Source organism: Chlorocebus sabaeus, chromosome 22, assembly GCF_047675955.1.
Source record: "Chlorocebus sabaeus isolate Y175 chromosome 22, mChlSab1.0.hap1, whole genome shotgun sequence".
NCBI lineage: Eukaryota > Metazoa > Chordata > Mammalia > Primates > Cercopithecidae > Chlorocebus > Chlorocebus sabaeus.
Window position 1 is genome coordinate 54,288,852 of NC_132925.1, and position 447,935 is coordinate 54,736,786.

At 46.4% G+C, this 447,935-nt stretch overlaps 15 protein-coding genes, 2 long non-coding RNA genes, 6 other non-coding genes and 6 pseudogenes across 63 annotated transcripts; 11 read left to right on the forward strand and 18 right to left on the reverse strand.

Moving 5' to 3' along the window:
• Positions 1-1,044: 1,044 nt before the first annotated feature.
• On the reverse strand, positions 1,045-79,532 carry IRAK2 (interleukin 1 receptor associated kinase 2). 2 transcript variants are annotated; one of them, XM_038003571.2, is made up of 13 exons: positions 79,371-79,532; positions 69,077-69,259; positions 44,932-45,078; positions 35,317-35,420; positions 31,934-32,128; positions 31,787-31,851; positions 27,993-28,107; positions 25,287-25,396; positions 22,256-22,451; positions 18,482-18,544; positions 10,694-10,894; positions 6,322-6,613; positions 1,045-2,754 (listed from the first exon to the last, which is right to left on the reverse strand). In XM_038003571.2, exons 1-13 carry the CDS (start codon positions 79,462-79,464, stop codon positions 2,642-2,644), a joined length of 1,878 nt encoding a protein of 625 aa, XP_037859499.1. In that variant the 5' UTR covers positions 79,465-79,532; the 3' UTR covers positions 1,045-2,641. The 2 variants fall into 2 exon arrangements, with proteins under 2 accessions (XP_037859499.1, XP_037859500.1); XM_038003572.2 differs by lacking the exon at positions 44,932-45,078.
• LOC119625997 (U6 spliceosomal RNA) lies at positions 27,722-27,829 on the reverse strand. Its single transcript, XR_005242209.1, has one exon. It is a non-coding gene; the product is annotated as a U6 spliceosomal RNA (small nuclear RNA).
• A 12,564-nt stretch (positions 79,533-92,096) lies between the features above and the next one.
• LOC140709750 (putative uncharacterized protein encoded by LINC00596) lies at positions 92,097-95,904 on the reverse strand (annotated as a pseudogene).
• VHL (von Hippel-Lindau tumor suppressor) lies at positions 93,491-102,566 on the reverse strand. Of its 4 annotated transcripts, XM_073009857.1 has the most exons (4): positions 102,112-102,303; positions 100,362-100,495; positions 99,670-99,792; positions 93,491-96,477 (listed from the first exon to the last, which is right to left on the reverse strand). In XM_073009857.1, the coding sequence occupies exons 1-4, from the start codon at positions 102,189-102,191 to the stop codon at positions 96,299-96,301; spliced, it is 516 nt and encodes a 171-aa protein (XP_072865958.1). In that variant the 5' UTR covers positions 102,192-102,303; the 3' UTR covers positions 93,491-96,298. The 4 variants fall into 4 exon arrangements, with proteins under 4 accessions (XP_072865958.1, XP_007983401.2, XP_007983402.2 ...); XM_007985210.3 differs by lacking the exon at positions 100,362-100,495 and having other exon boundaries at positions 102,112-102,555; XM_073009855.1 differs by lacking the exons at positions 93,491-96,477; positions 100,362-100,495 and adding an exon at positions 98,582-99,274 and having other exon boundaries at positions 102,112-102,566.
• Positions 100,508-102,011, reverse strand: LOC140709798 (zinc finger protein ENSP00000375192-like; annotated as a pseudogene).
• A 523-nt stretch (positions 102,567-103,089) lies between the features above and the next one.
• Positions 103,090-103,191, reverse strand: LOC119626090 (small nucleolar RNA U13). Its single transcript, XR_005242279.1, has one exon. It is a non-coding gene; the product is annotated as a small nucleolar RNA U13 (small nucleolar RNA).
• Positions 103,192-110,392: 7,201 nt separating this feature from the next.
• On the reverse strand, positions 110,393-110,495 carry LOC119626086 (small nucleolar RNA U13). Its single transcript, XR_005242276.1, has one exon. It is a non-coding gene; the product is annotated as a small nucleolar RNA U13 (small nucleolar RNA).
• Positions 110,496-116,917: 6,422 nt separating this feature from the next.
• Positions 116,918-129,545, reverse strand: BRK1 (BRICK1 subunit of SCAR/WAVE actin nucleating complex). The gene is made up of 3 exons (XM_007985209.3): positions 129,428-129,545; positions 118,368-118,450; positions 116,918-117,818 (listed from the first exon to the last, which is right to left on the reverse strand). Exons 1-3 carry the CDS (start codon positions 129,543-129,545, stop codon positions 117,792-117,794), a joined length of 228 nt encoding a protein of 75 aa, XP_007983400.1. The 3' UTR covers positions 116,918-117,791.
• A 25-nt stretch (positions 129,546-129,570) lies between these two features.
• LOC119625864 (small ribosomal subunit protein eS10-like) lies at positions 129,571-133,422 on the forward strand. Of its 2 annotated transcripts, none has more exons than XM_073009858.1 (2): positions 129,571-129,655; positions 132,808-133,422. In XM_073009858.1, exon 2 carries the CDS (start codon positions 132,837-132,839, stop codon positions 133,332-133,334), a length of 498 nt encoding a protein of 165 aa, XP_072865959.1. In that variant the 5' UTR covers positions 129,571-129,655; positions 132,808-132,836; the 3' UTR covers positions 133,335-133,422. The 2 variants fall into 2 exon arrangements, with proteins under 2 accessions (XP_072865959.1, XP_037859501.1); XM_038003573.2 differs by having other exon boundaries at positions 129,630-129,751.
• Positions 133,423-137,945: 4,523 nt separating this feature from the next.
• Positions 137,946-142,847, forward strand: FANCD2OS (FANCD2 opposite strand). Its single transcript, XM_038003575.2, has 2 exons — positions 137,946-138,185; positions 142,001-142,847. The coding sequence occupies exons 1-2, from the start codon at positions 138,170-138,172 to the stop codon at positions 142,540-142,542; spliced, it is 558 nt and encodes a 185-aa protein (XP_037859503.2). The 5' UTR covers positions 137,946-138,169; the 3' UTR covers positions 142,543-142,847.
• Positions 142,848-145,141: 2,294 nt separating this feature from the next.
• On the reverse strand, positions 145,142-218,830 carry FANCD2 (FA complementation group D2). 9 transcript variants are annotated; one of them, XM_038003588.2, is made up of 44 exons: positions 218,724-218,830; positions 216,464-216,560; positions 211,276-211,416; positions 209,705-209,772; positions 209,461-209,564; positions 209,014-209,074; positions 207,609-207,661; positions 204,313-204,391; positions 203,812-203,936; positions 202,004-202,091; positions 201,038-201,142; positions 200,547-200,647; positions 199,772-199,880; positions 199,502-199,537; positions 194,664-194,807; positions 193,345-193,479; positions 191,587-191,718; positions 188,486-188,596; positions 181,734-181,843; positions 179,930-179,990; positions 178,549-178,668; positions 178,044-178,117; positions 177,592-177,738; positions 176,670-176,770; positions 176,194-176,309; positions 174,846-174,954; positions 171,168-171,278; positions 170,793-170,902; positions 169,474-169,617; positions 165,941-166,057; positions 164,462-164,590; positions 164,226-164,344; positions 160,060-160,170; positions 158,695-158,825; positions 157,454-157,547; positions 157,047-157,169; positions 155,617-155,710; positions 154,292-154,363; positions 153,222-153,260; positions 151,863-151,937; positions 150,953-151,027; positions 149,427-149,573; positions 148,157-148,252; positions 145,142-145,882 (listed from the first exon to the last, which is right to left on the reverse strand). In XM_038003588.2, exons 2-44 carry the CDS (start codon positions 216,546-216,548, stop codon positions 145,808-145,810), a joined length of 4,377 nt encoding a protein of 1,458 aa, XP_037859516.1. In that variant the 5' UTR covers positions 216,549-216,560; positions 218,724-218,830; the 3' UTR covers positions 145,142-145,807. The 9 variants fall into 9 exon arrangements, with proteins under 9 accessions (XP_037859516.1, XP_037859514.1, XP_037859518.1 ...); XM_038003586.2 differs by having other exon boundaries at positions 203,785-203,936; XM_038003590.2 differs by having other exon boundaries at positions 218,572-218,761.
• Positions 184,399-184,802, forward strand: LOC103227993 (cytochrome c-like; annotated as a pseudogene).
• Positions 205,997-206,099, reverse strand: LOC119626013 (U6 spliceosomal RNA). Its single transcript, XR_005242221.1, has one exon. It is a non-coding gene; the product is annotated as a U6 spliceosomal RNA (small nuclear RNA).
• LOC103227994 (uncharacterized) lies at positions 218,829-238,622 on the forward strand. 4 transcript variants are annotated; one of them, XR_012090586.1, is made up of 5 exons: positions 218,893-218,999; positions 219,084-219,156; positions 220,016-220,138; positions 231,440-231,557; positions 231,768-238,622. It is a non-coding gene; the product is annotated as an uncharacterized lncRNA (long non-coding RNA). The 4 variants fall into 4 exon arrangements; XR_012090585.1 differs by lacking the exon at positions 220,016-220,138 and having other exon boundaries at positions 231,768-231,955; positions 238,061-238,622; XR_012090584.1 differs by lacking the exon at positions 220,016-220,138 and having other exon boundaries at positions 218,829-218,999; positions 238,061-238,622.
• Positions 238,623-251,251: 12,629 nt separating this feature from the next.
• On the forward strand, positions 251,252-252,784 carry LOC103227995 (uncharacterized). Its single transcript, XM_038003593.2, is given in 4 exon segments — positions 251,252-251,748; positions 252,506-252,532; positions 252,534-252,581; positions 252,583-252,784. Coding segments are annotated over 4 exon segments (621 nt in total). The 5' UTR covers positions 251,252-251,404.
• Positions 252,785-257,407: 4,623 nt separating this feature from the next.
• On the reverse strand, positions 257,408-259,249 carry LOC140709751 (uncharacterized). Its single transcript, XM_073009597.1, has 2 exons — positions 258,644-259,249; positions 257,408-258,446 (listed from the first exon to the last, which is right to left on the reverse strand). The coding sequence occupies exons 1-2, from the start codon at positions 258,992-258,994 to the stop codon at positions 258,189-258,191; spliced, it is 609 nt and encodes a 202-aa protein (XP_072865698.1). The 5' UTR covers positions 258,995-259,249; the 3' UTR covers positions 257,408-258,188.
• A 414-nt stretch (positions 259,250-259,663) lies between these two features.
• LOC119625721 (cytochrome c-like) lies at positions 259,664-261,029 on the forward strand (annotated as a pseudogene).
• An 8,676-nt stretch (positions 261,030-269,705) lies between these two features.
• LOC103227997 (uncharacterized) lies at positions 269,706-286,642 on the reverse strand. 5 transcript variants are annotated; one of them, XR_005242058.2, is made up of 5 exons: positions 280,525-280,809; positions 275,394-275,493; positions 274,904-275,004; positions 274,433-274,533; positions 269,706-274,197 (listed from the first exon to the last, which is right to left on the reverse strand). It is a non-coding gene; the product is annotated as an uncharacterized lncRNA (long non-coding RNA). The 5 variants fall into 5 exon arrangements; XR_012090589.1 differs by lacking the exons at positions 269,706-274,197; positions 274,433-274,533 and adding exons at positions 274,540-274,706; positions 286,275-286,642 and having other exon boundaries at positions 280,525-280,581; XR_012090588.1 differs by lacking the exons at positions 269,706-274,197; positions 274,433-274,533 and adding exons at positions 274,540-274,706; positions 283,117-283,362 and having other exon boundaries at positions 280,525-280,581.
• On the reverse strand, positions 276,863-276,966 carry LOC119625990 (U6 spliceosomal RNA). The gene has a single exon (XR_005242203.1). It is a non-coding gene; the product is annotated as a U6 spliceosomal RNA (small nuclear RNA).
• A 33-nt stretch (positions 286,643-286,675) lies between the features above and the next one.
• EMC3 (ER membrane protein complex subunit 3) lies at positions 286,676-312,162 on the forward strand. Its single transcript, XM_007985202.3, has 8 exons — positions 286,676-287,025; positions 296,833-296,890; positions 297,241-297,334; positions 301,024-301,128; positions 301,803-301,884; positions 304,872-304,951; positions 305,732-305,814; positions 311,925-312,162. Exons 1-8 carry the CDS (start codon positions 286,871-286,873, stop codon positions 312,051-312,053), a joined length of 786 nt encoding a protein of 261 aa, XP_007983393.1. The 5' UTR covers positions 286,676-286,870; the 3' UTR covers positions 312,054-312,162.
• Positions 312,163-324,691: 12,529 nt separating this feature from the next.
• PRRT3 (proline rich transmembrane protein 3) lies at positions 324,692-332,959 on the forward strand. Of its 5 annotated transcripts, none has more exons than XM_007985197.3 (5): positions 324,694-324,873; positions 328,294-328,845; positions 329,086-329,368; positions 329,572-329,727; positions 330,502-332,522. In XM_007985197.3, exons 2-5 carry the CDS (start codon positions 328,351-328,353, stop codon positions 332,274-332,276), a joined length of 2,709 nt encoding a protein of 902 aa, XP_007983388.3. In that variant the 5' UTR covers positions 324,694-324,873; positions 328,294-328,350; the 3' UTR covers positions 332,277-332,522. The 5 variants fall into 5 exon arrangements, with proteins under 5 accessions (XP_007983386.3, XP_007983388.3, XP_007983389.3 ...); XM_007985198.3 differs by having other exon boundaries at positions 329,089-329,368; XM_007985193.3 differs by having other exon boundaries at positions 324,697-324,873; positions 328,294-329,368; positions 330,502-332,959.
• A 493-nt stretch (positions 332,960-333,452) lies between these two features.
• CRELD1 (cysteine rich with EGF like domains 1) lies at positions 333,453-343,080 on the reverse strand. Of its 2 annotated transcripts, none has more exons than XM_007985192.2 (11): positions 343,013-343,080; positions 342,253-342,445; positions 341,948-342,030; positions 339,296-339,406; positions 338,861-338,952; positions 337,419-337,595; positions 337,239-337,334; positions 335,585-335,668; positions 335,314-335,409; positions 334,980-335,114; positions 333,453-334,131 (listed from the first exon to the last, which is right to left on the reverse strand). In XM_007985192.2, the coding sequence occupies exons 2-11, from the start codon at positions 342,424-342,426 to the stop codon at positions 333,917-333,919; spliced, it is 1,263 nt and encodes a 420-aa protein (XP_007983383.1). In that variant the 5' UTR covers positions 342,427-342,445; positions 343,013-343,080; the 3' UTR covers positions 333,453-333,916. The 2 variants fall into 2 exon arrangements, with proteins under 2 accessions (XP_007983383.1, XP_007983382.2); XM_007985191.3 differs by having other exon boundaries at positions 342,945-343,046.
• A 167-nt stretch (positions 343,081-343,247) lies between these two features.
• IL17RC (interleukin 17 receptor C) lies at positions 343,248-359,053 on the reverse strand. 8 transcript variants are annotated; one of them, XM_007985173.3, is made up of 19 exons: positions 358,695-359,053; positions 358,381-358,402; positions 358,038-358,190; positions 357,712-357,786; positions 357,512-357,621; positions 355,531-355,642; positions 355,164-355,208; positions 352,461-352,600; positions 352,190-352,249; positions 348,506-348,560; positions 348,234-348,415; positions 348,090-348,140; positions 347,147-347,192; positions 346,895-347,016; positions 346,586-346,645; positions 345,816-345,864; positions 344,150-344,245; positions 343,995-344,033; positions 343,248-343,900 (listed from the first exon to the last, which is right to left on the reverse strand). In XM_007985173.3, the coding sequence occupies exons 1-19, from the start codon at positions 358,797-358,799 to the stop codon at positions 343,272-343,274; spliced, it is 2,151 nt and encodes a 716-aa protein (XP_007983364.2). In that variant the 5' UTR covers positions 358,800-359,053; the 3' UTR covers positions 343,248-343,271. The 8 variants fall into 8 exon arrangements, with proteins under 8 accessions (XP_007983364.2, XP_007983363.2, XP_007983367.2 ...); XM_007985172.3 differs by having other exon boundaries at positions 347,147-347,195; XM_007985176.3 differs by lacking the exon at positions 355,164-355,208 and having other exon boundaries at positions 347,147-347,195.
• Positions 356,967-357,069, forward strand: LOC119625987 (U6 spliceosomal RNA). Its single transcript, XR_005242200.2, has one exon. It is a non-coding gene; the product is annotated as a U6 spliceosomal RNA (small nuclear RNA).
• A 669-nt stretch (positions 359,054-359,722) lies between the features above and the next one.
• Positions 359,723-375,500, reverse strand: IL17RE (interleukin 17 receptor E). 5 transcript variants are annotated; one of them, XM_073009868.1, is made up of 17 exons: positions 373,365-375,500; positions 372,990-373,164; positions 372,643-372,658; positions 371,899-372,018; positions 369,578-369,675; positions 369,176-369,335; positions 368,945-369,084; positions 367,743-367,811; positions 366,768-366,834; positions 365,022-365,197; positions 364,888-364,935; positions 364,763-364,808; positions 364,466-364,620; positions 362,076-362,144; positions 361,501-361,552; positions 361,323-361,421; positions 359,723-360,865 (listed from the first exon to the last, which is right to left on the reverse strand). In XM_073009868.1, the coding sequence occupies exons 1-17, from the start codon at positions 373,439-373,441 to the stop codon at positions 360,315-360,317; spliced, it is 2,118 nt and encodes a 705-aa protein (XP_072865969.1). In that variant the 5' UTR covers positions 373,442-375,500; the 3' UTR covers positions 359,723-360,314. The 5 variants fall into 5 exon arrangements, with proteins under 5 accessions (XP_072865969.1, XP_072865968.1, XP_072865966.1 ...); XM_073009865.1 differs by lacking the exons at positions 369,578-369,675; positions 372,643-372,658 and having other exon boundaries at positions 359,963-360,865; positions 373,874-375,500; XM_073009864.1 differs by lacking the exons at positions 369,578-369,675; positions 372,643-372,658 and having other exon boundaries at positions 359,963-360,865; positions 372,990-373,188; positions 373,874-375,500.
• A 7,397-nt stretch (positions 375,501-382,897) lies between these two features.
• On the reverse strand, positions 382,898-386,162 carry JAGN1 (jagunal homolog 1). Its single transcript, XM_007985165.3, has 2 exons — positions 385,925-386,162; positions 382,898-383,832 (listed from the first exon to the last, which is right to left on the reverse strand). Exons 1-2 carry the CDS (start codon positions 386,011-386,013, stop codon positions 383,370-383,372), a joined length of 552 nt encoding a protein of 183 aa, XP_007983356.3. The 5' UTR covers positions 386,014-386,162; the 3' UTR covers positions 382,898-383,369.
• A 100-nt stretch (positions 386,163-386,262) lies between these two features.
• On the forward strand, positions 386,263-408,298 carry CIDEC (cell death inducing DFFA like effector c). 5 transcript variants are annotated; one of them, XM_007985170.3, is made up of 6 exons: positions 386,263-386,458; positions 398,663-398,740; positions 399,950-400,103; positions 404,666-404,824; positions 404,910-405,097; positions 407,739-408,298. In XM_007985170.3, exons 2-6 carry the CDS (start codon positions 398,688-398,690, stop codon positions 407,899-407,901), a joined length of 717 nt encoding a protein of 238 aa, XP_007983361.3. In that variant the 5' UTR covers positions 386,263-386,458; positions 398,663-398,687; the 3' UTR covers positions 407,902-408,298. The 5 variants fall into 5 exon arrangements, with proteins under 5 accessions (XP_007983361.3, XP_007983358.3, XP_007983360.3 ...); XM_007985167.3 differs by lacking the exon at positions 386,263-386,458 and adding an exon at positions 396,921-396,950; XM_007985169.3 differs by lacking the exon at positions 386,263-386,458 and adding an exon at positions 398,287-398,398.
• A 6,853-nt stretch (positions 408,299-415,151) lies between these two features.
• On the forward strand, positions 415,152-415,251 carry LOC119626023 (U6 spliceosomal RNA; annotated as a pseudogene).
• A 2,874-nt stretch (positions 415,252-418,125) lies between these two features.
• On the reverse strand, positions 418,126-418,280 carry LOC119625956 (U4 spliceosomal RNA; annotated as a pseudogene).
• Positions 418,281-447,935: the final 29,655 nt, after the last annotated feature.

The window sequence follows — 447,935 nt, forward strand, 5'->3', positions numbered from 1 at the left end:
TGTTTTCCAAAGTACTCACCATTTTCAATTCCCACCAACAGTGTGTGTGGCTCCAGTTTCTCCACATCACGGCCAACACTTGTTTTTGTCTTTTTTATTATAGCTATCCTAGTGAATGTGAAGTGGCATCTCATAGAGGTTTTGATTTGCATTTCCCTGATGACTAATTAAGTTGAGCATCACCTCTGTTTTCCATCACCTCTGGAAGGATACTCCAACCTAGTGACAGTGGTTGCCTTTGGGAAGAAGAAACTGGAGACTAAGATCCCATTGAGAAAAAGCCTGCCTTCTCACCATGGAAACTTTGTACTGTTTGGGTTTTTAAATCCTCTATTAACCTAAAAAAAAAAAAAAAATTCAGGGCTTCTCTATGGGGGATCCACGAAAAGACATCATGGTGCCTGTGAAGGTCTGGAATTCAAGTACTCAGAATGCATATGTATGTATGTCTGTATGTAGCAGAGGTCTAGAGCTTTCATCCAAGTCCCAAGGGGATTCACTGACGTCTCCAAAAGTACATAAAATCATACTCTAGAAATATATCTGGATAACCAGGAACCTATTGGTGTCAGCCCTCTGTTGCTCAAACAGCCCTGGAAACACCCTGCTTATAATTGTAAGGTGTTTGCAACAGGCCAGGTCCCATTTGTGGCACAAAATGCACGTTCACCTTGAATCCTCACAGATACCAGAGCTGAAGACAGGGCTGCCTGTATAGATCACTGTCCATCGGGACTGGGATCCAGCTCAGCTACATCACACATCAAGCCAAAGCTCTCCTTACTGGGGAGCTGCTAAATGCTTTCACCAGGCAGGACCCACCTGACAACAGCCCTACGCGATGGGTACTTTTTCTTTTTCCCATTGTACAGATGAGGAAACAAGAGCCTCAGAGTAACTCCCTAACTGGGCCCAAGGTCATGCAGCTATTAACAATCAACAGTAAGAGCCAGGATCCTAGCTCTTGGCTACCCCATTCTCAAGGATGCAGAGTGCCTTCTCTAAAAAAATTCTTCCAGACACAAACTAATTACAAGTTGTCTGTTGACTTTACAAACATATTTTTATTATATAAAAAGAAATTACTATAGAGTCACTTTAAATAGGACATTTCTCCCAGTGAATTTAAAATAGCATCTGTTTCACAAAAATATTTGCAACATGCCTTTTCAGATATATACTCACTGAATAATCATTAGGTACATGGCAGAAATACACATTTAATACCTTTTTTATTTTATAAAACAAGACAAGTGCATTTTCCAAGCGCTTCTATAGCCACTGTCTCATCTGTTCCTCCCAATAGCCCAGGGATGAAGAACAAGCAGGTGTTATCTTACTTACAAAGAAACTGAGGTCCCAAAAATTAAATTGACTTAATTAGCAGCAGAATCAGACATGAAATACATTCTCCTGATTCTTCATCATCCAGCCATAAATAACACATATTCTCAGCCAGGCATGGTAGCTCAAGCCTGTAATCCCAACACTTTGATAGGCCAAGGTGGGCGGATCACAAGGTCAGTAGTTCGAGACCAGCCAATATGGCCAATATGGTGAAACCCCGTCTCTACTAAAAATACAAAAATTAGCCAGGCGTAGTGGCAAGTGCCTATAGTCCCATCTACTCGGGAGGCTGAGGCAGGAGAATTGCTTGAACCTGAGAGGCAGAGGTTGCAGTGAGCTGAGATCGTGCCACTGCACTCCAGCCTGGGTGACAGAGTGACCCAGGTGACAGTATTTTTTAACGGAGCTTTTATTTTGAGAATATGTGGGGTTTGTTTTGTTTCGTTTTGTTTTTACAAATTCTCGTATTCTCAAAATAAAAGCTCCATTAAAAAATACTAACATTAGTGGGATGGGAAGATAAAGGTGCCAGGCAGTGAATGAATAAATATGTGAGTTGCAAGATTTCTAATACAGGCAGTGGAAAGCCTGCAGACCTCTTTGCCAGGTGTCTGACATTTGTAGAACCTGAGACCCAGAGAGGTGAGTCAAGAACTCCACTGAGACACAAGTTGAAAGTCTTTCAGGCCAGGCACAGTGGCTCCCAACTGTAATTCCAGCACTTTGGGAGTCTGAGGTGGGAGGATTGCTTGAGCCCAGGACTTCAAGACCAGCCTGGACAACATAGCAAGACCCCATCTTTACAAAAAAATAAAAATAAAAACTAAAAAAGTCTTTCAGAGCATGTAAGCTTGCAGGCTGTCAGCAAATATGATCCAGAGATCTTAGCTCTGGAAAATGCTATGGCATTGCAGAACTGCCAGTGGTAGGGGGACAAGAGCTGCTGAGGTAATGGAATCTGCTGGGGTGGTTATTATCACACACTCCCCAGAACCACAAAATCAACCACATCCTGGGCCCATGTACAGGGTTTCTGCTTCAGTCTCCTCTGATCCCCTGCTCTGACTAACAAAGCCCAGAAAGGAAGAGATTTCATGGATTTTTGTGTCTCTGAAAGCTGAGGGCCCTTCTCTCCCAACTCATTCCAGTGAAATGAAGTTTCCCTCCCACCCATGACAGCTGATGTTTTGTTGTGTGTTTCCTGGTAGATCTTGGATTCTGCCTCAGACCTTTTTCTTGATCTGATGCTCATCGTTCCAACTGAGGACAAGGGTCCTCAGCTGTGTTCCAGTCATCAGGGGCCAAAGAGCTCAATGCTGTCCAGTTTCTCCTCTTTGTAGAGCAGAATATTCTCCATCAGTTTCCTTTTGGCCTCATTGATCTCAATTTGCCACGAAGTCTCTATAGCTGATGTTCAACAGAAAGCAAACAAGAGCAACTTGAATGAAAATTACCATTATTTTAATTCTTAGATTCACTTAACTCAGATTTCTGAATCAGGTCCTGAGTGTAATGAGCATTTCTTTTCTTTTTTCTCTTTTTTCTTTCTTTTTTTTTTTTTTTAATTGAGACAGGGTCTCACTCTGTTGCCCAGGCTGGAGTGCAATGGCACCATTTCAGCTCAAGACAACCTTGACCTCACAGGTTCAGGTGATCCTCCTACCTCAGCCTCCTGAGAAGCAGGGACTACAAGTGTACACAACCACACCTGGCTACTTTTTTTTTTTTTTTTTTTGAGATGGAGTCTCACTCTGTTGCCCAGGCTGGGCAACACACACAGTTAATTTTTTTGTATTTTAGTAGAGAAGGGGTTTCATCATGTTGCCCAGAGTGGTCTTGAACTCCTGAGCTCAGGCAATCCACCCGCCTTGGCCTCCCAGTGCTAGGATTACAAACAGGCATGAGCCACCACGCCCGGCCTGTGAGCCACGGCAAACGACCTATTTATTTATTATTTTTTGAGATGGAGTCTCACTCTGTTGCCCAGGCTGGAGTGCCGTGGCTCGATCTCGGCTCACCGCCACCTCTGCCTCCTGGGTTCAAGCAATTCTCCTGACTTAGCTTCCTGAGTACCTGGGATTACAGGTGCCCACCACCACACCCAGCTAATTTTTTGTATTTTTAGTAGAGATGGGGTTTCAGTGTCTTAGCCAGGATGGTCTCGATCTCCTGACCTTGTGATCCACCCACCTCAGCCTCCCAAAGTGTTGGAATTACAGGTGTGAGCCACTAGGCCTGGCCTTTTTTTTTTTTTTTTTTCTGTATTTTTAGTAGAGACAGGGTTTCATGACATTGGCCAGGCTAGTCTCGAACTCCTGACCTCAGGTGATCCACCCGCCTCGGCCTCCCAAAGTGCTGGGATTACAGGTGTGAGTCACCATGCCTGGCTGGCCACACCTGGCTAATTTTTGCATCTTTTGTAGAGGTAGGTTTTCACCATGTTGCCCCGGCTGATCTTTAAATTCCTGGGCGCAAGCAATCTGCCCACCTCGTCCTCCCAAATTACTAGGATTACAGGCATGAGCCACTGTACCCGGCTGTAATGAGCATTTTCATCTCCTCTGCCTTTGCAGGAAGCCCAGCAACCTACCCTGACCTTACAGAAAGGAGAGGGTTTCCCTGCTCCTCTTTATGATGCTGAGGGGTGGGAGGGTGGAGTGAAAAAAAATGCTCACATCCTGTCTTTCTTCTTCCTCTCCCTCCCCATGGCAGGAGGAGTAAAAGGAGAAACAGGAGTGGTCAGAGCGTGGGACGTTCATTGAACCATGTTTACTAAGGGACAGGGACACTGCTTTGAAAGGGCCTTCCTGGCCAGGCGCGGTGGCTCACGCCTATAATCCTAGCACTTTGGGAGGCCGAGGTGGGCAGATCAACTGAGGTCGGGAGTTCGAGACTAGCTTGACCAACATGGAGAAACCTCGTCTCTACTAAAAATACAAAAGTAAGCCAGGTGTGGTGGCGCATGCCTGTAATCCCAGCTACTCAGGAGGCTGAGGTAGGAGAATCGCTTGAATGTGGGAGGTGGAGGTTGCAGTGAGCCGAGATCATGCCATTGCACTCCAGCCCGGGCAACAAGAGCGAAACTCCATCTCAAAAAAAAAAAAAAAAAAAATGGCGGGGGGGGGGCCTTCCTAATTTTTTATTTCAGAAAGAAACTTGGTATCCTTGGACCTGAGTGGCAGGAATGAAAGGTATCTTTTTTTTTTTTTTTTTCCCCGAGACAGAGTCTTCCTCTGTCACCCAGGCTGGAGTGCAGTGGTGCGATCTCGGTTCACTGCAACCTCCACCTCCCGAGTTCAAGCAATTCTCCTGCCTTAGCCTCCCAAGTAGCTGGGACTATAGGTGCCTGCCACCACGCCCAGCTAATTTTTGTATTTTTAGTAGAGAGACGGGGTTTCACCATATTGGCCAGATTGGTCTCGAAATCCTGACCCCGTGATCTGCCTGCCTCGGCCTTCCAAAGTGCTGGGATTACAGGTGTGAGCCACCACGCCCAGCCAGAAGGTATCTTCTTTTTTTCTTTTTTTTTTTTTTTGAGATGGAGTCTCACTCTGTCACTCAGGGCTGGAGTGCAATGGCACGATCTCGGCTCACTGCAACCTCCCCCTCCCAGGTTCAAGTGATTCTCGTGCCTCAGCCTCCCAAGTAGCTGGGACTACAGGCACACACCACCATGCCTAGCTAATTTTTGTATTTTTAGTAGAGACAGGGTTTCACCAAGTTGGCCAAGCTGGTCTTGAACTCCTGACCTCAGGTGATCCGCCCACCCCAGCCTCCCGAAGTGCTGGGATTACAGGCGTGAGCCACCGCACCCAGCCTGGAAGATATCTTTAGAAGTGACTGGTGAGGATGGTGTTTATGTTGAGAGGAGAGGCAGACAGGAAGAGACCAAATGGGGCCTTGAGGACTTTAAATGAGGGATGACATGCATTGTGTTTTTTGTTTTGTTTTGTTTTTTCTTTTTTTGAGACGGAGTCTCGTTCTGTCGCCCAGGCTGAAGTGCAGTGGCACAATCTGGGCTCACTGCAACCTCTGCCTCCCGGGTTCAAGCAATTCTCTTGCCTCAGCCTCCCAAATAGCTGGGATTACAGGCACGTGCCACCATGCCCAGCTAACTTTTTTGTATTTTTAGTAGAGACAGGGTTTCGCCATGTTGGCCAGGCTGGTCTCGATCTCCTGACCTCAGGTGATCCACCCACCTTGGCTTCCAAAAGTGCTGGGATTACAGGTGTGAGCCACCTCACCTGGCCCGCGTTGTGTTTTTTTGTTTGTTTGTTTTTTTTTTTTTTTTTTTTTTTTTGAGACGGAGTCTTGCTCTGTCGCCCGGGCTGGAGTGCAGTGGCCGGATCTCAGCTCACTGCAAGCTCCGCCTCCCGGGTTTACGCCATTCTCCTGCCTCAGCCTCCCGAGTAGCGGGGACTACAGGCGCCCGCCACTTCGCCCGGCTAGTTTTTTGTGTTTTTAGTAGAGACGGGGTTTCACCGTGTTAGCCAGGATGGTCTCGATCTCCTGACCTCGTGATCCGCCCATCTCGGCCTCCCAAAGTGCTGGGATTACAGGCTTGAGCCACCGCGCCCGGCGCGTTGTGTTTTTAAAAGCTACTCTGGCTGGCTCCTGGAGAAGGACCTGGTGAGGGAGGGGCCAGGGTGGATGGAGGAGGACTCAGGGAAGCCATGCAGTCCCCTGAGGACTGGAGCTCAGACAAAGGGAGAATGCAGAGAAGTAAATAAAGGTGAGAGAGATTTAGGAGGCAAATGGACAGGACTGGGTGATTAACTGGACACAGTCCAGGTCAGGGAGAGGGAGGTGTCAAGGATGCCTCCCAGGTTTCTCTGTGAAAAACTGGCTGGTTGGTGAATGGCTGAATAACCAAATGAAGGAGTGAATGAGGGCAACAGAAAGAAAAAATGATGGGCTGAAGTTGGGGACACACACATGAGCATCTATATGCACTCTGACCTCCGGCCAGCTTACCATCCTTGGGAGGCTCCGGGCCAATGCAGGCCTCAGAGGAGGAGTCAGCCTCCCTTCCCATGATGACCCGCAGCCTTCCTTCGCCATTCTCTGTGGGGAGAAGTGAGGTGGCAGGGCCCGCCCAGGGTGCCACACTCGCGGAGGAGGAGGCATCAAGGTTGGAATTGTCAACGTCGTCTGTTTCCTCTGGGGTGTTGGAAGAAGAGCCTGTACCCTCAGAAAGCCCACTCCAAGGGAGCAACGTCTCCCAACCTCGGAGCCGCTCTTCCACAGCAGCCACAGAGCCACGCACCTTTGGGAGAAGAGGGAGAAAGGAGCTCATCAGGAATTCTCTCAGAAATAAAAATGCTAACATCTGGCCTCCCAGCAGAGAGGGGGCGGGGAGCAGACTGAAGAACCTAATGCTGGTTGCTTTGTCTGAAAAAACCACACCCTTCCTTTGAAAAGACCTGCACTTGCCCACCCACCACCCTGCCATAGATGAGACAGCAGGACCCAGCATGGGCCGATCATAGTACCGCACTCCTCTGGCCATAGGGATTAGTCTAGATTTGGGCCTGTGATCCAAGGCGGACAACCAGAATCCTTCCCTGAAACTTTTCCACCTAGAGCTTATTGGGGAAAGACCTCCAGCCTTTCCTTTCTCGCAGTAGAACCAGACGCCCCGCCACACCCAGAAAACCCATTTACAGTAGGGGAAAATGAAAGCTCAACACAGAGTAAAGCAGAGGCAAGCAACGGAGAGAGAGCCACAGACACAGAGACACAATGGCTGTACCTTTGGTGTTTGACATCCTGGGTCTAACTTCCCTGAAACCAGAGCAATGCCTGTCCTCTCTGCTGTCTGGTTAAATGAGACACTAAGTTCATTCATTCACTAATTCACTCCTTCATATTCTTCCCCTCTCCCTATGTCTGTATGTGTGCACATGCACGTGTGTGTGTGTGTGTGTAAGAGGTTAAGTTCCTAACGCTTTCTTTTTTTTTTTTTTTTTTTTGAGACGGAGTCTTGCTCTGTAGCCCGGGCTGGACTGCAGTGGCCGGATCTCAGCTCACTGCAAGCTCCGCCTCCCGGGTTTACGCCATTCTCCTGCCTCAGCCTCCGGAGTAGCTGGGACTACAGGCGCCCGCCACCTCGCCCGGCTAGTTTTTTGTATTTTTAGTAGAGACGGGGTTTCACCGTGTTAGCCAGGATGGTCTCGATCTCCTGACCTCGTGATCCGCCCGTCTCGGCCTCCCAAAGTGCTGGGATTACAGGCTTGAGCCACCGCGCCCGGCCCCTAACGCTTTCAATAAAAAAAAGCACAAATAATATAGATGTTGCCCTGGAAGGTTTTTCTGGTTAGGGAGGTTAGGAAAATTGGAGAGAAGCAACGAAGGAATGTTTCTTCTTCACACACATACACAGAGCACACACACAGATACACACACATACATACCCTTATACCCATAATAATAATGACACATCTCATCTCCTCAGTGCCTTGCAAAAAATTCAGTATACTAATGTATCCATTTCATACACAAAGCATGAGTTTTTATAGATAAAAAATTAAAAGATCGGAAAAGTTAAGTTCCCTGCCTAAAGCCACCCAGCCAATCCAGTAAATGGCACAGGTGACCACCAAACCCAGGCTTGCTTATCTTTGAGTCCCTGACCCAGCTGTTCTCTCATCTTCCTAGCTTGGTTGTGATGTACTGCAAAGGCCATCTTCTACCTCTTCTTACACCGAAAGCACCCTATCCCCTTTATTTTACATGGCAAACATCTCATCCTTCAAGGCCCAGGTCACATGTTACTTCTTGAGATAAATCTTCACAGTAGATGCCCAATAAATATTTGCCAATCTAAAGACCGCATTTCCTTGTAGCTAGGTGTGGCCATGTGACTAGGTTCTGCTCTCCATTATGTGAGAAAAAGTGATACATTTCCAGGTTATATCTTTAAAAGAAAGGGAGTGTGTCCACCTTTTCCTTTTAACCCTCTTTCAGTGGCTGGAATGCAGGTGTGATGGCCTGAGCAACAGCAGCCATCTTAAATCCTGAAATGGAAGCCACATGGTAAGGATAGCAGACAAAAAATATAGAAGGAGCCTGGGTCCCCAATACCGTGGCACTGCCACATTAGCACTGGACTGTATAAATTCAAACTGTTACACTAAAGAGAATAAACGTCTATCTCATTTTCACCACTGCATTTTGCAGTCTCCTTGTTATAGCAGTTTCACCTGCACATTAAGTGACACATTGAACAAAATAATGGAATGAATAAAAGGATGAAAGTCTTACTGAAATAATAATTGGTTGAAGGAGACAGAACTTTTTAGAATATAAATCTGATTATGTTCTACCTCTGCTTAAAACCCTAGTGAGGCTGGGCACAGTGGCTCACATCCGTAATCCCAGCACTTTGGGAGGCCGAGGCAGGTGAATCACCTGAGGTCAGGAGTTCAAGACCAGCTTAGCCAATATAGTGAAACCCCGTCTCCACTAAAAATACAAAAATTAGCTGGGTATGGTGGCACACACCTGCAATCTCAGCTACTCAGGAGGCTGAGGCAGGAGAATTGCTTGAACCTGGGAAGTGGAGGTTGCAGTGAGCCGAGATTGCACCACTGCACTCCAGCCTGGGCGAAAGAGTGAGATTCTGTCAAAAAACAACAACAAAAAAAAAACCTTAGCGGCTCTGCAAAAATCCTTACTGTGCCTACAAAGCCCTCTATCATTGGACAACTCCTTCCTCGACACACCCAACACAAGCCACTGTGCCCCATGTGTTGTGTTCTAGCCCTTCGGACCTTCTTCCAAGCCCTTGAACATGCTGAGCTCTCTCTCGGCTCAAGCCACTTGCAGGGTGTTCCTTCTGCCTGGATTGCTCTTCATGTGCTTAAACACCCCTTCCTCAGGAAGGTCAACAGGGTGGGGTCCTCATCATACACTGTCCTGGTGCTCACCACACAGACAATTACTATACAATGTCCATGAGTTCCAGAAGAGTGAACCTGGGTCTGCCTTGTTCCCAAACAGATGTGTCCCCTGGCCCTAGTGTACAACTACGGAATAAATGACTGAACATCGTGGCACATGGACACTGGGGGGACATCTGTGCTAGCAAAGGCTGAGAACAAAGACTGAAGCCTCCAGCTCCTGACACATGACAGTGCAAGACGATGGACACAGGGCTGAACTGGGAGTCCAGAGAGCTCTGACAGAAACAAATTCTCTGGCCTCATCTTCTCCTCTCTGGCCCTTGCCCTTCTGTAAAATGGGAGGCTTGGGCTACAGCAGTGGTTTTTGAAGATTTTTTTCAGCTACCAAACCCTTTCCAGAGAACCCAATATAGTAACTGAGAGAAGTCAAAGTGGGTGTCTGGTCCGAGTCACAGTTGGGGGCCTGCACCTCCCCCAACCCCTCTTGCTGCCAACAGCAATTCCTGAGATATTCTCAAGGAGCCCCTCTGTGCCCAACACCACTTGAAAATCACTCTGCTAGATGATTTCTAAGGTTCCTCGTGGCCAGTGGAGATTTTGTCCTTAGAAAGACCAAGCAAGCAATGGCCGGACGCGGTGGCTCATGCCTGTAATTCAAGATACTCGGGAGGCTGAGGCAAGAGAATCACTTGAACCCGGGAGGCAGAGGTTGGAGATAGCGCCACTGCATTCCAGCCTGGGCGACAAAGGGAGACTCTGTCTCAAAAAAAAAAAAAAAAAAAAAAAAAAAAAAAAAAAAAGGCCAAGCAGTAGTCTCTCGATTACCTTTTACCATGGAAGCCACGGCTACTTCTCATGTCCAGAAAAACGTCTTACACGGTGTAGTGGCTGCCTTCTAGGACATCCGCCTAGTGCATGGGCTGAGCACGCTCCCTTTCTTTGGGACCTGGCCCTGACACCATACAGGGATGGAGCCCTGGGCAGCCAGGTTTGCAGGCTGGACTGCCCCGCCATGCCTAATTGGCCAAGCGGTAGGCACCTGACCCAAGTTCAGCCAATCAGGTCCTCCCTCTGCGGTGGGCCTCAGGGTGGAGGCTCATTCACTGCCTTAAAACCTGCGGGCAGATCCATTCCCTCCAGGGAGCACGGAGGAAAGGAGAAGGGGTCTATAGAGAAGGGGGAATAAAGCCGATTCGCAGAGAGTGCATCAAGTTCGTTAACATCCCTGGATTTGGTCCTGCACCCTGAGGCCCTGCAATACCCCTGTCCTCAGGCTCCGCACTATCCATCCCTACCTACACAGCCCCTTGGCTGATGCGAGCTCCAGGAGGTCTGCGGCTTGCCATAACCCTGGTTTGTGCATCAGGCCTCTGTGAAGGGGCCATCCCCGATGAGGTGGACCCACACGCCCAGGCAGTGAGGTTGCTGCGGGCGAGGCTCACCTCCTGCAGGCTGATGTTACGCTTCCGCAGGCACAGGCAGGCGGCCGTGGCCAGGGCATTGGCGCAGTCCTCCGGAAGCCTCCCTGCACCCTTCTCCAGGTACTTCTGGCAGATCTCCTTTGCCACCACGTTCTCCACGCCCGTCTTCCTGGAGCAGAGCGAGGCGGTGCTGCTTGGAATTTCACTGAGGAGTAAATCCTTCTGTGGGAAGTAGTGTAGAAACGCCCTTGTGTGAGCTGCAGGGCTGCGACAGCCAACGCATGCGCCCCAGTCACCTCTAGAGCTGCAAAAAATGCTCAAAACCAACAGGACATCGTAAGAATAAATGCAAAGATTCCAGAAAGAAGTAAAACACCCAAGAAATGGAGAAGGACTCGATTTCCTACATGCACAAGACACTCCGTAGTGAACTCATGCCACAAACGCGGGGCCTTAATTTTTCTAGGCCTCGGTTGGTTCATCAGGAAAATGGGAATAACAAAAATACCTACACCAGGGCCGGGCGCCGTAGCTCACGCCTGTAATCCTAGCACTTTGGGAGGCAGAGGCGGGTGGATCACTTGAGGTCAGGAGTTCAAGACCAGCCTGGCCAACATGGCATAAACCCGTCTCTACTAAAAATATAAAAATTAGCTGGGCTTGGCCGGGCGCGGTGGCTCACGCTTGTAATCCCAGCACTTTGGGAGGCCGAGGTGGGCGGATCACGAGGTCAGGAGATTGAGACCATCCTGGCTAACACGGTGAAACCCCGTCTCTACTAAAAATACAAAAAATTAGCCGGGCGTGGTTGCGGGCACCTGTAGTCCCAGCTACTCGGGAGGCTGAGGCAGGAGAACAGCGTGCACCCGGGAGGCAGAGCTTGCAGTGAGCTGAGATCACGCTACTGCACTCCAGCCCGGGCGACAGAGCGAGACTCTGTCTCAAAAAAAAAAAAAAAAATTTCAAATGTAGGATTCTAACCTATGTATACATAACAGGAGAACCACAAAGAAAATATGTCTATACTTTTTATACATTTTGTATTTACATATATTTTATATTTTGTACCACATAAAATACAGGAATCTGAACTATGCATACAATAGTACACATGCTATATAATTTTATACAAATATGTAAGATTTATTTAATATAAATTATATGTTGTATATTTCATGAGTAATATGGTCTATATGATTAGCATATATAAATGTTACAAATATAGTATACTAAATATTGTAAAAACATGTATTGTACGCCAGGCATGGTGCCTCAGGCCTGTAATCCCAGTGCTTTGGGAGGCTGAGGAGGGCAGATCACTCAAGGTCAGGAGTTCGGGACCAGCCTGGTTGACATGGTAAAACCTCGTCTTTACTAAAAATACAAAAAATTAGCCAGGCATGGGGGCACACACCTGTAGTCCCAGCTACTCGAGAGGCTGAGGCAGGAGAATTGCTTGAACCAGGGAGGGAGAGGCTGCAGTGAGCTGAGATCACACCACTGCACTCCAGCCTGGGCGACAGAGTAGACTCCGTCTCAAAAAAAATAAATAATAAATAAATAAAAATAGAAATAGGCCGGGCACAGTGATATGATCATAGCTCACTACAGTCTCAACCTCCTCAGTTCAATCGATCCTCCAACCTCGGCCTCCCAAGCAGCCAGGACTATAGGCGCATGCCATTGTACTTGGCTAATTTTTTAATTTTTTGTAGAGATGGGGTCTCATTACGTTGCCCAGGCTGATCTTGAACTCCTGGGCTCAAGCAGTCCTCCTGCCTTGGCATCTCAAAGTGCTCAGATTATAGGTGTGAGCCACTGCACCCAGCCTAAATGTTTATTTTTTTAAAAGTGTGCTAGTGTTTAAAGCTGATAATCAAGAACAGCAGAAGTGTATTATTTTCTTTTTTTCTAGAGGCAGGGTCTCACAATTTGCCCCAACTGGAAACCTGCCATCATTGCTATGTATCCTGATGCAAAGACTATGATGATAATCAAAGTACAGAAGACACCTGGTGTTTAAACAGTGGTTGGGGGACTGAGAACACGCGATGAAAGGATGTCGAGGGAACTTCACCATGGAGGAGTCTGCAGCTCCACCTGAAACCACTGATCAATCTTAGCACTAACCTGAACACACTTACTGGTCTTAGCACTAAAAGTAGGACAACAGGCTACGCGTCCCGTGTAGTGAAGAACTGGGAGGCTCACAGCGCCTCCAGAAAGTTTTCTTGACGAAGGCAATGACCATGACTAAACAAGTCACAAGTGCTAAGTGCGAAATACAGGAAATATGAGGAATAGAGAAACAAGGGAAGGAGAGACCACAGGATGTAATCAGCAAAACCCAGAATGTGAGACAGTCTGTCTATATAGGGCAAATGACCTACTCTATGCAAAAATGCAACGACATCCAAAATGAAAAAGGGCATTGCGGGAGAGGTTGCGAGAGAATAAGAGTCTTAAAAAACATAACCATGCCCAGGCATGGTGGTTCATGCCTATAATCTCAGCACTTTTGGGAGGCTAAGGCAGGTGAACGCTGGAGCCCAGGAGTTCAAAACCAGCCTGGGCAACAAAGTGACATGCCATCTCCATATAAAAATGAAAAAAAAATAAAGAAACATATAGTAATATATGGACATTTTTGGGAGTCTAGTATCAAACAAACCACCTTTAAAAGCAACTTTTGGCTCGACACGGTGGCTCACGCCTATAATCCCAAGACTTTGGGAGGTCAAGGCAGGAGGATCACTTGGAATCAGGAGTTCGAGACCAGCCTGGGCAACGTGGCAAAACCCCATTTCTATTAAAAATACAAAAATTATCTGGGCCATGGTGGCACACACCTGTGATCCCAGCTACATGGGAAGCTGAGGCAGGAGAATTGCTTGAACCTGGGAGACAGAGGTTGCAGTAAGCCAAGAGCACACCACTGTACTCCAGCCTGGGCCACAGAGGGAGACTCCACTTCAAAAAAAAAAAATTAAAATTAAACATAAGTGGTTAAAATTTGGGGGCAAAAGTTTACCTTTCCTTTCATTTCTAGTCTCCAAAGGTAACCCCTGCTAATAGTTTGGATTATATTACTTTCTGCTATACAGCTGTAATTATTTTGGTTATATATTTACTTATATAATAATTATAACAGTAACCTAAGAGCTATTAAAATAATAGCAATATCAGCATGGGCAACATAACAAGACCCCATCTCTACAAATAAAAAATTAAAAATTGGCCGGGCGCAGTGGCTCACGCCTGTAATCCCAGCACTTTGGGAGGCCGAGGCGGGCGGATCACAAGGTCAGGAGATCGAGACCATGGTGAAACCCCGTCTCTACTAAAAAAATAGAAAAAAATTAGCCGGGTGCAGTGGCGGGCGCCTGTAGTCCCAGCTACTCCGGAGGCTGAGGTAGGAGAATGGCGTGAACCCGGGAGGCGGAACTTGCAGTGAGCCGAGATTGCGCCACTGCACTCCAGCCTGGGCGACAGAGCGAGACTCTGTCTCAAAAAAAATAAAAAATAAAAAAAATAAAAAAAATAAATTAAAAATTAGCTGGGCGTGAGGGCACATGCCTGTGGTCTCAGTTACTTGGGAGGCCGCCGAGGCAAATGGATCACTTGAGGTCAGGAGTTCAAGACCAGCCTGGTCAACATGGTGAAACCCTGTCTCTACTGAAAATACAAAAATTAGCTGGGCGTGTTGGTCCACACCTGTAATCCCAGCTACTTGGGAGGCTGTTGCAGGAGAATCAATTGAAGGCAGGAGGCAGAGGCTGCAGTGAGCCGAGATTACACCACTGTACTCCGGCCTGGGTGACAGAGTGAGACTGTCTCAAAATAAAGATAAATAAAATAAAAATTAGCTAGGAGTGGTGGCATGTGCCTGTAGTCCCAATTACTGGGGAGGCTAAAGCGGGGGATCACTTGAGGCCATGGGTTCAAGGTTATAGTGAGCCATGATTGCACCACTACACTCTAGCCTAGGTGGCAGAGACCCTATCTCAAATAATAATGATAATAATAATAGTTAACATATATTGTTTATTATGTTCTAGTTACTGTTTTAGGCATCTCACATATTATTTAACCTTCAATAACCCTGTCAGATGCCGGGCACAGTGGCTCATGCCTATAATCCCAGCTACTCGGGAGGCTAAGGTGAGAGGATCACTTGAGCCCAGGAGTCCGAGGTGGCAGCGAGCTATGATCATGCCACTGCACTTCTCCAGCCTTCTTGACAAAGGAAGACCCCATCTCCAAAAATGATAACAAACAAACAAACATACCTTGTCAGGAGAGTACTACTATTATCCTCAATTTATAGAGAAGAAAATATGTGATACAATGTTTTCATTCATTCATCCATCTATTTTTAGCAAAAATGTGATCATATTATATACTATTCTGAATTTGCTTTTTTCACTTGGAGATATGTCCCTGTCAGAACATATGTCTTTTTCAATTTACTTTTTTATTTTTTTGAGACAGAGTCTTACTCTATTGCCCAGGTTAGAGTGCTGTGGTGCAATCTCGACTCACTGCACTCCACCTCCCATGTTCAAGCGATTCTCCTGCTTCAGCCTCCTGAGTAGCTGGGACTACAGCCACTCGCCACCCACCCAGCTAATTTTGTATTTTTAGTAGAGACGGGATTTCACCATGTTGCCCAGGCTGGTCTTGAACTCCTGAGCTCAAGTGATCCACCCACCTCAGCCTCCCAAAGTGCCAGGATTACAGCCGTGAGCCACCATGCCCAGCCTCTTTTTCATTTTTTAAAATAAGAATGTTTCTGTTGGCTTTATTCAGAATTGCCAAAACCTGGAAATAACCCAAATGTCCAGCAACTGGTAAATGGATAAACAGTCATCTATCCATACAATGGAATACTCTTCAGCAATGAAAAGGAATGAATTACTGACACATCAACAACATGGATGAATCTAAGCACCACGCTACATGAAGGGGGACAGAAACAAATGGGTGCATCCTCCGTGGGCCCATTGATATGACCCTCTAAAGAAGATAGACCTATGTGGACAGAAATTAGATGAGTAGTTGCCAGGTCCTGGAAGTGGCAGGAATTTTCTAGGGTGACAAAAATATTTCATATCTTGATTGTGGTGGTGGTTAAATGACTGTATACGTTTGTCAAAACTCATACAGGCTGGGCGCCATGGCTCACACCTGTAATCCTCACACTTTGAGAGGCCAAGATGGGAAGATCGCTTGAGCCTAGGCATTCGAGGCTGCAGTGAGCTACAATCATGCCACTGCACTCCAGCCTGAGTGACAGGGCAAGATCCCTCCCTATCTCTAAATCAAATTAATTAAAATTGGTCAGGCGCAGTGGCTCACTCCTGTAATTCCAACACTTTGGGAGGCCAAGGTGGGCAGATCACCTGAGTTATGTCAGGAGTTTGAGACCAGCCTGGCCAACATGGCAAAACCCCATCTCTACCAAAACAATACAAAAATTAGCCAGGTATGGTGACACGCACCAGTAGTCCCAGCTACTTAGGAGGCTGAGGCAGGGGAATCTCTTGACCCAGTGGAGTGGAGGTTGCAGTGAGCCAAGATCATGCCACTGCACTCCAGCCTGGGCAACAGAGCGAGACTCTGTCTCGGAAAAAAAAGTGCCACTACAAATATCCTTGTTCATCTGTCTCTCCTCACATGTGTGCATGTTTCTCTAGGCACAAATGGAATTGCCGCGTCAGAGGATACCCATATTTTCAATTTTGGTGGAAACCACCAAATGCCCTCAGGAAACACTGTGGCAACTAACACTTTCCCAAGCCTGGGGGAGGCCTGCTTCCTCCTACCCTGGGCCACGGGAAGTCAGCAAGCTTTCCTCCCAGGCTCAAATCTTGATTAACCATCGGATTGTACCTACCACAACAGAACACGATAAGAGACCATACGAGAGTCTAGAATAAGAAACTACATTTTAAAAAATGGTTATTTTCCACATTTTTAGAAATCATTAGCAAAAAAATAATTCTAGACAACTTCATGTCAGTGCCTCAAAAGCCTCCTTCTACTGTGATACTTGTCCTGGGAGCCCCAGAGGACTGCTGGGAAATGCATCTCAAGAAAATAAGAAACTGCCCCCAAACAGCCCCAAACCACATCTGAGCTGCCTAGACAGATCTCTCTGCAGCATATGGGGTTGACTGGCCAAAAGGGGTGGAACCCACAGAGTTCAGCAAAGGAACATGTCGTGACTTTCTGCATGTAGTGGGGAGGCCTTCAGCCTCCCTACCCCAGAGCCCAGGGGATGCTTCTGTGGCCCAGTCACCAGGAAAAAAAAAAAAAAAAAATCTGTCTGTTTCAATGGCCTCAATATCCAGTAGGAAAAGGTGCCCCCTCTCAAACTGATGAGGAAGACTAGAGCTTGCATGAGATTTGAAACTCTGCACAAGCCATGGGTTCAATTAAACCCCAGTTCCACCACTGGTCTCACTGAGGGGTGTGAGACAAGTCACTTCAGCTTGCCCTCAGTTTTCTCAGCTATAAATGGGAATGATAATACTGAATTCATATGGTTGGACTGTCACAAGAAACAAGCTGGAGGCAGATGTGGTTAAGAACTCAGGATCTCGGGGCAGGGAGATCTGACTCAGAATTCCAGCTCTGACACTTGGTAACTCCAACCAAGATCCTAGGCCAACCTCAGAGCCAGCTTCCCTCATCTGCAGATGAACATAATGACTCTATCATGGAAAAGTTGAGATGATTTAGGTAGATAATGTATGGAAAGTATTTAACACAAAGTCAGGCTAGGTTGTTATATTTTTACTCTCTTTTGAGACAGGGTCTCACTCTGTCACCCAGGCTGGAGTGCAGTGGCACAATCTCGGCTCACTGCAACCTCCATCTCCTGGGTTCAAGCGATTCTCCTGCCTCAGCCTCCCAAGTAGCTGGGATTACAGGTATGCGCCACTACACTCAGCTAATTTTTGTATTTTTAGTAGAGACGGGGTTTCGCCATGTTGCCCAGGCTCGTCTCGAACTCCTGGCCTCAAGTGATCCGCCTGCCTTGGCCTCCTCCAAAGTGCTAGGATTAGAGGTGTGAACTACCACACCTAGTCAGGTTGTTATATTTTTTTAAATGACTCTGTATATCAGATCTTTGGCCTACAAAATGGAAATTGTTTTTATTAAAGAAACTTATTTAAAAGGGCAGAAATTAACTTTTATCAATTTGAGGAAAATCCCTAACGAATTGCATGATATGTAGAGAAGAAGTGTGCTTTCTGTAAACATTCCAAATTCTTTTTTTTTTTTTTTTTTTGAGATGAAATCTTGCTCTGTCACCCAGGCTGGAGCACAGTGGCACAATCTCGGCTCACTGCAACCTCTGCCTCCCAGGTTCAAGTGATTCTCCTGCCTCAGTCTACCAAGTAGCTAGGATTACAGGTGCATGCCACCACGCCTGGATAATGTTGCGGGGTTTTCGTACTTTTTTTTTTTTTTTTTTTTTTAATAGAGACGGGATTTCATCATTTGGGCCAGGCTGGTCTTGAACTCCTGATCTCAAGTGATCCACCCACATCGGCCTCCCAAAGGCTGGGATCACAGGCATGAGCCACGATGCCAAGCCCCACATGCTATTATCATGAAAAAGCAATGGTTGGCTGGTAGGTGGGGATGGGAGGTTAAAGCTGCTTTGTGGAGATGCAAATGCAAGCTTGGACTGGGCCTCATTAGCATGTGTAAAATTAGCTAGAGTTGAGATCGTTGCCCTCTCTACAGAGCTGTGAGTCCCAAATATACCACCCAGCCAGATGTGACAAGTTCCCTTACCAGGTAAACCGGGCTTCGGTTGTTATCCATTGCAGGGATGCCCGTGAGGACCTCAGCCAACACCTGGAGAGAACAGAACGTGAGTTAGCATGGTTCAGACACTTGTACAAACAGTAGATTCTGTCTTCTCAGTTGTAAAGTCTGAGCTCGAGGCACAGCTCTGCCATTGCCAACAGACACACCTGCCCAAAATCTGGAACATGGGAATATCACTAAACACCTCCTCCCCCAATTAAAGATGCCACCAAGCTGCCAGTGGAAGGTTGTAATTAATTGATAGCCAGGCAGAGAAGATGGTTTTCAAAAATTCATGTGTATGTGTGTTTATGTGTATTACCATAAGATATATAGGTATAGATAGATATAGATAGATACACACCCGTATATACACACTATTTTTTAAAGATTGTTTCTTCTTTTTTTTTTTTTTTTTGAGACGGAGTCTTGCTCTGTCGCCCAGGCTGGAGTGCAGTGACTGGATCTCGGCTCACTGCAAGCTCCGCCTCCCGGGTTTACGCCATTCTCCTGCCTCAGCCTCCCAAGTAGCTGGGACTACAGGCGCCCGCCACCTCACCTGGCTCGTTTTTTGTATTTTTTAGTAGAGACGGGGTTTCACCGGGTTAGCCAGGATGGTCTCGATCTCCTGACCTTGTGATCTGCCCGTCTCGGCCTCCCAAAGTGCTGGGATTACAGGCTTGAGCCACCGCGCCCGGCCCAAGATTGTTTCATTTAAAAATCCTACAGCTGGCCAGATGCGTCGGCTCACGCCTGTAATCCCAGCACTTTGGGAGGCCGAGGCAGGTGGATCACGAGGTCAGGAAATCGAGACCATCCTGGTTAACATGGTGAAACCCCATCTCTACTAAAAATACAAAAAATTAGCCGGGCATGATGGTGGGCGCCTGTAGTCCCAGCTACTCGGGAGGCTGAGGCAGGAGAACAGCATGCACCCAGGAGGCAGAGCTTGCAGTGAGCTAAGATCACACCACTGCACTCCAGCCTGGGCAACAGTGCAAGACTCCGTCTCAAAAAGAAAAGAAAAGAAAAGAAAAGAAAATCCTTCAGCTATGGCAAGCAGGCATTGCTGTGTGCATCTCAGGAAAGGAAGAAGTCTGCATGCAGGCAGGTATCTATTCCAGACAAATCTTGCAGTATCCATAGCATGTTTCACTCACAGGCCTTTCCTAATATTATTCATTAGTGCAGCCACTCGCACAAGGAGCACAGCCCTGTATACATGTAAGTCACCAGAAAATTGGCAAACCATGATATATGTCTTCATAAACAGGAAACCTGCTTTGAACAGGGTTTCTCAGTAGAGACAATGCCATGATGGTTAAGGGCTCTACAGTCAGGCCTGAGTTCAAATTCTGACTCTGTTCCTTACATGCTCAGGTGATCTTTAGGCAAGTAACTAAAACCTAGGCCTCAGTGTCCTCATCTGTTAAATGGGGACTAGCAGTTGTGAATATTAAAGGCGTGAATACCACACACTTAGTGTGGAATCTCTCTCCCACAGCATCTCTCGAAGCAAGTCAGAATAGGGTCACATTTATAGCCAAGAATCCCTCCAAGCCTGGAGGAAAAAGGATAAAGGTTTGAAATCACCCAGGATTAATAACAGACTGGCAGTGACCAGAAGAGGACAGCAGAGGGCATCACTGCTGCAAGTGGGACAGGAGCCAATTGAAAAGGGACTCCTGACAGGTCCCTGCCAGGAAGGGACGGAACAAGGGGAAATGAATAAACAAAGATTTCCTGTGCCCCTTTCACAGGGCAGGCTCTGAGCCAAGTCCTTTACAGAGGTCACTGAGCACTCACCAAAAAACACTGAGCAATGCACTGTGCTGCCCACAGGAGAAGTCAAAGTTCAAAATCATTTCAGTCAACCAGAGGCAGGGCTGAGCAAAAGGGTGGCAGGAGACAGGGGGCATTCATTCAATGAATGAATGGACGGATGGGTGGTAGATGAATGGATGGATGGGTGAATGTGTGGGTAGGTGGATAAATGGGTGGATGGATGGGTGGGTGGGTGGGTAGGAGGGAGGGTGGGTACCTGGGTGGACAGGTGGGTAGGTGGATGGGTGAGTGGGTGCAAGGGTGGGTGCGTGGGTGGATGGGTGGGAGGGTGAATGGATGGATGAGGAAGTCACCTGTGACACTAACACACCGGTTAGAGGGTCAAGAGTAAACAGATATCAGAAGGAGGGTGTAAAGGTGGGAATAACAATAACCACAGTCATCATAATATTCTTGGTAGGTGCAGGGTGCAAGGTACCATGCTCACCTGCTTACATATATTATCCCATTTGTCTCCATGTATATCGTTAGCCCCATCTTACAGAAAGCATAACTGAGGCCCAGAGACAGAGGTGCTGGGTGTAGGTCACACAGCTGAAAGTAACTGAGCTGGGCCTAGGGGTTCCATCCCCCGGGTCTTTTCTTTAGACAGAGTCTTGCTCTTTCGCCCAGCCTGGAGTACAATAGTATGATCTCGGCTCACTGCAACCTCGGCCTCCCAACGTACTGAGATTTCAGGCGTATGCCACCACTCCCTGCCCATCCACCTGGTTCTTAAAGGAGCAGGAGCCTGGACTAGCCCTGCTGAGCTTCACTGAACAACTCGCAGTGGGCCTGAGGGAGGCAGAGGAACCTGCTGGGAGACACAGGGGTACAGAATCTGGGGTTCTTGCTGAGGGCAGAGGTGACTCAGGGCCACGGTTCTAGTGGCAGAGGTAGACAGGAGACTGTGGTCAGAGAGAGGAAGTACAGAGTTCAAGGCTAGAGAAGAAGAGAGGGTGAGGCCCACGGGGCAGCTGTATGCACTTGGCTGAAGCCAACCTGACTGTCACTCTTCTCAGCAGCATTTCCCAGACTGGGTTCCATGGAACACTGACGAGGACAGATACTCTGAGAAAACAAGGTTCCACAGTCAAATGAGCTTGGGAAACACTGCATACCCCTCTCTGGTGAATTCACAAGTCCCAGATTAAAGGCTCATTACCATCCTACCAGCTTGAATTAATCTTGTGGTAAAGAAACCTGCTTGGCTTTGCCTAATGCAATATTTCCAAGCCCAAGGCATAAACCCTTTTAACCCACCAATCCTAGAGATCCAAAGGAATTGGAGTTCTACAGAAATATACTCTGTAGACTGCTACACGCAGACCATGAGCTCCTGAGGGGAGGGCTGTGTTTTCGTTACATTCATATTCCTAGTGCCTGGCACAACACAATGGCAGACAAGGATGGTGGTGGTGGCAGGATGGGATGCTGCTGGGTGGGTCAACGGTCGCTGAATGGACGGGCAGCTAAAGGGTGGATGGATGATCGGACAGCGATGAACAAATAAGGACAAATAGACAATCGGATGGACAGGTGGATGGCTGATGGGAATTAGGGAAGTCAGGAGAGGATATCCGGACCTACTACAACCTGGATAGTCATGAGTGGTTTTCCTTCAAGGGCTGGCAAATTTCTTCTGTAACAGGCCACACAGTAAATATGTGAGCTTTTGTGGGGCATGTTCAGTCTCTATCACATATTATTTGGTTTAAAAATACAATCCTTTATAAATGTAGAACTACTGTTAACTCACAGACCACACAAAATAGGCCACAGGCCAGAGTCGCCTGTGGGCAACGGTTTGACAGCCCGTGCTGAACTTTGATGGAACCCGTCTGTGTGCCTCTACCATATCCTGTGATTACAAAGGAGCCGTGGGAAGGACAAATCAGGGCGGGCCCCAGTCTAAGCAGAGAAGGACGCTCTTACTATTCCGCAGCTGAAGATGTCCACTCGCTTCGTCAGCTGCCCCACCCGGATGAAATCCTCTGGCAGATACGCAACTGACGCCTGGAACAGGTGAGTCTTCATCACGGTGTATTTTGACCTTTTGTTGACAGGACACAGGTGAGCCATTGGGTGAGCAAGCTTGGGGGTGAGATTTTGGTCCAGCAAGACATTAGAGCTGTGGAAATGAAAGGGGAGAGAACCTTCTCATTTTGAGCTGGATAACAACAGGTTGCCATGGAGACCCTTTGGGGAGACAATATAGTGGCAGAGCAACATCAGCTCCTGCAAGTTGAGGTCTCTAAAGACCCTCAGCATGGAGCTTCTGAGGCAGCCCTGACTGGGGAAGAGAGGACATCAGGAGCATACTCCCTCCAGCAAATGGAGATGGAGTTCAGAATTAGTCTTGCTGCCCCAGGAATGTGGCCAAAGAAGTGCAGCCTCCCTAATTCCCACAGATGCCAACCCTGATCAGCCTCAGTTTGCCAAGCCTATAGGCTGTGCAGACTCGGTCTCTTCCACAACTGTTCCAACCCCCAGCTCTGGCATGGCTGACTCAGGTCTAAGTGGCCAGCATCCTTTGTGACTAAACCTACCCAGATCATATTTTAAAAAAAAAAAAAAAAAAAAAAACACTCTTAGCCAGGCACAGTGGCTCACACCTGTAATCCCAGCACTTTGGGAGGCAAAGATGGGCAGATCACCTGAGGTCAGGAGTTCAAGACCAGCCTGGCCAACATGCTGAAACTCCATCTCTACCAAAAATACAAAAATTAGCCAGGTGTGGTGGTGGGCGCCTGTAGTCCCAGCTACTCAGGAGGCTGAGGCAGGAGAATTGCTTGAACCCAGGAGGCAGAGGTGCACTCCAGCCTGGGCAACAGAGTGACACACTGTCTCAAAAAAAAAAAGAAAAAAAATCATTTGACACAGTCATCTAACCCACAGGAGCAAACACTGAGAACATACTCCAAAATGGGAAAAAGCTAAGCCACATGTGTACCGATATTTAGTGCAGGCCAGGTGCAGTGACTCGTGCCTGTAATCCCAATATTTCGTGAGGCCGAGACAGGAGGATCGCCTGAGCCCAGGAGTTTGAGATTAGTGTGGGCAGCATGGCAAGACCTCATCTCTACTAAAACAAACAAATTTAGCTGGGCATGGCGGTGCATGCCTGTAGTCCCAGCTACTTGGGAGGCTGAGATGGGAAGCTGCGGTGAGCAGAGATTGCACCACTGTACTCCAGCCTGGGCAAAAGAGCAAGACCCTGTCTCAAAAAAAAATTTTCTTTTGGCCAGGTGCGGTGGCTCATGCCTGTAATCCCAGCACTTTGGGAGGCCAAGGTGGGCGGATCACGAGGTCAGGAGATCGAGACCATCCTGGCTAACACGGTGAAACCCCATCTCTACTAAAAATACAAAAACTTAGCCGGGAGTGGTGGCAGGTGCCTGTTGTCCCAGCTACGTGGGAGGCTGAGGCAGGAGAAAGGTATGAACCTGGGAAGCGGAGCTTGCAGTGAGCAGAGATTGCGCCACTGCACTCCACAACAGAGTGAGACTCTGTCTCAAAAAAAAAAAAAAAAATTTTTTTTTTTTTTGTATTTTTAGTAGAGACAGTGTTTCACCATGTTAGCCAGGATGGTCTCCATCTCCTGACCTCGTGATCTGCCTGCCTCAGCCACCCAAAGTGCTGGGATTACAGGCACGAGCCACTGCACCCAGCCAAAAAAAAAAAAAAAGTTTTTATCATGTGTGTGCAAGGAGTGGTTAAGTAAATTATGGGCAAATTCCTTCAGGGGAAGATTAACAAGACACTAAAAAACATGATGGTATACAATGTAGCAAAATGTTTACTATATTTAAATGAAGGGGTAAAAAACAGGATGTGAATTGGTACCCAGGTGCAACCTACAGACTAAGGATTTGTGTGGGCAGGAACTGAAAAAAGAAACAAAACCTAGAGGCCAGCTGATGAGTCATGGGGTAGGTCAGTGGTCACCTCTCTCACCCTTTCATTTCCTTGACTGCTATTACAATTATTGTTGCAATTAAATAAAAATTGGGGCAGAGGGCTGGGGGTGGTGGCTTACACCTGTAATCCCAGCACTTTGGGAGACCAAGGCGGGTAGATCACCTCAAGTCAGGAGTTCGAGACCAGCCTGGCCAATATGGTGAAAGCCTATCTACTAAAAATACAAAAATTAGCTCGCTGTGGTGGCGAGCACCTGTAATCCCAGCTACTCAGGAGGCTAAGGCAGGAGAATCGCTTGAACCAGGGAGGTAGAGGTTGCAGTGAGCTGAGATTACACCACTGCACTCCAGACTGGGTGACAAGAGTGAAACTCCGTCTCAAAAAACAAAAAAAAAAATGGGGGAGAGAAAAGAGGAAAGGACTTCCACAAGTCAAATGGAAAGAGAACTTTGGAGAAATATGAGTTCTGTGTCTCTGAAGCCAGTTCTGCCAGATTTTCAGGTATCTTCGGAATCCCTCCCTATCCTAACCGTCCCTAGATGGGGACCTCTCCCTCTCGTGTGCATGGCACTGAGATGCAGGGGTGCAGGCCTAAGCTGCAGGAGCCTTCCAGACAAGATGCTAACACCAACAGCTACACAAGGAAGGAACAGGTCTCAGAGAAGACACTGAATGAGGAGCTCGAAATCCCAGGGGGTTGGCAGACATGGCCCAAAGTTCAAGGATGGGGTCCAGGCCAGCTGCTGAGTGGACGGTGAGATGCAGCAAGGTGTGGAGGGCTTGTTGGAAAAACAGCAGCTCCAAAAGACAAATGTAACAGGTAGGGAATTCATGCTGAGAGCAATTAGACTCAGAGCACAGCCCGGAAACACTGTTTTTTGAGGGCATAACAGAGAAAAAGACATCCAGGGGAGGGCAGAGGAGAGGAGGTGGGAAGAGAAAAACAAAGAGGACAGGAGTGAGTGGCAGTGAGGTGAGCCAGGAATAGGTGCCAGTTCTACCCTTGCAGCCCAGGCCCCAGCAAGGTCCAGCCCACCTCTCTCACCTCTTGACGTTGCTGTGGATGATCTCCAGACCATGCAGGTACTCGACGGCACAGAGCAGCCCTGAGCAGATGCTGACACGCTGGGGCCAGGGGAGGAGGTCGGAGCCACCCTAAGAGAAAGAAAAACAGGAGGACAAACAGTCACAATGTACCTTTCTAAGTCTTGATGGTGGCCGGGCGCAGGGGCTCACACCTGTAATCCCAGCACTTTGGGAGGCCGAGGCAGGCGGATCACGAGGTCAGGAGATCGAGACCATCCTGGCTAACAGTAAAACCCCATCTCTACTAAAAATACAAAAAATTATCTGGGCATGGTGGCGGGTGCCTGTAGTCCGAACTACTTGGGAGGCTGAGGCAGGAGAATGACGTGAGTCCAGGAGGCGGAGCTTGCAGTGAGCCGAGATTGTGCCACTGTACTCCAGCCTGGCAACAAAGCGAGACTCTGTCTCAAAAAAAAAAAAAAAAAAAGTCCTTTTGGCAGGGTCCCTGGCTCCTGACCCTCCTCCTGCCCTTCATGTCCTCTGCCAGAAGGCTCAGCATGATACTGTGAGTTTTTCATTGTTTTTGTTTGTTTGTTTGTTTGCTTGTTTTGAGACAGGGTGTTGCTCTGTCACCCAGACTGGAATGCAGCATCATAGCTCACTGTAGCCTTAAAATACCAGGTTCAAGTGACTCTCCCGCCTCAGACTCCCAAGTAGCTGGGATCACAGGCACGTGCCACCACTCCCAGCTAATTTTTGTATTTTTCGTGAATACAGGAAATGTGGCCATGTTGGCCACGCTGGTCTCGAATTCCTGGGTTCAAATGATCCACCCACCTCGCTCTCCCAAAGTGCTGAGATTACAGGCATGAGCCATGTGCCTCACCCTATACTATGGGTTTTGACATCAGACAGATCTAGAGGTAACTCCCAGTTCAGACATGCACTAGCTATGTAATTTTGGAAAAAGACACTTAATGTCTCTGAGCTTCAGTTTCCTTGGGTATAAAATGGAAATGTTAATCCCTATGTTTTAGGGTTGCTGTAAGGATTCAAGGAAATATATGGTATGCCCCTAGCATAGCACCTGCCACACAGTAGGTGCTCAATCAGCGGTTATTTTCATCATGTCTATTATAGTGGCTGCTCTGGAATTTCTCTCTGAAAGAGGCTGGTTGGGAGAAGAGCTAGGGAGCTTGTATGTGAGAGTCAAGCACCTGGGCCTTACGCTGATTTTATCTGTATTAGGGGAAACTTCACCAGAGCTAACTCTCATTTGCTCCCACTGTTGTTCTAAGACTGACTCTCCCAGGCTAAATCATCACTTTTTTTTTTTTTTTTTTTTTTTTTTTTTGAGACAGAGTCTCACTTTGTCACCCAGGCTGGAGTGCAGTGGCACAATCTCAGCTCATTGCATCCTCTGCCTCCCGGGTTCAAGTGATTCTCCTGTCTCAGCCTCCTGAGTAGCTGGTACCACAGGCACATGCCACTATGCCTGACTAATTCTTATATTTTTAGTAGAGACAGGGTTTCACCATATTGGTCAGGCTGGTCTCAAACTTCTGACCTCAAGTGATCCACCTGCCTCAGCTTCCCAAAATGCTGGGATTACAAGAGTGAGCCACTGTGCCCAGCCTCATCACTTATTTTTGAAGCCCTGGAGTAGGACCCACATCCACTAAGAACTGGCATGGACAACCCCTGCTAATTTCTTCTAAAAAACTCTGAAACTTAGAGCCAGACGAACCCAATGTGAGCTCTGGCCTGACACTTGTCTCTTATGTTCCTTTGGGCAACTCACTTTGTCTCTATGTGTCAGAGATTCCTCTTTTGAAAAATGGGAGAAGAAAGTGCTTTGGCTGTGGCACGGCCTGGAGGAGATGACCTGTGTAAAACCCTTATCAAAGCAACCTGCACACAGTGAGTGCCCAGAAAAGCTAATGATCATTAGTATGCCATGAATAACTGCTTTGTCTGGTCTCTGCCATGGGAAGCAATAATTCTGTTATGGAATAACTCTTTCCCCTCTATTTGAGGATACGATAAGCAGAGGCCTGTTTTAAAACACTGTAATTTTTATTAAGGATTACCTTCACATGATGTAATACTCTAATAGTAAGTTTGCTTCTTATTCTGGGCCCCAATCACCTAGTTCTCCTGCCTAGCAGTAGCCAGTGAACCAGCTTCTTGTGTATCTTTCCAGAGATATTCCATAAACACACAAGCAAATAGGTATATATTAGAAGAACATTTTATAACAAAAATTCACCTCTACTTTTCCATACTCTTTACCTCTTAATTCTTTTTCTTGTCCTACTGCATTGGCTAACACCTCCAGAACCACAATGAACGAAGTTCGTTCTGAGATACTTTTGTCATGCTCTTGATTTGAATGAAATGCCTCTCATCAAATTTTTTTATAGATTTTTTCCTGAAGATGTTTAATCAGATCTTTTTGTGCTTTTCTTTTTCTTTTTCATATCTTGTCATCCTCATTCAGGAGCCATGCTGATCTTCTCTGTATCGTTCCAATTTTGGTACCCGTGCTGCCAAAGTGAGCACTTAACCAGATTTTATGTATCCTGGCCCCACTTCTCTCCTTGAAGTCTCCCTGGTCTCACCTAGATGGCCCCTCTCCCCTCTGAATTTCTGTAAGTCCTTAACCCTTGACCCCACGGCTGGGTGCAGCCTGGTCCCATTCTCTGACCATGACCCAGTCCCTTACCTGACCCTGCAGTCTGTCCTGTAGGGAACCATTTGCCATGTAGGGGTAGATGAAGCTGTGAAACTGTCTTGCAGCACAGAAGCCCAGCACAGGTAAGACATTGGGGTGGCAGCATCTGGAATCGGGCATCAGTGCAGGGGTGAGGAGTCAGACGGAAAGAATGATCTACTTCCTCATGTCCCACCCCTCTTCTGCCCTCTCCTCCTCCAATGCCACCAGTAACCTCCCAGGTTACTGGTGCCACATGCTCTGACCCCTAAGGGCCTGGCCCGAGTGGAAAGATGAAAACTGCTTGCCTTCAAGGAGTATGGCAGTCCTCACCCTGCTTTACTGCTCTGCAGCACATGACACCTCAACTGCCCCATCTCCAGAAACAGAGACTGAGAGGTTAAGGGACTTGCCCAAGGTCAGAAACTAGCAAGCAGTAAAGCCAGGACCAGATCCCACATCTGCCTGACTCTAGGACTGGGGTTCTTTCCTGAAATCCTCTTCTGCTGGTTCTCAGTCACCATTCCCTCCTGACTCTCCTCCTACGTCTCTCACCACCCTGTCCTGGCCCTTTTCACTAAGACCCCCCTCCTTTGCCTTCCTCTTTCTGCCAGCTGGACTCCTTATCTTGTTTAGCATGTTGCTCCTCCAAGAACCTCCCATTGCTATAGGGAACATTCCCAAATCTCTTATCGCCAGCCCCATCCTAAACTCCAGACCTGAATGTCAGCTTGCATCCTGATGCTCAGGTCAACATCATCCTAGCCTCAATAAGTCCCAAACCTGTTTCTTCACCCATATTTATTATCCCAGAAAGGCACATCACCACCCACCCAGTTTCCTAGAAACCTTCTTATCTCCTATATCAAATCAGTCACCATTCACTGCCACAAATAACTTTTAAAATGTCCCTTCATTCCCCTCTCCTCTGCCTTGGGTCACTTGGATTGGGTTAGGCTCTGATTCAACCTCCCCAAGACTATTGTAAACGGCCTCCTGCCGTATCTCTCCACCCTTCTCTGCTTCCCGCAAGCCAACCTATTACTCGCTTTTGCATACTCATTAGAGTTATTTACATGTCTCCCCACTGAACCATAAACTTCCCCAAGGCAGGGGCTCTGTATGCTTCTGGCCTACACTCCCTAGAGCCTAGAAAAGGGCTTGACTACTCACATTTTCTAAATCAATGAATGAAGGAGTGACTGCCGACTCCGTGAAAGCACTAAGCCAAATTGGAAAGGGAATCATACTTCTAGTTTTTATTAGATGTGTGTGTGTGTATCTATGTGTGTGTGTGTATGTACACATGTGAGTATTCATATACATGTATGTATAGAGAAAGGATTAAAGAAAATATATCGAAATACGGGCCCGGCACAATGGCCCACATCTAAAATCCCAACACTTCAGAGGCCAAAGCAGGAGGATCACTTGAGCCAGGGAGTTCAAAACCAGCCTGGGCAACATAGTGAGATCCTGTCTCTACAAAAAAAGTTTTAACAATTAAAAAAGGAAATATATCAAAATATTAAAACAGTAGTGCTTATCTATAGGTGCTGTGAAAAATAGTTTCTGTTTTCTTATTTATAATTTTCTTTATGTTTAAATTTTTACTGTTTAAATAATTAATTAATTAAAAAAAAATTTTTTTTTTGAGACAGAGTCTCACTCTGTTGCCCAGGCTGGAGTGCAGTGGTACAATCTGGGCTCACTGCAACTTCCACTTCCTGGGCTCAAGTGATTCTCATTCCTCAGCCTCCTGAGTAGCTGGGACTACAGGTGCATGCCTACACGCCAGGCTGATGTTTGTATGATAGACATGAGGTTTTGCCATGTTGGCCAGGCTGGTCTCAAACTGACCTCAACTGATCTGCCCACCTCGGCCTCCCAAAGTGCTGGCATTACAGGTGTGAGCCACCATGCCCGGCCTTTATTTATTTTTGAGACAGAGACTCACTTTGTTGCCCAGGCTGGAATGTAGTGTCGTAATCTCGGCTCACTGCGAACTCTGCCTCCTGGGCTCAAGTGATCCTCCCACCTTAGCCTCCCGAGTAGCTGGGACTGCAGGCATGCACCACCACACCCAGCTAATTCTTGTATTTTTTGTAGAGATGGGGTTTTGCCATGTTGCCCAGGCTGATCTCGAACTCCTGGGCTTAAGTGACCCACTCACCTCAGCCTCCCAAAGTGCTGGGATTATAGGTGTGAGCCACCATGCCCAGCCAAAAAAATGTTTTTATATATATATTTTTTTCAGTTGAGACAGGGTATAGCTATGTTGCCCAAGCTGGTCTCAAACTCCTTGGCTCAAGCAATCCTCTTGCCTCGGCATCAAAGTTCTGGGATTACAGGTATGAACCACCATACCTGGTCAATTTTCTTTATTTTTTTTTTTTAATTTTATTTATTTATTTATTTTTTGAGATGGAGTTTCGCTTTTGTTGGCCAGGCTGGAGTGCAATGGTGTGATCTTGGCTCACCGCAACCTCCGCCTTCCAGGTCCAGGTTCAAGCGATTCTCCTGCCTCGGCCTCCCTAGTAGCTGGGATTACAGACGCCCGCCACCACGCCCGGCTAATTTTGTACTTTTAGTAGAGACGGGGTTTCTCCATGTTGGTCAGGCTGGTCTCGAACTCCTGACCTCAGGTGATCCGCCTGCCTCAGCCTCCCAAAGTGCTGTGATTACAGGCATGAGCCACCGCGCCCGGCTAATTTTCTTTATTTTTTAACATTGGTTCCAGAATGAACAGATACTCAATTTTCTTTATTTCTTAAAATACCCTACAATATAAGGCACAAGTGTTTCAGATGAAAAATAATTTTTTTAAAAAAAAGCACACACATGGCCGGGCACAGTGGCTCACACCTACAATCCCAGCATTTTGGGAGGTCGAGGCAGGAGGATCACTTGAGCTCACCAGCCTGGTCAACATAGCAAGACCCCATCTCTACAAAAAAAAAAAAAAAAAAGAAAAAGAAAAAAATGAACTGGGTGCACACCTATAGTCCCAGCTTCTCAGAGGCTGAGGTGGGAGGATCACAAGACCAGGAGTTGAAAGCTGCAGTGATCTACGATCATTCCAAGGCCATTCTAGCCTAGGCAATAGAGCAAGACCCTATCTCTTAAAAAAGAAAAATAAAGCCTGGCACGGTGGCTCACACTTGTAATCCCAGCACTTTAGGAGACTAGAGTGGAAAGATCACTTGAGGTCAGGAGTTTGAGACCATCCTGGCCAACATGGCGAAACCCCGTCTCTACTAAAAATACAAAAATTAGCCGGGCGTGGTGGTGCACGCCTATAATCCCAGCTACTTGGGAGGTTAAGGCTCGAGAGTCACCTGAACCTGGTAGCAGAGGTTGCAGTGAGCCGAGATCACACTACTGCACTCCAGCCTGGGAGACAGAGAAAGACTCTGTCTCAAAAAAAAAAAAAAAAAAAGAAAGAAAGAAAAAAAAGGAGAGAAGCAGATTTATTCCCATGTGGAAGGAAGGAGTTGGAGTAAGCCAAGGTTCCTTTATAATTCTAATCTAGACATAGAATTGCTACACAGGAGAAGAATGGACTCTGGAGCCAAACCAGGTAGATCCAAATCCTGGCTCTGCCGCTCATTAGCTGTGTGACCTTGGATGAGACATTTAACCCCTCTGTGCCTCAATTTACCCATCTGTAAAATAATGTGATAATAGCAGCTACATTTATAGGGTTCTTGTAAGGACTAAATGACATGCCTGGCACACAGGAAGCACTATATAAAGGTTAGCCATCATCATTATTAAACACAGGATTTTCCAAAGGGGAGGCTTACCTAAGACAAATCTGCAGCTCTGCCTGGAAGAATCTTTCAATTGATCCTGGACTTGAACAGGCTGTCTGCGGAGAAAGAAATCAGAGCGTGAAGATCCCGCCCCACCCCTGCAGCCTCCACCCCAACTAGAAACCAAGAAGCACTCACCTCTCTGAGCTTCTTGAAGACGAATGGCGTCCCGTGCCTGTGCCCTCTGTAGACATCAGCAAAGGTCCCCTGGCTGATTTTGTGGTTTTGATTGAAGTCATCAGTTGCCTGGACCACATCTGCCTCACTCCAGAAAAGGCTGTCTCCAGCCAAGCTCAAAAGTTTTTCCTGCTTAGGAATGGAGGTGCTATAGTCCTGGACACCCAGAGAGAAAAGATGGAGATTACTATGGAATCTCGTTTCCTCTGCTACCTCAAGGGACCTTGGAACAACAGAGCTGAAGGGGTGGAGGGGATCATCTTATCCAACGGAAACTGTAAAAAGGACATGCAGAGACCCAAGCTCAAATCCCAGCTCCATCTGTATCTTGCTCTGTGACCTTGGGTGAGCTACTTAACCTCTCTGAGCCTCAATTTTTTCCATCAGCAAAAATGAAGGTAACAATAGTACCCTGAAGAGTAATTTTGAAGACTAAGATGTGAGTATTCCTGGCACATGGTTGATGTTTCCTTTAATTCAGTTTACAAAAGTGAGCACTGAGGAAATAAAACAGCTGAAGTGAGGTCACACAGCTGGTCAGCGGCCGAGCTCAGCACCCTTGGTCCAATACACAGCATGGATAATGGGGTTCCAGACTCCTGGGAAGTGGGATACAGGTTCCTATAACCAAACCAGGGGTGTCCAATTTTTGGTTTGCCTAGACCATGCTGGAAGAAGAATTGTCTTGGGCCACACATAAAATATACTAATACTAATGATAGCTGATGAGCTTTTAAAAAAATTTGCAAAAAAACCTCATAATGTTTTAAGAAACTTTACGAATTTGTGTTGGGCCACATTCAAAGCCATCCTGGGCTGTACACAACCCATGGGCAAGCAAGACAAGCCTGCTCTAAACAGAATTCCAGAGACTGCATGTGTACATAAGCCTATAAAGAGAAGTTCTGCTTCCCTTTTTAATAACTTCTCTCTTTAAAACAGATGTACGGAAATTTAAAAAAAAATTTTTTTTTGAGACAGAGTCTTGCACTGTCGCTCAGGCTGGAGTGCAGTGGTGCAATCTCGGCTCACTGCAAGCTCTGCCTCCGGGGTTCAAGCCATTCTCCTGCTTCAGCCTCCCGAGTAGCTGGGACTACAGGTGCCCGCCACCTCGCCCGGCTAATTTTTTCTATTTTTTCTAGTAGAGATGGGGTTTCACCATGTTAGCCAGGATGGTCTCCATCTCCTGACCTCGTGATCCGCCCGACTCCACCTCCCAAAGTGCTGGGATTACAGGCACGAGCCACCGTGCCCGGCCTAAATTTAAATTTTTTAAAGTTGCATATGCTCTTAACAGTTTTTGAAAATTAGTATCCATAACCCCATTATCCATTTAACTGCTATTAAAGTTGGTGTATTTCCGGCCTATTAGATATATTAGGATTTATTTAACAAAACTGGTATCATGCCACACACATAGTTTTGATTTCTTTTTGAGACAGGATCTCACTTTGACACCAAGGCTGGAGTGCAGTGACATGATGTCAGCTCACCGCAGCCTCAACTTCCCAGGCTCAAGGAATCCTTTCATCTCAGCGCCCCCAGGACTACAGGTGTGTGCCACCATGCCTGGCTAATTTTTTAACTTTTTGTAGAGTCCAGGCACAGTGGTTCACGCTTGTAATCTCGCCATTGTGGGAGGCAAAGGCAGGCGGATCATCTGAGTTCAAGACCAGCCTGGGCAACATGGTGAAACCCTGTTCTCTATTAAAAATACAAGAATTAGCCAGGCGTGGTGGCACACACCTATAATCCCAGATACTCGGGAGGCTGAAGCAGGAGAATCACTTAAACTGGGGAACCAGAGGTTTCAGTGAGCCGAGACAGCCTGGGCAACAGAGGGAGACTGTCTCAAAATAACTTTTTGGCCGGGCACGGTGGCTCATGCCTGTAATCCCAGCACTTTGGGATGCTGAGGTGGGCGAATCACATGAGGCCAGGAGTTCAAGATCAGCCTGGCCAACATGGCAAAACCCTGTCTCCACTAAAAATACAAAAAAATTAGCCAAACATGCTGGCATGTGCATGTAATCCCAGCTACTCGGGAGGCTGAGGCAGGAGAATAGCTTGAACCTGGGAGGCAGAGGTTGCAGTGACCAAGATCATGCCACTGCAGTCCAGCTTGGGTGACAAAGCAAGACTCCTCAAAAAAAAAAAAAAAAACTTTTTTGTAGAAACAGGATCTCACACTGTTGCCCAGGTTGGTCTCAAACTCCTGGGTTCAAGTGATCCTCCCATCCCAACCTCCCAAACCTTCCAAAGTGTTGGTATTATCCTTCACAGAAGACTGATCTATTTATTAATTTAGAGATGGGGCCTCCCTATGTTGCCTAGGCTGGTCTCCAACTCCTTGGCTCAAGCGATCCTCCCACCTCAGCCTCCCGAGTAGCCAGGACTACAGGCATGTGACACCACACCTGGGACGTGGAAGAGCTTCATTAACCACACTCATGCAAAGCTGGCTTCTCCCCCAGGCACTGGATGCAAAGGGTCTCAGACTCACAACACTTTTAGGAGCCATCAAAACATTTTAATTTATTTTAAAATCAGAAGAAAATAAATGAACTTTTAGAGTCAAAGAAATGTCCTCATTTTTAATCCAGCTTGGATTTTATTTATCTTCATACCAATATGGTCATAATTTTTTTTTTTTTTTTTTTGAGACAAGGTCTCACTCTGTCACCCAGGGTGGAGTGTGGTGGGAGGATCATGGCTCACTGCAACTTCTGCCTCCTGGGCTGAAGCCATCCTCGCGCCTCAGCCTCCCAAGTAGCTGGGACCACAGATCAAAAATAAAATAAAATAATGGCTAGGTGTGGTGGCTCACATCTGTAATCCAAGCACTTTGGGAGGCTGAGGTGGGTGGATCACTTGAGGTCAGGAGTTCGAGACCAGCCTGGCCAACATGGTGAGACCCCTTCTCTACTAAAAATACAAAAAATTAAAATATAAAAAATTAGCTGAGCGTGGTGACATGCACCTGTAATCCCAGCTACTTGGGAGGCTGAGGCAGGAGAATCACTTGAACCTGGGAAGTGGAGGTTGCAGTGACCCGAGATTGTGCCACTGCACTCCAGCCTGGGCGGCACAGTGAGACTCCATCTCAAAAATAATAATAAATTAAAAAACAAGAAGTGTACTCACTGAAGTGCCCTCCCTCCCTCTCCCCACTATTATTGACCTCCTCTACTTACAGTCTTAGAAGCTTGGGGTAATTTGATGGCAGTTTCCCTTCTCCTCCCCACCCTTAAATTGGTCTTAAGGGGTAGAGAAATTGCATTTTAGAGAGGGAACTACATGCTGGGAGACATGGCTTGGGGGCTGCAGCCGAGGGGTGGATTTACCTTTGAATCAGAAGAAGTGGGGAGGTTGGTTCTCAAGGAATGAGGGGCATCTTCTTCAGGAGGCTGGAGAAAGGCCTGTTGGTGGGCTCTGGCTGGAGAGGACCCTGGAAAGGAGGGATTTCGGGTCAGGATGCAGTCTGGGGGAGGAAAACAGGAGGGATCCTGGTCTAGTCCTCCAACCATGCCAGTCTCCTGTTCACTCCCCAAACGCTTGTTGCTGCCACTTCCTGACACCCACCATGTGCCGGCCAACACACTCCTCAAGCATCACCTCAGGATAAGCTTCTGACTCCCCTATGACCTGGGGCCTATTTATCATCCCAGTTGACAAGTGGAGACACAAAGGCACCGGAGGTAGATGCAGTGCTCAGGACCACCCAGCCAGTAGACGGTAGAGCCAAAATTCAGACGGAAATCCGTTTGACTTCTAGGCCCTGCACTATCTCACCTCCTACTCAAAGAGCAGAAAAAGACACGGAGGTGAACTAGCTACCGAGCCTGGCTTCCAGAAACCTCCACCGTGGCAGGGATGCAATAACCGTCCTCCGAGGATACATCCCACGGGAAAGCGAGGTCAGAGGGAGGAGACACCATAACAGGCTGGGAGATGAGGAGGATTCACAGAGGAAGGGGCACCTGACCTGGGCTTGAAAGATGGAGAAACGTTTTCAATAAGCAGATATGGGGCAGTGGAACCAGCCCATGCAGAGGTGGGGCAGTAGAAGGGCCCGGGGCTGTAGTAAGTTAACATCTAGGTACACAAATTAGGAAACATCATGCCAGGCACTGTTCTAAATACTTCACGTCTGTAATCCCAGCACTTTGGGAGGCTGAGGCAGGAGGATTTCTTTAGCCCAGGAGTTTGAGATCAGTTTGGGCAACATGACAAGATCCTGTTTCTACAAAAGATTTTTTTTTCTTTTTTTTTTTTTTTGAGACGGAGTCTTGCCCTGTCACCCAGGCTGGAGTGCAGTGGTGCGATCTCGGCTCACTGCAAGCTCCGCCTCCCGGGTTCATGCCATTCTCCTGCCTCAGCCTCCCGAGTAGCTGGGACTACAGGTGCCCGCCACCATGCCTGGTTAATTTTTTGTATTTTTAGTGGAGACAGGGTTTCACTGTGTTAGCCAGGATGGTCTCAATCTCCTGACCTCGTGATCCACCCGTCTCGGCCTCCCAAAGTGCTGGGATTACAGGCGTGAGCCACTGCACCTGGCCCTACAAAAAAATTTTTTTAAATAGCCAGGTATGGTGGTGTATACCTGTGGCCCCTGCTACTTGGGAGGCTGAGGATCACTTGCGCCCAAGAGGTCAAGGCTATAGTGAGCCATGATCACACCACTGCACTCCAGTCTAGGAGACAGAATGAGACCCTGTCTCAAAAAAAAAATCCTTTCAGTGCATTAACTCATCTAATCCTCATGCCAGTCAGGAGATAAGGTACCACTGCACCATTTTCATTGCCTCTTTGCAGATGGTGAAATGAGGCATGGAGAGGTTAAGTAACTTTTCCAAGTGCACACAGTCAGTGGTTCCAGCGTCTATGCTCTTTTTTTTTTTTTTTTTTAACAGAATCTCACTCTGTTGCCCAGGCTGGAGTGCAGTAGCACTCTCTCAGCTCACTGCAACCTCCACCTCCTGGGTTCAAGCGATTCTCCTGCCTCAGCCTCCCAAGTAGCTGGGACTACAGGCATGTGCCATGATGCCAGCTAATTTTTGTATTTTTATTAGAGACAGGGTTTCACCATGTTGGCCAGGCTGGTCTTGATCCACTTGCCTCGGCCTCTCAAGTGATCCACTTGCCTCGGCCTCTCAGAGTGCTGGGATTATAGGTGTGAGCCACCACGTTCGGCTGCGCCTGTGCCCTTAATCCCTTAGTGAGTGAACAAGATTCACAAGACAGAAAGTTTGACAAGTAGTTTAGGGTCACTTAAACATGAGGTTAAAGAGGGTGAAATTTCTTCACTAGGCCCCATGTGAAGATTAATCTGAAGACTAATGAGGCCATCTGGTCGGGGGGTCTCCTGGGTGAGCAGAGGCACAGACTGTGGGTGAGGTGAGCCATGGTGGCTGGTCCACACAGAAGCAGGACTCGGCCAGAGGCCAGAGGCTTCAAACATCATCATCTGGAAATATCCAGGAAGCCCCATGGCAAGGACAGCTTCTGAGTAACTGGGGACCTGACCCTTCCAAAGGAACCTGGGCTTGACTCCAAGATTACTGGATAAATCTACCTGCTTCAGGTATTTGTGGCTTACAACATCAGGAAAGGAGTGATTCATCTGGAACTTTGGCTATTAAAAAATGTATTTTGGGCTGGGCACGGTGGCTCAGGCTTGTAATCCCAGCACTTTGGGAGGCTGAGGCAGGTGGATAACCTGAGGTTAGGAGTTCAAGACCAGCCTGGCCAACATGGTGAAACCCCATCTCTACAAAAATACAAAAATTAGCCTGGCATGATGGCAGGTGCCTGTAATCCCAGCTACTTGGGAGGCTGAGGCAGGAGAATTGCTTGAACCAGGGAGGCAGAGGTTGCCGTGAGCTGAGATGTGCCATTGCACTCCAGCCCGGGCGACAGAGCGAGACTCCGTCTCAAAAAAAAAAAAAAAATTATTTTGGCTGGCACAGTGGCTCACACCTGTAATCCCAGTGCTTGGGAAGGCTGAGGCAGATGGATCACCTGAGGTCAGGAGTTCGAGACCAGTCTGGCCAACATGGTGAAACCCTGTCTCTACTAAAAATACAAAAATTAGCGGGGAATGGTGGCACATGCCTGTAGTCCCAGCTACTTGGGAGGCTGAGGCACAAGAATCGCTTAAACCTGGGAGGTGGAGGTTGCAGTGAGCTGAGATCATACCACTGCACTCCAGCCTGGGCAACAGAGCGAGACTCAGTCTCAAAAAACAAAAAAACAAAAATTTATTTCACGAGACTGAAAATAGAATCAGCCTGGCTAAACAATTAACCCACACAGATAGCTGATAAAATGAAATCACCTGAGAAAAGGTCTGGAGCCTGTCAAGGGGCTGCCCTCAGCCTCATTCCTGGGATCTTTGCTCTGCTGCTGTGCGAGTCTAGCAGCCAGGAGAATGCGAGCTGGAGATCCCCAGCTGCTGGGAGCTTGGCTGTCTGCGGGCCTGGCTGTGGCTGGCTCCAGTCAATCCCTGCATCTGCATCCCGACCATGCTTCCCAGGGGCTGTTCCCCAGGCACTGTGTGCAGAGGGTACACTAGGCAGACAGGACTGTGATGGCCAACGGACACCCTGGAGAGTCTGCCTTAGACCGAAGGCAGGATGGCAAGTGCCCACACAGCCTTCCTCGGAAATGGCACACTGTGGTCCCACGGCTCTCCCAGCCTTGCCCGGCTCCCTCTCCATTTTCTTGCAACTATTTGTCCTAATGAAACCCTATCTTGTTGATGAAATCCTATCCTGTCTTGGTGTCTGCCTCTCACCAAGGACCTGGACTAATGCAGGCCTCTGCTGGCCAGCACAGGGCCCCTGTCTTGCAGAAAGGCTGCTCTGTGATGGCCACCTCCACCCTTGCCCTGCCTTCTCTTGGCCTCAGCTCAGTACCCTTGGCCCGCATCTCTCAGACTGCAGTTATGTTCATCCAGTCTCCAAGTTTTTGGCCAAGTCTGTGCCACCTCACTATGAGTCACTTGACGGTTTTCTTTCAACCAACTTTAACTCCAGCGTTATATATTCAGCCTTGTGTTAAACAGTAATATCCATGACGTCCCTAGTTCTTCTACACATGATCCATATTTGTGCTAATACCCAGGTTCTGTGCACCACTGCGGGTGTGGGCCCCACACTCTGGGAACCACTGCTCCAGACTAACTTGAATTCCATCCTGCTGCCATGCCTGGTCACAGGGCAGGGCTCTCACTGCACAGAGGGTCCTTCTGTGCCCAGTGAGTCTGAAGTCAGACCTTGCCTCACACAAGTCATGAGTTTCCTATCTGACTTAATGCCTGGGGTTTGCTCAGGAGGCTCCCCCAGGCCTCTCAGTTTGGGGGAATCCCTGAGGCCTGCTCCTGCAACATATGAGGGCTACTAATTGGGTTTATTTATCCCTGTGGTCTTGGGGAAAATGAATGGACTCTGGTCTGGAAAATCAGACAGGACCCAGCAGCCATTACTCTTCATCTCTCCCTACCCAGCCCCCCACCAGTCATTACTCTCCATCTCTCCCTACCCAGCCGTCCCCTCCTCTGGGATCTAATCTGATGGGCTCCTCATGCCTGGGGTAGTTATCTGTGGTAGGTTAAACTCACAACCACAATCTTTGAAGGCCCCCATTGTATGTCCAAGGGCAGAGAGAGGAGAATGAGAAGGAATTCTCCTGCCATCAAGGATATGAAAATCTCCCTGGATTCAATACAAAGTAATCAGAAGTTGGCCACGGGTGGATCATTACTGAAGCCAGCTGATGGGGACGTGGAGGGTCATTATGCTCTTGGCTTTTGTATGTTTGTAATTTTTTCATATAAAAATGTTTTAAAATAATGGCTAAGGGAGGGGAGGGAGATGGGGCAGGAGAGTAGATGAACAAGATGGGATACTTGTTGGGTGATGGCGATGGATGGGGCTTGGGGGATTCTACATAATCTTGTTTCCAAGAGTGAGGCACAGCTCATCTGAGGCCAGATCAAGCGCCAGGACTTAGCTAAAAAACAAACCATTTCCTATGGAAATCCTTCCAGAAGCTTTCTTTTTCTTGCTTTTCTTTTTTTTTCTATTTTGTTTGTTTTTGGTTTTGAGACGGAGTCTCTCTCTGTCACCCAGACTGGAGTGCAATGGCATGATCTCGGCTCACTGCAACCTCCGCTTCCCGGGTTCAAGCGATTCTCCTACCTCAGCCTCCCGAGTAGCTGGGATTACAAGCGCCTGAGACCATGCCCAGCTAATTTTTATATTTTTAGTAGAGATGGGGTTTCGCCATGTTGGCCATGCTGGTCTCAAACTCCTGACCTCAGGTGATCCGCCTGCCTTGGCCTTTTTGTTGCTTTTCTACTGAGGCTAATATGCCTGCTTTCTCAAGCAAAAGGCACCACCTCTGGTCCTGCCGAGCTGTGTCGCTGCAGGTCCAAGAAGCGGCACTGTATCTGACATAGGGTCATCTACGTCCTGCCCTGATGCTGGCAGCGGGTCTACCCCCAGCTGCCCCATCTCCTTTATTAGACAGATTCGGCTCAAGCGCTGGCTCCAGCACTACTCAAGATCTGACCTCAGATGAACTGTGCCTCACTTCTCTGAGCTTTCTCAAATGTAAAAAGAGCAATCATGGTCTGCTCCTTGTCCAGGTAAAAAGAGCTGATGTTTATAAAGCACAAAGGTCAGGCTGTGACACATGCAGTACTTGGTATTTTACCAAGGCTGGTGAAACTATGTGTAGAGTTAGTAAACAGACTCTGACTGATAGCCCAGTGGCCTCTCCTACAGCTAAGGCTTTGTGACGGTTATTTCAGCTGCTCAAAACCCTTTTATCTGAATTCTAGCTTCGAGACTCCTTTGCTGAGGTGCTCATAGCCTGTCCGTGGCTCCTCTGCTCATATATTTTCCTCCTCGGCCAGGCACATTGGCTAATGCCTGTAATCCCAGCACTTTGGGAGGCCGAGGCAGGTGGTCAAGAGATCAAGACCATCCTGGTCAACATGGTGAAACCTCGTCTCTACTAAAAATACAAAAAATTAGCTGGGCGTGGTGGCACACAGCTGTAGTGCCAGCTACTCAGGAGGCTGAGGCAGAAGGACCACTTGAACCCAGGAGGCAGAGGTTGCAGTGAGCGGAGACTGCGCCACTGCACTCCGGCCTGGCGACAGAGTGAAACTCGGTCTCAAAAAACAAAACAAACATATTTTCCTCCTCCATGTCTCTTCCCACTTCCTTCCCACCTACTGCAAGGGGGAGCCAGGGTATCACAGGGGTCAAGATGTGGGCTCAGTATCCGTCACTCCTACCAAAATCCTTCAAGATAATTGATCAGTTTGAACTTTGGGGCTCAGTGGAACCTTGGGGTTTTCCCAAAAGACACGCTTTGGGTGATTTAATGACATGAATGATTTCTTATTTTCAATTTAGGCAAAGATAGACAATCAACTTCCTGTTTCTGCCTGCAGATTGTAGTTATCATCTTGACCTGTCTGGGCACATTTGCTCCAAGTGCCATCAAGAAAGCAGATAGGGGCTAGGTGCAGTGGCTCACGCCTGTAATCCCAGCACTTTGGGAGGCCAAGGCGGGCGGATTGCTTGAGCCCACGAGTTCAAGACCAGCCTGTGCAACACAGCGAAACCCCATCTTTACAAAAAATACAAAAATTAGACATGGTGGTGCAGGCCTATAGTCCCAGCTACTCAGGAGGCTGAGGCAGGAGGATCACTTGAACCCGGGAGGCAAAGGTTGCAGTGAGCCGAGATTGTGCCACTGTACTCTAGCCTGGGTGACAGAGACTTCATACCCCCGCCAAAAAAAGAAAGAAAGTAAATAGGGCCCTGTGCAGTGGCTCATGCCTGTAATCCCAACACTTTGGGAGGCCAAGGTAGGAGAATCACTTGATCCCAGGAGTTCGAGACCAGCCCGGGCAACATAATGAGACCCTGTCTTTACAAAAATAAAAAATTAGCCAGCTGTGGTGATGTACGTCTGTAGTCCCAGCTACTTGAGAGGCTGAGGTGGGAGGATTGCTTCAGCCAGGGAGGTTGAGGCTGCGGTGAGCTATGACTGTGCCACTGTGATCTAGCCTGGGCAACAAAGCAAGGCCTATTTCGAAAAAAAAAAAAAAAGGAAAGAAAGTAAACAGCAAAGGCTGACAGAGACATGTGATATTTATTTTATTTTTATTTTTATTTTTATTTTGAGACACAGTCTCACTCTGTTGCCCAGGCTGGAGTGCAATGGCATGATCTCAGCTCACTGCAACCTCCGCCTCCTGGGTTTGAGCGATTCTCCTGCCTCAGCCTCCCAAGTAGGTGGGACTACAGGCGCGTGCCACCACGTCCAGCTAATTTTTTGTATTTTTAATAGAGATGGGGTTTCACCATGTTAGCCAGGATGGTCTTGATCTCCTGACCTTGTGATCCACCCGCCTCGGCCTCCCAAAGTGCTGGGATTACAGGCGTGAGCCACTGCGCCCAGCTGGCCTTGACGTTGATCTTTACAGTAACCTAGATAAGGAATATCAGAAGGAACTGCTATGCCTATTACCTCCTCCATCCTGACCAGCACGCCCCTACAATTTCCCTATTTTGTTATAATTTTCCCTTTGGTCAGGACCATTTCCCCTTATCTTTCATTGCTGATCAAAGATCTGCACTTAAATATATATATATATATTTAGCTACAGGAAATAATCCAGACTCCTTGGCCTAGAATTAACTTTCTAGATTCAACCTATCTAGAGTGTCTGGAATGTTCATAATATCAGATAACATTTAATGAGCACCTCCATGGTGCAACACTCAGGTGCAGGATTTCTTACAACAACATGATGCAATAGGGTCTATTATTCTCCCCATTTTACAGATGAGTAAACTGAGGTACAAAGGCTAAGTAATTCTTCTACAAAACAGCAGCACTGGGATTCAAATATGAGTCTGTCTAATACAAAACCCACAAAACAGGTTCCTTTCAGCTGATGCTGCCCCTGGCTTCAGGAACGGCACCAGTGAACTGAGATTACGTGGATTTAGGGTCTCTGGCTCATCACTCGGGAGGCCGTAGGAGACAGGAAGTGAGGCAAGACTCCAGAGGCGAGGCGGTGAGAATGGAGATTGGGCTGAGCAGCAGCTCCCCTAGGGAGGTCATCTGCTGGCTGAGACATTCTGTCATTTGGAAACTTTTCCTGAGCCCTTACCTGGGCGCAGGTGACGGAGACAAATCTGAAGTGGTCTGAAAGGCTTTGGGATAGCAGTGAGTGCGATGGTTAGGGATGTGCGTGTTCAAATCACACAGCTCAGACATTACTTCCTATTTGTGTGACCTTAAGCAAACTGCTCTCCCTCTCTGGGTTTCAGCAGACCTGTTACTGATGGAGGGGAGGAAAGTGGTGGGCAGGAAGCACCCCTCAATTCCCCACTGCATGGCTGCAAGGGCTGGGGCCTATGGAGATTGGACAGAGAAATGGTCAGACATCCGGCCCAGAGCTTGCAGGCAGGGCCAACCTGTGCTGGGGACTCGGGAGACCACGGGTGAAACACACGCACCCGGCAGTACATGACCTCAGCCAGGTTGATTAACCTCTCTGAGCTTTAGTTTTCTCATCCATAACATGGGCATAATCACAATACCTAATTCATAGTTAGTTGAAGATTAAATGAGTCAATATCTTTGAAGTACAGTACTTGGAATGGTGTCTGGCACTAGAAAGCCTCCAATTACTGAGTTATTTATTTTCTGCTCACAAAAATGGTAATAGATATTTTATATGTTTTGTTACCTGATTTTTTTCCACTTTTCTACCTCCCTATATTGTGAGTATGCTTTCATGTACATATGCATGTCTACATCATTGTTTTGTGGTGGTTTTTTTTTGTTTTTTTTTTGTTTTTTTTTTTTGAGGCAGAGTCTTGCTCTGTACCCCAGGCTGGAGTGCAGTGGCGCGATCTCGGCTCACTGCAAGCTCCGCCTCCTGGGTTCACGCCATTCTCCTGCCTCAGCCTCCCGAGTAGCTGGGACTACAGGCGCCGCCACCACGCCTGGCTAATTTTCTTGTATTTTTAGTAGAGACGGGGTTTCACCGTGTTAGCCAGGATGGTCTCGATCTCCCGACCTCGTGATCCGCCCGTCTCGGCCTCCCAAAGCGCTGGGATTACAGGCTTGAGCCACCGCGCCCGGCCTGGTGTTTTTTTTTTTTTGAGACAGAGTCTCACTCTGTCGCCCAGGCTGGAGTACAGTGGCGCGATCTCGGCTCACTGCAAGCTCTGCCTCCCGGGTTCACGCCATTCTCCTGCCTCAGCCTCCCGAGTAGCTGGGACTACAGGCGCCCGCCACCACGTCCGGCTAATTTTTTGTATTTTTAGTAGAGATGGGTTTTCACTGTGTTAGCCAGGATGGTCTCGATCTCCTGACCTCGTGATCCACCCGCCTCGGCCTCCCGAAGTGCTGGGATTACAGGCGTGAGCCACCGCGCCCAGCCATGTCTACGTCATTGTTGACAGTACTTTATTGTGATTGTCTGACATTAATTTTATCATCCCCCATTGTTGTTGCCAGATTTTTGCTTTCTTTAGGAACAGTCTCGCTCTGTCACCCAGGCTAGAGTGCAGTGGTGTGATCATAGCTCACCACAGCCTTGCACTCCTGGGCTCAAGCAGTCCCCCTACCTCAGCCTCCTGAATAGCTGGGACTACCAGGTGCATGCCACCATGCCTGGATAATTTTTTTAAAATTTTTTGGAGAGACAAGGTCTCACCAGGTTGCCTAGGCTAGTCTCAAACTCCCAGGCTCAAGCCATCCTCCCTCCTCAGCCTCACAAAGAGCTGGGATTATAGGCATGAGCCACCATGCCCAGCCTCAATGTTTTGCTCTTATATGCTAAGCTGAATGTCCTTATAGATATATCTTCATTTCCTTAAATAAATGTGCTTTAAGTAAAAAAGTTAAATTTAAAATACCTGGGCCTGGAAAGGTAGCCATCCTCACAGGCTGCCCCTCTTCCTGTTCATCCTCAGTCTTTCTTTCAGAAGCTGCCAAAGGCCTTTCTGGCTTCACACAGTCAGGGAAGGCTGGAATGGGACACCTGATTTCAGGAACTGGTTTCCCTGAAAACAAGGTGGAAAGAAAGTTATTACTATTCCATGAAGTGGGGTAGCCATTGAGAGACTGGGTCTGAAGTCAGAGGCCTGGGTTCTGATTCCGGCTCTGCCACAAATGCACGGTATTGCCGGGCAGGAGGGGCTTTCCCTTTCTGGCCTCGGCCTCCCCATCTGTAAAATGCTGTGGGCCACGCACGGTGGCTTACACCTGTAATCCCAGCACTTTGGGAGGCCGAGGTGGGTGGGACTGCCTGAAGTCAGGAGTTCGAGACCAGCGTGGCCAACATGGTGAAACCCCACCTCTACTAAAAATACAAAAATTAGTCAGGCATGGTGGCACACGCCTGTAGTCTCAGCTACTTGGGAGGCTGAGGCAGGAGAATCGCTTGAACCGGGGAGGCGGAGATTGCTGTGAGCTGAGATTGCACCACTATACTCCAGCCTGGGTGACAGAGTAAGACTCTGTCTCAAAAAAAAAAAAAAAAAAAAAAAAGAGCAATGGCTGAACATGGCAGTCCCGGCGAGGGTGGAGCTCTGATGTGCTGAGTCACACACACCTGCTTCTACCCAACCAGCTGTGTGACCTCCAACAAGTTACCTTCCTCCTCTTGGTCTCCCTTCCCTCACATGTAAAACGGAGGTGATAATGGCGTCCATTTGCCTCCCACTGGGGTGTCATGAGGGAAGGGAGATAGAGATGGGGATGGGCGCTATAGACTGCACATTTCCCTGAACATGTGAGTGTGTCAAAGACACCATCCCTCTAAGTTCCCACTCCATCCCCTATGGATCAAAGTTCTGGCTGTCCTACAACCTCCCTTCCACGCGGTGGAGACACACGCATCCTTCCCACTCGATGGATAGGAATCCTAAAAAACAGCAGTTATGGCCACTGAATACGGGCTGCACCGGGCCCAAGCCCAGCTGCACAGACATGAATCCTCACAACATCTCTGCCTTTCATCCCTGTTCAGAGATGAGGAAACTGAGGCCTGAGCAGGTTAAATTTACATTTACTTGTTAAGATCACATGCCAAAGGCAGGCAGGACTGGCCGAAGAACTCCCCTGCCTTCTCGAGGGTAATCGTTTCCTCTTTACATCAACTTGGGAAACCCCAAAGGTGCTTCGAGGGTGTGTCAACCTCAGCTTCCAGCCTGCTTCTCAGAGCTGCTCTGTGGAACAGCTTCCTCTCCCCTCCTCCACTGGGCCCTGATCTTATCCCTTCCGGCTGGGCCCTGCCGCCAGCTCAGCCAGCCTCCACACCCTTGCCAGGCTGCCTCTTACCAAAGTACACATCTGGCCTCGTCACTTCCCTGCTTGAAGCCTTTATGGGGCTCCCCATTGCCTAGATAATGTCCACACTCCTTAGCCTGAATCTTTCTGTCTCCCCATTGCCTCCCAGATAAAACCCGGTTCTATAGCTCTGCATTCAAGGCCCTCATTCTCTGGTGGTTTGGGATAGACTCATGTTTGAGAGCGACAAAAACTGGGGCACTGAAGTCCCAGGGAAGGCTGCTGACTCACTTGACGTCACACAGAGCATGACATAAAGCATGACACAGGGTTGTCACAACAGATGTCCCAGGTAGGGCTGGGACAAAACATCTCCCGCAACATTTCTTTGAACTGGTGAACTGTGCCTCTCTAAACAAACCAGTTGTTACCCTGGGACCTCGCTTGTCAAATCCATGCTTTTGAACTAAAACAATAAGACCTAAATTTGCATAGCACCACACTGGTATGGCACCATGCAGATTTAATTTTCACAACAATCTCTGGTAGTTCATAGGTTTATCTGCATTTTATTTTTGAGCATATTGAGGCTCAAATAAGTGAAACGACTTGTGTCAAGTAAAACAGCCAACAACAGTGAAACCAGTCCCAGGCTCACTGCAAGCTCCGCCTCCTGGGTTCATGCCATTCTCCTGCCTCAGCCTCCCGAGTAGCTGGGACTACAGGCGCCCACCACCACCACACCTAGCTAATTTTTTGTATTTTTAGTAGAGACAGGGTTTCACCGTGTTAGCCAGGATGGTCTCGACCCCCTGACCTCATGATCCGCCCACCTCGGCCTCCCAAAGTGCTGGGATTACAGGCGTGAGCCACCACGCCTGGTGTGATTTTATATTGTGGAGTTTTTTCCTTGTGATTTATTCGTATCATAGAATTTTTCAACAAAATGATTATGCATTATTTACACAGTAAAGTATACTTCTTTTTAAAAAATCAGTTAGCAAGCTAGCTAAAATAATGATAGAACTGAATCTTCCAAGCTAGTGTGAGTAGCATTTGCCCTGGAGACCCCTCTGGCTCCAGTGAGCAGATGATGAATCAGCCCTTCATGAGATTCACATCTGCCTCACTTCTGTTTTTTACCAACGAATATCCACATCGTGTATTGATACGTTCACTTCAAGCACCCCTCCCCACAACCCTGGAGATCTCAAGTCAGGAAGCTGAGGCTCAGTGGGGAACAAGACCTGCCTGAGGGAGACAGGAAGGCAAGCAGCACTGAGGCAGGAAGGCAGGGTCTCCTCCCAGAGCCACGGACAGAAGGGCACCCAGAGGGCACGAACTTCTCTCCCGACCTGGGCTCCACAGGCACTTTGGTGGTTCCATAGGCCATGCCCCGCCCCCATCCCGACGGCCATCAGGGCAAGGCCTTTGTGGCTGAAACTCGAAGTCTGGAAGCCAGTTTCTCTCCAACAAGGGCCTTGCTGGCAGGAATCACAGGATCACCGTCTGCCTTATGGCATCCCACAGGCCCAGGAGGAGAATAAACAGTGCCTAGGCCAGGCACGGTGGCTCACGCCTATAATCCCAGCATTTTGGGAGGCCAAGGCGGGCAGATCACCTGTGTGCCAACATGGCGAAACCCCGTCTCTACTAAAAATACAAAAATTAGCCAGGCGTGGTGGTGCACACCTGTAGTCCCAGCTACTCAAGAGGCTGAAACAGGAGAATTGCTTGAACCCGGGAGGCAGAGGCCGCAGTGAGCTAAGATTGCACCACTGCACTCCAGCCTAGGCAACAGAGCGAGACTCTGTCTCAAACAACAACAAAAACCAGTCCCTTGTACAGAATGACAATGAACAATGCTGGCGAGAGTGCTGATTAAAGCACGGGTCTGGAACAGAGCTGTCGCTCGCAGGGTGCACAGAAATGAAAGCTCTGCCTGTGTCCCCTAGGAAGGCCACCCCCCACCACTCTCAGTCCCCATCTTTCCTAGCCTCCCCTCTCTGGCAGGGAAACACTGCCTCTCTCCCTCCACCCTCCCTCCTCAAACCGCCTCAGGCGGGGCCTGTGTTCCTGGAAAGGCTTGTCATCCTTGTGACACCTGTGTCAAAAGCGCAGCAGTGGCTCCCCTGGCTCAGGGCTGGCTAGGCTCACTGAAATCACTTCCCAACAGTGACCTCCTGCAGAGGCCAGGCCCACAACAGTATAAAATCCGCCCTAAAGGTCTCACCTACACCCAGCACCACCCATGACCCCAGCAAATGAGGCACCTTCTCCTTGTCTGAGGCCTGCCTGGCTGAGCCTCATTGTTCTCATCCGTAAAATGGGGATGAGGGCGATACTCACAGCCTTACTTAACTTCAGTGTCCTGTTCCTTTTTTTTTTTTTTTTTTTTTTTTTGAGACAGGATCTTGCTCTGTCACCCAGGCTGGATGGAGTGCAGTGGTGTGATCACAGCTCACTGCAGCCTCAAACTCCTGAGCTCAAGCTATCCTCCTCACTTAGCCTCCCATGCAGCTGGGATTACAGGCAACATCACGCCCAGCTAATTTTTAATTTTTTGTAGAGACAGCATCTCACTATGTTGCCCAGCCTGGTCTCAAACACCTAGGCCCCAGTGATCCTCCCACCTTGTCCTCCCAAAGTGCTGGGATTACAGGCATGAGCCACTGCTCCCAGCCCAGTGTCCTATTCAGGATAATGTTTTGTTCAGCACAGATTCTTTGCCTCTCTGTCAAAACACACTTGGCAGGAACATCAAGGCCACCAACCCATTTGTGGCCGACCTCTGTGGGCTCCACCCATGGGGAAGATAAAAAATGTCATTATGTTTTCATCCTAAAGAGAGTACAGCTTTTCTCTTTCTTTTTCTTGTTCTTTCTGCAGTGACATGCGGTGGCCCCACCTGGCACCACAGGGCACTCGGAAGTGAGCAGGGGTGAGAAATAGATGGGGAGGGGCAGTGTCGGCAGGGCTACCTGTGGCCAGACCTGTCAGCACATCTGGGGCTGACATCCACCCTCCCACACAAGAGGCACCAGGCCACACCCAGCCACGGATGTAAGCCACGGATGTCAGTCAACAGAGCCCCACGTCAGCCCCAACAAGAAGTTTTGGTTTCCTGTGAAACCCCCATCTTCGCAAGCTTTGAGTTCTTAGGTGTCTTTAAAATGCAAGCAATAAATGGTGCGTATAAACGTGAACCGCCCTCATCTCCACCCTGGAGCTACCGGTGTGGTCTGAGCTGGGTGGGCGGGCAGGTCCATGCATGCCTGTTCACTGTCCAAACCTGAAGGTGGAGAAAATAGCCTCTGTCCTCATCCCTCCAAACCTGCTCCCTGCTAGCTAGACAGACGCAACGCCCACTTGTTCAGGCTGGCACACCAGAGAGCTAGTGAAATAAAAATAGAACACCAAAGGCAGGATGAGGCAAAGGAGGCCAAATGCCCACAAGAAAGGGCTGTGACGGACTTTAACTCTCACGCTGAGCTTCCTGTCTGCTAAGGTGAAGGCTCAGGAGTGAGCTGCTCATGGACTTCCTATCACAGATAGACAGGGGCAGCCTCAGGCTTCCAAGACAGCACTCTTTCCTCCCAGGATTAAATTCTCAAGAGAATTCCACACATAAAGTTGATTCTGCGGGATTGTGAGATCCAAAAATACAGACTGTGATCAAAGAGAAGAACTGGGATCACGAGATTAAGTGTGGGGAAGCGTCGGCTCTGGCTTGAACCAGAACCAGGCTCTACAGTTCCAGCTTCACACCCAGGCACAGACCTCCTAACCCTCTGAGCTTCATGCACCTCTCCTGTGAAGTCAGAATAATAACCCCACACCTCCCAGGGCCGTCCCAGGGCTCCATGATGACAAATGTGAAGTGGCTGACCCAGAGCAGGGGCCCGAAACGCTGTGCAAACAGCCACCCTCCTTCAGTTCTGCCAGAAAGGTGCAGATAGAAAAGAACCTCTGATTCCCAACTCAGGCCTCCGAAGGAAGCATTTGGAGTGGAAGGCTGTTTTTAACATTTTAAACACTAATGGAAACCGATTCTAGGTGGGCAGCGATTTGGTGCACAGTCCCGAGAGGCACAGTGGCCGTGAGGGCAAAGTAACACAGGAACCCAGTGGCAGGGGAGGTGGGGGCCTGCGCCCACACCATTGGCAGCCAGCCTCAGTCACACACTGGAGGCAGGCAGCCCAGCGTTCTCCCTGCTGGGACCCCCAGGGATGGGAAGGGGATGCAGGTGACGGAAGGAACAGCTAATCTACAGCTTAGGTGGTCACAGGCACCAGGAGGTTGACATGGTGGTTCTCAGAGTCTGGATTTTTTTGTTTTTGTTTTTGAGGCAGAGTCTTGCTCTGTAGGGGCCCAGGCTAGAGTGCACTGGTGCAACCACAGCTCACTACAGCCTCTACCTCCCAGGTTCAAGCAATCCTCCCACCTCAGCCTCCCAAGTAGCTGAGACTACAGGAGGACGACACCACGCCTGGCTAATTTTGTTTTTGTTTTTGTTTTTTTTGGTAGAGACAGGGTTTGCCATATTGCCCAAGCTGGTCTCAAACTCCTGGGCTCAAGCAATCTACCTGCCTTGGCCTCCCAAAGTTCTGGGATTACAGGTGTGAGCCACTGCACCCAGCCTGGAATCTGGATATCTTTGACAGCTGCCTTGTTGAGGCTGAGAACCCACAGTGATGAGGGCTGAGTCCCAGATACAGGGAGGAAATGGGGGAGGGGCAGAAGCGCTTCTCTGTGCCCCTGTCATGGTTCACCAGAGCTGGCTGCCAGGCACGATTTCTTTTTCTCTCTGATTTGTTTTTGGAATGCCTGTGCTCTCCCTAATGAGCATGAATCACTGAGGCCATGGAAGGCAAATGAACTCCCAGCAGTCTGCAGCGTGTCCTGCAGTCGGCCTCAGCAGCAGGGGGACCCTCCTAAGCCTTGGCTTCCTCATCTGACAAATGAGATGTGGAAGCGGACCCCCGTCCCCGAGACTTGCCATGAGGATAAAAACATTAACACCCAGCAGATCTAAGCTACCATCATTTGCTACAGTCTCGCTCTGTTGCCCAGGCTGGAGTACAGTGGCACGATCTCTGCTCACTGCAACTTCTGCCCCCTGGGTTCAAGTGACTGTCCTACCTCACCCTCCCGAGTAGCTGGGATTAGAGGCACACACCATCACGCCCGGCTAATTTTTGTATTTTTAGGAGAGACAGGGTTTTGCCATATTGGCCAGGCTGGTCTTGAACTCCTGACCATCCGCCTTGGCCTCCTACTACTCCGGTGATCCATCCGCCTTGGCCTCCTACTACTTGTATTTTTTTTTTTTTTTTGAGACGGAGTCCCGCTCTGTCGCCCAGGCTGGAGTGCAGTGGCGCAATCTCAGCTCACTGCAAGTTCCGCCTCCCGGGTTCACGCCATTCTCCTGCCTCAGCCTCCCGAGTAGCTGGGACTACAGGCGCCCGCCACTGCGCCCGGCTAATTTTTTCTATTTTTAGTAGAGACGGGGTTTCACCATGGTCTCGATCTCCTGACCTTGTGATCCGCCCGCCTCGGCCTCCCAAAGTGCTGGGATTACAGGCGTGAGCCACCGCGCCCGGCTACTACTGGTATTATAATGACCATCTCTAACTCTAGGTCAGGCTTTTTTTCCTAAGTTCTTTCCCATATCCGTGGCCTATTTAATTCAGATTAATTAAATAGATAACAGCTCTGGGGGATAATTGCTACCAAGTATAAGGTAATTGTCTTATATCTGAAGAAAGCAAAGCCTAGAATGCAGATTTATTTATTATGTGCTTGTTTATGCCCCACTTCCCTCGGGAGGAAGGATTAAAGGATGTTTATGGGTGCTGGGCCTTTGGCTGATGGCGCCTGGGCCGTCACACTAGCTGCGTGAGAACATTTCACATAGTGGCAAATCCAGGAGCTGTTGGAGCAGAGGGGACTCAGAGCTGGCAACAAGGTCTTTCCTGGGTGAGCACACTCGGGAAATCCCCCGGACCCTTCACGCCCGTCAAACTAAATAGTAATTTGTCCTTAAGCTGACTCATGTGGCCAGAATAGATCCCTTCCAGAACAAACAAAAGTGATTCAGCTGTAACTAAAGCACCCTCGTGCCAGCTGGCCCTATCAGAGACAAATACAGCTTTCTGTGCCCTCTCTTTTCCTTTCCCTCCTAATCCCTGGGTTTGGCCCTCCAGGACACACACACACACACACACACACACACACACACACACACACACACACACAAACTCCCAACTCAAGCTAGACCTGAAATGAGGCAAACCTGAGAGCACAGCCTGCCTTCCTAATTGTGCAATCCCTGGTTCCCCAGTGAACTTGTACTCCACCTGCTGCTGAAATGACTCTTTCTCATTCATTCATTCATTCATTATGTTAGGGAATGGGGAATCCTTTATCAAAACTGCCATAATACTGACATTAAGCTAGTTAAATAAAAGACATCTAATTATAAACTAGGAGGAGCTCTACACTGAAGACAAACTCGAGGGAGGGGTGCCTGATGGACCTACTTCCATAGGCTGGCCAGGAAAAGCTGCCATGAGGAGGGGCCACGTATGCAGACACCCAGAAGATGAAAAGGACCAGCATGGAAGGATGCAGGGAAGCGGGGAGGGACAATGTTCCGAGGAGAGGGAACACACGTGCAAAGGTCTTTAGGGAGCAAACAGTTGGCATATTCCCCCAAGCGAAGGATGACCCTAGTGGCTGAGGGGAATGACTGAGGGGGAAAGTGGTAGAGGTGAGGTCAAAGAGCTGGGCAAAGGTAGACCATGCAGGTCCCTGTAGGCCACAGTTAGGCAGAACCTTACCGTAAGCACCCTGGAACTGAGGTAACCTGTAGCTGAGAGAGTACTTACCAAATAACCATCTGCTCCCTCTCATACTCCTGCCTCCTTAGCAGTTAGGCTGGGTGACATGCCTGGTTCTAGCCAGTGGATTTTTCTTTTTTTTTTTTTTTTTTGAGATGGAGTCTCACTCTGTCGCCCAGGCTGGAGTGCAGTGGCGCGATCTCGGCTCACTGCAAGCTCCACCTCCTGGGTTCAAGCGATTCTCCTGCCTCAGCCTTCTGAGTAGCTGGGACTACAGGCACCCGCCACCACGCCCAGCTAATTTTTTTGTATTTTTAGTAGAGACAGGGTTTCACCGTTTTAGCCAGGATGATCTCGATCTCCTGACCTCATGATCCGCCCACTTCAGCCTCCCAAAGTGCTGGGATTACAGGCATGAGCCACCGCGCCCGGTCTAGCCAGTGGATTTTAAGTGGAGATGCTATCCATCACTTCCTGGACAAAGCACTTAACAGCTAGTGAGCCTCTTCCATCCCTCTCTTCCCCAGCCACAGTGACTTTGGAAGCCATGTGTTCTAGATGACATAGCTGGCTACAAGAATGCAGGAGACCGCATGACCCATACTGGACTTCAGGTGAGTGAGAAATCAGTATTTGTTGCGTTGAGCAACTAGATTTCAAGGTTCATCTGATACTGCAGCAAAACCGAGGCTATTGTGGCTAATGCATCATCTGAGTATGTGTCCAAAACTTGCAACCGGAGGAGCCTAGTTGTAAGAGCTAAGCATCTAGCAGGAGTTCAATAAAGGATGGTTCACTTCACCCTGGCTCTTACCCTTCCTCTCTAAAACCCTGGGGACTGGCTTAGAGGTATTCCACACTCTGTTCATTCTAACACCACTCTCAAGAGACCAACAGTGATTAAAGTCTTGCTTTTTTCCAATGGAATAACGAATGCATGGAAGGAAAAGGTCAAGTGACCTGTCCTCAGCAATTAACTTTAAGAAAACCTCTAGCCGGGCGTGGTGGCATGCGCCTGTGGTCCCAACTACTTGGGAGGCTGAGGCAGGAGAATCGCTTGAGTCCAGTAGGCAGAGGTTGCAGTGAGCCAAGCTCATGCCACTGCACTCCAGCCTGGGCAACAGAGTGAGACTCTGTCTCAAAAAAAAAAAAAGGCAGGAAGGAAAGAAAGAAGGAAGGAGGGAGGGAGGGAGGGAGGGAGGGAAGGAAGGAAGGAAGGAAGGAAGGAAGGAAGGGAGGGAGGGAGGGAAGGAGGGAGGGAAGGAAGGGAGAAGGGAAGGAAAAAAGAAAACCTCACCATCTCGTATGCTTTGAACCTTCCCAGTCTACAAAAAAAGTAGATAGGGCAATGTCTTTACCCATTTTCCAGATGGGGAAAGTGAGACTTGATGCAATCTAGTAACCTACCCAACAAGGGGGTAAGGTCAGGCAGACCTGAATTCCCATGTTGGCCTCATCACTACGGGCTATGTGGCCTTGGGAAATTACTTAATCTCTGAGCCTCAGTTTCCTTTTCTATAAAATAGGGATAATAAGAGTTGTGAGAAAATATGCTTACCTGGCACATATCAGGTGCTAAATACAAGCTACTACTAGAACCCAGGTACTCTGACCCCTGGCCTATGGTTTTGGCCCACAACAGTGTCACCTCCAGTAGCATGTCACAGTGGGCCAGGGTCTAGATGTAGGCATGTTCTGTTGTGCCCTAGCAGCTGGAAAGGGGCGGAGGCGGGGCACCCTTCCAAGAGAGCAGGCACACAAGCCCTGTCTGGACCTGGCACAGCCCTGCCCCTTCGGGAGAGGAAGGGTTTATTCTCTTCTGTTCCATTTCACATAGCAGCCCCAAATTTTCCACTCAATGAGAGCCCAGCTCCAGGAAGGAAATGACTCTGGCTGAGATGCCAAACCCAAAGTTAGAAACTGTCAGAGTTGCACAACCAAGAAGAAACTGCATGAAAATTGTGAAACTGAAGACTTCCAGGAAGATAGTAGCAACAGATGGGAAGAGAAAACCTTGGTCACCTCCCGAATCCCTTCAAACTCCTCAAGTGTCTTCCTATCCTACTCAGTTGACACCTGGAACCTCACAGGCCTGGCCTCCCAGTCCATATGGTGGCCAAAACAAGGGGATACTCCCAGGTGGAAGCCCTCCAACGTCTTCCCTTCACTCCTGGGTGAAAGCAAACTCTTGGCGGTGGCCTGCATGGCGCTATGTGGCCTGACCCTACCCTGTCCCCAGCCTCAGCCCACCCCCAGGCCTTTGCACATGCTGCTCCCCCTGGCTAGATATGTCTGTGGGGTCCTTCACTTCTTGGTCCACTATTCCTTTTGAAGGAGGCTCAAGTTTCACTGCCTCAGGGAAACTTCCCTTGATGAGATCAGATCCTCTCATCTTGTACTCTCCTACCTGCCCTCCCCACCCGACCTACATTTATCCTTTCAGCACTCATACTGCAGTGGGTGACATGCATCTGTGTGTTAGCTCCTATGTGTTAGCTCCTTACAATTCATCTCCCACTGGACTATAAACTCCTTGAGGCCTGGGACCTTGGCTATGTTTTCATGGTTGCCTCCCCAATATCTAGCACACAGAAGGCGCTCAGTAAATGTATTTTTAGGCCAGGCGTGGTGGCTCATGCCTGTAATCCCAGCACTTTGGGAGGCCAAGGCGGGTGGATCACTGAGGTCAGGGATTCAAGACGAGTGTGGCCAACACGGCAAAACCCCGTCTCTACTAAAAATACAAAAATTAGGCCGGGTGCAGTGGCTCACGCCTGTAATCCCAGCACTTTGGGAGGCCAAGGCAGGGGGATCACCTGAGGTCGGGAGTTTCAGACCAGCCTGACCAACATGAAGAAACCCGTCTCTACTAAAAATACAAAATAAGCTGGGTGTGGTGGCGCATGCTTGTAATCCCAGCTACTCGGGAGGCTGAGGCAGGAGAATCGCTTGAACCCGGGAGGCGGAGGTTGTGGTGAGCAGAGATTGCGCCATTGCACTTCAGCCTGGGCAACAAGAGTGAAACTCCATCTCAAAAATAAATAAATAAGAATACAAAAATTAGCCAGGCGTGGTGGTGCATGCCTGTAATCCCAGCTACTCAGAGGCTAAAGCACAAGGATCACTTGAACTTGGGAGGCAGAGGTTGCAGTAAGCCAAGATTGAGTCACTGCACTCCAGCCTGGGTGACAGAGTAAGACTCCATCTCAAGAAAAGCCAAAAAATGTATTTTTAGTTCCTTATTTACTCTCTTGTCCAGCTCCTGCATATCTAAATCCCTGTGGCAGGGCCAAGTGCACCCGGTTTCCAGCCTCCACCCTCAGAGTCAGAGCCATCTGCTCCCTACCATCTACAGGCTCAGCCCCTAACCCAGCCTTTGGAGACACTTAATCAGCTCTAGAGCTCAGCATTGATTATAGTGGATTCTCCTCTCTCTGGGAGCCATAGCCGGGATACTCACCTCTGCCTAAATTCCTGCTCTTAAGGCCCTAAGATGCCAGCATATACGGTCTGGAGCCCAGCCCATTGTCCCCTCCTAAGCCTGGTCATCTGGAAAAATCCCTCTCTGGAGTAGGACTCTCGTCGTTAAGCCCTAGGGTGATGGTGGACCCTAGCCCCAGAAACAGACCCTTTTCGTGCTAGATGCTGGTCTGAACATACAAGTACTGCCCCTGACCCCCTAGGTTCTTCATCATGGGGCTTCCCTGAGATGCCCAGCACCCTCAGCATGGTCACCATTTCCCCAGAGCAGTGACTCACAAAGTATATTGATCTCATGTGCATATTAGTAAGTATCAAATGAAAAGGAATACTATGGTCAAATAGGAATGGGAAACAATAGCCTAAATAAGTTTCTTTGCTGCAGGACTTATCAGAGCCTTCACAGTTGGTGTGCATTGTAAATCTCCAAAGGTGGAGGCAGTGATAAGTATGTGGGGTTTCCCGAGTTTAGTTATTCATGAACCCCTTTGTTTGCAGCAGGGTATCTTGCTGGACCAGTCTGCTGAGGCACATGGTGTGGGAAATGCTACCCTAGATCATCACCTGCCACAGCAGATGCCCTATGCATGTAGTACTCTCCCCATCACAATGAGGAAGCTTTCAACTAGGACACAAAGGCAGTATTCCCCCTTCCTGTCTGACCCAGAGAGTGAATCTTCATCCAAGACCCAGTTCTTCCCTGGAGGCTCAGAGGTCCCAAAATTCACAGAGGACTATTTTTCAACTAGTCTTTGCCAGAAGATGGGAGGTGAAAGTGGAGAGGAGAGGACAAGAAAGGGCTTCATCTTACAAAATGGGGCATCAGGAGACACTGCCTATAGCTTATGGAAGAAATGTAAGTATATTTGTTAACACTGCAAAGCCAACCTATAGAGGCACTGAAAATAGTGGTAACAGGTGGAGTTGCCCTAATCTGAAAACCTGAAATCCAAAATGCTCCAACATCCAAAACTTTTTGAGCAACAACATGACACTCAAAAGAAATGCTCATTGGAGCACTTCAGATATTGGATTTTTGATTAGGGATGCTCAGCCACTAAGGAGATAATGCAAAAATTCCAAAATCTGAAAAAAAAAATTAGCTGGGCATGGTGATTTGCACCTATAGTCCTAACTACCTGGGAGGCTGAAGCAAGAGGACTGTTTGAGCCCAGGAGTTCAAGACAGCAGTGAGCTATGATTGCACCACTGCATTCCAGCCTGGGCAACAAAGCAAGACTCTGTCTCTATTAAAAAAAAAAAAAAAAAGAAAGAAAGAAAGAAAGAATGAAAACAAAGGCCCAGCCTGTAGCTAACAATCCAAGTCAACAAGAATCCCCATTTTGGGGGATCTCAAGATCCCCCTGCCTCAGCAGCAGGGAAGACCATGGTACTAAGCTTTCTAATCATCTGATCTCTGCTCCACCTTTCTCAGTTCTACTATTGACCCTCAGAAGAGGTTTTCTGCCAAATACAGAGAGCTCAAAGGCAAAAGTCAAATTAAGAGTCCTGCCTTCCCATCCAACTTACTGTTTCAGGTGGCTTCAAGGGAAGCTCCAGGTACGCACATTACACTGGGGGGTGAGGTGGGGAGGCTAAGCACAGAAGCCAAGAAGTAACAGACCAAACACTTCAGGGCTAAGAATTAAGATGTGTCTAGGCTGGATCTTTGGCTGCGATTACCACAGCAGAACTGATTTTCTTCTGCCATGAGAGCAGAAGCTTCTTGGTTTTTGACAGAACTGTGGTGCCAAAGAAACCACAGCTGAATCTGATAAAAGCTGGAGATTATTTGATTCCTACAGCTCCACTCAAGTCCCAGACCCACACCAGCAGGAGGTGGTTTGTGAAAACCAAAGAGCCCTAAATAAAAGCACATTCTTTCCAGTTCCGTTTCACATAAGGCCACAGAGAATAATGAACATGGAAGCTCCACTTCCCCTGCCTCCAAACATAGCCAGAAATCACGGAGGACCAGCTATCAGAGCAGTGGTTCTTTTTGTTGTTGTTGAGACAGAGTCTTGCTCTGTCACCCAGGCTGAAGTGCAGTGGTGCAATCTCGGCTCATTGCAATCTCTGCCTCCCAGCAACCTCTGCCTCCTGGTTCAAGAGATTCTCTTGCCTCAGCCTCCCGAGTAGCTGGGATTATAGGCACGCACCACCACGCCTAGCTAATTTTTGTATTTCCATTTTTATTTATTTATTTTTGAGTGTCACTCTGTCGCCCAGGTTGGAGTGCAGTGACACAATCTCAGCTCACTGCAACCTCTGCCTCCCAGGTTCAAGCAATTCTCCTGCGTCAGCCTCCCAAGTAGTTGAGATTACAGGCGTGAGCCACCACGCCTGGCCTAATTTTTGTATTTTTAGTAGAGACGATGTTTCACCATGTTGGTCAGGCTGGTCTTGAACTCCTGACCTCAAGTGATCCACCCACCTCGGCCTCCCAAAGTGCTGGGATTACAGGTGTGAACCACTACGCCTGGCCAGAGCATTGGTTCTTAGACCTCAGGGTGCATCAGAATCACCTAGGGAACTTAGGCCAGACTGCTGGGCCTCACCCCTAGAGTTTCTGAATCAGCAGATGAGGTGGGGCCCAATAATTTGCACTTCTAACAAGTTCCCCGGTGATACTGATGCTTACGATGCTTTGAGAATCACAGATCACTGAGAACCAAGGGCTGCCAAATAGGCCAAGCAAAGAACTTACTCCTTTAACAGGGAATGGAGTTTTGGCCAGGCACAGTGGCTCACGCCTGTAATCCCAGCACTTTGGCAGCCGAGGTGGGTGGATCACGAGGTCAGGAGATCAAGACCATCCTGGCTAACATGGTGAAACCCCGTCTCTACTGAAGATACAAAAAAAAAAATTATCCAGGCATGGTTGTGGGTGCCTGTCATCCCAGCTACTCAGGAGGCTAAGGCAGGAGAATGACGTGAACCCAGGAGGCAGAGCTTGCAGTAAGCCGAGATCACGCCACTGCACTCTGGCCTGGGTGACAGAGCGAGACTCTGTCTCAAAAAAAAAAAAAAAAAAAAACAGGGAATGGAGTTTTACAATTGCTCCTCTGCCAGATTTGTTGACTGCTATAGACAAGTAACTACCTTGTGTTTCTCATCTCAAGTGGTAGTTTTTATTGTGGCTTCCTGTTCAAATTCCACCACTGAATTTGGGTGTGCTAGGGGAAGGGGATATAGACAGCTTCTCTTTGGTTGAGAGGCCCTGGGTCACTGGGCCATTAGAGAAGGCTACATATCACCCACACATACCAGACTTGCCCTAAAAGAAATGACTGATTAGGCCCCCAGGCCTGTCTCCCTTGTGGAAAGCAGATGTTTCATGCATGTCAAGACAGGTGTATATGGATATGTGGGTGGTCAAAATGGACTGTGGCAGAAACTGATAATTGTCCCTCCAATACTGATTTCCTCCTCTTCTAGAGTACTAGAAGCTTTAGTTGCACATATAACCTTCCAACTAAAGATTACATTTCCCAGCCTCCCTTGCAAGCCAGTGTGGTTCTGTGACCAAGTTCTGGCCAATAGCTTATGAGAGAAAGTAGGTGAGCAACTTCCCTCGTCATGTCCTTAAAAGAAGTGGAGTGTGCCCACCCTTTTCCTCTTTTTCTCTTCTTGCTGGCTGCCGTGTGCATATGGAGGCACAGAGGGGCCATCTCACATGTGAGAGGCCTTGTGTCCACGTTAGCAGAACAATAAAGAAGAAAGAGCCTGGGCCACAACACCACGGAGCTGCCACATGAGCCTGGGGCAGCCTGGCAGGCACAGGAAAGAGAAATGAACGCCTGTCTTTCAGCCACTGTTGTCTGCACTTGTTTAACAGTAGTTGTTGCAGGAAGTCAGGGACCCCGAATGGAGGGACCGGCTGAAGCCTCGGCAGAAGAACATAAATTGTGAATATTTCATGGACATTTGTTAGTTTCCCAAATTAATACTTTTATAATTTCTTACGCCTGTCTTTACTGCAATCTCTGAACATAAATTGTGAAGATTTCATGGACACTTATCACTTCCCCAATCAATACTTCTGATTTCCTATGCCTGTCTTTAATCTCTTTAATCCCATCATCTTCATAAGCTGAGGAAGATATATGTCACCTCAGGACCCTGTGATGATTGTGTTAACTGCACAAATTGTTTGTAGAGCATGTGTGCTTGAACAATATGAAATCTGGGCACCTTGAAAAAAGAACAGGATAATAGCAGTCTTCAGGGAACAAGGGAGATAACCTTAAACTCTGACAGCCGGTGAGCTGGGTGGAACAGAGCCACATTTCTCTTCTTTCAAAAGCAAATAGGAGAAATATCGCTGAATTATTTTTCTCAGCAAGGAACATCCCCGAGAAGGAGAATGGCCCCTGAGGGTAGGCCTCTGAAATGGCCCCTTTGGGGGCGGCGTCTTTTACGGTCAAAGCCAAAGGGATAAAATAAGTCCCGGTCTCCTGTAGTGCTCCCACACTTATTAGGACGAGGAAATTCCCACCTCATAAATTTTGGTCAGACAGGTTGTCTGCTCTCAAACCCTGTCTCCTGATAAGATGTTATTAATGACAGTGCATGCCCGAAACTTCATTAGCAATTTTAATTTCACCCCATCCTGTGGTCCTGTGATCTCGCCCTGCCTCCATTTGCTTTGTGATATTTTATTACCTTGTGGAGCATGTGATCTCTGTGACCCACACCCTATTCGTGCACTCCCTCCCCTTTTGAAAATCGCTAATAAAAACTTGCTGGTTTTACGGCTCAGGGAGCATCGCGGAACCTGCCAACATGTGATGTCTCCCCCAGACACCCAGCTTTAAAATTTCTCTCTTTTGTACTCTTTCCCTTTATTTCTCAGACCAGCCGATGCTTAGGGAAATAGAAAAGAACTCACGTTGAATATTGGGGGTGGGGATTTCCCCCAATAAGTAGTGAACCTGGAAGGCTAATGGAGGAGACCAAGACATGGATGGCTAAAAGAGGAAAAAGGGGCTGACTCTGGCCAGCAGATTTGCTAGGGCAAGGAATGGGTAGCTGCTTTCTGTTCTAAGCCTTCTGTACTGATCCATTATATTACTTCTTCTTTTTTTTTTTTTTTGAGATGGAGTCTCGCTCTGTCACCCAGGCTGGAGAGCAGTGGTGCGATCTCAGCTCACTGTGAGCTCCGCCTCCCAGGTTCACGTCATTCTCCTGCCTCAGCCTCCTGAGTAGCTGGGACTACAGGCGCCCACCACCACGCCTGGCTAATTCTTTGTTTGTTTGTTTGTTTGTTTGTTTGTTTGTTTTAGTAGAGGCAGGGTTTCACTGTGTTAGCCAGGATGGTCTCAATCTCCTGACGTTGTGATCCGCCCACCTCAGCCTCCCAAAGTGCTGGGATTACAGGTGTGAGCCACTGTGCCTGGCCCGTTCTACATCTGAGAATATTCAGTGTTTGACAAATTAAATAACTATGGCCTTGGCAACTAAGTCTGAGGAAAATCAAGGAACAGAGACCCACGGAGCCAGCCCTCTACCCATTCAGACCAGGCAGCCTCCACAGTTCACAATTTCAAGAGACTGTGCATGGATATGGCCCCCAGTGGGCCCCAATTGTACCACTGAGTTCAAGCAGGGCCTTCAAAAGGCTACAGTCACATCCAGGCACATCCCCTGGAGAGGTAAGTCCCTCAGGAAGCCATTTCATGTCCAAGACTTTTGGTATGTGGGGTTTTCAAGTACTGTTTTCTTGAAATTTATTATTAACACCCTTTAAGAGGTGGTGGGCATCCAGCCAGGCGTGGTGGCTCATGGCTGTAATCCCAGCACTTTGGGAGGTCGAGGTGGGCAAATCACCTGAGGTCAGGAGTTTGAGACCAGCCTGCCCAACATGGAGAAACCCCATCTCTACTAAAAATACAAAACTAGCTGGGCATGATGGCACATGCCTGTAATCCCAGCTACTCAGGAGGCTGAGGCAGGAAAATCACCTGAATCCAGGAGACAGAGGTTGCACTTAGCCAAGATCATGCCATTGCACTCCAGCCTGGGTAATAAGAGTGCAATTCCACCTCAAAAAAAAAAAAAACAAAAACAACAACAACAACAAAAAAAAAACACTTAGGCCAGGCATGGTGGAGCTTGCTTGTAACCCCAGCTACTTGGGAGGCTGAGGCAAGAGAATCTCTTGAACCTGGGAGGTGGAGGTTGCAGTGAGCTGAGATCGCACCATTGCACTCCAGCCTGGGTGACAGAGAAAGACTCCGTCTGAAGTAAGTAAGTAAGTAAATAAATAAATAAATATAAAGTGGTGGGCAGAGGTCAGGTTTTCAAACTGCCAGAGACAGTGAGCAAGTTCATAACCAATCCTAAGCAAGTGAGTGCAAAAGTATGTTTAACTCATGTTAAACATTAAACAATTAGGGAAGGGAAGAGACTCTGACCAGGTAGAATAAGAAATTTAAAATGCTTCTCTATATTCACCTCCAAAAAGTGACAAGGATTTACAGCACTTTTTTTCCTAATGAAAAAAAAAAAAAAAGATACAGAAAGGGGAAGTGCCTTGCCTGATAATTCAAACCAATAGTAAAATATGACCAGACGCCCGTAACAGAAGAACAGCAGGGGTTTTGTGGATGTGGAAACCAGCCTTAATCTCCCTTCCTCAGGCAATTTTGATCAGCAGGGCTAGAAGAAAGATGAGGTCTGGGGAACAAGAAAGGAGGGTAGAGGCGGTGAGAACAGGAGAGCACAGATCTTTAGTAAAGTTTTAAGCAGAACAGAGGTCAACGGGCAAGAGCATCACTAGTGTTTCCTGGATGCCCAAGCACTGCGCTCAGAGGCAACTGATGCAGCTGAAGTCCCTTGTGGAAGCTAAGCAGGGCGGCCGGGCACAGTAGCGCACACCTGTAATCCTAGCACTTTGGGTGGCCAAGGCAGGCAGATCACCTGAGGTCAGGAGTTCAAGACCAGCCTGGCCAACATGGTGAAACCCCATCTCTACTAAAAATACAAAAATTAGCTGAGCCTGGTGGCAGGCGCCTGTAATCCCAGCTACTCAGGAGGCTGAAGCAGGAGAATCGCTTGAACCCGGGAGGCAGAGGTTGCAGTGAGCTGAGATCACACCACTACACTCCAACCTGGGCAACAGAGTGGGACTCCATCTCAGAAAAAAGAAGCTAAGCAGGATGGCTCTGGATCCAGGCTGCCTGGGTGTGACCTTCACCCCTTGGCCATTCTTGGCCAGGTTCCTTGGGTGGAGAAGGGGCTCCTTTGAGCAGACCCTCGGGGGCTGCCAGCACCTCAAAAGTGTTCAGTGTTCCCCTAAAAAGGCATCACACTCAGATGACAGTATCTCTGGAAATTTCACACTCTATTGTTTTTTGGCGTCACATTGCTAAGAATCTGTGTGAGATTAGTCAACAGGTTTTGACATCAATGGTGAGTGTCCAACAAAAGGCTGTGTCTCAAAGCCCTGGTGCTTCTCTGCTTTCAGGCATCGGGACTCCCCTGCAACCTCTCAGCCTGAGCTGCGGGAGCAATATCGGGGTCTGGTGTCAGCCCCACCCCATCATCCCCCTCTCCAACGTAGACTTAGCTGGAACTCCGGCCCCTGCTCCTGACCACACTTGAGCTGGATGACAAGGGGGTCAAGAGGTCTGGGGCCCAGGGAAAGGAAGGGACTTGTCCAGAGCCACACAATCAAGGCTGAGCCTGAACTGAAACTCAGGCCTGCCGCCCACCACTGCACTGTGAAACCACCTGGCCTCTCTGGTGGGCCAGAATGAGGATCTGGCCTTCGGGGTGTCAACCTAAATAACAAACAAGGAGAGGCTCTCTACAAGAAAATGATGCAGCTGGGCGCGGTGGCTTACGCCTGTAATCCCAGCACTTTGGGAGGCTGAGGCCAGCGGATCACCTCAGGTCAGGAGTTCGATTCCAGCCTGGCCAATATGGTGAAACCTTGTCTCTACTAAAAATACAAAAATTAGCCAGGTGTGGTGGCAGGCGCCTGTAGTCCCAGCTACTCGGGAGGCTGAGGGAAGAGAATTGCTTGAACTCAGGAGGCAGAGGTTGCAGCGAGCCAAGATCTCGCCACTGCCCTCCAGCCTGGGTGACAAAGCAAGACTCCATCTCAAAAAAAAAAAAAAAAAAAAAAAAAAAAGAAAGAAAAAGAAAAAAAAGAAAATGATACTCAGGAATAGGGCATCGAAATGAGAGTACATATGCTATAGTAAACTAAGGGCGTATCCAGGGAGGTTTTTCAAAGGAAAAGTGAAGAGGATTACGTAACTGTTTTGAGATAACTATCCTTGAATAGCAAGAGTGATTACAGTCTCCAGGGTCGGACAGGCATTTGCTGGGCAGATGTCCTCGCAGGGGTATTTTTTGTGTGTGGTTATGACAGTATTTATGCAAGGTTGTGGTTTTGGTAGAGTCTTCCGTGACAGTTACTGTTGTCGGGCCTTTATGCATGACAGTTCTCCCTTCATGGCCTTCCCTAGCTCTATTTGTCAGGGTTATTTATTTTTGAAATGGAGTCTCGCTTTGTCACCCAGGCTGGAGTGCAGTGGTGCAATCTCCGCTCACTGCAACCTCTGCCTCCCAGGTTCAAGCAATTCTCCTGCCTCAGCCTCTTGAGTAGCTGGGATTACAGGCACTCAGCTAATTTTTTTGTATTTTTAGTAGAAACAGGGTTTCACCATGTTGGTCTGGCTGGTTTCAAACTCCTAACCTCAGGTGATCCACCCATCTCGGCCTCCCAAAGTGTTGGGATTACAGGTGTGAGCCACCACGTGCAGCCAAGGGTTATTTTATTATTATTATTTTTAAATACAAAATCACTCCATGTCGATTCTGACAACTTTCGCAGGGGGAATGTAAGGAACGGCAGCGGCTCAGGAGCACCGGGCAGGATTTCAGGTGGGCAGGGTTTCAGGTGGGTTCCAGGAGTGGGGAGGCTGTGGCCTGGGCAGCCGACCCTCTCCACTCTGAGGGGGAAGGTGGGCTTAGGGAGGTGGCCAGCAGGGGTGGAGACAGAAGTCCAGGGGATGGGGAGGACCGTGACTCAAGAGGAGCCACCACTATGCTGCTGGGGCACACAGTGGAGTCAGGGTCCGGCCTGTGCAGAAGCAGGCCCAGCCACGGTCCTGTGCTGGAACATCACTGCCATTGGGAGCCAGATCACCCCATTCCCTACCCCAGACAGGAAGGCCTGGAAAATCGCTTGGCAGCTGAAGGGAGGAGATGCTCTCGCTGCCCCACTGGCCTCCCTGTGCCTGGTGTGGTCTGCTCCATGATGCCCCCAAAAGCCCAGCCTGGGCTGTAGCTCTAGATCTCTCCACCTGCAGGTCCACCACACCATCCTCTGCTCTCCTGGTTTACCTCAGAGGGTGGTGCTCTCTAGGCCCCCACCCTCAGGCCCTTGCTCCCAGTCCCTCTTCCTGGAAGCCCTCAGTGATTCCAGAAGACCTGATGGACAGGCAGGTGCTGAATCTGGTCTGCTGGTCCAGCCAGGTGGTTCCCAGCTCAGGAACCCTGACAGGACAGCTCCTCCCCGGGTGTCTGGGGCTCCCACCACTGGCTCCTCAGGGCGCTTGCACACGCTGGCCCCTCTCTCCTGGGCTCTTACCAATGTGTCACATGGCTGTCTTCTTCCTATTCCTCCAGGTTCACATCCTCGCACTGGCCTTCCTTCACCCCCTGTCCTAGGATGCTCCCCTGTCTGGTCACTGTATCCTGCCTGCCCATTTCTTACTTGTTTTCCTGTGCATTAACTGTCTCCTCACAAGACTGTGCCCTCGTGAGGGCAGAGGACCTGTCGCTTTGCCTGTGCTGTATTCTAGAACCTAGGACAGCACCAGGCAGGTGCTCAGTTAAGTACCTGCAGAAGAGTAGCTCCCAGCCCTACACTGAGGGGGTCTCTTTGGGGATGTGAGGAGGGGTGGGGGTAACCAGAACCCCCATTCCCACTACCTTCTGCTGAGTACCAGCTGAACATCAGGCACTTGACATTCTGCTCTTCACCTTCACAGCCACCCTTCAGGGTAGGGAGGTATTACCAGCTAAATATGTCCCCATCACAGATGATCCTCTTTTCTGAGGAGGGTAATTTGTTAATACCAAATATCAATCAACACTTAGAATGCAAAAATCTTCAACCCAGACATTCCAATATTATAACAGAAAGCCGTCCTATGGCTACACTTACATGTGTGCAAAACAGGCTCTATACGTCTAGGACAGTATATCATGACACTACACAGAACAGAAAAATGGCCGGACATGGTGGCTCACACCTGTAATCCCAGCACTTTGGGAGGCCAAGGTGGGCAGATCCCCTGAGGTTGGGAGTTCAAGACAAGCCTGGTCAACATAATGAAACCCTGTCTCTACTAAAAATACAAAAAGTTGACTGGGCGTGGTGGCTCACACCTACAATCCCAGCACTTTGGGAGGCCAAGGCAGGTGGATCCTTTGCAGTCAGGAGTTTGAGACCAGCTTGGCCAACATAGTGAAACCTTGTTTCTACTAAAAATACAAAAATGAGCCAGGCATGGTAGTGGGTGCCTGTGGTCCCAGCTACTCAGGAAGCTGAGGCAGGAGACTCACTTGAACTTGGGAGGCAGAGGCTGCAGTGAGTCAAGATCTCATCACTGCACTCCAGCCTGGGCAACAGAGCAAGACTCCATATCAAAAAAAAAAAACAAAAAAAAAGAAAATTAGCTGGGTGTGGTAGTGGGCACCTGTAATCCCAGCTACTTGGGAGGCTGAGGCAGGAGAATTTCTTAAACATAGGAGGTGGAGGTTATGTGGTGAGCTGAGATTGTGCCACTGCTCTCCAGCCTGGGTGACAGAGCGAAACTTCATCTCAAAAAAAAAAAAAAAAAAAAAAAAAAAAGAACCAAAAAATGCTAGAAGGAACATAAACATATCTCAATAGGGGCAAGCTAAACAAATCACAGAACATCTGTCAAAAGAATACAATGTAGCAATTAGAAAGAATGTGTCGGCCAGGAGCAGTGGCTCATGCCTTTAATCCCAGCACTTTGGGAGGCTGAGGCGGGCGGATCAGGAGGTCAGGAGATCAAGATCATCCTGGCTAACACGGTGAAACCCTGTCTCTACTAAAAATACAAAAAATTAGCCAGGCATGGTGGTGGGCGCCTGTAGTCCCAGCTACTCAGGAGGCTGAGGCAGGAGAATGACGTGAACGCGGGAGGAGGAGTTTGCAATGAGCCGAGATTGCGCCACCGCACTCCAGCCTGGGTGACAGAGCGAGACTCCATCTCAAAAAAAAAAAAAAGAAAAAGAAAGAATGTGTCAATATGAAACAGTCCCCAAGGTCTATTCTAGGTGAAAAAAAAATTCACACCAGTACATGATGTGCTACTATCTAGATCAAAAGGGGGTTGCAGGCAAGGTAATGTGGCTCGTGCCTACAATCCCAGCACGTTGGGAGGCCAAGGCAGGAGGATCACTTGAGACCAGGAGTTCAAGACCAGCCTCGATCTCTACAAAAAAATGAAAAATTAGTCAGACATGGTGGCATGTGCCTATAGTCCAAAGTACTCAGGAAGTTGAGGCAGGAGGATCACTTGAGCCCAGGACATCAAGACTGCAGTGAGCTTTGATCACACTACTGCTCTCCAGCCTGGGCAACAGAGCAAGACCCTGTCTCAAAAAAAAAAAAGCTTTTTAGAGAGGGATTGCAGATGCATAATGCCCTTGCCCATGCAGAGAAAATTTCTAGTAAGACAAGCCAGAAATTTTTACCAAAGTCATCACTTCTTGGGATGTAAAGTGGGCAAAGGATGACAATGTGAATCATTTTTACTAAATGCTTTTTTGAATTTTTGTTATAGCTATTGGGTTTTTTTAAATTAATTAATGTATTTATTTTTGGAACAGATAGCCCAAATTTAAAAGGTACGAAAGAATTTACAGGAAAGTCTCCCTCCAACACTGTGTTCTCTGGCTGCCCAGTTCCTCTCCCCACAGGTAACCACTGTTACCAGTTTCTTTTCTTTTCTTTTGAAGACAGAGTCTCACTCTGTCACCCAGGCTGGAGTGCAGTGGTGCAATCCTGGCTCCCTGCAACCTCCACCTCCCAGGTTCAAGTGATTCTCCTGCCTCAGCCTCCCGAGTAGCTGGGATTACAGGCACAGGCCAGCAAGCCCAGCTAATTTTGTATTTTTAGTAGAGACAGGTTTTCACCATGTTAGCCAGGCCAGTCTCGAATACTGATCTCAGGTGATCCACCCGCCTCGGCCTCCCAAAGTGCTGGGATTACAGGCGTGAACCACCATGCCTGGCCTGTTACCAGTTTCATATGTGCATGATAAACTCACTCATTAAATTAGTTTTTTAATTAAAAGAGGAAAAAAGTATTAAGGCCAGAGAGTGCAACTCACACGGATGGAAACTGCTCAGGGGCATGATGGGCCCCACCCAAGGAGGGCCCTGAGTTACTCACAGTTCAGGATGATCTGGGCAGCCCGGTAGAGCTCCAGGTGGCACAGGAGGTCCACAAGTTGCTGGACGGTGGCCTGCCGCATGCCCCACCACCACAGCAGCTCCCGCGTGATGCTCACGCCCTGCACCCGCTCCATGGACTTGATCTTCCGCAGCTGGGTCAGGTCTGTGATCACGTAGGAGGCTGGAAGGCAGGGAGAGGACTCTGCTTAGAGTCAGAGAGGCAGTCCCTCCAGGAGAGGTCCCCACGCTAGCCACTAGCTGGGCTTTTCCAGGACATCCTCCCCAACCACCCCGTCCACACTGGAAACACCACCATTAGCTGAGGTCCACAGGCGGCCCAAGTTACAACGCTGACTCTGCTGGACACCCAAGGGGTCCGGTACACAAGACTTAAGAGAAAGAGGACGGGACAGGAGGGTCGAAGCTGCTGCTATGCCTGGGGCAGTCACTGCGCCCGTGGGAGCCTCAGTGGGTACCAGCTCTACCTGCCTCCCCTTCTATAATGGAAGGTCCATGTAGGCAGGGAGCTCTACCTGTTTGGTTCATGGTTACTTCCCCAGAACTGAGAATAGTGCCTGGCTCAAAGTGGAGGCAGGGCCAGGATGAGGGTGAGTCAGGTGAGGCACCTAGGGAAGGAAAATGCAGGAGGCACTCATCTTCAAGTGGCACCGCAGGACCCTGAGTGTCAGCGCCTCCTTCCATTTTGCCCCGGGCATCTCATTCCTCTCAGCTAAGTCCCAGTCCTGGTCAGGGGAACTCAACAAGTGTATAAGGCCGGGTGCAGCAGCTCACACCTGCAGTTCCAAACTTTAGGAGGCCAAGGAGGGATTGCTGGAGCTCAGGAGTTCAAAACCAGTCTGGGCAACATAGCAAGACCTGTCTCTACAAAAAATAAACAAAGTAGCCAGGCATGGTGGCATGCATCTGTAGTCCTAGCTGCTCAGGAGGCTGAGATGGGAGGATCACTTGAACCCAGGAGTTGGAGGCTGCAGCAAGCCATGATGATGTCACTGCACTCCAGCCTGGGCAACAGAGGAAGACCTTGTCTCCAAAAACAACAAAAAAAATATGCTAAGTGAATGACTGAATGAAAACACACACACATATCACATTGTCTTCAGAGGACTGTTAAAAGGATCAAGAGAGCCATGGATACAAAAATACTTTGCCTATTCTGAAGTATGGGACAAAACTTGCAGGGAACTACCACTGGTAACAATAAAAATAATGTATTCTTTCTTTTGGTGTTTTACCATAAAATTGATGGTTGTTCACCAAAAAAAAAAAACATGGACAATATGGGGGAGAAGTTACACAGCACCTCACCACCCTCCTAAGGCCACTAGGGTACTCCTCCTTTCCAAAAATCACCCCCTCTACATAGATGTGTCTTTGGATGTAGTTGTTGCCACACTGCAGGTAAGATTTTGTATCTTTTCTTAAGAGATGGGGTCTCACTATGTTGACCAGGCTGGTCTTGCACTCCTCACCTCAAGCAATCTTCCCACCTCAGCCTCTTAAAGTGCTGGGATTGCAGGTGTGAGCCACCGCGCCTCACCTGAGATTCTGCATCCTGGTCTTATTTATTAACATTATACCACAGGGACCAGGCACAGTGGCTCATGCCTGTAATCCTAGCACTTTGGGAGGCCAAGGCGGGTGGATCACCTGAGGTCAGGAGTTCGATACCGGCCTGGCCAACATGATAAAACCCCGTCTCTACTAAAAATACAAAAATTAGCCAGGCGTGGTGACACACGCCTGTAATCCCAGCTACTTGGGAAACTGAGGCAGGAGAATCGCTTGAACCCAGGAGGTGGAGATTGCAGTGAGCTGAGATCGTGCTACTGCATTCCAGCCTGGGTGACAGAGTGAGATTCTTTCTCAAAAATATAAAAAATAAATAAGAATTAAAAATTATTATTTTTTTTGAGACAGGGCATCACTCTGTTGCCCAGGTGGCATGAGTGCAGTGGTGCAAACATGGACCACCACAGCCTTGGCCTCCCAGGCTCAAGCAATTGTCCCACCTCAGCCTCCCCAGCAGCTAGGACTACAGACACACCACCATGCCTGGCTAATTTTTTTTTTTTTTTTTTTTTTTGGATACAGGCATGAGCCACTGCACATGGCCCATTAATGGATTTTTATGACCAGTATTCCACTGAGTTTACTGAAGTGAGAAAGGCATTTTTTAAAACTAGGAATAATCGGCCAGGTGCAGTGAGTCATGCCTGTAATCCCAGCACTTTGGGAGGCTGAGATGGGCGGATCACCTAAGTTCAAGAGTTCGAGACCAGCCTGGCCAACATGGTGAACTCCCATCTCCACTAAACATACAGAAATTAGCCAAGTGTGGTGGTGCCCACTTGTAGTCCCAGCTACTCGGGAGGCTGAGGCAGGAGAATCACTTGAACCCGGGAGGCAGAGGTTGCAGTGAGCCGAGATAGTGCCACTGCACTCCAGCCAGGGTGACAGAGCGAGACTCTATCTCAAAAAAATAAAGCAAAACAAACAAACAAAAAGAAAATATAAACATAGGTGGGCCAAGTAGAAGAAGGAAAGGCAAGAGATAAAGCCCAGGACCACATAACAAAGACCCTCAAGCGAATGCCCAGCTTTGGAGTTTGGACTTGATCCTAAGAGTTACAAGGAACCATAGAAGATTTCAGAGTCAGTGAGTGCTGCGATCAGATTGCACAATCCCCAACCCTTTGAACAAAATGGGCTGGTGACAGCCTCCTGCACACAGAAAGTCTCCAGGAGAAGTGCCCCGTTAGGATGGAAAGTTCCTAAATTGCTATATTAGTCACTGGAAACCCCAGGCCAGATTCCTAGTCAGTGGGAAGTGATGTCAGCTGGGTCAGGGGCTGCTTCTAGCAATACAGAGAAGAGAACAGATGGAAAAGGAAGGACCATCTCCCCGCATGAAGCATTGGGCATCCACACACACTCCCATCTTGGGAGGCAGCATGACGTAATGAGAAAACAGAAGCCCAGGGCCACCCCTGGTGGGTGGTGGCAGCAGGAACTCAGCCACAGCCTGATTCTCCATAGGCTGAACTTTCCTTACTCGTGATAGTAATACAAGAGAAACAGGAATTAAACTCTAAGGTGCCTTCCAGCTTAGACATTTTTGTTCCATGACAGTGCCATATCTTAAGGTGTTGACCAATCAGCATTTAACCAGACCCTTTATTTATTTTATTTAGCTTTTTCCAGACAGAGTCTTGCTCTGTTGCCCAGGCTGGAGTGCAGTAGCATGATCTCAGTTCACTGCAGCCTATGCCTCCCAGGTTCAAGCAATTCTCCTGCCTCAGCCTCCCAAGTAGCTGGGGCTACAGGGCATGTGCCACCACTCTCGGCTAATTTTTTGGTATTTTCACCATCTTGGCCAGGCTGGTCTCAAACTCCTGAGCTCAAGTGATCCGCCCTCCTCAGCCTCCCAAAGTGCTGGGATCACAGGCATGAGCCACCGTATCCAGTTTCAACCAGACCCTTTAGAGTCAGGATATGATAGAGATCTTGGGGGGATGAGTCACTACCAAGGCCTTCTGCTAAGTGCGAAGTTTTTTTCTCAACACGGACCGGTAATACCTGGTCATAGTAGAACATTTGAGAAATAAGAAAATGAAAGTCCCCATGACCATCCCACTTGGAGGACTCCAAGGACACCACCAGTTGTATTTTGGTGTCTAATCTTCCAGACTTTTTCTACAGATATGAAAACATGTGTGAAAGTCAGCAGGACAGTAGTGGTGGTTCAGAGGCCAGATATTGGGATTCGGGGCCTGGGTTCAAATCCAGTCTCTGTTGCTTACTTGCTGTGTGTTTGGGGAAGGTGTTCATCTCTCCCTGAGCCTCACTTTCCCCATCTGTCAAACAAGGATAACAGCAGCACCTGCCTCAGAGACTGTTGCAAGGATTAGACGAGTTATATGTACAGAAGCACTCAGAACAGTGCTTGACACAAAATAAACATGATATAAGTATTAGCCGTAAGTGTTAAACTATCTACACTCTATGAAAACCTGTTCTGTGGCCAGATGCGGTGGCTCATGCCTGTAATCTCAGCACTTTGGGAGGCTGAGGCAAGCAGATCACTTGAGGCCAGGAGTTTGAGACTAGTCTGGCCGATATGACGAAACCCCGTCTCTACATTTTTTTTTTTTTTTTTTTTTTTTTTTTTTTTTTGAGACAGTTTCGCTCTGTTGCCCAGGCTGGAGTACAGTGGCGCAATCTTGGCTCACCACAACCTCTGCCTCCCAGGTTTAAGTGATTCTCCTGCCTCAGCCTCCCGAGCAGCTGGGATTACAGGCAAGTACCATCCCTGTAATTTCTTTTTTTTTTTTTTGACCAAGTCTCGCTCTGTCGCCCAGGATGGAGTGCAGTGGCGTGATCTCCACTCACTGCAAGCTCTGCCTCCTGGGTTCACACCATTCTCTTGCCTCAGCCTCCCAAGTAGCTGGGACTACAGGCGCCCGCCACCACACCCAGCTAATTTTTTGTATTTTTAGTAGAGACAGGGTTTCACCGTGTTAGCCAGGGTGGTCTCAATCTCCTGACCTCGTGATCCACCCGCCTCAGCCTCCCAAAGTGCTAGGATTACAGGTATGAGCCACGGCACCTGGCCAATTTTTGTATTTTTAGTAGAGACAGAGTTTCACCATGTTGGTCAGGCTGGTTTCGAACTCCTGACCTCGTGATCCGGCCACCTTGGCCTCCCAAAGTGCTGGGATTATAGCCGTGAGCCACTGCACCCAGCCCATCTCTACTAAAAATGCAAAAATTAGCAGAGCATGGTGGCATGCACCTGTAGTCCTAGCTACTCTGGAGGCTGAGGCAGGAGAATCAGTTGAACCCAGGGGGTGGGGTTTGCAATAAGCCAAGATCATGTCATTGGACTCCAGCCTGGGCAACAGAGCGAGACTCTGTCTCAAAAAAAAAAAAAAAAAAAAAGGCTGGGCACAGTGGCTTACACCTGTAATCCAAGCACTTTGGGAGGCCAAGGTGGGTGGATCACGAGGCTGGTCTCAAATTCTTGGCTTCAAGAAATTTTCCCAACTTGGCCTCCCAAAGTGTTGAAATTAGAGGTGTAAGCCATTGCACTTGGCCTGAAAATGTTTTTATCCCTGATGGTTAACAGCACTGGGACTATCACTCTTGAGTGCCTGAATCCTACAGGAGTTCACCCGAGGCAGTAGAAAACCTTGCCTATCTTCAAAGTCCTCCAGAGCAGGGATGGCACAGCCTTCTGAAATGACCCATCTTAGAATCAAATGCCCACACCCCTCCCTGGGTAGGGGATGAGGAAAGCCCTAACTTGACCCTTTACAACCAGCTAAGTCTCCTCAGCCTCTCAGCAACTCTGTGAGGGTGCTTCATGGATGAGGAAACTAAAGGCTCAGAGAGAGACAGTCACCGCCTGACGTCACACAGCCAGGCAGGGGCAAAGCAGGGCTGTGTACAAAGGCTGGCACACGCATGAGTGAATGAGTCAGGGAGCGGTCACATAAGAGACCCTGCGTCCAGCCCCTCTGCACACACCTGGGGCTGAAGCTGTAGGAAACCCATCTTACACAGGGTCAGGCAAAGCCCAACAGAGGCAGCTGCCATCACAGAGACAAGAACCAGGGGTGGCCAGATTATCTGCCAAGTGTCGGGTCCAAAAGAGCGTGTCTGTCTATGGCTGCGGGATCTTCTGAATCACTTTAGTGTTCTCACTACACTCTCCCAGTACTACCATCAGCTCCGAGGGACTGTCTTCTTTCTAAAATGACCCACAGGAAGCCAAGAATTTTTTTTTTTTTTTTTCTTTTTTGAGACGGAGTCTCACTCTGTCGCCCAGGCTGGAGTGCAGTGTCCAGATCTCAGCTCACTGCAAGCTCCGCCTCCCGGGTTTACGCCATTCTCCTGCCTCAGCCTCCCAAGTAGCTGGGACTACAGGCGGCCGCTACCACACCCAGCTAGTTTTTTTGTATTTTTTTTAGTAGAGACAGGGTTTCCCCATGTTAGCCAGGATGGTCTCGATCTCCTGACCTCGTGATCCGCCCGTCTCGGCCTCCCAAAGTGCTGGGATTACAGGCTTGAGCCACCACGCCCGGCCAGGAAGCCAAGAATTTTTAGGACTGAAGGGACGATCACAGTCACTCGTTCATTTGGCTGAAGAGGGAACCAGAGCACTGGTACTAGGCGAGGAGCAGTGGGCTGGGGGCACGGCTGGCTGTGATCCAGTGTGGGAAGGGGGCTGACCCAAGGCTCCAAGCCAGCTCCAATGGGTAATAGGGGGCAGTCCGCATCCTCACCACACCAAGGCCTGGCAGCTCATCATTCACTCTGGCACCTGCCCTCTAGCTAGGCACTGCCCAGGCTCTGGGAATACAGGAGTGAAAAACTAGACAGGTAAGGCCCCTGCCCACACTGTGCTTCCACTCCATAAGAAGAGACAGGCGGAAACACTTAAGGAACGAGGGGACATCAAAGAACATGAAGTGGAATGAGGGAAATGAAACACGGTGATGGGCTAGAGAGGAACAGGGGCAGGAAAGGCCTCTCGATTTCAAAGAAGGTGCCAGGGGAGCTTACCTGAAGGACTATGACAGACAGAATAATACCCTTGGAAAGCATCCACATCCTAAGCCCCGAGACCTGTGAATATGGTATCTTACGTAACAAAAAGGACTTTACAGATTCGATTAAATTAAGGATTCTGAGATGAGATTATCCTGGATTATCTGGGTCTGGCCAAGGTAATTACCAGGGTTCCTGTAAGGGGGAGGCCAGAATGTCAGATTCAGAGAAGAGGTGACGGTAGAAGCAGAGGTCACAGAGACAGATGTGATGATATACACCAGTGGCTTTGACGATGGAGGAAGGGGCCACAAGCCACAGGATGCTGCAGGCCTCAGGAAGCCGGTCAAGGCAAGGAAACCCCTAGAGCAGCCCTGAGTTAGGACTTCTGACCTCCAGAATGCTGATAATAAACTTGAGGTGTTATAGGCCACCAACTTTGTAGTCATCTGTAACTGCAGCAGGAGGAAACTACAGACTAGAAATCTAGCCCCAGGTAACACAGGGGGAAGAACGTCCCAGGCGGAGGGAACAGCACCTGCGAAGACCCTGTGTCTGGCCCAGGGAGATCAGTGTGGCTGGAGCAGGGGAGTGACAGTGGGTGTGGAAGATGAGGTCAGAGAGGCCAGCACTGGGCAGATGTGTCAGAGCAGACAGGCCTGGCGAGGCATTCAGATCATATCCACCCCAGTGGGAAGCCTCGCAGAGGTATTCTCCAAACAAGATGTGCAAATGGCCTATAAGCACAGGAAAAGATGCTCCACAGCATTAGTCATTAGGGAAATGCAAATCAAACCACAGTAAGATGCCACTTCACCAGCCAGGCGCAGTGGTTCACGCCTGTAATCCCAACACTTTGGGAGGCCGAGGCGGGAAGATCACCTGAGATTAGGAGTTCAAGACTGGCCTGGCCAACATGGTGAAACCCCATCTCTACTAAAGATACAAAAATTAGTCAGGCATGGTGGCTCACGCCTGTAATCCCAGCTGCTTGGGAGGCTGAGGAACGAGAATCACTTGAACCCAGGAGGCTAAGGTTGCAGTGAGCCAAGATCATGCCACAGCACTCCAGCCTGGGCAACAGAGCGAGACTCCATCTCAAAAAGGAAAAAGAAAAGAAGAAAAAAATAACACATGTTGACAAGGATATGGAGAAATGGTCATCTGCATACACTGGTGGTTCAGCCACTTTAGAAAACATCTGGTAGCTCCTCAAATAGTTAAACATAAAGCCAGGCGCGGTGGCTCACACCTATAATCCCAGCAGTTTGGGAAACTGAGATGGGCAGATGGCTTGAGCTCCAGAGTTCAGGATCAGCCTGGGTAGCATGGTGAAACCCGTCTCTACAAAAAAATACAAAAGTTAGCTGGGCACGGCGGTGCACACCTCTAGTCCCAGCTAGTCAGGAGACAGGAGGATCGCTTGAGCCCAGGAGGCTGAGGCTGCGGTGAGCTACGTTTGCACCACTGCACAAAACCTTGTACGTGAGTGTTCACAGCAGCACTATTCATAATGGCCCAAAAGTGAAAGGAACCCAATGCCCAACAATTGATAAATGAATAAAATGTAGTATACCCATCCCATGGAACATTATCCTATAATAAGAAGAAACTAAGTACTGATGCATGCTACAACATGGATGAACCTTATGCTAGCTGAAACAAGTCAGTCACAGAGTACTATATATTATGGTTCCATTTATATGAGATGTCCAGAATAGACAATGGCTAAAACTTGGGAAAATGGAAGGAGGGGATTGGCAGTTAAGGGGTACAGTTTCTTCTTGGGGTGATTAAAATGTTCTAAGATTGATTGTGAAGATGGATACACAGCCCTGGGAATATACTAAATGCCACTAAATTGTACTCTTTAAACAGATGTATGGTATGGTATGTGAATATCTCAATAAAGCCTTTTTTTTTTTTTTTTTTTTTTTTTTTAACTCATAGGTGTGCCTTCTAATTGAATTTCCTAGAAACAGAAGTTGTTCTGACATTTGTAACTGAGGGCTGGGCCAATGTGGAAAAAATGAGAGGGAGTCCCATGCAAAGTTTGTCCACTGCCCAGGAGATATTCAAAGTAATGAAGCCAGGACCAGGCGCAGTGGCTCACACCTGTAATCCCAGCACTTTGGGAGGCCAAGGCGGGCGAATTACCTGAGGTCAGGAGTTCAAGACCAGCCTGGTCAACATGGTGAAACCCCATCTCTACTAAAAACATAAAAATTAGCTGGGTGTGGTGGCAGCTGCCTGTAATCCCAGCTACTCGGGAGGCTGAGGCAGGAGAATCACTTGAACCCAGGAGGCAGAAGCTGCAGTGAGCTGAGATCAAGCCACTGCATTCCAGCCTGGGCCAGAAAATGAGACTGTCTCAAAAAATAAAAAGAAAGATTACAACTTATGACTTATAAGAATATTTAACACTTAGGTGTTGGTTCTCTTATACAATATTTTCATTCCTCACAACTTTATGAAGAAGCTATAATTATCATCTCTAGTTTACATACAGATTCAGAAGCTGAGGCTCAGAGAGGTTAAGAAACGGACCCAAAGTCATACAGCAAGAGTCTGGAATGCAGATCTCCACTTGGAAAGCAGAGACAACAGGCAAGCAACCCCCAGCAGAGGCCATGGCCCTCGGCCAGTCATCCATCAGGCACCAACACACACAAAATATGGAGGTTGTCTGAGTGCCTTCCCACGGAATTTTCGACAACTGTGCACCTTGTGATAGAGTGAAAGTAAGTGCCTGTGCTTAGGCCCCATTATACACACTGAACCTATTAGGACACATCTGATCTCAAAACAGGTTTATAGTCATAAATACTGTGATCCAAAAATGTATACTAAAAGTAAATATTTGATTTTAAAACTACAATGGTAATGTACATTTAATCACAAATATGATAATTACGCTGGGCGCAGTGGCTCACGTCTGTAATCCCAGCACTTTGGGAGGCAGAAGCAGGTGGATTACCTGAGATCAAGAGTTCCAGACCAGCTTGGCCAACATGGTGAAACCCCATCTCTACTAAAAATACAAAAAATTAATTGGGGTGGTGGCGAGCGCCTGTAATCTCAGCTACTCCGGAGGCTAAGGAAGGAGAATCGCTTGAACTCGAGAGGCGGACGTTGCAGTGAGCCAGAGATCGTGCCATTGCACTCCAGCCTGTGCAACAACAGCGAAACTCCTTTTCAATACATATATATATATGTTAAGTAATAGATCCTTCTAATATACACTAAAACTAAACACACACACAGACACACACACACACACACCAAGGAGTGACAGCACCGTGGTCCCTGAGAGACCCTCTGTAGCTCAGTCGCCAAGCCCCCGCGCACTTGCCCGCGCTGTCTGCAGGACGCGGTCGAGGCTCGCATTTCGCACGCCGTTGTGGGCTGGATGTCCACCCGGGGCCGTCACGGAGCCAGCAGCGGTGACAGGAGGGCCCCCGCACCCACCGTTCTCTGGACTCAGAGCGCAGTGGCGGCGGCCCCCGCTCGGCGACAGAGCTCCCGATAGACGTCCTCAGAGACCACCCGGCACCTTCAGGTGACGGACCAAGGTCCGCGGCGGGCCCAGTCCAGGAGGCTCAGCTCGCACGCCCTCGGATCGGGACCCGCTTAACCCGGGTGCCCGAGGGAGCTTGGGGGCCGGCGGGATCGCTGGGGGCACCAGTCGCCCTGGCCCCCTCCCCTCCCCGGGCCGTACTTACCGAACTCCATCCAGTCCCACTCGCTGAGCGTGTCCATGTTGCGGCACAGGTCGTCCAGCACCCAGGAGGGCAGCTGGTAGATGTACCAGGCCATGGCGCGCTACGGGGTCGGCTCCGGCGCGTGGCGACTGGATCGGACACCGCGGGCTGGGGCTTCTCTAGCTGGGGGCGGACCGGCCGGGAAGTGGGCGGGACGGGAGGGCACCAGCGTCCCCAGCGGCCACGGGCGGCACGACGGCCCCGCCGGCTCCACCCCAGCGCCGGCCAGAGGATCGGAACTGTGAGGGGAAACTGAGGCCCCGGGGGAGAAGGCCACACGGGAATTCTGCCGCAGCGGCAGGCGGCCTTCTGACTCCACTTCCATGGACACTACACCATGTCTCATGCGCTCATCAAATACTCCATTAATTACCTACTGTATGCCAGGCACTGCCCTAGGTGTTGGTAATACCTGAATAAGAAAGCCTAGGGCCGGGCGCGGTAGCTCACGCCTGTAATCCCAGCATTTTGGGAGGCCGAGACAGGTGGATCACAAGGTCAGGAGATCGAGACCATCCTGGCTAACACGGTGAAACCCCGTCTCTACTAAAAATACAAAAAACTAGCCGGGCGAGGTGGCGGGCGCCTGTAGTCCCAGCTACTCGGGAGGCTGAGGCAGGAGAATGGCATAAACCCACGAGGTGGAGCTTGCAGTGAGCTGAGATCCGGCCACTGCACTCCAGCCCAGGCGACAGAGCGAGACTCCCTCTCACGAAAAGAGAGGAGAGAGGGAAGGGGAAGGGAGGGGAAGGGAGGGGAGGGAAGGGGAGGGGAGAGGAGACATACAAAAACCCTTGCTTTCTTGAGACTTACAAAGCAATAAGTTACAGAGTGTATTAAACGGCAATAAGTACTATTGCAAAAAAAAGGCAAAAACGTTGGTTAAAGAGAATCAGGATTCAGATTGAGTGTGGGGAATATTCTATTAAATAGGGTAGTCAGGTAGACTTTACTGTAGTAGCTAATATGTATTGTGCAGCTACTATGAGCCAGGCACTGTTGTAGGTGCTGGGAATACCTCTGAAGAGAAGGACAAAATCCTTGTCCTGGAGGGAGACAGACAATAAGCAATAAAAATAGGCAGACAAGGCCAGGCGCGGTGACTCATCCTTGTAATCCCAGCACTTTGGGAGGCCGAGGCGGGCGGATCACGAGGTCAGGAGATCAAGACCATCCTGGCTAACATGGTGAAACCCCATCTCTATTAAAAATACAAAAAAATTAGCCGGGCGTTTTAGCCAGGCATTGTGGTGGCCGCCTGTAGTTCCAGATACTCAAGAGGCTGAGGCAGGAGAAAGGGGTGAACCAGTGAGCCGAGATCAGGCCACTGCACTCCAGCCTGGGCAATAGAGCAAGACTCTGTCTCAAAAAACAAAAAAAAAAAAAAATAGGCAGATAAACTATGTTGGAGAATGAAAGTAGAAGCCTGGGCAGCATAGCAAGATCCTATCTCTACCCAAAAAAAATTTTTTTTTGAGAGGGAGTTTTGCTCTGTAGCCCAGGCTGGAGTGCAGTGATGCAATCTCGGCTCACTGCAACCTCTGCCTCCCTGGTCCTGGTTCCAGCAATCCTCATGCCTTAGTCTCCCGAGTAGCCGGGATTACAAACATGCACCACCATGCCCAGCTAATTTCTGTATTTTTAGTAGAGACAGGGTTTCACCATGTTGGCCAGGATGGTCTTGAACTCCTGACCTCATGATTCACCCACCTCGGCCTCCCAAAGTGCTGGGATTACAGGCGTGAGCCACCGCGCCCAGCCTCTACAAAAAATTTTAAAATGAGCCAAGCATAGTAGTGCACACCTATAGTCCCAGCTACTCAGGAGGCTAAGGGGGTAGGATCTCTTGAACCCAGGAGTTTGAGACTGCAGTGAGCTATGACTGTACTGCAGCTTGAGTGACAGAATGAGACCCTTTCTCTGAAAAAAAAAAAAAAAAAAGGAAAAAAGAAAATAGAATGAAAGTAGAGGGTGGTAAAAGGGAGTGCAGGTGGCTAATTGCATTATCTTAGAAGATGATAACTATTACTGGGGGAAAAGCAGAGTATGGTACAGGGGATTGCAGGACAAATTGGATTATTAAATAGGGTATAAGGGGCTGGGTGTGGCGGCTCCCGCCTATTACCCGAGCACTTTGGGAGGCAGAGGCAGGCAGATCGCTTGAGCCCAGGAGTTTGAGACCAGTCTGGGAAATAGAGCAAGACCCTGTCTCTACAAAAATTAGCCAGGCATGGTGGCATGTGCCTGTAGTCCCAGATACTTGGGAGGCTAAGGTAGGAGGATCACTTGAGCCCAGGAGGTGGAGATTGCAGTAAGCCAAGATTGCACCACTGTACTCCAGCCTGGGTGAGAGTAAGACCCTGTCTCTAAATAAACAAAGAGGGTACAAGGAACAGAACTTACTCTGTGTGTGTGTGTGTGTGTGTGTGTGTGTGTATACATATACACACATATATGTATAATATATAGTAGCTAGTATTTATTGAGCACTTACTGTGTGTAGCCTTCACCTGGGTTACTTTACTTACTCCTTACAATGACCCTCTGAGGTAGGTAGGTAGACCCCCATTCTACAAACAAGGAAGCTAAGGCACAGAGAGGTTAAATAACATGGCTAAAATCATTTGAACCTAAGCATTCTGACCCCAGGCTCTTCATCACCGCTGGCTAAAGTATATTGTAAATACAGATACACTTAAATGTATCTACAATGTACTTTGCAAAAATGATCTTATGTCATTCTTACAAGCCTATACTATAGATATTATTATCCCCATTTTACACAGAAGTAAATAGATTCCAAGAGATTAGGTGAGGTCACGAAGGACAGGTAAGTAACTAGAGTAGGTACCACTGTGTAGCTGTGGCCATCAGCTATGGAGGAGCGCTGCAAAAGGAGGAAACTGAAATCAAAGTCAGCAGTCCTAGGACCAAGTTGCAGTTCTGCCACCAACAGGCTTTGTGACTCTGGACAACTCATTTCATTTGTCAAGCCTTGTTTCCAGCATCTGTAAAGTGGGCCTGCTCATTTCTATGGCTTAGAGTTGTGAGGGGAGTGGAATAAATCAAATTACATAGCCTATATAGAACACCTACTACAGGACTTTCCTCGCACGGAGAATGTGCCCAAAAAGTGGTAGCTGTCATTGGTGGTCTTGAAAAAGTACCCACTGGCCTTGGAGTTCTATCAAGATTGGAGCCCTGGTTCAGCCCCTCTCCAGCTCTTAGTCCTTTGAGCTAGTTCTGTTTTCCCTTTTGGAAACTAGGTCTCCTGCTGCAGCCACTTGGAAGGATTGTTATGAAGCCCAAATGGATTCCAAAATGCTCAAGATCAACTGTGAAGCGCTGAGCCCAATAAAGGATTACTATGATGTCCTCTTTGATGTTGAAAATGGGACATAGTGTTCTAAGCCTGCTTTTCAAGGAAGTCCCGTGTTTTCCGCAGTGGCTGAACGTGGACTTCGGAACTATAATGATGGTTTGCCGTAGGCTGGGTGGAGAAGCATCTCCATCCCAGGCACACGGGGGCAAAAGAGAATAAAGGTCCTCTTCTTTTTCTCCTTTTCTCTTTTTTGTAAAGTCCCCTACCTGCTTCTCCTTCTCTTCTGCAAGCAGCATGTGTGTGCGTGTGTGTGTGCGTGTGTAGAGCTCCTCCCTCAGTGCCACAGGGCCTCTTCCCTGGGGTGAGGCTTTAAGACCACGGAAGTTTCACATTCAGTCTTGGTCAATTCTGGAAGGCAGAGGAGCCCCTACTGCTCTCCCTGCTGCCTCCTCAGGCCCTTCCTGCGATTCCTTCATTTTGGGCCTGAGCAGGTCATCATAGGGACACATCTCGGTTACCACTCTTTAGAATAAGTTCTTCAAAGTAAGGTCTTTGCTATTACTAAGGGTTGCCCTTCACCTACCAACTGACCTAGCAGGCATTTAGCATCCATTATCTGTGATCCATACAACCCTGCACGGTAGGTTTATTGCTTCTATTTTACAGATGAAGAAACTGAGGCCGAAGTCAATTGTAACTGGGCCACGTTGGCCAAGTGACAGTGAGGTAGGAAGCAGAACCCGACTCCAGAGGAATGGCTGGGGCATTGGACCAAATTGAGGACTAACTAAAACAGGTGTGGTGGGAAGCACCTCCCATAAGACACTGCCAGCAGTGTACCTTGTCAGTTTACCATTGCCATGGCGACTCCCAGAAGTCACTGCCCCTTTCCTAGAATTTTCTACATAAAGCACCCCTTAATTTGCATATAATTAAAAGTGTGTATAAATGTGACTGTAGAACTGCCTCTGAGCGGCTACTCGGGCACCCTGCCTATGGGGTAGCCCTACCCTGCAAGGAGCAGTACCTCTGCTGCTGCTGCACACTACTATTTCAATAAAAGTTGCTATTTAACACCACTGGCTGGCCCTTGAATTCCTTTCTGGGTGAAGCTAAGAACCCTCCTAGGCTAAACCCCAATTTTGGGGCTTGCCTGTTCTGCATCAATAGAATGCAACCCAAGTCTGACCCATTCTGCTCTGTTATACCACCTCACCACAAGAAATTTCCTCTGATCTCGCACTTAATTTCTTCCTCTAACTAGTTATTTTCCATGACCAACACCCACCGGGATCAGTTAGCAACAGTTATTGGGGCTGAATGTAATTAGTTACACACTTATGTCATTTTGAGCTGTTCAAGTTTAACTCCCTTGAAATTACAGTCAGTGGTTTGCAACCCTGGCTGCATATTAGAAACATCTGGGATGCTTTTAAAAAGTATAAATGGGCCGGGCGCGGTGGCTCAAGCCTGTAATCGCAGCACTTTGGGAGGCCGAGATGGGCGGATCACGAGGTCAGGAGATCGAGACCAACCTGGCTAACCCAGTGAAACCCCGTCTCTACTAAAAATACAAAAAACTAGCCGGGCGAGGTGGCGGGCGCCTGTAGTCCCAGCTACTCGGGAGGCTGAGGCAGGAGAATGGCGTGAACCCGGAGGCGGAGCTTGCAGTGAGCTGAGATCCGGCCACTGCACTCCAGCCTGGGTGACAGAGTGAGACTCCGTCTCAAAAAACAACAAAAAAAAAGTATAAATGCCGGCCTGGTGCAGTGGCTCACGCCTGTAATCCCAGCACTTTGGGAGGTCGAGGCGGGCAGATCACGAGGTCAGGAGATCGAGACCATCCTGGTAAACACGGTGAAACCCCGTCTCTACCAAAAAACACAAAAAAATTAGCCAGGCGTGGTGGCGGGCGCCTGTAGTCCCAGCTTCTCGGGAGGCTGAGGCAGGAGAATGGCGTGAACCCGGGAGGCGGCGGAACTTGCAGTGAGTGGAGATCGCGCCACTGCACTCCAGCCTGGGTGGCAAAGCAAGATTCCATTTCAAAAAAAAAAAAAAGTATAAATGCCTAGCCCTACCTCCAGGGAGCCAGATTCAATTCTTCTGGAGTGGGGCTCAGGCACTACTGTTTTTTAAAGCTTCCCAGATAATTATAATATGTGCTGGCAGAGTTGAGAGCCAGTCATATCAGAAAGCTGGGGCAGAGGCCAAGTACAGTGGCTCACACCTGCAATCACAGCACTTTGGGAGGCTGGGGTTGGTGGATCACTTGAGGTCATGAGTTCGAGACCCGCCCAACCAACATGGCGGAACCTGTTTCTACTAAAAATACCAAAAAATTAGCTGGGTGTGATGTCACACACCTGTAATCTCAGCTACTTGGAAGGCTGAGGCAGGAGAATCGTTTGAACCCAAGAGGTGGAGGTTGCACTGAGCCAAGATCGCACCACTGCACTCCAGACTGGGGGACACAGCAAGACTCCGTATAGAAAAAAGGAAAAAAAAGAAAAAAAAAAAGCTGGAGCAGGAGGGAAGACTGATGAAAGGAGAATAATAATAAAGCTTCTCTATGCATTTTGCATATACATTTTTTTTTCTTTTTTTCAGATGGAATTTTGCTCTTGTTGCCCAGGCTGGAGTGCAGTGGTGTGATTTCAGCTCACTGCAACCTCTGCCTCCTGGGTTCAAGCGATTCTCCTGCTTCAGCCTCCCAAGTAGCTGGGGTTACAGGCATGTGCCATCATACCCAGCTAATTTTGTATTTTTAATAGAGATGAGGTTTCACCATGTTGGTCAGGCTTGTCTCAAACTCCTGACCTCAGGTGATCACCCACCTCAGCCTCCCAAAGTGCTGGGATTACAGGCGTTAGCCACCGTGCCCGGCTATGTTTTTATTTTTTAACAAAAATATCTTTATTGGTTTCTCTGATAGCATGTGGTATTTGTCAAAGACAGAAAGAAAGAGAAAACAAAGACCTTCCCATAACCTCATCCCTGAGGAACCACCATTATTGTTTGGAGTATATACTCCTTTTACATGTTTTTAGTCCTATACAAAATTATTGGTTTTTTTTTTTTTTTTTTTTTGAGACAGAGTCTCGCTGTCACCAGACGAGTGCAGTGGCGCAATCTCGGCTCGCTGCAACCTCCACCTCCTGGGTTCAAGCAATTCTCCTGCCTCAGCCTCCCAAGTAGCTGGGACTACAGGTGCATGCTACCACACCTGGCTAGTATTTTGTATTTTTAGTAAAGATGGGGTTTCACCATGTTGGCCAGGATGGTCTTGATCTCCTGACCTCATGATCTGCCCACCTCGACCGTCCAAAATGCTGAGATTACAGGAGTGAACGACCGTGACCAGACAATTTTTTAAATATATTTTCTTTTTGCAGACACAATGGTGAAAAAAAATTTTTTAAACCTTTAATTTTCTGTAATTTTTTTCAATTAATAGCTTTTCATGTCAATATATGAGCATAGTACTATTTCTCTTTTAATGGCTTATTTATTTATTTATTTTTGAGACGGAGTCTTGCTCTGTCACCCAGGCTGCAGTGCAGTGGCGCGATCTCAGCTCACTGCGAGCTCCACCTTCCGGATTCACGCCATTCTCCTGCCTCAGCCTCCCGAGTGGCTGGGACTACAGGCGCCCGCCACCACGCCTGGCTTCTTTTTTGTGTGTGTGTTTTTAGCAGAGACGAAGTTTCACCGTGTTAGCCAGGATGGTCTCGATCTCCTGACCTGGTGATCTGCCGCCTCCGCCTCCCAAAGTCCTGGGATTACAGGTTTGAGCCACCGCGCCCGGCTTAATGGCTTATTCAGGAACACCATACTATATGTGCCCAAACTCCTATCAGTATAAATTTATTTCCTGTATTATACTATTCTAAATAATACTGCAGCAAACTTCATATATGTACATCTATTCACACTTGTTTTTTCTTTCTTAAGGTGAATTCCTAAAACTAGATTTTCTGGAGCAAAGATGAACATCTAAAATTGTGATGGGCTGGGCACCATGGCTCACCCCTGTAATCCAAACACTTTGGGAGGTCAAGCAGAGAGGATTGCCTGAGCCCAGGAGTCCAGCCTCGACAACATAGTGAGACCCCACCTCTATTAAACATGGCTGGGTGCAGTGGCTCACACCTGTAATCCCAGCACTTTGGGAGGCTGAGGCAGGTGGATCACCTGAGGTCAGGAGTTCAAGACCAGCCTGACCAACATGGAGAAATCCCGTCTCTACTAAAAATACGAAATTAGCTGGGTGTGGTGGTGCATGCCTGTAATCCCAGCTACTCAGGAGGCTGAGGCAGGAGAATCACTTGAACCCAGAGGTGGAAGTTATAGTGAGCAGAGATTGTGCCATTGTACTCCAGCCTGGGCAACAAGATCAAGACTCCGTCTCAAAAAAAAAAAAAAGAAAAAGAAAAGAAAAAGAAAAGGCAAAAACAAACAAACACACACAAAAAACAGTAACAAACAAAAAAAAAAAATTAAGAAAAACAAACATGGCCAGGCGCAGTGGCTCATGCCTGTAATCCCAGCACTTTGGGAGGCCGAGATGGGCGGATCACGAGGTCAGGAGATCGAGACCATCCTGGCTAACACGGTGAAACTCCGTTTCTACTAAAAATACAAAAAATTAGTCGGGTATGGTCGCAGGCGCCTGTAGTCTCAGCTACTCTCGAGGCTGAGGCAGGAGAATGGCATGAACGCAGGAGGTGGAGCTTGCAGTGAGCCGAGATCGCGCCACTGCACTCCAGCCTGGGGGACAGAGGGAGACTCCGTCTCAGAAAAAAAAAAAAAGAAAAACAAACATAAGGCCAGGTGTGGTGGTGCATGTTTATCTATAATCTCAGCACTTTGGGAGGTCAAGGCGGGAGGACTGCCTGAGCCCAGGTGTTTAAGACCAGCCTGGGCAACATGGCAAGACCCTGTCTCTATTATAATTGAAAAAATAAAATTTTCAGCCAGGTGTGGTGACTCATGCCTGCAATCCCAGCACTTTGTGAGGCCAAGGCAAGCAGATCACTTGAAGTCAGGAATTTGAGACCAGCCTGGCCAACATGGTGAAACCCTGTCTCTACGAAAAACACAAACATTAGACAGGTATGGTGGTGTGCACCTGTAATCCCAGCTACTCGGGAGGCTCAGGCAGGAGAATCTCTTGAACCCAGGAGATGGAGGCTGCAGTGAGCCGAGGTAATGCCACTGCACTCCAGCCTCAGCAACAGAGTGAGATACTCTCTCAAGAAAAAAAAATAAATAAATAAATAATAAAAAAAGGAAAGTGGCTACTCTTACTCTCTCTCTTACAAAGATGAATAAACCTCTATCCTATCCTATCCTTTTTACCCCCTTTTTTTTTTTTTTTTTTTTTTTTGGTAGAGATGGAGGTCTCACTATATTGCTGAGGCTGGTCTCAAACTCCTGTCCTCTAGCGATTCTCTAAACTCAGCCTCCCAAAGCACTGAGATTACAGGCGTGAGCCGCAGCCCCTGGCCCCTATCCTTTTTAATGGCTTATTTAGGAGTGCCATACTTAATTTGGGCAATCTCCCATGGATGTACATTTATTTCCAATATTGGAGTCTGTTCCAGAGGGATCTGCTTTCTGCATATATCAGAGGGGGTGGAAGTCCTGAAGGCTGCAAAGTGTAAACAAGTATTGGAAAACAGCTGCCCCAGAGGCACACTAGACCTTCTCAAAATCCTCCCTACTGCCTGGAGTTGCTCCAGGCCAGGGTAACCCAGACCTGCTGGAACAGCCCTGATATGGTATGGCTGTGTCCCCACCCAAATCTCATCTTGAATTGTAATCCCCATAATCCCCACATGTTGTGGGAGGGCCCCGGTGGGAGGTAATTTAATCAAATCATGGGAGGTAATTTCCCCCATGCTGTTCTCATGATAGTGACAGTTTTCATTAGATCTGACGGTTTTATAAGCGTCTGCCATTTCCCCTGCTGACATTCGTTCTCTCCTGCTGCCCTGTGAAGAGGTCCCTTCCACCATGATTTTAAGTTTCCTGAGGCCTCCCCAGCCGTGAGCAACTGTGTCAATTAAACCTCTTTTCTTTATAAATTACCCAGTCTTGGGTATTCCTTCATAACAGCATGAGAACAGACTAATACAAGCCCTTACCACAGTTCCTATCTGAGGTTCGTGAGCATGGGATAGCTACAACAAGAGTTCTCAAAATTCTTGAGTTGGGCCTAGGTAATGAACACCCTCCTACAAAGGACAAACTATCATCTCATGTCATTCCCCATCAAGCAAATTGCTAAACTGTCCTTTGCCCAATTAACTCTCCTCCAACTTATGTTAAGATGAAATGGTTCAATAGGACTTTCCCCCAGCCTTTCAGTAACCTCAGCTCTGTCATTAGCATTTGTGGGGCCAGCCCCAGGCCTTCAGGATTCAACTTTTCCCAATTGGAAAGAAACAGTCGTTTGTGTTTTTCCATCTGACAGACAGGGAGAGAGCCTACTGCCATTAGTTTGTATGTCAAGCAGAACTTATATTTTCCTGCAGTTTCATGTTTTGAATTTTGAAACAAGTTTTGTGGGTTTTTCTCCCTCTCATATATCGAGTACTATTGCCCAATCCTTCTCATGTCCATCATACGTGTACCTCAATGTTCTGTGACCTGCCAATGGACTACTGGGTATGTGTGGCGAGGGGTGGGGGCAGGAAAATGTTTTGTTGGGGCAGGCAGTTTAGGTGTGCCGAAAGGAAGGGGAAAAACAAGTTGAATATCCCTCATTGGAAATGCTTGGGACTGAAGGTGTTTCCAATTTCAGATTTTTTTGTATTTTGAAATATGTGCATATCTATAATGAGATATCTTGAGGATGGGACCCAAGTCTAAGGGTGAAATTCATTACCTGTTTCAGAAAAACTCCGTGTTTTTCCTCTAGATTCCACACGAACACAATACCAACCCAGAACACTTTTGTGTCCAAATGTGTCGATTTCTTCCCAAGAGCAAGCAAGCCATCAGTTCTGCAGTGAACACCAACTAGGTATCCTCTAATTCACTTCCGACACAGTCTTTCTGGAAATAGTATCAGATCCTGCAGGGTCAGGGCTCAGTCCTCAAGACTGCCCCCATCCCCACACCAGTATCAAGTCTGGGGCTCCAGAACTTCTGACCAACTAGCTTCAAGATAAGGTTCCCACCACCCTCTCTTTGGGTTTAATTTGCTGGAGTGGCTAACAAAACTCAGTGAAACATGTTTACCAGTCATTTTTTCAAGACAGGGGCTTGCTCTGTCACTCAGGTTGGAGTGCAAACTGAACAGCTGGGACTGCAGGCATGCGCCACCCCTCCTGGTTAATTTTTTTTTTTTTTTTTTCCTAGTAGAGACAGGATCTATGATGTCCAGGCTGGTCTTGAACTCCTGGGCTCAAGCAATCCTCCTACCTCAGCCTCTCAAAGTGCTGGGATTATATGTGTGAGCCACCATGCCCGGCCTACCCGGTTTATCATAAAGGATGCAACAAAGGATACAGATGAAGAAATGCATAGACCAAGGCATAGGTAAGGGGCACAGAGCTTCTGTCCCCTCCCTGGACAAACCACCCTCCAGGAATCTCTACAAGTTCAGCTATCCTGATGCTCTCCACTGTCCTCATGGGTTTTAACGAGGCTTTATGTCACCATTCCTTCCCCCAGGGTATGGGGTGGGACCTTCTCTGAAATGAGGGCTATAATACCAGGGCTTTGGGAGGCCAAGGTGGGAGGATCGCTTGAGCCCAGGAGTTCAAGACCAGCCTGGGCAACAGCGCGAGACCCTATCTCTGCAAAAAAACTTAAAAATTAACCAGGCAGGGCCGGGCACGGTGGCTCAAGCCTGTAATCCCAGCACTTTGGGAGGCCGAGACGGGCGGATCTGGAGGTCAGGAGATCGAGACCATCCTGGCTAACACGGTGAAACCCCGTCTCTACTAAAAAAATACAAAAAACTAGCCGGGCGAGGTGGCGGGCGCCTGTAGTCCCAGCTACTCAGGAGGTTGAGGCAGGAGAATGGCATGAACCCGGGAGGCGGAGCCTGCAGTGAGCCGAGATCCGGCCACTGCACTCCAGCCTGGGCGACAGAGCGAGACTCCATCTCAAAAAAAAAAAAATTAACCAGGCAAGGTGGCTCACATCCATAACAAGGGCTGTGGGAGTTGAGCCAGGAACAAAAACAGAAAACATACACATCACAACACTAGTTTCATATACACCTTATAGACACAGGCTAAAGGTAATTTTGAGCAATATTTTTCATAGTTTTGCACATGAAACGAAGTTTGTATTAAGTACTCACATGTGGAATTTTCCACTTGTGGAGTCACGTCAGGACTCAGAAACTTTTGGATTTTTTAGCACTTTGGATTTGGAATTTTTGGACTAGGGATACTCAGTCTGTATTGAAGGGGTATCAGGAAGCCTGTGACTAGCAGAGAGTGGGACTGAGGTGCTAAGAATGGGATACAGAGACCCAGGGTGAAAGTATCCGAAAAGTTCACACTGGTGTTCACACATTGTGTAAAACATCGATATCTATTTCATATCCTTAGTGCACTGATTTCTAGCACATGCCCTCACTGTTGTATTCTCAACATATATATATATATATATATATATATATTTTTTTTTTTTTGAGACAGAGTTTCACTCGTCGCCCAGGCTAGAGTGCAATGATGCAATCTTGGCTCACTGCAACCTCTGCCTCCCAGGTTCAAGCAATTCTCCTGCCTCAGCCTCCTGAATAGCTGGGATTACAGGCACATGCCACCACACCCAGCTAATTTTTTTTTTTATTTTTAGTAGAGATAGGGTTTCACCATGTTGGCCAGGCTGGTCTCAAACTCCTGATCTCAGATGATCTGCCCGCCTTGGCCTCCCAAAGTGCGGGGATTACAGGCATGAGCCACCTCACCTGGCCTTATTCTCAACATAATTAATTGCTGGTGAAATACTAACCACTTACCTTTTTGGGTCCTGTTTTCATGGGAAAAAACTTTGTTTCTGAGGTGAATGTTTTTCTTCTTAATATTTTTCTGTAGTGTTTAATTTTGTATAGTGATATATTTCTTTTATAAGAAAAATAAAGCTAAAAGAAACAATGTTAAGTAAAAAAAAAAATCCAGGGTTGGAAAGAGAAGAGACTTGGAATGAGGCTGGTGGCTTATGTCTGGATCTCCTTCTCATCCCGGGCCTTTATGTAAACAGGTTTCAAAACTCTCTGAGAGAGAAGCACCTGGTTAAAACACCACACAACACACCTTGCCTATTTCCTTTACTCAGCACCATTTAATGTATTAAAGAACAGCTTAAAAAAAAAAAAAAAAAAAAAACTTAGGAACTTCACAGTCTCTTAAGAGCTATATATTTAATACATTCACAAGATTTCAAATGAAAAACATATATTATTCACGCTACAGGTTTTTAATTTTCCTTGGACAACACCAAAAACACAGTACTCAAACTGTATGGGTTTTTTTGTTTGTTTGTTTGTTTTGAGATGGAATTTCACTCTTGTTGCCCAGGCTGGAGTACAATGGTGTGATCTTGGCTCACTGCAACCTCCACCTCCCAGGTTCAAGAGATTTGCCTGCCTCAGCCTACAGAGTAGCTGGGATTACAGGTGCCCGTATCCATGCCCGGATAATTTTTGTTTTTTTTCTTTTTTGAGACAGTGTCTCACTCGGTTGCCCAGGCTGGAGTGCAGTGGCATGATCTCAGCTCATTGCAAGCTCCGCCTTCCGGGTTCACGCCATTCTCCTGCCTCAGCTTCCCGAGTACCTGGGACTACAGGCGCCCACCACCACGCCCATCTAATGTTTTCTATTTTTCAGTAGAGACAGGGTTTCACCGTGTTAGCCAGGATGGTCTCGATCTCCTGACCTCCTGATCTGCCCGCCTTGGCCTCCCAAAGTGCTGGGATTACAGGTGTGAGCCACTGCACCTGGCAATTTTTGTATTTTAAATAGAGATGAGGTTTCACCATGTTGGCCAGGATGGTCTTGAACTCCTGACCTCAGGTGATCCATCTGCCTCGGCCTCCCAAAATGCTGGGATTACAGGCATGAGCCACCGTGCTCGGCCTACATGTTTTAACAAGAGGAACATGAACTATCATTTTGACACAAAGGTTAAAAAAAAGGCTGGCTGGACGCAGGGGCTCACACCTGTAATCCCACCACTTTGGAAGGCTGAGGTGGGTGGATCACGAGGTCAGGAGATCAAGACCATCCTGGCCAACATGGTGAAACCCCATCTCCACTAAAAATACAAAATTAGCCAGGCATGGTGGCGGGAACCTGTAATCCCAGCTACTCAGCAGGGTGAGCCAGGAGAATCATTTGAAGCCGGGAGGTGGAGCTTGCAGTGAGCAGAGATCACACCACTGCACTCCAGCCTGGGCAACAGAGTGAGACTCCATCTCAAAGAAAAAAAAAAGGCCGGGCTCGGTGGCTCACGCCTGTAATCCCAGCACTTTGGGAGGCCGAGGCGGGCGGATCACAAGGTCAGGAGATCGAGATCATGGTGAAACCCCGTCTCTACTAAAAATAGAAAAAATTAGCCGGGCGCAGTGGCGGGCGCCTGTAGTCCCAGCTACTCGGGAGGCTGAGGCAGGAGAATGGCGTGAACCCGGGAGGCGGAGCTTGCAGTGAGTCGAGATTGCGCCACTGCACTCCAGCCTGGGCGACAGAGCGAGACTCCGTCTCAAAAAAAAAAAAAAAAAAAAAAAAAAAAAAGACTATTTGTTGAATGTTGAAAGAAGGGGCTAAAATCAGTTGAAATTTGCAGTAGAAGGAAAACTGTGGAGTGTCTCATTCACTTCACTCTAATTTGAATTTTTTTTTTTTTTTTTTCTGAGACATAGTATCGCTGTGTCACCCAGGCTAGAGTGCAACAGTGTGATATCAGCTCACTGCAACCTTCGCCTCCTGGGTTCAAGCAATTCTCCTGCCTCAGCCTCCTGAGTAGCTGGGATTACAGGTGTGCGTCACCATACCTGGCTAATTCTTGTATTTTTAGTAGAAACGGGGTTTCACCACGTTGGCCAGGCTGGTCTTGAACTCCTGACCTCAGGTGATCTGCCTGCCTCGACTTCCCAAAGTGCTGGGATTACAGGCATGAGCCACCATGCCTGGCCTGATTTTTTTTTTTTTTTTGAGCCAGGGTCTTGCTCTGTCCCCCAGGATAGAGTGCAGTGGCGTACTCATGGCTCACTGCAGCCTCCAATTCCTAAACTCAAATGATCTTCTCACCTCAGCCTGCCAGGTAGCTAGGATTACAGATGTGTGCCGCCACACTAATTTTTTTTTTTTTTTTTTGAGACAGAGTCTTGCTCTGTCGCCCAGGCTGGAGTGCAGTGGCCAGATCTCGGCTCACTGCAAGCTCCGCCTCCCGGGTTCACGCCATTCTCCTGCCTCAGCCTCCCAAGTACCTGGGATTACAGGCACCCGCCACCTTGCCCGGCTAGTTTTTTGTAATATTTAGTAGCGACGGGGTTTCACCGTGTTAGCCAGGATGGTCTCGATCTCCTGACCTCGTGATCCACCCATCTCCGCCTCCCAAAGTGCTGGGATTACAGGCTTGAGCCACCGCGCCCGGCCTAATTTTTAAAAATTTTTTTGTATAGATGGGGTCTCACTATGAGCCCAGGCTCATCTTGAAGTTCTGGGCTCAAGCAGTCCTCTTCCTTGGCTTCCCAAAGCACTGGGATTACAGGCGTGAGCCAGCATGCCAGCCGTCACTCTCATTTTTGAGCACAGGAATTGTGCCCAAAGGCTAGGATAAGGAAAATTAAAGATGCCAAGAAATACCCCCAAACATTAATTATAAAAGGAAGACTACACTAATGTTTGTGAAAAGCTTATAATAACATAGAGAAATAGTTAAGTTACAAAGTTAAATGAAAAAGTAGGGTATAAAACTGTATAAACAGTACAATCTCAACTATGTAAAAATCAACCAATATATGCCCTAAAAAGGCTGAAAGGAAACAGTTCAAACTGTTAATGTGGCTGTGTTTAAGAAGTGTATCTAATAGGGATATTTTTTCTTCCTTTTTAGTTTTCTGTCTTTTCCAAATGTTTCTCTACTGGAGATATTTTTTAAAAGCTATTAGGGGAGGAATAGAATAAAAATTTTAAAAAAAAAGCTATTAGTTACAAAAAACTGAGTGTGATAGAAGTATTGAATTTGAGTTAATGAATTTAAGTCTAGCTTATAAGAGTTTGTATATTTAGAAAACTATGAAACATTCTAGGCTACTCCATGAATCCACTGGTAGGACCAGAGGTTAGAGGTGGAAGTGCCACCTGGTCCTGCCTGATGAAAAATGCCGAATCAGCCAGGCACGGTGGCTCACACGCCTGTAATCCCAGCATTTTGGGAGGCTGAGGTGGGCGGATCACCTGAGGTCAGGAGTTTGAAACCAGCCTGGCCAACATGGCGAAACCCTGTCTCCACTAAAAGTACAAAAATTAGCCAGGCGTGGTGGCGGGCGCCTATAATCCTAGCTACTCAGGAGGCTAAGGCAGGAGAATCGCATGAACCCAGGAAACAGAGGTTGCAGTGAGCCGAGATGGCGCCACTGCACTCCAGCTCAGGTGACAAGAGCGAGACTCCATCTCAAAAAAAACAAAACAAAACACCCAAATCAATCAGGAATGTCCCATATTTACAAAAAAGAACAGACATACTCACATTTAGCAAAAACTTATTTGCCCATTAATACTAGAATCAAACATGCAGATTTTCTCCTATTTTCTGTACAGCTGTCAAGTTACAAAAATGCTATTATCACAACTATAGAAAGCCAATTCTAGTTTAGAAATAGTAATAAAACAGCACTTCAACAAGAGTGGACCAAGAAAAGTGCACAACTTAGAAAATTTAAAAAGTGCTTCCTATAAAAATGATTCCCTTTAAGACATTTGTTCACTGTATACATTTTAAGGTCCCCTCTCCCACCCCCCAACAAAAATAGAGGCAGAACCTCTAAGCACTTTCTAACAAAGCGTCCCCTGGTTTGTTCCTCTGACAAACCCTGACTGAAGGCTCATGATGTGCAGGCACTGGGGTCTCAAAGAGGACAAAGACTTGTCCCTGCCTCAAGGATGCCTCAGTCTTCCCAAAACAGGAGGGAGACAAGTCACCAACCATTATGGATGTAGAATGGATGTATTATACATCCATTAAAAGCAGATGCCACTGCCTTCTTAAAATTAAACGATATGCTGCAATTCCCACTGAATTACTTATACAAACCTCCTTACACACAAGCTGTCCTGACTTATTAGGAGGCAAAAATGCCACCACCTTCTCCTGATAAATACTTCTCTAATAGGCAGGCATTAAATTACATTTTGTGATGTTTGCCCCTAAACATCACAATGCCTAGTTAAGTTAGTTAACCTTCTTTTAAGCAATGGTGCCTATTTTACTCTGAGAATGAGACACTTTGAAACTGAGTAAGGAACCAGTCCTGTATGTAGATCAAGACTCATCAGTACCATCAAAAGCTGAGATGAAAGAGTGTACGTTTCAACAGAAATCTTCAATCTCCCATCCGTTGATTTGCAATGTGCTCCTGCGTCAGCCGCTCCAGGTCTTTCTGCACATTTGGGTGGTCTTCCAGATCTTCGTAGAGCGACCTGACAATGTCCAGTCTCCTGTAATTCTCAGGCTTGACTAGGCTCCGGACAACCTGGAGGCATCGTTCTTTCAGAGTATACACTGGAAGGGCAAAAACCAAATCCTCAGTGGCAGACTAGGGTCTCGGTACAAGGAATGAGCAAGAGGCTTTGCCAACAGCTACCTTTACTACTGATGGATCTCACTTTAGGTTAAAGAAAAAAAGTGAGTGCATGTATGTGGCAGTGTGTTATACTGATGGCCCCCTATGGACACCTCATGGTAGTAATTTCACCTTGAAATGGGCTGGGCTTGTGACTGCTTTAACTAACTGAATGTGGATGAAGCGACACTGCAATTCTGGGTCGAAGCCTTAAAAAGGCCTGTCGACTTCTGCTTTTATTCTTTTGAAAGCCCTGAGCCACCGTGCTAGAGAGACCACATAAAGAGGAACAGGCCCTGGCCAGGCATGGTGGTTCATGCCTGTGATCCCAGCACTTTGGGAGGCTGACGTCAGTAGATCGCCTGAGCTCAGGAGTTCGAGACCAGCCTGGGCAACATGGCAAAACCCCGTCCCTATAAAATATACAAAAAATTAGCCAGGCATGGTGGCACGTGCCTGTGGTCCCAGTGACTGGGGAGGCTGAGGTGGGAGGAGGATCATTTGAGCCCTGGAGGCAGAGGTTGCAGTGAGCTGAGATCATGCCACTGCACTCCAACCTGGGTGACAGAGTGAGAACCCATCTCGAAAAAAAAGAAAAAAGAAAAAAAAAAAAAGAGGGACACGTCCAGCCCCCAGCTGCCAGCAAAAGACAGCCATACCAACGACTACCACCAGCAGAGCTGATGGTACGACTACCAACCGCCTAGCTGAGCCCAGCCTGGACTACAGAATTATGAACAAAATAAAATGGTGGGCCAGGTGCGGTGGCTCACACCTGTAATCCTAGCACTTTAGGAGGCTGAGACAGGCAGGTTGCCTGAGCTCAGGAGTTCAAGATCAGCCTGGTCAACATGGCGAAACCCCAGTCTCCACTAAAATGCAAACAATTAGCCAGGCTTGGTGGTGCACACCTGTAGTCCCAGCTGCTGAAGCAGGAGAATCGCTTGAACCCAAGAGGCAGAGGTTGCAGTGAGCCAAGATCACACACCACTGCACTCCAGCCTGGGCGACACAGTAAGACTCTGTCTCCAAAAAAAAAAAAAAAAAAAAAAAAGGTGGTTTTTGGGGTGGTAGTCACAAAACACATAACCAAAACAATGTGTAGTTCAAAAATCTAGTACAACCGAATTGGGTATCCCAATTCCTATTTTACACTCACTGGAAACGTACTCCTTAAGGGTATTCTATAAGGCAAATTTACCAAATTTAACTCAGCAATGCTCATTTTGATATATCTACTTCCTTAAAACAGAATCTATGCACACGTATTAGTTTGAATCCTATGAAACCCACGTATTTGGGGGGCTTTGTGGGTTGTTTTTTTTGTTTGTTTGTTTTCTTTTTTGAGACAGGGTCTCACTCTGTCACCTGGGCTGGAGTGCAGTGGTGTGATCATGGCTCACTGCAGCCTCGAACTCCTGGGCTCAAGGGATCCTCCCACCTCAGCCTCCCAAATCGCTGCGACTACAGGCACATCAGGCACATGCTAAGACAGCCAGGTAATTAAAAAAATTTTTTGTAGAGCTGGGGTCTCAATTTGTTGTCCAGGCTGGTCAAGAACTCCTGACCTCAAGCGACCCTCCCGCCACAGCTTCCCTAAGTGCTGGAATTACAGGCATGATTATAGGCATGAGCCACCATGCATTGCTGATCTTTAGTGAGTTTTTTTACCCACAGGAACATCAGTTTATTAGGGTTTACCCTGATAAAATCATTTGAGCTTCAAACAAATAGTGAAGTATTATACCAATCTTCAATGATTTAAAAAAAAAAAAAAAAACCGGCCAGACGCGGTGGCTCATGCCTATAATCCCAGCACTTTGGGAGGCTGAGGTGGGCGGATCACCTGAGGTCAGGAGTTCAAGATCAGCCTGGCCAACATGATGAAACCACATCTCTACTAAAAATACAAAAATTAGCCAGGTGTGGTGGCAGGCGCCTATAACCCCAGCTACCCAGGAGGCTGAGGCAGGAGAATCACTTGTACCTGGGATGCAGAGGCTGCAGTGAGCTGAAATCACACCACTGCACTCCAGCCTGGATGGCACTGTGAGACTCTCTAAAAATAAAAACAAAAATAAATATACCTCTGATTGGCACTGTGAGCTTGATTGTGTTAAATTAAAAATACATAGGCCAGGCGCAGTGGCTCACGCCTGTAATCCCAACACTTTGGGAAGCCAAGGCGGGTGGATCACGAGGTCAGGAGAATGAGACCATCCTGGCTAACACGGTGAAACCCCATCTCTACTAAAAAATACAAAAAAAATTAGCCAGGCACGGGGGCGGCCGCCTGTAGTCCCAGCTACCGGGGAGGCTGGGGGAGGAGATTGGCATGAACCCAGGAAGTGGAGCTTGCAGTGAGCCAACATCATGCCACTGCGCTCCAGCGTGGGCGACAGAGGGAGACACCTCTGTCTCAAATAAATAAATAAATAAATATAAAAATAAAAATACATAGGCCGGGTGCTGCAGCTGACACCTGTAAATCCCAGCACTTTGGGAGGCTGAGGCAGGCAGATCATGAGGTCAGGAGATGGAGACCATCCTGCTAACATGGTGAAACCCTGTCTCTACTAAAAATACAAAAAATTAGCAGGGTGGGTGGCACACGCCGTAGTCCCAGCTACTCAGGAGGTTGAGACAGGAGAATCGCTGGAACCCAGTAGGCAGAGGTTGCAGTGAGCCAAGACTGCGCCACTGTACTCCACCCTGGCCAACACAACGAGATTCCATCTGAAAAAAATAAAAAAAATTAGAAGTCAACAAGAAATAAGCCAAAATATCTCATGCTCTACACATTGTTCTCCTGGAGCTCCAGGGCACAATTCGGCCAGGGAAACAAAAGGCATTCATAATTTTACAGTTCTACAAAACTAATCTATGATGTGATACTTTAATTTTGCTTGCCTCTTAAGAGCCCAAAGTGCTTTTGAGACACCATAACATCTTTAACACAGAACATACAAATACATCAGTTCCATTTTATTTATGGTAGAGAATAGGATACAAAAAGATTGGATACCTTGCCTGACATCAGGCAAAAATTAAGGACTGGGCTTAATTTTTCAAGTGGCCTATCCACAACAAACAACCTTATCTTTTTAAAAAGTAAAACTGAACATCAGTACCTGGCAGTGTGATATTGGCAAAAATAGGCTGTCCGTCAACATTGAGAGATGGCACAAATAATTCAGTTTGGTTAACCAGAAGCCCATCGTGTGTCCCTGCATCTCTGAAGAGCCAAAGGTGACCTATCAGGACAAGCAAAGGTTGTTAAAGAGCCACACTGGTGGCCGGGCGCGGTGGCTCACACCTGTAATCCCAGCACTTTGGGAGGCCGAGGCAGGCGGATCACGAGGTCAGGAGATCGAGACCGTCCTGGCTAACGCGGTGAAACCTCGTCTCTATTAAAAATACAAAAAAATTAGCCGGGTGTGGTAGCGAGTGCCTGTAGCCCCAGTTACTCAGGAGGCTGAGGCAGGAGAATGGTGTGAACCAGGGAGGTGGAGCTTGCAATGAGCTGAGATCATGCTACTGCCCTCCAGCCTGGGCAACAGAGCAAGACTCCATCTCCAAAAAAAAAAAAAAAAAAAAAAGAGCCACACTGGTCTGAGTCAGGGCACCTATTTTCTCCATTTCCCCTGACCTACACAAAAAGCTAAAAAGCTTGCCTCTCACTCTGCTTAAATATCATACAAAACCCTTCTAGTAACATTATCTCAGTCAGTCCTCACAACATATCCATTTATAGATGAGAAAACAGGTCTGAGAGGGCAAGTGACATGCTCAAGGTATAAGAGGGTAAGCAAAGAGCACATACTTGAAGCTCCTGTAATCCCAGCTACTCGGGAGGCTGAGGCAGGAGAACCGCTCGAACCAGGGAGTCGGGAGGTTGCATCCGGAGGTTGCATCAGGAGGTTGCAGTGAGCCAAGATTGCACAACAGCACTCCAGTCTGGTGACAGATCCAGACACCTCAAATATATATATATATAGAAAAACTTTCAAAGGGCCGGGCGCAGTGGCTCACACCTGTAATCTCAGCACTTTGGGAGGCCAAGGCCGGTGGATCATCTGAGGTCAGGAGTTCGAGACCAGCCTGGCCGAAAAGACAAAACCCCCATCTCTACTAAAAAAAAATTAGCCAGGCGTGGTGGCGGACACCTCTAATCCCCAATCCTCGGAAGGTTGAGGCAAGAGAACCACTTGACCCCAGGTGGCGGATGTTGCAATGAGCCGCAATTGCGCCCCTGCATTCTAGCTTGCCTCACTGCATTCTAGCTTGGGCCACTGCACTCCAGCTTGGAGGGCAAGACTCCCGTCTCAAAAAAAAAAAAAAAAAAAAATTTCAATGCCTCCACATTCCTAGGGGGTAAAATCACCTTTAGAGCTTCCTCTCTCAAGACTCCAGGTCTCAACGCACGCATGTCTAGAACCTCTTACCTAGGATTGGCTAGCTCCTACTCCATCCTGCTCCCTTCCTTCTCTGGGAAGCGCTCCTTAACTGAAACCACACAACCGCAACCCCTCCATCTCCGAGCAGGCAGGTAGGTCAAGCTCCCACGTCACACACGTCGGCTCTTCCGGCGTCAACATGACCCTGGCTTATTCCTGTCAGTTAATGCATCTGTCTGTCTCCCCAGGAGGAATATGTTCTCCATGAGGGCAGAGACTGCGCAGAACTGGCCCACTGGAGTCATCAGGACTGAAGAGATGGGATGTTAAAGATGGAGCTTTTCTTTTTGTGTGTGTGAGACGGAGTCTCGCTCTGTCGCCCAGGCCGGATGTCAGCTCACTGCAAGCTCCGCCTCCCAGGTTCACGCCATTCTCCTGCCTCAGCCTCCCGAGTAGCTGGGACTACAGGCGCCCGCCACCTCGCCTGGCTAGTTTTTTGTATTTAGTAGAGACGTGGTTTCGCCGTGTTAGCCAGGATGGTCTCGATCTCCTCACCTCGTGATCCGCCCGTCTCGGCCTCCCAAAGTGCTGGGATTACAGGCTTGAACCACCGCGCCCAGCCAAGCTTTTCTTTTAGGGGAAAATACACGTTGGCGGGGGGGGGGGGGGTGAAGGGAGCCACCTTCAAATGCAAACTATTCAGCCTTATAAAGAATGCTCTGGGCCAGGCGCGGCGGCTCACGCCCATAATCCCAGCACTTTAGAAGGCCCAGGCGGGCGGATCACGAAGTCAGTAGTTCGAGACTAGCCTGATCAACATGGTGAAATCCCGTCTCTACTAAAAATACAAAACTCAGCCGGGCGTGGTGGCGCGCGCCTGTAATCCCAGCAACTCAGGAGGCTGAGGCAGGAGAATCGCTTGAACCCGGAAGGCGGAGGCTGCAGTGAGTCGAGATCGCGCCACTGCACTCCAGCTTGGGTGACAGAGTGAGACTCCGTCTCGGGGGAAAAAAAAAAAAGAATGCTCTGACGCTTGCGAGCAGCGTCACCCTGGATGTGTCCCGCCTCAAGGGGCCTCAGTTCCCCGTCTGCAAAATGGACCCCGGAGCGGTTGAGGGGCTTCAGCAGACCGTGCTATCGTCCCTGCTGGGTCAGGCCTAAGCGCCGGGCCCATACCTCGGTAGCTGTGGATGCGGCGGCCCGTGCCAGGCGGCAGCGTTGGGTAGGGCTGCGGCTCGCCGTCGAAGTTGAGCCATAGAGGCAGCACGACGCGCGGGCTGCGGTTGCAGAAGATGACCTGGGAGGGCTCGCGCGAGTTCACCGAGCGCAGCACGGGCAGCGGCCGCCCTGCCTCCATCTCGTCCTCGGCGCCCAGTTCCTCCGGACCGGACTCTTCCGGGCCGGACTCCTCGGAGCCCGACTCCTCCCGGCCGTCCTCTTCAGGGCCGTACTCTTCGGCGCCTGCCTCCTCCGCGCCTGCCTCGGCCTCGTCCCAGTTCTCCGCCCTCCGGGGCATTCCCTCCGCGGCCCAGACCACCCGGGCTGGACGCCGCGGGATTCGCGGGCCGGACGCGAGGCGGAGTTGCGTGCGCGCTCCCGAGTCGACCTCCGTAGTCTTCGCGCGCGCTGGGTAGAGGATGGAACCCGCTCGAGGAAATAGCCGGCCAGAGGCTGTGCGCGTGCGCAAAAGGATCCCCCAGCACCAGCGGCCGTTCTAACGGAGGCGGCGGCTGAGCGGAGGCGAAGGCTGAACGAAGACGAGCCTAGGCCAACTCGTTACTATATTTCCACTATAAATTTTTTTTTAATCCTCTAAGGTTTTTTGTTTTGTTTTGTTTTGTTTTGAGACAGGGTCTCACTCTGTCGCCCAGGCTGGAGTGCAGTGGCGCGAGCTTGGCCCACTGCAGCCTTGACCTCCGTGACTCAAGCGATCCCCTCGCCTCAGCCTCCGGAGCAGTTGGTACTACAGGCGCGCACCACCATGCCCGACGAATTATTTTTATTTGTTGTTTGAGACGGAGTCTCGCTATATTGCCTAGGCTGGTCTCGAACTCCTGGGTTCAAGTGATCCTCCTGCCTTGGCCTCTCAAAGTGCAGGGATTACAGGCCTTAGCCACTCTTCTTGGCCGACTAACTGAATTTTTTTTTTCTTCATGTCAGACGCGCGATGTGCCGCCGTAGTAACAAGGTTCGAGGGTGGCACATCTAACACACACGGGAACACCCAGTCATCACGCTTATAAACTACAAAAAGTCAGCTAACTGAATTCTTACAAGGCATGGGTGATTAGTAAAGAGGGAAAAATAATTAGACCTACTATGTGCAGAGCACTCTGGTGGAAATTGGCAAATCAGATATTTACTTTAGGGCAATTAAAACTACAAACATAAACCCTCATGACCTTTGTTCATTTTACAAATGTTTATTAAGGCCTTACTATGTACCACCTATGGTGGTAAGTGTTGAAAATATTGTAAAAATCGGTCATGTTTCCTGCTTTCACTGTACTTCAATAAAAGGGTCATACGGCAATCAATCACACAAATAAAATTGCAACTATGACCGGGTGCAGTGGCTCACACCTGTAATCCCAGCACTTTGGGAGGCTGAAGAGGGCTGATCAGGAGGTCAGGAGTTCGAGACCAGCCTGACCAACATGGTGAAACCCCATCTCTACTAAAAATACAAAACTTAGCCTGGTGTGATGGTGCGGGCATGTAATCCCAGCTACTTAGGAGGCTGAGGCAGGAGAACTGCTCGAACCCAGGAGGCGAAGGTTGCAGTGAGTGCTCCAGCCTGGGTGACAGAATGAGACTCTGCCTCCAAAAAAAAAAAAAAAAAAAAAAAAAATGCAACTGTGACTCGTACAACAAAAAGAGACACAGGGTACTATAGAAGGCTAAAGATCTGGGGGTCAAGGAAGATGGTACCCAATTCTGTGTAATTAAATGTTCAATGATGTGGGATGGACTCAAGTGGAGATGCAGCTCAGGAAAAGAAGGATCCAGAGAGTTTTATATTAGTTTAAAAAATATATATATATATATATATATATATATATTTTTTTTTTTTTTTTTTTTTTTTTTTTTTTTTTGAGACGGAGTCTTGCTCTGTAGCCCGGGCTGGACTGCAGTGGCCGGATCTCAGCTCACTGCAAGCTCCGCCTCCCGGGTTTACGCCATTCTCCTGCCTCAGCCTCCGGAGTAGCTGGGACTACAGGCGCCCGCCACCTCGCCCGGCTAGTTTTTTGTATTTTTAGTAGAGACGGGGTTTCACCGTGTTAGCCAGGATGGTCTCGATCTCCTGACCTCGTGATCCGCCCGTCTCGGCCTCCCAAAGTGCTGGGATTACAGGCTTGAGCCACCGCGCCCGGCCAAAAATATATATTTTTAAGACAGTCTCACTTTATCACCCAGGCTGGAGTGCAGTGGCTCAATTTCAGCTCACTGCAACCTCTGTCTACCGAGTTCAAGCGATTCTCTTGCCTCAGCCTCGAGTTGCTGGGATAACAGGTGTGTGCCACCACACCCAGGTAATTTTTGTATTTTTAGTAGAAATGGGGTTTCACCATGTTTGCCAGGCTGGTCTCGAACTCCTGACCTCAGGTAATCTGCCTGCCTTGGTTTTCCAAAGTGCTGAGATTACAGGTGTGAACCACCATGCCCAGCTCAAAAATAAATTTCAAGTAGAAAGAAAAAGTCTATCAAGTGCCAGGCACCGTGCTAAGCATCCCACATGAATTAAGGCTATGTCATTATCTCCATTTCACAACTAAGGAAACAGAAGGGTATATAAGAATGTGAAGGCCAGGCACCGTATGCCTGTAATCACAAGACTTTGGGAACCCAAGGGAGATAGATCACTTGAGTCCAGGAGTTTGAAACCAGCCTGGGCAACATAGCAAGGTCCTGTCTCTATAAAAAATGAAAAAAATAGCCAGGAATGGTGGCGTGCACCTGTAGTCCCAGCTACTCAGGAGGCTGAAGCAGGAGGATCACTTGAGCCCGGGAGGTCGAGGCTGCAGTGAGCTGTGATCATGCCAGGGTACTCCAGCCTGGGCAACAGAACCAGACCCTGTCTCAAAAAAAAAAAAAAAAGAAAAAAAAGAAAGAAAAGAATGTGAAAAGGGTAGTGTAGTCAGAACGCTGGGTCAGAGAGGCTCATCACCTGATGCCTTAGGAAAAAATGACAGTACGAGTGAACCTCAGGAGTTGGACATCTCCACAAAAGCACTGACACCATGAACCTAAGTAATTTTGCCTAGGGCTCTCCTTAACAGCTTACTACAAAGAGATGGTGTATCCTGGTGGCCTCCAGCCGGATTAAGTGACTAGCAGTGATGCTGGACCCCCAGCTACATTAACAACATGAAAATGTTGTAGAGAAAAATCCCAAAGTAGGCTAGACGTGGTGGCTCACGCCTGTAATCCCAGCACTTTGGGAGGCCGAAGTGAGGAGATCACTTGAAGTCAGGAGTTCACGACCAGCCTGGCCGACATGGTGAAATCCCATTTCTACTAAAAATACAAAAAATTACCCGGCATGGTTGCCTGTGCCTGTAGTCCCAGTTACTTGGGAGGCTGAGGTGGGAGAATCACTTAAATCCAGGAGGCAGAGGTTGCAGTGATCCCAGATAGCACCACTACACTCCAGCATGGGCGACAGAGTGAGACTCCATCTCAAAAAATAAATAAATAAATAATAAAAATAAACCCCAAAGTAAGACTTCGGTTAATCAAATTACAATGGCTCAGAGCCATCATAATTCACAAGATTCATGCAAACATCCCCTCAGTTGTACTGCCATGATAGCGAGGTGAAATATACCAGTTTAATATTACAGAAATGCCTACATCCCTAAAATGAAGCCAGTAGTTTAGATAAATGCAGGCTTTGAGATTGCAAATATGTTTCAAAGGTCATTTAAGAGGAAGGGGATTACAAATGCTGTAATCCCAGCATTTTGGGAGGCTGAGGTGGGCAGATCACTTGAGCTGAGGAGTTCAGCACTAGCCTGGGCAACATGATGAAATCCTGTCTCTACAAAAAATACAAAAAATTAGCCAGGTGTGGGTGCACCTATAGTCCCAGCTGCTCAGGAGGCTGACGCTGGAGGATCACCTGAGCTCAGGAAGGTCAAGCCTGCAGTGAACTGTGATCGCGACACTGCGATCGCGACACTGCACTTTAGCCTGGGTAACAGAGCAAGACTGTGTCTCAAAAAAAAAAAAAAAAAAAAAAAAATTGCAAAGGAAACAACTTTAGAATATACTAAGTAAAACCACAGGCAAAATTGTTCTTACGGTACACTTTTCATTGTGCAAAAAGACATGTAGAAAATAATAAAAAATACAATATCTAAAGGCAACTGGTGGGCCGTGCGCGATGGCCCTCGCCTGTAATCCCAGCACTTTGGGAGGCCGAGGCGGGCGGATCACGACGTCAGGAGATCAAGACCATCCTGGCTAACATGGTGAAACCCCGTCTCTACTAAAAATACAAAAACAAAATTAGCCGGGCATAGTGGCGGACGCCTGTAGTCCCAGCTACTCTGGAGGCTGAGGCGGGAGAATGGCGTGAATCTGGGAGGCGGAGCTTGCAGTGAGCAGAGATGGCACCACTGTACTGCAGCCTGGGTGACAGAGCGAGACTCTGTCTCAATAAATAAATAAATAAATAAATAAATAAATAAATAAAAGACAACTGGTGACTTTTTCTATCTCCTTCTCTGTCTTTTCTAAATTTTCTCTAAGGGGGATATATTTTGCCTTGTTTGTATGTCAATTAATTAAAAAATACAAGTACAATAATAAAGCAATACTGATAATCTCATATGTAATTAGCATGTTGTCATATTTACTTCCTTTGTTTCCAGTTTTTGCAGTGAGCCGAGATCGAGATCGTGCCACTGCACTCCAGCCTGGGTGACAAAGTGAGACTCCGTCTCAAAAAAAAAAAAAAAAACAGAATATCATCACTCCCAAAACTCCTTCATGGTCAAACCCTGCTCCCACTCTTAATCCCTGGCAACCACTGATCTGTCTGTCTTCTGTCCCTATAGTTTTGCCTTTCCAGAATGTTACACAACCAAATCATATCATATGTATGTAGCCTTTTGAGTTTGGCTTTTTTTCACTTAGCATAATGCATTTGAGATTCATCCAAGTTGTAGTATATAACAACTTATTTTTATTGCCAAGGGTATTCCACACTATCTACTTACCAACTGTAAGATATTGGTTTGTTTCCAGTTTTTAGCAACTATAAAGCTGCTGTATACATTTGTGTACAGGTTTCTTGCAAACTTAAGTTTCGTTTCTCTTGGGTAAGAATCACCTAGGAGATTGCTAGGTCAAATGGGAAGTACATGTTTAACTTCATGAGAAATTGCTAACCTGTTTCCCCAGAGCAGTTGTATCATTTTGCATTCTCACTAGCAATGTATGACTGTTCCAGTTGCTCCACATTCTTGTCTACAGTTGGTATTATCAGATTTGAGGTTTTGTTCTTTTGTTTTGAGACAGAGTCTCCCTCTGCCGCCTAGGCTGGAGTGCATTGGCATGATCTCAGCTCACTGCAAGCTCCGCCTCCCGGGTTCATGCCATTCTCCTACCTCAGCCTCCCAAGTAGCTGGGACTACAGGCGCCCGCCACCACGCCTGGCTAATTTTTTGTATTTTTAGTAGAGTTGGGGTTTCACTGTGTTAGCCAGGATGGTCTCAATCTCCTGACCTCGTGATCCGCTCGCCCTGGCCTCCCAAAGTGCTGGGATTACAGGCATGAGCCACCACGCCCAGCCTGGGGTTTTGTTCTTTAAAATAAAATTTTTTAGCCATTCTAACAGATGTATAGTGGTATATTATTGAGGTTTAATTTGTACTTCTCTAGTAACTAACAATGTTGAACATCTTTTCATGAGCTTGTTTGCCATTAAAAAATAATCAAGCTGGCCAAGTGCAGCAGCTCACGTCTGTTATCCCACCATTTTGGGAGACCCAGGTGGGAGGATGGCTTGAGCCCGGAGTTCAAGACCAGCTTGGGCAACATAGTGTAACCCTCTCTCTATTTTGTAAAAAAAGTAAAAATTTAAAAAAATTTTTTTTAAATCAAGCTAACATATCTATCACCTCAGTTTTTTTGTGGTGAGAATATTTAAGATCTATTCTCTTGGCTGGGTACAGTAGCTCATGCCTGTAATCCTAGCACTTTGGGAGGCCAAGGCATGCAGATCATCTGAGGTCAGGAGTTCAAGACCAGCCTGGCCAACATGGTGAAACCCTATCTCTACTAAAAATACAAAAATTAGCCATGGGGCCGGGCGCGGTGGCTCAAGCCTGTAATCCCAGCACTTTGGGAGGCCGAGACGGGCGGATCACGAGGTCAGGAGATCAAGACCATCCTGGCTAACATGGTGAAACCCCGTCTCTACTAAAAAATACAAAAAAACTAGCCGGGCGAGGTGGCGGGCGCCTGTAGTCCCAGCTACTCGGGAGGCTGAGGCAGGAGAATGGCGTAAACCCAGTAGGCGGAGCTTGCAGTGAGCTGAGATCCGGCCACTGCACTCCAGCCTGGGCGACAGAGCGAGACTCCGTCTCAAAAAAAAAAAAAAAAAAATTAGCCAGGCATGGTGGTGGGTGCTTGTAGTCTCAGCTACTCGGGGGGCTGAGGCAGGAGAATTGCTTGAACCTAGTGTAAGAATTAAACAAAAAGGAGAGAAACACGAAGGGTGGCTTGACAGTCAACAGGTTTATTTCAAACCTGGGAGGGACTTCTGACCAAGTTAGGTCAGAAGCTGCACAATCTTACATACTGAGAGTTTTTAAGGATTCAGGGTTGGAGAGTTTATCAGAGACTTGGACTGCTTCTGTGTTTCTTTGTTGTGCTTATCTAGGAGGGAGAGTTGTGTCTGTTCCTGTACATCTTTCTGCAGCTGCGGGCATATCCCCCGAGTCTGCTTTTAGCTTCCCTATCTTAGTGCACCTGAGGGAAAGGAATGTGCTTATTAAGGCCCACTGTTTTACTGGGGCACACTGTATGAGTGTGAAGTTTGGCAGTCACCCAAGAGACTTTATCCCCAACTCCCTCTGAGCCCGAGTTGTCTTATCTGTGTTTTACTGTCTGCTCTTTCTGGCTGCTTATAGCTAGAAGAGAAGTGATTTCCTTGAAATGTATGAGGCTAGAAAGGGAGTTGGAACTTAAAGTGGTGGTGTTTGTCCAAGATGACAGTGCTCCTGCTCTGTCACCCAGGAGGTGGAGGTTGCAGTGAGTCAAGATCGCACCACTGCACTCCAGCCTGGTGACAGAGCAAGACCTTGTCTTAAAAAAAAGAAAAAAAAAAAAAAAAAAGAAAGAAAAAAACTACACTCTTAGCAATTTTCAAATATACATTATTAACTATAGTCATCATGCTGTATAACAGATCTCCAGAATATACTCCTCCTAACCAAAAGGGTGCCTCATACCCTTTGACCAATATCTCCCTGTTTCATCTCAAACCCCTGACTCTGGCAACCACCATTCTACTCTCTGCTTTTGTGAGTTCAACTTATTTAATTTTTATTTATTTATTTATTTACTTACTTACTTACTTATTGAGACGGAGTTTTGCTCTTGGCGACAGAGTGAGACTCCGTCTCAAAAAGACAAAAAAATTCCACATGTAAGTGAGAACATGCATTTCCACATATAAGTGAGAACATGCATATATTCATTTTTCCTTTTTCTTTTTTTTGAGACAGAGTTTCGCTCTTGTTGCCCAAGCAGGAGTGCAGTGGTATGATCTTGGCTCACTGCAACCTCTGCCTCCTGGATTCAGGCGATTCTCCTGCCTCAGCCTCCAGAGTAGCTGGGATTACAGGCGCCCACCACCACACCTGGCTAATTTTGTATTTTTAGTAGAGACGGGGTTTCACCATGTTGACCAGGCTGGTCTCAAATTCCTGACCTCAGGTGATCCGCCCACCTTGGCCCCCCAAAGCGCTGGGATTACAGGCGTGAGCCACCGCACCTGGCCCTCGTTTTCTTTATCCATTCATCTGGCAATGGACACTTGATTCCATAATGTGGTTATTGTGAATAGTGCTGCAATGAACATGGGAGTGCAGATATCTCTCCAAAATACTGATTTTCATTTCCTGTATACATATACCCAGAAGTGAGATTGCTGGATCATATGGTAATTCCATTTTTAGTTTTTCGAGGAACCTCCATACTGTTTGCCATAATGGCTGTACTAATATACATTCCCACCAAGAGCCTGGGAGGGTTCCATTTTCTCCACATCCTCACCAACACTTATCTTTTGGCCATTTAATGTCTTCTGTTGGGAAATGTCTACTTAGGTCCTTTGCCCATTTTAAAATTGTTTCCTTGCTATTGAGGTCCTTATTGGATGTATGATTTGCAAATGTTTTCTCCCATTCTGTAAACTGCCTTTTCACTGTTTTTTTTTACTTCTTATCAGATAGGCAATGTGTTGACATCATAACAAGGTTTGAGGGAGGCACACCTCACACATGAACATGAAAACCCACTCATCATGCTTATGAACATTAAAAAATCTGTTGTATTTTGTTTGCCATTCTTTTTTTTTTTTTTTTGAGACAGAGTCTCACTCTGTCACCCAGGCTGGAGTGCAGTGGTGTGATCTCAGCTCACTGCAACCTCCGCCTCCCAGTTTCAAGTGATTTTCCTGCCTCAGCCTCCTGAGTAGATGGGACTATATATGTGCACCACCACAACTGGTTTATTTTTGTATTTTTAGTAGAGACGGAGTTTCACCATGTTGGCCAGGCTGATGTCGAACTCCTAACCTCGGGTGATCCACCCGTCTTGGCTTCCCAAAGTGCTGGGATTACAGGTGTGAGCCACCACCTCTGGCCAGTTTGCCATTCTTGTATTGTCTTCAAGGTGTCAGTTCAAATATTTCACCCGTTTTTTAGCTGTTTTCTTACTGCTGAGTTTTAATAGTTCTTTATATATTTATTCAGGTCAATTGTTAATGCTTTTCAAATGCATGTGTGTGTCCATAATGTATATGTGGTGATGTATTACTTTTACAATGGTAAACAAACAAAAACAAACAAACAAAAAAACAAAACCCAAACATCATTTCCACGTACAATACAATTTTGGCCTATGGTATCTTTATCATGTAGAGAAGTTGATACTGCATTGCTCCTTTGTGTATGTTGTGTTTTCCTGAGGTTTTTCTGCAAATGTGATTCTGGCATCTTTTGGTTTGAGAACATACAGTGAACAAGTGACTACACTATAAGCTCCATAAGCCTAGAAACTGTGTCTGTTTCTCATGTTATCTCCAGTGCCTCACACATCATAGACACATAATGTATTTAATGCTAATAAACAACTTCTTAGACAAAATGTTTGTGAAAGCCACACTGAAGCATTTATCATTTATTGAATTGAAACATTTCATTTCATTTATTTATTTATTGAGACAGGGTCTTGCTCTGTCGCCCAGGCTGAAGTGCAGTGATGTGATCTTGGCTCACTACAGCTATGACCTCCTGGGCCTAGGCAATCCTCCTGCCTCAGCCCCACGAGTAACTGGAACTACAGGCATGCACCACCACACCCGCCTGATTTTGTTTATTTTTTGTGGTGGAGGTCTCTCTGGGTTGCCCAGCTTGTTCTCAAAACTCCTGGGCTCAAGCAATCCTCCCACCTCAGCCTCCCAAAGTAATGGGATTACACACATAAGCCATCACACCTATCCAATAAAATCATTTTTTAAAAAACCGTTATGGTTGGAAGATGCAGCTGAGGCACAATACAAACTTCACACTTGATAGTCTTAGCAAGTTCAAAGGTGCCAAAGATAACTTTGTCCTAAATGCAAATGTTGATGCCAATGGATACCACCACTTTGATAAATGTAACAAACAATTGCTTTTTTTGCACTCTCAAGGTATCAGTGAGATCCAGGGAGAGGCTAATAGAGGGCCAGTATGGTACAGAAAACACAAAACTGATTTATGAGATCCTGAGTGGCTCTGCACTGACCTGGGAATAAGGTTTTAGTTTTGGCTTTGCCACCAGGATGGACATGTCACTCAACCTGTCGGGGTTTGCTTCTATATTCCTAGAATGGCAGGGGCAGACTAGATTATCTCTAAGACTCTTTCTCACCCTAATGTTCTGTGAGTTTTAATTCTTGCTAGTCCTAATCTTTTGCCAATTTAGTGAACAGGGTGGCTTTACTTTTTATTTTTTAACAGATACGGTGTCTCACTGTGGTGCCCAGGCTGGTCTTAAACTCCTGGCCTCAAGTGATCCTCCAGGGTAACTTTTCTTTAGAAAATAAACTAGTCGGGCACAGTGGCTCATGCCTGTAATCCCAACACTTTGGGAGGCCAAGGCGGGAAGATTGCTTGAGCCCAGGAGTTTGAGACCAGCCTAAACAGCATAGTGAGACTCTGTCTCTAAAAACAAAGAAAACAAATAAATAAAGAAAAATTAAATGAAGAAACCCCAGCCTGGCCAACCTGGTGAAACCCTGTCTCTACTAAAAATACAAAAATTAGCTGGGCCTGGTGGCACATTCCTGTAATCCCAGCTACTCAGGAGGCTGAGGCATGAGAATTGCTTGAACGTGGGAGGTGGAGGTTGCAGTTTGCCAAGATCGCACCACTGCACTCCAGCCTGGGTGACAGAGCGAGACCCTGTCTCAGAAAACAAACAAAAAAAAAGAACAAAAAAATAAACCTCTAAGAACTCTAAATCAGCCTTTCTTATGTATAATCTACTTGATAGTCACATGGCCTTTAGAAGTTAGTTGTTGTTGCTGTTTTTTTTTTTTTTTTTGAGACGGAGTCTCACTCTGTTGCCCAGACTGGAGTGCAGTGGCCAAATCTCAGCTCACTGCAAGCTCCGCCTCCCGTGTTTACGCCATTCTCCTGCCTCAGCCTCCCAAGCAGCTGGGACTACAAGCGCCCGCCACCACGCCCAGCTAGTTTTTTGTATTTTTTAGTAGAGACGGGGTTTCACTGTGGTAGCCAGGATGGTCTTGATCTCCTGACCTCGTGATCTGCCCGTCTCAGCCTCCCAAAGCGCTGGAATTACAGGCTTGAGCCACCGTGCCTGGCCTGTTGTTGTTTTGAGACAGAATCCAGCTCTGCTGCCCAGGCTGGAGTGCAGTGGTGTGACCTCAACTCACTGCAAACTCCACCTCCAAGGTTCAAGCGATTCTTGTGCCTCAGCCTCCCAAGTAGCTGGGATTACATGCGCACATCATCAAGCCTAATTTTTTGTTTTTCATTTTTAGTGGAGATGGGGTTTCACCATATTGACAAGGCTGGTCTCAACCTCCTGACCTCAAGTGATCTGCCCACCTTGGCCTCCCAAAATGCTGGGATTACAGGTGTGAGCCACTGTGCCCAGCCATGTATTTTTGTACAATTACTAATGGCAGCAATTGTCTGCAAGCTGCCAGAGCAAATTTTCTAAATCATATTATCCAGAGGCAACTGGGGGCCAACCTTTTTTGCAGGCAACAGCATGAATCTGAGTATAAATACTGGGAAGGAGCCTAGAAATGAACAACAGGCTTCCTGTCCCCACCACGTTTATTTTTTCTATTTTTCTTTTTATTGCAGAGACAGGGTTTTGCTGTTGGCCAGGCTGGTGTTGAACTTCTGGCCTCAAGTGATCCCTCTGCCTCAGCCTCCCAAAGTGCTGGGAGGCATAAGCCTCAGCACCCAGCCCCCATACCATGTTTTTGAGATGGTGTATCACTCTGTCACCAAGGCTGGAATGCAGTGGCATGATCATAGCTCACTGCAGCTGCGACTTTCTGGGCTCAAGTGATCCTCCTACCTCAACCTCCCCAGTAGCTGGGACTATAGGCTTGTGCCACCACACCCTCCTAATTTAAAAACTGCTTTTATAGAGAGGGGTCTCACTATGTTGCCCAGGCTGGTCTCAAATTCCTGGGCTCAAGCAATCCTCCTGCCTCAGCCTCCCAAAGTGCTAGGACTATAGGTATAAGACACCACGCCTGGCCTCAACCCCACTTAATGTGGCTTATAGTACAGGCTGAGTGTTATCTGAAATGCTTGGAACCAGAGGTGTTTTGGATTTGGGATCTTTTCAGCTTTTGGAAATCTGAAATACTTTTGGAACGTCTTTATATACTTACTCGTTGAGCATCCCTAATCCAAAATCCAAAATGCTCCAATGAGCATTTCCTTTGAGTGCCATGTCAATGCTCAAAAAGTTTTAGATTTTGAAGCATTTCCAATTTTCAGAATGTGGATCATCAACCTGTAGTATACTTCTTTAGCTTGGTGAAATAAACATGGGTAGTTAAAGGTCTGAGTAACAAGAGTGGAATGACAGAACTAGGTACTTCTGTAACGATCAGTCAGACAGTAAGCTCCCTATTTTTTCTGCTTCTGAAATCCACTTCAACCATGTTGGCAAGGATGGTCGCGATCTCTTGACCTCGTGATCTGCCCGCCTTGGCCTCCCAAAGTGCTGGGATTACAGGCGTGAGCCATGGTGCCCAGCCCAAGCTTAATTTTTAAAGACAGACTGAAAACTGCTTTATTATCAAGGGACTTGCAATCTATGCCTAATTGCTCATGGGCTCAAACCTCTTACTTTTCAGTAAATAAGTGAATTAAACCAAATTACAGAGTAAAAAACATTTCAAAGTATACAGGCATGAAGAGGTTCCCTTGAAGGTGCCTATGAATGGCTTAGAGGAAAATTTTAAATTTAGCTCATTTTCCACTCACAAGATTTTTTTTTTTTTTAAGACAGGGTCACACTCTGTTGCCTGGGATGGAGTGGAGTGGTGCAATCTCAGCACTGCAGCTTCCACCTCCTGGGCTCAAGCAATCTTCCCACTTCAGCCTCCTGAGTAGCTGGGACTACAAGTGCATGCCACCATGCCCAGTTAATTTTTGTCTCTTTAGTGGAGATGGGGTCTTGCCACATTGCCCAGGTGGGTCTCGAACTCTATCTTGAAAAAAAAAAAGGTAGATTAAAAAAATTATAATTAAAAAAATTATGATGAGTTGGCTGGGCGTAAAAAGATAAAAAGAGTTGCCGGGCGCAGTGGCTCACGCCTGTAATCCCAGCACTTTGGGAGGCCGAGGTGGGCGGATCACAAGGTCAAGAGATCAAGACTATCCTGGCTAACATGGTGAAACCCTGTCTCTACTAAAAATACAAAAAATTAGCCAGGCGTGGTGGCAGGCGCCTGTAGTCCCAGCTACTCAGGAGGCTGAGGCAGGAGAATCCCTTGAACCTGGGAGGTGGAGGTTGCAGTGAGCCAAGATTGTGCCACAGCACTCTAGCCTGGCAACAGAGCAAGGCTCTGTCTCAAAAAAAAAAAAAAAAAAAGAAAAGAAAAGAAAGAAAGGAAGGAAGGAAGGAAGGAAAAAAAGAGCTAACTAAAAAAATAGAAAAATTAAAAAAAATAAAGACGGGTCTCATTATGTTGCTCAGGCTTGTGTTGACCTGCTAGGCTCAAGCTATCCTCCTACCTCAGCCTCCTGAGTAACTGGGATTACAGGTGCACACCACCACACCTAGCAATATGGTACTATTAAGGGCACTAAATCGTTTAGAACATATTATTATTATTTTTTTTTTGAGACGGAGTCTCCCTCTGTCACCCAGGCTGGAGTCCAGTGGCGCAATCTCGGCTCACTTCAACCTCTGCAGGTTCAAGCGATTCTCTTGCCTCAGCCTCCTGAGTAGCTGCGATTACAGGTGCCTGCCACCATGCCCAGCTAATTTTTGTATTTTTAGTAGAGATTGGGTTTCGCCACGTTGGCCAGGCTGGTCTCAAACTCCTAACCTCAAGTGATCCACCCGGCCAAAGTGACGGGATTACAGGTGTGAGCCACTGCACCTGGCCAAAGATGTCCATTTCTATTCTACGATGCACATGCTAAATCAGAGACAAATCCATATCAAGATCAAATCCAGAGCTGAAGCACAGTGTCAGCATGGTAGGATTGGGAGGAACTGAGACGAGGAACAGGGCAATGCTAAATGAAAAAGTCAAGTCTAAGAGAACTTTCAGGGGGAAATTTGGCCTAAGCTACACTTTGTTTTTTGTTTTTTGAGATGGAGTCTCCCTCTGTCACCCAGGCTGGAGTGCAGTGGCGCTATCTTGGCTCACTGCAAGCTCCGCCTCCCAGGTTCATGCCATTCTCCTGCCTCAGCCTCCTGAGTAGCTGGGACTACAGGCACCCACCACCACGCCCGGGTAATTTTTTTTGTATTTTTTTTTTTTTTAGTAGAGACGGCGTTTCACCCTGTTAGCCAGGACGGTCTCGACCTCTTGACCTTGTGATCCACCCGCCTTGGCCTCCCAAAGTGCTGGCATAACACGCATGAGCCACAGTGCTGGGCCTTGCGCTAGACTTTGAATGGCAAATATAATTTGAATTGAGGGAAATCAGTGTATACAAAGCATAATGACTTCTGTGTGACTAAAATAGATTCTATATAGTGGATAAGCCTTTAGAAGTAGGTTGGTACAAGTTTATAGTAAGCTTTGGATACCAAAATGAAAAGTTTAAACCATCTGTTTTTTTTTTTTTTTTTTGAGACGGAGTCTTGCTCTGTCACCAGGCTGGAGTGCAGTGGCGTGATCTTGGCTTATTGCAACCTGTGCCTCCCGGTTTCAAGCGATTCTCCTGCCTCAGTCTCCCGAGTAGCTGGGAGTATAGGCATCCGCCACCACGCCCAGCTAATTTTTTGTATTTTTAGTAGAGACAGGGTTTCACTGTGTTAGTCAGGATAGTCCCGATCTCCCAACCTCATGATCTACCCATTTCGGCCTCCCAAAGTGCTGGTATTACAGGCGTGAGCCACCACACCCGGCTATCTGTTTTTCAAAGAAGAAGACATTTAGCTTCTGTCTTTATAAAACTAATAATCTGCCTTGGATTGTGGCTAAATTGTGTGAATGCTGGTATTTCAACAGACTGTAAGCATCATGTCTGATTCAATGCTGTATCTTTTATTGGAGTTTAACATGCCTACATAGTAAATACTTGGTAAATGTGCTGAATGACCAAATGATTCCCAGGATGAGCTAGTCAGCTCAGAGTCCAAACATGGGGACTTGGGCCTGGTAAGCCACCTAGGCTTTGAATCAAACAGCTGCATCTGGAACTTTTATGTTAGAATAATAATGCCATATATTACATTTCTGTGCAATAAGTAAGTCCACCTCTAGCTCCTCTCCCCACCATAATCACAGCAGTCAGATAAAAAGTTGAGTTTATTAGGGAAATATGAGAGGCATAGACACTCCCAAGTGACAGAAAGAAAAGTCTAAAAATGTCCCTTCAAGCCAAGTGGGGGCCTGGCCTTGACCTCCCCAAATCAACAAGAAACTGGTGGGTCTGCAACAACATTCTCTGGCAGCCACATTGCCAGGGCATGAGTGTCTTGGCCTGTCAAAGGTGGGGAGGAGATAAAGACTGTTCACAGAAGCAGTGCAAAGGCAATGAGAACTTTAAGGAAAGGTTGAGAGAGAGAGAAAGAAAGATAGAGGCGGGGAGGACCTTTACAAAGAGTCCCAGGGTTTTGGCTGTGAATGTCTCAAATACATTGACAAGTAGATCTATAAAATGTTACTGAAAAGGTAAAATGCCTCATGTCGTTTCCAACAGTTCCTCTGGACCTCTCCCCACATAACACACCACACCCCAGATGGCAGAACCCAAAGGCCATACTTTTGAAAAAAGAAAACAAGAATAAGCCCTGTTGCTCTTTAAGGAGAAAGGAAGGAGCTGAAGGCTGCTGGGGCCTTTCCCATGTGGCCTGTGTTGTGTAAAGCAACTTCCCAGCAGCAGCACGTCACTGTTCTAGGTGAGTGTCTCACCTTTTGTCACCTGTGAAAGGAAAGGAAAATTGCCATTTAGATAAATTCAAAAAGATTAGAGGGGTCTAAAAAAAAATTCTTACTTTAGATCCTAGGCAGTGAGAAATAGTAGAAAAGAAGATAGCTGTGAAGTCACAGAAACCTGGTTCAAATCCAGGCAATCTGCTTTTCTTTTTTTGAGACAGAGTCTCACTCTGCCACCCAGGCTGGAATGCAGTGGTGCGATCTCGGCGCACTGCAACCTCCACCTCCCAGTTTCAAGTGATTCTCCTGCCTCAGCCTCCCGAGTAGCTGGAACTACAGGTGTGAGCCACCATGCCTGGCTAATTTTTGTATTTTTAGTAGAGATGGAGTTTCACCATGTTGGCCAGGCTGGTCTTGAACTTCTGACCTCAGGTGATCCGCCACCTCGGCCTCCCAAAATGCTGGGATTACAGGCGTGAGCCATCATGTCCGGCCAGTGCTTAAGTTTCCTAAGACTGTTTCTGCTTTCAGGTTTTTTTCAGTATAAGTGGAAATGCGCATTCTCTCTTGGAATGCCCTGGCCCATCAAACTCACCCGTGCTTCAATGTACTCTATTCTCCGTTCAAGGGCTGTCAATTTCTCGTTTAGTGTTGCAAGTCTTGAACGACAAGACATATCTGAGAAAAAGAGACTGGTGTTCAGAATTAATGTCACTTCAAACACAGACACAGATACACACAACTCCTACACTGAAAAAGAGGAATAATACACAGAATCCAAATGGAAATGGATACAGTGAGAAGTATCTTAGCACAGTTCCTTAGAGTGGATCTGCTGAATTTCCTATCAAGTATTGCAAGTAGAGAATAATGGCCCCACAAAAATGTCCTTTCCCGCAGGGCGTGGTGGCTCATGCCTGTAATCCTAGTACTTTGGGAGGACTAGACAGGTAGTATCACCTGAGGTCAATAATTCAGGACCAGCCTGGCCAACATTGTGAAACTCTGTCTCTTATTAAAAATACAAAAATTAGCTGGGCATGATGGCACATGCCTGTAATCCCAGCTACTCGAGAGGCTGAGGCAGGAGAATTGCTTGAACTGGGGGTCAAATGTTGCGGTGAGCCAAGATCTCGCCACTTCACTCCAGCCTGGGTGAAAAAGCAAAACTAAAAAAAAAAAAAAAAAAAAAAAGTCCTTTCTCTAATCCCTGGATCCTGTGAATATGGATTATACGTGAGGAAACAGGGCTTTGCAGGTATGATTAAGGTTAAGAACCTTGAGATCCTAGAGTTTGTCTTGGATTGTCCATTTGGCCCCAATCTAATCATAAGTCCACAAATGTAGGTGAGAAAGACAGAGGAAGGGGGTCGGAGATGAAATGGAAGAAGAAAAAGAGATTCGATGTATGAAGGGGATGCAATCTGCCATTGTTGGCTTTGAAAGTGGAAGAAGGGAGTCATGAGCCAAGGGACGTAAGTGACCTTTAGAAGCTGAGAACAACTCTCAGCTGACAGCCAGCAACAAAACAGAGATCTCAGTTCTACAACCACGAGAAACTGAGTTCTGCCAACAACCCAATATTCGAGGAACTAGACTTCCTCCTAGAGCCTCCAGAAAGGAAGGCAGTCCTGCTGAAACCCTGATTGGAGCTCAGGCCAGGAGCAGTGACTCATGCCTATAATCCTAATACTTCAGAAGGCCAAGGTATGAAGATTGCTAGCCCAGTTACCAGTGTTCAATTTATGACCTACACATGGTAAATAATAAATTTATGTGGTTTAAGCCATAAAATGTGTGGTAATTTGTTTGTTTGTTTGTTTGTTTGTTTTTGAGACGGAGTCTCACTCTGTTGCCAGGCTGGAGTGCAGTGGCGTGATCTCAGCTCACTGCAACCTCCGCCTCCCAGGTTCAAGTGATTCTCCTGCCTCAGTCTCCCAAGTAGCTGGGACTACAGGTGTGCGCCACCACGCCCAGCTAATTTTTTTTTGTATTTTTAGTAGAGACGGGGTTTCACCATGTTGGCCAGGATGGTCTCAATCTCTTGACCCCGTGATCCGCCCACCTTGGCCTCCTAAAGTGCTGAGATTACAAGTGTGAGCCACTGTGCCCAGCCTGTGTGGTAATTTGTTATGCCAGAAATAGCAAATGAATACACCAAGGCTGTACAGCCATTTACTAATGGCCTAACTAAGACTTTCAAAAGAGGGGACATGGCAAGAATAAGAAAACAATCTCAATAGGAAAGAAATGAGGCCAGGTGCAGTGGCTCATGCCTGTAATTCCAGCACTTTAGGGAAGCCAAGGTGGGCAGATCAGCTGAGGTCAGGAGTTTAAGACCAGCCTGGCTAACATGGTGAAACCCCATCTCTACTAAAAGTACAAACTTAGCTGGGCATGGTGGCAAGTGCCTCTAGTCCCAGTTAGTTGGGAGGCTGAGGCAGGAGAATCACTTGAACCTGGGAGGCGGAGGTTGCAGTAAGCCAGGATCGCACCACTGCACTGCAGCCTGGGTGACAGAGTGAGACTCCATCTCAAAAAAAAAAAAAAAAAAAAAAAAAAGTAGAGGCCAAGAAAGCAGCAGAAATTACGGAGAGGGAAAGTAGAGGCCAAGAAAGCAGCAGAAATTACGGAGAGGGAAGGTGTGAGAGTTCTGAGCTCATTAAAGCCATGTCACTACTGTTCCTCCTAGAGGCAAAAGGCCTTTCAGAACTAGAGAAAACTTGGAGAACATCAAATACCCTATAAAGCCCACATTCCATCTGTGAAAACAGCCAAAATTCTTTTTCTTCCTCTAGCTTTTCCAGTCTTCTTTTACCATCTCATTCAAAATGAAACCAGATTTAATTTAAAATATCTTTTTCTCTGCAAACTTCTGTAACAGGAACTATTCTTTTTCCAACTATTCTCAACATATGAGAGAAAAGGTATCTTAGCACGGTCATTATCTTCTACTCTCTCCTCCAACATTGTTGTTCAGTCATCTCTCAATAACCTACAGTTTTTAAGTTTGAAACATTCACTGAGACTCTCCCACGCAATGATTTAACACTTAGCTAACAAGCTGCCTTTTCATCTATTCTCGGGCTGTTTTGCAAAAGTGCTTCAGCATCCATTTTGACAAATCTTCCTACACCCTAATCTTGCCTCAACTTTCATCTTATTATATCCAAATCTTACTCATCTTGCCTGCCTATCTCCCCCAAGGCTAAGTTCAAATTCTATCTCTGAGAGGTCTTGCCAGATGGATATCATAATTCTCTTCTGTATTTACCTAAACATTTACGGATGAATATCTTTTTTTTTTTTTTAAAGAGACATGGTCTTGCTGTCACCCAGGCTAGAGTTCAGTGACGCAATCATAGCTTACTGCGCCCTCCAACTCCTAGGTTCAAGTGATCCTTCCACCTCAGCCTCCCGAGTAGCTAGAATTACTACTCAGTAGGTGGATGCCACTGTGCCCGACTAATTGTTTTCTTTTTTTTTTTTTTGGTAGAGATGGGGGTCTCACTTTGTTGCCCAGGCTGATCTCAAACTCCTGAACTCAAGCAATCCTCCTGCCTTAGCTTCTTAAAGTCCTAGGATTACAGGCATGAGGCCCCGTGCCAGCCTCTGAAGTTCTAATTTGTAAGTTATTCGTGTACTTGGTCTTTGGTTATCACTTCCCTGTTTGGATAAAGATTTTACAAATAAGAATGTGCATCACTATTATTTAAGATGGTGAAAAAGCAACAAAACCAAATGCCCATGACTGGAATGGTTTGATATAGTATATCAATGAGACTATTAAAATAGGCATTAAAAGTTACAATGGCCGGGTGCAGTGGCTCATGCCTGTAATCCCAGCACTTTGGGAGGCTCAGGTGGGCAGATCACTTGAGGTCGGAGTTCAAGACAAGCGTGATCAACATGGAGAAACCCCATCTCTACCAAAAATACACACAAAAAAAGAAACCCTGTCTCTACTAAAAATACAAAAATAGCTGGGCATGGTGGCGCACGCCTGTAATCCCAGCTACTCAGGAGGCTGAGGCAGGAGAATGGCTTGAACCCAGGAGGCGGAGGTTGCAGTGAGTCGAGATTGTACCACTGCACTCCAACCTGGGCAACAGAGTGAGACTCTGTCCCAAAAAAAAAAAAAAAGGCTGGCGTGGTGGCTCACGCCTATAATTCCAGCGCTTTGGGAGGCCGAGACTGGCGGATCATGAGGTCAGGAGATCGAGACCATCCTGGCGAACACAGTGAAACTCGGTGAAACCCCACCTCTACTAAAAATACAAAAAATTAGCCGGGCATGGTGGCGGGCGCCTGTAGTCCCAGCTACTTGGGAGGCTGAGGCAGGAGAATGGCGTGAACCTGGGAGGTGGAGGTTGCAGTAAGCCGAGATCACATCACTGCACTCCAGCCTGGGCGACAGAGCAAGACTCCGTCTCAAAAAAAAAAAAAAGTGGCCAGGTGCAGTGGCTCACGTCTGTAATCCCAGCACTTTGGGAGGCCAAGGTGGGTGGATCACCTGAGGCAGTGAGCTGAGATGGCGCTATTGCACTCTAGCCTGGACAACAAGAGTGAAACTCTGTCTAAAAAAAAAAAAAAAGTTACAAGTTTGAGGAGTATTTAATGAAATGGGAAAATGTTCATGTTACAAAGCCAAATGATATTTATGTACTTATAATTTACAATTTATTTACATGTCTGTTTCACCATTAGAACAAGTTAATTGAAAGAAGTACATATTGCCTCTTGTAACCTCAGTATCACGCCTGGTACACAGATGTTGACTGAAAAAAAAAGGATGCATTCTGGTACGTTAGTGGAACAAAAGATTGACTCTAGTGTAACTCTACTCACCTTACAAGTGGGAAAACTGAGGCCTAGGTAAGCTGAGGGCCCATGTTGGGTCAGTAATGGGACAAAATAACAGCAGGGCTGAGTTTAGAACCCCGCTCTCTCACTGCCCAGTATGGTATTCTTTCCCATCACACTGTCCCAATGCACACTGCTACCATCTTTCTGTGCCTCCAGGGCTAAAATTTATACCCCAGGTCTCCAGCCCAACTCTGCCACTTTCCATTCTTTTACCTGTTTAAAGTATACAATCAATGGTTTTTAGTATATTTACAGAGTTGTGCAATCATTATAATCTACTTTTAGAATATTTTCATCATCCCCAAAAGATACCTTGTACCTCTTAGTCCTGTCACTTCTCATTCTGCCACCCCTCAGTCCCTGGGAAACACTAATCTTTGTCTCTACGGATTTGCCATTTCTGGACATTCTTCATTCTTTTTATGCTTGTGCTGCTTCCTTGAATTCCCAGGTCTAGCTTAAGTATGATCATTTCAGCATCCCTCTTTTCCTGGATGCACTGCCACTTTCTGTCGGAACTGCCCCACAGGACCAAGCCTCTTTTCAGTCTGGTTTTTGGAAGTCTAAAAGCACATTATGTATGCTAGTGAGTAAGAGCATGAATATTATCTCTGACAACCTGTCATTTCCCATGAAGAAAGACATACCAACTTTATTGGGGGAGGTAAGAGAGAGGGAAGGTGGCTATTCTGTTCTAGTTGTCAATCTGGTAATGAATTAGAATTCAGGAACAATACTATGCTACTGGCCTACATGGATAAACACTGTTGAGAAACAGAAAATGTTCAACTCCAGAAACTTTGATCATATTTCAAATCCTAATAAGTACACGCTGGTTCAAATAAAAAACACCAAGAAAGCATTCAGCAGCTGGATAAATCTGAGACCAGAGCACAAGTATGTGTACATTATCACCAGCCTTTAACTGAAAATACCGGTTCTTGTTAGGGAACAAATGCTTTTATCAGACAGCTCCTTCTGTGAACTTACTGCATACAACTTTAGCATTACAAAAGTCAATACTGTCAGGCTGGGCATGGTGGTTCACGCCTGTAATCCCAGCACTTTGGGAGGCCGAGGTGGGCAGATCACTTGAGGTCAGGAGTTTGAGGCCAGCCTGGCTAACATGGCGAAACCCCATCTCTACTAATAATACAAAAAGTAGCTGGGCATGGTGGTGTGCACCTGTAATCCCAGCTACTCGGGAGGCTGAGGCAGGAGAATGGCTTGAACTCAGGAGGCAGAGGTTGCAGTAAGTCAAGATTGCACCACTGTACTCAAGCCTGGGCAACACAGCAAGACTCCATCTTAAAAAAAAAAAAGAAAGAAAGAAAAAGAATTAGCCAGGCATGGTGGCGCATGCCTGTAGTCCCAGGTACTCGGGAGGCTGAGGCAGAAGAATCGCTTGAAGCTGGGAGGCAGAAGTTGCAGTGAGCCGAGACTGCACCACTGCATTCTAGCCTGGGCGACAGAGTGACTCCGTCTCAAAAAAAAAAAAAATACTGCCTTTCTTTTGGAATGTTTTTGTAGTTAAGTCTTACTTATCCAGCAAAATTCTGAGTATCTTAGGAGTGGGTATCATATCCATTTATTCATATTTATTCATATTTATTCCTTTCTCACAGCATCTAACACACACCAGGCATGCTGTATTTGTTGGCTTAGTACAGAAACTAAGATTTTTTAAAAACAGCCACATTCTCTATTTTTTATTTATAATTCTCTGCATATATTACCTTTAGAACCAGAAAAAAAATAGTATAAGAATAAAAAGCGATAATCTCTAACCATCTGTTTTTAGAAGCTTCACCAATTCCAAAGTACAGAATAGGCCTAGTGTTAGGATGTTATTGCTACATTCTGATTTGTACGTCCTCAAGTTCACGTGGGAGACTGTGACTCTACTCTCACCAGCTGGAATCACAGGGTAAATGCTTTTCAGAAAGTCATTCACTATCTTAGAAAAACAATTCTCTCTCCAAAATACATGGCTCATGCAGATTCTCTGTGGTCAGGGTAAGGACTACAGAATTTCTTACATATTTAAAGAACTTCAGATGCTCCCTCAAAGTAAATTATTTTTCTTTGAGACAGAGTCTCACTCTGTCACCCAGGCTGGAGTACAGTGGCATGATCTTGGCTCACTGCAACCTTCACCTCCAGGGTTCAAGTGATTCTCATGCCTCAGCCTCCCAGGTAGCTTGGAATTACAGGCATGCGCCACCATGCCTGGCTAATTTTTATATTTTTTATAGAGATGGGGTTTCGCCATGTTGGCCAGGCTGGTCTCGAACGACTGAGCTCAAGCGATTAACCTGCCTTGGCCTCCCAAAGTGCTGGGATTACAGGCATGAGCCACCGTGCGTGGCCTCAAAGTAAATTCTTATTTTATTTTATTTTTTTGAGATGGAGTCTTGCTCTGTCGCCCAGGCAGGAGTGCAGTGGCACGATTTCGGCTCACTGCAACCTCTGCCTCCCGGGTTCAAGGGATTGCTCCTGCCTCAGCCTCCTGAGTAGCTGGGATTACAGGTGCACTCCACCACGCCCAACTAATTTTTTGTATTTTTAGTAGAGACAGGTTTCACCATGTTGGGCAGGCTGGTCTCGAATTCCTGACCTCATGATCTGCCCACCTCAGCCTCCCAAAGTGCTGGGATTACAGGCGTGAGCCACTGCACCTGGCAGTAAATTCTTACTGAATCTTTACAGCACCAAACCATATCATCGTAAACATGTTAGAGTTAACCCCTGAACAACTCAGGGGTTAAGAACATCAACCCTCTGTGCAGTTGAAAATCTGCACAGGCTGGCACAGTGGCTCACACGTGTAATCCTAGCGCTTTGGGAGGCTGAGACAGGAGGATCACTTGAACTTAGGAGTTTGAGAACAGCCTGGGCAACACAGTAAGACCTCATCTCTATTTTAAATACATAAGAAAAAGAAAATCTGCATATAATTTTTGTCTCCCCAGAACTAAACTAATAGCCTACTGTTGACTGGAAACCTTACTGATAACAGGAGCAGCTGATTAACACATATTTTGGAAGTCACATATATGACATACTGTATTACAATAAAGTAAACTAGAGAAAAGACTATGTTATTAAAAAAACATGAGGAGGCTGGGTGCAGTGGCTCACACCTGTAATCCCAGCACTTTGGGAGGCCTAGGCGGGCAGATCACAAGGTCAGGAGATCGAGACCATCCTGGCTAGCATGGTGAGATCCCATCTCTACTAAAAATTACAAAAAAATTAGCCAGGCATGGTGGCGGGCGCCTGTGGTCCCAGCTACTCTGGAGGCTGAGGCAGGAGAATGGCATGACCCGGGAGGCAGAGCTTGCAGTGAGCTGAGATCGCGCCACTGCACTCCAGCCTGGGCGACAGAGTAAGATTACGTCTCAAAAAACAAACAACAACCAAAAAAACACACTAGGAAAAGGAAACATATTTACTATTCATTAAATGGAAGTGGATCATCATAATGGTCTTCATCCTCATTGTCTTCCTGCTAAGTTAGGCTGAGGAAGAGGAGGAAGAAGAGAGGTTGTTTTGTTACCTCATGGGTGGCAGAGGTGGAAGGTGAAGCAGGAGAGGCAGGCATACTGTATAACTTTTATCGCAATAAATCCACCTATGGCCAGGCACAGTGGCTCATGCCTATAATCCCAGCACTTTGGGAGGTTGAACAGAGGTGGGTCACTTGAGGCCAAGAGTTCAAGAGCAGCATGGCCAACATGGCGAATCCTGTCTCTACTAAAACTACAAATATTAACCGGGCATGGTAACACACACTTGTAGTCCCAGCTACTCGGGAGGCTAAGGCAAGAAAATCACTTGAACCTGGGAGGTGGAGGTTGCAGTGAGTCGAGATCATGCCACTGCACTTCAGCCTAGGTGACAGAGTGAAAATCTGTCTCAAAAAAAAATCTACCTGTAAATGGATCCCTGCAGTTCAAACATGTATTGTTCAAGGGACAACTGTACAAGCCTGCTAATGGCTTAGGATGGGAAAAAAACATCCCACACACAGTCATCCTAAATCATCCAATACCAAGAAAACATACTCAAGTCTATCCTTAAAATTTATCCAGTTTTGCAGCTTGTGGGGTCTTTTTCTAAACTCTTGCATTGTGGCATTGTGATATTGTCAATCTTTCTTTCTTTCTTTTTTTTTTTTTTTTTGGAGACGGAGTCTTAATCTTTCGCCCAAGCTGCAGTGCAGTGGCACGATCCCTGCTCACTGCAACCTCCACCTCCCCGGTTCAAGCGATTCTCCTGCCTCAGCCTCCTGAGTAGCTGGGATTACAGGTGCCCACCACACCCAGCTAATTTTGTATTTTTAGTAGAGACAGGGTTTCACCATGTTAGCCAGGCTGATCTCAAACTTGACCTCAGGTGATCCGCCCGCCTCAGCCTCCCAAAGTGCTGTGATTATAGGCATGAGCCACCATGCCAATCTTTAAGAACCTGCCTCAGGTACACCTAACTACTAAGTCAAATTCCTTTGACTGTTAACCTTGCATTATAATTCTCTTCTTACTTAGTTGAATTTAATTGTTATTTTCTCTAAATTCACTTTCTAAAATCTTTAAAAACTACATAGTAATTACTCCAAACATTTGGCCATTATCATCACTTTAAGGGAGGATAATGATCTAAGCTAAGGGAAGTCATTTATTTTGGCTCCAAAAGACTGGACTTCTGTATGTCTAATTCCTTAGTTTAGAATTTGTTGGGGGCAGGGCACAGTGGCTCAGTAATCCCAGCACTTTGGGAGGCTGGGGTGGGTGGATCACTTGAGCTCAGGAGTTTGAGCCAGCCTGGGCAAGATGGCCAAAACCTGTCTCTACTTTAAAAAGCACAAAAATCAGCCAGGTGTGGTGGTGCACACCTGTAAACCCAGCTACTCAGGAGGCAGAGGCACAAGAATAGCTTGAGTTCAGGAAGATGAGGTTGCAGTGAGCTGAGATCATGCCACTGCACTCCAGCCTGGACTAGAGTGAGACCTGGTCTCAAAAAAAAAAAAAAAAAAAAAAAATTGTTGGAAAGCCCAAATAAAAAGTCTTTACTCTCCATCTGATCATAAAATGTGACTCTTACAAATCAGACATAATCTCTGAGCTGATATCTCCTTGCCTATTAAGCAAGAAAAGAGACATTTATCCTTTACAAATCCTAAGCTTAAGCTTTTCAATTTTCAGTCAGTCCCAAGACTCATTCACTATAAATTTAATGGGTATGATATACCAAGACTATGTCAAAGATAAACATAATGAATTAAAAGTTTACTGGTACAATTCTGTTCTCAGAAATGAAATTACATTACCAGACTCCAACTCAGGATTTTTTTTTTTTTTTTTTTGAGACAGCGTCTTACTCTGTCGCCTAGGCTGGAGTGCAGTGGCATGAACATGGCTCACTGCCTCCAGGGCTCAAGTGATCCTCCTGTCTCGGCCTCCCGAGTAGCTGGGACAACAGGTATGCATGACCATGCCCAACTAATTTTTTGTTGTTGTTGTTTTTTTGTAGAGATAGGATCTGGCCATGTTGTCCAGGCTGGTCTTGAACTCCTGGGCTCAAGCAATCCTCCCAACTTGGCTTCCCAAAGTGCTGGGATTACAGATATGAGCCATTGAACCCAGCCATGATTATAGTTCTATACACCCTGTATGAAAATACTTTAATACAAAAATGATGCTCTTCTTTGTTCTGAAGTTGTCATTATTTCATCTTCAAGATTAGAACTTCTTTGAATGTAGGAAGTGGTTCTTATTCTGTGTCTCCCACTATGCCTTAAGAGAGGGCCTCATGGAGCTCTAGCATCTCTCGCTGATGCTTTCTGACAATCTCTTGCTCTGTCACCTTTACACTCCTAAGGCCATCATTCCTTTAGCTAGAGAATAATTCATTTAAAAATCTTTCCAAAGTACACTAGTTAAGGAAAAGTTCACTAGATGCATCCCTATATCCTGTAATTACACAAGAAAATCTAACCAGTGCCAAGTTCTCTTAAACACTTGGAGAAGAAGGGGTAGGAGTCTTGATTACTTTGCTTGCTGTTCATAAGAATTTAAGGCTGTCACGAGCAGGCCATGCCTAGGAAAGACTCTGGTAAAGATGTCTTTCTGCTGAAGGCACCCGACCTGTATTAGCTCTGAGGAACGGGCTAGAAGTAGACAGAACACCTACCACAAGCTATATACTAGCAATACAGAGAGGACTTCCAAGATCCTGGCATCCCTCTGACCTCATCTCCAACCACTCTCACCGCAGCACACACAGGAGACAGGAAGAAATGGACAAGACGGGAGTGGTTGACAACGGGTCCAACTAAAAGTCATGACGCTAGAGGGTTTCGAGCAGATCCTAAAGATGGGGAACCGTCAACAGTCTTCAAACAGAGCAGTGACACGGTCCCGGATGTTCACTTTGAGTGCAAAGTGGGGACTGGAATGGATGGAGAGTACAAAGGAGGCAGGGAGACCCCTTAGGAGAACCACGGAGCGAGAATGGGCTGCCTGACCCGTCTGGGAAAAGGACTTGTAGAATGGGTCCAGGGGCATGGCAGGAAGCCAGGAGCTCAGCGTAGGGCAGGAAAACCCTACAGAGACTGTCCAGCGGAGCCTGAGGGTCAGGACGGGAGGAAGAAGGTGGGACCTGAAGGAGGAAGTGAAAACCCGCAACAGCCGAAGGCTCCGGGAGTCCTCTCAAAGCATCTCCCCGGAGCCCAGCCCAAGCGCCTCAGCGGCCTCCCTCCTCCCCGCCTCCCCTTGCTGGCCCGCTGACCGAACGAGTTGAGAAAGTCCGCGATTTTCTTGATGCTGCTGGTGATTATCTCAATGTACTCCCGGTTAGCCCAGTCCTGGTGAATCTCCCGCTGCACCGGATCCTCCTGTCCCGCCATGGCGGCCGCCTGAGGAAGAGCGACTGCGCAGGCGCCCCGACCCTACAGGCCTCTAGCGCGCCTGCGCCACCAGCCCACACCCATCCTCTGGAGCGCCCACGAATTCTCGGGTACTGTGATAACGCCTGTGCAATATAACGTCCTCGCTGGCGTTTGCTCTCTACTCCCACGCTGTAGAAAACAGAAGCCTCGACTCCGGCGGCGAGGTTGTAGTGCACGCGCGTTATGGTGTTAAACGGGCTCGTGGGGGGTCTTGCCGTCTCCCTCAACTGCTCCAGGCTGTGTCCGCAGTAAGATGGGCACAGTCGATTAAATCACACTAAATAGCCGGGCGCGGTGGCTCACGCCTGTAATCCTAGCACTTTGGGAGGCCGAGGCGGGCGGATTACGAGGTCAGCAGATCGAGACCACGGTGAAACCCTGTCTCTATTAAAAATACAAAACATTAGCCGGGCGCGGTGGCTGGCGCCTGTAGTCCCAGCTATTCAGGAGGCTGAGGCAGGAGAATGGCGTGAACCCGGGAGGCGGAGCTTGCAGTGACCCGGAGATCGCGCCACTGCACTCCAGCCTGGGAGACAGAGCAAGACTCCCTCTCAAAAAAAAAAAAAAAAAATCACACCAAATACAAGTCTTTTTTTTTTTTTTTTTTTTTAGACGGAGTCTAAAAAATGACATGGTCATAAATAGGTGGGCACACTGCAAACTGGAACAATCCCTTTCAGAAGGAAATTTGTGTTTTTGTGACAAGGTTTTGTTTTTTGTTTTTTTGAGAGGAGTCTCGCTCTGTCGCCCAGGCTGGAGTGGCGTGATCTCGGCTCACTGCAACCTCTGCCTCCCGAATTCAAGCGGTTCTCCTGCCTCAGATGCCCAAGTAGCTGGAATTACAGGCACACACCACGACGCCTGCCTAATTTTTTTGTATTTTTAGTAGAGCTGGTGTTTCACCATCCTGGCCAGACTGGTCTCGAACTCCTGACCTCAGATAATCCGCCCGCCTCGGCCTCCCAAAGTGCTGGGATTACAGGCGTGAGCCACCGCGCTGGGCCTGACACAAGGTCTTACTGATGCCCAGGCTGGAATGCAATGGCATGATCATGGCTCACTGCAGCCTCGAACTCCTGGGCTCAAGCTATCCTCCAGCCTCAGCCTCCAGTGTAGTTGGGACTACAGGTTCAGGTCACCACACCTGGCTAATTTTTGTATTTTTTGTAGAGGGGGAGTTTCACCGTGTTGGCCAGGTTGGTCTGGAACTCCTAACCTCAAGTGATCTGCCCACCTCGGCCTCCCAAAGTGCTAGGATTATAGGCATGAGCCACCATGCCCAGTCTATTATGCAGTCATTTAAATGCTAATTATGAACACAAGCAACATGAAAACAAATACAATAAATTAAGGGGAAAAACAAAATATCCTCCCTCCCTCCCTTCCTTTTCTTTGTTTGTTTTTTTTTTTTTTTTTTTGAGACGGAGTTTCTCTGTTAATGCGTAGGCTGGAGTGCAATGGCACGATCTTGGCTCACTGTGACCTCTGCCTGCCGGGTTCAAGTGATTCTCCTGCCTCAGCCTCCCAAGTAGCTGGGATTACAGGCGCCTGCCACTACACCCGGCTATTTTTTGTGTTTTTTAGTAGAGACAGGGTTTCACCACGTTGGCCAGGCTGATCTTGAACTCCTAACCTCAAGTGATCTGCCCACCTCGGCCTCCCAAAGTGCTGGGATTACAGACATGAGCCACCCTGCCTGGCCCACATTTTTCTTTCATTGCAACTGTGGAAAAATGTTTGCTTGAGGACAAGAAGGATCTACCAAAAAAGTCAGTATCTGCTTTGCTAAGGTAGTGGAATATGAACAATTTTATTCTCGTTTTAGGGAATACTTACAATCTGGCATGCAGTAAATGCTCTTTTTTTTTGAGACAGAGTCTTGCTCTGTTGCTCTGGCTGGAGTGCAATGGCTCGATCTCGGCTCACTGCAACCGCTGCCTCCCAGGTTCAAGCAATTCTCCTGCCTCAGCTTCTCAAGTAGCTGGGACTACAGGTGCATACCACCACACACGGCTGATTTCTGTGTGTGTGTGTATATATACACATATATGTGTATGTGTGTGTGTGTGTGTATATATATATATATATATTTTTTTTTTTTTTTAAAGTAGAGATGGGGTTTCATCATGTTGGTCAGGCTAGTCTCAAACTCCTGACCTCAGATGATCTCCCTGCCTCAGCCTCCCAAAGTGTTGGGATTACAGGCATGAGCCACTGTGCCCGGCCAGTAAATGCTTTTTATTAAAAAGAAAAAAGGTGGCTGAGTGGCTGGGTGTGGTGGCTCACACCTGTTAATCCTAGCACTTTGGGAGCCTGAGGCGCGCATATTGCTTGAGGCCAGGAGTTTGAGACCAGCCTGGCCAACACAGTGAAACCCTGTCTCTACAAAAAATAGAAAAATTAGTCAGGCATGGTGGCACGTGCCTGTAATCCCAGCTACTTGGGAGGCTGAAGTGGGAGCATCACCTGAGCCCAGGGAGGTCAAGGCTGTAGTGAGCAGTGATTGCACTCTTGCACTCAGCTTGGATGACAGAGTGAGACCCTGTCTCAAAAAAAAAAAAAAAAAAAAAGTGGCTGAAGAGGCAGATTACTACTAGTATTAGCATTAACTGGGACGAAACCATTGCTAACAGTTATTTACCCCAGTAGAGGATTTTATAAGCTATAAATATGCTTTTATAGCTGTTACCTCACTGGACCCTCACAAACCCTGTGGAAGGAAGCCAGGAAGAAGTTTCTCATTTGAAAATCAAAAATCAAGGCCGGGTGCAGTGGCTCACGCCTGTAATCCCAGCACTTTGGGAGGCTGAGGCGGGTGGATCACGAGGTCAGGAAATTGAGACCATCCTGGCTAAGACGGTGAAACCCCGTCTCTACTAAAAATACAAAAAATTAGCCGGGCGTGGTGGCGGGCGCCTGTAGTCCCAGCTACTCGGGAGGCTGAGGCAGGAGAATGGCGTGAACCCGGGAGGCGGAGCTTGCAGTAAGCCAAGATGGTGCCATTGCTCTCCAGTCTGGGCAACAGAGCAAGACTCCATCTCAAAAAAAAAAAAAAAAAAAAAAAAATCAGAAATCTGATGTTCAAGGTAACAAAGCCAATTAAGAGGTAGACCCTAACCAGGTGATTCCAGACTTCATTATCTCTTCACCATACCACTCTGAAAACAGGTTAAAGTCTGTCTGAGCTCTCTTATGTATACATATAAATGATTTTTTTCAGCCCCGGCCCCGGACCCTGCAGCCGCCGAGATGTTGATGCCTAAGAAGAACCGGATTGCCATTTACGAACTCCTTTTTAAGGAGGGAGTCATGGTGGCCAAGAAGAATGTCCACATGCCTAAGCACCCGGAGCTGGCAGACAAGAATGTGCCCAACCTTCATGTCATGAAGGCCATGCAGTCTCTCAAGTCCCGAGGCTACGTGAAGGAACAGTTTGCCTGGAGACATTTCTACTGGTACCTTACCAATGAGGGTATCCAGTATCTCCGTGATTACCTTCATCTGCCCCCGGAGATTGTGCCTGCCACCCTACGCCGTAGCCGTCCAGAGACTGGCAGGCCTCGGCCTAAAGGTCTGGAGGGTGAGCGACCTGCGCGACTCACAAGAGGGGAAGCTGACAGAGATACCTACAGACGGAGTGCTGTACCACCTGGTGCTGACAAGAAAGCCGAGGCTGGGGCTGGGTCAGCAACCGAATTCCAGTTTAGAGGCGGATTTGGTCGTGGACGTGGTCAGCCACCTCAGTAAAATTGAAGAGGATTATTTTGCATTGAATAAACTTACAGCTAAAAAACCTTAAAAAAATAAAAAATAAAAATAAAAAATAAAAAATAAATGATTTTTTTTTTTTTTTGAGACGGAGTTTTGCTCTTGTTGCCCAGGCTGGAGTGCAATGGCGCCATCTCAGCTCACCGCAACCTCCGTCTCCCAGGTTGAAGCAATTCTCCTGCCTCAGCCTCCCTAGTAACTGGGATTTACAAGCATGTGCCACTATGCCTGGCTAATTTTTTTTTTTGTATTTTTATTAGAGATGGGGTTTCTCCATGTTGGTCAGGCTGGTCTTGAACTCCCGACCTCAGGTGATCCACCCACCTCGGCCTCCCAAAGTGCTAGGATTACAGGCATGAGCCACCGCGCCTGGCCTACATATAAATGATTTCTAAAATAAATAATAGATACAGAGACTTAGGGAAGCCTAAGCATGCAGTAGGCTATCTGCTGCTCAAGGCCCTGTATCCTAAGTGATGCTGTTGAAGTGGCATTTTGCTTAGATATCACAAAGTCAGATAGACCTGCTTTTCCTTTAAAGGTATTGCATCGGCCGGGCTTGGTGGCTCATGCCTGTAATCCTAGCACTTTGGGAGGCTGAGGCGGGTGGATCATCTGAGGTCAGGAGTTTGAGACCAACCTGGCTAACATGGTGAAACCCTGTCTCTACTAAAAATACAGGAAAAAAAAAAATTAGCCTAGGGTGGTGGCAGGCGCCTGTAATCCCAGCTACTAGGGAGGCTGAGGCAGGAGAATTGCTTGAACCTGGGAGGCGGAGGGTGCAGTGAGCCGAGATTGCACCATTGAACTCCAGCCTGGGTAACAAGGGTGAAACTCCGTCTCAAAAAATATATATAAAAAATAAAGGTATTGCATCATGGTCTGAAATCTTAAATCTACCATCCAGGAGTCATTTCACCTCTCTGAGCTCTGGTGTCTTTATGTGTAATTCAAGGATAACAACATTGATGAATTAGAATTGTTGGAGGATTATGTGAGAAAGTATAAATAAAACACTAAGCACAATGCCTAGCTCTTCATAAACCATGCACTCAGGATCAGTTTATATTTTCTTATTATGCAGATGGCATAAAACTATATCCAACAATTTTTTTTAATGATCATCTTCCATGGACAAGTCAGACTCAAGTCTTGTCCTTTCGCTTGACTTCCTATACACTGTTCCAGAATCTCCTGTGTAATTCCAAATGACTCAAGGATATGCTGCTGTTCTTGAGTGAAGATGGTTCCTGTGGACCTCAGGAGCCTTTTCCTAATGCCTTACAGAGCTTGCTGTCAGACAGTCCTCCAGTTATGGGTTTGCTAGCATGATAGTTCTTCATTGTAGGAATTGTTTCTGATGAGTGACACAGGGCTGCAGAGGCCAGCTTTGGGAATGTTGTTGGTGCAACAAGGAGTGCTACAGTTTTTTTTTTTTTTTTTGAGACAGAGTCTCGCTCTGTCGCCCAGGCTGGAGTGCGGTGGCCGGATCTCGGCTCACTGCAAGCTCCGCCTCCCAGGTTCACGCCATTCTCCTGCCTCAGCCTCCCGAGTAGCTGGGACTACAGGCGCCTGCTACCTCGCCCAGCTAGTTTTTTTTTTTTTTTTTTTTTTTTTTTTTTGTATTTTTTAGTAGAGACGGGACTTCACTGTGTTAGCCAGGATGGTCTCGATCTCCTGACCTCGTGATCCGCCCGCCTCGGCCTCCCAAAGTGCTGGGATTACAGGCTTGAGCCACCACGCCCGGCCAGGAGTGCTACAGTTAACATAGGGAAACTAGGTCCCTGTCTTCACTTTTTTTTTTTTTTTTTTTTTTTTGAGACAGAGTCTCATTCTGTTGCCCAGGCTGGAGTGCAGTGGCGTGATTTCGGCTCACTGCAACTTCTGTTTCCTGGGTTCAAGCAGTTTGCCTGCCTCAGCCTCCTGAATAGCTTGGATTACAGGCATGAGTCACCATGCCCGGCTAATTTTTGTATTTTTTGGTAGAAACAGGGTTTTGCCATGTTGACCAGGCTAGTCTCAAATTCCTGACCTCAAATGATCCGCCTGCCTCAGGCTCCCAAAGTGCTGGGATTACAGGCATGAGCCACCATGCCGAGCCCCTGTCTTCACTTTGAGTTGGCCATACACTTCATGGAACTTGGGGATCTCATTGATGACTTCAGGTATAAGAATCAATGTGGAATCAAAGCTTGAAGAAATATAGCACTTACATTAAGCCTGGTCATTTGAGCCTCCTTTGCAGTCATATGCACTTGGACCATCATTGGCACAGCTGGGCCTGTTAAGTCAGTATTTCAAATTCCTACTAACACTTCGTGACACCATATTACTGCCATAATAAATGGAACATGTGCTGAGACATCCAAGGGTGGATACAGTTTGTGCACCATAGCAGTGTTGCTGCCTGCTTTGAAAGCATTGAATCAGCTTTTGGCAGAGTAAATGTGGCTATTGTCATGAGAATCCCTGAACAGTGCAACCAGAATGTTGAGCACTGGATGATACAGATCACATTCTGGTTTTCCATATGGAGCATACTATCAGACTTAGAGGTGATGGTGAATGGCACTTCTGAGAACACATCCCTTAGAGCTGGGCAGACTGCACAGAGGACTGTTGTACAAATTCTTTTTTTTTTTTTTTTGAGACAGAGTATTGCTCTGTCGCCCAGGCTGGAGTGCAATGGCACGATCTCGGCTCACTGCAGCCTCTGCCTCCTGGGTTCAAGCGATTCTCCTGCCTCAGCCTCCCGAGTAGCTGGGATTACAGGTGCCCACCATCACGCCTGGCTAATTTTTGTATTTTTAGTAGAGATGGGATTTCACCATGTTGGCCAGGCTGGTCTTGAACTCATGACCTCAGGTGATCTGCCCACCACAGCCTCCCAAAGTATTAAGATTACAGGTGTGAGCCACTGCACCCAGCCCATACAAATTCTTAACAGTATGAAGCCCTATCTATCCAGTAATTTTTAAACATACAATTTTGCATTGAGGACTTTCATTTAAAAAACAAAACAACAACAAAAAAAACCACTGTGCAATTAAAACCTAAATAAAAACGACTGTTTTCTTTTAAAATAAAAATGTCTTTTTTTATTCAAGAGGGAAATAAAGCCGGGTGTGATGGCTCACGTCTGTAATTCCAGCACTTTGGGAGACCGAGGAGGGCAGATCACGAGATCAGGAGTTCGAGACCTGCCTGGCCAACATGGTGAAACCCCATCTCTACTAAAAATACAAAAATCAGCTGGGCCTGGTTGCGGGCACCTGTAATCCCAGCTACTCGGGAGGCTGAGACAGGAGAATCGCTTGAACCCGGGAGGTGAAGTTTGCAGTGACCTGAGATCGAGCCACTGCACTCCAACCTGGGCGACACAGTGAGACTCCATAAAAAAAAAAAAAAAAAAAAAAAAGATAGAAATAAAAATGAACTAACTGGGGAAAAAAGTTTTGTAATTCAAAATCATTTGTGTCTCTTCCAAGTCTCACTATTCTGTGCCCCTCTCTTCATGTTCTGACACGCCCTCCACGCTCTTCTCCACTTACCTCTTCTTCCACAAGGTGCACGTGCACAGACAGTGGGTGTGTGTCTTCTAAATCAGGATCTTGCCTGACCCTATTCTCAGGCCCTCAGTTTCTCTCCATCAGCTTTACCCAAAGAACTAGACCAAAGGTGACAAGTCTTATTTGTGGTGTGTGTTCTATAGTGTGTAAAATGCAAGGGCGATTCTGGGTGTACAAGGGAAGGCCAAGTAGGCCATTAGTTACTTCCCCCCACAAATACTGCACACTGCCAGGCATGGCAATAACCAGGTACTGGGAATACAGACATCAGCTGGGTAGATGACTCCCTTCCCTCAGCCATCCAGGGTCATTATTTTAAGTGATGATTACAAAGTTGTCAAATCACTCCTTCACTAATATGGCAAAAGTGTATCTCTGCATTATAAGAATGAGACAAAATTATTCTTGAGTTTTTTTTGTTTTCTTTTTGAGCAGGGCATCTCACTATGTTGCCCAGACTGGTCTTGAACTCCTGGGCTCAGGCAGTCTACCATCTCAGCCACTCAGATAGCTGGGATTACAGGTACTCCCAGGTTTAACAGAAGGCTGAGAAAGGTTTTCTGTCAGGAAATCAAGTAAGGACGTGCGTTTCCTCCTTCTCTTGACAGGTGAACATTTATTCTATTTCTTTGCACTGGGATCATTCAAATAGAGCAACACTGAGCAAGCCTGAGCACTCACTGAGCACAGTGTGATGAGTTGGGGCTAACTTTTAACACTAACTACAGGTCCTGGGACTTTTATGCAGGCCCCTGACCACGGCCATTGAAGTAGGGGTCGCCTGTCCTCTGTGACTTGATCAAAGGTACACAGGTGTGGCATGGTAGGGAGGAAGACCATGGAGGGGACAGGATTCGAACCAGCCCTCCTGAAGGCCGAGTCTTGGACAAGGCATTCCAATGAGGTGGGGGCGGGGAGTGCGGCCCCCCGCCGCGGCTCGGGCTGCCCTGCAGTCCTGGGTCACAAAGGTGGTTGCCAGGCGCCACGAACAGCGGCCGCCGCTTTGACGCGTGCGACCCTCAGGGTTCAGCAGGTGAGCCCTGGGCCCGGATGGTGGGACTGGGCCCAGGTTCCCACCGCATCATCCTCCTCAGCCAGAACCTTCTGGTCCCCGTCCCCAGATAGAGACCCAGGAGGCCCAAGCCCTTTCTTCCGGCTTGGAGTGGGAACCTCTCCACTCTCGGCAGCTCCAGACCCTTCGCATCTCTGTTTACAGTTCACGACCTCAGCTGCATTTTGGCGCTAATGCCCTGTTTCCCAGGTGGGGAAATCCTTGGAACGGGAAGTGGGGTGTGAAGGGGAAACCTTTTTGACCAGGAGAACCAGGTGTTCCCTATCTGGGAGCTACTGAGCAGCCTGAGAAGACTTCGTAGGTTCAAGCCCTTCTGGAGTGGTTGACACTGACTTCTGGGCGGTGGGGATGGGATGAACCATCTTTAAACTTTGCGTGAAGTGGTGCGGGGACCTAGGTTTAGAAGCCCTCTCATCCCATGTTGGTTCTGCCGAATATTTAGGCTGACTCCTGACCTCAAGTGATTGGCCCACCTTGGCCTCCGAAAGTGCTGTGATTGCAGGCCTGAGCCACCGCGCCCTGACTTAGGCTGGACATTTGACAAAGCCTTTTACTTCTACCTCTATTTCCTCTTAGAAGATGTGGCAAAAAAAGGATCCTGGGGGCAGAGTCCGGTGGCTCACGCCTGTAATCCCAGCACTTTGGGAGGCTGAGGCGGGTGGATCACGAGGTCAGGAGACTGAGACCATTCTGACTAATACGGTGAGACCCTGTCTCTACTAAAAACACAAAAAAATTAGCCGGGCGTGGTGGCGGGTGCCTGTAGTCCCAGCTACTAGGGAGGCTGAGGCAGGAGAATGGCGTGAACCTGGGAAGCGGAGCTTGCAGTGAGCCAAGATTGCGCCACTGCACTCCAGCCTGGGCAACAGAGCCAGACTCCATGTCAAAAAAAAAGAAAAAGAAAAAGAAAAGGATCCTGGGATTAAATACTTTTAAAAATCCCATATTATGGGATTCAAAATATTCTTGGCAGCATTTATACTCTCTGCCCACCTTGCCATGGAGGTGTACCATGGTAGTCCCTCTCTTGGATATGTGCTCTGAAGGTCAAGATATCAAGCACCAGAAGCCTTTCACAGGGTGTTTGGAATAGATAACTGTCCCTTGGGTGTCCCTTTCTCATTCTAAGGCAGCCCAGATATTTGAACATTTAGTACTTTGCAAAGAGCCTACATAGATCATGAGAAACATACTAGTTGCAGAAAATCAACAAATCCCCCATACTAACCATTATCAGGGGCAAGTCTTCTGGTCTGAAATGTCACCAACCCTTTTTTTTTTGAGATGGAGTCTCCCTCTGTCACCCAAGCTGGAGTTCAATGGCTTGATCCCAGCTCACTGGAACCTCCGTTCAAGTGATTCTCCTGCCTCAGTCTCATGAGTACCCAGGATTACAGGCGCCCACCACCACGCCTGGCTAATTTTTGTATTTTTAGTACAGACGGGGTTTCACCCTGTTGGCCAGGCTGGTCTTGAACTCCTGACCTCAAGTGATCCACCCGCCTTGGCCTCCCAAAGTGCTGGGATTACAGGTGTGAGCCACTGTGCCTGGCCAACAGTTCTTTTTTTTTTAAATCAACTTTTCTATCTCACAAACGGTGGTGAAGATGTCAAAATTTTCACAGTATTTCTGGGGCAATTACTGGATAGGATGGGATCTGCTGCTATCTTCTGTGGGAGAAGAAGGGGCAGAGAAAATACACTTGGCTAGAAAGAAAAGGGACCCACTATGCCCAATAACAAAATAGGTACACGCTAAAAAAAGAATTAGCTTCTGAATTCAGTAAACCTTCTTGTATACTGGCAATGTTGAAGGAGAATGATAGAAAATTCTAATTTTACTTGCATAAATTTTGAGTTAGCAATATCCTCACAGCCCTTTTTAATCTTCAAAGGAAAAAGAAAATTAAGGTCTTATGGAACCAGTAGGTCTTCCACAGATGGAAAACAAACAAAACAGAAAAACAAATTTAAAAACACACCCACACCTAGAAAAACAAAAATCTTTAACAATTTTTTGACTGGACTTTGGAAATGTTTCTCCTCCCAGTCTCCTACCAGCTCCTCTGAGGTGGTATATAAATAACCCAGGGGTCTGCAAGTTGCTCCCGTGTGCAGAGAAAATACAGTGGCCTTTGGGGCCAGGAGATGATCTCAGTAATGAATAGTGAAAGTTAGGGTTGTTTGAAAGGAATAGCATAAAAAATTCTCAAAATAGACAATGCAAGAGGGCTTGTATAAATGCAGATTGCTGGGCCCCACTTGGAGTTTGTTTCTGTTGGTCTGAGGTGGGGCCCAAAAATGTGCACATCTACAAGTTTCCAAATGATGTTGAAGTTCATACTTGTGAGTTCATACATTGCGAACCGCACAATTTTTTTTTTTTTTTTTTTTTGGAGACAGAGTCTTGCTCTTTCGCCCAGGCTGGAGTGCAGTGGTGCAATCTTGACTCACTGCAACCTCTGCCCCCTGGGTTAAAGCGATTTTCACGCCTCAGTCTCCCCACGTAGCTGGGACTACAGGCGTACGCCACCACGCCCGGCTAATTTTTGTGTTTTTAGTAGAGACAAGGTTTCACCATGTTGGCCAGGCTAGTCTGGAACTCTGATCTCAAGTGATCCGCCCGCCTTAGCCTTCCAAAGTGCTGGGATTGTAGGCATGAGCCACTGTGTCCAGCCATAAATATATATATATATATATATATTTTTTTTTTTTTTTTTTTTTGAGGCAGAGTCTCGCTCTGTCGCCCAGGCTGGAGTGCAGTGGCCAGATCTCGGCTCACTGCAAGCTCTGCCTCCCGGATTTACGCCATTCTCCTGCCTCAGCCTCCCGAGTAGCTGGGACTACAGGCGCCCGCCACCTCGCCCGGCTAGTTTTTTTGTATTTTTTAGTAGAGACGGGGTTTCACTGTGTTAGCCAGGATGGTCTCGATCTCCTGACCTCGTGATCCGCCCGTCTCGGCCTCCCAAAGTGCTGGGATTACAGGCTTGAGCCACCGCGCCCGGCCCAGCCATAAATATTTTTAAGATACGACTTTTCGGAGCTTCTTCTAATCTCAAGTAATAAGGTCTCATCATGAATTCTCAGCAGCTTCTGTCACCTCAGAACATATAGATTCTGTCATTAGCAGCTAACAACATAGCATAGGTCCTAACAGTGGACCTATATTCATTTCATTTCAGACAAATCATTTCCTCATCTATAAAATGGGTTAAGACCTACTTCCAAAGGCTTGTGAAAAAGTGTAATATAAAGTTTTAGTACACATAGCAGTTGCCAGATCAATATTTGTAATCATTCCCTACTTCCCTTTATTAGAATTACTAATACCCACGCTGGGCGCAGTGAGTCACGCCTGTAATCCCAGCACTTTGGGAGGCCGAGGCAGGTGGATCACCTGTCAGGAGTTGGAGACCAGCCTGGCCAACATGGCAAAACTCTGTCACTACTAAAAATACAGTGAGCCAAAATTGCTCCACTGCACTCCAGCCTGAGTGACAGAGCGAGACTGTCTCAAAAACGAAAAAAAAAAAAAGAAAGAATTACTGGCCGGGCGTGGTGGCTCAAGCCTGTAATCCCAGCACTTTGGGAAGCCGAGACGGGCGGATCACGAGGTCAGGAGATCGAGACCATCCTGGCTAACACGGTGAAACCCCGTCTCTACTAAAAAATACAAAAAAACTAGCCGGGCGAGGTGGCGGGCGCCTGTAGTCCCAGCTACTCAGGAGGCTGAGGCAGGAGAATGGCGTGAACCCAGGAGGCGAAGCTTGCAGTGAGCTGAGATCTGGCCACTGCACTCCAGCCTGGGTGACAGAGCGAGACTCTGTCTCAAAAAAAAAAAAAAAAAAAAAGAATTACTAATATCCTAACACCTGTTGGAATCTATTCATGGGAACTATAGAATAAGTTTATGTCAACAGTGAGACAGAGATGGGAATTTGAAAGTCCATACCATCATGAAAAGCATGTCAGGGAAATTCCATGCTCTGATTTCCCTCCTTTAGGACTGTCAATGGCAGGATACCAGCTCTGGTCACCATGGACCCCACTGGATGAGAGTTTCCAATGGCTGCGGCACACGACACCTATACCTTCCTCCAAGCACCCCTTCAGGGCCTCTCCCTGCTTCCCACACACACCATCTGACCTTGAAGTGCAGCTGTGCTTTCAAGAGGTCACTCTAGTCCTAGACAGCCCATTCCTGGAATCTGGAGTGAGTCCCAAGTTACCCTGTCACACATCAGAATTGCGAACAATGAACAACAAAGGACTGGTCAGGAAGCCCCAGCCCATCCGCCTCAGTGGAGTAGATTCTGTCTTTGGCAGGGTTATCACAGCTCAGCCACCAAAATGGACCGGGACTTTCAGAGTTTCAGACAAGTCAGCCTTTTGCAAAATCATTAGCAGGGAGCACCAGTGGCCCATTGGACTGAAGGAGCCTCAGATTCAGATGACAGTGACTATGTGCAAACAGATGCTGCGCTCTATCCTCTTGCTGTATGCAACTTACAAAAAGTGCACCTTTGCCCTGCAGCACTCCAAGTAAAGGGACCTCATTTGATCCCCATTTCTTCACACCATGCCCTTTGGTATGTAACTGAAGCTTATAGAAACCTGTCCATGTAAATGAAACTGTGTCACTGCCCCAGCCATCTTGCTTTTGTTTCAAGCAGTGATGATTCAGGAGCCCCTTTCATCCCTTCCCCTCCAAAAAAGGACCAATGATAGAGAACAAGGAAGAACATTCCCATTGTAAGGTTGAACCATTTAGAGTCAAACTAGCATTGACATGTACATGTGATAACCATTAAACAAATGATATAAAACCAATGAGCCTAGTGTGAACTCACATAAACACCTAAGATCACAATGAACTGGGGGAAAAAGGGGTGTAGAGGAGAAAGATATGTATTTCTATGTACCAGGGGATGTCAAAAATCTATATATAGGTCAACGATTAGTTTAAAACCTCCCCCAACCAAAACAATGAAAATAAGAAAAAAACCCTAACTAACCACACCCTAATACCACGGGAGTGTACAAAAGTGGGTAGAAATATAATGATACTAAACAATACTTACAGCCTGGCAAGAAAGATCTTGGTAGCACCGAACGAAGCTAGGCTTTCTAGTAGGCTACATGGAACTCATGACTCTCCATTTTAGCTGAAATGTACTCCTAATGTTCTATTTCTAATAAACTACAAGTAATTTTGTAGCATTTTTTTGTTTTTCTCTGTCATCCCAGCTGGACTACAATAGCATGGTCTTGGCTCACTGCAGCCTCAAACTCCCAGGCTCAAGGGATCCTCCCGCCTCAGCCTCCTGAGTAGCTGGGACTATAGGTGCAGGCCACCATATCTGGCTAATTTTTGTATTTTTTTTTTTTTTTTTTTTTTGAGATGGAGCTTTGCTCTTATTGCCCAGGCTGGAGTGCAATGGCACGATCTCGGCTCACCGCAACCTCTGCCTCCCAGGTTCAAGCGATTCTCTTGCCTCAGCCTTCCTAGTAGCTGGGATTACAGGCATGTGCCATCATGCCCAGCTACTTTTGTATTTTTAGTAGAGACAGGGTTTCTCCAGGCTGGTCAGGCTGGTCTTGAACTCCTGACCTCAGGTGATCTGCCCGCTTTGGCCTCCCAAAGTGCTGGGATTACAGGCATGAGTCACCGCGTCCGGCCACTAATTTTTGTATTTTTTTTTTTTTTAGTAGAGATGGAGTTTCGCCACGTTGCCCAAGCTGGTCTCAAACTCCTGGGCTCAAGCAATCCCCTGGCCTCAGCCTCCAAAAGTGTTGGGATTACAGGCATGAACCACCATACCTGGCCTTTGTAGCATTCTTATAACTACGTTAGGTATAACTCAGAATATGGAAATAAACATTATATATACAAAGTTAACACGAGTTTGATGCTGCTTTTTTATTTTATTTTGGTCTTTTTTTTTTTGAGACAGAGTCTTGCTGTGTCGCCCAGGCTGGAGTGCAGTGGCACGATGTCGGCTCACTGCAAGCTCCACCTCCTAGGTTCAAGCGATTCTCCTGCCTCAGCCTTCTGAGTAGCTGGGACTAAAGGTGCCTGCCACCATGCCCGGCTAATTTTTTGGATTTTTTAGTAGAGACGGGGTTTCACTGTGTTAGCCAGGATGGTCTCGATCTCCTGACCTCGTGATCCACCGTCCTCAGCCTCCCAAAGTGCTAGGATTACAGGTGTGAGCCATGCGCCCGGCCTTTATTTTGGTCTTATACTATCACACCAATCAAAAAAATTTAAAAAGCAGCCAAAACATTCCTTTGAACTTTCTTTGGGCATTGACAAGAAGTTTAAGTTGACCAGGCATGGTGACTCACGCCTATAATCACACCACTTTGGGAGGCCGAGGCGGGTGGATCATGAGGTCAGGAGTTCAAGACCAGCCTGGCCAATATGGTGAAACCCTGTCTCTACTAAAAAAATACAAAGATTAACCAGGCGTGGTGGTGCGCACCTGCAGTCCCAGCTATGCAGGAGGCTGAGACAGAAGAATCGCTTGAACCTGGGAGGCGGAGGTTGCAGTGAGCTGAGATCGTGCCACTACACTCCAGCCTGGGTGACAGAGTGAGATTCCGTTTCAAAAAAAAAAAAAAAAAAAAAGGAAGGAAGATCATCAAGTCAATCCTCCAGAAAGACCAGATATATCTCATTTCAAATGAAATTGGTTCTTACAATAGGAGACATTTTTTTTTTTTTTTTTTGAGATGGAGTCTCGCTCTGTCTCCCAGGCTGGAGTGCAGTGGTGCGATCTCGGCTCACTGCAAGCTTCGCCTCCCGGGTTCATGCTATTCTCCTGCCTCAGCCTCCCGAGTAGCTGGGACTACAGGCGCCCGCCACCGCACCCGACTAATTTTTTGTATTTTTAGTAGAGACGGGGTTTCACTGTGTTAGCCAGGATGGTCTCGGTCTCCTGACCTCGTGATCCGCCTGCCTTGGCCTCCCAAAGTGCTGGGATTACAGGCATGAGCCACTGCACCCGGCCAGGAGACATGATTTTAATCGGCAGAACTATGTTAGCACCAGTCTCCATAATTTCTCTGCACAAATCTCAATTCAATTCCACCTAATCCTTCAATAATGAAGCAAATCCAGAAAGATAAATGAGGCAGCTGAAGCAGAACTTAGAACAGAATTTATTTGTAAAATTGGTACAAGCCTAAGTTCTAGAATAAATCAGAGTTTCAAAACTAGCTCCCAAAGTCCAGAATCATGACTCAGAGATTTTACTCTGCAGTGTAGCACAGCTAGGTTTATCCAAACCAATAAATAATGCTACATTAGAATCCTGAGCCAGGGACTGTGATGATGTTAGACAATCCATGATGTCTACAAGTTAATAAAGCCCCCACTTTAAGAACAAAAGATGGCTGGGTGTGGTGCCTCATGCCTGTAATCCCAGCACTTTGGGAGGCCGAGGAAGGTGGATCATGAGTTCAGGAAATTGAGACCATCTGGCCAACATGGTGAAACCCTGTGTCTACTAAAAATACAAAAATTAGCCAGGCACGGTGGCGTGTTCCTGTAGTCCCAGTTACTCAGGAGGCTGAGGCATGATAATCGTTTGAACCTAGGAGGTGGAGGTTGCAGTGAGCCGAGATTATGCCACTGCACTCCAGCCTGGGCGACACAGTGAGACTGCATCTTAGAAAAAAAAAAAAAAATAGAGGAACAAAAAAAGGATCCTTCCAGTAAGAAAGGTAAACAGCGGATTTCAAACTCTAAACACAAAATGATCAGTGGCTGGCAGAGACACAGAAGCGGGCAACAATCTGTCTGGGGTCTAATCAGAGTCATCATAACTCTCATCACTGTCTTGCTCCTTTTCTCCAGCACTTACTTCGTCTTCTTCACCATCCTAAGGGGCAAAGAATAAATAAGTATTTTAGGTTACTGCTCTGGGTGACCTCTGGAATACAGTTCCTAGAGGATACACAACTGTACTATTGTCACTGTTAAAACTTTTATTTATTTATTTTTTTAAAGGAGTCTTGCTCTGTAGCTGGGATTACAGGCATGCACCACCACGCCCAGCTGATTTTTGTATTTCGGTAGAGATGGGGTTTCGCCACGTTGGCTAGGCTGGTCTCAAACTCCTGACCTCAGGTGATCCGCCTGCCTCCGCCTCCCAAAGGGCTGGGATTACAGGCCTGAGCCATCGCACCCAGCCCAATTTGCGTAATTTTAAACAAGCTACGGTCCTCCAGCTCTACTTCATGTATATGACATAGGAACAAAGAGGGCATTCAATATAGAATGAAATATTTATTACAAGTGGTGCTATGGCAGTGCACGGTGGCTCATGCCTGTAATCCCAACACTTTGGGAGGCTGAGGCGGGTGGATCATCTGAGGTCAGGAGTTCGAGACCAGCCTGGTCAACATGGTGAAACCCTGTCTCTACTAAATATACAAAAACTAGCCAGGCATGGTGGCAGGCACCTCTAATCCCAGCTACTTGGGAGGCTGAGGCAGAAGAATTGCTTGAACCCGGGAGACAGATTGCAGTGAGCCGAGATTGGACCACTGCACCTCAGCCTGGGCGACAGAGGGAGACTCTGTCTCAAAAAAAGAAGTGCTGTGCTGGTGTATCTCAACAGGAATCCAGTACAAAATTCTGTTCTGTCTGGCTTACAATTCTAGTATGAGAGATTTGCTTAGGGGAAAGTACCAAAATAATAGGATACTGTCTGCCTCAAATTCTCTGAGAAAAAGGTGGAAGGGGTATATTATACAAATAAAAACTACAGACCATGTAAATAAAAGAGGTTTTTTGAGACAGGGTCTCGCTCTGTCATCCAGGCTGGAGTGTGATGATGGCTCACTGCAGCCTCCACCTCCTGGGCTTCAGCAACCTTCCCACCTCAGTCTCCTGAGTAGCAGGGACCACAGGCATGCGTCACCATGCCTGGCTAGCTCAAAAAAATTTTTTTTGTAAAGATGGGGTCTCGGGCTGGTCTTGAAATTCTGGGCTTAAGCAGTCCTCCCACCTTTGCCTCACAAAGTGCTATGATTACAGGTGTGAGCCACCCTACCAGGCCAGACTTTTCATACTAAATGATCTTTCTGGATCAGACTCAAATTGCATTACAGACAGAGGCCCCACAGCAGGGGTTCTTAGATTTTGGTGTCTATAACCTACCTGAATTGTGACAAAATTTTATAAATGTACGCTTTTTTTTTTTTTTTTGAGACGGAGTCTCGTTCTGTTGCCCAGGCTGGAGTGCAGTAGCGTGATCTCAGCTCACCACAACCTCTGCCTCCCAGGTTCAAGTGATTCTCCTGCCTCAGCCTCCCAAGTAGCTGAGACTACAAGTGTGTGCCACCACACCCAGCTAATTTTTGTATTTTTAGTAGAGATGGGGTTTCACTATGTTGGCTAGGCTGGTCTTGAACTCCTGACCTTGTGACCTGCCTACCTCGGCCTCCCAAAGTGCTGGGATTACAGGCATGAGCCACTGCACCCAGGCTTATTTTTCATTTTTTTTGTGGAGATAGGGTCTTGTTATGTTGCGCAGCTTGGTCTCGAGCTCCTGGGCTCAAGCAATTCTCCTACCTTGGCCTCACAAAGTGCTAGGATTACAAGCATGAGCCACTGCGCCAGCCATGTATACATTTTTATTTAGCTTTCTTCAAATTCTCAAAAGCATCTGTACCACAAAAAAGAGTAAGAACTTCTATTTTTATTTCAGTTCTCTAAGGTGGCAGCTTCTGACTCTGTGCTTTGGCTTTCACCAAATGCTTTCACATTTCTATTTTCGTATGTTTCAAATGTGTTTAAATGGTTTAACTCATTCTTTTCAACACTCAGAAAATACTTCGATGACTTCTCCCTTTTAAAATAATTTCAGATATGAATTCATGGAAAATGAGAGGCTATAATGCAGAGAATTGTCAACTCTATAACAAATGCCACAACTCAAGATATTCAATAGCGATTCTAAGATTGTGTGGTTGTTTTTTCTGGGTCCCAAAAAATTATATAAGCACAGAAGCTGCTATGGAGGGAATGGAAATGGGCATAGAAGTACTTGACAATAAACATAAGTAGGCAAAGTTCTGCTCCACCAACTCAGAACAATTAACAAAATGCAACCATCAGTGCCTGACTCTGGTGCCTTTTGCAGAGATACCTCAGTGGCTTTGCTCTTGGAGGCCTGGGATGACATGTCATCCTCACTCTCATCTGCTGTGCTCTCCTGGGAATTTTGGGACTTAATCTCTTCACCCTAAATGTGAATGGACCAAGAAAATTGTGGGTTATAATGATCACATTTAGGGTAATAGGGGAGAAGGTTGAGTTTACAGGCAATACAAAGGAAGATATTCTAGCCATTCAAAACACAGTCAAACATGGATACCAACTTGTGATTCAGCATCTGGAGGAGGGATACTCAACTCCAGGTTTCTGAGATGTCTATGGCTCTGATACAAAAAGTAATGTAACAAAAGGTTCACCTTGGTATGCTAGCATCACACTACATTTTAAAAGGCTAGATTGTATCGGTGACTCTAAGTTGATGCTGAACATGGTTCTAAAATTTCCCAAATACCTTAAAGTATATAAGCACCATTACACCAACTACGAAAGGCCATGCAGAGGCTAAAGGACAGTACAGTGAAGTGTTTAAGAGCATCAAGTCTGGATTTAGGACTGTTTGGACTCAAACTGTGGCTCCACTCACTTTCTGTTGAATGACATTAGGTAAATTACTTAACTTCTTTGAGTTTCAATTTTTACGAAGAAACAATAGTATCTGCCTCATAAGGTTGATGTGAAGAAAGGAAGTTAATTCTCTGTGGTGCTATTTTATATATTTCATATATAACTGACTATAAGACTCAGATATTTTAAGTATGAAAGAAAAGGGCTTATACTACCCTATCTGAAAAATGTTGTAACTCCAAAGTAGTATTATAAACAACACAAGATTTCAGCTAATCAGACAATTAAAAAACCTTATACATGCTCATTAGTTAAAATTAGAGATTAATTTATAATTTCCGGAATAAGACAGATTGGCTTAGGGGAAAAAATATAACTAAACAAAAGAAATGTTTGTCCCTATACAAAAATGTTATTATGAATCTACCCTCAGTGGGGCTTAAAGGAGCCCCTCTGGCTGTGAAGAGAGGTTTGTACTGGTCTGACTCCTTTATGTCTGAGGCATTGTTTATATCAATGGCATGTTTTGGTGCCTTGCTGCCTAAGATGAGGGGTATAGCCTGTGACTAGGGCCCATGAGCAATGTACCATAACTTTAAGAGTTCAACAGTCACAGACTTAAGAGAAAAGTAGCCTTACTGAGAGACCACAGCTTAGGTAAACTGCCTTACATGCCATCGGATGCTGTCACAAAGAATAAGATTGGAGAATTATCACTACCAGGATCCAAGGCTTACCTGCAAGTCCCGGTTTTTTAGATTGCCCAGCCAGAAAGCCTCTCTACAATTGTTGAGGGTGAGCATAGCTTTGACTCTGCAAACTAACAGTTCCAGGGTCTTTTTGAGCAGAGGCACATGTTGTGTGAGTCTCGTGTCCTGGTGAATCTGAATGGAGATAAATAACATCCATCTTTTGTGAGTTTATCATCATGCCTTCATATTACTTATAGAAACCTTTGAATACTGAATAAGGATATAAGCCCTGCCAATATGGACCAACGGTATGTTCCATTGAACAGGAATAGCTTGGCAGAGTAATCCAAAGACAATGGCAGCTAAATAATTCAAAGCCTAGAAGACATACCACTACTACCTCTGCTTCCTCTTCATAACCTCTTGCTGGCCGATCATCAATGAATTTACCTAAAATATTCTTGAATATATATTTTATTGATATTAAACAATAGAGTAGCCCTATTTAGCTAAGAGAATTCCTTAAAAATTCACTGTGTAGCCGGGCGCGGTGGCTCAAGCCTGTAATCCCAGCACTTTGGGAGGCCGAGATGGGTGGATCACGAGGTCAGGAGATTGAGACCATCCTGGCTAACACGGTGAAACCCCATCTCTACTAGAAATACAAAAAAATTAGCCGGGCGTGGTGGCAGGCTCCTGTAGTCCCAGCTACTCGGGAGGCTGAGGCAGGAGAATGGCGTGAACCCAGGAGGCGGAGCTTGCAGTGAGCCGAGATAGTGCCACTGCACTCCAGCCTGGGCGACAGAGCAAGACTCCGCCTCAAAAAAAAAAAAAAAAAAAAAAAAAAATTCACTGTGCAGCCGTGAAGCGGAACTTGCAGTGAGCAGAGATTGCACCACTGCACTCCAGCCTGGGCTACAAAGTGAGACTCCATCTCAAAAAAAAAAAAAAAAAAAAAAAAAAAAAATCACTCTTCAGGACCTTACACATTTAGAACCAGAAGAGGAAGTAAGTAACAGAAACTGGACTCAAGAATCATTTGGTTTGCCAGTGACTGCAGAACTCTAGGGTTCTATGTTCATTCAGACAAAATGTGAAAATACCTCATTAACTATAAGAAGGCTTCAAGTGGAAAAATCCTTTAATGCTAAGATGTTCTCATAAGACACAGATGCATTCCTTGAAAGTAAGTAGCACAGATGAAAGCCTCTACAGATGGCTGCTTTAGAGCCACCTCCTGTCTCCTGCAGGATCATCACTTACATCACAGTCCTGTCGCCTAGAGGGCTTTGCAGAAGTAAACATATACCAGCATTCTATTCCTCTCACCCAAGAAGTTTCTAGAGGAAAAAGAGCTTTGGAGTTTGAATCAAATTTCAGATGCAGAGATTCCCCTCTAGAGGACTGCCCAATCTCAAGCAGCAACTAAGGATTTGCTCTGAATAAACTGCCTTTGGACAGACACAGTCCCAGATATAAATGAAGAAGGACGGCAGCCCATGGATCTCCCAATAGCAACTGCAGATTAAGCCAACAGGCAGGCTGCTGATAGGATCTGCTTCCCTTCTTACCTTGGAATGCCCACACAGGTGATGAAGCAGCCTTGTGTCCAACTGGAAGGTTTCCAGTAAGCTCAGAACATCTTCCTATAACCAATAAGTTTATAAATGCGCTATGAAATGTACTGATTTCATTTTAGATTCAGTATACCCTTGGAATCAAAAGCTCCAAAGAGGATAAACTCTGCAGGTTCCAGCCTATGCTGATAATCATCTTAATTTGCCTCTCAAATAGGAGGAATAGCAGCTACCTCTTATTCTCAACTCTCCCATTTCTGTCCCTTGTATAAATCTAAGAGTTATAAGACCTGCATTTTAGTTTTACATAGGTTACCATGTCTCAGTTTTCCCATCTGCAACATTAGGATAAAATACCACCTTCCTTTTCTCTTTCAGGGCTATGAGGGACCAACCAAATATGGTGAGTGGTTTGTTCAACTTGCTAAGTATGTATAGGAAATAATCTGATTCTATCCTTACTTCATCACTCTAGCCCTGGGTGCCATTGGCTAAAAAACTGTCAAGAATGTTCATTACCACAGCAAAGGGTTTTATGACACAAAGGAACTTTTTTTTTTTCTTAAATCATTTCTGAGTATACCTACAGAAGCATAAAGGAATAAGCAAATGACACACTGATACATGAGGACCTGAGAGTGCAGTAGCACAATAAAATCAAGCTAAAAGGAAAACCACTGTCGGATCTAGAGAAGAAGTAGAAAGGTGGGTTTGATCCAGAGTGGGTCTGAAGAGTTCAGCCTACTTTGGAATATTCAGTCCTATTTGGGGATCTCTGGCTATAGCTGAAGTGGACCAGAGGAACCCAGGTAGAACACTCCCAGCCTCACCCAGGAGTCACCATGGACATAACTTCTGAGCAACTCTTCAGTGCATATCTTTGTTCTCTGCTCTTAGCTCTTACCCGGTGTTTTCTAAAACTGAAGTCTAGGAGCGGCATACATTGCTTCAGAAATGCTTCCACAAAGAGACGTCCATACTGAAGAAGAGAGACACACTGTTATCTCTAGTTGAGGTATCTCACTGAAAGGCCCCTTTCTGAGGCAGAATAGCCTCATCCTGCCCAAGGGTTTTATTTTCTTATTTATATATATAAAAAACAAATTGGGAAGGGTCCAAAAGGTTTATTTGGAGAATGTAACTTAACACAAAAATCAAATAGGCCTGTTAACTAAGCCCCAGAATTAGGCAGACTTACCTACCACAGATACAGTGGATGGAAAGGGAACTTGCCAGCTTAGGAGTGACAGCATAGAGGAGTAGAGGGGAGCTGTATCTGAGGATAACTTACTCCCAAGAGGGAAAAACTGGGTAAAGCTGAGGAAGCATATGACCAATTTCTAAATTTTCCAATCAGATAAATCACTCCTCTTTCCAACTCGTCCAGCTCCCACACTGCGCAAGGGTAGAGTAAAAAGGGAGAGAGTGACCAGCAGATAACAAGAATGGGGCACCATCCACTTGGAAGGAAACTTCAGGAGTGGGGAAGTAGCATTCTCCCCATAATATTCCGACTGGACTTCCCATCAAATCTAGGGCTAATACAGGCTATTCCCATGAAAGAGAAGTTTGGCAATTCTCAGGATATCAGATCCCACATTTGTAAGGCCACCACATAGACTTTAAAGAAGAATCATCTACTCCTTCCTCCCTTTTGCCTGGTAAGGAATGGCAGGGAAGGTAACTACTGCTCCTAAACTCAATTGCCCTGAAGCCATTCCTCCTAGTACTAAGATTCTTTTTTTTTTTTTTTTTTTTTTTTTTTTTGAGACGGAGTCTGGCTCTGTCGCCCAGGCTGGAGTGCAGTGGCCGGATCTCAGCTCACTGCAAGCTCCGCCTCCCGGGTTTACGCCATTCTCCTGCCTCAGCCTCCCGAGTAGCTGGGACTACAGGCGCCGCCACCACGCCCGGCTAGTTTTTTGTATTTTTTAGTAGAGACGGGGTTTCACCGTGTTAGCCAGGATGGTCTCGATCTCCTGACCTCGTGATCCGCCCGTCTCGGCCTCCCAAAGTGCTGGGATTACAGGCTTGAGCCACCGCGCCCGGCCAAGATTCTTACCAAAAGTTTTCAAATTCATAGGAAAACTGGCTTCTCCAGTCATCCAACTAGGGTGGGAAAATGTATCCACTGCCTTCCCTAAACTGGCACAGATTCTGGAAACTCTGGCTTGTGGGCAAGAAACTGAGCAATTTATCTTAGCTGAGGTCCTCTCTAGAGTGATCCACAGGAAGAATATGAAACAGGCCCCAGTAAATCTCTCACCTTCAAACATACATGCAGAACAGGATGACTGTCAAATACCTGGAGGGGTGAAAGACAAGAAACCAAGGCTGAGATCTGCTCCTTTGAGCACTCCAGCCTCTTTCCCACTGCGCAAAACACAGCTTTGGGTTCTGTAGAGAATACTAAAATGGAGGAATGTCAACATTTAAATTAATATTACAAAGCAGAATAAAGTAATTATCACAACTGGAGTTCAAGAAAAGGAAGAGAAGAGCAAAGCGAAATAAACTGATTCCAACCGGAAGTGTTCAGAAGATGGCATTATTAGAGGTCCAAAACCTTGATCTGAAGACTTAAGAAAGACTGGATGAGGCTGGGCATGCTGGCTCATGCCTGATATCCCAGCATTTTGGGAAGCGGAGACTGGTGTATCACTTGAGCCCAGGAGTTCAAGGCCAGCCTGGGTAACAGAATGAGACCCTGTTTCTATAAAAATTAGCTGGGCATGGTGGCATGTGCCTGTAGTCCCAGCTACTCCAGAGGCTTAAGTGGGAAGATTCTTGAGTCTAGGAGATTGAGGCTGCAGTGAGCTGTGATCACCCTACTGCATTCCAGCCTGGACAACAGAGTGAGATCCTGCCTCAAAACAAAAACAAAAACAAAAACACATGAAAGAGGTGGAAAGGAGAGGCAAAGACATTCTAGGCTGGGAGAACAAGCTGAGCAAAACCACGATGGAGTAGGTGAGAGTACAGTGTGTTTAAAGGAGAACAAGGGCATTCAGGGTTAGAAGAGGGAATCTGTGCTCAGATCACAGAGGACCCAAGGCAAGGTGAAAAAGTGAAGAAATTACAGATGGAAGGAGTCATTAAATAGTATTGTGGTATAAGTAGAAGGAAGAAAGGAAGAGGCAAAAAAAAAGAAAAAAAATGCCTAGTGAGAAAAAGGGTTATCCAGGACGGGTACGGGGACAAAGGAAGAAGACAATTCAGGGAGAGCAGGCCCCAAGGAAGAGTGGGAAAAGGAGCAAGGACAGTCCATTTTGGAAGCCAGGACACTTGGTTTCTGCAGTTATTTGGTGAGATGGGTCAAGGAGCCTCCATACTCACCTTTATCAAATTGATGAGGATACTGAAGTCTCGAACAGCCATGTTCCAGTAGAGGAGCTTCTCTTCATGAATCTGGGGCAGCCAAATATATGGGCACCTCTGAGTCATAGCCAAATATTTCCCTTAGTATATTCCCACTAAGATATAGTTCTTGAATTACTAGCTATACAGATATTTAAGCCAATTATCCTTCCCAAGAGATGTAGTAACCAGTGCATCCACAAGATGGTTCTGAGGCCTGCACATGTTGTGGTAACATTAGAACACCTCATAGAGACAGACATTCTAAAAAGTTTCCTCTTCAGCAATTCCCAAGTAAGTAAAAGCCTTTGCAACATGTACTGGCCATCAGACCAAGTACGGTGGTTCATGCCTATAATCCCAGCACTTTGGGAGGCTGAGGCTGGAAGATTGCTTGAGCCTAAGAGTTTCAAGACCGGCCTGAGAAACATGACAAAACCCCGCCTCTACTAAAAATAGAAAAATTAGCTGGGCATGGTGGCGTGCACCTGTGGTCCCAGCTATTTAGGAGGCTGAGGTGGGAGGATCATCTGAGCCCAGAAGGCAAAGGTTGCAGTGAGCCAAGTTTGCATCACTGTACTCCAACCTGGATGTCAGACTTAGACCCTGTCTCAAAAAGAAAAAGAAAAAACATATATTGGCTGTAGCTTCTCTGCTTCCCTATGCTAGCCCTTTACTTGTGTAGCTCTGTTCTGGTTAGCAGGCTGCCAAGATCCATAGTATCTCAAACAGACTGGATTACCTCATATCAGTTAATAGGAGGCAAACTGGGCAGTAGCCAAGGAAAACAGCCCATTCCTCATCTCTAACTAGAGAGAAAGGAAATTAAACTAGGAACTCTTTGAAAAAAATCCTGAATCTCAGAAACTCATAACAAAACAAAACAAAAAACAGCTTAGGAGAAAACTTGGACCCAAGAAATAGAATCAGCAACTTCTACCGGGCGCACTGGCACATGTCTGTAATCCCAGCACTTTGGGAGGCCGCGGCGGGTGTATCATGAGGTTAGGAGTTCGAGACCAGCCTGGCCAACATGGTGAAACCCTGTCTCTACTAAAAAAATACAAAAATTAGCTGGGTGTGGTGGCACATGCCTATAATCCCAGCTACTCAGGAGTCTGAGGCAGAAGAATTGCCTGAACCCAAGAGGCGAGGTTGCAGTGAGCCGAGATCATGCCACTGCACTCCAGTCTGGGCAACAGAGCAAGCAAGACTCTGTCTCAGGGAAAGAAAAAAAAAAAAAAGAATCAGCAACTTCCAAGTAATCCAAAGTCCACTTCTTAAAGTGACTATATCTTACTCACCTGCTGCGAGTCTGCTGCTGTGCCAGGCTCAATTTTTTTCACTGTCTTCTCTAGTTCAGCCATCATCACACGGAAGAAAACAACAAAAGTGTGCCTAGAAGACGAGAAAAGCATGCATGCCTACGCCATGATGCACTGCCTAGAACTACTTGGGAAGAATCAGGAACCAAAGTATCTTCCTTCCCTACCTCTCTAAATGTCCTTTCACTAGGGTCCTTAGGAAGAGGATGTGGGAGTGGAAAGGACTCAGTAATAGGGACTCAGTAATAGGTCCAAGAAGATTGCCTGTCAAACAATGGAATTAACTTTATGAAAGGATGTGGTATGGTAGTATGGAAAAAGCAGTGAAGTAACAGTGAGAAGATCTGAGTTTGAGTCCTGGTTCTATGTTTATTTTATTGCATGTGTAAGCTTGAGAATTTCCCTAGCTCTCATTTTCCTCAACAGTAAAATAGGGGCAATGATACCAAAGACCTCACAGAATTATCAAAAGGATCAAATGAGATAAAGTAAAAGTGCTTTATAAACTGAAAAGACTACAAATGTTAAGATAACTATTGATATTCTGAGACACAAACCCATTAAGTGAGACATACATGTGAGCACCCTGTTCTCAAGATGGCTAAAATATCTCAGCTGGGCACAATGGCTCATGCCTGTATACCCAGCACTTTGGGAGGCCGAGGCAGGCAGATCACCTGAGGTCGGGTTCAAGACTAGCCTGGCCAACATGGTAAAACCCAATCTCCACTAAAAATACAAAAATTAGCCGGGTGTGATGGTGGGTAACTGTAATCCCAGTTACTTGAAAGGCTGGGGTAGGAGAATCGCTTGAACCCAGGAGGCAGAGGTTGCAGTGAATTGAGATTGCGCCACTGCACTCCAGCCTGGGTGGCAAGTTTTCTCAAAAACAAAACAATACAAAACAAAAACCACCAGGGTCCTCTCAAATGTATTAGCTGAGAGCCCTTGAAAGGAATCCATAGCAAACTCTCTTTATTGAATGAATGATTATATCTACTGTCTATAACAGAATTAGATGAGGAGGAGCAAAGCAGTTGTGTGGAAGCTACATACATTGGACAGTGTGATTATGATTCTTTTTTTTTTGAGATGGAGTTTCGCTCTTGCTGCTCAGGCTGGAGTGCAGTGGCGCAATCCCGGCTCACTGTAACCTCTGCCTCCCAGGTTCAAGCGATTCTCCTGCCTTAGCCTCGTAAGTAGCTGGGATTACACGCCCAGCTAATTTTTGTACTTTTAGTAGGGACGGAGTTTCACTGTGTTGGCCAGGTGGGTCTCAAACTCCTGACCTCAAGGTAATCCGCCTGCCTCGGCCTCCCAAAGTGCTGGGATTACAGGGGTGAGCCACCGCGCCCAGCCTGATGATGATTCTATCTTAAGGGAAAAACTGGAGGAAAGAACTCCCTTACCTGGTCAGTGTAGGGAATGTGGAGGAAGACACATCTTTAGGAGAGTTGATCAGTTCTGGGACACCAACACCAGCAATCTCCTCTATGGCCTTCAGAATGCTATCTGTGTGCTCCAGGTAGATACTGCATTGAGAGTCAAATATTTGACCCACTGATTAACAAAGTAGAATACACTGCAGATTCCTCAAATTCCTCTATGTTCTGAATTAACAATAAGCAGTTAGCTGACAGCATAAAACAGAACCAGAGGATCTTAAGATCCACATGTTCCAAATTGTGTTCATTTTTAACCTACTTCATTGTTTTCAAATTCCCACTAAAAAGGTCGTTTGTCCAGTCTCTGACAAAAAACAGTAGCAAAATAGAAAATGGCTATTTGGCTCATTGGAAGAAACCAAACATCTCACCAGAGCAAAGCATGGAGCTGGTCATTAGAGATGCTGCTCTTCTCTTTATCCCCACTTGGCCACACCTGACAGAGGAATTGTCTGGCAAGGGAAGCTGTTAGAAAAGAAGACAAAGGAATCTTACATATGGGAACTTGATCTCATTCTTGCTTTTCAGGCTTTTGAGGGTATCGATCAAAAGGATTATTAGTTTACATTTACTAAGACGTTCCTGGTCTAACAGGCAACTTACAAAAAGCTGTCATGTTCCTGAACCACTGGCCCTTTTGCCAGACATAAACTCATCTGTCTAAGGCTCAACACGTCCCACCCCAACCCCATCCTGAAACACACAAACATGCAAACATGAACATAAATACAGACACAGAGAAAAGGAATGCTGCTGGGCAGTGGGAAGGCCAATCTTGTTCCTCCTGAGCTGGCCAATAGCAGTGGTCACCTCCAAGATTCAGACCAAACCTTCCCCTTTTAATCAACAGGGAAAAATAAAGGTTTGTTTTGCATTTTTATCTTTCTGATGTGCTGCAAACTAGGATGAGCTGCATTCTAAGAGCTATAACAAAAGACAGTTAAAGAAAGAAGCCAGGGCTGGGCACAGTGGCTCACGCCTGTAATCCCAGCACTTTGGGAGGCCGAGGCAGGCGGATCACGAGGTCAGGAGTTTGAGACCAGCCCGACCAACATGGTGAAACCCCGTCTCTACTAAAAATACAAAAATTGGCCAGGCATGGTGGTGCATGCCTGTAATCCCAGCTACCTGAAAGGCTGAGGCAGGAGAATTGCTTGAACTTCAGAGGTGGAGGGTTGCAGTGAGCCAAGATCGCACCATTGTACTCCAGCCTGGGCGACAGAGCTAGACTCCATCTCAAAAAAAAAAAAAAAAAAAAAAAAAAGAAAGAAAGAAAAGAAAAGAAAAGAAAAGGCCAGGGAAGAGGCTAGTATTTCTTTTACACTTGACCCTGACTTCTCCTGTTTGTGTAGTTTTGTCAAATGTCTCAGATAATTTTTTTTTTTTTGAAAAGGAAGAACATGATTAAACTTAAGCCAAAGAGAAAACTAAGCAATTTTAGCAGAAATCAGTCAGGTTGTTCTGGGAAAATGACCTTCTTGGTTAGCAAGAGGGCCTGTCTGAAGTTATGTGGGGATTTACATGTAAAAATGTCCTGGGAAGCCCCAAGTTTACAAATGTGAGATATTAGTCCTATTCATTAAAAAAAAAAAAAGGATCTGGGGCCCATCACCAATTTTTTCTTTGTTCTGAGTAGAAGCTGTTGATTTCTCCAAAATAACCATCAAAAGTCTGATGAGATAAAGAGCACACTGGAAACTGGGAATGCTTTGATGGAAATTCTGCAAGTAATGGAAGCTCTGGCTGTAAGAAGACAAGAAAAACAAACAAATGCAATAATATCCTATGTATTACAGATATATTTAAATCCACATGACGTGCCCAAGTCCCTTTAAGTGTTTGATGGCCTAATCAGAATCCTCCTTATTTTCAGGTGCTTTAGTAGCAACCCTCTTCAAGCATCTCGGTAGAAAACCATACCTTTGTATGAAAAAAGCCAGGGCAGAAGACAGCCCCATGGATGGAATGTTGGCCTTGAAGGGGTCATGTATGCTGAGAAACCCAAGCATCACGCTAATATGTACAACCCTAGATAAATTATCTGCTCTTTAAAGCCTTAGGCAATACACTGAAAATAATTTTTAAAATCTGGGTTCACAGGCCGGCCATGGTGGTTCATGCCTGTAATCCTAGCACTTTGGTAGGCTGAGACAGGCAGATCACCTGAGCTCAGGAATTAGAGACCAGCCTGGCCACATGGCAAAAATATCTCTACAAAAATACAAAAATTAGTAGGGTGTGGCAGCATGCACATGTAATCCCAGCTACTTGGAAGGCTGAGGCAGGACAATCACTTGAGCCCAGAAGGCGGAGGTTGCAGTGAGCTGAGATCACTCCAGCCTGGGTGACAAAGTGAGACTCTCTCTCTCAAAAAAAAAAAAATAATAAATAAAAATAAATAAAAGAAGAAATAAGGTTCTGACCTATAGACAGGGATGATAAGCACTGACTGCTGACCCAGTGATGGTCTAGGTTATCAAGGGAAGTGAGAGAAAGACCAAGTCAAATCTGACTGAAGGGGGAGGGGGCTGAAAAGCCATGCCCCTGAGATCATCTCACCTCCCTTGTCCACTGCCTACCCCTCAGCCATGTAAGGTCTTCCTACAAGACAAGGGGAAAGAAACAGGTTATCAGTGATAACTAGCTGCTGCCTAATTACCCAACCCTGCTGGGAGACAGTAGGTCCCTGGATAATCAAGGGTTGATTACAGATGGTCAATGTTTTCATCATTATTACTCGAAAAGGCTGAGTTTATGGGCTGATACATTCATGAAGATTTAGCATGATTATTCAAGGCTTCTAATACTTCAGGATTTATCAGAATATATAGATGAGAACACTCGTATATGAGGAGAGTAGCTGAAAATAATTTCCTTTACAACTACTGAAAGATACCCAGGTATTTTCAAGAAAGTTGCCAATCCTGTTCCTAGGAGTTTCTTGGGACAACAATCTTGGCTATGTAGTCTGACTCACCTGAGCAGTTCCTCCAAAGGCTGGCTGTGTTCTCCCTGTTTCAGTCGGCTACTAAGGACATGGAGGGCTGAATACAGTAAATTCTGATTTTCAGGTTGAGAAAATCCACTCCTAAGGAAGTCAAGGTAAGAGAGGTTAGCTTAGTTTCTGGAAAACTACTTGGATAATATTTAAGGATCCTGGCCTCCGGTCTATACCATCAATAGTTTAACAGTTTGAAAAAAGAATTGAGAGGTCAGGCGTGGTGGCTTATGCCTGTAATTCCAGCACTTTGGGAGGCCAAGGCGGGCAAATCACGAGGTCAACAGATGGAGACCATCTTGGCCAACATGGTGAAACCCCGTCTCTACTGAAAATACAAAAATTAGCTGGGCATGGTGGTGGGCGCCCGTAGTCCCAGCTACTCAGGAGGCTAAGGCAGGAGAATCGCTGGAACCAGGGAGACAGAGGTTGCAGTGAGCCGAGACTGTGCCACTGCACTCCAACCTGGTGACAGAGTGAGACTCCAACTCAAAAAAAAAAAAAGAAAAAGAAAAAAGAATTGAAATGGAAAGTACTGAAGTACCAAATTCAATCACAGCTCTAAGTATCAGAGTAGAAATTGAAATACATTCAAAGTAATCTTTCCTGAAGTCTTCACAGGTTTCTTTTCTTCTTTCTTGTCACAGGTGTGAGCCACCACGCCTGGCCCATAGGTTTATTTTCAAGGGCAAAAAGCTCTCCTTCATTCCCTACATTTTAGAGATAGGTAGTCTTCTTCAAAAATATGAGAATAATTTTGTCCAATTGCTAAATCAATGTGCAGCCCATAGTGGTACTTACCCATTCTCCTACATTAACCAGTCAAGTCTTGACATTTCTATCTTTGGATTACCTTTCATATTGTCCCTTCCTTTCCAAGTCCAGACCATCATTTTGGCCACGTCCCTATCAATACATGTGTAGATCATAGTGACACATTTTGAATGTTCTTTTTGCATCCCTTTTCAATCTGTCCTGCACTCTGCTGCCAGAAGGGTTTTCCTAAACCACTGCTTTCATTGCATCATGGCTATGATCATAAAACTCCAAAATGGCTTCCCTGGACAACATTTAAATTATTCTGCCTAACTTTTGACGCCCAGCACAATCTGACTTCCTAGATCTTCTCCTCTAGAAGCATTTTCCTGATCACCAGTGATAGTAATTCTTCTTTTCAACAAATGTATTCTGAGGGCCTATTAGGTGTCAGGTTTTATGTCTACCATAGCTTCAATGAGATATAATTGATGTACAGCAAACTTCATGTATTTAAAATGTTGAATTTGGGCCAGGTATGGTGGCTCATGCCTCTAATGCCAGCACTTTGGGAGGCTGAGGCAGGTGGATCACTTGAGCTCAGGGGTTCGAGACCAGCCTGGGGGCAACATGGCGAAACCCTGTCTCTACCAAAGAAAAACAAACCAAAAAAAGCAAAAATTAGCTGGGCATGGTGGTACGTGCCTGTAGTCCCAACTGCTTGAGAGGCTGAGGTGGGAGGATTTATAAGCCTGGAAGGCAGAGGTTGCAGTGAGCTGCGATTGCGTCACTGCACTCCAGCCTGGGCAACAGAGCAAGACCCTGTCTCAGGGAAAAAAAAAAAAAAAAAAAAGCCGGGTGTGGTGGCTCACATCTGTAATCCCAGCACTTTGGGAGGGTAGATCATGAGGTCAGGAGTTCAAGATCAGCCTGGCCAAGATGGTGAAACCCCGTCTTTACTAAAAATACAAAAATTAGCCAGGCACAGTGGCAGTCGCCTATATTCTCAGCTATTCAGGAGGCTGAGGCAGGAGAATCACTTGAACCTGGGTGGCAGAGGTTACAGTGAGCCGAGATTGCACCACTGCACTCTAGCCTGGGCGACAGAGTGAGACTCCGTCACACACACACACACACACACGTGCGCACACGCACACACACAAGCATAAACAAGTTTAGAATATACTATGTAAAACCACAGGCTAAATTGCTAAAAATATTCCTGTACCAGACCCTGGTGGATATATGCTTTCATTTCCCTTGGTTAAATACCTAAAGACGGAATGTCTGAGTCACATGGTAGGTACACGTCTAGCTTTTTAAGAAACTACCAAACTATTTCCCAATATGGATGTACTATTGTAAAGTCCCCCTAGAAGCATGTGAGAGCTTGTTGCTCCACATTCTCACCAACACTTGGCATGCTAAGTCTTTTTAATGTAGCTATGCTAGTGAGTGTGTTGTGCTATCTCATTGTGCTTTTAATTTGCATTTCCTTAAGAAGTAATAAATAAACATCTTTTCACGTATTTATTCTAATTATTGCTTTTATAATTTTTAGAGATGGTTTATTTTCTGTGTTAACTTCGCTGGGCCATTGTGCCCAGATTTTTTTTTTTTTTTTTTTTTTGAGACAAGGTCTGGTTCTGTTGCCCAGATTGGAGTGCAGTGTTGCAATCTTGGTTCACTACAACCTCTGCCTCACAGGCTCAAGCCATCCTGTCACCTCAGCCTCCTGAGTAGCTGGGACTACAGATGCATGCCACCATGCCCAGATAATTTTTGTATTTTTTGTAGAGATAGGGTTTTGCTGTGCTGCCCAGGCTGGTCTCGAACTCCTAAGCTCAAGTTATCCACCCACTTTGGCCTCCCAAAGTGTTGGGATTACAGGCATAAACCACAATGTCAGGCCCCTTTCACACGTGCCATCCATAAGTCTCTTCGATAAATTGTTCAAATTTTTTGTCAGGCACTGCTTTTAAGTACTGAGGATATTAAAATGACAGACATCTGCCTTCATGGAGCTCAGAGTCTAGCAGGAAAGACTGCTGAACAAGTAATTATAATAAAATGAGATTAAGTTTTATCACGAACGGATACCAGAGTGTTAGAAGAGAACTGGGGGTTAGAGAGGCAGGATGGATGCTTAAGTCTAGATCTCAAGAGATGTGATGAGTCAGAAAAAGTTGGGGATCAAGAAGAGTGGAGGTCCTGGCAGGAGAATGAACATGTGTAAAGCCTCCCACATAAAAGCTATATGGGGTGCTGAAATTAACTCAGTGAGGCTGGAGGCAGAGTATAATATAATAAATGGAATAGCAGGAGTCAGAAGACCTAGAGGCTAGGTAAGAGAGTTTTAACTCAAGAAAAATCTAAGAGCAATCAGAAATCCAAATTGGGATAGGATCAAATTGGGTTTATGTTAGGAAGATCACTCTTACTGCCATGTGAAGAATGGACTGAGAGAGGCCAAGTGTGAACCTAGCCCAGTCCACGTTGAGAGATAATGGGAGTCTGGAAGCAGTGGAGAAACAGGGACAGATGGCTATCTAGATGTTATTTATAACAGAAAATAAAATCAACAGGATTTGGCAATCAGATGTGGGAAAAAGACGGTGGAGAGCAGAGGGAGGGACAAAGAATAACTCCTGGTTTCTGGTTCAGGCAACTGGTGGTACCATGTACTAAGCCAGACAAAGCTGAAGGAGCGTGCTAGGGATGACACATTCCATTTTGGATGTGGAGTCTGAGGTGTCAATGACACATCTAAGGAGGTGTTGAGTAGGCAGTTGGATATAAATGCCTATAGCTCAGAAAATAAATTTTGGCTAAATTTAAGCTTGGGTAGGATTGACCAGAAATCTTGTATAATGAGAACAGAGAGCCCAAGGTCTGTCCCTGATGAACAAAAGTATTTAAGGGGCACACCTCCCTTAGTTCTACTTTTGTTCATGTTGTACCTTCCACCTCCTTCCTTTATCTCTCTAAAGGCCATGTACCCTTCTGGGGTTCCCCCGAGTCCCACTGTTTCCATGAAGGTATCATGGAATAGTCCAGCTCACACTGTGTTCAGCTCATCACCAAACAATCTGGAATTAAAGCATGCTAAAGGAAACTGGACTGAGGATCAGATGGCCAGATCTGTTATATGTTAGCTCATCAGCAAGTCACCTAATTTGTCAAATGGTTAACAATAGTGACTCCAAAGGACTCAGAGGGTATAAGATCAAATGAAATAATACAGACAAGAACACTCCCACAAAATTAAAGAACCATATTTACATAAGGTTTTTGAACCTTTTCTTTCTTTTCTACATTTCAGTGCCTTGGTGACTGTTAAGTAAAAGCAAGTATATAATCATTTCTCTCCACACTTCCCACATACTTACCAAGCAAAAAGCCCATGAAAAATCTGCAGCAGCCTTTGATAGCAGGAAGACATTATGTGGTACTCCTGAACTTTCATTCCTGGTCCATCAACTACACCGTGATTCTCAGCAGCTAAACACTAAAAATAAAAATGATTTTAGGACAGTTGCTTCAGTAATTGTCCTCATTTTCCTTTTTCTCAGTCAAAAATGAAACCTCATATTTGCTTAGTGGCTTCTAAGTCTAGGCTTCTGACCTGAAAATAGTTGTGAATGTTCTCCAGGTGGTTACACATTGGGGTCACCAGTTGAAAAACACAATTAACAATTTCTTGGGCAGATCTCTGTTGGAGATGTGAGAATCCAATATTCCGGCTTCCTTTGTTCTATAATAAATTCAGAGTTATGAGTGAAGAAATTGCTGGATAGCTTCTCAGAAACTAAGGGTTCGCAATGGAGTCAAGTCAAACCTGTGTCACCAGGTAGGAGCGGATGGGAGAAATGAGTTGTTCACCTAAGACTATATTCTAACAGAGGGATAAAAATCTTGCTCCATCTTCTAATGACTGAGAGATTGGCTTTTGTAGAGGAGGAACAGTGTTTGATTGAGACATATAGCCCTATCATAACTAATCAGATAAAGGTCACATAAAAGTAGAAATCATTTAGGTTGACAAATGTAGAGCAATAGACTCCTTCTTATAACTTTTTTTTTTTTTTTTTTTTTGAGACAAGGTTCTGCCCTGTCACCCAGGCTGGAGTACAGTGGCACGATCACAGCTCACTGCAGCCTTGAATTCCTGGGTTCAAGTGATCCTCTCACCTCAGCCTCCCAAGTAGCTGAGACCATAGGCACATGCCAACAAACATGGCTAGTTTTTGTAATTTTTGTAGAGATGGGGTTTAACCGCATTGCCCAGGCTGGTCTCGAGCTCCTGAGCTCAAGCAATCCACCATCTTGGCCTCCCAAAGTGTTGGGGTTAAAGGCGTGAGCCACTGTGCCCTGCCTCCCTCTTATAATTGAAAAACAAACAAATAAAAAAATGTAAAAGCCTGGGTAACATGCTGAAACTCTTATTTACAAAAAATACAAAAATTAGCTGAGTGTGGTGGCACATGCCTATAGTCCTAGCTACTCAGGAGGCTGAGGTGGGAGGATTACTTGAATCCAGGAGGTGGAGGTTTCAGTGAGCCAAGATTGTGCCACTACACTCCAGCCTGGGCAATATAGCAAAGCCCTGTCTCAAAAAGTAGAGCCAATAGTGAATACAAAGAAGAATGAATTGCTGAGCACTGTGGCTCTCGCCTGTAATCCCAGCACTTCGGGAGGCTGAGGCAGGCGGATTACGAGGTCAAGAGATCGAGACAATCCTGGCCAACATGGTGAAACCCCGTCTTTACTAAAAATATAAAAATTAGCTGGGCGTGGTGGCGCACGCCTGTAGTCCCAGCTACTCGGGAGGCTGAGGCAGGAGAATGGCACGAACCCGGGAGGCGGAGCTTGCAGTGAGCTGAGATCACTTCACTGCACTCCAGCCTGTGTGACAGAGTGAGACTCTGTCTCAAAATAAATAAATAAATAAAGCAAGATGAATACTGTCTGGCAATACGGCTGCACCCATGCTACACAGTGACCCAAACACAAAGCCAGAGAAAGTGACAACTTTTTCATCACTAATACCTCCTCTGTTCCCAAATCCACTAAGCCCAAGTCGTCTGCTTCTGCCTATACTAACCTTGAGAAAGGGGACTCTCCTGGCAATAGGAGGTGTCAGCATACTCTCCAGCTTCTGGGAGAGATCTTCTAGCAAGAAAAGTAGCTCAGGGGGCCCAAGTTGCACAACTTCTGTCGCCTGTCACATGGAGGAAAGGATTAGTTCCAAGAATGTCCTAGTCATTTCATGATAATTTTTTTTCTTTCTTTTTCGTAAATGTGCAGTGGCAAGATCACAGCCATTCCAGCCTTGAACTCCTGGGCCCAAGTTATCCTCCCATCTCAGCCTCCTGAGTAGCTGGGACTACAGGCACACGCAACCATGCCCAGCTACATTTTTTTTTTTTTAATTAATAAGAAATGAGGTCTCACTATATTGCCCGAGCTGGTCTCAAACTCCTGGGCTCAGATGATCCTTCTGCCTCGGCCTCCCAGTGTGCCAGGATTACAGGTATGAACCAGCACACCTGGGCTCAGCTAATTTTTAAACTTTTTTTATACAGATGGGGTCTCACTTTGTTGCCCAGGCTGGTTTCAAACTCCTGGGCTCAAGCAAACCTCCTGCCTTGGCCTCTCAAGGTATTGGGATTATGGACAGGCATGAGCCACCACACCTGGCTATTTCATGTTAATACTTCCCAATGGGTGAAAAAAAATTTCTTTTTTGAGACAGAGTCTTGTTCTGTCTCCCAGACTGGAGGGCAGTGGCATGATCTTGGCTCACTACAAGCTCTGCATCTCAGGTTCAAGCAATTCTCCTGCCTCAGCCTCCCAAACAGCTGGGATTACAGGTGCCCACCACCAGCCTGACTAATTTTTGTATTTTTAGTACAGACGTGTTTCATCATGTTGGCCAGGTTGGTCTCAAACTCTTGACCTCAGGTGATACACCCGTCTCGGTCTCCCAAAGTGCTGTGATTAGAGGTGTGATCCACCGTGCCTGGCCGGGTAAATAATTTGACTTTTATTTATTTATTTACTTATTTTTGAGACAGGGTCTTGCTCTGTTGCTCAGGCTGGAGTGCAATATTGTGTTCACAGCTCACTGCAGCCTCAACCTCCTGGACTCAAGTGATGGTCCCACCTCAGCTGCCCAGGTAGCTGGGATCACAGGTGTGCGTCACCATGCTTGGCTATTTTTTTTTTTTTTCCTTTTTTTTACTTTTTGTAGAGACAGGTCTCACTGTGTTACCTAGGCTGGTCTCAAACTCCCAGTACTTTGGGAGGTCAAGGCGGGCAGATCATTTGAGCTCAGGAGTCTGAGACCAGCCTGGCCAACATGGTGAAATCCCCTCTCTATTAAAAATACAAAAATTAGCCAATGTGGTGGTGGGCACCTGTAATCGCAGATACTTGGGAGGCTGAGGCAGGAGAATCGCTTGAGCTCAGGAGGAAGAGGCTGCAGTGAGCCAAGATCGCGCCACTGTACTCCAGCCTGATGGACAGAGCAAGACTCCGTCTCCAACAAACAAACAAAAAAACTAGCTGGGTGTAGTTGGGCATGCCAGTGGCCCTAGATACTTGGAAGGCTAAGGCGGGAGAATCACTTGATCCTTGAATCCAGGAGTTCAAGGTTGCAGTGAGCTATGATCTTGCCACTGCACTTTAGCCTGGATGACAGAGCAAGACTCTGTCTCTAAAAAGAAAAAAGAGGCAAAGGAGGAAATTGCACCCATCTCATATAAAGGATAGCTATTATGCTCTGTCATATAATAAAGTCAAGCATGTCCAAAATAAATATTCTGAATAGTAAAATAAGAATTCAAGACAGTATAGTTTAGAAGACATACTTTTTCTCTATAAATTCCTCTGTATACCTTTCCAGTTGTGGATCCAAGATGCATTTCCTAAATATCCTGTGATTAAAAAAATGACTTTGAATGCCACATGCAGAGTTTGGGGAAAAAAAAAAGACTAATTCAAGGGAATTTCACTTTTGTCTGTTCATTAAATAATCCTTTCATACTTCTCTTCCTCTAATGTTTTGCTACTATTAACTCTGGGCAGGATCCCAGAGTGATCCTAGTGTAATAACTACATTACACTGCCAGAAGCAGAATGGGTGAAATACAGTCTCACTGCAAACTGCTCACTCAATACACATTTATGTGGAATCTCCTAAGGGTGAGATGACGTAGAAAGATTAAAAAAAAAAAAAAAAAAAAAGAGATATGGCTGGGTACAGTGGCTCACATCTGTAATCCCAGCACTTTCGGAGGCCAAGGTGGGCGGATCACAAGGTCAGGAGATCGAGACCATCCTAGCTAACAACGGTGAAACCCCGTCTCTACTAAAAATACAAAAAATTAGCTGGGCAAGGTGGCGGGCGCCTGTAGTCCCAGCTATTCAGGAGGCTGAGGAGGCAGCAGAATGGCGTGAACCCAGGAGGCAGAGCTTGCAGTGAATGGAGATCGCGCCACTGCACTTCAGCCTGGGCCACAGAGCGAGACTCCGTCTCAAAAAAAAAAAAGAAGTGAGAGGTTCTGCCTGTGGAGGAGAATGGAGAAACAGTCTTATTTGGGATGAGACGGGCTACCTCTAGAGAAAATTATTTTACAAAAGCAATTAAAACAGGCCCTAAGGAATATGGGTTCAATTTTAAGTCTAGCCTTGGTGGTTTCTTTACTGTAGCTGAGAAAGGAGGCTGTATTTGACTGTTTGTCTTGGGGACTTGTAGACTAAGTGTCCCTGGTTTTTTTCAATGTGGACCTCACTGTCTGAACTATTAAAAAAATTAATAATAAGGCCGGGCGCGGTAGCTCAAGCCTGTAATCCCAGCACTTTGGGAGGCCGAGACGGGTGGATCACGAGGTCAGGAGATCGAGACCATCCTGGCTAACATGGTGAAACCCCATCTCTACTAAAAATACAAAAAACTAGCCGGGTGAGGTGGTGGGCACCTGTAGTCCCAGCTACTCAGGAGGCTGAGGCAGGAGAATGGCGTGAACCTGGGAGGCAGAGCTTGCAGTGAGCTGAGATCCGGCCACTGCGCTCCAGCCTGGGCGACAGAGCGAGACTCCGTCTCCAAAAAAAAAAAAAAAAAAAAATTAATAATAATAAAGCTATGGTACTGCTAGCTATTTCCACTTCTTCAATTAGATTAGAAGCTATTTGAAGGCAAGCATCACGCTCTATGTACTACTGAAATGCAACTACCTTAGGACTCAGTAAGCATCTGTCGGGTGCTGAACAAATGTGAAAAAGTGAAAAGGGCAGTGACCTCTAAGAACCAGAAGAGTGCTCCTCTACAAAAATAATGTAAGTAGCTTATTAGCAGTAGTAGTAGTAGTAGTAGTAGTAGTAGTAGTAGTAGTAACCTAAACGTAAGGATCACATCATTGGCATATTTTATGTCTGACACATTTTTAAAATCCTTATGACTTACAAACACCAATATGATAAGGATGATTATTCATCATTACTTTCACATATAAAGGCTTATAAAGTCAGTCTAACTTCTCTCCTCAGTGTCACAGTGTTCTTTGTGAAATAAGAATAGACCTGAGGAACTTTGTGAAAGAAGATTAAATTCTGAGATCCTAGCCTGTCACTTACTTCAGTGTGCATTTCAGTATCTAAGATGAACTTGGTCACAAGTCCACAATGTAGAATAGAGAAGACCTCAATGTCCAGCTCTCGGAAAAAAGCATGGTAATTATGTAGTAACAATGATGTCTTTTCTTCCTTCCCTGTGAACTCCTATGGGGAAGTCACGGCAACAAAGAGAATAAATAAATCTTCTATATTAATCAAATTTTAATAAAAACTTCAAAGTGCAAATATGCATTTATTTAATGCAAAAAATTATATTTTTATTATCATAACAAATTTATCTAGCAAAAGTCCCTAAATATTCCCAAGACAGAGCACCTAATTTAAGATGGGGATACAAGTCACACATCAAGACCCTTAGCTGGTTTCTATTTAGGGATGATCTAGTAGGCAAATCAAGGCATTTAGGTCTAGTGTAGAAAACTGTGAGCTGGCCGGGCATAGTGCTTCATGCCTGTAATCCCAGCACCTTGGGAGGCTGAGGCGGGTGGATCACGAGGTCAGGAGTTTGAGACCAGCCTGGCCAAGATGGTGAAACCCCGTCTCTACTAAAAGTATAAAAATTAGCTGGGTGTGGTGGTGTATGCCTGTAGTCCCAGCTACTCAGGAGGCTGAGGTAGGAGAATCACTTGAACACAGGAGGCGGAGGTTGCAGTGAGCCGAGATGGCACCACTGCACTCCAGCCTGGGTGACAATGCAAGACTCCATCTCAGGAAAAAAAAAGAAAAAAGAAAAAAAAAAGAAAAAAAACTGTGAGCTTAGGGGCCAGAATGGTCTGGCTTCAAATCCTAGCTCCAGCATTTATTAACTGTGTGACTTTGGGCACTTGTCCTCCCTGGGTCTTAGTTTCCTTATTCATTAAATGTGGTATTAATATTAAACTTGGGCTCTTAGAGAAACTATACCTAATAAATATACAATAAATGGTAGCTGATAAACAGAAATAATTGGGATCCATGTGGTCCAGGCAATTTCAAACACATGAAACTCATTCTGCGAACAGTACAAATGTAAAGTAAAAGGGAACTAATGATAATCAAGTACCTCAAGAGAGAATTCAATGTATTGCTGGGGTACAAAAAAGGGACTAAAACAGTCAAGAAAATAATTAGAAAAAATAGTCAACAGTGTGTGGCAGGAATAAGGACCTACAGTCTAATCTGAACTTTGCTACTAAGGAGATTACTCCAAGGCCTAGGAGAGTTTTGGCTTGCTGTTTCCTAATTTTTTTTTTCTTTGTAAAATGCAGAGAATAAAGTTGGGGTTCTGTTACTCTCATTTGGATGTCACAAACCTTCATGGATACCCATCATTCTAATACCTTGTTCAGCTGGCCTCTATGAGATGGTGTAGGGTCACAGTCTGAATTTTTCTCTTCTGAAATTGTGTCAGAGGAGGATGTCTTGCTACCATCTGCTTTTTGTTTCCTTTCTTTTATGTTAAAAAGAGAAAAATGACTCAAGTAATTAATAATCATGTCAGCCAAATATCATTGCCCTCAGAAAACAACCTGTTGGGAACTGCCTAGAGGTAGAAGAGGTAATTTTATAACCCTAAATTACAGTGTATTTATAAATCTAACAAAGGGTTCAGTTATACAATTGCTCCAATTATTTATGCCATGATACACATAACTTTTAGGTTAATTCAATGCAGCTCATTTAGAGACAGAAGATGAGGAAAAGAACATACTTACCTATTTTTCCTTTCTTTCTGATTTTTGCTGAAATAGCAGTAACAGTATGAGGTGTTATATCTAAAGTTTCCACGTCAAAGTTTCCAAGAGGAGGGATATAGTCTGGGGTGACTGAAACAAAGAGCAGGCTGAAGCTCAATGAGTACCAATTACACGCCACCATTAGACTTGAAATTCAGTCACTCCATTGGCTAAAAACTAGTTTCCAAAATTACCAGGTGTGGCTGAATGCTTATAAGACATATTCAAGTCATCTGACATTGTTTTGGTATAGCAAAATGGCCAGAGATAACATAAAAATATCATATTATGATCAATTATCATAAAACAACTTTAAATAATGATATATAACTAACAAACAGATAAAAACTAAAACAAACATTTAAAATATAAATGGTGGCCAGGCAGGATGGCTCACGCCTGTAATCCCAAGCACTTTGGGAGGCCAAGGTGGGTGGATTACCTGAGGTCAGGAGTTTGAGACCAGTCTGGCCAACATGGTGTAACCCTGTCTCTACCAAAACTACAAAAATGAGCAGGGTGTGCTGGCAGGTGCCTGTAATAGCAGCTACTCGGGAGGTTGAGGCAGGAGAACTGCCTGAACCCAGGAGGCAGAGGTTGTAGTAAGGATCTTATTCATTCTATCTAACTATATTTTTGAACCTATTAACCACCCTACCATTTTTCCTAGTCCCCCAACCACCATTACCCTCCCCAGTCTCTGGTAACCATCCTTCTACTCTATCTCCATGAGTCAAATTATTTTAATTTTCAGCTCCCACAAATATGTGAAAATATGTTGTGCCTGGCCTATTTCACTTAACACAATGTCCTCCAATTCCATCTGTATTATTGCAAACAACAGGATCTCATTGTTTTTTATGGCTGAATAGTACTCCATTGTGTATATGTACCACATTTTATCCATTCACCCACAGATGGACACTTAGGTTGCTTCCAAATCTTGACTATTGTGAATAGCACTGCAATAAACATGGGGAGTGCAGATATCTCCTTGGTATACTGATTTCCTTTCTTTTAGGTATACACCTATCAGTGGCATTCCTGGATCATATAGTGATTCTATTTTTAGTTTTTTGAGGAAACTCCAAACTGTTTTCCATAGTGCTTGTACTAATTTACATTCCCACCAACAGCGTACAAAGGTTCTCTTTTCTCCATATTCTCACCAGCATTTGTTATTGCCTGTCTTTTGGATAAAAGCCATCTTAACTAGGGTGAGATGATATCTCATGGCAGTTTTGATTTGCATTTCTCTGATGCTCAGTGATGTTTAGCACCTTTTCATGTATCCACCATTTGTATGTCTTGTTTTGAGGAATGTCTATTCAGACCTTTTACCCATTTTTCAATCCAAATAAATTTTTTTCCTATCTTTATATATCCTAGTTATTAATCCCTTGTCAGTACATAGTTTGCAAATATTTTCTCCCCTTCTGTGGGCTGTGTCTTCACTTTGGTGTTTCATTTGCTATGCAGAGGAAAGGAACTTAACTTTTTAACTTAATGTGATCCAATTTGTCCATTTTTGCTTTGGTTGCCTGTGTTTGTATGGTATTCCTCAAGAAATCTTTGTCCACTCTAAAGTCCCGAAGAGTTTTCTGAATGTTTTTTGTTATTGTTGTTGTTAGTAGTTTCATAATTTGAAGTCTTAGATTTAAGTCTACAATCCGTTTTGATTTTTCTATATGGCAAGAGATAGGGGTCTAGTTTCATTCTTCTGCATATGGATATCCAGTTTTCCCAACACCATTTATTGAAGACAGTGTCCTTCCCCAATGTATATTCTTGGCACCTTTGCTTAGAATGAGTTCATTGTAGGTATATGGATTTATTTCTGGGCTCTCTTCTGTTCCACTGGTGTATGCATCTGTTTTTATGCCAGCACCATGCTGTTTTGGTTACTATAGCTCTGTAGTATAATTTGAAGTCAGGTAATGTGATTCCTCCAGTTTCATTCATTTTACTCCGGACAGCTTTGGCTATTCTGGGTCTTCAGTGGTTCTATATAAATTTTAGGAATTTTTTTTTTTTCTATTTCTGTGAAGAATCTCATTGATATTTTGATAGGGATTGCCTTGAATCTGTAGATTGTGTTGGGTAGTATGGAAATTTTAACACTATTAATTCTTCCGATCCATGAACATGAAGTATCTTTCCTTTTTTTATTTGCTCTTCAATTTCTTGCATCAATGTTTCATAGTTCTCATTGTAGTGCTCTTTCACTTCTTTGGTTAAGTTTATTCCTATTTTATTTGTAACTTTTGTTTGTTTTATTTGTAGCTATTGTAAATGGATTACTTTCTTGATTTTTTTCAGATTCTTAGTTGTTGGTGTACAGAAATGCTACTCATTTTTATATGACGAGTTTGTATCTTGCAACTTTACTAAATTTATCTAATAGTTTTTTGATGGAGTCTTTAGGCTTTTCCAAATATAAGATCATATCTGCAAACAAGTGTAATTTAACATTTTCCTTTATAATTTGGATGCCCTTCCTTTCTTTCTCTTAATTGTTCTAACTTGAACTTCCAATACTGTATTGTATAATAGTGGTATTATATAAGTGGGTATCCTTGTCTTGTTCCAGATCTTAGAGGAAAGGCTTTCAGTTTTTCCCTGTTCAGTTTAATAGTAGCTATGGGTCTATATCCAGTTTTCTGAGGGATTTTTTTTATGATGAAGGGACGTTGAATTTAAAAATATTTTTTTAAGCATCAAGTTAAATATCAGGTGGCTTTTGTCCTTCATTCTGTTGATAGGATGTATCACATTGATTTATATATGTTGAACAATCCTTGCACCCCTGGGATAAATCATCCCATTTGGCCATGATGAATGATCTTTTTTTGTTTGTTTTTGAGATGGGAGTCTTGCTCGGTCACCCAGGCTGGAGTGCAGTGGCGCAATCTTGGCTCACTGCAACCTCCGCCTCCTAGGTTCAAGCGATTCTCCTGTCTCAGCCTTCTGAGTAGCTGGGATTACAGGTGCCCACAACCACGCCCGGCTAATTTTTGTATGTTTAGTACAGACAGGGTTTCACCATGTTGGCCAGGCTGGTCTCAAATTCCTGACCTCAAGTGATCCACCTGCCTTGGCTTCCCAAAGTGCTGGGATTACAGGCGTGAGGCCACCTCGCGCCTGGCCGATATTTTTAATGTGTTGCTGAATTAGGTTTGCTAGTATTTTGTTAGGATATTTGTATCAACATTCATCAGGTATATTGGCCTGAGGTTTCTTTTCTTTTCTTTTTTTTTTTTTGAGAAGGAGTCTCACTCAGTCACCCAAGCTGGAGTGCAGTGGCGCGATCTTGGCTCACTGCAAGCTCCGCCTCCTGGGTTCACACCATTCTCCTGCCGCAGCCTCCCAAGTAGCTGGGACTACAGGTGCCCGCCACTACGCCCGGCTAATTTTTTTTGTATTTTCAGTAGAGACAGGGTTTCACCGTGTTAGTGAGGATGGTCTTGATCTCCTGACCTCATGATCTGCCCGTCTTGGCCTCCCAAAGTGCTGAGATTACAGGCATGAGCCACCACACCCAGCTGAGGTTTCTTTTTTTGATGTGTCTTTGTCTGGTTTTGGTATCAGGGAAAGCTAAGCGCTTTATTGCCTCACTACTGGCCTAGTAGGACTACCAGTATAGGACATGTCCCTTACCTGCCAAGTACTTTTCCAGGATTATTTGCAGTTCTACAATGTGCTTTAACCGGGTGAGCACCTTCCCCTTCATCTCAGGTGACGTTTCCTGGCAGAAGGCATTCACAATCTGCAAAGTACAAATTACACTGTCATACTTCCAAATGTTCAGATTTTAACCTTGTTTGTATTATTTATCCAGAGCTGAGAGATGTCTATGAAAAGCAGGATCTTTGAGTTTAGTCTGTAATAGAACTGTCCTCAGCAAGGTGGTATAGAGAAAAAAAATTTCTGGGCCAAAATATAGGAGATTCAGCCAGGCGCGGTGGCTCACGTCTATAATCCCAGCACTTTGGGAGGCCAAGGCAGGAGGATCACTTGAGGCCAGGAGTTCGAGACCAGTCTGGCCAACATGGCGAAAGCCCATCTCTACCAAAAATACAAAAATTAGCTGGGCATGGTGGCACATGTCTGTAATCCCAGCTACTAGGGAGGCTGAGGCAGGAGAATTGCCTGAACCTGGGAAGCGGAGGTTGCAGTGAGCCGAGATTGAGCCACTGCACTCCAGCCAGGGTGACACAGCAAGACTCCATTTCAAAAGAACAAAAAGTGAAGGAGATTAGGCTTGTGACCTTAGTTTTACTTATTACTAGTTATGTTACAAGCTGGAATAGCCAGAGAGCACATAATTTGGTGAAACAAGTTCTATTCTGCTCCTTACTGACTGTGTGACCTTGGCTGAGTCTTTAACCTTTCTAAGATTTTCTTCATAAAGAAATGAGTCCAGCACTTGGTTCAGTGTAAGTACTCAAAAATTTTTAATGACTTTGAACTCCCTATACTTGAAATTCATTTGTGTAAAATGAGGACAATAGTATTCCTGCCCATATCACAATAGAGATGTGGTAATCAAATAAGCTCATTCAAGTGCATAAACATTCCTGAAATAACATGTGAGAGGAAGACAGTGAGATAGAGACATAAGATGTTGTCATCATTGTCATTATCACTAAACACAAATATGTTCTAATGGGAGGGAAACTACCACCACTCACTGAATCAAAACAGTAGGCATATGCCTGTGCTAGGATGGACAGTAGTTCTACAGTGAAGAAGGTGAGAAGGTCATTCTAGGCAGAAGGCAGCTTGGAGGAAATAAAACGTGGGCAATGTGAAGTGAATTCTAAGTATTCTGATTTGGCTGCATAAGGAGGTTCATATAATTGAGGAGTGGTGGGACATAACAGCTAGAGAAGCACAAGGGGGTTAGTGCTTGGTGAAGACTTCTAGGGAATCTTGAAAGAACTAAGAAAATAGTTTTGAGAAAAACTACGGACAATAAGTGAAACATCCTATTAACTCTGCTTACCTCTCGGAACCAGTTGAGAGTAAGAAATAGGAGAGAACACATGAATGCACGCTCTTTAGCAGACATGGACTCCAGCCTCTCTCCAGGCTCCAGGTCAGTTAGGAATATAGGACAATCTAAGAGAGAACAAACATTTCCAACTACCTTTAGTGCAAGCCAATAAAACTCTGGAGCTGGCTCTCCTTGCTATTTACTTTCCCCTTTAACTCATATTTGAAGGCCAAGATCTGATTAAAATATTTGCATATCATATGGCAATCAACAAATATAATTAGAAAGTTTTTGTAACAATTGATTTGTTAACATAATGGGATTCTGTATGCACTATTTTGTCTTTGGAATTCCAATGCTAAACTACTCTGTTGAGGTTAAAAAATTATTCCTTCCCACATATACCATGTACTGATATGCCCTTTCCCTAAGTTTACCAAAGAAAGAGTACAAAGAAGAAAGGATCTAATGACTTCATCCTATACCTAGTAGACCATCAATCTCCTCCAAGTTTCCGTTATGCTGTCTCTCCACACAAAGTCTCAGTAATCGGAAATAGGGAGCCAGGCACAGTGGAGACACCAATCTGAGAAGGAAAAATAAATTTCTAGACCACACTTAAAAGGTATATGACTCTATGTACACAGGAAGCACAACTTTTTTTTTGAGACAGAGTCTTGCTCTGTCACCCAGGCTGGAGTGCAGTGGTGTGAACTCAGCTCACTGAAACTTCTGCCTCCCAGGTTCAAGCAATTCTCCTGCCTCAGCCTCCTGAGTAGCTGGGATTATAGGCGCACGCCACACTGTCCGACTAATTTTTGTATTTTTAGTAGAGACGGTGTTTCACCATGTTGGCCAGGCTGGTCTCGAACTCCTGGCCTCAAGTGATCCACCCGCCCCAGCCTCCCAAAGTGCTGGGATTACAGGCATGAACCACCATGCTCGGCCACCAACTTTTTAAGAATTTTCCTCAAAACAAGTGTCTACTTTTAAGAATAAATGGCAAAGAACTTAATGGATGCTCCATTAAGAAAAGAAATATAATGAGCTGAATCATAGGAAGGCAGAGGTATGAGGAATAAAAGTCCATGTGTTAGGAGAACCAGAAATAAGATAGAAAGAGAATATAAGAGAGGCGGGGATAGCACAGAATGTTCAAGGGAGGGAAAGAATAAGATACAGAAAAGAAGGTAATCTCAGAATATCTGTTGGCTCACACAAGGCAATATAAATCTCAAGCCAAGGGTCCAAGAAAAACCAAGGAATCTGCCGCATCCTCCCTAAGCTCTCCAAATACCATTTGTCCTGAGAGAAACTTTTTTGACTCAAGTTCCCCACCAAGAACTGTGGAATTCCCCATGAACATTCAAAACACTAACAGGTTTAGAAAAGAAAAACTATACTGACTTTTGGCCTGATTCCTGTGGAGTCACCGGACCCCCATCTTTTGCAAAGTCCTGAGAAAACAGCAGCGGCAGGAGGTTGATGGCGATCCCATCCTGAGTGTTGTATTCTTCCAGTCCGTACAGCGCTTTCACAGGAAATGGAAAGTCACTGCGGAGAAAAACTAGAATCTGATGCTGCAGCTCAGGAATACGCAAGGCTACAGGGAAAACCACTAGAGCAAACCAATTTCAAATACAACATCATGGGGAGAAATTAGAAACAGAAAAACAAACAGTGAAACTTTTAGGAATTTTGGAGCTAAGGGTGCAGGGGTGCTGGGGTTGGGAGGAAAGAACCTGTGGGACTGGGCAGCTGTGGCTGAGGTCAAAGGTATTCTGAAGTTTGTATCAGCTACTGACAGAATTGATGTAACTTCACCAGTACAACCAAGCCAGCAGGTAAACAATACCTACCCTTCTGGAACAACACAGGAGTCCACTACGAAGGCATCCTGGAAATCATTGCAGATGGTATGCCCAACACGTTCCTTCAGGAAGCAAACAAACAAAAAGGGCAGTGCAGGGTGTACTTGCTGTAGAGCCCTAGATAAATTACTCTTAACCTTTCTAAGTCTCAGTTCTCTCATTTCTAAAAAGAAAGTAATAATAAGTATCTCATTTTTGTGAAGTAGAAGAGAGTGCATAAAAAGCACTTAGCACAAGGCCTAGCATAGAATAGGGCTCTCAGACAGATAGTAGCCATCATCATTAACAAAGTCAATCTCTTCTTTACTATTGTTATTAAGTGAAGGAAGCCTCAAAGAGCCCTGAGACAGGGTAGGGCAGAAAAGCCTTTCGCAGTTAGAATTTAGGAGAGGTCACAGGATAATCTATTTTCACACTGCAACAGAAAGACCTGAAGAGTATAGTAAAGCAGTTCTTATGCTTTATTGCTTTAAGAAAAGACAACTGGCTTTACCAGGGCTTTTGGATCCAGCTTTTCTTGTTGGATCAGGTTGGCAAATTCATCATAGTAAAGTGCAGAGGCCTGAGGAGACTGCTCACTGCAGGAATGAACCAACTGCAACAAGGAGGTCACCTGGAGCAAAGAGGAAGAATGGTTTAAACCTTGGGCTGCCAATCCTTCCCAAACTCCATTCGCCCCATTCGAGACTGTTTTTTTCACTTTCTGATTTTACTGGCAAAGCTCTACTTCTCACTTGAAGTTTTCCTGAATGTTCTGACCTGTTTGTCTCTTTCTGATATCATCCCTTTCGCAATCTGTCAGACACTGCAGCCAGATTAGTTTTTCTAAAGCAAAGCTTTGATTTTGCCATTTCCATGCTAAGAAACCCTTAAGGAATACCTCTGCCTAAAGAATGAAATAAAAATGTATTGCTTTACATGCAAGGCTCTCGGTTTTCTCTCTCAACTAGCTTTTTCTTTTTTTCTTTTGAGACGGAGTCTTGCTCTGTCGTCTAGGCTGGAGTATAGTAGCATGATCCCAGCTCACTGCAACCTCCACTTCCCGGATTCAAGCAATTCTCTTGCCCCAGTCTCCTGAGTAGCTGGGACTACAGGCACCTGCCACCATGTCCAGCTAATTTTTTTGTACTTTTATTAGAGACAGGATTTCACCATGTTGGTCAGGCTGGTTTCAAACTCCTGACCTCAAGTGATCCTCCTGCCTTGGCCTCCCAAAGTGCTGGGATTACAGTCGCAAGCCACCGTGCCCTGCCTGAACTAGCTTTATGTCCCACTTTCCAATTATATACTTATTTGTCCCCATGCTTCAACCAAAGTGTTATTCCACAAACATGGCATATCTTTCTTGCTAAGACTTTATAATTAGAGAGATCAAATGGATATAGAAATAAATGCAACCAGCCCAGGAGTGGTGGCTCACGTCTGTAATCCCAGTGCTTTGGGAGGCTGATGGGGGTGGATCACCTGAGATCAGGAGTTTGAGACCAGCATGGCCAACATAGCGAAACCCTGACATGGTGAAACCCCGTCTCTACTAAAAATACAAATTTAGCCGTGGTGACTCACGCCTATAATCCCAGCACTTTGGGAGGCCGAGGCAAGTGGATCACTTGAGGTCAGGAGTTCAGGACCAGCAGGGCCAACATGGTGAAGCCTCATCTCTACCAAAAATATAAAAAATTAGCCGGGTGTGGTGGTGCATGCCTGTAATCCCAGCTACTCTGGAGGCTGAGGCAGGAGAATCGCTTGAATCTGGGAGGCGGAGGTTGCAGTGAGCTGAGATCTTGCCACTGCACTCCAGCTTGGGTGACAGAGCGAGGCTCTCTCAAAAAAAAAAAAAAAGAAAAGAAAAGAAAAGAAAGAAAAGAACTCACCTGTGTGCACTGCTCATTGCTCAGGTTGGCTCTCTCTTGGGTCAAACTACATGATTCACTTCTAAAAACAAAGCATTTTAATTTCACTTTTGTAATATTTTGTAGCAACTGCCAATAAGTTTAAGAATTCTGACTTCCCTAGGGTAGGGTAAAGATAAAAGTGCATAAAGGCAGAGAAGAGTATTTATTTTGTCCATACAAAATACAGATTAGAGCAAAGGATGGTTATTTTATATATTTTTTTCTTTTCTCTTTTCCGTACATATTTTTTAAGGGCAAATTAGCAATAATTAGAGGAAGCACTTAATTAGTGTATATTATGTGCTAGACATTTCAACGATTCTATGAGGTAAATCCTATTATTATCCTTATTGCAGATGAGAGTCTATAAAGGCAGAGAAATAAAGTAACTTACCCAAGGTAATTCAGCTAATTTGACCCTGGGCAAGCAGTATGGCTTCAGTGAAGGAACTCTTAACCAATACACTCTGCAACCTCTTCCCATTATTAATGTGTGTCACAGGGGAACAATGACTATCTGAGCCGGTGGCAGCTGGGGTAGGGTTAGGGGGAGAATTTACTAAGACAGTTGTAGGTAAAAAAAGACAAGATTTCGCCGGGTGCGGTGGCTCACGCCTGTAATCTCAACACTTTGGGAGGCCGAGGCGGGCGGATCAGGAGGTCAGGAGATCGAGACCATCCTGGCTAACACGGTGAAACCCCGTCTCAACTAAAATACAAAAAATTAGCCGGGCGCAGTGGCGGGCACCTGTAGTCCCAGCTACTCGGGAGGCTGAGGCAGGAGAATGGCGCGAACCCGGGAGGCGGAGCTTGCAGTGAGCCGAGATCGCGCCACTGCACTCCAGCCTGGGCGACAGAGTGAAGACTCTGCCTCAAAAAAAAAAAAAAAAAAAAAAGACAAGATTTCTTAGAGAAAGTATAAAAATACATTGCAAGAAAGCAATGGGCAGCCAGCAATAGAGGAGCTGACTGAAAGGAAACAAAAGCTTGCTGGGGATTTACAGAGTAGTATTTATGATGTATGCTGTATGCTGAAGAGGGCTTTGTGCAGTACTGATAATGCCAAAATTGCAGTGAGCTAACTTGTAGGTGTCCGGTGATAAGTTGGGTGCAGAGGGCTGCATGTCCTGCACCATGAAAAAAGGCAGACTTATATACTTTGTCTTTGCTTTCTTTGCTCCCACCACTCTGACTCCTTTTCCCTAATTAGGATTCCACAATGTGGATTCTAAAGATGTCTCAGAAAATAATTTCCAAGGAGCATGAACTGAAATCCAATGTTGGTTTGTAATGGCAACATCTTATCAAGCCCCCAAACCAATATGTCTTTAGATTCTACAAATGGGGACTCAAGGAACAAGGTGAGGGGAAATCCACAAGATCTTATTTGTACCAAATGTATAAAGTTCCTGACAGGAATGACACAGCAATGTAGACACCTGCATTGTCTAGTGCCTATATCAGGAGCAGATAAAGAAAAACGCATTCTAAAAGAATCAGGGCTCCCTTTTTGTGCAAAGATTTCTAGAATTTTATCTCTAGGCAATCCTTAATTTTTAACAACAGACTGTAATAGCTAGGATCACAATCCAGCAAAAAATATACATGGTATTATATACAGTCACGATTAGAAGGGAACATGGAAAAGTAGCAAAACACATTTGCTTATTTCTCTCATAGTTGCAACGTCTACTGTTAAAATGATGTCTATGAGATGTAACACTTCGTTAGTTAGCAAGATTAACTGATCTCAGACCACAGAAGTCAGAATTTCCATGTGTACCTGTCTGCTGCCATGATGCCAGCCATGGTGACAGCACCAATAATCCCAATGAGTTTGTACTTGAATACGGTGCTAGAGAGCTGCTTTCTTATCACCAAGTGCATGTCATCCTGCAATGAGATGATGAAGAAAGATGAAAATGCTGGAATGCCACAGCAAAAGAAGGTATGGCTTTTATTGTTTACTAACTGTTTTTTATTTTTGTTTTTTTTGAGAGGGAGTTTTGTTCTTGTTGCCCAGGCTAGAGTGCAAAGACACAATCTCGGCTCACTGCAACCTCTGCCTCCCAAGTTCAAACGATTCTCCTGCCTCAGCCTCCTGGGTAACTGGGATTACAGGTGCCCGCCACCACGACCGGCTAATTTTGTATTTTTAGTAGAGATGGGGTTTCACCATGTTGGCTAGGCTGGTGTTGAACTCCTGACCTCAGGTGATCCACCCGCCCTGGCCTTCCAAAGTGCTAGGATTACAGGTGTGAACCACCATAACTAGCCCTGTGTGTCTTCAGCAAGTCAATTCATCTCTCCAAGTTTTAATTTTTACATCAGTGAAATGGGGAAGTTTTTTTTTTTTTTTTTGAGAAGGAGTCTCACTCTGTCACCCAGGCTAGAGTGCAGTGGCACCATCTTGGCTCACTGCAAGCTCCGCCTCCCGGGTTCACGCCATTCTCCTGCCTCAGTCTTCTGAGTAGCTGGGACTACAAGCGCCCACCACCACGCCTGGCTAATTTTTTGTATTTTTAGTAGAGACGGGGTTTCACCGTGTTAGCCAGGATGGTCTCGATCTCCTGACCTTGTGACCCACCCACTTTGGCCTCCCAAAGTGCTCGGATTACAGGTGTGAGCCACCGCGCCCGGCCCGAAATGGGGAAGGTTGTTTTAAGGATTAGAGATAAATCATAAAAAACTTCTAGAACATGAGAACACTTGGACACAGGAAGGGGAACATCACACACCGGGGCCTGTCATGGGGTCGGGGGAGCAGGGAGGGATAGCGTTAGGAGATATACTTAACGTAAATGATGAGTTAATGGGTGCAGCACACCAACATGGCACATGTATACATATGTAACAAACCTGCACGTTGCACACATGTACCCTAGAACTTAAATTAGAAACAAAAAACAAAAACCAAAAAAACCAAAAAACCTTATAGAACAGTGCCTGGCACATGACAGACATTCAATAATAATATACTTTATTTTATTTTATTTTTTTTATTTTTTATTTTTTTTCTGAGATGGAGTCTTGCTCTGTCACCCAGGCTGGAGTGCAGTGGCACGATCTTGGCTCACTGCAAGTTCCGCCTCCTGGGTTCATGCCATTCTCCTGTCTCAGCCTCCCGAGTAGCTAGGACTACAGGTGCCTGTCACCATGCTTGGCTAATTTTTTGTAATTTTAGTAGAGACAGGGTTTCACTGTGTTAGCCAGGATGGTCTCGATCTCCTGACCTCGTGATCTACCCGCCTCGGCCTCCCAAAGTGCTGGGATTACAGGTGTGAGCCACTGCGCCTGGCCAATAATACCTTTTATTGTTATTATTTCTATAAGGATATGAAAATTATAATAACGTCGATGACTGCTCAGCTAAAATAATGAACTAGAATAAAATACTCAGGTAAAGATTTAAACATGGAAGCAAGGCTGGGTGAAGTGGCTCATACCCGTCATCCTAACACTTTGGGAGGCTGAGGCAGCTGAATTGCTTGAACCCAGGAGTTCAAGACCAGCCTGGTAACATGGCAAAACCTCGTTTCTACAGAAAATACAAAAACTAGTCAGCTGTGGTAGTGCATGCCTGAGGTCCTGGCTACTCGGAACGCTGGGGTGGGAGGATCACCTGAGCCTGGGAAGTCAAGAATACAGTGAGTCAGGATCATGCCACTATACTCTAGCCTGGGTGACAGAGCCAGACACTGTCTCAAAAGAAAATAAAATAAATAAACATTGCTGAAAACTTTAAAGACATAAGTAAACAGAAAGAGCTATTGTCTTTGTGGACTGGAAGACACTCAATATTGTTAAGATGACAATACCATTCAAAGTGATTCAGCGCAATCCTTATCAAAGTCCCACAACACGTTTTGCAGAAATAGAAAGATCCACACTAAAATTCACATGGAATTTCACGGGACCCCAAACTGCCAAAACCTTGACAAAAAACAAAGTTGGAGGGCTCACACTTCCTGATTTTAATATTAATACAAAGCTACAGTAGTCAAAACAGTGTGGTGATGGCAGGACAGACATATAGACCAATGAAACAGAACACAGAGTTCAAAGATAAGTCTTCATATATGTGACAAATTGATTTTTGACAAGGGTTCCAAAATCATTTCAATGGTGAAAGGACCATCTTTTCAACAAATGGCACTGGAAAAAACTGGATATCCATCTGCAAAAGAATGAAGTTAAATCCTTAAAATATTAAAATATGCTATATACAAAAATTAACACAAAGTGGATCAAAGACCTAAATTTAAGAGCTAAAACTTTCTCTTAGAAGAAAATAAAAGAAAACCTTCATGACCTTGGATTCTGCAATGGTATCTTAAGCATGACAACCAAAAGGACAAGCAACACAGGAAAAAAAATTGATAGAGTGTGGGTCGCACAGCTTTGGAGTGGCAACCTTTGTGGCGTCAGTGACGAAAAAGAGATTAAATATGGGTGATGTTGAGAAAGGTAAGAAGATTTTTGTTCGGAAGTGTGCCCAGTGCCACACGGTAGAAAAGGGAGGCAAGCACAAGACTGGGCCTAATCTCCATGGTCTCTTCGCGCGGAAGACAGGTCAGGCCATTGGATTCTCTTACACAGATGCCAAGAAGAACAAAGGCATCACCTGGGGAGAGGATAAACTGATGGAGTATTTGGAGAATCCCAAAAAGAAAAATGATCTTTGCCGGAATTAAGAAGGCAGAAGGGGCAGACTTGATAATTTATCTCAAAAAAGCTACTAAGGAGTAATAATTGGCCACTGCCTTATTTATTACAAAACAAATGTCTCATGACTTTTTTATGTGTACCATACTTTAATAGATCTCATACAGAATTCAGATCATGAATGACTGACAGAATATTTTGTTGGGTGGTCCTCATTTAAAACTAAGATTGGCTTGTGGTTAAATGAATATTTTCAGTTTTTTGAATTTTAATAGTAATTCCAATTCAGTAAATGGTATCACTGTTTACCCCTTCTAAAAATATGATTAGACTTCGTTAGTAATGTTCAACTTTTCACAAAGACGGCGAGTGCCATCTTAAAACTTAACGGAGGTTGGGTGCAGTAGCTCACGCCTGTAATCACAGCACTTTGAGAGGCTGAGACAGGCAGATCATGAGGTCAAGAGACTGAGATCATCCTGGCCAACATGGTGAAACCCCGTCTCTACTAAAAATACAAAAATTAACTGGGTGTTGTGGTGCGTGCCTGTAGTCCCAGCTACAGGGGAGGCGGAGGCAGGAGAATTGCTTGAACCTGGGAGGTAGAGGTTGGAGTGAGCCGAGATTGTGCCACTGCACTCCAGCCTAGCGATACAGTGAGACTCCATCTCAAAAAAAAAAAGAAAAAGAAAAAGAAAAAAAATAGACAAATTTGACTTTATTGAAACTAAATACTTTTGGGCATCAAAGGACACTATCAAGGGAGTAAAAACCCATAGAATGGGAGAAAATATTTACAAATCATTTATCTGATAAGGGATCAATATCCAGAATACATAAATAACTCCTATACCTCAATGGCGACAAAAACCTAATATAAAAATGGGCAAAGGGCTGAGCACGGTGGCTCGTGCCTGTGATGCCAGCACTTTGGGAGGCAGAGGTGGGTGGATCTCCTGAGCTCAAGAGTTCCAGACCAGTCTGGGTAACATGACGAAACCTCATGTCTACCAAAATTACAAAAAATTAGCTGGGCATGGTAGTGCGCGCACCTGTGGTCCCAGCTACTCAGGAGGCTGACATGGGAGGATCGCTTGAGCCTAGGAAGTGGAGGTTGCAGTGAGCCAAGATCACACCACTGCACTCCAATGTGTGTGACAGAGTGAGACCCCATCTCTAAAACAAAACAAACAAAAATGGGTAAAGGACTTGAATAGACATTTCTACAAAAATATAGAAATGGCCAAGAAGTACGTGAAAAGATGCTTAACATCATCAGTCATTAGGAAATGCAAATCAAACCACAATGAGATACCACTTCGTACTCATCAGGATGATTATAATTAAAAAACAGGGCCTGGCGAGGTGGCAGGTACCTGTAGTCCCAGGTACTCAGGAGGCTGAGTTGGGAAGACTGCTTAAGCACGGGATTTTCAGGTGGCAGTGAAGTATGATCACGCCACTGCACTGCAGCTTGGGTGACAGAGCAAGACCCTATCTAAAAATAATAATAATTTTTAAAATTAATTAATTAATAAAAATCTAAAGAAATTTTTAAGAAAGGAAAATAAATGTTGGCAAGGATATGGAGAAATTGGAACCTACATACATTGTTGGTGGGAATGTAAAATTATGCAGCTGCTATGGAAAGCAGTTTGGTGGTTCCTCAAAATGGTAAACATATGGTCATCATATGATCCAGCAATTCCACTCTTAGAAATATACCCTAAAGAACTGAAGATAGGGACTCAAACAAATATTTGTAAACCAATGGTCACAGCAACATTATTCAAATGGCCAAAAGGTGGAAACAACCCAATAGTCCATCAATGGATGAATGGATAAACAAAATGTGTTATAAACAAAGAATGGGGGCTGGGCGCAGTGGCTCACGCCTGCAGTCCTAGCACTTTGGCAGGCCAAGGCAGGTGGATCTCCTGAGGTGAGGAGTTCGAGACCAGCCTGGCCAATATGGCAAAATTCCATCTCTACTAAAAATACAAAACTTAGCCTGGCGTGGTAGTGCATGCCTATAACCCCAGCTGCTTGGGAGGCTAAGGCAAGAGAATTGTTTGAACCCAGGAGGCAAAGGTTATGGTAAGCCGAGATTGTGCCATTGCACTCAAGCCTGGGTGACAGAGTGAGACTCCGTCTCTACAAAACAAAACAAAACAATAACAAAAACAAAGAATGGAATTATTACAGCTGTAATGGGAAAAAAGTTCTGATGCATGCTACAACATACATGAACCTTGAAAATATTATGCTAAGTGAAATAAGTGAGACACAAAAGGATACATATCGTATGATTCCATTTATATGAGACATCTAGAATGAACGAATCCATAGACAGAATGTGATTAGTGATTATTAGAGGGTGGGGAGAGGAAGATGGTGAATTATTGCCTAATGGGTACAAAGTTTGCTTGGGACGATCAGAAAGTTCTAGAAATGGATAGTGGTAATGGTTGTATAACACTGTGAATATACTTAATGCTACTAAATTGTACCCTTAAAAACAGCTTAAATATTCTATTTTATGTTATGTATATTTTATCAAAATTCAAAAATAAAATACAATGATGAAGTAGCTTTATATTGCTGATTTGAAGGAATCTCCAAAATAAACTGCTAAATGCAAAAGGTAAGATGTAGAACAAGAAGGGAAAGGAAACTACAGGTAAATACAAATTTGTAAATTCTCAGAACGTCTCAGAAGGTTATAAAGAGGGAGACAAACCAGGTGCCTAGAGGAGAGAAGAAGTGAGAGTTATTTTTCACTGGATACCCTTCTATATGTTTTGAATTTTGTATGACACATGTATATTACCTAGTCCAAAAATTTTTTTAATTAAAAAAATGTGCTGACTGGGAATCCAAGAAAGGGGGAAGAAAAGATAAAAAAATATGCTGGTTGTTCAAAGCCACAGTCCAGTATGAATTACTGCCATAAGGTAGCACTAATGATACAAACGAGTTACAAGTTATGATTCCAATCTAATCTCTTCCTTTTGTTTTATTTATTTATTTATTTATTTAGAGATAGAGTCTCATTCTCTTGCCCAGGCTGGAGTGCAGTTGGCACAATCATGGCTCACTGTAGCCTCAACTCCCAGGGCTCAATGGATCCTCCCACCTCAGCCTCCTGAGTAGCTAGGATTACAGGTGTGTGCCACCACACCTGGCTAATTTTTGTATGTTTTTGTAGAGACAGGGTTTCACCATTGTGCCCAGGCTGGTCTCAAACTCCTGGGCACATATGATTCGCCTGCCTTGGCCTCCCAAAGTGCTGGGATTACAGCCTGGCTTTTTCAGTGAATGGTGTCCACAAACGAAAGCAAGCCCACGTGAAGTTCACATTAGATGGAGATGTTTCTTAGGAAACAAGGCAATTCTGTGTCCCCACTGCACTCGGAACCTGAACAGTTTCATGGTTATCTGATCACAGACCCATCTCTTCCCTAATAAACAATGCTTTTCGAGGGCAGAGGATCTAATATATCAGTGCCTGGCACAGGATAGGCACTTAATGTTTGTGGTAAGAATTAAAAAATGCTGGTACTATGGCTATTTCCACTACTATACACTAGCAAATCTATCATTTGCTTGTTTGGTTTTTTTTCCTAGCAAATTTCAAGTAAAGAGGTTTAAAATTAATACAAAATAGTAAAAATACAAAAATTAGCCGAGTATGGTGGCATGTACCTGTAGTCCCAGCTACTTGGGAGGCTGAGGCAGGATAATCGCTTGAACCCAGGAGGCGGAGGTTGCACTGAGCCGAGATCATGCCAACTGCACTCCAGTCTAGGAGACAGAGCTAGACTCCATTTCAAAAAAAAAAAAAGAATCTTTCCCAACATTGCCTCTTACCTGGATGTGGCTGCTGGCTTCATTCTGTTTACTAAATGCCAGTGTGCTGAGAACATAGAAGAGTTTTCGTATTTGCTGAGGGGATAAGTTATCCAGATAATCTAAAATGCCCTGTGGAAAAAATGATGCCAACAATGAGGCTAGCAGCTAACATTTTTCCCTTAAAAATCAAAACATTAAAATCCCTGTAAAAGAGGCACACATAGATAGCCAGGTATCTAAAACTTTTAAGCTCCCTTAAAAGCTCAAGTTCTAAAAGCTATGCTCAGAGCCCAAAGGTTTGATAGACTGGAAATAAACTGAGAAAACTCTTCCAGCTTTCTAAGTCTCTTATTATCAGAGACTAGGAACTATCAGGAAAGATAAAGTTATCTTCTTCACTCTAAACCACAATCCTGGGCTTTAATCATCTACTGCTTAGTCATTCTAATGCATCTCCCAGTTCTCGGTATTCTTTACCTCCACCTTTCCCCTTTTTTCAGTGAAAACAATATTCTACCAAAAGTTATGTCTTTACCCTATTCCTTGCCATATCATCCCTTCCCAGCTTCTACTCCATGAATTATTTCTCCTTTCTCTACAGATCTGGAAGGAGTCACAAGGAAACTACTTACTTTACGACCGTGGGAAATGTCTCAGCTTTTCTCATCTGTAACATGGCGATAATAATAGCTATACTACCTTTCATGGTTTGTCTGAGGATAAAGTAATAAAACAGCCTTGAAAACTTTTAATTAATTTCTGAAAAATCTCCATTTCTTCCTCTCTATTGAATGCTTTCTCTCAGCCTACAAGCAATCTCAAGCCTCCTCATCTAAAAAAATCTCCCTGGTGGCCAGGTGCGGTGGCTCACGCTTGTAATCCCAGCACTTTGGGAGGCCGAGACAGGCAGATCACGAAGTCAGGAGATCGAGACCATCCTGGCTAACACGGTCAAACCCTGTCTCTACAAAAAATACCAAAAATTAGCCAGGCGTGGTGGCGGGCACCTGTAGTCCCAGTTACTCGGGAGGCTGAGGCAGCAGAACGGTGTGAACCCGGGAGGTGGAGCTTGCAGTGAGCCAAGATCGCGCCACTGCACTCCAGCCTGGGGGACAGAGCGAGACTCCGTCTCAAAAAAAAAAAAATCTCCCTTGCAATTAGCTTCTTTCTCAAGCTACTTTTCTTATTCTGTCCTCCTTGATGCTTCTCAACATTGACTCTATTCCCCAAGTCTTCAAGTTACTGCTCTCTGGCTTCCAACCTTATAATTCAATTAACACTGTTCTCTCAGAGGTTGCCAGAGGTATCATAATCGCCAAAGACAATAGCCTCTCCTCCATCTTCAACCTCTACAGTATCCAGCACTGAGATAAATCCCTCACTCTTTTTTTGTTTGTTTGTTTTGACAGAGTTTCGCTCTTCTCGCCTAAGCTGGAGTGTGATGGCATGATCTCAGCTCACTGCAGCCTCCACCTCCTGGGTTCAAATGATTCTCCTGCCTCAGTCTCCCGAGTAGCTGGAATTACAGGCATGCACCACCACGCCCGACTAATTTTTGTATTTTTAGTAGAGGAGGGGGTTTCTCCATGTTGGTCAGGCTGGTCTCGAACTCCCAACCTCAGGTGATCCGTCCGTCTCAGCCTCCCAAAGTGCTGGGATTACAGGCGTGAGCCACCGTGCCCAGCTGTCCTCTTCTAAGCTTCTATGGTCTTCTGCCTCAAAATTACCTCAGTTGAGCTCACATTTATATGGTTCTGAATACCCAAACTAAATCTTCCACCAAAGGGTGCCCCACAGGGTTCCAAACCAGAATTTCCAACTATCCACTAACCATCTACATGTGGCTATCCCATAGTGAACTCATCATACTTCCTACAGAAGATGCACTCCCCTCCTGGTCTCTGGAAACAGCACAACCATCCACCTGGTTTCCTAACACGAAAAACTAGGACCTAGTTTTTCTGTTTCTCATTGCCACATATTCTTTTTTTTTTTTTTTTTTTTTTTTGAGACGGAGTCTTGCTCTGTCGCCCAGGCTGGAGTGCAGTGGCACGATCTCGGCTCACTGCAAGCTCCATCTCCCAGGTTCAAGTCATTCTCCTGCCTCAGCCTCTAGAGTAGCTGGGACTACAGGTGCCCACCACCACGTCCAGCTAATTTTTGTGTTTTTAGTAGAGACGGGGTTTCACCGTGTTAGCCAGGATGGTCTCGATCTCCTGACCTCATGATCCGCCCGTCTCGGCCTCCCAAAGTGCTGGGATTACACGCATGAGCCACCGCACCTGCCACATATTCTTAACAGTCACCAAGTCATGTTAATTCTAACACCAAATTGTCTTTTAAGCCATCATTTCTTCTACATTCCCGTGAGTAAAATCTGGCCCTTACTCTCACTCCCTTAGACCCTTTCAGCAGTCTCTAATCCACCCATCATATAGCCTACTGAGTTATCTCTGAATGCTGAGCAGATTAAGTCAACTCTGTGTAAAAACTGGTAATAGCTCTCTATTGTCTAGAAAATAAAGTTGAAACTCTTTAGCATGTTATTTGAGACTCTTTGCAAATTGGCCTGTCCTATGTCTTACCAGCCTCGTCTCCCATCACTCTTCTCCATATATATCCTATTCTCCAGTCATGCTTGTTTGCTTCTCATTCCTCAGTCATACCACTGACTTGGGCACCAGTTTGTTTCTGCTCAAACTCTTCTCTGCCTAGAACACACTTCCCATACTTTCTCTTGTCAGTCATTCCCATCCTTCAGCAATCACTCAAATTGTCTCTTTGAAGAATTCTCCAGCTTCCCAGGCTAAATTTAATTATTCTTGCCCTGTTTTAGCTATAGTACTTTACCAGAGAATTCACCATGTTGTATTTATAGTGACTTGCTTAGGTGTCTTAGTCTTTAACATCAAAGGCAAGGACTTACTTTACACCCACAGCACCCAGAATAAAGCTTAGCCTGTAGGTTAGGCATAAAGAAGTGTTTGCTGAATGAATCAACACATAGATAGAATAGTCACTTTTTATTTATATTGCTTGCCCATCATCTCACCTCCTTCCCACCTCCTTCCACCAATTACAGTATTCAATATCTAAAGTAAAAGAAGCCAATAAGATACCTTTACAAAGACAGCATTCATCATCATAGCAGACGGGTTTAACACTACCAACTCTAGGAGGACATCTAACGCAGTATCAACTTCAGCTTCATTCCCACTGCAGATATGGGTCACTAAGGCACCAACCACCTCCTATACAGAGGAGAGTCAACAGGACAATGTAAAACAAAATATAGAATGGCCATTCTAAAGGGATTCACCCCCAAGGCCTCTTCAATCTCTACTTCATTAAAATCACAATCAACCCAATCCCATCATCTATCATCTAGTTTTCATTAATGTTGGCTTCAGGAGATTTAGGAACATGCCAGTGTAACTTTACCATCCCGTCTTGACCTATTTCCCATATTTTATCAGTGAGCACTACCTAAGCCCTCCTGATTTTGCTCCTTGGCATAGTTTTCCTCTTTCTTTTTCCCACATGGGTTAAATTTTACCCTTTGCAAGTTGAGGTTGTACAAGATCAGTTGAAATTTCTCAAAATGATGGCACTCAAGGAACTAAAAGCGGCCGGGCGCGGTGGCTCAAGCCTCTAATCCCAGCACTTTGGGAGGCCGAGACGGGCGGATCACGAGGTCAGGAGATCGAGACCACCCTGGCTAACACGGTGAAACCCCGTCTCTACTAAAAAATACAAAAAAACTAGCCGGGCGAGGTGGCGGGCGACTGTAGTCCCAGCTACTTGGGAGGCTGAGGCAGGAGAATGGCGTAAACCCGGGAGGCGGGGCTTGCAGTGAGCTGAGATCTCACCACTGCACTCCAGCCTGGGCGACAGAGAGAGACTCTGTCTCAAAAAAAAAAAAAAGGAACTAAAAGCTTTAAAGGTTTTCTTTATATAGTACAGGCTAGACTTGCATGTTTCCAAGCAAACATGGATCATGATAGGGTCTCTAAGACATTAAGAGGGTTCAAAAATGTATTAGATGCCATTCTCCCTTTATACTGTCACTGTGTAATAGTCATAACAGAATTATATTCTCAACTGCAGCAGCTACCTCATGTCAGCTGCAACTACTGCTCTACTTTAAATGTTTAAAATCTTTTTACAAATCTTCATTTTAAAATTTCCATTCAAATGTGTTTTAACATTGTCAATAATAGGAAGAATATATGTAAAAATACAAAATAAGACACTGTTCTTTACTTGCTTTCATAAACATTTTCCACAAATACAGTCCCTCCTGTCTGGATATATGCTGTTAAAATGTGTCTTGGCTGGGCCCGATGGTTCATGCCTGTAATCCCAGCACTTTGAGAGGCTGAGGCAGGCAGATCACCTGAGGTCAGGAGTTCGAGACCAGCCTGGCCAACATGGTGAAACCCTGTCTCTACTAAAAATACAAAAAATTAGCCAGCTGTGGTGGTGTGTGCCTTTAATCACAGCTATTCAGGAGGCTGAGACAGGAGAATCTCTTGAACCTGGGAGGTGAAAGTTGCAGTGAGCCAAGATCACGCCACTGCACTCCAGCGTGGACATGAAGAGCAAAACTCCGTCTCAAAACAAAACAAAAAAAGTGTCTCATGTTTTGAAATAGATCTGGATCTTAATTTCAGACAGAATTTTAGAGCTCAGAACACAGAGTTAGATCCATCAGTTAAGTCTCTTCATTTCATCAAGGCTGGGACTAGAATTGAGCTTTCCTGAGTCCCAGTTCAGAGTTCCTTCCCCTTCAGTAAGTTCCAATCAACAAAAAATAAACATCAGATTATTTTCCCTTCCCCTGTTCCCTCCTTGCCAAAATAAATGCTTCAACGTACCTGCTGGCAATAGGTGTCAAAAAACTTAAATGCATATTTGTATAGGAGACTGCCAAATGAAATTATACTCTGGTCTAGAGAGTGAAGCATACTCTGAGCCAGCGACAGAATGGATGAACACATATCCTTAAGAACCTTGAGTGGGGAAGAGTAGAGAGAGAAAAGGAGCTATAAGAAGCAGTTAGTACACAAGCTAAGAGTTGCTTATCCTTTTGGAATGTCACACTTCTCCTCTCTAACTCTCATTTTAACTTGAGAAATCTTAATCTTTGCTTTACACAAAAATAATCCTTCACCATTCCGAGATTACTCTCAGCATCAATGGGATTCCACGTTTGGATAATAATTGACCTTTAAGCTCAAAGAAGTTAAATTATAAGCCTAATAGTACGTTCCAATCTGCTCAATTTGGGATTGGAGGCCAGCTCTTCTAAATTCCAGTTTCCCCATGCAATCACACTACCCCCCCAGGGACGTTCCACCTTGGTTATAATTTGAAGTTGGTCTATAAGGTTCAATGCGAACTAAACTGATTTTTTTTAAAAGAAGATCAAGCAGAGAAGTGATCATACCCTACCAATAATGCAATATACATAGACATTAATAGACCCAGACTAACCAGTTAATAAACATAGCTTCTTTATTGATACCGTAAGTTTTAAAAATCTTATACTCAGCTGGGTATAATGCTTTATTGGGGAAAATACAATGAAAAATTACATATAGTTTCTGTGTCTAGAAAATTATAGCCCAAAACATATATAACTGGCAGAAATAAACACAGAAAGAACTGCAAGATAAAATAATACAACTGCTAAATCTATACCTAAATGTAAAATTTAAGACCCAATGAGGTATTCTCATTAGCTCCTAACCCAAACCCCAAAAGACTGGCCCATCCAGTTTTCTAAGTTCTATACTGTTAATACCCTGAATGTTCAGCTGGCAAAACACTATTCCCAGCTTATAAAATTCCACTTTGAATAATTTACACTTCCAGAGGAATTATCACCTAAATTCTACAGTTTTGAATGGCCAAAGAGTGATAGTTCAAATAGGTTCATATTTACGTTTCTACTAGTTTCTACAGGCTGGTCCTTTACCCCTCAAGGTTTTCGTAAGCTACTTAAATAGGATACGGACGGTCAGTTTGTCAAAGTTGCAAACTGCATTGAGATAGACAATTAAAATAATTAATGAAAAATAAAATTCAAAAATCTCAATGGGTTTGAACAATGGACTGAAATAAGATAAAATTTTACATGGGAGCTATAAAGCTTTCCGTTTTAGATTAAAGATCAATAGTCTCTGACACTTACTAAGTAATGAACAGAGAATGTACTCTGGAGCAGCTGTTCTTGAATGCAGCCTGATCGAATCTTATTTCTTAGCACCCTTTCAATGTACTTCTTTGTCTGAGTATTGGTGCTATAGATGATGAAAAGCATCACCAGGTCAAACACCTATTGTCAATAAATATGCAATAATAGAAAAATAGTTAACAAATCAGTACATTCGCTACAATTAAACAGCAGCTTTTCCCCGTTAAAACACAGAATGGATAATGCTCATTTGTTCCACACACTCCCCTGGGAGTATCTACACTTTTCACAAAACCCAGAAATATTTTTCAGAGAAACAAAGTGCCACAACTATTAACCACTAGTACCTCTTAAGAATACAGAGCAGCCGGGCGTGGTGGCTCACGCCTGTAATCCCAGCTCTCAGGGAGGCAGAGGCGGGAGGATAGCTTGAGCCCAGGAGTTCGAGACCTGCCTGGGTAATATAGCAAGATCCCGTTCTCCACAAAAAGGAAACAAACAAACAAAAAAATACAAGAATACAGAGCAGGCCGGGCATGGTGGCTCATGCCTGTAATCCCAGCACTTTCGGAGGCCAAGGCGGGCGGATCACAAGGTCAGGAGATCGAGACCATCCTGGCTAATACGGTGTGAAACCCCGTCTCTACTAAAAACACAAAAAATTAGCCGGGTGTGGCAGCGTGCGCCTGTAGTCCCAGCTGCTGGGGAGGCTGAGGCAGGAGAATGGTGTGAACCCGGGAGGCGGAGCTTGCAGTGAGCCAAGACGGCGCCACTGCACTCCAGCCTGGGTGACAGAGTGAGACTCTGTCTCAAAAACAAAAACAAAAACAAACAAAAGAATACAGAGCAATATACATGAAAGTGATATTATTACAGATGTAACTCTGAACATTTTGACATTTATTAAAAGAAAGATTCAATCACTTGCCAACTCCAGTGTGTATTTGTTGCCAACTACAGTATGTATTTTCACTATTACTAGGAAAATTACTAGGCCGGGCGAGGTGGCTCACGCCTGTAATCCCAGCAATTTGGGAGGCCGAGACAGGTGGATCATGAGGTCAGGAGTTCAAGACCAGCCTGGCCAAGATGCTGAAACTCTGTCTCTACTAAAAATACAAAACTTAGGGGGGCAAGGTGGCACGCACCTGTAATCCCAGCTAGTTGGGAAGCTGAGGCAGGAGAATTGCTTGAACCCGGGTACCAGAGGTTGCAGTGAGCCAAGATCGAGCCACTGCACTGGAGCCTGGGTGACAGAGCAAGACTTTGTCTCAAAAAAAAAAAAAAAAAAAGGAAAATTACTTTGTAAAAAGTTGGAAAGAATATAAATGCCCATCAATACGGGAAAGGTTCAATAAATTATGAGTTATTTTAACTTTTGGAATATTACACAGTCATCAAAAAGAATAAGCCATGCAGGGTGCAGTGGCTCATGCCTGTAATCCCAGCACTTTGGGAGGCTGAGGTGGGCAGATTACCTGAGGTCAGGAGTTTGAGACTAGCCTGGCCAACATGGTGAAACCCCATCTCTACCAAAAATACTCACAAAAAAATTAGTCAGTCATGGTGGCAGGTGCCTGTAATCCCAGCTACTCGGGAAGCTGTGGCAAGTGAATCACTTATACCTGGGAGGTGGAGGTTACAGTGAGCCAAGATTATGCCATTGCACTCTAGCCTAAGTGACAGAGCAAAGCTCTATCTAAAAAGAAAAAATTTTAATTAAAAAATTAACAAACAAACAAAAAGAATAAGCTAGACCAGGGGTCCGCAATCCCTGGACCACAGAGTCTGTGGTCTGCTAGGAACCAAGCTGCACAGCAGGAGGTGAGGGGCGGTCAAGTGGGCATTACCACCTGAGATCCTTTTCCTGTCAGAATAGTGGCAGCATTAGATTCTCATGGGAGTGTGAACCCTATTGTGAACTGCACATGCACAGGATCTAGGCTGCACATTCCTTATGAGAATCTAAGTAGTGCCTGATGATCTAAGGTGGAACTGTTTCATCCTGACTGTTCATGAACTGTTCATGCCCTGACACGATTTCATGATTTCATGGATGTGGAAAAACTCTCTTCCATGAAACCAGTCCCTGGTGCCAAAAAGGTTAGGGACTGCTGAGCCATACTATATTTTTTGACAGAGAAAAGACATTTCTGATATGAAGTGGAAAAAACAGCAACCTGCAAAAGGATAATCAGGCTGGGCATGGTGGTTCATGCCTATAATCCCACTGTTTTGGGAGGCTGAGGAGGGAGGCTCACTTGAGCCCAGGAGGTGGAGGCAACAGTGAGCTATGATTATGCCACTGGTACTCCAGCCTGGTGACAGAGTGAGACCCTGTCTCTTTAACCACTACCAACACCACCCATAATCATAGTTAAGATTCTGCTTTTGCAAAAACAATATATAAACATATATATGTGTAGGTATAAGAGTACACCTGTACTTCCACGCAATTACCGCTTGTATATGAAGAGAAAAAATTTAGAATGATTATCCCTGAGGAATGGGACAGAGAGTGGAGAAAAACTGTATTTTTTATATCTGTAGTTTCCTTGTGGGTTTTTCTCCACAATTAGCTTGTTTACCTAAGTTTAAAAAAGAAAAATTTGAGGGCTGGGAGCAGTGGCTCATGCCTATAATCCCAGCACTTTGGGAGGCCCAAGCAGGAGGATCACTTGAAGCTAAAAAGTTGAGACCATGCCGGGTGCAGTGGCTCACGCCTGTAATCCCAGCACTTTGGCAGGCTGAGGCAGGCAGATCACGAGGTCAGGAGATCGAGACCATCCTGGCTAACACGGTGAAACTCTGTCTCTACTAAAAATACAAAAAAAAAAAATTAGCCAGGCATGGTGGCAGGCGCCTGTAGTCCCAGCTACTCAGGAGAATGGCATGAACCCGGGAGGCATAGCTTGCAGTAAGCCGAGATCACGCCACTGCACTTCAGCCTGGGTGACAGAATGAGACTCTGTCTCAAAAAAAAAAAAAAAAAAAAAAATTTCAGACCAGTCTGGGCAACACAGCAAGACCTCATCTATATAAAAAATAAAAAACTGGCCTGGCATGGTGGGTCACACCTGTAATCCCAGCACTTTGGGAGGTCGAGGTGGGCGGATCACCTGAGGTCAGGAGTTTGAGACCAGCCTGGCCAACATGGTGAAATCCCGTCTCTACTAAAAATGCAAAAATTAGCTGGGCGTGGTGGCAGGCACCTATAATCCCAGCTACTAGGGAGGCTGAGGCAGGAGAACTGCTTAAACCCAGGGGGCGGAGGTTGTAGTGAGCTGAGATTGTGCCACATCACTCTAGCCTGGGCAAAAGAGCGAAACACCATCTCAAAAAAAATAATAATAAAAATAATAAATAAATAAATAAAACAATTAGCCAGGCCTGGTGGTGCTTGCCTGTAGTCCCAGCTACTCCGAAGATTGAGGTGGGAGGATCACTTGAACCCAGGAGTTTGAGGCTGCAGGGAGCTATGATGCTACCACTGCACTCCAGCTTGGGTGACAGAGCAAGACTTAGTCTCTTGAAAAACAAAACAAGACAAAAAAAGAGAAAACATTGGGAGTGTATTCAGGGCAACTTCAGTCTATGCTTCCAGGGAAAAAAAAAACAAAACAGTTAAAAAGGAAAGCAGGACAAACAAGAAAAAACAAAACAAATTTTACTGCTTCTCTTAACTGATTGTCCCACTCCTGAGGACACCAAAATTGAGAGTTATTAGACCAGAATACAGTCATTAAAGATAACAATGAAGACAAAGCAGACACTTGAAATATTTATGACAGGAGAAAAATTATAAAGAAAAAAATAAGAATAGAAATTATATTTATACAATGATTACAAATATGTAAAAATAGGAATACAGAGAGCCACGGTGGTAAATTTATGTTTATCCAAAACCAAAAACAGTGTGTTGGAGTATTTCGATATTTTTCACCAGAAAAAATTCTGAATTTTCATTGCTTTATTCGGCATCATGAAAGTTTTTAAGATAGTCATCCAAAAATTGGCTAACACAACTAACAAAAATTCCACAAAACAGATTCCAACCAAAGAAAAATCTTTAAAGGCAACCAATCAAAACCTAAGGAACTCAATCATCTGGCTTTTTTTTTTGAGATGGAGTCTTGCACTGTTGCCCAGGCTGGAGTGCAGTGGTGCGTGACACCAGGCCAGGCTAATTTTTTTATTTTTTTATTTTCTTTTAGAGACAGGGTTTCACTACATTGGCCAGGCTGGTCTCAAACTCCTGACCTCAGATGATCCACCTCCTGAAGTACTGGGATTATAGATGTGAGCCACAGCACCCAGCCAACCATCTGGCTTTCTCATGGAAGGTACTTCTAGATTAGAGACATAAGATCCAGTACCACTGCCTTGACAGTGGACAGACTGATTTACTCCAGTCAGGTCTACATGGGCAAAGTAAAATAAAACATGGAATGCCGTTATCTTGACAGTGGTGCTGGGTGGAAGGAAGGGCAATTAGGCAGATACAGGGACCTGAGACTCAGGTGGTTATTTTCTTCATCTCATCAGTGGGGACTTGGCTTCTTTGACTGCATTTTGATATGCTTGGTTACACTGTTAGTATTTCCCCTTATGGATACTGTAGGCTTATTTTATAGCCAGAGTAAGTAGGGGCAGGCTATCTGGCCAGTCGCCCCCTCAGATTATCTTCCCCAGACAGCTAATGTTTATTAGAGCAACTAGAGAAGAGAAAAAGAGTGACTAGAGGAAGGGGAAAGAAAGAAAGTGGGAAGGCAAGCTAGCCAATGTCATTACTTTTAAGTCTGCAATACCGAAAATGCATAGTACATGAACATTACCTTGTGTTCAGACACTGAGGCAGTGTTTTCAATTGCCTGAAAAAACAGGGGAGTCACAAAAACATTACGACACATCAGCGAAACATGTTTCACCTTACTCAGCAAGCCCTGTTATGTCATCCAAGAGCCAATGTGTCCATATGGCAGCCATCAGCTATCATTTCCACTCGAATGACTTTTGAGATTTTTATTTCAAGCTACCTCAGTTATACATCTGTCACTAATTGCCACTCATTTCCTCCTTGATAATCAAAGTTCCAAAGATCTCACCTTAATCCAGGCTTCTGAAATGGTTTTCTCATATCTAATAGCTGACTTTATTACATCAAAGAGGAGAATAATACAGCTCTGATCGCTGCTTTCTTGATTTCCTGAGGAACTACAAGTAGCAGAGAGGAAACAAATTACTGTTCTACCTACCAGAAAAGAACTTACAAGATCTGAGTTCCTGCTTAGTAGCCATGTACACTGAAGCAAATGACAACCTCACGTATAAGATGGCTAATAAACTTGCACTGTAGTCTGTCTGGAATTGATCTGAATCGCTAAGAAAACATATAAATGCATACATAATCACATACATATATGTAATTTGAAACATTATACAATACTAGATGTAAATGTCATAATAGTACCATTATTTGTAGTTGTAAGTTTTTCTTTTTTTTTTTTTTTTTTTTTGAGACGGAGTCTTGCTCTGTCGCCCAGGCTGGAGTGCAGTGGCCTGATCTCAGCTCACTGCAAGCTCCGCCTCCCGGGTTTACGCCATTCTCCTGCCTCAGCCTCCTGAGTAGCTGGGACTACAGGTGCCCGCCACGTCACCCAGCTAGTTTTTTGTATTTTTTAGTAGAGACGGGGTTTCACCGTGTTAGCCAGGATGGTCTTGATCTCCTGACCTCGTGATCCACCCGTCTCGGCCTCCCAAAGTGCTGGGATTACAGGCGTGAACCACCACACCCAGCCTGTAGTTGTAAGTATTAAGCTCTAACTCTGACTGTGGGATGTCAGAAAATTGTGACATCCTATGTGAGGATGAGTTCTTTACCTTGCTCGTCCTTTACTTTTCAACTTTACTTGGGAAGCCTGTAACCGTGATGGCAAAACACAATGTTGCAGATCCAACTTCTCCCGAAGCTCAGAAATTACCTGCAGAAAATAAATATTAACTATGGTTTTCTGCTTATTCATAATGGGTAGGCACAGTCCAGTCTCTCAACCATGACAATCTCCTGAAAGACTGAGGAAGAAAAAATTTCAAATGTTGGACATTTTGAAAAATAGAGTTGTGAGAATAGTTAATGCAATGTCATAGAGCATCATATCCAAAATTTCAGAATTCTGTGAGGTACTACACAGAAAGAGTAAATGTAACTTATAGCAGCTTATACAGAATAATGAATCTGTTGAATAGCTCCATTCTCTCCACTGAATGCTCTGCGGATTAGTCAGTATTCTCAGTCTGGGGACAGAGAAGAGCAATTGGCACTTATTAACTTAAGTTGCTTTATCTAGGTGTGATGGGATATAAGAGCATACCTCAAGTGCATCCATGGCTGTTATGGAATGAAGAATGAACTTTATTATCACAGGTAAATCCTCCAATCTAATAGATGACAGCTTATCCATCACCAACTGGCGAACCTAAAAATTAAAAGCACAAAAACTTAGTAAGTTTTAATGTCACTACATCAACTTTGTACTGAACTGTTAGGTAACATTAGAAAAAAATCACTTCTCTTACTCCATTTTCCCACTTATAATTTAGGGGGAAAAAAATTTTAGATTTTTCCCCAAATTAGAATCTTTTAGTTGTTAATACCACAGCTTCGTCAAAAACAGATGGGCAATAAATGTGAAACAGAGCTATTATCTTACGTTCAGAGCCTAAATTCTCAACTGGCTACAGTAAGGCATAAAAAGTATTATTCCTATGGGAAGCAGGTATGATTCAGACAATACAGATTTCCACTCAAAACTTACTGCTTAAAAACAGACCTGTGGGCCGGCGCAGTGGCTCAAGCCTGTAATCCCAGCACTTCGGGAGGCCGAGGTGGGTGGAAAACAAGGTCCAGAGTTCAAGACCAGCCTGGACAATATGGTGAAACCCAGTCTCTACTAAAATTACAAAAATTAGCCGGGCGTGGTGGCAGGCGCCTATAATCCCAGCTACTCGGGAGGCCGAGTCAGGGAACTGCTTGAAACTGGGAGGCAGAGGTTGCAGTGAGCAGAGATCACGCCACTGCACTCCAGCCTGGGCGACAGAGCAAGACTCCGTCTCAAAAACAAACAAAACAAAAACAAAAACAAAAAAAACAACAGACCTGTGATTCTATCACAGAATAGCATCTGAAACTCATTGAGGTGGGGAAAAAAAAATATCAAATGTGATTCACTATGGTTTCAAAATGATATATTCATTACTCCCAAGGCAATGACTGAGTAACACTTGTTCCGGGAGGTTGGAAAGCTGGCTCAGTTTCTGGAAAGCTGAGTCTTTCCTACCTTCAACAGGAAGTTTGGATCAAGTCTGAGGCTGGAAAGGACATCCAAAATTGGGACAGTGAGTGAAGTATTCTCTATCAGTAGGTCACTGTGAATGGTAGAAAAACAAAAAAGTTGTGTAATGGTTTGAACAGAGCTGGGCAGACAATGACTTGAGAAAATCATTCATTACAGTATGGAAAGAAAGGACATACTTAGTTGCCATTAAATTACCATTTATAGTATGTTTCTTTAAAAATTGTTTTGACTGCAAAAAATAATACATGCTCATTATAAAAATTCAAATAATAAAAGTAGAAACAAGCCTTCCATCACAATCCCCACTACCTAGAGAACACCACTATTTAGTTTGGTACATATCCTTCCCCACAAAAAGGAAAAAGAAAACACAAAACATTTACAATGAAATGTGATAAGTATGAGAGACACATGTGCATGGTGCTACAGGAGCACAACGTAGTGAGGACAGTAATAGATTTTTTTTTTTTTTTTTGCTTTTTGAGACAGGGTCTTACTCTGATGCCCAGGCTTGAGTACAGTGGCGTGATCACAGTTCACTGTAGCTTCGACCTTCCATTCTCAATTGATCCTCCCATCTCAGCCTCCTGAGTAGCTAGAATTATAGGTCGTACCACCACACCCAGCTAATTTTTGTATTTTTTGGAGAGACAGCTTTTTGCCCAAGCTGGTCTTGAACTCCTGGGCTCAAGCGACCCACCCACCTCAGCGGCCCAACATGCTGGGATTAAAGGCATGAGTCACAGTGATAGACGCTAAAAGAAGACTATACAAAAGGAGATGAGCTGGCATCAGGCAGGTAAAGTGGGTGGCATAGTGCTTCGCCCATAGGGAGCATCCTGCCCAAAAGGACAAAGGCAAGAAATCATTGCCTGTTTTGGAGGTAGCTGTGCACACAACTACACAAAAGGAAGTATCACAAACTGAATTTTTAAAAAACGCTTCTAGTACAATAAAAAGTTGCATTATGATGGAAACTTTATTCCTAGGGATCTTGTTCACCCCTTCTTCAATACTGCCCTACCAATTACTATTTTTCAAATGAATGACAGCAAGCAATGGGTCTCTGCAAGGGGTCTGATGCAAGGTTGTGCATTAGAATGAATCACCTAGGAACCCAAAGAAGGTAGATATTTAATAGGCTCCACAAATGATTTTAATGTGCAGTCAGGGTTAAGGACGTCCTGAAGAACATGTTAATGAAACTAAGGGATCATGGTCAACTTCTCCATTGGCCAAATTTAGATACCTAATCCTAAGCCAGAATTCACGCTCATAACAGGTATACCATTTAAAAGAAAGTATGTGGGGCCGGGCACGGTGGCTCACACTTGTAATCCCAGCACTTTGGGAGGCTGAGGCAGGTGGATCACAAGGTTAGGATATTGAGACTATCCAGGCTAACATGGTGAAACCTCGTCTCTACTAAAAATACAAAAAAATTAGCCGGGCGTGGTGGCAGGCGCCTGTAGTCCCAGCTACTCGGGAGGCTGAGGCAGGAGAATAGCGTGAACCCAGGAGGTGGAGGTTGCAATGAGCTGAGATCGCACCACTGCACTCCAGCCTGGGTGACAAAGCAAGACTCTGTCTTAAAACAAGAAGAAAGTACGTGGACCTATTCAAATATATACTTTTTTTTTAAAAAGTCAAATCCCATACCCTACTCATGAAGGTGGGTATCATCTTCTTTTTAGATATAAGAGACCACATTACTACTGCGTTTTGAATACTGCAATGATAAAGCCCCCACAGTCGAGCCTCACTTAGATGGTGACAGAGTGCTTATCCACCTGAGTTCTTTCCCCACATCAGTGTGCTGGGAATCCCCTAGGATCTCAGGTAGGCTGGTGATGATGTCATGCTGCAGATTCTCTGGAGCAATACTGATCAGCTGCATGATCTTGGCGGTGAGGTCCTGCAGTAGAGGACACTATTAGAACTGCAGCACATTACCCAGAATAAAGAAACACTACCTACCTGTGAAATGCAGAGCTGAAATTATTTGAGAGACAAACATAGTTATTTATCTCTGTACTTCGAAAAAGAATCTTCCCAAATATTTAATTTATTTAATAAATGATACCTACTCTTCGTATTTAAACTTTTCTGATGAAATTAAAAGGTGAAATATCTATGATTCTCAAATGATGAAAATCAGAAAAAGCTAATGGATGGATGGATGGATGGAAAAGTATGAATTTTCTGTTTAGAAAGAGAAAAAAAAAATACAACTTCCAAAAGATATGAGAAACACACTCTTTAAATTCAAGAGATAAAGTCCGTAAGCCTACCTTGCCATCCACAACTCTGTCAAGCCACTTTAGTTGACTGACAATGAGTCGAGGTATGTTGATTTCATCACTGTTCTTGCTAAAATATTAGGAAGAGAAGACAGGGAACTTAGCCTTCCTGGCCAAAATAACAGCAAGCATTAATACTGCACAAAATATATTAGCCATTCCATTAACATTTACTGAATACCTACTATGCATTTGGCACTGTACTAGACACACAAGTGATACCCAATATGCAGGAGATATATGCTTATGTATGTTGAGAAAAATGTCTAGAAAGTATGCTAAATATGAACAGTGGCTACATCCAGGGCGGTTTTAGAGAAAAGGGATGACAGGGCTAGACAGCATCTCTTAATAATAATTTTTAAAAAGATAATGTTAATAAATCTTAAAAACCAAATATGACAAATATTTTTAAAAGACACTAATAACATCAACGCAGTAAGTGCTTAAAAAGGCAAGCATAAGTTGGGTGTGGTGGCTCATGCCTGTAATCTCAACCCTTTGGGAGGCCAAGGTGGGCAGATCACATGAGGCCAGGAGTTCAAGACCAGCCTGGCCAACATGGTGAAACCCCGTCTCTACTAAAAATACAAAAATCAGCTGGGCATGATGGTGGGTACCTGTAATCCCAGCTACTCGGGAGGCTGAGGCAGGAGAATCACTTGAACCCAGGAAGCAGAGGTTGCAGTGAGCTGAGATCGTGCCACTGCACTCCAGCCTGGGTGACAGAGCCAAGACTCTGTCTCGAGAAAAAAAAAAAAAAGACAAGCATATATTGCTAAGGGAACACAGAAAGTCAAATTAGATTATATTCATAAAAGTACTAAAAACCATTTATAAATAAAGAAATGTTGGCTCAATTATCATTTTTCCAAAAATGATAGTTTCCGCCTTCCTTCAAGCCTCCTATATCTAAAGTTTTGGACCACTTCCATCTCCTTGACAGCATGGTCCTTGTTATTGCAGCCAGTCTTAACTGAAAAAGATAAGCCAGGATGTAAGGCATCCAGCATGAGACATTTAGCTGAAACAAATTAGAAAAACCTTCAGTGGGTGCAGTGGCCCACTCCTGTAATCCCAGCACTTTGTGGGGCTGAGGCAGGCAGATCACTTGAGGTCAGGAGTTCAAGGACAGCCTGGCCAACATGGTGAAAACCTGTATCTACTAAAAATATCAAAAATTAGCTGGGTATGGTGGTGCACACCTGTAATCCCAGCTATTCGGGGGGCTGAGGCAGGAGAATCACTTGAACCCAGGAGGCAGAGGTTGTAGTGAGCAAGATCACGCCACTGTACTCCAGCCTGGCGACAGAGTGAGACTCTGTCTCAAAATAAATAAACCTTTAAACTTATTACTGTATCAGGACTCTGAAAAAATTAAAAAGGAGAACATAAAAATGACTATAATCCTGTCATTCCAGAAATGTACACTAGTAACATGCATATGTATACGTATCTTCTTTTTTAAACAAAATACTGGACTGCACTATTTATTGCAAAAACCGCAATTACTTTTGCACCAACCTAATATAAATGCTATGTGTAACCTGGTTTTATTTTTTTCAATTAACATATGATATTAACTAGTTCTTTTTACAGTTATTAATGTGCACATAATATTCCTATTTTTTGAACATCTCAATTATTCACATTTATTTTAAAGAGTAATCTTTTTCAATATATGGAACACTTCACAAATTTGGGTATCACCTTTGCAAAGAGGCCATGCTAATCTCTGTATTGTTCAATTTCAGTACATGTACTGCCAAAGCAAGCACTAAACTAATATATTTCATTTTCTTTTTTTTTTTTTTTTGAGACGGAGTCTCGCTCTGTCTCCCAGGCTGGAGTGCAGTGGCCCGATCTCGGCTCACTACAACCTCCGCCTCCCGGGTTCAAGCGATTCTCCTGCCTCAGCCTCCCGAGTAGCTGGGACTACAGGCATCCGCCACCACTCCCGACTAATTTTTTTTTGTATTTTTAGTAGAGACGGGGTTTCACCATATTGGCCAGGCTGGTCTCGAACTCCCGACCTTGTGATCCGCCCGCCGTGGCCTCCCAAAGTGCTGGGATTACAGGCATGAGCCACCACGCCCGGCCAATACTATTTCATTTTCATTCACAGTTATTATCCTAGGATAAATGAGGAGACATGACATTAGGACTAAAGGGTATGCAAAATCTAAGGTTTTTGACACATACAATCTATTGCTCTTCAGACTCAATGCCTGAACTAATTTATATGCTCACTAGCAATGCACGAGCATGCCTATTCACTACACTCAACAAGGAGACCCTTTGAGAGTAGGAAAAAATGCCTTTTACTGCTTAATAGTCATTTACTATTTTGATATAGTGTTTTAAATTTGTGACTTTGCTAACAAAATGGAATTTTTTAAATATTCGATGTTCTTGCATTTCTTCTTTGTAAACTGTCTGTTCACAACCTTTGTCTACTTTTCTATTAGGCCATTCATTTCTTTTTTAACATAGTAATTAAAAAAAACAGGTAGGGCCACATTCCAGTAGTTGGAGAGGCTCAGGCAAGTTGATGACTTGAGCCTAGAAGTTTTGAGACCAGCCTGGGCAACATGGCGAAACCCCATCTCTACCAAAAAAACATGAAAATTAGCCAGACAGGGTGGCGCGCACCTGTAGTCCCAGGCACTCATGGGGCTGAGGTGGGAGGATCACTTAAGCCTGGGAGGTGGAGGCCTCAGTGAGCCGTGATCGTACTACGGCACTCCAGCCTGGGCGACAGAGTGAGACCCTGTCTCAACATACACTACAAAATTAAAAAGGTAAAGAAAAGTATTCAGAGAATACCTGATTCCAACCAACTGGCTACCCTCTTTGGAAACAACTACTGTTACCAGTATATTGTGTATCCTTCTACTAGGGACTATCCCTGAGCATAAGCAACAGACACTTAAAAAAAAAAAAAAATCTGTTTTTAAATACAGACAAGGTCTCACTACATTGCCCAGGCTGGTCTTGAATTCCTGGACTCAAGCAATCCTCCTGCCTCGGCTTCCCAAACTGTTGGGATTACCGGTGTGAGCCACCGCACCAGGCCAATAGTTACTTTTATCATAATCCTATCTATTTTTACAAAATCATATTAATAGATGAAACTTCAAAGACACTCCAGTAAAATTTTAGTAGTCACTTAAGAAGCATCATGATAAATATGACTTTCAGAGAAACCAAGAGTTTTCAGAGTAACCTTTTCAGAGAGAAACTTAAGTAACACCGGGGTACTTCGAACATTCCATAACTCCACTTACTTTTCAAAAAAATATTCTGGCAACTTCTCAAATAAGGTTTTGATAATGGCAGGCTAAAAAAGAAGACATAGGGAGTTAGGAGATCATCTCAAAATACACAATAGAAATGTATAATCCCAGCTACTTGGGAGGCTGAGGCACGAGAATCGCTTGAACCTGCGGGAGGCAGAGGTTGCAGTGAGACGAGATTGCACCACTCCACTCCAGCCTGGGTGACAGAGGAGACTCTGACACACACAAACACACACATACAAAAGAAATGCATAATTCTCTTTCCAACCAGAGCTCCTGGAATAAACACTTTGTTAAAGTTGATATCTTATTACAAAGATATCCACATGAATATGTCTTCATTTTTAGAATATGCTATTGGAATACAAAGATTTAATTTGTCTTGTGAAAAACTGAAAATGATTATCAAGACAAAGTTAAAATAATCAGATAATCAAAATATTATTAAAAACAATGACAGTTAATCCACAAAATGCAGACTTTAAAAGATTATCAAATAGGTTGCAACGGGAGCTCTCCAGAGGAACAAGGGAGCTCTTAGACTGAAAATAACTAATTACCTTCAACATTTCCAGTGAAAAGGAAGAGTTTAAGAGTGTGAAAAGATTAACAGTAGGGGAGAAGAGGAAAAATGGAGAACGGGGTGGAGGGAAGTGTTCTGTTCCATATACATTTGTATAATTTGAAATATTTAAATTATATCAATGTATTGTCTATTTAATATATTAAAGGAGAAGAAGAGGAGGAAAAGGACAAAATTAAGATACATAAGCATCTAAAAAGCCAAATGGAGATGATGGAGATACAAATATGATAAAGATTACAAGATACTGGCTGGGCGCGGTGGCTCATGCCTATAATCCCAGCACTTTGGGAAGCCAAGGAGGGCGGATCATGAGGTCAGGAGATCGAGACCACGATGAAACTCCATCTCTACTAAAAATACAAAAACTTAGCCGGGCGCGGTGGTGGGCGCCTGTAGTCCCAGCAACTCGAGAGGCTGAGGCAGAAGAATGGCGTGAACCCAGGAGGTGGAGCTTGAAGTGAGCCAAGATCGTGCCACTGCACTCCAGCCTGGACAACAGAGTGAGACTCCATCTCAAAAAAAAAAAAAAAAAGATTACCAGGTACTCAGATACACAGGATGTAGCTTTAAGAACAGGAATCAGATACAGAGAGAATAGGACCGCCAGATGTATTAGGCTAATAAGCACAGTTTTAAAACACAGTATTACATTACCAAACCCATCACAGCAACAGTGCTGTGCTAAAGCTGTTACAAACCCAAATTCTCCAATTAACCCTACTCTATCCTGTGTTCCTGCTATTTAGACTTGAGCATACACCACAAACCTCATCCATCAAATGTTCATAGAAAAAGTGACAGTCTTACCTGTAGTATGTCAATCCCCAGAAGCAGTTTGATAAGACTCTTAGAATAAGATGCACCCATACTGTAAAAAAAAAAGAAATGTGTTTTCCACTTTGCTTTCCTTGTTTTAACGCTTTTATCATTTTTTCTCAATAAAATTGGTTAAATACATAATCTTTAAAGAGGAACTACCCTGTTAGACAAGAAACACAGAAATAAGCAGATGGCTCTTTGCAAGGGAGCGGTAGAGATTTGAAATTCTGTCAACACAGGTGAAACACATTCTAGAAAACACTGATTGTTAGGCTCATAACCACAAGCTTAGGAATTTTAAACTTAGTTTAAATTCTGAGGAAGACAGCCTACACCAAAAATGAAATTTCAAACAATTGTGCTATCCCTCCCCAGTCCCCTGCGATTAGCAGAACAGACTGAATTTCAGCAAGATTCCACGCCTTCTCTCCACACCTGGCTTCCTCATCCTGCAGACGCTCACAAGACAAAAGGCAGTTCTTGAAACTGTCTTCATCCTCAATGTAAGACTCCAGGCCACTAACAAATTCTTCTATTATCTTAAGGAGATTTAAAAAATAAAAAGAATAAAATATTTAGTTTAATATTTGCTGTTAAAAATCATTTTAGCCCACTCAACTTTATACCAGTGTCCTTAAATTCCAAATTCTAGCAAAAATACCAGGGGAAAAATACATACTTTGGGATAGGAAGGGTGTCTCCTCAGGGTCTGAAAGAGCTTCTTTTGGAAAGCTATTTGGTCCACAGCTATGGAGAAAAAAGAAGAGCTGGTCACCAGTTTCCTACCATAGTTTTCCTTCTCTAAAAACCCAAGTTTCTTGCTTTCTTGCCTGATGAAACCAATAAAAACATTTTTAACCTAATTTCAGAGCCAAATCTTCTTTTTTTTTTTTTGAGATGGAGTTTTGCTCTATCACCTAGGCTGGAGTGCAGTGGGGTGATCTCGGCTCACTGGAACCTCCGCCTCCCAGGTTCAGGCAATTCTCCTGCCTCAGCCTCCCAAGTAGCTGGGACTACAGGCACGTTTTTTTGTTTTGTTTTGTTTTGTTTCGTATTTTTGGTGGAGACAGGGTTTCACTGTTAGCCAGGATGGTCTCGATTTCCTGACCTCATGATCTGCCCTCCTCGGCCTCCCAAGTGCTGGGATTACATGCGTGAACCACCTCGCCCAGCCCACAGTCATGGGGTTATATCTAAACCCACATAATAGACTTAGCTTTGGCTGGGCACGGTGACTCACGCCTGTAATCCCAGCACTTTGGGAGGCTGAGGCGGGCGGATTGCTTGAGGTCAGGAGTTTGAGAGCAGTCTGGCCAACATGGAGAAACACTGTCTCTACTAAAAATACAAAAAATTAGCCGGGCGTGGTGGCGGGCGCCTGTAGTCCCAGCTACCAGGAGGCTGAGGCAGGAGAATGGCATGAACCCGGGAGGCAGAGCTTTCAGTGAGCCGAGATCACACCACTGCACTCCAGCCTGGGCGACAGAGCGAGGAGACTCCATCTCAAAAACAAACAAACAAACAAACAGACTTAGCTTTGATAGCAGATACCCATTAAGTGTTCTAAAAAAGACCTGCCATAACCTTAGCAAGACGGAATAATCTGTTCCCCAAAAACAGAATCTTACATGGCTTTATACATTTTCTTCTGAAATTATTCTGACACTGATATAGCTGCTTTCTGAATATTTATTTTTTCATAACACAAAAGAAATAATACATAATTTTTTTTTAATAAAAGAATGAGAAATGCTTTACTTAACACATAGTAATGAGGACCAAAGACTGTACCATTTTCTTTTTCCTTTTTTTTTTGGAAATGGAGTCTTACTCTTGTCGCCCAGGCTGGAGTGCAGTGGTGCGATCTTGGCTCACTGCAACCTCTGCCTCCCAGGTTCAAGTAATTCTCCTGACTCAGGCACCCGAGCAGCTGGGACTACAGGCACACGCCGCCACGCCCGGCTAATTTTTTGTATTTTAGTAGAGACAGTGTTCCACCGTTTTGCCCAGGCTGGTCTCCTGAGCTCAGGCAATCCGCCTGCCTCAAGCATCCCAAAGTGCTGGGATTATAAGCGTGAGCCACCATGCCTGGCCTCACTGTACCATTTTCTAAATAGCAATTTCAACTTTGTCTCAAGATGGATGGCCCTCTCATTTCTAATCTTCATTGCCTCTCTATTTAGAAAACCCATGATTCGGTCCTGAATTATTTCATTAAAACCACAGAATAAAATTAGATTAAAATATTACCTAGTTGATTCTGATTCTCTCCCGTTTTAAGAATAATTCCTGATATCTTAAGAAGCTTTACAAAGATGCTGTCATTTTCTTCAACTTCATTAGCAATATGAGATTTCTTTGTCTTTTTGGAAAGTGGTTGCTTCCTGGTTTCTGAAAATAGAAAAATTTAAGAATATGGCAAACAGTAAAGGAAAAATTAAAACTTAAATCCAGGAATAATAATCCTGAGAGGAAAACTGATGTGTTCCTTAAAAATTATACTAGGATTGATGCTGTAGTGAAATAAACTATCTTCAGCAATAGTGGCTTCCAAAACAAACAAACAAACAAATAGAATTATTTTCAACTACTGAGTTTTCCTTTGAAGAATTCAAAATGTGCCATTTCTGGCCAGGCAAGGTGGCTCACGTGGTAATCCCAGCAATTTAGGAGGCCAAGGCAGGAGGATCACTTGAGCCAGGAGTTCAAGACTAGCCCGGGCAACAAAGGGAGACCCCCATCTCCACACACACACACACACACTAGTTAGGTGAGGAGACGCCCACCTGTAGTCCCAGCTACTTTGGAGGCTAAGGCAGAAGAATAACTTGAGCCCAGGAGGTCGAGGCTATATAGTGAAGCTATGACAGTGCCACTGCACTCCAGCCTGGGTGACAGAGTGAAATCACCATCTCTAAAAAACTAAATTCAAACAAACAAGTGCCTAACAAGAATAACCCATGGAAATGTTTTCCACCCAAATACTAAACTAGCCAGTGTCTCTCAAGCTATTGCCTGCAAACCACTGTAGTGGAATCCCTGGGAAGCTTATTAAAATGCATATTCCCGGCCGGGCGCGGTGGCTCATGCCTGTAATCCCAGCACTTTGGGAGGCCGAGGTGGGTGGATCACGAGGTCAGGAGATCGAGACCATCCTGGCTAACATGGTGAAACTCCGTCTCTACTAAAAATACCAAAAAAAATTAGCCAGGCATGGTGGCGGGCGCCTGTAGTCCCAGCCACTCGGGAGGCTGAGGCAGAAGAATGTCGTGAACCTGGAAAGTGGAGTCTTCAGCGAGCCAAGATCACGCCACTGCACTCCAGCCTGGGCGACAGAGCAGAACTCCGTCTCAGAAAAAAATAAAATAAAATAAATAAAATAAAATAAAATGCATATTCCCAACCAAGCATGGTGGCTCACGCCTGTAATCCCAGCACTTTGGGAGGCCGAGGCAGGCTGACCACCTGAGGTCACGAGTTCAAGGCCAGCCTGGCTAACGTGGTGAAACCCCGTCTCCACTAATACAAAACTAGCTGGGTGTGGTGGTGCGCACCTGTAATACCAGCTGCTCAGGAGGCTGAAGCAGGAGAATCACTTGAACCCTGGAGGCAGAGGTTGCAGTAAGCCCAGATCACGCCACTGCACTCTAGCATGGGCAACAGAGTGAGACTCCGTCTCAAAAAAAAAAAAAAAAAAGGCATATTCCACGCCATATACCAGAGTTACTGAGTCAAAATCTTGGGAATGGGACCTAAGAGTCTGAATTTTTTACAGTCTTCAGATAATAATCCTGATACACACCAAATTTGAGACTCAATGATCTGAATAAAGGGTAGACAGAATGGGGAAGTTTCTCCTGCATCATATCTTTGACTACAAAGCTCAGATAGGTTTAATCCCAAGGCTTTCTACCCATAAAAAGAAACAAGAAACAAACAAAGCCAAGTTTAAAATTTACTCTTCTCCCTTAATGATGCCATTCTGTTTTTTCCTTCTTCAATTCCAATCCCTTTTTTTTTTTTGAGACAGAGTCTCACTCTGTCACCCAGGCTGGAATACAGGGGTACAATCTTGGCTCACTGCAAGCTCCGCCTCCCGGGTTCATGCCATTCTCCTGCCTCAGCCTCCTGGTAGCTGGGACTACAGGCGCCCACCACCAGCTCGGCTAATTTTTTGTATTTTTAGTAGAGATGGAGTTTCACCATGTTGGCCAGGATGGTCTCGATCTCCTGACCTTGTGATCCACCCGCCTCGGCCTCCCAAAGTGCTGGGATTACAGGTGTGAGCCACCACGCCTGGCCTCCTCTCCCTCTTTCTAATAAAGCCTTAATCAGAATGAAAGACCACTACCTTCCTGAATGAAATGTAAAACATAACCAGAATGAAAGATTCAGTTTGTTCATTACTGACCAAGAGAACTCAAATCCCTTCTAATAAACTTAATTCAGAAGTCTCTTCTCTATTGGAGAACAGTATTTCCAAAGTAAAACATTTACTTTCAGTAATTTCCTATATTATTCCTCTTCAGTTTCAAATTTTCTACCAATTTCTCTATATTCTAATTCTATAATCCCATTACTAATCAACTATTGGAGCTTCACAACATGCTTTTTTTTTTTTTTTTTTTAAGATAAGAGTCTTGCTCTGCTGCCCCGGCTGAAGTGCAGTGGCATGATCTCAGCTCACTGCAACCTCCACCTCCTGGGTTCAAGCAATTGTCCTGTCTCAGCCTCCCGAGTACCTGAGATTACAGGTGCATGATCCCACACCCAGCTAATGTTTGTATTTTTAGTAGAGATGGGGTTTCACTATGTTGGCCAGGCTGGTCTCGAACTCCTGACCTCAGGTGATCCGCCCGCCTTGGCCTCCCAAAGTGCTAGGATTACAGGCGTGAGCCACCGTGCCTGGCCCACAGTTTCCGTTTCTAAATCAAGCCTATTCCTAACATGGTTTTGGACTTGCAAATTTTATCATTATAATTGCTGTTCAGCAAGCATTTTCATCTATTTTGGTTGAATTGACCAAGACTCAGACTTAAATTCCAATAACCTAGTAAGAAATAACTCTTCTGGCCGGGCGCGGTGGCTCAAGCCTGTAATCCCAGCACTTTGGGAGGCCGAGACGGGTGGATCACGAGGTCAGGAGATCGATACCATCCTGGCTAACACGGTGAAACCCCGTCTCTACTAAAAACACAAAAAAAACTAGCCGGGCGAGGTGGCGGGCGCCTGTAGTCCTCGCTACTCGGGAGGCTGAGGCAGGAGAATGGCGTAAACCCGGGAGGCGGAGCTTGCAGTGAGCTGAGATCTGGCCACTGCACTCCAGCCCCGGGCGACAGAGCAAGACTCCGTCTCAAAAAAAAAAAAAAAAAAAAAAAAAAAAGAAATAACTCTTCAATCCACAAGTTAGTAGAAGCTAAGCTATGAGAATGCAAAAGCATTAAGAATGACATAATGAGGCCAGATACAGTGGCTCACGCCTAAAATGCCAGCACTTTGGGAGGCTGAGGTGGGTGGATTACCAGAGGTCAGGCGTTTGATACCAGCCTGACTAACATGGTGAAACCCCTTCTCTACTAAAAATACAAAAATTTAGCCAGGCACGGTGGCATGCACATGTAATCCCAGCTACTTGGGAGGTTGAGGCAGGAGAATCGCTTGAACCCGGGAGGCAGAGGTTGCAGTGAACCAAGACTGTGCCACTGCATTCCAGACTGGGCAACAAGAGCCAAACTCCATCTCAAAAAAAAAAAAAAATTATATAATGGGCTAGGCGCGGTGGCTCAAGCCTGTAATCCGAGCACTTTGGGTGGCCGAGGTAGACAGATCACTTGAGGTCAGGAGTTCCAGACACCCCCTGGCCAACATAGTGAAACCCCGTCTCTACTAAAGATACAAAAAAATCGGCCGGGCATGGTAGCTGGCGCCTGTAATCCCAGCTACTGGGAGACTGAGGCTGGAGAATCACTTGAACCTAGGAGGTGGAGTTTGCAGTGAGCCGAGATTGTGCCACTGCACTCCAGCCTGGGCGACAGAGTGAGACTCCGTCTCAAACAACAACAACAACAAGAATGATGATACAATGGACTCTGGAGACTCGAGATAAAGGGTGGAAGCGGGGTTAGGGATTGAAAAACTACACATTGGGGACACCATACACTCTTCAGGTGATAGGCGCAACAAAATTTCAGAAATCGCCACTAAAAAACTTATTTATGTAACCAAACACCACCTGTTCCCTAAAAACCTAGTAAAATAAAAACCAACCAACACAAATCAAGTTAGAACTGCTTTAATAGAGTAAATGAGTGCAATAAATGAACTATCAACCTCCCTGTCCCCCCCTCCCTTTTTGAGACACGGTCTCTCTCGCTCTGTCGCCTAGGCTGGAGTGCAGTGGTGCTATTATTGACTCAATGCACCCTCGACTTTCTGAGTTCAAGTGATCCTCCCACTTCAGCCTCCTCAGTAGCTAGGACCACAGGCGCACAACACCACGCCCAGCTAATTAAAAAAATATTTTGTAAAGATGGAGTCTTGCTGTTACCCATGCTGGTCTTGAACTCCTAGCTTTAAGTGATCCTCTCACCTTAGCCCCTCAAAGTGCTTGGATTACAGATGTGAGCGATAGCACCCAGCCATAACTCCTTATATCCGGAAGTCTTGGGATCTTTGTCAACCATTTCTCATATGGGCAGAGTCTGCACTGTTTCTTTGCCTCTGGGGTGCTTGCTTTGATATATCTTTTTTTTTTTTTTTTTTTGAGACGGAGTCTCGCTCTGTCACCCAGGCTGGAGTGCAGTGGCCGGATCTCAGCTCACTGCAAGCTCCGCCTCCCGGGTCCACGCCATTCTCCTGCCTCAGCCTCCCGAGTAGCTGGGACTACAGGCGCCGCCACCTCGCCCGGCTAGTTTTTTGTATTTTTAGTAGAGACGGGGTTTCACCGTATTAGCCAGGATGGTCTCGATCTCCTGACCTCGTGATCCGCCCGTCTCAGCCTCCCAAAGTGCTGGGATTACAGGCTTGAGCCACCGTGCCCGGCCACTTTGATATATCTTTCCTTTCACATCACTAACATAGCATGTGTCTAGATCATAATATTTTTTTTCTGAGAGAGGAAGAAAGAACATAAAGATTTTTAAGAGTAGAGACTGTTATATCTTTGTGTCTCAATACCTAAATGATGTATAGCAGAAAAGTCTGTGACACTAATTCCTCTTATGGATGTGGAAACTGAGGCCCAGAGGGTGTGGGCATACTCAAAGTTATATGCAGAATTCGAGGCAAAAATTCAATCCCAAATCTGATATTTCTCCCTTAATTCTGTGCGCTCTATCCATTACACTTTGAAGATTCTCAGCACTTGAAAAGCAGGAACTTTGTATCTCTCACATGCCTCATACATTGCTACAAGAAATACAAATGACTAGATACTTACCGGAGGCATCTTCGATCAGGCTCTCTTTATCCTCAGATTTTGACAGTCTTCTTTTGGAAACCATTTTGACCAATATCTTGTGCATTTAAATTACTTCCTAGAGCAAAATCGGGGAACAGAAGTTACCCTCTAGAAGATAAATTCTGAGAAGTTAAAGCTATTGTTCAAAGAAAACTGCTCTATCCAAAATCAGTGGGGCTCACATCTCCATATTAATGTTATCTAAATCTAGGTGCTAAGCAAATTTCAACTCTCACGTCTAGCCAATACTACCTTCCTTTCAAGTCTTAGTTGCCTCTTTAGGCAGACTACTTTGCTGTTGCTGAAGGATAAAACCCATCGCTCTCCATCTGAGATTCAAGACCCTCCATTATCTATCCCCCAGTGGACCTGTCCTTTAACTCATTATTTCAATACAATAGGTTAGGGACTGTGCTAGGTGCTGGGGTTACAACTGTGAACTAGACATCATTCCTGTCCTCAGGGAGTTTACAGTATAGTAACAAATAGCCTTAATGTACTGAACTACAGTTTTGTAAGTGCTATAAAAGTACAGGTTCTATGAGGGCTTACTAGGAAATTTAATCTAGTTGCTAGTAGGGGTGGTAAAGAGAAGCAAGGACAATTTCTTAGGGACAATCTCCTCGAACTTTTTCTTTTTTTTTTTTTTTTTTAGTCGAGACAGGGTTTCACCATGTTGGCTAGGCTGGTCTCAAACTTCTGACCTCAAGTGATCCACCCACCTCGGCCTCCCAAAGTGCTGGGATTACAGATGTGAGTCACCCGGTCTGAAGAAGTGATTTTTTTTTTTTTTTTTTTTTTTTTTTTTTTTGGAGACGGAGTCTCACTCTGTCGCTCAGGCTGGAGTGCAGTGGTGCAATCTCGGCTCACTGCAAGCTCCACCTCCCGGGTTCACGCCATTCTCCTGCCTCAGCTTCCCAAGTAGCTGGGACTACAGGCGCCCGCCACCACACCCGGCTAATTTTTTGTATTTTTAGTAGAGATGGGGTTTCATCGTGTTACCCAGGATAGTCTTGATCTCATGACCTCGTAATCCGCCCACCTCAGCCTCCCAAAGTGCTGGGATTACAGGCGTGAGCCAACCCGACCGACGAAGTGATTTTTAGGCAGGGACTTGAGGACTGAAACAGGAGTTCGCCAGTAGAAGGCGTAGGAGAAGAGGAGTCTCATACTGAATACTCATACTGAAACAAGGAGATGTGGAGTTAGAAATGAGCCAGCAGAGGTAGGGGAGTGCCTGAATCACATGACCTTTTAATCTTGTAAATCAGAACCTTCGTGGTCTCAGTGCCTTTGCACAAAGGTGTTCTTTTCACCTGAAGTGCTCTTATTTGCCTGGAAATTTCTACTCAGACCTAAACATTCAATCAAATGTCATCTTCCTTGAAAAGCGTTCCTCCTATCCCTAAGGGAGTTTGCTACTGCAGCTTCCCTGCTCCACAGGGTATATCTAAGGGGACCTTACCTCACACTAGACTGGAGCTCTTTGAGAGCAGGAACCCAGTCTCACCTACTCAATGCCCCTAATGCCCAGCATAGTTACCGGCATAAAGAAAATTTCTGAGAATATTCAGAGTTAGAAAAGCTGGCAGGGCAGGGGAAATGCTACAAGTTAATAAGAACTGTTTCAAGTACTTTACATTTAATAATTCACTAATTTCCCACGAAACTTTTTGAGGTGGGTACCATTATTCTTCTCATCATCCCGGGCGGAACTGGGATTCTAACTCGGGCAGTCTGGCTCCAGCACCTGTGCTCTTCACCACCTATACTTACTCTTGATGACAATAATGACTTATAATAATGGTTAACATTTACGAGGCACCGGGCGCTGTGCTAAGCTTTTTATTTGTCGCCGTTTCGGTTAATACGGATAACCATTATCAGCCATCTTGCAGATGGAAAAACTAAGGCAAGTCAGGACGTCCGGCTTCCAGGCACCCGCCTTTAACACGTGCAATACCATCTGGCTTCCAGAAAAGTCCAACAGACGTGAGATGAGGCCGACTGTCTGGACTAGTTCATCGGGAAGGGGGTGAGGGTAAAAGCCTTTCTCGTTTTCTCATTTTAACGACGCAGAAAGGTACCTGTGGGGGTTATCCCATCTCAGCGCAGATGAGGAAGCCGAGGTTCGGGGTGCGAGCCCCAGAGGAGAACTCCAACCGCAGCTCGGACTTAGAGATTAGGCCGCAGGGGAGCGGGGCCTCGAGAGACTACGACCACTGCTCCACTAACTCACCTAGAAGCCGTCACCGCCCGTCGTTTTCGACTTTCCCGCCATGCCCGACGCCGCTCTGACGCCACCGAGGCGCGCCATGACGTGACGTCAACTTCCGCGCCGGAAGTGGAATGCCAGGCAGCCCCCTGAAGGCAGTAGGCTGGGCTCACAGCTGCAGCCCAGTTTTGGGCTAACCGGGAATAGGGGCTTGAGAAAGCCCAGAGGCGAAGTCAAAGAGAAGCAGCTGCGCCCCGGTGAAGAAAAGCTCGCCCATCACCGGCTGGGAGGCAGCTTTCAGTAAGATGGCAGGGCCAGAACTGTTGTTCGACTCCAACACCTGCCTTTGGATGGTCCTACCCATCGTTATCACTTTCTTCGTAGGCATGATCCGCCACTACGTGTCCATCCTACTGCAGAGCGACAAGAAGCTCACCCAGAAACAAGTATATGACAGGTCAGCGCCTTCCCTTCTCCTGCCTACCTCACACCGCCGTGACCTTGGGCAAGAAAGTGCAGGAGTTCTGTCAATTTGTCTAGGTTCATGTCTCGCCCCCCACTGGCAGGGTGACCTTACCCGTTACCTCTGTGTTTCACTTTTGTCTTCTGTGAAATGGGGATGATAATAGTACCTGCCTCATAGACAGGTAGGAATCAAATTAGATGATGTCTGTAAAGCACTTAGCACAGGATTTAGGACGTATTGAGTGTTACAAAAACAAAAACAAAAACGGTGCTGTTAATCCTTTAGGTTAGTCGCCAACCCTCGGTGGGTTTACCTATGAACTATCCCATCCTACCCTTTCGTTGGGAAGAGTGCCAGGTGCGTTAGAGCTTTTAGCAGTTGTTACATACAGTCAGGTGAGTGTGATAATCTGCATTCTACCAAATTGCTGTTCCAATAGTCGGCTGAGATGCTAAGTACCAAAGCGCTTTGCAATCTGTAACACTGCCGTTAGAGATGTAAGGAATTGTAATTATCATTTCCCTTCCTAGAGTGGAGGCAAATTCCTCACATACTTCATTGCAGTATTAATTAATTAATTAATTTTATTTTATTTTATTTTTGAGACGGAGTTTCGCTCTTGTTGCCCAGGCTAGAGTGCGGTGGCGCGATGTCAGCTCACTGCAACCTCCGCCTCCCAGGTTCAAGCGATTCTCCTGCCTCCGCCTGCCAAGTAGCTGGGATTACAGGCGTGAACCCTGCGCCCATCCCCTCATCGCAATATTTATATACAGAGACAGGAATTTGAGATGATTATCGGTGGGTATCTAGACATGTACCCCTTCATATTAAAATAATAGTTTTCTCCCAGCTGCTTGAGATGCTGAGGCAGGAGGGTTGTTGGAGACCAGCCTGGGCAACATAACCAGACCTTACCTCTTAGAAAAACAAGCAATTTTCCGTCAATTCTGATGGCTTTCAGAAACCATCTCAGGTAAGTGCTACTATATCTTTAGCACCTCCTTCTCACTTATTAATTTCTCGTTTTAATAGAGTAAGCCTCAGGCTAAGAACTTTCCCACAGGTAACAGCATCTAGTTAAAATTTAATGTTGTTTTGTTTCTACTGTACTTATTTTAAGTTTCTTTTTTGTGACAGTACTGGATTTCCATTTGCTGGTAATTTAAAGATTCCTTGAAAATCATATAGATGGGGAAAAAAGTTGATATATAAAAAGTATTAAATATGTAATGATGCAAGTGCTAGACAAAAATTCTAACATAGCATGAGAGTGACTGAAGTTTAGGAAGCACTGCTGTAACATTTTCAGTTCTTCCCAATTATGCCAAGAAGAATAATAACCATTTACTCTATATCAATGATACTCTATATCATTACTCTATATCAGTAATGATACTCGCATATCATTACTATGCGAAGCACTTATATTCGTTAACTTATTTAAGACTCAAAGCAACTCTATGAGGTACATATTGTCTCATTTTATAGAAATTGAGGCTTTAACAAGTTCCATGGTCACACATGGTTACATTCAGGACTTCACACCAAGCCTTCTGGTCTTGGGCTTTTTCCACTATACCACAGCGATCACTTTATCTTTCTGTAGCATTAGTTTTAGAACTGACCAGAGCCAACACCCACCCTGGAGCAAACCTTAAGAAGTCAACTTACTGGCTGGGCCTGGTAGCTCACGCTTGTAATCCCAGCACTTTGGGAGGCCGAGTCAGGTGGATCATGAGGTCAAGAGATTGAGACCATCCTGGCCAACATGGTGAAATCCCATCTGTCCAAAAAAAAAAAAAAAAAATTAGCTGGACATGGTGGTGCACCCCTGTAGTCCTAGCTACTCGGGAGGCTGAGGCAGGAGAATCGCTTGAACCCGGGAGGTGGAGGTTGCAGTGAGCTGAAATCGCGCCACTGCACTCCAGCCGGGCAGCAGAGCGAGACTCCGTCTCAAAAAAAAAAAAAAAAAAAAAAAAAAGTCATTTATCACAGAAAGAAGGGCTGTAGAAAAATGCAAAGTGGGGAAAGCTCAGACATTTAGCATTTTTTGGCACCTATAAATTTTTCTTATTTTATCCTTACATTAGCACAGAGGTAGATACTCCTAAACCCATTTTTACAATTGAAGAAGAGGAAGCCTGGAAAAGTTAAGTAGCCTTCCCAAAGTAACCAAAGTAGGGAAATATTATGCCTATACTTGAACTCAGATCAGTCTGACTCCCAGGTTAAACCCTCTTCAACCGTGATTCCTGCTGTCATAGATTCTCTGCCATGATTTTCTGCCCATGGTTCACTATTAGAGCAATGATTCTAAATTATATCAGATCCAATGCTCTCTTTTGTAACCCCAAAATGAAATTCACAGTTAGTGTAGTCTATATACAAGAACTTTTTTTTTTTTTAGAGACTGGAGTGTCACTCTGTTGCCCAGCCTGGAGTCCAGTGGTGTGATCTTGGCTAACTGCAATCTCCACCTCCCTACCTCAAGCAATTCTTCTGCCTCAGCCTCTTCAGTAGCTGGGATTACAGGCATGTGCCACCACGCCTGGCTAATTTTTGTATTTTAGTAGAGATGGGGTGTGAGCCATCGCGCCCGGCCAAGAATATTTTCTTAAGAAGGAATGTAACAGCTGGGCACAGTGGTACACGCCTGTAATCCCAGCACTTTGGGAGGCCGAGGCAGTCAGATCTCTTGAAGTTAGGAGTTTGAGACCAGCCTGGCCAACATGGTGAAACCTCATCTCTACTAAAAATACAAAAATTAGCCAGGCATAGTGGCGCACACCTGTAGTCTCAGCTACTCAGGAGGCTGAGGCAGGACAATTGCTTAAACCCAGGAAGCAGAGGTTACAGTGAGTGGAGATCGCTCCACTGCGGTCCAGCCTGGGCAATAGAGCAAGACTCCTCAAAACAAAACAATTTGGTGAGATATTCAAAAGTCATGTGGGACATGGGAAAATTCTTTGTATTATGTGACTGTCCCCAGGACTAAGGGATACTCATCTCTTGCATCATACAAATGACAGTTACATGATTTTTCCCCACAGTTCCATCATTTTAACAATCAAAAATTTCCACAGATTACCATAAGGCCCCCTAGAGGGCAGTACCACCCCCATGAAGAACCAACCACTGCTCTAGAGAAAACTCAATGTCTCTGCTCAAAATTGCTCTGTCCCATAAGTGAGGTAGTTGGATTATGCCAGCTCTGACATGGGGCGGTTGAGCCTCATCAAGTTATCATTTGACTTAGGTGAAATACTGTACACACTGAACCAGCCTAAGTCCAATAAAAAGGTGTATTTCAGTTGTAAAACTTTTTTTTTTCTTTTTTGTTTTTAAGAGACAAGTCTTGCTATGTCACCCAGGCTGGAGAGCACTGGCACAGTCAAAGCTTACTACAGCCTCAACATCTCAGGCTCAAGGATCCTCCCACCTCAGCCTCTCAAGTAGCTGGGACTATAAGCATGTGCTACCACGTTCAGCTAATCTTTAAATTTTTTGCAAAGATGGGATGTCCTCTGTTTCCCAGGCTGGTCTCAAACTCCTGGTCTCAAGTGATCCTTCCATCTCAGCCTTCCAAAATGTTGGGATTATAGGCATGAGCCACTGTGCCCAGTGGGGTAAAACACTTTTCTAAATATACTATAAATGTCCATTAGCAGCCTGGCGTGGTGGCTCACACCTGTAATCCCAGCACTTTGAGAGGCCGAGGTGGGCATATCACGAAGTCAGGAGATCAAGACCATCCTAACTAACACAGTGAAGCCCCATCTCTACTAAAAATACTGAAAATTAGCTGGGCGTGGTGGCACACACCTGTAACCCCAGCTACTTGGGAGGCTGAGGCAGAAGAATCGCTTGAATCCAGGAGGTGGAGGTTGCTGTGAGCCGGTATCACGCCATTGCACTCCAGCCTGGGCAACAGAGCGAGACTCTCTTTCAAAAAAAAAAAAAAAAATATTAGTGCCAGGCATGGGGTCTCATGCCTGTAATCCCAGCACTTTGGGAGGCCAAGGCAGGTGGATCACCTGAGGTCAAGGGTTTGAGCCCAGCCTGGCCAACATGTCGAAACCCCGTCTCTACTAAAAATACAAAAATTAGCTTGGCATAGTGGCATGCACCTGTAATCCCAGCAACTTGGGAGGCTGAGGCAGGAGAACCACTTAAACCACTGGCAGGCAGTGCTTGCAGTGAGCAGAGATCACGCCACTGCACTTCAGCCTGGGCAACAGAGTAAGTGAGACTGTCTTAAAAAAAAAAAAAATTCCATTAGCCTGAGTGATCACAAAGTGAATGTTTGGTTTCTTAAATGATTAGGCTTTTGCTGCTTCAAAACTTAACTAAAAATTTTCTGACGGTGCAGTGGCTCAGTCATGTAATCCCAGCTCTTTAGGAGGCCAAGACAGGCAGATCACGTGAGGTCAGGAGTTCAAGACCAGCCTGGCCAACATGACGAAACCCCATCTCTACTAAAAATACAAAAATTAGCCAGGTGTGGTGGTGCGTGCCTTTAGTCCCAGCTACTCTGGAGGCTGAGGCCGGAGAATTGCTTGAACCTGGGAGGCAGAGGTTGCAGTGAGCGGAGAGCATGCCATTGCATATGACATAATCATAGCCCATTGCAGCCTCGAACTCTTGGGCACAACCCTCCTGTCTCAGCCTGCCAAGGAGCTGGGACTACAGGTGCATCAATGCCATTACACCTGCCTAGTTTTTATGTTTTTATAGAGACAGTGTCTGGCTATGTTGCTCAGGCTGGTCTCAAACTCCTGGCCTCAAGGTATCCTCCTACTTTGGCCTCCCAAAATGCTGGGATTACAGGCATGTGCTATCATGCCTGGACATGGTTCTTTTTTTTTTTTTTTTGGCTAAATAATATTCTACTATATAGATATACCAGATTTTAAAATCTATCAATGGATGAACACTTGGATTGTTTCTTTTTTACTATTATGACTATTTTGACTATTATGAATAATGCTGCTATGAGTTTTTATGACAGGTTTTTATACGAAAACCATACGGTTTCTTATAAATGTTTATATGAAACCGTATGGTTTTCGTATAAAAACTTGTACACAAAAACTCATAGCAGCATGTTTTCAATTCTCCTGGGCATATACCTAGGAGTAGAATTGCTGAGTCATACCTTAACTCTATGTTTAAATTTTTTTTTTCTGGAGACAGGGCCTTGCTCTTTAACCCAGGTTGAAATGTAGTGGTATAATCACAGCTTACTGCAGCCTTGGCCTCCTGGGCTCAAGTGATCCTCCCACTTTAGCCTCCCAAGTAGCTGAGATTACAGGCTTGTGCCATGTAGCTAAGCTAATTTTTTTTTTTTTTTTTTGGTGGAGACAGAGTACTGCTTTGTTGCCCAGGCTGGTCTCAAACTCCTGTGCTCAAGTAATCCTCTCCCCTCGGCCTCCCAAAATGCTGGGATTACAAGCATGAGCCACCACAATGGGCCTATGTTTAACTTTGAGGAGGTGCCAAACTGTTTTCCAAAGTGGCTGCGTCATTTTACATCCCCTCTAGCAGTGTATGAGAACTCCAGTCTCCTGACATCCTCACTGATGCTTTTATTGTCTGTATTTTAGCCAAAAATCCTTTTTATATCTTCTTTCATTTTTTTTTTTTCTTTTAAATAGAGACAGGATCTCACTATGTTGCCAAGGTTGTTCTTGAACTCCTGGGTGCTCAGGCAATCCTCCTACCTAGGTCTCCTAAAGTGCTTGGATTACAAGCGTGAGCCATGACACTTAGCCTTATATCTACTTTTTAGTGGATGAAGTGATTTTGATTTGCAGTCTCCTATTGATTAATGATGCTGAGCCTTTTTTTTTTTTGAAACAGGGTCTTGCTCTCTCACCAAGGCTGAATTGCAGTGGTGCCACCACAGCTCACTGCAGCATCAACCTCCTAGGCTCAAGTGATCTTCCCACCTCAGTCTCCCAAGTAGCTGAGACTACGGGCATGCACCACCATTCCCAGCTGATTTTTGTATTTTTTCGTAGAAATGGTGTTTCACCATGTTACCCAGGCTGGTCTTGAACTCCTGGGCTCAAGCAATCCACCTGCCTCCACCTCCCAAAGTGCTAAGATTAGAAGCATGAACCAATGCGCCCAGCCAAGCATCTTTTCATGTGTTTATTGGCCACTGTGTATCTTCTTCGGAGAACTATCTACTCAAATTATTTGCCTATTTTTTAATTGGGTTGTCTTTTTCTTGTTCAGCTGTAAACGTTCTTCGTATATTCTTCATATTAGACCCTTGTCAGCTATATGATTTGCTTTTTGACTGAAAAGATAATTCCGCTTCCATAGATCCCTATATTAGATGATTTCTAAGGTCTAAGATTACTATCTTCTGCAACTTAACATTTAAATAAAACGACATGCTCCCTGCCCTCTCCCCTACCCACCCCACCCCACTCAAATACCCATGTTAAAAATCTTCCTTAAAGATGAATGAAGGGAACAAACATGCCAGTCATAGGAGAAGGTGGCACTACCTTCCTTTTAGTTTTTTTGAAAAATCCATCCTCTGGGTTGTTGAAGTAATATTTTCATGTCAAGAAAGACTAGTAGAGGAAAAAAAGTGTTTTAAGTATAAGAGCTATGACACAGCAAATTGTCAAATTACTCCCCAGGGGCTTAGTCAGAAGGCCTTTAGGATATGCTTTTCCGCTCAGAGCTGTCAGCCTACTTGGCAGGCAACCTGACACTTTAGCTGAGTCACATTTAAAAACAATTTCCTAAGAAGGGTGAGGTCACCATGACAGCAAACACCACCAGGCCACAGCTTAATTACTAAGTTGCCAACCTTCAGCTTTCCCCAAAGTCCCCTTATAAAACATTCAGATATCTACTGCCCAACAGTGAATCGTGGAGCTTTTTAATAAAAGATAAATGAGTACCTGTTTGGGAATGTATTTTCCATTTTCCCTGAGGACTCTGCTTCGAATTAGGACTTGACTGAAAAATACAACCAACACAATGAGATTTTTAAAAGTGAAACACTAGAAGAAAATCGGAGAGTCAAGTAGAAGAACTATTTAAACACAAGAGAGGGCCTATTTGGTAACAGCTCTGTGTGGAAACTTTCCAAAATACAAGTATCTTTGAAACCACCGTAAACATATTTATCCTAACAGTTAGGTTTTCAGAAAAGTATTTTTCAGAAGTGACTATGTTTCTGAACAAATAAATATTTCAGAGGAAGGTACATTTGGGACATTACATCCAGCTTTTGCTTATTTGATAATAAGCTAGGAAGACGCCTTCTCTGAGTAAAAAGAATAGTTGGACACTGCTCAGGAGATCTGGGGTCAGGACAAAGGGAGAAGAGTGAGGATAAAAGAAGGAATTTCTTATTACCTACAGAGAAATGAGAACAGGCCTTGAGAGGGTTGCTATCTGATGGACAAATAGAAATCCTACCCAGGAGTCAGACTGTTAAAAGCTCTCAGCAAACATTTATTGAATAAATTAAATTACTAGGGGAACTTAACTGTTAGAGCCATAGTTCATCATTAAATATTGTGCTAGGCCGGGTGTGGTGGTTCACATCTCTAATCCCAGCACTTTTGAAGGCGAAGGCAGGTAGATCACTTAAGCCCAGGAGTGTGAGACCAGCCTGGGCAACATAGCAAGACCCTGACCCCCAAAAAAAAAGAAAAGAAAAAAAATTAGCTGGGCTGGTAGCACATGCCTCTGGTCCCAGCTACTCAGGAGGCTGAGGTAGAAGGCTCACCTGAGTACGCGAGGCAGAGGTTGCAATGAGCTGAGATGGTGCCACTGCTCTCCAACCTGGGCGACAGTGGAGACCCTGTCTCAATTAAAAAAAAAAAAAAAAAAAAAGTGTTATGCAACAAATGGGTGTTGCTAAGATGCAAATGACAAAACAGAGATTGAAATACTAATTTTTTTCTAGGTACTCAAAAGTTCATTAAAGGGGGAAAGGAAGAAAAGGTCCTTAAATTAATGGAAATCTTGAAACATGAAAAAAAATTATGGACAGAAATGAACATACAAATGAACATACAAAAACTGTGCTTGACTTTCTCTCTCTACCCAATACAAACCATTTGTTCTAAGCAGTCAGTACCACTGAGGTCTCCCTTGTCACACTACTCATATTCTAGCTTCTCCACATGCTGGGAATGTTCCAGTGCCCTTTCCTTTCCAAGTTCTACTCCATCATGCCTTAACACCTTCTTCAAGCCTCAGCATCTCCACGAAGCTTTTCCCAATGCTTGGAGCCCTCATGGAATTCTCTCCACTTTCCTCGTGAGCTCATTATGCTGTACAGTTCTCTACTTCATCTACAGGGCTACAGAGGCAACATGTAATACATTCTGCTCCCTGGCTGCTAAAGATACTCAAAGTGTGGTCAGTGTTCCAATGCTGGTCTGTGATAAGCACAGACATTGAGAGTAAGGATTTAGAGACTTTTATAATAATTTGACATTGTCACAACATCCAAATACATGATCAAAATATTTTACAAAAGTATTAGCCTACAAGAGATTAGAAATTTAAAAAACAAAAAACCCCAAAACCGGCCCTTCACCATTGACAGTCTAAGAAGCACTGGGTCTAGAGTAATGGGTAAAAACTTAAGCTCTGGAGTTGAACACATGGGTTCAATCCCATCTCTGCCACTTATTAGCCATGTGATCTTGGGCAAGTCACTTAAATTCCCTAAGTCTCTATTCTGTACAAGGGTAGATTTATTCTTTCATTGAACAAATATTTCTTGAACTTCTTTTGTTTTTTGTTTTTTGTTTTTTGTTTTTTTTTTGAGACGGAGTCTCGCTCTGTCACCCAGGCTGGAGTGCAGTGGCCGGATCTCAGCTCACTGCAAGCTCCGCCTTCCGGGTTTAGCCATTCTCCTGCCTCAGCCTCCCAAGTAGCTGGGACTACAGGCGCCCGCCACTTTGCCCGGCTAGTTTTTTGTATTTTTTAATAGAGACGGGGTTTCACCGTGTTAGCCAGGATGGTCTCGATCTCCTGACCTCGTGATCTGCCCGTCTCGGCCTCCCAAAGTGCTGGGATTACAGGCTTGAGCCACCGCGCCCGGCCTATTTCTTGAACTTCTAAGTGCTAGGTGACCTGAAGAACGGTGATCAAAATACACATATCTTATGACGGTCAAAGTCTAGTGAGGGAGGAAAAACATTAACCAAATAACCAGAGGAATAAATGTGAAATTCAATTATCGTGTCCTAGGAAGAGAGATGGATGGTATTGGAGGAGTGCATAAGCGGGAGGTGATGGAGTCTGGGAAGTCAAGGTCTGAGAGATGGGTTTGCTGAGGATGTAGGATTAAGCTGGACTCTTCGGGATGAGTGAGGATTACCTTGGCAAAGTGCTGGTGTAAACAAAATGGGCCAAAGCCTCATAGAAGTAAACACTCTGCCTCTGAGGACCTGAGCAAAGGCCATATGGCTGGAAGAAGGAGAACTACGGAAAATGTGGTGAAAACAAGACTTCAGAGGTGTGCAAGAGCCAGACTATACAAAATCATCTGGTCCCATTGTTTTTTATTTTGTTTGTTTGTTTGTTTTTTGAGATGGGAGTCTCACTCTGTCGCACAGGCTGGAGTACAGTGGCGTGATCCCAGCTCATTACAACCTCTGCCTCCTGAGTTCAAGAGATTCTCCTGCCTCAGCCTCCCGAGTAGCTGGGGTTGCAGGCATGCACCACCATGCCCAGCTAATTTTTGTATTTTTAGTAGAGATGGACTTTCACCATGTTGGCCAGGCTGGTCTCGAATTCCTGACATCAGATGATCCAACTGCCTCAGCCTCCCAAAGTGCTGGGATTACAGGTGTGAGAAACCGTGCCCAGTCGGGTCCCACTGTATTTTGATCGTTGTCTTAAGAGCAAAAGGAAACTAGTGAAGGATTTTTTCTTTTTTCTTTTTTTTTTTTTAGACAGGGTCTTACTCTGTTGTCCAGGCTGGAGTGCAGTGGCACAATCTTGGCTCACAGCAACCTTGACCTCTGGGGCTCAAGTCATCCTCCCATCTTAGTCTCCCAAGTAGCTAGGGCTACAGGCACACACCATGACACGTTGTGAACTTTTGTTTGTTTGTTTGAAGAAACAGGGTCTCACTATGTTGCCCAGGCTGGTCTCTAACTCCTGGACTCTAGTGATCCACCTGCCTCAGCCTCCCAAAGTGCTGGGATTACAGGCATGAGCCACCACACCTAGCCAAGTGGAGAATTTTAGGCTGATTTCTTCATATATATAATCTTATATGACTATACCTGGCACATCCTAAGCACTAGATTAATAGTATCTATTATTTTTCCCTTTACATATTTTATCACTTGAAACTCTGAGAGCAGGGTCGTGACCTTGTCTTATACTGTACCCCATAGCATGCGGCAGAGTACAAGGCGCATGGTAGGCCATCAAAAAACTTGTTCACAGCCAGGCGTGGTGGCTCTCGCCTGTAATCTCAATACTTCGGGAGGCTGAGGCAGGAGAATCGCTTGAGCCCTGGAGTTTGAGACCAGCCTAGGCAGCATAATGAGACCACTGTCTCTACAAAAAATTTAAACATTAGCCAGGTGCAGTGGCGTGTGCTTGTAGTCCCAGCTACTCAGCAGGCTGAGGTGGGAGGATCACTTGAGCCCGGGAGATCGAGGCTGAAGTGAGCCATGATCGCACCACTGTGATTGCAGCCTCAATCACTGCAGCCTCGACCTCTTTGGTCCAGCCTGGGTGACAAAGCAAGACCCTGTCTCCAGAAAAACAAACGAAAAAACACGTGTTCAGTCTACAATAATTCAAGACCTTTCCAGGCAGTGTAATCAAAAGAAATTAATCTAGATCTCCTATATCTACACTGTTCAATAGTTTTATAGAAATGAAGTTGAATATCATGACCCTGAGGTATTTCTGGACCCTAAATAAGCAATCTTAAATTATCCTGTATTTTCTAAACACTCAATAGCTGTGTTACTGAAGTTTGCAAATTCTATAAGAAATTTTTAATTTTATATTTTTATTTTCATGAATATCTAAAAATAAGTCCTTGTACTATTATAAAGCTTTGTAATTTGCAACTGAAAGACATCTTCTATTTATTTTTTGCAGAGACAGGGTCTCACTGTGTTGCCCAGTTGGTCTCAAACTCCTGGGCTCAAGGGATCCTCCCATCTCAGACTCCCACAGTGCTGGGATTATAGGTGTGAGCCACTGTACCAGGCCTAAAAGACATTTTCTTAGAATAAAACTTTAAACTCAGTACTTCTCAAACCAGAGTTCCACATTCTTAAGAATCTGTGTCTTTTCCTTTCCAAAAAGTCAGTAGTATATTCTTCAAGTTTGAGAACCATTTTTTACATACATTCTTTCTCTTTTTATTTTTTTTTTTTGAGACAGAGTCTTGCTCTGTCCCCCAGGCTGGAGTGCAGTGGCCGGATCTCAGCTCACTGCAAGCTCCGCCTCTCAGGTTTACGCCATTCTCCTGCCTCAGCCTCCCAAGTAGCTGGGACTACAGGCACCCGCCACCTTGCCCGGCTAGTTTTTTTGTATTTTTTAGTAGAGATGGGGTTTCACCGGGTTAGGCAGGATGGTCTCGATCTCCTGACCTCGTGATCCTCCCATCTTGGCCTCCCAAAGTGCTGGGATTACAGGCTTGAGCCACCGTGCCCGGCCTTTTTTACACACATTCTATCCCCAAACCTAGTCTGATATATTTTATTCATGTATTTTTCAGCTTTGGTTTAATACCTGTCAGAATTTTATTTTATTTATTTATTTATTTTGAAACCTTGTCTTGCTCTGTCACCCAGGCTGGAGCTGGGGAATAAGGTCAGTGATGCTTTTGCCATCCCTATGGAGCCACAGAGCCAGTCTGGGAAGCCCCCCATCAAAGCTTGTTGGCTGCCAGGGAAAGAACAAGTGGGCTGGAGTCTATGAGGTGGAACTGGAGCCCAGGCCGTCTGCTGTGGAATCACTACCCAGAGACTTTATCATGGTACCTCTTGGCTCCTGGTTTCAGGATTCATAGTCTAGAAAAATATTGTCCAGTAAAATATAATGTAACTCACATTTAATTGTGGTATGGTTTCCTTCCTCTAAAAGTTACCCTCTAAAAGTGTACAATTCAGGGTTTTTTAGTATATTCACAAAGTTGTGCAACCGTCACCACTATCTAATACTGCAGTGACTAATAGGCTGGAATGCAGTAATCATAAGCATAAGTAGAGAGTCTTCAAGGGGTGCTAACCATCTGCTTGTCTCGATGCAGGGGATAAGGACCCACAGTCCCTCTCCCATAAGCCTGCCAGAAGATTGATGTGGCCCGTATAACCTTTGACCTGTACAAGCTGAACCCACAGGACTTCGTTGGCTGCCTGAACATGAAGGTGATTTTTTTTTTGTTTTTTTTTTTTGTTTTTTTTTTTTTGAGACGGAGTCTCGCTCTGTCGCCCAGGCTGGAGTGCAGTGGCGCGATCTCGGCTCACTGCAAGCTCTGCCTCCCGGGTTCACGCCATTCTCCTGCCTCAGCCTCCCAGTAGCTGGGACTACAGGCGCCCGCCACCTCGCCCGGCTAATTTTTTTTTTGTATTTTTTAGTAGAGACGGGGTTTCACCGTGTTAGCCAGGATGGTCTCAATCTCCCGACCTCGTGATCCACCCGCCTCGGCCTCCCAAAGTGCTGGGATTACAGGCGTGAGCCACCGCGCCCGGCCAAAGGTGATTTTTTATGATGCGTACTCCGTTTCCTACGATCTCCACTGGTGTGGGGCCAAACGCATCGTGAGGTAAACGAATTGGGATTTCCTGGGGACAGGGTGGGTACAGGCAATGGGAGAGCCCCTGTCTGTTCACATGGACTCAGCCTTCTCAGCGCCTGGGTCTGGCATTGGTGCTGACAAAGTATAGCCTGTATCAGACAACATGGAGCCTGATGGGCTCTCGAAGTGCTGCTGTGGACGACACTGGCATATGCCCAAGGGTGCACGTGTTCCTCCTGGTGAAACCTGGATGCATTTTGTTTTTATGACTACTTTCCACTCTAGCAACTATATTTTCTCATTGAAATAAGAAGTTTTCCAGGGCCGGGCACGGTGGCTCACACCTGTAATCCTAGCACTTTGGGAGGCCGAGATGGGCAGATCACGAGGTCAGGAGATCGAGACCATCCTGGCTAACACGGTGAAACCCCGTCTCTACTAAAATACAAAAAATTAGCCAGGCGTGGTGGTGGGCACCTGTAGTCCCAGCTACTTGGGAGGCTAAGGCAGGAGAATGGTGTGAACCAAGCAGGCAGAGCTTGCAGTGAGCCGAGATCGCGCCACTGTACTCCAGCCTGGGTGACAGAGTGAGACTCCACCTCAAAAAAGAAAGAAAAGAAATTGGAAGTTTTCCTAAGTAGTCTTCTAGTCAGTTTTTTAAAAACGAACATATGTTGGCCAGGCACAGTGGCTCACGCCTGTAATCCCAGCACTTTGGGAGGCCAAGGTGGATGGACCAGTTAAGGTCAGGAGTTTGAGACCAGCCTGGCCAACATGGCAAAACCAATCTCTACAAAAATGCAAAAATTAGCTGGACATGGCAGTGCATGCCTGTAATCCCAACTACTCAGGAGACTGAATGAACCCAGGAGGCGGAGGTTGCAATGAGCCGAGATTGTGCCACTGCACTCCAGCCTGGGCAAAGGAGCAAGAGTGTCTCAAAAAAAAAAAAAAAAAAAAGCGGAGGGCCAGGCACGGTGGCTCACGCCTGTAATCCCAGCACTTTGGGAGGCCAAGGCGGGCGGATCACATGGTCAGGAGATCAAGACCATCCTGGCTAACACGGTGAAACTCTGTCTCTACTAAAAATATAAAAAATTAGCCAGGCATAGTGGCAGGTGCCTGTAGTCCCAGCTACTCCTGGCGTGAATTCAGGAGGCGGAGCTTGCAGTGAGCCGAGATTGCGCCACTGCACTCCAACCTGGGCAACAGAGCGAGACTCCGTCTCAAAAAAAAAATAAGTATGTGTCAAAGAGTTAACTGAATTCATTAATTAATGAGAGAACTAGCAAGAAGTTACAATCAGTTCAAAGGAGAATTAAAAATCCCACACATATATAGGTCCAGTAAGAATGATGAGATAGGCTGGGTGCAGTGGCTCTCACCAGGTATCCCAGCACTTTGGGAGTTCAAGGCAGGAGGATCTCTTGCACCCAGGAGTTTGAGACCAGCCTCGGCAACATAGAGAGACACATGCATGCGCACATGCACACACACACACACACACGCACGCACGGCAGGAGGATCTCTTGAGCCCAGGAGTTTGAGACCAGCCTAGACAACATAGTGAGAGAGACACATACACACACACACACACACCCCTGGGCAACATAGAGAGACATACACATACACACATATACACACCCCTGGGCAACATAGTGAGAGACACACACACACAGTTTGAGACCAGCCTGGCCAACATAGTGAGAGGCATGCACGCTGGGAGCAGCGGTAGTATGTGCCCATAATCCCAGCTAGTTAGGAGGATTGCTTGAGCCCAGGAGTTTGAGGCTGCAGTGAGATATGACCATACCACTGTGTACTCCAGCCTGGGCAACAGCATGAGACCTTGTCTCTAAAAAGAAGAAAAAAAGAGATAAATGTATACATACAAAATTGGGTTTTTTCTCCCGTGGGGATGGGAGGGATGAAATAATCTTCCCTCCATAGGACAGAATTAATTTGCACGTCTTATAGACCAGAGTTATTTGTACTATATAACGAACTTTTCTTAAAACTTATTTTGGAAACCTAACCAAGTGTGTCAGGAAGCATGAGAATATGTGAGGTTAGAAGCTGCATGCCATCATGGTGATGTTTCCGAAATGCAGCCGCTCCAGTGGCGCCCTGGGGCATCCTTACCCATTAGGTGGATGTAGCCACCGAGGCTGAAGTGATCGAATCAGTCCAAAGCCACAAAACTTGCGAGCAGCAGAGCGTGGCTTCTAGTCCGTCTTTCCAATAGTCTATTCTTCCTCAGTTCCTTCATTCAGTGTTTCCTGAGTGCCCACTGCGTGCCTGGCCCTATGCTGTAACTACAGATTCAGAGATGAACAAAATATCAGAACAAGTTCCATGAGGGCAGGAATTTCTGTGGCCTCCAGCACCTTGGTGAATGCTGACACATAGTAGTTATTTAAATGATTGTAGAATACATGAAGACACAGGCGATCTCTGTTCACATGGGGCTTCTGAGAAATCCTGCCCAGGGTCCCAAGAGTTCTACCAGATCACATGTAGCTAGAACATATCAGACCTTCTTGCTTTCTTAGTTGATCTCCTGCAGACCCAATCTGCAGATGAAGAAACTGAGGCTGTGTGGGTCTGCTTGCCAGACACAACAGTAGGTGGCAGACTTGAGCCTGGTTCTGTGGCTGAGAGTTCCATTTTCCTCCTCCGCTGCTTCTTCCAGGATACTACCATCTCATGCTACCTCTTGACCTCAGACTACCACCAATAGTCTGCATATTTCAAAATTATGAACAAGAAGTTTCAGACTGGCTGGGGGCAGTGGCTTACACCTGTAATCCCAGCACTTTGGGAGGCCGAGGTGAACGAATCACCTGAGGTCAGGAGTTCGAGACCAGCCTGGGCAACATGGTGAAACCCCGTCTCTACTAAAAATACAAAAATTAGCCGGGCATGGTGGCACACGCCTGTAATCCCAGCTACTCGGGAGGCTGAGGCAGGAGAATCACTTGAACCTGGAAGGTGAAGGTTGCAGTGAGCCGAGATCGCACCATTGCACTCCAGCCTGGGTGACAGAATAAGACTCTGTCTCAAAAAAAGAAAAAGAATAAATTTCAGACCTTAAACTCAGTCCACTTCGGGGAGGTGGGACACTTAGACCTAAACACAGTAGATATGTTGGTATCAAAAAACAATAATAAGTTGGAATCAGTTTAGTGACTTAGTGGCATCACTAGGTTTTTTTTAATTGTGATAAATATATATAGCATAAAATCTATCGTTTGGACCATTTTAAGTGTACAGTTCAGTGGCATTAAGTACATTCACAATGTTGCGCAGCCATCACCACCATCCATTTCCAGACGTCTTGCATCATCCCAGCCAGAAACTCTGTCCCCCTGAAGCTCTAAGTCTCCATTGCTCCTCCCTCCAGACACTGGTAGCCTCCATTCCACTGTCTTACCAGTTTGCCAGTTCTAGTACCACATGGAACTGGAATCAGTCAATACTCATCCTTCATTTCTGGCTTCCTTCACTTCGGATTTTCAAGAGTCATTCATATTCTGGCATGGATCAGAATTTAATTCCTTTTTTTTTTTTTTTTTTTTTTTTTGAGATGGAGTCTCACTCTGTCGTCCAGGCTGGAGTGCTGGAGCGTGGTGGCACAATTTTGGCTCACTGCAACCTCCACCTCCCAGGTTCAAGCAGTTCTCTGCCCCAGCATCCTGAGTAGCTGAGATTATGGGCCCCCGCCACCATGCCCAGCTAATTTTTTTGTATTTTTTGAGTAGAGACGTGGTTTCACCATCTTGGGCAGGTTGGTCTTGAACTCGTGACCTCGTGATCCGCCCACCTCGGCCTCCCAAAGTGCTGGTATTACAGGTGAATTTCATTTGTTTCTAAGGTTGGTCAGCTAGGTTGTCAGCCTCAGTTCCTTAATTTGAGAAGTGGGTATACTTCTAAGGTGTAGCCTTGAAAATGTATTTTCCTGTGTATATGTGAATAGTTCTAAGTGTCTTTCTGCCCCCCACAACCCAGTCAGACAATAAGTTCACTTAATGAATGAACATTAATAAAAGACTAAAGTTTGAACAACAGCCAGGGAATACTTCTTTGCCTTTTGTTTTCCACTCCCCTATCCCACTTAGGACTAGACACCTCGAGTGACCCTCACATATCTCTTTCAAACAGGTTTGATAAGTATTTGATTAAAATTGTCTAGCATTCTTTTTATTTTTTTAGAGACAGCGTCTCACTCTGTCATCCAAGTTACAGTGCAGCGGTGCAATCATGGCTCATTGCTGCCTTGACCTCGTAGGCTCAAGTGGTCCTCTTGAGTAGCACAAGTGTGTGCTACCATGCTTGGCTGGTTCTTTAATGTTTTCGTAGAGACAAGGTCTCACTAGACCAGGCTGGTCTCAAACTCCTGGCCTCAAACCATCCTCCTGGGCCTCCCAAAGTGCTGGAATTAAAGGCGTGAGCCAGTGCACCCAGCCAAAGTTGCCTAGCATTCAACCAGCTGCTCTTGAGCCTGCCCCTACTTCCCCATTTCCCCTACTTTCTAAACATCCAACCCCATGTTAATTGCTTTATGCTATTTTAGCCTCATGACTCTGGATGGCAGGTGCAATCCCATTTTACCCATAATGGAGCTGAAGCTCAGAACTAGAGCAGTTTGCTAAAGTTCACCCAGCTAATAAAACTGGATTAGGGCTAGGCGCAGTGGCTCACACCTGTAATCCCAGCACTTTGGGAGGCTGAGGCGGGTGGATCACGAGGTCAGGATATCGAGACCATTCTGGCTAACATGGTGAAATCCTGTCTACTAAAAATACAAAAAATTAGCCGGGTGTGGTGGCGGGCGCCTGTAGTCCCAGCTACTCGGGAGGCTGAGGCAGGAGAATGGTGTGAACCCAAGAGGCGGAGCTTGCAGTGAGCCGAGACAGTGCCACTGCACTCCAACCTGGGTGACAGAACGAGACTCCTTCTCAAAAAAAAAAAAAAAAAAAAAAAAGACTGGATTAGGACTTTGGCCTACCTGATTCAGGTTCAGTTCTCAGTACATGCTCACGCCAGGCATGGATGTCTTCATGTCCAGCACTCTGAACATGAGCTAGACTGCAGGTAACTTGGAAAAGCCTCAGAGTCTAGAACAGAGTGTCTCAAGGGGCAGAGCCACATTATGGAGATTAATCTGGTCCAAAGTAGTAGTAGAAAAATAGAAGGCCTTATGAAATGAGCTGGAGTTTCGCATGAGAAAGTAGGGAGGTTCCGGGCATCTCAGTTAAGGTGGAATTGCAGGTCCTCGCCCTAATCCTGACCTCATCTGCAGCATCTGTTCCTGTTTGCACATCGCTCTAGAATTGATGAAGTGCTTTTAGTGCTACCACCTCAGTGGTATTCAAATGTTATTAATGAAGAAAACAAACATAATGAAACCAATCCCTTCCAGGCCAGCATGGGAATAAGGGGGTGCAGGGAGGGGGTACACTCGTGTTTTGTTCTTAATTTATTCATTTTTGAGATGGAGTCTCACTCTGTTGCCCAGACTGGAGTGCAGTTGTGCAATCTCAGCTCACTACAACCTCTGTCTCCCAGGTTCAAGCAATTCTCATGCCTCAGCCTCCCAAGTAGCTGAGATTACAGATGTGTACCACCCTGCCTGGCTAATTTTTTGTATTTTTTAGTAGAGATAGGGTTTCACCATATTGGCCAGGCTGGTCTCAAACTCCTGACCTCAAGTAACCCACCCACTTCAGCCTCCTAAAGTGCTAGGATTACAGAAATGAGCCACTGAGCCCAGCTTTTTTTGTTTTGTTTTTTGTTTTTTGTGTTTTTGAGACAGAGTCTTGCTCTGTCACCCAGGCTGTAGTGCAGTGGCACCATCTCGGCTCACTGCAACCTCTGCCTCCTGGGTTCAAGCGATTCTCCTGCCTCAGGCTCTCAAGTAGCTGGAATTACAGGCGCCAACCACCATGCCTGGCTAATTTTTGTATTTTTAGTAGGGACGGGGTTTTACCATGTTAGCCATGCTGGTCTCAAACTCCTGACCTCAGGTGACCCACCCACCATGGCCTCCCAAAGTGCTAGGATTACAGGCATGAGCCACTATGCCCAGCCTACTTTGTGGTTTTGACTTGCATGCCCTCTCATTCCACCCAGGGAAGCTCTCCACTGGGCCCTCTTCAGCATGCAGGCCACGGGCCACGTAATGCTTGGCACCTCCTGTTACCTGCAGCAGCTCCTTGATGCTACAGAGGAAGGGCCGCCCCCCAAGGGCAAGGCCTCATCCTTCATCCTGACCTGTCTGAAGATACTTCAGTGAAAGCCTAAGCCCTTGGAAGATTTCCCCAGTGAAGGACTAGACTAGGGGCCCCATGCTCAACTGGTAGCGCCCACAAGCCTGGCAGCTATAGAGCCGCTAACCTCCCCACACCTCCCTCACCGTGTAGGACCTGAGTGAGGAGGAGGGGCTGGAAACCTGGGGTGGGTTGGCCAAAGGAGAATCTCAGGCTCCTAGTCTGACACAGCTCCTTCCTGCCCAAGGCAGCTTAGCCCACCCAGACTGGTCCTGAAGTCTGCCCCTCAGCAATCCGGCCTCACAGGCTGCACTTTCATGGTGCTCTCTACCTTCTGGCTCCCATCCTGGAACATTCCTGAGTGAATTCTCAAGCACATCAGCATGTGATATTAGGGAGTTTGCAATAAATTGTTGATGCTGATATATCTTCTTTGCCTGTGTTCTTTAGGGGTGGGGTTCTATCTGGAAGGTTGGAGAGGGCTAAAGGAAGAGACAAATCTATTGTCAAACTATTCTCCGTAACGTAGGATTACAAATAATAGCAGTTTTTCTACCGAAGGGGGAAAAAGCTGGGTGCAGTGACAGGTGCCTGCAGTCCCAGCTACTCAGCAGACTGGGGTGGGAGCATCCCTTGAGACCAGGAGTTCAAGGCCAGCCTGGGGCCCAATAGCAAGATCCCAGTCTCTTTTAAAAAACAAAATTGCAGTTGATTTTGAAACTAAAGTTGGCTGAATTTGAGACTTGAGCTGACCATGTAATTGATACCATAAGTAACAATTTCCTAATTAAATTCACCAATCAGAAGAGCTTCAATTGAGCAGGTGGGATTAAATCACTCTTCTAATTTCTCAGTGTCCCATTTTATAATAACCATTTAAGTGGTTAGGTGAAAAAGTACTACTCAAGCTGTAAGGCATTTCTCCATCAATGCCCATCCTAACTTGCCAGACAGCTTATCTTTGATATTCAGGACTTTCAACCTCGGGATTTCAAAGTGGGCTCATAGGTAGCCCCAAAGAGCAGGAGCTTCTCATCAGTGTGAGCTGGCATTTTCCAATATTGGACGACTCAAGACAAGCATGAAAGGCTGAATTTAGGTCGGGCATGGTGGCTTATGCTTGTAATCCCAGCACTTTGGGAGGCCAAGGCAGGTGGATTACCTGAGGTTAGTAGTTGGAGACCAGTCTGACCAACATGGCCAAACCCTGTCTCTACTAAAATATAAAAAATTAGCCAGGCATGTTGGTGGGCACCTGTAATCCCAGCTAACTGGGAGGCTGAGGCAGGAGAATTGCTTGAACCTGGGAGGTACAGGTTGTAGTGAGCCGAGATCCTTCCACTGCACTCTACCCTGGACAACAGAGCGAGACTCTGTCTCAAAAAAAATAAATAAATAAAACAAAACCTATTGTTTCACGACTCTTACTATAAAGCCTATTTGGATTTAGTAAACACTAAGGCAAAGGCCTGTATTACCAAAGCTGGTCTGGGAGCTATTTCTGGCAGCAGACCTGAACCCTGCAGCCTGTGGGCGAAGCTGCTGAAGCTCGCTGAAGAGGGGCTGCTATTCGGGGCTCTCCTGCTCTTTTGCAGTTATGGCTGGAGGCTGGCCCGGTGCCAGGCTGGCTCCATAGGGTGTGCCATCTGGCAGGGAGGCCTGATGTTTGTATGATCACAGAAGCTATCCCAGTCCACCCTTGCTGAAGCGGTGGCAGGGCCTACCTGCTCCTCCTGTAAAGTGCTCAGTAACAGAGTTGGAGTAGGGGTGGGAGGCTTGGTATTTGTCAAGCTTCCCTCCTCCTGAGATCCGGGGTTTCACAAGTGAATCTTGAGCAACTGCCCACGGTCTCTTGGCATTGAGCCCAGGGAAAACAACGTTCTTCCTCTTCTTCCAGGAGCTCAGCGGCTAATGGAGTCAAAGCAGCTGTGGTTAGTGAATAGGAAAGGGCAACCTTTGATGAGGCTGGGGGCTGGGGAGGGAAGATTCCAAACAGCAAAGGAGCTTGAGCCTCGGTAGGACCTGCCCGTCCTAGAGGGGGAACGGACTTTCCTGGGCCCCGCACAGCCAGGAGTAGCTGTCGTCAAGGTGTGCTGTGTCCCAGCCCCTCCAGCTCAGCCTTTTCATTTGTTCAAGCTGGTGCTCGGGAGTGCACAGGATGCCTTTCAGAAGAATTCTAAATCCCCGGGGGACTGTGATAGCACAGTCACATGTCTGAGCCCAAAACAAGAGAATCACTTGTATTTTTGCCACGCTTCTCACCAGTGCTGTCCATATTTGTGTACATAATTGTTTGTTTGTTTATTTTCTTTGAGACAGAGTCTCGCTCTTGTTGCCCAGGCTGGAGTGCAGTGGCACGATCTCAGCTCACTGCAACCTCTGCCTCCCGGGTTCAAGCGATTCTCCTTTGCCTCAGCCTCCCAAGTAGCTGGGATTACAGGCACCCACTACCATGCCCAGCTAATTTTTGTATTTTTAATAGAGATGGGGTTTCGCCATCTAGTCTCAAACTCCTGACCCCAGGTGATCCACCTGCCTCAGCTTCCCAAAGTGTTGGGATTACAGGCATGAGCCACCGTGCTCAGCCCTTGTACACATAATTATTTATTTATTTATTTATTTATTTTATTTTTTATTTTGAAATGGAGTCGTGCTCTATCACCCTGGGTGGAGTGCAGTGGCGTGATATCGGCTCACTGCAAGCTCCGCCTCCCAGGTTCACGCCATTCTCCTGCCTCAGCCTCCTGAGTAGCTGGGGCTACAGGTGCCTGCCACCACGCCTGGCTAATTTTTTTTGTATTTTTAGTAGAGACAGAGTTTCACTGTGTTAGCCAGGATGGTCTCGATCCTGACCTCGTGATCCGCCCGCCTTGGCCTCCCAAAGTGCTGGGATTACAGGCGTGAGCCACCACACCTGGCCCACATAATTTTATTTGATTTGAGATGGAGTCTTGCTCTGTTGCCCAGGCTGGAGTGCAGTGGCATGATCTCAGCTCACTGCAACCACCGCCTCTCAGGCTCAAGAGATTCTCGTGCCTCAGCCTCCCGAGTAGCTGGGAGTACAGGTGTGCACCACCGTGCCTGGCTAATGTTTGTATTTTTAGTAGAGTTGGGGTTTCACCATTTGGCCAGGCTGGTCTCGAACTCCTGGCCTCAAGGGACCCACCTGCCTCAGCTTCCCAAAGTGCCTTGGATTCCCAAAGTGTTGGGATTACAGGTGTGAGCCATCATGCCTGGCATGTGCACATCATTTTAATAACTGATATTTTTGAAAACGTTTATCGACATAATTTATATACAATAAAATGTACTATTTACAGGTAAGTCTTTCAATAAGTTTTGGCAAATTTATACAGTTATGTAACCACCATTTCTGGTAAATCATAAAGCTGCCATCTGTCCCTTTATAGTCATGTAAATAGACTTTTCTAAAATGTAAATAGAATCATACTGTCTTAAAATTTTTTATTTCTATTTTTGTAAATTAAAAAAATTGTTTAGAAAATTATTATGAATCATACAGTCTTTTATATCTGGCTTAGATTTTTAAGCTGTGTGTGTGTGTGTGTGTGTGTGTGAAGAAGAAATATATCAGTGAGGTAAAACATTTAAGTGGTTCCAAAGGGTAAACAGAACTATTCATCTAACCCCATCTGATTCCTTCAGGAGCAAACACCATCTTGTTTTTGTGTGTACTTTCAGAAACACAGAAGGATGTAAATATAACTAAGAAATAAGACACTCATCACAGGCCGGGTGTGGTGGCTCACGCCTGTAATCCCAGCACTTTGGGAGGCCAAGGCAGGCGGATCACCTGAGGTCCGGAGTTTGAGACCAGCCTGACCAGCATGGAGAAACCCTGTCTCTACTAAAAATAAAAAATTAGCCAGGCATGGTGGTACATGCCTGAAATCCCAGCTACTCAGGAGACTAAGGCAGGAGAATCCCTTGAACCCGGGAGGCAGAGATTGTGGTGAGCAGAAATCGCACCATTGCGTTCTTGCCTGAGCAACAAGAGCAAAACTCCATCTCAGAAAAAGAAAACAATGAAATAGACATCCATCACATACACATATGCTTATTCTAGTCACACTTTCCTCTTCTGATTTAATATATTCTGGAGATCAGTTCACATGAGCTCCTATAGAACTATGCATTCTTCCCTCAAAGGCTCCATGGTACAGATGTGCTAGAGCTGAGTTAGCCACTCCTCTGATGGATTTAGATTTATTGACAGTATTTTGCTAATGCAAACCATGAATTGAAAGTTATAGTGGTTTTTTTTGTTTGTTTGTTTTTGTTTTGTTTTGTTTTTTTGAAGTTGGGAGGCTCCTAAGAATCAGAAAGGTAATCAGAAAACCTTGACCTTCCTTCATGGTTTGTTATCGCCTGATGGGGTCTTCCTGCCCACTGCCCAGACAAAACCAACTCATCGAGACTGTGGTATTGCAATAAAGAGCTTAACTGACGTGAGGCTGGCCATGCCACCTGGGAGACGGAGCTGCTACTCAAATCACTCTCCCTGAAAATGTGGAGGCTGGGGTTTCACCAGGGTAGTTTGGTGGGCAGGGGCTAGAGGAATGGGTGCTGCTGACTGGCTGGGGATGCAGTCATAGGGCTGTGGGAAAGGCTCCTTGTTCAATGAATCTGCTTCCGGGTGGGGCCACAGGACTGGTTGAGCTAACGGTCGAGGGTCCAGGTGGGACCATCCGGTTGTCAGAAATGCAAAAACCTGAAAGGATTTCTGGTTGAAATGAAAGGGTTGCATTTCAAAAGGCCAGTCTTAGGTTCTATAATAGTGAACTGGAAAAGTTGCAAATCTTGTGATCTCTGGAATAATGACTGGTAACCATTTAACTGAATTTTGAGCAGAATTCAGGTGGCCTTTCATCGGTTGGCTTTGGGAGTGGTGGGAACCAAGTGGGCAAGACAGCTGAGGCTCGGCCACACACACAGAAAGCACCTACCCTGTGTGGAATGACAGATGCTAGGACAAACGTGGGGACCTGATGTGACTGGCGTGGGAACAGCAGTGTCATGGTGATGTCTAATGGATAATTGTCAGCAAGTGCTGTCGGCCCTACTTTCAAGGGATGTCCAGGAGCCAGCCATTCCCCCCACCCCTACTGCCACCCCTCTGGTCCTGCCACTATCATCACTTGCCTGGATCCTTGCAGTGGCCCCTCTGGGCTCCCTCCCTCTGCCCACCCACCCCTGGATCCCCGGCCCACCCAGCATCCAGAGGGCTCCAGGTCCCCATTGCACTCCTCCTCTGCTCAGAAGAGGCTCCCCTGCCGAAGTAAAGGGCAGAGTACTCCAGGGCCCTGTGCGAACTCCTGCTTCCTTGACCTCTGAGTCCTCACCTCCTCTTACCCTCCCCCGGCTGCCCATCAGCCACACCATCCTCACCATTTCCCACTATGAGCCAGGCACCTGCGGACCTCCTGGCCTTTGCACTGGCTAAGTCCCCGGACCCGCCTGGCTCTTCCCAGATGCGGACACAACTCACTTGCCCACTTCCTTTAAGCCTTTGCTTCCACTCTATCTAACACGCCAACACCACCCACCCACCCCAGCTCGATCTTTCTCCTAAGCACATTTCCAGTTGAACATACAACATATGATCTCTATTTACCACCATTATTGTCTGACTTTCCTCACTGAAATCGGAAACCTGAAGACAGGAATTTTCTTGTTTTGTACACTGTGGTAACTGCTCAGCAACTCGAACAGGGCCAAGCACATGGAGTAGAAGCTCAGTAAGTATTTATTGAATAAATGAATGAATAGTGTTTGCTGAAAGAACCTTCACACTCGGGAATATTTTAAGTGTTGCTGCAATTCCCGACCAGCAAGATGCAGAGGAAAACCTTGAGAAGAGGACCCAAAGAAGGAAACCACAGTGTTTAGACACCAGCATCCAAAAGAGCGAAAATGCCAGCTCAGACCTGGAGCCTGGTCACGGAGGACAAAGGTCCTGACAAGGACTGTACCATGCAGAGGTCACTACCTGCTACCTGAGATATGAGACTCTCCTTGATTCAACAATATTCAATGAGACAGTCAATCTGATTCCTAACAGGAGAGGCCAAGGCAAGGTGGTCTAGTCAGCCAGTAGGATTGAGTGACAAGCACAGACCCATGCCAGAATTAGAGGCCACGCAGGAGGTTCCACAAATGCACTTCCTTGGTGCTGAGACCACAAAGCCAAAGAAATGAGGCTTCTTGGTTTGATCGCAGACTCAGTAAAAATGAACCTAATCCTGCTCCTCATGGCTGGGTCGTGTCCTAGGGAGGCACCAGCATTCAACTTGGTCTGCTTCAGTATATAGTTTTTATCCGTGTGTGTGTTCTGTTGGGACTCTGTACATTTAGACATCTGTGCAGGGGGACTCGTGAGGAGACCAGTCTCCCTGGCAGGCCTAGATGTAGCGTAGCCTGAGGCAGGAGGGGAATACAGGTGGAGCTGGATGTTCTTTCAGCCTCCCTGGCAGAGATCAAGGTCAGCTTGGCCAAACTTCTGCTGTGGCTGGCTCTTATGTGGGGGAGGGAGGCAGTCCCCAGAGCAGGAATGCCTTCCCTGGGGCTCCTTTCCTTGCAGAGGAAAAGCCAGCCATCCTCCCCTCCATGTCTCCTTCAGTAAAGCCTGTGAGTAAGCGGAATCCGTGCCCCAGGGGCAAACCTCTGGGCTCTGGCTTAGCCCCACCCTGGGGAAACATTCACAGCCCCTGGTAAGAAAGCCCTGCTGCAGGAAGACTCTAGGGCAGGGCCCAGCTGCCGGGTCCTGGGCTGCTGTCGGTGACGGTACCCCAGGCTCCAAATTCTCTGGGCCTGGGGGCAATTCCCTTCCCTGGTTACAACAGATTCCCACCCCGCCCCACCCTACCGCCCGGGCCTGGGCAGGGAGGCACGGGGAGGTGGCAGGAGAGGGGAAGCAGGGGCCAGACAGGAGGAAGAGATGATGCCCTGGGCCAGATGGTCACCGCACCTGCTGAAGTGAGAAACTCTGGCTTCTCCTAGTAGAAACTTCAGGATCCCCAAAATTGGACCAGCAAATAAACTTAGTGACAGTCACACCAACCTTCTGGAAACTCACAGTAGGTGTCCACTGCCCCTGTGGGTCCCCAGGACCCCTCTGCCTGTGGCCTCAGGGACCCAGTACTGCACTTCCAATGCTTTGCAGACACACCTCGGGCTTGAGTCCCATCTCACTGATTCCACAAATACTGATCTGTGGCCTACTGGGTGCGAGGCCTCTGTGGCTGTGGGGGAGGCAAGGTCCCTGCTCCAGTGGGAGTGACAGGTGTAAAACAGGACGACTTCAGAACCTGGGAAGGGGGACAAAGCAGAGTACTGGGAAGTGGGTGGGCACAGGGCAGCCTGGGATGATGGGGGAAACAGCAAATCTTTGCCATCTGTTCCTGGCCAGATATAACTGGGGATGCTACCTGATCTCTCTTCAGCCTCAGTTTCCTCACTTGGACAGTGGAGCTGGAGCCACCCCCACTGCCAGACCCTACTCTCTGGGCTGCCTCTAGGAAGCACAACCTGCTCAGGCCTCCTCCCCATCCCCGTGGCTGTCAGTCCCTCCTGAGAATGGTCCCGTAAAAGGAGGCCGCTGGCTGTAGAGGGAGATGAATGACCCAAGGTTGCCCGGCCTGTGCCTAGGGCCCCATGGCTCCTGAGGCCTGGCCTCGGTGAACCCTGGAAGGGGCTTTCTCTGTGGGCTTTGCCTTGGTGCCTGGAGCCCCTTCGTTATGGGCACCTCTCAGCATGATTAACACAGGCAGATGGGACCTGAAGGGGCCATTGGTCCTTCTGAAAATCCTCACCAGTCAGTGTGACTGTGGGGAGACCATGCACAACATGTGGGATTCTGCCCTGCACCCGCTCAGAGCCTGCACCCCTTCAGAGCCACTGGTAATGATTCGCTGCAGGTGGGGTCACCCTGATTCTTCTCTGAGGTGTCTTTTCCTTTCATTTGTTCTGAGAAACTGAGAGGATCACATGACTGCATGCCACCTAAACTAGGCTGTGCACAGCCCACGTTCTGTGCAAGGAGGGCGCAAAGCAGTAGAGTGTCTGTGACCCACCTGCCACCTTTCCAATGCTACTACAAGATTTGCAAGAAACAGTCATTTATCAGGAACCATCTTTATTAAAAAAGATAAAATAGAGCAGGGCAGGGGAGAAGTGCTGCCGGCTCCCGTGTTGCTGAGCACACGGCAGTGTGGGCATCTCGTCAGGCTCCTCCCCAAAGCCATTGGTGTCCACTGTCAATGTTCTTGGACCTCAGGGCCTTTGTCTTCTCCAATCTAAATGCAGGGAGACATTTGACACGGACTCTTTCAGGTGTTTTGCAAAACAACAACAACAAAAAAACATTCTCATTGACTCTGGTCACCCTGCTGTGCACTAGATGTCAAAACCTCTTCCTCCTGTCCAGACTTTGGTCCTTTGACCGACAACCCCCCCATTCCCTCCCTCTGCCACTCTCCTGCCCCTGGTCACCATCCATCTACTCAGTACTACTATGGGGTCAATTTTTTTAGATCAACACTTCCAGGACATCATGTGGAATTGGTCTCTGTGAGGTGGTGGAGATGCTAAGTAGCGGGATTTCCTCATTCCACGGTGCACACATCTATCAAATCCTCACATTGTACCCCATGAATGAATACAAGCATGATTTGCAAAAAAAAAAAGAAAAAAGAATTGAAAGGTGCATTGTCTGGCAGCCCTGTGGCAGCCCGTTTCTTTCTTTCTTTTTTTTTTTTTTTTTTTTTTGAGATGGAGTCTCATTCTGTCCCCCAGGCTGGAGTGCAGTGTAATCTCAGCTTACTGCAAGCTCTGCCTCCCGGGTTCACACCATTCTCCTGCCTCAGCCACCCGAGTAACTGGGACTACAGGCACCCGCCACCACGCCCGGCTAATTTTTTGTATGTTTAGTAAAGATGGGGTTTCACCATGTTAGCCAGGATGGTCTTGATCTCTTGACCTCGTGATTCGCCTGTCTCGGCCTCCCAAAGTGCTGGGATTACAGGCATGAGCCATCGCGCCTGGCCACAGCAGCCCCAGTTTCTTGTTGGCAAGGCTGACTTCACAGCCTCGGGCTGCCTAGCTTGGACAACACTGGCTTCCTGCGATGGTTTTCGCTGGGCCAGGGACATTTCTGGGTCTCTGCCACTGCTGCTGGTGGTGTGGGTGGAGGGAGAGCCCACAGGGTCATGCTGGGGGGCTTTGCTAAAACTGTCTGGCTTCCTCTGCAGGCCGGCAGATGCACTGGCGGGAACAGTGGTCTTCTGGTGAATGCTGAATATGGGACACGCTGGCTGGCTGTGAGCCTGCTTCGGTGGGAGAGGGAAGGTGGAAACTTCAGTGGATAGAGAAGGACGGGTGGGAACCCCAGGAGGAAGGGACCATGGTCTGATGGTGGACTGCTTCTTTTGTTTGTTCTAAAAGGAGGTAGGTGACCATAGGATAGTGAAATGCTATTTATTTGATTGGCACAGAGATGTTCTTGTCCGGAATCCCATGGCCACCATGAAGCTGGGTGGTTTGAGGTTCGGGTGGTCCAGTAGCGGCTCTTTGTATGTTGTCCATGGCATCTCCTGGCCACAGTTCACCCACCAGTCCCTCAAAACTTGTTTCAGTGGGGGCCACTCCCTGGGGTCTAGTGTTTGTAACTTTTGAATGAGTCTTTCAAGTTGAAGGCGGAAAAGAATGGTGGGGCATGGTAGCTTTCTGTGAGAATTTTATTCTTGAGGTCCATCGTGTTCCCTGAATAGAAGGGCAGGGCCCCGGCCACCATATGGTAGAGGAGGACGCCGAGGCCCCATATGTCCGTGGCAGGGCTCTGGTACCCCCAGCCCAGGAAGAGTTCTGAGCAGGAATGGTGGGCTTCTGCTCTCACTTCTCGCCCTTCTTGGGCAGCCAAAAATTAAAAGTGGGAACAGCCGGCTCCCTTTGAGCCCTCTTTGGTTCCACGGGGAAGGTGGACTTTGTCAGATGGGGAAGAACAGGTGGGACCCCCAGGAAGAAGGGACTGTGCTCCAATGATGGAACGCCTCCTCCTCTGCACTTCTCCTGCACCCCAGGATTAGGTACGAGGCCATGGGATAATCATATGTGTATTTTTTGTGGGGGAGAATATTGATTCCGAGATGTGTGATGCTTGGAATCCCATGGCCACCATGACCAGGGTTATAGGGGACATAGGTGTCCAGGGTCTCTGTATGGTGTCAGCAGTGTCTTCTGGCCGGCACTGACCCAGGGATCCCACATCAGCTGGTTTAGTGGGGGTCACTCCCTGGGGTCGAGGGTGAGGAATTGTTTTACTAGTATTTCCAGTGGAAACGAACAAATAGGTGGGGAGTCATACTGTCACATAGCCTGAGGCGGGAAGGGACCAGGGGTGGGGCTGGATGTTCTTTCAGCCTCCCTGGCAGAGATCACAGACAGAGTGGTCAGCTTGGCCAAGATTCTGAGGGCTGGCTCTGATGTGGGAGAGGGAGGCAGTCCCAGAGCAGGAATGCCTTCCCTGGGGCTCATATCCTTGCAGGGGAAAAGCCAGTCATCCTTCCCTCAGAGCCTCCTTCACTGCAGCCTGCGGGGGGCGAGTGACCTGGGGGATCCATGCCCCAGGGGCTAACCTCTGTGCTCTGGCTTAGCCCCACCCCGGGGAAATATTCACAGCCCCTCCAGAAGAGAGCCCTGCTGCAGGAAGACTCTAGGGGAGGGTCCAGCTGGGAGAGTCCTGGGCTGTTGGTGGCAGTACCCCAGGTTCCAAACTCTCTGGGCCTGGGGGCAATTCCCTTCCCTGGGTACAAGGGATTCCCAGCACGCCCTGCCCTACTGCCCGCCCCGCGGGGAAGTGGCCCAGGAGAGGTATCCTGGTGACTCGAGTCGGGGTCAGCCTGGGTAGCATGACCCCCGGGAGGCAGACAGGGCGAACGGGGCAGGCCCCAGGCTCCAGAGCAGCTGCCGAAAGGCTGTCCGGCGGCGTCGGGTCTCCATGGAGACGGGGGCGGGGCCAGGAGGCGGTGAGCGGCGGCGGGCGGGGCTTTTAACGGTCATCGGCTCAGCACAGCCTGGACAAAAAACACACAGCCCGGCCTGGGAGACGGAGCTCTGCGGGCGGCCGGGGCTGCCTCCTTCCAGGTGCTGCTGCCCCAACACAGGCGGGCACCCTCTGCGGGTCCCGCGGCGCCCGGCCCGCTCAGCGCCTCCAGAGGCCTCAGCTGAGGGTAACCCTCCGCAGCTGGGATCACTCCCCTGAGCCTCCCGACCTTCCCATGGGTCCTTTGGAGGCCTGGGTTTTGGAATTTGTCCTTCCTAAGTGCCGCCCTCCGGGCGCGGCTGCTGCAGGACCACAGCTGACCGAGTGCGTCCCCTGCGGGCCCCCCCCCACCCCGGCTTCAAGGGCACAGGGGAAAGGCGCCTCAAGCCACAGAGCCGCAGAGCTGCCAGGAGCTGACCCTCCGGGTGGGGAGAGGACACTAACTCGGGTCTTCTCCACTTCTCAAGGCTCCTTCTCACCTGCAGTGAACGGCTCCCGGCACCTCAGGGGCCTTCCTGTTTCATTGATGTCAACAAGTGATCATTGATCACCTCTGGTGTGCAGGGACAGAGAAGACAGACAACGCTGGCCCCCGGGGGGGCGAGGGAGTCTAGTCTATCAGTGAAGAAACTCCCCATAGACGTGGGGACTAGGAAGGAGACACCAGGAACAGTGAGGGTGGAAGATGGGGGTGACCCTACTGCAGATGGGGTGCTCAGGGAGGGTTTCTCTGAGGGGGTGACATTCACTAGATCGACCAAGGGATGGTCAGGGCCTGTGAAAGTCTTTTAAGAGAGGGAATGGCAGTGTCCGGTGGACCATTTCAGGGATGGGAATAGGGCAGCAGGGTGGGGGGTGTGAGCCAGGCAGGCAGGGCCCAGACACCATGTGATGGGTGCAGGGGTGGGACCCATGGAGGCTCTGAGAAAGGCCTGGGCCTCAGAAGATGGGGAAGCAAGAAGACCCACTTGGAGGCCTTCACAGGCCAGAATTCGGTTCAGGTTTCAGAAGGGGGCTGGGTCCCTCACGCTCTTCTTGAGCCGAAAGGGCTCCATCCAGGTCCTTGGGCTCTTTCCACACAAACATGGTTCTGGGGCCCCGGCTACATGGACACCTTTCTGATGTCTGCAGCCAGGCAGGGGGCGTGGGCCGACCCGCCCCTTCCTTTGCCAAGTGGACAGATGAAGGGAGCCTGTGAGGGCAGGATTGCTGGATTGGAAATTGGACTTGGAGTGTAATCCAAACGCCCCACAGGCCCCGCCTCTTCTCTGGAGCTCGGCTTCAAGAAAACTGGGACAAGGGATGGCAAGACCAGCTCTCAGGACCCTTGCCCCTCCACCCGGTAATGCTTTTAGATGGTTCTCAGGGGCCACCTTTTTCAGGAGGAATTCTCGGGTTATAGGAAAGTAAAGGGAGGAATCGTGCTTTGAATGGCACTTTGATCAGACTCTAGACTAGGTGTTGGTTTGAAGGGGTTTGCTTTTCCTCCCACCCCATCCCCCTTCACAAAACCTGAGTCCTAGGGAGGCCGTGAGTGAGATTCCTGTTTCTAGATTTTCATCATTCCGTATTGCACAGGAGGAGGTCTGGGGAAAAAGGGGACACATACTAGCAAGTATATGGAAGATATATACACACTAGGTTCTGGAGCAGTTGCTGACATCTGGTCCAGCGGCCATGGAGACGGGGGCGGGGCCAGGTGGCAGTGACGCAGCAGGGGGCGTGGCTCCCAACGGCCTCGCCCAGCCTGGGCAGCGTCCGAGCCGGCACTGGGAGGCAGAGCCAGAGACCCATAGGCACAGCCGAACCCCTGCGAGCTTGCCCAGTAGGGAGCTCAGGATCCCCAAGATTGGACAGGCAGATAAGCTTAGTGACAGTCCCACCAGCCTTCCCGAGAGTCACGGTAGGCGTCCACGGCCCCTGCGGATCCCTAGGCCTGCTCTATCAGGCGACCTTGGGGACGGACCCGAGGCTGCACTTCCAATGCTCTGCAGACACACCTCGGGCTTGAATCCCAGGGTCTCACTGATTCCACAGATATTGATTGAGGGCCTCCTGGGTGCCAGGGCTGTGTGGCTCTCAGGGAGGCAAGGTCCTTGTTCCAGTAGGGGTGACAGGTGTAAAACAGGACGACTTAAGAACCTGAGAATGGGAACAAAGCAGAGTACTGGGAAGTGGCTGGGTGGGTGTGGGGCAGCCTGGGACGGGGTAAACAGCAAACCTTTGCCTTCTGTTCCTGGCCAGATTTCATTGGGGATGCTACCTGATCTCTCTTCAGCTCAGTTTCCTCACCTGGACAGTGGAGCTGAACCCACCCCCCACTATCTGAGCCTGCTCTCTGGGCTGTCTTTAGGGAACCCGCCCTGCTCAGGCCTGCTCCCCACCCTCCATGGCTGTCAGTCCCCCAGGAGAAGAATGTCTGCCATATGGAGGCTGCTGGTAGCAAAGGATGATGAACAAGCCAAGGTTGCCCGGCCTGCATGCTGGCCCAGGTGGATACTTGAAGGGAGTTTCTCTGTTTGTGGGCTTTTGCCCTGGTGCCCTTCCCAATAGTCCCTTGACCCAGCCCAGCTCAATGGGCTGGAAGCCCTGGCTTCTGAAGAGATGTCAAGCTCTACCATAGGTCACAGCCAGAAACAATTCTGGCCTTGTCCAATGATAGTAAAAGTCAGGCCTGGGAAGGTGCCCTCTCACAGGACGGCACTTCCAGAGGGGGCACAGCAGCAAGGTGGAGGGACAGACTCTGACGGGCCCTTGGGGAGCTCAAGCAGAACCCACAGGGGCCCTCTCTCTGGGGTACAAACTGGCATTGGGTGGAGGGAGATCCAGTATTGACACCTGAGGGACCTTCACCCCAAGGTAGATTTAAAGGACAGCAGCTCATTGGGGAGACAAGGGACTCCACAACACTCCCACCCTATCCTGAGACTGCTTCTTGCTACCTGGTCCTGCTCTTTATTGGGGAAGGAGAATCTTATCTGACTAGGGGAACTCCAGGACCGACCCTGGCCACCATCAGTAGTGGGTACCGCATGTTCAAGGTTGGCACACTGAGATGCTGGCCATGCACAAGGATGGGGCCTTCTGGACCTACCTCAAGCTCCTTAGGAATCCACAAGGAAGCTCCCTGATGGGTGCTGATGGGCATCTACACCCATAGATTCACTGCCTGACATAGAAAGACCAGGTTCCTGGGAAGCTGGAACCTGCCTTATGAAAGCCCAATTCCCACCACCCGCTCCATCCCTCGGGGCTGCTGCTGTCTTGCCATCAACCCTCCCGACACCCAGGATGCTTGCCTCACCCAGAAGCACTCCTCCGTCAGGACTCAGGGGTAGCACTTCGTGCTGCTGTTATCAAAAGGGGAAACTATCGAAGCACAAAGGCCAATGCCACACTAGACAGCCAGGAGCCTAGCAGCACAAGTGGCCCCCTAAGGCGCTTTGGGGACCACACCCACACCACTCTGACCCCAGCACAGTCTGGTTCCCAGGGCTTCAGGGTCCTCCTGGAGACTTCTCAACGTGATTAACACAGGCAGACGGGACCTGAAGGGGTCGCTGGTCCTTCTGAAAATGTTCACCAGGCAGTATGAATGTAGGGAGGCCATGCACAATGTGAGACTCTGTCCTGCACCCGCTCAGAGCCTCAGCCCTTCAGAGTCACTAATAATGATTTACTGTGGGTGGGCTCACCCTGATACTTCTCTGAGGTCTCTTTCTGTTTTTCTGAGTAACTGAGAGGATCACTTGACTGCATGCCACCTGGACTAGAGTGTGAACAGCCCTTATTTTGTGCAGGGAGGGCACAAAGCAGCAGAGTGTCTGTGACCTATTTGCCGCCTAATGCTACTACAAGATTTGCAAGAACTGGTAATGGTTACTGGTAATCAGTAACCATTTTTATTTGAAAAGATAAAATAGAGCTTTGCAGGAAAGTACTGCAGGCTCCCACGTTGCTGGGCAGACGGCAGCCTGGGCATCTCACCCGGCTCCTCCCTACAGTCATTGGCATACACTGTCAGGTTTCAATGTTCTTGGACCTCAGAGCCTTCATCCTCTCCAATCTAAATGCAGAGAGACACTTGACATGGATTCTTTCAGGTGTTTTGCAAAATGCAAGACACTCTCATTGACTCTGGTCACTCTGCTGTGCACTAGATGTCAAAACCTCTTCCTCCTCCCTGAGACTTTGGTCCTTTAACCGACAACCCCCCCATTCCCTCCCTCTGCCACTCTCTGGCCCCTGGTCACCATCAATATACTTGATACTTCTATGGGGTCAACTTTTTTAGATCAACACTTCTGAGACTTCATGTGGAATTCGTCTCTTGGTCTCTCTGAGGTGGTGGAGATGCTAAGTAGCGGGATTTCCTTATTCCACAGTGCACACATTTATCCACTCCTCACATTGTACCCCATGAATGAATACAAGCATGATTTGCCAAATGAAACAATACAATAAAGACAGAAGAAATATAGTAAAATGCAGGAATTGTGGCTTGACCATCCCAACGACTTGATTTTTGTCTTCAGTCATGCAACTATGTTGGGGCAATATTATTCCCCCTTTTCTTTGGTGGACACAGGCAAAAACATTTTAATAGTATGCAAAGACATCTATCTGCTGGCAGCCCTGCGGCAGCCCCAGCTTCTTGCCGACGAGGCTGACGTCACAGCCTCAGGCTTCTCAGCTTAGACAATGCTGGTTTCCTGGGATGGTTTTCGGTGGATCAGGGACGTTTCTAAGACTTCACCACTGTTGCTGGTGCTCTGGGTGGAAGGGGAGATAACAGGGTCATGCTGGGGGCTTCATTAAAACTTCCTGGCTTCCCCGATCTGGCTTCCTCTGCAGGCTGGCAAGTGTACTGGCAAGAATGGCAGTCTTCTGCCCAGACATCTGGCCTTCCTCGACAGGCTGAACGTTAAACGTCTGACAAGCTGGCTCCCTATGAGCCCGCATCAGTGGGAGAGGGAAGGTGGAAAGTTCAGTGGATGGGGAAGGACAGGTGGGAACCCCAGGAGGAAGGGAACGTTCTCTGATGGTGGAGCACTTCCTCTCTTGTTTTGTGTGCTCTAAAATGAGGTAGGTGGCCACTGCATAGTTGAATTTTCTTTCTACGACTGCCACAGAGATGTTCTCGGCCTGGAATCCCATGGCCACCAAAAGCTGGGTTGTTTTGGGATTCAGGTGGTCCAGGATTTGTTCTTCATATGTTGTCAGAGGAAACTCCTGACCACTGTTCACCCACGGGTCCCTCATCACTTCTAGTGTGGTCTGCTCCCTGGGGTCTACTGCTGATAGTTTTTTAATGAGGCCTTTAAGACCTCAGGAAAAGTAGACTGGGGAAAAATAGCTTCCACTTTACATTTTTGCTGAGAGGACCCTAATACTGCATGAGCAGAAGGGCAGAACCTCGGCCACTATGTGGTATAAAATTACTTTGAGGTTCCGAATATCCAAGGTGGGGCATTGGTAGCCCTGGCCTAGGAATGGGGCCATGTAGGGGTAAGTGCCACAAAGGGCTGTCAGCTTCTGCCTGTCATGGAATGTGGTACCAAAGCCAAAGTCCGTGATCTTAATGTTACCATCCTTATCAAGAATGATGATTTCCGGGTTCAGGTCTCTCTCTATGTGAAATTTATTTGCTATGACACTACTGCATGGCTGACGGAATCTGCCTGAATATGGTCCAGGCCTCCTCCTCCCTCGTGAGGCCATGGCGGTCTATCGATTGTGCAGGTCTCCTCCTCTTGCATACTCAGTTACTAAATAAATAACTGGTGTCAGGGGTGTCAATCACTTGATACAATTGTACAATATTGAAGTGGCAGAGAGACGTTAAAATACTCTCTCTGGAGAGTGATGCCAGGGGAGCCAGCCTTGGGAATGATTTTGATGGCCATTTGGGTCCCAATCAGCACGTGATTCGCCAGTTGGACCTCACTGAATGCGCCACGGCCGATGGTGTCTAGGATTTTACAGTTCTGGAGCTCCTGGTCAGGTGTGGTGGCCGATCCCTGCTGCATAGTGCCACCTCTCTACACTGACTATAAAACTACTCTTAAGTGTAGTGACTATGCTAATACTGACCCCACCGACTTGATTTTTGTCTTCAGTTGTGCAACTATGTTGGGGTCATCTTATTCCTCCTTTTCAGTGGTGGACACAGGCAAAAACATTTTAATAGAATGGAAATGCATCTGCTGGCAGCCCTGCAGCAGTCACAGCCTTCTTATTGGCAAGGTTGAAGTCAAAGCCTTGGGCAGCCCAGCTTGAATGACACTGGCTTCCTGGGATGGTTGTTGCTGTGTCAGGGACATTTCTGGGTCTCCACCACTGCTACTGGTGCTCTGGGTGGAGAAGACCACAGGGTGTTGCTGGGGGGCTTGTTGATCCAGGGATGTTTCTGGATCTCCACCATGGCTGCTGGTGCTCTGGGTAGAGGGGGAGGCCACAGGGTCACACTGGGCAGCTTGTTGAGCCTGGGACATTTCTGCATCTCCACCACTGCTGCTGGTGCTCTGGGTGGAGGGGGAGGCCACAGGGTCATGCTGTGGGGCTTGCTGAGCCAGGGAGGCTTCTGGGTCTGAACCACTGCTGCTGGTGCTCTGGGTGGAGGGGGAAGCCAAAGGGTCGTGCTGAGGGACTTGATTAAAGCTCTCTGGCTTCCTCTGTAGGCTGGCAGGTGCACTGGCCAGAAAGGGGCTCTTCTGCTTAATGCTATGAGCCTGCTTCAGCAGGAGAAAGCTGGTGGAAACTTCAGTGGATAGAGGAAAAAAGTTGTGAACCCCAGGAGGGTCTCTGGTCTGATAGTGGACAGCTTCTTTCATTTTGTTTGTTCCAAAATAAGGTAGGTGGCCACGGGATAACTGAATTTTTCTTTGATTGCCATGGAGATGTTCTCAGCCTGGAATCCCATGGCCACCAAAAGCCTGGTTGTTTTGGGGTTCGGATGTTCCAGGATTTGTTCTTTATATGTTGTCAGAGGCAACTCCTGGCCACTGTTCACCCATGGGTCCCTCATAACTTCTTCTAGTGTGGTCTGCTTCCTGGGGTCTACTGTTAATAGTTTTTTATGAAGGCTTTTAAGACCTCTGGAAATGTATACTGGGGGAAAATATCTTCCATTTTAAATTTTTTCCGTGAGGACAGCAAGGCTGCCTGAGTGGAGGGGCGAAACCCTGGCCACCACGTGATGTAACATTACTCCAAGGCTCCAAACATCCATAGTGGGGCATTGGCAGCCCTGGCCCAGGAACAGTTCCAGGGCCATGTAGGGGTAGGTGCTACAAAGGGCTGTCAGCCTCTGTCCTTCATTGAACGTAGTATGGAAGACGAAGTCTGCAATCTTAATGTTACCGTCCTCATCGAGTACGATGTTTTCTGGCTTCAAGCCTCTCTCTGTGGGCAATTTTTTTGCTGTGGCAGTACTGCATGGCCGACAGAACCTGCCTGAACATGGTCCAGACCTCCTCCTCCCTCGTGAGGTGGTGGTGGTGTATCAGTTGTGCGGGTCTCCTCCTCTTGCACACTCTGTTACTAAACAAACTGGTGTTGGGGGTGTCAATCAGTTGATATATTTGTACAATACTAAAGTGATAGAGAGACTTCAAAATACTTCTCTCTCTTTCTGGAGAGTGAGGCCGTGGGAGCTAGCCTTGGGGATAATTTTGATGGCCATTTGGGTCCCAGTCAGCACGTGATGGGCCAGTTGACCTCACTGAATGCGCCACGGCCGATGGTGTCTAGGATTTTACAGTTCTGGAGCTCCCGGTCAGGTGGGGTGGAGGCCGATCCCTTCTCCAAGGTGCCACCTCCCTACACTGACTATAAAACTACCCTAGCAGTACTGACTAAGCTAACAATAATGACCCCACCGACTTGATTTTTGTCTTCAGCCATCAAACTATGTTGGGGTCATCTTATTCCTCCTTTTCGGTGGTGGACACAGGCAAAAACATTTTAATAGAATAGAAATGCACCTCTTGTCAGCTCTGTGGCAGCCTCACCTTCTTATTGGCGAGGCTGACATCAAAGCCTTGGGCTGCCCAGCATGGATGACACTGGCTTCCTGGGACGGTTGTTGCTGTGTCAGGGACATTTCTGGGTCTCCATCACTGCTACTGGTGCTCTGGGTGGAGAAGGCCACAGGGTGATACTCGGGGGCTTCTGGAGCCAGGGATGTTTCTGGGTCTTCACCACTGCTGCTGGTGCTCTGGGTAACGGGGGAGGCCACAGGGTCATGCTTGGGGGCTTGTTGAGCCAGAGAGGTTTCTGGGTCTGCACCACTGCTGTTGCTGCTCTCGGTGGAAGAGGCTCATGCTGGGTGGCTTGTTGAGCCAGGGAGGTGTCTGGGTCTGAACCACTGCTGCTGGTGCTCTGGGTGGAGGGGGAAGCCACAGGGTCATGCTGGGGAACTTGATTAAAGCTCTCTGGCTTTCTCTGTAGGCTGGCAGGTGCACTGGCCAGTAAGAGGCTATTCTGCTCAATGCTGTGAGCCTGCTTTAGTGGGAGAAGGGTAGTGGAAACTTCTATGGATAGAGGAAAAATGTTGTGAACCCCAGAAGGAAGGGTCTGTGGTCTGATAGTGGACTGCTTTGTTTGTTTATTCCAAAATAAGGTTGGTGGCTATGGGATAATTGAATAATTTTTGTTGATTGCCACGGAGATGTTCTCAGCCTGCAATCCCAAGGCCACCAAGAGCTGGGCTGTTTTGTGGTTCGGATATTCCAGGATTTGTTCTTCATTTGTGGTCAAAGGCAAATCCTGGTCACTGTTCACCCACGGGTCCCTCATAACTTCTTCGAGTGTGGTCTGCTCCCTGTGGTCTACTGCTAATCGATTTTAAATGAGGCTTTTAAGACCTTGGGAAAAGTAGACTGGGGAAAAATAGCTTCCATTTTTAATTTCTGAAATGAGGACCCTAACGCTATGTGAGTAGGGCAGAACCCTGGCCACCATGTGATGCAACGTTACGCTGAGGCTCCAAACATTCATGGTAGGGCATTGGTAGCCCTGGCCCAGGAAGAGTTCTGGGGTTTCTTGTTGGCAAGTCTGACGTCATAGCCTCAGGCTGCCCAGCTTGAATGATGCTGGCTTCCTGGGATGGTTGCTGCTGTGTCAGAGAAATTTCTGGGTCTCCACCACTGCTACTGGTGCTCTGGGTGAGGGAGAAGGCCACAGGTAGGCCGGGCACAGTGGTTCATGCCTGTAATCCCAGCATGTTGGGAGGCCGAGGCAGGTGGATCACCTGAGGTCCAGAGTTCGAGACCAGCCTGACCAACATGGAGAAACCTCATCTCTACTGAAAATACAAAATTAGCCGGGTGTGGTGGCGCGTGCTTATAATCCCAGCTACTCAGGAGGCTGAGGCAGGAGAATCGCTTGAACCCGGGAGGCGGAGGTTGTGGTGAGCGGAGATTGCGCCATTGCACTCCAGCCTGGGCAACAAGAGTGAAACTCCGTCTCAAAAAAAAAAAACAAAAAACAAAACAACAACAACAACAACAAAAACAAGAAGGCCACAGGCTGATACTGGAAGGCTTGTTGAGCCAGGGACATTTCTGGGTCTCCACCACTGCTACAGGTGCTCCAGGTGGAGGGGGAGGCCACGGGGTCATGCTGGGGGCCTTGTTGAGCCAGGGAGGTTTCTGGGTCTGCACCACTGCTGCTGGTGCTCTGCGTGGAGGGGTAAGCCACAGGGTCATGCTGGGGGGCTTGTTGAGTCAGGGACATTTCTGGGTACCTCCGGTTGTGCAGGTCTGTCTCCTCTTGCACACTTTGTTACTAAATAACAGGGTGATGCTCAGGGTCTTGTTGAGCAAGGGACGTTTCTGGGTCTTCTGCTGCTGTTGCTCTGGGTGGAGGGGGAGGCCACAGGGTCTTTATGTATTTAAGCATAAAGGCAAGGCTTGGCAAGGTGGCTCATGCCTGTCATCCTAACACTTTGCGAAGCTGAGGAGGGTGGACTGCTTGATCCCAGGAGTTCAAGACCAGCCTGGGTAACATGGCTAAACCTCATCTCTATAGAAAATACAAAAATTAGCCAGCTATGGTGGTGCATGCCTGTGGTCCCAGCTACTTGGAAGCTGGGGTAGGAGGATCACCTGAGCCTGGGAGGTCAAGGCAGGAGTAAGCCAAGATCGCGTCACTATACTCTAGCCTGGGTGAGAAAGCCAGACGCTGCCATGAAATTAAAATAAAATAAAATAAAATAAATAAAAGAAAATAAAATAAAATACATTGCTGAAAAAAATTAAAGACATAAATAAATGGAAAGAGCTATTTTCTTCATGGATTGGAAGACACTCAATATTTTTAAGATGACAATACCATTCAAAGTGATTTAGCGTAATCCTTATCAACATAGTTTGCAGAAATAGAAAAATCCATACCAAAATTCACATGGATTTCAAGGGACCCGTGATTGCCAAAACCTTGAAAAAGAACAAAGTTGGAGGGCTCACACTTCCTGATTTCAATTTTTTTTTTTTTTTTTTTGAGACAAAGTCTTGCTCTTCGCCCAGGCTGGACTGCAGTGGCACGATCTCGGCTCACTGCAAGCTCTGCCTCCTGGATTCACGCCATTCTCCTGCCTCAGCCTCCTGAGTAGCTGGAACTACAGGAGCCCACCACCACGTCCGGCTAATTTTTTTGGTATTTTTAGTAGAGATGGGGTTTCACCGTGTTAGCCAGGATGGTCTCGATCTCCTGACCTCATGATCCACCTGCCTTGGCCTCCCAAAGTGCAGGGATTACCAGGTGTGAGCCACCGTACCCGGCCCTGATTTCAGTATTAATACAAAGCTACAGTAGTCAAAACAATGTGGTATTGGCAGAAAGACAGACATATAGACCAATGAAACAGAATAGAGAGTTCAAAGCCTTCATATATGTGACAAATTGATTTTTGACAAGGGTGCCAAAATCATTTCAATGGTGAAAGGATCATCTTTTCAACAAATGGAACTGGAAAAACCGGATATTCATATGTAAAAGAATAAATTAAATCCGTAAACTACACTATACACAAAAATTAACTCAAAGTGGATCAAAGACCTAAATTTAAGAAAGTAAAAGAAAACCTTCATGACCTTGGATTCAGCAATGGTATCTTTAGCATGACACCAAAAGGACAAGCAACAACAACAAAAAAATAAGAGAGTGGGTCATCCAGCTTTGGAGTGGCAACCTTCATGGCCCCAGCAACAAAAAAGAGAACTAAATACGAGTGATGTTGAGACAGGTAAGATTTTTGTTCAGAAGTGTGCCCAGTGCCACACCGTGGAAAAGGGAGGCAAGCACAAAACTGGGTCTAATCTCCATGGTCTCTTTGGGTGGAAGACAGGTCAAGCTGTTGCATTATCTTACACAGACGCCAATAAGAACAAAGGGATCACCTGGGGAGAGGATACACTGACGGAGTATTTGGAGAATCGCAAGGGTATGGAAGAAAAATGATCTTTGCCGGCATTAAGAAGAAGGCAGAAAGGGCAGACTTGATAAGTTATCTCAAAAAAACTACCAATGAGTAATAATTGGCCACTGCCTTATTTATTACAAAACAAATGTCTCATGACTATTTTATGTGTACCCTACTTTAATAGATCTCATACACCAGAATTCAGATCATAAATGAATGACACAATATTTTGTTGGGCAGTTGTAATTTAAAACTAAGACTGGCTTGTGGTTAAATGTTCAGTTTTTGAATTTTAATAGAAATTCCAATTCAGCACATGGTATCACTGTTTACCCCTTCTAAAGATTTATGATTAGAATTTGTTAGTAATGTTAAACTTCTCACAAAGATGGTGAGTGCCATCTTAAAACTTAATGGAGGTCAGGCGCAGTAGCTCACGCCTGTAATCCCAGCACTTTGGGAGGCTGAGGTGGGTGGTTCACTTGAGTTCAGGAGTTCGGGACCAGCCTGGCCAACATGGTGAAACCCCATTAGCCAGGCGTGGTGGCAGGCACCTGTAATCCCAGCTACTCGGGAGGCTGAGACAGAATTGCTTGAAGCCAGGAGGTGGAGGTTGCAGTGAGCCAAGATTGCGCCACTGCACTCCAGCCAGAATGACTAAGCAAGACTCCATCTCAAAAACAAAAACAAAAACAAAACAAAACAAAATAAAAAAAAAAAAACAATGGAGATTGGTTTTATATTTAGATTTATATAACTGGGTATGTGAATATATTTAAATACTGGGGAAATTCCTTCACTGTCTTAGAACCAAGGAAGACTCACCTGTGTTTTGTGTTCATTCGCCTCTTAAAGGCAAGGGTTGAAGATAAAGGTAGCAATGTCTAGTTTATATTTCTGGCCTTATCTATGCGAACCTAATTAGAATTCCCTGTATTTAAAATGGTTCCTTTAACTTAATGAAAGACATTTTAGTGTGGTTTATGTGTAATATCAAATATTATTTAACACGTCTCACATTTTATACATGATCTATAAGGTCACATGCTTTTAAAAGAGTAACAAGTTAAACTTCATTCTTGAATTCTTTACAATCGAACTCAAACTAAGTTATAATTCAAGATTGTCTTTAAAGAGTAATTCAAAACCATAAAACTGTAAAACTGCTGTGTATTTGTGATTGGGAATGGTACTTCTGCCAACTTAAAATGATTAGAGGAGATACACACAAATTTTAAAACTATGTGTGATCATACGACTTAATTAAGAAAATCACAGATCAAAAAATAATAATAAAATAAAAAATAAGGCCAGATGTGATGGCTCATGCCTGTAATCACAGCGCTTTGGGAGGCTGAGGTGGGTGAATCATGAGGTCAAGAGATCAAGACATCCGAGCAAACATCGTGAAACCCCGTGTCTACTAAAAATACAAAAATTAGCTGGGCATTGTGGCACACGCTCATAGTCCCAGCTACTCAGGAGGCTGAGGCAGGAGAATTGCCTGAACCCACAAGGTGGAGGTTGCAGTGAGCTGAGATTGTGCCACTGCACTCCAGCCTGGCGACAGAGCTAGATTCCATCACCAAAAAAAAAAAAGATAAATTTGACTTTATCGAAACTAAATACTTTTGTGCATCAAAGGACACTATCAAGGAACTGAAAATCCATAGAATAGGAGAAAATATTTGCAAATCATATATCTGATAAGGGATCAATATCCAGAATATATAAATAACTCCTATACCTCAACAACGACAAAAACTTAATTTAAAAATGGGTGAAGGGCTGAGTACGGTGGCTCATGCCTGTAACACCAGCACTTTGAGAGGCAGGGGTAGTTGATCTCCTGAGCTCAAGAGTTCAAGACCAGTCTGGGTAACATGACAAAATCTCACATCTACCAAAATTGCAAAAAATTAGCTGGGCACGGTGGTGTGCACCTGTGGTCCCAGCTACTCAGGAGGCTGACATGGGAGGATTGCTTGAGCCTGGGAGGTGGAGGTTGCAGTGAGCCAAGATCACAACACAGTACTCCAACATGTGTGAGAATGAGACCTCATCTCTAAAACAAAACAAAAACTGGTAAAGGACTTGAATAGATATTTCTACAAAAATATAGAAATGGCCAAGAAGTACGTGAAAAGATGCTTAACATCATTAGTCATTAGGAAATGCAAATCAAACCACAATGAGATACCACTTCGTACACATCGGGATGATTATAATTAAAAAGTAGGGCCAGGAGAGGCGGCAGGTACCTATAGACCCAGGTACTCAGGAGGCTGAGGCAGGAAGACTGCTTAAGCCCAGGAGTTTCAGGCTACAGTGAACTATGATCACGCCACTACACTGCAGCCTGGGTGACAGAGCAAGACCCTATATAAAAATTTTTTTAAAATTATTAATTAAAAGGAAAAATATTTTAAGGAAAATAAATGTTGGCAAGAATATGGAGAAATTAAAGTCTACATGCGTTATTGGTGGGAATGTAAAATTATGAAGCTGCTATGGAAAGCAGTTTGGTGGTTCCTCAAAATGGTAAACATATGGTCATCATATGATCCAGCAATTCCACTCTTAGAAATATACCCTCAGAGGCCGGGCGCGGTGGCTCAAGCCTATAATCCCAGCACTTTGGGAGGCCGAGACGGGCGGATCACGAGGTCAGGAGATCGAGACCATCCTGGCTAACACGGTGAAACCCTGTCTCTACTAAAAAACACAAAAAACTAGCCGGGCAAGGTGGCGGGTGCCTGTAGTCCCAGCTACTCGGGAGGCTGAGGCAGGAGAATGGCGTGAACCCGGGAGGCGGAGCTTGCAGTGAGCTGAGATCCGGCCACTGCACTCCAGCCTGGGCGACAGAGCGAGACTCCATCTCAAAACAAAACAAAACAAAACAAAAAAGAAATATACCCTCAGAGGCTCAAACAAATATTTGTAAACCAATCATCATAACAACATTATTCAAATGGCTAAAACGTGGAAAATGTCCATCAATGGATGAATGGATAGACAAAATGTGTTATAAACAAAGAATGGGGGCCGGGCACAGTGGCTTACGCCTGTAGTCCCAGCACTTTGGGAAGCCGAGGAGGTTAGATCACCTGAGGTCAGCAGTTCGAGACCAGCCTGGCCAACATGGTGAAACCCCAACTCTACTAAAAATACAAAAATTAGCTGGCGTGATGGTATGCGCCTGTAATCCCAGCTACTCAGGAGGCTGAGGCAAGAGAATTGCTTGAACCCAGGGGCAGAGGTTGCTGTAAGCTGAGATCGTGCCACTGCATTCCGGTTTGGGTGACAGTGTGAGACTCCGTCTCAACAAAACAAAACACAACAAAAACAAAAACAAAGATGGAATTACTACAGCTGTAATAGGGAATAAAGTTCTGATGCATGCTACAACATACATGAATCTTGAAAATATTAAGCTGGCCGGGCGCGGTGGTACACACCTGTAATCCTTGCACTTTCGGAGGCCGTGGCGGGCAGAACATGAGGTCAGGACATCGAGACCATCCTGGCTAACACAATGAAACCCTGTCTCTACTAAAAAAGACAAAAATTAGCCGGGTGTGGTGGCAGGAGCCTGTAGTCCCAGCTACTCCGGAGGCTGAGGGAGGAGAGTGGCATGAACCCGGGAGGCGGAGCTTACAGTAAGTCGAGATCCCGACACTGTACTGCAGCCTGGGCAAGAGTGAGACTCCGTCTCAAAAAAAAAAAAGAAAAAGAAAATAATATAATATGCTATGTGAAATAAGCAAGACACAAGGATACATATTGTTATGATTCCATTTATATGAGGCCCCTAGAATGAACAAATCCATAGACAGAATGTGATTAGTGATTATTATGGGGTGGGGAGAGGAAGATGGCAAATTATTGCCTAATGGGTGCAAAGTTTGTTTGGGGATGATCAGAAAGCTCTAGAAGTGGATAGTGGTAATGGTTGTATACATTGTGAATATACTTAATGCTACAAATTGTACCCTTAAAAACATTTTAAATGGTATATTTTATGTTATATATAATCAAAATTCAAAAATAAAATAATGAAGTAGCTTTATATTACTGATTTGAAGCAGTCTCCAAAATAAACTGCTAAATGCAAAAGGTATGATATAGAACAAGAGGGGAAAGGAAACTACAGGTAAATACAAATTTGTAAATTCTCAACATCTCAGAAGGTTATAAAGTGATTGTCCCTATGGGAGACAAACCAGGTGCCTACAGGAATAAGAAGTGAGAGTTATTTTTCACTGGATATCCTTCTATACATTTTGAATTTTGTACGACGTATGTATATTATCTAGTCCAAAAATTTTTTTTAGTTAAAAAAAATGTGCTGACTGGGGATCCAAGAAAGGGGAAAAAAAAGATAAAATATGCTGGTTGTTCAAAGTCACAGTCCAGTATGAATTACTGCCATAAGGTAGCACTAATGATACAAACGAGTTACAAGTTATGATTCCAATCTAATCTCTTCCTTTCGTTTTATTTTATTTATTTATTTATTTTGGAGATAGAGCCTCACTCTGTTGCCTAGGCTGGTGTGCACTTGCACAATCATGGCTCACTGGAGCCTCAACTCCCTGGGCTCAATGGATCCTCCCACCTCAGCCTCCTGAGTAGCTAGGATTACGGGTGTGCCACCACACTTGGCTAATTTCTGTATGTTTCTGTAGAAACGGGTTTCACCATGGTGCCCAGGCTGGTCTCAGACTCCTGGACGCATGTGACTCACCTGCCTTGGCCTCTCAAAGTGCTGGGATTACAGCCTGGCTTTTTCAGTGAATGGTGTCCACAAACGAAAGCAAGCCCACGTGAAGTTCACATTAGATGGAGATGTTTCTTAGGAAACAAGGCAATTCTGTGTCCCCACTGCACTCGGAACCTGAACAGTTTCATGGTTAGCTGATCACAGACCCATCTCTACCCTAATAAACAAAGCTTTTCGAGGGCAGAGGATCTAATATATCAGTGCCTGACACAGGATAGGCACTTAATGTTTGTGGTAAGAACAAAAAAATGCTGGAACTATGGCTATGTACTCCATTTCCACTACTACACACAGGCAAATCTATCATTTGCTTGTTTTTTTTTTTTCAGCAAATTTCAAATAGAGGTTTAAAAACACCAAATACTAAAAATACAAAAACTAGCCAGGTGTGGTGGCGCGTGCCTGTAGTCCCAGCTACTCGGGAGGCTGAGGTAGGAGAATCACTTGAACCCGGGAAGCAGAGGTTGCACTGAACTGAGACTGTGCCAACTGCACTCCAGTCTGGGCGACAGAGTTAGACTCCATCTCAAAAAAAAGAATCATTCCCAACATATTGCCTCTTACCTGGATGTGACTGCTGGCTTCATTCTGTTTGGCACTGGATGGTCATTCTAAGGGGATTCACCCCGAGGCCTCTCCAATCTCTACTTTGTTAAAATCACAATCAACCCAATCCATCATCTATCATCTAGTTTTCATTAATGTTGGCTTCAGATTTAGGAATATGCCAGTGTAACTTTAGCATCCTGTCTTGACCTTTAGCCCATATTTTATCAGTGAGCACTACCTAAGCCCTCCTGATTTTGCTCCTTGGCATAGTTTTCCTCTTTCTTTTTCCCACATGGGTTAAATTTTACCCTTTAAGTTGAGGTTGTACAAGATCAGTTGAAATTTCTCAAAATGATGGCACTCAAGGAGCTAAAAGCTTTTAAGGTTTTCTCTATATAGTACAGGCCAGACTTGCATGTTTCCAAGCAAACATGGATCATGATAGTGTCTCTAAGACATTAAGAGGGTTCAAAAATGTTTTGGATGCCATTCTCCCTTTATACCGTCACTCTGTAATAGTCATAACAGAATTATATTCTCAATTGCAACAGCTACCTCATGTCAGCTGCAACTACTGCTCTATTTTAAATGTTTAAAATTTTTTACAAATCTTCATTTTAAAAGTTCCATTCAGATGTGTTTTAACATTGTTAATAATAGGAAGAATATATGTAAAAACACAAAATAAGACACCATTCTTTTCTTGTTTTCATAAACATTTTCCACTAATACAGTCCTCTCTCTGGATATATGCTATTAAAATGTGTCTCAGCTGGGCATGATGGCTCACGCCTGTAATCCCAGCACTTTGGGAGGCTGAGGCAAGTGGATCATCTGAGGTCAGGAGTTCAAGACCAGCCTGGCCAACATGGTGAAACCCTGTCTCTACTAAAAATACAAAAAATTAGCTGGGTGTAGTGGTGTGTGTCTGTAATCCCAGCCACTCAGGAGGCTGAGACAGGAGAATCGCTTGAACCTGGGAGGCGAAAGTTGCAGTCAGCGGAGATTGCGCCACTGTACTCCAGCCTGGGCAACAAGAACGAAACTCGGTCTTGAAAAAAAAAGCGTCTCATGTTTTGAAATAGACTGGATCTGGATCTTAATTTCAGAGCTCAGAACACGGTGTTAGATCCACCAGTCAAGTCTCTTCATTTCATCAAGGCTGGGACTAGAATTGAGCTTTCCTGAGACCCAGTTCAGAGTTCCTTCCCCTTCAGTAAGTTCCAACCAACAAAAAATAAGCATCAGATGATTCTTCCTTCCCCTGTTCCCTCCTCGCCAAAATAAGTGTTTCAACATACCTGCTGGCAGTATGTGTCAAAAAACTTAAATGCATATTTGTATAGGAGACTGCCAAATGAAATTATACTCTGGTCTAGAGAGTGAAGAAAATTCTGAGCCAGCGACAGAATGGATGAACACATATCCTTAAGAACCTTGAGTGGGGAAGAGTAGAGAGAGAAAAGAAGCTGTAGGAAACAGTACACAAGCTAAGAGTTGCTTATCCTTTTGGAATGTCAGACTTCTCCCCAACTCTCATTTTAACTTAAGAAATCCTAACGGCCGGGCGCGGTGGCTCAAGCCTGTAATCCTAGCACTTTGGGAGGCTGAGGCGGGCGGATCACGAGGTCAGGAGATCGAGACCATCCTGGCTAACACGGTGAAACCCCGTCTCTACTAAAATACAAAAAATTAGCTGGGCGCGGTGGCGGGCGCCTGTAGTCCCAGCTACTCGGGAGGCTGAGGCAGGAGAATGGCGCGAGCCCGGGAGGCGGAGCTTGCAGTGAGCTGAGATCCGGCCACTGCACTCCAGCCTGGGCAGCAGAGCCAGACTCTGTCTCAAAAAAGAAAAAAAAAAAAAAAAAAAAAAACAGAAATACTTCCTGGCCGGGCGCGGTGGCTCAAGCCTGTAATCCCAGCACTTTGGGAGGCCGAGACGGGTGGATCACGAGGTCAGGAGATCGAGACCATCCTGGCTAACCCGGTGAAACCCCGTCTCTACTAAAAAAATACAAAAAACTAGCCGGGCAAGATGGCGGGCGCCTGTAGTCCCAGCTACTCGGGAGGCTGAGGCAGGAGAATGGCGTAAACCCGGGAGGCGGAGCTTGCAGTGAGCTGAGATCCGGCCACTGCACTCCAGCCTGGGTGACAGAGCGAGGCTCCGTCTCAAAAAAAAAAAAAAAAAAAAAAAAAAGAAATCCTAATACTTTTTACACAGAATAATCCTTCACCTTTCTGAGTTTTCTCTCAGCATCAATGGGATTCCACATTTGGATAATAATTGTCCTTTAAGCTCAAAGAAGTTAAATTATAAGCCAAATAGTACGTTCCTATCTGCTCAATTTGGCATTGGAGGCCAGATCTTCTAAATCCCAGTTTCCTCACGCAGTCATACTACCCCCCAGGGATGTTCCACCTTGGTTATAATTTGAAGTTGGTCTATAAGGTTCAATGCTAACTAAACTGATTTTTTTAAAAGAAAATCAAGAAGAGAAGTGATCATGCTCTACCAACAACACAATATACATAGATATTAATGGACCCACAGTAAATAACCAGTTAATAAACATAGCTTCCTTATTGATACCATAGTTTTTAAAAATCTTACATTTAGTATTCAGTTGGGTATAATGCTTTATTGGGGAAAATGCAATGAAAAGTTACATATGGTTTCTGCGTCTAGAAAATTACAGCCTAAAACATATATAATTGGCAGAAATAAACACAGAAAGAACTGCAAGATGAAATAATACAAACGTTAAATCCATTCCTAAATATAAAATTTAAGATCCAACGAGGTATTCTCATTAGCTTCTGACCCAAACCCCAAACCACTGGCCCATCCAGTTTTCTAAGTTCTATACTGTTAATATATTGAACATTCAGGCAAAACACTATTCCCAGCTTATAAAATTCCAGTTTGAATAATTTACATTTCCAGAGAAATTATCACCTAAAGTCCACAGTTTTGAATAGCCAAAGAGTGATAGTTCAAATAAGTTCATATTTACATTTCTACTAGTTTCTACAGGCGGGTCCTATTCCCCTCAAGGATTTCTTTTTGAGACGGAGTCTTGCTCCGTCACTCAGGCTGGAGTACAGTGGCAGATCTCGGCTCACTGCAACCTCCGCCTCCTGGGTTCAAGAGATTCTCCTGCCTCAGCCTCTGAAGTAGCTGGGATTACAGGTGCCCAACACCACGCCTAGCTAACTTTTTGTATCTTTTTAGTAGAGACGGGGTTTTACCATGTTACCAGGCTGCTCTCGAACTCCTGACCTCGTAATTCGCCCACCTCAGCCTCCCAAAGTGCTAGGATTACAGGCATAAGCCACCGCACCCGGCCTTTCCCCTCAAGGTTTTTATAAGCTACTTAGAATAGGATATGAGGCCGGGCGTGGTGGCTCAAGCCTGTAATCCCAGCACTTTGGGAGGCCGAGACGGGCGGATCACGAGGTCAGGAGATCGAGACCATCCTGGCTAACACAGTGAAACCCCGTCTCTACTAAAAAATACAAAAAACTAGCCGGGCGAGGTGGCGGGCGCCTGTAGTCCCAGCTACTCGGGAGGCTGAGGCAGGAGAATGGCGTAAACCCGGGAGGCGGAGTTTGCAGTGAGCTGAGATCCGGCCACTGCACTCCAGCGCAGGCGACAGACCAAGACTCCGTCTCAAAAAAAAAAAAAAAAAAAAAAAAAAAAAAAAAAAGAATAGGATATGAAAGGCTAGTTTGTCATAGCTGCAAAATGCATTGAGATAATTAAAATGATTAATGCAAAAATAAAATTCAAAAATTTCTATGGGTTTGAACAATGGACTGAAATAAGATGAAATTTTACACGGGAGCTGTAAAGCTTTCCTTTTTAGATTAAAGATCAATAGTCTCTGACACTAAGTAATGAACAGAGAATGTACTCTGGACCAGTTGTTCTTGAATGCAGCCTGATCGAATCTTATTTCTTAGCACCTTTCAATGTACTTCTTTGAGTATTGGTGCTATAGATGATGAAAAGCATCACCAGGTCAAAAACTTATTGTCAATAAATATGCAATAATACAAAAACAGTTAACAAATCAGTACATTTGCTACAATGAAACAGCAGCTTTTCCCCGTTAAAACACAGAATGGATGATGCTCATTTGTTCCACACACTCCCCTGGGAGTATCTACACTTTTCACAAAACCCAGAAATAATTTTCAGAGAAATACAGTGCCACAATTATTAACCACTGGTATCTCTTAATACATTGCAATATACACTAAAGTGATTCTACTACAGAAGTAACTTTGAATATCTTGACATTTATTAAAGGAAAGATTCAATCACTTGCCAACTCCAGTATGTATTTTCACTATTACTAGGAAAATTACTTTGTGAAAAGTTGGAAAGACTATAAATACCCACCAATACGGGAAAGGTCCAATAAATTACGACGGAGTAATTTTAATTTTTGGAATATTACAGTCATCGAAAGAATAAGCCAGGCTGGTTTATTCTGGTGGCTCACGCCTGTAATCCTAGCACTTTGGGAGGCCAAGGTGCGCCTATCATGTGAGGTCAGGAGTTCGAGACCAGCCTGGCCAACATGGTGAAACCCCATTTCTACTAAAAATAGAAAAAAAAAATTGGCCAGTCGTGGTGGCAAGTGCCTGTAATTCCAGCTACTCAGGAGGCTGAGGCAGGTGAATCACTTGAACCCAGGAGGCAGAGGTTGCAGTAAGCCTAGATTGTGCCACTGCACTCCAGCCTGGGTGACATGGCAAGATTCTGTCTAAAAAATTTTTTTACATTAAAATATTTTTTAAAAATAAGCTAGGCCAGGGGTCCCTAACCCCTGGACCACGGAGTCTGTGGTCTGCTAGGAACCAAGCTGCACAACAGGAGGCGAGGGGCGGTCAGGTGGTAATACCTGAGACCTGTCTCCCGTCAGATTAGCGGCTGCATTAGATTCTCATGGGAGTGTGAACCCTATTGTGAACTGCACGTGCACAAGATCTAGGCTGCACATTCCTTATGAGAATCTACATAGTGCCTATTAAGGCTGAACCGTTTCATCCTGAAATCATACCCCGACACTGTCTGTGGAAAAACTGTCTTCCATGAAACCAGTCCCTGGTGCCAAAAAGGTTACGGACTGCTAAGCCATATTATATTTTTTGACACAGGAAAGACATTTCTGATATGAAGTGGAAAAAAACAGCAACCTGCAAAAGGATAATCAGGCTGGGCAAGGTGGTTCATGCCTATAATCCCACTGCTTTGGGAGGCTGAGGAGGGAGGCTCACTTGAGCCCAGGAGGTGGAGGCAACAGTGAGCTACGATTATGCCACTGGTACTCCAGCCTGGTGACAGAGTGAGACCCTGTCTCTTTAAACAACAACAACAATAACCCATAATCACAGTTAAGATTCTGCTTTTGTAAAAACATTATATAAACATGCATATGTATAGGCATAAGAGCATACCAGTACTTGCACACAATTACAGCTTGTATATGAAGAGAAAAAATTTGGAAGGATGATTATCCCTGAGGAATGGGACAGAGAGTGGAGAAAAACTGTATTTTTTTTTTTTTTTTGAGACGGAGTCTCGCTCTGTCGCCCGGGCTGGAGTGCAGTGGCCGGATCTCAGCTCACTGCAAGCTCCGCCTCCTGGGTTCATGCCATTTTCCTGCCTCAGCCTCCCGAGTAGCTGGGACTACAGGCGCCTGCCACCTCGCCCGCTAGTTTTTTTGTATTTTTTAGTAGAGACGGGGTTTCACCGTGTTAGCCGGGATGGTCTCGATCTCCTGACCTCGTGATCCGCCCGTCTCAGCCTCCCAAAGTGCTGGGATTACAGGCTTGAGCCACCGCGCCCAGCCAAAAAACTGTATTTTTTACATCTGTAGATTCCTTGTGGGTTTTTCTCCACAATTAGCTTGTTTACCTAAGTTTAAAATAGAAAAATATGAGGGCTGGGTGCAGTGGCTGATGCCTATCATCCCAACACTGGGAGGCCCAAGCAGGAGGATCACTTGAAGCTGAAAATTTGAGACCAGCCTGGGCAACACAGCAAGACCTCATCTCTATAAAAAAAATAAAAGAATTGGCCATAATCCTAGCACTTTGGGAGGCTGAGGCGGGTGGATAACCTGAGGTCAGGAGTTTGAGACCAGCCTAGCCAACAAGGTGAAATCCCGTCTCTACTAAAAATACAAAGATTAGCCAGGTGTGGTAGCGGGCATCTATAATCCCAGCTACTAGGGAGGCTAAGGCAGGATAATTGCTTCAACCCAGGGGGCAGATGTTGCAGTGAACAGAGATTGTTGCACTTCACTCCAGCCTGGGCGAAAGAGCAAAACTCTATTTCAAAATAACTAACTAACAGAATTAGCCAGGCCTGGTAGTGCTTTCCTGTAGTCCCAGCTACTCCGAAGATTGAGGTGGGAGGATCGCTTGCACCCAGGAGTTTGAGGCTGCAATGAGCTATGATGTTGTCACTGCACTCCAGCTTGGGTGACAGAGCAAGACCTGGTCTCTTAAAAAAAAGAGAGAGAGAGAGAGAAAACACTGGGAATGTATTCAGGGCAACTTGAGTCTATGCTTCCAGAAAAAACAAAACAAAACAAAACAAAACAAAACAAAAAAGTTAAAAAGGCAAGCAGGACAAAAAAGAAAACACAAAACAAATTTTACTACTTCTCTTAACTGAATGCCCCACTTCTTAGGACACCAAAATTGAGAGTCATTAGACCAAAATACAGTCATTAAAGATAACAATGAAGACAATGCAGAAGCACATGAAATATTTACAACAGGAGAAAAAATGTTAAGAGAAAAAAGAATACAAATTATATTTATAAAATGATTACAACTATGTAAAAATAGGAATGCAGGCAGCCAAGGTGGTAACTTTATGTTTATCCAAAACCAAAAACAGTGTTTTGGAGTACTTTGATGTTTTTCACCACAAAAAGTTGTCATTTTTTTCATTGCTTTATTCAGCATAATGAAAGCTTTTAAGATAGTCATCCAAAAATTGGCTAACACAACAAAAATTCCACAAAACAGATTCCAACCAAAGAAAAATCTTTAAGGCAACCAATCAGCACCTAAGGAACGCAATCATCTGGCTTTTTTTTTTTTTTTTTTTGAGATGGAGTCTTGCACTGTTGCTCAGGCTGGAGTGCAGTAGTACGTGCCACCAGGCCAGGCTAATTTTTTTTTTTTTTTGTATTTTTAGTAGAGACTGGGTTTTGCTACATTGGTCAGGCTGGTCTCAAACGCGCCTGCCTCAGCCTCCCAAAGTGCTGGGATTATAGGCGTGAGCCACTATGCCCAGCCAATCATCTGGCTTTTTGATAGAAGGTATTTCTAGAATTAATAGAGACATAAGATCCAGTACCACTGCCTCGACAGTGGACAGACTGATTTACTCCAGTCAGGTCTACATGGGCAAAGTAAAATAAAACACGGAATGCCATTATCTTGACAGTGGTGCTGGGTGGAAGGAAGGGCAATTAGGCAGATACAGGGACCTGAGACTCAGGTGGTTATTTTCCTCATCTCATCAGTGGGGACTTGGCTTCTTTGATTGCATCTTCATGTGCTTAGTTACACTGTATTTCCCTTTATGGATACTGTAGGCTTATTTTATAGCCAGAGTGAATAGGGGCAGGCTCTCTGGCCAGTCAACACCTCACATTATCTTCCCCAAACAGCTAATGTTTATTAGAGCAACTAGAGAAGAGAAAAAAGAGTGACTGGACGGAGGAGAAAGAAAGAAAGCAGGAAAGCAAGCTAGCCAATGTCATTACTTTTAAGTATGCAATACCTTTTTTTTTTTTTTAAGACAGAGTCTCGCTCTGTCATCCAGGCTGGAGTGTGGTGGCACAATCTCCGCTCACTGCAAGCTCCTCGCACCAGGTTCACACCATTCTCCTGCCTCAGCCTCCTGAGCAGCTGGGACTACAGGCGCCTGCCACTATGCCCAGCTAATTTTTTTGTATTTTTAGTAGAGACTGGGTTTCACCGTGTTCGCCAGGATGACCTTGATCTCCTGACCTCGTTATCTGCCCGCCTTGACCTCCTAAAGTGCTGGGATTACAGGCGTGAGCCACCACACCCCGCCTCAGGTCTGCAATACTTAAAATGCATAGTACATGAATATCACCTTGTGTTCAGACACTGAGGCCGTGTCTTCAATTGCTTGAAAAAACAAGAGAGTCACAAAAACATTATGACACATCAGCGAAACACGTTTCACCTTACTCAGCATGCACTGTTATCTCATCTAAGAGCCAATGTGTCCATATGGGAGCCATCAGCTATCATTTCCACTTGAATGACTTTTGAGATTTTTATTTCAATCTACTTCAGTTATACATCTGTCACTAATTGCCACTCACTTCCTCCTTGATAATCAAAGTTCCAAAGATCTCACCTTAACACAGGCTTCTGAAATGGTTTTCTCATATCTAATAGCTGACTTTATTACATCAAAAAGGAGAATAATGTAGCTTTGACTGCTGCTTTCTTGATTTCCTGAGGAATTACAAGTAGCAGAGAGGAAAAAATTAGTCTTCTACCTACCAGAAAAGAACTTACAAGATCTGATTTCCTGCTTCGTAGCCATGTACCCTGGAGCAAATGACAACCTCATGTATAAGATGGCTAATAAACTTGCACTGTAGTCTGTCTGGAATTGATCTGAATGGCTAAGGAAACATATAAACACATCATAATCACATACATATATGTAGTTTGAAACACTATACAATACTAGATGTAAATGTCATAATAGTACCATTATTTGTAGTTGTAAGTATTAAGCTCCAATTCTGACTGTGGGATGTCAGAAAACTGTGACAACCTATGTGAGGAAAAGGGTGGCAATTATCCATGAGCTCTTTACCTTGCTCGTCCTTTACTTTTCTATTTTACTTGGGAAGCCTGTAACCGTCATGGCAAAACACAATGTTGCAGATCCAACTTCTCCCGAAGCTCAGAAATTACCTGCAGAAAATAAATATTAACTATGGTTTTCTGCTTATTCATAGTGGGTAGGCACAGTCCAGTTTCTCAACCATGACAATCTCCTGAAAGACTGAGGAAGAAAAAATTTTAAATGTTGGACATTTTGGAAAATAGAGTTGTGAGAATAGCTAATGAAATGTCATAGAACATCATACCCAAAATTTCAGAATTCTGTGAGGTACTACACAGCAAGAGTAAATGTAACTTATAGCAGCTCATACAGAGTAATGAATCTGTTGAATAGCTCCATTCTCTCCTCTGAATGCTATCTGGATTAGTCATTATTCTTGGTTAGTCTGGGGACAGAGAAGAGCAATTGGTACTTATTAAGTTGCTTTGTCTAGGTGTGACGGGATATAAGAGCATACCTCAAGTGCATCCATGGCTGTTATGGAATGAAGAATGAACTTTATTATCACAGGTAAATCCTCCAATAGACGACAACTTATCAATCACCAACTGGCGAACCTAGAAATTAAAAGCACAAAAACTTAATACGTTTTCATATCACTACCTCAGCTTGTACTGAACTGTTAGGTAAAATTAGAAAAAATCACTTCTCTCACTCAGTTTTCCCACTCACAATTTAGGGGGAAAAAAAATTTAAATTTTTCCCCAAATTAGAATCTTTTAGTTGTTAATACCATAGCTTCATCGAAAACAGACAGGTAATAAATGTGAAACAGAGCTATTATCTCTGAAACAGAGCCAAAATTCTCAACTGGCTACAGTAAGGCATAAAAAGTATTATTCCTATGGGAAGCAGGTATGATTCAGACAATATAGAAAATTTCCACTCAAAACTTACTGCTTAAAAACAGACCTGTGAATCTATCACAGAATAGCATCTGAAACTCATTGAGAAAAATTAAAAAAAAAAAAAAAGAGAGAGAGATATCAAATGTGATTCACTATGGTTTCAAAATGAAATACTCATTACACAAGATTTCTACCAAGGCAATGACTGACTAACACTTGTTCCAGGAGGTTGGAAAGCTGAGACTGCACCACTGCACTCCTGCCTGGGTGACAGGCGTGGTGGTGAACACTGTAATCCCACATACTTGGGGAGCTGAGGCAGGAGAATTGCTTGAATCTAGGAGGCGGAGGTTGCAGTGGGCCAAGATTGCGCCATTGCACTCCAGCCTGGGCAACACAGTGAGACTCTTTCTAAAAATAAATAAATAAACAAACCTTCAAATTTATTATTACTGTACACAGGACTCTGAAAAAATTTAAAAAGGGAACATAAAAATGACTAATCCTGTCATTCTAGAAATGTGCACTATTAATATGCATATGTATATGTTTGTATCTTCCTTTTTTAACAAAATACTGGACTGCACTATTTAATCGCAAAAACCGCAATTACTTTTGCACCAACCTAACATAAATGCTATGTGTGACCTGGGTTTGTTTTTTTCAATTAATGTATGATACTAACTAGTTCTCTTTACAGTTATTAATGTGCATATAATATTCCTTTTTGAACATCTCAATTATTTACATTTCTTTATTTTAAACAGTAATCTTTGTCTTTTTTTTTGAGATGGAGTCTCGCATTGTCGCCCAAGCTAGAGTGCAGTGGCGCAATCTCGGCTCACTACAAGTTCTGCCTCCCGGGTTCACGCCATTCTCCTGCCTCAGCCTCCAGGAGTAGCTAGGACTACAGGCGCCTGCCACCACACCCGGATAATTTTTTGTATTTTTAGTAGAGTTGGGGTTTCACCGTGTTAGCCAGGATGGTCTCGGTCTCCTGACCTCATGATCCACCTACCTCGGCCTCCCAAAGTGCTGAGATTACAGGCGTAAGTCACCGCGCCTGGCCAATTTTTTTCAATATATGGAACACTTCACAAATTTGCGTGTCACCCTTGCAAAGTGGCCATGCTAATCTCTGTATTGTTCCAATCTTAGTATATATGCTGCCAAAGCAAGCACTAAACTAACGTTATTTCATTTTCATTCACAGTTATTATCTTAGGATAAATTAGGAGACTGACATTAGGATTAAAGGGTATGCAAAATCTAAGGTTTTTGACACATACAATCTATTGCTCTTCAGGCTCAATGCCTGAACCAATTTATATGCTCACTAGCAATGTTGAGCATGTCTATTCACTACACTTAACAAGGAGACCCTTTGAGAGTAGGAAAAAATGCCTTTATTTTACTGCTTAATAGTTATTATTTACTATTTTGATATAGTGTTTTAAATTTGTGACTTTGATAGCTAACAAAATTGAACTTTTAAAATATTTTATATTCTTGTATTTCTTCTTTGTAAAAGGTCTGTTCATGACCTTTGTCTACTTTTCTATTAGGCCGTTCATTTCTTTTTTAACATAGTAATTAAAAAAAACAGGTAGGGCCACATCCCAGTAGTTTCAGAGGCTCAGGCAGGTTGATCACTTGAGCCTAGAAGTTTTGAGACCAGCCAAGGCAACATGGCGAAACCCATCTCTACCAAAAAAAACATGAAAATTAGCCAGACCAGGTGGCGCGCACCTGTAGTCCCAGGCACTCATGGGGCTGAGGTGGGAGGATCACTTAAGCCTGGGTAGTTGATGCCGCAGCAAGCCGTGATCGTATTACAGCACTCCAGCCTGGGCGACAGAGTGAGACTCTGTCTCAACATACACTACAAAATTAAAAAGGTAAAGAAAAGTATTCAGAGAATACCTGATTCCAACCAACTGGCTACCCTCTTTGGAAACAACTACTGTTACCAGTATATTGTGTATCCTTCTACTAGGGATTATCCCTGAGCATAAGCAATAGATACTTAAAAAACATTTTTTTCTTTTCTGTTTTTAAATAGACAAAAGGTCTCACTACATTGCCCCGGCTGGTCTTGAATTCCTGGATTCAAGCAATCCTCCTGCCTAGGCTTCTCAAACTGTTGGGATTACAGGTGTCAGCCACCGCAACAGGCCAATAGTTACTTTTTTTTTTTTTTTTTTTTGAGACGGAGTCTCGCTCTGTCTCCCAGGCTGGAGTGCAGTGGCCGGATCTCAGCTCACTGCAAGCTCCGCCTCCCGGGTTCACGCCATTCTCCTGCCTCAGCCTCCCGAGTAGCTGGGACTACAGGCACCCGCCACCTTGCCCGGCTAGTTTTTTGTGTTTTTTAGTAGAGACAGGGTTTCACCGTGTTAGCCAGGATGGTCTCGATCTCCTGACCTCGTGATCCGCCCGTCTCGGCCTCCCAAAGTGCTGGGATTACAGGCTTGAGCCACCGTGCCCGGCAATAGTTACTTTTAACAGTAATCCTATTTGTTACAAAGTCTTATTAACAGATGAAACTTCAAAGACACTCCAGTAAAATTTTAGTAGTCACTTAAGAAGCATCATGATAAATTGACTTTCAGAGAAACCAAGTTTTCAGAGTAAACTTTTCAGAGAGAAACTTAAGTACAACTGATACTTTGAACATTCCATAATAACTCCAGAATATTTTCAAAAAAATATTCTGGCATCTTCTCAAATAAGGTTTTGACAATGGCAGGTTAAAAAAGAAGACATAGGGAGTTAGGGGATGATCTGAAAATACACAATACAAGGCCGGGTGCGGTGGCTCACGCCTGTAATCCCAGCACTTTGGGAGGCCGAGGTGGGCAGATCATGATGTCAGGATATCGAGACCATCTGGCTAACACGGCGAAACCCTGTCTCTACTAAAAATACAAAAAATTAGCCGGGCGTAGTGGCGGGCGCCTATAGTTCCAGCTACTCAGGAGGCTGAGGCAGGAGAATGGTGTGAACCCAGTAGGCAGAGCTTTCAGTGAGCCAAGATTGTGCTACTGCACTCCAGCCTGGGCGGCAGAGCAAGATTCTGTCTAAAAAAATATATACATACACACAATAGAAATGTATAATCCCAGCTACTTGGGAGGCTGAGGCATGAGAATCGCTTGAACCTGTGGGAGGCAGAGGTTGCAGGGAGCTGAGATCACACCACTCCACACCAGCCTGTGTGACAGAGGAGACTCTGACTCAAAAAAAAAGAAAAGAGAAACGTATAATTCTCTTTCCAACTAGAGCTCCTGGAGGAAACACTTTGGTAAAGTTGATATCTTATTACAAGGATATCCACATGAGTATGTCTTCATTTTTAGAATATGCTACTGGAATACAAAGACTTAATCTGTCTTCTGAAAAACTGAAAATGATTATCAAGGCAAAGTTAAAATAATCAGATAATCAAAATATTATTAAACATCTAACTGTTAATCCATGAAATGCAGACTTTAAAATATTCTCAAATAGGTTGCAAGGGGAGCTCTCCAGAGGAAAAAGGGAGCTCTTAGACGTAAAATAACTAAATTATGCCGGGAGCAGTGGCTCAAGCCTGTAATCCCAGCACTCTGGGAGGCCGAGACGGGCGGATCACGAGGTCAGGAGATCGAGACCATCCTGGCTAACACAGTGAAACCCCATCTCTACTAAAAAACACAAAGAACTAGCCGGGCAAGGTGGCGGGTGCCTGTAGTCCCAGCTACTCGGGAGGCTGAGGCAGGAGAATGGCGTAAACCCGGGAGGTGGAGCTTGCAGTGAGCTGAGATCCGGCCACTGTGGGTGACAGAGCAAGACTCCGTCTCAAAAAAAAAAAAAAAAAAAAAACAAACCACCTAAATTATATTCAAGATTTCCAATGAAAAGAGTTTGAAAAGATTAACAGTAGGAGACAAGAGAAGAGGAAAAATGGAGAATGGGGTGGAGGGAAGTTTTCTGATCTATATACATTTGAATAACTTGAGATATTCAAATCATATCAATGTATTGTCTACTTAATATATTAAAAGAGAAGGAGAAAAAGGACAAAATTAAGTTACATAAGCATCTAAAAAGCTAAATGAGAGATGATGTAGATATGAACATGATAGATTACCAGGTGCTCAGAGTACACAGGACGCAGATTTAAGAAGAGGAATCAGGCCGGGCGCAGTGGCTTATGCCTGTAATGCCAACACTTTAGAAGACCAAAGTGGGCAGATCACCTGAGGTTAGGAGTTCGAGACCAGCCTGACCAACATGGAGAAACCCTGTCTCTACTAAAAATACAAAATTAGCCGGGCGTGGTGGCACATGCCTATAATCCCAGCTACTCGGGAGGCTGAGGCAGGAGAATTGCTTGAACCTGGGAGGCAGAGGTTGTGGTGAGCCGAGATTGCGCCACTGCACTCCAGCTTGGGCAACAAGAGAGAAACTCCGTCTCAAAAAAAAAAGAAAGAAAGAAAAGGAATTAGATGCAGAGGGAATAAATGGGACCAACCACTGGATGTACCAAGCTAATACGCATAGTTTTAAAACACAGACATTACCCTACCAAACTCATCATAGCAACAGAGCTGTGTTAAAGCTGTTACAAACCCCAATTCTCTGATTAACCCTACTCTATCCCATGTTCCCGCCATTTAGACTTGAGCATACACCACAAACCTCATCCATCGAATGTTCACAGAAAAAGTGACAGTCTTACCTGTAGTATGACAGTCTTACCTGTAGAAACTCCCCAGAAGCAGTTTGATGAGACTCTTAGAATAAGATGCACCCATACTGTAAAAAAAAGACATCTGTTTTCCACTTTGCTTTCCTTGTTTTAATGCTTTTATCATCTTTTCTCAATAAAATTGGTTAAATACATAATTTTAAAGAGGAACTATCCTGTTATACAAGAAATACAGAAATGAGCAAATGGCTCTTAGCAAGGGAGAGGTAGAGATTTGAAATTCTGGGGGACGGGCACGGTTGCTCATGCCTGTAACCCCAGCACTTTGGGAGGGTGAGGCGGGCGGATCATGAGGTCAGGAGATCAAGACCATCCTGGCTAACACGGTGAAACACCGTCTCTACTAAAAAAAAAAAAAAAAAGCCAGGCATAGTGGCGGGCCGCTGTAATCCCAGCTACTCGGGAGGCTGAGGCAGAAGAATGGCACGAACCTGGGAGGCGGAGCTTGCAGCGATCCAGGATCGTACCACTGCACTCCAGCCTGGGTGACAGAGCAAGACTCCATCTCGAACAATGAAAAAAAAAGAAATTCTGTCAACACAGGTGAAACACATTCTAGAAAACACTGATTGTTAGGCTCATAACCACAAGCTTAGGAATTTCAAAGTTAGGTTTACTTTGAGGAAAAGAGAGCTTGCACCAAAAATGAAATTTGAAACAACTGCGCTCTCCCTCCCCAGCCCCACGCAATTAGCGGAACAGACTGAATTTCAGCAAGATTCCACGCCTCCTCTCCACACCTGGCTTCCTCATCCTGCAGAGCTCACAAGACAAAAGGCAGTTCCTGAAACTGTCTTCATCCACAATATAAGACTCCAGGCCACTAACAAATTCTTCTATTATCTTAAGGAGATTTAAAAAATAAAAAAGAATAAATTTTTTAGTTTAATATTTGCTGTTAAAAATCATTTTAGCCCACTCAATTTTATACCAGTGTCCTTAAATTCCAAATTCTAGAGTTATGCTGGCACAAGCAAAAATACCAGGGGAAAAATACACACTTTGGGATAGGAAGGGTGTCTCCTCAGGGTCTGAAAGAGCTTCTTTTGGAAAGCTATTTGGTCCACAGCTATGCAGAAAAAAGAAGAGCTGGTCACCAGTCTCCTACCATAGTTTTCCTTCTCTAAAAACCCAAGTTTCTTCCTGACAAAACCAATAAAAATATTTTCAACCCAATTTCAGAGCCAAATCTTTTTTTTGTTTGTCTGTTTTTTTTTTTTTTTTTTTGAGGTGGCGACTTGCTCTGTCGCCTAGGCTGGAGTGAAGTGGGGTGATCTCAGCTCACTGGAACCTCCGCCTCCCGGGTTCAAGCGATTCTCCTGCCTCAGCCTCCCAAGTAGCTGTTACTACTGGTACCCGCCACCACGCCTGGCTAATTTTTTTTCTATTTTTAGTAGAGACGGGGTTTCACCGTATTATCCAGGATGGTGTCGACATCCTGACCTCGTGATCCGCCTGCCTCAGCCTCCCAAAGTGCTGGGATTATAGATGTGAGCCACCGCGCCCGGCCCAGACTCAAATCTTCTAAACCTACATAAAAGACTTAGCTTTGATAGCAGATAGCCACTAAGTGCTCTAAAAAAGACCTGCCATAACCTTAGCAAGATAGAATAATCTGTTCCCCCAGAACACAATCTTACATGGCTCTATAAATTTTCTTTTGAAATTACTCTGACACTGATATTTCTGGATATTTATTTTTTCATAAGAAAACACAAAAGAAATAATAGTATATAACATTTTTTCTAATGAAAGGATTAGAAATGCCTTACTTAACAGGTAGTAATGAGGACCAAAGACTGTACCATTTTCTTTTTCCTTTTTTTTTTCGTTGAGACGGAATCTCACTCTGTCACCTAGGCTGGAGTGCAGTGGCGTGATCTTGGCTCACTGCAACCTCCGCCTCCCAGGTTCAAGCAATTCTCCTGACTCAGGCGCCTGAGTAGCTGGGACTACAGACGCATGCCGCCACGCCCAGCTAATTTTTTATATTTTAGTAGAGACATGTTGCCCAGGTTGGTCAGGAATTCCTGAGTTCAGACAATCTGCCCGCCTCGGCCTCCCAAAGTGCTGGGATTTATAAGCGTGAACCACCACGTGCGGCCTGGCTGTACCATTTTCTAAAAAGCAATTTCAACTTTGTCTCAAGATGGATGGTCCTGTCATTTCTAATCTTCATTGCCTCTGTTTAGAAAACCCATGATTGGCCAGGTGCAGTGGCTCACACCTGTAATCCCAGCACTTTGGGAGGCTGAGGCGGGTGGATCACGAGGTCAGGAGATCGAGACCATCCTGGCTAACACGGTGAAACCTCGTCTCTACTAAAAATACAAAAAAATTAGCCAGGTGTGATGTCAGGCACCTGTAGTCCCAGCTACTTGGGAGGCAGAGGCAGGAGAATGGCGCCAACCCGGGAGGCGGAGCTTGCAGTGAGCTGAGATAGCGCCACTGCTCCCCAGCCTGGGTGACAGAGTGAGACTCCATCTCAAAAAAAAAAAAAAAAAAAGAAAGAAAAGAAAACCCATATTCAATCCTGAGCTCTTTCATTAAACCCAGATAATAAAATTAGATTAAAATATTACCTAGTTGATTCTGACTCTCTCTGGTTTTAAGAATAATTCCTGATGTCTTAAGAAGCTTTAGAGACACTGTCATTTTCTTCAACTTCATTAGGAATATGAGATGGAAAGTGGTTGCTTCTTGGTTTCTGAAAATTGACAAAATTTTAAAGAATATGGCAAATAGTAAAGGAAAAATGAAAACTTAAACCCAGGAATAATAATCCTGAGAGGAAAACTGATGTGTTCCTTAAAAATTATACTAGGATTGATGCTGTAGTGAAATAAACTATCTTCAGCAATAGTGGCTTCCAAAACAAACAATTCATATCAACAAATAGAATTATTTTCACCTATTAAGTTTTCATTTGAAGAATTCAAAATGTGCGATTTCTGGCCAGGCAAGGTGGCTTATGCTGGAATCGCAGCATTTAGGAGGCCAAGGCAGGAGGATCACTTGAAACCAGGAGTTCAAGACCAGCCCGGGGAACAAAGCAAGACCCCCTATCTCCACACACACAAAAAATTAGTTAGGTGAGGAGACGCACACCTGTAGTCCCAGCTACTTAGGAGGCTAAGGTGGAAGGATAACTTGAGCCCAGGAGGTTGACACTATAGTGAGCTCTGATAGTGCCACTGCACTCCAGCCTGGGTGACAGAGCGAGACTCCGTCTCAAAAAAAAAAAAAAAAAAAAAAAGAGAGGAAAGAAAACCCAGATTCAATCCTGAGCTCTTTCATTAAACCCAGAGAATAAAATTAGATTAAAATATTACCTAGTTGATTCCCATCTCTAAAAAAATAAATTCAAACAAACAAGTGCCTAACAAGAATAACCCATGGAAATGTTTTCCATCCAAATACTAAACTAGCCAGTGTCTCTCAAGCTGTTGCCTGCAAATCACTGTACTAGAATCACTGGGAAGATGCATATTCCTGGCCGGGCATGGTGGCTCACACCTGTAATCCCAGCACTTTGGGAGGCTGAGACAGGCAGATCACCTGAGGTCAGGAGATCAAGACCAGCCTGACTAACATGGTGAAACCCCGTCTCTACTAAAATGATAAAATTAGCTGGGTGTGGTGGCGCACACCAGTAGTCCCAGCTACTCAGGAGGCTGAGGCAAGAGAATCGCTTGAACTGGGAGGCAGATGTTGCAGTGAGCCGAGATTGTGCCACTGCTGTGTTGTCCAAGATGAAGTGTAGTGGCATGATCTCAGCTTACTGCAACCTCCACCTGCTGGGTTCAAGCGATTCTCCTGCTTCAGCCTCCTGAGTAGTTGGGATTACAGGTGCATGACACCACACCCAGATAATTTTTGTATTTTTAGTAGAGATGGGGTTTCGCTACGTTGGCCAGGCTGGTCTCGAACTCCTGACCTCAGGTGATCTGCCTGCCTTGGCCTCCCAATGTGCTGGGATTACAGACGTAAGCCACTGTGCCTGGCCCACAATTTCCTTTTCTAAATCAAGTTTATTCCTAAAATGGTTTTGGACTTGCAATTTTATCATTATAATTGCTGTTCATCAAGCATTTCCATCTATTTCAGTGGAACTGACCAAGAAGCACACTTAAATTCCAATAACCTAATAAGACATAACTCTTCAATCCACAAGTTAGTAGAAGCTAAGCTATGAGGATGCAAAGGCATTAAGAATGACATAATGGGCCGGGCGTGGTGGCTCAAGCCTGTAATCCCAGCACTTTGGGAGGCTGAGATGGGCGGATCACGAGGTCAGGAGATGGAGACCATCCTGGTTAACACGGTGAAACCCCATCTCTACTAAAAAATACAAAAAACTAGCTAGGCGAGCTGGTGGGCGCCTGTAGTCCCAGCTACTCGGGAGGCTGAGGCAGGAGAATGGCGTGAACCCAGGAGGCGGAGCTTGCAGTGAGCTGAGATCTGGCCACTGCACCCCAGCCTGGGCGACAGAGGAGACTCCGGCTCAAAAAAAAAAAGAATGACATAATGAGGCCAGGCATACCTGAAATCTCAGCACTTTGGGAGGCCGAGGTGGGTGGATTACTGGAGGTCAGGCGTTTGAGACCAGCCTGACTAACATGGTGAAACCCATCTCTACTAAAAATACAAAAATTAGCCAGGCATGCCTGCACGCACCTGTAAACCCAGCTACTTGGGAGGCTGAGGCAGGAGAATGGCTTGAACCTGGGACGTGGAGGTTGCAGTGAGCCAAGATTGTGCCACTGCATTCCAGACTGGGCAAGAAAAGCCAAACTCCATCTCAAAAAAAAAAAAAAGATATAAAGGGCCAGGCGTGGTGGCTCTCGCCTGTTAATCCCAGCACTTTGACAGGCCAAGGTGGGTGGATCACTTGAGGTCAGGAGTTCGAGACCGCCCGCCTCTTGGCCAACATGGTGAAACCCCTTCTCTACTTAAGATACAAAAAAATTAGCCAGGCGTGGAGGCTGGCGCCTGTAATCCCAGCTACTGGGGAGACTGAGGCTGGAGAATTGCTTGAACCTGGGAGGCGGAGGTTGCAGTGAGCCCAGATTGTGCCAGTGCACTCCAGCCTGGGTGACAGAATGAGACTCCATCTCAAACAACCACCACCACCACCACCACCACAAGAATGATATAGTGGACTTTGGAGACACGAGGAAAAGGGTTGGGGGTCTTGGGGATTAAAAAATACATATTGGGTACACTATGCACTCTTCAGGTGACAGGTGCAACAAAATTTCAGAAATCACCGCTAAATAACTTGTTTATGCAACCACAGACCACCTGTTCCCTAAAAACCTAGTAAAATAAAAACAAACCAACACAAACCAAGTTAGAACTGCTTTAATAGAGTAGACGAGAGCAATAAATTAACTATCAACCTCCCCGCCCCCGGCTCCCTTTTTGAGACACGGTCTCTCTCGCTGTGTCCCCTAGGCTAGAGTGCAGTGGTGCTATTATTGACTGATTGCACACTCGACCTCCTGAGCTCAAGTGATCCTCCCACTTCAGCCTCCTCAGTAGCTGGGACGACAGGCGCATACCACCAAGCCTAGCAGAAAGATACCTGTGGGGATTATCCCATCTCAGGGCAGATGAGGAAACCGAGGCTTTGGGCGCGGAGTCTCAGAGAAGAACGACTACCGCGGACCGGGCCTAGAGATTAGGCCGCAGGGGAGCGGGGCCTGGAGAGACTATGACCACTGCTCCACTTATTCACCAAGAAGTCATCACTCGTAGTTTTATTTATTTATTTATTGTTTTGAGACGGAGTCTTGCTCTGTCGCCCAGGCTGGAGTGCAGTGGCGCAATCTCGGCTCACTGCAAACTCCGCCTCCCGGGTTCAAGCCATTCTCCTGCCTCAGCCTCCCGAGTAGCTGGGACTACAGGCGCCCGCCACCACGCCCGGCTAATTGTTTTCTATTTTTAGTAGAGACGGGTTTCACCGTGTTAGCCAGGATGGTCTCGATCTCCTGACCTCCTGATCCGCCCACCTCCGCCTCCCAAAGTGCTGGCATTACAAGGGTGAACCACCACGCCGGCCCGCCGCGGGTAGTTTTCCACTTTCCCGCCAGGCCCGACGCTGCTCTGACGACACCGAGGCGCGCCACGTCGTGACGTCAACTGTCGCGCCGGAAGTGTAAGGCCGGGCAGCCCAGCTGAAGGCAGTAAGCTGGCCTCTCCGTTGCAGGATAGTTCTGGGATATCGGGGCAAAGGGGCGTGAGAAGGCCCGGAGGCGAAGTCGAAGAGAAGCAACTGCGCCCTGGAGAAGAGAAGCTCGCCCATTCCCGACTGGGAGCCAGCTTTCAGTGAAGATGGCAGGGCCAGAACTGTTGCTTGACTCTAACATCCGCCTCTGGGTGGTTCTACCCATCGTTATCATCACTTTCTTCGTAGGCATGATCCGCCACTACGTGTCCATCCTGCTGCAGAGCGACAAGAAGCTCACCCAGGAACAAGTATCTGACAGGTCAGCCCCCTCCCTTCTCCTGCCTACCTCACACCGCCGTGACCTTGGGCAAGAAAGTGCAGGAGTTGTGTCAATTTGCCTAGGTTCACGTCGCGTCCGCACTGGCAGGGTGACCTTACCCGTTATCTCTGTTTCACTTTTGTCCTCTGTGAAATGGGGATGATAACAGTACCTGCTTCATAGACAGGTAGGAATCAAATTAGATGATGTCTGTAAAGCCCTTAGCACAGGATCTAGGACGTATTGAGTTTTGAAAAAAACGGTGCTGTTAATCCTTTACGTTAGTCGCCAACCTTCGGTGGGTTTACCTATGAACTATCCCATCCTACCCTTCGTTGAGAAGAGTGCCAGGTGCGTTACTGCTTTTAGTCTTTGTAACATCCAGTCAAGTGAGTGTGATAATCTGCATTCTACCAAATTACTGTACCAGGAGTCGGACCTGGGGGGGACTGTCAGCTGAGATGCTAAGTACCAAAGCTCTTTGCAATCTGTAAAACTGCTGTTAGAGATGTAAGGAATTGTAGTTATCATTTCCCCCCTAGAGTAGAGGCAACTTCCTCACATATTTCATTGCAGTATTTATTTATTTATCTACATATTTACTTATTTTTGAGACAGAGTTTCGCTCTCGTGGCCCGGGCTGGAGTGCAGTGGCGTTATCTCAGCTCGCTGCAACCTTCGCCTCCCAGGTTCAAGCGATTCTCCTGCCTCAGCCTCCCAAGTAGCTGGGATTACAGGCCCACACCACTACACCCGACTAATTTTTGTATTTTTTGTAGAGACAGGGTTTCACCATCTTGGCCAGGCTGTTCTCGAACTCTTGACCTCAGGTGATCCACCTGCCTTGGCCTCCCAAAGTGCTGGGATTACAGTTGTGAGCCATCACGCCCAGCCCCTCATTGCGATATTTATATACAGAGACAGGAATTTGAGATGATTTTAGATGGTTATCTAGACATGTACCCTTTCATATTAAAGTAATAGTTTTCTCCCAGCTACTTGGGATGCTGAGGCAGAAGGATTGTTGGAGACCAGCCTGGGCAACATAAGGAGACATTGTCTCTTAGAAAAACAAGCAATTGGGGGAGGGAGGAGGGATTGCATTGGGAGTTATACCTGATGCAAATGACGAGTTGATGGGTGCTGACGAGTTGATGGGTGCAGCATGCCAACATGGCACAAGTATACATATGTAACAAACCTGCACGTTATGCACATGTACCCTAGAACTTAAAGTATAATAAAAAATAAAAAAAATAAATGTAGTATAACTAAAAAAAAAAGAAAAAGAAAAACAAGCAATTAGTCAGTTCTGATTACGTTCAGAAACCATCTCAGGTAAGTGCTACTATATCTTTAGCACCCCCCTCTCACATTAATTTCTCGTTTTAATAAAGAGAGTAAGTCTCAGGCTAAGAACTTTCCACAGGTAATAGTATCTAGTTAAAATTTAATAATGTTGTTTTGTTTCTACTGTACTTATTTTAAGTTACTTTCTTTTTTGTGACAATACTGTATTTCCATTTGCTGGTAATTTAAAGATTCCTTTAAAATCATATAGATGGGAAAAAAGTTGATATATAAAAAGTATTAAATATGTAATGATACAAGTGCTAGACAAAAATTCTGACCCATGGCATGAGAATGACTGAAGTTTATTTAGGAAGCACTGCTGTAACATTTCCCAATTATGCCAAGAAGAATAGTAACCATTTACTCTGTCAGGCACTATGCGAAGCACTTGTATTCATTAACTTATTTAAAACTCAAAACAACTCTATGAGGTACATATTGTTGTCTCATTTTATAGAAACTGAAGCTTTAACAAGTTCCATGGTACACATGGTGACATTCAGGACTTCACACCAAGCCTTCTGGTCTTGGGCTTTTTCCACTATACCACAGCGATCACTATCTTTCTGTAGCATTAGTTTTAGAACTGACCAGAGCCGGCACCCCACCCTGGAGTGAACCTTAAGAAGTCAACTTACTGGCTGGGTGTGGTGGTGGCTCACCCCTGTAATCCCAGCACTTTGGGAGGCCGAGGTGGGTGGATCACAAGTTCAGGAGATTGAGAACATCCTGGCTAGGATGTTTCTACTGATAATACAAAAAATTAGCTGGGCGTGGTATGCTGGGCGCCTGTCATCCCAGCTACTCAGGAGACTGAGGTAGTAGAATTACCTTGAACCCAGGAGGCAAGAGCTTGCAGTGAACTGAGATCATGCCACTGCACTCCAGCCTGGATGACAGAGTAAGACTCTGTCTCAAAAAAAAAAAAAAAAAAGTCAACTTACAGCTTGAGTGTGGTGGCTCACGCCTGTAATCCCAATACTTTGAGAGGCCGAGGCAGGCAGATCACGAGGTCAAGAGATCAAGACCATCCTGGCCAACATAGTGAAACCCTGTCTTAACTAAAAATACAAAAATTAGCTGGGCATGCTGGCACGTGCCTGTAGTACCAGCTACTCGGGAGGCTGAGGGAGGAAAATCACTTGAACCCAGGAGGCGGAGGTTGCAGTGAGCCGAGATCACACCACTGCAATCCAGCCTGGCGACAGAGGAAGACTCCATCTCAAAAAAAAAAAAAAAAAAAAAAAAAAAAATTCTATTTATCACAGAAAGAAAGGCTGTAGAAAAATGCAAAGTGGGCCGGGTGCAGTGGCTCACGTCTGTAATACCAGCACTTTGGGAGGCCGAGGCAGGTGGATCACGAGGTCAGGAAATCAAGACCATGCTGGCTAACACGGTGAAACCCAGACTCTACTAAAAACACAAAAAAATTAGCCAGGCATGGTGGCGGGCACCTGTAGTCCCAGCTACTTGGGAAGCTGAGGCAGGAGAATAGCGTGAACCCGGGAGGCGGCCCTTGCAGTGAACCGACATCGCGCCACTGGGTGACAGAGCAAGACTCCGTCTCAAAAAAAAAAAAAAAAAAAAAAAAAAATGCGAAGTGGAGAAAGCTCAGACATTTAGCATTTTTTGGCACATAAATTTTTCTTATTTTAGCCTTACATTAGCGCTAAGGCAGATACTCCTAAATACTTTTTTTTTTGAGACGGAGTCTCGCTCTGTCGCCCAGGCTGGAGTGCAGTGGCCGGATCTCAGCTCACTGCAAGCTCCGCCTCCTGGGTTCACGCCATTCTCCTGCCTCAGCCTCCCGAGTAGCTGGGACTACAGGCGCCCGCCACCTCGCCCGGCTGGTTTTTTGTATTTTTTAGTAGAGACGGGGTTTCACCGTGTTAGCCAGGATGGTCTCGATCTCCTGACCTCGTGATCCACCCGTCTCGGCCTCCCAAAGTGCTGGGATTACAGGCTTGAGCCACCGCGCCCGGCCCCTAAATACATTTTTACAATTGAAGAAAAGGGATCCTGGAAAAGTTAAGTAGTCTTCCCAAAGTAACCAAAGTAGGGAAATATTGTGCCTGTACTTGAACTCAGATCAGTCTCACTCCCAGTTTAAACCCTCTTGAACCATGATTCCTGCTGTTGATTCTTTACCACGATTTTCTGCCCATGGTTCACTATTAGAGCAATGGTTCTGAATTATATCTGATCCAAAGCTCTCTTTTGTAACCCCAAAATGAAATTCACAGTTAGTGTAGTCTGTTTACAATAACTTTTTTTTTTTTTGGAAACCAGTCTCACTCTGTTGCCCAGGTTGGAATGCAGTGGCGCAATCTCGGCTCACTGAAACCTCTGCCTCCCCAGCTGAAGTGATTCTCCTGCCTCAGCCTCTCGAGTATCTGCGATTACAGGCATGTACCACCACGCCTGGCTAATTTTTGTATTTTAGTAGAGACGAGGTGTGAGCCATCACACCCAGCCAAGAACATTTCCTTAAGAAGGAATGTAACAGCCGGGCACAGTGGCACATGCTTGTAATCCCAGCACTTTGGGAGGCTGAGGCGGGCAGATCTTTTAAGGTCAGGGGTTCGAGAGCAGCCTGGCCAACATGGTGAAACCCCATCTCTACTAAAAATACAAAAATTAGCCGGGTGTGGTGGCATGTGCCTGTAATCCCAACTACTCGGGAGGCTGAGGCAGGAGAATCACATAAACCTAAGGACTGGAGATTACAGAGAGCTGAGATCTCGGCACTGTACTCCAGCCTGGGTGACAGGAAGACTCCGTCTCAAAAAAAAAAAAAAATTCCACAGATTACCACACGTACCCCTAGAGGGCAGTACCACCCCCATGAGGAACCAACCACCGCTCTAGAGAAAACTCAATGTCTCGGCTCATAATTGCTGCATCCCTTAAGTGAGGTAGCTGGATTATACCAACTCTTACATGGAGTGGCTCAGCCTCATCAAGTCATCATTTAACTTGGGTAAAATGCTGTACACTCTGAACCAGCCTAAGTCCAAGAAAAAGGTGTGTTTTAGTTGTAAAACTTTTTTTTTTTTAAGAGACAAGTCTTGCTGTGTCCCCCAGGCTGGAGAGCACTGGCGCAGTCAAGGCTTACTGCAACCTCAACATCTCAGGCTCAAGTGATCCTCCCACCTCAGCCTCTCGAGTAGCTGGGACTATAAACGTGTACCACCACGCTCAGCTAATCTTTAAATTTTTTGCAAAGATGGGATCTCCTCTGTTGCCCAAGCTGGTCTCAAACTCCTGGTCTCAAGTGATCCTTCCATCTCGGCCTTCCAAAATGCTGGAATTATAGGCATGCACCACTGTGCCCAGCGGTATAAAACATTTTTCTAAATATGCTATAAATGTCCATTAGCAGCCAGGCACGGTGGCTCACGCCTGTAATTCCAGCACTTTGGGAGGCAGAGGCAGGCAGATCACGAGGTCAAGAGATTGAGGCCATCCTGGCTAATACGGTGAAACCCATCTCTACTAGAAATACAAAAAATTACCCGGGCATGGTGGGATGCGCCAGTAATCCCAGGTACTCGGGAGGCTGAGGCAGGAGAATCGCTTGAACTGGGAGGCAGATGTTGCCGTGAGCCGAGATTGTGCCACTGCACTCCAGCCTAGGCGACATAGCAAGACTATGTCTCAAAAAAAGAACATTTCCATTCGCACCAGGCATGGTGGCTCAAGCCTGTAATCTCAGCACTTTGGGAGACTGAGACAGGCGGATCACATGAGGTCAGGAGTTCGAGATAAGGCTGGCCAGCACGGCGAAACCCCATCTCTACTAAAAATACAAAAAATTAGCTGGGCGTGGTGATGCACGCCTGTAGTCTCAGCTCTCTGCAGGCTGAGGCAGGAGAATCGCTTGAACCCAGAAGGCAGAGGTTTCAGTGAGCCAAGATCATGCCACTGTACTGCAGCCTGGGTGGCAGAGCAAGACGAGACAATGTCTCAAAAAAAAAAAATTTTTTTTTAACAGGTTTTAAGCGAAAGCTGTAAAATACATGAATAAAATATATTAGACTAGGTTTGGGGATAGAGTATGTGTAAAAAATGGTTCTCAGACTTGACAAATATTCTACTGACTTTTTGGAAAGGAAGAAACATAGATTCTTCAGAATGTCGAACCCTGGTTTGAGAAGTACTGATTTTAAAGCTTTATTCTAAGAAAATATATTTCAGGCCTGGTGCAATGGCTCATATCTATAATCCCAGCACTTTGGGAGGCTGAGATGGGAGGATCCCTTGAGCCCAGGAATTTGAGACCAACCTGGCAACATAGTAAAACCCTGTTTCTGCAAAAAACAAAATAAATAGAAGATGTTCTTCAGTTGCAAATTACAAAGTTTTATCTTTATAACAGTACAGAGACTTATTTTTAGATATTCATGAAATAAAAATACAAAATTAAAAATTTCTTGTAGAATTTTCTAACTTCAGAGAACATAGCTATGGATCTCAGCTTAAGAAAGCAAGTGTTTAGAAAATACAGGATAATTTACGATTGCTTATTTAGATCTTGAAATACATCAGGGTCATGATACTGAACTTCATTTCTACATAATTGTTCAGCAGTGTAAATGTGGGAGATCTAGATGAATTCCTCTTGATTACACTGCCTGGGAAAGTCTTGAGTTATCGTAGACTGAACAAGTGTTTTCCATTTGTTTTTCTGGAGACGGGGTCTTGCTTTGTCACCCAGGCTGGACCAAAGAGGTCGAGGCTGCAGTGATTGAGGCTGCAATCACGGTGGTGCGATCATGGCTCACTTCAGCCTCGATCTCCCGGGCTCAAGTGATCCTCCCACCTCAGCCTCCCGAGTAGCTGGGACTACAGGCACATGCCACTGCACCTGGCTAATGTTTAAATTTTTTGTAGAGACAGTGGTCTCATTATGCTGCCTAGGCTGGTCTCGAACTCCAGGGCTCAAGCGATCCTCCCGCCTCAGCCTCCCGAAGTATTGAGATTACAGGCGAGAGCCACCACATCTGGCTGTGAACAAGGTTTTTTGATGGCCTACCATGTGCCTTGTACTCTGCCGCATGCTATGGGGTACAGTATAAGACAAGGTCACAACCCTGCTCTCAGAGTTTCTGTTCAAGTGATAAAATATGCAAAGGGAAAAATAATAGACATTGTTAATCTAGTGCTTAGGATGTGCCAGGTAGAGTCATATAAGATCATATATATGGAAGAACTAGCCTAAAATTCTCCACTTGGCTGGGTGTGGTGGCTCACACCTGTAATCCCAGCACTTTGGGAGGCTGAGGCAGATGGATCACTGGAGTCCAAGAGTTAGAGACCAGCCTGGGCAACATAGTGAGACCCCGTCTCTACAAAAAAAAAAAAAACACAAAAGTTTGGCAGGTGTCATGGTGTGTGCTTGTAGCCCTAGCTACCCAGGAAGCTAAGATGGGAGGATCACTTGAGCCCCAGAGGTCAAGGTTGTCATGAGCCAAGATTGTACCATTGCACTCCAGCCTGGACAACAAAGTAAGACCCTGTCTCAAAAAACAAAAAATCCTTCATTAGTTTCCTTTTGCTCTTAAGACAATGATCAAAATACAGTGGGACTTGTCTGGGCATGGTTTTTCATGCCTGTAATCCTAGCACTTTGAGAGGCCGAGGCAGGCAGATCATCTGATGTGAGGAATTCGAGACCAGCCTGGCCAACATGGTGAAACCCCATCTCTACTAAAAATACGTGAATTAGCCGGGTGTGGTGGCGTGTGCCTGTAACCCCAGCTACTTGGGAGGATGAGGCAGGAGAATCACTTGAACTTGGGAGGCAGAGGTTGCACTGAGCTGGGATTGCGCCATTGCAGTTCAGCCTGGGAGACAGAGTGAGATTCCATCTCAAAAAAAAAAAAAAAAAAAAATACAGTGGGACCAGTGTGGCTCTTGCACACCTCTGAAGTCTTGTTTTCACATTTTCTGTAGTTCTCCTTCTTCCAGCCATATGGCCTTTGCTCAGGTCCTCAGAGGCAGAGTGTTTACTTCTATGAGGCTTTTGCCCATTTTGTTTACACCAGCACTTTGCCAAAGGTAATCCTCACTCATCCCGGAGAGTCCAGCTTAATCCTACATCCTCAGCAAACCCATCTCTCAGACCTTGACTTCCCAGACTCCATCACCTCCCGCTTATGCACTCCTCCAGTACCATCCATCTCTCTTCCTAGGACATGATAATCGAATTTCACATTTATTCTTCTGGTTATTTGGTTAATGTTTTTTTCCCTCACTAGAGTTTGACCATCGTAAGATATGTGTATTTTGATCACCGTTCTTCAGGTCACCTGGCACTTAGAAGTTCAAGAAATATTTATTCAATGAAAGAATAAATCTACCCTTGTACAGAATAGAGACTTAGGGAATTTAAGTGACTTGGCCCAAGATCACATGGCTAATAAGTGGCAGAGATGGGACTGAACCCACGTGTTCAACTCCAGAGCTTAAGTTTTTACCCATTACTCTAGACCCAGTGCTTCTTAGACTGTCAATGGTGAAGGGCCGGTTTTGGGGTTTTTTGTTTTTTTAAATTTCTAATCTCTTGTAGGCTGATACTTTTGTAAAATATTTTGATCATGTATTTGGATGTTGTGACAATGTCAAATTATTATAAAAGTCTCTAAATCCTTTCTCTCAATGTCTGTGCTTATCACAGACCAGCATTGGGACACTGACCACACTTTGAGTATCTTTAGCAGCCAGGGAGCAGAATGTATTACATGTTGCCTCTGTAGCCCTGTAGATGAAGTAGAGAACTGTACAGCATAATGAGCTCACGAGGAAAGTGGAGAGAATTCCATGAGGGCCCCAAGCATTGGGAAAAGCTTCGTGGAGGTGCTGAGGCTTGAAGAAGGTGTTAAGGCATGATGGAGTAGAACTTGGAAAGGAAAGGGCACTGGAACATTCCCAGCATGTGGAGAAGCTAGAATATGTGTATTGTAACAAGGGAGACCTCAGTGGTACTGACTGCTTAGAACAAGTGGTTTGTATTGAGTAGACAGAAAAAGCCAAGCACAGTTTTTTTGTTTGTTTGTTTGTTTGTTTGTTTTTTGAGATGGAGTCCCGCCCCAGGCTGGAGTACAATGGCGTCGACTACGCTCACTGCAACCCCCCCATCTTCCAGGTTCAAGTGATTCTCCTGCCTCAGCCTCCCGAGTAGCTGGGATTACAGGCACAGACCAGCACACTTGGCTAATTTTTGTATTTTTAGTAGAGACAGGGTTTCACCATGTTGGCAAGGCTGCTCTCAAACTCCTGACCTCGTGATCCGCCTGTCTCGTCCTCCCAAAGTGCTGGGGATCATAGATGAGAGCCACCGTGCCCAGCCCCTACCAAGCACAGGTTTTATTATGTTCATTTCTGTCCATAATTTTTTTTCACGTTTCAAGAAGATTTCCATTACTTTAAGGGCCTTTTCCTCTTTTCCTCCTTTAATGAACTTTTCAGTACCTAGAAAAAATTAATATTTTGATCTCTGTTTTATTTGTCATTTGCGTCTTAGCAACACCCATTTGTTGCATAACACGGTATTCTGTGTTTTTTTTTTTGGAAGCAGGGTCTTAACTGTTGCCCAGGCGAGAGAGCAGTGGCGCCATCTCAGCTCATTGCAACCTCTGCCTCTCGGGCTCAGGTGAGCCTTCTACCTCAGCCTCCTGAGTAGCTGGGACTACAGGCACGTGCCACCAGCCTGGCTAATTTTTGTATTTTTTTTTTTTTTTTTTTTTTTTTTTTAGAGACAGAGTCTTGCTTTGTTGCCCAGGCTGGTCTCACACTCCTGGGCTTAAGTGATCCACCTGCCTTTGCCTTCCAAAGTGCTGAGATTAGAGGTGTGAGCCACCACACCCGGCCTAGCACAATATTTGATGATGAACTACGGCTCTAATAGTTAATTTAAGTTCCCCTAGTAATTTCATTTATTTATTCAATAAATGTTTGCTGAGAGCTTTCTAACAGTCTGACTCCTGGGTAGGATTTCTATTTGTCCATCAGATAGCAACCCTCTCAAGGCCTGTTCTCATTTCTCTGTAGGTAATAAGAAATTCCTTCTCTTATCCTCACTCTTCTCCCTTTCTCCTGACCCCAGATCTCCTGAGCAGTGTCCAACTATTCTTTTCACTTAGAGAAGGCGTCTTCCTAGCTTATTATCAAATAAGCAAAAGCTGGATGTAATGTCCCAAATGTACCTTCCTCTGAAATATTTATTTGTTCAGAAACATAGTCACTTCTGAAAAATACTTTTCTGAAAACCTAACTGTTAGGTTAAATATGTTTACGGTGGTTTCAAAGATACTTGTATTTTGGAAAGTTTCCACACAGAGCTGTTACCAAATAGGCCCTCTCTTGTGTTTAAATAGTTCTTCTACTTGACTCTCCGATTTTCTTCTAGTGTTTCACTTTTAAAAATCTCATTGTGTTGGTTGTATTTTTCAGTCAAGTCCTAATTCGAAGCAGAGTCCTCAGGGAAAATGGAAAATACATTCCCAAACAGGTACTCATTTATCTTTTATTAAAAAGCTCCACGATTCACTGTTGGGCAGTAGATATCTGAATGTTTTATAAGGGGACTTTGGGGAAAGCTGAAGGTTGGCAATTTAGTAATTAAGCTGTGGCCTGATGGTGTTTGCTGTCATGGTGACCTCACCTTTCTTAGGAAATTGTTTTTAAATGTGACTCAGCTAAAGTGTCTAAAGTGTCAGGTCGCCTGCCAAGTAGGCTGACAGCTCTAAGCAGAACAGCATATCCTAAAGGTCTTCTGACTAAGTCCCTGGGGAGTAATTTGACAATCTGCTGTGTCATAGTTCTAAGACCTAAAATGCTTTTTTTTTTTTTTTTAACTAGTCTTTCTTGACACGAAAATATTACTTCAACAACCCAGAGGATGGATTTTTCAAAAAAACTAAACGGAAGGTAGTGCCACCTTCTCCTATGACTGGTATGTTTATTCCTTTCACTCATCTTTAAGGAAGATTTTTAACATAGGTCATTGAGTGGGGTGGGGTGGGTGTGGGAGAGGGCAGGGAGGGTGTCATTTTGTTTAAATGTTAAATTGCAGAATATAGTAATCTTAGACCTTGGAAATCATCTAATACAGGGATCTGTGGAAGTGGAATTCTCTTTTTCAGTTAGATTTTCTGAGAACCCTAATGTATAAAGTGGATTAAAAAAAAAATAGTTCTCAGCTGATGGAGTGGGGAGGCCAGAGCTGTTGTCCCTGGGTCTCTCCTTACTGATGTTCTCAGGACCCAGGGTTCTAGGGAGCACAGTTGGAAAAGCTTTCCAGCCTGGCTCTCACCCAGTGCCTGGATCCCCTTCCGACAGATGGCTGCCCAGCTTCTGCCTAAATGAGGAAGAGTGCACTACTTCCGAGACATGCAATTTTGTTGTTAGATGTGATTGTTTGGTCTATCCTACAGTTTTGGCTCTAACATTTTCTACTTCCACTGATCCCAGTCGTGAAAAATACAGCATGTTAAAAGTAAAACAGGCCGGGGGCTGGGCGCGGTGGCTCAAGCCTGTAATCCCAGCACTTTGGGAGGCCGAGACAGGCGGATCACGAGGTCAGGAGATCGAGACTAGCCTGGCTAACACGGTGAAACCCCGTCTCTACTAAAAAAATACAAAAAACTAGCCGGGTGAGGTGGCGGGCGCCTGTAGTCCAAGCTACTGGGGAGGCTGAGGCAGGAGAATGGCGTAGACCCGGGAGGCGGAGCTTGCAGTGAGCTGAGATCCGGCCACTGCACTCCAGCCTGGGCGACAGAGCGAGACTCCGTCTCAAAAAAAAAAAAAAAAGTAAAACAGGCCAAGTATGGTGGCTCATGCCTGTAATCCTTGCATTTTGGGAGGCCGAGGCAGGCAGATTGCCTGAGGTCAGGAGTTCAAGACCAGCCTGGTTTACATGGTGAAATGCCGTCTCTACTAAAAATATAAAAGTTAGCCTGGCATGGTGACAGGTGCCTGTAGTCCCAGCTACTTCGCAGGCTGAGTCAGGAGAATTGCTTGAACCCGGGAGGTGGAGGTTGCAGTGAGCTGAAGTCCCATCACTGCACTCCAGCCTGGGCGACAGAGCAAGACTCTGTCTCCAAAAAATAAAAATAAAGGAAAACAAAGTAATTTGTTGTTTTGTGTTGACTCTCCTCTCATTTTAGTACTATTCACTTCTTTAGGTGAGACAGCCAGCTATTTTAAACCCATAGGGAAGGTATTATAGTTTTTTTTTTAAGAGTGACTAAGGTTGTATGGAGTTCATTTTTTAACAAGTTTTTAAGAAAATTTACAAGAAACAAAAGACCATTAAATATATGAGAAATTACTTGACGTCACTAATAATCCATGGAATACCAATTAAAACAAGGTATCTTTTTTTTTTTTTTTTTTGAGATGGGAGTCTCACTTTCTCATCCAGGCTGGAGTGCAGTGGTGGCGATCTCAGCTCAATGCAGGCTCTGCCTCCTGGGTTCACGCCATTCTCCTACCTCAGCCTCTCAAGTAGCTGAGATTACAGGTGCCCGCCACCACACTCGGCTAATTTTTTTGTATTTTTAATAGAGATGGGGTTTCACCATGTTAGCCAGGATGGTCTTGATCTCCTGACCTCGTGATCCACCTGCCTTGGCCTCCCAAAGTGCTGGGATTACAGATGTGAGCCACCGTGCCCGGCCAAGATATCCATTTTTTTTTTAGCCCCGTAAGCTGTCAAAAGATTGAAAAGATTGAGCCGGGCGCGGTGGCTCACGCCTGTAATCCCAGCACTTTGGGAGGCCGAGACGGGTGGATCACAAGGTCAGGAGATCGAGACCACGGTGAAACCCCGTCTCTGCTAAAAATACAAAAAATTAGCTGGGTGTGGCGGCGGGCACCTGTAGTCCCAGCTACTCAGGAGGCTGAGGCAGGAGAATGGCGTGTACCCGGGAGGCGGAGCTTGCAGTGAGCCGAGATCGCGCCACTGCACTCCAGCCTGGGGGACAGAGCAAGACTCCGTCTCAAAAAAAAGAAAAAAAAAAAAGGATTGAAAAGATTGGCAGGATCCACTATTGTCAATGTCGAGGAAGTTAGACCCCCTCACCATTGGCGGGAGTGGCGAGAGGTGGGGCTTTGCTGATAGTCTGACAATATCTATCAATTTTAAATGTACAAATCCTTGGACCTAGAAATTCTAAGAAGTTCTCTTACAGAAACACATAAACATGCAGATGTATGTGCAAGATAATTGTCGGCAGCATCATTTATCATTTATTGTCAAAAACAGTGGAAACAATCCATAGGTCTACTCAAAAGTGATTGGTGTGACCACACCGTGGAATCCTATGCAGACGTTAAAAATATTGAGACTGGGTACGGTGACTGACACCTGTAATCCCAGCACTTTGGGAGGCCGAGGCAGGCAGATCACTTGAGGTCAGTCAGGAATTCAAGACCAGCCTGATCTGGTGAAACCCCGTCTCTACTAAAAATACAGAATTAACTGGGCATGGTGGTGTGTGCCTGTAATCCCAGCTAGTTAGGAGACTGAGGCAAGAGAATCACTTGAACCTGGGAGGCAGAGGTTGCAGTGAGCTGAGATCATGCCACTGCACTGCAGCCTGGGCGATAGAGTGAGACTATGTCTCAAAAAACAAAACAAAACAAACAAACAAAAATGCCCAGCACAGTGGCTCACGCCTGTAATCTCAGCACTTTGGGAGGCCAAAGCGGGCAGATCACGAGGTCAGGAGATCGACACCATCCTGGCTAACATGGTGAAGCCCCATCTCTACTAAAAATACGAAAAATTAGCTGGGCGTGGTGGTGGACGCCTGTAGTCCCAGCTACTTGGGAGGCTGAGGCAGGAGAATGGCATGAAACCGTGAGGCGGAGTTTGCAGTGAGCTGAGATCGTGCCACTGCACTCCAGCCTGGGCAAGAGAGCAAGACTCCATCTCAAAAAAAAAAAAAAAAAAAAAGGAAATATTGAGAGGGAGCTATTCAGTGTGGAAATATCATACACAATATATTACTAATAGTAAGCATAGTAGTATAGTATCTCTGTTTTGTGTGTGTGTGTATATATATACACACACACATATACATAAAATTTGTAATGTGTGTATGTAGAGAGAAAGATGGAAGGATATACAACAAATAGTTAAGTGTTTAGAGAATGGGCTTAAAAGAACTGTCTACATCATACATTTTTATGTCATTTGATTTTTTTTTACAATAAACTTATTTTAATTATCAAGTATGTTAAAAATTTACAGAAAATTGGGGCCAGGCGCAGTGGCTCACGCCTGTAATCCCAGCACTTTTGGGAGGCTGAGGTGGGTGGATCACGAGGTCAGGAGATTGAGACCATCCTGGCTAACATGGTGAAACTCTGTCTCTACTAAAAATACAAAAAATTAGCCGGGCGTGGTGGCAGGTGCCTATAGTCCCATCTACTCGGGAGGCTGAGGCAGGAGAATGACGTGAACCCAGGAGGCAGAGCTCGCAGTGAGCTGAGATTGCGCCACTGCACTCCAACCTGGGCCCCAGAGCGAGACTCTGTCTCAAAAAAAAAAAAAAAAATTTTTACAGAAAATCAGGAGGAAGTCCCTGGCAACAGAGGTAAAACTTAGTGGGTTTCTTGTTTGTGCTTTTGTCTTAGATCCTACTATGCTGACAGACATGATGAAAGGGAATGTAACAAATGTCCTCCCTATGATTCTTATTGGTGGATGGATCAACATGACATTCTCGGGCTTTGTCACAAGTAAGTTACAGACCCAGCCGACTTCATGTTACCCAGAGAGATTCAAGTGCTACTGAGACACTAATATCATAGGTCGTATGTTTTCTTGTGTAAACTGATAATAGTCTTTGAACAAAAAATTTACTATGTGATGACTTTTATGACTTTTGCCCAAAAGTGATCCTCAGTTCATGATGTGGATACTTTTTAGCCAGATTAGATTCAAGCAAGTGACTTGCTAGCTTGCTTCCAAAACTAATATGGTATTCTAGTTGAGCAGGATAAAGGGAAGCATATTTCTATTTTGACTTCATTTGCTAGGTGTTAGGGTGAGTTTTCTATTTGTTTATAAGTTGATTTGATTTTAATCAATTTGGTTTCTTAGTAACATAGTTCTATGCTTATATATTCCACTTAGAGCTTAACAGATTGGTGCAAATTTTTTCCAAATTTCAGGTCACAGCTCAGTTTGAGTCCCTGCTTCCTCAGTAAGCTAGAAGCAAGTATTATTGAGGGAAACTAGAGCAGAGTGGCATTTTGACTGTCTTTTCTTCAGAAATTGCCACAGATTTTCTTGTGGAAGTCGTTTTCCAAAAGCTATGTGGCATAGAGTTCCCACCTCCTCTGGGAAAGATTCACACTTATTCTAAAAATAAAACAGCTCAGAGTGGTTGTGAACTTTTTCTTCTCTGCAGCCAAGGTCCCATTTCCACTGACCCTCCGTTTTAAGCCTATGTTACAGCAAGGAATCGAGCTACTCACATTAGATGCATCCTGGTAAGAACTTTCTTCTGTTTAATAAAAATACAAACCACACTTTGGGAGGCCAGGGTGGGAGGATCACTTGAGCCCAGGAGTTTGAGACCAGCCTGGGCAACAGAGTAAGACCCTGTCTCAAAAAAACGAAAACAGGCGGGGTGCAGTAGCTCACACCTGTAATCCCAGCACTTTGGGAGGCTGAGGCGGGCAGATCACAGGTCAAATCGAGACCATCCTGGCTAACACGGTGAAACCCCATCTCTACTAAAAATACAAAAAATTAGCCAGGCGTGGTGGTGGGTTCCTGTAGTCCCAGCTACTTGGGAGCTGAGGCAGGAGAATGGCGTGAATCCGGAAGGCGGAGCTTGCAGTGGGAGGAGCTTACAGTGAGGGGAGATCGCGCCACTGCACTCCAGCCTGGGCCACAGAGTGAGACTCTGTCTGAAAAGAAAAAAAAAAACGTAAACAAAAATCACACAAACCAAAATCTAAAACCAGTGCCCCTTAAAGATGAGGATTTCTGGCTGGGTGTAGTGGCTCACACCTGTAATCCCAGCACTTTGGGAGTCTGAGGCGGGCGGATCACAAGGTCAGATCGAGACCATCCTGGCTAACAGGGTGAAACCCCGTCACTATGAAAAATACAAAAAGTTAGCCGGGTGTGGTGACTGGTGCCTGTAGTCCCAGCTACTCAGGAGGCTGAGGCAGGAGAATGGCATGAACCCAGGAGGTGGAGCTTGCAGTGAGCTGAGATCACGTCACTGCACTCCAGCCTGTTCGACAGAATGAGACTCTGTCTCAAACCAAAAAAAAAAGATGAGGAGTTCTAATTTGCATACTTCATTGGAATCGGTTTTTAAAAGGTTTTTTTTTTTTTTTTTTCCAAGACTGTGTCTCACTCTGTCACCCAGCCTGGAGTGCAGTGGTTCTATATCACTGCAACCTCCCCCTCCTGGGTTCTAGTGATTCTTCTGCCTCAGCCTCCCGAGTACCTGGGATTACAGGCGTGCACCACCACATCCGGGTAATTTTTGTATTTTTCTTGAGGACGGGGGTTTCACCATGTTGGCCAGGTTGGTCTCAAACTACTGACCTCAAGTAATCCATCTGCCTCGGCCTCCCATAGTGCTGGGATTACAGGCATGAGCCACCACGCCTGGCCAAAAGTTTTTTTGTTTTTTTTTCATTGAAACTCCACTCAAAATGCCATGGGTGGTTTATGGCAACTTTTACATGAGTCTAGCAAAAGGAAAGAACGTGTCACCTCTTTTCTGTCACAATTGGGGGCTTAAAACTGCAGGAGTGGATGTATCAACCCCCAGAAAGTTAAAAGTTTAAGCCAGGAGTTCTGGCCATGCAATCATTTTTAGTAATACCTGGAGCTTATGAGAGTGGAAGTTTGTATTATTTTTTTTTCCAAAGTACATTACTATTAATGATAATAGTTTTCATTAGTTCTAGTCACTGTGCTTAGCATTTTCCGTATTTTACCCTCATAGCAACCTATGAAACCTATGTAGGAATTGACATTTGACAATAGTCTGTCCAAATCCAGCACCCATGTGTTATTTACCACTCTTTATAATTTTTAAAAAGAGATTTCTCCTTCTGAATACCACTGTTTTTTGTGTGTGTGGTTTTTTTTTGTTTTGTTTTTGAATGGCAGAATAAAACAACTTAAAATCTGAAAAGCTCTTAGAAAATACTGCTACAGTATCTGGAACCTAGTAAGGCTGCTTCACGTGGCCTCTCCAGACTCTTGCCTGTGGCTTCCCAAAGACTGGCATAAAACAGAGAAAAAGAATAATGGACAAAATGGGGATTACTAGTGGTAATCTTGACTACTTGGTTTGAGCAGAGCCCTCTAGGATGTGTGGGAGGAGCAGGACAGGCTAGAGGCTGGGAAGTCTGGGCCATGCACAATTCTGCTAGAGAAGAAAAGCTGTACATTATATGAGTAGCATGAGTCTATTCAGCTTTTACCTTCTGGTCTCCTTGGGCTAAACGAAAACTTCATGGGTTGGAAAGAAGCTTATTTATCTTTTCTCAGCATCCAGAGAAGCATGTGACTAAAATTATATCATGGACAGAAGGGAGACTGGAACCCCAGTGTACAGTTACCACTGTGGTGAGATCAGCAACATTGTATTCAGACAGGCCATTTACTTACCTGCAGCCTATGGAGTAACCAGAGTAGACTCTTGCCCTTATGTGACCCACTTCTTGGAATGACTATGGATCTTTCCGTTTATCATTTTCCATACTCACTTTTGGTTTTAGCTTTTATTATATGCAAGCCTATTTATTTTATGGAGATTCAGTAGGAAACATAAGCTAAAGGAAGCCTCAGTGATATAGTTCAAAACTTGGAATGGCTCTCCCAGTAGCTATAGTCCTCGGTACTATATTTCCTGAAATCCACATCTCATCCCTTCTTGTAAGTATGGAACATACCCAATGGCTCACGCCTGTAATCCTAGCACTTTGGGAAGCTGAGATGGGCAGATCACTTGAGGTCAGGAGTTCAACATCAGCTTGGCCAACATGGTGAGACCCCGTCTCTACTAAAAATACAAAAATTAGCCAGGCATGGTGGTGTGTGCCTGTAGTCCAAGCTACTCAGGAGGTCGAGGCAGGAGAATCTCTTGAACCCTGGTGGCAGAGGTTGCAGTGAGCCGAGATTGCGCCACTGCACTCCAGCCTGGGTGACACAGCGAGACTGCGTCTCAAAAACAAAAAGTATGGAACACACCAACACTTGTGATTTCCTCTCGGGAATGGAATTCAGAATGGGAGTCATCTTTGGATTTTTTTAAATATAGTTCTGTATTGTTGAGACTGCTTTAACAACTTGTATTTCTTCTGTGGTTGTGCTTTGGATGAATACAGCCCATCCAAGGTGACTTCTTTACAACCACTGAACAACTTTGGGTGGTAGGGAAGTGGGAACTGCATTACTCTCTGATACAATAACTAACCACACCATTTTCCTTTTACTTTGCCAGGGTGAGTTCTGCATCCTGGTACTTCCTCAATGTATTTGGGCTTCGGAGCATTTACTCTCTGATTCTGGGCCAAGATAATGGTAAGAAGCATGTCAGGTTTACTAAGCAAATACTTCCATAGATGAAGCATCCATGTTAGAGCCAGAAAAGTCTTGTAGGTTATGCTGTTTGTTACCATAGTCAAATAAAATGTTTCCTTCCTTCAGTTTCTGAGGTATTCTGAAAGACTTAAAAATTCCAGGGGTCAAACTGAAGATCTCAATTCTCTCTGGCAATGACTGGGACAGTATTTGATTCCCCAGAATCTGATACCATCATGTGAGGGATCCAGCACCAGCAGTGTAAGCCTGTGAACCTAAAGCTTAAAGAAGACCTGGTTTGTCAGTCATTTCATTGACTAGAGCCCTTGCCAGTACTAATCCTTGCTCTCTTGTTTACTGGCTGGGACCTCAGAAAAGTTACTTAACAAGTTACTTAACTTCAAATTCTCTATTTGCTTATCTGTAAATAAGGACTTTATTAGTTAACCTGTGGGGTTATTAGGAACAGATGAGGTAGAATATGCGAACCACTTAGTGAAGTACTTGGCTTACAGCAGTTGCTCAATAACTGGTGCCTGTTATTGTTGAAATTTGAAATGAAGTTTAGAGCTTCTTTTAGTGATCTCTTTTTTGCTGTTACTATCCCCGTGTTTCAGGAGACACAAAGTGACTTTCCTAGAGTCTCATAGCCAGTGGGTGACAGGGCCAGTCGTGAGGCTGTAGTCCAGTTCTCTAATCTGTGTGAAGCCCATTCGTCCCCTTGGGTGCTGGGGTGCTTGCTGAGTCCTGGCACTCATGTAAGTGTGTCTTCTGCTACAGCCGCTGACCAATCACGAATGATGCAGGAGCAGATGACAGGAGCAGCCATGGCCATGCCCGCAGACACAAACAAAGCTTTCAAGGTACACTCTATTCACCATTCAAAGCCGCAGCGATGCTCTGAAAGGTGTTATCAAGAGCTATTTTAAAAATAGCTTCCTTGCAGGGAGTGTTGTGTGGTTCCATCGTTTTAATTTAAACTTAGCAAAAACATAGTTCACATGTCTCTTTTTCCTGAGGCAGAATCATCTATTAAGTAAATTGGAAATTCTTGGTACTTTTACTGGTTTTTAAATGCTCACCAGAATTTAATCCACACTATCAATGATGCCGTAAAATAATCCAATCAGAGGTGCCAGGTAAACATTTAGAATAATTTGAACGTTTTTGAACCCCATAGATATCAGATATAAATTGCATTAAAAAAAATCAATACTGACCGGGCGCGGTGGCTCACGCCTGTAATCCCAACACTTTGGGAGGCTGAGGTGGGTGGATCACGAGGTCAGGGGTTCAAGACCAGGCTGACCAACATGGTGAAACCCCGTCTCTACTAAAAATACAAAAAAAATTAGCTGGGCGTGGTGGCAGGCGCCTATAATCCCAGCTACTCAGGAGGCTGAGGCAGGAGAATTGCTTGAACCCAGGAGGCGGAGGTTGCGATGAGCTGGGATTGCACCACTGCACTCCAGCCTGGGCAGCAGAGCGAGACTCTGTCTCAAAAAAAAAAAAAAAATCAATACTAAGAGGTTTTTCACAAAAAGGTTCTAGAATTTGCATAATTTAGCCTGATTTTTGTGGAACAAAATCTCACTGTGTTTCATGATAAAAACTAGAAAGAGAAGGGAAATTCTGGCCAGGGACAGTGGCTCACACCTGTAATCCCAGCACTCTGGGAGGCCGAGGCGGGCGGGTCACCTGAAGTCAGGAGTTTGGCACCAGCCTGGACAAAATGGTGAAACCCTGTCTGTATTAAAAATACAAAAATGGACCAGGTGTGGTGGCTCATACCTGTAATCCCAGCACTTTGGTAGGCCAAGGCGGGTAGATCATCTGAGTTCAAGAGTTCAAGACCAGCCTGGCCAACATGGTAAAACCCCTTTTCTACTAAAGATACAAAAGAAAATGTGCTGGGCGTGGTGGCAGGCGCCTGTAATCCCAGTTACTTGGGAGGCTGAGACAGGAGAATTGCTTGAACTCAGGAGGCGGAGTTTGCAGTGAGCTGAGATTGCACCATTGCACTCCAGCCTGGGTAACAAGAACAAAACTCCATCTCAAAAAAAAAAAAGAAAGAAACAAAACAAAACAAAAATGAGCTGGGCATGGTGGCATGTGCCTATAATCCCAGCTACCCAGAAGGCTGAGGCAGGAGAATCGCTGGAATCCAGGATGCGGAGGCTGCAGTGAGCTGAGATCGTGCCACTGCACTCCAGCCTGGATGACAGACCAAGATTTTGTCTCAAAAAGAAAAAATAGAGAAGTTTCTCAGCCTGATAAAGGGCATCTATGACAGACCCACAGCTAACATCATACTCAATGGTGAAAGACTGAAAGCTTTCCCTTTAAGATCAAGAACAAGACAAGGATGTCTGTTCTTGCCACTTCTATTCAGCATTGTCCAGGATGTACTAGCCAGGGCAGTTAGGCAAGAAAAAGAAATAAAAAGTCATTCTGATTAGAAAGGAAGTAAAACTATCTCTGTTTGCAAATGGCATGGCGTTGTATACAGATCATGCTAAACAATCCACAAGAAAACTAACAGAGCTAATAAATAAGTTCAATATACAAAAATCAATTGTGTTTCTATATACTGGTAATGAAGAATTGGAAATGAAAGTAAAACAATTTTATTCATAATAGTATCAAAAGGAATAAAATATTTAGAAACAAATCTAACAAAAGAAATAGCCTTGGCCGGGCATGGTGGTTAACACCTGTAATCCCAGCACTTTGGGAGGCTGAGGCGGGCAGATCATGAGATCAATAGATCGAGACCATCCTGGCCAACATGGTGAAACCCCATCTGTACTAAAAATATAAAAATTAGCTGGACATGGTGGCACATGCCTATAGTTCCAGCTACTGGGGAGGCTGAGGCAAGAGAATCACTTGAACCCGGGAGGTGAAGGTTGCAGTGAGCCAAGATCGCACCACTAGACTCCAGCCTGGTGACAGAGCAAGACTTCATCTCAGAAAAAAAAAAAGAAATGACCTTTTGTTAGATTTAAACTGATACGCTGAAAAATTACAAAACATTGCTGAAAGAAATTAAAGACTTAAATAAATGGAAAGATACCCATGTTCATAGATTGGAAGACTTAATTTTTTTTTTTTTTTTTTTTTTTTTTGAGACGGAGTCTCGCTCTGTGGCCCAGGCTGGAGTGCAGTGGCCGGATCTCAGCTCACTGCAAGTTCCGCCTCCCGGGTTTATGCCATTCTCCTGCCTCAGCCTCCTGAGTAGCTGGGACTACAGGCGCCCGCCACCTCGCCCGGCTAGTTTTTTTTTGTATTTTTTAGTAGAGACGGGGTTTCACCGTGTTAGCCAGGCTGGTCTCGATCTCCTGACCTCATGATCCGCCCAGGAAGACTTAATATTATTAAGATGGCAGTACTCTCCAAATTTATCCACAGATTGAACATAATCCCTATCAAAATCTTACCTGCCTTTCTTGCAGAAATTGACAAGCTGCTCCTGAAGTTCATATGGAAATTCAAGGGAATCAAAATAGGCAAAAATGTTGGCAAAATTGGAGAACTTACATGCTGTGGTTTTAAAGCCTATTACAAAGCTGTAGTAATCAAAACTGCGCAGAAATAAAAACTGGCATAAGGAGAGATATAGGTCAATGGAATAAAATGGAAAGTTCAGAAATAAACCCATCTATTTATCATCAATTGACTTTCAAAGAGGGTACCGAGACTATTCAGTGGGAAAGAATAGTGTCCATTCAATGAATGGTGCTGGGAAAAGGATATCTACATGCAAAAGAATGAAGCTGGGCACCTATTTCACACCATGTACAAAAGTTAAGTCTAAATGGTTCAACAGGCATGTGTAGTGCAGAAGAAAAAAAAAATTAGGTTCAAGTTAGCTTAGATGTGATGGTGCATGCCTATAGATGGGGGCACCACTTGAGCTGAGGAGTTTGAGGCTGCAATGAGCTATGATTGTGCCACTGCACACCAACTTGGGTGACAGCAAGACCCTGTCTCAAAAAGAAAAAAGAAATCAAATGGGTCAAAGACCCGAATCTTTAATATTGCATGATATTACTTATATAAAATATTTGGAATAGGAAAATTCACAGAGACAAGGAAGTAGGTTAGAGGTTACTGAGGATGGGATGGGGGCAGTGGGGAGTAGTTGCTTACTGTGCACATTTTCTGTTTAAGAGGACATAAAACTTTGGAAATGATGGTAGACATGGGTACACGTTGTGAATGTCATTAATGCCACTGAATTTTATATCTAAAATGGCTAAAATGGTGTATGTTATGTTACATATATTTTACCACAATAAAAAAATTAAAATTTGGCTGGGCACAGTGGCTTACACCTGTAATCCCAGCACTTTGGGAGGCCGAGACAGGCAGATCATTTGAGGTAAGGAGCTTGAGACCAGCCTGGCCAACATGATGAAATGCCATCTCTACTAAAAATACAAAAATTAGCTGGGTGTGGTGGCGCACCCCTGTAATCCCAGCCACTCAGGAGGCTGAGGCGTGAGAATCACTTGAACCAGGGAGGCAGAGATGGCAGTGAGCGGAGATCACACCATTGCAGATGCAGAGGTTGCAATGAGCCAAGATGGCGCCATTGCACTCCACCCTGGGCTACAGAGTGAGATCACCCTGTCTCAAAAAAATAAACAACTAAAAAACAGTGAGAGGGCTGGGCACGGTGGCTCACGCCTGTAATCCCAGCACTTTCGGAGGCCGAGGTAGGCGGATCACAAGGTCAGGAGTTTGATATCAGCCTGGTCAATATGGTGAAACCCTGTCTCTACTAAAAATACAAAAATTATTGTATTTTTACAATACCACCGGGCGTGGTGGTGGGTGCCTGTAGTCCCAGCTACTCAGGAGGCTGAGGCAGGAGAATCACTTAAACCCGGGAGGTGGAGGTTCCAGTGAGCCGAGCGCGTGCCACTGCACTCCAGCCTGGGTGATAGAGCGAGACTCTGTCTCAAAACAAAACAAAAAAAACCAGTGAGATACCACTTTGTGCCCACTCAGATGGTTATAATAAAAAAAAGATGAACAATAACAAGTGTTGGTGAGGATGTGGAGAAATTGGAACCCTATTGTTGATGATGGTGCAGCCACTTTGGAAAACAGTTTTTCCACCATTCCTCAAACAGTTAAAACATAATTACTGTATGACCCAGCAGTTTTACTCTTAAGTAAATACTCAAGAGAATTGAAAACATATGTCCACACAGAAACTTACGTGAGAATGTGTTCAGAGCTTGATTCATAATAATCAAAAAGTAGACATAACCCAAATACCCATCATCTAATGAAAGGATAAACAATGGAATATTTTTGAATATAATATATGTTGTATATACAGTAGAATATATACAATGGAGTGTTATTCAGCTATAAATAAGAGTGGAATACTGAATCATGTTAAACAGGTAAGAACCTTGAAAGCATGCTAAGTGAAAGAAAATAACAAAAGGCCACATATGCCCAGAATAAGTGAAAAAAGATACGGAAGATAAAGTAGTAGTTGCCAGAGGTTGTGGGAGGTGAATAATGGGAACTGTGTGCTGTTTGGTATGTGGTTTCTTTTTGTTATTAGATAATAACAAAATTATTATTAGATATTATGTAGATATTAGATAGTGGTGGTGGTTGCACAACGAATATATTAAAAATCACTAAATTGTACACATTAAAGGGGTAAATTTTATGACATGTAAATTGTATCTCAAAAACCCACTCATGAGCTAACATTTGTATTTCACATTAGATAACCTTTCTCTATCTATCTATCTGTCTATCTATCTAAGGTCTCACTGTGTCACCCAGGCTGGAGTGCAGTGGTACAATCCTAGCTCACTGCAGCCTCGAGCTCCTGGACTTAAGCATTCCTCCCACCTCAGCCTCAGTACTGGTGCATGAGGAGCCAGTACTACAGGCACACACCACCACACCCAACAAATTTTGTATAGAGATGGGATCTCACTATGTTGCCAACTCCCATCCTCAAGTGATCCTCCTGCCTTGGCCTCCCAAAGTGCTGGGATTACAGGCGTGAGCTACCACACCTTGCAAGGTTTTTTTTTTAAATTTATTTTTAAAGACGAGGTCTTACTATCTCTAGGCTCATCTAAAGATAGGTTGTCCAGGGCAGTCTCAAACTCCTGGACTCAAGCTGTCCTTAGCCTCAGCCTCCAGAGTAGCTGGGACTGTAGATGTATGCCACTGCACCCACCTCATAAAACATTTTTTAGACACTCACTAATTTAAGGCAAAGTAGTCAGATTAATAGAATATTTGAGAAATGTAATTTCTTGGAAAATTCTGCAAATTTATTTCTGCTCAACCTATTACTAGTTTACATCTAAATGATTATATGCCAAAACCGTTTTTTAGTTCACACCATCAAAGTCTTTATTCCAGTGATTAAAAATTACTGGACTTCCACAAACTGTAATGAAGTGCCATTGTGTATCTGGACATAAGGATGGAGTAAGTGTTCTTAGGCCCACTGAAAATACCCCAGTCATTTATGTCAAAGCATTGTGGACCATGCACCATTTAAACCATATGACAAGTTCCTTGATTAAAGAGCTGAGAATCAGCACTAATTTGTCTATTGTACATCCCTCAAGAGTACTGTGGGGCACAAAGGTGCCTAGTGAGCGTAAGCTGATAGACAGGTTAAGTGCTGGGGACTTTGCAGTCAGACCAAAATTTAAATCTCAGCTCCATTAGCTCCTAGTGCCGGTGGCCTTGAACAAATTATTTGACCTCTTAGCTTTAGTTTCCTTATCTATAAATTGAGGGGTGGCACAAAGAGGGGGAGGAGAGGATGCGGGTAGCAGCATTTCCCCTGTAGGATTGAATGAGCTTATACATGTGGATAGCGCACTCCAGCTTTTGGCCTAGAGTAAGTGGTCACTGAAGCCACAGCTGTCAGTAACAATTCCCTCTTCCTGCTGGGTGTTCTCTTCCATTACAGACAGAGTGGGAAGCTTTGGAGCTGACGGATCACCAGTGGGCACTAGATGATGTCGAAGAAGAGCTCATGGCCAAAGACCTCCACTTCGAAGGCATGTTCAAAAAGGAATTACAGACCTCTATTTTTTGAAGACTGAGCAGGGATTAGCTGTGTCAGGAACTTGGTATTGCACTTAACCTTGTAACTTTGTTTGGAGCTGGCACCTCTCAGAATAAAAAGGAGGATGCAAGAGCTGGCAGGCATGCAGCAAGGCTTGTTCTTGTCTGGGCTGGGTTCCCCTTTATGTTTGAAACTAGAGGAAATAGTATGCTGGGCAACTTGTTATTTTTAAAATGTTGTAAATGTTCCTTTTGGTGACTCTAGTAATGAAAGTCAGAGAAAAGGGGAAACTTCAAGCTACTGATAATATATAAAATCTTGGCCGGGCACAGTGGCCCACGCCTGTAATCCCAGTACTTTGGGAGGCTGAGGCGGGTGGATCATGAGGTCAGGAGTTCAAGATCAGCCTGGCCAAGATGGTGAAACCCTGTCTCTACTAAAAATACAAAAAAAATTAGCCGGGCATGGTGGTGGGCACCTGTAATCCCAGCTGCTCAGGAGGCTGAGGCAGAGAATTGCTTAAACCCAGGAGGCGGAGGATGCAGTGAGCTGACATCGCACCACTGCACTCCAGCCTGGGAGACAGAGCAAAACTCCGTCTCAAAAAAAAAAAAAAAAAAAAAATATATATATATATATATATATGTATGTATGTATATATATCTTAGCAGCAGCCCAGTCTTCAGAGGAAGCATTGTTAATTATAGCTAATGATTATGTGCAGTCAGTCTGACATCTGGCCACAGTAAACTCCTGTTTTCTTGGGATCCAAACACCCTGTGTTTTACCATTAGTTTTGTTAGTATTGTTAACTTTCTTTACACAAGTAAACCATTTCCACTACCAAAGGTTTAGAAACTATGGATGAACAAAATGAATCTCCCTGTATTGTTCATTTTGAGCCTACATAGAACAGAGACCAAATATGTCAAAACCTTATTCAAATAAACTCTCTTCAGAGTGAATACCCAGGGCCAGGACAGACTTGGCAAACCTTCTATATCACTTAATTCTGCCCAGCGAAAATCAGTGACCCTGAGGCACTGCCAGATTCTAAAGTGCCTTTGGGATCATCAGAGACCAGCTATAAATAATGCAAAATCTTGATCTGGATGTCAGTATATGAAATCTTATCAAATCCATTGACAAATCGGTGCTATACTGGAATGGCTATTCCTTTGGGCGAAGGACCTCACTTCCCAGTTGCTGGGAACGAAAGAGAATTTACATATTGCTGTAAGAAGAGAGAGACGGCAGTTGTTGGTAGACATGTGGATAAGGGGCCCGAGAATAATTCCGTCTGGATTAAAGGTCCCAGGGAAGTGACAGGGTGCCATTGCTGTACCAAGAGGTGAATATAATTTGCATGTTGAGTGCAGTAATTAAGAACAAATGACTCTTGACTCCACAAATTAAACCATCCTGTTTTCTTTGCCTGTGAAAATGTTGCCTCTGTAAGTCACTAACAACCTTCTGCCGACAGTTAGGACTGTCTATCTTGGACCAGTGCGGGGAGTCTAAGATGAAAGAGATGTGAACCTTGCCCTCAGCTCACAAGAGAGAGACACATAAGAGCTTTTTAAAATTTTTTATTATTTTTTTAGAGATGGTACCTCACTATGTTGCCCAGACTGGTCTTGAACTTGTGAGCTCAAGCCATCCTCCTGCCTCAGCCTCCCGAAGTGCTGGGATTATAGGCATAAGCCACCATGCCTGGCTAAAAGAGACCTTTTTTTGAGGTCACTGAATCTGAGAATCTGGAATCTCTGACCCTGGTCTCCAGAGCAACATATGTGGGCATAGACACGCATACGTCCCTCTAAAGCTTATTCATAATGACCCGCAGACCCAAGAAACCCTGAGCTTTAACGATAGTTAAAATGGCTGCTTACACCAGATATAAAAGGAACAAGTGTTCACAGGGGAGCTAACCTTTGACCTGGGTCTTGAAAGACTTCCTCTGTGTAGAGGGCATTCCAAGCAGAGAAAACAGAATCACCAAAAGCCCATGGATTAAACTGTCTGCAATTCATTGCACCCCAAGGAAATGGGGAGTGGTCCACTATGCCCTGGAAAGGTCCAGGTTGGGTAGCATGCAAATAGTAATTGGTGATTGAGTGGTAGCCACCTCGTTCCTCTGCATCAGGAGCATTTGAGTCTGCCTCTTCACTCACACAAGGCTTTACCTTTTTCCCTTGTAGCAAAGGTGGGTGGTTAAAATGTGTGTGACCAGCCTGGCCAACACGGTGAAACTCCATCTCTACTAAATATACAAAAATTAGCCACCCGTGGTGGTGTGCACCTGTAATCCCAGCTACTCGGGAGGCTGAGGCAGGAGAATCACTTGAACCTGGGAGGCAGAGGTTGCAGTGAGCTGAGATCATGCCACTTTACTCTAGCCTTGACAACAAGAGTGAAACTCCATCTCAAAAAAAAAAAAAAAAAAAAAGTGTGTGTGAGACTTTCCTGCCCCATTGTACTGGTAGTAAATGCACAGACCTGTCCTTGGCATCAGCAAGTCAAAAGGAAAAGCCAAGTTTGTTTTAGTAGGCTCTTTCCAGAACCACCGCACAGGTTTAGGGAGCAGTGCTTATTGTGTGTATTTCTTGGAGTTTAATTTGGGCCAGGCTCTAAATGAGAATTGCATCTCTTCATCCACCTGGACTTACCACCTGATACCATTTAGGACACCGCAAATGTCTACTTGCTGATCATGGTATGGAACAGGGGCGTCCAATCCTTTGGCTTCCCTGGGCCACATTGGAAGAAGAATTGTCTTGGGCCACACATAAAATACACTAACACTAATGATAGCTGATTAGAGCTAAAAAACAAATGAACCAAAAAAAACATGTTTTAAGAAAGTTTATGAATTTGTATTAGGCTGCATACCAAGCTGCCCTGGGCTGCATGCGGCCCGCAAGCCAGACAAGCTTGGTATAGAAAGTACCATACAAGGAAAGCTAAATATTGACAGTCAAGCACAAAACAACTCAGAAAAATACAGCTTAGATTTGAGTTGAGTAGGTAAACCCTTGCTTAGGGACAAGCTTAATTCCTCTGTTTGGTCTGTAAGGTGTGTGATGGGTATGTGTGTATGTGGAAGAGGGTTACTAACTGGATGAGAAATATTGCAGTTGCAGGTGACAAGCTGAACTCAAGCAATTAAAAAGGGATGGAAATTGACTCAATAACTGAAATGTAAACTGGTTGGCTTCAGGCACAGCTGGATTCAGGGCCTCTCACGATGTCATGAGGACTCAGTTGCTTTCTCAAATCTGCTTCTCAGGCAGTTTTCTTATAGAGGCACGAGATTAGTAATCCCAGTGAAAAGAAAGCGCCCCTATTTTAAAAATCTAGCAAAAGTTGGCCGGGCACGGTGGCTCACACCTGTAATCCCAGCACTTTGGGAGGCTGAGGCGGGCGGATCACGAGGTCAGGAGATCGAGACCATCCTGGCTAACATGGTGAAACCCTGTTTCTACTAAAAAATACAAAAAAAATTAGCCGGGCGTGGTGGCAGGTGCCTGTAGTCCCAGCTACTCGGGAGGCTGAGGCAGGAGAATGGCGTGAGCCTGGGAGGCGGAGCTTGCAGTGAGCCTAGATCGTACCACTGCACTCCAGCCTGTGTGACAGAGTGAGACTCCATCTCAAAAAATAATAAAATAAAATAAAAAATCTAGCAAAAGTTAGGATTGCATCTAACTAATCTGCCTTGGGTCATGTACAAATTCCAGGAATCACTTAGCTTTTCATAAATAAACTATAAGAACTGAAGGTGTAATAGGAGTGATTCCCCAGAGGAAAACTGGGATGCTGTTGCCAGAAGAAGTGGCATGGGTACCAGACAAAAAATATCTTACCTTTAATGATCTAAACCATCTGGAATGTTCCCAACAGGAGGTGCTATCCCTGTCCTTGGAGGTAATTGTGTTCTGCAGACATTTGCAGGATTTCTGCAGTGTGCTCAGGGCCATGCTAGATATTTTCAGATCTTTCTGTTCATTCAACCAACAGTGAATTGAGTGTTGCCAGGCACCGCATATGAACAAGACGCAGTCAAAGACCTTAGAAACTCAGACTACTATAGTACATGCTGTGACAGGGATGATCCTAGGGAGGCCGTGGGAACATCCTGCAGGTCATCCAATCAACCCAAATGGTCAGGGAAGGCTTCCCAGCAGGAACATCTCAACTAAGGTGTGAAAGATCATGAGGAACTTGCCAGAAAAAAATTATACAGACTGTTCCAAACAGAGGAAACAGTGTGCACAAAGTCCCAGAAGCAAAGATGGTGGTGTTTTCATGGAACTGAAACAAGACCTGCATGATCCTGCAGTGTAGAATATGAAAGGACACTGATAAACATTTGGATTGTACACTTAAAATGGGTGAATGGGGTGGGGGGGGCAATTATAGCTCCCTAAAGCTGCTTCAGAAAACAAAAATGTGAGGCGGCAGCACTAGGGCCAGATGGCAGAGGAGTTCATAAGTCATCCCTCAGAGGCAGAACTTCATCCCGATGGTGGCAGCAGGAAGCCTTTGTAGGGACTGGTGTGGAGGGATTTGCTGCTGGGCAGGGAATGGAATGGAGGGGCAGAAGTGGGTAAGGAGAGCACTGGAGTGAGAGTGAGATGGTAGTGCGGTCAGAGGAGAAGGCACGGCATTGAAGTCATGTCCATGATTAGCTCCTGCTTTCTCACACTCACTGTGTTGCTTTGCAGAAGACAGTTTTCCTCTTTGGGCCTCAGTCTCCCCATCAGTCACAAGGGGATCATATGGTGCAGCTACTTTGGAAAAGTCTGACAGGTCCTCAAAAGTTTAAATGTAAAGTTTCCATGTGACCCAGCAGTTCCCCTCCTAAATAGATACATACCCAAGAGAAGTGAAAACATATTGGCCGGGCGCGGTGGCTCATGCCTGTAATTCCAGCATTTGGGAGGCCGAGGCGGGCAGATCGCAAGGTCAGGAGTTCGAGACCAGCCTGACCAACATGGTGAAACCCCGTCTGTACTTAAAATAGAAAAATTAGCCAGGCGTGATGGTGCGCGCCTGTAATCCCAACTACTTGGGAGGCTGAGGCAGGAGAATCGCTTGAACCCAGGAGATGGAAGTTGCAGTGAGCCAGGATCGTGCCATTGCACTCCAGCCTAGGCAACAGGGTGAGACTTCATCTCAAAAATAAAAAAGAAAAGAAAACATCCAGGTCAGGTGCGTTGGCTCACGCCTGTAATTCCAGCACTTTGGGAGACCGAGGCAGGTGGATTGAGCGTCCTGTAGTCCCAGCTACTCAGGAGGCTGAGGCAGGAGAATTGCTTGAACCTGGGAGCCAGAGGTTGCAGTGAGCCGAGATTGCACCACTGCACTCCAGCCTGGGCTACCGACTGGGCAACAGAGCGAGACTCTGTCTCGAAAAAATAAAAAAGAAAGAAAGAAAAACGAAAAAGAAAACTTGTCTACACAAATACTTATACATGAATATTCATAGAGCATTATTCATAGTAGCCACAAGGGGAAACAACCCAAATGTCTATCAGCTAACAGATGGATAAATGAAATGTGGTATATCCATACAATGGCATATTATTCAGCAATAAAAAGAATGAAGTACTGACTAGGTGCAGTGGCTCACGCCAGTAATCCCTGCACTTTAGGAGGCTGAGGTGGGAGGATCGATTGAGGCCAGGAGTTCAAGACCAGCCTGGCAACATAACAAGACCCTGTCTCTACAAAAAATAAAGTTATCTGGGCACGGTGGCGTATGCCTGTAATCCCAGCTACTGAGGGGCCTGAGGCAGGAGGGTGGTTGCTTGAGCCCAGAAGTTGAAGATTACAGTGAGCCATGTCTGTACCACTGCACTCCAGCCTGGGCAACAGATTGAGACCCTGTCTCTAAAACAGTAAAATAGGCTAGGCACAATGTCTCATGCCTGCATCCCAAGTACTTTGGGAGGCTGAGGCAGGAGGATCACTTGAGCCCAAGAGTTGGAGACCAGCTTAGGCAACATAGTGAGGCTTCATCTCTACAAGAAAATGAAAAACAGATCAGCCAGGCACGGCAGCACATGCCTGTGGTCCCAGCTACTGGGGAGGCTGAGGTGGAAGGATTGTTCGAGCCCAGGCGGTCAAGGCTACAGTGAGCCATCATTCCACCACTGCACTCCAGCCTGGAAGACAGAGCGAGACCCTGTCTTGAAACAATAAGTAGATAATAATAGGCCAGGTGCGGTGGCTCACGCCTGCAATCCCAGCACTTTTGGAGGCCGAGACGGGCGGATCACGAGGTCAGGAGATCGAGACCATCCTGGCTAACACGGTGAAACCCCGTCTCTACTAAAAATACAAAAATTAGCCAGGCGTGGTGGCGGGTGCCTGTAGTCCCAGCTGCTCAGGAGGCTGAGGTAGGAGAATGGCGTGAACCCAGGAGGCGGAGCTTGCAGTGAGTGGAGATCGTGCCACTGCACTCCAGCCTGGGCGACAGAGCAAGACTCCATCTCAAAAAATAATAATAATAATAAAATAAATAAATAATAAAGTATTACTATTTTACCAGGTTTTTTTTGAGACAATCTTGCTCTGTCACCCAGGCTGGCATGCAGTGACATGATCTTGGCTCACTGCAACCTCTGCCTCCCAGGTTCAAGCAATTCTCGTGCCTCAGCCTCCCGAGTAGCTGGGATTACAGACACGCACCACTGCGTCTGGCTAATTTTTGGATTTTTAGTAGAGAAGGGGTTTCACCATGTTGGCCAGGCTGGTCTCGAACTCCTGACCTTAGGTGATTCATCTGCCTGGGCCTCCCAAAGTGCTGGGACTACAGGCATGAGCCACTGCCCCCGGCCCAGAATTTTTTAGTGTATCTCCCAAAATCACTTTTTTGTGGGAGGGGAGGGAGCAGGGGAGTTGGATATTTTAAAAGTAAATCACAAGTATGTCATTTCACACATAAGTAGTAGGTATCATAACATACGGAATTTTTTACACATAACCCACAAGGCCATTATTTCACCCGATACAAACATGCTTATACTTTAATATGTCCTAAGACCCAATCTGTGTTCATATTTCCCTAATTGTCTTAAAATGTCTTTTCCACAGTGGATTTGTTTGACTGAGGCTCCCAACGAGGCCCCCACATGGCATTTGGTTGCTATTTCTCTTAAATCTCTTATATAACAGTTTACCCTCCCTCCCTTTTTATCCAAGACATTCATTTGTCAAAGAAACCATGTTGTTTGTTGTCTCTGTAGAGTTCTGTGAATCTCTGAAAATGTTATCTGAATGGAAAATTAAATCTTCAGATTGTTTTTCACTTTAAGGAAAGATTAAGGGGAATGAATTTGTGATAGATGCATAGAAAATTAAGCAAATGAGGCCGGGCGCGGTGGCTCACGCGTGTAATCCCAGCACTTTGGGAGGCCGAGGCGGGTGGATAACCTGAGGTCCGGAGTTCAAGACCAGCCTGACCAACATGGAGAAACCCCGTCTCTACTAAAAAAAAAAAAATACAAAATTAGCCAGGCATGGTGGCGCATGCCTGTAATCCCAGCTACTCGGGAGAGGCTGAGGCAGGAGAATCGCTTAAACCCGGGAGGCGAAGGTTGCGATGAGCCGAGATCGCGCCATTGCACTCCAGTCTGGGCAAAAAGAGGGAAACTCTGTCTCAAAAAAAAAAAAAAAAAAAAAAAAAAAAAAAAAAAAAAAATTAAGCAAATGAAAAACCAAGCAGTACTTACTGCAGGAGAAACAGAATGTCTGGGGAAGGAATTATTATACTTACAGTACACTTCTTGAATCAGCTTGAATAATTGTTTCACAGTTCTAGTATTGTAAATGCAGAATAATGATATCAAAAAACTACAGAAAAATATGGAAAGTAATAGAAGAGCTACATTTTCATATTATCTTCATAGTAGTCAATAGATTAACCACCCAAACTGAAAATAATTAACATTAGCAGCATAAATCTGATGTGAAAATAGGATAAATACCAGAAGAAATAACCAGAAGTACCAGAAAGAGTTGAAAATAATTACTTCCAGCAAGTGGGAATTGAGAGTGAAAGGGAATGGGGTAAGGATCTGCTGATTTTAAAGTGGCATCAGATTTCGCCAAAAAAAATAACTCTTGGCTGTGGGCGGTGGCTCATGCCTGTAATCCCAGCACTTCGGGAGGAAAAGGCAAACAGATCACTAAAAATACAAAAATTAGCCAGGCGTAGTGGTGCGCACCTGTAATCCCAGTAACTTGGGTGGCTGAGGCAGGAAAATGGCTTGAACTCAGGAGGCGGAGGTTACAGTGAGCTGAGATCGTGCCACTGCACTCTAGCCTGGGTGAAAGAGAGAGACTCTGTCTCAAAAAACAAACAAAAAACCTCTTTAAAAAGATCAGGTTTGTTTAGTTGGTGCTGGTGGAAGCTAAAATCTGAGAATGAATAGGTTAAGACTCCAGGAACTCTTCAGGCTGCATTTGGCCAGTTTAGTAAAAGAGTATAACTCCCCTTGCCCTCAGAGTTCAGGACAGTGGGCAGAGCACAGAGAAGGTTCGCCAGCCTGCACTGTCTCCCACCTGTTCTCCCTTTTGTTTATTTGCTCATGCCTGCCAGAGCAACCAGCCTGAACGAAAATGCCAGGCAACTGTCCTGGGCTTTGTCTAAACAGGAGATTTTATCATCGACAGCCCCATCTTCTTTGCCTCTTCCTTCCCTCTCTTTCCTTGGGGAGTCACAACTTTCAGCTCTGTTGGTTTGAAGTCAACAGAGATCCAAACTGGAGGGCCTATTTTCTTTTTTTTTTTTTTTTTTTTGAGACGGAGTCTCGCTCTGTCGCCCAGGCTGCAGTGCAGTGGCCGGATCTCAGCTCACTGCAAGCTCCGCCTCCTGGGTTTACGCCATTCTCCTGCCTCAGCCTCCCGAGTAGCTGGGAATACAGGCGCCCGCCACCTCGCCTGGCTAGTTTTTTGTATTTTTTTTAGTAGAGACGGGGTTTTACCGGGTTAGCCAGGATGGTCTCGATCTCCTGACCTCATGATCCGCCCGTCTCGGCCTCCCAAAGTGCTGGGATTACAGGCTTGAGCCACTGCGCCCAGCCGGGCCTATTTTCATGGACTCAATTAACTCCTAACACAGTAGGGGCTGCCTGGAAGGCCTGGGGTTTCCATCGCCCCCACTTTCCTCTCTCAGGTTCTTCCAGAGGGGCAGGAGGGTGTCATTACTATTAAGAGCACTGGTTCTGGCCGGGGCGTAGTGACTCATGCCCGTAATCCTAGCACTTTGGGAGGGCGAGGCAGGCTGATCACCTGAGGCCAAGAGTTTGAGACCAGCCTGGCCAACATGGCGAAACCCTGCCTCTACTAAAAATACAAAAGCAAGACTCTGTCTCCAAACACAGAGCACTAGTTCTAAAGTCAGGCCTCTCCCTTCGTTGCTGCACGACCTTTACCAAGTTATTGAACTTCTCTGAGCTTCAGCTTGCCAGCTGTATAATGAAAAGCAGAACACCTAGGGGTGTCATGAGGACATAAAAAGAATAATGGTGTGTAGCATAGTTTTTGGCAGACCACGTGCTTGGTAAACAGGAGATATGGACCACCCCTTGTATACTTGGAGTCATCTTCCACTTATCCCCGCCGTCCCAGAGTCTCCAGAAGGATGCTGGGAGCTGCATCTGGAGCTGAGATACTCCCCATCCACACCTGCGTCTCGTGTTCCCCACTTAAACATTCACCTCCACCCCAGCCAGTCTCGTCTTTCCATAGGATCAGCTTTGCCTCTAGCCAAAGAGATCCTAATCTCTCCTGCATTTGTCTGGAATCTCAGAACCCCTGCCAGTTGGTGGTTTAGAAACGCGATGGGATTGGGGCCCCTGGTTCCAAAGAGGGCAGCCAGGAAGCAGCCAGATGGCCCTGCATGGACTGGGAGGTCAGGCACTCACACACCTGCCCTCCTCAGGAGAAACTGAGGAAGGGAACCGGGCCAGCTGTGAGCCTGCGGAGGGAATCTCAACATCTCCAAAGGAGGCTCCCAGCGAGTTCACAAGGGGAAGTGAGAGGAAGGATCCAGACTCCTCAGCTTCTGTAGGGGGCCCTAGCACTGCCTTCTGGCCAATACTGCTCACAGGGGAAAAGATACAGGTCCCCCAGAGGAAGTTAGGATGCTGTCAGGAAGGGAAATGGTTATTGCACAACCCTCCAAAATGTCAGTTAGCTATGTGTAGAATCAGGATCCAGTTAACTTCCTACAAGATTGTAACAACTGGATAAATCTAACAAGATAAACAACAAACAAATGTAGAATCCTGCATTAAGCATCAATAAACCAGTTGTACATGAAGAGATGGGAACACCTTACTACTAGATCAATTGGGTAACATGATGTGGCTGCTAGAAACATTAATTCAGTGTGAGGCCGTATGAATGAAGGAGAATCCTGGAAAGGAGAGGTGAAGGTTCAGCTTTACTCCCAACGAGGTTCATTTCCAAGAGTCCGACTTTAAAGGGGGCGTTGTTGAGCTGGTAAGAAGCAAACAGCGACGAGATCCCACATGGTGAGAACCCAGAATGCTGTCCTGCAAGGAACAGCTGAAAAAGAGTGTTTATTCTGGAGAAAGAAGACTCTAGAGAAATGAAAGACGCCTTTACAATTCTGAAGGGGCTGTCCAACAAGGAAAACAGAGCTGGTCAGGTCATGTGGTGAAATGGGTAAGGCCTGCACTCTCTCCCAGAATCAAACAGCTGAATGCAGGCCCCACCATTTACCAGCTATTAGGGATGGAATATTCTTCAAACCGCAACATGTCAGACACGACTGGGGGCTGAGTATTGCTCTTCTGTGAGAGCTAGAGGTAGGAAGCCTTTGGGAGGGAGATGTCAGCTCAGCCCTAGGAAGAATTTTTTCTTTTTTTTTTTTAAGTTAAATTTAATATTTTATTTGATACAGGGTCTCTTTTTGTCACCCAGACTGGAGTGCAGTGGTGCGACCTCGGCTCACTGCAACCTCTGGCTCCTGGACTGAAGTGATCCTCCCACGTAACCCTCCTGAGTAGCCGGGACCCAGGTGCGCACCACCACACTTGGCTAATTTTTTTTTTTGGTAGAGATGGGGTTTTGCCATGTTGCCCAGGCTGGTCTCGAACTCCTGGGTTCAAGCAGTCCTCCAGCCTTGGCCTCCCAAAGTGCTGGGAATATAGGCATGAGCCATTACACAGGCCAAATTTTCTTCTTTCTTTCTCTCTCTCTCTCTCTCTCTCTTTTTCCCTCCCTCCCTCCCTCTCTCTCTCTCTTTCTTTTCTTTTCTTTTTTTTTTTTTTTTTTGTGACAGAGTCTCGCTGTATTGCCCAGGCTGGAGTGCAGTGGTCATTGCACTCCAGTGACACAGCTTGTGGTCAATGGACAGAGTGGTCAGTGCGCTCCAGTGACACTCCAGTGGCCATAGCTTACTGCAACCTTGACCTCTTGGGCTCAAATGATTCTCCTGCCTCAGCCTCTGGAGTAGGTAGGACTACAGGCATGTACCACAACGCCCAGCTAGTTTATTATTATTATTATTTTAAATTTTAAAAAGTCTCACCATCTTGCCCATGCTGGTCTTGAACTCCTGGGCTCAAAATGGTCCTCCTGTGTAGGCTTCCCAAAGTGCTGGGATTACAGGTGTGAGCCACTGCACCCAGTCCTGTCTCATTTTTGATAACCACATATATTTCCTGTGTGGATTTCCCTTAAAGAATTGAACTTAATAGTGGGTGTTTAGTATATCAAGAGGTGTTCAAAGAAAGACCAGGAACATTTCCACAGTGTTTACCAGCCCCATATGCAGACCCATAGATTTTACTACCATGCCTCAGCTAGGCAATTATCTGGTAGGTGCACTAGTTCACGTGCACAATGATGTGTTAAGCATTATCCCTGCTCCATTATCCCTGCTAGCAAAAGGCTAGAAACAACCTGTGTCCAATCACAGGGGAAGGATGAAGAACAATAACTAGCTGACCATATACTGGAATTCTGAACAGTGGATACAAGAAATGAGATAAATCTATAGATATTTACATGAAAAATGTGCCAGAATATATTGTAAAGTGAAAAAGGCAAATTACAGAAATGTGTACAGTGGCCGGGCACGGTTGGTCACCCCTGTAATCCCAACACTTGGGGGGGCTGAGGTGGGCTGATCACCTGAGGTCAGGAGTTCGAGACCATCCTGGCCAACATGGTGAAACCCTGTCTCTACTAAAAATATACAAATTAGCCCAGCATGATGTTGCATGCCTATAATCCCAGTTACTAGGGAGGCTGAGGCAGGAGAATCACTTGAACCTTGGAGGTGGAGGTTGCAGTGAGCCGAGATCACCACGCCACTGCATTCCAGCCTGGGCGACAGAGCAAGACTCTGTCTCAAAAAAAAAAAAAGTGTACAGTATGACGTCATTTCTATTTAAGATATACATGTAATTGTGCATTGAAAATAATCTGAAGGATACATACCAAGCTGTAGGTAGGATTTACCTAAAAGGGTATAGGGATACAAAGAGGAAGTGAGCTCCCCGTCCCATGAGGTATGCAAGCAGAGGCTAGCTGCCCCGTTTTCAGGGATGCTGCAGAAGGCATTTCCACATTCCTCAGAGATGACCTCGGTTCCACTCAGCCCTGAGAATCCCTGAGCGAGGGGAAGTCAGGGTTGGGAGAAGAGTCCACCCCTAAGGGGAAAGAGTTAAGCAGGGCTGCGCTCCTGTGGGCGGGCTCGCGATCTGCAGCGCCGGGCTCTGTTAGCCGAGTCTGAGCATCTCGGAGGATGCGGCGCGGCGAGCGGCTGCAGGGACGCGCGCAAGGTGAACGCGGGGGCTGCGGCGCGCAGGTGAGGAGCTGGCCCAGGGAGGGGGCGATGGCGGGGCCCCGGCGGGGAGCGTGGCCTGCTGCCCCCGTCGCGGGCGCAGGCGACAAGGCCTGCACGGCGCCCACCCCCATCCAGCACACTGCGGGAAGGCGCGGAGCCAGGGAGAGCGGAGACGGAGGAGGAGAAGGAGGAGGAGAGGTAACCCGAGATGGACCAGCTCCGAGGCTGCCCTGCAGCGGCCTTGCCCTGCCCCCAGGCCGGCCTCTCCCCAGTCCCTGCGACAGAGAGATCCGCCACCCCCACAGCCTCTCCAGCAGTGGGAGCCCAGGGCTGGGCAAGCCTCGGCCTTGTCCGCACGTGCCCACCACATCTCTTGGGTTGGCGGTGGTAGGCAGATGGCATGTTTATCTTTGGAGGCCCCATTCAGCCCTCCAAAGGCAAAGCGTTTTGGACCTCATGTGGAAGATAAGCCTCCGAGGGTTTCACAGCCCCGATTGTGTCCACTCAGCTGTGTGACCTTGTGGGAGTTGCTCACCCTCTCTGAACCCCCGTTTCTTCTCCTTGTGAAATGGCTAGTCCCACACCTTGTATTGGGAGGGCGGAATGACATGTTGCTAAGCTTAGCACAGGAGCCTAACTGGGGAAGAACTAAACACAGGGGCACTGTTTTTAGCCAGTACCTGTGTTAGGGGCCTCTCAGCACACCCCTACTCTCAACCCTGGAACTAAGCCCTGTCTCTGGGCCCCCAGCACCTATCCTAGACCAGGAGCAGCCCACGAGGCTCCGTGAATGTTTGAGAAATGAACTAACAAGGCTTTAAGACAGAGTCTAAACTCAAGTTTGGAGGATGGGACTCAGAGGTCTTTGAACCCCTTGAAATTATCCACAACTTTTGGTGAGCCAGGATTGTTTCGCTGGGAGAGCATCAGGGATTTTCGGTGGCTTCTTAAGGTGTCTGTGAGCCACCACGGGTTAAGAGCCTGGAAGCTTTGGGGACAGCTGCTCCCCAGAGAGGAAAAGAGCAGGGCCTCTGCCCCCAAACACACCCAGGCCTCAGCTCTCGCACCCTCCATGCACCCTCTCCTGGTGCTGCCTCCCTGGCCCACCGACAGGCTCCCGGGAACAGGAACTTTTAGGGGATATCCACCTGGGGCCAGGTATATACTGGAGGCTGCAGGTTTGAAATAAGAGATTATTACAGAATCAGACCAGGGTGACAAGTGCCCAGGAAGGTGAGGGAAGGAAGGCGGGAAGAGGAATGTCTAAGCTGAAACAAGTCACCATCCTATCTTACCTGGGTGTTTACACTGGCGTCTCTCTCCCTGTCTTTTTTTTTTTTTTTTTTTTTTTTTTTTTTTTTTTTTTTTTTTTTGAGATGGAGTCTCACTCTGTCGCCCAGGTTGGAATGCAGTGGTGCAATCTTGGCTCACTGCAACCTCCATCTCCTGGCTTTCAAGTGATTCTTCTGCCTCAGCCTTCTACGCAGCTGGGATTACAGGCACACACCACCATGCCTGGCTAATTTTTGTATTTTTAGTAGTGATGGGATTTCACCATGTTGGATAGCCTGGTCTCGAACTTCTGACCTCAAGTGATCCGCCCACCTAGGCCTCCCAAAGTGCTGGGATTACAGGTGTGAGCCACAGCACCTGGCCTCTCTCCGTTTTTTGAAACACGAATAAGGCTTTGTCATCCCCGTGCTTTCCATCCCCACTAGCTGCCTGTGACATGTGGAATAAAATTCAGGTGCCACGTCGTGGCCTACAAGACACCTGTGACCTCACCTCCGCCTTCCTGATTTTAATTTCCTGTGCTCCAGCCACACTTGTGTTCTTTTTTTATTTAGACAGAGTCTGACTCTGTCGCCCAGGCTGGAGTGCGATGGTGTAATCTCAGCTCACTGCAACCTCTGCCTCCCGGGTTCAAGTGATTCTCCTGCCTCAGCCTCCCGAGTAGCTGGGATTACAGACACCCGCCACCATGCTTGGCTAATTTTTGTATTTTTAGTACAGATGGGGTTTTGCCATGTTGGCCAGGCTGGTCTCAAACTCCTGGCCTCAAACAATGTACCAGCCTCAGCCTCCCAAAGTGCTGGGATTACAGGCCTGAGTCATTGCGCCCAGCCCACACTCCTATTATTTCTTGAACTCACCCAGCTCATTCCTGTCTCAGAGCCTCTGTACTTGCTGTTCCCTCTGCTAAATGCCTTTTCCCCAAATCTTCAAAGAGCTGACTCTTTCTTATTCAGCATTTAGCTTAAATGTCACCTCAGAGAGGACATTCTGGTACCCCCTGTGTAATGGCCTCTCATCCATCTCTTAGCCCTCTTTTATTTTCTTCATAGCTCATCTTATTTAAAAGTATGTATCATCTGTCTCTCCCCTAGAATGCCGTTTGCGAGGGTAGTCTCATCAGTCTTTTTCACTGCTTTATCATCAGGGCCTGGCACATAGTGTGTGTGCAAATTATTTGTTGAAATAGTTAAGGGGAATGGAGAGACAGAAAGCTTTCTGGACAGAGGGAAAAATGAAAGGGTTCTAATGTATTTCAAGCGTCAGGTATGAACCTCGCCTATATGTGTTTGGTTATTTAAGTCTTATAAGAGCCGCCTCAAGTTAGACAGGCTTATTATCCCCCATTTTACTGATGGGGAAACTACAATGCAGAGAAGTCAAATGACTCCCCCAGGAAATGAAGATGTTGGGATTCAAACTCAGGCCCTTCCCCAAAGGCAGGTGCACATTCCTCTCCCTCTCCACCTCTCTCATTTTTGAAGTGGGCTTTAGGAATAACATTTCAGGCTGGGCGCAGTGGCTCATGCCTGTAATCGCAGCACTTTAGGGGGCCAAGATGGGCAGATCACCTGAGGTCAGGAGTTTAAGACTAGCCTGGCCAACATGGTGAAACCCTATCTCTTAAAAATATAAAAATTAGCCAGCTGTGGTGGCACATGTCTGTAACCCCAGCTACTCAGGAGGCTGAGGCAGGAGAATCACTTGAACCCGGGAGGCGGAGGTTGCAGCAGTGAGCCAAGATCACGCCACTGTACTCCAGCCTGAGCATCAGAGTGAGACTATATCTCAAAAAAAAAAAAAAAAAAAAAAAAAAAAAAGAACAGGATTTCAGCAAGTGAAGGAGAAGGGAGAGAGCATTTCCGCAGAAGCAAAGGCATGGGAGTCACACAGTCCGGTGGATGTTGGAGGACAGATGAACAGCCTGTGGTGGCCAGGGTCTTGGAAGGCCAGGAGAGGAGCTTATGTTCTTTCCTGAGGGAAATGGGGAGCCACTGAAGGTTTTAAAGCAGGCAAGTGCCACATCCCGCAGTTTTAAAAGCAGAGAAGCTGCTGCCTTGCATTGTTTTTCTTTCCTGCCAGCCCCTTGAGGAAGGCATGGGGGCCCTCAGCCCTCACATGTCATTCCCCCCGTTTTTTTTTTTTTAGGCTCATCCAGTGAGGACTGGAAGGTGGGGGCTTTAGGCCCAGGCATCGGAGTAGACCATGGCCTCCAGCCCATGGGGCTGTGTATGTGGCTTTCTGCTGTTGTTGCTGCTGCCACTCCTGGGGACTGGCCCTGCCCTGGGGAGGGGCTTTCCCAGGCCACTTGAAAACTCCAAAACCCCTATGATTCCTGGAGCCCACCCTAAGGGCTCTTTGGGCTCAGAGCCCCACTCCTTTGACATCTTCCTGGACAACCCCAGAGCTGAGAGTCACAGGAACTCTGATGTCCGCCACGCCCCTGCTGACGAGATGCCTGAGAAGCCTGTAGCCTCTCCCCTTGGCCCAGCCCTGTACGGGCCCAAAGCAGCCCAAGGGGCTCAGAGAGAACGACCCCCAGTAACTGATGACCTCCAGATGGCTCGAGGACAAAGCTCCCACGGCTGGACAGGACCTCTGGATTCACAAGAGCTTCTGGAGCAAGAAGCAGTGGCTCCGCACCCAGTGGGCCACCCTCATCTCACTTTCATCCCTACAACTCCCAGACTTCAACTCAGGGTAGCCACAGTTCCTCCCTCCCTGCAGCATGGAGGCCAACAGGGACAGCAGCCACCTAGAGATGAGGGTCTGAAGGCCAAAACTAAGAGCAGGGTCCCACCCACTTCTCCCTCAGACTACCAGGGCCCACCCCACACCCTTGTTCCCCACTCAGGTACTGTCAAGAGGCCAGTCCTGGAAGGACAGGGTGGGTTTGAGGAACACTTCCAGGAGGCAGCTCAAGGCCCCCTCTTCACCCAGCAGGATCCAGCAGCCTCTGATGTTGGCTCAGTTCCCCCAGTTGAGGTGGTGTACTCTCAGGAGCCAGGGGCCCAGCCAGACTTGGCATTGGCCAGAAGCCTTCCTCCTGCTGAGGAGCTGCCAGTTGAGACCCCCAAGAGGGCTGGAGCTGAGGTGTCTTGGGAAGTCAGCTCCTCAAGTCCGCTGCCCAAGCAGGTTGACCTCCCTGACGCTAAGGATTCACCAGGACCCCAGCCCATGGATCCGCCTGCCTCAGAGGCTCCTGATGGGCCGTCCAAGCCAGGTTGGTATCAGGAGCATGTTGAGTGATGTTCCGGGGCAGCTGGATGCCTCAATTCTGTTTGACCCTGGGTCCCTCTAGGTCTCATTTTCCTCCCTGTGGCAAATGAAGGTGATTGTGACTCAATCCTGAGGGATTAGGAGCACCATAGGAGGGTCAGGTAACTACTGTTTAGTTATAGTCAGATGACTACTTTGTCATTTCAGAGATAGCAGCAATGAATGGAGCAGACCCCATCTCCCCCCAGCGGGTGAGAGGAGCCGTGGAGGCCCCAGGCATCCCCAAGCCCCTCATCCCTGGTCCCTCAGACCCTAGCCCAGCTGCAAACCGAACAGAGAGCCCCATGGGGGCCCTGCAGCCAGGTGAGGGCATGGCTGGGGTGTGGGGAGAGGGAGTGCTCTGTCTAGTAACTGAGAACCTCTGTTGGGGGTGTGTGAGGGGTGGAGGGCAGGGAATGAATGGAGACAATCACCTGCTTAAAGGAGTTGCCCAGGGCCTCCTTCAAACAGCCTAGGATAATAAATTCATACTCACTGGGAAATCTGGGAGAAGTCATTTGCCCTTTTGGGGCTAGAATGTTCTAACATGTAACATGGATATGTTTTAGAACAACAACAACAACAAAAATACAAAAATTAGCTGGGTGTGGTTGTGCATGCCTATAGTCCCAGCTATTCTGGAGGTTGAGGTGGGAAATCCCTTGACCTGGAGGTCAAGGCTACAGTGAGCCCTCATTGCACCACCGCACACCAGCCTGGATGACAGAGTGAGAACCTGTCTCAAAAAAAAAAAAAAGAAAGAAAGAAATTTCAATGCCCAAGCCACGTTCCAAGAAATTCTTATTCCTTGGCCTCCAGACGATTCTATTATGCAGCCCATGTGTTGAACTGCTGGGGTACTACCTCCCTGATAGTACCCTTAAATAAAAACGATAGGTGACATCCATTTAGCACTTACTGGGTGTTGGGCACCATGCTAAACATTCCATCTTCTTCACAACCCAATGAGGCAGGTGCTGTTATCTCCATTTTGCAGATTTGCTTGGAAAAGTTAAATGACTTGCCAACCACACTAGAGGGTGATAGAAGATCAAAAGCACTTTTCAAAAGGCGATTTTAATATTGTTATCATTGCAGATGACGCCGAGGAGTGGCCGGGGCGCCCCCAAAGCCATCCCCCAGCACCCCCAGTCCAGGCCCCCTCGACGTCACGCCGGGGCCTCATTCGAGTCACCACACAGCGAGCCCTGGGCCAGCCTCCCCCTCCGGAGCCCTCAGCCAGCTCCATGGCTTCAGCCCCAGCCTCCAGCCCCCCAGCCAATGCCACTGCACCCCCGCTACGCTGGGGCCCCCTGCGGCGGGTCCTGAGCTTCTCCTGGGAGCTGCACGTCTACGGGGTGGGGGTGCTCTTTCTGCTGCCCGCGTTGTTGGCTCTGGCTGCGCTGGCAGCCGCCCCAGCAGGGCCCCGGCTGGCATTGGTGGCCGCGGTGCTGGTGCTCGTGGCTTCGGGGCTGCGATCCGCCTACATGCTTACCGACCCTTATGGCTCGCAGGCGCGGCTGGGCGTTCGCGGGGGCTTGGTGCTCTACAACCTGCCCTTCCCCTTGCTGCTCACGGCGCTGGCGGCCCTGACTCTGCTCGGCCTGGGCGCGGGGCTGCCGCCACCGCTGCAAAACCCACTCCTGCTGGGAGCAGTGGCGTTGGTGCATGGTGTGGGGTTGCTCGCGACAGACCTGCTGTCCACATGGTCTGTGCTCAACCTCCTTATGCAAGGCTTGTCGTGCGCCTGGGGCGCGGCCGTGGCTCTAGGCACGCTCTGCCTGTGCCGTCGCCGCCTGCTGGACGGCCCACGGGGCTGGGATGCCAGCCCGGGCCCTCGGCTGTTGGCCGTGGCGGGCGCGCTGGGGCTGCTGGCCAGCGGCTTGCAGCTGGCGGCTGCGCTCTGGCTATACCCGGGCCCAGGTCGCGTGGGCCGCTTCTCGTGGGCCTGGTGGGGTGTCCACTTCTGGCTGCGCCTCCTGGAGCTGACATGGGCGCTCGCCCTGGCGCTGGCCGCGGTGGCTGCCGCGAGACCCAGGCCGCCCACGGAGCACGCTTGCTGGGCTAAGCTGATGCGTCTGGCGTGCCCGGCGCCGTCGGGCAAGAGCGAGGTGCCGGAGCGACCCAATAACTGCTATGCGCGGCCCAGCAGCGTTGGTGCAGGCAGCTTGGACATCAGCAAGAGCCTCATCCGCAACCCGGCGGAGAGTGGGCAGCTGGCCACGCCCAGTTCAGGCGCCTGGGGCTCGGCTGCGTCGCTGGGTCGCGGACCCCAGGGTGCCCCAGGAATGTCCCGCAACGGTGTGGGACCGGCGCCATCGCTGAGCGAGCTGGATCTGCGGCCGCCATCGCCCATCAACCTGAGCCGTAGCATCGACGCCGCGCTCTTCCGCGAGCACCTGGTGCGAGACAGTGTGTTCAAGCGCTGCGGCCTCCGCGGCGTGGCCTCCCCGCCGCCTGGAGGCGCTCTGCGGCCGCGTCGGGGCAGCCATCCCAAAGCCGAGCTCGACGACGCTGGCTCCTCGCTCCTCCGCGGCCGCTGCAGGTCGCTCAGCGACGTGCGCGTGCGCGGGCCGGTCCCACAACACTTAGTGGAAGAGCCCGACGGGGCAGTGGCGGTGGCTTCTGGCAGCTCCCTGGACAGCTTCTCCAGGGGCTCACTCAAGATCAGTTGGAACCCCTGGCGCCACGGGCTGTCATCAGTGGACAGTCTGCCCCTAGATGAGTTGCCCAGCACAGTACAGCTACTGCCTGCCCCGACCCCAGCCCCTGACTCTACCGCTGCTCGGCCGGGGAACGGCCAGGGAGAGGTCCAGCCGCGCGGCAAGCCTGGGGAATCCCGCAGCGCCTCCAGTGATACCATCGAGCTTTGAGGAGCGGTCCTGACGCAGGGCTAGGACCCTGGCCGATGCCCACATGGCATGGCCGACTGGGACAGTTGAGCCTTTAAAAAATGGGTATCCTGGCCGGGCGCGGTGGCTCACGCCTGTAATCCCAGCACTTTGGGAGGCCAAGGTGGGCGGATCACGAGGTCACGAGTTGGAGCCCAGCCTCTTAGTCTCGAACATAGTGAAACCCTCGTCTCTACTAAAAATACAAAAAAATAGCCAGGTGGCACACGCCTGTAGTCCCAGCTACTCGGGAGGCTGAGGCGGGAGAACTGCTTGAACGGGAAGACGGAGGTTGCAGTGAGCTGAGATCCGGCCACTGCACTCCAGCCTGGGTGACAGAGTGAGACTCCGTCTCAAAAAAAAAAAAAAAAAAAAAAAAAAAAAGACATCCCCAGGCCTCCACCTGACGACAGCCCCCGGGGGAAAGCCAGGTTTGAACTCACCCCACCCCCATGCCGTTTTTTGCTTTTAATATTTCTGGTTTTCAGCCGGTATTTTGCACAGAGGCCGTGTCTTATGCGGAATACAGGGTGGGTATGCATGGATTTGGGCATGAAGAACAGGGAGCAGGTGCCCCAGACTCCCCAACATGGAGTGATGAGCCTCGCTTGTCTAGACTGTCCTCTTTGTGCCAAAGAAATAAACCCTTAGGACTTGGCTCATGCTTCCCACTGGCCATGCCAGGATCCTGTATTCATAGGAGGAAGGAGAGACTGGAGGCCCTGCCTCCCAGTCATTCTAAGTCCTGTGTATTGGACAGAGGGGAGAACTTCGAGGAAAGGTTGCTTGAGGCTTGGAGGCCCTGGTCATAATGGCGACCACACTTATTGAACATCTCTTGTGTACTGTCCAGGTCTTCACATTTATCACCTAATTTAATTCTCAAGTCTGAGTGGAAAGCATTATGAAGCCCATTTGAGGAAAGAGAAGAGTGAAGTTCAGAGGCAAAAGTCATCTGTCCAGGGTCCTTTGCCAAATGACAGCTGGCATGGAACCATCCTAAGGCTGGTTCCTCTACCCTCCTCCTAACAGCACATCAGGGGCAACCTTCTCCTCTATCTTTTCTCCACTCACCATCAGGGAAGCCCTCAATTTCCCAGGATTCTAGGAAATTTCCCTAAGGTGGGGGGTGGTGGAACAGGTAGTAAGACCGAAGCCTTTTAACTTTCCAAGACCTTTCTTTATTTCCTGAGATGAATAAATAAATGGCAATGGGGGGTGGGGATGTGGTGAACACAGAACGAGCTGGCAGGAGGGGGCTGGCATGCAGCTGGCAGGAGGGGGCTGTGACGGCCCCACCACTGTGAGGACCCCCTCATCCTGAGCAGGGGCCAAAGCTCACTAGCAGCCACCATTAAGGAAAAACTTCTGAAATTCACAAATTGTGAAGCCTGCCAGTCCCCGCCAGGTGAAGAACTCATGGTATCCACCTTCAGGGCTACTTTTTACCCTAGGGGCCTTGTCTGCCCAGACCTGGGTACCTGGGCTGCTCTGTAAGGCAGGTAGGGTTGCTTACCCCACTCTCAAAAATAAACCAAGCTGTCCTGAGTGTCCAGCAGGAGGGCAGCCCAAGCTCTGGGGGCAGCGTAGGTGGGAGGAGATCCTACAAGTGGTGGCCAAGATTATCTGCCCTTGATGAAGCCCTCCAGCACACGGTCACTGCGCTCTGACAACCAGTAGCCAGTCATGGCCGCCACAGCCCCAATGAAAATGGCAGTGAACACCAAGTCGCCCTTAGCAGCCAGCGTGGCCAGTGCACAGATGATGACGCCAAAGAACATCTGCTGCAGCACCACCAACTCGTCCTCTGTCATCTCTGAGAAGAAGCCCGCCGACTCTGCAGAGGAGCGAGAGATGCAGCCTGGCACTCGTATCCCTGTTCCTGGCAGTTCTTGGAGCCTCCCCAGAACTCCCATGCACCTGATCATCATGGCCACCAGGCCTGCCCAGCAAGCCAGGCACACAACATTTACTGCTCAAAACCACGCTGCAAGAGGCAGTTACCATCCCTGTCTCACTAAATGGGAAAGTGAGGCTCAGAGAGGTAAAGGGGTTGGACTTGCCAAGGCCATGTGGTAGACAAGTTGGGGGCAGAGCACTTATTACATGTATGAGTCTCGTTCCATGGTCAGACTGTCTGGATTGGGATCCCAGCTCTGCAACTTGCTTGCCATATAGCCCTGGGAAAGTAGCTTCATCTCTCTGCATCTTAGTTTTTACATAGTTAGAATGGGGATGAGAACCCGACCTCCAGCGTCGGGCTGTTTCAGGGGTTAAATAAGTTAAGATGAGGAATGCACCTAGAACAGCATCTCACATAGTAATTGCTGGGGAAATGGTCCCTGCCATCACTGTTGTGATTACCCTGCATCTCACCACACCCCCGGCCTAGGACAGCTCTCAGCAGGCCAGGGCAAACACTGGTCCCATTGGATAGATAAGGAAACAGGTTAGGGAGGCAGACTGATTTGATGCCAAGTCTGATTCCCTTTGTACCCTGGAAAGTGTAAGGCTGCTGAGAGCCAACCTGGAGATCAGATGTACAGCCTGATCTCAGTGCAGCCTCCAGGGGGCTGGGTAGCAGTAGGGGTGGGGCAGGACTCGAGCTGCCACTGCTACCTGGGGAAGGGGCTTGCCTGCCCTCTATTTGAATGAGGACCTCCCCTCTCCCACCCCAGGGCTCACCTGGGATCTGCTCCTTCACACAGATGCCTTCCAACTGCTTGTAGCCCTCGGCACAGATGCAGCGATAACCGCCCTCGGTGTTTTCACACTGCTCATTCTCTCCCGGACACACCTCTGTCTCACACTCATCCACGTCTTGGGGGAAGGGAGGGGTCAGAGTCCTGCTAAGGCCCCCCACCCAGCACCCCGACTCCATCTTGTCCATCTCTCAACACTACCCTCTGCCCTTGCACAGGCAACATTCCACCCTTCCTTCCCCATATTCCAGCCCCTTCACCATTCATGCTGGGTGAGGCACTCCCAGGTGCCTGTGTCCCATCAGCAGGAGACTCACCGAGACACTTGGAGCCCACCTGCTGGTAGCCAGGGCTACACTTCTTACAGCGACCTGGCCCTGCCCCCATGCAGCCTAGGCAGGCCTTGGCACAGTCTGGAGAGAGGAGAGAGATGAGGGTGAGATGTGCTCCTAGGCCCAGGAGAGCCATGCTCCAGAAGAGGAGGCCTGGGGGTGCTCTGAAGCCTGAGAAGGGGAAGGTTTGGAGGGACAGGTGTGGAGCAGCTCCTCCTGCCCTCCTCACATCCCCACTGCAGAAGCAGACACTGACCTCGGCACTCATAGGAGCCCTCAGTATTCACGCAGAATTGGTCGGCTCCACAGTTGGCTCCCTCTGTGCCACACTCATCAATGTCTGCAGAGAGGTGAGCAGGGTGAGAATTTCGATCCCTATTTGGTAGGGAAGCTGAGGCCAGAGCCACTGGGGAATGGTCTTGCCTGGGATTAAATGGTATGGCAGGGACTGCAAGCTGTCTACCAACACAGAAGCAGACGTGCAGCTGGACTTCAGGCTGCCCAGCCAGAGACCACATTTTCCAATCTGCCTTGAAGCTAAGCGTGTCCCTGTGATTGAGTTGTGGCCAACAGGATGTAAACAGGAGTGGTGAGCTCCACTGTTAGCTTGGTCTTAAAACAATGCTTGGACTCCTCAATGCACTTTCTTTCCCTTCTCCCTTCCTGAGTGCTGGGACATGGGACACGGAGATGCCCAGGACTCAGCTTCCACCATGCAGACAATGCCCAAGGGGATGATTGTGCAGGAAGTTACAGGAATGATCTGGGTACTGGAATGATTGTGACTAGCAAAGCTCCTCTGCCAGCCTGGACTACTCACTTTGGGACTGTAATATGAGGAAAAAAAATAAACCTCTACCCTCTAGATTCTTCTTTTTTTTTTTTTTTGAGATGGAGTTTCGCTCGTCACCCACGCTAGAGTGCAATGGTGTGATCTCAGCTCACTGTAACCTCTGCCTCCTGGGTTCAAGCAATTCTCCTGCCTCTGCCTCCCGAGTAGCTGCGATTACAGGCACCTGCCACCACGGCTGGCTCATTTTTGTATTTTTAGTAGAGACTCAGTTTGCCATGTTGGCCAGGCTGGTCTTGAACTCCTGATCTCAGGTGATCCACCCCCCTTCGGCCTCCCAAAGTGCTAGGATTAGAGGCGTGAGTGAGCCACCATGCCTGGCCAACCGGTATATTCTTTAAGCCACAGTCTTTTGAGGATTTTTGTTATAACAGCTTAGCCTCTACTCTAGTCTAAGTAAGTGGCTAGGCTGGGACCAAACCAAGTCTTGAACCCAGGTTTCCTGACCCCAAGTTCAGGGTCCTCATTCTCCTGGCCAACCCTTCCTCAATTTTTTTTTTTTTTTTTTGAGATGGAGTTTTGCTCTGTTGCTCAGGCTGGAGTGCAGTGGCGCGATCTTGGCTCACTGCAAGCTCCGCCTCCCGGGTTCATGCCATTCTTCTGCCTCAGCCTCCTGAGTAGCTAATTTTTTGTATTTTTAGTAGAGATGGGGTTTCACTGCGTTAGCCAGGATGGTCTCGATCTCCTGACTTCGTGATCTGCCCTCTTTGGCCTCCCAAAGTGCTGGGATTACAGGCGTGAACCACCGTGCCCAGCCCCTTCCTCAATTTTTAAGACTTGGCCAAAGTAGCACCTCCTCCAAGAAGCCTTTCCTGATTCCCCATCACCACTTCCACTGAACTAGATCAGAGGCATCTCTCACTGTACACAGGGACTATACTACACAGTACCTGTGTACTGGACTGTAAGTATCTGGTTACTTGTCTGCCTTCCCAGCCAGGTTGAGATCTCCATGAAGGTGGGGCCTAGGCTAGTTTAGCCCAGGCTTGTGTTGAGAGAATGAAGGACCAAGCCCAGGCCCCTGTCCATCTTCCCCAGACCTAGCTAGAGCCCCACTTACCTACACACTTGAGGTGGTGCAGGGCCCAGCCCTTCTTGCATTGCAAACAGTTTGATTCCTCAGGTCCTGAGCATCGGGCACAGGGGCCAAAACAAGCTGGGTGGAATGGGGGCAGCATGAGGATGGGCAGGCAGGTACTCCATCTGCCCCTGCCCAGTGCCACACCTTTTGGCTACCTACCCGAACATACCAGATGGCTGGCGTTGCGTTCTGCTTCGAAGTAGCCAAGGCCACACTGGCCACAGGCCTCACCCCCGTAGCCGGCTTGGCAGTCACACTGCCCGCTGCCCCCTCGTGTCCCTTCCCCTTCACACTGCCCATAGCCACCACAGGGCCTCTCTGTGCCCCCAGGACAGGCTGTGGGAAGAAACCAAACCAAGTGAGGTCGTCTATACAACCTTGACATACAAGAGAATATTTTCTGCTCTGCATATCAGTAACATTTTTGGAGAAGACAATTAATTTTAGTGACATAATATTTTGTCACAAAAGTGAAATTTACTTAACCAATTTCCTCTTGTGGAACAATCAGATTTTACAAACCTTTTATTTATTTATTTATTTTTAGTGACAGGGTCTTGCTCTGTTTCCCAGGCAATGACATGATCATAGCTCACTGCAGCCTTGAACTCCTGGGCTCAAGCAATCCTCCCACCTCAGCCTAGGGGGACTACAGTACAGGCTGCACTACCATGACCCACCTTTTTTTTTTTTTTTTTTTTTTTTTTTTAAGAGACAGGGTCTTGCTATGTTACCCAGGCTGGTCTCTCAAACTCCTGGCCTCAAGTGATCCTCCTGCCTCAGCCTCCCAAAGTGCTGGGTTTACAGGCACGAGCCACTGCAACAAATATTTTCTTTTTTTTTTTTTTTGAGACAGAGTCTGGCTCTGTCGCCCAGGCTGGAGTGTAGTGGCGTGATCTTGGCTCACTGTAAGCTCCGCCTCCCGGGTTCATGCCATTCTCCTGCCTAAGCCTCCCGAGTAGCTGGGACTACAGGCGCCCGCCACCACACCCAGCTAATTTTTTGTATTTTTTAGTAGAGACGGGGTTTCACCGTGTTAGTCAGGATGGTCTCGATCTCCTGACCTCGTGATCCGCCTGCCTTGGCCTCCCAAAGTGCTGGGATTACAGGCGTGAGCCACTGCACCCTGCCAATATTTTCTTTTACAAAGACTGAATTTGCCATTTTTGCAGCTACCTCTTTATCTGTAGCTTCAGGAAAGACTGTTCTAAAAGAGGCTGGTAGTAAGTTTGCCTCTTGTGCCAGGACTGTGTGTGAGGATAGATGGTGACCATGGGGGCTCCAGGGCAACACCCGCCCCTCCCCAGGAAGATACCATAGTCCGATCTGGCATGGGAAATGAAGGGGCTGGGGGGTCTATCATTTCTTTAATACACGATGATAACCATACTGCATCTGACTCAGTGTAGCCCCTGTGCTTTCTCCAAGCCTTTCCCCACTGATTTGCCCATCTCCCCAGCCCTGTGAGGTGGGCAAGAACTGAGGTCCAGAGAAGTTATCTGAGTAGCCTGAGTTCACACAGCTAGCTAGGGACAGAGCCAGGACTGGATACCTGGACTTGGCAGTCCCCTCCCATCCCCAAGAGCAACTTAAAAACTCACGAAGGCAGGAGGGCCCAAAGGTGCCTGCGGGGCAGCAGAGCTTCAGGGAATCTGAGCACAGCCACTGGAACAGGTCCGGGGCCTCCTGCTGCCTGAGGCAGGGGCAGGGTGGAGGGAAGTGGGGAGGAGGCGCTGAGATAGTGTCAGAAGTGCTGTTCCCATTCCCCCACGCCTGAATCTGTGATTCAACCCAGCTTGGACATAAGACCCAAAAGGCCATCTGACCAATGCCCTTTCCCCATTTGGCAGAGGGGTAAACTGAGGTTCAAGTGGAGCACAAGTCCCCCTGCAAGTCCTTAGCAGATCTGGGTTTGGAAGGAACAGAACCAGGACATGGCCCCCAGCATGCACCCCCCTGCTTCTTGGCCAAGTCAAGGCCTTATCACCAGGCCCCACCTGTGACTCACTCCTAGGGAAGGCCCCCTTGCCACTCACTTGTGAAACCACCAGCTCTCCACCAGCTCCTCACTCAGCTCCAGCAGGCGGTGGCACTCGAAGTCCGACTTGCTGCACACGCCCTCCAGCACCTCTACCAGGCGGGTCTCACTGACCAGACAGGGCAGGGCTGGTGGGAAACACGCCCCATCCCGCCCACCACCCTCCTCAGGTCTCTCTCTACTCTTCCTCGTGCCGTGACAATATGAAAGGAAAGGCCATGAGGTACAATAGAAGGGATCATGGTTCTGGGAGGCAGACGGACCTGGGTTCAAATCTAGTGGTAGGACCTTGGGCAAGTCACTTAACTTCTTTGAACCTCTTTGTTTTGTCATCTGTAAAATGGGGACAACAATACCTTCCCTGCAGGTTTGTTGTAACATACATCAGTTCCTGCATCTGAGCAATGGAATATAATACCCTTGCTGGGTAGATATAGCTAAAAATACAACCTATAACAAGTGTTGGCAGGGATGTGGAGAAATTAGAATCCTCCCACACTGCAGATGGGAATAAAAAATGGCATCACCATTGTGGAAAAGCAGTTCCTCAATAAGTTAAACATGGAATTGCCATAGAACCTGCCAATTCCACTATTGGATATAGACCCAAAAGAATGGAAAACAGGTGTTCAAATGAAAACTTGTACACAATGTTCATAGCAGCACTACTCACAACAGCCAAAAGGTAGAAACAATGCAGATGTCCATCAACTGATGCATGGATAAACAAAATGTGGTACAGCCAAACGAGAATATTATTCAGCCATAAAAAGGAATAAGTATTGATATATGCTACAGTATGGGTGAACCTTGAAAACATTATGCTAAGTGAAACTAGCCAGACACAAAAGGCCACATATTTTATGATTCCAATGAAATCAGCAAATCCATAATTTCTGCTTGACTAACACAAATTAGTGATTGCCAAGAGCCAGAGGAAGGGGAGAATGGGGAGTGGCTGTGTAACAGGTATAGGATTTTTTGGGGGGTAATGAAAATGTTCTGGGACTACATAGTGGTGATGGTTGCACAACATTGTAAATGTTATTAAATGTCCTTAATGGGAAATTTTTTATGTGTATTTTACCACAATTAAAAAAAATATATATATAAATATTTGATGCCTTATATCCTGTATTTAAAGGGTCTTACACAGTGCCTGGCATATAGGAAGTGATTTTAAAAAGCAAGTAACGCAGGAGCCATTACAAAGCTGGAAGTGCCTCTGGGGTTGTCTTAGCCAATGCCCTCATTCCTGAATGAGGAAACTCATGCCCGGCAAAGGAAAAGAGAAAATGACCAATGTTACATAATAACAAACCTTTATTTCTAGTGGGCATCCCAGTTAAGCCCTTTCCACACTCCTATGAAATAGGCAAACCAGGTATTAATATCCCCATTTTACAGGCGAAGAAACTGTGGCTCTGAGAGGTTAAGAACCAACAACCAGGTCTAACTCTGAGCCTTTGCTGACTCCTCTTCCATTTGACTTTGAAAAGCTGGAGGCTCAGGACTCAGGGCTCAGGGCTTGGCTTTCTGTATCCTTCCCATGCCTTTCTTTACATACTGACTATATAATGGCTTTCTGTATTATATATACTGACTATATAATGGCTCTCCTCATAATGACTTTCTTCACATACTGACTATATAATGATGACTCTCAAATTCCTGTTTCCAATTCCTACTCTTTTCTGAATTCCAGATTTGGATGGAGTCTACCTGGATGTCTAATGGACATTTCAGCCCAATACGTTCAAAGAACACCATATCCCACCCCTCCCCTAAACCTTCTCAGTTTCCCATCTCACCATCTTAGAAAACAGCTGCACTATTCACCCAGTTGCTCAGGCCCAAAATCTAGTAAGCATCTTTTATTCTACCATTTCTTTATACCCATAATGAATCTATCACCAGGTCCTATTGTTCTCTCTGCAAAATATACCCAGACTGTGACCCCTTCACCATGTCCTCCACTAGATACTACATTAGCTCGTATTGCCTTCATACCTAGATGATGCACTTGCCTCCCAAACTGGTCTCCCTGCTTCCTCCACCCTTGCCCCTTACAGTCTGTTTTTGCTACATAGCAGTGTGGGTAATCTTTAAATGTATAAAGAAGACAGTATCACTTTTTCTGCTCATAACCTTCCAAGAACTTCCCATTACACTCCAAAAAAAAATCTAAACTCTTTTCTGTAGCCTTTGAGGCCTAAGCCTCTGCCTTCACCTTCTACCACTCTCCCCTTTGCTCACTCCACTCCAGCCACTTCTCGAATACACCAACTCAGTCCCATCCTCTGCCCAATTTCCTTCCTGTCACATAGCTCGCTTCTTCACTTCAGGTCTCACTATTCAAATGCCACATCTTGAACACGCTGCCTCCCACCATCCTACAGTCTACCGTGCTTCACTGTTTGTTCTTTCATCTGACATAATATTATTCACTTATTCATTGCTTGTCTTCTCTACTAGAATGTGAGCTCCAGGAAGGTGGGATTTTGCTTGCCTTGTTTACTGCTATACTATAGATGTTCAGTGCTATTTGTTGAATGAATAAGTGCTCCCCAAGAGTTCCTAGCCCTCCACCAGTAGAGCAGAGATTTGGCAGGGAGGGGAATATACACCCATTCCCCCAGCAGCCCCTTACCTGTCTTTGTATTTGGACAACTTCTCTTCCTCCCAGGCGGTATTTCCACCTCCAAAGTTGTCCCGGATGGTTCTCTCCAGGCCCTGGAAACAGAAAATTAGTAATAGCTAAGTACAGTGCCTGGCACATGCTAGCACTTCACTGTTCTACTGACCAGGAAACTGAGGCACAGAAAGGCAACTTGCCTAGGGCCATACAACTAGAAAGAGACCAAAATGAAACTTGAATCCACGCAGATTTGCATCCCAGAGTTCCCCACTCTAAATCGCTGTGTTCCCCTCCAACGAGGCTGCTAGTGCACCCACCTTGTTGAAGCTGTCAACCAGTCCCCGGCAGGTATGACACGGATGGGGCTGAGGCGGGGGAGAAGACTGGGGAGGTGGAGAGGGCTGGAGCCAGATGGGGTCTGGGAGGCTGAGGAAGAGGCTCAGGCCCCAGAGCACAGCTGGGACCAGGCCCTTCGGGAGCCATGGGGCCATCTTTACCCAGGCTGGGGACCTGCAGAAAGAGGGCGTGGAGAGGCTTCACTGAAGGAGTCAGGCCCCACGCGAGAAAGAAAAGGGTCTGTTCTGAGGTGCCGTGGCGTTGGGAAGTGCGTTATTACAAGCAAAAGAGGCCAAACTGGGTACTGCAGGGGCTGTGGGGATGGGTGGGGAAAGGCGCATAAGATGCAATTCCAGAAGAGAAATAAGTTATCCCCGTTAGCATGGGGGTGGGGAGAGGAAAGTGGCCTCGCTTCTTGGCAAGGGGGCAGAAGTCAGCCTCTTGTTTGAGGGTCTGATAAAGGCTATTAGGGGCCGGATCCGCAGAATTAGGGAGAAGAGATCAGATTCCAAGTACTGAAGGAGAGGCCAGAGGGGTTGTTTTGGGGGAGGTGTCCGGAACCCCGGGCTTTGGGGGAGGAGCCCGGATCCGGATATGAAGGGAAGGGGTCAGATTCAGGGCCTCGCAGAAGGGCAAAGGCACGGCCCACGAGCCGGCAGAGAAGGATCCAGACCCTCGTAGGCCACGGAGGAGGAAGAACCGACCGCCCCAGCCCACGGGCGCCGTGAGCCGTCTCCTCACCGCGTAGCTGCCACAGCCTGCGTAAAACGCACAACCCCCACCCGCGCTGCAGTCCCGGGGGCGGAGCGTGCCGCCCAGCCAATGGTGACTGGCCATGTGCCATTACGTCACCCCACGCCAGCCAACCACAGGCGGTACCGAGCTGCACCTGTCCGGGCTTTAAAGGGCCGCGGGGCTAGGGGACGACGTTTGCCAGCCCAGCCACGGAGACGTAGACGCGTGTGGGCCACATGGGTAGAAAAACAGCGTCTGCCTTTATTCAAGTCCCGTCCCCGGCCCCAGGTCCCACCCCGCGTCCAGGCGCGGGAGTCCCCGGGGGATGGAAGTAGCTATCCAGGGCTGGCTGAAGGGCCCGGGACACGTGCTCCGCCCTCTCTTGGAGCCGCCCGGGACGCGGGGCGCGGGGCTGCTGCAGGGCCCCCAGGAAGTCCGGCAGTTGGGAGGGCAGTGAGAAGACGGGCACGGTACGGAAAAGGGCGGGTACGGAGTCCGGGTGGAGCAGCCTGTCGAAGCAGGCCCCCACGTAGCGGCCGGGCGCCCGGCCCTGCAAGAAGTCGGGCAGCACGCAGCTGAGCGAGGCACGGAAGGCGTCGTGTGGGCCGTGCGCCCCGGGCGCGGACACCCCGTCCTGTAGCCACTCACTGCACAGTGCCACCGCCCCGGGCGAGAAGAGCAGGACCACCACGCCGCCCTCCTGCAGGGTCTGGCGCCGCTGCGCGTGGAACCAGGCCACGGGTCCCTGCGCGCTCATTTCACGACGGCTCCACAGGTCTACGGCCACGCGCAGCGGCAGCTGGCACAGCGCCGACGCCAGGGCGCCCACCAGGCGCTCGAAGCCCGAGTCATCGGCTGAGTAGAGGAGCAGAGCCGCGCGGCCCCTGGCGGCCGCTGCCGGAGAAAACAGATGGGGAGGGAAGAGGTGAGCTGGCACAGGCCTGGCCCCCCCGGGGCGGCCCCCCGCCCGGCGCGTGCTCCCACTCACCCCCCGAGCGGACGTCCTGTTTCAAGAGCCTCAGCCACCCTGTTAGGGGAGAGGGGCGGAGGCAGCCTGTGAGCTCGGCCGCCACCTTCCCTCGGAGAACTCCCACAGCCACTCTGGTCCTGCCCCTGGGGAATGGGGAGCCGGGAAGCGCTCACCTTTCGCGTGATCCTTTTTGAGAAGGAGGATGAGGGAAAGCGCAGCGGCAAAGAGTAGGCAGGCCAGCCACAAGAGGGCCCAGCGCTTGTGGATGTCTGGGAGACCCATGAAAGAAGAGTTAGAAACTTACACTCACTTTCCACAGAGGAGAAAAACTGAGACTTAAGAGAAATTATTTGACAGCCGCGCGCGGTGGGTCACGCCTGTAATCCCAGCACTTTGGGAGGCCAAGGCGGGTGGATCACGAGGTCAGGAGTTCAAGACCAGCCTGGCCAACATGGTGAAACCCCGTCTCTACTAAAGATACAGAAAATTAGCCGGGTGTGGTGGCGCACGCCTGTAATCCCAGCTACTCGGGAGGCTGAGGCAGGAGAATCGCTTGAACTCGGGAGGCAGAAGTTGCAGTGAGCAGAGATCGCGCCATTGCACTCCAGCCTGGCTGACAGGTTGAGACTCCTCTCAAAAAAAGAAAAATATGATTTGTCCAAAGTCCACAGCACAGTGTCAGAGCCAGTGGATGAATATAGCTCCATCTGTTTAGGGGTCTTTGAATAAGTAAGGTCACCTTCTGCCTCAGTTTTCTCCTCTGTAAAGTTGTAGCTACGTCACAGGGTTGGTATGAGGACTAAATATATTAATATATAAAGCACTTAACACAATGCCGAGCATCTTAAGTGCTAAAATGTCAGCTCGTATTATTCTCCCCTAAGCTAGGGTTGCTGGGCCCTTGATCTTGCTGTCCTGGGTGTCTGCAACTATCTAGTGTCCCTGCCCTGTCTTTTTTTCGCCTCCAATCGATTCACCTTGAATTAATTCATGGCAGCCTCAGAAATCTTTTAAAAATGTAAATTTGGGCCGGGTGCGGTGGCTCACGACTATAATCCCAGCACTTTGGGAGGCCGAGGCGGGCGGATCACGAGGTCAGGAGTTCAAGACCAGCCTGGCCAAGACGGTGAAACCCCATCTCTACTAAAAATACAAAAATTAGCCGGGCATGGTGGCGGGTGCCTATTAATCCCTGCTACCCGGGAGGCTGAGGTAGAGAATTGCTTGAACCTGGGAGGCAGGGGTTGCAGTTAGCTGAGATTGTGCCATTGCATTCCAGCCTGGGCGACAGAGCGAGACTCTGTCTCAAAAATTTAAAAAAAAAAAAAAATTATATATATATATATATATATAAATTTGATTGTAACTCCTGCTGCTCTCAACATAAGATCTAAATCCCCTACATGGCTCCTGCATCTTTATCTCATGACAGAAACTTGCCTATCTAAGACCCTCTCTCTCTACCCCCTTCCCCTAGCTCAGTCTTCAGAGTTTTGCTGAAACCTTCCCCCTGAGCTCTTCACCCCTCCCAGGTCAGGTCCACATTGTATGCATTTACAGCACTGAACACTTGGTGGTGCTTCAGTAGCTCACACTTTAAATGTAAGTGACTGGCTCATGTCTTGCTAGTCTTCTAGGGATAGGGGGCAGGGATTTATCTTTTTGGTGTTCCTGGGATCCCTGCAAGCTCTCATCATATTTTTTGAGTGAATGAAGGAATGACCCTCTGTTTATCTGATCTCAGGGAAGGACAAGGCCATTGTGCTGTGCCCAAGAGTGGTACCTGTCAAGATCCCCGCTCCTGGTACAGAAAGGAAAGGCAGTTCTTACAATACTCACATTTGTCCACGGGGCAGGCCCACAGCGCTCCCAAGTCATCATCCCATAGCTGTAAGATACAAACAGAACCAAATCCAGGGCAGCAGCCAGGTGTTTAACATTCACCAAGCTCTGGTGGCCTGATCTCCAAATTCCCAGTATCAACTATGCATATCTCCCTGCTAGGGTTCCTGCAGCTGCTCTGCCTTTGTTTGTGCTGTGCCCACTGCCTATGGTGTGACTTCTTCCATACCAAATCTGGCTTATAGGAAGAAATTCTTCCGGAAGCTCTCCCTGGAACCCAAAACTTAGCACCTCTAGGTGTGGTTATCTGTTTACGGGTGTCTAGCCAACAGTGTGCCCCTTAGGGATAGGAACTATGCTTCGTCTACTCTTGTTTTGTTTTGTTTGAGACGGAGTCTTGCTCTGTCGCCCAGGCTGGAGTGCAGTGGCCGGATCTCAGCTCACTGCAAGCTCCGCCTCCCGGGTTTATGCCATTCTCCTGCCTCAGCCTCCCGAGTAGCTGGGACTATAGGCACCTGCCACCTCACCCGGCTAGTTTTTTGTATTTTTTTTTTGGTAGAGACGGGGTTTCACCGTGTTAGCCAGGAAGATCTCGACCTCCCAAAGTGCTGGGATTACAGGCTTGAGCCACCGTGCCTGGCCCTTCGTCTACTCTTAACTTTCCCAGGGCTGAACATAAAATAAGCCTAAATAGACAGGAGATGAGTGCTAGTTTTAGGCCTGTTGCCCCTGGGCATTGAGGTGGGGCCCTTCTGCCACCAGCTCACCTGCAGACATTGGCCTGACTGCAGGTCTTGTAGTAAGTACTCTCCAAGGCGAGCTGCCCTCTGCCAAGACAAAGGATGGGGGCACTGTTACCTGGAGGTAGTACCCTTAGGGCAGCACCTACCAGGCTACAGCTGGGTAGAACGGGGTAGACGGGATTGGGAGACTTTGGTGATGCCGCTGAATATGGCCCTGGTCTGAGTCACCCCCGTGTTCCCAGAGACCGGCACAGGGTGGATGGAGTGAAAATTTGAGGCCAGGTGTGAGATGCATTTGGAGAGATCTGTGGAGGAGGGTCACCCAGTCCTAACCGTGGAGGCTTTGCTGGGTAGTGAAGTACAGCCACTGGGTTCCAAGGCACAGAGGGATCTGTTGTCCTGGGGGCCTCGTGTCTCCAACAGTAGCACATCGTCTTTGAGAGGCCCCAGGGAGTCTGGAAGGGGTGAGAGGCCACTCTGACCAAGACCCAACTTTGCTGGGATTGGCCACTTGCCCACCTCCCATGCCCTGACCTTCACCCCTAGGAGGTGGCCCTGTCCCAGCCACCCCCAGGCCCAACTCACCAGCCCACAAGCACTCCTGCAGCTGCAGCTTCTCCCAACTGTTCACCTGCTGGGAAGAGACCATGGTTAGGGCCACTAAGAAAAGTGAAAGCCAAAGGCAGAAAGACCAGAACAGGGCAGGCAACAGAAGGCCTGTTGGGTTGGGAATCTGCACTCAATCTGATCTTGAGCAGATGTGGATTCAAGGCTGGGTGATTAGGAGTCACTACATCTTTCTCTGCCCCAGCCTTGTGAGGTCATCTGTGTAAAGTATCTTCTGACCCTAAAGCTGTTTTTATGTCTTACAAAGCATAGTTCCCCTCTCATCTAACCTTCTCAAAGAGATTCCCTTCTCACATGACCACCCTGCTAAAAATTGCAACCCCAGTCCCACCTTATCCCTTTCCCATAGTATTTGTATGCAATTTTAAGATATTATATAATTTATTTACAATGTCTGTTGGCTGCCTTTGTCCATTACAATGTAAGTTCTATGAGGGTAGAGATGTTAGGATCTATCACAAATGCCTAAAACAGTGACTCGCACTGCTAAAAACATCTCGAATGAGGGAATATTCTTATAATCACCCTTTGAAACTGTAGAGCAACCCATTCTACATGTATGGAAATAGAATAAGGATAGCAATAACAAAAGTGGCTACATTTATTGAGCATTTAGTCTGTATGGATTCCTAAGGGGAAGCACTTCTCTTATTTCATCATCACAACCACTCCATGAGGCAATTACTGTATTATCATCTGCATTAAACAGATGAGGAGACTGACGTTCAGAGAGGTGAAGGGACTTGCCCAGGGTCCCACACACTGCTAAAGTAAATAGTGGAACTCCCAAAGAGGAAGCTGGCAACCACTATGCTTTAGCGGCCCAAGAACTAAGACCCCCTTGGTTGGGGGGTCTGCCCAGGTCCAACCCCCAGCCCAGCACTCAGCACCCCTTTCTGACCTGAACACAGAGGTTAGGGTGGACTTTCAGCAATGGGAACTCGAGAACCTTCTGTGGAAAGAGAGGAATGGGTGGGATCACAAAAGGGGGACCCTGGTTCCCCACTCTCCCCTCACTACGGGAGGTGTCCTCTGCTTTACTTACGTCCACAGTGACATTCTCCCAGGAAAGCGGCGGGACCAATGGCTGGCAGGGGTCCCCACCTGGAGCCTGCCAGCACAGTGCGGCTTCTGCGGGCAGCGAACACGGCGCGTCCAGCAGCCAGCTCTGCAGGGTCAGCAGTCGCAGCCGGGCTGCTCGCCAGAGGTTCTGGTGTGCACGGGGGTCTGCAAGGAAAGGGCGCAGTCACCACACGCTAGGCACCCATCGCTCGCAATGCCCCAGCCCCAACCCCAGCCCCAGGCCGGTCAGCTCACCCTCCCTGAAGGGGCAGATGTTTGTCCTAACGGAGTCAGGTTCCAGAGGCCACACCTGGAAAGGAAACGGTGGTCTGCTCAGGTCCCCTCCATGGGCATGTGCCTGGCCCTCTGCTAGACACTGGGGACACACTCATTCAGCAGACAGTTCACAAGTATGTGCTGGGTCTTCTCGCCTTTTACAAAACCTGGAGATGCTCACATCTAGTCTTCCAGCAAACATAATGCTGGGCACTGGCAAGATTTTCATTCAACAAACTTTTTTTTTTTTTTTTTTTTTTTGAGATAGAGTCTCGCTCTTGTCACCTAGGCTGGAGTGTAGTGGTGCAATCTTGGCTCACTACAACCTCCGCCTCCCAGGTTCAAGCGATTCTCCCATCTCAGCCTCCTGAGGAGCTGGGATTATAGGCGTGTGCCACAACGCCAGGCTAACTGGTTAATTTTTGTATTTTTAGTGGAGATGGGGTTTCACCACGTTGATCAGGCTGGTTTCGAACTCCTGACCTCAAGTGATCTGCCCCCTCGGCTTCCCAAAGTGTTGGGATTACAAGTGTGAGCCACCACACCTGGCCCATTCAACAGACTTTTAATGGGTGCCTACCATTGTGTCTTAGCAGTATGGCAGGCACAAGGGACCTTGGATAATTAAATATTTATTTATTTATTTATTTATTTATTTATTTATTTATTGAGACCGAGTCTTACTCTGTTGCCCAGGCTGGAGTGCAGTGGTGTGATCTCGGTTCACCACAACCTCCGCCTCTTGGGTTCAAGTGATTCTCCTGCCTCAGCCTCCCGAGTAGCTGGGACTGCAGGCGTACATCACCACGCCTGGCTTATTTTTGTACTTTTAGTAGAGACTGGGTTTCACTATGGTGGCCAGGCTGGTCTCAAACTCCTGACCTCGTGAGCCACCCACCTTGGCCTCCCAAAGTGCTAGGATTACAGGTGTGAGCCACCATGCCTGGCGGATAATTAATTTTAATTCATTCCACAGTCACTTTGTGAGCACCTGCTATGTGTCAGGGAATGTGCTAAGTTCTAAGGACACATTCATTTATTCTTTCAACAGACGTTTTAAGAGTGCCTATTACATGCATAGCTCTGTGCTAAGCACTAGAGGTAATATATAAATTTATTCATCAAGCCTTTAGTTAGGAACACCAACTATGTGGCAGGCATTGTGTTTGGCAATGAAGACATTTAAATCACAGCATACATCTCATGAACATCTGCTGTGTCCTATGGCTGTGCTAGGCAGTAAGATTTATTCACTCATTCAACAGTGAGGACCCTCATACTGTTACCTTGTTTAAAAACAAAACAAAACAATGAATAGGCGCTATATGCCAGGCACCATGCAAGGCTCTTGCAAAGCTATTACATTTGAATTAGATATGATTTGCTTGCTTTCAAGGAAATCACAAACTCACACTTGTAGTAAGGATAAATTATTTATATAAATTAGTAAAGCACTCACTCATTTCATAATATTTATTGAGCATCTGTTGTGTACAAGAAGAAATTAGATGCCCAAATAAGAAAGGAAGTGATCGAGCTGGGTGTGGTGGCCCATCACCACAAAACATTAAAAAATGAAAACAGGCTGGGCACGGTGGCTCACGCCTGTAATCCCAGCACTTTGGGAGGCCGAGGCGGGTGGATAACGAGGTCAGGAATTTGAGACCAGCCTGACCAACATGGTGCAACCCCGTCTGTACTAAAAATACGAAAATTAGCCAGGTGTAGTGGCGTGTGCCTGTAATTCCAGCTACTTGGGAGGCTGAGGCAGGAGAATGGCTTGAACCTGGGAGGCAGAGGTTGCAGTGAGCCGAGATCACGCCATTGTACTCGCCACTGCACTCCAGCCTGGGCAAAAGAGTGAAACTCCGTATTAAAAAACAACACCACAAAGAAGGAAACAATTAGCCAGGCATGGTAGCCCATGCCTGCAGTCCCAGCTGCTCAGAGGCTGAGGCAGGAGGATCCCTTGAGCCTGGGAGGTTGAGGCTGCAATGAACCGTGTTCATGTCACTGCACTCTAACATGGGTGACAGAGCAAGATGCTGTCTCTAAAAAAAAAAAAAAAAAAAAAAAAAACCACAAAAAAAAATTTTAGGAAAATAAAAGAAATGAAGTGATAAATGGACAAGGAAAGATAGAAGTGCAAGGGGATTTGGAACTAGGAGAGGCTGGGTGGTTGGGGAAAAGCTTTGGGAAAGAGGTGAGGGTATTTGAGGTAATGGGAATCACCTGAGAAAAGGCAGGGAGATGGGTGTATCTTGGTAAGTAGCTCCACTGGATGTAACAGTGCTCTCATGAAGGGGAATCATGGGGAAAATACAGTGAAAAGGCACCACTGGGGGCAGAATATGGGCCCAGAATGCCAAGAAAGTGATGGGAAGGGAGAGGAGCTTGGAAGTATTGAAACAGTCTAGAAAAGAGATGATAGAGCCCCAAGCTGGACTGAGATGGAGAGGAGGGGGAAAGAGAATGAGGGACATTAATGTCAGAGGTAAGATGGATGAGACCTGATGACCAATTAAATGTGCAATCAGGGGCCAGTCATGGTGGCTCATGCCTGTAATCCTAGCACTTTGGGAGGCCGAGGCGGGCGGATCATGAGGTCGAGAGATCGAGACCATCCTGGCTAACAAGGTGAAACCCTGTCTCTACTGAAAATACAAAAAAATTAGCCAGGCGTGGTCACAGGCACCTGTAGTCCCAGCTACTCAGGAGGCAGAGGCAGGAGAATGGCGTGAACCCGGGAGGCGGAGCTTGCAGTGAGCCGAGATCGCGCCACTGCACTCCAGCCTGGGCGACAGAGTGAGACTCTGTCTCAAAAAAAAAAAAAAAAAAAAAAGTGCAATTGGGGCCAGCCACAGTGGCTCATGCTTATAATCCCAGCACTTGGTGGGAGGCTAAGGCAGGAGGATAACATAAGCCCAGGAATTCAGAACAGCCTGGGTAACATAGCAAGACCGCATTTCTACACAAAACAAAAAAACTAGCTGAGTATGGTAGTGCTCACCAGTAGTTCCAGCTACTTGAGAGGCTGAGGCAGGAGGATCACTTGAACCCAGGGGACTGAGGCTGCAGTGTGCCATGATTGTGCCACTGCACTCCAGCCTGGGCAACAGAGTGAGACCTTGTCTAAAAAAATAAATAAATGTGCAGAGGAAGAGGAAAGAGCCAGCAGGTTTAAGCCTGGATGTGGCACACATTCTTATAACAGCCCCAAGAAGCTGTTACTATTATTATTCCCATTTTATAGATGAGAAACAGGCTCACAGAGGTGAAGTGACTTGCCCAAGGTTACACAACTAGCAAATGGCAAGAGCCAAGATTCAAACCAGTCCAAGTTCGTAGCACATGCTCTGCCCCCCAGGGGAACACAAAGACAGAACTGGAGGAGTAGGGAAAGGCTTCAAGGAGAAGGTGACATTTGAATGGGGCCATGAAGTGTCAGTAGGAGTTCTGTGGAGGATCAGGGAGAGCATTCAGGGAATGTAATAGACAGAAGGCATAGGACAGCAAGGGTCAAGGAAGGGCCAGCCACCCCAGGGAGCCACAGTCTCCACCTCAATGAATGGTTTGAAGAATGGTGAGACCAGGAAGGCAGGGATCACCCCCATCATCATCTTCCCACTCCTCTTCTGGCACCCAGCTGGACTCTGCTCCTACCTGAATACAGAGGCAGGGAACCAGGTCTGTGTGGTTCAAGGTAATGATCTGCGGTCCAGTCTGTGGAACAAATAAAGGAAGGAGGTTGGAGAAGATAAGGAGGAAGAGGAGGACGCCAAAGTCAAGGAAACCAGGAAGGCAGAAGTTCCCCCACCAGTGTTCCCTTGCTTGGGGTGAGTCCTCTTCAAGGGTCCTCTTTGATAAGGCACTGCGTCCTTTGCACAGGCACTGGCCTACAGTGGGAATGGACTTGGGAAGGGGGAGGCCTCACCAGGTTTTTGTGCCACCGGGGTTTTGGGGAGCCCTGGACCTGATTCCAGTACAGGGAGAGGCCAAAGTGCTGCTCCTCAGAGACATTCAGAACTAGATGCACATTGTCACCATCTGCTGACACGTTGAGCCAGGGCAGGGCTGGTGGGAGAGGCAAAGAGAGAGAGCACAGCTTAGACTTCCTCACCTCTTCTGCATACCTGACTGACCCTTTGGAGTTTCTTTCAAACCCCTTAGACTGGGAGGCTCTTGGAGGACAGAGCGTGTGTCCTCACCTCAGACCAGACTTTGCCCCTAGCAGCTGCCCAGAGCTAAGCCTGTGGAGGCCCTAGTGTGTGGTCTGAGGACAGCTATTTTCCCTCTGCAGCCAGAAAGATCTGTAACCTCTTTAAAACAAGTCATTTAAAACAAGTCAACTGTGACCTTTCTGATCTCACCTCTTGACACTTGTGTCCTTTTTTTTTTTTTTTTTTTTGAGAGGCAGTCTCACTCTGTTGCCCAGGCTGGAGTACAGTGGTGTGATAGCTCACTGCAACCTCCACCTCCTGGATTCAAGCGATTCTCTTGCCTCAGCCACCCGAGTAACTGATTACAGGCATGCGTCACCACGCCTGGCTAATTTTTGTATTTTTAGTAGAGATGGGGTTTCATTCATGTTGGACAGGCTGGTCTTGAACTCCTGACCTCAAGCAATCCTCCTGCCTCAGCTTCCCAAAGTGCTGGAATTGCAGACGTGAGCCACCACGTGCAGCCTATGGCACTTGTGTCCTTAATAACTCTGCTGCAGTGTTATTAAGGACCTCCTTACTATTTCTCTCTCTCTTTTTTTTTTTTTCTTGAGACAGTGTCTCATTCTGTCACCCAGGCTAGAGTGCAGTGGCACAATCTTGGCTCACTGCAAGCTCCGCCTCCCGGGGTTCACGCCGTTCTCCTGCCTCAGGCTCCCGAGTAGCTGGGACTGCAGGCACCCACCACCACGCCCGGCTGACTTTTTTGTATTTTTTGTAGAGACGGGGTTTCACCGTGTTAGCCAGGATGGTCTGGATCTCCTGACCTCGTGATCCGCCCACCTCGGCCTCCCAAAGTGCTGGGATTACAGGCTTGAGCCACCACGCCTGGCCCCCTTCTTACTATTTCTTAAACACCCCTGACATACTCCCACCCCAGGTCCTTTGTGCTGGCTATTCTCTCCTCCCTCAGATATATGGCTCCTCTCTCACCTCTTTCAGGTCTCTGCTCACCAGAGTGAGACCATCCCTGACCTCTGCCACTCCCAACCTTCCCCACCCCTTCCACAAATGTTCTCCTTAGCGCTAATCACTGTCTAACTTCCTGCATTCTTCACATCTCCATGTGTTTGTTGTGTCCTTCCTCACCCCCACCCTGACCCTGACACCAGTTCCATGGGGTTGGGGTTTTTTGTCATCTTGATTTATTGATTTATTAATATTTCCAGTGTCCAGGAATTTGCCTGGTACACAGAAATTAATAAATATCTGTTGAATAAATGAATCAATGCCTACTTAATGAAGGAAGAAATGAAATGCATGATATATATCTGTGTTTTTAAAACTCTGGTGTTGAATAGTCTTTAATGGGTTGCCAAAGAGGCAGGCCAACTTTAATCTTAAGAAGCCAAAAAGAAAATGAAGTTGAAAAAATTTAGTAATTCAGAAATCACAGTATTTATGTATTGATCTGGGTGCTAGTTATGCAAGTGTATACATACATAAAAATGAATTGACTGGAGGCCTCGACTCACGCCTGTAATCCCAGCACTTTGGGAGGTCGAGGCGGGAGGATCACGAGGTCAGGAGTTCAAGACCAGCCTGGCCAACATGGTGAAACCCCATCTCTACTAAAAATACAAAAATTAGCTGTGTATGGTGGTGCATGTCTGTAATCTCAGCTACTTGGGAGGCTGAGGCAGAAGAATCACTTGAACTCAGGAGGCGGAGGTTGCAGTGAGCTGAGGTCGCACCACTATACTCCAGCCTGGGTGACAGAGCAAGACTCCGCCAAAAAAAAAAAAAAAGAACTGGACATGAAAATCAGTATCCTTTACATACTTTTATGTATGTATGTTATACACAATAAAAAAGAAAATATAAAACCAAAGCAAAATCCAAATAGTACATGGGAAAAAAGTCAGACCCTTGACTTTCTTAGCTTTTATTTCAAGTTTTTTGTTTTTTGTTTTTTTGTTTTTTGAGACAAGAGTCTTCTTCTGTCACCCAGGCTGTAGTGCAATGGTGCAGTCTCGGCTTACTGCAGCCTCTGCCTCCCAGGCTCAAGCGATTCTCCTGCCTCAGCCTCACGAGTAGCTGGGACCACAAATGCACACCACCATGCCCTGTTAATTTTTGTGTTTTTGGTAAAGATGGGGTTTTGCCATGTTGCCCAGGCTGGTCTCGAACTTTTGAGCTCAAGCAATCCTCCCACCTCAGCCTCCCAAAGTGCTGGGATTACAGGCGTGAGCCACTGAGCCTGACCCAAAATTCATCTTTCTATTCCCAGTGCTTAGCACAGAGGAGCAGATACTGCAATTAATGTGTTATGAATGAATGAATGAATAAATGAATGAATGAATGTGTTCTGTGAGCTTCTGAGATGTGACAGCCCATATCAGAAGTGGACTCCAAGGGTCTCTCATACTCTAGACCCTGCCCCTCCCTCCTCCCAGCCCACTGGCCCTAGCCCCTACCCCAGCAGCTCGGGATGCTGTTCCGGACTTCGAGCCCCCTGCAGTCTGGGGAGAGATCACAGAAGAGCCTCCAGTGGGGCTGGGGGCCGAGGAAAGAAGTGGGGGCAATCTGACTCCCAGGAGGGCATTAAGAATGGCTCCCCATCCCCTACATACCACCCACATCTATCCAATGCTCAAAGCACCTTCCCCAGGGGCTGGAAAGCCATGTCACCCAGGGAGAGAAGGCCCGAGGGACTGACTCTGGGAAGGATTAGAGCACAGACCCCTGCCAGAGAGTGGATGGAGGCAGAAGAAGGTGAAAGCAGGAGGGGGAGTGACCAAAGGGGACAGAGGCTATGGGGCCAGGACTTGGGGGTCCACTTACCAGGCAGCTGCTGTGTGAGGTTGAGCTCCTTCTCGTACCTGGGCTGAGTATAGGACCAGATTCGTACCTCACTCCCTAGGGCAGCCTCGAAGCAGTCATATACTACAGAGCCCTGTGAGGAGAGGGGTGGGGAAGGCTGGTGGTGCAGGGCTCAGATCCAGGCCAAGGGCTGTGGGATCATCTGCAGGGACCACTCTGCTCACTGCCCTTCTCCCACAACCAATGACTGTATTTATACTGTATAGCCTGAAATCTACCATTCACCTTTCCTTCAAGGGGCCTCAGTTCTAGAGCAAATGTCCTCAGTAAGAGTGTCACCAGGACGGGAAAAGGCCCTAGACATTGAAATCCCTGCCCCACCCTGCTGTGCTAGATCACCTGGCCAAAGCTAAGGAGATGAGACACCCCAGTGCAATGTGGGACACCTTTCCCCACGGAAATGGTTCTCCCATTCAACCCAGTGCCTCAGTGTTCCTTACAACTGCTTGTGACATGGACCAAGCAGATGTTCTCCCAATCTACAGTTCTCCAGATAAAAGGATATTGGCTGGCGGCTGGAGGTTGGAGGGTTTGAGTGATTTGACCCCAGTGGAAATAGATCTTCCAAGCACATGTGGCCTCCTGAGGCAGGGAGAAGCCCCGACACCCTGCCCCATGGTACTTACACCATGGTAAGTATACCATGCTATGTATGGTAGGACTCTTCTTTTGGTCCAAGAGTACAGAGAAGTGCATCCAGCCCACAGACCTCCCCTTTTCAAGCCTCACTTTCTCTATCTGGAAAATGAGGATAATAATAATGCCTAGTTCATCAGGTAGCTTTGAGGATTACAAAAGAATTAAATTTATCGAAATTCTTCAGTGCCAGGCATTACATCCAGTGTTTTACAGGTATCAATTTAATTCTCATAACAGTCATATGAGGTGGGACTATTCTTTTTTTTTTTTTTTTTGAGACGGAGTCTCTCTCTGTCACCCAGGCTGGAGTGCAGTGGTGGGATCTCGGCTCACTGCAAGCTCCGCCTCCTGGGTTCACGCCATTTTCCGGCCTCAGCCTCCCGAGTAGCTGGGACTACAGGCGTCCGCCACCATGCCCAGCTAATTTTTTGTATTTTTTTAGTGGAGACGGGGTTTCACTGTGTTAGCCAGGATGGTCTCGATCTCCTGACCTCGTGATCTGCCCGCTCGGCCTCCCAAAGTGCTGGGATTACAGGCGTGAACCACCATGCCCAGCCGGGACTATTCTTTTTTTACATGGCCAAAAAAAAAAAAAAAAAAAAATCTTTAGGAGATGTTTCACAAGGAAGTTACACAAATAGCCAATAAGCATGTGAAAAAAGTGCTCAACTTCATCAGTCATTGGGAGATACAAATTAAAACCACAATGATAAACCGCTACATATGCAGTAAAATTATTACAATTACAACACCTATGCTTGTTTTGGCACCACATATACTACAACTGGAACAATACAGAAAAGATTAGCATGGCCCCTGCCTGAGGATGACATGCAAATTCATGGAGGGTTCCATATACTTAAAATTCAAATATATTTAATTTAAAAATAAAATAAAATTACACCATCAAGTGCTGGCAAAGATGGGAAGCAACTAAAACTCCCATACACTGCTGGTGGGAGGGTAAAATAGTAGAAGCACCCAGGAAAACTGTTTGGTGATTTCTCATAGTCAAGCATATGAAGTAGAACTATTCTTATCCCCATTTTACAGACATAAAGGCTGAGGCATAACAGGCTGAAGGGACTTGGCCACAGCGCTGATCAGAATCAAAAGAATAGTCCCATCTCACATGGCTGTTGTGAGAAATAAGTTGATACCTGTAAAACACTGACTGTAATGCCTGGTACTGAAGGGTTTCAATAAATTTAATTCTTTTGTAATCCTCAAAGAGATAATGCATGTGTAAGTGTTTTATTGGATTTTAGGTTTAGAAGGTTATTATTATTATTATTTTGCATACCACAGACTGACCAAACTGCACAAGGGCAGCAGGCACTTGCACCTCCAGCAGGACGCAGCGGGCAGTAGGGTAGGCCTGGAAGGAGAGCACGACTTGGGCCTGGAGAGAGGCTGTGGGCAACAGGGCAGGGGTCGGTCAGGCCCAGGAGTGGCAGGCCAGGCCTTGGCATGGGGCACTTGGGCCAGCCAGGTTCTCCTCACCATTCCTAGGCTCCTCCACCCCTGAGTCAGCTGCTCCTCCAAACTTTTCCTCATCTTCAGGTTCTTCCCAGTGCCCTAGAAGGACCCAAGAGCAAGGCCCTGGGTGAGGCCCCCTGCTCTGGGCTGACTGGCTTTGGGGTTGGCTTCCTTCTGGAAAGCCCAGTGCTGGGAAGCAGAGGCTGGGGAGACCACACTGGCCTGGGAGTCCTTCTGCTGGTGTCCTCCAGGAGAACACTGAGGATGCCCAGCGCTGCCTGAGAGATTCTCTGGCTCTCATGCCCACCCCAGATACACTCACATGCATTGTCACAGGATGACTTGCTCACCATGCACGGCCAAGTGGACAGCCACACGCACACAGAGGTCACAGTAGGTCTCCTTGTGGCACCTCAGCACCAGCTCTGTCTGTAGGTGCGTAGGCGCCAGCACGGGGCCCAGAGCAGGCACGATGTCCCCAGGCAGGCAGAGTATGTCACTGTCTGTGTGTGGAGGGGTGGGTGGGAGCTGAAGCTGTTCCAAGCCCAGAATTTGGTGGCACCTGACATACCCAGAGAGCCAAAGAACTTGGCTCTCTGGGGCTGAGGTGGGCATGGAGGGCATGGACCTGGGGGACAGCTCTGCTCCCTTCAGCCAACCTGGGAAATTCTTTTTGAAAGTAGGGATACTTACCCCAGAGGTGGCAGGAGAGGCCCTGGGAAGGAAGGAAAGGAGAGTCAGAATTTGTGCCCCCACCTTCTAGGCACTGTTCTCTGCCTGAGACCTCCACCTACCTTTTTCTGGGGCTCCGTATTCCCAGACCCTCCCAGAGGAAGACAGACCCAGCTCTTGCCCCTTCCCCATTCTTCTCTTCTCCCATCAGTACCAGACAGACCAGACAGGGCAGTTCTGGCGGTGGCAGCAGTGACAGGAGCCAGGCTAGGGCTTTGCTGAGCCAAGAACTGAACTCTGAGCCTTCCCCCATCTCCCCAGGGTTCCAGACTCACCGGAGAGCAGTGGGTAGCGTCCTGAGGCCCCACAAGCCTCTCCAGAGAAAGGACAATGGGGCTTCGACCTAGTGCCAAGGACAGCAAGAACCAGGGCACAGGCATCTTCTAGATGCCAGGCAGCACCCAGGCCTGAGGCCCTGTGCTGCCCCCCCTAAGGGGGGCAGACACCCTACCCCTGACCCTAGTCAGCCCGTGTCTGTGGGTGGCAGGGGCTGGAATCCCTCCCCAGCCTCCAGAGGGGGCAGAGGGGGCTGTGCTGGATAGTTTGTGCACTCCCTGTCCTGCGAGTTCCAACTCTCGTCCTACTTCCAGTCCAGAGTGGTTTCGTTTTGGCTCCCGGCAGGCAGCCGACTGTTCCCGCCCCTCTCTGTCCCTCCCACCACCACCAGGCTTGGGAGCCAGCAGCCTTGGACTAGGGTGGTGGCCCCACCTCCTCCTCCTTTGGCTCTCCTCTCCCTCTGCTGACACCTGGCTGGGAGGGGCCCCTGAAGAAGACAGCGAATGCATCATGGCTGAGTAAGGGAGCTCTTACTCACTCCAGCCCTAAGGCGGACACAGCCCTGGAGTCCTGGGCCCACTAGGTCTCCCCTTACTAGGCACACTCGGTCCCCTCACACACTCTTTGGGCCTCAGTAACCCTTTGTGGGACAGGAGCTCTAAAAGCACGGCCAAAGGGCACCACAAAGTGGGCTTTTCACCACTGCCTGCTGAAATGCGGTATGGGGAGTAGAAGGAACCCAGGACCCAGAGCCTGGCAGACAGGGGTCCTATCTGTGCTGTTGCTGTGGGCTGGTTCTGTGATGATGGACACACCAGCTGGCGAAGCCTCTGTTTTTCTCTCTCCTTTTGTAAGAATCACTGGGGGGATCAAGGAGATTGCCCCATCCTCCTTTGCTTTCAGAGGCACTGCTTGTAAGAATGTGACGGATGCCACGCGGTGTGGACACAGAGGATTTGGGCCAGCACACTGACACATACCCCCCAGGCAGGCTCCTCAGCCACACTAGAGAAGCACACTGTGTTTTTTAGTTTGTCATGTTTGTCTTTATTCATCTTTCCGGATCTTGGTCCCCACCGCCAGCAACCACCCATCCCACCCCCAACTCCCATTGTCCTTACACCCAGAGCCAAAAGCCTCTTTTCCTAGGTCCAGAGTCCTCTCTCCCACTGGGCAGAGCCTCAGTGTGGGAAAGGGAATCCCTGGCCCCTAAGGAGGTTTTCTCTTAGCCGTCCCCCGCCCCCCCCCCACACCCCCTCACCCTCCTTCAGAACTGACATGGCTCCTGCCTCCCTACCCCGGCCCCAACCTCTCCAGCCTGGACTGGAGCATAAGCATACTGCTCTTTCTGGAGTTCTGGAGAGGAAGTGGGAAGACCGCCCTCCCCCATCAGAACAGGGGTTAGAGGAGCTCTCAGTCAAGGGAAAGTATGAGGAGGAAGAGGGACGCGCGCGGGGACTGGGCTGGGACTTCCGGCCTGTGAGGCAGGGAATAAAGCTTTTCGGCCAGTCGTCCTCGAGGCACCCCAAGGATTCCAGGGTCTAAGGCTCATTCCGGGGTTCTAGGCAGTGTCCGTTGCATTGCGGCTGCAGACACTAGGGACTGCGGTGGAGCTCTGCTCAACCTAGGTCTAGTCGGGCGGCCTCTCGTTCCAGCAGGCTGCACAGCTCTAGGCGACTCCGCCTGCGCTGCCGCGAACCCAGGCGGCCCCAGCTGGTGGCCTCTGCGGAAGGCTGCGCGTCCAGCGCCCGCAGCAGGCGCGGCAGGTCGCGCAACAGGCGGTAGCGAGGCAGGGCGCGCAGCGGCGGGGGGATGTCGCCCTTGGTGCAGAGGCGACTGAAGTAAGCGAGCAGCAGCGGGCGCGGGGCAGCGTGGAGCAGGGCGAGCAGGGGCGTGGCGCGGGGGTCGGGGCCGCGGACCGGGCGAAGGCAGGCGCTGCTCCACAGCAGCAGCACCGTGCCCTGCTCCCGCGCTACGCGCGCCCGCGCGGCCCAGAGCCACGGCAGTGGGCCCACGCGCGCCACGTGCCTCCCCTCCCACAGGTCCACGATCACGTCGCGCCCGTCGCCCAGCGCTGCCCTCAGCAGTTCAGCCAGCGCTCCTACCAGGCGCCGCTGCGCCTCGGAGTCCGCGCCGTGCAGGAGGAGCACTGGCCGCGCTGGGCCCGGGCCTAGTGGCGGGGAGCAACAGATGAAGGGGTGGGGGCTGAGAGACTACTCAGCCCTCTCCTCCCCAGCCTCTCCGGATACCGAAGGTTCTCGCCTCTCCGCCCCCGCCCCTTGTTTGCTCTGGGGGTTGGTACCAAAAGCAGCCCTAGCCTATGAGCTAATTCGATAAAGGCACCCCTTCTGAAAAGAGGGCTAGGGCTCCAGGCTGGGCGAGTACAGCGCAGGCTGGATTTCTGCCCCACTAGCCTTTTGTTCAGAGACTTAGTACAGTGACAATCTGCTCAGAGGGCCCTTTGCCCTGCCTTAACCATTCCTGCCCACTTGGGGGCCTGAGGATCCCTGCCTGGGTAACAAGAGACTGGGTGCAGTGCAAAGAGCTCAGACAGGGGAGGGTGAGGGGGCAGCTAGCCTTGGAGCTGGGCAGGTCTGACTACTCAGGTTACCCCCAGGTGAGCTTACCTGACTGTGGGCACCGGCAGGTGAGGGCCAGAACAACACCCAGTAGGGTGAGGAGGGCCAGCAGTGCCAGGATCAAGAGCCCCAGGCGTCTGAAAGAGACTGAGTCAAGCAGGGTGAGGCCAAGCCCAGTTCCTCAGTGCCCAGCCTCCCTCTTACCTCCCCCTCCCCAAGAACTCACCATCTGGACACAAGAGGTGCTTCCAGGCAAACTGGACATCTGACCGCCACACCTGAGGGCACAGAGTCCCCCAGCCCTATGAACCAGGCATATTCTCCTCCCCAGGGAGCTGAGTGAAGTATGGAGCTGGGGGAGAGGGGAGTTCCCACTGGCTAGGGAATTCTTCCCAGGTGGGTTTGTGTCTGCTTCAGCTCCTGGCCTGGCACAGCACAGGTCAATGGTGGCAAACTCAAGTGTGACAGGGGCCAAACTCGAAAAGTAAACTCAAAGTTGACCAGGGCTGCTGTGAGCACCTGGAGAGCACAGGCCCTGACTGAAACAATCAGACAGCGCTGAGCTCCAGGCCATTGTCACCATGCCAGAGTGCGGACACTGGCACTAGGTTTTTCTGATTTTTCAACAGGAGTCAGAAATCCAGCTTTGTTTATATATGTAAATAGCGGTAAGTAATTTCGATTCAAAACACTGTGCTGGCCAAACCAAACATTTTTGCAGAATGGATTTTCCACGGGTGAGTGCTACCAGGGGAGTAGATGCCAGGGCTCTGTATGTAGAGTGAGAGTAGGTTTCCTTACCAGGACACAGCGCCCTGGCCTCAGGAAGGGAATGATGAGGTCTAGTGTCACTGGGCTTGAGCCCCGGGCCTGTAGAAACAAAGATCAGAAAGGCTCTCCTGAGGGAGGTGAATCTGGCCCTGTCTGGCCTTGAGTCTTTGCCCCTGCTATTCCTCCCCACCATACCCCCAGTCCTACGAGGTTTAGGCCAAGTGCCACCTCTGACAAGAAGGCTTCCTCAGCCACTCCAGCTCCCACTGATCTTTCCCAGAGCTCAGCTCCTGCTGCAGTCAGGTATTTGTCAAACAGACAGACTCTGAGTATGTCCTCTGTGCCAAGCCCTGAGGAAAGAAGGTGGGTGCGGACATTGTCTCTGTCCTCTAGCAGCTCACAAACCAGGAAGGCTGCCTCACTTTACTCTCCTGCACAGCTGAAGAGGTATCACAACATGTCATTGAAAAGAATGTAAGTCGTAGGGTCAGGAGACCTGGGTTCAGGCTTACCTATTGCCTTTGTAGTCCCTAACTGTGTGGTCTTTGCATGGAGGCAGGTTACCTCTCTTTCCTAAGCCTCACTTTCCTCATTTTTATTTTTATTTTTTTATGTTTATTTATTTATTTTTTGAGACAGAGTCTCGCTCTGTCGTGCAGGCTGGAATGCACTGGCACAATCTCGGCTCACTGCAACCTCTACTTCCTGGGTTCAAGCTATTCTCCTGCCTCAGCCTCCTGAGTAGCTGGGATTACAGGTGCACGCCACCATGCCCAGCTAATTTTTGTATTTTTAGTAGAGATGGGTTTTGCAGTGTTGGTGAGGCTGGTCTTAAACGCCTGACCTCAGGTGATCTGCCTGCCTCAGCCTCCCAAAATGCTGGAATTATAGGCGTGAGCCACTGCGCCTGGCCTACTTTCTTGGTTTTTATGTGAGGGATAATAATCTTTATTTTACTGGGTTATTGAGAGCATCAAATGGGTATATGCACATGAATATCTTTTTAAATAAACTGCAATGTATATTCATTTATTGGTAACAGCTATTATTAGTCTGTGAACTCCTTAACTGTGTTATATACTTTTCTTGTATCTCCCAGAGCCTGCTACAGGGTGGGAACAATGCATACTAAATTGGACAGAATTTTAATTAAAAACATTTTTTTTTTAGAGTCCGAGTCTCATGCTGTCACCCAGGCTGGAGTGCAGTGGCATGATCATAGCTCACTGCAGCCTTGGACTCCTGAGCTCACACAGTTCTCCTGCCTCAGTGGGGACTACAAGTGTGAGACACTGCACCTGGCCACTTAAGCGTGACTTGGTCTTACATACCGTGTTACTATCACCTGTCTGCTTGGGAGCCCTCATACAATGCAAAACAAATGTATAAGCTGCAAATGAGCATTTAAGAAATAACTGTTTGAAAGTGCTAGTCATGCTTAGTCAGCTTGGTGCTGTGGTATTAAGGGTGTATTTGACTGTGGTTTTTATATCAGATACATGGAAGATAGTCTGATAAAGTGCTCCTAGTCATGTAACAGGTGAAATTTGTCAGTAGTTTACAGGATTGTGCAGAGCCTGTCAGCTGCATGGGCTCTGCCTCCTGGGATAGATAACTTCTGCACAGGTGCCTCGTGGAGGCAGGAGAGTAGTGGTAGTGGACAGCTGGGTTCAAGGGAAGGCATCAATATAAAATGCTGTTTTGTTAGGCTAGAGCAGTGGTCCCCGACCTTTTTGGCACCAGGGACTAGTTTCATGGAAGAAAAGTTTTACACAGAGGTTGAAGGGGTTGGGGTTGGAGGAATGGTTTCAGGATGAAACCACCTCAGATCATCAGGCATTAGATTCTCATAAGTAGCTCACAACCTAGATCCCTCACATGCACAGTTCACAATAGGGTTTGCACTCCTATAAGAATCTAATGCAGCCACTGGTCTGACAGGAGGCGGAGCTCAGGCAGTAATGCTTGCTCACCCTCCACTCACCTCCTGCTGTGTGGCCTGGTTTCTCACAAGCCACAGGTGGGTACTGGTCTGCGGCTCAGAGATTGGGACCCCTGGGCTAGAGAACACCTGAATGTGGGAGGGCCAGTCCCTTGCCTCTGTTATTCCTGTAAATTCAGAAACTGAAAGGATTAGAAAATGCTCCCTTAACTTGCCGAGATCGTGCCACTGCACTCCAGCCTGGGCGACAGAGCGAGACTCCGTCTCAAAAGAAAAAAAAAAAAGGAAAATGCTCCCTTGAGGAATCTACTGTCAGCAAGTCAGCTGAACAAAGGCTGATCACGTAAATAAAGTAAACCAGATGGTAGAAGTCAGGGATTTGTTTGTTTCTGCCTTCCCAGGGTCTATCTCAATGAGGTGACAAGGAAATTGAGGGCTGTGCTCTGAGCAATAGGACCTAGTGGGGGCGAGGCCATACCTGGCTGACAGTATACACAGGGGGCACCAAAGTGTCCTGCCCCAAGCCTGGGCGGCTCCAGGCAGCACTGAAGGTGGCATGCATTCTTGAGGAGAAGTGAAGAATCAGCTGCTGGGCCTGGGTATCCATGCTCACATTCCAGGATGTGAGAGACCCTGTTTGGGGCAGGGTGGGGGTGTTGATAGGAGTTGGGCTTCGGGTGATGAATACAGGGCTGGGCTGGGGTTCAGCTTGGTCACAGTTGGGTGAGGATGAAATGGGGCAGGGGTTCCCAGCAGAGGTCACTTATTGGCTCACCAGTCTGGTGGGGGCATTCAACATGGCTGCTGTTTCCAAAAGAGAACTGAGAAATACAGGAATGCAGGTTAGCAAGCTCCAGGCAATACCCACTACCCCACATCTCTTCTCACCCATGGTTGTACCTTGAAACAGAGCTGGGGGTGCAGATCCACCTTCTCCAAAACATACCACTGTGGGAGGAGAGAAGAGTTCATCAGGGAGAAAATTCCTGGGCCCCAGCCCTGCCCACCCAGGTCCTGGGGGAACCTGTCCTCACCCCATCTGACTCTCGAGCCGTGGCATTTGGGAGGTCTTTGCAAAGGGTATGCCAGTCTTGCCTCTGGCAGAGGGCAGCTTCCAGCTTCAGTGGGCAGCGGAGTGTCAGGGCCATGACCATCTGAGTGTGCTGGCTGTAGTCAGTGAAGTGCACTGACTTCCAGAAGTCCGAGCCATCTGGGCAGGTGGTAGGGTCAGTGGGTGAGGGTCAGCCCTGCTTCAGCCCCACCTTGCCACCCACATCCTGGGGGCAGCAGGAGATGATGTTTGTAAAAGTAACCAGTACTGTTCCTGGCCTGAACAGGTACTCAATCAATGAGCATCCCTTTCATTATCTTTCTTTTTCTTTTCTTTTTTGAGACAGTGTCTCACTCTGTCTCCCAGGCTGGAGTGCAGTGGTGTGATCTTGGCTCACTGCAACCTCTGCCTCCTGGGTTCAAGTGATTCTCATGCCTCAGTAGCTGGGATTACAGGTGTGAGCCACCAAGCCCAGATGATTTTTGTATTTTTAGTAGAGATGGGTTTTCACCATGTTGGCCAGGCTGGTCTCCTGACCTCATGAACTCCTGACCTTGTGACTCACCCACCTCGGCCTCCCAAAGTGCTGAGATTACAGGTGTGAGCCACCACGCCCGGCCCCCTTTCATTACCTTTCTGTTTTTTGTTTTTGTTTTTTGAGATGGAGTCTCATTCTGTCATCCAGGCTGGAGTGCAGTGGTGTGATCTCGGCTCACTGCAACCTCCGCCTCCCGAGCTCAAGTAATTCTCCTGTCTTGACCCCCCGAGTAGCTGGGACTACAGGCGCGCACTACCATGCCTGGCCAATTTTTTGTATTTTTAGTAGAGACAGGGTTTCACCATGTTGGCCAGGTTCATCTCAAACTCCTGACCTCAGGTGATCTGCCCGCTTCGGCCTCCCAAAGTGCTGGGATTATAGGCATGAGCCGCTGCGCCTGGCTTCATTATCTTTCTATCCAGGGTCTCTCTTCTCTCCTTCCCAGGCCTCCATTCTGGCCAGCTCCTTGCTTCTCCCCCAACTCAAAATCTGCTTAGGGTCCTCTCAGAACCAGGAATGTCTTCCCCTTCTATCTCTCCTGTCTAAATCCTGCCCTTTTTCTGACCCCAGCTCAGATGCCACTTCCTCTAAAAGGCCTTCTCTGCTTACAATGGCCCTTCTCGGGCTTCTCCCTTTCCGGAGTTCTTGCTCTACAGCCTAGTCCTTAACTATAACCCTGCCCTGTAAGTTCTGTAGGCTGCTTTATGCGATTCACTTGTGTCCGAGTGTCCTGCCTCTCCTTGAGAACAACAACATGCATACAGCACTTCGGACATCACCAGCCACTTTCACATGTAATATTTAACTCAGGCTTCACAAACGCTTTGAAGGCAGAGCAGGTATTGAGATTTTACAGATGAGGAGAGTGAGGCTCAGAGAAGAACAACTGACAGAGCTGGGATGGGAGCTAGGTCTTCTGGCCCATCGTCTTAGGACACCATCTCCTAGGCCTCATATTTCTGAACTTCTCACAGTGCTTCAGTGCTGTGCTCTCTGATCTATTGGCAAGCTGACTGGTAGACTTGGCAGCCCTTTTCCCCACTGACTCCAGGGAAGTACCTGTATGCCTTCTGGGGGCTTCCCCCAGCAAACGTGTGAAGTGTGGTGTGTGTGTGTGCGTGCATGTGTGTGTAGGAGACAGAAAGAGAAAGGGAATGTGTGTGCACAAGGGTGCATGTTGGCAGCACTCACAGGCTTCCGGCCAGCTCTGGAAGGGACATTTTTTGCGCCTCACAGTGTCCTCTTGCAGGTAGGATGCCTAGAGGGACAGGGGAGCAGGTGGGGAGGGTCAGAGGAATGGCTTTTCCAATCTCACTCAGACCTAAAACTCATTCTGGCTTTACCTTACTGTGACACAAGTCACCTGAGCTGGCCAGGCACCGAGTGGGAGGGGGCAATGTGGGGTGGGGGCAAGGGTAGGGAGGAACTCCAGAACATAGGAGAGGGATAAGCAAGTGAGGGGCTAATTCCTTTCCTCCTAAAGAGAACTATCCCCAGAAAGAAGTAAATCCTGAGGTCGCATTCCTCAGTTTTTGTCTGCTCTGGCCTCCACTCTCAGCCATCCCCAAGGCACCCAGTGCTCTGTGTTAGCTCCTGACTCTGGAATGCCAACATGCCCACCTGCTGTCCACCCTGGCAATTGCTCGTGGCTCTAGGTCTCTGCCATCATCCTCCCTTAGGTCTCCCAGGTGACAATTTCCCTTGCCTTTTCTGTCTAGTCCATAGAAAACTTTCTGATATGTTCCTTAGACTTGTAAAGAGAAAAGGAGGACTGCCACAGAGGCCTAGAGGGGGCAAGACTTTTGGGGGCATATGGAACCCTGCAGTGGTCATGTACACACTCCTTCCTCGACTCCTCAGAACACATAGCGATGACAGCTGCCTATTCTGGCTCTGTGGGCTGAGGCCATGTCTGGGCCAGGGAAAGCTGGGTTTGGATGGGGCTGAGGTTGGAATCACCCTAAGAAGGTCCAATGTTCAGCAGCACCCTTCCACCTCTGACCCCATGTGTGGCTCACAGCCAAGCTGCTGCCACTCTTCCTAAGCATGCCAGTAACACCCAGTCCTTTTTAAACCCAGTTTACTGGAGATATACTTGACCAACTGTGCCACCTTGGTGACTTAGGAGCAGAGCCATGGACAGCCCACACCTTTTCCTTTGCTCACCTCTATGCACAGACAGGGCAGAAGGAATTCATAAGGCAGCTCTACAGTGTGGCCCCCAGACACAATTTTCTGTGGATGAAACAGCAAAGGAAGACAAAAGATGCCTGAGAAAGAACATAGGCACACAGACAAGGGCAGAACACCGCTGGGATCTTGGCCAACACACCCTGTTTTTCCTCTTATATGAGATACCTCTTCTGATAAATCTCTCAAAGGTTGTCTGCTTAGTAATCTAAGCATTAGCTCTAGGTACTCTAGGTGGAGTTGCGGGGAAGGAGACAGGGAATACATTCCTTTATTGTGGCCCTACTGTATGCCAGGGTGTGTGGTGACTGCTAGAAGCATTAAATCAATTCACTCCATGCTAGCACCACAGTGAACTTATGAGGTATCCTCACCGTTATAAAAATGATGAGCTGAGGGTCTCAGGGGTACAGCAGCAGTCCCTGCAAATGGTACCAACTGTATACAATGGCATCCATGACAAAGGGAGGTTGAGGTAGGATGTTGGGGCCCAGGTTGGGAGAATGGGGGACATATCATTCTCTGAGTGGCAGGAACAAAGGGAGGGAGATAGAAGGGTACCAAGACAGATGTGACCATTTTGTTATGTTCTCAAACAGTACAACCTCTTAGGGGAGCTGAAAAGGCTTTTAAAATTTTTAATTAACAATTATTTTATCTTACTTGTCACTAACTTAAAGCTCAAGAAAAGGCTTCTTAATGCCTGAATCACACTGAGGATCCTCTCATTGGGGGTAAATACCATACTAATTTCTCTGCTCATTCATGGTCATTCATGTCTGCTCCAGTTCTCTGCCTGCCTTTCCTGTTCTTCCAGGTGACAAGGCCTCTGCCCTTTCTGTCTAGTCCAAAGAAGTCTTTCTTTTAATGTTTTTTGTTTGTTTGATTGTTTGTTTGTTTGTTTTTTAGCAGCAGGGTTTCACTATGTTGCCCAAGCTGGTTTTATACTCCTGGCTTCAAGCAATCCTCCTGCCTTGGCCTCCCAAAGTGCTGGGACCACAGGTGTGAGCCACCATGCCATGCCCAAAGAAGTCTTAATGATAGACCCTTCAGCTTGTAAGGAGGTCCTGGACAGTTACCGTCCCTTTCTGGGCCTCAGTTTCCCCATGTGTACAATGGGTGGCCTCTGTTGCTAGCACTGTGTGATCGGGCTTTTTACAGGGGATGACACGCCATACCTGGACATCATAGGGACTGCTCAGCTCCTCACACTCCAGTGCCCACTGGTGACAAAGACGCACACTGACCTCAGGGCCTGAAGGTATGTTCACCCGAATAGCCCGGGCCTCGGGCAGCAAATCAAAGGAGAACTCGGGCCCTGGGGAGAGGAAGGACTCAGTGGCCTTGTCTCTTGGCCTTAGCACCTCACCACTCAACTGAACCCATCTCCTGTTGTACCCAGTGCCCACCTCCGTGCCTTTGTGAGTCCAATCTGGGAAGACTTTCCCATGCCTCTGGATCCGAAGGTTGGGTCCTTTTAGAGCGAAGTCCCTTGTGGGAGATGTCTGGGGAGGGGATGGAAATGTGATGGCTCTTCTCAGACAGGCGACGACTAGGCAGCGGCTTCCTCTAAAGGCAGAGAACAAGGTTGGCCTCGGGCCAGGAATCAGGAAACCTGGCTTCTGTTTCTGCCTCTGGAATCTGAGGTACTGTGGCAGTTGCTCAAACTCTTTTGGCCTCCCTAGCTGTGTAATAGACAGAATACTTCATCTCCACACTTTCTGTCTCACATGGCTGGAGAACCAAATGAGAGGCCAAAAAGCAAAGGTCTGTGGGGCATCGGGTAGGGCTGGAACTGAAAGGGAGAGTACCTGAGCAGGTGCTGGCATCTTGTATCTCCTACAGAAATTGAGTGTGGAAGACTTTTTGGATTTCTGTACCAGGAGGTGGAAGAAGCCCCACTGAAGACCTGTGCAGGGGGGGACATACTTACTATCTAGCCTTCATTACCCCCTCCCCTACCTGGAGATATGGCCCAGTGTCAGATAGTAAGATTTTATTTTATTTTATTTTATTTTATTTTATTTTATTTTATTTTATGACAGAGTTTCGCTCTTTGTTGCCCAGGCTGAAGTGCAATGGCACGATCTCGCCTCACTGCAGCCTCCGCCTCCTGAGTTCAAGTGATTCTCCTGCCTCAGCCTCCCGAGTGGCTGCGATTACAAGCATGTGCCACCATGCCCGGCTAATTTTGTATTTTTAGTGGAGACGGGGTTTCTCCATGTTGGTCAGGCTGGTCTCGAACTCCAGACCTCAGGTGATCCGCCCACCTTGGCCTCCCAAAGCGCTGGGATTACAGGCGTGAGCCACCGCGCCCAGCCTGATAGTAAGTCATTTTAAATCAAGGAGGGTAAAGATATCAAACTTCTTTAGTCTTGAAAATTACAATGCAATCAAGAAAGGATTCATTTCTTAAGCAGAGAAAAAGCTATATATACAAAGATATTCAGATATTCATTTTAGCATTCTTTTATTTGTCTCGCTCTGTTGCACAGGCTGGAGTGCAGCGGCGTGATCTTGGCTCACTACAGTCTCTGCCTCCCTGCTTCAAGCGATTCTCCTGCCTCGCCCCCTGAGTAGCTGGGACTACAGGCGCCCGCCACCATGCCCAGCTAATTTTTTGTATAATTAGTAGAGATGGGATTTCACCATGTTAGCCAGGATGGTGTGGATCTCCTGATCTTGTGATCTGCCCGCCTTGGCCTCCCAAAGTGCTGGGATTACAGGCATGAGCCACCACACCAGCCTCTGCCTCTCTCTCTTTCCTTCTTTCTTTCTCCGCTTCCTTCTTTCCCTCCTTCCCTCCTTCCTTCCTTCTTTCCTTGACAGGGTTTTGCTCTGTCACGCAGGCTGGAGTGCAGTGGCACAATCACTGCTCACTGCAGTCTTGAACTCTTGGGCTTAAGCAATCCTCTCACCTCAGCCTCCTGAGTAGCTGGGATTACAGGCATCCGCCATCGCACCTGGCTAATTTTTGCATTTTTAGTAGAGATGGGGTTTCACCATGTTGACCAGGCTGGTCTCAAACTCCTGACCTCAGGTGATCTGCCTGCCTTGGCCTCCCAAAGTACTGGGATTACAGGCATGAGCCATTGCATCCAGCCCTGTGGCATTATTTCTAACAGCAAACATTTAGAAAAATTAGACACTGCCAGTTCTTTTTTTTTTTTAAGACAGGGTCTCACACTGTCATCCAGGCTGGAGTGCAGTAGCGCTATCTTAAGTGACTGCAACCTCCACCTCCTGAATTCAGGTGATCCTCCCACCTCAGCCTCCCAAGTAGCTGGGACTTCAGGTATGCACCACCACATCCAGCTAATTTTTGTATTTTTTTTTTTTTTGTAGAGATGGGGTTTTGCCATGTTGGCCAGGCTGCTCTCAAACTCCTGGAATCAAGCGATCCACCCACCTCAGCCTCCCAAAATGCTGGGATTACAGGTGTAAACCATCACACCTGGTCCAGAAACTGCCTTTTTTTTTTTTTTTTTTTTTTTTGGAGACGGAGTTTTGCTCTTGTTGCCCAGGCTGGAGTGCAATAACACGATCTTGGCTCACTGCAACCTCTGCCTCCTGGGTTCAAGTGATTCTCCTGCCTCAGCCTCCTGAGCAGCTAGGATTACAGGTGCCCGCCACCACACCTTGCTAATTTTTTGTATCTTTAGTAGAGACGGGGTTTCACCATGTTGACCAGGCTGGTCTCAAACTCCTGACCTCAGGTGATCAGCCTGCCTCAGCCTACCAAAGTGTTGGGATTACAGGCGTGAGCCACCGCGCCTGGCCTAGAAACTGCCAATTCTTAAGCAATGTAAGGGCATTTAGTATGTACCAGGCACTGAGCTGAGCAATTAAAATATAGAGTAAGAAAGAAGATCGTGCTTTACAAATAAATGGTAATAACAATAAATCCATAGCTTTTAATTCCAAGAATCTCAGCTGAAAAAAATACCTTCATAAAATTGTACAATTGGATTCATGAATATCAGTCATAGCGTGCTATTTTAGGATAATCCAAGTCCCCATTGAGGTTACAACAAGACAAATATCTGTTCTAGTAAGTCCCACTTGCTCAGCCTAGGCGGTCGCTCAGAATGTTCTCTTCACTGAGAATGGCCCAAGGGCCTGTTTCTCATACCTGAGCGACCTGACAGCAGATGTTGGCACAAACAGCGGGAACAGTGCCAGACTCGCACACACCAAGGCTTTGTGGAGAAGAGGGCCCACCAGGTGCGGCAAAGGATATGGGCAGAACTTCCTGGGAAAGATGGAAGGGAAAGCAAATGATAGGGTCTAAGAAGGTCCCTCCTACCTCAGACAAGCTGGATTTGAGGCCAAGCTCTGTCACTTACATCCTGGAAGTATGACTTGGGGGGTTATAGGACCTGTCTAAGGATCAGTTTCCTCATTCATAAAGCGGGTCTATTATAAAAATCAAAATAGTAGTGCATGGGAAAATGTCTTGTGAAGTAGAACATACCATAAAATAGGAAGGATTATTGTTGTATTACTGATAGAAGTGAGGGATCAGTTAAGGGGAGGAACCAACACATACGGAGCACCTGGAGATTTATCCATGTTTCTCATCTAATCCTCCTTACAGATCAAAAGCAACACTGCCTTTAGTGTACAATAATTTCTACTGTGCTACTACCCCTCAGAAACTGAGGGTCAGTTGGAGGGGTTAGGTGCACAGTCTGAGGCCACACAGGAGTCTGGCAGAACTGCAACGTGAATCCAGGCTTGTCATGATTCCAAACTTTTTCCTTGATATTGTGCTACTTCCCAGGTTGGGAACCGAAAATTAGAATGGAGGGCTTGCTGGGCATCTGGAGAAATAGTGGGCGTGGGGAGGAGCAATGGGGCAGGAAACACGACTCACCAGTGAAACTATCATCCTGAGGCACAGGGCCCAGTAGGGAAAAGAAAGGAGAGAGCTATTATTAGGATGGACTCCCATAAGGAGCATTCTTGGGGTCTTTGCTTCAAATCAGCGAATTCTGAGTCCCATAGCTAATACCCATACCCTCTGGCCCTTACCTTCCCAGCTCCACCCTGTCCAGGCCATCAGCACAAAGGACCTTGGCTACCCCTTTGAGATTAGGTAGAGGACACATCAAAGCTGCCACCAGAGCACAGGGACTGCAAAGGTAGCACAGGGCGGGCAGGGGAGTGGGGAGCTTTATAGCTGTGCTAGGCAGGTGTCCCTACCTGGCAGCAGCACCTTACCATGTGGGAGGCCAGAGGACAGCGGGTGTTCCAGTGGGGCAGGTGGGGACAGCCAATCGCAGCAGAGTCAGAGAGGTCGATGACTACCAGGAGGAGAGGCAGGAGCAGGGCTGCCGGTCTGAAGCTCCCCATGGGCTTCTGTGCAGTTAGGGCTCCCAGAACATGGCTGCATGGCCTGAAGGTGGGTGGCAGGGCCTTGCTGTGCAGCAGCGAAGAACACAGTACCAGCAGGAGCCCTCGCCCCAGCCTGCCCTGGCCCCGCCCTGCCTGAAAGCTCCTCCTTGATCCCAACCAGCCAGCCAGGCCACATTCCTTCCCCTCCAAGTGGAGGGACTGAGGAAAGCTTGTGCCCCCCAAAACCCTACTGCCCCCCACCTGAAAGACAAGGGGCTCCTGCGGTGACTGAGAAGTAACAGGAAAGGGACTAGCATCAGGTTGGGGGACGCACCCATTTCTTAGCCCCTCCTACTCCTGAAACACACTGCAGATCTGACCCACCCATCAGCACACTGTTGAACTTGTGTCTCCCAGAGACATGTGCTTCACTCCCTCACTTAGAGAATTAGCCGAGCTCTTGAGCACTACTCAGCACTGGGTGCTGGAGATACAGAGGTGACTGAGGCACCATTTAGAGTGGGGAGGAAAAAAAGCACTCTAGGATGCACGTGAAACCCATATGTACCCTGGCTTCCCACCTGGTTAACTCTCAGGACTATAGCCAAGTTCTCTCTACCCATGAGCCAGGTCCAGCTTTTCTAGGCAAAGGGCTCCATACCAAAGGGGCCTCTAGCTTCAAGGACCCACTAGTCAGTACAGCCTGCTCAGGAAGCCCCAGAGCTCATAGCTGAGCCCTGGAGTGGAGGGAGCGGGCCCCACACACTGACCTGATTTCCTGTGGTTTCCGGTGCTGGAGAAAGGCTGACGAGGCTCCATCTTTGTGGGAACCCTCCCCATCATCCCACAGCTTCCTCCCACTCATGGAGCATTTGAGCAGCTTCAGCCCTCACCTTGGTAACACACACACTGGAAAGAAAGTTGGGGGCACACCTACCAGGTCAAAGATCTTTTTTTTTGAGACCAAGTCTCACTCTATCGAGATTATTTTTAGGCTGGAGTGCCGTGGCACAATCTCTGCTCACTGCAAACTCCACCTCCCGGGTTCAAGCAATTCACTTGCCTCAGCCTCCTGAGTAGCTGGGAGTACAGGCGCCTGCCCCATGCCTGGCTAAGTTTTGTATTTTAGTAGAGACAGGGTTTCACCATATTGGCCAGGCTGGTCTTGAACTCCTGACCGTGTGATCCTCCCACCTTGGCCTCCCAAAGTGCTGGGATTACAGGCGTGAGCCACTGCGCATGGCAAAGGCATCTTGAGATTGTTATTGTCCCCCTGTAACTCAATCTAGACCACCTTTCAGTGGCCTAACCACAGCCTGCTTTCGACCAATTCTATTCTTGTGTTTAGGTTCATTGTCTGAAGGCTGCATCCTACCCATTATCCTAAAAGTACCCTCTAGCTTTTTGAGTTCATGAAAAGATAAAAACTCTTATCCTTTATGTTTCTCCAAGCCTAGTAAGGAAGGAGACCACTACTACTCCTGCTGCCCTCCTCCCCCCACCTTGCCTAGTTCACAAGACAGGAGTAAAGAGAGAAAGAAACAAAAGTAAGATAAATAGCCAGACAACCTTGGCACCACCACCCAGCCCTAGGAGTTAAACAAAGTAATAATAATAACATCAACCCCTGACCTAAACTACTTGTGTTATCTGTAAATTCCAGACATTGTATGAAAAAAGCATTGTAAAACTTTTTGTTCTGTTAGCTGATGCATGTAGCCCCCCATCACGTTTTCCACGCTTGCTCGATTTATCACGACCCTTTCACGTGGACCCCTTAAAGTTGTAAGCCTTTAAAAAGGCCAAGTATTTCTCTCTCAGGAAGCTCGGCTCTTAAGACGCGAGTCTGCCGACGCTCCCGGCCGAATAAAAAACCTCTTCCTTCTTTAATCTGGTGTTGGAGGAGTTTTGTCTGCGGCTCATCCTGCTACACTAGCAGTAGGAGAAACATAGGGGGAAGTATGTGCTGTGTAATTGAATAAATGTCATGATATATTTCATCTATGTAGTTTATCTGTTTCACACTTCACAAAACACTTTCATATTTAATCCTCCTAACCCTGTGAGACAGTGAAGTGATAATTATTGTTTTCATTTCATTAAAAGAGAGATAAGGAAGCAGAGGGATAATGACTTGGACAAGGTCAAAGTCTATAGCCCAGGGAGCTGCACTTTTGCTAGGCCCTCGCAACTCAGTTCTCTCTCTCTCTCTCTTTTTTTTTTTTTCTGAGACAGAGTTTCACTCTGCCACGGAAGCTGGAGTGCAAATGGTGCAATCTCAGGTCACTGCAGCCTCCACTTCCCAGGTTCAAATGATTCTCCCACCTCAGCCTCCCAGCCTGGCCTCCTAAAGTGCTGGGATTACAGGCTTGAACCACAGCACCTGGCTTTTTTTTTTTTTTTGAGAGAGTCTTGCTCTGTCGCCCAGGCTGGAGTGCAGTGGTGTATTCTTGGCTCACTGCAAACTCCGCCTCCTGGGTACAAGTGATTCTTGTGCCTCAGCCTCCCGAGTAGCTGGGATTACAGTTGTACACCACTATGCCTGGCTAATTTTTGTATTTTTAGTAGAGACAGGGTTTTGCCACGTTGGCCAGGCTGGTCCTGAACTCTTGGCCTCAAGTGATCCACCTGCTTCGATCTTCCAAAGTGCTAGGATTATGGGCATGAGCCACTGTGCCTGGTCCCAATTCTCTATCATCCTATGGTCTTCCCTCCCACAGCCTCATCTTCCTCTGTTCTTGGAACCCAAAAGGGTCTGCCTGACACAGACCCTAACACAGTATGCCTTTTGGCCTTGAAGCCCTTCTCTGCAAACAAAACAGTAAGATCTGAAAAGAGGAAAGGGTGGTTTGGCCATACTAAAAATAGGTTAGAGAACCTTCCCCCAAATTCTACCTAACAGTGGTTTAGATCTATATAAATAATGAGGTCTTTTTTTTCTTTTATTTCTTTTTTTTTGAGACAGAGTCTCACTCTATCACCCAAGCTGGAGGACAATGGCGCAGTCACCACTTACTGCAGCCTCAACCACCTGGACTCAAGTGAATCCTCCCTTCACAGGCACATGCCATTTTGCCTGGCTACATACAGGGTCTGGCTATGGTGCTCAGGCTGGTCTCAAACTCCTGGCCTCTAGCAATTATCCTGCCTCAGCTTCCCAAGGTGCTGGGATTACAGGTGTGAGCCACTGCGCCTGGCCAATAATGAGTTTTCTTTTATTATTATTATTTTTTTTTTCTGAGAGGGAGCCTTGCTCTGTCGCCCAGGCTGGGGTGCAGTGGTGCAATCTCGGCTCACTGCAAGCTCCGCCTCCCGGGTTCATGCCATTCTCCTGCCTCAACCTCCCAAGCAGCTGGGACTACAGGCGCCCGCCACCTCGCCCGAATAATTTTTTGTATTTTTAGTAGAGACGGGGTTTCACCCTGTTAGCCAGGATGGTCTTGATCTGCTGACCTCGTGATCCGCCCACCTCGGCCTCCCAAAGTGCTGGGATTACAGGCGTGAGCCATTGAGCCTGGCCCAGTAATGAGTTTTCTAAGGCTGGAGGCATGAAGTGAGAAACTTGGTTCTATTCTAAAACAATCCTTTCTTCTTTACCCTTATCTTCTGATCTCTCGCAGAGAAAATATTGGTTAATTGCTCCTGGTTAAGGTATGGGAGGAGAAGCAGAAAAGAAAGAAATGGAGGCGGGGCGCGGTGGCTCACGCCTGTAATCCCAGCACTTTGGGAGGCCGAGACGGGCGGATCATGAGGTCAGGAGATCGAGACTATTCTGGCTAATACGGTGAAACCCCGTTTCTACTAAAAATACAAAAAAATTAGCGGGGCGGCCGGGCGCGGTGGCTCAAGCCTGTAATCCCAGCACTTTGGGAGGCCGAGACGGGCGGATCACGAGGTCAGGAGATCGAGACCATCCTGGCTAACACGGAGAAACCCCGTCTCTACTAAAAAATACAAAAAACTAGCCGGGCGTGGTGGCGGCGCCTGTAGTCCCAGCTACTCAGGAGGCCGAGGCAGGAGAATGCCCTAAACCCGGGAGGCGGAGCTTGCAGTGAGCTGAGATCCGGCCACTGCACTCCAGCCTGGGCGGCAGAGCGAGACACTGTCTCAAAAAAACAAAACTTAGCGGGGCGTAGTGGTGAGCGCCTGTAGTCCAGCTACTCAGGAGGCTGAGGCAGCAGAATGGCGGGAACCCGGGAGGCGGAGCTTGCAGTGAGCCGAGATCCCGGCACCGCACTCCAGCCCGGACAACGACTGAGCAAGACTCCGTCTCAAAAACAAAAAAAAAGAAAGAAAGAAAGAAATGGAGATAAGAAGGAAGGAAGGAAGAGGAAGGGAGGGAGGGAGGGAGGAAGCGGGGGAGGGAGAGAGGAGGGGAGGGAGGAAGAGAGGAAGGGACGGAGGAAGAGAAGAAGGAAGGGAAGGAAGATGGGAGAAGAGAGGGAAAGAGGGAAGAAAGGGAAGTAAAACAGCATTCCAGAACCCGCTGGAAAAATAAAAGGAATAAAGGTGAGGAAGAAAGGGGGAAAAAGAAAAGGAGGTGTGCATTTTATTTATTGTCTTGCTGGTTTACTTATTTATTGTAAAGACTGTTCCAAAAAGTATTTAAAGTAAGAAGCACAGGGTGAATTCTGGCACAATCTAGGGAGGGGGAAGAGATGGGATCAACATTTGCTGAAATCCTACTATCAGGCTCTGAGTCATGCATTTTGCCCGGTTTATTTTATTTGTACTACAACCCTTGAGTTGAGTCTTATTACCCCATTTTACAGACTGTGAAACACTCAGGAAGATTAGGTAAAGTCCAAACGCACACACCTAAGAGCTGAAGTCAGTCCCTCACTTGCTGATCTCTCTCCTAGGATTACGCTGTGGAGTTCCTCCCCACCCTTGCCCCCACCCCACATTGCCTCCTCCTGCTCCATGCCTGGCCAGCTCAGGCAGCTTGCATCACTAAGGTAAAGCCAGAATGAGTTTTAGGTCTGAGTGAGATTGGAAAAGCCATTCCTCTGACCTTCCCCACCTGCTCCCCTCCCTCCAGGCATCCTACCTGCAAGAGGACACTGTGAGGGGCAAAAAATGTCCTTTCCAGAGCTGGCCAGAAGCCTGTGAGTGCTGCTAACATGGACCCTTGTGCACACACATCCCCTTTCTCTGTCTCCTACACACACATGCACACACACACACACAAACCACACTTCACACGTGTGCTGGGGGAAGCCCCCAGAAGGCATGCAGGTACTTTCCCTGGAATCGGTGGGGGAAAAGGGCTGCCAAGTCTACCAGTCAGCTTGCCAATAGATCAGAGAGTGCTGAGCACCGCAGCACTGTGAGAAGTTCAGACATATGAGGCCTAGGAGATGGTGTCCTAACAGGATGGGCCAGAAGACCTGGGTTCCCATCCCTGCCAATTATTCCTCTCTGAGCCTCACTTTTCTCATCTGGGACTCACCGCTATGTCTTCCTGGCCCTTTCTGCCAGAACACACTACTGGGGGAGATCAGCGGGTTTCTGGACCCTGTAGTTCACAGAAGGTACTAAACTTAGCAGTGTGATACAATTGGCAGGGTTAACAATGTAAAGAAAGAAATGAAATTGTTGGAAAGAAAGGAAAGTAGATCTTATAATGAGTTACCAGTGGTTAGACTCGTAGGAGAGTTGGGATTGTTTGGCAAGTGTCAACAAGGGAGGAGTAACTGTGGCTGGAATAGGAGGTGGCCAATTGGAGTAAAGGCAATAAACGTGTGTTGTAGGGCTTCAGCACAGAGGCCCTGTCTTCTTGGCAGGTGGCTAAGGCCTGTCTCACCTGTGGTTTGTGTCTAAATGAGCTGACCAAGACTTCATGATTAATAGCCTTTACTTGGGAACAAAGCCAGGAGCTCAGGAAGTCCTGGCAGGCCCCTGCACATGCCTAGTGTGCACTGTGGGGACCTTGGGCAGCCATTTTTCTTGTCACTGCCTTATCTGTGCATGAACTTTGGTCAGACCATGGAGCAGCAGCACCAGGTTCTTCCTGTAATGGCCAATTCCTAATGTCTACTTAGGGCAACTCTGCTCACTGATAGGGAACCCTGGGCAGGAAGGCACACCAATTAGATCAATGTAAAACAAGAGTGGGCAAGTATCCCTTCTTTACATCTGCTCTTCCAGAAGGATCAACCTCCAGAATTCTGAGGCAAGAAATTATTGCTGAGAGGTAGAGACTCCCAATCTCAGTGAGGAAGCCAACACTGCTCATCAAGGGAAGGCATTCTGTTACTCATTAAACCCATACTATGTAGCCTGTTCATACATATTATCTAAGCCTCACAACAACCCTGGGAGTAGCTAAAATGATGCCCATGTGTCAGATCAAGAACAGAGGCTCAGGTATCTTGCACAAGGCAAAAGTTAGTAAAATGCCTGGCTGGAATTCCCACCTACGGCTGTCTAATATAAGAAACTGTTGGCCAGGCACGGTGGCTCACGCCTGTAATCCCAGCACTTTGGGAGGCCGAGGTGGGTAGATCACTTGAGGTCAGGAGTTCGAGACCAGCATGGCCAACATGGTGAAACCCCATCTCTACAAAAATACAAAAATTAACCAAGTGTGAGCAGAGGTTGCAGTGAGCTGAGACTGTGCCACTGCACTGCAGCACAGGCGACAGAGTGAGTCTCAAAAAAAAAAGGAAGAAACTGTTCATTCCATTATACCACATTGCCTTTCTCATGGCCTAGATGATCTCTAATAGTCCCTTCAACTCCTATATTCTCTAATCTTGTAAAGATCAGGAAATAAATAACCATCTTTCACATTTATATAATGATACATAGTTCATAAAGCACTTTCACAATATTTCAACTTTTTTTTTTTGAAACAGAGTCTCATTCTGTCGCTCAGGCTGGAGTGCAATGGCGCTATCTCGGCCCACTGCAACCTCCGCCTCCTGGGTTCAAGCAATTCTCCTGCCTCAGGCTCCCGAGTAGCTGGAATTACAGGCACCCACCACCATGCCCATTTGTATTTTTAGTGGAGACGGGGTTTCACCATGTTGGCTAGACTGGTCTCAAACTCCTGACCTCAGATGATTTGCCTGCCTCGGCCTCCCAAAGTGCTGAGATTACAGGTATGAGACACTGCACCCGGCCACCTTATTTAATCTTTAAAACAATCTGTGAAATAGGGAGGGTTGATTTTAGTCCTGATTGGTAGATGCATTGGTACTTGAACATATATTCTGATTCAAATAATGTTCTTTCTACTAAATCAAGATACAACAAGGGAATCTTGTTTGCTTCAGGGAACACAACTATGAGGCAGGAAAAGGTGATAGGAAAGGTCCACAAAAGCAAAATTCCAACAACCTAACAAGTAGAAAACTAACATAAACCAAATAGTTTTGGTTTGTTTGCATTGTTGACAATAATTTTCATAATGGGTCTTTGATAATACTCTAAGTCCACAAAGTACCATTCCAGTAACCAAAGAAATTTCAAACTATTTGCATCCCAATTCTTTAAAAATGAGCAATCTGTGTCTGGTGCACATACTAACCCCATTATCCATACATTTCCATCTACTAGTGCTCTCCAAATTCTATCTCTACTTCAGTTTGGTTCTATCCTCTGTGAAATATACCCTGACTTTAGTTTACAATAATTGTCTCAAGAATTGCATGTGAGGCTGCACACAGTGACTCACATCTGTAATCCCAGCACTTTGGGAGGCCAAGGCAGGATGATCATCTGAGGTCAGGAGGTCGAGACCAATCTGGCCAACATGGTGAGACCTTGTCTCTACTAAGAATACAAAAATTAGCCACACGCCTGTAATCCCAGCTACTCAGGAGGCTGAGGTAGGAGAATCGCTTGAACCTGGGAGGGAAAGTTGCAATGAGCTCAGATTGAGCCACTGTACTTCAGCCTAGGTAACAGGGCAAGACTCTGTCTCAAAACAAACAAACAAACAAAAAAAAATTAGGCTGGGCACGGTGGCAGGCTCCTGTAATCCCAGCTACTAGGGAGGCTGAGGCAGGAAAATCACTTGAACCCGGGAGGCAAAGGTTGTAGTGAGCCGAGATCGTGTCACTGCACCCCAGCCTGGGTGACAGAGTAAGACCTTATCTCAAAAAAAAAAAAAAAAAAAATTAAAAGAATTGCATGTTTTTCACTTCCTATGCAGTACCTAAAAGCAGTAAAATAGGAACTCAGAGAAAGAATTCATGTTCCTTGAAGGAACCAGAAAGCTCATGAATTACCATATTAACTGGGCCTTAAAGGATAATAAAGCAGTATAAAAATAGAAAAGGGAAATTTTTAAGCAAAGGACACTGGGAAACCATGAAACCTATATGGGATCCGTAAGAGGTTTAGTTGACTAAGACAGTGTGAGACTGGGAGTACTGGGAGATAATGCAGGACTGGTGGATTGGGACCACTTTGGAAACCTCAGAGCTTAAGGCATTTAAGTTGCACCAAAGATCATAGTAGGGACTTAATGATCACGGAACAGATGATCCAGAGCTGTACTCTTGGTATACTCACCTGAACAAAGGGATGCAGGAAGAGGAATGGCTATAAGGCAGAAAGGCAAAGGTCTGTTTGGGACATACTTATTTTGAGATAATTAGGACATCTAGAGGAAGAGGTTTTAGAGTGGTAAGTACTGCCAGCCAGGCACGATGGCTCACACCTGTAATCCAAGCACTTTGAGAGGCTGAGGCAGGAGAATCACTTGAGCCTGGTAGGTAGAAGTGATCCAAGATGGCGCCACTGCACTCCAGCCTGGGTGAGGGGAATGAAACTCTGCCTTAAAAAAAAAAAAAGGGGCCAGGCACGGTGGCTCATGCCTGTAATCCCAGCACTTTCGGAGGTTGAGGAGGGTGGATCATGAGGTCAGGAGATCAAGACCATCCTGGCTAACACGATGAAACCCCGTCTCTACTAAAAATACAAAAATTAGCCGGTGGTGGTGGGCGCCTGTAGTCCCAGCTACTTGGGAGGCTGAAGCAGGAGAATGGCATGAACCCGGGAGGCGGAGCTTGCAGTGAGCCGAGATCGCACCACTGCACTCCAGCCACTGCACTCCAGCCTGGGTGACAGAGTGAGACTCCATCTCAATTAAAAAAAAAAAAAAGTGACTCAGTAATAATGACTAAGTACATACACAATGTTTATAGAATAAAATAATGACTACAACTCTGGAAAGGGCAGAGCTCTGCACTTACAGATCTGGGCATCATCCAGAGACAATAAAATCAAGTGCAAACAGACATATTATCTTTCATGCAATAAATACTGTGTCAGAATTTCAGGTGTGAAAGGGCCTTTAATTTAATCACAGATCTCTCCCTTCCTGTTTTTAATGTATTTGCTCCACATCATTAGATACTATGTTCACTGGTTGTTTCACATGAATAACAAGTTTCTACTAGATTGTAAACTCCCTATAAACAGAGGTACTTTAAAATTCTTTTGGATGCCATTATACAGTAGTGGACTCATAATTGACACCCAGTTAACACTGAATGATAAATGTGAATATCCAACTAAAAGAGCCCATAACCTAAGCTAGATAAATGAGAATGAACTATTTCATAGAGGGAGAGATTAAATGTCTGGCCCATAGTTCTAACCAATCAGCTGTAGGTTAGAACTATGACTTAGGTTCCCCATACCCAATCTACTTCTCTATGGCCACTGCTAGGTTTCTCAAGGGGCTTCTACCCATCATCTCTTAAGTGTCTAAGGCCTCACCTTTCAAGCAACACACCTTTCACACTCTATCAAGCCCCAAACACAAGGCACAGTGTGGGCACGGTTACTGAGGTTTTTAATTAAAATGCTTTGCAGAAGAGACCACAGCCTGCCGAGGCAGCAGCTTCCCAAATGTTTCCTGACCCATGACCTACAGATGAAGTAATTTGATTTATTCCCTATTTCCTTCAGTCTCAATGGCTAAGAGGTAATGGATGGAAATGGGGAGAATGACCGAGAGGAGGCAAGGATGAAGCTCATTCTTAAAGAAAAACCTCAAAGTTCAACTTCAAACAGCTGAAGTTTGTTTCATAGCTGTTGGTCACCCAGTTCTAGCCAACCAGGAATAAATTACAGTTTTGCCACCACAGCAGATGGCAACAGGAGCTTTCCAGAACTTTGGCCTGGTCTGCACCAGGTACCAACATCACAGCTGCTAAAATCACCAGAAGGAATTTAGAACCGCTGTACTACTGTCCTTTCATTCAATGGGAGGTCCAGGCTTCACCCCAAAGAGCAGTCCAACACGCTTCATTTATGCTTCTTCTCCTGTGTACTGGTGAACCAAGAGTCTAGGAGCTTCTTGCTGTAGTACAACTGCCAGGCATGCACTTGGACTGCCAACACCAACACCAGGTACATGACGGAAACAGCAGAAAAACCAAAGAGGAAACGGTAGGCCTTGCCATGGCGGTAGAGCTGCTGTGCAGCAGGGAACATCTCCATGCTGCCATAAATGAGTGGAGCGATGGAAAAGAGTCCCATGCTGATCATGGAGAGCACCAGGTAGCTAATGTTGTTGCGGGGAAAGGAGAGAAGGCCCAAGAGAGAGGGCAAAATGCTCAGCAAATATGGGTATTCCCACTGATAGGGCATGGCCACCTGATCATGTGACAAGAGCCTCAGGTGTCCCACGCTCATCTTGGCAACCAGCAGCAGCCATATGACCAGATGTACGTAGATCAGCTTCTTGATTTCATACTTGAGGGTCACACTGTGGGGCAGAGCAGAGGGAGAAGTACCTTTCAAATTTTTCTTACCACCAACTATATGCCAGGCAACTGTACTGGACACTGGGATACAAATTTGAATAAAACAGCCTAGAAGCCTGGCACAAAGAGCAGAGGAGGAAAAAATAATTAGAAGATGAAGTGAAAAAGTTCTAGTAAATATATGTTCCCAGACATATGAGACCACAGGAAGGAGGAATCGACTCTGCCTGGCATGGAATGTCAGAGATGACTATCTAGAGGCAGGTGATATTTGAACTAGCCTCAGGATTGAGTGAAGATGGGCATCCCATGCAGGAGCATGCAGGCAAAAAGGCCCAAGTATTTGTGTTCCAAGAAAGCAACTGGTTACATGTGGCAGGAACATATTATTAGGGGGAGAGGAGTAGTGGGATATGAAGTCGCAAAGGCTATGAGAGTTAAAGGCAGAAGAGGCTGGGCATGGTGGCTCACAACTGTAATCCAAGCACTTTGGGAGGCTGAGGCAGGAATGCTTGAGCCCAGAGTTTGAGATCAGCCTGGCAACAAAATGAGACCCCATCTCTATTAAAAAAGAAAAAAAAAAACAATACTAGTAATAAAAAGGTAGAGCCCAGCGTGGTGGCTCATGCCTGTAATCCCAGCATTTTGGGAGGCTGAGGCGGGTGGATCATGAGGTCAGGAGATTGAGACCATCCTGGCTAATGCGGTGAAACCCCGTCTCCACTAAAAATACAAAAAAATTAGCCAGGCGTGGTGGCAGGCGCCCGTAGTCCCAGCTACTCGGGAGGTTGAGGCTGAGAATGGTGTGAACCCGGGAGGCGGAGCGAGCTGAGATCGCGCCACTGCACTCCAGCCTGGGCGACACAGCGTGACTCTGTCTCAAAAATAAATAAATTAATATAATAATAATAATAATAATAATAAGGCAGAAGGGTAACTCAGAGCTGTGTTTAGCAAGAGGACTCTGACTGCACCATAGGATTAAAGCCTGGAGGGGAAGGTATTGGCAGAGAGGAAAAGTACTCAGGCTGCCCATACTTCTCCAGCCAGATTTTTCATCTAAAGTAAGTACACACTTATCTTATTCTTCGAATTCTCTCAGGTCCCAAATGTATCCTCCTCATATCCCTAAGGGCAATGTTTCCACTCTGGGCTGTCATGAAAACACCTGCTTAAGTTGTGAGGCCCCCTTCAGCAGGGGCCTAGAGATGTGAAAGAAATGAGGGTTCAAAGAGCTTGTCCTTCTTCAAAACTCTGGAGAGAAAGATATGAAGAACATTCTGGGAGAGGTCAATGGGTTTAAGGAAGTAAACATTTTAAAATTTTTATTTAAAAATATTTATTGTAGAAAATGTGGAAAGGTTGGGGAAAAAAAAAGTTACCTCTAGACTTCAAGCTCCATGAAGGCAGGGAACAGTTTTTTTCTTTTCTTTTTTTAAATAAAATTGTTTATTGAAGGTATAGCATGCATACAAAGACCATGTCTGCTTTTGCTCACTATTATAACCTAGTGTCTAGCAGTGTATGATGGTTGGAAGTTCAGTATCTGTCGAACTAGTAATCCAATGTAGAAATACTCCTTACGTGGGAGTGTTTATAGAATTCATTTTAGGCAAGGCATCCTTAGGAGAGGCTGCCTTTTACTGTCTATATCCCCCCAAACGGCCCAAAATATAACACCTACCATATATTACGCGGTAGGCCTTATGCTATTTCCTTTATACGAATTACTGATTAATCTTTCACCAAAACCTAAAAGGCAGATTATTTTCTCCCTCTACAGATAAGGAAGCTGAGGCTCAGAAATTCGGTTTCGAAGGTGACACAGCAAGGCCAGCATCGACGTGACTCGGGAGTCCACGCGGGGCTGGATCCCCTCAAGGCACCGGGTGGATCAAGGGGTGGAGCTCGCGGGGGCGACGGGGCTTTCCAGGATGGGGGACAGGCCTGAAGCCGTCACGGGAAGAGGAGACTTGGCAGGTGCGCGGGGGCTGGCTGGGGAACAAGACCCTGAGGCCGGGCCGGCGTCGCTCCCCAAGCCCCGCAGGCTCCGGCCGGGGAGAAAACCTCCGTGCTCCTCGCCTCACTTCATACCTCATCTGGTAGTGCATGGCGACGCGCTCTCGGTGCTGAAAGTCGCTGCCGTCGGTGCCGGCCGCTCGCGGGCCTGCTCGAGACGCCATTGTGCCTGCCCAGAACCCCCGAACCCCTCACGCGGACCTGCTACCGCAACGACAGCGCCAAGTGGCCCACGGACCCTATTTGCGCCGCCGCAGCGCCACCACCACAGCCGCGCGACTCTGTGAAGAGAACTTCCGGCCCCTCTGTCTCAGGAGGACCGACTCTGTGGTCACTCCTCTCAGCGCAGGCGCCCTTGTTCCTTCTCGCCCCCGCCCCACCCAGCCCCGCCTCCCGTGGAGAGCGGAGGAAATTAATCCACAGACTCAGCGTGTTTTTGCTGGCGCTCAGAGGCCGCTTGAACACTTTTACTTTCTTAAACTGTTATATCAGTTTAGGATACCTCTGTCCACACTTTACAGAGGGGGAAACTGATACATTCTGTGACTTTCGCTGGAGCAGACATCACGCAGTCTCACGCCTGTAATCCCAGCACTTTGGGAGGCCGAGGTGGGTGGATCACTTGAGGTCAGGAGTTCAAGACCAGCCTGGGCAACATGGTGAAATCCCGTCTCTACTAAAAATACAAAAATTAGCCGGGTGTGGTGGCGGGTTCCTGTAATCCCAGCTACTTGGGTGGCTGAGGCAGGAGGATCGCTTGAACCAGGGAGGCAGAGGTTGCAGTAAGTCGAGAATGTGCCACTGCACTCCGGCTTGGGGGACAGAGTGCAGAGTGAGACTCCGTCTCATAATAAGTTTCTCACATTTAATAATTGCAAAGAGAAAACGGGAACCTCTCAGTGAGGAAATCTGACTTGTCCCCCTTAACCAAATAATTAATTTGATCAATAATGAGATAAACTGATATCTTATGCCTCTTTTAATATTCTGAGGACACAGCATCACTTCTAAGATGTTTCTCCGAAGAATACCTAACTGAATCTAATCATGAAGAAATGACATAAATCCAGACAGAGGGACATTCTAGAAGAGAGCTGGACTGTACTCTTCAAAAATGTCAAGGCCATGAAAGAAAAATTATTTCCAAATAAACTTTATCTGTAGAGACAAAGTAGAATGACCATTGCCAGAAGCTTGAGGGGTGGACAGGGAATGGGGAGTTAGTGTTTAATGGATACAGAGTTTCAGTTTGGGAAGATGAAAAATGTTCTGGAGGCCGGGCACGGTGGCTCAAGCCTATAATCCCAGCACTTTGGGAGGCCGAGACGGGCAGATCACGAGGTCAGGAGATCGAGACCATCCTGGCTAACACGGTGAAACCCCGTCTCTACTAAAAAATACAAAAAACTAGCCGGGCAAGGTGGCAGGCGCCTGTAGTCCCAGCTACTCGGGAGGCTGAGGCAGGAGAATGACGTAAACCCGGGAGGCGGAGCTTGCAGTGAGCTGAGATCTGGCCACTGCACCCCAGCCTGGGCGGCAGAGCGAGACTCCGTCTCAAAAAAAAAAAAAAAAAAGAAAAAGGAAAGAAAAATGTTCTGGAGATGGATGGTGGTGTTGATTGTACAACTATATGTGTGTGCTTAATGCCACTGAACCGTACACTTAAAAATGATTAACATAGTAAGTTTTATGTTGTGTGCATTTTACCACAACAACAAAATACTAAGCAAAACTTTAAAGAAAGAAGTTTTGTTATCTGAATAAAGAAAAAAAGAAAGAAAAAAGCATGTATACTGAGCATCCACCATGCACCAGGATACTGTGCTATGACCTGCAGACACAGAAATAAACTTGGTCCATTTCCCCTGAGGGATCACAGCCCAGTCGGGGGAAGAACTTGTACCCATGAAGCTAAGAAACACAAGAAAACACAGGAGGCTAAGGGAGGAAAAATGAGGCCTCTCTCCCTGACCTAGAGGGTTAGGAAAGTCTCTCTGGAGTGGCAACAATTAAGCTGTCTGAAGCCTGAGTGGGAATTAGCTAAAGAGGTGGGGAGCGGAGCTTTTCAGGCAGAGGGAACAGCACGTGAGAAGGCCCCAAATCCAGAGAGCGCTTGGCTGTTCAAAGAACTAAGGAACTTAAGAGTGACTGGAGCATTTGGAGGGTTCAGTAAAGAGTTAAGTCTTTATCCCAGGCGGTTTGGGGAACCACTGAAAGGTTTAACCAGGAAAATGACACAGTTTTGCATTTTTAAAAGATAGATCTAGGTGGGGACACAGTGCCTCAAGGCTGTAATCTCAGCATTTTGGGAGGCCAAGGCAGGAGATCAGCCTGGGCAACATAGTGAGACTCCTGTCTCTACAAAAATAAAAAATAAAATAATATTAGCTGGGATGGTGGTGCGTGCCTGTAGTCCAGGCTACTCCGGAGGATGAGGTGGGAGAATCATTTGAGACCAGGAGTTCAAGGTTACAGTGAGCCATGATTATGCCACTGCACTCCATTCTGGGCAACAGAGTAAGACACTGTCTGTAAATAACTAAAGATAGATAGATCTAGTTGCTGTGTAGAGAATGGCTCACAGGGGCCAAGGGTGAAGCAGAGGAATCACTTGAAGGCTACTGCAGTAATTCAGGCAATCCTAGGGGTGGCTTGGGTTAAGAGGTGGCAATGGACAGACAGGAACAGATTTGAGTTCCTTGGGATTTAACATCCGTAGGTGGGTAACAAGAGCACATATGACTAGCAAGGGGCTCACATTAGGAAGGGATTCTGTGTGGCTGGGATCTGAGAAAGACAAGCAAGAAATCAGCAACATTGGCCGAGCATGGCTCACACCTGTAATCCCAGCACTTTGGGAGGCCGAGGTCGTGGGTCACCTGAGGTCAGGAGTTCAAGACTAGCCTGGTCAAAATGGTGAAACCATGTCTCTACTAAAAGAAATACAAAAATTATCAGGGTATGGTAGCTCATGCCTATAGTCCCAGCTAACTCGGGAAGCTGAGGCAGGAGAATCACTTGAACCCGCGGAGGCGGAGGTTGCAGTGACCCAAGATCACACCACTGCACTCCAGCCTGAGCAACAGAGTGAGACCCTGTCTCAAATTTAAAAAAAAATAAGAAAAAAGGCCGGGCACAGTGGCTTACGCCTGTAATCCCAGCACTTTGGGAGGCCGAGGTGGGCGGATCACGAGGTCAGGAGATAGAGACCATCCTGGCTAACACGGTGAAACCCCGTCTCTACTAAAAATACAAAAAATTATCTGGGCATGGTGGCATGTGCCTGTAGTCCCAGCTACTCAGGAGGCTGAGGCAGGAGAATCGCTTGAACCTGGGAGGTGGAGTTTGCAGTGAGCCGAGATCATACCTTTGCACTCCAGCCTGGGTGACAGAGTGAGACAAAAGAAATCAGCAATATTTATTGAGTACCTACTCTATGCTAGGCATATTCACACACGTGAACTCATTCTCTTTTTCCATTACCCTTGGAGATAACTACTTTTGTTATCATTATCTTACACAAGCGAAAACTAAGGCTCAGAAAGGGGAAGTGACTTGCCCAGGATCACACAGCAATAGCACTATAAGAACTCAGACCAAAGTGACCCTAGGGCTGGAGGATTTTTCTGCCAGATCTGTTACTGTCCTGTTTAAGGGATAACTAAGAGGGTTCAGGACCCATTGAGGGATAACTAAGAGGGTTCAGGACCTCTGGGAAAATGGGCCAGGAATATTTGTCACCTCCCCCCAGGCTCTCTAGAATGTCTTTCTTTGTCCTGTGGAAATCCTGCTGACCCTTTAGGACCCATCTTACTGCACCAAGAATCACCTGCTTCCACGTTAGTTCTCATCATTTTTGCTGTCTGTGAAGCCTGGTCTAGAACCATCTGTGATAGACTCATCCAGGATGCTTGTTAAAAACACAGATTTCTGGGCCCCACTGTTACCTAAATGAATCATTCCCCAAAGTTGGGCCTAAGAATATCTTTTTAATTTAAAATGTTGACTAGATAATGTGTTTACATGGTTCAAAAACCAAACAATAAGCTGGCTGCGGTGGCATGTAACTGTAGTCCCAGCTACTCATGAGGCTGAGGTGGGAAGATTGCTTGAGTTCAGGAGTTTGAGGCCAGCCTGGGCAACATGATGAGACCCTGAGCATGGTGGCTTATGCCTATAATCCCAGCACTTTGGGAGGCTGAGGCAGGAGGATTGCTTGAGTCCAGGAATTTGAGATCAGCCTGGGCGACATAGCAAGAACCTACCTCTAAAAAAAAAAAAAAAAAATTAGCCAGACAAGATGGCATATGTCTGTAGTCTCAGCTACTCAGGAGGCTGAGATGGGAGGATCACTTGAGCCCAGCAGGTTGAGGCTTCAGTGAGCCATGATTACACCATTGCACTCCAACCTGGGCAACAGAGCAAGACCTTGTCTCAAAAAGAAAATACAAATGGTCATACGGAAAGGATGCTAATGCAAAGGCATGACTGTTTAGAGCAGAGGTTCATAGCTGTTTCTGTGCCATGAATTTCCTTGGCAGCCTGGGGAAGCTACAAACTCTCAGAATATTTTTATTTTTTATTTAATTAATTTTTTTTTTTGAGACAGGGTCTTGCTCTGTTGCCCAGGCTGGAGTGCAGTGGTACCATCGTGGCTCACTGAGCCTTGATCTCCTGGGCTCAAGTGAACCTCCTGCCTCAGCCATGCGAGTAGCTTGGATTACAGGCATGCACTACTATGCCTGACTTATTTTACATTTTTTGTAGAGATGGGGGTCTTGCTATGTTGCCCAGGCTGGTCTCAAATTCTTGGCCTCAAGCAAACTTCCTGCCTTAGCCTCCCAAAGTGCTAGGATTACAGGCATGAGCCACCACATCTGGCCTTATTTTATTTATATTTTTAGAGATAGGGTCTTGCTCAGACTGAAGTGCAGTGGTACAATCGTGGCTCACTACAACCTCGAACTCCTGGGCTCAAGGGGCCCTCCCACCCCGGCCTCCTGAGTAGCTGGGATGTGTTTCATCACACCCGGCTAATTTTTGTGTTTTTTGTAGAGACAAGGTCTTACCATGTTGTCCAGGCTGGTCTTGAACTCCTGGCCTCAAGCAATACTCCTGCCTCGGCCTCACAGACTGCTAGGATTACAGGTGTGAGCCACTGTGCCCCGACCCTGCCTTATTTTGACTGAACAATATGTCTTGACTGTTTTCTCCAGATCAGTACATAAAGAAACTCTTTTGTTGTTTTTTTGTTTTGTTTTGTTTTGGTTTTGTTTTTTGTTTTTTTGAGACGGAGTTTCACTCTTGTTGCTCAGGCCAGAGTGCAGTGGCACATTCTCAGCTCACTGCAACCTCTGCTTCTTGGGTTCAAGCGATTCTCCTGCCTCAGCCTCCTGAGTAGCTGGGATTACAGAAGCGTGCCACCACACCTGGCTAATTTTTGTATTTTTTGAGTAGAGACAGGGTTTCACCATGTTGACCAGGCTGGTCTCCAACTCCTGACCTCAGATGATCCGCCTGCCTCCGTCTCCCAAAGTGCTGGGATTACAGGTGTGAGCCACCGCGCCTGGCCCTCTTTTTTCTTAGTGCCATTTCATTATATGACTATAACATAATTTATTTGACATACCCCCTCTTGTTGGACATTTGTGTTTCCAATATTTTGCTATTACAAATATAGCTTCAGAGAATAACCTTGTACATATATAATTTTACTCATGGTCAAGTAGATCTGTAGTCTGGAATCCCAGAGGTGGTATTGCTGGATCAAAGAATATATTGTGCTTGAAATTTTGATATATCTTGTCAGAATGCCTTCCATAGTGGTTATACCAATTATATTCTCACCAGCAATATGTGAGTCTGTCTGAGTCCCAGCTCTAGCAACAACTTGGTAGTCTGTTGGCCAGACTGGTCTCGAACTCCTGACCTCAGGCAATCCACCTGCCTCGGCCTCCAAAGTGCTGGGCGTGGTGGGAGCCACCACGCCTGGCTCAGTCTTCTTATTTTTTTATTTTATTTTATTTTATTTTATTTTATTTTTGAGACAGAGTCTCTCTCTGTCGCCCAGGTTGGGGTGCAGTGGCACAATCTCGGCTCACTGCAAGCTCCGCCTCCCAGGTTCACACCCTTCTCCTGGCTCAGCTTCCCGAGTAGCTGGGACTACAGGCGCCCGCCACCACACCCAGCTAATTTTTTTGTATTTTTTTAGTAAAGATGGGATTTCACCGTGTTAACCAAGATGGTCTCCCTCGATCTCCTGACCTTGTGATCTGCCTGCCTCCGCCTCCCACAGTACTGAGATTACAGGCGTAAGCCACCGCCCTGGCCCTTAATTATATGTAGATAGAGTAGGGAGGAAAGAATGAGAAAGAAAGAGAGAGACTAGCTTCTTGTCTGTGATATTAGTTCAAATATACAGTATTTTCCCTATTTATTTTATGTCTTTTGACTTTTTGTTCATGGTGTTATAAATTTAACATGAGGAATATATTTTTAAATTTAGTGGCTTCTCAATTTTGACTTGTAGCTACAGTACTTTTCCAATCCAAGGTGTCCCAGATGACTTTCATGCACTACAGAGTTTGAGAACCATGCTCAGACATTGCCTTTCTCACTGGAATGTGAATTCCCCAAAGGCAGGGACAAGAACTAAGTCATCCATGTCCCCAGCAGCTCATAGTATCTGGCATAGTGTGAACATTTCAATGCCTGTAATCCCAGCACTTTGGGAGCTTGAGGCGGGAGGATCGCTTGAGCCCAGGAGTTCAAGAACAGCCTGGGCAACATGGCAAAACTCCATCTCTATTAAAAGAAAAAAAGAAAAATGAAAAAAAAATTAAAAAGAAAGAAATGCTGGTTGAATAGATAAATTCCAATGGAGTCAAAACCATCTCCCTCTCCTAATTGCTGTGAAAAATCCCCCGGGTTTATCCTTCACCCTCAGACAGTGCTCTCTGGCTTTAGCTCATGCTTATCTTTGTCTTTCTGTGTCTGGTTTTCTGTCAGAGATGACTCTCCTGAGTCATCTGTTGGCCTGTCTGTCTCAGGATACCAAGTACACAGTGGAGTAATAAATATTTGAGCCATGACTGTTGAAGGGAGGGGCCCCGACTCTCTCCAGAACCTCTTCCCTAAAGGGTTTTGCTTGTACCTTTCTCCTGGCTCTTGGTCTGTCCTTAAGTTTAAGTTATTTGTGTTCCTGTCTCCTCACTCTCTCTTCATGCTCCCTTCTCAAATCCTTTGCAATGATGTTTCCTTTGTCTTGATCATTCCCCAAGATTTAGTATTTACCTCAAAACTCACCTCCTTGGAGGCATTTCTTGAACGCACAGGCCAATCTAACTATCCAGCTGTTGTTATTATATCACCTTGTTTTGTTTTCTTCCTGGAACATCATTATCTGAAATTATTTTGTTTATTTGCATATTTTTTCATGGTCTGAGTTCACACCTTCCTCAGGAATGTCAGCTCCTTGAAGTGTAGGACAAGGCTGTCTTCTTTCCTGTTGTATTCTTAGCCCCAGAAGGACTGGCGTATAGTAACTGCTTAATAAATATTTGCTGAATAAATGAATGATGGTTGCCTGAGAGCCCCTCCAGGGAAGGATTTAGATCTAAATAATAATAATAATTGCCATTTATTGAGCTCTAAGGATGCACTAGACTCTGTAGCAAGTTAATCTTCACGGAAACCAGATTCTATAGAGCTATTTTTATCCCCAGTTGTTGGATCAAACTGAAGCTTAGAGAAGTTAGCTCACACAGCTAGCACTAGACCACTGGTTCTCAAAGTGGGTTCCCTGAGCAGCCATGGCTTCTGAATCACCTGGGAACCTTTAGTAATGCAAATTCCTAGGCACCACCCCAGACTTACTGAGAAATTCTGGGGTGGGGCCTAGCAATCTGAATTTTAACAAACCTGCCAGGTGATTCTGATGCACCAAAGTGTGAAAAACCCTGTGTTAAAAGAAAGATGAGGTTAAATGTTTTTTTAAAAACACAGCTTTATTGACATAGAATTCACATCACCCACTCAAGTGTACAGGTCAATGATTTTTAGTATATTTACAGGGTTGTACAACCATCACCGAAATAGTTTGTAATTAATAGGTTAAAAAAAAAAAAAAAAAATGAGACCTGGCCAGGCGCAGTAGTTCATGCCTGTAATCTCAGCACTTTGGGAGGCAGAGGCAGGTAGAACTCACTTGAGGTCAAGAATTCCAGACCAGACTGGGCAACATGGTGAAACCTTGTCTCTACTAAAAATACAAAAATTAGCTAGGTGTGGTGGCACCCGCCTGTGGGAGGCAGAGGTTACCCTAAGCTGAGATCGCACCATTGCACTCCAGCCTGGGTGACATAGCAAGACTCCGAGACTCCGTATCAAAAAAAAAAAAAAAAAAAAAAAGAAGGCCGGGAGGCGGAGCTTGCAGTGAGCCGAGATCGCGCCACTGCACTCCAGCCTGGGTGACAGAGCAAGGGTCTGTCTCAAAAAGAAAAGAAAAGGCTGGGCGTGGTGGCTCACACCTGTAATCCCAGCACTTTGGGAGGCAGAAGCAGTGGCTCACGAGGTCAGGAGATGGAGACCATCCTAGCTAACACGGTGAAACCCCGTCTCTACTAAAAATACAAAAAGTAGCTGGGCGTGGTGTCGGGTGCCTGTAGTCCCAGCTACTCGGGAGGCTGAGGCAGGAGAATGGCGTGAACCCCGGAGGCAGAGCTTGCAGTGAGCTGAGATCGCGCCACCGCACTCCAGCCTGGGCGACAGAGCAAGACTCCGTCTCAAAAAAAGAAAAAAAAAAACCCTAAAAGAAACCCTGTACCAATTAGCAGCCACTCCCCGTTCCCCTCCCATCCCCTACTCCCAGCCGGAAGCAACCTATTTTGTCTTTTTTTTTTTTTTTTTTTTGAGATGGAGTCTCTCTCTGTCGCCCAGGCTGAAGTGCAGTGGCGCGATCTGGGCTCACTGCAAGCTCCGCCTCCCGAGTTCACGCCATTCTTCTGCCTCAGCCTCCCGAGTAGCTGGGACTACAGGCGCCCGCCACCACGCCCGGCTAATTTTTTGTATTTTCAGTAGAGACGGGGTTTCACCATGTTAGCCAGGATGGTCTTGATATCCTGACCTCATGATCCGCCTGCCTCGGCCTCCCAAAGTGCTGGGATTACAGGCGTGAGCCACGGCACCCGGCCCTATAGATTTGCCTATTGTAAACATTTCATATAAGTGGAATCATACAACATGTATGATTCCTGTGACTGGCTTTGTCTACTTTCTGTACTGTTTGCAAAGTTCCTCCATGTGGTAGCATGGATCCTTTTTGACAAATAATATACCATGTATGGATATGCACATTTAAAAAATTGATTTATCAATTGAACATTCATGTGTTTCTACCTTTTGGCTATTATGAATAATCTTATGAATATTCACATACAAGTTTTTGTGTAGACATATATTTTCATTTCTTTTGGATATATGTGTGTGTGTGTGTGTGTGTGTATATATATATACACACACATATATATGTAATTTGGTTTTGGTTTTGTTTCTTTTCTTTTGTAAATACAGGGTCTCCCTATATTACTCAGGCTAAATTTGAATTCCTGGGCTCAAGTGATCCTCTTGCTTCAGCCTCCTTCTGAGCAGCTGGGACAACAGATGTGCTCTATGTGACACACACACACCACACACACACACACAGAAGTGGAACTGCCAGGTCACAGATCTTACACTCTTAACCACTCCACATTTCAGCTTGTCTTACTCTCTGCTATGATTTAATATGTACATTATCAAATTGAGAAAAATACAAAAAAAATTAAAAATAATATATTATCAGTAATAGTAATAATCACTTGGATCTATTGAGTGTTTATGTTTGCAAAGCCTTTACTTTTTTTTTTTTTTTTTTGAGACAGAGTCTTGCTCTGTCACCCAGGCTGGAGTGCAGTGGTGTGATCTCAGCTCACTGCATCCTCCGCCTCCTGGGTTCAAGTGATTCTCCTGCCTCAGCCTCCTGAGTAGCTGGGCTACAGGCACCCACCACTACGCCCAGCTAATTTTTGTATTTTTAGTAGAGATGGGGTTTCACCATATTGGCCAGGCTGGTCTCGAACTCTTGACCTTGTGATCTACCGGTCTCGGCCTCCCAAAGTGCTGGGATTAGAGGTGTGAGCTACCGCGCCCAGCCTTTCTTTTCTTTTCTTTTTTTTTTTTTTTTAGACAGGGTCTCAGTCTGTTGCTCAGAATGGAGGGCAGTGGTGTGATCTAGGCTCACCGAAACCTCTGCCTCCCAGGCTCAAGCGATTCTCCTGCCTCAGCCTCCCAGGTAGCTGGGATTACAGGCACACACCATCACACCTGGTTCATTTTTGTATTTTTAGTAGAGACGGGGTTTCACCATGTTGGCCATGCTGGTCTCAAACTCCTGACCTCAAGTGACTCACCACCCATGCTGGTCTCAAACTCCTGACCTCAAGTGACTCACCACCTCAGCCTCCCAAAGTGCTGGGATTACAGGCGTGAGCCACTGCACCCAGGCTACTTTTTCCTTTCTTCCTTTCTTTCTTTTCAGAGACAGGGTCTCACTCTGTTGTCCAGGTTGTCCTCCAACCCCTCCCCTGTCCTCAAGCAATCCTCCCGCCTCAGCCTCCCAAAACACTGGGATTACAGGCATGAGCCACTGTGCCCCTTTACTTTTATTGTCACTAATCCTCACCACTACCCTGTAAAACAGGAATCATTATCCTCGTTATACAGAGAAGAGAAACAGGGGCTCACAGAAGTCAGGTGACCTGTCTAAGCTCAAGCAAGCTGATATGGGGTAGAGTTGGGAACACAACCCACATCTGCCTGCTTTCTGTGCCCTCTGTGCTTGATCTCACGTCATGGACCATCCTTTTTGCCAAAGCTTTCGAAACGTGGCTTCTCCCCTCCTTTTAGGCCTTTTCTAGAAGTCAGGCTGGCTTGCAGCTCTCACCCCAAGCCTTTTTCCCCAGCTGGGGCTGAAGGCTGGGGAGGAGCTTCATGGGGGCTGGAAATAAATGAAGGGAGGGCTGGGCGGGACAGGGCAGTATTTCCAGGAGGCTGTAAGGGGGAGGTAAGGAGTTTGTTATTGTTTTGGGTTTGGGGATTTTTTTTTTTTCTTTGCTCCTGGAGAGCAGGTTAGGTAGCTCTTGGCAGTTTTGCTAGGGATAAGAAGTGGGTGAGGCTGAGGCAAGCGGAATCCTCCTGCCTCAGCCTCCCATGTAGCTAGGACTAGAACTACTGTAGTGCTAAGTGGGGAAGAGGGCTTTCTGCCTCTGTGGGGCCTGGTCTGGAAAGTCCCCCAAATTGTTAAAAGGAGAGAGTGATTGTCCCCAACTGGCAAGGGGGCTTTTATGTCCACCCCTTGTGCCCCTTGCTCTGTGCAAAGCCCTACCTGTGCTGGGGGCTTCGAATAGGAAGAGGACCTCAGGGCCAGGCACCCAGGGACTGAGGGACTACAGCACAAACAGACCCAGAGGCACACTTGGCTAGGAACAGCAGGATGAAGGGGTAATAATTTTGTGAGTGGTCTAAGAAGACTTTCCTTTTAAAGAGTGGAAAGCAATGAAACTGAGTCTTCAAGGCTGCAAAAGTTTTGCCCTGGATCAGAGAAAGGCACTACAGGTGGAGGGAACTATCTGTGCAAAGGGTTGGGGCCTTCAAGAGCTGGAGCACAGAGGTTTAAGAGAAAAAGTGGTGACAGATGAGCCCAGGGCTATCTGGTTAGACCTGTGATCTAATACGGATGCCAGGAGCCACATGGCAATGTGGCTATTTAAATTTAAATTAGTTAAAATTCAATAAAGTAAAAAATACAGCTCCTGTGCCGGGTGCAGTGGCTCATGCCTGTAATCCCTGCACTTTGGGAGGCTGAGGCAGGGAGATCACCTGAGATCAGGAGTTCAAGACCAACCTAGTCAACATGATGAATCCCAATCTCTACTAAAAATACAAAAAAAAAAAAAAAAAAAATTAGATGGGCGTGGTGGCAAATGCCTCTGTAATCCCAGCTACTGGGGAGGCTGAGGCAGGATAATTGCTTGAACCCAGGAGGTGAAGGTTGTAGTGAGCGAGATCGCCCCATATACACTCCAGCCTGGGTGATAAGAGTGAAACTAAAAAAAAAAAAAAAAAAAAAATTCCAGCTCCTGAATCACACGTTATGTTTCAAATATTCAATAGCCACATGGGGCTGGTAGCAATGGTATTGGAGAGTATGTACAAGGCATGCCTCTACCATCACAGAATGTTCTTTTGGCCCATGGGAAGCCTCAGGAAGGGGTTCGGATTGCTCAAGGACCCATGGGAGAGAGCAGGCTTTGACTGGGCTGCCTGCCTGTGAGGTCTCTGGACTAGAGGTGAGGGAACGGTCCCCAGAAGTGTGAGGTGGTGTGACTCACCTCCTGCCAGCGTAAAGTGGACTCTGTCCCCAAGGACAGGAAAATATCGGGCAAGGCTTCTTCAGCCCTGACTTGGGATATCTGCTCAGTGTGACCAGAGCCAGGGGCTGAGAAACATGGAGTGAGTGGGACTGGGGCAGGAGCAGTAGCTGCTGAGTGAGGCTGAGCCTGAGCACCCGGTGGGGAGAGGGGTGGGGTCTCCAGCTTGGTCTTGGTTGGCATGCCTGGGACTGGACAGGAGAAGGGCTGGGGGAGGTATGTGTGAGTTGGGATAGAAGAGGGAGGAGGGTTGCTGAAGAGGGGTTGGGTTGAACCATGCCTAACAACGAGAGAGATGGGAACCCTCTCATCTCACACTGATGAGTTGTTTCTGCCTCTTTCCCAGGTCCAACACAGTCCAGCTGACAAGGATGGAATACGCCATGAAGTCCCTTAGCCTTCTCTACCCCAAGTCCCTTTCCAGGTGAGGAAAGCCATGGCAGAATGGAAAGGAAGCCACCTACAAGCTGTAAGCCAGAACTTCTCAAACTTTAGTGGGTATATAGGTCACAGGGGACCTTGTTCAAGTGCAGATTCTGATTCAGGAGGTCTGGAGTGGGACCTGAGATTCTGCACTGCCAAGAAGTCCCTGGGTGATATTAATGCTGCTGCCTACACTACCACCACACCGTGCATAGAAAGGAGTAGACACTATGCTTGGTGCTTTTACTCCTGATCCCATGTAAGCCTCACAACAACTTTGGGAAGTGGGGGTTATTATACCAAATTAATAGGTGAGAGAACTGAGGCACATAGTGGGTGCTCTCAATCACCCAGCAAATCCATGAGGGAGCCAAAATTCTAAATTGGGACTGCCTGACTGTAAAATCCAGGTCCTTTCCATTCCTTTGGTTCTAAATTGAGTGCTTCAGTTAAAAAAATACCTTATATTGACTTTGGGTTTCCCCGACTTCATCCAACTTTACAGGTGAGGAGAGTGAAACCAAGAGAGAGGTGGTAATTGGGGGAACGTAAGGTGGGTCTTTTATTACTTTGCTACTTACTCCTCATGGTCTGAGAACCAGCATATCAACATCACTTGGGAACTTGTGAAACATTTGGAATCTCAGGCCTCACCCAGGTCTACTCAATCAGAATCTGCATTTGAACAGATGCCCTGGTGACTTATGTGCCCTTCAAAGTTTGAGATGCACTGCTCTAGCAGGCTTTTTTTCTTTTTCTTTTTTTTTTTAAGTCAAGGTCTCACTCTGTTGCCCAGACTGGAGTGCAGTGGTGCCATCATAGCTCACTACAACCTCTGCTGCCTCCCAGGGTTCAAGCAATTCTTGTGTCCCAGCCTACGGAGCTGTGATTACAGGCATATGCCACCACGCTGGTTAATCTTTGTATTTTTAGTAGAGATGGGGTTTCACCATGTTAGCCAGGGTGGTCTTGAACTCCTGACTTCAAGTGATCTGCCCACCTCAGCCTTCCAAAGTATGGGATTACAGGCATGAGCCACTGCGTCTGGCCTCTAGCAGGCTTTTGAGTAAGACTAGAGCAGGATTAGCAGGCGATGGGGGCTTGACTGATCATAAGCCTGGTCTGGAGGGGTGGGGAGGTGGCTCCCCTGTGTGGTGGGCAAGGGTTGGGCAAAGTGGGCGGCTCACCCTGATGCTTCAACTGCCCCCAGGCGCGTGTCAGTGCGTACCTCTGTGGTGACCCAGCAGCTGCTGTCGGAGCCCAGCCCCGAGGCCCCCAGGGCCCGGCCCTGCCGCGTAAGCACTGCGGATCGAAGCGTGAGGAAGGGCATCATGGCTTACAGTCTTGAGGACCTCCTCCTGAAGGTGAGAGTGCCCTGCACGTTGCACAGCCCAGCTGTGAGCTGAGATTCAGGGCTTAGAAGGTGGCAGTTTCCTTTCTGATACCTACCAGCACCTACATATGGTAATGCCCACCTGGACAGCATCCAACTGATTAGCAATGGCTGATGTCTGTTTGGTAACGGCAGGTGGGCGGGGCAGTATGTTACCATCCTACACTATCAGTAGGTCAGTAGTATTTTCAGGGCACATTTTTCTTGCTGGAAAATCTCTTGCTTCCCACTTCCATTAGTTTTTTTGTTTTGGTTTTTGTTTCTTTTTTTTTTTTTGAGATGAAGTCTCGCTCTTGTTACCCAGGCTGGAGTGCAATGACGCAATCTCGGCTCACTGCAACCTCTGCCTCCCAGGATCAAGCGATTCTCCTGCCTCAGCCTCCCGAGTAGCTGGGACGACCGGCACACACCACCACACCCAGCTAATTTTTTGTACTTTAGTAGAGACAGGGTTTCACCGTGTTGCCCAGGCTAGTCTCGAACTCCTGAGCTCAGGCAATCCACCCACCTCGGCCTCCCAAAGTGTTGGGATTACAGGCATGAGCTACCACGCCCAGCCTGAGATGGAGTCTTGCTATGTCACCCAAGTTGTAGTGCAGTGGCATGATCTCGACTCACTGAAGCCTCCGCCTCCAAGGTTCAAGTGATTCTCATGCCTCAGCCTCCCAAGAAGCTGGGACTATAGGCATGTACCACCACGCCCAGTTAATTTTTTGTATTTTTAGTAGAGACGGTGTTTCGTCATGTTGACCAGGCTGGTCTCAAACTCCCAACCTCAGGAAATCCACCTGCCTCTGCCTCCCAAAGTGCTAGGATTACAGGCATGAACCACCACGCCCGTCCTCAGTGATCATCTCTATAGGGGTGGGACCTGCAATCCCAGGTGCCTGGTACAGGTCAAATGTTTGGATTAGGCTTTCAAGTACTAGGCTCTATTTAACATACATAAATCATAGCTCACCTCTTTATTCTAAGTTTCCTCCCCTATTTCTGTGTATTAGTTCTATTCTTCCAGGGAGCAAATTTCCCCTCCTTTGTAAGGCTTCTGGCTGTGCAGACTACATTTCTTGTGCTTTCGATCAAAAGGATCTGTTCATAATCTAGTCTGGACTTGGTGCTGCTTTTTTGCCCTGAGGCCTGGGCACCCCTGGCATCAAAATGTCCTTGTTATATATGGCTTCCTCTGGAGGAAGCAATTACAAACTAACAAAAGTTACACAGTACAAATACAATACAAAACTTTTCCTGAATCATTTGAGAGTAAGTTGCCAACTTGCTGCCTATTACTCTTGGATACTTCAATGTGCATTTTCTACAAACAAGGATATTCTCCTGTGTAGCCATCATACAACTATTACAATCAGGAAACAGTATTACATTACTGTAATTGAATCCTGAGACTCAAGCGTTGCCAGTTGTCCCAATAATATCCTTTGTAGTGAAAGGATCCAGGTCAGGATCAAGTGTTTATTTAATTGTATGGTTCTTTAGTTTCCTTTAGTCTGGAACAGTTTTTCAGTGTTTCCTTGACTTTCATGACCTTGACCATTTTGAAGACTGTGAGCCAGCTATTTTTGTTTACTGGCCCTTGGTTTGGAACTATCCATTTCTTTCTTTCTTTTTTCTTTTTTTTGAGATGGAGTCTTGCTCTGTTGACCAGGCTGGAGTGCAGTGGTGCGATCTTGACTCACTGCAAGCTCCACCTCCTAGGTTCCCACCATCCTCCTGCCTCAGCCTCCCGAGTAGCTGGGACTACGGGCGCCTGCCACCACGCCTGGCTAATTTTTTTTTGTATTTGTAGTAGAGACGTGGTTTCACCATGTTAGCCAGGATGGTCTCGATCTCCTGACCTTGTGATCTGCCTGCCTCGGCCTCCCAAAGTGCTGGGATTACAGGCATGAGCCACTGCACCCGGCCCTATCCATTTCTTTAATTCAGGTTTATATCTTTGGCAGGAATATGATAAAAATAAGTTACAGGCCAGGCATAGTGGCTCACGCTTGTAATCCTAACACTTTGGGAGGCCAAGGCAGGAGGATTCCTTGAGCCCAGGAGTTCAAAACCAGCCTGGGCAACATGGTGAGACCCCATCTATACAAAAATAATGCAGGAATTAGCTGGACATGGTGGTGTGCACCTGTAGTTTCAGTTACTCAGGAGGCTGAGGCAGGATGATCGCTTGAGCCTAGGAATTTGAGGCTTCAGTAAACTGTGAATGCACCACTGCACTCCAGCCTGTGTGACAGAGTGAGACCCTGTCTAAAAAAATTTTTTTAAAGATTGTCAGTGCAAAATTATATGCAATTTTTATCACCTTACTGTTCTGATTATTTGAATAAAGTGGTAGGTACAGTCAAGCTTCTCTATGTAACATTTTTCCCTCTGTTATTTATTTTCTAGGTCAGTACTTTGTACTAAGTAAACATTGAATTCTGCATCTGTCACTGTATTCACTTATTATTATTATTATTATTATTATTATTATTATTATTATTTAGAGAAAGGGTCTCACTCCATTGCCCAGGCTAGGATACAGTGGTGTGATGATGGCTCACTGCAGCCTCAAACTCCTAGGTTCAAGTGATCCTGCCACCTCAGCCTCCTGACTCACTAGGACTATAGATATACAACCTCACACCTAATTTTTAATTAAAAAAAAAAATAGCGATGAGGTCTAGCTATGTTTCGCAGCCTGGTCTCAAACTCCTGGCCTCAAGTGATCCTCCTACCTCGGCCTCCCAAAGTGCTGGGATTAGAGGCATGAGCCACTGCACCTGGCCTATTTATTTATTTATATCAAAAGGGACACAGGTATTCCTATTTTAGTAGGATATATGAATGGCAACAGATTATTTATTGATGCTCAAGTTGTCCCAGACTTCTGTGTCTTTTTATCATGTCCCCATCATTCTTTGCATGCTTTTTTACTTTCTGGTGCTTTTTTTTTATCCTGTCCCCATCATTCTTTGCATGCTTTCTTACTTTCTGGTGCAGCAAGGTATTACAGGCTCATCTTGTATTTTCCCTGCCCTAATTCTTGGCCATTTTTTTCTAAGGAGGTCTGTTTCATTTTAGTGGAGAATGGTGTTCAGAAACCAAGATCAGGGAGCTAGGTATGTTCATTGCTATTGGTGTGTTGCCGAGCCCAGGCCCTTATTGAAAGATTTTTAAGTAGCAAAATATGTTCCTTATTGAATCCAAGCAAGAAAAGTGAAGTGAGAATTCAATCATTCCAAAATAACCAATGATGTGGTTATAAATGTCCTGAGGAGCCTATTCTTATTATGGACCATGTATTCTGCCAGGTGACTTGCAGTATTTCTTCTGATGAGAGCCTTAAGGTAGTTACCACTATTTCCATTCTCCAGAGGCAGAGGCCAAGTGCATTTACTGGGATTGAAAAATCCCAGCATTTTGGGAGGCTGAGGTGGGAGGATTCCTTGAGCACAGGAGTTTGAGACCAGCCTGGGCCACAAAGCAGTACCCTGTCTCCACCTCCCCCCACAAAAAAAAATTAGCTGGACAACCAGGGCACAAGCCTGTAATCTCAGCTACTTGGGAGGCTAAAGTGGAAGGATCATTGAGCCCAGGAGGTTGAGGCTGCAGTGAGCTGTGATTATACCACTGCATTCCAACCTTGGTTAAAGAGCAAAGCCTTCTCTCAAAAAAAAAAAAAAAAAAAAATTAAACATAGAGTTAATGTATGACTCAGCAATTCTACTCCTAGGTATATGCCCAGGAGAATTGAAAACCTGTGTTCATATAAAAGCATGTACACAAAAACTCATAGCAGCATTATTCATAACAGTCAAAAAGAAACAATCCAAGTGTTCATCCATTGATAAATAGATTTTAAAATCTGGTATATCTATATAGTAGAGTATTATTAGCCAAAAAAAAAAAAAAAGAATGAATCATGTCTGGGCATGATGGCACATACCTGTAATCCCAGCACTTTGGGAGGCCAAGGTAGGAGGATCCCTTGAGGCCAGGAGTTTGAGACCAGTCTGAGCAACATAGCCAGACACCATCTTTAAAAAAACATAAAAATTAGGCAGGTGTAATGCATGCGCCTGTAGTCCCCGCTACTCAGGAGGTTGAGGCAGGAGGATTGCTTGTGCCCAAGAGTTGGAGGCTGCAATGAGCTACAATTATGTCACATGCTCTCTACTTACGCTTATGATATGCTTACGATTACTGCATTCCAGCCTAGTAAACACTGCACTATTAGATAGTGGTGATTGCTGCACAACTTTGTGAATATACTAAAAAACCCTGAATTGTACACTTTTAGAGGGTAACTTTTAGAGTATGTAAACTATATCACAATTAAAAATTATATGTGACTTACATTATATTTTATTGGACAATATTATTCTAGACTATGAACCCTGAAGTCAGGAACCAAGAGGTACCATGATAAAGTCTCTGGGTAGTGATTACACAGCAGAGGGCTTGGGCTCCAGTTCCACCTCACAGACCCCAGCCCACTAGTTCTGGGATGGCAGAAGCATCACTGACCTTATTCCCCAGGTCCGGGACACTCTGATGCTGGCAGACAAGCCCTTCTTTCTGGTGCTGGAGGAAGATGGCACAACTGTAGAGACAGAAGAGTACTTCCAAGCCCTGGCAGGGGATATAGTGTTCATGGTCCTCCAGAAGGGGCAGAAATGGCAGCCCCCATCAGAACAGGTGAGGTTCCACCTGTTGGGGGAGAAAATCGGGACCCTGGGAGATGTCTTCAAGGGGTGCTAACCATTTGCTTGTCTCAATGCAGGGGACGAGGCACCCACAGTCCCTCTCCCATAAGCCTGCCAAGAAGATTGATGTGGCCCGTGTAACCTTTGACCTGTACAAGCTGAACCCACAGGACTTCATTGGCTGCCTGAATGTGAAGGCAACTTTTTATGATACGTACTCCCTTTCCTACGATCTGCACTGCTGTGGGGCCAAACGCATCGTGAAGTGAGTGAAGTGAGATTTCCTGGGGACAGGGTGGGTATGGGCAATGGGAGAGCCCCTGTCTGTTCACATGGACTCAGCCTTCTCAGCGCCTGGGTCTGGCTTTAGTGCTGACAAAGCATAGCCTGTATCAGACAACATGGAGCCTGATGGGCTCTCGAAGTGCTGCTGTGGATGACACTGGCGTGTGCCCAGGGGTGCATGTGTTCCTCCTGGTGGAACTTGGATGCATTTTGCTTTTATGACTACTTTCCACTCTAGAAACTACACTTTTTTTTTTTTATTGAAATAGGGAGTTTTCCTAAGTAGTCTTCTAGTCAATTTTTAAAAAATGAACATGTGTTGGCCAGGTGTGGTGACTCACACCTGTAATCCCAGCACTTTGGGAGGCCAAGGTGGGTGGATCACTTGAGGTCAGGAGTTTAAGACCAGCCTGGCCGACATGGCAAAACCCAATCTATACAAAAATACAAAAATTAGCTGGACATTGTGGTGCATGCCTGTAATTCCAACTACTCAGGAGGCTGAAGCAGGAGAATTGCTTGAACCTGGGAGGTGGAGGTTGCAGTGAGCCAAGATTCCGCCACTGCACTCCAGCCTGGGCGAAAGAGCAAGACTGTCTCGGACAAAAAAAAAAAAAAAAAAAAAAAAAAAAAAAGGCATGTATCAAAGATTTAATTGAATTCATTAATTAATGAGAGAAGTAGCAAGAAGTTACAATCAGTTCAAAGGAGAATTCAAAATCTCACACATATATAGGTCCAGCAAGAATGATGAGATAGGCTGGGTGCGGTGGCTCTCACTTGGAATCCCAGCATTTTGGGAGGTCAAGGCGGGAGGATCTGTTGCACCCAGGAATTTGAGACCAGCTTGGGCAACAGAGTGAGACCCAGTCTCTACCACATGCGCGTGTGCGTGCGCGTGCACGCGCGTGCACACACACACACACACACACACACACACACAAAATGCTGGCAGTGGTAGTATCTCCCTATAATCCCAGCTAGGTGGGAGGATTGCTTGAGCCCAGGAGTTTGAGGCTGCAGTGAGAAATGACCATACCACTGTGTACTCCAGCCTGGGCAACAGCATGACAGCTTGTCTCTAAAAAGAAGAAAAAAAGAGATAAATGTATACATACAAAATTGGATTTTTCCCCCGTGCAAATGGGAGGGATGAAATAATCTTCCCTCAATAGGACAGAATTAATTTGCAAGTCTTATGGACCAGAGTCATTTGTACTATACAATGAACTTTTCTTAAAACTTATTTTTGAAAGTCTAACCAAATGTCTCAGGAAGCATGAGAATATGTGAGGTTAGAACCCGCTCCCACTTCCCCATTTCCCCTACTTTCCAAACATCCAACCCCATGTTAATTGCTTTATGCTATTTCAGCCTTATGACCCTGGGTGGCAGATGCAATCCCATTTTACTCATGAGGGAGTTGAAGCTCAAAGCTAGAGCAGTTTGCTAAAGTTCACCCAGCTAACAAGACTGGATTAGGATTTAGGCCTGCCTAATTCAGTTTCTGTTCTCAGTACATGCTCATGCCAGGCATGGGTGTCTTCATGTCCAGCACTCTGAACATCAGTTAGACTGCAGGTGACTTGGAAAGGCCTCAGAGTTTAGAACAGAGTGTCTCAAGGGGCAGAGCCATGTTATGGAGATTAATCTGGTCCAAAGTAGTAGTAGAAAAATAGAAGGCCTTATGAAATGAGCTGGAGTTTCGCATGAGAAAGTAGGGAGGTTCCGGGCATCTCAGTTAAGGTGGAATTGCAGGTCCTCGCCCTAATCCTGACCTCATCTGCAGCATCTGTTCCTGTTTGCACATCGCTCTAGAATTGATGAAGTGCTTTTAGTGCTACCACCTCAGTGGTATTCAAATGTTATTAATAAAGAAAACAAACATAATGAAACCAATCCCTTCCAGGCCAGCATGGGAATATGGGGATGCAGGGAGGGGGTACACTCTTGTTTTTTATTTATTATTTATACATTTATTTATTTTTGAGGCAGAGACTCACTCTGTCACCCAGGCTGGAGTGCAGTGGTACAATCTCAGCTCACTACAACCTCTGTCTCCTGGGTTCAAGCAATTCTCGTGCCTCAGCCTCCTGAGTAACTGAGATTACAGGTGTCTGCCACCACGCCTGGCTAATTGTTTGTATTTTTTAGTAGAGACAGGGTTTCACCATGTTGGCCAGGCTGGTCTCAAACTCCTGACCTCAAATGATCCACCCTCCTCAGCCACCTAAAGTGATAGGATTACAGGCATGAGCTACTGCGCCCAGCCTCATGTTTTTTGTTTGTTTGTTTTTAAATATAGAATCTTGCTCTATCACCCAGGCTGGAGTGCAGTGGTGCCATCTCGGCTCACTGCAACCTCCACCTCCTGGGTTCAAGCAATTCTCTTGCCTCAGGCTCTGGAGTAGCTGGGATTACAAGCACCCACCACTATGCCTGGCTAATTTTTGTATTTTTAGTAGAGACAGAGATTCGCCATGTTGGCCATGCTGGTCTCAAACTCCTGACCTCAGGTGACCCACCCTCCATGGCCTCCCAAAGTGCTAGAATTATAGGCGTGAGCACCATGCCCAGCCTACTTTGTGGTTTTGACTTGCATGCCCTCTCATTCCACCCAGGGAAGCTCTCCGCTGGGCCCTCTTCAGCATGCAGGCCACGGGCCACGTGATGCTTGGCACCTCCTGTTACCTGCAGCAGCTCCTCGATGCTACAGAGGAAGGGCAGCCCCCCAAGGGCAAGGCCTCATCCCTCATCCCAACCTGTCTGAGGATACTGCAGTGAAAGCCCAAGTCCTTGGAAGCTTTCCCCAGTGAAGGACTAGACTAGGGGCCCCACGCTTAACTGGTAGCGCCCACAAGCCTGGCAGCTGTAGAGCCGCTAACCTCCCCACACCTCCCTCACCGTGTAGGACCTGAGTGAGGAGGAGGGGCTGGAAACCTGGGGTGGGTTGGCCAAAGGAGAACCTCAGGCTCCTGGCCTGGCCCAGCTCCTTCTTGCCCAAGGCAGCTTAGCCCACCCAGACTGGTCCTGAAGTCTGCCCCTCAGCAATCCGGCCTCACAGGCTGCACTTTCATGGTGCTCTCTACCTTCTGGCTCCCATCCTGGAACATTCCTGAGTGAATTCTCAAGCACATCAGCATGTGATATTAAGGAGTTTGCAATAAATTGTTGAGGCTGATGTTTCTTCTTTGCCTGTGTTCTTTGGGTGCAGGGTTCTATCTGGAAGGTTGGAGGGGGCTAAAGGAAGAGAAAATCTATTGTCAAAGCATTCTCTTTAACGTAGGATTACAGAAAATAGCACTTTTTCTACCAAAGGAGGAAAAAAAAAAAAAAAAGAGCTGGGCACAGTGACAGGTGCCTGCTGTCCTAGCTACTCAGCAGACTGTGGTGGGTCTTTTTTAAAGACCCCAGTCTCTTTAAATAAACAAAATTGCAGTTGATTTTGAAACTAAAGTCGGCTGAATTTGAGGCTTGAGCTGACTATGTAATTGATACCATATGTAACAATTTCCTAATTAAATTCACCTATAAGAAGAGCTTCAATTAAGCAGGTGGGATTAAGTCACTCTTCTAATTTCTCAGTGTCCCATTTTATAATAACCATTTAAGTGGTTAGGTGAAAAAGTACTACTCAAGCTGTAAGGCATTTCTCCATCAATGCCCATCCTAACTTGCCAGACAGCTTATCTTTGATGTTCAGGACTTTCAACCTCGGGATTTCAAAGTGGGCTCATAGGTAGCCCCAAACAGTAGGAGCTTCTCATCAGTGTGAGCTGGCATTTTCCAATATTGGACAACTCAAGACAAGCATGAAAGGCTGAACTTAGACTGGGCATGGTGGCTCATGCCTGTAATTCCAGCACTTTGGGAGGCTGAACCAGGTGGATTACCTGAGGTCAGGAGTTCGAGACCAGCCTGACCAACGTGGTGAAACCTGGTTTCTACTAAAAACAAAAAAATTAGCTGGGCGTCGTGGCAGGTGCCTGTTATCACAGCTACTCAGGAGGCTGAGGCAGTAGAATTGCTTGAACCCGGGAGGCGGAGGTTGTGGTAAGCCAAGATCGTGCCACTGCACTACAGCCTGGGTGACAGAGCAAGACTCCGTCGCAGGGGAAAAAAAAAAAAAAAAAAAAAAAGGCTGAACTTGTAGAATTTGTAGGCGACTGTTTTATTTAGTCTGTGACTGAAAGATTTAAAAACCTGGCCAGGTGCAGTGGCTCATGCCTGATATCCCAGCACTTTGGGAGGCCAAGGCAGGAGTATCGCTTGAGGCCAGGAGTTCAAGAGCAGCCTGGGCAAGATAGCCAGACCCTGTCTCTATACTAGATAATAAAAAAAATCAGCAGAGCATGGTGGCTGTAGAGGCGGGAGGTTCACTTGAGCCCAGGAGGTCGCGGCTGCAGTGAGCTATAATTGTGTCACTGCACTCCAACCTGAGCAACAGAGTGAGAGCCTGTCTCTGGGAAAAAAAAAAAAAAAAAAGGATTCAAAAACTCTATCATGGCCAGGCGCAGTGGTTCACGCCTGTAATCTCAGCACTTTGGGAGTCCAAGGCAGGTGGATCACAAGGTCAGGCATTTGAGACCAGCCTGGCCAACATGGCCAAATCCCGTCTCTACTAAAAATACAAAAAATTGGCCGGGCATGGTGCTGGCACCTGTAATCTCAGCTACTTGGGAGGCTGAGGCAGGAGAATTGCTTGAACCTGGGAGTTGCAAGTTGCCGTGAGCCGAGATTGTGCCATTGCACTCTAGCCTGGACAACAGAGCAAGACTCAGTCTCAAAATAAAATAAAATAAAATAAAATAAAATAAAAACGAAAAACAAAACAAAACCTATCGTTTCATGACTTTTACTATAAATCCTATTTGGATTTAGTAAACACTAAGGCAAAGGCCTGTATTACCAAAGCTGGTCTGGGAGCTATTTCTGGCAGCAGACCTGAACCCTGCACCCTGTGGGCAAAGACGCTGAAGCTCGCTGAAGAGGGGCTGCTATTCCGGGCTCTCCTGCTCTTTTGCAGTTATGGCTGGAGGCTGGCCCGGTGCCAGGCTGGCTCCATGGGGTGTGCCGTCTGGCAGGGAGGCCTGATGTTTGTATGATCACAGAAGCTATCCCAGTCCACCCTTGCTGAAGCGGTGGCAGGGCCTACCTCCTCCTCCTGTAAAGTGCTCAGTAACAGAGTTGGAGTGGGGGTGGGAGGCTTGGTATTTGTCCCAAGCTTCCCTCCTGAGATCCGGGGTTTGACAAGTAAATCTTGAGCAACTGCCCACAGTCTCTTGGCATTGAGCCCAGGGAAAACAACATTCTTCCTTTTCTTCCAGGCGCTTGGAGGCTAATGGAGTCAAAGCAGCTGTGGTCAGTGAATAGGAAAGGGCAGCCTTTGATGAGGCTAGGGGCTGGGGAGGGAAGATTCCAAACAGCAAAGGAGCTTGAGCCTTGGTAGGGCCTGCCCATCCTAGAGGGGGGAACGGACTTTCCTGGGCCCCGCACAGCCAGGAGTAGCTGTCTTCAAGGTGTGCTGTGTCCCAGCCCCTCCAGCTCAGCCTTTTCATTTGTTCAAGCTGGTGCTCAGGAGTACACAGGATGCCTTTCAGAAGAATTTTAAATCCCAGGGGGGCTGTGATGGCACAGTCACATGTCTGAGCCCAAAACAAGAGAACCACTTGTGTTTTTGCCACACTTCTCGCCAGCAATGCCCATAATTTTGCACATAATTTTTTTTTTTTTTTTTTTTTTTTGAGACGGAGGCTTGCTCTGTCGCCTGGGCTGGAGTGCAGTGGCACAATCTTGGCTCATTGCAAGCTCCGCCTCCTGGGTTCACGCCATTCTCCTGCCTCAACCTCCCGAGTAGCTGGGACTACAGGCGCCCGCCACCATGCCCAGCTAATTTTTTTGTATTTTTAGCAGAGACTGGGTTTCACTGTGTTAGCCAGGATGGTCTTGATCTCCTGACCTCGTGATCCACCCGCCTCGGCCTCCCAAAGTGCTGGGATTACAGGCATGAGCCACCGCACCCGGTCTTTGTGCACATAATTTTTTATTTGTTTGTTTGTTTATTTTCTTTTGAGACACAGTCTTGCTCTTGTCACCTAGGACCGAGTTCAGTGGCACGATCTCAGCTCACTGCAACCTCCGCCTCCCAGGTTCAAGTGATTCTCCTGCCTCAGCCTCCTGAGTAGCTGGGATTACAGGCACCTGCCACCACACCCTGCTAATTTTTTGTATTTTTAGTAGAGATGGGGTTTCACTATGTTGGTCAGGCTGGTCTTGTATTTGTGTGTACTTTCAGAAACACAGAAGGATGTAAATATAACTAAGAAATAGACACCCATCAGAGGCCAAGCATGTTGGCTCATACCTGTAATCCTAGCACTTTGGGAGGCCTAGGCGGGTGGATCACCTGAGATTAGGAGTTAGAGACCAGCCTGACCAACATGGAGAAACATGGAGAAACCCTGTCTCTACTGAAAATACAAAATTAGCCGGGCCTGGTGGTGCATGCCTGTAATCCCAGCTACTCGGGAGGCTGAGGCAGGAGAATCACTTGAATCCGGGAGGCAGAGGTTGAGGTGAGCTGAGATCGTGCCATTGCACGCCAGCCTGGGCAATAAGAGCGAAACTCTGTCTCAAAAAAAAAAAAAAAAAAAAAAAAAGGCGAAATAGACATCCATCACATACACATGTGCTTATTCTAGTCACACTGTCCTTTATTTTCCTCTTTTGATTTAATATATTCTGGAGATCAGTTCACATGAGCTCCTATAGAACTATGCATTCTTCCCTCAGTGACTCCATGGTACAGATGTGCTAGAGCTGAGTTAGCCACTCCTCTGATGGATTTAGATTTATTGACAGTATTTTGCTAATGCAAACCATGAATCGAAAGTTATAGTGCTCTTAGCAAATAAAACAATACAGAGATTGCATGGAACTTCTCTACAGTTGTCATTGTAGGTTGGAACTGTTTATTCTTTGCCTTTTTCCAACATCACATCTTGTTTCTCTTTGTTGCTTTTCCCCTCCTCCTCTGCCCACATCCCCCTACACACCTGTTCCTCCTGGTGAATTTCATTAGCTCTTCACTACCTATCAATCAGACCCCTGCTGGGAGCTTTCCCAGACTGCACCTCTATTCCTGGCTTTTCTCTCTCTGCACCTCCCCAGCAGCATTTTGCAAGACAGTTTGTGATGCTGTAGCCTAACTCTGACGCTTAGCCTAAATCTGACAATTCAGTGACCTTCTCACATCGATCAGGAGTTCAAGACCAGCCTGGCCAACGTGGCGAAACCCTATCTCTACTAAAAATACAAAAATTGGCTGGGTGTGGTGGGGAACACCTGTAATCCCAACTACGTGGGAGGCTGAGGCAGAAGAATCACTTAAACCTGGGAGGTGGAGGTTGCAGTGAGCCAAGATCATGCCACTGCACTCTTGCCTAGGCGACACAGCAAGACTCCGTCTCCAAAACAAAACAAAACAAAAATCACATTGTACTCCATATACGCAATTATTATTTTTTATTATTTAAAAAATTTTTAAAATCACAGGAAATGTAAATGATGCAAATACTCCAAATAAAAAACAGATTTTTTTTTTTTTTTTTTTTTTTTTTTTTGAGGCGGAGTCTGGCTCTGTCACTCAGGCTGGAGTGCAGTGGCCGGATCTCTGCTCACCGCAAGCTCCGCCTCCCGGGTTTACGCCATTCTCCTGCCTCAGCCTCCTGAGTAGCTGGGACTACAGGCGCCCGCCACCTCGCCCGGCTAGTTTTTTGTACTTTTTAGTAGAGACGGGGTTTCACCGTGTTAGCCATGATGGTCTCGATCTCCTGACCTCGTGATCCGCCCGTCTCGGCCTCCCAAAGTGCTGGGATTACAGGCTTGAGCCACCGCGCCCGGCCCAGATTTTCAAACTGGATAAAAAAGCAGGATGCAAGGTATATGCTATCTACAAGAAATACATTTTAAATATAAAGACAAATATAGGTTAAAAATAATAGGATAAAAAAAGATATACTATGTTAACACTAGTCAAAAGAAAGTACAAATGGCTGTATCAGTATCAAAGAAGACTTCAAAGTAGAGGATATTACCAGGGGTAAAGAAAAGTCATGTCATAATGGTAAAGGTGTCCATTAATCAGGAGTACATAATTTTAAATGTTTATACATCTAATAACAGAGTTTCAAAATACATGAAGAAAAAACTGATAGAACGGTAAGGAGAAACATATACATCTACGATTATAGACAGAGATTTCAAAACTCCTTTGTCAATAATTGATAGACCAGGTAGGCAGAAAATTAGTAAGGATATGGTAGAGTTGTACAGTGCGAACCAAATACACCTGATTGTCATTTATGGAACACTATACCTCACCAGGTGCAGTGGCTCATGATGCCTGTAATCCTAGCACTTTGGGAGGCCGAGGCGGACAAATCACCTGAGGTTGGAAGTTCGAGACCAGCCTGACCAACATGAAGAAATCCCATCTCTACTAAAAATACAAAAATTAGCTGGGCATGGTGTCACATGCCTGTAATCCTAGCTACTCGGGAGGCTGAGGCAGGAGAATCGTTTGAACTGGGAAGGTTGAGGTTGCAGTGAGCTGAGATATCGCCACTGGATTCCAGCCTGGGCAACAAGAGTGAAACTCTGTCTCAGAAAAAAAAAGGACCGGGCGCAGCGGCTCACGCCTGTAATCCCAGCACTCTGGGAGGCTGAGGTGGGCAGATCACGAGGTCAGGAGATCAAGACCATCCTGGCTAACACAGTGAAACCCTGTCTCTACTAAAAATACAAAAAAATTAGCCGGGTGTGGGGGCGGGCGCCTGTAGTCCCAGCTACTCGGAAGGCTGTGGCAGGAGAGTGGCGTGAACTCAGGAGGCAGAGCTTGCAGTAAGCCGAGATTGCACCACTGCACTCTGGGCGACAGAGCGAGACTCCGTCCCCAAAAAAAAAAAAGAAAGAAAGAACACTACTATACCCAATAATAAGACAATACACATTCCTCTCAAGTGTACATGGAATATTTACCAAAATAGACCATATCCTTGGCCATACACAAGTCTCAATAAATTCAGAAGGACTCAAACCAATCAAAGCATATTCTCTGACCATAAAGAATTAAATTAGAATCAATATCTCTAATTAAATTATTGAAAAAATGTTGTCTCAAGGTAACAGAGAAAAATATGGAAGGAAACATATAAAGTTGTATTAATATTAGTGATTTCATGGAGATAAAAATGATGAAATGTTGGAGACAGCACCGTAAGGATATTAAATACATTTTTGTGCTGTTTTACTAGTTATAATAAACATGTATTCCTTTTGAAATTTAAACAAAACATAGGATTTATGTGTGTATATATATTTATTTATTTATTTATTTTTGAGACGGAATCTTGCTCTATCACCCAGGCTTGGAGTGCAGTGATGCGATCTCGGCTCACTGCAACCTCCGCATCCCAGATTCAAGCAATTCCCCTGCCTCAGCCTTCCGAGTAGCTGGGACAGGTATGTGCCACTGCGCCTGGCTAATTTTTGTGTTTTCAGTGGAAATAGGGTTTCACCATGTTGGCTAGGTTGGTCTTGAACTCCTGACCTCACATGATCCACCACCCACCTCAGCCTCCCAAAGTGCTGGGATTACAGTCATGAGCCACTGCACCTGACCCTCAAATACTTAAAAATAAATTTCTCCTTTCCATTTCAGGTGACCTCAGCCAACTTCTGTATCAAAAAATCATATTAACCCTGAATAAAACAATCAAATACTGTAATTTATTTAATAATTCCTCTATTACTGGACATTTAGGTTGTTTTCCATTTTCTACCTTATATAATGAAGGCTACAACGAACAAATAGGTCCTCCTTAAATGGCAATCCTCAGCTTTCCTAAAAATCCATCTCCTCACGGCTTGCATGTGGAAAACAAGCTCCAATTTATATTTTTTTAACTCACCAATCTATGCCTCCCATAATCTAATTCCTTGAGAGCAGAGGTCTGCTTTAAAATGGTTTTTGCGTGCTCGCTTGGCAGCACACATACTAAAATTGGAACGGTACAGAGATTAGCATGGCCCCTGTGCAAGGATACTTGTAAATTTGCAAAGCTTGCAGTGAGCCAAGATCACGCCACCACACTCCAGCCTGGGTGACAGAGCCAGACTCCATCTCAAAAAATAAATAAATAAATAAAATAAAATAAAATGGCTTTTGCCACATAGGCACTTTGCCTGTTACAGCAATTTAAATTGACAAAATATTTGATCTTTTACCTTTGTCTCAAAATCCTAGAGGGCTCACTTTAATCCATATCCAATATATTAAGAAATATGTGATTTGTAAGTAGTCCTTTTTTTTTTTTTTTTTTTTTTTGAAACAGAGTCTTGCTCTGTCTCCCAGGCTGGAGTGCAGTGGTGCAACCTCTGCCTCCCAGGTTCAAGGGATTCTCCTGCCTCAGCCTCCTGAGTAGCTGGGTATGGGCGTGCACGAGCACGCTCGGCTGAATTTTTTTTTTTTTTTTTTTCCGAGACGGAGTCTCGCTCTGTCGCCCAGGCTGGAATGCAGTGACCAGATCTCAGTTCACTGCAAGCTCCGCCTCCCGGGTTCACGCCATTCTCCTGCCTCAGCCTCCCGAGTAGCTGGGACTACAGGCGCCCGCCACCTCGCCCAGCTAGTTTTTTTTTTTTTTTTTTTTTTTTTTGCATTTTTTAGTAGAGACGGGGTTTCACCGGGTTAGCCAGGATGGTCTCGATCTCCTGACCTCGTGATCTGCCCGTCTCAGCCTCCCAAAGTGCTGGGATTATAGGCTTGAGCCACCGCACCCGGCTGGCTGATTTTTGTATTTTTAATAGAGACAGGGTTTCACCACGTTGGCCAGGATGGTCTCAAACTCCTGACCTCTGGTGATCCGCCCACATCAGCCTCCCAAAGTGCTGGGATTACAGGCGTGAGAGCCACCGTGCCAGGCCTTTGTAAGCACTTTTTAAGTAGTAATCATTAACTACAAACACAGAATCTTGTAGGTTAATGAATTCTCTCTTTTTAAGACACGAATTGGCCGGTGCCTGTAGTCCCAGCTACTCGGGAGGCTGAGCCAGGAGAATGGCGAGAACCCAGGAGGCGGAGCTTGCAGTGAGCCGAGATCCCACCACTGCACTCCAGCCTGGGCGACAGAGCGAGACTCCAGCCTGGGCGACAGAGCGAGGCTGCGTCTCAAAAACAAAAAAGAAAAAAGAGAGATGGATCACAAGGTCAGGAATTTCAGACCAGCCTGGCCAAAGTAGTGAAACCCCGTTTCTACTAAAAAAATACAAAAAATTAGCTGGGCCTAGTGGCAGGTGCCTGTAATCCTAGCTATTTAGGAGGCTGAGGCAGGGGAATCGCTTTATCCTGGGAGGCAGAGGTTGCAGTGAGCCGAGATTGTGCCACTGCACTCCAGCCCGGGCAACAGTGCAAGACTCTGTATGGAAAAAAAAAAAAAAGAGAGAGAGAGAGAGCTCTGTCACCCAGGCTGGAGTGCAGTGAGATGAGCACAGCTCACTGCAGCCCTCAAACTCCTAGGCTCAAGTGATCCTCCCGCCTCAGCCTCCCCGCTAGCTGGGACTACAGGTGCATATCACCACATTCAGCTAATTTTCCTATTTTATTTTTTGTAGAGATGGTGTCATGCTTTGTTGCCCAGGCTGGTCTCAAACTCCTGGGCTCAAGACATTTTCTCACCTCAGCCTCCCAAAGTGTTGAGATTACAGGTATGAGTCACTGTGTCCAGCCTAACAACATTTTTTAATGAAATCTGTTTTTCTGATTATAAAAGTGAAACATGAAGCCAAGTGCGGTGGCTCTTGCCTGTAATCCCAGTACCTTAGGAGGCTGAGGCAGGAGGATTGTTTGAGCCCAGGAATTTGAGAGTAGCCTGTGCAACATGGCGAGACTGCAGCCTGCAAAAATAAATAGGTAAATAAGCTGGGCATAGTGGCACATACCTATAGTCCTAGCACTTGGGAGGCTAAGGTGAGAAAATTGCTTGAGCCTGGCAGGTCGAGGCTGCAGTGAGCCATGATTGTGCCACTGCACTCCACAATGGGCAACAGAGTGACAGATCCTATCTCAAAAATAAATAAAAAAAAGTAAAACATGCTCAGTGTGAAACTTTGTACAATACCAAAAAATATAAAGAAGTGTATGCATATTTATATTTTTCTTTTTAATATGGCAAAAATATTTATATATATGTATATATATGTGTGCATATATATGTATGTGTGTGTATATAAATATATTATATATATATGTATGATGGAGTTTTGCTCTTGTTGCCCAGGCTGGAGTGCAGTGGCGTGATCTCGGCTCACTGCAACCTCCGCCTCCCGGATTCAAGCCATTCTCCTGCTTCAGCCTCCCAAGTAGCTGGGATTACAGGCACCCGCCACCACGCCCGCCTAATTTATGTGTTTTTAGTAGAGATGGAGTTTCACCACGTTGGCCAGACAGTTCATGAACTCCCGACCTCAGCTGATCTGCCCACCTCGGCCTCCCAAAGGGCTGGGATTACAGGTGTGAACCACCAAACCCGGCATATATATATATAATATATATTCATAGTCTTTTTAAATTTAATAATATTTTCCAATGTCATTGTTTACAAGTATCATAGCAGCAGCTTTCTTTATTTCTTTTTTTGTTTATTCACCTAGAAATCGTCAAAAATTGCCATTGCCAACCGGGCAGCTCATGTCTACAATGCCAGCACTTTGGGAGGCTGAGGTAGGAGGACTACTTGAGCTCAGGAGTTTCAGACCAGCCTCGGTAACATGGCAAAACCCCATCTCTACAAACAATACAAAAATTAGCTGAGCATTGTGGCACACACCTATAGTCCCACCTACTAGGGAGACTGAGTTGGGGGAATTGCTTGAGCCCAGCAGGAGGTCGACGCTGCAGTGAGCTGTGATCACACCACTGCACTCCAGCCTGGGCAACAAAGTGAGACCCTGTCTCAAAAAAAAAAAAAAAGAAAAAAAAGAAAAGAAAAGAAATTACCATTGCCGGCCATATTTCAAGTCGTCATGGTGAGGTATTGGGAATAGTTCTCAATTAGCATTGTGCCTTGGATAGACCTCATTGGCTATGATACTGCCACTGCAGAGCTGGAACTTTCAATGTGTTACTTCAGACAGAAATAAATACAGGTTGGAACTTAGCAGGAAGTGCTTATATCTTACCAAAAGTCCTAGAACTTTCTGCTAAATGGATGACTCAGTTAGGAAAGACTGTAAAAAGAGAAACCTATAATTACCTAAAGAACCAAATATAAAATGAATGCTAGAGTAAGTAAATTAATAAATATCTTGGCCGGGTGCGGTGGCTCAAGCCTGTAATCCCAGCACTTTGGGAGGCCGAGACGGGCGGATCACGAGGTCAGGAGATCGAGACCATCCTCGCTAACCCGGTGAAACCCCGTCTCTACTAAAAAATACAAAAAACTAGCCGGGCGAGGTGGCAGGCACCTGTAGTCCCAGCTAGTCAGGGGGCTGAGGCAGGAGAATGGCGTGAACCCGGGAGGCGGAGCTTGCAGTGAGCTGAGATCCGGCCACTGCACTCCAGCCTGGGCCACAGAGCGAGACCCCGTCTCAAAAAAAAAAAAAAAAAATTAATAAATATCAAAACTGTAAGCTAAATTCCCATTCTGACCTCTATAACCCTCATGAAGAGTTCTAACCCTTGATTTTCATAAAGTGTCTACAAGTGGTTGGCGATTCATCTGTGAGGTTCCAAAGTGCATTCAAAGTAAATTTCAACATAGTGTCCACTGAATTTTGATTGGTTTTCTGCTTCAGTATTTGAAGAAGTTGCTATAAAAAGAAGATAGAATTAAGTTTTCATTTTTGAACTGTTATTACAATTTGTGGCTATTAATAACCACAAGTCCATGAGGATTAGTCTCATGGCTGAAAGCATTTCCTGTAAAGGTACCTATAAATATAACAAACAGCCCCTTGGACTGAACTTTTCTTCAAGAAAAAAGTACAAGATCTTCATAAATACTTCTGTATTATTCTGATCATACCTACAATGTAATCACCCATAAATAACACTTAAAGGCAAAATGATTAAAACTTGAATCAACTATCTTACCCGTTCAGTCACAGCATATACTTATTTTAGATTCTAGAATTAAAAAGGCAAAGGAAGAGAAGGGTAAATGAAGCTAACATTTATTAAGGATTAGCAAATTATATTCTATATTGTAGTACTGTTATTCCCATTTCTCAGGAGAGAAAATTGAGTCTGAGAAATATTAACTAATTTAATCATAGTCAATTTAGTCAGAGAAAGTAAGAATGGGAAGATCTAATCTATCCAACTCCAATTTTTCATTAAGAAAAAAAAGAAAGGAAAAACTACATACAATGACAAGAGAATTAAAGTCTATATTGACTAAAAATAAGATAATAGCCCCTCCCTTCTTAGCCTTCCCCCAGGGCAGATCCTGCAGTGCCTCTGTCTTGCTTTTTCTTATTTTTCCCCCTTCCCCCTTCCCTTTTATTTCCTTTTCCCCCTTTTCTCTTTCAAAAAACAAGAAGATAATAGCTTTGAAATTCCAGTTGTAAATTAGTTTTATCATAGTTTTACCCTAAAAAATTTATGTTTGAAAAGTAACTGGTTTTAAAACTACATAAGGCATCCATAATTCCATTTTTATATTATACTTTCGGAGGTACAAAAGGAAACTCTACTAAAACAGATATAAGAAAACATTAATGAACATATTACTAAAGGTTATACACAATTCAGTAAAAAAATGTGAAGAAACACAAACATGTAGGTACAGTTAGGTAAGTTAACAGCATAGTAGCTAAGAGTGTGGCACTAGAAGAAAGCTACCTGAGCTTAAATATAATCTCTGCATCTGACTAATTGTACAACCTCATTTACCAGTTTAATTATTTGTTTCCTCATCTATAGATTGCAGGTGGTAATTAAGAGCAGAAAAAAAAAATCTAGCTATAATAATAATCATCCCTACTACTACTAATTACTTCTTTAAGCTTGATTACCTCCCAAAGCATATGAGTAGATTTCCTTAAAAATCTTTGAATATACCAGCTGGGCACAGTGGCTCACGCCTATAATCCCAGCACTTTGGGAGGCCGAGGTGGGCGGATCATGAGGTCAGGAGATCGAAACCATCCTTGCTGACACGGTGAAACCCCGTCTCTACTAAAAATACAAAAAAAAAATTAGCCAGGCTTGGTGGCGGGCGCCTGTAGTCCCAGCTTCTAGGGAGGCTGAGGCAGGAGAATGGTGTGAACCCGGGAGGCGGCAGAGCTTGCAGTGAGCAGAGATCGCGCCACTGCATTCCAGCCTGGGTGACAGAGCGAGACTCCGTCTCAAAAAAAAAAAAAAAGAAGTCATTTTTAAAAACTGTCACTCCTGAAAATAGTAAAAATAAACAAAATAAGCATATTTTTCTACTTATATATATTTAGTATTAGGTACTTAGCATATACTACCTCAATTAATCATTTTTCTTTTCTTATCTTTTTATTTTTTTTGACATAGGATCACTGTCACTCAGGCTGGAGTGCAGTGACACAATTATAGTTCACTGCAGACTCGAACTCCCAAGCACAAGTGATGCTCTTGCTTCAACCTCCTGAGTAGCTGAGACTACAGATGTGTGCCACCATGCACGGTTAATTTTTTTTTTTTTTTTTTTGGGTAGAGCCAGAATCTCACTATGTTGACCATACTGGTCTCAAACTCCTGGCTTTAGGTGATCCTCCCACCTCAGCCTCCCAAAGTGCTGGGATTACAAACATGAGCTTTTTTTTCTTTTCATTTAGTCTTCGTAATAACTCTATTAAGTACTTTTTATCACCCCTAAGAAAACTGTGATTTGCCCAAAATACATGGTAAGAGACAGAATTGAGACTAAATCCAGATATGTCAACTTCAGAATTCCTACTCTTTCCATTATTCCAAAACAGCCTTCTCTCTTTATACATTATTCTTATTCCTATCTCCATTATTATACTTTTTAGATTTTGTTACAACCATATCTATATAGCTATTTTTTTCTATTGTACTGTTTGTTATGGGTAGAATTTATAGATATAATTCTGTGTGGATTATAATTACATAATTATAATTCAGTGTGAATTCCCTAACATCTAGTAAGATAGCAAGTATCATTTCATTTGATATCATGGATATGCTATACATATTTATCAAATGAATGGCTTACTTTCTCTTTACATATATAATTTATAAGTCATGGAAAAATGGAGTCTCTTATTTGACTTTTCCATGTAGTGTTACTATTCGAACACCTCATGCCAGGATTTTAACAGGCATGTTTAAATATACTTTTTGCCTGTAAGTCTTCCCTAAGACATTTTTTATATCTACTCCCTTTGAAGCTTTTTAAACTTTTCATTGTTTACTAGTCTTATTTCCTCAACTGATTATAAGCAAGCAAAATTGTGTATCAGATATTTAAATTATCTGCTTTTCCAAAGCATACAGCACAACCTTATGCTTATAATAGTCTCTACATTTGCTATGTAGATAACAAAAATTACAGAGTTTTAGAATTTTTTTTTTTTTTTTTTTTTTTTTTTTTTTTTGAGACAGGGTCTTACTCTGTCACCCACGCTGGAGTGCAGTGGCGTCATTATGGCTAACTGCAACCTTGACCACTTGGACTTAGGCGATTCTTCCACCTCCACCTCTTTTTTTTTTTTTTTTTTTTTTGAGACGGAGTCTTGCTCTGTCGCCCAGGCTGGAGTGCAGTGGCCGGATCTCAGCTCACTGCAAGCTCCGCCTCCCGGGTTTACGCCATTCTCCTGCCTCAGCCTCCCGAGTAGCTGGGACTACAGGCGCCCGCCATCTCACCCGGCTAGTTTTTTTTGTATTTTTTAGTAGAGACGGGGTTTCACCGTGTTAGCGAGGATGGTCTCGATCTCCTGACCTCGTGATCCGCCCGTCTCGGCCTCCCAAAGTGCTGGGATTACAGGCTTGAGCCACCGCGCCCGGCCCACCTCCACCTCTTAAGTAGCTGGGACCACAGACATGTACTACTATGCCTGGCTAATTTTTAAATTATTTGTATAGATGGGGTCTCACTGTATTTCTCAGGCTGGTCTCAAACTCCGGGGCTCAAGCAATCCTCCTGCCTTGACCTTCTAATGTGCTGGGATTATAGGCATAACCACTGTGCCTGGACTTAGACAGGATCTTAATACTTATGTAGACCCCAATGGTTCAAGTAATTTTCCCAAATTCACAAAGTGAGTTGACAAGCTAGATCCTAAGTCATCTAACTCTGAGTTCAGGGCTTTTTCCATCTCTTTTTCCAAGTTCAGGGCTTTACTTCTATCTAGGAGTAAAGCTACATATATGAAAAGAAATAAATACACTTCCTTAGAAGTAACAAAAAAATTTTTTTGTTTTTTGTTTGGAGAAAGGGTCTCACTCTGTCATCCAGGCTGGAGTGCAGTGACACGATCATGGCTCACTGCAGCCTTGACCTCCTGGGCTCAAGTGATCCTCCCACCGCAGCCTCCTGTGTAGTTGGAAACACAGGCATGCACCAAAATGTCCAACTTTTTTTTTTTTGGTAGAGAAGGGGTCCCATTATATTGCCCAGACTGTTCTTGAACTCCTGGCCTCAAGTGATCTCCTGCCTTGGCCTCCCAAAGTGCTGGGATTGCAGGCATGAGTCACCACATGCCTGGTCACAAAAAGTTTTTATTAAAATAGAAAATGTTAGAATATAATACTGCCTGAAAACAATAAATGTGAACGTCTAGTGGCCTGCATGGAGATTACAAAATAAAGAGCTCAGTACCAAGCTGTGCAATTTGTTCTGTAGAAAGCTACAAGCAAGTGCCAGGCACGGTGGCTCACGCCTGTAATCCCAGCACTTTGGGAGGCGGAGGCGAGCGGATCACAAGGTCAGGAGATCAAGACCATCCTGGCTAACACGGTGAAATCCCATCTCTACTAAAAATACAAAAAATTAGCTGGGTGTGGTGGTGGGCGCCTCCAGTCCTAGCTACTCGGGAGGCTGAGGCAGGAGAATGGCATGAACCTGGGAAGCGGAGCTTACAGTGAGCTGAGATCATGCCACTGCACTCCAGCCTGGGTGACAGAGCGAGACTCCGTCTCAAAAAAAAAAAAAAAAAAAGAAAGCTACAAGCAAGTAAAAAACAAATTCAATGTCCAAGAACTCACTAATGTGATTGACTCCAGAGGTCAGACTAAAATCTAGGATCAACTTGGAATTCTGCTATATATCTACGTCTATCTATCTATCTATTTATTTATTTATTTTGTGAGACAGGGTCTCACTCTGTCACCCAGGCCAGAGTGCAGTGGCACGATCTCGGCTCACTGCAAGCTCTGTCTCCCAGGTTCACACCATTCTGCCTCAGATTCCCAAGTAACTGGGACTACAGGCGCCCGCCACCATGTCTGGCTAATTTTTTGTATTTTTAGTAGAGATGGGGTTTCACCATGTTAGCCAGGATGGTCTTGATCTCCTGACCTCATGATCTGCCCACCTTGGCCTCCCATAGTGTTGGGATTACAGGTGTGATCACCACCACACCCTGCCTAAAAGCAAATTTTTTCGATAGCATCATATTAGAATGCCCTTGTGATGGAATTTTATATCATGTTGCTTAAGGTTGACATCCTTTCTTCCCTCTTCTTCAAAGTGCCATGAGATGAAACTAGTATTTTACACATTCAGTTTACTGTGTAATTCATCATATACATTATTGTCATATGTGCATGGCATAAGACAATGTCTTTTCCAGGTATGATATATGCTGCACAGCCTGCATTTAATTTCTTGATAAAAATGGCAAATGTCAGCAGATTTAACGTGCATGGGAAAGGATCTAGTTGTGGAATCTTTGTGGCATGCTTTTGTATTGGGCCATTAACTGGGGTGACTTCATATCATTTTATGATTATTTCACTCTGACTTGTAAATGGAAGAAAAACTACAGTCCAATGAATTAAAATATTTTAATTTATATATATTAACTAAAATTATTGTTCCAATTTTTAACAATCAGTGTAAATGAATGTTCTATTTTGTATTTTTATTTCATTATAAATATGATATACATATTGAAAGATGTTTTATACTAGGTTTTATTCATATTTGATGTATTATTTGTTATGTTTTTGTAAAATGTATTCTAATATTTCATTATATTATAAATAGCACATCAGTGTTGGCATGTGATAACATTTGCTAATCTAATGCTTGATTAATGAAATTATTTTCATTATCTCAGCTCTGATATTTACATATTTAAGAAAGTTCAGGAAGTTAATTAGCCATTCTCAAATTCCCTAAAAGCTAAATATAGATAAACCCTCAGATTCTAATGAGTTAAAACCAAGACACTTATCAAAATATAAACAGAGACACTTAGTAAGCCTAGACTGAAAATGCCTATCTGTATTTGTATGGCTGTGATATCTCCTTTTGCCAACATATTAATATACTTGAAATCATGCTAAAAGTCAGAAAGTTATTAAAATAATAAAGAAATGACTGTTGCTCGCTTAGTTAATGTAATATCTATAATACAAATGAAAATTAAATATTTTTAGATAAAATTTTTGAGTACACATCAGGATACCTATTTACATTAAACTTACATAGAATTTTAAAGAGACATGAATATTTGACAATATGAGGAAAAGAGGCCTGCTCTTAAATGCAAGACAAATGTATGATAAACTACCTCTGGGAGTAAGGGAGAAGACTGAAATTTTATAGAGCTGACACAAGAAGCCTAAAACTTTCTGAAATAATTATCATAGTGTGAAGCAGTAAAATCTACTTTATGTTTTAAGATATTACAATTACTATTACAATGAAGTGTTACAAAATGAATACGTGTGCTCACTTACTGTTATAGGCTATATTTTAACTCCCAAAAATTCATATGGTGAAGTCCTAATTTCCAGTACCTCAGAATTTAGACTCTATTTGGAGGCAGGGCCTTTAAGTTAAAATAAAGTTGTTAGAGTCTCTGATCCAATTCCACTGGTGTCCTTATAAGAAGAAATCTGAACACCCAGAGAGACACCAGGGATACACACACACAGTAGGAAGACCACAGTGAGGACACAGTGAAAGTGTGATCAGCTGGTAGCCAGAGAGAGGCCTCGGAAGAGACTAAACCTGCCAACACCTTGATGTTGGGCTCTGGTCTCCAGAACGGCATGAGAAAATAAATGTCTATTATTTAAGCCATCCAGTCTGTGGTAGTTTGTTATGGCCATTCCAGCAAACTAATTAAATAAAGATATGGCGAGTAGATCCTGCTAAAGGAAGCTGTGTGACTTGTTTTGGATCATTGTCATAACAAAAGTTAACAGTTCTGTAGCATAAGAAAAAAATATTTTGGGCCAGGCTCGGTGGCTCAGGCCTGTAATCCCAGCACTTTGGGAGGCCGAGGCGGCCGGATCACGAGGTCAGGAGATCGAGACCACAGCAAAACCCTCTCTACTAAAAATACAAAAAATTAGCCTGGTGTGGTGGCGGGCGCCTGTAGTCCCAGCTACTCGGGAGGCTGCGGCAGGAGAATGGCATGAACCCGCGAGGTGGAGCTTTCAGTGAGCCGAGATCGCACCACTGCACTCCAACCCAGGTGACAGAGCAAGACTCCATTGCAAAAAAAAAAAAAAAAAAAAAAAAAGGAAAAAAAGAAAAAAGAAAGTAGGGACAAACCAAATTTCCATCATTAGGCAAACAAATACACAAATAATAGTGCACTGGATATCGTGCAGGTTTTAAACATCACAAAAGAGCTCTGCTTCTGACTTCCTATGATGCCATGGAAGTAGGTAACAGATGTTTTATATTGGGTTTTCACGTGGGAACTCTGTCTAGCCTGGTTTCCTGATTTTCAGTGTCACCAAGTGCAGCTTTTGAAAAGCAATTCAATTTATGGCAAATGAAACTTTCAAATGTGTTTTCTCAACAACCAGTTTTACTTGTTTCCTATCAAATGTATCCGTTTATCCACCTGCCAATCAGTCTGTCCCTCCATTAATGGATTTGAGTGCCCTCTACTGAGCTGACAATCAATTCCATAACTTCACTGTTCCCAATTACATACTAGGTGTTTGGCAAATCATTTTTTTTCTTTTTCTTTTTCTTTTCTTTTTTTTTTTTTTTTTGATACAGAGTGTCTCTCTGTCACCCAGGTTGGAGTGCAGTGGCGCGATCTCAGCTCACCGCAACCTCCGCCTCCCAGGTTCAAGTGATTATCCTGCCTCAGCTTCCCAAGTAGCTGGGATTATAGGTGTACCCCAATACACCCAGCTAATTTTTGTTTTTGTTTGTTTTCTTCTTTTCTTTCTTTCTTTCTTTTTTTTTTTTTTTTGAGACAGAGTCTCGCTCTGTGGCCCAGGCTGGAGTGCAGTGGCACAATCTCAGCTCACTGCAAGCTCCACCTCCTGGGTTCACGCCATTCTCCTGCCTCAGTCTCCCGAGTAGCTGGGACTACAGGCGCCCACTACCATGCCCGGCTAATTTTTTGTATTTTTAGTAGAGATGGGGTTTCACCCTGTTAGCCAGGATGGTCTGGATCTCCTGACTTTGTGATCTGCCCTCCTCTGCCTTCCAAAGTGCCGGGATTACAGGCGTGAGCCACTGCGCCCGGCCTTCTTTTTTGTTTGTTTGTTTTTGTTTGTTTGTTTTTGAGATGGAGTCTTGCTCTGTTGCCAGGCTGGAGTGCAGTGGCATGATCTCGGCTCACTGCAACCTCTGCCTCCCGGGTTCAAGTGATTCTCCTGCATCAGCCTTCCGAGTAGCTGGGTCTACAAGTGCATGTCACCACATCCAGCCAAATTTTGTGTTTTTAGTAGAAATGGGGTTTCACAATGTTGGCCAGGATGGTCTCAATCTCTTGACCTTGTGATCCATCTGCCTTGGCTCCCAAAGTGCTGGGCTTAATTTTTGTATTTTTAGTAGGGACAGGGTTTCGCCATGTTGGCCAGGCTGGTCTCTGGACCTCAGGTGATCTGCCCGCCTAGGCCTCCCAAAGTACTGGAATTACAGGCGTGAGCCACCACACCCTACTAGCAAATCATTCTTGTTTGTGATCATGCATTTATCTCCAATTTCCTCCCCAACCCTATTTATTACTGTTCTCCCCAGTGCACCCACCAATCCATCCAAGCAGGTTTATCTACTGCCCCCCCATACTAAGCTTCCTGTTTTTTATTCCTGTTTGTACCTATTCTCCAAGACAAAAAAAGAGAGAGAGAAACCTAGGATTTTAAAACTGTTTCAACCTTCCTTCCTTCCTTCATGAAGATTTCTCCAACAGCCACTCCCATGGCTCTGTGTATACTCAGTACTTTTAAATAGTAGGTCTGTTTTAGCATTTGAGCTGTACACTAATTGTTTTGTTTGTATTAATTTGTCAGTTTGGAGGCATGGTCAATGTTTGCTATTCCTTAGGATTGTTTATATCAATGCTCCTGAGTAAGACTGGCTTATAATTGCCGAGACCAGCTTGGTTGGGGAGCCCCTAACCCAGCGGCGCTAGAGGAATTAAAGACATACACACAGAAATATAGAGGTGTGAAGTGGGAAATCAGGGGTCTCACAGCCTTCAGAGCTGAGAGCCCTGAACAGAGATTTACCCGCATATTTATTAATAGCACACCAGTCATTAGCATTGTTTCTATAGATATTAAATTAACTAAAAGTATCCCTTATGGGAAATGAAGGGATGGGCTGAATTAAAGGAATAAGTTGGGCTAGTTAACTGCAGCAGGAGCGTGTCCTTAAGGCATGGATCGCTCATGCTATTGTTTGTGGCTTAAGAATGCCTTTAAGCGGTTTTCTACCCTGGGCAGGCCAGGTGTTCCTTGCCCTCATTCCTGTAAACCCACATCTTCCACCTTGGGCGTTATGGCCATAATGAACATGTCACAGTGCTGCAGAGATTTTGTTTATGGCCAGTCTTGGGGCCATTTTATGGCCAGATTCTGGGGACTTGCTCCAAACATATAATTTTTAGTATACTTAATATTTGTTTGGTTTTGATATTAAGATCATAGTGTTCTCATAGAATTTACTGGAAAGTAGCCCCTTATGTCAATTGTATGGGGGTATTTCTTAAAAATTAGAATGACTTTGGTATTTAGTCAACACCATTGGTGTGCGTGTGTGTGTGTATGTGTGTGTGTGTCAGAGACACAGAAACAGAGGCACTTCTTAACTAATGATTAAATTGGGAGGCCAAGGCAGGCAGATCATGAGGTCAGGAGATCAAGACCATCCTGGCTAACATGGTGAAACCCCATCTCTACCAAAAATACAAAAGCAATTAGCTGGGCATGGTGGTGGGCGCCTGTAGTCCCAGCTACTTGGGAGGCTGAGGAAGGAGAATGGCGTGAACCCAGTTGGAGGAGCTTGCAGTGAGCCGAGATCGCCCCACTGCACTCCAGCCTGGGCAACAGAGCAAGACTCCGTCTCAAAAAAAAAAAAAACTTATATAGTAGCTATTGAGCTACTTAGAATTTCCATTTCTTCAAAAATTGATTTCTTACTGTTATATTTTTAGGGTATTGTCTACTTGGTACACATTTTCAAATATATTAGCATCAGTTTTTCACAATATGCACTTATTATCTTTTAAAGTAACTTCTACCTCTATAGTTATGTCTATTAATTTCAAATATGAGTTTTTGTGTTTTTTCTTAGTCTCATTGAAGATTTGTATATGATACTTTTCTCAAAGAACCAACTGTTAGCTCTGTTACTTCTCTCTATCATTATCTTTTTTTTCTGTTTCATTCGTTTACCGGTTTATCCTTCCATTCATGTTCTTTGGGTTTATTCTCATTTTTTCTAACTTATGTTGGGTATTTGCTTCATTTTCATCTTTTCTTATTTTCTAATGTACATAACTAAAGCTACAGATTGCTCTCCATCTTTTGTGTGGCATCTCACAGTTTTTCATTTGCACAATTTTAATCTTTTGTTAGTAAGTATTGTCTAACTTTCGTTTTTTTTTTTTCTTTTTTCGAGACAGAGTTTCACTCTGTCCCCAGAGAGGGCAGTGGCATGATCTAGGCTCACTGCAAGCTCTGCCTCCCAGATTCATGCCATTCTCCTGCCTCAGCCTCCCGAGTAGCTGGGATTACAGGTATGCGCCACCACACCTGGCTAACATTTTGTATTTTTAGTAGAGACGGGGTTTCACTGTGTTAGCCAGGATGGTCTCGATCTCCTGACCTCAAGTGATCCGCCTTCCTTGGCCTCCTAAAGTGCTGGGATTATAGGTGTGAACCACCACGCCTGGCCAGTATTGTCTAACTTTCATTATGATTTATGTAGACATTTGAGTTTAGAAAAATGCTTTTTTTTTTTTTTTTTTGAGATGGAGTCTTGCTCTGTCACCCAGGCTGGAGCACAGTGGCACGATCTCGGCTCACTGCAAGCTCCATCTCCCAGGTTCACGCCATTCTCCTGCCTCAGCCTCCCAAGTAGCTGGGACTACAGGCGCCCACCACCACGCCCGGCTAAGTTTTTTTGTATTTTTAGTACAGACGGGGTTTCACCGTGTTAGCCATAAGGTCTCGATCTCCTGACCTTATGATCTGCCTGCCTCGGCCTCCCAGAGTGCTGGGATTACAGGTGTGAGCCACTGTATCCGGCCCTTTTTTTTTTTTTTTTTTTTGAAGACAGAGTCTTGAGCTGTCACCCAGGCTGGAGTGCAGTGGTGCAATCTCGGCTCACTGCAACCTCCACTGACCAGCTTCAAATTATCCTCCCACCTCGGCCTCACAGGTAGCTAGGACTATAGGTGTGAACCACTATGCCCAGCTAATTTTTTGTAGAGACAATGTTTCACCATGTTGCCCAGGCTGGTTTTGAACTCCTGAACTCAAAGTGATCCACCTGCTCAGTCTCCCAAAGTGCCGGGATTACAGGTGTGAGCCACTGTGCCCAGCCAGCATCATTGCTTCTTGACTCCTCATGTATTTCCTTATCCCAGGCTCCCTTCACTCTACTCCAGCCTGCTGTGCTACACACAGGAGCAGCTACTGAAAGCCAGAGCTCATTGGGCTGATTCCTCAGGCTCTCCAAGAGCTTGGCCCCACATCCCTTCCGAGGGTCCCACAGCCCAAGTCTACCTGTTTGCTTGCCACACCTGACTTCCCCTTCTATCTTTTCATTATTATTGTTATTATTTATTTTATTTTGTTTTATTTTTTGAGACAGAGTCTCTGTCTGTTGCCTAGGCTGGAGCACAGTGGCACGATCTTGGCTCACTACAACCTCCACCTCTTGGGTTCATGCGATTCTCCTGCCTCAGCTTCCTGAGTAGCTGTGACTACAGGCATGCACCACCATGCCCGGTTAATTTTTGTATCTTGAGTAGAGACGGGGTTTCACCATGTTAACCCAGCTGGTCTCAAACTCCTTACCTCAAGGGATCCGCCCTCCTTGGCCTACCAAAGTGTTGAAATTACAGGCGTGAGCCACAGCGCCCAGCCTTCCCCTTCTATCTTAACCTGCTTCACCACACTTTCTCAATCCCCAGCTCCTGGAAGGGGCATCCCTCTTGTATTGTGTGACTCGACAACTCCTCAGGAGACTAGCAGCAAACAGCTGACTGGAGGGACAATTCAGAGAAGGGGCTGAGTCACTCCGATTTTTTTTTTTTGAGATGGAGTTTCGCTCTTGTTGTCCAGGCTGGAGTGCAGCTGTGTGATCTTGACTCACTGTAACATTCACCTCCCAGGCTCAAGCGATTCTCCTGCCTCGAGTAGCTGGAATTACAGGCATGCACCACCACATCCGACTAATTTTGTATTTTTAGTAGAGACAGCGTTTATCCACGTTGGTCAGGCTGGTCTCGAACTTCCAACCTCAGGTAATCCGCCCGCCTTGGCCTCCCAAAGTGCTGTGATTACAGGCATGAGCCACCGCACCAGGCCTTTTAAATCAAATCTTCACTAGGCATGAAGGCTGCAGCAAGAGATGGTATCCAGGTGACCGGACGCAGTGGCTCTTGCCTGTAATCCCAGCACTTTGGGAGGCTGAGGCTGGCGGATCATAAGGTCATGAGATCGAGACCATCCTGGCTAACACGGTGAAACCCCGTCTCCACTAAAAATACAAAAAAATTAGCTGGGCGTGGTGGTGGGTGCCTGTAGTCGCAGCTACTCGGGAAGCTGAGGCAGGAGAATGGTGTGAACCCGGGAGGCGGAGCTTGCAGTGAGTGGAGATCATGCCACTGTACTCCAGCCTGGGCGACAGAGCAAGACTCAAAAAACAAACAAACAAACAAACAAACAAAAAAAGAGATGGCATCCAGGCAAATGAGCCCCAGGTGTTGCTCAAAAGAAAAGGAGACTCCACTTTACCCCAACCAGGATGACTAGAATCAAAAGGACAGACAACAAACTTTGATGAGCATGTGGAGAAATTAGAACACTTCTACACTGCTGGTGGGAATGTAAAGTGGTGCAGCCACTTTGGAAACAGTGTGGCAGTTCCTTGAAGAGTGACACACATGACCTTGCAGTACCATTCCTATCGGATTTGCTCTGCTGGTGTAGACAGTGATCTTTGGTTCAGGAGCTGCTTTCTCCTCCCCCATGAAAATCATGGTCAGCTTTTGATTTTTATTTTCAAGCCTTCTTGGTAATCGATTTTAAAATCATGAAGGCAGGCCAGGTGTGGTGGCTCATACCTATAATCCCAGCACTTTGTGAGGCCAAGGCAGGCGAATCACCTGAGGTCAGGAGTTCGAGACCAGCCTGGCCAAAACGGTGAAATGCTATCTCTACTAAAAATACAAAAAATTAGCCAGGCATGGTGGTGGACACCTGTAATTCCAGCTATTTGGGAGGCTGAGGCAGGAGAATTGCTTGAACCCAGGAGATGGAGGTTGTAGTGAGCTGAGATCACACCACTGCACTCCAGCCTGGGTGACAGTGAGACTCCATCTTAAAAAATAAAATACTGGCCAGGCGCGGTGGCTCAAGCCTGTAATCCCAGCACTTTGGGAGGCCGAGACGGGCGGATCACGAGGTCAGGAGTTCGAGACCATCCTGGCTAACACGGTGAAACCCCGTCTCTACTAAAAAATACAAAAAAAAAACTAGCGGGGCGAGGTGGCGGGCGCCTGTAGTCCCGGCTACTCGGGAGGCTGAGGCAGGAGAATGGCGTAAAAACCCGGGAGGCGGAGCTTGCAGTGAGCTGAGATCCGGCCACTGCACTCCAGCCTGGGCGATACAGCGAGACTCCGTCTCAAAAAAAAAAAAATAAATAAATAAAAATAAAAATAAAAATAAAATACTTTGGGAGGCCGAGACGGGCGGATCACAAGGTCAGGAGATCGAGACCATCCTGGCTAACCTGGTGAAACCCCGTCTCTACTAAAAAATACAAAAAACTAGCCGGGTGAGGTGGCTGGCACCTGTAGTCCCAGCTACTCGGGAGGCTGAGGCAGGAGAATGGCGTAAACCCGGGAGGCGGAGCTTGCAGTGAGCTGAGATCTGGCCACTGCACTCCAGCCTGGGTGACAGAGCGAGACTCCATCTCAAAAATAAATAAATAAATAAATAAATAAAAATAAAATAAAATAAAATAAAATAATGAAGCCACAGAAAGAACCATACAATATATTTAGTCCGGTCTTATGCCTTTTGCTCTGAGGAAAGACCCATCTTCCATTTCCCACGACAGTGTTTACCCAGGACTTCTTGGGGTGTCCTAATTTATTGTTGAGCAGCTCAGTTTCATTGTTTGAAACCTGCTGGTTAAACAACTGATTCAGGCCGGGCACAGTGGCTCACACCTGTAATCCCAGCACTTTGGGAGGCCAAGGCGGGCAGATCACCTGAGGTCAGAAGGTCCAGACCAGCCTAGCCAACACGATGAAACCCCCATCTCTACTAAAAATACAAAAATTAGCCAGGTGTGGTGGCGCACGCTTGTATTCCCAGCTACTCGGGAAGCTGAAACATAAGAATCGTTTGAACCCAGGAAGCAGATGTTGTAATGAGCTGTGATTGTGCCACTGCACTCCAGTCTGAGTGACAGAGTGAGACTGTCTCACAACAAACAAGTGACTGTCTCAAAACAAACAAACAAGCAAACAAAAAAACTGTTCAGGTTCCGTCCTCTGGAGTGATGCAATTTGGAAAAATACTGATTTTATATGTTGAGGGTGTCATGTTAAAGTCCCCATATTCAGTGGAGCACATCAGAGTTCATGTTAATTTTGACATTTGTGCTTATATAAGTAGAGGGGGTGCTATGGTCTGAATGTTGGTGGCCCTCCAGAATTCATGTTAGACCCTAAGACCCAAGGTGATAGTATTAAGAAGTAAGGCCTTTGGGGGAGTGATTAAGCCATGAGGGCAGGGGCCTTGGGAATGGAATTAGGGCCCTTAGCAAAGTGGCTGAAGGGAGCCATCTTGCCACCCCTTCCGCCACTTGAGGACACACAAAACGCGCCATCCAGAAGCATGACCCTCACCAGACACTGAATCTACTGAAGCCTCGATCTGGGACTTCCCAGCCTCCAGAACAGTGAGCACTAAACTTCTGTTGTTTATTAATGACCCAATCTAAGATACTTTGTGACAGCAGCCCAAGGGAACTAGACAGAGGGGTCAACTGAAGACTTATGGGGGCTCTTCACTTTAGGAGGAGGTGTTTAACTGTGTGACTTGAGTTGAATAAGGAAGGGCAGGTGGGTAAGTGTGAGAAGCAGGGATGGTGAGGAAGAACAGGAAGGTCACTCTAGTAAAATACAGTGTCACTGGCGGAGAAGAGATAGAAAAGGCGAGGACACTGGACAGGCACTGATTTTGGCACAGTAAGAAAGTTGTGGCTAGTGAAGGTATTGCAAGGGCAGAAATGCGGTATGTGGTTGAGGCTGTCACTGCACATCATTCACACCGAGGTGACTGGGAGGAGCCATGGGAAGGACAGAGAGGAACCGCAGGGAGCTCATTTTTAGCCCAGCTAAACAGGAGGGAGAAGGCCGCCATCTCTGTCCATGGGACAGCTTGCAGCTTCTCATCTGTCCTCTCCTTTTGTTTCCTTTTTTTTTGGAGGGGGTGGGGAAACAGGGTCTCGCTCTGTCACCCGGGCTGGACTGCAGTAGCACAGTCGTGGCTCACTGCAACCTCTGCCTCCCAGGCTCAAGTGATTCTCCTGCCTCAGCCTCCTGAGTAGCTGGGATTACAAGCGCATGCCACTACGCCCGACTAATTTTTGTATTTTTAGTAGAGATAGGGTTTCACCATGTTGGCCAGGCTGGTCTTGAATACCCGCCTCCCAAAGTGCTGAGATTACAAGCGTGAGCCCCCACGCCTGGCCTGTCCTCCCTTTTTGACCTTCGTAGTCCTGCCGGGGCCAGATTATTTTGCTCAGTTGTAGCTTGCTCTCCTGAAATAATCTGATGAACAAGATGATTTCATGAAAGATGAATACTTCCAACAATAACTCCTTACTCTGAAAACAGGTAGGTAGAGGAAAACAATGTATCACGCCTTTTAAGTAGGGATTATACCACTTGAAAAGTAGGGGGGATATCCAACAGGTGAGTGCCAGTAGAAGGAATATATTCAAAATGACTGAAATAAAAAATACTTTTGCAATCCTTAATGAAAACAAAGGATTCAGGTAGAGATCACCAATGATGCCAATACCATAGGTGAGAGAGGTGGGTGGGAAATTGAAGATCCATGTGACACCAAAGTATCACCCCATAGAGCACTTCCTAATCATGGAGGTTGGGGGAAGAGGAGGGAAAAGAATGTTTATGATGGAGTGATATGGCTGTGACTACCTTAATACCATGACTAAACTTATCTAATAGTGGAACAATTAGACATTATGAGGTACCTATGCACTATTCTTGTCAAAAACATTTAAGTGCCTGTAGACGCAGCACTGTGGGGGGCCAAGGTGGGTGGATCACTTGAGCCCAGGAATTGGAGACTAGCCTGGGCAACATGGGGAAACCCCATCTTGAAATATATCTGTCCGGGCACGGTGGCTCACACCTGTAATCCCAACACTTTGGGAGGCAGAGGCAGGTGGATCATCTGAGGTCAGGAGTTTGAGACCAGCCTGGCCAACATGGTAAAACCCTGTCCCTACTGAAAACACAAAAATTAGCTGGGTGTGATGGTGCGTGCCTTGTAGTCCCAGCTACTTGGGAGGCTGAGGCAAGAGAATTGCATGAACCTGGAAGGTGGAGGTTGCAGTAAGCGGAGATTGCACCATTACACTCCAGCCTACATGACAACAGGGACATGCTGTCTATAAAAAAAATATATATATATATATATATACACACACATAGATAGATAGATAGATAGATAGATAGATAGATAGATAGGTGTATGTGCTCAATACTCACTCAGATTTAAGTAATCCTTTATTGTCTTTACGTAATTCCTTCCAATTTTTTTGTGTGTGTTGGGGGAGGGTGATAAGACTTCAAGAAGTTAACAATTGTGAGGGGGCGGGGTTTCTAGTGAAGAATAAGGAACAGTTTGCTTGGTGAACTGCCTTGAGGGAGGTGAGCTCAAAAGGGAATGGAACATTTGGTAAACATTCTTTCCAATTGTTTGAGAAGAGTTAGCAGAAACCTTTGAAGTTCCCAGTTGTCCCTTATCTTCCCACATAGCAGCCATAGCCTTTTTCATCTTTAGTCTTCTCTTTCTTTTTGAGACAAGGTCTCACTTTGTTGTCCAGGCTGGAGTGCAGTGGCGCGATCATGTCTCACTGCAGCCTCAACCTCTCAAGCTCAAGTGATCCTCCCACCTCACTCTCCCGAGTAGTTGAGATTACAGGAATGCGCCACCACGCCTGGCTAGTTTTTGTATTTTTTAATAGAATTGGATTTTCACCATGTTGCCCAGCCTTGTCTTAAACACCTGGGTTCAAGCGATCTTCCTGCCTCAACCTCCCAAAGTGCTGGGATTACAGGTATGAGACACTGTGCCTGGCCACGTGAAAATAATTTTTAATAAAACTTGTTTTTGAAAGCAGCTTTAGGTTAACAGAAAAACTGAGTAGAAAGTATAGAGTTCACGGCCGGGCGCGGTGGCTCACGCCTGTAATCCCAGCACTTTGGGAGGCCAAGGCGGGCAGATCTCGAGGTCAGGAGATCGAGACCATCCTGGCTAACACGGTGAAACACCATCTGTACTAAAAATACAAAAAAATTAGCCAGGCATGCTGGCAGGCGCCTGTAGTCCCAGCTACTCGGGAGGCTGAGGCAGGAGAATGGCGTGAACCCAGGAGCAGAGTTTGCAGTGAGCCAAGATCGTGCCACTGCACTCCAGCCTGGGCGACAGAGAGAGATGCCATCTCAAAAAAAAAAAAAAAATGTATAGAGTTCACATATGCAGCCTGCCTCCACTCATGCACAGCCTCCCCCTCTATCCACATCCCTGCCAGACTGGTGTGTTGGTTACAATGGAAGAGCCTATGGCGACCTCACAATCACTCAAAGACTGCAGCTGACCCACACTTGGCATTGCACATTCTATGAGTCTGGACAGATGGATAATGTCATAATCCACCATTACAGTATCCTTCAGAATAGTGTCACTGCCCTAAGAACTCTCTGTGCTCTGCCTATTCATCCGCCCCACTTTTTTTTTTTTTTGAGACAGGATCTTGCTCTGTTGCCCAGCTCACTGCAGCCTCCAACTTCTGGGCTCAAGCCATCCTCCCATCTCAGCCTCCCAAGTAGCTGAGACTACAAGGTGTGTGCCCCATGCCCAGCTAATTTTTGTATTTTCTGTAGAGATGGGTTTTCGCCACATTGCCCAAACTGGTCTTGAGCACCTAGGCTCAAGAGATCCTCCCCGTTTGGCCTCTCAGAGTACTGGGATTACAGGCATGAGCCATCTCTCCTGGCCAGATTTTTTTTTTTTTTTTTGAGACGGAATCTCACTCTGTCGCTCAGGCTGAAGTGCAGTGGAGCGATCTCAGCTCACTGCAACCTCTGCCTCCTAGGTCCAAATGATTCTCATGTCTCAGCCTCCTGAGGAGTTGGGATTATAGGTGTGCACCACCACACCCAGCTAAATTTTTGGATTTTTAGTAGAGACAAGGTTTTACCATGTTGGCCAGGTTGGTCTCGAACTCCTGGCTTCAAGTGATCTGCCAGCCTTGATCTCCCAAAGTGCTAGGATTACAAGCATGCCTGTCCTCAGCGAGATTTTTGTATTTCTGTCAAAAACATCATTGGGATTTTAATAAGAGTTGCACTGAATATGTTATTTTGCCGAGCTTTGTATTCTAACATTAGTAACTTTTAAAATCAATAAAATTTTTTCATGTTTAGGTCTTCTTTAATTTTTTTTTTTTTTGAGAGAGTCTTGCACTTCATACGGGCTGGAGTCAGTAGTGCGATCTCGGCTCACTGCAACCTCTGCTTCCTGGGTTCAAGTGATTCTCCTGCCTCAGCCTCCCGAGTAGCTGGGATTACAGGTGCCCACCACCACACCTGGCTAATTTTTTGTATTTATAGTAGAGACAGGGTTTCACCATATTGGCCAGCTGACCTCAGGTGGTCCACCTGCCTCAGCCTCCCAAAGTGCTAGGATTACAGGTGTGAGCCACCACGCCCAGACAATGGAATTGCTTTCTTAATTTCCTTTTCAGATTGTTCATTGTTAGCATAGTGTATAGAAATGGAACTGATTTTTGTGTGTTGATTTTATAGACTGAAGCTTAGTTTAATTAGTTTTGAAAGCTGAGTGTGCCAGTGTGTGTGTGCATATAAGATCATATCTACTTTTGAGGTTGAGGAGATGGCATCATTGAAAGAGGGAAGAGTACAGTCCTGAGACCCAAGGGTATAAAGGCTGCTGTGAACTTGGAATCCCCACCTCAGGCCTTAGGCTGAGTTTCCTGGTCACAGAAGCTCAGTGGCTTCTCCATGGAGCTCAGGATGGATCCCAGCAGGTCCACTGTCTTGGGAGTAACTGAGAGGGGCCTGAGCATCTTAAAAGGAACAGTGAAATGCCTTTAAGCCCGAAAACACATCCCTGGCAGAAAAGCCTCAACTGCCTGGGCCCACTGTGCCAGGCTGCACCCCACCCTGGCCAAATACCCCTGCACCTCCTTGCAGGGGTAAAAGAAAAAAAGATCATGTCACAGGCTAACAGAGATAATTTCACTTCTCCCTTTCCAATCTGGATGCTTCATTGCTTTTTCTTGCCTAATTGTTCTGGCTGGAATTCCATTACTTTGCTGAATAGAGGGGGCAAAAGTGGATGTGCCTGTCTTGTTGCTCCTAGAAGGAAAGTCTGCAGTCTCTCACCAGTGAGTTTGATGTTAGCTAAGGGTTTTTCATATATGGCCTTTATTATGTTGAGGTAGTTTCCTTCTACTACTAGTTTGTTAGGTGTTTTTATTATGAAATAGGTGATGAATTTCATCAGATAATTTTCTACATCAATTAAGGTGATCATGAGTCTCTTCCCCCTGCAATGAAAGATTTTTTAATGTTGAGAATCCTTGCATTCCAGGAATAAATTCCACTTGATCATCCTATATAATCTTAATAATATGCTGCTGAATTCGGTTTGCTGGTATTTTGTTGAGGATTTTTGCATCAACGTTCATAAGGAGTTAGTCTGTGGTTTTCTTTTCTTAGACTGTCTTTGTCTGGCTTTGGCATCAAGGCAATGCTGGCCTCATAGAATGAGTTAGCAAGTTTTGGGAAGAGTTTAAGAATCGGTGTAAGTTCTTCTTTTCTGGGTGAGGTGGCACGCACTTGTTGTCCCCGCTACTGAGGAAGCTGAGGCAGGAAGATCATTTGAGCCCAGGAGTTCAAGTCTAGCCTAGGCAACAAACAGAGATGCCACTTCTAAAAACTGGAGCAGGGGGGCCGGGCGCGGTGGCTCATGCCTATAATACCAGCACTTTGAGAGGCTGAGGCGGGCGGATCATGAGGTCAGGAGATCGAGACCATCCTGGCCAACACGGTGAAACCCCATCTCTACTAAAAATACAAAAAAAAAAAAAAAAAAGAAAAAAAAAGGGGGGTGCAGGGGGATGTTTGGTTGATTTTACCAGTTGATGCCATCAGGTCCAGAGCTTTTTTTGGCTGGAGTTTTTAGATAATTGATTCAATCTCCTTGCTAGTTATGAGTCTGTTCAGATTTTCTATTTCTTTGTGATTCAGTCTTGGTAGGTGTGGCTTTCTAGGAATTTGTCCGTAGCACCTAGGTTATCCAAGTTGTTGGCATACAATTGTTCAAAGTACTCTTATAATACTTATTATTTCTGCAAAGTAATGTCCTCACATTCATTTGTAATTTTATTTTATTTTTATTTTTTGAGATGGAGTCTCGCTCTGTTACCCAGGCTGAAGTGCAGTGGTGCGATCTCAGCTGACTGCAACCTCTGCCTCCCGGGTACAAGCGATTCTGCTGCCTCAGCCTCCCAAGTAACTGGGACTAGAGGCATATGCCACCACGCCCAGCTAATTTTTGTATTTTAGTAGAGATAGGATTTTTGAGGTCTGTCTTCTTTTTGAATGTAGGTATTTATAGCTATACATTTCCTCCTTAGCACTGCTTCTGCTGTACCTCATAGGTTTTGCAATGTTGTATTTTCTTTTTCTAATTGTGTTTCTAATCCTGTTTTCTTTTTTTTTTTTTTGAGACCGAGTCTCGCTCTGTTGCCCAGGCTGGAGTGCAGTTGCATGATCTCGGCTCACTGCAAGCTCCGCCTCCCAGGTCCACGCCATTCTCCTGCCTCTGCCTCCCGAGTAGCTGGGACTACAGGTGCCTGCCACCACACCTGGCTAATTTTTTTGTATTTTTAGTAGAGACGGGATTTCATGTGTTAGCCAGGATGGTCTCGATTCTCCTGACCTCGTGATCTGCCCACCTTGGCCTCCCAAAGTGCTGGGATTACAGGCGTGAGCCACCGCACCTGGCTCTAACCCTGTTTTCTAATTGCCCTTGTGAGTTCTTCTTTGACCCATTGGGAGAGACGGATGAACAGGCAGAGCACAGAGGACTTTTAGGGCAGTGACGGTATTCTGTGTGATGCTGTAATGGTGGCTAAGGGTTGTGATAGACTGTGCGACAGCAAGAGTGAGCCTGAGTGGAAACTGAGAATGCTAGGTCATACTGAGGTGTCCTGCAGGCTCCTTGAGTGTAACACACACACACTCTGGTGGGGAGGTTTCTAGAGGGTGGAGGCTTGGGGCGAGGAGGTACATGGGAACTCTCTACTTTCTACTCAGTTTTGCTGTGAACCTAAAACTCCTCTAAAAATTATAAAGTCTATGAAAAAAAAATGCATCGGCCAGATGCGGTGGCTCATGCCTGTAATCCCAGCACTTTGGGAGGCAGAGGTGGGCGGATCACCTGAGGTCAGGAGTTCGAGACCAGCCTGGCCAACATGGTGAAATCCCATCTCTACTAAAAATACAAAAATTAGCCAGGTATGGTGACAGGCACCTGTAATGCCAGCTACTTGGGAGGCTGAGGCAGGAGAATCACTTGAACCCGGGAGGTGGAGGTTGTAGTAAGCTGGGATCATGCCAGTGCATTCTAGCCTGGGTGGCAAGAGTGAAACATCCTTTCAAAAAAAAATCATCATCTCCCACTCTCATCTTTGAGAAACAGTAGATGCAATGTATCTCATGCAATGGCCCCTGGGGAGCCGGGATCTGGGATCCTGTTCTGGGCTGTACATCCTACCTCCCTCCCAGCCTCTATCTCCTCAGTAAAATGGGGACAGCCACCTCTCTTCTCGCTCCCTCACAGTGGTGCATTAATCTCAGGCACAGGCCTAATAAATACAGATACAGCTCTCCCTGTCCAAGTGGGAGAAGCCTGAAATTCCCTCTCATAAACTCAAGCAGCCCTTCCCTGGGCTGCTACTGAGATGCCCGGGCAGCCTGCAAAGCCTGGCTGCAGCCATCACAACTTTCATGCCCATGTTGTAGGGCTATGTTAAGGACCCACACAGGCCTGACATAGCCCTGCGCAACAGACGTGTAACACAGGCCATGTTTTCATTTTCTTTTTTTTTTTTTTTTTTTGAGACGGAGTCTCGCTCTGTCGCCCAGGCTGGAGTGCAGTGGCCGGATCTCAGCTCACTGCAAGCTCCGCCTCCCGGGTTCACGCCATTCTCTGGCCTCAGCCTCCCGAGTAGCTGGGACTACAGGCGCCCGCCACCTCGCCCGGCTAGTTTTTTGTATTTCTTAATAGAGACGGGGTTTCACCGTGTTAGCCAGGATAGTCTCGATCTCCTGACCTCGTGATCCACCCGTCTCGGCCTCCCAAAGTGCTGGGATTACAGGCTTGAGCCACCGCGCCCGGCCCATGTTTTCATTTTCTTTTTTTTTTTTTTTTTTTTTTTTTTTTTTTTGAGACGGAGTCTCGCTCTGTCGCCCAGGCTGGAGTGCAGTGGCGCAATCTCGGCTCACTGCAAGCTCCGCCTCCCGGGTTCACGCCATTCTCCTGCCTCAGCCTCCCGAGTAGCTGGGACTACAGGCGCCCGCCACTGCGCCCGGCTAATTTTTTCTATTTTTAGTAGAGACGGGGTTTCACCATGGTCTCGATCTCCTGACCTTGTGATCCGCCCGCCTCGGCCTCCCAAAGTGCTGGGATTACAGGGGTGAGCCACCGCGCCCGGCCATGTTTTCATTTTCTAATTGCCATATGAAAAAGTAACAGGTGAGGCCAGGAGCGGTGGCTCACACCTGTAATCCCAGCACCTTGGGAGGCCAAGGCGGGCGGATCATGAGGTCAAGAGATCGAGACCATCCTGGCTAACACAGTGAAACCCCGGCTCTACTAAAAATACAAAAAATTAGCTGGGCATGGTGGCGGGCGCCTGTAGTTCCAGCTACTCAGGAGGCTGAGGCAGGAGAATGTTGTAAACCCGGGAGGCGGAGCTTGCAGTGAGCCGAGATTGCACCACTGCACTCCAGCCTGAGCAACATTCCGGAATTGCATATGACTGGCCAGGTCTTTCATTCCCAGCCTGGGAAAGAGCCAGCCTGAATCTCCAGGGACACCTTCAGAGTTTTTCTAAGGCCCATCCTGGAAAGCTGCAAGGTGCAGAGACAGCCTTAGAAGGGAGAGCGCTTCTGTGTGGCCACGATAGCAAAAATCATCCCGCTTTTGGGCTTGAAATCCCTGGTTTCCTAGCCTATCTAGGAAAAGTCTTTTAGCACATGTACCACCCCTAGAATTTCCGGTAAACCAGCACCAGCCTGAAGATCACATTCTCATCAAAGGTTAGAAAGAAGAAAAACTCAAGCCACCCTGGGAAGGACCCTACCTTGTGCTGCTAACCACCAAGACTGCTGTTTGTACAGCAAAAAAAAAAAAAAAAAAAAAAAGGATGGACTCAGCACACTCAAGAAAGCACCACCCCCTCCACAGTCGTGGGCCATAGTCCCACGGGAAAACCCTACCAAACTAAAGCTAAGAAAAATTTAACTCTTTTCATCTATTCTATTACCCTTTCTTCTTTCCTCGTTCTATTGCTGACCATCTAGTTATTAACATAACCAAATCAATTTCACCTCAAACTATTGCATTTAATGCTTGCCTTGTTATACCATGTGAGGACTTCCCAAGTCAAAGACAGCTTTCTACTTCAGAAAAGTACTTCTGTCCCTCCTGACTCTCCTCACACTGGGCATTAGTAAACTAGGACCATTTAATCCGGGGAGATTTTGATAAAGACCCCAGTGCCAATGCAGGAGTCCTGCCCCCCAATGTAGAACTTTCATGCCATAGTTGGTCCAACATTCTGTGGGCCACTAAAGAGCAAGGATGGACTGCCCCAACCAGTTTTTGTAATTTCCTAAAACCATACATCCATTTTACTAGAGGATCATAGAAGTTAAAGACTTAAAACAAATGTTAGCAATTAAGACAAGACACCAAGAGGCAAATGCCTGGTTAAAATGGATCAAATATTCCATCTGTACATTAAACAAAAGCAATTGTTATGCTTGTGCACATGGCAGGCCAGAGGCCCAGATTGTCCCCCTTCCACTAAGGTGGTCCTCCAGTCGACCAGGTGTAGGCTGCATAGTAGCTCTTTTCCAGGATTCTACAGCCTGGAGTAATAAGTCGTGCCAAGCTCTCTCTGCTATATCCCAAAGTCCGGCACCCTGCGGATCAGCCCCCAAGGGCCATCCAGCCTCCGTCTCCCAACACTAAGTTCACTTTGTGTCTCTCACGACAGGGAGGAAACTTAGCGTTCCTTGGAGACCTGAAAGGATGCAGTGAGCTTGAGAATTTTCAAGACGTTATCAATCAGTCAGCCCTTGTTCATCCCCAAGCAGATGTGTGGTGGTATTATGGTGGACCTTTACTGGGCACTCTGCCAAATAACTGGAGTGGCACTTATACTTTAGTCCATTTGGCTATCCCTTTCACCCTGGCATTTCATCAACCAGAAGGAAAAAAAAATAAGATATTGTAAAGCAAGAGAAGCCCCTTATAGGTCTTTCGACTCTCATGTCTATTTAGACGCAATTAGAGTCCCACAAGGAATACCAGATCAATTTAAAGCTTGAAATCAAATAGTTGCAGGAATTGAGTCAATATTTTGGTAGGTGACAGTTAATAAAAATGTAGATTAGATAAACTACATCTATTACAACCAACAGCAACAAGCTTTTCATGAATTAAAAGAAAAACGCATGTCGGCCCCAGCCCTGAGGCTACCTGACCTGACAAAACTCTTTACGCGCTATGTGTCAGAAAGAGGAAAAAAATGGCAGTTGCAGTTTTAACCCAGACTGTGGGGCCCTGGACAAGGTCAGTAGCCTGTCTCTCAAAACAACTAGACAGGGTTTCCAAAGGCTAGCCCCCAGGTCTACGGGCCCTAGCAGCAACGGCCCTGTTATCACAAGAAGCAGATAAACTAACCCTTAGGCAAAACCTGAATATAAAGGCCCCCCATGCTGTGGTAACTTTAATGACTACCAAAGGACATCATTGGTTAACAAATGCTAGATTAACCAAGTACCAAAGCTTGCTATGTGAAAATCCCTACATAACCATTAAAGTTTGCAACACCCTAAACCCTACCAACTTGCTCCCGGTATCAGAGAGCCCAGTTGAACATAACTGTGTAGAGGGGTTGGACTCAGTTTATTCTAGCAGGCCCAACCTCCGAGACCATCCTCAAACATCAGTAGACTGTGAGCGGTACGTGGATGGGAGCAGCTTCGCCAGCCCCTGCAAAGTAACTCTGAAGAAGATGACAAGCGGTGCTCCAGTCACACCTGGAAGCTGACTGGTCCAAGCACAGCCAAAGCATGAGGAAACTCATCGCAGGACTCATTTTCCTTAAAATTTGAACTTTTACAGTAAGGACTTCAACTGAACTTCCTCAGACTGAGGACTGTTCCCAGTGTACATATCAAGTCACTGAGGTAGGACAAAAGGTTGCTATGGTCCTATTATTTTGTGGTTATTATAAGTGTACTGGAACTCTAAAAAGAACTTGTTTGTATAATATTATTCTATATCAGGTGTGTAGCCCAGGAAATGACCAACCTAATGTGTGTTATGACCCATCTGAGCCTCCCATGACCACAGTTTTTAAAATAAGATTAAGGACTAAGGATTGGTAGGGGCTCATAAACGATAGGAGTAAAGTCTTAGCCAAAGCAGAAGAAAAAAAGGTGCCCAAACAAGTCACCTTAAAATTTGATGCCTGTTGGCCGGGCGCGGTGGCTCACGCCTGTAATCCCAGCACTTTGGGAGGCCGAGGCGGGCGGATCACAAGGTCAGGAGATCGAGACCACGGTGAAACCCCGTCTCTACTAAAAATACAAAAAATTAGCCGGGCGCGGTTGTGGGCGCCTGTAGTCCCAGCTACTCGGGAGGCTGAGCCAGGAGAATGGCGGGAACCCAGGAGGCGGAGCTTGCAGTGAGCCGAGATCGCGCCACTGTACTCCAGCCTGGGCGACAGAGCGAGACTCCGTCTCAAAAAAAAAAAAAAAAAAAAAAAAGAAAAAAAAAATTTGATGCCTGTGCTGTCATTAATAGTAATAAGTTAGGAATAAGGTGTTGTTCTCTGAATTGGAGAAGAGGCTATATGGCAGAAAATAAGTACATCTGTCATAAATTAGGACTGCGTAGAAATAAATACTTGTCTTGTGTCATTTAGGCCACCTGGATAAAAAAAAAAAAATGAAAAGGATCCAGTCCACCTTCAGAAAGGAAAAAATGGCCCTTCCTTACCAAAGGACAATATAACCCCTCAGAGCTAGTAATAACCAACGCCCTTGATCCTCGCTGGTAAAAAGAGGAGCGTGTGACCTTAGGAATCGACACGGCAGGACTGGAACCTCAAGTAAATATCTTGGTTCCAGGAGAAGTTTACAAACACTCTCCTGAGCCAGTGTTTCAAACCTTCTATGATGAACTAAATGTGCCAGTACCAGAAATTCAAGGAAAAATAAGAAATTTGTTTTTGCAATTAGCCGAGCATGTAGCCCAGTCTCTCAATGTCACTTCATGTTATGTATGTGGAGGAACTGTAATGGGAGATCAATGGCCGTGGGAAACCTGAGAATTAGTACCTGCAGACCCAGTTCCTGATGAATTCCTGGCTCAAAAGACTCATCCTGATAATTTCTGGGTCCTAAAACCTCAATTATTGGACAAATTGCATAGCTAGAGAAGGAAAAGAATTCACCCACCCTGTAGGACGAGTTAGTTGTCTGAGATAGAAACTGTATAATAGTACCACAAAAACAGTCACTTAGTGGAGTTCAAATCACACATAGAGAAATTCATTTAGTAAATTCCCAAAGTTGCAAACCGTGTGGACCCACCCAGAGTCCCACCAGGACTGGTCAGCCCCCACTGGATTATACTGGATATGTAGGTATAGAGTTTATGCCAAATTACCTGACCAGTAGGCAGGTAGTTATGTTATTGGCACGATTAAACCATCTTTCTTCCTACTGCCCATAAAAACAGGCAAACTCCTGGGCTTCCCTGTCTATGCTTCCCGTGAAAAGAGAAGCACAGTTATAGGAAATTGAAAAAATGATAAATGTCCCCTGAGAGAATCATACAATATTATAGGCTGGCTACTTAGGCACAAGACAGCTCGTGGGGATCCTGGACCCCCATTTACATGATCAACCAAATCGTACGGTTACAAGCTGTCTTAAAAATAACCACTAACAAAACCAGCAGAGCCTTGACTATTCTAGCCTGGCAAGAAACTCAGATGAGAAATACTATCTATCAAAATAGATTAGCTCTCAACTACTTGCTAGCACCTAAAGGAGAGGTCTGTAGGAAATTTAACCTTACTAATTGCTGCCTACACATAGATAATCAAGAACAAGTAGTTGAAGACATAGTTAGAGATATGACAAAACTGGCACATGTGCCTGTGCAAGTATGGCATAGATTTAATCCTGGGGCCATGTTTAGAAAATGGTTCCCAGTACTAGGAGGATTTAAAACTCTTATAACAAGAGTTATAACAGTAATAGGAACATGCTTACTGCTCCCTTGTTTGCTACCTGTACTTCTTCAAATGACAAAAAGCTTCATCACTACCTTAGTTCACCAAAATGCTTCAGCACAAGTGTACTTACTATATGAATCACTATCAATCTGTCTTGCAAGAAGACATAGGTAGTAAAAATAAGTGAGAACTCCCACTATTAAGAGTCTCAAAGGGGGGGAATAAGGGAGGAGACCACCCCTCATATTGTCTTATGCCCAATTTCTGCCTCCAAATAAAGAAAAAGTAAAAACTAAAAGGCAGAAATGAAATCCACAAGCAGACAGCCCAGCGCCACACCCTGGGCCTGGTAGTTAAAGATTGACCCCTGACCTAATCCATTATGTTATCTATAGATTACAGATATTGTATAGAAAAGTACTGTGAAAATTCCTACCCTGTTTTGTTCCGATCTAATTACCGGTGCGTGCAGCCCCCAGTCACGTACCCCCTGCTTACTCAATTGATCATGACCCTTTCACGTGCACCCCTTTAGAGTTGTGACCCCTGAAAAGGGGCAGGAATTGCCCACTCAGAGAACTCGGCTCTTGAGACAGGAGTCTTGCTAATGTCCCTGGCCGAATAAACCCCTTCCTTCTTTAACTCGGTGTGTGAGGAGTTTTGTCTATGGCTTGTCCTGCTACAGTACTCCATCTCATCTTTTTACTTTGCATTTCCAGTTTGCCTTGCACAAGGTCTCTTCTTCCTCTGTGGCTCCTCCACCTACATGTGTCTACCTGCTAATTGGACAGGAATATGCACACTAGTTTTCCTTACTCCCAAAATTCAATTTGCAAATGGGACCGAAGAGCTTCCTATTCCCCTCATGACACCGACATGACAAAGAAGAGTTATTCCACTAATTCCCTTGCTTGTCAATTTGGGACTTTCTGCCTCCACTATTGCTCTTGGTACTGGCATAGCAGGCATTTCAACCTTTGTCACGACCTTCTGTAGTGTTTCTAATGACTTCTTTGCTAGCATGACAGACGTATCATAAACTTTATCAGTCCTTTAGGCCCAAATTGACTCTTTAGCTGCAGTTGTCCTCCAAAACCACCAAGGCCTTGAGTTACTCACTGCTGAAAAAGGAGGACTCTGTATATTTTATTTTATTTATTTATTGAGATGGAGTCTTGCACTGTCCCCCAGGCAGGACTGCAGTGGCCGGATCTCAGCTCACTGCAAGCTCCGCCTCCTGGGTTCACGCCATTCTCCTGCAGCAGCCTCCCA

What these genes read in the sequence shown, in the direction of transcription:
- BRK1 (XM_007985209.3), bottom strand. Translation starts at nt 129,545, where the DNA reads ATGGCGGGACAGGAGGATCCGGTGCAGCGGGAGATTCACCAGGACTGG. An exon ending in GGACTTTCTCAACTCGTTCG is followed by an intron (nt 118,451 to 129,427) that starts GTCAGCGGGCCA and finishes TCTTTTTCTCAG; the next exon opens with ATATGTCTTGTCGTTCAAGA. An exon ending in TAGAGTACATTGAAGCACGG is followed by an intron (nt 117,819 to 118,367) that starts GTGAGTTTGATG and finishes TTCCTTTCACAG; the next exon opens with GTGACAAAAGGTGAGACACT.
- VHL (XM_007985210.3), bottom strand. Translation starts at nt 102,451, where the DNA reads ATGCCCCGGAGGGCGGAGAACTGGGACGAGGCCGAGGCAGGCGCGGAG. An exon ending in CCGCATCCACAGCTACCGAG is followed by an intron (nt 99,793 to 102,111) that starts GTATGGGCCCGG and finishes TTGTCCTGATAG; the next exon opens with GTCACCTTTGGCTCTTCAGA. An exon ending in TGCCAATATCACACTGCCAG is followed by an intron (nt 96,478 to 99,669) that starts GTACTGATGTTC and finishes TTGCCCTTCCAG; the next exon opens with TGTATACTCTGAAAGAACGA.
- IL17RE (XM_073009868.1), bottom strand. Translation starts at nt 373,441, where the DNA reads ATGGGTGCGTCCCCCAACCTGATGCTAGTCCCTTTCCTGTTACTTCTC. An exon ending in TCTGCTGTCAGGTCGCTCAG is followed by an intron (nt 369,676 to 371,898) that starts GTATGAGAAACA and finishes CCCCCTGCACAG; the next exon opens with GTCTTCAGTGGGGCTTCTTC. An exon ending in GCACCTCTTGTGTCCAGATG is followed by an intron (nt 361,422 to 361,500) that starts GTGAGTTCTTGG and finishes TGCTTGACTCAG; the next exon opens with TCTCTTTCAGACGCCTGGGG.
- CRELD1 (XM_007985192.2), bottom strand. Translation starts at nt 342,426, where the DNA reads ATGGCCCCATGGCTCCCGAAGGGCCTGGTCCCAGCTGTGCTCTGGGGC. An exon ending in GAGAGCTGGTGGTTTCACAA is followed by an intron (nt 338,953 to 339,295) that starts GTGAGTGGCAAG and finishes CCCCTGCCTCAG; the next exon opens with GCAGCAGGAGGCCCCGGACC. An exon ending in TGTGAAGGAGCAGATCCCAG is followed by an intron (nt 334,132 to 334,979) that starts GTGAGCCCTGGG and finishes GCTCCTCTGCAG; the next exon opens with AGTCGGCGGGCTTCTTCTCA.
- IL17RC (XM_007985172.3), bottom strand. Translation starts at nt 358,799, where the DNA reads ATGCCTGTGCCCTGGTTCTTGCTGTCCTTGGCACTAGGTCGAAGCCCC. An exon ending in TGTCCACTTGGCCGTGCATG is followed by an intron (nt 357,787 to 358,037) that starts GTGAGCAAGTCA and finishes GGGTCCTTCTAG; the next exon opens with GGCACTGGGAAGAACCTGAA. An exon ending in CAGCATCCCGAGCTGCTGGG is followed by an intron (nt 352,601 to 355,163) that starts GTAGGGGCTAGG and finishes CTCTCCCACCAG; the next exon opens with CCCTGCCCTGGCTCAACGTG.
- LOC119625864 (XM_073009858.1), top strand. Translation starts at nt 132,837, where the DNA reads ATGTTGATGCCTAAGAAGAACCGGATTGCCATTTACGAACTCCTTTTT.
- PRRT3 (XM_007985193.3), top strand. Translation starts at nt 328,351, where the DNA reads ATGGCCTCCAGCCCATGGGGCTGTGTATGTGGCTTTCTGCTGTTGTTG. An exon ending in TGATGGGCCGTCCAAGCCAG is followed by an intron (nt 329,369 to 329,571) that starts GTTGGTATCAGG and finishes TTGTCATTTCAG; the next exon opens with AGATAGCAGCAATGAATGGA. An exon ending in CATGGGGGCCCTGCAGCCAG is followed by an intron (nt 329,728 to 330,501) that starts GTGAGGGCATGG and finishes TTATCATTGCAG; the next exon opens with ATGACGCCGAGGAGTGGCCG.
- LOC140709751 (XM_073009597.1), bottom strand. Translation starts at nt 258,994, where the DNA reads ATGTCCCTGACTCAACAAGCCCCCCAGCATGACCCTGTGGCTTACCCC. An exon ending in CCTCCGCCTCCCGGGTTCAA is followed by an intron (nt 258,447 to 258,643) that starts GCGATTCTCCTG and finishes ACTGTGCCCGGC; the next exon opens with CTACCTGTGGCCTTCTCCCT.
- JAGN1 (XM_007985165.3), bottom strand. Translation starts at nt 386,013, where the DNA reads ATGGCGTCTCGAGCAGGCCCGCGAGCGGCCGGCACCGACGGCAGCGAC. An exon ending in GCCATGCACTACCAGATGAG is followed by an intron (nt 383,833 to 385,924) that starts GTATGAAGTGAG and finishes TCTGCCCCACAG; the next exon opens with TGTGACCCTCAAGTATGAAA.
- FANCD2 (XM_038003581.2), bottom strand. Translation starts at nt 216,548, where the DNA reads ATGCACAAGATATTGGTCAAAATGGTTTCCAAAAGAAGACTGTCAAAA. An exon ending in TGAATGCTGTCTTTGTAAAG is followed by an intron (nt 188,597 to 191,586) that starts GTATCTTATTGG and finishes TTTTTTCCACAG; the next exon opens with GGCATTTTAGATTATCTGGA. An exon ending in CTCTCAACTGGTTCCGAGAG is followed by an intron (nt 174,955 to 176,193) that starts GTAAGCAGAGTT and finishes TGTACTTTGCAG; the next exon opens with ATTGTGAATGCCTTCTGCCA.
- IRAK2 (XM_038003571.2), bottom strand. Translation starts at nt 79,464, where the DNA reads ATGGCCTGGTACATCTACCAGCTGCCCTCCTGGGTGCTGGACGACCTG. An exon ending in GAGCTGCAGATTTGTCTTAG is followed by an intron (nt 28,108 to 31,786) that starts GTAAGCCTCCCC and finishes GCCCGATTCCAG; the next exon opens with ATGCTGCCACCCCAATGTCT. An exon ending in GTAACATCAGCCTGCAGGAG is followed by an intron (nt 6,614 to 10,693) that starts GTGAGCCTCGCC and finishes CTTCTCCCAAAG; the next exon opens with GTGCGTGGCTCTGTGGCTGC.
- CIDEC (XM_007985168.3), top strand. Translation starts at nt 398,498, where the DNA reads ATGCCTGGGACTGGACAGGAGAAGGGCTGGGGGAG. An exon ending in CAGGAGAAGGGCTGGGGGAG is followed by an intron (nt 398,533 to 398,662) that starts GTATGTGTGAGT and finishes CCTCTTTCCCAG; the next exon opens with GTCCAACACAGTCCAGCTGA. An exon ending in TACCCCAAGTCCCTTTCCAG is followed by an intron (nt 398,741 to 399,949) that starts GTGAGGAAAGCC and finishes AACTGCCCCCAG; the next exon opens with GCGCGTGTCAGTGCGTACCT.
- EMC3 (XM_007985202.3), top strand. Translation starts at nt 286,871, where the DNA reads ATGGCAGGGCCAGAACTGTTGCTTGACTCTAACATCCGCCTCTGGGTG. An exon ending in GAAAATACATTCCCAAACAG is followed by an intron (nt 296,891 to 297,240) that starts GTACTCATTTAT and finishes TTTTTTAACTAG; the next exon opens with TCTTTCTTGACACGAAAATA. An exon ending in GCCACCTTCTCCTATGACTG is followed by an intron (nt 297,335 to 301,023) that starts GTATGTTTATTC and finishes CTTTTGTCTTAG; the next exon opens with ATCCTACTATGCTGACAGAC.